Here is a 576,716-nt window from a genome sequence, read left to right as displayed (position 1 = left end):
TATGTGAGGAGGAGCACGTGGAGATAAATGTAATACAGAGTATACACGGGCAAACTGAACTTGATTCCACGATGATATGCATAAAGTATTAATAACTGAGCAGCACTGCACAAATATACAAAGTCACGGGAACTATCCAGACTACAAGGTAACACAGTCAAATGATGGCAATAGTCTCAGTGGATAGGCAACTCCAGGGAAGAATAACTCAGTCCAGCAAGGTATGCAATACACGAGCACAGTCAATGATAAGTAGGCATACCGTGGTTCAGAAGAGCAGGCTGTCAGAAAGGAGTGCAGGGATACCTGAGCGGCAGGAGGCCGGCAGGATGCGAAGTCCCAGGGAAATGGAAGCGGAATCCAAGTAGGTGCAGCGCACAGGTAGGTAGACCAGCAACAATGGAAACAATACTCAGGAAGCAGTAGTATATAGGACTGGTCGCCTGGAGATCACTGAAGAGTAGAAGTGGTCTGGCAGAGAAGACAGCAGCGGAGCGTTGATCCAATGCAGACAGGCGAGTTGACACAGGCAGGAACACTGTAGAAGCACGGAGAGAGGATCAGCTGGCTGCAGACACGAGGAGTACTGGAGAGTAGCGATAAGCAGGACACTGCAGATACACGGAGGTAGCGGATAGGAATCAGCAGGTGCAGTCACGATGAAACACGAGAGAGTTGAGGTAAGCTGGAACTGTTGAACACGGAGACAGCGGATAGGAATCAGCTGGTGCAGTCTCGATGAAACACGGGAGAGTTGAAGTGAGCTGGTAACTGTAGTGCATGGAGGCAGCGGATAGGAATCAGTTGGTGCAGTCTCGATGAAACACAGGAGAGTTTGAAGTGAGCTGAAAACTGTAGTGCATGGAGGCAGCGGATAGGAATCAGCTGGAGTAGTCACGATGAAACACGAGAGAGTTGAGGTAAGCTGGAACTGTTGAACACGGAGACAGCGGATAGGAATCAGCTGGAGTAGTCACAATGAAACACGGGAGAGTTGAAGTGGTCTGGAAACCACAGGAGTGTTGAAGTGGTCTGGAAACCACAGGGGAGTTGAAGTGGTCTGGAAACCACAGGAATCAGCTGGGCTGAATCCACAAGGAAACACAGGAACACCTTCAGAGGCTCATGGGGAATGAGACTCCAAGATCAGGCAACGAGGTATAGACAGCAGGAGCTTTAAATAGGGAGTGTTGCCTGATCAGCCACTTAACTAAAAGGAACAGATACTGAAGGTTTGAAAGGGCTGCACATGCGCAGACCCTCAGGATGGTGGACGGCCACGGTTCCTAAACATACGGGAAGAAGCACTCACAGTTTGGTGAGTGACAGGGAGGAAGTGATGAGAGTGGAAGAGAGACGCAGATTTTGTGCAGAACAGAGGTGTCGAGTTGGAAGATATTTTGAGACAAGTGAGTAAATTAATGTCGCCTTATATTTTAGTAGAAGAATTTTATATTAGATACTTTGTAAGACAGGCAACCAGTATAGAGACTGACAGTGAGTCTCAGCAGAGGAATAACAATTTGCACGGAAAATCAATTTAGCCGCTGCATGCAAAATAGATTGTATGGGCTCAAGTCTGATTTTAGAAAGACCGGTAAGAAGGGAATTACAATAGTCAAAGCGGGAGATGATGAGTGCATGAATTAAAGTTTTTTCAGTGGCTTGTGTGAGATATGTACGTATTCTGTAAATGGGTCATGAATCTGCTAGGATTAGGCTGGGATTGGCAGTACTCCACCCAGAGGCGCAGTGTCTAACAAGGCGGAAGGTTTTCACCAGGGATTCCTGCAAGGGAATTTGGGCTTTGCGGTGACCACCCTGCAGGTCGCGGCCCTCTAGGGAAGTTCCCAGTGAGTGGTGATAGAGAACCGGCACTAGATGTGAAGGTAGCTACCTGATAGCCACTAAGGAGTGGATATGGTGAGCGATGATCAGAGGCAGCACATTAGAATAGATATCAAGCGGATATCCCCAACAGTTACCACTAAGTAGTGGATAAAGTGAGCAATGCTCTGCGATAGTTCATAGAGAGATAGGGAGTGATGATCTGCGGCAGTTACCACTAATGAATGGAGAAGGTAAGCTTTGATCTGCAGTAGTACACTTGGAGGTATAGAGAGCGATGACCTGCAGCAGTTACCACTAATGAGTGGAGCGTGTAAGCGATGATTTGCAGCAGTACACTTGGAGAGATAGAGAGTGATGATCTGCGGCAGTTACCACTAATGAGTGGAGCTGGTAAGCGATTATCTGTGGCAGTACACTTGAAGAGATAGAGAGCGATGACCTGCGGCAGTTACCACCAATGAGTGGAGCAAGTGAGCGATGATCTGCGGCAGTACACTTGGAAAGATAGAGAGCGATGATCTGCGGCAGTTACCACTAATGAGTGGAGCAGGTGAGTGATGATCTGCGACAGTACACTTGAAGAGATAGAGAGTGATGATCTGCAGCAGTTACCACTAACGAATAGAGCAGGTAAGCGATGATCAGCTGCAGTACACTTGGAGAGATAGACGGAGACACTGGAGCTGCTTACAGGCCAGGAGATTGACGAGAAGAACCAGCACTGAGAGGTGAGAGGAGGAGCCTTATAAAGGTGTGCCAATGAGAGGCAGCCAATGGAAGAGGTAGGTAAGAAAAGTGAGACAGTCTATTGCGTATGCACAGAACTGACACTGACATGACAGCCGGAGGAGGGAGCAGAGAATCTGGAGACGGGTAGGCATGCATATTACAGGGCAACAGTTGCGGGAGACAGGCATGTGACAAAACGTTTTTTAGATGTATTCAGCATGATGTAAATATAGATTTAATGTGGCGAACAAAGGAATGTTGGAAGTCAAGGATTTCACCTAGGCAGCAAGCTTGCGGGGTGGGATTTATGGTAATGTTGGCAACAGAAATAGAAATGTCAGGTAGGAAGCCTCTAAATTTGGTTGGGAAAATTATTAACTCTATTTTTGAAAGATTGAGTTTGAGTTGGTGACAGGACATCCAAGATAAAATGGCAGAAAGACAGTCAGTAACGCAAAACAACACAGGTGGTGAGAGATCAGGAGCGGATAGATGAATTTGTGTATCATCCGCATAGAGATGATACTGAAATTCAAAGGAGCTTATTAGTTTTACAAGAGAAGTGGTGTAGATAGTGAATAGCAGAGGATTTAGGACTGAGCCTTTTGGTACTCCAACTGATAAAGAAAGCAGAGTGGAGGTTGTTACAGAGAAATTAACACTGAAAGAGTGATTAGATAGGTAGGATGAGAACCAGGATAGGACAGTGTCTTGAAGACCTAGGGATTGTAGCATTTGTATGAGGAGAGAGTGGTCAACAATGTCAAATGCAGCAGAGAGATCCAGAAGAATTAGAAGAGAGTAATCACCTTTAGTTTTTGCTGTGATCAGATCATTGACAACCTTGGTCAGCAAAGTCTCTGTGGAGTGCTGAGAGCACAAGCCTGACTGAAAAGGATCCAGTAGGCTGTTTGCAGAAAGGAAACGTGTGAGGCGAGTGTAGGCAACACTCTCCAGAAGTTTGGAAGGGCATGGGAGCTGAGAGATGGGGCAGTAATTTGAGAGAGAGAGTTTAAGTCAGAATTTTGTTTTTTTAGAATAGGAATAATCACTGCATGCTTCAATAGTAATGGAAAGATACCAGTAGAGAGAGAGATAGATTACAGATTCTGGTTAGAGGTAGAATGAGCACACAAGACATGGACCTACCAATTTTTCAGGATATGGGATCAAGAGGACAGGGGGTAGAGTTGGAAGATAAGAAGAGAGTATAAACTTCCTCTTCATTTGTGGGTTCAAATGAAGAGAGGGTGTCAGAGTATGTTGGGAAGGAATTGAGTTGATTGCTAGTCGAGGGAGATGATAACATTTCAAGTCTGATCTTATCAATCTTGACCTTGAAATAGGAGGCAATATTTTGGTTACTGGTGTTAGTCAGATGGGTTTGGGGTGGGAGGATTGAAAAGAGATTTAAATGTGTTTAAAAGACTTTTGGGGTTAGAAGTCTGAGCATAGATGACAAATTGGAAGTATGCTTGTTTAGCAGTGTCCAAGTATTTCGATAGAAGTGTTAGATAGCAGTATATGCGCTAAAATCATTAGAGGTACAAGATTTGCGCTAGTGACGTTCTGCTTTGCGAGCAAGTTTTTGTAGATTCCGTGCTACTTTAGTGTGCCATGGTTGACAACGAAGTCTACTCGGAGTATGAAGAGTCGCTGGAGACCCTTGATCAAGGGCAGTTGCTAGGATATAATGAAAATGAGGAACTCCCATATCAGGGAAGTAGAATGTAGAAATTGGGGAGAGAAGGTGTAGGAGAGAGGTGGAAAGCTGTTGAAAATCAAAAGAGTTAATATCCCTGCGGGTATGAGGAGGCTTGGAAAAGTTTGACAGCAGGGAGGTTAAAAAACTAAACATGAATAAAATTAAAGCAAACCTAATATATATATATATATATATATACCCATATATGACTTTCACATGTACACTAATATGTACATATAGAAGCATATGAATAAATATATATATATATATATATATATATATATATATATATATATATATATACACACATACATTGGTATTTTATAAATGCCAATCATTAAATTCTAACACTTCGTTGAGACCTTCTGGTTAAGTTGTCTGGAGTTTGAAAATCCATGATGCTTCCCCTCTGTCACCCCTTCTGATGGTCAAGTAAAACTTCTCCACCCTACTATAGTCAATCCTGATGTATTTCTGCCATGTTTGAAAAAGTCTAAAAACACTTTAAGTGAGCAAAACCTTCATGATGTTTAATCTGTGCTCTCGGAAGCGAGTTTTTAGGGAGTGGGTTGTTCTGCCTACATACTGAAGGCCACAAGGCAACTTCAGTACGTAGATAACGTTGGTAGTCTCACAATTTATAAAGTGTACAATCTTAAACCTTGTTTTCAACAAATTTGCATGTGAAACATGTATTTTTGTTACATCTAAAACAACCGTTCAATTTGGGGGGTAACCACAAAATACTATTTTCCTTATTGGTGTTTTGTATTTTAATTTCCTTCGGCAAACTAGGAGCTAGTTTGCTAGAAAATTCCTCAAGTTGTTATTTTTCTTAAAAATCACTTTTGGCTTTTATTCTAATATCTGATCTAATATTGGGTCTTGCTGTAAAATCCTATGATTCCTAGAAATAATTCATTAATTTTATATGATTTACTTTTAAATTTAGAAACAAAAGGGGCGGACCATCTTGTTTAAATAATAATTTTTTCTTATTCACTTTTTTAGAAATTAATAAATTACACCTATTATGCCTTGCTTCTGTAATTAATGAATCTGGATATCCTCTTTCTAAAAAGTTGTTCTGCATTATATCTGCATTATATCTGCTTGTGCATTAACATTCTCAATATAGGTACAATTCCTTCTAATTCAGTTCATTTCACCTTTAGCGATATTTTTAATCCAGGATTTGTGATCACTACTTGTATAGTATCTAACATACATTTAAGATCTTGTTGGTATACTTTAGTGGGATCTTTTGGCAGTAGGCAATAAAATATAACATCCTTTAATTGTTTCAGGGCTTTTTCTATATAGAAGGCCCTATGTAAAACAACTACCCATCCTCCCTTGTCTGCAGGTTTGATGACAAGGTAGGTATTATTTTGCAGATCTCTCAGAGCTTTCCTCTCTAATTTAGATAGATTTTGTTTTCCTTTATCTCTATTACTAGTCCTAGAGCACAAGTCTCGAAACTCAATCAGAGTGCTCTAATAGAACAAATGGATGGCTGGGTATATATAATTAACTGGATAAAATTCTGATTTCCTCTTGAATATAGATGCAGAGATGAATTTAGATTACCCATTTACATCAAACAAAGTTTTCACTCTCTCATTTCACAACTCATCCGAGTTACTCTCAGCCAATAGGCTTTCCAACATCATTAGACCCTCAGAATCTCGTGAGTCCAATAAGATTGGAACATCCTCTTTATTCTCACTTGAGAATCTTTTAGTTACAAAATACCGTTGTCTGCAAAGAGATCTAATATATCAATTCAATTCAGTGAAGAGCTTGAATAGGTTGGGGTTAGAAATAGGGGCAAAGCTTAATCCTTTTGACAATAATTGACCTTTGTTTAGCACTTGGCTAGACAAATTAAAAATCCCTCTGGGTTCACTCAAAACCTCTGTTGTTTTCTGTGCTCTTTGTCCCCCTCTCGCCCCTTGTAATCTCTTAATCTTTTGGAGAGGGTGGAAAAGAGCCCAGAAAACAACAGAGATTTTGAATGAACCCATTTATTATTTGTTAATTATTATATAATGATTTATTATTCATTATTGCATTGTTAAGTTATATATTTTTAATAGTGCATTTGGTTAGTATACATGAGGGGGTAAATGTATTATGGTCCAATTTTTTCAATTGGCTTGTAAAGGCAAGTTTGCCTTTACAAGCCTGACCGCTTTAAATTTTAGTTGTAAACTCGCCGTTTTCTGGCGAGTTGAAAAAATCGGACCATAATATATTTACCCCGAGAACTTTTCTATATTTATATATTAATGGATTATTATCTGGTTGTCTATTCATTGATGACATTGTGGATCCGAGAGACCTGCTTTCTATATGTAACAATATTGAGGAAGGAACCAAAAACCTGGGTACCTTTTGTGTGGACATTAGTTCCTGCCTGGGCAGATTGTAGTGGTGCATGTACCGGAGAGCCGCGTGTGTAAGACAGAAGGTGGAGACTGTATTGTTCACTACCTCCTCAATACATCGTAGTCTGGCTTTATGGTGGCATACTTATCCAGAAATTTCATCTGCTGTTATAAATATCTTTGTCCACTCGATATTCTTCAGGAACTCTGATTTGAATGGGATATTCTTCTCCCTAATTAAGAGTCTGGAGATTCTGTTTTCCTTCTATTAAGGTCTGGATTCTTCTTCTGGGTTATGGACTTTTTTTGGACCATTTTTTATATTGGACTTCCATGGGTTTCATATACTATTCTGCAAGGTACCAATGTCTTGGTCATATGACACCATATATATTGCGTTTATGGGTACTATGTAAGACTTCTGCAATACCTATAGTGAGCTCAATACAGGTTTGGTCTGTACTTATTAATCCCATTATATTTAGATAGATAGATAGATAGATAGATAGATAGATATTTCTTTAGATGGGTGTAAGCCCGTTAGTGAGCTTTTGTGTATTCTCTTTTTATAACCTGTACATTTAAGATAGTTGTGATTTTGTGTATTTGAGATGTACTAGATTGTTATTAAAATTTTCTACATTTATTACAGCAGCTTGTCCTTTTTTTTTTTTTTTAATTCTTTCATGGTGGGAATATACCTACATACTACCCACAATACCGGTTTTGCACTGTTCTTTTATTTATTTGTATTGTCATTATTGTGGGAGTAATACTCCTCCCACTACAGCTACAGTAAGGAATGGTGGTAGTGTGTATGACTTGTATTATTGATCTTTAGCACATGATTTCCCCTTATTTTTAAGAATAATTGTAATTTTGCCTTTTATTTTTTTTGAAAATGCACATTATTTTGGTTTAGAAACAGTTAAATGAAGCAATGCCCTTCAAATATTTTACAAACTTAAGACCATACTATGTTTAACCATAGTATGTTAAACATAGAACATATTAGTCATCTGCTTTCCAAAACAAACAAGCTGTATTCAATTCTCCAAAGTGTGTATTTGTTGAACAGAATCCCTTTTCTAGCTAATTTATTATAAAAACAATATATTTTAATGAAATGTCTGAACTTTCATTTTACTGTTGCGTGTTTTGACTTTCCATAATAAATACAAAGTACTGTACACATACTGTTCTCAAGCAAAACATAGCAATACAAGCACTTGCGGTATAATAAAACTATATGTATAATGTGAAACACATTTCTTCAATTAGTTTAAGTGGTCATTTAATGAAGGATTTGTCTATACAAAACTATTGGTAAATTTACCAAACAGCGAGTTTCCGGTGGCTTTGAAAAGTGGAGATGTTGCCTATAGCAACTAATCAGACTTGAGTTATCATTTATTTAGTGCATTCTACAAAATGAGAACTAGAATCTGATTTGTTGCAATAGGTAATATCTCCACTTTTCGAACCCAGCGGAAACTTGCAGCTTGATACATTTTCCCCAGTGACATGGAGCACAGTCCTAATGATGTTTCTGACATAACTGAAACAAATCAATATGTGTTTCAAATAAACTAGGTTATAGCATAGGTTGTGTGCTGTATTGGGCTATCATGTGTCCCAATATTCTTTTTTTTTAACTGAAAATAGTTCCTAGTATTCCTAACATATAGTTGCAATGGAGCCAATGCATTTTTTGAGACAAAAGTTTTATAGATACATTTGGTGCACGAAAAAGTCCTACTGCATCAGGATAAATGGATTTTATACATCATAATCTAGATATCCCAGAGCAATGCAGTCATACATCATTGCCTTAGCACTAAATTTTCAAATACAATTCATATTTTTCTCTTCTACACTAAAGCTAACATATTTTCAAATATACTTGCCTTTACTATACTTAAGCAATATATATATATATATATATATATATATATATATATATATATATATATGCTAATGTTTATGTATTCACTAGTCATAATACTGAAGTGTGACAAGCACTCCTGCCTTTGCATCATTGGAGTTGCTAAGCATTGAGCTCTGACAAATCAGTCACACAGATGCACTGGCATAGTCTGATATGCCTCATGCTGTCAGTTAAGTGGTAATGGTTATTCAGGGTTCCAAGTTTAACAAAAGCTTTTACAAACATAGCTAATTGCTTCAGAAACAATATTGGAGCAATGGTCACTAACTGGTAATGTTATGAAGATCACAAGTAAATAGATGAAGATTAACAAGCCAGAAACATTAAATTATTAAAAATGAAATTAGTTGGCAGAACACTGTTATTTTCAGAAATTGCAATTTCATGCCAGAGAGAACACTGACGATGTCTTTAATAATCTGTTCTTCACTATTTCTACCCCAACAATGCTGAACAAGATGTTGATTGGGTCAAGTCTGAATGGTCAATAGTATGCATAGCAATTGTTGAATGTTTTATCATATTACTATGATACCAGGGAGCAGGCAGGAGAGAAGTCATAACAAATCCGGGTCTGGGTCTTAAGATGAGTTGCAAAACGAGGAGCCAAGCAGATTATTTTTTTTTCTTTTTCCTACTGCATTTGATTGATACCAAACCTAATGTATAATTAAAATTAGTAATGCAATAGCTATAATAAATTAATATATACAATTGTGAATTTATCATCATATAAAAATAAAGTTACAAACTATCCTAATACTGAATAATGGCAAGTACATAATTTCTTACAGATACAAATATAGATGTTATCTTCACACTTGTATAAATTCCATTAAGGTCTGGAATTAAAGAATAAGTTCCACAGCATCAACTTTTCAGCATTTTACAGCTCAACTTCATTATTAATATTAATGAATTTGAGGCGGGCCTCATAGTTGCTACTTTCTCCCCCCCCCCCTATTCTTTAAATAAACGTACACATTTTCAACATTGCCTAAAATTAAGTGGTTCTGAATATTCAGCCTTTTTACTTCCTATATTAGAAAACAAAGCACCAGATAAGCTTGACAAGTAAATACTTGAGAAAACAATTATGGTCTAATATTTGGGTCCCTAAACCTCTTAACTAACCAAACATTATGACTCATCCTAATTCACTTTTGTACTTCTGTTAATAAGAAGAAATCTTTTGAACCCAACTGCAACCTATGGTATTGCATACTAATTAGAGGTGTTCTTGATTGAGAATTGTGGATGTTTCCATAGCTGGTTGTGGTGAAAGATATTCTGCAAGTTTTAATTGCTTGTTTAACTTATCCCATATATTTAGGTACATTGAATAGTCAGGGTAGAGTAGATCTTCCCCAAGGCTGAAACTCCTGGGAAGACAAGCAAGGAAGCTCAACCCTTGTTATGATTTGGACTGTGTAGTGTCAGGATGAAAGTTTCCTTCATGTGTAATGTAATTAAATACCTGAGTCAAGTATGTAAAGGTTTTGTGATATGAAAAGCCATCAGGGCCAGGAGTGCTAGATGGTTTCTGGGATTTAACTTAAATTTTAACCTTAAAATTTGTCAGCGTTTAGTGCTTGGGCTGAATTCCACTGTAGTTTTGGATGTTCACTATTTTCTAACTATTGCTGAATATCAGAAATATTTATAGATGAAGAATTTACATTTTGAATATTATATAAAGATTTATAGACTATATAAAACAATTTGTTTATCAAACCAGTGTTGTAAGTAAGATTCGCTTTTTTGTCTCTCAAAGTTTTTTTTGCTTTTAACTTGATGGAGAGTATTGTGTCAGCTTTGTCATTTGTTTCGTAAAATGTTCGATTAAGCCAACAGTGGCTTGTTTCATTTATTTTGACCAAAATAGATTATAATTTTGCACGGAATTTCAAAATCTGCTTTTAAGTTCTGTCCAAATGGGTTTGTTTAAGTGTTTGCAGATTTTTGTTTATTGTGCATGTAAAAACTGATTTGTGTGCTTCCCACATGGTGGGGATCTGGGGTTAGTTTCAAATCAAAGTATTCTTATAATTGGGCTGAAATTTGGTATTTAAAATTAGGACTTCTTAATAATGTTTACTGCAGTCTCCAACACAGGCATCCCTGCAGACTTTTTAAAAGTTGAACTGATGTCATAAAAATGGAATTATCTTTTTACTTCTGGTTAAATGTGTGGATCATGATCAAATATCTCTTGTGGGTTTACAGGAATACAAACAGCAGTTCAATTTGAGCTGAAACCTGTTGCTGGGTAACCTCATGGATCATGAACAGCAAAATCCATGTCACAGATACTGCTGCTGTCTGTTCCATGCAATTATACTGGCTGCGATCTGACTCATGTGCTTACTTTAGGACATTAGATAATAGTATTGCAGATGAATACTTAGTTAACTTTTGTGCAGTACTGGACAATGGGATAGCTGCAATCCAAGTAGGCAGTGGCTTCGCAAACTCCTCTACTCCTAGCAACTTATGTGACAGCTTTTTAAACATTTTCTACTCTTTTCTTTAGAAATAGATTATATATTTAATATTGATACCAAAAGAAAGACAAAATTAAAGTCATTGGGTCTAATTCATTGAGGGAATTTAAGCAAAAGTAAGCAAGTAAGGCAAAACTTGTTACATTGGAGGGAGAGGTAAATTCAAAATGTGACAGAAGATTTATATTTGAGGTAGGGCATGTCAGGCCTGTCCAACCTGCGGCCCTCCAGATGTTGTGAAACTACAAGTCCCAGCATGCCCTTCCATCTATCAACAGGTTGTCTACTGGCAAAGCATGCTGGGGCTTGTAGTTTCACAACATCTGGAGGGCCGCAGGTTGGACAGGCCTTTCCTAGATCAACTTTAAATTTCAATGTACAAATAAGCTGTGAAGTATTTGTGTGCTACATGAAAAAACAGCATTTTCCTTACGTGCAAAATAATAAACTAATTTGCGGTGGAAGTGGTGTCATCGTCTCTGACAAAGCCGACAGAGTTTAAAACTACATATTAACCCCGAAAACAATAATATTGACGGTATGATAATATGGACTTACCATATATCAGGCACTCATTCTGTCCGGCAGCTTTAATGATGTACAGATCTAAAATGCGACTGTCATAAATATCTACATAAAGAAATCACATCATTTCTAAAAGACACAGTGCAAATGCACTGTTAATGCCTCTACGCTTTAGGCATCATGGGTGCCAGCAGACAATATCCAGACTTTTGCACCTGGTATCTCATAATCCTGTTGTGTGATTATGTATGTGGTATCTGGTATGATAACCACTGTTCCCACCTTATCTTTTGTCTCTAATACACAGTAATCATGGAAAGAGACCCGTGCAAAGTATTCTCCTAATTCATCTTGTTGCAGTTTATCTGCCCAGGTACATTGACCGCTGATACTGCTGGCGGGAAGGAAATACATTGCTTCTCTATGATTACACGCTAAAACACCAGTAGGTACTATTAGTGGTTCTGCTTGATCTGCCCCTGGCTCATAAATTTGTCTTTCACACAATGTGTAGCAAACAATATTTTTTAATTATTATTGCAGTAACACGTTTGCCAGAAAAATCTATGTGATGGTAAATATTTTTGTCTCAAAAAAGACAAAAGTATTATACGAGTTATATATTTATTGGCTAACCCCAAAAAAATATAGTATTTACTAGCTTTCAGAGCACAGAGGAATGCTGTAAAATCATTAAAATCTAACAATAATATCATCATTAAACCAGCAGCTAAAGGAGGAGCTGTAGTAATTATGAACACATCAGATTACATTCAGGAAGCATACAGACAGCTCTCGGATAAAAAATACTATACTCTGATTATGGAAGTCCCCACCAAACAATACACAGAAGAACTTATAAAGATCATAAATGGTTTCAACACTGTATCATCCTCTCTACTGGAACTTATAACTTATACCGGACAATCCCAAAAAGGGTACCTTCTATATGTTACCCAAAATACATAAAGAAAACAATCCAGGGAGACTAATAATTTCTGGTATTGGAACCTTAACGGAAAATATTTCTGGCTGGATAGAGAATGGTGAGACGAACACCCAGCTATATCCAGCTATATCCAGGATACCACGGACATTCTCTGCTAACTTTCAGCCCTGGGTCCACTACCAAAAGGCTCAATACTGGCAACTATGAATGTGGAGTTTCTGTACTCTAACATACCGCACAAGGATGGCATAGCCGCATGCCAACACTATCTTCAAATAAACAGTCTAGCCACGGAGCCGACCCTGCAGCTGATCAGGTTCGTACTCAATCATAATTACTTTTCTTTTGGGAAAGACATATACCTGCAGTGTATGGGAAGTGTCATGGGTAGTAAGATGTCACATCAGTATGCTAATCTTTTCATGGCTAAAATAGAGGAGGAATTCTTATCAACTTGCACAATGAAACCTATACAATACTTCCGTGTTATTAATGATTTGCTACTAATCTGGACTGGCTGTGAAGATGAGTTGCTGACTTTCCATAAAAACTTCAACAAATTTCACCCAGCCATTAGACTCACTCTTAACTAATTACGATCTCAGATACATTTCCTGGACATGACCCTATACAACAAAAACAATACTATGCAAACATTAGTCTATCATAAACCTACAGTGCGCCCAGCATATCTGAGATGGAACAGATTTCACCAGGACACATAAAGAAGTCCATCATTTACAGACAAACTCTGAGATGTATTCGGATTTGTTCAGACAGTGAAGACAGGAAACAACACCTGCTATCACTGAGAAATACATTCCTGCAACAAGGATACCATCCAATAGTTATAGATGAACAGATCCACAAGGATCCCAAAGAGTAGCCTTCTGGATTGCAATCAGAAGGAGGTTAACAGCAGGGTGCCCCTAGTGGTCACGTCCAATCCCTACAACCTTCAACTCATGCTTCAGAAAGACAATAGACTGAAGGAAATATTCCCAGATTTACATCTCTTTTCAGACAAACAGCCTCCCAACTGAAGAAATCTCCTCGTTAGAAGTGCCCTCTCATCACCATCAGAAACTGGCACCTTCCCTTGCAAAAACAAAAAATGCAAAACCTGCACACATGTCCAACCAACAAGCACAGTCCACATACTAAACACACAATGGGACTATAAAATCACTGACCCATTCTCATGTGCACCCTCCAATTTGTTGTACATGATACAGTGTACAAGGTGCCCTGAGGGAATTTACATTGGAGAGACCAAGTAGAAACTGCAATCCAGGATGAATCTACACAGACACACAATAAAGAAAACTCTGAACACCCCCGCGGGTAAACACTTCTTTTGACCAGGACAGAGTATGACATATTTAAAAGTCCTAATACTGAAAGGTCTTTTTAAAAATGACTGGGAGAGAAAAATATGGGAATTCAAGCTGATAAGAACATTGCAGTCATTGACTAAAGGACTCAATCTAACACCTGGATTTATGACCCGCTACATGGACACACATCACACCCCAAAGCAGAGTGACTCCGGACCTCTGAACTCGTAGGACTTTTACTCTTCCATCAACAACGAAAACCTCCTTTTTATTACTTTAGCTTATTTTAAGAATGTATCCACCCCACCTGTACAAATTTCTTGATGTAACAGCTCTTAAATGTTGTGCCTTTTTCTCAGTCATTCATTTGTAAACTTGCCTGATAAAGGGGCCTCTGTTCTCTGAAAGCTAGCAAATACTATAAAAAAATTTTTGTTAGCTAATAAAAGTATCACTCCTATAATACTTTTGTATTTTTTGACTCGAAAGTATTTAACATAACATAGATCTTTCACACAATGTCACACTTACTCTGTTGAACATTGGAAAACTCTGTTTATCTGCTTTAAGTTGGTGTTTGGCATGTAATGTGATTGCTTGTGGAGGACTAGGTTCAGGGGGCTTTAACAAATGGTGAAAGGGAGTCGAATCGCCAATCACACGATCATTAATACTATATGCAGCATCCCTACAGACTCTATCCCAACCCCTCAATATATGCACTGGGGTTCTCTTCCAAATTTTTTCTTTAAACAAGCCATTCATTCTTCCTATTAAACCTTCTGCTTGAAGATAATAACAAATGTGGTACACCCAGTATACAGTACATGTTTGTCTTTGGCCCACTGTCTGATTCTAGCAACAGTGAAATGGGATCTGTTGTCTATTTGAATTTAAGAAGGTGTGCTATAATGTGTGCAAATGTTCTCCAACATCTTTAGAGTGGCATCTTGGTTGGAATGGGCAGTGGTAGTATGAATTTACTGCGGTACGCAATATTGTACCTTTTCTTTTCTCGTAGATAAAGGTTCAATGAAATCCATCTGCCATATTTGACCAGCTTGTTTTTCTCTGGCAATAGACCCCAAATCATCAGTCAAAGTTTTTCTGTGATTTAGCTGTTAACAAGTTTTACATTTTTGTACAATGACTCTGACCATAATCTGGGTCAATGGAATCCCTTTGACTTTGGCCCAATCATAGGTTTCTTCTGCTACCTGATGCCCTGATTTGACAAGGGCCCACTCTCCAAGATTTCATAATTCAGTCTCATCCATTGGAGATAGTTCTACAGCTTTCACTTGAACCAGGGGGTCTGCGACATCATTGTGCTCAAGGCCTGTGTGAGTATTTACATGGCCTTTGCCGACTGATCACTTGTTACATTGATTTCATATATTAGTCCATAAATCAGGCCCTCCCCAGATTGGCTTGCCATTGACTCTCCAGTCATTTTGCTTCCAGGTAGACATCCATGTAGTTAGTCCCTTGAACACTGCTCAACTGTCTGTGTAGATGACCATAGAACCAGTTGTTTCTTCAAGGCACATATTGACTGCTCTCTATTCTGCACACTGACTGGATCCACCTTTTCCATTTCCATGTACTATCATTTGTTGTATAGGTTGATATGTTGTAGTTGTCCAACTTTGACAATTTTGTTTGAATATCGCTGAACAATCAGTAAAACATACCAAATGCCTCTGATCTTCAAAGAGGAATAAGGCTCAGCTACTGTTACAGATCCACTTACAATCTGTAAAGGGATAACTCCTGCTCTGGTGCCTTAAATATAATCATGCCAACCAGTTGTGTGCTGATTGGGCTCTTGTGAGGATACTCCACCTCTTTTTAATAGGTGTCACTTCCATTTATGTAGGGTGGGTTTCTGTGCAACTGCTTGTCCTGATTCAAGTTCTTCTTGTCTGACTCATCCAGCAATTGGTAAATCATTTCTCATGGTAATTGGCTAATGCTTTGTAGTCAACTCCACATGTTTTAAGGCTGTATATGCAGCCAGTAGTTGGTTCTCTAGAGGTGACTTTGGGCAAAAATGTTTAGCCCAAAATCCAATAGAAGTCTTTCTATATCCAGTAGTTGATGACTTCTGCCAGACACCCCATGACATTCCATGTTCTGCAGCAGTAACATCTAGAAAGAAATGCTGTTCTAAGTACAGTGGGCCGAAAGCATTATGGGGCTGTTTTGCTATCTTTGCAGCTTGAATTGAATTCTCAAGGATCAGCGTTCCACACAAATTCAGTCTTTTTTCAAGTTACATTGTAGATGGGTCTTAAAATGTATCCAAGATGTGGTGCAAATGCTCATTGTTCCAATAATCTGTTGTGGTTCTTTGATAGTAGTGGAAGACTTCAACTGCTGAATAGTTTTTAACACTGTTTGAGGTATAGTACACTGTGGTCCTGACCACATCATGCCTAGAAATGTAACCATCTACTTTGTCTTTAGGTACTCCTGCATTTAACAAATCAAATAATATTTGTTTTCTAGTCACTTGGTATTGAGTACTTGTGGTGTGGGGCTTATACTGTTTCTGTTGTCTGATCATCCCTCCTGGAACAGGGTGCTGTTTATGCTTGCTAACAGTGTCTAACTCTGATAACTGACTCACCAATATACATATTTACATATATCAAATACAGTTGTTTCAACAGGTGGTTTAACAGACAACATTGTAAATAAAGTAGATTTCAAATAATCAGGAGCAGTGTGCAACAATTGTGTTATCATACAAAGAGTTACTTTTGCCATATTAGGTTCTGTCCACACCATATTTACAAAGAAATCAGTGCCACCAGCATCCTGCTTCGCAGTTATAGAATACCATGTCTGCCTTTTCTAGTCAACAATGCCAATTCACGCAACCTCTGAACCATACCAAGGTGTTCTAAGTACCAGGTCAGGTGATCATACACTTGTGCAATTGAATCTCTCACTAAATGTAACAGTGAAAATGCATTTTCATCTCTCTTGCTCTCTGCATGTATAATCTGATACAGGGATCCACGCTTAATGATCCCAATCCAACACTTTCTGTATTAGTATGCTCCTGTTTCCCACAATCTTACCAACCAGCTTAATAAATCCTCAGAATATCTTTGTCTGTGTTTATTCTTCATTTCTGACAATTGTGTTGCAGTATATGACTTGGTTTCCTCAGCCCATCTATCTATGGACTGCGATTGAACTGTTCCAATTCCATCTTATTCAGATCCTCTTTTTTGCTGCTTATTCATTACATGCAATAATTGCCGTGCTATATCTTCTGTGTATTCAATCTCTGAGTTATAACTTATATGTACCAATGTGGGTTAAATCCTCCCAGGTACAGGTCTGAATCAACATTCTCACAAAAAAAGGATTGGCAGTTTTTATTCCCTTTTGTCTTATTTGTGTTTTGTTTACAACATTTACCACATATTTGGAGAATTCTTGCTCTAATTCACCATTCTGTTTTTGCTGATCCATCATGCAAATTGTGAGTAAAGCTAGCTGTTTATTCAAGGCAAGATTCTCATCTTTCAATCTCTCTCATTCTTTTTCCTGATCTACTATTACTTGTATGCATATACTTAAAACATTTGCAGCTACTTGCTTTTCTCCTTTGTCATACCTTGATAGACCTATGTTACATGTTGCCTGAAAAGGGTCAGCTAGGTGCACTGCTATACAATATTTCATTATCTCTCTCATACACGGAGTCTAAATTTTATTCAAAATAAATTCAGCTTCTCTTTCTTCTCTGAACACTGCCTTTTAAAACATTTATGTATTTTACCTAGTGTCAGTTTACAATCAAAATTAACCACTGATATCCTACCGACTATGCCAATGTTATTCCCAGTGGAACATATGTTCAAATAATACCAGTAATTTATTAAATGACTGTAAGAAACTTACTAGAAATAAAAACAAACAACCATTAAGTGATTAAATAGGTTATATTTGGCTAAAAACAGTGATCAGTCAGGGAGGCCCATTGTCTCATTTAATTTTGGACACCTGATTTCTTTAGAGAGAAGACTTCTGGGCATCAGTTATTTTTTTGTGATTCCAGTGTGAGGTTACTCTTTCTTTGTTTAACTAATTCTAACAAAGTAGTTTTTCTTGAATGGTGGCTTGCTTATCCATGCCCATTTAAGGTAATAAGGTAAAATATATGATTTGAGCATGGCATACCAGTTATGGTTTCATCATTTAAGTAGAAACAATAGTATACATTGAAGTTATATAGTCACAAAAAAAACCACATTTCTCCTTAACCGTTACAGTATTTCAAAAGATACATATTCTGGTCTTGTGGAAGGTAGAACTATCCACTTGTGTGAACATTTTAGTGAGGACAGTCTTGCCTATGAAATGGGCATTCGGAGGGGAATGAAGGCAAACAGGATGCTACAAAGTAAGATTTCTATAATAGAAGTAATAATTTGTTGTTTAAAAAAAGTAATGACTTAAATTTGTATCTATGTTTTAAAACACACTTTTGTTATACAATTCTGAATCTGTTTGATCAAAACTTTTTTGCCAGCAATGAAACACAGATATTTGTTTTACTTACCTGTACAATTAAGTTTCATCTGAAGGCCTGTATTATGGCATGACATCTACTATCATAGCGGTGATGTTTGGCCATTATGCTACATTGAGGCCTTGGAACAATTTAAACCAAGCCTTAACTTAAATATAAGTATTATGTGACAGCAACAACACATGAGAAACATAAGAAATATGTTTTTATTTATTTTGGGCCTTAAGTCATAAAGTCAACCCCTGTTCAAATATGTTCAATATTAACAATGTGAATAATAAGGTTTTCCATAATTTAATGCATCATGCCTAATATATATAAAATTCCATATTAAATATTAGAAGACTTTACCCACACTCCCCTCTTTAAATTTTTAAATCCTCACTCTGACTGTAGAAGGAGTTATTTCATAATCATGTTTTGTGTGTTTGAATGATTTACTAATTTCAGCACAGAACACAGAGAGCATTACAGTTTATACAGCTGAATTTCAGTTCCAGGTTAACAGTATATTACAGAAAAGCTGAACAACAACATTGTTACAGAGAATCATCCCAACATAATTAGTATCTTAAAAATATCTAATAAGGATATGGCTATTTTTTTACAGATTAAATGGATAGTGTATGTACTATTGCCATTAGCTTTTTCTTTTCTACAATAAGCTATAGGAGTGTCAGAAAACAAGAATGAAGGGAAAAGAAAATATTTTAGAAAATAAGTAATGATTTGTAAAGCAAGTAAGTGGTAGAAAATCATTATAATTTTAGTGTAATGTTAAATGTCAGTTCATTACATGACACACTTTAACAAGGTGACTGGAATTAGTTTAAAGGTACCAACCTTTTGGTCAGTGCATAGTGTTGTGGTGTGAAATAAGGGTCTTCAATCAGCCAGGGCCATCTTAACAACATTATGGGCCCCCGGGCAAAGCAGTTCACCGGGGCCCCTAGATGTAGATATAGATATAGATAAATAGATGTATACAGACACATATATAGATTAAGATATATAGAGATAGAGATAGATAGATGTACTTGCTCAGTGACCCTTGTAGGGTTTTTTCTTTTGCAGGATTATTTATTCTCATTAAGAGCCGTGCCTATGGGGCCCCCTTGCCCGTGGGGCCCCCGGGCAGCTGCCCATTGTGCCCAATGGAAAAGATGGCCCTGCACCCAGCAAAGTCTGAAGTTAAAGGTGCTTTAATTGTCCGCAATAAATAATCTGAATATAACAATACCTTGCCAAGGCACTACTTCTTGAGCCCTCTCTAATTATTGGGCAGCTAGGGCGTTTACCACTTTCTTTAGTGGCTGCACAAAGAATCACAGTCCTTGATATGCTTCAGTCCACTCCTCTAACTGTCACTGGGGTCTCAATGTAGGACAATATTTTCCTCAGCTCCTAACCCCATAACTGAATTTTGTTGAGAAATTCTCAATGTTATGCAGCATGTGTGACATGGAGAGGTATAACAGCTGTAATATTAAAAAGGTATTTTTCGAAAAGAAGATAGACCAAGCTGGGCCTCACCCAGAAGAGAAATGGTTTGAGAAAGTCAGTGGACATATTTGTTATTCTCACATTAGACAGCATGTGTGACACATTGGAGAGGTACAGCAGCTGCAGCAATAACATTTAATTAGACAGATAGCAACGGCATAAATAGTAATTTTTTTGAAAATTGGATAGACCAAGGTGGACCTAACCCAGAAATTAAATGATTTGAGAACATTTAGCGTATTTGTTATTTTCAATGTTAGACAGCATGTGTGCCACTTGGAAGAGGGACAGCAATGACAATAATACATTTCATTTTAGAAAAAAAGACACATCAAAGTGACCAAAGCCCATAAACCTGAAAGGATTCTCCAGTGTGCTAGAGTAAGGCTAGGTGCACACTAAAGTGTTTTCATACAATTATTGACAAATCACCCAATAAACGACTGTTCGGCCACATATCGCATTAGTGTGTATACTTATGCGATGAACAAGAGTCGTCCCAAAGTACTGATTTCATTTAGTTCCATTGCATTGTTTATCCTGTTTAAAATTTTTGTTACAACTGCCTTCCGATCCTGCAGTGTGTATGCACTACCAATTCCTCAACCAACTGTCAATAGTTCATCAAACAGCGACTCCTTTCTGGACATGTATATGCAAATTTAAGATGTCTCTACCTCTCACACGTCATGTGGTGTCCGAACGGCAGGCAAATGGGAATAATGGGGTTTTAATGAAGAAGCAATAGTAAGCCTGTTTTACATGCTCCATATGACATTTATGTGTTGCTGTATGCAAGTGTATACTACAAGTATGCTTACCACATGCAAAAATACATATTCTCATTAAAGTATTGTGTATTTCCTGAAGTGACATGTGACCTTATATTTTATTTCTTATTATTAAATGTAATTATTTTTAAAATACAATGACATAATATTATTATATTGTTGTGTATTGATTTTACTTATTATAGACAGTAAAACCTCTATGTGTATAGAACTGTATTAAAGTATATATATATAAAGCATACAGATGTCTATTGTATAGATGTGTATTGCATATGTCTACCTGCATAATTATTCATTGTGTCCCTCCTGTCTAGTACAAAAACACTTAGTTGTGTATTGTACGGATGTGTATTGTATATGTGAACTTGGATAATCTAACATCTGCACCCACGTGTTGTATCTCCCAAAGACCATACATGTGTATTGAACATGTCAATTGATTTTGCCTTATTCCAAGTCTATATTTCTTGCACTAAATATGTCACGCATATCAATAGCATTTATTTTTAAAAATTATCCCAAAAAATGGGACTTTTCCTTCAGTTTCTTGATTTTTTTCTTAACACCATTTATGTTTGCCATTACATCTGTAAAATATTCGTTCAATTTTCCATCTTCTTGATCTCATCTTTCTTATCTCCAGAAGGAAGACAAATATCACTCAGTGGTTAGCACTTCTGCCTCACAGCACTGCTGTCATGAGTTCAATTCCCAACCATGTCCTTACCTGTGTGGAGTTTGTATGTTCTCCCTGTGTTTGCGTGGGTTTCCTCCGGGTGCTCTGGTTTTCTCCCACACTCCAAAAACATACTGGTAGGTTGATTGGCTGCTATCAAATTGACCCAACACATATTTTTACAATGCACCTAGCTCTCAACAATCTATAATTAAAGATCCTGCTTTCTGTTTACATATTGCATTGTGGGTAAGGTTTGAATATATTATTGTGTAATGCAAATGCTTCATCTACTACAAATACAAAATCTATTCCATATTTTGTGTCACTTCGTGATGGTAAAATAAGTTCATTGCTTTTAAGTTTGTCATGGAAAGGAGTTTGCTCTAATGCGCCTCCATCTGACACCTTCCCATTTTTTCTGATATTCACAAATAGGAATTCTTAGTTGGCATCCACTATGGCCATTAGAATAACGCTGAAGAATCCTTTATAGTTGTAATAATAGGATCCACTGTTTGAGGGTGGCATCATTCTTACATGTTTGCCATCAATGGCACTGCCACCGTTTGGGAAATTTCAAACACTTTCCAAATCTTCAGCAATAACTCGCCATTGCTCTACTGTTGCAGAAAACTGAAAGACAATGATTGTTTAAATGTTAAATTGGTACATGCATGTAATGTTATATCCACTACTTTACATATTGTTTTCATTGCAAGCCTGCTGTCCTCTCTGAAGCAACAATCTCTTATGTGGAAGAGCAACATGATACACCTACGCATGCCGGCCCATCACAGATTTACCAATATAACCACAAGGTGGTCAAAGGTGAAAAAAAGGGTCTGTGATCTCAAGCAAAGAGTAAAGATGGTAGAGTGTGCAAACCATTTGATGTCTCAAAAACCTCGACAAGAGGAATTTGATCTGCTAGGAGCAACACTTGCAAGTAAAATGAGAAGTGCTAGCAAAGCAATGCGAATAGAGATGGATAGGTATGACATCATTTATAGGTCAGCCAGAGTGGATCTGGTGCCAGACACTTGTTTTACCAACATCCAACCACACACAGGAGCAAAGACATTTCAGGCAGGCACCATCATATACATTTCGGCTACTCCACATGCAAGATGCCATCATGGGAGGACAATCAGTTACCCCGCAAGCCTACATTTCACGGCAGATGAGAACTGCTTGACAAATATAGTCCGCCCATTTTTTAATTAACCTGTGGTAACCTCTAACCTTATATGGTCCTTTAATCTTTGTAAGCAGGGGTGCCAAGAGTGGAGAGCGGGTACAAATTACCTGGGCCCGGGTGCCCTCTGGAGCTCCATGGTTAATTTTTAATTTTTTTTCTAAAGATTTATTTTTTTGGCCACGGGTGTCGTGCGCACGCACAAATGCGGGAGAGGGGAGGAAAAGCTACCTTCTATATTGGATGCAGATCCTTGTGATTTGTCCCTCCTCCCTGGGGTCACATGGGACGAGCACCACCTCACAGGTGTCCCAAGTGTGAATTGCTGCGGATAGAATAAGGTAGGGGGGGGTGTTAATATATAGTGTGTGCAGCAAGTTAATATAGTATGTGTTATGTTAATATAGTGTGTTTAGGCAGTATGTTAATATAGCATGTGTTATGTCAATATAGTGTATGTGTGTTATGTTAATATAGTGTGTGTTATGTTAATAAAGTATATGTGTGTGGGGGGGCAGTATGTTAATATAGTATGTGAGGTAGGCTATTTAATGGTGGAGTGCAGATGGGAGCTAATTATTTAATGGGTGCTATTTTATTTATGGTGGTGATGGTGGGGAAATTTAATTTATTGGTGGGGATATTTAATTTAATAGTGGTGCCTATTAATTTAAGGTGAGGTGACGGGACCTTTAATTTAAAGTTGTGGTGGTTTGGGGCTATAAATTGAATATGAAGCTGATTTTGTGGAGGAGGGCTATTTATTAAATTTGAATATGAATTATTTAATGCTATGGGAAATAGTTATATTTGTTAAAGGTAAATGCTATTTAATTTATTGCTGGGGCTGTTTGGAGGGAGAGAATTGTGTTTATATTAAATGGGAATACTATTAATTTAATGTTGGGGCTGGTTGGGGGCAATATATCTGTTTAGCAAATGTGAATATTATTATTTTAATGTTGGGGATGGAGGGAGGCATAATTATAAAATGTGGGTGCTACTGATTCAACACAAGGGCTGGTTGGAGTTTTTGAAATCTCATGTACCCATGTTTTTTCCAAAAAGGGCATCCAACATTCCAGGATCAAGACAAGCAACAACTGAGCTAAAGACACCAGCAGCCACAAGTGTTGAAAGTGACAAGAACAGGTAGGAGAGAGCAGGACAGTCTGCCAACTGTCCTGAATCTGGTGGAATAGTCCCGAATTTGGGTGACTGTCTTGCTTAGTCACGATTTAGTTTGACTGCAAGGACAGTTGGGAGGTATGTCCTGTTTCACCGTGTACTGCTCATGAAGGCAGAACTGCGTGCACCTAACAATAGTGCACACAGTATTGCCTGTGTATTGTATAAAATTTGTCTTAAATGATAACCATGTTACATCATTAGGGCCCCCTGTCTAATGTACCCCAGGCTCCCCAGAGCCTTAATCCAGCTCTGGGCCAAGGTGTCAGATTGACACCTAGTGCTCTTCCCAGTACCACCCCTCTTATTATTTGTTTTAGGTTAACCCTGTACATTGACAGCAATTGAATCTCCCTCAATATGTCATGCCTAAAGAAGTGAAGCCAAGCCCCTGATGACCACCCCCCCAAAATGTGACCACACCCCTTTGACAACATACAGCACCTTTATCACCAATTCCTCTTGGCAGCCCATGTAAGGATATCCTTATGTCTGTCCCAAGCATGTTAAATTGCTCTACTGTATTAGCCTCTACCACCTCTGATGGGAGGCTATTCCACTTATCCACTACCCTTTCTGTGTCCTCCTTCTGGATGAGGGGGGTGACAAGTTGGAGCAGTTTGTGAAATGTGAGTTCATTCATCCTCAGGAAATGAAGTCATCTGGGTTGTTGTCTCATGTTTCCTGTAGCAGGGGCATATGAGAAAATGATCCTCTCTTCTTGAACTACTCTTTGGTCCAACAAAACCGATTCTTTCTCTTTCTTTCCCTCTGGGTCTTGCAGTCTTCTTTCAATAGCGAGTAGCAAAAGATCACAAGCTTGCTGTACTTCAACAGTAGCCATTATATTAAAATAAATTGTACAGTTGCGAACGAACGCACACTAAACACAAAGATGTGTTATAGATAGAGATACTCAGGCTCGGTTTTACTGAAAACCGACCCCACCCAAATTTAGAGGATCCGAGCAGACTCGCACGCCGGCTCGTTACTTTCGCGCGCCCTCTGATCTGAATCGAGGTAAAACGTCATTGTTGCATTGTTGGATCTCGCGGGTTTTGGATTCCATAAGTACCTCCCTCCCAAGGAGATCCAGCGCCAGGGCTCACACAGAAACAGGGGTAGCAGTGTTCTTGTCACTCTCCAGTCTCCAGTGACATTGCTCAGTGCCATTGCTCACACAGAATCAGGAGTAGCAGTGTTCTTGTCACTTGACAAAAATTGACTGGAAATGGTTGGAAATTAATGCTATTGAGATTAATAATAATGTAGGGATAAAAAAAAGAGCTAAATTATGTGATTTAGCAAAAAAAAAATAGGGATTTTAGAAAAGAAATCGGGATCCAAAACCAAACCATGTGAGGGCGGTTTTGCCAAAACCAAAACACAAAGTTAATCCAGATCCCAAACCATAATCAAAACCTGTCAACAATCGTTAACAAGACGGTTGGTCTTGCAAAAATTGTTTACAACAGGTATAGTGTGTACGCATGAATTGACTGACCGATCGGGCCGTCAGTTGTAGGTACAATCACTGTTTATAATTGTGATGAAACGAGTGTGATAATCCTGTGACCATTCTGTTTCTCGTTTCTCACATAATGTGGATTATAGTACTTTTTATAGTCCTTGCTTTTGTTCCCCAGCTCACCAGACTACAACTGCATTGTCCAATTACATGTGGTTAAGGGGACATTGTAGTTCAATGTAAATATGTATATTATGTGTTATATATTGATGACATGGCAGTAATGTTATTTATTGTCCTTTAAAGTGAAGCCAGGGGGATTATGGGTAGGGATCAGGTTGCCAGGTGCTGGAGTAGGAAAACTAATTAGTGCCCATTGTTCTCACCAGGCTAGTCCAGACAGGCCATCTAACAGGGGAGGTTCTGTGGAAGGACAGCTCATCTTCACTCCCCTCTCCAACCCCCCCCCCCCCTAGTCCAGCACTGACCATTGGTTAAGAAGAATAGACCCAGGGGTTTGCCCAGGGAGGCGAAAGAGTGTGGAAATTAGACCTTAGATAAAAGGAGCCACCTCAGGGGGGGAGGGGGGTGTTCATTCTGTGATTTCATTGATGAATAGTGCAAGACTGGTTTTGAGTTGTCGTTCTCTACTATACTCTATATATGCAGCTGAGAGAGATCTACGGGTCGTGAAGTCTGGACAACCAGGTGACTATAACTCCTTAAACTAGTGGGGTAAGGGATAGATGATGTGGTTAACCTGCCATGCATTTATTTGCTGTGTGTACATAATATTCTAGTGTTGTTTTTATGACAATAAATATACTGTTGTATTTTTATAACTGCATTTGCCTGAGTGACTATACGAATCTTAGAAGGTACTGGGTAGACTTCCCTGGCATAGGAAGGCACCCGTGGGTGGCCAGCCAGCGTGAAGTGGGTAGCATTGGGCCAGATAAACCTGGTATCTTCACAATAATACATTGGTTGTAACATTCTGCAGTGTGTACCTAGTCTAAGGTAACATGTCCTCACTGTCCTTATCTTGTTGTGCCGCTAACACTAGGGGCTAAAACAATTAGCAATGTTAGGCATTCAGCAATTCACTATACAACACTAAAGAACATTACTTGTGCACTAATTCGTCAATACTAGAGGCAGTAGCAGCAACAATTTTTAGGACTATGATTAAGACTGCTCAACTAGGTTAGATTGCTATATGAGTGAGGATTGTACAGTAAAAAAGTCAAAATTACTTAACAGTCAGAAACATTTAGGTGTAATTTATTTTAAATTGCCAACAACAGTACAACTAGGGGGAATGCCATTTAACATCATAAATTATCAAGAGAATTATAAACCCTAATTTTATCCTTATTCAATTATTCCTGGATTTTCAGACCTATAATAAATTGTACATTATTTTCTCTAAACTGTTAGAAGCATATTATAAAATACTTAGACAAAAGCTACAAACAATAAAATAAGACAATAATCCAAGATAATTATATACAAAACCATTGTATTAAAAAAATACAAATAAAGGGATAAGGGTGTACCATAAAGTATACCCAGCAGATTTTAACTTCACTTATACTCACAATTTCACTTTTGATATTTCACTGTTTTTATTATTATTCTATGTATCATTAATAAAAGTTAATTTTTAACAAATAAGAATGAGGATTTATAATCAATGAGTCATAAGACTGACCATCTGAGACAACCAGTGCACCATAGTAACAAACAATCCAACATCAGCTAGAAGCAGAATGGATAGACACTTCTTGCAATCTTCACCATCAACAGCATCATCATCAACCTCCTCATTGTTAGTATGTATTCCAAAAGTAAACTGATTCCCCTAATGCAATCCATGATTCCCAAGAAGAATCCTTTTCTCTATGGCTGCTGTTAGGGGTGAAACTTCTATACAGAAAGGGACCAAAAATAGTGAGCATAGTTTTAAACAAAAATTGTCTGTGAAGCAAGCGTTTGCAAAAGAAAGCAAGTATGACAGCCAGCATCACTAAAGCCATGACAGCTATGTTAGCATTGGCTGTACGTCCAATTTCCACCAACAATGCATCAGGTTTTAGCAGATTAGTTGAGATCATGTGTCCATGCTACCAAATTCCATCTTGATTCCACTTCTCCATAATGGAAATTTCTCAGCTGTACCAGGAGGTTAAAGAAAAAGTCATTTAGTTCCTTGAAAATGTACCTACTATCTCTTAACTATGTATAAGTGGCATCAGTCAAACAAAAGACTACATGACCATGACAGCCCACTGGGTAGGTGCATTGCCTTCAGCGGCAGCGCCTGTCGCATTACAGGCGCTGCACTTCAGCGAGTTGCACTTCACCCAGAAAATCACACAATTCCAGTGTTTCGGGTTAATAGCCTCAGCCAGTTTTATTCACCAGTTTGCAAACAGAACAAAAACATAAACAAAATCCTAGCCATCTGGCTACTAACTAATACAGTAGAATATCCTCTCTAGAATGAGAGTTCAGCATCTAATTAGTCTGCTGTGAGCCTGCAGATCAGAAGACCCAGACTAGAAGCCTTTTGTATGGAGCCCACCCTACTCTGTCCATACAAATCATCATGGATCCTAACTGCCTTTCTTGAAGCTGAGAAACACATCTTGAGAAGCTGTTCCTCAGACACAAACAATCTCCCTGGTGTTTTAAAATACAAATGACAGGAATCTAGGACTTATGTAGCTGCCATTCACTGCTTTCCTAGCGCTTCTGTATATATATATATATATATATATATATATATATATATATGTATGTATGTATATACATGTTAAACAGTTCAGGTGTCAGTGATACTGACCCTTGCGTTTAGATAGATACTTTGATCTGGAAAGAAAGAATGAAGAATTTAGGGATGGTCAGGCTTGGTTTTTTGAAAACGAAGCCCCCCCCCCCCTTCCCCTCCCTAACTTAGGCAATTCGAGTACCGAGTCGAGCCTGCTCGGTACTTTGGCGCATCCTAGAGATCAAGGCAAAATGTCATTGGCTCATCATAGAAGATTTTTATTCCATAAGTACCGCCCTCCACGGAGATCCGTCACCATTTCACAGACAGTCACAGAAGGGGTAGGATCATGCTTGGCAGTGTCTAGTGCAATTGGTCAGTGTCATTGCTCACACATAAAACAGGAGGTGTGGCAGTGTTTTTATCAGTCTCCAGTGATATAGTTGTGTGCCATTGCTCATACAGAAACAGGAGGGGTGACAGTGTCCTTGTCACTCACCAGTCACATTGCTGAGTGCCATTGCTCAAACAAAAAACAGGAGGGGTGGCAGTTTTCTTGCCATTTTCCAGTCTCCAGTCACATTGCTGAGCACCATTGCTCACAGAGAAACAGGGGTGGCAGACATTGTTCTTGTCATTTTCCAGTTTCCACTCACATTGCTGAGTGACATTACTCACAAAGAAACAAGGGTAGCAGACAGTGTTCTTGTCACTCTCCAGTCACACTGCTGAGTGCCATCAATATGGACTCTGATCAATCCACACAACAGCAGGAGCACCATGCAGCTCCTGGCACCAGTCATGATGATACTAGTCCCTTTACGTCATCTGCTAAAGCCTATGCGCTTGTCAGGGAAACAAAAATGTCAAATAAAAACTTTTACTTTGGTAAAGAAAAAAACACTTGTAATCAAGGCAAAGTTAACTGTAGAAAAACATAAAATTGCCAACATACCATTCTACGCACACAGTGGCAAGAAAAGAATTAGGCCTTCACCTTTCTGTATGACTGCTAGTTCTGTGTCAGTGAGGCATCTTCTTCTAAGGTCTGCCATGACAATGCAAGGCCTTGTCATTCTGAGTCCAAAAGAGGTGCCCAAAAACTTTTATATCTAAAAGCCGAGCTGGAAAAAAACCCAGTAAGGCAGTAAAAGAAACTGTATGTTCAGAAATGACACAAATCCCAGAGGAGAGTCTATTAGCGAGTGTTAAGTCTAAGCCTGACCTTTATGAAACTGTACTCATAAAGAAGCCTCCTTTCACCATTTCTTCAAATGTGTAGAAGAGCAGCCCAAGTGTAGCCAGTGATACACAAATTGAGGATGCCCTTTTGGATTTGCAAGAGGATGCGGGGGATATCTGTGTAGCGGAAGATGCCACTAATGAGGATGTTGATGATGATGATGTTGTTTGTGTAAGTCCTGCACCAGTAGCAGTTCTTGCATGTGATAAGAAGAAGGCCATTGTCAAGCCTGGGCATAAGAAAAAAAAATCCACCTCTTATGTGTGGGATTTTTTTTTACCCAAATCCAGTTGTCTAGCCAATTGTAGTATTTGTAAAGCCACAGTCAGTAGATGTAGGGACCTTAGCTATCTAGGAACGTCATCCATGTTACATTTGAAGTGAGTTTACGGCAAGCTGTTGGGAAAATTTGAAACTTATGCTAAAAAGAAATAACAACAAGCAGTCCAGCATCAGCAAGCTCCATTCTCTCAGCCAGCTACAACCCGGCATCTGCAATTTGAACCGACAACACCGTCCTCATCAATATCCTCACTAGTGATCGGAGTTAGTCCTACATTCAAGTTGCTAAGGCTAGATGACTCCTCCCCTATCCAGGATTCCTCTGAAGAATTCTTGAGCGTTAGGCCCGCTGCTGCTGCTGCTGCTGGAGGTGAATCTTCATCCCAGAAGCAGACCAAGTAGTTTACAACAATTGACTGTTAAACAATCCTTTGCAAGAGTAAGCAAGTACGAAAGCTGTCACCCAGTTGCAAAGTAGATCCCAGACGCCATGGCAAGTATGCTAGTATTAGATTAGCGTCCAATATCTACTATTAATGCAGCTGGTTTTAGTAATGAGGTCCTGTGTCCCTGTTACCAAATTCCATCAAAACACCATTTTACTTGAAAAGCAATTCTTCAACTCTACCTAAAGATTTGAAAAAATGTAATTATTGGGCTTCAAAATGCCATTCTACCCACTTAACCACAGATATGTGGACAACTGGGACTCGGCAAACTAAAGATTATATGACTGTGACTGTCCACTGGGTTGGTGAATCATCTTCAGCAGCAGGTACAGCAGCAGCATGTACCCAAAGACACCAGATTTTTTAGAGGCAGGCTAATCTGTGTATCACCAGCTTCACCAAGAGGCATACGGCTGACAACCTTTTACAAAACCTAAGGGATGTCATTGCAACATGGCTTATCCTGCTTGGACTCTCCTCAGGATATGTCATTCCTGATAACACAACCAATATTGTGAGAACATTACAGCAGGGTAAATTTTATCACATTCCCTGTTTTGCTTACACAATAAACTTGGTGGTACAGAGCTTTTTGAAAAATGACTGGGACATGCAGGAGATGCTGTATGTGGTCTGAAAACTTTTGGTACATTTCCGGCATTCTGCAACAGCATGTAGGAGATTGGAGCAGCTACAAGAACAATTTAATTTTCCCTGACACCAACTAAAGCAAGAGGTGGTAACAAGGTGGAATTTCACACTTTTTATGCTTGTGAGGATGGAGGAACAGCTAAAAGCCATCTACATTTACTTCACAAGCCATGACATTAGTCCAGCGTAGTGGAGAATACTTTCCGTGTTGTGCAAGGTGCTGAAACCATTTGATGTAGTCACCTGTGAAGTGAGTTCAGACAAATGATTGCCTTAATTAGACTTTTGGAAAAGCAGCTTGAGAAATTGAAGGAGGAGATGAGGTAAAGCAATTACACCAAGTATGTCGGACTTGTAGATCAAGTACTTTGTTTCCTTCGCAAGGATCCAAGTGTTATTAACATTTTGAAATCATATCACTACATTTTGGTGACTGTGCTTGATCCTAGGTTCAATGTCTTCTCTTTATTTCCAACTGATCCAGATCACAAGAGATGCAATGATTTCCTGGTGAGCATGCTGACAGTTCAAGTGGTAGATGACACAACGGCATCTCCTCCTTTAGTGTCTCAGGCTACTGCTGCTAGGAAAAAACTGAGCTTTTCCAAGAGGCCAAGGGATAATGCAGATGAGTCAGCACAACATTTTGACATCTGGTTTGGTCTAAATGAATTGCCCAAAAATCGTGGCACCTCTGCCATAACTCACCTGATCCTACTATCAGCATCCAAAGAATGGTGGAAGATTATTTTAACAACAGCATAGAGATAGACATGTCAGACAGTCCCTTTACATACTGGGAGGAAAAAAGGGCAATTTGGAGACCTATGTACAAACTCGCTTTGCAATATCTAAGCTGCCCACCCTCCAGTATGTACTTGGAAATATATTAATTAAAGATGTGTGCTGATCCCTTTGTTCTGTTTTTGGATGTGATTTTGGTTCTAAAACAGCTTTGTGTCTTGGTTTTATTAGTGGGTTTGGATCTGATTAAAAATTCTGAAAAATAGGTAAAAGGATGTAATTTTGAGCTGCTTTTGTTCTATATTTCTATTTATAGCATTGACATTCATTTCCAGTCTGCTTTCTAATCATCCCTTCCCAACTGTCCAAATTTGCACCAGTTTTGGTCAAAGTTTGTAGAGAGCTGTCTCAATTAAGCATTTTGCAAGTTTGCCATTTGCTTTCTTAGATTCAATTAAAAAAATAATTAACCAGTATATACTGTTCTCTAACATAGTGTAAATCGTCAGCCATCATATTCTCTATCTATATATGTGTTCTTTGCCAGTGTAAAATTCTGTCAATTTTTCATTGGGATCTCATTGGCCCTGAATGTGTGACCCTTTTGTACCTGGAAGTTGTGCACACAACCTTGATGAAAGGAAGTACACGTGTGTTCCAAAGGAATGAAGTGAAATGAACGTGACCGATATTGGGACTTACAGTGAAGTAAAAGCAAGTACAGACTAAGTTTATTTTAAGAGGATGTATTTTGACAAATGGCTCACTGTTAAAACGGATTTATGGAGACAAATCTATCTTGGTGGATATAGAGGATGTGAGCCTTCAGATGATCCTAGATATTATTTTTTGGATTGTTTATGAATTGCAATATCACTTGGCACTTTACATTTATGGATAGATGATGTTTTATGAATTATTTGGATTTGATACCTACATTTAATATATACTAATTGTTGTGTGATTATTGTTTATGGTTTAGAATTTTATTCATAATAAATACAGTATTTTACATAATACATATTATGAATGATGCTAGGCGAAGTGCGTTTGTTTTTAAATTGATTACGTTATTGAAATAGGGGGATCTATTTTTGAGCTGCACCTGCATGTATGAGTTAAGATTGAGATACAGTCTTATTGATATATAAGAATTCTGCAGTGTATTTGGTAGATATCCTATTAATAATACGGTGAGCATTAAATAGATGTAGCGCTGATTATTTTGCCTTATGCACAAGCACCAAGTTTTTCTACTCACTTGTCACTGCCCCTCACAAAAATACTTTTACGAGAAAAGCTTAGTTCAGAATGACATCTAACTCATATAGTACTTATATATATATAATATGGAAACACTGACCTGCAAAGTATTCTACCTCACTGATATCTGGGGTAAATGTATCAAAGTGCAATTTTGCAACTCCAGCGATTTTCTCGGGAGAGTTGAAACTCGCCGATGTATGAAGCTGAGATTTCATGCAAAAAAGTTCTGCTTCTGTCAAAATTGTAATTTGCAAAACTGCCAGAGATCAAACTCCCAACTGTTTGCCACTGCAGCTATACAAGTCTCCAATGTATGAAGCTGCGAGTTAGAAAACTCAGGAGAGTCTGCTTCAAAACACGCCAGATACAACACGCTGCTTGATAGCAGCGTGTTGTACAAACACATCACTGTTACACTGCCCTGGCAGTGTTAAAATGTTAATGTAAATACAGCTTACACAAGTAACGTAGCTCATTGTGCATGCGCTACGTTACTTGCGTAAGCTGTATTTACTGTATTAGGTGATTCTCCCACTAGCATGGGAAAATCACATAATACAGTAGTTAGAGCTTGCGCAATGAACGTAAGTTCATTGCGTACTGGACCTCCTACTAGGCTCCACAATTTTTTTATTTTTCTTCAATCAAGATGAAAGTGTCGTGGATCTTACAAATATGGGGCCCTCCTGGCAGAAGCAAAGAAGACTTCAATCAACAAGGGGCCCCTTCTGGGTGAAGTACAGAAGATATTGGACAAGCCATCACTTTTGGAAGTATAATTTTGCTGGGACTGGGGCAAGCACAGACTATTGGAAGGTATAATTAATATGGGACTGGGGCAAGCAGACTTTGGAGAAGAAAGAAGACATCTTCGGTGAGTATGTGGGGTGTTTTTATTTTTATTAAATAGATGTGGTGAAAATGAGGGTGGTTAGTGTGTTTATTGTGGGTTTTTTATTTTTAATAAATATGTGTGGTGTTTACAATTGTGTTGTTATTTGACTTTTTTTTTTTGTGGAACTACAGGTCCCAGCAAGCCAGGGATGTCAGGGCATGTTGGCACTTGTGATTCTCCAAGTGCCAACATGCCCTGGCTGCTGTGGGTATGCTGGTGCTTGTAGTTATACAAGCACCAGCATGGCCACACTGTTTTTGGCAACCTGGCTGTCTGGGACTTGTAGTTCCACAAAACAAAATGGCATCTGTTTATTATTTTCACTCATTTTCGCCGTTATTACCCTACTTCCCACAGCCCAGGGGTAGTAGGAAGAGCCCTAGTGGTATCAGCACTGGGCTGGTTCTTTCTAGGGGGGGAGGGTGCCCGCTCGTATTTTTTGGCGGACCCCACTCCCTAGGGAATCCAGCCCAGTGCTGTACAGTCTAGGGTTGGTTAGTCATTATGGCAGGGGGACCCCAGCCGTGTGTCCCACTGCTATAGTGCCGCCAACCCTGGCTGGTTTGCCTAGTGCTGGTAAAGTGAAAATCGGGGGGACCCCACGCAAAATTTTTCCCCGATTTTCACGGGACCAGCACTAGTCAGGCAGCACTAGGGTTAAGCTGAAATAGAGGGGGGACCTCACGCTTTTTTTTTTTCACTTTGATGTATTCTTTACAGTTTTTACAGCTGCCGGAGCTCCAGCAGCTGTATGACAGGGGCAGTGTAACAGTGATGTGTTTACAACTCACTGTTACAACACAGGAGAGTTTGCCAAACACAGGAGAGTTAGCTATACTCGGGAGTGTTTACATCGCATAAAATCGCCAGAGATGACCAGCGATTTTGAACATCAGTGTCAAAATCGCAGCTTGATACATTTCAGTTTTTTTTTTCAAAACTCACTTACCCGCGATTTTCCGCGATTTAAACACGCTGGCAAACTCGCACTTTGATACATGTACCCCCTGGAGAGCTAATTAAAATAAATTATAATCAAAGCTATACTATTCTTTCCTCTGTCCCTTGCGCCCTGTCTAACACTGTAGTCTACTTTAAATGCAATTTTCACAGCAGAGCACTGCAGCTGACATCCTCCCTACATGCTGTCTTTTGTAAAATGGCAGATAAGAACACTAGGGAGGACTATATATAGAAGATATCGATCCAAAACTCAATACATCCGAGATTTTAATGGAAATGCCTCGTTTTCAGATCTGATTTTGGCATGAGTCATGATCCGATTTCACTTTGAACCCAAATTCTCGGATCTGTCAGATTTCTTAGAATACAGACTGCTCATCTCTAATATATATATATCTATATTGTGACATGGGTACCACACTGGTGATGCATGCACAACCAACTTCTTTTAGTATAAGCAGTACTTTTATTGTTCCATCACAATAAACAACATAGACTTTTGTCAGGATGACACTAGGTAACTAACACTAATTAGGCATATTTTCCCTCTCTGGTCACCGACCACTGTTTGGCATCAGTCACATAGCTTATAAGGTACACAATACAGGGTTTATAAACTTGAAACTCCTCCCACACTTAGCTTGATGGACATGTGACATTCCCATCTTAAAAGGTAGTTCTCTTCAGGTGTTCTGTAATTGCTCTTCACTGCAGCCAACCTTTGTCAACTTTGCTGTTAGCTGTGAAAAAGACACTTTCTAAGCATGTAAGTTAAATCACATTTTATACTATTTTTACTTTGTCGCATATGTCTTGCACCTGTATACCTTAAAGAGCATCATGTTTTTTTTGTCGCTTGGTAGTTCAGATACCTGTGATACTATTGCTCACACTATTGCTTTCAAATTGAAACACTTGAGAATTTAAGAGCAAGAAATATATATATTGTATATTTTTTTGGAGGGGGTTGTTTTACGTTTTGCCTTATTTTCAGATCTGAATTTGGCGCGAGAAACCGAGTCATAACCTGATTCGACTGAGTACACCAAAATTCGGATCTGTTGGATTTCTCTGAATCCTAACCGCTCATCTCTAGATTATATATTAAGATTTTATTTTGAAAATTTGGATTGCCACTAAAGGGTTGACGTTGTTTTTCTATTCCAGTATGACGTAGGAGCTTACAACCTGCATATATTAATGGTCAACTCAGACCCGAATTACACAAATTCCTCTCTTCCAATGTTCCCATTAAAAGTAAGTACATTATGTATAGTTGTTGCTTAGAGAATAAATAGTAAGTGGTGGCAAGGTGTTACTTATAGTCATTAAACGGTAGCTGTCTGTAGACCTTTCCTTTTATGGATAACCTGTAGAGTATTACAAATTACATGTAGAGACATTTGCCTTTCATACTGTAGGATGCATTAACCTAATGCACTAGTAAAGAGAATGCTGAGATACAACTTTGAAAAGGAATTTTAGAAGTCTAATACACCCTGTGACCATTAAAACTTTGTCAATACTTTACTTCCTGAAGCCTAGAAACTATATTAATTCTGTAATAGATATAGCTAACTAGACTATGTCATACCAACAGATACTTAAAATGCAAAAATACATTGCTTTCTATATGTTCTGTCATATTAAAATTAATCCTGGTTATGTAATGTACACATTTTGAACTAAAACATTTATTATAATGTTTCAAAGTTTTCATAAATATATAATGTTGAATCTTTTTAGAACTCAAATTGACTAAGTATTAAAATTATTATACCTGTACTTTATATCTAGAATGGACTATTGACAGTAAATAATATTTAGTATTATTTAGTATGTAGCTCCAAAAGAGTGTTATTGATAGAACCTTACAAGTTTAAACTGTACCTTGTGTTTTTTAACCTACTCAAAGCGTGCACTTTTTTAGTTTGACAATGATAAACAAATCATAGCAAATGCTTATAGACATGTGTGACAAAGCAGGATGGAATCCCCGTAGCTTGCGACAAAAAGGCAATCCAAAAGTGTAACCAATTGGGAAGTCGTATGTGCCAGTGGAGAATTTGCAAATTAATAATCCGATGGCAAGCGTTTTAAAAACCATCCGACTTTGCTGAATTTAAATTCTACATTATGATTACCACAAACTCTGATGCCATCTTTGTGACATTCCCGGGTCATCCAAGGACATCTATGTTACCATACAGGGAAGAACCAATCTAGTTACCAACTTGCAATAGTAATTTAAGATGGAGGGAAGACCCTATCAGTTCCATCATGTTAGAGAAAATAAAAATAATTGCTTTTTTAGTTGTCATTACAGAATAATTTAAGTTGATCAGTGGTATGAATTCCTGAATAAATCAAATTTGATTCTATAATGCAAGAAAATAAAATAACAGAGTGTTTTGCGCTTCCAAATTAAGCTTAAAAAGCTTATTTTCATGAAAGCAGTGTTATTAAAGTGGTAGGAGGATGAATTTGCAAAAGTGTAAATGACAAATCAAAGTTTTGGACTTTAGACTTTTCCACCACTTTACAAACTTATACACTATTAGTTTGTAGAGGTGTCTCCCAAAAGCATAGTACAGTGCTGTATGAAATGCGCTGGTCCAACCATATAATGGCACCTATTTGCAAAACACACCAATAAATTACCTATTTTATATGTTTAATATAACACATTTTGCAAAGAATAGTGTATGAGAACATTTTTTTTTACCATTAACACAGAGTTTTATTTGATTTCAAAGGATACAGCATTGTTATTCATTTTGAGAGAAATTAAAGGTAATGTGCTTGGACCTTACGTTTTCACCTTGTTACAATGCCTCTAGCATTTTCATCAGAAGATTATTTTCTCATTTTTCATAGGTATGCCCGGGTCTAAATTTGATGGCTCAGCGTCTGCTTCTGTGAGTGCCTTTTTGCATTTTGAATCACCTATGGTGATGTCTCTTGAAGTCCTGTTGGCTGCTGTGGCTGCTGCCTAATTTCTACGCTCTCTCATGCCTACTATTACCTGTTCCAATGCCTCACTCTTATTTCCCTTCTGTTTTGCATTCCCAATCTCTCTTCCACTTCACCTCTAATCCCTCAGATTGACTGACACTAGCCACTTGACTGATGTTTATTACCAAGTAGCTGACTAATTGACAGACTGCTGACAATCAACAATTGAATGGCTGTGTATCATTAATCTCGCTGTCCAGCTGTCATTAAGCTGTTTAACTAGCTGAATAATTTATTAAACTGGATGACTACTGCATGACTGACTAAAATATTATTTATATTTATTTGATTGATTGACAATAGGTTATTAGCTGACTGATTGCCTGATCTTTTTTTCTTTAGCTATTAATCCGTTATGCTCTTGTTTTCTGTTCTCACACACATATTGCCACTCTACTGTTTCTGCACCCCTCACTCAAACTCTGCTATCTGTTCTATTTCTCTTTAGTGTTAGTCATCTTTCTTTTGTCCTCTCACAGATTCCCCTTCTTTCTAGTGCATCATATATCCATTATCTTGTGCTATTTAATCCCTTCTCTTCTGAACTCTTACTTCCAAACATCCCATTTCTCCCCCATTTGATGTCCCTTCACTTTGCTTCCTTTATCTTTCTCCCAGCATTCCTTAATGTTCCCCAGCCATTGGCTCTATTCTGTTTATCTCTAATCTAAATTTAACATTTTACATGGTGCTTCACTATGCATCCCCTGTAAGACATGGTCCTGTATCAGGCAGTTTGATCCCGCTATGGATTGACACTTTTCTCTTTGATTTGCTGCATGGGAGCTGTGAGAGGCTCTTTCCATCCAGCTGATTATTGGGGATAGGTCTCCACTGCATCATATCCTCAAAAAGTTCTTATGCAGCTGTTCCTTGAGCAGTACACAGCTTTTTTCACAAAAGCAAGGAATTAACCCTTCAACATCTGCTCTCTAACCCTGATATCTAAAACAATCTACATATTCTTACCAATAAAGGGCCTGATTCATTAAGGAGCATAACTGGCGATACGTGGTGTATAATTCGCACACTTTCTCTGCCCATGCCCTGAACTGCACCATACGCCATAGAATGCAGCAGCAGTCAAATCATCTTCAAGTGGAAAGCACCCTTACAACAGCTATGAATTCATGGCGGAACTGGGAGGGAACTTGACATATGCACATAGTCAATATACAGTAAGGATGTGCCAAGCTGGAGCATCCTTTTTAAGCATTGGCCATCTCAGAGGTACACGATTTTCTGTCCTATCACTTAAACCAGCTGCAGGTCTAGTCTAAGTGCCGATTACTATTAATAATTGCAGTCGAGCATGCATGCTAAAACATGTGTTTGCACTCAGGAGCAACTGTAAAAATGTATTTTATGTACAGTAGTTTATCTTTTAATGTTTTTTCATTAATGGCTATATGTGGCTGGATCACTTATACATAACTTATTGAAGATAATTATTTTAATTAGTACTGCAATGCACCTTTGTATAGCATTGCAAATGTACTTATTTTTTATATTGGTATGTGTTTTGTATGGCAATGTATTATATCCTGAGACAGCATGTCATGTTTGGGTTTTGCAACTATTTAGAGCCATATAATCTCATGTTAATTAGACCTTTTCATCGCTCAGTGACCAAAACATCTGTTGAGCCTGAAAGACAGGAGGAGGTAATTATACTTGTTGGTATACTCCCTATTCAAGTGATCACAGATGAATGTGAATTTTGCAAATTAAATTGCATTCAAAACAAGATTATATAAATGTCATACTGATAGTAAACATTCACTAGAAAACCTTAGACATAGTGGCACCACTAGTAGCAATGTAAAAGGGTGTTAAACCCCTCCAGGCTGAATTATTTGCAGACTGCATGAATCAGTTTGGACTGGTTAAAGGGACAGGAGGCCGGATTACCTCCTGCCAAGCTAGTGCCCAAAATTGTATTTAAAGAGCCCTGATTTACACTGAAATGTATTATACCATTTGTACTTCTGGATATCATTAGCACCTTAAACTACTTTATGAAACTGTCCTTATTAGGACATTTGAGCTAATAAAACATCACTGCTTCAAGAACCTGCTTTGATAACTACTTACTGCTGTAATTCCTGTGACCACATATTAGACCAATCTAATCCATTATCCGGCTGTTCTGAGGTTGGGACCCTTTATCTAGTACCAATGCTCTGCCCGCTACCCTGCAGTTTTAACCAGTTTGATAGGCCACCAGGAACCATCCACAGCAACCTTGATCTGAAGCCAAGAGGTCAGGGGCACCAGCCCAGGTATACCAGCAAGGGGGTATACTAACAGTGAGAGTTACCCAGAAGGACACGGTTTTAGGTGTAGCTAAGGAGCCTAGTGGTGGCAGCAGCAAAAGCCCCTCCTACTGTGGCTAGAAGGCGCATTTGGGATAAAGAAAAGGGTATGGTGACAAGGGAAGCCCAGCCGGTCCGCAGCAACACAACAGGCATGGTGGCATAGGAGGTCCATCCTGTCACGCTATATTATTAGCAGATGACATTAATTGAAAAGTTTTCATTTTTTTCTGTGTGTTCATTTGTGACTTGATATTGCAAATATATATCAGATGTATCCTGTCTATTAGAGCAGAACAGGCCTAGATTTGTATTCATCACCAGGCGTACCTTCACTCCTTGTTGAATTTGAACGTATGCACATTTTTTTCATTTTATACTTGCTAATGAATCAGGCCAAAATAGTTTAACCTATTCACATCAGCGCTAAAATACTGACATTTTAATAATGGTCAAGGCAATAACAGTATTCAATAAATACCCAATCAATTTATATTCAGTTTACAGACACTAACCCTTGTAGTGAAAATTTCAACCTATGGAGCATAAGCCACTTTTGTGTTAGCTGTAATACCAGCTACAGGCAACAGATGACTATGTAGCATCAACACTGACACTGCAGACACAGCAATTCTGCTAATGCTAAAAACAATCAGAGCAAAGAGACCTCACGTGCAGCATCAGTACTTTTGCTAAAGGTTAAACCAATCTGGACTAAGAGACTTCAACTGTATGCAGCCTTTATAAAGCCCTCACTCCTAACAATTTTTGTGCAACATTTGTTCATTGACTTAACCCTCATCCCTCTCTACTCTACCTTCTTCAGGCCAATGACCAAAGATTGCTTTCTGAAGATAATAGCTGAAAAAGAGATAAGATTTCTTTACATTGAGATTGCTCTCAGGCCAGACATGGCATGTCTCTGCTACTCTACTCAAGTCATTAGTTTCTTAACAATGAATTTCATCAAAAACAGCCCATGTTCATGGTAATGTTCCATTGCATAAACTGCTAATTACACTTGGCAATATACATTTGTAAGTTCAGTAGGTGCAAATAGCACAGGCAATGGGCTGCTGGCAAATGTTCTTGATAAATAGATGAATGCATGTGTTGCACCAAGAATTCTCCAGCCCTGAATGTCTGTATCCAACAATGAGGGATGTACGTAGTTCTTTGTCATGAGTTTGGTGTAGGATTCCCTTAGAATGCAAGGTCAAAGCTAATTGCTAATTAATAGTATTAAGCGGTCATCGTCACCCATTGTTGCAACATTTCTGTACTGAAAGGAGAATTGTTTTCCAGGACATCAATCCCCATCCTCAGAGCATATGAGGTCACCCAATGGTTTAATCATACTTGCCAGCTAAACCAATTTCGGTGAGGCAGTTCCGATTTGATAGATCTGTCCTGTTCTCTTAACCATCGTCATCTTTGTCCCATTGCTCGAAATGTTGGGATCTATGACCCATTCAACACTGCAGCACTACATTGGGTTTAGGATAGCCTAGCAGTTCAAATGCGCAAGACATGCACCCAGTTACTGGAATGTGGCCAAGATTTCACTGTGCTGTGACATTTAATTAATACCTATGTGCAGTTTAATATACTATACAGTGTTTTTTTAATGCGATACATGGGTAAAGCATACAGTTTTACAATAAAATTATAGGTTTGCATAAATGGGGTGAAAACCTGTTTAGATCATTAAATTATAATATGGCTTTTTCCTACATTTATTCAGCAATGTTGACTACATTAATAAGTATAATTAATTTCAATACAATTAAATTCTAGCTGTTACAAATATAAATCATTTTCTACATAACATCCAATTATTAAATTAATAGTGTAGAAGGGCAGATTTGATTTTTTTTATTGTGCCAGCATTGGAAATATTTATAGATGCAGTTTTGCTTCAATAGCTCAATAATCTGCATTACCTTAATAAAACTTGTATGGAAAGGTACCAATTATTTAATTGAGTAATTTAAATTAATGTTAATACCATTGTTCCAGCTGCTATGGGCCTAAATTATGCATTTTAACTAATTCACTTGTTAATTTGTAGAACATTCTAAGTATTTTAAAACATTTCATTAGTTCTTATAGTTCTTAAATAGTCTTCTACAGCACAGTTACTAGCTGTTTTTAAAAAGATACAAGTCTCTCAAGTTCAACTTCTTTTGCGTTTTATAAACTTTCTATTTACTTTCATAAAATATTAGTATAGTTACCTGATAAAGTGACAAATCCATAATGAAAACTAATCTCCTCTGTTTATCAGCTATTATCTCCAGAAAACAATCTTTGGTCATTTGCCTCTAGGTAAGTTGAGTTTTTGCTTAATATGTGTCAGAAGAAAACTCTTCCAGATTAAAAAGCGTTATAAGTGGGGGAGTGGCCTAGCAGCCATACTAACCAGACATATTCTCTTGTAGCTGCCAACATTAGGGATCTCTCCGCTATCAAAGACCTGCAAATTTAGTGCCCTAGAGTGCATTTTTAGCTCACCATTGTTGAGCAATTTCTCTCTGGGCTGTCCCAGATCACTACGGCCTGTTCATCACCAGAAGCCACAATCTCAATTAGCCTGACTCCATCTCCCAGACCTTACTTCGCTTCCACATAGAGCCCTTCCAACTCGGGCACTCATACTGGTCTGCCCAAACAGCAAACGAGGAGGAGACTCTCCCCTGTGAATGCTTCCCTGGCTGACGCACTCTCTAGGTTGGCGGGAAGGTAAGCTAAGTTGTTCGAAGACGAGTGGGTGGAAATGCCAGGGCCCAAGGTTCGAGGCATGTGCCAAGAAGGGACAGTACACCTCACTAATAAATGTGCCAGGCTTGCTTCTGAAGACTAGCCTGGTGTAGTAATATTTCTTTTGTGTGTGCCTGTTGTCCAGTGTAGGGGGGCAGAGGATTCCTTGGTCTCTCTCTTGTGACTGATTCCAGGACATTACCCCACAAAGAACTTATAGTACTTAGACCAATGTGGAGGCACTGCACGACACTGAATACACAGTAAAGAGTCCATTCGCAGACAAGACACACACAAATTAATACTCACACCCTAACTGAGGAAAGAGGTGTTACATAACAATACATCAGTTATATAGAGTGAAGATGCAGATTCAGATGCAGAATCCCTTCAGTGGTATCACGCTTTGATAATCTGCAGGCAGCCATCTTTTTCTCCAGGTCATCTGCCTGGGTCACTGGATTTGATGGTATCCTCCCACAGCCACCTTGCTAGACATCGGATATGCCGCCTGTCCAACTTTCACAACCTCCTCTTGTTTGTACAATTTGTTTGTGTTGAATTAACCACAGTTTACATATGGTTTGTGAGACATTGCTGACCTCCAGTGGACAATCATTGGTATTGCCACCTCTGCCATCACAGACACAACTATCTGTATAAACACCTGACTTCGGAGTTAATTTAAATTCTATGACCTGAAAACTCTATTTGTTCTATGGAACAAGAGATTGCCACCTAACAGCAGTTAGAGAGTGGAGACAGCTTCCCAAAGAACATGCTGACATTAAAACAATATGTGAAACATAAAAATGTTTTAGATGTCACAGAGTTCTAGGCACAGGGTCATGTACTCAACAGAACCAACCGTGATCACATGAACATGAACATTAAATCTCACAAATTGTTTCCACAAGGGAAGGTGGTGACCACACTATGAACTTTAAGAAGACTTTTTGCAGTGAGTACTAACAATGTAAGCGAAAACTCTGGAAGCATACGGTAGCTTTGTACAAGTTCAAAGGAGCACCTGGCAAAGGAATTTTGAAACTATGGCAATTGGATAGAGCCATGGTATTGGGTTAGAAGCTTCAGAGGGTCCTGACTGCTCTTCCACCTGAGTGTAGCAGATGGAATCACACTTGTTTGATATCCTTCTGCAAGGTCCCCATCTCTGTTTACTGATTTCTTGGAATGCCTGATCTCAAGGGCAGACAACAGATTAACTCTATAGGAAGGGCGGTAAGGACTCTGTTTCTATAGTAGAGATCAAAGATTCCTGCAAACTCCCATTTTGTTCTTCAGGAGGGATTGCCACCTAGCTACAGTGGGTAGAATAACCAAGACCTGTTGGTTACTGTAAGGAACTGCAATCTGTGTCAGTTGATTTCCAGTAGTATCTAATGAATGTATGGGAGGAAGACCAATGTGCTGCATATATTATAATTGGTAAGGAGACACCTTTCCATGAGACCTTCGTAATTCCTTGAGTGAGTCACCAACATGGAGTGAACTTTTAAATTAGAAAGTATCAATCTTATAATTCGGCATGGCAGACAAAATCCATCTCATAGTTTTAGGACAAGTAGTTCTATAGGGCTTTCGACATGTAATGAGTAATTGGAAAAGCTCATGTCTGTGTGTTGTTGTGAACAGGAAATGGGTGGTTAAACATGCAACTATGCACATGCCCAGTTCAGCAGAATATGTAAGAAGGTCAAATTCAATAACTGGCTGATTCAGCTTATATGTTTTTGTTCTACCATTGAGAATAATATGCTAGCCACCAGGGGTCTGCATAATCCATTTTATTGTAAATTTACTGTACTGCGCAGCAGACCTTTTGTGGCGCCTTATAAATATTATAAACAAAAGATAAAAATAATAATCCATGGGTCCATAATATGTATAAGGCACTATTCAGCTTTTCTAGCATAAAGTGCTAAGGCCAATAAAGAGGCCAATTTCATAGAAAGTAGGTTTATAGACAAGGAGAGGTTGTCAACGAACTCTAGGGATGACAATGAAATGTCCCATATATTTAGTACTTGGGTACTATTGGCCTGGAAAATGACTCCCTTTATATTAGCCTTATATATAGCCATCCTTCCATCAAAATAGGTGATAGTATGCCGTATTATCTGAGGGTGGGGGATGCCAATCCCTCATACAACATTTTAGCCGGGAAATCGAGGGCTGAGCTGACCTTACTAGAAAGGTGGGTTGTCTGAAATCATGACTAATGCTGAGGTATTTGGATCTACAATGGCTTTAGAAAGTTTTCACCTGCTCTTGGACTTTTTCACATTTTGCTGTGTTACAACATGGAACCATCATGGATTTCTTTGAATTTTATTCTCACTAATCAACACAAAGTACTCAATAATGTGCCAAAAAATTGTAATCCAATGATTTGTCCAAAATAATTATAAACCAAAAACTGAAAAAGAGTTATTGCATTAGTATTTTACCCCCATGCTAAATCCATACTAAAGTTCCAACTCCCAGGGATAGGGCCCAAATAAAATGTTAAATGAATAGATATGAATGTACATGATTTTCCCTCAGAAAAACGTTTGGTCGGTCAGCCCATGGAAGAGATAATTGGGTTAAGCTAATCAGAGAGCCCAGGCATTCTTTCAGGAAACTTACTTTTTATATGCAGATCACAGCCATACTTTTCCTCTGATCATCCATGTCCCTTCCTACCTTTTAATTAAAGTATTATAAAAACAAGTAACCTACCAAGTATAATTTAAGGAAAACCATATGCTAGGCAGCCAGAGAACCTTTTAGTCCAATACAAAGGATAACTGATACCTATATACTGTATGTACATAGAAAATACTAACTTTAAAGAACATGTGTTCATATTTAATGTTTTGTGAAATCAGTGTGCCACCCTTTACTTAGGGGCAAAAGACAGATAAAGTGTGTGAAGTATAGATATAGACTCTACAGAGAAACCAGAGTAGTCACATATTTTTCAGAATGGAATTTGATAATGTTGTAATTCCATCATATTTGATATGTAAATGTGCAGGATGTTATTACTGGTTTATTGAAGGTAGAGTTAAGTTTCTGTAATATGTCCAAGAAAAGTTATGGAAGATAAAAAAAATGTTGGACTATTTTTGGACGTGTCCTCCCCCCACCTTAGCATATAAACTGCCCATCTGAATGCCCTCCCAGTGAAACCTGCGTAAATACCCAGGGTATGAGGAAAAAAAGTATCAGATCTAGTTGAGGGACTGTCCTTTCATTCTGCCTTGTCCCAGGCCTACAGATTATGATATGTAAGTGTTTTTTCTCTGTAATTATATCCTGTTTGCTTTAATCACTGTATTGCATTTCTTTTTTATATGTCATTTATTATATGTTCTTGTTTTATTATATCCAAATGCACTTTACCTTTCTATATTAAACCTAAAATTTAATAAACTTTGTCCTTGATACTGTAACAAATCTATTAGCCTTTTATGAAGACTATTGCTTTACCATGTGAACCCTTTGAATGCTGTTGTGTGAATTGTTAATCCATTTGACTAATAAGCCTACTGTGTTCCAGCATGTACATTTGTGTAACAGAGTTCTGATGTGTTAACCCTTTGATTGCTGGTGTAAGCATTGCTTACTCATGTGTAACAAGGATCATAGTGTGTGCCAGCATGCGTGGGTAATGGTATCCTGGACTCCTATTGCCCTGATTCAATAATTGATGGCAGATCATAGTAGTATATATGTGTGAGAGCAATGTTTGGGGAGGATTCAATCTGTAACCTGTGTGATAAGTGACTGCAAGATTGAGTACTGCAATTGTGTGTAACTCTATACAGTAAACATTCCAAGGAAAACTGGGAGCGCATTGCTTTTATAAACTTTAATAGGTTGTTGAAGTCCATCTGTGTAAAATGAAGGTGTGTCAAATGATTACAGCATAATTACACCTGTCTTTGTGACCTCCCCCAGGTAGCTAGTGTTTTTCCAAACAGAAACCGCAAAATGAAGACAAAAGAACACTCCAAGCAGACTCAGGATAAGGTCATTCAAACATGCCAATCACAAAAAGGGTGCAAGAATATTTCCAAGGCATTGAACATACCCTGAAGCACAGATAAGTCCATCTTACAAACATTGTGAAGATATGAGACAACTGTGAGTTTGCCTAGAACAGGCCATCCTCCAAAACTGAGTGTCTGGGCGAGAAGAGCAAAGGGATGCCAACAAGAGGCCAATGTCATCTCTAAAGGAGCTACAGTCTTCCATGACACATGTGGCTGTAAATGTGCATGGAACAACAATAGCACACATGCTTCATAAATCTGGGTTCTATGGGAGGGTGGCAAGAAGAAACCCCTTATTGAAACAAACTCACATCAATGCCTGGCTACAGTTTGTCCAAATACATGTGAAAGACATGAGCATGTGGAAGAAGATTCTTTGGTCTGATAAAACCAAAAAATTTATTTTAGGCCTCAAGGCTAAGCACTATGCACTGGTGTTTTCTCATTAAAAACACCATCCCTACAGTGAAACATGGTGGTGGCCGCATCATGTTATGGGGATGATCATCTGCAGCAGTGACTAGAAAGCGCATTAAAAACAGGGGGAAATGAATGGAGCAAAGTACAGAAACATTTCTCTTTCAACATGATAATGACCCAAAGCATACAGTAAAAGTCACAGTGGAGTGACTTACCATCAAAATGTTTAATGTCCTGAAGGGGCCTAGTCAAAGCCCAGGGGGTAAATGTATCAAGCTAAGAGTTTTCCAGCGGGTTTCAAAAAACAATCAGATTCTAGCTATCATTTATTTAGTACATTCTACAAAATGATAGCTAGAATCTGATTGGTTGCTATAGGCAACATCCCCGCTTTTCAAACTCGCGGAAAAATTCTCAGCTTGATACATTTACCCCCGGATCTCAATCTAATTGAGCATCTGTTGCACCATTTAAAAATTGCTGTCCACGAGGGATCACCATCAAACCTGATGGAGCTTGAGCAATTTTGCCAAGAAGAATGAGCTATAATTCTAGTGTCTAGATGTTCAAAACTGAAACACACTTATGCAAATAGACTCAGAGCTATTTTTGCTGTCAATTATAACAGAGAGAGAGAGAATAAAAGGATTGTGGGATTTTATGCGGAATAAAACAGCAACTGCTTAAGAAGCCTGGAGTAAGGAGTCTCTTACTTGGTAATTTCCAGTATAATATATATATATATATATATATATATATATATATATATATATATACATATATTGTATTAATAAACATAATTTTAACTCGGTCTGACCTGATTTTCTGGAGAACCTTCTAGAGGAGGTACAGATAACGAAAGGCACAGGCAAGGAATAATCGCATCTATCCTCTATGCCTCTGGGGACCACAATCAGGGCACACAATTATGAATCTGAGTACGGAGATTGCAAAGAGATGGGTTTCCTTAGGCCTACTCAGTTTTATGGAAGGTATTTGCTGTTAGAGAGGAAAAACTCAGAAATAGTATCTAATGAAACAAGGAATGCGCTAACTCGTTCTGCTCTCCCAGTGGGTTTCGGTTGTTAATTGGATCTGTCTTGACAACTCCCACTTCCAGATCTCTTAGGTTGCAAAGCGTTCTGGATTTTGTGCCTACCATTAGGTTTATGTGAGAGACAGCTGATTTGTTGTCCAATTGAAATAGAACTGAGACTATTTAAAGCTAAGGTGATACTAAAGCATGGAGAGTTAACCTGGCAGCTCATAATTCTAATAAATTGAGTAGCATACATGGGGGGGAGAGCATGCTATGTGTTGTGACTAAGGATCAGGATTTCGGTCTGAAAAGGCGTCCAAGGAGAAATTGCATCTCCCCATAGAAAAATGGAGCAAGATTGATGTCACACAATGGGGACTTAGCTGTACTTACCACATCCGCCTCTGTCATACTACGGCTAACCATGTCCCACCATGTCACCTGCAGCATTCCTGTCAATCACATCTTCGTTTATAAACAAAAACATACTGTTTGTTCTGCTGCATTGGCACGGCCATCTTGGTTGCATTCAGTTGATCATTCCAAACCAACCAGATTCAGTAGCTGTGATCACATGACATGTGCAGCCAATAGTTGTTTGGACCATCCTATTTAAACCTGCTATTGAGATCTGTTCATTGCCAGAACAACACACTTCTCTCCTGAGGATAGTTCTTGGCTCCAGGTTCCAGTTGCTCCTGCACTGTTCCTGATTACCCTGCTTGCACATCTTCTGTGAACATCCTGCATTACCAATTACACATCACTTTGAAGTATCCTGCATTTTAAAGTGCACATCTCTTTACAATTTGCTGCAATTCCAAAGTGCATATCTTCCTTTAAGTATTCTGCATTATCTGGATTTCAACTTTCGGCAAGTACTCTGCACTTTCAACCTGCTCATCTTCCTGCAATATTCGGCATTCAGCAAGAGTGCTTATCTCAGTAAGAACTTTGCACTCACCAGTGTCTATTCTGCAGTACCAGTAGCTTTACCAGTATCACCAGTTCTGATGCTACGGCTGGTTCTGAGTTTCAAGAGTTTATTTCCAGTTCCAGTTCTGTCAGTGAGTTACAGGTCTGTCGCTGCCACGCAATCCTGAGTTTGCCATTCCGTGTCACTGTTCTGATTTCGAGTCTCTGTCTTCAATCCAGTTCATTCTGTTCTCAGTTTCTGTGTGTTTTGTTTCTGAGTTCTTATAAGTGGGTTCCAGTCCTGTGTGCCTGGCCACAGGTGCCGGGATTGAGTTTCCTATGAACTGTCAAATTTCCTGTCAGTTATTATGCCGGATTCCAGCTCAGTACTCAATCACAGACTCCGGTCCTAAGACTTTTATACTGCTTGTGCTACTCTGAGTACTCTAGATGAGCAGAGAGATCATCAAGGCCTCCAGGTTCCATTTCAGTCCTGCTTCAGCTAGACCCAAGGGTTTCGAATCCGATTGAGAAATACAGAAGATCATAACAAAGGAAGCTAGGGGACAAAGCTACATACTTCCAGGTTGTCTGACTCAGACCTGAGGTGTGTGGAGAAAGCATTTGACCCCCACTTTGACACTCTGCATCTTTCTCTGCGAAACAAATAGACGGAGGTAGAGTCCAGGATAGACCCTTGGATATAAGGGAAAGGGATGGCATAAAGATGGACTTTTCTCTTTTTTTTGTGGTATTGAAATAATTAGGTCCCTGTGAGTATTGAGTCACTGAATAGACTAATATGATATTGCCTATGTGTAATAGACAGAGCACACCTCTCTGTTAACAGTAAGAGATGTTAACCTTCATCACTCTTGTGAACACGTAAGGGTTGATTGACAAACTAAAAACCATTAATGTCCGTTGGCATTTCAGCTCCTGCCACCTGTGGTTTGGGTAAATGGTAGGGTTGTTACAAATTAATGACACTGATAATACTGACATCAGCTATTTAGACAAAAAATGTCTATTACGAAAAAGCTGACTGTCACGAACGCCCAGCCTGTCCCAGATACAGCAATCTGAACAGCTGGCCGTGACTGGTGTCATCTTAGTCACTTAGCAATGAATACACCTTTTCTGCCACCACAAAGGATTTATTATAGTTTCCTTACGTTCACCAAAACCACTTTTTAATGTTTCACACTTATATCACATACACATGAGCATGAGCCACCCTGGGCTTCGTAAGTTCACAAAGAATCATGGAGAATACGCTAGCTAATATTTATTTAATCTGAAAAATGTTTCCTAGGCTTAATTACAAAAATGAATAACAAGACATACAATATATTGCACAAGTAGGTTTCAGAAAATAAAAAAGGAAATAAAATCAGAATTACTACTTACTAGTTAAGACCTGGTGTGTGAGGGAACACAATTGAGGAAAATGAGACATTTCAGTCTTGATAGACCCCTCATGAAAATGTACCATGTAATGTCTAAAGCAGAAGATTTTATACCTTTCTTACAGGCTCTTCACCCCCACCTTAGGAATTACATTTTCTGTTAAATCAGATTGATTCCCAAAATGACACAGAGCTTTCCGAAGTAAATTATCTATCACTAAGATATATATTTGGACACCTCAGAGAATCTCTTACCTCTGCTCTGCTTGAGTTGGTAGATGGTCTACAACTTTGGGCTTCAAACTCCTCCAAACCATTATCTATCCCGGGCCTGGCTAGTTTAAAAAGATTAATGACACTTGCATAATTTCAAACTCATGTCATCTAGCAAATCACACATTGAGATAAAATTGCAAGCTTACATACAATATACTTTGGCATACATGAATTCAACAGAAAATAACAATCAGTCATTAGATATACTACATAATCGTCACATCTCCTCCTAAACATAGGGCACGGAGAACTGTGACCTGGTACTGTCTTTCCTGCCCATTCACCACTTCTGCCCTTTGGCGCCAGTGGTCATCTGCATTTCCATGTTCTGCGCCCTTCCGGTGCTGAATGATGAAGTTATAATGCTGCAAAATTAAGCTCCATTTTTAAAGCTTACCATTATCCACAGAAACTCTATTCAGCCAGCTTAGTGGATTATGGTCTGTAATAATGGTGAAATCCCATCCATACAGGTAGGGTAGCTTTGAAGTGCCCATACGATGGCTAGGCACTCTCCTTCAATGGTAGCATACGACACTTCCTGGGGGAGTAGTTTTCTACTTAGGAAAATGATAGGGTGCTCCTACTCCTGCACTGTCACCGGGCTAAGCACAGCTCCTAGTCCATAGTTAGATGCATCGGTCTGTACTATAAATCTCCAATTGAAATCTGGGGCCTGTAGCACAGGAGACTGGGCCAGAGCAGATTTCAGAGTTGTAAATGCATTCTCACAATCCTCTGTCCAATTAATCACCTGTGGTAACTAGTCAGTCAGAGATTTGGCTAGGGTGCTATAATGGGGCATGAATATTTAGTAATACCGAGCTGTACTTAAGAAGGACATGACCTGCTTTTCATGGTAGGGACGGCCATTCCGTGATAGCCGCTACCTTGCCTGACTCTGGGTGGAGAGTACCTCCCCCTACACGTTGCCCCAAGTACTGCACTCCACACATGCCAAGCTGGCATTTTCTCTGGCTTGATAGTCAAATGTCCCTCAGTAACACATTATTCAGATGGATCAGGTGCTCCTCCCGGGTCAGGCTGAACACTGCAATGTCATCCAGGTAGGCAACTGCATGTCCCTCCTGGTCCAATAGTAGGTCATTGACCAGGTGCTGGAAGGACGCAGGGGCATTTTTCATTCCAAAGGGCTTGACCAAAAACTCAAACTCCCCAAATGGGGTAAAAAATGCGGCGCGCACACGTGCTTCGGGTGACAATGGGATCTGCCAGTACCCTCTACTGAGATCCATGATAGTAATGTAGCATGCCTGGGCAAGCTGATCTAGTAGTTCATCTATCCTAGGCATAGGATAAGCACCAAACACTATGGCATAATTCAACCTCCTATAGTCTACACAGAACCGAGTGCACCCACATTTCTTTGGGACCAGTACCACTGGGGCAGCCCAAAAACTGTGAGACTTTTGAATTACCCCTAGCTGCAATATCATCATCATCAACATCAACATTTATTTATATAGCGCCAGCAAATTCCGTAGCGCTTTACATTTGGGAACAAACATTAATAAGATAATACTGGGTAATACATACAGACAGAGAGGTAAGAGAACCCTGCTCGAAAGCTTACAATCTATAGGACAATGGGAGTTAGAAACACAAGGGCATGTGCTACATCATATTGCACAATGGACCAGCCAGACTGCAAAGGTAAAAGTACTGAGTGGGCTGTGTGTGTTGCAATGTTGGTCAGAAGGTTGTTGTCTTGCGTTAGCAGTGTAGAGGATGGCAATAGGGTAATCTAGGGAAATTAAGATGATGGTTGAGGAATATCATAACCTTGTCTGAAGAGGTGGGTTTTCAGTGAACGCTTAAGGGTTTGAAGACTAGAGGAAAGTCTTACTGTGCGAGGGAGGGAATTCCACAAAGTAGGTGCAGCCCGGAAAAAATCCTGTAACCGAGAATGGGAGGATGTGATGAGAGTGGAGGAGAGACGTAGATCTTGTGCAGAACGGAGGTGTCGAGTAGGGAGATATTTCGAGACAAGTAAGGGAAATGTATGTCGGTGCAATTTTGTTGATGGCCTTGTATGTTAGTAGAAGAATTTTATATTGGATTCGTTGAAATACTGGCAGCCAATGTAGAGACTGACAGAGTGGCTCAGCAGAGGAATAACGGTTTGTAAGGAAAATCAGTCTTGCCGCTGCATGCAAAATAGATTGTAGGGGTTCAAGTCTGCCTTTGGGAAGACCAGTAAGGAGGGAATTGCAATAGTCGATGCGGGAGATGAAGAGTGCATGAATTAATGTTTTTGCGGTGTCTTGTGTCAGATATGTGCGTATTCTGGAAATGTTCTTTAGGTGTATGTAACATGATTTAGATATAGAGTTGATGTGGGGAATAAACGACAGTTGTGAATCAAGGATTACACCTAGGCAACGAGCTTGCGGGGTGGGATTTATGGTCATGTTATCGACAGAAATAGAAATGTCAGGCAGGAAGCTTCTGTTCTTGGGTGGGAATATTATTAATTCAGTTTTTGAAAGATTGAGTTTGAGTTGGCGAGAAGACATCCAAGATGAAATGGCAGAAAGACAGTCAGTAACGCGAGACAACACAGATGGTGAAAGATCAGGAGAGGATAGATAAATGTGTGTATCATCCGCATAGAGATGATACTGAAATCCAAAGGAGCTTATTAGTTTTCCAAGAGAAGTGGTGTAGATAGAGAATAGCAGAGGACCTAGGACTGAGCCTTGTGGAACTCCAACTGATAAAGGAAGCGGAGCAGAGGTGGATCCAGAGAAATTAACACTGAAAGAGCGATTAGATAGGTAGGATGAGAACCAGGATAGGACAGTGCCTTCAAGACCTAGGGATTGCAGCGTTTGTATGAGGAGAGAGTGGTCAACAGTGTCAAATGCAGCAGAGAGATCCAGGAGAATTAGAAGAGAGTATTGGTTATTATTTTTTGCTGTGATCAAATCATTGACAACTTTGGTCAGCGCCGTCTCTGTGGAGTGTTGAGAGCGAAAGCCTGACTGAAGAGGATCCAATAGGTTGTTTGCTGTAAGAAAGTGTGTGAGGCGTGTGTAGGCAATTCTCTCAAGAAGCTTGGAGGGGCATGATATCTTGTCTATTTCCATTGCTTCTAGCACTTCTAGCTAAGTATGATATGCTGGCTGTCTGAGGAGGGTCTGGTTGCCTGTGTTTGCATGATGTGTGACCAAGTGTGTTTTTCCAGGTTTCTCTGTAAAATAGGAATGATGGGTAGCATGTCAACTAGCTGCACTACGTGAGAGTCAGCTCTTCACTGCAGTGGGCGTCTACTAGGGACCCTGCCTCTTTAGCAGCAGCTGGTAAATCTACCAAGCAATCAGACGCCTGATCGCTCTCAGGCAGGCTCCACATAGCTAATACACAAGCTTCCCTTATCTCAGGACCGGGGGTCTATAAAGAGGGTTTATATTATTGCAAAAAAACACAATTTACCTTATTGTCATCAGACACCTCTATCATTGTAGGAGTTGGAGGAAGCGGGGTTAGAGAGACTGATTCAGGGTCAGTGTTACCTTCTGGGGTTAATTCTGAAGACTTGGCCTGCACTGCTTTTTGGCATGTGAACACTGACACTTCAGACAGTTTACACATTTCAGGTACACTCAGACCTACATTTTCCCTGTCACATCCTCGCTTACACATTTCTTGTACAATGGAATAATGTCTGGAATCTGGACCTGATGGACTGGAACCTGGACGTGGAAACATGAAGGACCTAATCCCATGACCAGAGACTCAATACCGTCAAGAACTGAGAATATAGTACCACAACTGGGACTGGGAAGATTCAGAACTCAAGCAGAGATTATACAGGAGGTGGAAACCTCCTGAACAGAATAAGCCTGGAGCTCGCCCTGGACAACTCAGAACCTGAGGTAGGCCTGGAGCTTGAATTCGGTAACCCGTGACACAGAGATGGCTCCAGAAAGTGGATGATTCAGAACAACAACCTACTATCCCACATAGCCAGTAGGAGAAACAGAATAGATTTATTAGAGGAGGATCCACCAGATGGAAACAGCTGGAAACTGAACACGAGCAGATAGAATGAAGGTGAATCCACACGAGGAATTAAATAGCCAAAGTCTTTATTTCAGCAAGCAGAGTGAAGCTGAATTTTAACAAAGGGTTAATGGTTTGAAGTCCATATAACAGCAACAGGATGAAACTGAGTTCACACAAAGGGTTAATGGTTTGAAATCCATACAACAGCAAACAGAATGAATCTAAACTCACTCAGAGAGTAAATGGTTGAAGTCCATGTATTAGCAACAGAATGAGGCTAAATTCACTCAGAGGGTAAATGGTTGAAATCTGTATACAGCAGGTGGAATGAAGCAGCAAACAGGATGAAGCTGAATTCACACAAGGGGCTGTGTGGTTGAGATCTGTATACAGCAGGCAGGATGAAGCAGTAAATAAACAGCAACTGTGGTAGTCTGGAACTAGGAAAGTGTTGCACTGACAAATTGCTGAGTGTAGGAGGAGAGTCTTATAGTCTGCAGAGGAAGGTAATTGGTGGATGAGAGCAGGTGTTCAGACTCAGCAGGATGTTAAGCAAATGTCTCACCCAAGATGGCAGCCTCCAGTACTGCAGACAGAAGTCACGCTTGTCCCAGGATAGAATGCTGCCTTCGACCAAAAGGGAGATGTACGGTGATATGGTACCGCTGAGTGTAAACAGGACTAAGACCCAGATTAGTGACACTAACAACCCAAGTGCGACTTGGTGTCCTATCTTAACCGCTTGCAGATTGTCTCTGGGGCGTTCTTGTGGTCCTCCTGCACACAGGACAGCTGGCACTGGCTTTTCTGCCGGGCCCCCCACAGGAGAAGGCGTTGTTCTCTTCTTTTTGGGGCAATTGACAACTGTCCCACTTCCTTATATGTAAAACACCTGCATCCAGTTGCCAAAACAGGTTTTCCCCCCGTCCCCCCAAAAGTTGCAGGAACAGCTGGTTTGGTTGACGGGAAACTCAGTGGTGATCGTCCAGTTTGCCTCTCTTTCCACTCAGTTTGCCCTGGCGCTCCCCAACTCTTCTACTTTATAGGAGCCCTGGTACTGTGTACTTGTTAGCCAGGCTAGCAGCTGTCTTAGGGTCACGATCCACAACCCATTCCCCCGCCTCAGATAGGCACAGTATGATGAACTGCTCCTGGAGAATAAGATCCTTTAGCTTTTCATAGTCCAGTAACTGCAATCCCTCAATCCATTGATGCATCATGGATGATAATTGCGCTAACAGTCCGGCATAGGTATCGGAGGGACTGCGCCTTCAGTCTCGGAACTTCCGCCTGTAAGCCTCAGGAGTTATGTTGAAAAGAAGCAACAAAGCTTTCTTAATTGCAACATATTCAACATCCAGTTCCTGGGAAAGGTCTGCAAATGTCTCCAAAGCTTTCCCTCTCAGTCCAGGGGTTAAATAGTTGGCCCATTATATGTGCTTATAAGTATGTCAATGTATGCTCTGCAGGGGTGTGGGATGCGGGGTAGTGAGATAAGAGGGACTACTATTATATGTATTCTGGTACATCTGATAAGGAGCTGAAAATTCTCTCCTGGAATGTGCGGGGCCTAAATAATGCTGTGAAACGTTCTCTTGTACTAAGACAAATTAGAAAAAATGATCCTGATATTGTTTGTCTATTGGAGACTCACTTACATGGTGATAGAATACTCGCCCTTAAAAAAGCATGGGTAGGTAGGGAATACCACTCTACATACACGACTAATTCTCGAGGGGTCTCTATATTGGTACATAAACGTCTCTGCTTCTCCTTGGAAAAAATTCAAGTGGATGCAGGGGGAAGGTTTGTACTGATGAAGGCTGTCATTAATTGGGTTCCGGTGATTCTGTTAGCTGTATATATACCCCCACCGTATAATGGTGAGGTGTTAAGGAAATGTGGAGAATTCATGGCATTGTTCCCAGATGTTCTAGCCATTTGTATAGGGGATTTTAATAATGTGATAAATGGAGAGGTGGACAGATGGCGAGAGAAAAATGCTGTAGTTGGCAACTCTAAGTCGGCTTTTTCTGCTCTGGTTGAGGAAATGGGTTTAGTAGATGTATGGCGTTTGAGGCACTCAGAAGATGTCCAATTCTCCTGCTTTTCTACATCACATAATGCATTTTCAAGAATTGATCTGGTTCTGCTGTCACACTCTCTGGTACCGCTGGTAAGGAGCGTGGAATATAGGGCTAGGGGAATTTCTGACCACTCGCCCCTCTGCCTATCTATTGATTTTGCAATTGATAGAGGCCAGTCCTTTTGGAAATTAAATCCCTTCTGGCTCTCCTTGATGGGTACAGGAGCAACCTTGGTGACACAGTGGGAAGGCTTCTTTGTAGATAATCTGGTAACAGCAAGGCCACCTATAGTTTGGGACGCTTTTAAGGCTTTCCTAAGGGGGACATTAATTGCTGGCATAGCTGAAATTAAAAAGTCGTCCAGACAAAAAAAACAGATATTAGAGAAAAAGTGTAAATCCTTAAAAGCACAATACATTGCGGACAAAACTGAGGTTGCAAGGGGAACATGGCAGTTGGCCCAGAGAGAGTGGGTAGAGTATGTATTTGAGAAATCCAAACGTAAATTTCTGTTTTCTAAGCATGTACGATATGCAGAGGACGATAGAAATGGTAGCTTCCTGGCTTATCTGACAAGGGCGGAGAGGGCAGATGCAGCAGTACCGGTTATCTGTGATGACAGTGGGGTTAAGAAGTATCTGATGCCTGATATTGTTGAGGTATTTCATAAATATTACACAAATACATATAAGTCACAGGTCAGATATGACATGGATACGTTACAGCAGTATTTGAATGGTATCTCCCTTCCTGTCCTCTCCGATGATAGTAGGGAGTTTTTGGACTCACCCTTTACTCTTGAAGAGATTGATATAGCTATTATGTCATTCCCTAATGGTAAAGCCCCTGGAGTAGATGGAATCCCAATTGAATTATATAAAAAACACCGGCCATTTTTTGTGTCTAGGTTGTTGGATACATTCAGCGAGCTGGGTGAGATTGGCGCTCTTTCCCCTTCAATGGCAGAGGCAATAGTGGTGGTGCTGCCTAAGTCAGGGGAAAGATTTGTTATACCCTGAGTCCTACCGCCCGATTTCACTTTTGTCAAATTATGTTAAGATTCTAGCAAAATTACTGGCTTTGAGGTTAAGTAGAGTGGTGCTGGAATTAATTCATCCGGATCAGACGGGATTTATGCCGGGCAAGTCCACGTCTATCAATCTTAGAAGGCTGTATACTCTCCTGCAGGTGCGGTCACCCTCTTCTGAGAGCGAAGTTGTGGTGTCCTTGGACGCAGCCAAGGCGTTTGACTCGGTGGAGTGGCCATACCTGTGGGAGGTATTGTCCCGATTTGGAGTGGGCCCGGAATTTATAAAATGGGTTAAACTTTTGTATTCACATCCAGTGGCGCGGGTCTGTGTCAATGGGCATCTTTCTCAACATTTTCAATTAGAGCGGGGTACTAGACAGGGATGCCCGTTGTCTCCGGCCCTGTTTGCATTAGCAATAGAGCCGCTGGCCTGTAAGATCCGGCATGATAGAGAAATTGTGGGACTTAGATCAGAGCACAGAGAGGATAAGGTGGCATTATATGCAGATGATATGCTGTTGTTCTTTTCAGATCAAGACACTTCCCTAAAACACTTGCTGCGGGTGGTTGATGGATTTGGGTTTTTTCCGGCCTAAAAATTAATTGGGATAAATCTAGCGTGTTCCCTCTGGGATGGGAGTGTCCCGTGACAATGCCAGAAGGCTTACAGTTAAAATGGGCATCGAAATTCAAATACTTGGGAATATGGATCTCTAATACCCCCGCTAATTATGTAGAACTTAATTTGCGGCCCCAGATCAAATACATTAAAGAAAAAACTCATGTATGGAAGAAGCTCCCACTTTCTGTCTCCGGTAGGATAAATTTAATTAAGATGATGGTGCAGCCAAAGTTTTTATATATACTCCAGCAGTCACCTGTATATATTCCACCCTCCATTTTCCGATGCATTGATAGCTATTTGATTTCATTGGTTTGGGGAGGGGGAAGGGCTAAGGTCAAGCTCAGCTTGCTGTATAGATCCAGATCTTCTGGTGGATTTGCACTTCCTAACTTGAAATTATATTATTTTGCCTCTCAATTGGTCCACCTTAAGGCATGGGTTTCGGACCCCGATTACCATGAGCTACATTGGGTGTTGGTACACCAATTTAATTCTAATCACACTCCCTTACAGTCACTGCTGGCGGGGCGGTTTGGTGTGCGGGCTCCTCCGCTCCTGATTCAGGCAGTTAAGATTTGGACAATCTGTAATAAAATAATGAAACAAACTGACATTGATCCATATACTCCTATCTGGGGGGCAAAGAAATTTAAGAAGTTGAATACAGTGAAGAGGGCCAGGGAGTGGTCTCGGTTGGGTGTGGTGTCGGTAGGTCAGCTTTATGATACAAATGTACTTAAATCCTTTGAACAGTTGGTTGGGGAATTCTCTGTACCCAGAACAATGTTTTATTCTTACCTTCAGTTACGACACGCCCTAAACACACAATTTAAAGGTGAGACTTTGGTGTTTGGGGTGGATCCACTGAGGAAACAATTACAGGCCTTGGGTTATAGAGGTCTGATCTCTCGAATGTATTCATGTCTTCTGTATGAATCCACTGCAGATGATTTGGATGGTTTGAGGAATCAGTGGAAAATAGATATTGGCCCTTTATCAGACAAGAAGTGGGAAATGGTTACAGACAGTACTAAAGGTTATACTTCATCATTAAAATTTCAACAAATACAGGTGTTTATCTTACACAGAGCCTACTTTACCCCTATCAGATTGGCAAAATTTCGCCCGAATGCTACCCCTAACTGTCCGAAATGCAATTCGATCAATGCTAACTTTTGGCACCTTCTATGGGAGTGTTCATGTATACAAATCTTCTGGCGAAGGATCATTAGATGTATTCAGGTTACTGGAATTGAAGTGTCTCTTAGTTCACCAGCCACTTGTCTCTTTGGGCTCCGATTGAAGGGGAAAGTTAATAAACTGACAAAAATGTACATTTCACAGTTATTGATGTTGGCTAAGGTCTGTATAGCGAGGCTGTGGTTGGCCCCGACGAGTCCCACGGTTAAAAATTGGAAGGCACTGGTCAATACCACCATAAGGCACGAGAGATTTGTTTATACTAGCAGACAGGCTCTGAAGGAATTTGAGAATATATGGTACAGATGGTTAGAGTCTCCATTCTATCCTATGTCATCTAGTACAGATGCTCTATCTACTTAAATGTATGGCTACCGCAGTTCTTATAATAAGTATCTGAGTCCATGTAATAAACCCTGCATGTGTAACATACTTATGTATAAGCATTTACGATGTATGATCCTGAATGAATATAGCACATTTATTATTATTATGCTTTAATGTAATCTTGTAAATTCCGTCATTTAATTCCGATATGTATGCGATTGTTTTTCTTTTCTTTTTGTTGTTTAGTATGTTTATATCTTAAAATTTCAATAAAAATACTGGATTTAAAAAAAAATAGTTGTCCCATTCACTGGGGTCCAGCTTAAACTGTTGGCAAGTCCTTTCAAATCCCCTCAGAAACGCATCTAGGTCGCCGTCTTTCTCCAACACAGAAAATTGGTCATGACTGGGTTTTCGTCTACCCAGACCTCTGTCCACCGACTGGCTGCTGAGCCTAGCTAGTTCCAGCTGGCGCTCGCTATCGACTTCACACTCTGCAGCGGCAGCCTCCCTGTCTACAGCAGCGCGGCGTTCAGCAGCCTCCCTGTCTGCACGGTGTTCAGCAGCCTCCCGCTCTGCATTCTGCAACCTCTTGGAGTTGCTGGATCAGCCACAGTGATGGTGTTGAGTCTGCATCCTTCATCTGTTTGAGCGCAGTGTGAAGGTATCTGTCCAGGGTAAACTCCTCACTTGATTGAACAGAGCTATTTGTGGTAATGTCCAGTGCTGATTGAGCAGATCTATTTGTGGTAATGTCCAGTGCTGACTGCTCTCCTGAAGCAGAAAAGTTTTCACCACTGTCTCCTCCGGCACTTAGTTTCTGATCAGCCTCCACAAGCGCTTGAATCAGTTGCTCTCAGTTCCTGCCTTGGACAACAGCAATTCCTGTTTCCACACACAAAGCCAAGAGCTCATCCTTTTTCATCTGCTTATAGTCAGGGACCATTCTGGACCTCACACTTCCACCAAATAAAACAATAGAAAGAAAATAAGATGGGGGGAAACAGAAACTATCTGCACAGAATGCCTTTTAAAATTTTGTAAGCCTTGAGTGTAATCTCTGGTCAATTAGGATGCTGACTCTCTCTAGAATCACACACCACTAATTCACTTAAGTTCTCATGATAAAAAGAAAAATATTATCAATCCCACTGCTGCCAACCAATTTGTTTCTGGTACTCATGGAAAATTGCCTGCAAATGTTTTATTTGATATCATCTATATGTAAGTGCAATTTTAATTGTTATCAAATTGTCTTTTAAACTGCTTATTCTATGTGCAGTTTTATTGTCATTTACAACAACTTTCATATCTATATTTGCTAAACTTTTTTCACCTGTGTTTCTGTGTAACTGGAGTCAGCTAGTGGTTTGCCTACTCCTTTTTGGCAGGGCAGCTGTACATATTTGTGTTCTGAGCCTTGGCGGCCCGGGCACCACCGCAGCTCACTTCAGTCTCCTCCTGGTGTCCCGGCCGTCTTCATGACAACCGGGACGTCACTTCCTGTATTTGGCCTGACCGTTGCCAGGGCAACGGCCGGCCACCGAATTGACAGCTATCGCGCCCCGGCAACACAGAGCAGTTGGGCGCATGACTCCAATCCTGCGGGCTAATTAATGTGTCCATTAATTAATTATCACGTCCTGGGGGTGATTTCAGTACAAAGCCTTGATTGTCTACCATCAGTATTTAAGGCGGGAGGGCTTAGCCCCCCTACTGGTTATAGCGTGGACTCTGTCTGTTTGCTGACCTGCTCCTGCCCTGTTCCTGCTTTGTCACAGTTTTCCTGTGGATACTCTGCCCATTTACTATTGGACTTCCTGTTCTGACACTTTTTGCTCTGTTCTTGGATTCTGCTTTTGTGCTGGTGACCCTGACCCTTTGGCATGTTAGTTGACTATTCTACTTGCTTGTGATCCCTGACCTCGGCTTACGTCTGACCATCCGCTACCATCTACTCAGCCTCCTCCGGCCTGCCGCTGCTGTGTTGTTAACAAACTTACACTCGTTAATTCCTGATGGCATCCGAGTACCTGTGAGCACATAAAGCTCTACGGGAAAGGCGGCTTCTATAGGCGTAGACCTCTTCCTTCGGTTCTGTAAGTTTGTTATCAGACCGGCAGCTTAACAATTTGGACTCCTACTGTCCTGATTGCTATTAAAACAAGTAAAGTATGCGCTCTATTGCCTTCAGCGATAAAATGATGGTGGATAGTAATTGACTGATCAAAGGAAAGCAATGTAAAAGGAGATATTTGAAAACTATTACTGTGAGAGTGAGCTAGACATTTTTCTGGGTGATTAATATATCTGGGGAATAATAATCCTGCAACTAACTATCTGCATACACATTCACTTGATGGATCACCAAAATCCTCATCTCAAATATTCAACATATACCACATGTAGGGCTATTAGAGTTAAGCAGATAATCCTATGTACAATTAACTCTTACTTTCCAAAAAGTAAGACATACTTGTTTAAACTATGTTTTGCTGTTATATACAGATTTTCAAAATGCAATTGATGTGTTGCTCGCTACTGTGTCTATGCATATAATCTCAAAACGTAAGTTATAAGTGTGTGTGACTGGTTCCCTGTAGGACTATCACTTTGTTGCTTGTAGTCCCCACCTTTCTCCTGCCAGAGCTACCTGTTCATTTCTTGGAAACCAAGTTCAGATTATATTAAATTATCATTACCAGTACTGAACAAAAATATAGCATTTTGTGTCACAGTTGATCAAATGATTGGTTCAAATCTTTCTTATACTTGTTTCAATGATAAAATATACTGTCTGTATATGGAGAAACAAATGCCCTAATTTGTAATTGCCCGCAACATTTTTTTTTTTGTAATGAAAATAGTGGTTATTGGCCAATAGGGACTTAAAAAGTACATTTTTTTTTGTTGCTCAAATGAATGTGAGACGAAACTACACCCACAATTGTTATATTTTGTTACAGTTTAGCCTTGAAGATTTGTACTCCACTTCTTGCTGCCCTATAAGCTGCGCAGCTGATACACTTGCACATTGCAATAACTATATGAATTAAGCATATTGCCTGTGTGTTCTTTGCCTTTCCAGCCATATGAATCTGTATCTCAATGGTCAGTTGGCAACTTAACTTTGACAGGAACATTAGGGACCTGATTCATTAAGGATCTTAACTTAAGAAACTTCTTATTTCAGTCTCCTGGACAAAACCATGTTACAATGCAAGGGGTGCAAATTAGTATTCTGTTTTGCACATAACTGACTGTTTTTTCATGTAGCACACACATACTTGATAGCTTATTTGTACACTGAAATTTAAAATTGATATTTGTGTGCTACATGAAAAAACAGTCAGTATTTAACTTATGTGTAAAACAGAATACTAATTTGCATCCCTTGTATTGTAACATTGTTTTGTCCAGGAGACTGAAATAAGAAGTTTCTCAAGTTAAGATCCTTAATTAATCAGGCCCTAGGGGTGAGGGCTCATACAGACTGTATTAATCCTTTTACCAAATATTATACATAAGCCATGTGTGGCAATGGGAGTGGTTTGTCACAGGCATCTAATAGTGGAATTAGCTATGGTGCTAACTGTCTGCAGGTAAAAGGCTGCAGACCAAGTTATATACAGGTGTAGCACTGTGCTTAAGTTCAGTAATGTACAGGTCAGAGACATGTTGTAAAGTAAATGTAAAAAGTAATTTACTTGCATGTTTTAACGTGTTTGTATCCACAGAGCTGATAGGGGTGGCTGTGATGATTAGGCATTACAGAACACCTGAGGAGCCATCCTTTAAAGACAAGGTGGGAGTGTTGCCTGTCAGTCATCCAAGCCTGTGGGAGGAGACATCTGTATTTAATCCTGGAGTTGTGCTCTTGTCAGGGGTGACTGACGCTGAACTAGTTGGCCAGTCAGTAGTGAGCTGGGCTATGTCTAGTTAGTGTTTAGGGTCACCAGGAGGTGCAAGTAAAGGTATTGCTTGCCGGTATAACTAGTGTGGGTAATGCATAAACAACTTACTGATATTGCTGTTGGAATGTTGTCAACCCAAAACTGACAAAATAAGTTCATCACAGGAATGAAAGAATCTTAAATAGCAATGAGATTAAAGTAGGGATGGGAGAGACAGCTGAGGATTCTTGGAATGAAGGTGGCATCACTGTTAAAAGATTTAGATCCACTAAAGCTTACAAGATTTGAATTGTTTACAGTTGAAGAAAACAGATGTTGGTAAGTATTACTGGGGTTTTTATATGTAAATACATTTTTGGTGTTGACGATGAGCGTGGTTTATTTAAATTTTGGGTTGGAACACTACAGGTCGCTGTGGGGCCTGGTTATGGTTCCCCAAGCGCCCACATGCCCTCGTAGCTATTGGTATGATGGTTCTTGTAGTACTACAAGCACCAGCATACACAAACTGTTAATAGCATACTTGCTGGGACCTGTAGTGAACCAATTCAAAGTAGTTTATTTCTAACACTTAAACCCTTTTATTACAATACACCTACCGCCCAGGGGTGTGGGAAAATCCCTAATGCTTTTAGGCCAGGGTGGGTACACCTATGGAGGGTGCCCACATTTTTTGGAGTACCCCATCTGCCTAGGGAACCCAGCCCTGTGCTAACAAGGCTGGGGTTGAGTGTCATTATGATAGGGGGACTCGCTGTGGGTTCCCCTGCTATAGTGCCACAAGCCCTGGCACAGCCTAGTGCTGCCTCTAGTAAAATCAGTGGATTATGCTTTTTGGCCCCCCTGTTTTACTAGAACCAATACTAGGCTGGCAACACAAGGCTTAATCTGATTGGCGAGCAGCAGGGGGGATGCTTTCTTTTAGACCTTTGTGTGCTGAAAGCCAGCTCAAGTTTTCACGTGTTTTGTGAGGGAGAGGGGTTAGTTTTAACTTTTATTACTGTTTTAATTTTTTGTTACACTGTTTTGTGCCAGCATGTCCGCTGGCTGTGCATTTACGCTGTCAGCATTTTGATGTCGGCAGGATAAGTGTCGGGATAGGCAATTTACCCGCATCCCGAATCTGCCTAGCCTAAATGACGCGATTTGTGGTGAATTGTGTCATTTTGGCCCCGCCCCCATGACAAAACAGCATTTCCGTTGCGGGGGGTGGAGCTAAAATGATGCATTTGGCCGCGCTCTGCCCCCTCCCACCCCCTAGTCACCCCCCTCTCCTGGAATACACTTGCCGAGTGTTGGCAAGTGTGAGTTAGATGAAAGGATGAGCAAAATCCCAGAGCAGCACAGATTAGCTATGCAAGTTTCCTGTCTAGTATTATTGAAATATTAAGTCACTTTTACGTGAATTGACATTTCAGATTTTCAGTTCCCACTGATTAGAAACAATCCACAGCATGATACATGGTAGGTATAGTGTTTCATGGAACATTGGAAGTGTTTGCATTGCAGCACACATTGGTGCTTATATGGCAAAATGGTTCTACAGGGAAATATGTAAAAAGATGAAGTGTTGTCCACAGAAACACTCCAAATCATCTGATATGTTTTTATGAGCAAGACAACCTCTTTTACACAGTTAACTGAGGAACTATTTTCATACATGTCCCCCATTGTGTTTTGTTGACTAAAATACTGTACCTTTGTCTCATCAGACTACATAATCTTATCTCAAATCTTAGCTATATCCCTTTCACCTGGCCTGTTAAGAGGACAGCTGTTCAGGGCACAAGGCAAGGGAGCACCATGGCCACCCACTATTCACTGGCAACTGAGTTCACAATTATAAAATGCTTAACGGCTGATAACCATTCCTTACCTTATACTCTTAAACCATTTACAACTGTAATGCGATTTCCGGCCCTGCCACTTTAACACAACCACCAAAACCAAACCATACCGGTACTGTATAACACTGAAACAATAAACCATCAAACAACCATCAACAGGGAGGATGGGTGGGTAACGTCTGGCTGCACAAGAGACTGTTTCCTCTCCGCCCATCCCAAATATAACTTCCATAACCCCTCCACATGTCTCAGATGGGTGTCCTTCCACAGACAAATTTTAACCCCCAGAGTACCAATACAGTCCAATACAGCCTCAGCTTTTAATATCCTTTGAGCTTAAATACAGCCCTCAGTTCCTATAAAATGCTTAACGGCTGATAAATTTTCTTTACCTTGTACTCTTAATCCATTTAACTATAACCATAAAATAAAACATAGACAACTTAAATGTGGCGAAAGCAAAGGAAATTTATTGTAAGGTATGGTGGTGGAGAAAGAGAGCAGTCAGAGTCGACATCCGCCAGGCAAACCATGATGCCCCAGCATTTACCATGGGACAACCATAAACGGGGGACAATCAACACACCCCAAGGTGCACATATCTACTTCAACAGGGCCACCACCTTGGGCGCTACAGAACCCTTCCCCTTTCTAGGCTAACGGAATCAGCCTCAAGTCAACCCTTTTGGGTGGTACTTGGACCGAGACTAATAGCCCATTCCATTGAAAAAAGGTGGGTTAAGTGTGCCAGCTACCGTAGCGTGCTCTTACCACTGGCCGTTGACTGTAGTGCCATTTCCGGCTGAGCCCGGATCCTTAAGAGCCGAGGCCCGCCACCACACCTACAAAACTTCCGCCCTTATAAACATCCCCTATAAACAAACACATGCCTTCCTCATTCAAATGAACACCATCAGCCCGATAAAGACCCGGATTCTGAAAATGGATAAACGGATGCTTAATGCGTACTCCGCCTAACGAGTGAGTGAAACGAGCAATCACTGAGTTCACCTTTTTCCGCACCTCATTAGCCACTCTGCCATCCATGAAGTATCGCCAAGTCAACCTAGGCACTATATCAGACCAACATGTTATAAGGTCAGGCCAGGAGGCAAGGACCAAAGCAAACTCAGACCGAATTGCAAAAATCAGATCCAAAGACATGCATATACCCAAGTTATTTCCTCCAAGATGAACAACCAACACATGAGGCACACCACATTTTGCAATCTCGCCTACCAAAAGCTTCCTAAAACTTGTCCACCTTAAACCCCTCTGACCAATCCACTGAACCACAACCGACCCCGAAATAGCTGATGTATCACCTGCTGCCCTATGCAATGCAGCTCAATGCACATACGAGTGTCCCAACAACCAGATCAGCTGCGGGGTCTTGTGTTCTGTAAGAGGCAGTGAAAAACAAACATAAACGTTAGCAAACATCATACCAAAAGCACTTCCAGCAGCTAGAATGGAAAAAGAAAAGAAAACCAGCAAAAGAAGCAGAATGGCCCACAGACTTTATGATGCACATCCATGCCAAGGGAATCAGCAGTCCACCACACAAGAAGTACACATTCTCATAAGTAAAAGAATGAAACAAAGAGGGGAGCTGAAACACAAGCAAAGGTAAAACCATAAACCTCGTGGTGCCAAGTGCCAATCAGACCCCACTTTAGAGGAAAAAAATGGACAAATCCCTTCACGCCCTGCTTCAAAAAGCACGAGCAGTTGAAACCTTGTGAATCCGTAGCAGATTAAGAACAGGAGAGCAGAAAAGTCAAGAAAGAAGAGAGGGTCAAACATAACGTTTATAAACATAAGTTTTCCACCTGCCGAGCTGCTTTATGGCGGGCTCTGATGCACCCGCAACCGCAGCAGATGTAGCAGCCCCACAGCCGTCAACACCACCAAAAATTGGTACCTGGTGAGAGAAGAACCATCGCCATGCACCAACCAAGGGAGTGCGCCACTCGGCCTCAGGGAAGCAAATGGACTGATTATCACAATAGGGCATACAGAGCAACCAACCCTTGGGACCATTGTAATCCAGCGCTCCTGCCCCAACTGATCAGATTTAGATTTTCTTACCTTACAACACACCGAGCTGCTAGATATCACCACGTGCTGCCCAAGCATGCCTGACAGGGTGGAAGACCTAGAGGAAGCGACTAGCTCGCTCACCCGCAGAGCGCCAAAGTATAGCATAACGAAAGCAGAGCGAAACAAAGCTACCTCGTAGCTGTCCCGAGCTACCTTTGGGATAGCGCCCAGCAGACTGCCTAACAAAAAGTCACTAATAGGCTTCTGATCTGGCGGTACTGGTCGCTCTCTCGCCCAAATCCCTGAGCACCCTGGAAATCAAAAAACTTTTCGTATAGTCTGTCTCGCCCTTCATTTTAGCAAAAAATTATATCCCCGCCAGTGTCCATGCCATAGACGCTCTAGACCTGCCTGATTGGTAACCTGTCCAGACAAAAAAAACAGCATGTGCTTCTCCCCAACTTCCACACCACTATGGCCTTGGCTTCGAAAAGTGCACCATTCGTTCCAAGGAGGATTCAGCCAGCCCCTCTATATTGGTTCGACCATCTGCCATACATAAGGAGGACAGGGTAAACCCCTTAGGGATGCACCAGGAGCCAGAACTCTAAACCTTTCCATCTGCCCCCTGGACAACGCATCAGAGAACTCATTCTCCACTCCTAGCACGTGCCGTGCTTGAAAACATATGTTGCAGGCCAGACAGCGCCAAATCAACCTACGCAAGAGCATAATCATCGGAGGTGACGTGGCCCTTTGCCTAATGATCGCCTGCACTACCCCAAGGTTGTCACACCAGAAGACTATTTGCTTCCCAACCAAACAGTCTGACCAAAGTTCTAAGCAACAATTACAGGGAAAATCTCAAGGAGCGGCAAATTTTCCATCCATCTGGACCGCACCCACTCCTTAGGCCACAGAGCAACACACCACTCCCCAGCAAAATAGGCCACAAAACCTACCAACCCAGACGCATCCGCAAAGAGCTCTAGCTCCTGGCTGGACACCGGAGGCTTAGGCCACAATTGCACGCCATTAAGCTCCTGAAGCAACAAGGTCCCACACCGCCAAATCCTCACGGATTTCCACCGAGAGCATGATTCGCCTATGCGGGCAGCTGCCCCCAGCCGTCGCCCTCTCCAGCTTCCGACAAAATACCCGTCCCATGGGTATCACCCGACAGGCGAAATTAAAACACCCCAACAATGCCTGAGCCTGCCTCAAGGTCACTCCTCTCGTACCTAGATCCTCCCTTATCGCACCCCGCAGCTTAACTTTGTCCCCCGGTAAACGGCACAGGCCCAGGACAGTTTCTATGTATAATCGGGTGGTGGGGCCCTTGGTTTTCTCCCCTGCCACTGGCACACCCAGAGAATGGAAAAGAGCCTTAACCGCAAACAATATATCCTTGCAGGTCCCATCACCCCCGGGCCCAACCACCAATAAATCATCCAAATCATCCAAATAGTGAGCGACTCCTTGATGGCACGTGTCCACGCAAATATACCAGTGTAAAAAAGAACTGAAGCATTCGAAAAATGCACAGGACACCGCACATCCCATAGGGAGGCATCTACCTACATAATAACCTTTCTCCAACTTGAAACCCATAAAAGGAAAAGAATCCGGATGAAGCAGCAACAAACGAAAAGCAGACTAAACATCGACTTTCCCCAGCAATGCCCCTTCGCCAAATCCCCGTACCATGTCAAGGGCTGACTCAATGGACTGGTACGTGACCCTACAAAAGTTCTCCGGGATAGCGTCGTTCACCGAAGAGCCTTGGGGAAATGAGAGGTGCAGAATAAGTCAAAATTTCCATGCCACCTTCTTAGCAACCACCCCTACCGGGGACACCACCAAGTCCCAGTACAGCGGGTTCCGAAAAGGTCCACTCATGCGCCCCGGCACCACTTTTCTACAAACACCTCTGGGAACAAACTGGCCGATTTCAAATTCTCCCCCTTACCCGACTGAACAGGCCCATCGATAGGAACCCGAAACCCATAAAGAAAACCCTCTCTTAAAAACTCTGCCTCATACCTGCGCGGATAGCGACTAAGCCATCGGCTCAGGCTAACCAAATTAATCGGCGATCCTTCCTTCCCCAGCGCCAGTGCCGGGCTGGCTACTTACGCCACCTCTTTTTATCCTGCTTTTCACATGCCCTCGCTGGGTGACCTCCTCCACACTTAAGACATGCGTGAGTAAATCTACATCTCTGCCCATGCGGGCAACTTGGTTGATAAGGTAGCAGCGGCCCTTGCTAAGTAAGGGTGCATTACCCCTCATGCGTCCTGACTGCCGCAGCCACGTTGAGGCCGCAGTCCCTGCCCCTGCCCCCCAACCATCCTGGGACACTTTCAGCCATGTTTCCACATCTCTATAACCAAGCATCAGGCTGGCGTGCCCATTATATTTCTCCCTAAACACCTCATCATAAGCCAGCTAAACCCTGGGGCGGGAGGACACATACATCTCCTGCTCCATGTGCAGATATTTTAACTTGTCCATCCATTTCCCAGGGCGTGTCTCTATATAACAGGCGGCAAACAGATATGCGCAAGACAGACAGTTTTTATAGGACTTGTAACTGGCTTCGCTCCCGTCCCCCGGGCCATCACTGCTGACACCGCTTTCTTGCCCTCCTTGGACACGACAAGCATATCGACAAACCACCCCCTATCGATCTTACTCCAGACTGACCTCCTGAAATATGCCTATGCTCACGCAGTGCACCATTTCATCTCCTGTAAGCCTAGAACCCCCGAACTGCCCATACCTGCCCACCACAGCGTGCTCGCCCTGGCGAGAAACAAAATGTTTACAAAAGCGTTTCACTAATTGTTGAGGACTACCTTGTGATTCTGAAGATGACATGCTAGAACTATTGCTATCAGACCACAAAGGTTGCTCATCATACATATCATGCACATTAAACTCACCTTGTCGCAGAGAGCTGACTTTGTAGCCTCCCCACTGACCATCCATCTGACCCCAACCGAGGCCTTCCGCTCCCGAGGCACTGATCCATCACCGAAAGTCTCGCCATCTTCCCTCTCCGCCGAGGCCTGCCGCGCGTGGGACACTGGCCTGGAAATTCAACCTCCACCAAAAGCACCGCCATCTGCTGTAAGAGACGTGTTACTAACGGAAGCCACTGGCACAGATCCAAAAGACATAGACCATCGCCCATGAATGGCAGCCGCTTGGCACGACCGGGCTGCCCTGTGCCCTCTCTCACCCTGTCTGCCCAAACCTTCACTCCCATGGGCCAACCTGCTCCTGGATCGGGACCCACCCACTACGTGCACATTCTATCTGCTACCCACTGAATCCCTCTCGAAGTGACAGCTCCGGTGAGAGGTGGAGCCCTGGACCCCAGAATAGAATTGGGCCTGAACAGAATCCTTTGGGTCACCTTGAACCTGATCCAACAACTCAGCGCGACCTGAAGGGACCCGCCTGCCCCTGGCCTCATGCGCATGCCTACTAGAATTAGGGTCTCATGAAGAACGCTGAACACTCTGCCCACCACGATTATGCTCCCCCCTCCTGGTGCCCACATGTGAAGACCTAGTCCAGGGGTTCTGACTAGCCCGGAAAGACCTGCTATCCCCAGAATATGCATGACCACTGAGCCTAGAACCGCTGTCCAGGGAAGAGGAAAGCCCTAACTGCTTTGGGAGGAAAACTGCTTCTAGACCTGCCCCCAAGCCTAATGGAGCTAGCCATCGTGGGGGGGGAGCTACCTCCTCTCCCGCACCGAGAAACCCTGCAGCTCTTTGTCCCCCCTTACCTGCGCCCCCGACAATCCCCGAGCATTACTGTCGCTCATGAAGCCACCGAAGGACTCGCTGCGAAACAGGAAAGGATGTCCATCACTTCCGGTCGGGCGGTGTACTCGCTGGTAAGCATCATAGCCCTCCGCCGCAGGCCGCAATGGAGGGTACGAGGTGGTCCCGCTCACCCTCCTGGAGTGTGAGCGGGACGCCCAGATGGAGGCCACCCCTAAACCGAGGCCTGAGGGAAGAAGGGAGAAGTCTGGAAGAGGATCCATGAGGAGGAATGGAGAGGGGGATGGAAAGGGAGGTGAAGGGGGAGTAAGGATGGACACAGGGAAAGAAAAAGTGGAAAAAACAAGGGGGGGGAAACTGGCGCGGGTAAAGGGAAAGAAAGGGAGGAAGGGGTATGAAGAGAGTAAGGACGAAAAACAAAGAAACAGCAAGGAAATATATAAAAGGGGGAAAAATACCAATAAATGAGAAGTTTAGAAAAGAAAAAAAGCACAATAGAACAGCAAATAGGGCAGGAAGAAAAGGGAGAAAAAACAAGCAATTAAACACTACAGATGAGACAGGAGAGAGAGGGAGAAGTGATACTTATCCAACGTCCGGCTGCACAAGAGACTGTTTCTGCTCCTCCCATTCCAAATATAGCTTCCATAACCCCTCCCCATGACACAAATGGGCGTCCTCACAGACAAAACTATTAACCCCCAGAGTACCAATACAGTGCAATACAGCCTCAGCTTTTAATATCCTTTGAGCTTAAATACAGCCCTCAGTTCCTATTTCCACAATATGGCTGGAGCATATGATGTGCTATTTGGCCCAGCACAGATATAGTGTGCCTATTAGTGTACAGTGGTGAGAAAGCTTGCTGTAGGTGTCAGCGGGATCGCCCAATATCTTTGCACAATTGGCAGCATGCAACCATTCTGATCACACTGAAGGCATGGCCTCTTCATGCATACAGGGCACATTGGTCTCCCTGACCGCATCTCTGCTCCTCTTCAACATATATGCGACTACTGGTCAGATTTTCTCCTCCCCCTGCATCCCACTTATTGTACTGCTGTCTGCATACTTCCCCCAACCCCCCACTGTGTGTCTATCTGTATCTATCATCCACTGTCTCCCTCTCCTCTTTTATGTTTTCCTCTATATCTCCATGTGTACCTCTCCCCCCATGTTTGCCTCTGTCACCTGATTTGTGTATCTTTACCATATTGTGGCATATCATTTCCCCATGGGGCGTGCCTAGTGTTTCTGAAGTGCTAGACCCCCCCCAATCTGCCCTCCCCTAAAAACACAACATAGGGGTAGATGTATCAAGCTTTGAGTTTCCGGTGGCATTAAAAAGTGGAGATGTTACCTATATCAACCAATCAGATTTTAGCTATCATCATCAACATCAACATTTATTTATATAGCGCCATCAAATTCCGTAGCGCTTTACAATTGGGAACAAACATTAATAAGACAATACTGGGTAATACATACAGACAGAGAGGTAAGAGATCCCTGCTCGCAAGCTTAAAATCTATAGGACAATGGGACAAAGGGCATATTGCACAATAGACCAGCTAGAATGCAAAGGTAAAAGTATTGAGTATGCTGTGTGTGGCAATGTTGGTCGGAGGGTTGTTGTCTTGCGTTAACTGTGTAGAGGATGGCAATAATATCTAGTGAGATAAAGATGGTGGTTGAGGAATATCATAACCTTGTCTGAAGAGGTGGGTTTTCAGTGAACGCTTGAAGGTGTGAAGACTAGAGAAAAGTCTTACTGTGGGTGGGAGGGAATTCCACAAAGTGGGTGCAGCCCGGAAAAAGTCCTGTAACCGAGAATGGGAGGATGGGATGAGAGTGGAAGAGAGACGTAGATCTTGTGCAGAATGGAGGTGTCGAGTTGGGAGATATTTTGAGACAAGTGAGGAAATGTTTGTCTGTGCAATTTATTTGACGGCCTTAAATGTTAGTAGAAGAATTTTATATAGGATTCTGACAGAGTGGCTCAGCAGAGGAATAACGGTTTGCAAGAAAAATCAATATAGCCGCTGCGTGCAAAATAGATTGTAGGGGTTCAATTCTGACTTGGGAAGAACAGTAAGGAGGGAATTGCAATAGTCGATGCTGGAGATGATGAGTGCATGAATTAATATTTTTGCGGTGTCTTGTGTCAGACATGTGCGTATTCTGGAAATGTTCTTTAGGTGTATGCAACATGATTTAAATATAGAGTTGATGTGGGGAATGGGGAAAAAATGACAGTTGTGAGTCAAGGATTACACCTAGGCAACGAGCTTGCGGGGTGAGATTTATGGTCATGTTATCAACAGAAATAGAAACGTCAGGCAGGAAACTTCTGTTTTTGGGTGGAAATGTTATTAATTCAGTTTTTGAAAGATTGAGTTTGAGTTGGCGAGAAGACATCCAAGATGAAATGGCCGAAAGACAGTCAGTAACGCGAGACAACACAGATAGTGAAAGATCAGGAGAGGATAGATAGATTTGTGTATCTTCCGCATAGAGATGATACTGAAATCCAAAGGAGCTTATTACATTTCCAAGAGAAGTGGTGTAGATAGAGAATAGCAGAGGACCTAGGACTGAGCCTAGTGGTACTCCAACTGATAAAGGAAGCGGAGCAGAGGTGGATCCAGAGAAATTAACACTGAAAGAGCGATTAGATAGGTAGGATGAGAACCAGGATAGGACAATGCCTTCAAGACCTAGGGATTGTAGCGCTTGTATGAGGAGAGAGTGGTCAACAGTGTCAAATGCAGCAGAGAGATCCAGGAGAATTAGAAGAGAGTAATGTTATTACTTTTTGCTGTGATCAAATCATTGACAACCTTGGTCAGCACAGTCTCTGTGGAGTGTTGTAGAATGTGCTAAATAACTGATAGCTAGAATCTGCTGGTTGCTATAGGCAACATCTTTACCTTTAAAACCTGTCAGAAACTCACAGCTTGATACATTTACCCCAGGTATTGCAGAATGCAGCAGCGGTACATAAGTGTTGCATCTACACCGCAATGAGCGAAACACACTTCCCAATAGTCCCTGTAGTCAAGTTATCCACAAAATTAAGGTATGTGGCGACTCCTATCTATGTATTTTTCTGAAGTTTTTAGAAAAAGAAAAGTGAGTAAGAAGTAAACCCTAAATATAAACATTTGTTTTATCCCCATTGAATAAATTGGTACATAAATATCACATAAATGGAAACAGCTGTAGTTATTATCCTCAGCAAATGAAAATAAATATTAATAGAGTTGTGGTTCTGACTGTATTGTATACTTTGCAAATATACATCATGCTAGATATAATTCAAATTCCACCATTATTCATATTATCTCTGGATTTCCTGCACTTGTAAATAACTGTAATCATAGTGAAAAGGTCAGACACAAAATACATAAGTGACTCAGAATGAGAATTCATTATCATTTCATTATTCTTTTCCCCATAGAAATGGAAATTAGATAGTCACTACAAACACTATATATATATATATATATATATATATATATATATATATATATATATATATATATATATATATATATATATATATATATGATGAGCGCACTCGGATTTAGTGAATCCGAGCCCACCCGAACGTTGCCGATCCGAGTGGGATCCGAGACAGATCCGGGTATTGGCGCCAAATGAAAAATTGAAACCGAGGCTCGGAGTCATAATCCCGCTGTCGGATCTCGAGATACTCGAAACCTTTAAATTCCCCGCTAGTCGCCGCCATCTTCACTCGGGCATTGATCAGGGTAGAGGGAGGGTGTGTTAGGTGGTCCTCTGTTCTGGTAGATCTCGTGCTGTGCTGTTTAGTGCTGTGCTGTGCTGTTTAGTGCTGTGCTGTGTTCTGCAGTATCAGTCCAGTGGTGCTGCTGGGTGCTGTGTGCTGTCAATTTTGAGTTCAGTAGTGCTGCTGGGTCCTGTGTGCTGTGTCCTGTTCAGTCCAGTGGTCCTGTGTCCCGTGCTCTGTGCTTCTAAGGGCATAGTTATTTCCTCAATATTCCCAAGTGTTTAAAAAATGTAAAAAAAATTATAAAAAAAAATACCAAAAAAAAAATGTAAAAAAAATTTAATTACAACAAAATTTGCAAAACCAATCCTGCAGTATAAGCCCATTGGTACTGCAATATTACCAACTTCACACATTCTGCAGTATCTTGTGCCACATATAATGGAGAGCAAAAATTTGGAGGATAAAGTAGGGAAAGATCAAGACCCACTTCCTCCTAATGCTGAAGCTGCTGCCACTAGTCATGACATAGACGATGAAATGCCATCAACGTCGTCTTCCAAGCCTGATGCCCAATCTCCTAGTACAGGGCATGTAAAATCCAAAAAGCTCAAGTTCTCAAAAAAAAAAGCAAAAAGAGAAACTTAAAATCATCTGAGGAGAAACGTAAAGTTGGCAATATGCCATTTACAACACGTAGTGGCAAGGACTGGCTTAGGCCCTGGCTTGTGTTCATGACTAGTGGTCCATCTTCACCCACGGATCTTAGCCCTCCTCCTCCTCCCCCCCCCCCTACAAAAAATTTAAGAGAGTTATGCTTTCAGCAACAAAACTACAAACAACTCTGCCTTTTAAAGAGAAATTATCACAAATCCCCAAGGCGAGTCCAAGGGTGTTGGTGATTGTCAAGCCTGACCTTCCCATCACTGTACGGGAAGAGGTGGCTCGGGAGGAGGCTATTGATGATGTAGCTGGCGCTGTGGAGGAACTTGATGATGAGGATGGTGATGTGGTTATTGTAAATGAGGCACCAGGGGGGGGAAACAGCTGATGTCCATGGGATGAAAAAGCCCATCGTTATGCCTGGTCAGAAGACCAAAAAATGCACCTCTTCGGTCTGGAGTTATTTTTATCCAAATCCGGACAACCAATGTATGGCCATATGTAGCTTATGTAAAGCTCAAATAAGCAGGGGTAAGGATCTTGCCCACCTAGGGACATCCTCCCTTATACATCACCTGAATAACCTTCATAGTTCAGTGGTTAGTTCAGGAACTGGGGCTAGGACCGTCATCGGTACAGGGACACCTAAATCCCGTGGTCCAGTTGGATACACACCAGCAACACCCTTCTCGTCAACTTCCTCCACGATCTCCATCAGATTCAGTCCTGCAGCCCAAGTCAGCAGCCAGACTGAGTCCTCTCCAATACGGGATTCATCCGAGGAATCCTGCAGCGGTACGCCTACTACTGCCACTGCTGCTGTTGCTGCTGTTAGTCGGTCATCTTCCCAGAGGGGAAGTTGTAAGACCGCTAAGTCTTTCACAAAACAATTGACCGTCCAACAGTCGTTTGCCATGACCACAAAATACGATAGTAGTCACCCTATTGCAAAGCGTATAACTGCGGCTGTAACTGCAATGTTGGTGTTAGATGTGCGCCCGGTGTCCGCCATCAGTGGAGTGGGATTTAGAGAGTTGATGGAGGTATTGTGTCCCCGGTACCAAATCCCGTCGAGATTCCACTTCACTAGGCAGGCGATACCAAAAATACAGAGAAGTACGATCAAGTGTCCTCAGTGCTCTGAAAAATGCTGTTGTACCCACTGTCCACTTAACCACGGATATGTGGACAAGTGGTTCTGGGCAAACGAAGGACTATATGACTGTGACAGCCCACTGGGTAGATGCATCGCCTTCCGCAGCAACAGCAACAGCTGCATCAGTAGCAGCATCTACAAAATGGCTGCTCGTCCAAAGGCAGGCAACATTGTGTATTACAGGCTTTAATAAGAGGCACAACGCTGACAACATATTAGAGAAACTGAGGGAAATTATCTCCCAGTGGCTTACCCCACTTAGACTCTCATGGGGATTTGTGGTGTCAGACAATGCCAGTAACATTGTGCGGGCATTAAATATGGGCAATTTCCAGCACATCCCATGTTTTGCCTACACCATTAATTTGGTGGTGCAGCATTACCTCAAGAGTGACAGGGGTGTGCTGGAGATGCTTGCGGTGGCGCGCAAAATTGCTGGACACTTTCGGCATTCAGCCAGTGCCTACCGCAGACTAGAGGCACATCAAAAAAGCATGAACCTGCCCTGCCATCACCTCAAACAAGAGGTTGTGACGCGCTGGAACTCCACCCTCTATATGCTGCAGAGGATGGAGGAGCAGCAAAAGGCCATTCAGGCCTACACAGCCACCTACGACATAGGCAAAGGAGTGGGGATGCGCCTGAGTCAAGCGCAGTGGAAACTGATTTCCGTGTTGTGCAAGGTTCTCCAGCCGTTTGAACTTGCCACACGAGAAGGCAGTTCCGACACTGCCAGCTTGAGTCAGGTCATTCCCCTGATCAGGCTGTTGCAGAAGCAGCTGGAGAAAGTAAGGAAGGAGATGGTAAACCATTGCGATTACACCAAGCATGTAGCTCTTGTGGATGTAGCCCTTCGTATGCTTTGCCAGGATCCGAGGGTGGTCACTCTTTTAAAGTCAGAGGAATACATTCTGGCCACCGTGCTCGATCCTCGGTTTAAAGCGTATGTTGTGTCTCTGTTTCCGGCGGACACAAGTCTACAGCGGTGCAAAGACCTGCTAGTCAGGAGATTGTCCTCTGAAGAGGACCGTGACATGCCAACAGCTCCACCCTCATTTTCTTCCACATCTATGGCTGCGAGGAAAAAGCTCAGTTTTCCTAAAAGAGCCGCTGGCGGGGATGCTGATAACATCTGGTCCGGACTGAAGGACCTGCCAACCATTGCAGACATGTCTACTGTCGCTGCATTGGATGCTGTCACAATTGAAAAAATGGTGGAGGATTATTTTGCTGACACCATCCAAATAGACATGTCAGACAGTCCATATTGTTACTGGCAGGAAAAAAAGGCAGTTTGGAAGCCCCTGTACAAACTGGCTCTATTTTACCTGAGTTGTCCCCCCTCCAGTGTGTACTCGGAAAGAGTTTTTAGTGCAGCGGGGAACCTGGTCAGTGAGCGGAGAAGGAGGTTGCTTCCTCACAACGTTAAAAAAATGATGTTTATAAAAATGAATAATCAATTCCTCAATGAAGTACAGCACTGCCCTCCAGATAGTACAGAGGGACCTGTGGTTGTGGAGTCCAGCGGGGATGAATTGATAATGTGTGAGGAGGAGGAAGTACACACTGTAGGGGGAGAGGAATCAGAGGTTGAGGATGAGGACGACATCTTTCCTCAGTAGAGACTGTTTAGTTTGTACAGGGAGAAATTAATTGTTTTTTTGGTGTGGGGGCCCAAACAAACCAATCATTTCAGCCACAGTTGTTTGGTAGGCTCTGTCGCTGAAATGATTGGTTTGTTAAAGTGTGCATGTCCTATTTCAACAACATAAGGGTGGGTGGGAGGGCCCGAGGACAATTCCATCTTGCAACTATTTTTTTGGCATTATGTGACCATTCAACAGTCGTTTGCCATGGTCAAAAAGTAAAAGAAAATGTCAACAAATTCAAAAAATTTAATCAAAAGTTACATGCCCTGTCATTATTTAAAACAAGAGGGTTTGATGTGCTAGAATTAGTGTAGTGTTAATATGTTATAAACACTACACTTGGAACTTGGAGGAGGTATTGTGGAATCTGGACTGCGTAGTGGGGTGCCCCGGTATCAAATTTAGTACCGGGGCCACCCCACTACGCAGTCCAGATACTTGTTTGGTGTAATTCTGACCAGTTGAGGGTGTAACTATTTATTATATTGTGGCCCCGGTATCAAATTTAGTACCGGGGCACGCCACTACGCAGTCCAGATTATTTTTTTGGGGGAATTTAGAGCCGTGGAGGGTTTTTTATTAATTATATTGTGGTGACCCACTCCTCTACGCAGTCCAGATACATTTATTGGTGCGAATCATAAAAGTTCAGGGTTTTTAAATTATATTGTGGTGACCCACTCCTCTACGCAGTCCAGGTACATTTTTTGGTGCGATTCATACCAGTTGATGGTTTTCTTATTATATTGTGGTGACCACTCCTCTACGCAGTCCTGATACATTTATTGGTGGGAATCATACAAGTTCAGGGTTTTTAATTTATATTGTGGTGACCACTCCTCTACGCAGTCCAGGTACATTATTCGGTGTGATTCATACCAGTTGATGGTTTTCTTATTATATTGTGGTGACCACTCCTCTACGCAGTCCAGATACATTTATTGGTGCGATTAAGACCAGTTGATGGTTTTCTTATTATATTGTGGGGACCACTCCATTAAGCAGTCCAGAAAGATACCTCGTTGCAACGTTTTGGACTAATAACTATATTGTGAGGCATTCAGAATACACTGTAAATTAGTGGAAATGCTTGTTATTGAATGGTATTGAGGTTAAACTTGATTTTTGACTTTTTTTATGCTTTTTTTCAAAAAAAATCCGAATCCAAAACCTTAAATCCGAACCAAAACCTTTCGGCAGGTGTTTTGCGAAACAAATCCGTACCCAAAACATCACGAAAATCCGAATCCAAAACACGAGACACCAAAAGTCACCGGTGCAGATCCCTTATATTTATATATATATATAATTGTCCACCATTGTTAACACATATTACCACTTTTCCTCATTTACATTTCTACTATACATTCCAAAGGCTTTAGGACTCATCCTTTACAGTGCGTATTGGATTGAAAAATGTATTTGCTTAGCAAACATGTTATCAAAGCACCGCACAACAAAGTTTATTATGTGGTCGATTGTTCTTTCACATGCTTTTCTACAACATATTTGAGGTATTTTATGGTATTTATGACTGTATGTCAGGTTGTGTTTTATTAAATTATGTTCGGAAGGCTGCCATGACATGTACGCATTTCCATATATAGCTGAAATATGTCCATGGGTGCATCTATTCAAAATAACTTCAAGTGCCCTTATTTTCTAATTTCAAATTTTGAAAGGAAAAGTGTGAACACTATGTTTACATGTGTCTGTCACTAGCTTGTTTGGATTGTGCAACTTTATCAAATATATCATTCTGAGAATGTGACACTACTATATTGTTTTACATGAGAATAGATAGTTCCACATATGTAGTTATACTGTTGACACCAAAATGGAGAGTGTAAATGTCGACATATTCATGCTGTCAACATGTTTAAAATGGTGACATTATAACTGGTGATAATAGAAATGTCGACAATCACAATGTCAACATTTGAAAGGGCAATGCCAACAAACAAGTAGCACAAACCTGCTGCCGGCAGACCCACTGTCACAAAACAATAAATAACTAAAGGATCTAATTAAAAAATATAATACAACCCCCCTCCAACAGATTAACCCTAGTGCTGCCATCCTAGGGTGGTACTAGCAAAATCCAGGGAACAAAAAGTGTGGGTCCCCACGATTTTACTATAACCAGTATTATGCTTTGCCAGCCGGGGCTGATGTCAATATAACAGGGAAACCTGCAGTGCGGGGTCCACCTGTTGTATTGACAGTCAGTCCAAGGCTAGTCAGCACTGATGCTGGATTTTCTAAAAAGATGAGGAGTTTTTCCACATTCATGGAACGGTGGGTGTGGGGTAATTAAATATTATTTTATTAAAAAATTATTTTATAATAAACAAAACATTTTGTCTTGGTGCACAACAGGTCCCAGTAAACTCAGGCAGCCATTCTCAGTTTTGGCATGTTGGTGCTTGTGTACTACAAGCACCAGCATACCCATGGCTGCCAGGTCACGAGTTACAGCATACCCTGACACCCAGGGCACTCTGGGATCTGTAGTGCACCAGCACAAAATTTAAATAAAAGACAGCCCTTGTTGTAAAAACAATTTTAGTGTAAATGAAAAAACAGTAATACTCACCAACCACCAGGTTCTTCATCTGTAATAATTCCAAAGGTCTATGGTTGTCCAAAAAGATACCTATTAAAATTAATCACAGGGTCCGTGGTAGTCCAAAAAAAAAACTAGTAAAATTAATCACTTGGAAAAAAAATCTTCTGTTCCTCAACTTAATAAGTCAAAATAATCCGCTGGAACATGCTTGGCAAATTAACAAAACCCTGAACAATGAAAAAATTACAGCCGCTAGGTCTGTTTATAACTCAGAGGGCTTTCCCTCTGACAGCATGGGAAAGTCCCAGGTTATAAATTATTCTCTGGCGACTGCAATTCCGGCAGGTTGGCTGCCACTGGCATTCCTTATGAATATCGATATTGTAAATGTCAAAATTACTATTGTCAACAGTCACAATGGTATCATTTTAAATATGTTGATGGCATAAATAGATCGACATTTGCACTGTCACCATTTTGGTATAAGTGTCGACATATTCACTGCCGCCATATTTTACTCAACCCCTCGTGTCAACGTCTATTACATGAGTGCAGGCCATCAATGTTTCTATGTAATGTAGTATGATAGATAGATAGATAGATAGGTAGACAGACTCAACTTATCTAAGGGGTATATTTACTAAACTGCGGGTTTGAAAATGTGGAAATGTTGCCTATAGCAATCAATCAGATTCTAGCTTTCATTTATTTAGTGCATTTTGCAAAATGACAGCTAGAATCTTATTGGTTGCCATAGGCAATATCTATAATTTTTCAAACCCGCAGTTTAGTAAATATACCCCTATGTCTTGTGTATATGGTCTGTTCTATAGAAGAAAGGCACTGGAAAACCTTCTAGGATGTAAAGCAGATTTCAGTATGTTTACTGACCATGAAAAAAAAAAAGAGATTAATAGACATTAATAACATGTCATACTCTGCAACATTACTTGTGCAGCATATTCCACCACATCAATATTTTTGAAAAACAAATCATGAACTCTCCTCTGTGCTTTGTTATGTGCGTATTGTCGCTAACCAATAACGGTTGTCGAACCTCGATTTGTGTTTCCAAAGCACAAAGATTTATTCGCAATAAGTGGAATAATATGCTCAAGCGAAGTAATAGTAAATACAGCCGTTACTTATCGCAGGCGCTCTGGATCCAGTGCAGTCATTCAATCCTGAAGTCTGGGGACAAGATGTCTGCACTCTGGATCACAAGCTGCTGCTTATATACACAATCAAATACAGTAATACAATGAAGATGGTATAGCTTGCATCTATTGGTCCGGGTCTCAGGGATGTCCAAGGGGTCGTCAATCATTGGCTGGTTCATCCTAAGGAATCCAAAGGAGGGGGTCATCTCTGCAGGGGGTATGCTCTGCTCTTCCCGCCAGGATTCCTTAGTCTTAAGTAGTTCATAATTCCCTATCATTCATAACTTGCGTATGCACTCTGCGATTCCCTCGCAGAATGAACCAAACAGTAGGATATGTAACAAGGTTCATTATGATACCACTCATGAGGTTATTCCTTTAACCCGTTCCGTGTATTTCACTAATAGGCATGTAACTCTGATATAACATATAAATACTACTATATTTCGACATAACTGACTATGTGTTGCAACTACCATTAATGTGTACTATTTTATAAGTATGCGTGTTTGTGCGAATGTATGGTAAAAGACCAATTACTGTTGCTGCCACGTGCAGTGGATGCTTACGCCCTTTCACGCCGTAGCGTGCCCTTGTACATCATAGCGTACCGTACGCATCTTTTCAGACAAAGACAACCAAGTTTGCTAGACTTTAATTGAAATGACTTTATCCAATTTGCTGACTTCGACAGTTCCACCCTTTGATAGTGTAATAAACTATCACCCAATCACCGTTTCAAGTTCTGGATTATACAATACTTCTTCACAGACCATGATCTCAGTATCTGGTACCACCCTTTCAGTCTCTTTCTCTGTGTTACTCCCATGAGACCGTTTTCCACACTTCAACACAGTAGGAACACATTTGACAACTAAACCAATTGCTAAGATGACACCCAGTATAAGGAGAAGGAGCTTACCTACACTCGCAATCATTTCCTGTACCCACTCCCCCAGACCGGAGAACCATTTTGCTGGGTTCAACCATGAGAACCAACCCGCCACCTTTTCCCCGACCTCATATAACGAAGAATTATGGCTCTTTCGAAATTCCCATTTCAGCTGCAAAATTTCATCCATCTTCCGGTCTATAACCTCTTTAGGGTCATCAGTATTATTAGTAATGTACGTGCAACATTTGACACCGAACTGGGTGGCCAGTGTCACACAGTACCCACCAGTAATAGAGGTGAGATAATTTAGTACCAGTCTATGTTGCACCAACTCCTTTTTGTACGCTTGTAGCTCCCTTCCAGTATACCTGAAAGTGTCATCATACATCTCGGTGATATTATCTATTAATTTAGCTAGGTCTTGGATATATTTAAAGTTTAATGTTCCCCGAGCGGTCCTGGTGAGATCTAGAGCAACCATAACTTGGAAACCAGCAGTTTCACTAATCAATTTTGTAGCTATGGGTTCCTCACCAGGAATCATATTTCTCTTGCCACGGTGTTCATACTGTGTGTGTATGTATGGTGGTGATGTAGTCTTGTGAATATCAACCATTTCTTCATGAGTAATAGTCATGATTTCAGGAACCAGTTTAGCTAAGAAACACAAGCCTTTGGAACTCGGAGTCACCCAGGAATAAGCTTTTCTTCCACAAACAAAGTACACATCCTCAGGGAGAACATAAGGGACGGTATGCCCATGAATTATGTCACACAGAGTTTTGATAAAACTACCCATGCCTAGTGTCTCCATCTGCTCCAGACATGTGTCGGCATTAATGACATTTTCACATTTATCTGTAGAGACTTTTCCAATGGATACCTTCTTATGTTTGGTTATACGCCCTAACTTGTGACTTACATCAATATTCCTGCCTAGTAGTGACCTTGTGAGTCTCTCTCTAAAATAAGTGTGGCGAGCCATTGTCTGATCTGATAGGTCAGCCTCCCAATTCTCCAGGCGCTTTGCGTGAGATATGTTTAGGCACAGCAAAGATCTGCCTATGGAGTATTGTCGAAGCGTCAGACTAGGGGACCTAGTGTTATTGTACCTCCCTTCTATGGGCCTCCCACCCCTTAATTCGAGTACTTCGGATATGTTCAGAGGGAATGGCACTAGTCCTATGTTATGCTGCCCTTGAGGCACATGAGAGCACACCCAACACTCGGTTTGGTTTAGCACCTTACCCACCAGGGAGTGATAATCCTCCAAAGGATGCCCGCCTATATTCAGAGTACTGGGGGACTGGCATCGTTGGATGCATCTCTCTTCAACTAGGGAGTTGCAGAACTTGCAGATACAATACTCATCAGACAATAGCCCCTCACACTGCCTCCGAGTTCCTGAGCTAGCAGACCTTTTCATAACCCCTGGACCAAGTTTGATAATGGGCTGCTCAGGATATCCTATTAACTTTTCTTCGGCCTCCATTTCATCCGTATCACTCCCAGAACTCTCCTCCGTCCTCCATCCTCCTTCACAAAAATAGAATGTTCTCAAAACAAGGAAAATCCTGGAACAAAAGAAAAACAAAAACCGCCACTCCATCGCTGGAAAGGTAGTTCTGAGGCAACGTCTCTGGTTCAGGTGTCTCAACTGCAGGCTTTAGGTCTCCCGGAACAGGCTTACGAGTGACAGCTCTATGTCGTCGGTCTGAGTCTTGTCTTGCACTTTCTCCGGATTATGGACTCTCCTGCAGTGGGTGGAATGGACCCAAGTGTCTCTCTCTGCAACCTTCAGTGATGTAGTACTGGTCAGCAGCACTTGGTACGGGCCTTCCCAACGGTCTGTTAAACAACCTGAACGTAAGAAATTGCGGATCATAACATAGTCTCCAGGTTCAACATCATGACAGTTCGTCTCTGGCATACCAGGTGACAGCATTTTTAGTTTTTATTGTTGTTGTTTCAGCTGTCTACTCATTCTTATAAGATATTGTACAGTCACTTCATTATTACACTTTAAGTCGTCTTGTGGACTCATGATCAAATGAGGTTGTCGTCCGAACAGTATCTCAAAGGGGGACAGATTAAGAGGAGGTCTAGGAGTGGTTCGAATGCTGTGGAGGACCAACGGCAAAGCCTCAGGCCATGCCAACCCAGTTTCAGCCATTATCTTACCTAGTTTGTTCTTGATAGTACTGTTTACTCTCTCCACCTTACCACTGGCTTGTGGTCGGTAAGGGGTGTGAAGTCTGCTACTGATTCCCATGAGTTTACACATATTTTGGAAGATATCACCAGTAAAATGGGTACCCCTATCACTTTCAATGATTCTAGGGATACCGAACCTACACACAAAGTCTTGTACAATTTTCTTTGCAGTGAACACAGCAGTATTAGTGGCTACCGGATATGCTTCTACCCAACCGGAAAACACATCAATACACACTAACACATACTTTAGATTCCTGCACGGTGGTAATTGGATATAGTCAATTTGTATTACCTGAAAAGGTCCGTCTGTAGGAGGGATGTGGGATGGCTCAGTTGGAATAGTTTTCCCAACATTTTTCCTCAAACAAGTAAGACATGACATTGCTTTCTTACCAGCTTGAGAGGAAAATCCGGGAGCACACCAGTATGCTCTCACCAGTTTGCACATACCTTCTTTACCCAGGTGAGTCAGGCCGTGTGCTGCTTCAGCCAGGCTTGGATAGTATGTTCGGGGAGCTACAGGCTTACCTTGTCCATCCCTCCAGAGTCCTGAGGACTCTTGACCACATCCCTTCGCCTTCCAGACCGCCTTCTCCTGCAGGGAACACAAATCTTGCATTTCAATTAATTTCTGCGTGTCTAATGTCTAAAAAACCATCATAGTCTCGGTCGATACAGTCATAGGTTGCCCTGCTGCCCATTTAGCAGCTTCGTCTGCCCTGTTGTTGCCCAATGACACTGGGTCTTCTTCAAAGGTATGGGCTTTGCACTTTATGACGGCTACTGTTCTGGGTAACTGTATCGCTGTCAGATGTCCTTTTATGTGTTGTGAGTGTGCTACTGGTGTACCTGCTGCTGTCGTAAAGTTTCTAAGACGCCAAAGGGCCCCAAAATCGTGCACTACCCCGAAGGCGTACCTAGAGTCAGTATATATATTGGCTGATTTACCCTCTGCCAATTAACACGCTCTCCTTAGTGCTACTAGTTCCGCCACCTGGGCTGAGTGAGGTGGACCAAGGGGTTCATATCTACCACATCCTGATCGTCTACAACAGCGTAACCAGTACATAGCTCTCCTGTCTCTGTCTGTCTATGGCAACTTCCATCTGTATAAAACGTAAAATCTGCTTTTTCTAAGGGGGTGTCACGTATGTCGGGCCTTGCAGTAAAGGTCTGATTCAGGTGTTCCATACAGTCATGCGTGTCAGTATTCTTGCCTAACTCATCATCAACCAGGGTCTCCTCACCTCCCACCCTTTGTGTCTCTTGAGACACATACGGAAGGTATGTAGCTGGATTTAAGGTCTTACATCGTTTGATGGTGATGTTTGAGGGTGCCATCAGGGCTAGTTCCCATTTTGTGAATCTGGCTGAAGAAACATGTCTGGTTTGGGCTGAATTTAACAGAGCTGATACAGCATGGGGTGTATAGATGGTTGAATTATGACCTAATACTACATCTTCGCTCTTACTTACTAAAAGGGCCGTTGCTGCTACACTTCTGAGACATGTTGGGAGTGACCTTGCCACATTGTCTAATTGTGCACTGTAGTATGCTACCGGTCTGCTAGCGTCACCATGTTTCTGTGCGAGGACACCTGCTGCACAGCCATCAGCTTCTGTACAAAATAGCTCAAAAGGCTTTTCATAATCAGGTATTCCCAATGCAGGTGCTTTTGTCAGACTATCTTTAAGGTTAAAGAACGCTTGCTCTGACTCTTCTGTGTGTACAACACGCTCTGGTTTTGAGGAAGAGACTAGCTCCTGCAATGGTAAGGCCAGAATAGAAAAACCTGGGATCCACGACCTACAGTATCCACACATCCCCAAGAAAGTACGAATCTGCTTCTGGCTCTGCGGCAGGGTCATGTGTTGTATGGCCTCAATTCTGTCGGTTGTCAGGTGTCTTAGCCCCTTAGTGAGGCAGTGTCCTAAGTATTTCACCTTAGTCTGACATGGCTGTAATTTATCCTTTGCCACCTTGTGCCCTGTTTGTGAAAGATGAAGCAACAACAATTTAGTATCATGCAAACATGACATAAAAGAATCAGAGCACAACAACAAATCGTCCACATATTGAATTAGAACAGACCCATTGTGGGGTTGAAAGGATTGCAAACAGTCATGTAAGGCTTGGGAGAAAATACTGGGGCTGTCAATGAACCCCTGGGGTAGTCTGGTCCATGTATATTGCACTCCTCTGTAGGAGAATGCAAAAAGGTATTGGCAGTCAGGGTGAAGAGGGACTGAGAAGAAAGCAGAACATAGATCAAAGACAGTAAAATGACTGGCAGACGGTGGAATCTGCATGAGGATGACAGCTGGATTCGGCACTACAGGAAATTGGCTCTCAACAACTTTGTTAATTCCCCTTAAGTCCTGGACTAATCTATAGCCCCTCCCCCCACTCTTCTTCACAGGGAAAATGGGACTATTTGCTGTACTGGCTGTACGAATTAAAATCCCTTGTTGTAACAGCCTCTCAATAACAGGATATACCCCTAGTTCCACCTCCGGTTTTAATGGATACTGTGGGATTTTTGGAGCTATCCTACCACTTTTTAGATTGACCATGACAGGGGCTACGTTTGCCATCAGTCCAGTGTCCTGTCCATCTCTGGTCCATAGGGAACCTGGTATTCCCAGCAACATCCCCTTTACTTGAGATGGACTTTGTTCTATACCAGTAGAGTGTAACATTAACCTTTGAGGGGTGTCCAATATATCCTGTACCTCATGTGCGACCTTCTCCGGCATATCTAAGAACACACCATCAGAAGTACAGTATATGACACATCCCATTTTACATAACAAGTCTCTCCCTAGCAAGTTAGTAGGAGCCGCTGCAGCCAAGAGAAACGAATGCTTAGTATGCAGAGGCCCGATAGTAACTTCGGCGGGTTTAGTTAGAGGATAATGTAACACTTTTCCCGTTACCCCCATAGCTGGAATAGTTTTACTGGTCACCTGTAGGTTGAAAGGAGAGGTTATCACAGATCGGGCCGCCCCTGTATCTACAAGAAAAGTTTGTTTCCTACCAGCTATGTCAACTATCATTGTTGGTTCTTCACTCTGACTCTCAGTTAACCTCACTGGCTGTAGACTACAGGTATGACCTGACCCCTACCGCTGACTATTGATTTCCCGCGCAGCATTTGCTGCCGTAATATGCGCGGGTAGATGTGAGTCTTCTAGTCTATGTGAATCCCTCCTTGGAGGATATCTATGTGACCCACCTTTCTGTGTATTGAGTCTTTCCTTTTTACACTCTCTAGCGTAATGTCCTTCCTCGTTACAGTTGAAACACCTGATCACTTTAGGTTTCCTGTTATATGGGTTGTATGCTGGTGGTCGTGTATGCACCCTTTCTAGAGCCTGTATACTTACCATCATTAACCTATCACTTTTCTCCTCCCTTTTTCTAAAAAGGTTTTTGTCATGCTCCACAGCAGACTCCCTAAGAGAGTCTACCGTGACGCCTCTCCAATTAGGTAATGTGGTTTGTACTCTCGTCTTTAAATTTTCTCTAAGGCCATCCATCAGTACTCCTACAGCTACCTCTCTGTGATGTGGGTCCTCACTTATGTTGGATATCCCAGTAAATCGTGCGATCGCTGTTATAGCTCTAGCAAAGTAATCTGAGGCAGTTTCACTATCCTTTTGTTTAATGGTGAAAATCTTACTCCAATTTACTACTACTGGAAAACAGATGGCTAAGTGTTTGACAATTTGTTCTATATTCCATTGGTTAATCTCATCAGTCAAGGTTCCATCTTCCTCCAATAAACAATCTTCAATAAATTTTTGTATGTTAGTATTGGGAGGAAGACACGCCCTCAACACTACCCGCCAATCCTTACTGGTTGGTTCGTGAGCATTTCCTAAATCTTTAACAAATTTCTGACATTTAGCTAACTCTTTTCTAGGATCTGGGAATTCAGTCATAATGGAACGTAATTCTGATCTAGTCCAGGGACAATGCATTGTAACATTTCTTAAAGGAACTACACCATCCTTATCCGGTTTCTCATTGGGAACTGATATTGTGCGGACCGGGAACGCACCCTCTGGTACACTGACTTCAGGAGACACTACAGGATTTACTGGTCCTAGATTTAGAACGCTTTCACTCCTAGTGATCATGCTACTCTCACCTATCTCAGCCATTTTCTCATACTTGCGCTGAGCCTCTAGTACACTAACGGCATGGGCAATGGCCGAAATCACAGTGGGTTCATCTTCACTTTCAGATACACTTGATTTAAACTGGTTTAAAACAGGATACAACTTAGCAATTTTTCTATTTTCAGTTTTAACAACGGCTGTACTTACCCCTCCCGCCACATAAGGTGGCGGGGGCGCGCTTGTGCTGAGTTCGCCACGCTTCTCAACGGTTACATCCGCCTCGCACGCGCTTTTTGCCACGCCTACTTCCGCTTTGCATTCGCTGCTCTGCCACGTGTTACTTTCCATTTGCCACAATTTTAAACAATCATTATGTTTATTCCTCACTTTCGTTGAGGTAATCAACCATACTTTATCTTTTACGGTATTTAGTACCTCTGCATTAAAACTTCCTATTGTTGGGAAAGGCCTATCACAAGTTTTGGTCATCTTGACCCACGTGTCACAATACACAGTTGCGTATGCACCATATTTCTTACACATGAGAAACTTCGCTGAACCAATAGGGCCTTCCTTAGGCAGTACACTGACCATCTCTAGCGTATGCTTAGCATCCATGTTGAACAATATACCTTCTACCCGGAACACAGACACACCGCAATGCTCTGTTCTTTCCACCTAATAATTTCAACTCTGTTGCTATACTCACCGCTAGAGATCTATAATGCTCGGTGAACGTATTTCCTTTAGCCGCGTTCACTCGCTTTTCTCGCCCCTGGCGAGGATCCCTAATACAGAAATATCACTGTGGGCCCCAAGGGCTATCAGCTCCTCGATACCCTGGCTCAACCACAAAAATCTGCTGAGTTTATTATCGCTGGGAGCGCAAGTTAATACAATCAACCTGCCTTTCCAGTATAATTCCTCGTAGCTGCTTCACCAATTCGCACTAACGGTGCGATCGGATCGCACTGCCTACCAATACTAATTATTAGCATAACTGACTATGTGTTGCAACTACTATTAATGTGTACTATTTTATAAGTATGCGTGTTTGTGCGAATGTATGGTAAAAGACCAATTACTGTTGCTGCCACGTGCAGTGGATGCGTACGCCCTTTCACGCCGTAGCGTGCCCTTGTACGTCATAGCGTACCGTACGCATCTTTTCAGACAAAGACAACCAAGTTTGCTAGACTTTAATTGAAATTACTTTATCCAATTTGCTGACTTCGACAGCTTGGACAGTATTTTTAGTTTTTTACATGTTTTAAAACAACATACAGTCAATAGGAAAATCGGTTAGTCATTTTTTTTTGCAGAATCAGTAAAAATACTTTCAAAAGTTGACAACACTGACTCCTATGGATTTTACATTTCCTGAAATCCATTTATAGGGCCTTGAGAATGTGGTTCCATACAAAAAATAAACAGATGCATTTGAAGTTTTGCTCTTTGGAAGTGTTTTGAAATGGCATTGTAGATGAGGCAGGACAACCAATATAAGAGTGGGTCATCATAGTCCCGATGGTCTCATCTTGAGTCAAGTAGGAGCAAATGGATGGTCAAAGAGACAGACGAATAGGTCTAGACAATTCCCCATCATCCAAACACACTTACCTATTCCCCATGAAAGACGGTAAACATGTTCATCATATAAATTGCACAGGCAAAAGCGGAGGGAAAAAGGGAAAAGTCAGGTCAACCTGTGTCACAATGGGAATGGAACAGAGTAGGGTTTGTCTTACCCTCAAGAAGTGCTGTTTAATATTAAAGGGATTTGGAGGGTCAGATCTATTACTGGATTTCGGAATTGAAGTCCAATTTTAAGGATTGTTTACACATATTATGACAAATATTATGACAGCTGAACCAGAAAAGCTGCAGCCATCAGTCATTGGTGGCACAAATGGTGGACATTGCAGCTGAGGGCAAAGGGTGCTCCAAATGTTTATAATTATGGCTGGGTGCAGCATCTTACAGTGCTGTTCTTTGCCACATTTCAAAATTCTAATCCATATTTTGTAAAAATATGGTAATTTTCTTCACCACCACAAATTCTCCCTCTATTCCTGGTTAATTCTGCTTAATTGAGATATTTGTGGTGTAAGTGGTCATAACTTGAATAGGAAGGAAATCTTCCCCGATTAGCTGGTTTAAAGTGTATAAACTCAATTTAAATGTGTTTTCTAGGAAGACATCTGAAGTGGAAATCCAGATCTCAGAAACTTCTCAAGTCTTCACAGAATTGAAAAATATGTTTGATAATGATATTGTTTTGCATTGTTTATGACGAGAGTCCATAAAGACAAAAGCAGCTAAACAGCAGATATGTGTGCTTTCCTTAACCTTACACTTACCATTGAGGGTTAAATTATCCCGGGCCCAGGCCGACCAGTAAGGGGAAAGGGGGAGTGACATGGCACCTTATATAACTCCCTAGGGAAGGGCAGTCTGTTCTAGTCAGCTCCAGAAGATCCTGTGCAGAGGAAGACATCGAAAGGATTTGTATCAGTCTTATTCAAATTTTTCCTTTACCTTTTCCCTCCCTGTGTTACAAGCCTCTGAACTTTTTCACCCCAGTCACTTTACTTCCTTCAGCTACTAGCCCAATCTAGCGGTATTATCTTCCTCCAACCTTCCTTCGCACCCCAAACCCCTCCTCTGCCCCCCCCACTTCATCCCACAGTCTTTCTCCTCGTTAGGTCAGCTAACACCCCCCTCCCTTGCACTTTTATCTTCCCCAGGCCACCGTGATTGAGACATGCCCTGTCCCAAAAGAAATGCTGCCCATCTCCTTAGACTCCGTCCTTCTCCTTCACCCCCTCCCCGATCCACGGTGGCCATGTGGCCTTGCAGGCTCCAGCGCACCAAGCGGTATTCTCACCCAGCAACCCCCCTTCACCGAGCAACTTAGTGATCTGGGCTCGGACCCTGCTCCGGCTGCTTCTGGCAGGGGTAGTCATGGTTATGGGCAGTCGGGCATCCTCCGGTTCGGAAGTAGTGGGCGTCCGCCCCTCGCATGCGCACTTCACAGGCCATAGCCAGTTCAGTGCTGGCACAGCCTCAGATCAGGTGAGTCGGATCTCAGCCAGCAGGGTAGGGGGCCCTCAAAGAGACCCGCCTAGCACTTCAAGGTGAGGTTTGGTAATCAGGACACCCCCTAGTGCCTCAGCTACAGGTAACAACTTACAAGTTTCTCCACTAAGAGGAAGACTGTCACAAGATTTTAAAGTTGAATCTTTAGCATTACACTTAACCCCTCCTATGCCGGCAAGAATTCAAGGCAGTAGTGAGCTGCCTCGTCCTGCCCTTCACAAAATATATTTTCCGCCAAGCCCGTTCCTTCCTAGTAACCCCAGGGGATCGGACTGGGGTGCATGCTTTTATAATGACCCTCCCCCAGCTAGGAGATCCCTCTACCAAAATCAGTCAGAATTAGATCAGGACCAACACGTGCATAGGCGTGTGCAAAGCCAACATCGGCAAGCTGACCCCAGGGTTTCTTTTCTAACCACCCCACCCCGCACCAGACCTGTACCCATGATGAGTCTACATCCATTTAGCCAAGTGACTTACACAGGACATTTTTCCACCCCGTCCAGAGAGGAAGATTTTAGGCGGCCTAGGAGTTTTGGCAGACACAAAACCTTCCAGCCACTATTTTCCCGGGCTGCAGAATGGTGGGATTCAACTGACCCCCTGTTTGGGGAACCCTGTCAACTTCCCACGAACCTATGACACCCCCCCTTCCCCCATGGAACTGGAGCCCACTACAAACCGTTAGCCAAGATCATAGTCGATTACAACCACTCTAGCTCCAGCGACGTATAACGGATAACCCATAATTTCTCGTCCAGTGTTATAGGAAAAAAAGAAATAAGAACACAAATCTTGTGCATTACCCTTATAAAAAGTTTTAATAAAAATACAAATACAAAACTTGATGCATATCAAATTAAAAAATAATTCCACAAGATATGGCATTAAAATATGCCTGTACCAGATGTCCAAATGAAAACAGCATGTGTCCACGAACACCCCTCTTCCGACAAAATGTACTGGTACTGGAGACAGATGGAATTACTGCAACTAAATGGAGTCCCTGCTACCATGAACCGGACATTGCCAATGCGTTCAACCCGAAAAACGGGTCTTTATCAAGGCTACCGGGCCCATAGTAATGCAGTCGCAAGGTGCAGTTCAACTGCATTCCCACCTCATTGTTCCCAGCTCGGGCACTCCCGACCCATTAGCTCCCCTTGTGTCGACGCAGCTACCAACGGGTGATTCATTGAATCTTACTGCCAAAGATACTAACGTGTCTATTGTTCCAGTGCCACAGAGTCAGCCAACAATGGAGGAGGAAATTTGTCATACTCAAGGAACGGACGAACACAACCCTTCGGTCAGCTGCACGGAGCAGTCAACAACATACCTATCCACCCGTGGAACCACGGTCGATGATTCCGGAAACACAGCTGTGGGTGAGACTACTTTAAATGTTTAAAACACTACACATCAGGACAATCCTCCTATTGATAACACTAGTGATGAGTCTTCTGATGCGGAGAAAGGCCCACGGAAACTCATAAAATTATTACAAGCACAATTACTAGGTAAAACTTCATCAAAAACTAGTCTGGCTTTAGGACATCAAGTGGGAGATTGCGCAGACGATATGGGTCAGTGTGAGAGTCAAGCTAGCACCTTCGGGGTGAGACCCAGCGTTAGGAATAAAATAAGGAGAGGAACTTACATTGATATGTTTACCATTATGGTAACAGCCAAAAAGAGCCAAGAAGAAGCATGCTGGAAGAATAGTATAGGCAAAGACGCGCCACATTCCTTCCCCAACTGGTTAAAGGAGTACTGTATCTTTGGGGCCATTTATGTCAAGTATAGACAGGAAGAAAGCTTTTCTGTCTGGCGTTACTTGAACATGATTAATGACATGTTCATCAAAGACGAGGGCCAAATATGGCGAGCTTACGATGACATATTTAGACGTAAAATGACACTCCAGTATTACCCTTCGACATAAAGACATTGACACGTGGATGGGGCTGATGCACCCCAACAGTCAGGCCAACACACTTACAGGGCAAAAGCGATTTCACTCAGGACGGGGGGGCGACAGCACCCCTCCCCTGCTCAGAAAAATAGATGCTTCACTTTCAATGCAGTCTTGCTCTCGAGGCACAGAATCTTAATACAGACATGTGTGTTCTACTTGCCAAGGCGCCCACCCCGCCACAGATGTTCCAGACACACCCACTCAGCTGGCAGCGGAAGAAGTAGTCAGGAGTCAGCTTCACAACAAAGCTCCCTTCCCAATTTATCTAGTAGCATTGATGGCTTAGCCTAACGCCTAACCAGAACTCTGCTTCCTTCTTGAGAAACGGCTTTCTACATGGCTTCTATATCCTGGTTCAGGGTAATTTACGTCTCCCTAAATCTCGCAATTTAAAATCTTTCTACATCTTTCCTAAAGCAAAAGCCGACAAAATTGCAAAAGAGATTAGCCCCGGTCATATGATAGGCCTGTTTGCTCAACCTCCCCTCCACAATAGGGGTAGTAGCCAAAAAACATCCGGCAAATTTCATCTGATTCAACACCTATCCTACCCGGCCGGGGGTTCGGTAAACGATTTCATAGACCCCTCATATTGCTCAGTGTCTTACCAATCGATTGAATCAGATCTCTCACTATTGCAAGAACATGGCCATGGCTCGCTCCTAGCCAAACTCAACACCGAAGCGGCCTTCCAGTTATTGCCAGTTCATCCTGACTCCTTTAAATTCATGGGCTTTCATTACCAAGGCGGTTTCTATATAGACCGTTGCCTACCCATGGGTTGTGCTATCTCCTGCACATACTCTGAAAAGTTCAGCTCGTTCCTTGGTGCTTACAGGCGGGAATGGGACACCAAAAAATAGCGCATTACCTTGACAATTTTTTAATAATAGGTAGAGCGGCATCCCCACAGTGTAAGAATATTCTGTCAAATTTATTCACGGTTTTAGGTTTTCCGATTGCACACAGTAAGAGCGAAGGTCCAACACATAAGTTGTCATTTTTAGGGATTGAAATTGATACCCCTGCGGGTTTTTGTAGGCTTCCGGAAGATAAAATGTGTTGTTCAATCGATTAACAAACAGAGTGCATCATCACAACATGCCATCTCATTGTTACGACACCTGATCCTACGCTATCTCTAGCATGATATCACATTCAGTGCTAGACACGTATCTGGGATTGAAAACGGCATAGCAGATGCCTTGTTGCGTTTCCAAAGGCATAGGTTTTGAGCACTATCACCCAGGGCTAATCTTCAAGGAACACCATGCCCCTCTTGTATCTGGCCGATCATCAAGCAGGCATAAAAGGACTGGCCGGACGATCTTTGGCACGAGACAAGCCTACTTGAAGTCATGGCAGCAATGGTCCCATTTCCTGGAATCTAAGAAGACTCCAGTGTCAGAACAGGCAGAGGCCATGTCAGCATTCATGTGGGAGCAATACAGCGAAGGGTCGTCTAAGACAGCCATGGCAACCACTCTAGCAGGTATATCTTTTATGTCCCACCTTCATGGCATCACCAATGTCACAAAGAGCTTTTTAATATCCAAAGCCTTGAAAGGGTGGACTAGAGATAGGGCTATACCCCCAGACACCAGGAGACCAGTAGATATACACATGCGATATACACATGCTTCATAGTTTAATGCGTGCCCTGCTATCTATTACACATGACAATTGTGAGCTACTACTTTTTCGTACGCCTTAGCATTCTTTGGAGCTTTTAGAATGTCGGAATTGGTAGCTCAATCCAGAACGCGTAGTCTATCTAGGCTACTGGCCCAAAACACTATAATCCAAAGGAATCAGCTGTTATGCACAATCAGTAAGTCCAAAACTGATCAGGCAGGAAAAGGTTGATACTGTTACTGTCACAGTTGGCAATAGTGGAAATATATCTCTAGGCTCTGCTGAACATAGCTAGGCCTACCCACGGGCGCGGAGTCTAAAAGGAAGGTGGTTTTCACCAGGAACCTCCGCAGGGAAGTATGGTCAGGTCACGGTCGCGTGAGTGAGTGAACAGCAGAACGATGTGGAGGAGCCAGAGGGTGCAAGAAGTAACATTGGTACCATCAGGTAAGTGATAGAGACACAGGAACAGTGGTAATATATACTGATGGTCACTGAGGAGAATGCAACATAGGATAATAATGGACAACAGCTGATGAGTCACAGAAGTAGTAGCGACTCTGAGAGGTAGCGATGAGAGAACCGAGGCTGTTACGATGAAGTATTCTGGAGATGGTAATAGAGATACTGGAGCAGCGATAGTTCAACACAGGCCACTAGCTGAGAGCAGACTGAAGTAGCGGAGGTAACTCGTGACAACAGCTGATGAGTCACCGAAGTAGTACCGGCTCTGAGAAGTAGCGATGAGAGAACCGAGGCTGTCACGATGAAGTACTCTGGAGATGGTAATAGAGATATTGGAGCAGCGATAGTTCAACACAGGCCATGAGCTTAGAGTAGACTGAAGTAGCGGAGGTAACTCAGGACAACAGCAGACTGAAGTGCACGCAATCCACAAGGAGATCAGGAACCAGAACCACAGGCCGCAGGAAGGGAGCTTGAAGAACAGGCATCAGATAGGTGAATCCAGGAGGTTTAAATAGTGCTCCAATAACACTTAGCCAATGAGAAAGAGGGAGGAGGTCCTGAAGTGAAACAGACCTTGCACCTGCGCAGATCTGACTGTAGATAAATGAATGGTGTGAGCCTGATGCCAAAACATGCCAGTTTCAAGATCAGTGAGACGCACGTAACGAGACAGGTGGCGGTATGTGTGAACCGGAGTGTGACAGTACCCCCCGCCCCCCTTTTAAAAGTGGCCACTGGACGCTTAGACGGAGTCTTCCGTGGAAACTGAGCATGAAATCTTCGGAGTACAGCTGGAGCATGGATATCAGAGGACTTGACCCAAGAGCGTTCTTCGGGGGCCAAAGCCCTTCCAGTCTACAAGATACTTAACGATTCCCCTGGAGATCTTTGAATCCAGGATCTGTGTTGTCTCAAACTCCCGCTGATGAGAAAATTTGGTTACAGTGGAGGTGGGTACCGGAACGGAGAACCTGTTGATAATGAGGTGTTTGAGAAGAGAAATATGTAAGGAGTTGGAAATATGAAGGGAAGCAGGAAACTGAAGTTTATAGGAGACCGGATTGATGACCCTGTCACGGGCACTAGAAGTCTTTGCCCAGGATATCACCAGATGATGTACTTACCAGAGTAATATAGCTGGTACTATGGTTCTCTGGTAGCAGGGTGACAACGGAACAGGAGAATCAGCAGATGGTGAGAGAATGCTCAAAGAAAGTCTATGACTAGCAGCACCTGGTAATTAGTAGATGAATGTACACGAGGAACCAGATGGACAAGTAAACGTGAGGAGAGTCAGTGGTCTGCGTACAGCAAGTTGTACCACTGCTATAGTGAGGAGGAATGTCCAGGAGTAGCGAGGAGGTAGTGAGAGTCAGTGGTCTGCGTATAGCAATTTGTACCACTGTCTATAGTGAAGGAATGGATTCCAGGTGCAAGTAGGTAACGGGGAAGTCAGTGGTCTGCGTCAGCAAGTTGTACCACTGCTATATATATGTGAGGAGGGACACGAGGAGATGAATGTAATGCAGAGGATACACGGGCACACGGAACTTGATCCCACGATGATATCCACAATACAATAATAACTGACAAGCGCTGCTTGAAGTATACAAAGTCACTAGAGTGATCCAGGTAATAGGACACAAAGTCAATAGTCACAATAGCTTCAGTAGATAGAAGACTCCGGAGATGAACACAACACAGTCCAGACAGATATGCAATACAAAAGCAAAGTCAATGGAAGGTATGCATACCGCGGTTCAGGAGAGCAGGCAGTCAGTGAGACGTGCAGGGATACCTGAACGGCTGAACGCCGGCAGGAGGAGAGACCACTGGAGGATGGAAGCGGTAATCAGGTTGGTGCAGCGCACAAAAGGTAACGGGTATCAACGGAGCAATACTCAGGAAGCAGTAGTAAGTAAAACTGGAAACATGATGAACACGGGAGAGTTGGGGCTGTCTGGTATCCGGCAGTATTAGCGGAGGCAGCGGAGGGAAGACACGCTGAACACGGGAGAGTAGAGGCGGTCTGGAATCCGGTAGTAGAAGCAGATAGGAATCAGAGGAGAGCTGACACGATGAACACAGGAGAGTTGAGGCGGACTGGAATCCGGCAGCAGTAGCAGATAGGAATCAGCTGAGTGCAGGCACGATGAACACAGGAGAGTTGTGGCGGACTGGAATCCGGCAGCAGTAGCAGATAGGAATCAGCTGAGTGCAGGCACGATGAACACAGGAGAGTTGAAGTGGTCTGGAAACCACAAACGTAGTAGACGGGAATCAGCTGGAGCTGAATACACGAGGAAACACAGGAACACCTTCAGAGGCTCATGGGGAATGAGACTCCAAGATCAGGCAACCAGGTAATGATCACAGTTGGTTTAAATAGGGAGGGTTGCCTGATCATCCAATCAATTAAAAGCAACAGGTACTGAAGGTTTAATTAGGACTGCACATGCGCAGACCCTCAGGATAGCGGATGGCCACGGTTCCTGAACACAGGAGAAATGGCACTCACAGTCCGGTGAGTGACAGACCCGTAGTACTTTACAGGGTCCAATGAAGCGAGGAGCGAACTTCATAGAAGGGACCTTGAGACAAATATTTCGGGTTGATAGCTAGTCCTTGTCTCCCATCTTGAGTGCTGGAACTGCTCGACGCCTTCTGTCCGCAAAAGTCTTGTAACGAGAGGAAGTTTTTTTGAGATGTGCAACCACTTTGGTACATATGGTGGAAAAGTCACGAATGGTGTCCTGAACAGCAGGAACACTTAGAGAATTTGGGTAGCAGAGGATGAAGCCCAGTGACGGTAAAAAATGGAGTGGCAGCAGTAGACTCATGAAAGAGATTATTATGTGCAAACTCGGCCCATGGCAGGAGGTCAACTCAATTGTCCTGGGAGGCAGAAGAGAATAATCTGATGAACGTCTCCAGGTCCTGATTCACCCTTTCTGTTTGGCCATTGGACTGTGGGTGATAGGCAGAGGAAAAGTTGAGTTGAATGCCGAGGGTTTTACACAGGGCACGCCAAAATTTGAGGGGTGAATTGAACCCCTCTGCCAGATACAATTTTCCATAGGACAACCGTGCAGTCAAAATATTTCTTTGATGAAATGTTGGGCAAGGACCGAGGAAGAAGGCAGACCTGTGAGAGGAACAAAGTGGGCCATTTTAGAGAAGCGGTTCACAATGACCCAGGTGGTATTGCATCCTTTACTGAGTGGAAGGTCAGTAACGAAGTCCATACTGATATGGGTCCAGGGTTTAGTGGGTATGGACAAAGGTTGTAATGGACCCGCACAGGGACTTTTATGTTGAGCATATATGATACAGGCAGCTACAAAATACTTGACGTCTGGTTGAAGAGTGGGCCACCAATAGGAGCGGGATACCAGCTCATGAGTCTTAAGAAAGCCAGCGTGTCCGGAGAACCTAGAGGCATGAAACCAGCGGAGCAGGTTCTTCCAAAGAGAGATGGGAACAAATGTTTTCCAGGGAGGAGGAGAATTGGTAGTAGTTAGTCCTAACAAACATTTAGGATCCAAGATGGGATGACTGAGGGGTAGATCAAAGTTCAGGTCAGAGTTGAAGGCCCTGAAATAGTGCATCTGCTTTTTTGTTTAGATGACCTGGTTTGAAGGTCACGTGGAGGTTAAAACGAGAGAAAAACAGCGACCAACGGGCCTGGCAAGGGTTGAGGCACTGGGCAGCCTGTAGATATAATAGATTTTTATGATCGGTAAATATGGTAACCACATGCTGAGTCCCCTCCAAAAGGTAGCGCCATTCCGAAAGAGCCAACTTCATGGCACACAGCTCCCTGTCCCCAATCGTATAATTCGGGTAGAAACTTGCGGGAGAAGAAGGCACAAGGAAGATGTCTGTTAGGTGGATACTTCTGGGCGAGCACTGCTCCTGCTCCAATGGCGGAGGCAACTACTTCTAGGAAGAAGGGTTGCGAAAGGTTGGGTTGTCTGTTGATAGGTGCAGAAGAGAAGGCCAGTTTCAAAAATATAAATGTCTACACGGCCTCTTCCATCCAATTGTTGGTATTGGCTCCTTTCTTAGTAAGAGCTGTGATGGGGTAACAATAGTGGAATAACCCTGGATAAACTGTCTGTAGTAGTTAGAGAATCCTAAGAAACATTGCACCGCTTTAAGCGTGGCCAGACGTGGCCAATCCAGGATCGCCTGAGCTTTCTCAGGGTCCATCTGGAGCCCAGAGCCGGAGATGATATATCCTAGAAATGGCATGGAAGGGGCTTCAAAGGAGCACTTCTCCAATTTACAATATAGTCGGTTCTTCTGGAGTCTGGACAGGACCTCAATGACATGTTTGTGATGCGAATGAATATCCTGGGAGAAGATGAGGATGCCGTCCAGGTAGACCACCACATATGAGTAGAGCCGATCTCTGAAGATTTCGTTAATGAAACTTTGGAAGACAGCTGGGGCATTACAAAGTCCGAAGGACATAACTAAGTACTCGTAATGACCGTCACGGGTATTGAATCCTGTCTAACATTCGTCTCTGAAACATATGCAGATAAGGTTGTAGGCCCCTCGTAGATCCAGCTTAGAGAAGACTTTGGCCCCTTTGATGCGGTCAAACAACTTGGTAATGAGAGGGATGGGGTAGCGATTTTTTACTGTGACCGCATTAAGACCCCAGTAATCAATACAGGGATGGAGAGATCCGTCCTTCTTGACAAAAAAGAACCCCGTTCCGGCTGGGGACACAGGCGGCCTGATAAAGCATCGCTGGAGATTTTCCTTGACATTGCCGACGTCTCTGGCTGGAAGAGTGGAAAGACTTGTCCTCTGGGAGGCTTCTTGCCCAGGAGCAATTTTATAGGACAATCCCACGGGCGGTGGGGAGGCAAAAGTTCAGTCTGGACCTTATTGAATACATCTGCAAAAGCTTGATATTGAGGAGGTAACCCCGGAAGGAAAGTAGAGTAGGATAGAATCCGTACCAGTTTGACTTGAGTTAGGCAACTGGACCGACAATGAGATCCCCAGGCCAGAACTTCAGAGGTATTCCAATCCAATTTAGGGGAATGCACACACAGCCAAGGAAGACCCAGGAAAACAGGAGTGGTGGAGTGTGGTAAAACAAGAAATAAGATTACTTTAGAGTGGAGATTCCCAATATGGAGAGTGAGTGGCTTAGTTTGGAAGCGAACCACACTTCCAGGGAGTTGGAAACCATCAATGGCAGTGATGGTAACGGGTGCCTCTAAGTGTAGGATAGGAATAAAACATTGATACATTAGAGACCAGGAAATAAAATTCCCTGCAGCACCCGAATCCACTAGTGCTTGTGAGACTTTTTCAGAAGAATCCCATAACAAGGAGACTGTGAGAAAACAGGCGGAAGGTGGGAAGGTTTTATATGTCCCCAATCTGACCTCCCCGGAGTAGACTAGGGCCTGGCATTTCCCGACCTTCTGGCACAGGAATTTAGAAAGTGGCCCATCCACTATCTAAATTCACTATCACGCCACAATAAATACACAACTTGTTAAGGAGTCTCTTATCCCTCTCCTTGGGTGTTAACCGAGTCCTAACGATCTGCATAGGCTTCTTGGGAGTGAGAGAGGTAGAATGGGAATGAGGAGCAGACTTGAAGGATGGGCGGTTGGGATGTTCTTTCTCCTCCGACTCTGCAAATAAGTTAAATACTGACTGCTTTTTCATGTAGCACACAAATATCAACTTTAAATTTCAGTGTACAAATAAGCTGTCAAGTATTTGTGTGCAAAACATAAAACTAATTTATACCCCGTGCATTGTAACATGGTGTTGTCTAGGAGACTTAAATTAGAAACTTTTTAATTTAAGTTCCTTAATGAATCAGGTCCCTAGTCTTTTAATTGTGTTGTATATGAAATATAAATGACTAATGATAAAATACTGTGACTAAATAAGGAAGTACTTTTAATGTTTAAGTAACCATCATTCTTCCGCCTCTACTTAACAATTGTAATCTTTGTTGGATAAATATCTAATTAAAATACTCCTTGGCAAATATTTAAGTTTATTGTATTACATATTTGCATTCGTCCTGCATGACAAATGTTATAATTATCTTTAATCTAACAGAAATATGGTCTAACCAAACAACCAGTGACTAGTATCTAAGGGGAAAATAAACTTTCAGTTATAATTTTTTGATATGCCAACATTGTTTTACTTTCTTTAATTCTAGTCATTAACTGTGTAAACAGGGCAATACTCAATAATTTATTCAACTAATTCATGCCATCCTTTCAAAAAATTATTTCTAAAAAGCATCTCTAAAAGTACCATAATAGGTACTGCAGATACCAAACACTATGATGGGGCTGAGAAGATGCTCAACTTAACTCTGTGCCTCTGGCAGAAAAATACCCAACTTCTAGCTGCTGGAGTGCAAACATATCATTTGATGGCAGAAAACTTATGGAAAAGGAGATTGAGTCTTGAAGTCCCTCATCCCCTGGTTTTGTCACCTTCTGCCACCTAACATATACATCTGTGATTTGTCTTAGTGGAACTCCAGGAACTGCACAATGAGGCAGTTTTTTTCAGGGCTTCTGTGCCGCTTTATTAAACACCATCAAAGATGGTGGTTGACACCGCTGATTAGTGGAAAGCAGCAAACTCTCTGATACTGGTCAGTGCAGTCATCCGCCTCTATTTTGTGGTCAACAAATGTATCAATTAGTTTGTGGCTCTTTCCTATCATCTGGCTTTTTACATCCCTAAAGTAGATCTGGGTGGTCACCCCTTCTTTCCATATTATATTGTGTACTTTGTACTACCCCCCCCTCCCCACTAGCCACTCTGCACCCTGCCTAAAGGTCCTTCCAGTCTACCCTTCTTTGCATTTTTTCAAAATTATTGATTCATTTTATATCTTACATCTAAATCTTAAAAATAGCCATATATCTGTCTCATGTATGATGTCCAATATTTTCTTGAATTATTTTACTGTAAAAGTCCCACTCACAATTGCTACAAATTCCATAGATCGATCACCTTTTCTGTAAAATTTTTTAAAAAATATATTCCTTATGTAACCTTTCAGTAGAAATCACTAAAATACAAATGTGTCTCCTCGGTCTTAATATTATCTTATTTTATTTTAATACATGCTTCCTAATCTCTATTATTAAACATAGAATTTGACGGCAGATAAGAAAAACTTGACCCATCTAGTCTGCCCAATTTTTACCCTATGGCGACCTCAAGCAATATTTGATTTTTTATTCCTTGTAAGGATATCCTTATGTCTATCCCAAGCATGTATAAATTGCTCTACTGTTTAATCCTGAACCACCTCTGATTGGACGCTATACCACTTATCCACTACCGTTTCTGTGAAGTAGTTTTTCCTCCAATTTCCTCTGAACCTATTTCCTTCCAGTTTCAGTGCATGTCCTTGTGTCCTAGTACTTCTCTACCTTTAAAGAAAGTTTCCTCCTGTACCTTGCTAAAACTCTTGATATATTTGAAAATTTCTATCATGTTCCCAATTCCTTTCTCTGCTCCAAACTATACATATGGTGAAGTTTTGTGCTGTAGGCCATGCACCGTTTTCTCTTTCTTTCTGCTACTGATTCCTCTCCCTATGAAACCAAGCATCATTACATTTCCATGTATTTCATTCTACTGTCCCTTATCTCCACTATGCCAAACATGTTCAGCTTTTCAAGTCTTTCCTGATATGTTTTGTTTTGAAAACCATGCACCATTTTAGTAGCCAGTCTATGAAGTACTTCTACTTTATTAATTACATATTTTTGGAGATAGAGCCTTACAAGGGAACCAACATTAGGTTCTGTATGCTCCCAGCAATGGCCCTGGAAACAAAAAGGGAAAAACAGGGCTTGTGGTCCTCTAATAGCTTAGGGACTCCAGCCAAACTCCTTACCAACTCCGAAAATTTGGCTCTAGAGAAATTTAGAAATTAGACACTTAATAATTAATGATAGATAGTTCCTTTGGGATTCCCTAACCTGTCTAACCAGACTCACCCCAACCTCCAATTTTTCAATCACTTCCTCAAAACTTACCTGTTCAGACTTAGCTACACCATTCCATTCCATTCTATGACATCTCCCTCCTCACGCTCCACCTGCCAATTCTACTTGTTTCCCACCATCCCCATTGTCTTTGTTTGATTTCTCACCACTCTAAAAAAGAGTAGGGACCTCTCTAACTCCAGTCTCCTGTCCTCACCTCCTTTTGTCTTTGTAAAGGATTATTTATGTCTGAGGATCTTCTACTATTTTTTGTTCTCTTGCTTCATTCTCACTGTATGGTGCTGCAGATCTCTGGCTCTTGATAAATCAATTATGATAATCATATGAGCAATCTGTTCACAAAGGATGAAAAATTAGTGAAACTTTCTGAAGACACAAAAGAACTATTCAGACTGCAATAATTCATCATATAAACACACATTTTAATTAGGGATGTGCACCGGCGACTTTTGGTGTCTCGTGTTTTGGATTCGGATTTGTTTTGCAAAACACCTGCCGAAAGGTTTTGGTTCGGATTTAAGGTTTTGGATTCGGATTTTTTTTGAAAAAAGCATAAAAAGTTCAAAAATCAAGTTTTTGGGCTTATTTTCACTCCTACGCTATTATTAACCTCAATAACATTCAATAACAAACATTTCCACTAATTTACAGTGTATTCTGAACACCTCACAATATTGTTATTAGTCCAAAACGTTGCAACGAGGTATCTTTCTGGACTGCGTAGTGGAGTGGTCCCCACAATATAATAAGAAAACCATCAACTGGTCTTAATCGCACCAATAAATGTATCTGGACTGCGTAGAGGAGTGGTCACCACAATATAATAAGAAAACCATCAACTGGTCTTAATTACACCAAAAATTGTACCTGGACTGCGTAGAGGAGTGGGTCACCACAATATAATTTAAAAACCCTGAACTTGTATGATTCGCACCAATAAATGTATCAGGACTGCGTAGAGGAGTGGGTCCCACCAATATAATTTAACAACCCTCAACTGGTCTGAATTGCACCAAAAAATGTACCTGGACTGCGTAGAGGAGTGGTCAACACAATATAATTTAAAAACCCTGAACTGGTCTGAATCGCACCAAAAAATGTACCTGGACTGCGTAGAGGAGTGGTCACCACAATATAATTTAAAAACCCTGAACTGGTCTGAATCGCACCAAAAAATGTACCTGGACTGCGTAGAGGAGTGGTCACCACAATATAATTTAAAAACCCTGAACTGGTCTGAATCGCACCAAAAAATGTTCCTGGACTGCGTAGAGGAGTGGTCACCACAATATAATAAGAAAACCATCAACTGGTCTTAATTACACCAAAAATTGTACCTGGACTGCGTAGAGGAGTGGTCACCACAATATAATTTAACAACCCTCAACTGGTCTGAATCGCACCAAAAAATGTACCTGGACTGCGTAGAGGAGTGGGCACCACAATATAATTTAAAAACCCTGAACTGGTCTGAATAGCACCAAAAAATGTACCTGGACTGCGTAGAGGAGTGGTCACCACAATATAATTTAAAAACCTTGAACTGGTCTGAATCGCACCAAAAAATGTACCTGGACTGCGTAGAGGAGTGGTCACCACAATATAATTTAAAAACCCTCAACTGGTCTGAATCGCACCAAAAAATGTACCTGGACTGCGTAGAGGAGTGGTCACCACAATATAATTTAAAAACCCTCAACTGGTCTGAATCGCACCAAAAAATGTACCTGGACTGCGTAGAGGAGTGGTCACCACAATATAATTTAAAAACCCTGAACTAGCCTGAATCGCACCAAAAAATGTACCTGGACTGCGTAGAGGAGTGGTCACCACAATATAATTTAAAAACCCTCAACTGGTCTGAATCGCACCAAAAAATGTACCTGGACTGCGTAGAGGAGTGGTCACCACAATATAATTTAAAAAACCTCAACTGGTCTGAATCGCACCAAAAAATGTACCTGGACTGCGTAGAGGAGTGGTCACCACAATATAATTTAAAAACCCTCAACTGGTCTGAATCGCACCAAAAAATGTACCTGGACTGCTTAGAGGAGTGGTCACCACAATATAATTTAAAAACCCTGAACTGGTCTGAATCGCACCAAAAAATGTTCCTGGACTGCGTAGAGGTGTGGTCCCTACAATATAATTAAAAACCCTTCCACGGGTCTGAATCGCACCAAAAAATGTATCTGGACTGCGTAGAGGAGTGGTCCCTACAATATAATTAAAAAACCCTCCACGGGTCTGAATCGCACCAAAAAATTTATCTGGACTGCGTAGAGGAGTGGTCCCTAAAATATAATTAAAAAACTCTCCAAGGGTCTGAATTCCAAAAAAAAAAGTTTCTTGACTGCGTAGTGGAGTGGCCCCGGTACACAATTTTTTACCGGGGCCACAATATAATTAAAAAACCCTCCCCGGGTCTGAATTCCACCAAAAAAGTTTATGGAATGCATAGTGTAGTGTTCCCCACAATATTATTTAAAAAAATTGCAGCAACAGTCAGCGTTGTTTAATATCTGATACACCTCTATCTGGACTGCATAGTGGAGTGGCCCCGTTACTAAATTTGGTATCGGGGCCACAATACCTCCTCCAACTTCCAAGTGTAGTGTTTATAACATATAAACACTACATTAAGTCTAGCACGTCAATACCTCTTGTTTTAAATAATGACAGGGCATTTTACTTTTGGTATAATTTTTTGAATTTGTTGACATTTTGTTTTACTTTTTGAACATGGCAAACGACTGTTGAATGGTCACATAATGCCAAAAAAAGAGTTGCAAGATGGAATTGTCCTTGGGCCTTCCCACCCACCCTTATATTGTTGAAATAGGACATGCACACTATAACAAACCAATCATTTCAGCGACAGGGCCTACCAAACAACTGTGGCTGAAATGATTGGCTTGTTTGGGCCCCCACACCAAAAAAACAATTCATCTCTCCCTATACAAACTAAACAGGCTCTACTGAGGAAAGATGTCGTCCTCATCCTCAACCTCTGATTCCTCTCTACCTACAGTGTGTACTTCCTCCTCCTCACACATTATAAATTCGTCCCCGCTGGACTCCACAACCACAGGTCCCTCTGTACTATCTGGAGGGCAGTGCTGTACTTCATTGAGGAATTGATTATTCATTTTTATAAACATCATTTTTTCAACGTTGTGAGGAAGCAACCTCCTTCGCCGCTCACTGACCAGGTTCCCCGCTGCACTAAAAACTCTTTCCGAGTACACACTGGAGGGGGGACAACTCAGGTAAAATAGAGCCAGTTTGTACAGGGGCTTCCAAACTGCCTTTTTTTCCTGCCAGTAACAATATGGACTGTCTGACATGTCTATTTGGATGGTGTCAGCAAAATAATCCTCCACCATTTTTTCAATTGTGACAGCATCCAATGCAGCGACAGTAGACATGTCTGCAATGGTTGGCAGGTCCTTCAGTCCGGACCAGATGTTATCAGCATCCCCGCCAGCGGCTCTTTTAGGAAAACTGAGCTTTTTCCTCGCAGCCATAGATGTGGCAGAAAATGAGGGTGGAGCTGTTGGCATGTCACGGTCCTCTTCAGAGGACAATCTCCTGACTAGCAGGTCTATGCACCGCTGTAGACTTGTGTCCGCTGGAAACAGAGACACAACATACGCTTTAAACCGAGGATCGAGCACGGTGGCCAGAATGTATTCCTCTGACTTTAAAAGAGTGACCACCCTCGGATCCTGGCAAAGCGTACGAAGGGCTACATCTACAAGAGCTAAATGCTTGGTGTAATAGCAATGGTTTACCAGCTCCTCCCTCACTTTCTCCAGCTGCTTCTGCAACAGCCTGTTCAGGGGAATGACCTGACTCAAGCTGGCAGTGTCGGAACTGACTTCTCGTGTGGCAAGTTCAAACGGCTGGAGAACCTTGCACAACACGGAAATCAGTTTCCACTGCGCTTGACTCAGGCGCATCCCCACTCCTTTGCCTATGTCGTAGGTGGCTGTGTAGGCCTGAATGGCCTTTTGCTGCTCCTCCATCCTCTGCAGCATATAGAGGGTGGAGTTCCAGCGCGTCACAACCTCTTGTTTGAGGTGATGGCAGGGCAGGTTCATGGTTTTTTGATGTGCCTCTAGTCTGCGGTAGGCACTGGCTAAATGCCGAAAGTGTCCAGCAATTTTACGCGCCACCGCAAGCATCTCCTGCACACCCCTGTCACTCTTGAGGTAATGCTGCACCACCAAATTAATGGTGTGGGCAAAACATGGGACGTGCTGGAAATTGCCCATATTTAATGCCCGCACAATCTTACTGCCATTGTCTGACACCACAAATCCCCATGAGAGTCTAAGTGGGGTAAGCCACTGGGAGATAATTTCCCTCAGTTTCTCTAATATGTTGTCAGCGTTGTGCCTCTTATTAAAGCCTGTAATACACAATGTTGCCTGCCTTTGCAGGAGCAGCCATTTTGTAGATGCTGCTACTGATGCAGCTGTTGCTGTTGTTGCGGAAGTGGATGCATCTACCTAGTGGGCTGTCACAGTCATATAGTCCTTCGTTTGCCCAGAACCAGTTGTCCACATGTCCGTGGTTAAGTGAACAGTGGGTACAACCGCATTTTTCAGAGCACTGAGGACACTTGATCGTAGCTCTCTGTACATTTTTGGTATCGCCTGCCTAGTGAAGTGGAATCTCGATGGGATTTGGTACCGGGGACACAATACCTCCATCAACACTCTAAATCCCACTCCACTGATGGCGGACACCGGGCGCACGTCTAACACCAACATTGCAGTTACAGCTGCAGTTTTACGCTTTGCAATAGGGTGACTACTATCGTATTTTGTGGTCATGGCAAACGACTGTTGGATGGTCAATTGTTTTGTGAAAGACTTAGCGGTCTTACGACTTCCCCTCTGGGAAGATGACCGACTAACAGCAGCAACAGCAGCAGTGGCAGTAGTAGGCGTACCGCTGCAGGATTCCTCGGATGAATCCCGTATTGAAGAGGACTCAGTCTGGCTGCTGACTTGGGCTGCAGGACTGAATCTGATGGAGATCGTGGAGGAAGTTGACGAGGAGGGTGTTGCTGGTGTGTATCCAACTGGACCATGGGATTTAGGTGTCCCTGTACCTATGACGGTCCTAGCCCCAGTTCCTGAACTAACCACTGAACTATGAAGGTTATTCAGGTGATGTATAAGGGAGGATGTCCCTAGGTGGGCAAGATCCTTACCCCTGCTTATAAGCTACATATGGCCATACATTGGTTGTCCAGATTTGGATAAAAATAACTCCAGACCGAAGAGGTGGATTTTTTGGTCTTCTGACCAGGCATGACGATGGGCTTTTTTATCCCATGGACATCATCAAGTTCCTCCACAGCGCCAGCTACATCATGAATAGCCTCCTCCCGAGCCACCTCTTCCCGTACAGTGATGGGAAGGTCAGGCTTGACAACCACCAACACCCTTGGACTCGCCTTGGGGATTTGTGATAATTTCTCTTTAGAAGGCAGAGTTGTTTGCTGTTTTGTTGCTGACACCATAACTCTCTTAAATTTTTTGTAGGGGGGGGGAGGAGGAGGAGGGCTAAGATCCTTGGGTGAAGCTGAACCACTAGTCATGAACACGGGCCAGGGCCTAAGCCGTTCCTTGCCACTCCGTGTCGTAAATTGCATATTGGCAACTTTACGTTTCTCCGCAGATGATTCTAAGTTTCTCTTTTTGCTACTTTTACTTAACTTGGGCTTTTTGGATTTTACATGCCCTGTACTAGGAGATTGGGCATCGGGCTTGGTAGACGACGTTGATGTCATTTCATCGTCTATGTCATGACTAGTGGCAGCAGCTTCAGCATTAGGAGGAAGTGGGTCTTGATCTTTCCCTACTTTATCCTCCAAATTTCTGGTCTCCATTATATGTAGCACAAGATACTGCAGAATGTGTGAACTTGGTAATATTGCAGTACCAATGGACTTATACTGCTGGATTGGTTTTGCAAATTTTGTTATAATTACTTTTTTTTTTAATTATTTTTTTGTATTTTTTTTATACGTTTTTTTTTTATTTTTTAAACACTTGGGAATAATGGGGAAATAACTATGCCCTTAGAAGCAGAGAGCACAGGACACAGGACCACTGGACTGAACAGGACACAGCACAGGACCCAGCAGCACCACTGATTTCAGAAGGACAGAGCACAGGACACAGCACCACTGGACTGATACTGCAGAATGTGTGAACTTTGTAATATTGCAGTACCACTGGACTTTTACTGCTGAATGTGTGAACTTGGTAATATTGCAGTACCAATGGGCTTATACTTCAGGTTTGGTTTTGCAAATTTTGTTATAATTACTTTTTTTTAAAATTATTTTTTTGTATATTTTTTATACGTTTTTTTATTTTTTAAACACTTGGGAATAATGGGGAAATAACTATGCCCTTAGAAGCACAGAGCACAGGACACAGCACAGGACCCAGCAGCACCACTAAACTCAAAATTGACAGAGCACAGCACACAGCACCACTGGACTGATACTGCAGAACACAGCACAGCACAGCACAGAACTAAAAAGCACAGCACGAGATCTACCAGGACAGAGGACCACCTAACACACCCTCCATCTACCCTGATCAATGCCCGAGTGAAGATGGCGGCGACTAGCGGGGAATTTATAGGATCCGAGTATCGCGAGATCCGACAGCGGGATTATGACTCCGAGCCTCGGTTTCAGGTTTTCATTTGGCGCCAATACCCGGATCTGTCTCGGATCCAACTCGGATCGGAAACGTTCGGGTGGGCTCGGATTTCAGAAATCCGAGTGCGCTCATCTCTAATTTTAATAAGTAATTTTCCCCAAGATGTCATTAGTCAGTCGTAGAATGTGAAGTTTCATAGTGGCCTTTAATATGAGTCATATGTAACTCTTTCAAGCCTGTGAGTATATAATTAGATAAATATCTCTTTGCCTCTAAATATTTGGACAGCTTTAGTATGTATTTACTGTACTTTTCCTAACAGATTTATGATTGTTCATGGTCAACCCATAGAAGTCCTTTGTCCATGATATGATTCTCTATAGTAGGCATCAGTGCTGCTTTAGTTACTGCATTATCTTACATAAGCTTAGCTAAGAGAAGTTTCCATTTAACATTATAACAAGAGAACAATGTGATCAGTAATGCTGTAAAACACCAAAAAGAAAAGCTTGTTCGCCTTCAATTTAGATAATTTGCGAATAATAATATACTTAAATAGCACATATAAACTTTATACTGTGGGAACTACTGCTAGTTCCTTGAGAAGATACAATATAATTTGCCTCATTATGTATGACAAAAGCTGCAGAACAGAGGAAACACAAACTTTACTATGGATGAACAGAGGAATATAAATATGTAACATACAGTACCTTTACATTAATTTTAACCACTATATATTTTTAGAAAACATTTGAAGACAACTGTTCAACAATAACTTTGCCAAAAGAAAACAGTCATCTCAAATATCAAATAAATCATGTCAAAAGATTTTTATATAACCTGAAACTAGAGCCATCTGTTACTTGATTTTATTGGCGGGGGTCTCATTATGAATTCCATACATAAAAAAGCATCCACTGCTGCTTGTGGAAATTGTTAGAGCAAATAGAATGCCAGACTCCTAACTGATAAACTATAAGCAATGTGACCATTGTTCAGAGGATTCTTGCTGTCTGTGTTTGATTGAATTTATTATGCAGAGTGAAAAGATAAAAACATATGAATACAAATATTACATCAGTGAGTTGCTACAAATATATGTATAACCACAACAGAAATCCATTTGTTTGACAGGACCACCAAATACTCCGAAGGTCTTTTGAAGTTGAACAAGAACCTGGACAATTCTGGTTGTTTGGAGGGAAGGAACAAATGGATGTCTAAGGACACAGTTGTTCATATTGGTCATCACAGGTGTCATTTTGGTTTGTTGGACATCAGGATTTACCACTCAGCCTAATCACACTTTTGTATGATCCAATCATATATTTTTTTGTTATTTTTATAGTCTATAAATAAAGCTGGAATTATGACAATAGCAACTCATTCTGCTCAGTGGTGTATGTGGAGTAGGAGTAGAGATCTGCAGGTAAAACTTAAGGTCAAATACCAACAACCTTGATACCTCGCCCAAATGTGGATTATTCTGTGAGTACTCTTTGAATATGCATTTCTAATTGTGGAATTTATGTTTTTTACTCTCTGCTCTCTTTACCTCTGGGTAATATAAATACTAAGGACTTTGGGTCTCTCTCACAATACCCTTAGGTCTATGCAGCATTTCAGTATCTTATTAAATAGTCTACAGTAGGTTGTTAATATCACTCTAGAAATATATTTTATAGTAATGTACTGTAGAACACCAGTGCTAGACGCTCACAAACTGTTTGCATTACATAGAGAACATACATGAATGATCTAGGAAACTAAATGCTGGATTAATTACATTTCTATCTGAGGTTATAGTTATGGTTAAGTTATAGGTTAAGTGAACTCCAAATCACCAGAATCTATATAAAGTCAGATCACTCTCATCATGTTAACTATAATGTCCCCGACAGTGCACATTTTACTTTAATTATAATGGGGTACTCAAGGTCAAACAGCCTGATTTATCTCATTTGGCAGATCCTGCTGCTTGGTACTCAGCAATTTAAAAGTCTAAAATGTAAACAAAAAATATGTATTTCCCAAATTAATATTTGAAGAGTTATACAGTTTTAATTTAGGGTCTAATAAAAAAAACTAAATTTTTTAGGGATTGCTGAGGATCCAATGGTTTTTGTTTACATAATATGCTCATACTCATCCTGCACCATACTTTCAGTTATTTTATTTGCATCCATGGAATAATTGTGATAGAGCACAATATGATATATATATTCGGAACCACCCTATCGCACCAGGATAATCCTACATATTCCAGATATGAGAAATCATTAATATCTTAATGTCACATTTATGTGTATTGGTTTCACATCTGGAAATAGGTGCACCCACACAAATTACAAAGTTTGAAAAAAGAACTGAAAGGCACCTTATGTGTCTCAGGGGCACTCAAAGGATAAAATATAGCAACTACAATATGGTTACGAGTAGTGAAATACTAAAAACAAGTGTATGACACAATGAACCAAAGGTAATGACTGTTAAAATCGATAGTTAGACTATCGAAACGTGCTGATTCTCCAAATAGTCTTTATCAATTTAGGACGGGTGCTAAATGTGATAGAGAGTTATCATAGACTCCCTGCTGAGCAGTATTCATTAAAGGGGTTAGATTAAAAGTCCACTGAGTATTGGTCATACATAAATATGTATCCCTAGTTAGGGATTGGTGGTACACAAGTATCCTCTCTCAAATTATTACGTGTCATGAGAGTCAGAGATCATAGTGTGTTCTTATAGTATGCCCCAATCCTTTAATTTTCCCGGTATTTATCATGTGGGATTAATTCCAGATCCCACCAATCAAAAATTATATATGCGAGAAATATCCCTTTAAGAATCAAGAATCACATTACACATAAGGAGACGATCCCTAATTGGATTATAGTGGTCTGAATCACAGAGTTTAATAACCAATGTCCAATGGCCTTGATAAAGCTTAGCAGAGTGAAACGCAAATCGGCGTTACACGTGCTGCTTCTCTCCTGTTTTAATATATTATTATATATTTTGGGATGCTATAGGGCTGAGCAAGTTTTGTAGTGTTGCTGCGTAGATTAGTCGATATTATAGGCTGCAATTACCAATTTAGTAACAGTATCAGTATAGGACTAACAACTGATGGCTATTACAGTCCGTTATGTCTCTTCTCTATAGGCGCTATACATTTTGAGCAACCCACTATACCCTTTCACTACTCACCCTAAATAAAAGATAAGGGACTCATATAACTATTGGACATTGGTTATTAAACTCTGTGATTGAGACCACTATAATCCAATTAGGGATCGTCTCCTTATGTGTAATGTGATTCTTGATTCTTAAAGGGATATTTCTCGCATATATAATTTTAGATTGGTGGGATCTGGAATTAATCCCACATGATAAATACCGGGAAAATTAAAGGATTGGGGCATACTATAAGAACACACTATGATCTCTGACTCTCATGACACATAATATTTTGAGAGAGGATACTTGTGTACCACCAATCCCTAACTAGGGATACATATTTATGTATGACCAATACTCAGTGGACTTTTAATCTAACCCATTTAATGAATACTGCTCAGCAGGGAGTCTATGATAACTCTCTATCACATTTAGCACCCGTCCTAAATTGATAAAGACTATTGGAGAATCAGCACGTTTCGATAGTCTACCTATCGATTTTAACAGTCATTACCTTTGGTTCATTGTGTCATACACAATATGATATAATCAAGAAATTACATAGCCATAAGTCAATATAACTTTAGCTTATTCTACGTTGTATGCCATAATAATATTTGATCAGTATGCTTGACACATTACACATTATGGGCCTGAGTCATTAAGGGACGTATGTCCCTTTTCAGCGCGTAGCGAACGCAAAAGTTTAGTGTGCATGCTCGGTTGCCAAGCTTGTACACTTTCGCGAACGCAAAAACTGTACGGGCGCGATCATAAAAGCCATTTGCGACGAGCTACGAGTTCTGGGCGTGAACAGGGAGGTTCTGGGGCGTGGTGACGTAGTCAATTTCTTATAGGGGCGTTCCCGTCTAACTACGTCCACGTCATACTGGTGCGAATGCAGGCGGTCGCGTTTGTGGTGGCGTACGCTATGCGCCTGCCAAGGGTCTAGTTTATCTCATATCTGAACCACGAGCACACATGCATACTCTTAGCTAATTAACCACTGCTATAAAGCTCTGCGTAGATGATGTGCCCTGTTCACTGCTGACTCATTTACTGGTATGTTTGCATGATATATTTGAAGATATTACTATGGTTTCTTTGGTTGATTTGTTTTAACATTTTATTGCTTTATTGTTTTATTTGTCTTGGACTTTTTTGTTATTTTGGGTGTTATACTTTGTTTCAGATAATAGTTACAGATAATAGTTTGCTTGTATTGGGCTGTGTAGTACTTTTTAGATTATTTTTATCTTTTGTTTACTTTATTTTTTCTTTTTTAGTTTTCCATTGACAATTGTTTGCAAGTGAACAGGATAATCCTGCTCCATTTTGAGGTAAGTAACATGCGTCTAGGTCTGCAACCTGACATAGCATAGAAGCAGATGCCATAACTTCTTATTCACCCTCTGACAATTTTTGTTTTGGTTTTTTTAGCCACATTATGAGTTTGGCCAACCCACTTGTTGGTGTAAGTATATTGTAAATGTTTCCTGTGCAAATAGGAGTGACATTTCACAAACTATGAGTTAATTTTATTTTTTTTACATCCTTCTCTCTTCAAATATAGCGTCTCTTAGAAATGGCCGAGGCACATGTGGCAGCACAGGAGCAGTGGCGCACGCAGGAGGGGTTTCTGAGTCTCTAGAAACCCCCCCTGCGCTAACTAAGTGGCCACTGTCCTATACAGCAGCCGCGGCGCTGTCAAAGAAGCGTCCGCGGCGGTGCTGTATTGTATACAGCACCACCGCGGACACTTCTTAGACAGCACCGCGGCTTCTGTATAGGACAGCGCTGGCGAAACGGGCGCAGCAGCTCTCTCTCTGGTTTTTTTTTGTGTTTTTCTTTGGGTCGGCGGGGGGAAACCCCCCCCGACAATCCTCCTTGCGCCCCTGAGGAGGGCAACCAGCGTCGCCACCCCCCAAAATCAACAAGTAACCCATCGTTGCCGACCCAGGGAGCGTGTGTTCAGGCCACGTGTCAGCCTCTTTGGCATGTCTGATGCTGAGGGGGTGCGTCGTTATCGGCTCCCGCCTCGTGTCATCCTGGACACCCTGCGCATAGTGCAGATTGACCTGGAGCCCAAGCGCAACAGCCCAACAGCAATACCGCCGTTGACTAAACTGTTGGCGGTATTGCACTTTTGCGCCACAGGGTCATTTCAGACCACTGTGGGAGTCGCTACAGGGATGTCCCAGAAGTCCTTCAGTCGTGTGCTAAAGGTTGTTCTGGGGGCATTTGTGTCGCGTCTAAGGCAATTCATACATCTGCCACTCGATGAGCAGTCCCTGGTGCCGATAAAACGGCAGTTTTCCCACATAGCCGGTTTCCCGCATGTCATAGGGGCAGTCGATGGGACTCATGTAGCCTTGGTCCCCTCCGGTGGGAATGCTGCTAATTTTTTAAATCACAAGCATTTCCATTCTATAAATGTCCAAGCTATATGTGACACCTCTCTCCAGATTCGTAACCTGGTAGCCATGTGGCCAGGGAGTACACATGACTCCTTTGCCTTCCGGCAATCAGGGATGTGGGAAAGATTGCAACTGAGGCAAGGTGGTGCAAGGCCGAATGGTGATGCGTGGCTATTAGGTATTTTTATTATTTAACAAACATGTCATGTATGTAGTAGTTTAAAGTGGAAATAGTAATGTCTTACGTTTGGTAGCTAAGTAGATATATCACAAAGGCACATTGCATTATCATTCAAAGGTACATTTAATTGTGATGTTTACCTTAAAATCCTACCTGGATAGCTGCCCATATGAAAAGTTGTTCAAAAACTTAAACCTTGGTTACAAATACATTGAATATGTTATGTAAGCTTCTCTGAAGTCATATATGTGTCTAATTGCTTCTTTTGCCATTATTTGTCATCCATGTTGCCTGTCTTGTTGCCATAGATATAGTTATTTGGGTCTACAATTATGACACTCGCTCATATTTTGTCACTTTTTCATTCTTGTCACCCCTTGTAGGAGACAACGCATACCCTTTTCGCCCTTGGCTCCTCACTCCTCTATTAAACCCACGTACGGAGCAGGAGATGGCATACAACTCCACACATACAGCCACTAGATCGGTTGTGGAGCGGGCATTTGGTCTTTTAAAGGCCAGATACCGGTGCCTAGATCGGTCTGGTGGTGCTCTAATCTATGCTTCAACCACTGTGTGTGATATCAAAGCTCTGTGCGTGGTGTTCCATAACATCGCCATTAGGAGTGGGGTTCCTTGGGTGGAGGAGGCTGAGGTTGCTGTCCAGGAGGTGTTAGATGCTGATCCAAGCCCTCCAGAATCAGTTGATGCTGTGTCTTTTAAGCAATATGACCTGGACACCTACTTCTCTTGTAAGTGTTTTTGTTATATACAACATACATAGCTACTAAGTATATAATTATACCATTTATTTACACAATAAGAAAAACACATAAAATAAACAATTATTTGTTTTTACGGGGCCTCTTTGCTGGGATAATGGTTGCATCTGTTCGAGGATGAGTCTGGCTTCTGGTAACCCGTGATATAGAAGGCAACAGTGGGGAGGAAGCAGATGCCAGTGGAGCATCAGTGAGTGACTGACTGTGCAGCAGCCGACGTTTGTGTGGCACGGGGTACACGGGGGGCACGGGTGTCACGGGGTGCACGGGGGGGCACTGGTGGCAGAAGGGCCAGAGATGGCAGAAGGGGCAGAGATGGCAGAAGGGGCAAAGATGGCAGAGGTGGCAGAAGGGGCAGAGATGGCAGAAGGGGCAGAGATGGCAGAAAGGGCAGGTGGAGGTAAATAATAGTTGTTTTGCTGATTAGAATGTGAATATGGGTCAATGTCAACATATGGGTTGCTTTGGAAATGATGGTGATGCATTTGGGGTCTTAGACTAGAACCAATAGAACCTTGAGAGTGGAGTTGTTCAATATGTGCAGACGGGTGCGCGCGATAAGGCCTACTTGTGGAACGATAATCGGGTGAAGTGTAGTATGATTGATACATGGGACTGAGAGATGGAGAGAAAGAAGTAGGAGAAGATCCCTGTGATATGCATGATTGGGGATTGGTGATATACATTGCAATAAGGTCAGTGAGACGGGTAAGGGTAGTGTTGATAGAGGTAAGGTTTAAGCCCATAGTGTTCTCTATACGGGTGAGGCTACTGTGTAAAGTGTGCTCCATACGAGTGAGGGTTGTGGCAATATTTGTGGTATTGGACTGAATAGTGGCATTTGTGTCTCTAATATTGTGATAGCAGGCGTGCAGTGATTCCCGTTCACTGACTTCTGCCTCCTCACTCATCTGATGCTCTTCCACATCACATGGCTCCTCCACCAGCTCATCCTCTGCAATTTCTTCCGCTGTATTGGCCCCTACAAGAAAATAATTATTTTTTTTATTAATGCCGTCCTTAGGAAATTTGTGTGAATTCTTATTGTCCGCATGTTTTCTAAAAAATACATTGTCAATACAATATTTTTTTCTACTGTGTGTGGTGGTTAAAATATAACTTCTTTACTTCTCACTATATGTAACTGCAAATCTGTTAAAGTATAGGGCAATTATTGGGTAACTGTAATATATATAATTTAGTAGACAATTTATTTATATTATATGTGTGTGTATATACCTGTAGCTGTGATAGCCTCGCTGGCAGGTGGGCTACCTCCAGTGTCAATGCGGCTCACACCTTGAACCATCTCCGCATCCAAACAGGCCAATGCCCTGGTCTCCAATGCAGTCAATTCCAGCGTTGCTGTAGGTCCACCACCTGTCATTCTGGCATGTCTTCTGTGTTCGGTAATTTTATCTTTTAGGCGGCGTTTAAAGTCTTGCCTCCTGTGTGCAAAATAGACACATTAGCAGGATAAAATTATCCCCAAAATCTGGACACATTTAACTATTTTTTTGTACGCTTCAATATTTACCTTTTCTGGACCTCATTAACCTTACGTCTGATTGGAGCCACAGCATTGACCTCATTTGTTATCTCTTCCCATATTCTGGCTTTGGATGGTGCAGAGAGTGAACGCGGAGTGGAGTGGAGCCTATCAACAGCCTATTCTACCAAAATGTCTATTTCATTTTTGGTGACATTTGGCTGGCGGATTTTTTTAGCAGCAGCAGATGATGAGGCCGATGGCTGATTAGAGTCTTGTTCAGACATGTCTACAAATGGAAATAAAATAAGTATACCAAAAACCTCCAGACCTAGGCCCATGTTACTTACCTCAAAATTGAGCAAAGTTCTCCTGTTCTGGTTTGCAGCAAATGTTAATACAAACTAAAAAAGGAAAAAAGAAAGTGCAGTTATTCCATTTCCTACGACGCTATGTCAGGTGGCAGACCTAGGCCCATGTTACTTACCTCAATATCCACCAATGCAATATGTTTCCTGACAGCAAAATCTTGGTCCATGCATAAATTGTCAGGGCGAACTATCGCATGCTGTATGCGGTTTTATAGTGATGGGTTCAGTTGCTTACGCACCAGAACGCTAGGCATGCCGGAGCAGTGATTGACAGGTCAGTCAGCCATCTTAGTAAAGGTTCCGCGATGGAAGTGCAGACGCACCGACGTGCACTGAGAACCGATCAGTAAGCAGGATATTAAACTGGCCCTTGTGATACAAAATGAGGTCTGCAATATTCTCACATACCGAACTGCGGGTGCTGACAGCAACGAAGGACCGTTGCTTTGAGCCCGCAGGGAGGTACGTGAGAAATGATGACAAACTGCAGGCATACAGAGCCGTGCGCAGGCATCTGCGTATGCAGGTTGGCACCCGACGCTCCATCGTGCAGTTGCAACGCCGATGGAGTGATCTGCGGAGACGGCAGCCCGACCTTCCTGCAGATTTGAGGGCGGAAATTCTCACTAGTAAGTCGCCCTCAAACACTATATAATATGGCATTGTTATATTTTCTGCTCACAGGAAATATGGACAGAAAAGGCCTATTTTCTGACCATTCTCATACTAAACGTATGCATAATGTTAGTCTTATATACTATTATTCAGATTATTTCATATTATATATATGTTCTAAATTTTTGTGTAAATTTTTGTCAAAAACATCATGTTATTGACATGAGTTCCATTTTAGCATTCAAAGCTACCATTCGCTGCATGTATGTATGTATTCGCTGTGTATGTTGAATAAATTGCAAAAATACACGTCAGATAACACATCAATGGTCTCCAACAGGACACCAACGCAGCTCCCAACACCACCGCCAACATGAACAGGTGGTGACACCGGACTCGCCAGGTGGAAGCCAACAGCCACAGGTGGAGTCAGCGGTGGTGATGGATTTGTCGCAGGCCGATGATCTGGAAGCTCTTCCAGAGCCAATCAGAATCCACCTCGCGGAAACCACCAGTGCTGGTTGAGGAAAGTAAGTACATTACCTCGTAATTTTCGTATACTTGAGTTGTTTTATTTTTTTGACAAGACAGACGTAGAACATGACAAACAGTTTTCACTGCCCATTCACAGTACAAGGCATCCTAAGTTCCCACAATGGGAAAAATGTCCTCCCACCAATTCTTGTCTTGTCCGCAGGCAAACTCAGCTGGCAGGCTTTAAAAATACACCCTAGAGGGTGAGATTTTCTCCTTGGCAAAATATGCCAGAAAGTTAATGTATACACCAAAACAATATAATACTATATACTTCGTATTACTTGTGTCTCCCCCTTCCCTTTAGGTTGTAAGCTCTCATGCGCATGGCCCATCCCTTTCACTATCTGTCAGAGATAATCTGATTTGGCTTCTCGCTGAACTAAAAAAACAAGAAAAAAAAATATAAAAAGCATAAAGAAGAAGCAAAAAAATGTAAAAAAAAAATTAAATATCTAAAAAAATAAATAAATAACTTTCATTGATTTATTGTTTGTTTCTTAGTTGACATTTGTTCATAGTTTTAGTTTATAAATTAAAAATGTTTTGTTTAAAGAAAAACTGGTATGTGTGTGATACAAATTTACGTATTCGCATTATACACTTAAGTCAAGCTGTTGTTTAAAAGCCAATGGAGAAGAGGCCGACCAATAGGGTCACACCTTACATCTGGGAGATAATGTGACAAGGGCCCAAAGAAATAACAGTTATGTACGACATAACCTCTTTCGAAAACATATACTGAAAACAGAACCAAGACACAACCTGATACACAGGGAAAACAGGGCTAGCGGCATAACCTCATTGGTGCAATATAGGTTAATAAAGTAATAAAAAAATTCCTTCACCAAAAGAGACTTAAAGAAATAAAATGGGATCATTGTTTATTTACAAAATAATAAGCTTCCACTATTTTTCTATGCAGAAAACTCTGATCTTAAACAGACCAGAGATGTACTTTGTGTTTCAACAAAAGAAGGTTGTACTATAATTTACACATATCATATAACAATTGCCTGAGAAAGTATTTAGGCGTATCCTGATCCTTTTGAGTCTCCTGGATGCAATGGACAAGTCTGAGAAGTCTGTGCAAGTCTTTGTTGAAAATCTCTGGATTGGAAACATATTTTATTTGAATAACTACTTCATTCCTGTCCATATTCTTTTCCTTCCAGCTCACACCAAAGGCTTATATAATATAATATATATATATATATATATATATATATATATATATATATATATATATATTATAATACATATGACATTATAAAACCACATCAAATATACATGATATACTGATAAAACACTGAAAATATTTCAATATTAATAAATTTAAAACATCAAAACTAAAACATCTTGACAGGGTAAACCAAGTAGCATAACAAGGGGAATATATATTTTATGGTTAATTGCAACCAGCACCATGATTCAACAATTGAGAGATACACCAATGATGTTACTATGCACTAAACAGCGTTGCGTTTGCTTCTGCACGTTATGCAAGTATGTGCTGGCTTGTACGCCCGTAAACGGGTAGAATAGGAACACTTGCGCCGCAAGTCATGAAGCTGCGTATGTGAGAATACGCAGCTTGATGACTTCGGCCGTTCGCACCCACCAGGTACGTGCATTAGTGCACGTACGTACGCTGCGCTCATTTTGCGTCCCTTAATGACTCAGGCCCTATATATTCAGCCTTAAAATGCCCCCTAGTGGTGTTTCTAGTAAATCCTGCAGTGAACACAGTTAGGGTCTATGTTCCCTCCAGGGTCCCTTGCCCCTGGCAGGGCCATCTTAACAACATTATGGGCCCCCGGGCAAAGCAGTGCACCCGGGCCCCTAGATATAGATATAGATATAGATATATAGATGTATGCAGATACAGATATAGAGATAGAGATAGAGATAGAGATAGATAGATGTACTTGCTCAGTGACCCTTGAAGGTTTTTTTTGCAGGTTTTTTTCTTTTGCAGGACTATTTATTCTCATTAAGAGCCGTGCCTATGGGGCACCCTTGCCCGTGGGGCCCCCGGGCAGCTGCCCATCATGCCCAATGGAAAAGATGGCCCTGGCCTCTGGAGGGTGAGTTAGGTGTTTGTGAAAGGTGACACAAGCTGGTTGCTATGGTGATAACCCAGCCCAGCTTGTGAGAGACTGGGTGAGAAGAAGTAGGGGCTGTCAGCAAGAGAGATATACAGAGGAGACAGGGAGAGAATAAATGTATTTTAGTAGCTGGGAAGCTGGGAGAGTGGGGAGGAAGGTCCCAGGCTGCCCTGGCATTGCCCAGGAGCGGGTAAGTGGCGGCTGCTACCAAGAGACAATCACTACTGTCCGCTAAGCAAGTGTGGGGGAGCCCATAAGGGGAAGGACCCCGAAAGAGAAATGGAGATTGCGTACACAGAGAGAAGTGTCAGAGCCCATAGGAGAAATCATCCATGCAGAGGAGGGGTGAGCTGCAGTTGAGAGTTACGCAGCATGTGTCAGAACTGCGTTGAGAAGCTGCCTGCCTATTAGCATACATGTGAGTGCCCCTGCAGAGAAGGGTGAACTGCAGTGAAGTATGAAGTACTGCAGTGTAGGAGACATGAAAAATGAAAAATGTTATATTACATCTAGATAACATTAAGAACTGTGCAGGAGGAGTATGGAGATACTTGCAACCATATTCATATTGCTCAATAAGAACTGTGCTGGAGAGAGAAAGGAGCTGTATATAGTTCTGTATTGCTGCAACCACTATGATAATCGTGCTGGAGTAGGAGGAGTGTAAATATTGAGTCCAGTTCGTGATAGAGATGGTCTGCCGTCCAAATTATTCTGACTTTTATTGCACTGCACCACAAAGTGACATCACCTGTGTCCCACTACTAACAAAGAAACACCTGCATGTGCAGGGACCCCCTTTTCATTTAAACCCATTCCCTCAGCTAGCCAGGGCTTCAGAAGGAGGTGCACTGTGTAACCTTTACACCCCATACGTCACCCAGTGACAGGGGGTTACACACATACATTTTATATATATATATATATATATATATATATATATATATATACCAAAACAGCTCTGATCGATCTAGGCATGGATTCCAGAAGATCTCTGAGGTTGTCCTGCGGTATCAGACACTAAGACATTAGCAGCAGATCCTTTAAGTCCTATAACTTGGAAGGTGGGCCCTCCATGGCATGGCTCTGACTGTTTTTTCCAGCACACCCCGCATATCATCATTATCATTTACTTATATAGCGCCAGCAAATTCCGCAGTCCTTTACATTTGGAATGCTCAATCTGTTTGAGATCTGGGGAGTTTGGAGGCCAAGTAAACACCTTGAACACTTTATCATGTTACTAAAATCATTCCTGAACAATTTTTGAAGTGTGGCAGGGAGCATTAACCTGCCATGACAGGGTGTACTTGGTCTACAACAATGTTTAGGTAGGTTGTATGTGTCAAAGTAACATCCACATGAATGCCAGGATTCAAGGTTTCCCAGCAGAACATAGCCCAGAGTATCACACTGCTTCCGCCAGTTTGCCTTCTGTCCATATGGCATCCTGGGAAGCACGTTTCCACTACCCAACGTAGACGCTAACATGAACAACGTTTGTGAATGTGGCTGCTCTGCAGCAAGAGCAGTAATCCCAGGTGCTACATGTCGCAGAGGCACAGGTGGAAAACACCAGTCTGTTAAGGGAAGAGTTAGTCCAGGTGAGGCGTGACAGAAATGAACCACCTGGTCCGGCTCTGTAGAAAATGTCGCTAGCTGATGACATAGCAGCATATCTGTTGCCCTTTGAGAGAGCTGCCTGAAGTTTAAGGTCAGAGTCTGGTGCTATATCTGACTGGCGAAGCTCAGCGAGCTTATATGTATCTGGATGAAGACCAGGCCTCTGATTATCCTTGTCTAAAGTCTGAGATATCGACTTACATTGGGATTTCTGGGCCAAGCCGGGCCCAGCACTATCATGAATGGCGCTATGATATAGAAAAATTGGTCAGAGAACAGTCAGCTGACTTTTCCATAAGTTTTAAAAAATGGCAGCAGTCTGAGGAGACATTCCCTACCCAGATTATTGAAAGTTCTGGCGATAGATTACTGCATCCAGGGGATGAACCGTGGTCTGCAAAGGTGTCTGCTGCAATCAGACCCACACACTTATGAAGAGTTTGCCACAATGGTGGAGAGTGTTTCTCCTCTACATTAAATGACCAAAGCACCTGTGTTTGTGCCAAAGCCGATGCCACATTAAAAGCCAGGTTTACCAATCCTCTCTACAGGGCCCATTGACAAAACTGCTATGGACAGAGGGTTAGTTGCAATGGTGTATAATCTGAAGTGCTTCAAATGTGGTGAGCCAGACCAGTTTAGGGTAGAGTGTCCCAAACTAGCGAAAGCCATGGACTGTTCTGTTGCCCATGTTGGGCCTGCTTTCTCAAGCTGTTGAGAAAGCAGGCCCATCAGAAAGTCCTTGTTTGTTCCAGGTGACTGTATTTATCAACAAAAACCTTGTCTTGGCATTGGTTGACTCTGGGAGTGAACTTACACTGGTTTCCAGCTCTGCCTTGCCCAAAACCATAACTATTCAGTTGCCCTAGATGATGGTCCTCTGCGTACATGGGACGACTGAGGATTATGAGAGAACACTTCTGCCAGTAACACTCAAAAAACAAACTGCTATGTAGGTGGCTGGCATAGCACCTAAACTCCCATAACCACTCATTCTGGTGTGAGATTTCCCAAAGTTTAAAGAGGTCCTCAGTGAGTGGGTCTGGCCGGATATGCTGGCAACTGATGCAAATGTTGGAAGCCTGGTCTTAAAGGATCTGCCTAAGAAAAGGAATCCACAACATTTGCACCTCAATCTTTGGGAACCGCCAAACTGGAATTCCATCCTGGGAGGCACAGCAAGAGTTCCAAAAAGCACTCACCTAGCATTGGCTGGTGAGTCGCGGATAAGCCCCCCACTTGTCACAGAGGATACGGACTGGGCCTCAATACCAATTTTGTTTCTCTGCAGGACTTTCCTCGTGACCAACTTAGTGATGCAACATTAGAACATGATTTAAAAATGTGACTGAGGTGAAAGGTGTAGCATAAGCCACCCAGCCTGCAAAAGGTATACCATATTTTGCTGTTAAAAATAACATTCTGTACAGAGTTGCTATTGTAGAACAGTTAATGGTTCCTCAGGTCCATGAACCCCTAGTGTTAAAAGCAGCAAATACGAATGTCTGTGGGGGACACCTGTGGGAGGATAAAATATGGGAAAAAGTTCTGCTTAGGTCTTACTGGCCTGGTGTACAAAAGACAACATAAGGTATTGCCGGTCCTGTCCCATTTGTCAGAGAACCTGTCCCAAACCCATGTACAGGGACCTCTAGTCCCAATACCAATAGAACAAATTCCATTTGAATGGACAGCTGTGGACCTTGTGGGACCACTGGAGATATCTGCTCATGGGCACCAATATATACTTGTGGTACTTGACTATGCGACCAGATATCCAGAGACAGTTCCTCCCATGGAGCATAAAGTCCAGCACCATAGCTAAAGAACTTGTAGTGATGTTCAGATGGTTGAGAATACCCAAGGAAATTGTCACAGACCCGGGCATCCCATTCATGTGAAAGCTGATAGACATGTGATAGTTGTTAGGGGTGACGGCTCTTCACACCTCCATATACCATCCACAAACAGATGGATAGGTGAAATGCTTTAATTGCACATTAAAACACATGCTCAGGAAAGCCGTGCTGGAAGAAAAAAAGATTGGGACACTCTTATTCTTATTTGATGCTTGCCATCCATGAGGCACTTCTGGCCTCAACAGGGTTTAGTCCCTTTGAATTATTTTTTGGGAGAAAACCCAGATGTATCTTGTTAGGATATGTTAAAGGAAGGATGGGAGCAGCAAGGTCTGAGGGAGCCAAATATGATATAATCTGTGTCCTAAATGTATGAGTGGCTTGGAAAATAGGACTCATTGTACAACAACATGTAAAAGAGACTCAGGAATGGCAGAAGAGAAGTTATGATAAAAGTGCTGTAATTTGATCTTTCAAGCTTGGGGACAAGATCCTAGTCATGGTTCCAACCCAGGAAAGAAAACTTTTCTCCTCATATGAAGTCCTAGAGGCTGTCAGTCTAGGGAAGGGGGGGGGGCTGGGGTGGAAAGGAGCAAATATACCATGTCAATCTCTTTAAACCTTGGTATGATGAGGACACTCCTTGGGTAGTGAGAACATGACATTGTCACCCCAGCAGGATTCTCATAAGGCAGAAGCTGTAGCACATTCTAGAAGCCAGACGTGCTGATGTGAGAAAGGTTATTGAGAAGATGGTCCAGCTGGATGTAATTTAGGAATCCACTAGTGAGTGAAACAGCCCTATTGTCTATGTCTGAAGTCCAATGGAAGTATTAGGTTGTTCGATGACCCTAGGCAGCTAAACGGCGTATCCCGGTTTGATGCCTACCCAATGCCATGTGTGGACGAACTGGTAGTAAATCTAACGAGCAGTAACTCGCTAACTACTCTTGACTTAACCACAGAGCATTGGCAAGTTCCCCTTACTTCCTCAGCCAAGAAAAATACCACTTTTTCCAGCCCTGATGGTTTCTTCCAATATAAGTCATACCCTTTGCATTGCATGGGGCCATGAATAAGTTGCTACAATCCCATACAGCTTATGCAGCCCCTTATTTACATGATATACTGCTTTATATCCCTGACTGGAAATCACATCTAGCCAAAGTCGAGGCGGTCTTAGCTTCATTAAGGTCTGCAGGACTAACAGCTAATTCAGAAAAATGTGCCACAGGCATGAGAGAAGCCAAGAATTTGGGGTACGTTGTTGGGTGAGGGTGAATAAAACACTGACTAGACAAAGTGAAGGCATAAAAAAATTTGCCAAGACCAGAAAAGAAATTGCAGTTAAGAACCTTCCTAGGCTTAGTAGATTTCTACAGGCTATTCGTTAGCCACATCGCCAATAGAGCTGCTCACCTACAGACATGTTGAAAAAAAACGTTGTCCAGATAGATTAGCCTGGTCTGACTCTGCAGAAACCGCTTAGTAAAATCTTTGCTTAGCCCTCTGTTCCTCTCCAGTTCTACAAGCACTGGTCTTTACCCAGAGGATCTTCCTTCAAACTGCTGCCTCCAATGTCGTTTTAGATGCAGTTGTCACAGGAGAAAGATGTAAAATAAAAACCCTGACCTGTAACTAAGTCAGAAGTTGCTTCCAAGTTACTTCCAGATGCTCTTACATACTTAGCATATATAATCAAACCATCAGACATTTATTTTCTATCAAATAAATGCATTATAAATGTGTATTATGCTATTTAAATGAATTGACTACACAGATAAGATGCAACGCTAAGGCAAAACAGAAATAAAAATACGTCAGATGTCATGAGAAGTATCATTCATCCGGCAGAATCATTCATTCATTGTACATTAAGGGCCTGATTCAGTAAGGAAAGTAATGCAACAAAATGAGTTTTCTCCTGGACAAAACCATATTACAATGCAAGGGGTGCAAATTGGTTTATTATTTTACACATAAGTATTTGTATGCTACATAAAAAAACAGCCAGTATTTACCGTGATAGCTTATTTGTACACTGAAATTTAAAAGGTGATCTAACTAGGACATGCCCTACCCCAACTATAAATCTGCCATCACATTCAAAATAAGTTAAATACTGACTGTTTTTTCATGTAGCACACAAATATCAACTTTAAATTTCAGTGTACAAATAAGCTATCAAGTATATGTGTGCTACACGAAAAAAACAGTCAGTATTTAAGTTATGTGCAAAACAGAAAACTAATTTTCACCCCTTGCATTGTAACATGGTTTTGTCCAGGAGACTTAAATGAGAAACTTCTTAATTTAAGTTCCTTAATGAATCAGGCCCTTAGTGTTTAAATCTAATCATCATCACCATACACTAAGCCACAATAAAAATACAGTGAAAATGTACAAAGAGAAATTCTTATTTTCCAAATTTTCCCAATTTGATACCAATATGATTCTCATCCTAAAAATATAAAGTATATCTAAATGAAATTAGAACTTTTATAGTGCACTATCTGAACCTCTTTCTACTCCACCATCCTCTGCACAACATTCACTGTTACTGTTACAGTGCATGAGATAGGAGCTACTGAGTGTAGCTCTTACGACTGTCACAGAAATATAAAGACTGAAAAGTTGAAAAGAAGAAAAACATCCCTGACCCCCTCAAAAATCTACATAACCTATTTATTTATTTTCATGTAGCACACAAATATCAACTTTAAATTTCAGTGTACAAATAAGCTATCAAGTATATGTGTGCTACACGAAAAAACAGTCAGTATTTAACTTATGTGCAAAACAGAAAATTAATTTTCACCCCTTGCATTGTAACATGGTTTTGTCCAGGAGACTTAAATAAGAAACTTCTTAATTTAAGTTCCTTAATGAATCAGGCCCTTAGGGCTAGATTTACTAAGCTGCGGGTTTGCAAAAGTGGGGATGTTGCCTATAGCAACCAATCAGATTCTAGCTATCATTTTGTAGAAGGTACTAAATAAATGAAAGCTAGAATCTGATTGGTTGCTATAGGCAACATCCCCACTTTTTTAAACCCGCAGCTTAGTAAATCTAGCTCTTAGTGTTTAAATGTAATCATCATCACCATACACTAAGCCACAATAAAAATTAGAGATGCTCACTGACCCTCGTGTTTTGGTTTTGTTTTTGTTTTTGGATCTGGATTACCTTCGTGTTTTGGTTTTGCAAAACCGCCCATACGTGTTTTGGTTTTGGTTTTGTTTGGTTTTGTTTTGCTATTTGTTATTTAAAATCAATGTTTTTGGGCCTAAAATAACCAAATTTAGTGCTCCACCTGTTTCTTGGATAAGTAATATAATTGTAAAGCTAATAAATTATCCAAAAAACAGTTTCATTCCTGGTAGGCCTTCATTAATTCTACACACAAACCAGATTGTCTTCCTCTCCATCTATGAATATTGGCAATGCAGCCATCGTCTTTGGATGTATATTACACCCTACACTTATACTTAAATAAGTAAAGAAATGGACAAAGGCAGTTTGGTTTCTGTCTCTCTAGGCCCCCCTCCAGTTGTTGAAAATAAAAAAAAATTCAGCCGTTATAGACTTTACAATATTAATAGAAATGGACAAAGGCAGTTTGGTTTCTGTCTCTATAGGCCCCCCTACATCTGTAGAAAATACTAAAAAATTCAGCCGCTATAGACTGTACAATATTAATTGAAATAAAGAAAGCCAGTTTGGTTTCTGTCTCTCTAGGCCCCCCTCCACTTGTATTAAATACCAAAAAATTCAGCCGTTATAGACTGTACAGTATTAAGAGAAATGGACAAAGACAGTTTGGGGTCACTCTGTGTATGACACCCTACCCTTAAGGAGAAATTGCCCAAACAGCAGCCTTTCAAGACGGTACGTGATATGGAAATGCCCCAAGTCCCTTTCCTCTTTGGGGGTAGATTGCACCCTACACTTACATAGAAAGTTTTAAAAAGATGTTATCGTCATCATCTTCAGCTTCATCCTCACCCTCATCAGTGTGTACGTCATCCTCACAGACTATCAATTCATCGCCGCTTGAATCCGCCATTAGAGAACAGTCAGTGCTTGGACGTCTTGGATGGTGAAGGCCTTCCTCGTGGAAGATGTAGTTCATTTTTATAACGACATTTTCTCCACATTTTTGGGAAGTAACCTTCTACGACGATCACTGACTAAGTTCCCTGCTGTGCTGAACACTCGTTCAGAGTACACACTGAAGGGTGGGCAGCTTAAGTATTGCAAAGCAAGTTTGTACATGGGTTTCCAAATGGCCTGCTTTTCTTTCCAGTAAGGAAAGGGACTGTCTGACATTTCCATATCAATTACCTCTTGAAATTAATCCTCCACCATCCTTTGCATGTTAATACTCATATTGGATAGAGTTATGGGCAAGGTCACACATTTTTTGGAAAAATCCTTCAAACCAGCCCAGATGTTGAACTGTTCTGGTCTGCCCTCTGCGTCCTCCCTGCTTTTCCTAGGAAAATTCAATTTTCTACGAGCAGCAGCTGATTGAGAAACTGAAGGAGGACACGTCGTCAAGCCAAGGCCCAGTTCAGCGGACAACTTGCTGAGCAATACCTCCTTGCAAAAGTTCACATTTCATTCATTTTGAAGCAAAGTCTCAATGTAGGTCTTAAACCTTGGATCAAGCACACTGGCCAAAACGTACTGATCCAAGCTCAAGATCTTAATAACTCAAGGATCATTGTGAAGCAAATTAAGTACTTGATCGACAAGGCCAACAGACTTTGCGGAATTGCTTGCTTTCATCTCCTCCCTCAGTTTTTCAAGCTGTTTTTCCAATAGTCTAATTAAAGGAATGACTTGGCTCAAACTAGCAGAATCTGCACTCACTTCACACTTCACAACTTCAAATGGTTTCAGTACCGTGCACAGCACTGAAAGGATTCCCCACTGTGCAAGAGTGAAATACATGCCCCCTCCTTTCCCAATGTCATGGCTTGTGCTTAACGCTTGGATGGCTTTGCGCTGTTCCTCCATCCTCTGCAGCATGTAGAGGGTGGAATTCCACCTAGTTACCACCTCTTGCTTAAGTTGGTGGCAGGGCAAGTTAAACTGCTCTTGGAGCTGCTGCAATCTCCTACATGCTGTGGCCGAATGCCTGAAATGGCCTGAAATCTTACGGACCACCGAAAGCATCTCCTGCACCTCACGGTTATTTCGTAGGAAGCTCTGCAACACCAAGTTGATGTTGTGAGCAAAACAGGGAATGTGCTGGAAATCACCCAGCTGTAATGCTCGCACTATATTGTTGGCGTTATCAGAAATTACCTATTCTAGGGAGAGTCCAAGTGGTATAAGCCATGTATCAATCACATCTCTTAGTTTGCGTAACAAATTGTCAGCTGTATGCCTGTTAGTGAAGCCGGTGATACAAAGAGTGGCCTGCCGGTGCCAAATGTTACGTAGTGGTGTACATGCTGCTGCTGTTCCTGCTGGTGAAGGTGAATGACCAACCCAGTGGGCTGTCACAGTCATATATGCGCGTATCCAAGACTTCGCCCGCGCTGCCCCCCGCCACTGGAACAAGCTCCCTCCCTCTATCAGAACTTCTCCTAATCTGTCCAGTTTCAAACGGGCTCTAAAAACCCACCTTTTTCTTAAAGCCTTCCACTCTCCCACTTAATTTCCTACCTTTTCTTCTAGCTCTTCCCCTTCATTCCCCTTCCCTTATCCTTATCTGTCACTCTCTCCCCCGTGTCTCTCTGTCTGTCTACCCCACCCCTTAGATTGTACGCTCCTCTGAGCAGGGTCATCTCTCCTCCTGTCCTCACCACTCTTAACTCTACCTAGCCCTCCTCCTCGAGGACCCTCTTCCCCCCCGTCCCCTCTCGCTCCTTCCTCTCCCCTCTGGGGGTTTCCCTGTCATCTGGGCCCTCCCTCTCGGGCTCAGCCGTATGCAGGACCTTCCCCTCTCCCCTCCCCCGCCCCTCTAGCTGTGCTTTGAGCTCATCGAGTTACTGTGCTTATTGTTTACTGTACTGTCTCACCTTGTATTGTAACTTTGTTTGTCCCTGTACGGCGCTACGGACACCTAGTGGCGCCCTATAAATAAAAATTAATAATAATAATAATAATATAGTCATTGATTTGACCACTTCCACCTGTCCACATATCTGTGGTTAAGTGGACAGTGGGCAGAGTGACATTTTTCAGCGCAATCTCTACATTTGTACACACTTTTTGGTATAGTTGTGGAATAGCTTTACCGGAAAAATGGTGTCATGATGGAATTCTGTAACGTGGACACTGGGTGACTGCTGTCATATTTGCTTTCTCTAGCAAATGATTGTTTCACAGTTAATTGTTGAAATGTAGGACTGCTCTTTTTCTTGGCCTTCCTCTGGGCTGACGATTCACCCCCAGCAGCAGAAACAGCAGCAGAAGTGGGACTAATGCTTTCTTCAGAGGAATCAATATTAGTGCAGGAGTCATCCAGCCTTAATAATTGGGATGCAGGGCTAACTCTGAGCGCTACTGAGGATATTGATGAGGATGGTGTAGTGGGTGTTTTTTGTAGCCGTTGGGATGTTGGTGAGCGGAGGGTCCTAGCTGATGATGGTGTAATTGTAATTGTTTTGGAAGAACTTTCAGCTTTTCCCAACACTTTGCCATGAACTCTCGTCAAATGGCGTAACATAGACAAGGTTCCAAAATGGTTAAGGTCCCTCCCTCGACTGACTGTGGCTTGACATACACTAGAAATGGCTATACAGTTGTTGTATGGATTGGGGTAGAAATGATTCCACACATAAGAAGTGGATTTTGTTTGTTTTATGCCCAGGCATGACAATGGCCTTTTTCTTGTCACGTGCCAGAACTGCTGCCACTGGTGCTGGACTGACAAAAACAACATTATCCCCATCAACATCCTCATTAGCGCCCTCATCACCTCCACAAATCTCCCCCTCATCCACTTCTATTTCCAAAGTGGCATCCTCAATTTGTGTATCACCGGCTACATTCGGGCTGTTCAGGCACACATCAGCAGAACTGCTGAAAGGGTCCCTCTTTATGGGTACACTAACAGAATTCTCACGATTAGACATCCCACTGTTGGATGGACTCTCCACAGGGATTGGTGTCATTTGTGATTCAGAGCAAACATTGTCCTCTAATGCCTTTCTGTTATCTTGCAGCTCGGCTTTGACGCGTAACATCATCATCATCATCATCATTTATTTATATAGCGCCAACATATTCCGTAGCGCTTTACAATTGGGGACAAACGTAATAAACTAATAAACAAACTGGGTAAAACAGACAAAGAGGTGAGAAGGCCCTGCTCGCAAGCTTACAATCTATGGGACAATGGGAGATTGACACATGAGGTTAAGTATACATTTTGCATCTTGGCCCAGCCAGACTGCAAAGGTAAGGTGACTCATAAGCTAAATGATCCTGTCACACAACAATGTTGGTCCGGGGGTAGTTGTCTTGTGTGAAATTGTGTAACAGGCTAAAGGTAGTGAGGTTAAGATGGTGGTTGAGGAATATTATAAGCTTGTCTGAATAGGTAGGTTTTCAGAGAACGCTTGAAAGTTTGTAGAACAGAGGAGAGTCTTATTGTGCGAGGGAGAGAGTTCCATAGAGTGGGTGCAGCCCGAAAAAAGTCCTGTAACCGGGAATGGGAGGATGTAATGAGGGTGGATGAGAGACGCAGATCTTTTGCAGAACGGAGTTGCCGAGTTGGGAGATATTTTGAGACAAGAGAGGAGATGTATGTTGGTGCAGCTTTGTTGATGGCCTTGTAGGTTAGTAAAAGTATTTTATATTGGATTCGGTAGAAGACAGGCAGCCAGTGTAGAGACATACAGAGTGATTCAACAGAGGAATAGCTATTTGCAAGGAAAATCAGTCTTGCCGAAGCATGCAAAATAGATTTTAGGGGTTTGAGTCTGTTTTTGGGAAGACCAGTAAGGAGGGAATTGCAATAGTCAATGCGGGAGATGATTAGTGCATGAATTTAGGTTTTAGCAGTGTCTTGTGTGAGATATGTGCGGATTCTGGAAATGTTCTTTAGATGTATGTAACATGATTTAGATATAGAGTCAATGTGGGGAACAAAGGATAGGCGTGAATCAAGGATTACACCTAGGAAGCAAGCTTGTGGGGTGGGATTTATGGTCATGTTATCAACAGAGATAGAAATGTCAGGTATGCTCTTGTTGGCGGGTGGGAATATTATTAACTCTGTTTTAGAAAGATTAAGTTTGAGTTGACGAGAGGACATCCAAGATGAAATGGCAGAAAGACAGTCAGTTACACGGGACAACACAGATGTCGAGATATCAGGAGAGGATAGATAGATTTGGGTATCATCCGCATAGAGATGATACTGAAAGCCAAAGGAACTTATTAGATTTCCAAGAGAAGCGGTATAGATAGAGAACAGCAGAGGACCTAGCACCGAGCCTTGTGGTACTCCAACTGATAGGGGAAGTGGAGCAGAGGTGGCTCCAGAGAAATTAACAGTGAAAGAGCGATTAGAGAGGTAAGATGAGAACCAGGATAGAACTGTGTCTTGAAGACCTAGGGATTGCAGCGTTTGTATGAGAAGAGAGTGGTCAACGGTGTCAAATGCAGCCGAGAGATCAAGGAGAATTAGGAGAGAGTAATGGCGTTCAGTCTTAGCAGTGATCAGATCATTAACAACCTTGGTCAGCGCAGTCTCTGTGGAGTGTTGAGAACGAAAGCCAGACTGAAGAGGATCCAACAGGTTGTTTGCGGAAAGAAAGCGTGTGAGGCGAGTGTAGGCAAGTCTCTCTAGAAGCTTGGAGGGGCAAGGGAGCTGAGAGATGGGACGGTAATTTGAGAGAGAGTTTGGGTCGGAGTTTTGTTTTTTTAGAATAGGAGTAATCACTGCATGCTTGTATAGTGATGGAAAGATGCCAGTAGAGAGTGAGAGATTACAGATTTGAGTTAGAGGTGAAATGAGCACAGAAGACAGGGATCTACCAATTTGCGAGGGAATAGGATCAAGAGGACAGGAGGTAGAGTAGGAAGATAAGAAGAGCGTAGAAATTTCCTCTTCATTTGTGGGGTCAAATGAAGAAAGGGTGTCAGAGGGTAGTGGGAAGGAAATGAGCTGATGGCTTGTTGAGGAAGAGGATACCATTTCTAGTCTGATCTTGTCAATCTTGTCCTTGAAGTAGGAAGCAAGATCCTGAGCACTGATAGTAGATGGAGGGTTCGGGGTGGGAGGATTGAGAAGATGATTAAATGTATTGAAAAGGTGTTTGGGGTTAGAAGCCTGAGCATAGATAAGAGATTGAAAGTATGTTTGTTTTGCAGTGTCCAGAGCATTTCGATAGGAATGGTAGACAGAAGTATATGTGAAGAAGTCATTAGAGCTTCGAGATTTACGCCAGTGACGTTCTGCTTTACGGGACAGTTTTTGAAGATTTCGTGTTGCTTTGGTGTGCCACGGTTGACATCGAAGTCGACGTGTAGTATGAAGTGTCGCTGGAGCCATTTGATCAAGGGCCGTTGCTAAGGTTAGGTGAAAATGAGGTACTGCCATCTCAGGGGATGAGAATGTAGAGATAGGGGAGAGAAGGTGTTGGAGAGAGGTGGAAAATTGTTGAAGATTAATAGAATTAAGATTTCTACGAGTATGAGGAGGCTTGGTTGAGTTAGACAGTAGAGAGGTTAGAGCAGTGGGGGTGAGAGTGTAGCTGATAAGGTGATGATCCGAGAGGGGGAAGGGTGTATTAATAAAATTAGAAACTGAGCATAGTCTAGAGAAAACAAGATCAAGGCAGTGGCCATCCTTATGAGTAGATGATTCAATCCACTGGGAGAGGTCAAGTGAGGATGTTAGAGAGAGTAGTTTGGAAGCAGCTTTGGAAGGTGGGTTATCAATGGGGATGTTGAAGTCACCCATGATGATGGTGGGGATGTCTGAAGATAAGAAGTGAGGGAGCCATGCAGAGAAATCCTCAATAAATTGTTGGTGTGCTCCAGGGGGACGATAGATCACCGCAACACGTAGGGAGAATGGATTAAAAATGCGAATAGCATGTACTTCAAAAGATGTGAACGTGAGTGATGGGACATTTGGTAGAACTGTGTATGTGCACTGTGGGGAGAGAAGTAGTCCAACCCCACCTCCTTGTCTGCCTTCAGGTCTGGAGGTGTGGGTGAGATGGAGGCCACCATGTGAAAGTGCTGCAGGTGAGGCAGTGTCTGATTGCATGAGCCATGTTTCTGTTATTGCCAGAAGGTTGAGGTTTTTTGAGAGGAAGAGATCATGAACGGAGGTAAGTTTGTTACAAACAGAGCGTGCATTCCAAAGGGCACATTTAAAGGACTTGGGAAGAGAGGGGAGACAGGTGATGTGTTTGAGGTTTGCTATAGAACGGTAGTGTTCTGATGTATGTGTGTGTGAGGAGTGTGGGGGACCTGGATTAGGTGATATATCACCAGCTAATAGAAGCAGAGTGAGTGAAAGATAGGCAAGGGGATTGTAAGATGTGTGGCCTTTTATTTTCTGGCGACAGGTGGAGGCTGTACTTGTTAGAGATAATAAATAGGATAACAGTTCATGGGTGTTAAATAGAGGTGAGTGGAGTAATGCAGGTGCAATATGAACAAATTTGTGTGTTGGTGGAGGGGTGAAAGATGACACAGTCCTAAAGATCATGCCATGAAATGAGACTAAGAAAAGCAATTTGTGAAACATTGTGATAAAAGGGGTAAAAGCAACAAGCAAGGGTATTTTAAGAATTACCTCTTAGCAGTCTTCCATATAAATAGACAAGTAGTGCAGAAATAGGCTGTGGCAGATGCAGCTTATTGCTGGGAGTAAAATCAAGTCAAATGTAGTCCAATGTTTGGCCAACTGTGTTGTCTAACTGTGCATTTTCGTCCACTTTGTGAGAAAATCCCACTTAGTGTAGAAATCACACACGTCTAACCCCACATACGTCTCCCCATAGTAACAGTAGTTGTGCACCACTTGTAAACTCGGTAGCATTTTTTGATCTGCCACTAATAGATAAAGGTGAAGGCCTCATTCTCTCTTTGCCACTGGGTGTATAGAATGGCATGTTGGCAATTTTTTTTTTCGGTACTTAACTTTTCCTCAGTTACACTTCTTTTGCGCCTCAACGCGGTAATTTTTTTTTGCCCGTGTGTTTTTTTTGACTGATTTCAAAAGACTGTGTAGTTTGACATCGCCTTTCCCAGATGACGTACTGGGAACACTACCATCAGGACTGGTGACAGAACCTGGTTGCTGATTCTGCTCATATGTGGACTGCTTAGAATCCATTATGAGCCCAACGCACTTGTAGTGCTGCAAATTGTTTTAGATACTGCTGACAAACAGGACTTTTGACAGCCACAAAAATTAATGCAAAAGAATGGGGGACACCCCAAAAGCACTTAGGAGTGCTAAAAATTATTTTCTGAGACTGCTGACAAACAGGACTTTTGACAGCCAGAAACATTAATGCAAATGAATGGGGGACACCCCAAAAGCACTTGGGAGTGCTCAAAATTATTTTTCAGATTGCTGAAAAATAGTACTTTTGACAGCGAGAAATATTAATGCAAAAGAATGGGGGACACCCCAAAGCACTTGTAGTGCCAAATATTGGAAAAAAAAAAAGACTCCTCTATCCTCCTCTCTTCTCTATCAATTGTTATCAGAATTCTAATCAGAATTGTATTCTCTGTCCCTACTCTAATCAGCCTGAGACTACACCCTGCTCTCTTCCTCTGTCAAATGGCGATGGATTGCTGTGGAGGCAAGTATTTATAATTTTCAAATATCGCGAGAACCAAGCCCTGAGATCCGACGATGTCACTATGACGTTCGGGCTCGATTTGGAATCCAAGCGGGCGGGAGAGTACCGAGCCTGCTCGGCTCGGTACTCGGATAGGCAAAGTTTGGGCGGGTTTGGTTCTCAGGAAACCGAGCCCGCCCATCTCTAATAAAAATACAGTGAAAATGTACAAAGAGAAATTCTTATTTTCCAAATTTTCCCAAATTGATACCAATATGATTCTCATCGTAAAAATATAAAGTATATCCAAATGAAATTAGAACTTTTAGAGTGCACTATCTGAACCTCTTTCTACTCCACCATCCTCTGCACAACATTCACTGTTACTGTTACAGTGCATGAGATAGGAGCTACTGAGTGTAGACTGAAAAGTTGAAAAGATGAAAAACACCCCTGACCCTCTCAAAAATCTACATAACCTATTTATAATACTCTCGTACAGGAAATGTCACAGAATTTAAGTGGTCAACTAATGGTGGAAGATCATTATTGAAGGTTTGGGGAGAATCAGAAATTACATGATTGGGTTATATCTTGTTTATAAGTATGCTTTTTTTGTGTGCAATACTGGATTTTGGGATGTTTTTGTGGTCTGGTACTTGGCAACTATAGACTGGAGTGTTTTTGTACTCTTGACATTTCTTTGTGGAATTACAAGAGCATTTTTGAAATAATGTGTTGTTTCTTTCTTAAAGATATGCCTTAACAGGGACTTCATAAAATGATGGTTCTCAGCTAATTTCCAGTCATCTTACAAATAATGTGCTGCCCACCATTGCAGTTGTGTTACAGCAAAACAATGGCACATTTCTTCATTGGGAATAATGGTTACATTGACAATCAGTTATAATTAAGTGATGGAGGCACTATCAGTCAATGAAGCAAGTGCTACGTGAGATGATAGAAGGGCAGATTCTCTAAAAATCTAGAAATTGGTCAAGTCCTTTCCCCATGGGAACACTGAGCAATAGCAGTGGTCAGTTTCTCTGGGATATAGGACTTCCCATTGTCCAGCATAACTCAGATGATATAGTGTAGAAAATATCTGTATATAAATATTGCAAGAAGGTTTTTAAAATATAAGTGTTGTATCTTTTTAGATTAATGAGATACATCTATATCTGTGAGGAGTTTGTATGTTTGCGTGGGTCTCCTCCAGGTACTCCGCTGTAATGATACTGGTGGTATTATCTGAAGCCCAATAGCTGAGTAGATATCCAGAGAGTAGTCCGATGTTAGCCGGGTCGGTACACAAGCGGGTAATCAGACGTTTGCGGGTCGGTACACAAGAGGGTAGTCAGACGTTTGCCGGGTCGGTACACAAGCAGGTAGTCACAGATGCAAGGTAGAGAAGCAGGTAGCAGGAGCTGAGCAAGCAGAATACTCAAGCATAGGTCTGAACCAGAAAGTGCCATTTATAGGCCCAAATAGGGAGAAGGATCCAAGATGGTTTCTCTTTGATTCCAAACTGGCCATCTTGGATAAGGGCAAATTTAAGGGCAAGTTTGCAAATACCGAGACCTCTAGTGGTTGGAGGTTCAAATGTCAAAGTAATTCCTTACATCCGGTTTCCTCCTACATTCCAAAAACATACTGGTAGGTTAATTGGCTGCTATCAAATTGACCCTAGTCAGTGTGTGTGTGTGTGTGTGAGTTAGGAAATTTAGACTGTAAGCCCCAATGAGGCAGGGACTGATGTGAGTGAGTTCTCTGTACAGCGCTGCAGAATTAGTGGCGCTATATAAATAAATGATGATGATGATGATAAATAGTAAGCATTTTTAGAAATAGCATCAGATCTAACATTTATAAAATACAACAAATGTGAAGACTTAGTACAATACACACATTCTCCTATTTGTTAGATAGTCAAAAGTATTAGAGCACTTTTTGATGTTAGCCTGTTTAAACACTTACAACTACCCTTTGCAGGCTTGTGGTTTGAGACAGAAATGCGCACTTAAAATGTTTGCATACTAATACATTTAAACCACCCCCTTAAAGGGGATTGATATCCCCAGCCAAATCACATTACTTAAAGCAATTGGTTTGGAGGGTCAGCATTGGCAGAACATACCTGGCTGCTGAGGCAAGACATGAATGAATATGAGTGCCATGTGGTCAGCCCAAATTAATTCATGTAATGTTCCTTTGACCTGTTATGCACTAATATGAAGTCTACCAGTCGATTGCATTAAATAATGTGATTTGGCCAGAAATACCCATGCCCTATATTTAATTGAGGCATTTCCTTCTTTCACCAAAAACACTTTTGTAAGATACTCATTTATGTGTTAAATAACTCAAGATATTAATGAAAAATAGGAGCTATCTTTATTTCAAATATAAGCACTTTACATTTTCATTTTTTACACATCCTGGTTTTTGATTTTATTAGTTCATAATAATGCACTTTCTTTATGCATATACGTAAAATAATGCAAAAGGCATCCCATTCACGGTAGTGTTCAAAAGTTTATATATTGAAATTTCTGAGGTGTTTTAAGGATCTGGCTGCTCTGTGTAACCAAAAAGATTATGTGGGTAAAATAGGAAAGCATAAACAGGAGATCTTCTCCAATAAAATTAAGTCACATAAAATACCAATATAAAAAACATTAACATGTACAAATGTAACATGAAATAAAGATAGTAATGCTGTCACTTGACTTATTTAAGGAATGATTGAGGTTCCAATTAACTGTATTTGAGGAGACAAAGTACTTATTAAAGGAGTGAACTACAAGTGATTGCAGGAAGGACTTTTAAATGATGGTTTAACCTACAATAGGTAGGGACATTTCTATACTGTACTGCCATCATGCAAATAAATAGCACTCAGAAACTTCCCAAAAGAGGAAAGTAGGGATGTGCCCACTAATTAAATAGGCACTTTTTCAGAGTTAAATGTGCTGCACCTTCACATTTTTTAGTTTGTAAATTACCATTTTTGTGTACTTATTGAAATTGTTGTACAAATGTTACACAAAAATTGCATTAGTGGATTGTGCATATATGGATGTTGTATCATAGCTGCACACCAAAAGGCCTATTTAAACTACAGTATTCACATGAGTGTGTTTTTGTATCTCTGTATTGTTATATTTCTGTTTGACTACCTGTATGCTTGTCTCCACATAGAATGTACAGTAACAGCCAATACTGACCATAGCTCATATACTGACCTGGCTTCTTCTGACTACAGTATATACTTTGCCATTTCCATTGTTACTGCCTTGGCCTGTTTAATATTGATTTTACACATGGCTATTAGTCATTATTATCCTCTCCTGGTACCTCTGTCCATTGGTGCCACAAAGGACCGACAGATGCCCACTAAAGGAAGCCTAAAAGAAGAGTACTATTCAGTCACATTATGCAGATACCCGACTAGGATATATATATGTACACAGTGACTTTCTGCTTAACATTCACTGCAATGTAGATGCCAACTAGAACTGGTAACAGCAATATTAAAATGTGTGAAGGAGAACCTGTTATGTATGTTTAGTTGCTGTCCAATAACTATTGTTGATTGCCGATGTGTGGTTCCAAAGCACAATGTGATTTAATAGCCAAAAGTAGCAAAATAACAATCAGAATAATATATGTACAGCCGTTACTTATCGCAGTCGCCCTGGATCCAGTGTACAGTCATTCAGGTCTGACGGCTATGGTCAAGTCCACTGGGCCCAGAGCCCCTGCTTATATACAGTCAGAGAATACAATATAACAATGCACTTGATGTGGCTTGCTTCTATAGGTCCAGGCTTCAGGAGGGTCCAGTGTAATGTAGATCATTGGCCAATTCAAACTAAAATATCCAAAGGTGGGGGTCAGCTCTCCAGGAGATGCACTCAGATTTTCCCGCAAAAATCCAGTTTAAATTATTCTATTTACACTACACAGACAGTATCATTTTAAACATTTATTCCCTATCATTGATAACTAAAGTATGCAATGTGCGATCCCTTCGGCGAATGAACCGGACAACTGCGGATAAATAGGGGATTAAAATGATACTAAACTGCACATGTTTTCTGAAACCTGAACCTTTGATTTCCCTAACATGTATATATCTGCGCATGTACGTGGGTATGTGTGTAAATGTAAAACAAACAATGATTGCCACGTGTTGTAGTTGAATACCCTCCTCTACACCGTAACGTGCTATACGTATAATTTTCAGACAAAGACATATATTTGTTTGATATTAATTGAAATGACTACATCCAATTATCTGACTTCGACAAACCCCTATCAATATGGCCAGACAATAACACCTTTATTGTTCAGTGATGTTGGAGGGCATGTTGAACTTTTTTGGAACAATTGAATTATTGGTTTCCTAGTGTAAGCATTTATCAGAATGTTACCATAAACGATGTAATGATGCATGCAATACACTATATTTCTAGGGATGTGTCAGTGACAAACTCAAGGTATAGGATCCTGTGAGCTCATTCAAGTTAAATTTCAGAACATAGTGGACTCTAAAAATAACACTGGAAATGACTATCTATTCATTTTTAAGAATATCTCATTTAATAATTCAGGAATCCAACTAAGACTAATATTCTTCCTATGCTTTGTGCGTAACATGTCCTTAAAATTTCTTTGAAGGTCAATTATATCTGCGTTCTGAAGAAAATGCAGGTTGCACCCACAGTGATAAATTATGCAAAATTAGGTAATTGGCCTAATATAGCTGCATTTGTGCCTCCAAAATGACCACAATGCTGAAATAATCTATGACCCCTATGTGCCTCTGTGTAGAGTACCATATGTTCTTTCAATAGGGTGCAGTCATCAACACCTAATATTTCAAATAAATGGCTGAAGCACAAACAAAAGAAGTCCATGACATAAACTAAACTGCTGGTTTGAAAAAGTGGAGATGTTGCCTATAGCAACCAATCAGATTCTAGCTGTAATTTTGTAGAATGTACTATATAAATGGAATCATCTTCAGTCAGTTTTGTTTAACTCTCACATGGAGCTCATTCATGTGCAAAAGTTTTCTTGTTCTTCATGCAAAACACATGGCAAGCAAACTCTTGTATTTATTATATTACAACCTAATATAATAAAGCAGATCAACAACCGACCTTTGCTTTTATTTCCTTCTGAGGTACGTATTCCTACTTTTCCAAATCCAGAACTTCTTAATTCACTTTTAAGTGGTATCATCCTGCAATTATTTATTTTAGCTTTTAACATACAACCTAAAAGTTATACCTAAATATTGAATCCATAGCAGACTTTAAATTACTTATAATTGTAATTGAGTTCTTTGGTTTATCTGTAGTCTTACGCATTAGCGTTTAATTGCTTACATACTTTTTCTAGTTAGTAATATAATCATTTTATAATTAAGTCTTTTTTGCAGAATCACAGACAATTAACCAGCGGCTGGCATGAGAAGTAGCTGGGCACCTCAAAGAAAGTTAATTAAAATTTTTACTCTTTCCATTTTGTCTGGCTGTAGCATGTTTGATCACAGCTAAACTGAATCATTAGCTAATTCAAAAGGAGACAATTAAGACTACCAATAGTTTATATGAAAAGACAACATTTCTTCAGTACTGCTTAATAGAGACAAAGTGATTCTTTGAATTGGTGGGGTACGGTATTCCGATCGTGTGGATACCGACACCCAGTATATGTACAGAAAAAAGTCGAACACATTAATAGCTATATAATTAAAATGTAGCCTTACCTGTGCAGTGACGGGGTAGATTACCGAATGTAGTAGTATGCGACAGGTGCTAAATCCGAAGATGCTGTATGGCAGCGTCTGTTTTTTACGTCACGTAAGTTCCCGAAATACCCTAACCCTAACCGCTAAGAATAACATACCTGTTTAATTAGATGTGGGCGTGTTCAGTGACGTAAAAATGTGGCGGCGGCATCTATCAACTTCGGATATAGCAGAGGTCGCATACCACTACTTTGGGTAATCTCCGCCATCGCTGTAAAGGTGAGGGTGTTTTTTAATTATATCATTTATTAATGTATTCGTGTTTTTTTTTTAGTTATACTTGGTGTCAGTATCCCGAGCATCAGGATACCGGTTACCACCACTTTGAAAATAGTTTCTGCAGGTATGGTTATGAGTTACTGATTTATGTAATGAACTCTTTCACAACCAGTCTGAAGTCTAATTCAGAACAATTATTCTACAATACTATATACAGACTTTCCCTTGACTGAACAAAGGATATGGTATAATATTCTTTGGGATTTATCTGTACTATATTGCCATTCTAAGAGTAGATGACTTGTGTATATTTTTAGAAACTTAATGAGTTTGTGACTTGCAACTTTCTTTTTTCTTGCATTACAGAAACAATAATCATTTCATTTTGTTCAAAGTTATAACTAAGAATCAGTTTTGTGAGTTTTGTCATTTCCACCCCAAACCCCTAAATGGAGTCACAGTGTCTTTCTATAGCTGTAATGATTACTTAGCAAAAGGAGAGACGGAGTGTAAAATTGCACCACTTCCCAAATTTATACAGACTATTATAATTGCATTATTCTGTGTACAAAATATGCAGTGCTTGTAAATCAACCATGAGACACAGGTCATAGTTTATTAGATTATTTGAAACGTCAGCCAAGCTGCTATAAAAAGTTATTTGGGAAAAGTTTTTTTAAGTTAGTTTGCCTTCAATGAGCATTGCATCATGGAACAATGTAAAATGAGTCATGAGATGCAAGAATGTATTAAAGTAATTGTATCGTTTTCAAATAAGCATTGTCCAAGCGATTGTATTGTGTTTCTAACGCACAAAGTGATTTATTTTAGCAGATGTAACAAGTTAACAATTTAATACATGATTGTAATATAATACAGTACAGTACAGCCAATACCAAAAGATAAATGCATACCGCTGCTATTGCATGCGCTCGCTGCACTCTCACGGGACCAGAGATACAGTGAAACAATGCAGGTGATATAGCTTGCTTCTATTGGTCCAGGCATCAGGAGGGTCCAGGGGGTTACACATCATAGGCTGATTCAATCTAAGGAATCCAAAGGTGGGGGTCTCTCCAGGGCATGAGCTCTGTTCTTCCCACCAAACTGCTATGTTCTTTCTGCCAAACTCCAATTACAATCAGTCCATTAGCATTTGACAGTTAATATCATATTAAAGGTTTATTCCCTAACATCAATAACTAGAGTATGCAATGTGCGATCTCTTCGCCGAATGCACCGAACAGCTGCTGATGTAAATGGGATTAATATGATATTAGACATGACACCTTTCCTATAAGCTGAACCTTAAATATCACTGAAGTGTACATATAATCATATTATATAAACTAATAATAAACCAAATACTATCTGCTCATAAATTACAGTGTACCGGACTAGCATGAATATGAATTATATAAATAACTAAATGTTGTAATACGAGTGTGTACGTGCGTATTTTACCGTGCGATCGCACCAAGCGCTGTCCTAGGTGACGTACGGATCTGTGTTACGTGGCGTACGAATTGCAATCGCACGGCAAAACAATATTAACCAATATACTTTCGTTCATCCAATTATACGACTTTGACAGTTCCACCCTTTGATAGTATAATAAATTATCACCTTAAAGATTTTATATGCAGGATCTCAGTACCACGTTTCATTGTTATGTAATGTAAGTCCCCCTTGGGGTATGACCACGCTGTTTGTAGATCTAAACAAGTTATCATAAAAGAGAGTCTTAATCTTCAAAACGATTTCTTCTTTTACTTTAGACCGTACACTTCTGGAGCTTGGAGATAACATTTTGTATGCCCTTCAAGGGTGCAGTAAAACATGTAATACATTATTTGGAAAGGTACAGAGTACAATAGAACACGTATCAGCTATACAGAATACTCTACTACAGTTCTTCAAGATTTACAGGTTCATCTGTCCTACGCATGTCCTTAAACTCAGAATACATTTAAACACTTTATGTTCATCAATAGCATCATCCTATGTCTATCAATAAATGCCATTTACAATCTCCTTCAGCTTGCGTTAATATACACTCTTCTAATAATGTCATCAGTTCTTTTCATCAACACTTGTGGGCGGGCTATTGTCTGTTCGGTCTTCCCAGTCTCCCAATACTCAGGTTTAATATTGGGAGACTCCAGACTAAGGGACCTAGGTGTTGTACTTTTCCCCTAGTGACCTCCCACCCATAATTCGGGTACCTCAAGAATATTTAGTGGAAAGAGAACTAATCTCAAGGATGCCTGATCAAGTCCGAATATTACTGGACTGGCATCGCTGGGTGTACCTCCTTTTAACTATGTGGTCAACGTACTTACGGCCGTAATGCTACTCAGACAATAGCCCCTCACGCTTTCTCCAAGCTCCAGAGTTTCCAAATTTTCCTTTACCCCTAAATTGAATAAAGTAATTGGCTGGACCGATTATGCTACTAACTTCTCCTTCATCCCCAACTCCTCAATATCATTACCTGAACCAGCCTCTGTCATCTGTCAATAATCAAAAGAATTGACCGTCCTGAAAAGAAAATGTGATGAGAGAAACACAGAACAGGAAAACTACAACTTCATGATGGACAGCTGTCCTAGCCTTTGGCTCAGGTGCTACTAACTGCATTTGAGGCATTCCAGAACAGATTTATGAGTGCCCTTGGACCCTTCTCTGAGTGTTGGCTCTTCTGCATTGGGTGGAATGGTACTTTTGGTGCTGGTAGCTTACACCTGGTACCTGTCTGTCAAATAACCTGAGCCTAAGAACTTTACTGTTCCACAACTTACTCTCTCGGTCCAACATCCTGACAGTTAATGTAACCCTTCAGGAAACAGTGTTCTGAACGTTCTCGGTTGCTGTCTCACTATTTACCTTCCCTCTCAAGGTCTAAACAAGTCTCTCAGTTACAAATTCATCTCAATAGGGGTTAAGAACATTTCAAAAATCGACAGGTTAAGAGGCAGCTCAGGAGTGGCATTGATAGTGTGGAGGACTAGTGGCTAAAGCTATCAGCCACTTCAATCAAGTTTAAATTCTCATTCTATTCAATTCGTTCTAATTAGTACCGTTACTTTATGTTCCCACTGGTTTGTGGCTAATCAAAAGCATGTAATTTGTTACCACTACTCATACGTTATACATTTATTATCAATAACATAAATACCCCTATCACCTATTAAAACTCTAGGGCTATCACCTAGAATAACAAAAGCTTTGAGTATGACATAGTAATACATTATTAGACACATTTCAATACACCCCTACCTAGCTATATTTTATTGGTACACCAGTGTATACTTGAGGATCCTGCATGGTGGCAATTGGATGACGTGGATTTGTTTCACCTGGAGAAAGTCTTCAGGTAACCCAAATCTTCATATATTAACTAATATGTGTATGTGTGCATGCGTGTGTGTGTTCACATTTTAAAACTAAAAAAATACAACGAAAAACAAAACAAAACATAGATTTGTTAGCTGTCACATAAAACCCTGCTGTCTATTTGACAGCTATGTTCGCCCTGGTGTGACAGCCATGTATAGTCGTGTGTGTAAGTGTGGACTTCACTAGCAGCTACTTCAGTTGGTAACTGTGTCACTGTATAAAGTCCTCTATGTAGTGTCCTTATCATGTACTGGTATTGCTATAAAAAGATTTTTCAGTCAACTCAACATCGCCCCCTAGACTAGAAAAATGCTGAAGGCCAATGTATATCAATCGATTTTCCCTCTGCCAACTCACATGCCCTTCTCAGTACCTCACATTCAGCTACTTGAATAAGTGAGAAAGACAAAGGGGTCTATTTCTATAACACTTTCTTCAAATATAACAGTACCCAGTACATGTCAGTTTAACAGTAAAATAATATAAAACACGAAAATTCTACATTTTCTAGGGTTTCACATTATGTCATATCTTGTGGTAAAAATCCTACTCCAATGTTCTATACAGATATGCATATCTGTATGCCTATCCTCTAGCAATCTCCTGCCTCCACCCTTTGTGCATCCATATAAAGGCACATTTTTGTACAGGAGGCACGAACCACAAAAACAAAAAACAAAACAGATATGCAATCTATAAAACATGAATTGTATTTCCACAACAGAACCATTCTGCTTAAAATCAGCAGTTTCTATACGCATGGAAACAAAACACCCTGACTGTTTCTGTGACTCATGTCAATCTAGTGTGTGTATCCCTGAATTTGTCTAATGTAAAAAAATAAAAAATATGTCTTAGCCCCATTGATGAGACTGTGTCTGTTTTTATCTCTACCAGAGCAGAGAGAGAGAAAGAGAGAGAGAGAGAGAGAAAGAAATAGAGGGAGGTACTAGCATAGATGTAAAGAATGAGAAACAAGAAAGCAATGAATAATAGGAATACAAAGATTTGAATACAAACATACATGCAGATAGGGAGATTTTACAACACAAATGACAGCTGTATTGGACTCTATGGGAAAATGGCTGTATTCATTCCACTAATTCCCTTAGCTATTTGCTAAACTATGACCCCTCCCCATACTTGACTAGGGTTTCTTACGTCAACCGTGCAATCCAGTGTCGTCCGTCATTTGTTCATCAAGAACTCGGTATCACATTAACTACATACCTTTTCAATGGACTTTCTGACTTATGACAGAGAAATGTAAAAATCAACTCTTGATGACTCATCTGAGATACATAAAGCGATACTTTGGAGCAAAGTATGTACATACTTCATTTTTGGATAATGATTCTCAGCCAAACAAATTATCATGAGTCACTGCAGCCTAAAACAAAGAGTGTTCCAATGGTCTAATGTTAATTTGTCTTTCAAGAGTAAAATTTTTGTATTTTTCTCTATCCCACCCCTTTAAACACTAGGGGCTAGATTTACTATCAGGCGTGTTTGTAAACCCGCCGACTTTCGGCAGGTTTGGCGGCGGTTTTGCCATCGCCGGATTTACTAAGGCTAAACCCGCCCGTCCAAACGGCCAAAAATGATGTTTCCAAACCCGCCTCTGTATAAAGCGCCATGACGGTTTCAACAATGTTCTACATACAAACAGTCGGATTTACTATTAGGGGGTTTATAAAGCCGCCGGAAAACCGCCATTCAATAGACCAAAATGAAAGCGCTGCTTGTGAGCAGCGAGATTGTTCAAACAGTGTGCTGTTTGAACTATTTAGCCATTTCTAACATAAGAGAAAGAGCCATTTTGTGCAAAGTTTCCTCCTTTAGGATTGTATATGGGAAATGGGCAAACTGGCATGTAATTTGAGGTTTTTTGTTTTTTTTTCACATCCTGTATTATTGAATCCTATTTACTGATGTAAAGGTTTACCGGCCACTCCACATGCATTTAAAGTGCGTATGAATCTGGAATCTTTGCCTGATGTGGACGTAGTACCAATGTTTGTACTCATGTAAACCAGGTTCCTAGATATATTTGGTGGGGTGCTTATGTATGCACCTGTTAAGGTGTCTGATATTATCCTGGCTTGCTGTCTGATACATAATCTAGCTTTACATCAACTTACCCCACCGATTATTGCAGTACACAGTGAACAAGTAGGGGCCCGTGTCCCATTTAGTGATGTGCAGAACACACAGGGGGAGGCAGATTTGAGACCGTCTCATTACAAACTACTTTTAAATGTAAGTGCATACAATAAAAAACATATATTGGTTTTTGATTTTATGTCAGTGCAATGGTTTTATTGATGGAATATTTTAATAAAATTGGACCCTTTAAACAGAGGATAGTGTGTACTGTGAATGTTGTAATTGTTAAAATCCCTGTAAAGTGACAGTTAGAGGTCAATGTGTACGTGAAATTAGTGCATCGTTTTAAAGAAAACCGTATACTCTTGTTTAATGGGAAGAAAAGAAAGAATGATATGAATGAAATATAACTGCATTTATTGCATTACAACATAATAAAAGAAAAAGTATAACGCTTACACAAAACATTCCCCAATAATACATTTTTTGCCCTAGCGCCGTCTTTTCGCTGGCATATCACTGTGCGTAGCCCCACTCTCTACCCTCCCTCGCCCACCCCTGGTGCGAGCACCTCTCCTTGGAGGAGTGCTATATGTTGATCTGGTCGGCGTACTAGCAGTACTGGTGGAGGCCGATGAAAAAGGGGCCGGCAAGCGGACAATCAGTTCCTGCTGGAGTTGGCCTGCCAGCCGGATAACATTGGCATTCCCCTCACGAACGGAGGAATGCATGGCGTCCACAGACCCAGACATTTGGGCCAGCTGCACATTCGTCTGCTCCAAAGCGCTTGCCAGCCGGTTTATTGCAGCAGGGATTTGGCTAGTGGAGCATTGTATTCGCCTCAACTGGGCCGCAATTTGTGACATGTGGCCAGTTTGCCTGTCCATGAACAATGTCTGTTGCTGCTGGAATGCGCCAATAGACAGCGCCATTTCTCTGGCTGGGTCCATAGTTTCAGGTGCAGGTTGGTGGTGTGATGGTTCAGCAGGGCCAGGTGAAACTTCCTGGAGGCCAGACACAGGGGCATCCACTGTTACCAGGGTGATGGTCGTTAGATCCTCTGGCTCAGGGGACATTTCCAGGGACTCCGCCTCAGGTGGCTGGTATGAAGAGGGCCCTGTGTATAAAAAATGACGGTAAGTATAAAGTATATAATATGTTTGTATATTGCATTCTGAACACTGGATAGGAAAGAATATTCTTTAACAACTACAGATTCTTTCACAATGTTTGCATTCCTGATTTCTAGTCCTATGCTACCTGCTTACGGATGCACGTATTATCCTTTTAATACCCATTATCATTTGGACTGTGTAGTACATGCTGGGTTATTTTGACTAAACTGCATGCTATAAAAAGTGTAGATGTTGCCTATAGCAACCAATCAGATTTTAGCTGTCATTTTGTTGAATGCAATAAATAAAGTAAAGGTATATTCTGATGGGTTTCTCTAGGCAACATATCAGTTTAGTAAAATGTAGCCCTAACTTCTCATTGCAAACAATAAAAAGGGAAAAAAAACAACATTGACAGCAACATTTGCACAGAAAATCAAGTAACTCCATTATTTCTCTCCTAAACAGAAATCACGCACCTGCTTGCTCGTCTGTGCCCGAATCTCTCGCTGAAGGTGGAGGTGTAGGTCTGGCACTGGGACTGAACTGCGGTCCTGGCGATTCTGGATGTATTAGAAAAAGCATACAATGTATTTCCAGAAAAAAACTATTTCCAAATATACTGTTTATTGCACAAATGTGTTTGGATTTTTTTTTTTTTCTATGATAAAAAAAAACCTTTACAAACTATAAGAGGCAAAAATACTCTTTTCTCTCACTCTTCTCTAATCTTTATGCATACCATTCGCATACAACCTTTTGTTTTCTGCACAGAAAATAGATTTCCCAATCAATGGTAGTTTTACAGAGGTTTTAACAAATGCTTATATAACTGACTATGAACATATTAACACATATGTAGACTATGTTACATTTATAACAGACTATGAACATGATTGTTTAAACATGTGGTAACAATACCGGAAGTTCATACACACTAAACAGGAAGTACACATACACTAGGCAATGCAATACCTTTGAAAACGCAAAATGACAATATAAAGAAACATTTTTCTTTCTTGTCCCTAGATTCTAGTTAGCATTCCTTCAGATTACGCAACTGCGGACATTCGGCTTCTCAACACAAAATGGACATCAGGTTTTGAACACATTGCGTTCTTTCCCATATGAGACGCGTCCGTCAATATCCACCCTTTGTTGAGGAACCGAATTCCATCAGCGTTGCATACCTTCCGGCAACGTAACCTCCAAACTCAAGAGCCCTCAAATTATTAAAGTAATTGTATCGTTTTCAAATAAGCATTGCCCAAGCGATTGTATTGTGTTTCTAATGCACAAAGTGATTTATTTTAGCAGATGTAACAAGTTAACAATTTAATACATGATTGTTATATAATACAGTACAGTACAGCCAATACCAAAAGATAAATACATACCGCTGCTATTGCATGCGCTCGCTGCACTCTCACGGGACCCAGTGAACAGTATATCTCTATGGAATACTGTGGTCACAGTAGACTGAACACTACATGAGAGCTACTGCTTATATGCAAACAGAGATACAGTGAAACAATGCAGGTGGTATAGCTTGCTTCTATTGGTCCAGGCATCAGGAGGGTCCAGGGGGTTACACATCATAGGCTGATTCAATCTAAGGAATCCAAAGGTGGGGGTCTCTCCAGCGGATGAGCTCTGTTCTTCCCGCCAAACTGCTCTGTTCTTCACGCCAAACTCCAATTACAATCAGTCTATTAGCATTTGACAGTTAATATCATATTAAAGGTTTATTCCCTAACATCAATAACTAGAGTATGCAATGTGCGATCTCTTCGCCGAATGCACCGAACAGCTGCTGATGTAAAGGGGATTAATATGATATTAGACATGACACCTTTCCTATAAGCTGAACCTTAAATATCACTGAAGTGTACATATAATCATATTATATAAACTAATAATAAACCAAATACTACCTGCTCATAAATTACAGTGTAATGGACTAGCATGAATATGAATTATATAAATAACTAAATGTTGTAATGCGAGTGTGTACGTGCATATTTTACCGTGCGATCGCACTACGCGCTGTGTTAGGTGGCGTACGGATCTGTGTTACGTGGCGTACGAATCGCAATCGCACGGCAAAACAATATTAACCAATATACTTTCGTTCATCCAATTATACGACTTCGACAAATGTGAAATGACAGATGGTTCAGATGAGCATGATAAGATCCATGTTGTCTTAAACAAAACACACCTAAAAAAGAACTTTAATAATAAGTCATTTTCAGGAGAGTCCCAGTCAACAGTCATAAATATTTTACAATATGCTATATCCGTTTAGCAGGCTTAGGCAACCGGTATCCTGGAGCAGCCTCATTTGAGATGAAATATTGAACTGACATTGACAAGTGACTATGATGATTGAAAAAGTCATTTGTTAGAGTTGTATTAGCATGAGTCACAGTCTTAAAACTGAAGTGACAGATTTTATACTAGAACATTAAATTATGTCCTAAAATGAAAATTGTACAGCTGAGACAGTCAAACACAATGCACCAAAGCATTATATTAATAGCTGCATCATGGAGACAGTCCATGAAATGCTAAGCTTAGCAGTCTTGTGCTAGACATCAAGGCAGAGGCTTCATCTTTTCTTAAACCTACTGGCTGTGTTTCTGCAATATAAGGTGCAACACTCCTTTTTGTCAGGTATGCAGACTGAGTGGAGAGGGAAACAATTTATTCAGTAGTACACACAGCGTGTAGCTATTTCTCATCACCAAAATTGTTCAGCACTCCGTTTTAACATTTTTGTCAGGATTCCTAACCTGACAACTGAGAGAGAGTAAGCAAAATAAAGTAGTTTTTTTCACAGGTTACACAGGTTCACAATGCAATAAATGGTAAAGCAGCAAGTACAAGTCAGCAGGATATATGCAGAACGATGATCACTTGAATTGCAGGCACAAGGAGACTGGCTGGAGAAGGATATGAAGGGTTAACTGCAGCAGAAGGTAACAGGTCTACCACGTTTGAGCCACAGATGCAGGGAATGATAAAAAGTTCAGTCTATGGGAAAAACAGGTTCATGTTTGAGTGTAATGTCAGTTGTGGCCTGTGTAGCCATGGCACTGGTGAGCAACACAGTACAAGGGATGGTGTAGAAGACAGATTGAGCTGTAACTCTGGATAGTAAAACACAGCAAACATAGGTAAGTCCAATGGAGCTGGCAGCAGCACCAAGAACCTGAGGCTGGAAAATGGTATCACAGACAACAGGCAGAACACAGATAAGTCCAGGAAAGCTGAGAAGATTGAAAGCAGGATACCAGGTGGTATAACAGTTTGCACAGACAGGAGCTGGATTTATGGAGTTCTGGAGGTATAATAGATTGCAGGCACAGGAGCTGGTTTGCTAGGGTTGGGTTCATTTTCCCAACAACAGTTTGAGCAACAAGCACTATATAGACAAAGAAATGCCTAGCCCTTAGATTAAATGCTAGAGTGGCTGGGTGCTGCCATTTTCGCTTTAAATTTAGAAATGGCCATGTCGCTCTGTTTGAAGACCTAGAACTGAAGCCCCGGCACTCTGTAATTCGGAATTTATAGCAGTTTGCATAAACACTCTTAGGAAATATGCTTTGGGTGTTTTCTCGTAAATCTGCATTGCATCCTTGTCGCACTTCTTGTCATTGGCATTTCTTTGTGTATATAGTGCTTGTCCCTCAAGGTGTTGTCGGGAAAACGAATATCACCAGATTTGCTAGAGGTGCAATAAACTGCAGAAACAAGAGCTGGATTGCTGGAGATGCAATAAACATCAAGCATAGGAGCTGGATTGCTGGAGATGCAATAGTCTGCAACACAGAAGCTGGATAACTGGATATGCGATAATGTGCAACACAGGAGCTGAATATCCAAAGATGCAATAAACTGCAGCACAGGTGCTAGATAGCTGGAGATGCAATAGTCTGCAAACCAGAAGTTGGATAGCTGGAGATTCAATAAACTGCAGCACAGGAGCCGGATAGCTGGAGATGATAGTCTGCAGAACAGGAGCTGGATGGCTGGAGACATGGATAACAGGAGTGTCAAACAAGCCAGGGGTCAAAAGCCAGAACATTAATCAGGATCAAACACAAGAGCACCAGCAGCAATTAGGACAGGATTTCAGCCAGAGGCAGACGGTGACAATTTTAACTTGTTATTAATCTGCATGTGTTATCTATTGATATACTGCACCACCATGGATGGGTTGGGTATAAAAAGTCAACAGTCAAAATGTGTACACCAAAATGTCGACAGTCATAATGACTACATGTTCAAAATATCTACAGGTTTGTAAAGTTGACAGTCAAAATGTCGACATAAATCACTAGATATAAAATGGCAACACATAGAAAAAAGATGTCAAGAAACGTTAAACAAAATTGTCATTTAGCTTACACTCCAATGCAACATGATTTTGCTTTACTTTCCTTAGTGAATTAGGCCCATAAACATCATGACTGTAGACATTTTGGTATAGACATCCTCATTGTCAACAGCTTGACTGTCAACTTTTCTACATCCCCCATGGACAGTTTGTCTTAAAAGGACTTAATAAAATATATTTAACCCTTTTATTTCCACTACTAGCCTCATCATCATCATCATCATCAACATTTATTTATATAGTGCCAGCAGATTTCATAGCGATTTACAATTGGGAACAAACAGTAATAAAACAATACTGGTTAACACATACATACGTAGAGGTAAGAAGGCCTTCCTCGCAAGCTTACAATCTATGGGACTATGTTTTGATATACAAGGGTAAGTGCTACATCATATTGCATATTTGTCCATCTAGAATGCAAAGGTTACAAAGTATCTGGTGTGCTTTATGCACAGTTACACAACTATGTTGGTCAGAAGGTTGTTGTCTTGTGTTAGCTGTGTAGAGGGTGGTAATAGGGTAACCTAGGGAGATTAAGAGGGTGGTAGAGGAATATTAGAAGTTTGTCTGAAGAGGTGGGTTTTCAGAGAACGCTTGAAGGTTTGAATACTAGAGGAAAGTCTTGTAGTGCAAGGGAGTGAATTCCATAAAGTGGGTGCAGCCTGATAAAAGTCCTGTAACCGAGAATGGGAGGAAGTAATGACATTTAAAGAGAGACGCAGATCTTGTACAGAACGGAGGTGTCTAGTTAGGAGATATTTTGAGAGGAGATGTATGCAATTTTGTTGATGGCCTTGTATGTTAGTAGTAGAATTGGATTCTTTGACAAATAGGCAACGGATGTAGAGACTGACAGAATGACGCAAAAGACGAAAAATAATTTTCAAGGAAAATATATCTAGCCGCTGTGTGAAAAATAGGGGCTCGAGTCTGATTTTGGGAAGACCAGTAAGGAGGGAATTACAATAGTCGATACGGGAGATGATGAGTACATGAATTACATTTTTTGCAGTATCTTGTGTGAGATGTGTACGTATTCTGGAAATGTTTTTTAGTAGAGATATTCACTAACCCCCGTGTTTTGGTTTTAGATTTGGGTTAAGTTTGTGTTTTGGTTTTGGAAAACCGCCCTTTCATGTTTTGGTTTTGGATCTGTATTTTTTTTAAAAATAGGTAAAATATGCTAAAATCACATAATTTTCCTCTTTTTTGTTCCTACTTAATAACACTATTTTCCAGTCATTTCCAGTAAATTTTGACCACCTCACAGGTCATTTTCGGACAAAAACTGCAGCAACCTGGCTGGATACTAAGCGACAGAGCAACGGCACAAACATATGGCAGTTCATAGCACATCTAGGAAACATTGTCACACAGCAGTTGCAGAAAAGAAAAGTGGTGCAAGATGGAATTGTCCTTGGGCACTCCCACCCACCCTTATGTCAGATATTGAAAAGAACATGTACAGTTTAACAAAGCAACACTGAAGCCACTTTTGTGGCTGAAGCTACTACAAGTCCTATTACATACTTTTTTTAAAAAAAAAAATACAGACACAGTTGCAGAGATCAGAATAAGAGAAGATGAGATGAAATGTTCAGTTCTTGTGCATACTTTTTTTTAAAAAATATGCAGGCACAGTTGCAGAGATGAGAATAAAAGAAGATGAGATGAGATGTTCACTTCTTGTACATACCTGGGGATAGAACAGATGAACAATGGTTAGCAGTTAGCCTGCTGTCATTTAGCTTCCACTCCAATGCAACATGGTTTTACAAGGTGCATTTTTTTGCATAACTTTTCTTAGTGAACAAGACCCAAAAACATTATGACAGTAAACATTTTGGTATAGACATTCTCATTGTCAACACTGTCAATTTTTCAACTATATCCTTCATGGACAGTTTGTCTTTAAATGACTTGATAAAATATATTTAACCTTTTATTTCTACTGCTAGCCTCACTATTTATACTTGCTAATAATTGCCAGTCTCCCAGTTTACCTGTAGTACAGCATTGTGACCTATATATGGGGGTCCTTTAATACTTTGAACTACCTATTTTTTGTTCATTTACTGTTCTCTCCTTAGGAGCACTATAGACACATTGGAGCTTATGCTGAACATAAGTATGTTAGCTAACCATAAAATATGCAAATTTGTACTGTACATGTTTTACGAGCCGGCTGCGTCCCGGCCGTTGCTTTGACGACCGGAATGTCAAATTCGCCTTCCCCTTCCTGGCCTTCACCAGAGCAATGACTAGGACATTATCTTAATAAGCACTGTGTCCTGGCAGGTAAGGACAGCCATGCGCATGCACAGGCCACTTAAGTAATTGTCTGCCTCCTGGGCAATAAGAGGTGTGCCGCACAAGGTTAGCACTTGCCTGCTGGGCAATAGGAGACGTGCTGTACAAATTATTTAATCAGTCTCCTTGGGCAATAGATAGAGACCCTAGTCTGCTCTGCTGTTTGGCCATCTTCAGTATTTAGGGCAGGGAGGACTGCTGGTTATATCATTCTGCTGTGCATTGCTGACATGCTCTGTGGATACTCTGCTGAACTTTTGATCGACATCTGGTGACCCCTGACTTATTTCTGGACCCTGCAAATACTCTGATTGCCCTGACCTTTGGATTTACTATTTGAATAGCCATGCTCACTGCCAACCCTAACCCTTTGGCCTGTCCCTGATTGCTCTGCTTTCTCTGGACCCCTGACCGCAGACTGCTCCCGACCTTCCTCTCCTGTATTGGCTACTGCCTCCTATCACCTACTGTGGTATTGCATATAAACTTCCAATACGCTAGAGTTAAGACCTATGGTTATCCACATACCTGTGAGCGCAGCAAGTTTTGCAGAAAAGGCGACTGCTATAGCCGAAGACCTCTTTCTCCTATTCTGGAAGCTCATGTCAATAGCCGCTAGCCATAACAACATGCTCATAAAAAAAGGCATATGCCTACATCAGTATGCAGTTTTGGTACTTGCACCTCCTTATGCTTGGAGAGGCAGAATAGGCGAGGGAAAGGGCATGAGAACATAGGCCCAGTGCAGTAAGTATTTGTTCATATACATTAATTTATATACAGCATTTTAGAGCTTTTTATGCGTATGTGTCCAACTAAACATGAGCCCCATTGGGCTTCATTTAGAGTACATCCAGCTAAAAAGTGCTATTTTACACCTTGGAAAAACTATGTTTGTGCTGTAGGGATTGCAAATTTAAAATCTGCAGACAGTGTTAAAGTTGGGGTGGAGGGCCTCTTCTAGCTCAAATCTAAGTTCCAGTGTAAAAACAAGCTATCCAATATTTTGGTGCTACATTGAAAAGCAGACAGTATTTTCCCTGCATTCGAAAAAAAGATTGCATTTTCACCTCTTGCATGCTCACATGGTATGTGCAGGTGCAAATATGCACACGTTCGCTGGATTGCTCTTAACTACGGCCCATTGTCTGGCTTTTGTGGGATAACCCACAATTTCTCACATCCGCAAGATGTACGCCACATTCTCCATTTGTCTGCAGAATTTTGCACATTTCTCATGTGAAATTTGGCTTAGATTATTCCATAAAGATTTTCTTTGTGTATAATTTTGTTCCAACCAGAATTCCTTTATCATTTTGTTCTGCCAGGACTTCTACCTTATTATACCCCAGCCACTTCACACAGAAGAATGAATTGACACCTCTGCCATTCCAGCTCTATTTATAAACAATAAATCAGTGGTGGAAGAGGGGAGTATACGGGGGTATATCATACCGCTGTTACGAGCCCAGCCGCCGCGGCTCTCTCACAGGCGTCCCGGCCGTCGCTATGACGACCGGGACGTTTCTTCCGGGGCTGAAAGAGATAGCGCCGCGTCCCAGCAAAGGAGAACTGCTGGGCGCGTGCACAACTAAGTAACTAGCCTGCGGGCTAATTCTGTATAATTTGTCCATTCGGCATAGGCTGGGGGCGGTTTCAGAGCTAGGCTCTGATTGGTCACACTGTGTATTTAAGGTTATAGCTTCCTGCTATCTATTCGCTGACCTGCTCTGCCCTTTGTCCCTATTCTGTGATTCTCTGGCTGATTACCTGTGTATGACCCCTTGCCTGGAGTTGGACCCTGCCTGTGTTTCTTGTGACCCCGACCTCTGGCGTGATTACCGACCTTCCTGTTTGCCCGTGACCCCTGACCTCGGCTTGGTTTATTGGATTTGCTGTCTGCTACCAGCCCTTGACCCGTGCCTCGACCTCACTCCACTTTTCTGGGTTCTCCCCAGCCGGTACGCACTTCACGACCCTCTGTCAGTCTGCGGCCAAATCTGTCCCCACCACTAGGGGCTCCAGTGAACACCTGACTGGCAGAGTAGACTCCGGGTTGTGCAGTATCGGCTAGGGGGGTTCTTAGCAACCGCCACTTCTTTTGTAAAATTATCAAATTCCATTCACTTACATTTCAATTACGTTTTTCATAACACTACTGCTAAACCAATGGCAGTGATTGTGTCACCGGAGCACCTCTGTGTAATAAACAAATGACATATAGAACCTGGGGATACAATCTTCTATTTCTATCTCACTTATTAATAACTATGTATATAAAAAATGTGCATTACTGAGCTATAAGCTATATACATGAGCTATCTAAAGTGCTTATACTAAATCAGTCCACAATGCTAACAGCAAAGCTGAGGGGCAGTACATAGAACTCTAAAGACTCATGTGGACTAGCATTATTTAGATCCTATATGTAGTCCTATATTGCATGCAGTTTTGGCCAATTTTCTGTCCATAACAGATGTTAACAGATAGAATGCAGGCCTAGAATGCCTAAAATGTACATATGTCTGAAAGTTTGGTCTACAGTGATATAACAGTCACAATTTTTGTGGTACAGTCCAAATTTGGTATCAAAAGTGATGTGGCCTATAAGGAAAGTTTTAGACATTGTTCATAATTGGTCTGGTATGTGAGGATTGTGGTGCAGGTTCGGCTGATTGGTGACATTGCCTGAATTGTCCCTATTTTCCAATCCAAATTTTGCAAGTATTTTTTTACAAATGCTTAAAAATTACTTACACATGTGTATTATTTTTAATTCTGATTATTATTTTGAAATTAACTATTGACTGTGAAGTTCTGAACCAAGAGGAAGGGACAGTCTTCTCTCAGACACATATTATATCAACAGATTGTGGCTCTGAATCTTGAAGCTTCTTTTGGTTGTACCATTGTGTAGCAATTTTCCTTGCAAATCTCATTATCTACTATTATCTACTATTAGTGGGATGAGGTGTTTTATGCTTATTGGGATTGAAGGGAAGACAATTTAGCACATTACTTTTAAATATAGTACAATGGGAACTATGGTGATGTCTAAAATTGCAAATTTATTCCATGTGTAATATTGTATTATTAAAAAAATCATCATATATATATATATATATATATATATATATATATATATATACAAGTTAACCCGTGCATGATACTCATGCATTCTAGTCAAATCAAGCTACTTAAGGTGTTAAAAAGGTTCTTGTCATGCATTTGGGGCTAGGCCAGGCCTCCTCAGGGGAAGAGCGTTACTTCCCGACGTAAGCACCCTTTTTTTAACGTGGTTTTGTCCACATGTCACCATCTCATCATTTTTCTCCATCACCTCATCCTCCATCTTTATCGCCACATCTATCTAGATGTCTATCCAGACACAGGGATCTCTCTCAGCAGTCCTGAGTATCACACTCCTCTCGCTCTGTCACCCCCGGCAACCACCAACCACTCCCCACTGTCACCCCCGGCAACCACCAACCACTCCCAAATGTCACTTCTCCTTCAAGAAATATATATATATTTTTTTTAAATCTTTATAAACACTTTTAACAATTAACAAATTAAATTGACAAATTAAAAACTTCTTAGTATACCAAATTTCAGCCCTTTCTGAGTTTTTTTTCCACACACACTAAGAATTTAGTTGGTCAGTGTATAACTCCGCCCAGCAGGTGGCACTGCAGCAAATTTCAGCCCTTTCAGAGTTTTTTTTTCCACACACACTAAGAATTTAGTAGGTCAGTGTATAACTTCACCCAGCAGGTAGCGCTGCAGCTAGGTTTTTTTTCACACACAGACACACGCCACTAGGCTTTTATATCGTAGAATATATATATATATATATATATATATATATAAATATATATATATTGACGACTGGGATACTCTGGAAAGAGTGGTGGGAAACCACAGCCTAAAGGTGCAGATAGGGTTAAATCTGCGGCCCCTAACCCTCCCTCCCCCCCCACACACACACACAAGCTGGGTTTGAACTGTGTGTGGGAGACTGGTGGCAACAAGTGGCCAGTGACTAGCAGGGCCGGATAAAGGGAATTGAGGCCCTGGGCTAAGGGGGCCTCCATTCCCCCATGAGACCTTCACTGTGAGTCATCCCCCCTACCTTGAGGCCCCCCCATATGAGCCGCCCCCCTAACAGTTGCATCTTTCTGTTCTCCTGTCACTGTAGTTCTTTCGGGGTATTGGCTACTGCCTCCTATCAGCCCTGGTGACCAGTTAGGGACCTAACTGTTATAGTCAGAGTTGAGGGCTGTTGGATTATATTTATTGTTTTGAATGCTTCATTTATTTGCTGAAGACACAGCCAAGACTGTTTATCCATCCTGACAAGTAAAATAAACGTCAAAGTGCTTCAGAAAGACCTGTGTGAGGAGCCATTTGTTAGCATGCTTTTCACAATATATATTTCTGTGTGTATATATATATTAGAGATGGACGGGCTCGGTTCCCCGAGATCCGAATCCATCCGAATTTCGCCTATCCGAGTACCGAGCCAAGCAGGCTCGGTACTCTCCCGCCCATTCGGAATCGAAATCGAGGCAAAACGTCATCGTAATGTATTCGTATTTCTGAGCTCGGTTCTCGCAAGATTTGAAAAGCATAAATACCAGCCTCCACAGCAATCCATCGCCATTTGACAGAGGGAGAGTGCAGGGTTAGGTCACAGGCTATATTAGCGCAGGGACAGAGCAATAAATGGACACATTATTGTTTCTATTCTATTCTATACAATTCTAATATTATTACCAATTGTATTAGCAATTGTTAGAGCAGTAAGAGAGGAGTATAGAGCAGGCTATTTTTTTCAATTTTTGGCACTCCAAGTGCTTTTGGGGTGTCCCATATTCCACAGTGTTTTAAAGTAATTTTTCTAGCTGTCAAAAGTCATATTTGTCAGCAGTATCTAAAATAATATTTTGCACTCCAAGTGCTTTTGGGGTGTCCCATATTCCCCAGTGTTTTACAGTAATTTTTCTGGCTGTCCAAAGTCATATTTGTCAGCAGTACATAAACAATATTTAGCACTACAAGTGCTTTTGGGGTGTCCCATATTCCCCAGTGCTTTACAGTAATTTTTCTGGCTGTCAAAAGTCATATTTGTCAGCAGTATCTAAAATAATATTTTGCACTCCAAGTGCTTTTGGGGTGTCCCATATTCCCCAGTGTTTTACTGTAATTTTTCTGGCTGTCCCAAGTCAAATTTGTCAGCAGTATCTATATAAGACAATATTTTGCACTATAAGTGATTTGGGGTGTCCAATATTCCCCAGTGTTTTACACTAATTTTTCAGGCTGTCAAAAAAAGTAATATTTGTCAGCAGTATCTATATAAGAAAATTTTTGGCATTACAAGTGCATTGGTTTCATTAAAATGGATTCAAAGCAGTCCACATATGAGCAGAATCAGCAACCAGGTTCTGTCACCAGTCCTGATGGTAGTGTTCCCAGTACATCATCTGGAAAATGCGAAGTAAAAGTACATAATCTTTTTAAATCAGGGATAAAAACACACACCAAAATTTTTTTTACCATGTTGAAGTGAAACAGAATTGTAACTGAGGAAAAGTTAAGTGCCGATAAAAAAAAAATTGCCAACATGCCATTAGTGGCAGATCCAAAAATGTTACCGAGCCTTCTTCTTGTACGGTCACTCGTGAGCAAGCAAGACCAAGTAATTTGGAGCCTAAAAGTGGTGCACAACTACTGTTACGCGTCAAAGCCGAGCTGCAAGAAAACAGTAAGGCATTACAGGATAATGTATGCTCAGAATCAGAAATGACACCAATCCCTGTGGAGAGTCCATCCAACAGTGGTATGTGTAATTGTGAGCATTCTGATAATGTACCCATAAAGAAGGGCCCTTTCAGCAGTTCTGCTGATGTGTGCCTGAACAGCTCGAGTGTAGCCGGTGATACACCAAGTGAAGATGACACTTTTGAATTAGAAGAGGATGAGGGGGAGATTTGTGTAGCCGACGAGGTCGCTGATGAGGATGCGGTTGATTGTGTAAGTCGGGCACCAGTGGCAGCAGTTCTGGCATGTGAGGTTCTGGCACCAATTTGCACTTTCCAAACACAAGCAGGGATGACGCAGGTGGCAGACCACAACAGTTTGACATCTGGGCTGGTTTGAAGGATTTGACATAAAAATGTGTGACTTTCACCATAACTCCAACCAATCCTACTATTAACATGCAAAGGATGATGGAGGGCCTAGCAGGGATTAAACTGTATTTTCCCTAATTAGAACTAATAAGGTTTGGGTGTAATATACACCCAAAGATGAGTGCTCAATTGCTAAGAGTCATTGTTGAAGAGGAAGACAAGCAGGCATGTCTGTAGAATTTGCAGGCAAATTCTACTGCATTATATAGGTAACACCCAAAGAGAAGAGCTCCATTGATCCATTGCTAATTGTAATTGCTGAAATAGAAATAATAGGGCTGACAGTCTTGGTCTAAATCTGCAATTACATTTTATTGTACCATAGCTCACTCAGAAACAGGAGAGGTGGCAGGGTTCAGTGCTAATCTTCCTCAAACAATACTAATTCATCCCACCATCATAGAAGTCTGTGTACTATGATGTAATTGCCGATAATAGCCTTCCAAATGGAATTAGTAGTTCATTTTAGGGCAGAGCTGTTACGATTTTTGGGCAATTCTTTTACAGCAGAGCAAATATCAAAATGTTGTGCGGAATCATCTGCATTACCAGTGAGTGTCTTGGGAAAGCAATTTTTTGTACAACAAGCAGTTGCCAGAGAAACTGAAGGAGAAGACGTCCAAACAAGATGTTGATAGCTCTTTGTTCCGTGCGAAGCAAATTAAGTATTTAATCAACAATTATAATATAGTTAGCACATTTACTTTGTTTTATTTCACATGTTAAATTTCTGTAGCTCCTTGTCAAAATGTACTATTAAGGCAATCACTTGACTCAAGCTAACCGTGTCTGCACTCTCTTCACAGGTGACTACTTCGCTGGACTAAAGTATATTCCCCTCAAATGCTAGTCTTCTTGCAGCTGCTGCATTCTCCTACATGCTGTTGCGGAAAACAGAAATTGACCCTAAATTTTTCCGGGCACAAACAGCATCTCCTGCATGTCATTTTTTAAAAGTTCTGTAACACCAAGTTGATTGTGTGTGCAAAACAGGAAATGTGATGGAATTCAACCCCGCTGTAATGCTTGAACAATATTGGGGTCGTAATCAGAAATGACATATCCTCAGGAGAGTCCAAACAGGATTAGCATCTTTCAATGACATCCCTTAGTTTCTGGAACAGATTGTCAGCTGTATGCCTTAACTTCCTACCATATCTTCTGCCTCCGTCCCCCTTCTCTCCCTCTCTCCCCTCTGTCTCTCTGTCTGTCCACCCCTTCCCTTAGATTGTACGCTCCTCTGAGCAGGGCCATCTCTCCTCCTGTTTCCACCACTCCTAACTCTGCTCTCCAGCTACTTAGCCCTCCTCCTCGAGGACCCTCCACCCCCTGTCCCCTCTGGGGGTCTCCCTGTCTTCCACGCCCTCTTTCTTGGGCTCCGTTGTTTGCGGATCCTCCCTCCCCCTTCCCCCGCCCTCTCTAGCTGTGCATTGAGCTTACTGAGTTACTGTGCTTACTGTTTACTGTACTGTGCTGTCTCACCTTGTACTGTAACTCGTTTGTCCCTGTACGGCGCTACGGACACCTTGTGGCGCCTTATAAATAAAAATTAATAATAATAATATGCCTCTTAGTGAAGCTGCTGATACACAGAGTAGCCTACTTTTGAAACATGTGACGTACTTGGGTACATGCTGCTGCTGTCCCTGCTGGTGAAGGTGAATGACCTACCCAGTGGGCTGTCACACTCATATAATGTTTACTTTGCCCAGTTTCGCTTGTACACATATCTGTGGTTAAGTGTACAGTGGGTAGAATAGCATTTTGTAGCCCAATAATTACATTTTGATGAATCTTCTGGTAGACGTGAGGAATAGCTTTTCCAGTAAAATGGTGCCATGATGGAATTTGGTAATAGGGACAGAAGACCTCAAGTAACTGTCTAAAACTAGCTGCATTAATAATGGACATGGACACTGGTCTAATACTAGTATAGTCCTTATGGCGTCTGTGATCCGCTTTGCGACTGGGTGACAGATTTCATACTTGCTTCCTCTTGCAAAGGATTGTTTAACTGTAAATTATTGGTTCTGGGGATATTGATGATGAAGGTGTTGGGAGGGGTAGATTGCAGGTGCTGGGATGTAGATGAGAGAAGGGAGGCAGATGATGCTGGACTGCTTCTTGTTATTTTTTTTAACCTAAGTTTCTGATTTTCCCAACAGCTTTCCAAGAACTCACTGAAAAATGACGTAGCATGGATGAGGATCCTAGATGGTCCCTACGTCTACTGAGTATGGCTTTAAAAACGCTACAAATGGCTAGACAACTGTTGTCAGAATTTGTGTAAAAATAATTCCACACTTAAGAGGTGGATTTTTGGTCTTATGCCCAGGCATGACAATGGCCTTTTTCTTATCACTGGCAAGAACTGCAGCAATTTTTCTTTGAATGTATATGAAAATCATAATGTGACCTAGGAGGTGGTCAAAATTGAATGGAAATGACTGGAAATTAGTGTTAGTGAGGTTAATAATAATGTAGGTACAAAATAATACCTAAATTATGTTATTTAGGCCAAAAAATATATTTTTTTAACAAATTGCAAAACAAAACCAAACAAAACCAAAACCAAAACACGCAAGGGCGGTTTGGCAAAACCAAAACCAAAACACGACGGTAATCCAGATCCAAAATCAAAACCAAAACCAAAACACGGGGGTCAGTGAGCATCTCTAATAAATATATATATATATATATATATATATATATATATATATATATATATATATATATATGTATCAGAAGTGCTCTGTTACATGAGTTTCACATAACCATGTAATCTTTTGCTATATAACTATAATAAACAACAGCAGCTACTTGCATGCAGAGTGAAGAGCAATCACTGACAATAAACACATGTTTATGCTACCAGAAATGGAGTTCTTGCCAAAGGTCATGCTCAGTGTGATACCATCAGCTTTGTAGGCATTCATCTTCAAAAGTATCACCCACAAAAAGAAAACAAATTTTGAATGCAAACTAGTACTTACTAACAAACAATAAATCCCAACCTCCCACACATACCTCAGGCAGCCTAATACATAGCTTCTGATTATTTCAGTAACATTCCTCTGCATTCAGTGTATGTTGATTCTATAAATCAGACCTCCACTATCACTGCTCATAGCTTCACTTTGTCTTCATCTGTGCACATAATAAAATTATTCTCTAGAAATCTATTTTTTCCCAGTATGTTTGACATTGTAAACATTCACAACCTGTGGGCCACACTAAAAGGTCAGTTATTTCTTATGTATCTGTCAAATGGCAGCAATAGGATTTTGACAGGCAAAGTCCTATATGCCCTATCAAGTATCAGGATTTATTTCAGTAAATTGTAGTATGTACATATCTGTGACTGGATCACCTTTCCCACACATGATGTGAGAAATGTCTAACTACATTCGTGAAAATGCTTACCTATTGTTTTAGTGGGGTATGGTAGTGGTAGGACTACCATGCTCTGGTCCCAGGACTAAGGCCAGCAGGAGACAAATCTGAAGCCCTCTCAGCAGCTCTCGAAGGGTTCTAATTAGAAATGCTCACTGAACCCCGTGATTTGGTTTTTGGATCTAAAAAAAGTTTGTGTTTTGGTTTTGATGTTGGTTTTGGCAAAACTAACCTCACGTGCTCTGGTTTTGGTTTTGGATCTGTATTTTTTTTGAAAAATTCCTAAAATATGCTAACATCACGTAATTTTGCTCTGTTTTTTTCCCTTCATTATTAGCAACCTCTATAACACTAACTTTCAGTCATTTGCAGTCAATTTTGACAACCTCACAGATGACAATATTATTTTCATCCACTTTTGAACAAAGACTGCAGCGTCCTGGCTGGATGCTAAGCGACAGAGCGACGACACAATAGCACATCTAGGAAACATTGCCACACAGCAGTGGCTGAAAAAAAAGTTAAAACCTGACCTCCCGGATGAAATTCTGTATTTAAGAGATCTTGAACACGAGAGATACACTGTGCTTCAGAAGAATAATACAGAGGAAGACCTGAGGCAGGATGATAAATATGTCCAGTGTAAAGAACAGCTAAGAGACCTGAGAAAACAAATGGATGTATCACTGGCCCTTGCAGATGAAGATTTGGAAGATGAAGATAAGGAGATCGCCGTCACCCAGAGCACTCTTATAACACAGTTGGAGGTTTTGAACCCAGTGAAAAACAAAGTATGTGGTCACACGTATGAGAGAGAACCAATTGAAAGGATGATTGAAAACAAGTTTCAGAAGGGTACATCCGCCAGGTGTTCAAAAATTGTCCGCTATCACTCTGACATGAATATATCAGGGGGTAAATGTATGAACATGCGGGTTCTCCAACACCCGCGTGTTCAGCGATTAAATTTCAAGCGGCGCTGCATTGTAAAGGGAAACTTCCCTTTACAATGCAGCGCCGCTTGAAATTTAATCGCCGAACACGCTGAACACGCGGGTGTTGAAGAACCCGCATGTTCATACATTTACCCCCAGATCTTGTTTCAGACAATGCACTAAATAGAGCCCTTGATATTAACAGCAAAAAGCAAGGTCATCACTTAGATCAGAATCGGCCCAATCACTAAAAAATAAAATATATCTAGGTACCTTTGATGTAAAGTGCAGATTACAAACACTTTGTGCAATACTGATGCAAAGTGGAAGGTTTGAGTAATAAATAAACACATCTATTTAGACATCCATGCTTACATTACTTCTGCAAGCAACGTTGTTCTTTGTTAATAAAACTGTTGTTTTTATACCGCTCAAAAAAATTTAAAATAATCCTCCTCCATTCTTTGGATGTTGATAGTGAATAGTAGGGTCTGATGGCCTTACGGCAGAGGTGTCATGATGTTTGGTAAATTCTTTTATAGTAGACCAAACCAGATGTCAAAAGGTTGTTCTGAGTCATCTGCATCATCAATGGGTGTCTTTGAGTTTTGAAAAGCACACAACAGTAGGTAACATCGGCACACAGCGGTAGCTGAAAGGAAAAGTGGTGCAAGATGGAATTGTCAATCGGCCCTTACACCCTCCCTTATGTTGGATCTTAAAAAGAACATGCACAATTTAGCAAAGCAAGCACTTCACCGACAAGGAGTGTCACTTTTGTGGCTGAACTGTTTGGTTTGTTTGGGCACCCACAAACAAACTAACAATGGGCTTAAGGCACCTAAGCTAACAGTACTGTTAATGAACTCTACTGTGGCAAGATGTTGCTGTCATCAGCCTCATCCTCAACCTCATAAGTGTGTACATCATCCTCACACAATATTAATTCCTCACTGCTGGAATCCACCATTGCAGAACTCTCTGTACTTTGATGTAATTGTCAGGAAAAGCCATCATCGTGTAATTTGAAGTTCATTTTGATAAACATTGCACATTTTTAGGAAGTAGCCCTCTTTGCTGATCACTGATAAGGTTCCTGGCCGTGCTGAAACCTCTTTCGGAGTGTACACTGGAGGGAGGGCAACTTAGATAGTACAAAGTGAATTGGTACATGGGTGTCCAAATTCTTTTCCTCCCAGTATGTAAAGGGACTGTCTGATGTGTCTATTTCTATGCTGTCTATGCTGTCATTAAAATAATCCTCCACCTTTGGATATTAAAAGTAGGATCAGGTGGAGCTAAGGGAGAGGTGTCACGGTTTTTGATCAGTTCTTTTAGACCAGACCAGATGTCAAAATTTTATGCTGAGTCATCTGCATATTTCCTGTGTCTCTTGGGAAAGCTACATTTTTTCCTAGCAACAGTTGACAGTAACTGAAGGAGGAGACTCCATCCTGTCATTTAACACTTGAGTTGTCATCTTGCTCACCAGGAGCTCATTGCATCTCCTGAGATCTAGGTCAGTTGGAAACAAAGACAATACATAGCTCTTAAACCTAGGATCCAGCACAGTTGACAAAATGTAGTGATCCGATTTCATGATTTTGAGAACTCTTGAATCTTGGTGAAACAAATAAAGTAACTGATCTACAAGTTTGACATACTTAGCATAATTGCTTTGTGTCACCTCCTCCTTCAGTTTCCAAAAGTCTAATTAAGGGAATCATTTGGCTCAAGCTAGCAGTGTCTGAACTCACTTCACAGGTGACTACTTCAAATGGTTTCAGCACCTTGCACAACATGGAAAGTATTCTCCACTGCGCTTGAGTAAAAAACATCCCCCCTCCTTTCCCAATGTCACGGCTTGTGGAGTAAGCGTGGATGGCTTTTTGCAGTTCCTCCATCCGCACAAGCATTTACAGGGTGGAATTCCACCTTGTTACCACTTCTTGCTTCAGTTGGTGGCAGGGCAAATTAAATTGCTCTTGTAGCTACTGCAATCTCTTACATGTTGTTGCTGAATGCGGTCCAGATGTTTTAATGGCCACAGACAGCATCTCCTGCATGTGCCTGTCATTTTTTTCAAAAGCTCGGCACCAAAAAGTTTATTGTGTGAGCAAAACAGGGAATGTAATGGAATTTACCCAGTTGTAATTCTCTCACAATATTGGTGGCGTTATCAGACATGACATATCCCGAGGAGAGTCCAAGCGGGATAAGCCATGTTGAAATGACATCCCTTAGTTTTTGTAACAGATTTTCAGCTGTATGCCTCTTAGTGAAGCCAGTGATACACAGAGTAGCCTGCCTCTGAAAAATGTGGCGTAGCTGGGTACATGATCCTGCTGTTCCTGCTGGTGAAGCTATCACAGTCATATAATCTTTAGTTTGCCCAGTTCCGCTTGTCCACATATCTATGGTTAAGTGTACAGTGGGTAGAATGGCATTTTGTAGCCCAATAATTACATTTTTATGAATTTTCTGGTAGAAGTGATGAATAGCTTTTTGATTAATATGGTGGAGTGATGGAATTTGGTAATGGGGACACAAGACCTCAATTAACTGTCTAAAACCAGCTGCATTAATAGTGGATATTGGTCACAGATCTAATACTAGAATAACCGCCATGTCGTCTGTGATCCCCTAGGTGACAGCTTTTATACTTGCTTCCTCTTGCAAAGGACTGTTTAACAGTCAGTTGTTGTAAATTACTAGTAGTCTTCTTCTTGGTCTATGTCTGGAATGAAAATCCACCGGCAGCAGCAGCAGCATTGGGACTAATGCTCAAGAATTTTTCTGTGCTATCCTGGATAGTGAAGGAGTCATCTAGCCTTAGCAACTTGGATGCAGGACTAAATCCAATCACTACTGTGGATAATGATGAGGAAGGTGTTGTGGGTGTAGATTGCAGGTGCCGAGATCTAGCTGAGAGAAGGGATCTAGCTGATACAGTACTGCTTGTTGTTATTTATTTAGTATAAGTTTCAGATTTTCCCAATAGCTTGCCATGAACTCGCTTCGAATAGCGTAACACAAATGAGGTTCCTAGATGGTTAAGGTCCCTTCCTTTACTGACTGTGGCTTTACAAATGCTACAAATGGCTAGACAACTGTTGTGGGGATTTGTGTACAAATAATTCCATACATAAGAGGTGGATATTTTGGTCTTATTCCCAGACATGACAATGGCTTTCTTCTTACCACGTGCAATAACTGCTTCCACTGATGCAGGACTTACACAAACAACATCATCCTCATCAACATTCTCATTAGCGCCATCCTCAGCTACACAAATATCTCCCTCGTCCTGTTGCAATTCCAAAGTGACATCCTCCATTTGTGTATCACCGGCTACAGTTGGGTTGCTCATCCACACATCTGCAGAAATGCTGAAAGGTGGCTTCTTTATGGATACAGTACAAGAAAGGTCAGGCTTACACATTGAACTCGTAGATGGACTCTCCTCAGGGATTTGTGTAATTTCTGAATCTGAACATAAAGTTTCTTCTAATGCCTTACTGTTATCTTCCAGCTCGGCTTGTACATGTAAAAGTATTTGGGCACCACTTTTTGAGTCAGAATGACAAGGTAGTGCTTGGTCATGACTCACCTTACAAGAAAATGCCTTAGCGACGGTTGTAGAAGTCGCACTCTTAGAGGAAGGCGAAGGCCTGATTCTTTCCTTGCCACTGTGTTTGTAGAATGGCATGTTAGCAATTTAATTTTTTCTGCAGTTTACTTTGCCTGGATTGCAGGTCTTTTTTTTCTTTACCAAGGTAAATGGTGTTTTTTAATTTTTTGTTTCCCTGACTTAAAAATACTACTTAAACATAGGCTTTAGCAGATGACCAGGGCCTGATCAACCACTAGGCTGACCAGGCTGCAGCCTGGGGCGCTGAGTCCTGGGGGCGCAGCGCGGCACACTAGCAAGCTGTTTTTTTTATTTTTTGCTTTGTTCTTCAAATACAGGCGATCAGCTTCTTTCTCCTCTGATGGGGCCGCCCCTGGCCACAAGGCGGTCCCGCATGTTCCTATACCCAATCACGCAGCTAACATTATCTGATGCTGTTAGCTGTTAGCTGCTGCTGTTAGTCAGTGTATTGCTTAGTGTGGTCACGTGAGATCTCACATCTCACGTGACCACACTAATCACACAGAGCGCGCCCGCAGTGAGAGTGCAGCTAACAGCTTCAGATGCTGTTAGCTGCGTGTGAAGATGACAGAAGCACCGGCTTGTGAGAGGAGGAACAGAAGACAGCAAGGTAAGTGCAGCTTGTTAAATATCAGGGTGGGGGGGAGACACATAGGATGTGGAGGGGGGGAGATGACTGGGGGGACTAATGAACTGGCTAATATGGCTAACGAGGGGGGTCTTATAAATTGGATATGGGGGCATTAATGAACTGGCTAGTATGGATTGGATAGGGGGGATTAATGGAGTGAAAATGGGGAGGTAATGAACTGGTTAGAGGGGGGGCTTATGAATTGGATGGGGGGATTAATGGAATGGCTAGGGGGGATTAATGAAGTGCAAATGGGGATTAATGAACTGGCTAGAGGGGGGGCTTATGAATTGGATAGGGGGGCTTATGAATTGGATGGAGTGGGTTAATGAAACGGCTAGGGGAGGGGATTAATTAAGTGAAAATGGGGAGGTAATGAACTGGCTAGAGGGGGGTTAATGAATTGGATAGGGGGGATTAATGAAATGACAATAGGGGGGGTAATGAACTGGCTACAAGGGGGGTTAATGAATTGGATAGGGGGGTCATACACTGTCTGTTGCGGGTCGATAGGGGGGATGAATTAGCTGGTGGGGGAGGTGATGAAATAGCTTGTGGGGGAAGGATCTCTGTATTGTGTGGCGGTGATGTGGATGCTGACTGTGGTTTCAGTGGTCACTAGAATACTAAATACTAGATAGACAGGGCTGGTAAATGATACTATGAGTGTAAATACATTTTTATATATTTTATTGTCTATGTCTGTACTAGGGGGTTGTTTTGTATCATTCAGGGTTTGTTAAAATTTGGCACTATAATGCAATTTTTGCACATTTTAAATACAGGACTCCCAAGTTTCCAGAAGCTAGCCAATGGACAACGCTCCAAGAACAAGCAAAAGAGAACACCAGGTAGTCTATGCTGCAAGATCAGGAAAGAGAGGACATGCATAATGAAGTGTGTTATATGTATTAATTAATGTTTTACGATTTTGTTTACATATATTTACATATATATATATATATATATATATATTTTTTTTTTATTTTTTTTATTTACCCACACATTGGTGCCGGGGGGGGCGGTAACCAGTGTAGTAGCCTAGGGCGGCTGTGACCCTTAATCAGGCCCTGCAAATGATGTAGTGGGATTACTATCATCATGACTAGTGCCAGCAGCTGCTTGGTGCTCCTGATCTTACTTGTACCTCTGTGAACCCATTTTGATGACACAATACAATGTCACTGGAGACTTTTAAGAACACTGCCAGCCCTATTATTTCTATTTCAGCACTGACAATGAGCAATGGAGTGAGCAATGGCACTTAGACTGTGGACTGGCAAGAAAACTGGCACCACTTCTGATTCTTTGTGCTATAACTCAGCATAATGTCACTGGAGGCTTTCTAGAAAACTTCCACCCCTCCTCTTTCTGCTTTAGATATAACGCTGCCCAACTGTACTAGAGACTGCCAAGAACCCTGCTACCCCTTCTGTGTCTCTCTGTGAATTGGTGCGGGGATCTCCGTGGAGGGTGGTACTTATAGAGTCCAAAACTCGCGAGGTCCAACGATGCAACAATGACGTTTTGCCTCGTTTTCAGTTACGAGGGCACGCAAAAGTACCGAGCCAGCTCGGCTCGGTACTCGGATTTCCAATGTTCAGGTTGGCTCAGTTTTCGAGAAACCGAGTCTGAGCATCTCTAGTTCTAATTAACCAAGAAGGAGCAGTTCTTCCTATGAGTCCCAGGAGGCCAAGCACAGCTGAGGAATTCATTGAGTTCTAGGTGCCCATCCTGTCAGGTTTTGCCACTGGGATCTGGCTCTAAGCTGAATACACCTTGGAGGTGGTACTAGACCCCTTAAACAAAGCCCTGGAGGTACATTTGAGGGGCGGTGGATGTCAGAGAAATCAAAAGATTAGTTCTCCCAGCCCAAACTAACTTGTGCCAGTGCCAAAAGAGGGCTGAGCCTCCTGGCAGCTTGCTGCACATCGACAGAGGTACAGATACACACATCCAAGAACTGTGTGTAAAATGGTATGAATAAAGGGCATGCAAAAGGACAACTACATACTTTTGAGATGTGTATGCACCCAAAAGAACATTCAGCGGTGAATTTCATGTATCAGCAATTCATATCAGAGGCTGGCATCCTGTATGTGGATAAGTCTGTAACAAAGCAAATTAAATTCATAAGTGGTTGGGAAGTAACAATTGCTCCTGAGAGTGCCCCCCCCCCCTCCTTGATGATGCTATCGTGGTATTGCATGAATTAGCCATTTCTGTAAAGGCCACTGCTTCTTTAGATGTGGACTGCACATGTGCAGAAACAGACTATGGCAATGGCATGCACCTGGGGAAAAAATTTCGCAGCTCTACAGGGGTCCAGCATGATCTTTGCCTTTCTTCCCTCTTAACAAACCAGTTTCCTGGTTTAGAAATATAAGCAGCTTAGACCATTACCTTTGGAAGGAAACTGTAAAAACACTGAGAAACACAGCAATATTTCTCTTTTACTGTGGAATGGCTTCACTAAAGAGCATCTCTCTATCCTTGTTGCTACAACACATGGAATTGCACAAACAATCCTGGCTGCAAAATAAGGTTGACCGTTTGCTACACGAGATAGTAAAGAAGGGGAGAGGTCAGGGGGAGAGATATAGATTTGGGTGTCATCAGCGTAGAAGTTGTAATGGAGGCTGACTGAATAAATTAATGCCCCTAGAGAAGAGGTGTATAATGAAAAAAGAAACAGATCCTTGTTGGATCCCAACAAATAGTAAGAGTGAAGGGGACGATGTGCCAGATGTAGAGACGTAAAAGGAGCGTGTCACGGGCACTAGGAGTCTTGCCCAGGAATTCACCAGAGGACTGGGCTTACCAGAGTAGTGAAGTTCACACAACGGTCCTCTGGTAGTGGGGTGACTAGCGGAACAAATATCACAGCAGATGGAGAGAGAATGCCAATAAATAATAGGAAAGTCAGTGACTTGCAGCAATCTTTGGTCAATGAATCAGCGACTAGCTGATATAGTGGAAAGGCAGATTTGAACACGGAGATCAGGATGGACGTGAGTAGATGCAGGGAGGTAGCAGGGAAGTCAGTGGTCTGCGTACAGCAAGTTGTATCACTGCTTATGGTGAAGAGACTTGTCCAGGTGCAGGTAGGTAGCGGGAAAGTCAGTGGTCTGCGTATAGCAAGTTGTACCACTGCTTATGGTGAGAAGACTTATCCAGGTGCAGGTAGGTAGCGGGGAAGTCAGTGGTCTGCGTATAGCAAGTTGTACCACTGCTTATGGTGAGAAGACTTGTCCAGGTGCAGGTAGGTAGCGGGGAAGTCAGTGGTCTGTGTATAGCAAGTTGTACCACTGCTTAATAGGTGAGGATGTGTACAAGTGTTGATGAGTGGAAGCATACAAAGATAATAGGATGCAGACACTGAGAGCACAGAGGAACTTGATCCCAATAGGTATGCAGCGTATCCAACAAAGTCTATATAACGGTATGTGTGGCGCTGCTTGGTAGAGACTTGCTCAGCATAGATATGCAGGCCAATAATGGATAGTCAATCACAGTTATGCATATAACGACTGAGTAGTACGGTTAATTCCAAACAGGTATACAGCGTAACAATAACAGTCTATAGCAGGTATGGATACCGCTGCTGAGAGTGGAAACTTGTCCTAGCGGATATGCAGAGTAAACGTAGAAAGTCAATAACAGATAGGCATACCGCTATTCAGTAGAACAGTCTGTCCACAGGGAGATGCAGGAACTGCAGAGACGCTGGACGGCAGGGACGAGTGTAGGAACCACAGGTGAGTAGATCCGGTAATCAGAGTCCAGCTGAGGACACAGGCAGGAAACAGGAGACTGTAGCAGGTATGGAAACCAGCGATGAGTAGCACAGGGAATCCACAGAACCTGAAGACACTAGTAGTACACAGGAGATAGTAGCGGGTATAGAAACCAGCGATGAGTAGATCAGGAATCAGCAGGAAACTGAAGACACTAGTAGAACACAGGGGACACCTTCAGAGACTCACAGGGAATGAGACTCCAAGATCAGGCCATGAGGTAATGCACACAGGTGCCTTAAATAGGGAGTTGCCTGATCAACCAATTTGGATTAAAAGCAACAGTCACAAGAGTTCTTGGGAGCTGCGCATGCGCAGACCATCAGGATGGCGGATGGCCGCGGTTCAGGATAGGTGCCGGCAGGAAGGCTATGGAGCCACACACTAGCGCAAAGGCACTCACGGTCTGGTGAGTGACAGTACCCCCCCTTTTAAAGGTGGGCACAGAACACATGGAGCCGGATTTGCCCGGATTCTGGGAATATAATTTTTTCAGGAGAGCTGGGGCGTTGAGATCATCAGCCCGGATCCAGGAACGCTCCTCTGGGCCAAAGCCCTTCCAGTGCACAAGGAAACGAGGAACTCCTAGCAAAATTTTTGCGTCTAATATATGAGTAATCTCAAACTCCTCCTCTTGATGAACTTGAACTGGCCGAGGTGCTGAAGGAGGAACAGAGAAATGGTTGATGATAAGAGGCTTGAGTAATGACACATGGAAGGCCTTGGAGATACGAAGGTTCTTGGGTAGTAGAAGTTTGAAACAGACTGGATTTATCACTTGAATGATCCTATATGGACCAATGAAACGAGGAGCAAACTTCATAGATGGAACCTTCAAGCGAATATTTTTAGTAGAAAGCCATACACGATCTCCAATCTTTAGTGGTGGAATAGGCCGCCTCTTTTTATCCGCAAAGGACTTGTATCTGGCAGATGTCTTTTTTAAACAGGTTTTGACCTGAGACCAGATATCTTTGAAGGTCTGACAAACAGTCTCCACAGCAGGAACTTGGGTGGGAGGGAGGTCAGGAAATTCCGGGAAAGACGGATGGTGACCGTAAACCACAAAGAATGGATTTCTTGAAGATGACTCGTGATACATGTTGTTATGGGCGAATTCAGCCCATGGGAGTAAATCTACCCAGTTGTCTTGGTTGGCTGAGGAGAACATCCTAATGAAAGTTTCAAGATCTTGATTGACTCTCTCGGTCTGTCCGTTTGATTGAGGATGGTAGGAAGATGAGAGTAATAACCGAATACCCAAGGTCTTACAAAGGGCTCGCCAGAATCTGGAAACGAATTGCACTCCCCTATCCGAAACAATCTCAGAAGGACATCCATGAATTCGGAAAATCTCTTTGATGAAATGATCAGCCAGAGTAGATGAAGAAGGTAAACCGGTCAAAGGAACGAAATGTGCCATTTTCGAAAATCGATCCACCACTACCCAGATGGTATTACACTTTTTACTTGGAGGAAGATCGGTGACAAAGTCCATACTAATATGGGTCCAAGGTTTGGAAGGAATGGGTAGTGGTTGTAGTAATCCCGCTGGTGTTCTGCGGGGAGTTTTAAACTGGGAACACAGCTCACAAGCGGCGACAAAGTCTTTGACATCTTTCCTCATAGAGGGCCACCAGTAGCTTCGAGAAAGGATTTCTAAGGTCTTGCGTTCACCCGAATGTCCAGAAAAACGTGAAGAATGGAACCAAGACAATATTTTCCTCCTAAGAGATGGAGGCACGAGGGTTCTCCCAAATGGTAGCACCTTGGTAGACGAAGTGGCCAGAGACACACACTTGGGATCTAATATAGAATGGTTAGGACCATCTTCAACGTCTGAGGACGTCACGAATGCCCGAGACAGGGCGTCTGCTTTTTTATTTTTGGCAGCCGGTTTGAAGGTTATAATAAGTTCAAAACGGGAAAAGAAAAGAGACCATCTTGCTTGACGGGGATTCAAACATTGAGATGACTGTAAATATGACAGGTTTTTGAGATCCGTAAAAATAGTTACAGGATGACGAGCTCCCTCCAGTAGATATCTCCATTCCTCTAATGCTGCTTTTATGGCCAACAACTCCTTGTCCCCGATGGTATAATTCCTCTCCGCGGGTAGAAGACCTCGGGAATAAAAGCCACAAGGATGGACTTTTTGTTGCTCCGATCTTTGGGACAATATGGCCCCTAAGCCAACATTAGAGGCGTCTACCTCTAGGAAGAAGGGAAGCGTCACATCAGGCTGTCGAAGAACAGGAGCAGAAGAGAAGGACTCTTTGAGAGACTGAAAAGCTTGAAGGGCCTCAGAGGACCACTGTTTAGTGTTAGCCCCCTTGCAGGTCAGGGCCACTATAGGAGAGGCAATGGACGAAAATCCTTGAATGAAGCGTCTGTAATAATTCGCGAATCCTAAAAAGCGTTGGATTGCTCGGAGAGTAGTTGGCTGGGGCCAACGTAATACAGCGTTCACCTTTTCTGGATCCATCTTAAGACCGACTCCGGACACAATGTATCCCAGGAATGGAATCTGGGATAACTCGAATGAACATTTCTCTAGTTTGCAAAATAAAGAATTTCTTCGGAGTCTGGAAAGGACCTCTGCCACATGTTGATGATGAGTGGGCAGATCCTGGGAAAAAATTAATATGTCGTCCAGATAGACAACGACACAGACATACAGCAAGTCCCGGAAGATCTCATTCACGAAACCCTGGAAGACAGTGGGGGCGTTACACAACCCGAAGGGCATAACTAGATATTTATAATGGCCATCCCTGGTGTTAAAAGCTGTCTTCCATTCGTCTCCGGACTTTATCCGGATTAAATTATAGGCACCTCGAAGATCCAACTTGGTAAAGACCTGGGCTCCCTTAATGAGATCGAAAAGTTCAGTAATTAACAGAATAGGGTACCGATTTTTGATGGTAATGGCATTGAGTCCACGAAAATCTATACAGGGACGTAATGATCCATCTTTCTTCTTTACGAAAAAGAACCCCGCTCCAGCGGGAGAGGTAGAAGGTCGGATAAATCCTCACTGGAGGTTCTCCTTAATGTACTCAGATGTTGCTTGAGTCTCAGGTAATGAAAGTGGATACACACGGCCCCTAGAAGTACTCTTGCCAGGTTGTAAGTCAATCGGACAATCCCATGCCCGATGAGGAGGAAGGAGTTCTGACTGAACCTTATCGAACACATCCGCAAAGGAAGCATACTGAGGAGGGAGGCCCGGTGGACATGGTGAAATGGACGACTGCTGTATTTTGAGTGGAACAACTTAAGTGAGACAACGATGACGACATTCGGGACCCCAGGAAGTGACTTGAGGAGTCTTCCAGTCAATCTGAGGGGAATGAAGTTGAAGCCATGGAAGGCCTAGTACGATGGGACTTGTAGTAACAGGAAGGATCAATAAAGAATTTTTTTCTTGGTGTAAGGCTCCAATTTGAAGAGTCAGTGGAGACGTACTTTGAGTAATGAGACCATTAATTATAAGTGATCCATCAATAGTAGTAACGGCAATGGGAACCTTTAAGGAAATCACTGGTAGAGACCATTGATTCACTAGGGAACTAGAGATAAAATTTCCAGCAGCTCCAGAATCTATAAGTGCTTGAGAGACAAAGGATTTGGTAGCAAAGGAAACGGTGACATAAAAAGCACAAACTTTCACATTCGTAGAACATGGAGAGGACTCCAGGGACCCTAACCTTACCTCTCCAGAACTGGTTAGGGCCTGGCATTTCCCGACTTCCTAGGACATGAGTTCAGCATGTGAGTAGAGTCAGCGCAATAGATACAGAGTCTATTTTTCACTCTTCGTTCTCTCTCCTCAGATGTTAGTTTAGAGCGACCTAGCTCCATAGGTTCTACTGGAGGTGGAGAATGATGAACTTGAGATACTGAGCGAAGAGGCGCTTTGCAGGAAGTTATTCTCTCGGAATCTCTCTCACGAAATCTCATGTCTACACGGTGGCAAAGGGAAATCAAATCATCCAAGGAGGAGGGTAACTCTTGAGAGGTCAGCGCGTCTTTAATTTTATCGGAAAGCACCTGCCAGAAGGCGGCGATCATTGCCTCAGTGTTCCACTGAAGTTCAAAGGCAAGTATCCGAAATTGAATGACATACTGAGCCACAGTCCGAGATCTTTGGTGTAGTCGGAGGATACTGGAAGCTGCAGAGATAACACGGCCAGGTTCGTCAAAAATACTTTGAAACGTAGAAATAAACAAAGCACTATCTTGCAATAAAGGCTCATTTCTTTCCCACAGAGGAGAGGCCCATGCGAGAGCCTGTCTGGAAAAGAAAGAGATGAGGTAGGTCACTTTGGAACGATGAGTAGAGAAGTTATGAGGTTGAAGTTCAAAATGAACGGAGCATTGATTAAGAAAGCCCCTACAGGTTTTGGGATCTCCATCCTATTTAGAAGGAGTAGGCAGGTGTAGCGTGGAAGCAATGGACACCTGGGATGGCACTGGGGAAGGAGATGGAGATACTGATACAGGGGTTCCTTGGGAGGCTAAAGCCTGACAAAATTGCAACAACTGTTGTTGGCGAACATCTTGTTGTTCGATTTGGGTGACCAGATACTGCAGCATCTCTTTAGCTGTTGGTTCCGATCCTGGGTCTGTCATGGCCTGATCTTACTGTCACGGGCACTAGGAGTCTTGCCCAGGAATTCACCAGAGGACTGGGCTTACCAGAGTAGTGAAGTTCACACAACGGTCCTCTGGTAGTGGGGTGACTAGCGGAACAAATATCACAGCAGATGGAGAGAGAATGCCAATAAATAATAGGAAAGTCAGTGACTTGCAGCAATCTTTGGTCAATGAATTAGCGACTAGCTGATATAGTGGAAAGGCAGATTTGAACACGGAGATCAGGATGGACGTGAGTAGATGCAGGGAGGTAGCAGGGAAGTCAGTGGTCTGCGTACAGCAAGTTGTACCACTGCTTATGGTGAATAGACTTGTCCAGGTGCAGGTAGGTAGCGGGGAAGTCAGTGGTCTGCGTATAGCAAGTTGTACCACTGCTTATGGTGAGAAGATTTGTCCAGGTGCAGGTAGGTAGCGGGGAAGTCAGTGGTCTGCGTATAGCAAGTTGTACCACTGCTTATGGTGAGAAGACTTGTCCAGGTGCAGGTAGGTAGCGGGGAAGTTAGTGGTCTGCGTATAGCAAGTTGTACCACTGCTTAATAGGTGAGGATGTGTACAAGTGTTGATAAGTGGAAGCATACAAAGATAATAGGATGCAGACACTGAGAGCACAGAGGAACTTGATCCCAATAGGTATGCAGCGTATCCAACAAAGTCTATATAACGGTATGTGTGGCGCTGCTTGGTAGAGACTTGCTCAGCACAGATATGCAGGCCAATAATGGATAGTCAATCACAGTTATGCATATAACGACTGAGTAGTACGGTTAATTCCAAACAGGTATACAGCGTAACAATAACAGTCTATGGATACCACTGCTGAGAGTGGAAACTTGTCCTAGCGGATATGCAGAGTAAACGTAGAAAGTCAATAACAGATAGGCATACCGCTATTCAGTAGAACAGTCTGTCCACAGGGAGATGCAGGAACTGCAGAGACGCTGGACGGCAGGGACGAGTGTAAGAAACACAGGTGAGTAGATCTGGTAATCAGAGTCCAGCTGAGGACACAGGCAGGAAACAGGAGACTGTAGCAGGTATGGAAACCAGCAATGAGTAGCACAGGGAATCCACAGAAACTGAAGACACTAGTAGTACACAGGAGATAGTAGCGGGTATGGAAACCAGCGATGAGTAGATCAGGAATCAGCAGGAAACTGAAGACACTAGTAGAACACAGGGGACACCTTCAGAGACTCACAGGGAATGAGACTCCAAGATCAGGCCATGAGGTAATGCACACAGGTGCCTTAAATAGGGAGTTGCCTGATCAACCAATTTGGATTAAAAGCAACAGTCACAAGAGTTCTTGGGAGCTGCGCATGCGCAGACCATCAGGATGGCAGACGGCCGCGGTTCAGGATAGGTGCCGACAGGAAGGCTAGGGAGCCACACACTAGCGCAAAGGCACTCACGGTCTGGTGAGTGACAGTACCCCCCCTTTTAAAGGTGGGCACAGAACACATGGAGCCGGATTTGCCCGGATTCTGGGAATATCATTTTTTCAGGAGAGCTGGGGCGTTGAGATCATCAGCCCGGATCCAGGAACGCTCCTCTGGGCCAAAGCCCTTCCAGTGCACAAGGAAACGAGGAACTCCTAGCAAAATTTTTGCGTCTAATATATGAGTAATCTCAAACTCCTCCTCTTGATGAACTTGAACTGGCCGAGGTGCTGAAGGAGGAACAGAGAAATGGTTGATGATAAGAGGCTTGAGTAATGACACATGGAAGGCCTTGGAGATACGAAGGTTCTTGGGTAGTAGAAGTTTGAAACAGACTGGATTTATCACTTGAATGATCCTATATGGACCAATGAAACGAGGAGCAAACTTCATAGATGGAACCTTCAAGCGAATATTTTTAGTAGAAAGCCATACACGATCTCCAATCTTTAGTGGTGGAATAGCCCGCCTCTTTTTATCCGCAAAGGACTTGTATCTGGCAGATGTCTTTTTTAAACAGGTTTTGACCTGAGACCAGATATCTTTGAAGGTCTGACAAACAGTCTCCACAGCAGGAACTTGGGTGGGAGGGAGGGCAGGAAATTCCGGGAAAGACGGATGGTGACCGTAAACCACAAAGAATGGATTTCTTGAAGATGACTCGTGATACATGTTGTTATGGGCGAATTCAGCCCATGGGAGTAAATCTACCCAGTTGTCTTGGTTGGCTGAGGAGAACATCCTAATGAAAGTTTCAAGATCTTGATTGACTCTCTCGGTCTGTCCGTTTGATTGAGGATGGTAGGAAGATGAGAGTAATAACCGAATACCCAAGGTCTTACAAAGGGCTCGCCAGAATCTGGAAACGAATTGCACTCCCCTATCCGAAACAATCTCAGAAGGACATCCATGAATTCGGAAAATCTCTTTGATGAAATGATCAGCCAGAGTAGATGAAGAAGGTAAACCGGTCAAAGGAACGAAATGTGCCATTTTCGAAAATCGATCCACCACTACCCAGATGGTATTACACTTTTTACTTGGAGGAAGATCGGTGACAAAGTCCATACTAATATGGGTCCAAGGTTTGGAAGGAATGGGTAGTGGTTGTAGTAATCCCGCTGGTGTTCTGCGGGGAGTTTTAAACTGGGAACACAGCTCACAAGCGGCGACAAAGTCTTTGACATCTTTCCTCATAGAGGGCCACCAGTAGCTTCGAGAAAGGATTTCTAAGGTCTTGCGTTCACCCGAATGTCCAGAAAAACGTGAAGAATGGAACCAAGACAATATTTTCCTCCTAAGAGATGGAGGCACGAGGGTTCTCCCAAATGGTAGCACCTTGGTAGACGAAGTGGCCAGAGACACACACTTGGGATCTAATATAGAATGGTTAGGACCATCTTCAACGTCTGAGGACGTCACGAATGCCCGAGACAGGGCGTCTGCTTTTTTATTTTTGGCAGCCGGTTTGAAGGTTACAATAAGTTCAAAACGAGAAAAGAAAAGAGACCATCTTGCTTGACGGGGATTCAAACATTGAGATGACTGTAAATATGACAGGTTTTTGAGATCCGTAAAAATAGTTACAGGATGACGAGCTCCCTCCAGTAGATATCTCCATTCATCTAATGCTGCTTTTATGGCCAACAACTCCTTGTCCCCGATGGTATAATTCCTCTCCGCGGGTAGAAGACCTCGGGAATAAAAGCCACAAGGATGGACTTTTTGTTGCTCCGATCTTTGGGACAATATGGCCCCTAAGCCAACATTAGAGGCGTCTACCTCTAGGAAGAAGGGAAGCATCACATCAGGCTGTCGAAGAACAGGAGCAGAAGAGAAGGACTCTTTGAGAGACTGAAAAGCTTGAAGGGCCTCGGAGGACCACTGTTTAGTGTTAGCCCCCTTGCAGGTCAGGGCCACTATAGGAGAGGCAATGGACGAAAATCCTTGAATGAAGCGTCTGTAATAATTCGCGAATCCTAAAAAGCGTTGGATTGCTCGGAGAGTAGTTGGCTGGGGCCAACGTAATACAGCGTTCACCTTTTCTGGATCCATCTTAAGACCGACTCCGGACACAATGTATCCCAGGAATGGAATCTGGGATAACTCGAATGAACATTTCTCTAGTTTGCAAAATAAAGAATTTCTTCGGAGTCTGGAAAGGACCACTGCCACATGTTGATGATGAGTGGGCAGATCCTGGGAAAAAATTAATATGTCGTCCAGATAGACAACGACACAGACATACAGCAAGTCCCGGAAGATCTCATTCACGAAACCCTGGAAGACAGTGGGGGCGTTACACAACCCGAAGGGCATAACTAGATATTTATAATGGCCATCCCTGGTGTTAAAAGCTGTCTTCCATTCGTCTCCGGACTTTATCCGGATTAAATTATAGGCACCTCGAAGATCCAACTTGGTAAAGACCTGGGCTCCCTTAATGAGATCGAAAAGTTCAGTAATTAACAGAATAGGGTACCGATTTTTGATGGTAATGGCATTGAGTCCACGAAAATCTATACAGGGACGTAATGATCCATCTTTCTTCTTTACGAAAAAGAACCCCGCTCCAGCGGGAGAGGTAGAAGGTCGGATAAATCCTCACTGGAGGTTCTCCTTAATGTACTCAGATGTTGCTTGAGTCTCAGGTAATGAAAGTGGATACACACGGCCCCTAGAAGTACTCTTGCCAGGTTGTAAGTCAATCGGACAATCCCATGCCCGATGAGGAGGAAGGAGTTCTGACTGAACCTTATCGAACACATCCGCAAAGGAAGCATACTGAGGAGGGAGGCCCGGTGGACATGGTGAAATGGACGACTGCTGTATTTTGAGTGGAACAACTTAAGTGAGACAACGATGACGACATTCGGGACCCCAGGAAGTGACTTGAGGAGTCTTCCAGTCAATCTGAGGGGAATGAAGTTGAAGCCATGGAAGGCCTAGTACGATGGGACTAGTAGTAACAGGAAGGATCAATAAAGAAATTTTTTCTTGGTGTAAGGCTCCAATTTGAAGAGTCAGTGGAGACGTACTTTGAGTAATGAGACCATTAATTATACGTGATCCATCAATAGCAGTAACGGCAATGGGAACCTTTAAGGAAATCACTGGTAGAGACCATTGATTCACTAGGGAACTAGAGATAAAATTTCCAGCAGCTCCAGAATCTATAAGTGCTTGAGAGACAAAGGATTTGGTAGCAAAGGAAACGGTGACATCAAAAGCACAAACTTTCACATTCGTAGAACATGGAGAGGACTCCAGGGACCCTAACCTTACCTCTCCAGAACTGGTTAGGGCCTGGCATTTCCCGACTTCCTAGGACATGAGTTCAGCATGTGAGTAGAGTCAGCGCAATAGATACAGAGTCTATTTTTCACTCTTCGTTCTCTCTCCTCAGATGTTAGTTTAGAGCGACCTAGCCCCATAGGTTCTACTGGAGGTGGAGAATGATGAACTTGAGATACTGAGCGAAGAGGCGCTTTGCAGGAAGTTATTCTCTCGGAATCTCTCTCACGAAATCTCATGTCTACACGGTGGCAAAGGGAAATCAAATCATCCAAGGAGGAGGGTAACTCTTGAGAGGTCAGTGCGTCTTTAATTTTATCGGAAAGCACCTGCCAGAAGGCGGCGATCAGTGCCTCAGTGTTCCACTGAAGTTCAAAGGCAAGTATCCGAAATTGAATGACATACTGAGCCACAGTCCGAGATCTTTGGTGTAGTCGGAGGATACTGGAAGCTGCAGAGATAACACGGCCAGGTTCGTCAAAAATACTTTGAAACGTAGAAATAAACAAAGCACTATCTTGCAATAAAGGCTCATTTCTTTCCCACAGAGGAGAGGCCCATGCGAGAGCCTGTCTGGAAAAGAAAGAGATGAGGTAGGCCACTTTGGAACGATGAGTAGAGAAGTTATGAGGTTGAAGTTCAAAATAAACGGAGCATTGATTAAGAAAGCCCCTACAGGTTTTGGGATCTCCATCATATTTAGAAGGAGTAGGCAGGTGTAGCGTTGAAGCAATGGACACCTTGGATGGCACTGGGGAAGGAGATGGAGATACTGATAGCTCAACGGTTGCTGCTACATTTTGCACAGGGGTTCCTTGGGAGGCTAAAGCCTGACAAAATTGCAACAACTGTTGTTGGCGAACATCTTGTTGTTCGATTCGGGTGACCAGATACTGCAGCATCTCTTTAGCTGTTGGTTCCGATCCTGGGTCTGTCATGGCCTGATCTTACTGTCACGGGCACTAGGAGTCTTGCCCAGGAATTCACCAGAGGACTGGGCTTACCAGAGTAGTGAAGTTCACACAACGGTCCTCTGGTAGTGGGGTGACTAGCGGAACAAATATCACAGCAGATGGAGAGAGAATGCCAATAGATAATAGGAAAGTCAGTGACTTGCAGCAATCTTTGGTCAATGAATTAGCGGCTAGCTGATATAGTGGAAAGGCAGATTTGAACACGGAGATCAGGATGGACGTGAGTAGATGCAGGGAGGTAGCAGGGAAGTCAGTGGTCTGCGTACAGCAAGTTGTACCACTGCTTATGGTGAGAAGACTTGTCCAGGTGCAGGTAGGTAGCGGGGAAGTTAGTGGTCTGCGTATAGCAAGTTGTACCACTGCTTAATAGGTGAGGATGTGTACAAGTGTTGATAAGTGGAAGCATACAAAGATAATAGGATGCAGACACTGAGAGCACAGAGGAACTTGATCCCAATAGGTATGCAGCGTATCCAACAAAGTCTATATAACGGTATGTGTGGCGCTGCTTGGTAGAGACTTGCTCAGCACAGATATGCAGGCCACTAATGGATAGTCAATCACAGTTATGCATATAACGACTGAGTAGTACGGTTAATTCCAAACAGGTATACAGCGTAACAATAACAGTCTATGGATACCACTGCTGAGAGTGGAAACTTGTCCTAGCGGATATGCAGAGTAAACGTAGAAAGTCAATAACAGATAGGCATACCGCTATTCAGTAGAACAGTCTGTCCACAGGGAGATGCAGGAACTGCAGAGATGCTGGACGGCAGGGACGAGTGTAAGAAACACAGGTGAGTAGATCCGGTAATCAGAGTCCAGCTGAGGACACAGGCAGGAAACAGGAGACTGTAGCAGGTATGGAAACCAGCGATGAGTAGCACAGGGAATCCACAGAAACTGAAGACACTAGTAGTACACAGGAGATAGTAGCGGGTATGGAAACCAGCGATGAGTAGATCAGGAATCAGCAGGAAACTGAAGACACTAGTAGAACACAGGGGACACCTTCAGAGTCTCACAGGGAATGAGACTCCAAGATCAGGCCATGAGGTAATGCACACAGGTGCCTTAAATAGGGAGTTGCTTGATCAACCAATTTGGATTAAAAGCAACAGTCACAAGAGTTCTTGGGAGCTGCGCATGCGCAGACCATCAGGATGGCGGACGGCCGCGGTTCAGGATAGGTGCCGGCAGGAAGGCTAGGGAGCCACGCACCAGCGCAGAGGCACTTACGCTCCGGTGAGTGACAGAGCGGTTCTATAGGTAGGAAGTGGACCAGAAAACGAAGGCCAATGGTATGAAGGGTGTGTAGAAGAAGAGGGTGATCAACAGTGTCTAAAGCAGCAGAGAGGTCCAGGAGAATGAGTAAGGAGAAAAGACCCTCGGGGCTAGATTTACTAAGCTGGGGGTTTGAAAAAGTGGGGCTGTTGCCTATAGCAACCAATCAGATTCTAGCTTTCATTTATTTAGTACCTTCTACAAAATGACAGCTAGAATCTGATTGGTTGCTATAGGCAACATCCCCACTTTTTCAAACCCGCAGCTTCTTAAATCTAGTCCTTAGGCTTTGTAGTAAGTAGATTATCGATCACTTTTGTGAAAGTCGTGTGTGTGGAATGTTGTGAACGGAAGCCTGATTGCAGAGAGTCGAGAATGGAGTCAGAAGAGAGAAAGTGATACAGGTGTTTGTAGACTAACTGCTCAAGTAGTTTGGAGGCAAAGGGGAGGAGAGAAATAGGACTGGATCAAGAGATGGTTTCTTTAGAATTGGTGAGATGAGAGCATGTTTAAAGAAGAATGGAAATGTGTCAGTGGAGAGAGACAGGTTGAAGAGGTGAGTTAGAGGTGGGCATGCAGTGGATTATCTTCCAACCTGGGATTACAAGCACCCGGAGTTCACACTTGAAGTACAGTGGAAATGAGAGAAATAGGTTAACCTGTAGGAAAGTCTTCCTTCCACTATGTTTATATAAGCTGTGACAGCTCCCTCACCTGTGCTGAAATATTATTTCCTGTGAAACACTGCCTCTGCATTTGTGTTCTTGGTGTGATATCTAGACTCTTTTGATATTTTATTTCCTAACAAACCTCCCTGGATCTACTTTTCTCACAAAGTTACCTATATTTCTGAATTATTCGCTTCTCTCCACCAACCTGGTTCAGTGCAGCTAGTGGCTGGCTGCCATCCTTTAAGGTAATTGTCTCTATTTATCCAATGGGATGTTCAGCACCAACATTGCAATTATTTCAGTCTGAAAGGATGTACTATTCAACAGTGAACTTTAAATTTAGAGACTGTGGTTACTCAGCCTACAGAAATCAATTTACTCTGCCATTAACACTTGTATTTAAATGAGGAAGTGTATCTCTGTGGTTTTGGCATATTGAAGTTTCTCTTCAAAATATTGTTAGACTTTAAAGATTGTCTCATGTTTCAGCCTTTGTTCCTATCAATTAAAGTACATTAAAGCTTGTGAACAAAATCTCCAACTTGAGTTATTTTCTGTGTTCCAATTACCCAAACTATTGTGTAGCAAGCATGACACCCTTGTCTGTCCTGGTGTTGCTGTATTCCTGTGGCCACTAGATTAAAGCTCATGAATCTTTAATCCATCAGAAGCTGTCCTGCATTGAGCCCAGAGTTCCTGAGACTGCTCAGGTAACCAATAATGCTGATCTACAATAAGCAGTCATGAAGCAACAAGCAAAGCGGTGCTGCAGCATATAGTCCAAGAAACTTGAACATTCTAGGTGTCAGTAAAGGAGTCTTGTACTGGCAAAATCGTAGAATCTATATTGAATAACTGCAATTGAAAGTTCCATTAAACACCAATGATCATCCTATCAAAAATCATTTTGGGAAAGGTAATGTGGGGGGTAGCCTAATGAATGCCATACTATGTTAACCTGCAGCTGTAAAAAAGTAAAATAGTATTTTATTATGATTTCAACAGCAATGATGTTGGAAGACCAAAAAAATTCAACCAAGGGTTGGGAACAATTTAAGTTTGAAATATGTATGGACAAGACTACCACATGTATTTCAGATTATTATTTATAAGGCACCACAATAGGTCCACAGTGCCGTACATGAAATGTACAGTAGTATACAATATACAGACAGCAATGATCCATAGTAACATTACATAATACATTATTAGGCTAAACATAATAATACAAAGATCGGACATCTACTAGTTAACGGTAGATGTCAGATTACACAGTAGTTAACAGATTACACAGATAACCTGGTAAAGTAGATCAATTTATTTTTGGGATAGTGAGTGAGACTGATGGCAATGTCCATCGTGATGTAAGCCTGGGGTCAAGAAAACATGGCCTAAAGGTACAGCGGGTGATGGAATAGTAAAAGGAAACACGAGGAAAGGGCTCTGCTTGGGAAAACTTACACCCTAAAGGGTAGGGAAAGACACAAATAGGATGGCACCAAGTGGGGGAGTGGAGGTGAAAGCAGAGGCAAAAGAGTTAGGATGAGGGGTGGCAGGCTTGAATAAATAAATACATTTTAAGGACACAGTTGAAGCATTGGAAAGAAAAGACTAACCTGATTGGGTTTTCATTTGGGCTGTTTCCTGGAACTGTTTTTCATGTGTGCAATTGTGAGTTGTGAGCTCCTGACACTCTGCTATCCACTTGCATTCATAAGCCCCTGACACTTTACAATCCATGTCTCAATCCATGGCACTCTGCAACCCAAGTACTGTCCTGAGTTTCTGCAAATCTTCTACCAGTGTGTTGTGCTGAGCTCCTGGTACTCTGCTATCCATGTGCTATCCTTGTTTCCTGACTCCCTGAAGCCAGTGTGCTATGCTGAGTTCCTGAAACCCTGCTACCAGTGTGCAATCCTGAGTTCCTGACACCCTGGTACCCATGTGCAATCCTGAGTTCCTTGCATTCTGCTATCCAGGTGCAATCATGAGCTCCTGACACCCTGATACCCGAGTGCAGGCTTGAGAACTTGGCTTCCTGTTACACGTGTGCCTAGGTGACCCACAGGTTCCCTATCCATCACTTGAAATTTGCATGTCAGCACTTATGAATTCCCACTTCGACCACTATATATATGTATATATATATATATATATATATATATATATATATATATATATATGTATATATATATATATATATATATATATATATGTATATATATATATATATATATATATATATATATATATATATATATATATATGTATATATATATATATATATATATATATATATATATATATATATATATATATATACATATATATAGTGGTCGAAGTGGGAATTCATAAGTGCTGACATGCAAATTTCAAGTGATGGATAGGGAACCTGTGGGTCACCTAGGCACACGTGTAACATATACATATATATATATATATGTGTGTGTATGTGTTATATACATGCTATTTGTTATTATACATTCCTTTAGATTTCATAAATTCACCATTCACTTTAGATATGGCTTGTAGGAAAACATACTTTGCCCTTTCAAGTGTGTTGTCTGACTGGAACGAATTTTAGATGTAGTGGGTATAGACAGGGCAAGACATTAAAACAGTAGTGTGTTCCTTCCTTTTTGTAAATCATTTGTTTATCAGGGATCAATTACAAGAATATTGAAAGTAATGTTGTGTTGTGACAAGTACTTGGAGTCCAGTTATGAGACAACAACCAATGGGTGGACAAGATTATTTAGTCTAAATGTTGGAAAAGGCAAGGCTCACATTATTTAGTAAGTGAGCGTACAGAATGCATGAGAAAAATGCTTTTTTTTTATCCAGTAACAACATAATATATTCATGTTAATTAATTAGGCATAACATTTGTTGATTTATTAGTTGACTTTAATTACAGTATATTGGTTTCTCAATAAGGAACGAGTGAACCATTAAATAGCTAAATGTTTCATAATGACTTAGCAAGCGAAACATGATACTGTACTCTTGGAAGCAAACATATTATGCAGATGTATCTAGTTTACATGTATGAAACAAATGGAGCATATTGTTTTTGAATACATATGCAATTTAAATGTGTCAGTAATAATTGTACAAGAGTTTTAATTTGTTAAATTAACCAAAATGCTAATGAAATAAGGAAGGAACATCAGCGTTAAACAACAAATGCAAATAATTTAGTTCATTTTGTGTTGGAAAAGCTTTTATAGCATTCATCAATTTGTATAAATTACCATTTAGTATGTACATATGGATAGATACCTAAAACAGAACAATATCAATATTATCCAGGCACTCTTGGGTAGTTGTTAGTAATGATAGATCCTGAGGTCAATTTCAGTGCAATTAACTTTATAGCTGAATGACAAGTGTAAGAGCTCATCCTAATCATGGGTGAAGGTTATGTTGTTTGGTCTGTCTAGCTATGTTGCTTTCTAAAAACAGAAATATTGTACTAATTAGGCTACATGGTTAACGATCCCCACACCAAGCTTTATTTGGATTAATTTCTAACACTTGCCTATGATTTTTTTTTTAATATATATATATATATATATATATATATATATGGAAAAAAGAGGGAATACGGTGCCTTCTGGTGCAGTAACTAAGTAGAGTATGTAGATTATCAGTACCAACAAGAGAAAGGATTAGAAAGCTATGTAAGGATCCCCCACTATAAAGCTTCAGTGTTTAAGGACACCAAACATATTTCAAGAGAACCAGAGATATTGTATTGTCTTCTGAAATGACACCACCTCCACCTAATGTGTGTGTAGGCATACCAGATATATGAGAATTTTCCTCTTATCTGTAGAAGTCAATCATATGCACCAGCCAACGATATCTGGAGAGATGGGTAGTTTTCGATTCGAATATCAGGAACAAGCAGAAGGAGAACAGGAAAAAGAGAATGCCGAATAATGTAGTAGTTACCAACCACAATAGGTATTATATCACCTAACCTGGTGCTCTATTTATATTGTGCATACCAGATCACTGAAAATTGTCAGCTTATTTGTATATACAGCTTATCTGTATATACAGCTTAATATACTGACTTTTTACAAAATACCGGGTTAAGCCCCATTTTGATATCTTGCAATTGCTTAATATATATATTAGAGATGCTCAGGCTCAGTTCCCCGAGAACTGAACACACCCTAACTTAGCAGATCCGGGTACGAAAGTACCGGCTCTGTACTTTCACGCTTTTTCGGAATCGAAAATTACATCATCGTTACGTCGTCGGATCTCGGATCTTGTGAATTTAGAAATCTATAAATACCACCCTTCATGGCGATCTTGCGCCATTTGAAAGAGGGTCACAGAAGGGGTAGCACAGTCTGTAGAGCAGATGGCCAACAACATAAAAATAATAAAGAGGAGGGGGTAGCAGTGTTCAACAAAATCTACAGTGACATTCAGGAGAGCTCCATTGCTAACTGTCATTGCTGAAATACAAATAATAGTGCTGGCAGACTTGGTGAAATTCTGCAGTCACATTCTACTGTGTTATATAGGGTTAGCCATCTGGTAAAGCCTATGTAAAAGTGCATAGTGTTTTTAAGCCAGGGAAGCAAAAATGTAAAAAAACATCTTTAACCTTGGTCAAGAAAAAAAGACTGTAATCCAGGCAAAGTTATCTGCAGAAAATAATAAAATTGCCAACATGCCATTATACACACGCAGTGGTAAAGAAAGAATGAGGCCTTCGCCTTTCTCTATGAGTGCAAGTTCTGAAACTGTCACTGAGGCATCTACTTGTAAGGTCAGTCATGACAAAGCAGGACCTTGTCATTCGGACTCCAAAAGTGGTGCCTAAATACTTTTACGTGTAAAAGCAGAGCTGGAAGAAAACTGTAAGGCATTAGAGGAAAATGTATGTTCAGAATCAGAAATGACACAAATCCCTGAGGAGAGTCCTTCCACGAGTGCTATGTGACCATTCTGATAATGTACCATAAAGAAGGCCCCTTTCAGCATTTCTGCAGATGTGTGCCTGAACAGCCCAAGTGTAGCCAGTGATGCACCAATTGAGGATGCCACTTTGGAATTGCAACATGATGAGGGGGATATTTGTGTAGCCGACGAGGGCTCTAATGAGGATGTTGATGAGGATGATGTTGTTTGTGTAAGTCCTGCACCGGTGGAAGCAGTTCTGGCACGTGATAAGAAGAAGGCCATTGTCATGCCTGGACATAAGACCAAAAAATCCACTTCTTATGTGTAGAATTATTTTTACCCATATCCTGACAGCAGTTGTCTAGCCATTTGTAGCGTATGTAAAGCCACAGTCAGTTATTTAGGGACCGTAACCATCTAGGAACCTCATCCATGTTACGCCATTTGACGTGAGTTCATGGCAAGCTGTTAGGAAAATCAGAAAATTATGCTAAAAAAATAACAACAAGGAGTCCATCATCAGCTAGGACCCTTCTTTCACCTACATCCCGATGCCTGCAATCTACACCCACAACACCACCCTCATCAATATCCTCAGTAGCATTAAGAGTTAGTCCTGATCCAAGTTGCTAAGGCTATATGACTCCCACTGCTACTGCTGTTAATGCTGGGGGTGGCTCTTCATCCCAGAAGCAGACCAAGAATAAGACCACTAGTAGTTTACAACAATCGACTGTTAAGCAATCGTTTGCAAGTATGAAAGCTGTCACCCAGACGCAAAGCAGATCACAAACGCCATGGCGACTATGCTAGTGTTAGATTTGCATCCAATATCCACTATTAATGCAGCTGGTTTTAGACAGTTACTTAAGGTCTTGTGTCCCCTTTACCAAATTCCATCACAACACCATTTCAGTAGAAAAGCTATTCCTCACCTCTATCAGAAGGTTTGTAAAAATGTAATTATTGATCTACAAAATGCCATTCGACCCACTGTACAACTAACCACAGATATGTGGACAAGCGGAACTGGACAATCTAAAGATTAAATGACTGTGACAGTCCACTGACATAATGATTCGCCTTCACCAGCAGGAACAGCAGCAGCATGTACCCAAGTACATTACATTTGTCAGAGGCAGGCTACTCTGTGTATCATCTGCTTCACTAAGAGGCATACAGCTGACAATCTGTTACAAAAACTAAGGGATGTCATTGCAACATGGCTTATCCCACTTGGACTCTCCTCAGTATATGTCATTTCTGATAACGCCACCAATATTGTGAGTGCATTACAGCTGGGGGAATTCCATCACATTCCCAGTTTTACTTACACAATAAACTTGGTAGTGCAGAGCTTCTTAAAAAATTACAGGGACGTGCAGGAGATGCTGTCTGTGGCCTGTAAAATATCCGGACATTTCTGGCATTCAGCAACAGCGTGTAGGAGATTGCAGCAGCTGCAAGAGCAATTTAATTTTCCCTGGCACCAACTGAAGCAAGAGGTGGTATCAAAGTGGAATTCCACCTTGTATATGCTTGTGCGGATGGAGGAACTGTGAAAAGCCATCCACGCTTACTCCACAAGCCATGACATTGGGAAAGGAGGAGGGATGTATTTTAGTCAAGTGCAGTGGAGAATACTTTCCGTGTTGTGCAAGGTGCTGAAACCATTCAAAGTAGTCACCTGTAAAGTGAGTTCAGACACTGCTAGCTTCAGTCAAGTGATTGCTTTAATTAGACTTTTGGAAAAGCAACTTGAGAAACTGAAGAATGAGATTAAACAAAGTAATTACGCAAAGTATGTCAGACTTGTAGATCAAGTACTTTATTCGTTTTGCCAGGGTCCAAGAGTTATCAATATCTTGAAATCAGATAACTACATTTTGAGGACTGTGCTTGATCTTCGGTTTAAGACCTATGTCTTCTCTTTGTTTCCAACTGACCCAGATCTAAAGAGATGCAAGGAGCTCCTGGTGAGCAAAATGACAGCTCAAGTTTTACGTGCCAGAACGGCGTCTCCTCCTTCAGTTTCTCACTCAACCGCTGCTATTAAAAAACTTAGCTTTCCCAAGAGACCCAGGGATAATGCAGATGACTCAGCACCATATTTTGACATCTGGTCTGGTCTAAAAGAATTGACCAAAAAACGTGACACCTCTGCCGTAACTCCACCTGATCCTACTGTCAGCATCCAAAGGATGATGGAGGATTATTTTCATGACAGCATAGAAATAGATTCATCAGACAGTCCTTTGACATACTGGGAGGAAAAAAGGGAATTTGGAGACCCATGTACCAACTCACTTTGCACTGCCTAAGCTGCTCACCCTCCAGTGTGTACTCAGAAAGAGTTTTTAGCACAGCCGGGAACCTTGTCGGCGATCGGCGCAGGAGGCTACTTCCTCAAAATATGGAAAAGATGATGTTCATAAAAATGAACTTCAAGTTCTATGAGGAAGGCCTTGCCCGTCAATTACATCAAAATACTGAGACTTCTGTAACAGTGGATTCCAGCAGTGATGAATTAATAATGTGTGAGGATGATGTACACACTGATAAGGGTGAGGATGAGGCTGACAATGATGACAACAACATCTTGCCACAGTAGAGTTCATTAACAGCATTGTTACCTTAGGTGCCTTAAGGCCATTGTTACCTTGTTTTGTGGGGGCCCAAACAAACCAAGCACTCCAGCCACAAGCAGTGGCACTTTTGTGGCTGAAGTGCTTGGTTTGTTAAAGTGTGCATGTCCTTCTTAAGATCAACATAACAGTGAGTGGGAGGACCCAAGGACAATTCCATCTTGTACACTTTTCTTTTCTGCCACTGCTGTGTGCCAATGTGTCCTAGATGTGCTAGGAACTGCCGTCCAGGATGCGCTGATCGGGCAGAGCGAGTAACGGCGCTAGGGGCACTGCCACAGCTCGTAACAATATTCTACAAAAGTTTTCTGCATATTAAGACGCTGATGCAGAGTGAAAACATTTTGCGTATCATAACTTCTGGGAAAACAATATTTTACGCTGTTGTGTGTGTTTTATCTGCTGTATTAGAGAGGATTTACCAGTTTTATTGATGCCTAATAGCTAATGCGTTTATTAAAAATAAAATAAGTAATTAAAAATATTGGTGTATGTTAGAAATAAGTGTATGTGACATGTGACTGGCATGAACCAGATCCATATGGTACTGTTACCCACTGACACTTATTTAGGATAGTTGCCACTTTGCATATGGTCACAATTCCTGATTTTTTAATTAACTTAAATTGCGTAGGCGATTTGAGGAGCAACAACAGCCAACTCTGCATCAGCCCCTATATTTGTCGCAATGATTTGAGTTATTGTTGCTTTACCTGTGGAAACAGGAAGTTATAATGAAACATTCAACATATGTAGATGTATCCACCATAGGGAATTTATTCTCTCATTTTTATGATAATCAATTCAGAATATCCCTTTTACCTAATGAGCTAGTTAAACAAACATTGTGGCTAGGGGGAAATATGTGCCTGATTATTTATTACCAAAAATCAAGAGGTCTTACTGAATAACAATTGCCCAATTAGCACCACAATGAAGAACATTTCAGCTTTAATTAATATTTGTCTTAGATTTAAAAGATGTGTTTGAGTTCTTCGTAGATGTTATATGCTCATCAATTTTGTGATGTGTGTGTCTGAATAGTGATGCCTTGGGATGAGATATTTATCGCGTTTGCATGCTGTCAATTTAAAGTATACAAACCAAAAAATAACAATACCTCAGAAAAATACATACTATATAAATTGTAGATTTAAGATTATTTCATTAGCATGTATCTATCACAGTGATTGTGGTATCAATATGACTTAAATAGAAACAAATGGGTTAATCCGTAATAAGTATTAATTGCATAATTCATAGCATTTCATTGAACATTCCCAATGCAAGGGAAAAAACATGGTTTCAAATGTATATTTTGCACAAATCCTATACAAAGTCTATTATGACACACACACACACACACACACACACACACACACAGACACACAGACATTCACACACACATATATGTATAATACTGTAGTGACAGTGGAAATTTAGAAGTGGCGATGTTTCGAGAAAGTAAGTGAATGGAATTTAATAATTTTACAGTGAAGGTAATAGAAGTGGTGGGATTTTTCTCTGTGTTTTCTCCTTTATGGATAACTCACCCTATCAAGCACCAGCTGTGAAACTATATATGAAAGAGCAACTTTCATCTCTACATTGTTGTTTGAGAGGCATGTTTGGTATCAGTAGCTGATGGGGAACTGCTGGTCCTCTATTTCCATTTGGAGGTTTCTGGGTTACCTGTTGGTAAGTAAGGACTCAATTTAAAACACATGAATGTATTCAAATACATATACTTTAATATGGAGTTGATCCCCCTTTTGCAGCCATAACAGCTTCCATTCTTCTTGGAAGACTTTCCACAAGATGTTGGAGTGTTTCTGTGGGAATTTGTGGCCATTCATTCTGTAGAGCATTTATGAGGTCAGGCACTGATGTTGGATGAGAAGGCCTGGCTCACAATCTCCATTCCAGTTCATCCCAAAGGTGTTTGATTGGGCTGAGGTCAAAGCTCTGTGTGGGCCAGTCAAGATCTTCCACACCAAACTCATCAAACCTTATCTTTGCAGCCCTTGCTTTGGGCACTGGGGCACAGTCCTGTTGGAATAGAAAAGGGCCTTCTCCAAACTGTTGTCACAAAGTTGGAAGCATAGAATTGTCCAAAATGACTTGGTATGCTGAAGCATTAAGATTGCCCTACGACGGAGATAAGGGTCCTAGCCCAAACCCTGAAAAACAGCCCCATACCATTATCCCTCCTCCACCAAACTTTACAGTTGACATTATGCAGCCAGGCAGGTAACGTTCCAACATCTGCCAAAGCTAGACTCACCTATCTGACTGCCAAACATAGAAGCGTGATTCGTCACTCTACAGAACATGTTTCCACTACCCCACAGTCCAGTGTCTGTGTGCTTTACGCCACTCCCTTCGGCACTTGACATTGGTCTTGGTGATGTGAGGCTTGCATGCAGCAGCTAGGCCATGGAAATCCATTTCACTAAGCTCCAGTCACACAGTTTTTGTGCTTACATTAATGCCAGTGGAAGTTTGGAACTCTTCAGCTATGGAATCAGCACTGTGTTGGCGACTTTTATGCACCATGCGCCTTAGCAGTCGTTATACCGATCTGTGATTTTATGTAGGGGTGAGCGGGTTCGGATTCTTGAAATCCGAACACCCCCGAACAGTGCCGATCCGAGCCAGATCCGAGCACTGTTCGGGGATTCCCGCCCAACGCAAAACTCAGACCGAGGCAAAACATCATCATCCCGCGGTCGGATCTCACGAGATCCGAATTCATATTATTCCCCGCTGCCCGCCGCCATCTTCACTCGGGCATTGGAGAGGAAAGAGGGAGGGTGTGTGGTGGTGTCCTCTGTCCTGCTCAGTCCAGTGGTGAAGCACACAATTATACAGCTCTGGTGTGAATTCCTTATCCCAGTGAGCCTGTCTGATCCAATTATCAGGGACAGTGTTTATACTACATATAGGAGGGCTTAAGAAAGAGCTGTAGACAATGGACAGCTACCATCCCTCTTGAGTATGTGATCCTATTACTAACAGATCACTAATACTATAAGTTTAGTCTGGATCTCGTAACTTATATATAGCAGGTATTATAGAAATTATACTATTTATCAAATAAATATACTATTGATCTTTTATTTCTACAACGGCGTGCTAGGGTAGTTCTCAGCTACCTTTTTTAGCAGTTTATTCCATATTTACACGAAAATGCTTACATTTCCCTTTTTTTAATATTTCGCTATTTCATTTGTATTAACAAATAAGGAGTGTTTAAGTCCACCGATCCTGCCGTATTAGTCCAGTGGTACTGCTGTTTAAGTCCACTGATCCTGCCGTTTAAGTCCAGTGGTACTGCTGTTTAAGGCCACTGATCCAGCCGTATAAGTCCAGTGGTACTGCTGTTTAAGTCCACTGATCCTGCCGTATAAGTCCAGTGGTACTGCTGTTTAAGTCCACTGATCCTGCCGTATAAGTCCAGTGGTACTGTTGTTTAAGTCCACTGATCCTGCCGTATAAGTCCAGTGGTACTGCTGTTTAGGTCCACTGATCCTGCCATATAAGTCCAGTGGTACTGCTGTATAAGTCCAGTGGTACAGCCGTATAACTCCAGTCCAGTGGTACTCTCTTGTGCCGCATATAATTTTTAAAGGCTTTGCCGAGTGTGTGTGGTTTAGGGGTACGCTCTCTTGTGCTGCATATAAGAGAGAACAAAAATTTTGAGGATAAAGTAGGGAAAGTTCAAGAACCACTTCCTCCTAATGCTGAAGCTGCTGCCACTAGTCATGACATAGACGATGAAATGCCATCAACGTCGTCTGCCAAGGCCGATGCCCAATGTCATAGTAGAGGGCATGTAAATTCCAAAAAGCCAAAGTTCACTAAAATTATCCAAAAAAAGAAATTAAAATCATCTGAGGAGAAAGGTAAACTTGCCAATATGCCATTTACGACACGGAGTGGCAAGTTACGGCTTAGACCCTGGCCCGTATTCATGACTAGTGGTTCAGCTTCACCCAATGATCTAAGCCCTCCTCCTCCCCCCCCTCTAGAAAATTTAAGAGAGTTAAGCTGTCATCAAAAATACAGCAAACAACTCTGCCTTCTAAAGACATGGCATCACAAATCCCCAAGGAGAGTCCAAGGGTGTTGGTGGTTGCGATGCCTGACCTTCCCAGCACTGCACGGGAAGAGGTGGCTCCTTCCACCATTTGCAGCACGCCCTCTGCATATGCTGGAAGGATCACCCACAGTGCAGTTCCAGATTTTAATAATAAAGGTGTCAATGTTGTACACAGAGCCGGATTTAGACCTCACGGGGCCCTAGGCAAAATATTGGTTTGGGCCCCCCCCTCCCTGAACCAATCCATAGCACTATATTTTTTTAGCATAGCATATACCCCTATAGTTAAGTAGAAGGGTAAACTATGCGCCGCTGCACATCACGATGCTCCTCCTGCATCGCCATGCGGCCCCTCATTATTGTCCCTCTCATCACACTGTGCTCTCCTTTATCATTACACTGCATCACACTGTGGCCTCTCATTACTGTCCCCCTCATCACACTGTGCTCTCCTTTATCATTACACTGCATCACACTGCGGCCCCTCATTACTGTCCCTCTCATCACACTGTGCTCTCCTTTATCATTACACTGCATCACACTGCGGCCCCTCATTATTGTCCCTCTCATCACACTGTGCTCTCCTTTATCATTACACTATATCACACTGTGGCCCCTCATTACTGTCCCTCTCTCACACTGTCCTCCTCCTCTGCCCTCTCTCACGCTTCCTCTCACTCTGCCCCCTCTGCCCCGCGGCAGCCATAGAAAAAATTATATTTGATGTGTGGACAGGTGCTGAAAAAATGCAAATAGACACACACAACTCCGTACATTTGCATGTAGTATGTTAAGGGGGATAGCATAAAGCTTAGTCATATTCTCCTAAACATGTTAGGCTCCTAGATTTATGGCCAAATAAATTGTTCCAGCATTTGATAAATAATTGCTAAATAATGGCTTGAATTAGACTAAAAATCTTAAAGACATTCCCAGTATAAAGACAATGCAGAGAAAAAAAAGATGACAAACAATTCAGGATCTGCAAATTATGCTTTTAAACTTGGTCACCTAATATAGAAACATTTGTAAACATATATTATCTTCTAAAGCAATCATTTTCATTGTAATGCCCCTTTAACATACTTTAAAAACAATATATATATATAATAAAATAAATATATCTAAAGGTTTAATCTTGCTGAACTGTGATACAGGGATTCACTAATGCATTACTGGAAAGCAAAATTACTGAACAAACACATGTTCTCACTCCTGTATTGCATCAATCGGGCAGCAACATATAGGTAAAACTTCCTTTTACTGAGTTGTTGTCGTCTAATGATGGCCTACATTACTGGGGCATCGCAATATTGTCTATGCAAAATGAGTTCTCTATCGTTTGTATAGTGACTTTTATGCGCGATTGAGGCAATGACTTTACCAGCACTCTCATGATACAACTTCCTGGTCGGTAACTATGGCTTTTCTGGCTCCTCTGACGTGATGGAGAACAGGTATGAAGAAGAAGAATGCAGCCTGCCTCCCGGGAGAATTCATCTGCCTAATAGTTCCCAGCATTATGCTAGAGGTCTTGCATACTCGCGGGGAAGGGGGGGGGGTTCGGGTCCCGCGAGTCGGGGGAGGGGCCGCCGGGTTCCGCAAGTCGGGGGAGGGGCCGCCGGGTGCCGCGAAACAGGGGAGGGGCCGCCGGGTGCCGCGAGTCGGGGGAGGGGCCGCAAAAAAAATATATTTTTTTTCCTTTCTCTTGTCCCCCCCATCTGGGCCCCCTGAGAGCCGCTAGGCCCTAGGCAGGTGCCTAGGTTGCCTAGCGGTAAATCCGGCCCTGGTTGTACACCAGGAGGAGGATATTAATGTAGCTGGCGCTGAGGAGAAAGTTGACGAGGAGGATGCTGATGTGGTTTTCTTAAATGAGGCACCAGGGGGGAAACAGTTGTGTCCATGCGATGAAAAAGCCCATCATCATGCCTGGGCAGAAGACCAATAAATCCACCTCTTCGGTCTGGAATTATTTCTATCCCAATCCGGACAACAAATGTATTACCATATGTAGCTTATGTAAAGCTGCAATAAGCAGGGGTAAGGATCTTGGCCACCTAGGGACATCCTCCCTTATACGTCACCTGAAGACCTTTCATAATTCTGTGTTTAGTTCAGGAATTGTGGCTAGGACTGTCAGCAGTCCAGGGACACCTAAATCCCTTGGTGCCGTTGTATTCACACCAGCAACACCCTCCTTGTCAATTTCCTCCTCGATCTGGATCGGAGATAGTCCCGCAGGCCATGTCACCGGCATAAAAACACAATATTGACCCACGGCGCTATAGTAAACAGCTATAGATGGTAAATAAAGTCCAACAAATATATCAAATGGTAGTAGGCAAACAAATAGCACTGATGTAGATAATCAAAATAATTTATTAAAGCTGGGTATAAAGGGAAGAAAAGTGAATGTTCCAAATAGGATTAAATTATAATAAAAAATATATATATAATAGATGAAGGTGAAAGGATGGACAGAAAAAATGTATATGCCCAAGGAAAATTAGCATAGGTCACATGTATATAACACAGACCCTGCGATGGCATCAGAAAAGAGTAAAAATATATGCTGATAAAAGTCACTATAAACTATAAAAATATATGGTGGAAAAATAGTGGTACCTTAAAAAATGACCCACAAACTTCTTCCCAAGTTTACCAAAGTCCGTGAAGCCCTCCAGGGCTACACGAGGGCTTTCTCCTTCCGGAGACGGTGCACCGCCGACTGTAGCTGAATCCAGTGACGTCAATTTCCTGTGACCTGGAACGCAAGCCTGCGTTCCAAGAGCCGCACTTCCGGTTTTAGACAGCTGGAACTCGCGGCACCGCTGTTCAGTATAAAAAGTGAAAAAATGAATATAGGGGCAGAGAGTCCTCTTCTTCTATAGAAGACAGTGATGATGTGTATAAATCCAACGCGTTTCACCCCTCCATCGGGGAGTTCCTCAGGGAAAGTACAAAAAGAGTGTGTCACCGGCATGACTAAGTCCTCTTCAATCCAAGATTCTTCCGGAGGATCCTGCAGCAGTACACCTACTACTGCCGCTGCTGCTGTTGCTGCTGGGAGTCGGTCATCTTCCCAGAGGGAAAGTCGTAAGACCGCTAGGTCTTTCACTAAGCAATTGACCGTACAACAGTCGTTTGCCATGAGCACGAAATACGACAGCAGTCATCCTATGGCAAAGCATATAACTGCGTCCGTGACAACTATGTTGTTGTTAGACGTGCGTCCGTTGTCCGCCATCAGTGGAGTGGGATTTAGACAGTTGATGGAGGTATTGTGTCCCCGGTACCAAATCTAGTCTAGATTTCACTTCACTAGGCAGGCGATACCCGGGATGTACAGAGAAGTACGAAAAAGTATCCTCAATGCTCTGAAAAATTTGGTTGTACCCACTGTCCACTTAACCACGGACATGTGGATAAGTGGTTAAGGGCAAGCTAAGGACTATATGACTGTGACAGCCCACTGGGTAGATGCATCGCCTTCCGCAGCAACAGCAGCAGCATCTCTGAAACGCCTGCTTGTTCCAAGGCAGGGAATGTTGTGTATCACCGGTTTCAGTAAGAGGCACAACGCCGACAACCTCTTAGAGAAACTGAGGGAAATCATCTCGCAGTGGATTACCCCACTTAGAATCTCCTGGGGATTTGTGGTGTCGGACAACGCCAGTAACATTGTGCGGGCATTACATATGGGCAATTTCCAGCACGTGCCATGTTTTGCACACACAATAAATTTGGTGGTGCAGCATTATCTTAAAAGTGACAGGGGTATGCAGGATATGCTTGCGGTGGCCCGCAAAATTGCGGGACACTTTCACCATTCTGCCACTGCCTACCGAAGACTGGAGCACCAAAAACGCCTGAACCTGCCCTGCCATCACCTCAAACAAGAGGTTGTGATGCACTGGAACTCCACCCTCTATATGCTGCAGAAGATGGAGGAGCAGCAAAAGGCCATTCAAGCCTACACAGCCACCTACGACATAGGCAAAGGAGTGGGGATGCGCCTGAGTCAAGCGCAGTGGAGACTGCCACACGACAAGTCAGTTCCGACACTGCCAGCTTGAGTCAGGTGATTCCCCTGATCAGGCTGTTGCAGAAGCAGATGGAGAAAGTGAGGGAGGAGCTGGTAAAGCATTGTGATTCCACAAAGCATGTAGCTCTTGTGGATGAAGCTCTTCGTACGCTTTGCCAGGATCCGAGGGTGGTCAGTCTTTTAAAGTCAGAGGAAAACATTCTGCCCACCGTGCTCGATCCTCGGTTTAAAGCGTATGTTGTGTCTCTGTTTCCGGCGGACACAAGTCTACAGCGGTGCAAAGACCTGCTGATCAGGAGATTGTCACCTGAAGAGGACCGTGACATGGCAACAGCTCCTCCTTCATTTTCTCCCACACCTGTGGCTGCGAGGAAACAGCTGAGATTCCCTAAACGACCTGCTGGTGGGGATGCAGAGCAGGCAGGAGCGAATTTGAACATCTGGGACGGACTGAAGGACCTGCCAATGATTGCTGACATGTCTACTGTCGCTGCATTGGATGCTGTCACCATTGAAAAAATGGTGGAGGATTGCTTTGGTGACAGCATCCAAGTAGACATGTCAGACGGTCCTTACTTGTACTGGCAGGAAAAAAAGGCAGTTTGGAAGCCCCTGTACAAACTGGCTCTATTTTACCTGAGTTTTCCCCCACCAGTGTGTACTCCGAAAGAGTTTTTAGTGCAGTGGGGAACCTGGTCAGTGAGCGGCAAAGGAGGTTCCTTCCGCAAAATGTGGAAAAGATGATTTTCATCAAAATGAATTATCAATTCTTCAATGAAGACCAGCAATGGCCTCCAGAGACTACAGAGGGACCTGTGATTGTGGAGTCAAGCGGGGACGAATTGATAATTTGTGAGGATGAGGAAGTACACACTGAAGGGGGCGAGGAATCAGAGGATGAGGACGACATCTTGCCTCAGTAGAGCCAGTTTACTTTGTACAGGGAGAGATGAATTGCTTTTTTTGTGTGGGGGACCAAACAAACCAATAATTTCAGCCACAGTAGTTTGGTAGGCCCTGTCGCTGAAATGATTGGTTTGTTAAAGTGTGCATGTCCTTTTTCCGCAACATAAGGGTTGTTGGAAGGTACCAAGGACAATTCCATCTTGCACCTCTTTTTTTGGCATTATGTGCTCTTTGGGGTCTAGTTTTTCAAACTGCCATTCTGTCTGCCACTGCAGTGCCACATCTAGGGATGGGCCACGTGTTTATGCCGCCCACTTGTGTCGCTTAGCTTAGTCATCCAGCTACCTCGGTGCAACCTTTTAGCCTAAAAATAATATTGTGAGGTGTGAGGTGTTCAGAATAGACTGTAAATGAGTGGAAATGAATGTTATTGAGGTTAATAATAGCGTAGGAGTGAAAAAAAAAAAATCAGCATTTTAGCAGTTGTTATGCTTTTTACAAAAAAAAATCATAACCCAAAACCTTGAGGGGGGTGTTTTGGCAAAACCCATTAGAACCCAAAACCTGAAGGTAATCAGAACCCAAAACGCGAAAAAGTGGCCGGTTCACATCCCTAATTTTATGTGGTCTTCCACTTCATGGCTGAGTTGCTGTTGTTCCTAAACGCTTTCGCTTGCTAATAATATCACTTACAGTTGACTGTGGACAAGATTCATTTTAACTATAACCAATGACCTATTGATTAGCACCAATCCAGCAATAAGCAAATAAAAAAAGAAATAATGGGTCAATGAAAAAAATTATAAAAATACATTAGACATTATTTTCGATTCTACTATGGCTTGCAAATCTCCTTATTAACTTCAGTGACATCTTATTCCCTAGTCCTCTAATCCTTCAAATAGAGATGGGTGACATTTCAAAATTGGTCCACAGAACATTTTTCTCATTCCTTCTTTGTCTGTAGAATTTTGCTTGTCTTTCTGGTCTTAAATGTTCCATGTAGAATCCCTCTCAACTATCACTTTTTCTGCATCTTCAAATTCCCAGTCTGAAATCAACCACATTACAGCGCAGCCTGTATTCACACCACTGTATTAGAAAATCAATATTTACTGATACAGTGTAGAAAGCCATCCCATGGAATTGTGAAGCAAAAACAGATCTTAAAAATTGAAACTTCACAAGTTTTGTTGTGAATTTTGATTTGTGCAAAATATTGCACATCTCTACCTTCAATTATAACAGTTTCCTTACATAATGCCTAGAATTGTAAAATGAAATAAACCTGGTCAAAGATCATATTGTTTCTGCAAAGTCCATAATTTTCCACAATGATGCACTTTCAACAAACTTGAAAAACCTCATTTTTAAAGGTATCATTCTTGATAAGTGCGCATTTGGAGAGAGTTCTCTAGGATACGTCCTGCCATACTTTTTACCTCTGCTCAGCACTTTCTGTAGTGATGGTTGGTGGTAACAAAGGACTCACGGGTAGTATATATAGGAGAATGGGTGTTGACACATACAAAATATTATCACCCTTGCACTTTTTCAAAATAATTCACAATTTCATCTAAGCATTAATTTAAATTAGAGATGGGCGGGCTCGTTTCCCTGAGAACCGAACCCACCCGATTTGGATTCCTCCCGCTCGGAATCCAAATCGAGGCCGAACGTCATTGTGACGTCGTCGGATCTTGGGGCTCGGTTCTCGCAATACTTGAAAATTATAAATACCTGCCTCCACAGCAATCCATCGCCATTTGACAGAGTGAGAGAGCAGGGTGTAGTCACAGGCTGATTAGAGCAGGGACAGACAATTCAATTCTGATTCCAATTCTGATAACAATCGATAGAGAAGAGAGGAGGATAGAGGAGTCTTTTTTTTTTTAATATTTGGCACTACAAGTGCTTTGGGGTGTCCCCCATTGTTTTGCATTAATATTTCTGGCTGTCAAAAGTTCTATCTGTCAGCAGATTTAAAAAATAATTTTTAGCACTCCCAAGTGCTTTTTGGGTGTCCCCCATTCTTTTGCATTAATATTTCTGGCTGTCAAAAGTTCTATCTGTCCGCAGATTCAAAAAATAATTTTTAGCACTCCCAAGTGCTTTTTGGGTGTCCCCCATTCTTTTGCATTAATATTTCTGGCTGTCAAAAGTACTATCTGTCAGGAGATTTAAAAATTATTTTTAGCACTCCCAAGTGCTTTTTGGGTGTCCCCCATTCTTTTGCATTAATATTTCTGGCTGTCAAAAATACTATCTGTCAGCAGATTTAAAAATTATTTTTAGCACTCCCAAGTGAATTTGGGGTGTCCCCCATTCTTTTGCATTAATATTTCTGGCTGTCAAAAGTCATATTTGTCAGAAGTATCTAAAACAATTTATAGCACTAAAAGTGCTTTGGGCTCAGAGTGGATTCAAAGCAGTCCACATATGAGCAGAATGAGCTACCAGGTTCTGTCACCAGTCCTGATGTTAGTGTTCCCAGTACGTCATCTGGGCAAGGCGATGTCAAACTACACAGTGTTTTGAAATCAGTCAAAAAGCACACCCCAAAATTTTTTTTACTGTGTTGAAGCGAAAAAGAAGTGTAACTGAGGAAAAGTTAAGTGCCGATGAAAAAAAAGTTGCCAACATGCCATTCTACACACGCAGTGGCAAAGAGAGAATGAGGCCTTCACCTTTCTCTATTAGTGGCAGATCCAAAAATTTTACCGAGCCTACAATTGGTGCACAACTACTGTTACGCGTCAAAGCCGAGCTGCAAGATAACAGTAAGGCATTAGAGGATAATGTTTGCTCTGAATCACAAATGACACCAATCCCTGTGGAGAGTCTATCCAACAGTGGGATGTCTAATCGTGAGCATTCTGTTAGTGTACCCATATAGAGTGACCCTTTCAGCAGTTCTGCTGATATGTGCCTGAACAGCCCGAGTGTAGCCGGTGATACACAAATTGAGGATGCCACTATGGAAATAGAAGCGGATGAGGGGGAGATTTGTGTAGGCGACGAGGGCGCTATGAGGATGTTGATGAGGATGACATTGTCAAAGGCAGGCCACTCTTTGTATCACCGGCTTCACTAACAGGCATACAACTGACAATTTGTTACGCAAACTAAGAGATGTGATTGATACATGGCTTGTACCACTTGGACTCTTCCCAGGATATGTCATTTCTGATAACGCCAACAATATAGTGCGAGCATTACAGCTGGGTGATTTCGAGCACATTCCCTGTTTTGCTCACACCATCAACTTGGTGATCCAGAGCTTCCTACGAAATAACCGTGAGGTACACGAGATGCTTTCGGTGGCCCGTAAGATTTCAGGCCATTTCAGGCATTCTGCCACAGCATGTAGGAGATTGCAGCAGCTCCAAGAGCAGTTTATCTTGCCCTGTCACCAACTTAAGCAGGAGGTGGTAACTAGGTGGAATTCCACCTTGTACATGCTGCAGAGGATGGAGGAACAGCGCAAAGCCATCCAGGCGTATTGCACAAGCCATGACTTTGGGAAAGGAGGGGGCATGTATTTCAGTCTTGCACAGTGGGGAATCCTTTCAGTGCTGTGCAAGGTGCTGAAACCGTTTGAAGTTGTGACGTGTGAAGTGAGTGCAGATTCTGCTAGTTTCAGCCAAGTCATTCCTTTAATTAGACTATTGGAAAAGCAGCTTGAGAAACTGAGGAAGGAGATGAAAGCAAGCAATTCCGCAAAGTATGTTGGCCTTGTCGATCAAGTACTTAGTTCGCTTCACAATGATCCTTAAGATCTTGAGCTCGGATCAGTACGTTTTGGCCACTGTGCTTGATCCAAGGTTTAAGACCTACATTGAGTCTTTGCTTCAAAATGAACGAGATGTGAACTTTTGCAAGGAGCTATTGCTCAGCAAGTTGTCTGCTGAACTGGGCCTTGGCTTGACGACATGTCCTCCTTCATTTTCTCAAGCAGCTGCTGCTCGTAAAAAATTAGAGGGCAGACCAGAACAGTTTAACATCTGGGCTGGTTTGAAGGATTTTTCCAAAAAATGTGTGACCTTGCCCATAACTCCATCCAATATGAGTATTAACATGCAAAGGATGGTGGAGGATTACTTTCAAGAGGTAATTGATATGGAAATTTCAGACAGTCCCTTTCCTTAATGGGAAGAAAAGCAGGCAATTTGGAAACCCCTGTACAAACTTGCTTTGCAATACTTAAGCTGCCCACCCTCCAGTGTGTACTCTGAACGAGTGTTCAGCACAGCAGGGAACTTAGTCAGTGATCGCCGTCGAAGTTTACTTCCCAAAAATGTGGAGAAAATGATGTTTATAAAAATGAACTACATCTTCCATGAGGAAGGCCTTCACCTGACTGTTCTCTAATGGCGGATTCAAGCGGCGATGAATTGATAGCCTGTAATGATGATGTACACACTGATGAGGGTGAGGATGAAGCTGAAGATGATGACGATAACATCTTTTTAAAACTTTCTATGTAAGTGTAGGGTGCAATCTACCCCCAAAGAGGAAAGGGACTTGGGGCATTTCCATATCATGTACCGTCTTGAAAGGCTGCTGTTTGGGTAATTTCTCCTTAAGGGTAGGGTGTCATACACAGAGTGACCCCAAACTGTCTTTGTCCATTTCTCTTTATATTGTACAGTCTATAACGGCTTAAATTTTGGGTATTTTATACAAGTGAAGGGGGGCCTAGAAAGACAGAAACCAAACTGGCTTTCTCCATTACAATTAATATTGTACAGTCTATGACTGCTGAATTTTTTTGTATTTTATATAAGTGGAGGGGGGCCTAGAGAGACAGAAACCGAACTGGCTTTCTCCATTTCAATTAATATTGTACACTCTATAACGGCTGAATTTGTTGGTTTTTTATACAAGTGGAGGGGGGCCTAGAGACAGAAACCAAACTGCCTTTGTCCATTTCTATTAATATTGTACAGTCTATAACGGCTGAATTTTTTTGTATTTACAACAACTGGAGGGGGGCCTCGAGAGACAGAAACCAAACTGCCTTTGTCCATTTCTTTACATATTTAAGTATAAGTGTAGGGTGTAATATACATCCAAAGACGATGGCTGCATTGCCAATATTCATAGATGGAGAGGAAGACAATCTGGTTTGTGTGTAGAATTAATGAAGGCCTACCAGTAATGAAACTGTGTTTTGGATAATTTATTAGCTTTACAATTACATTACTTATCCTAGAAACAGGTGGAGCACTAAATTTGGTTATTTTAGGCCCAAAAAACATTGATTTTCAATCAAAATAGCAAAACAAAACCAAACAAAACCAAAACACGCAAGGGCGTTTTTGCAAATCCAAAACCAAAACACGAAGGTAATCCAGATCCAAAACCAAAACCAAAACCAAAACACGGGGGTCAGTGAGCATCTCTAGTTTAAATTAACAATAGTACATGTTCTCCACAAAACTTTTTCTCTATTAATATACAGAACTTTTGTTTTTTATTCTGAACATAATACTATATATGCCTTTAAATTAGAAAATGAAATGAAATGTCATTGACAAAATAGTTGACAATTTAGACTTAATATTTGGTAGCACATCATTTGATCAAAATAACTGTAACCAAACACTTTATAAATTCAAGGATGAGCTTCCTGCACCTCTCTACTGACAGTTTGTTCCACTCTTCTTCTGCAAAAGTTCTCCCAGATTTGATGGGTTCCTTCTAGCAACTGCTGTTTTCAGATCTTTCCACAGATGTTCTATGATTCTTTTATCTGAATTGCTGGACTCTTGAGCCCATTCCAGCATCTTGTGGTGAACCATTCTGGTGTGCTTTTTGAGGTGTGTTTGTAGTTGTTGTCCTACTGGAAGACCCATGATGGCTCAGATATCAACACTGGCCTGATAGCCTCCAGATTTCATAATGCCATGCACACATTCAAGACTCCCAGTACCAAATTCAGCACAGTACCCCATATCATCAGTAAGCTCCTCCATGTTTGAATGTAAAGATGGTGTTCTCCCCATTTTGTTTAACATAAACATATGGACAATGTGCTTAACAAAATTGCTGTAATCTGGTCTTACATTTTCACAGGACCTTCTACCAGAATTTTGGTTTGTTTGGGTGTGTTTTGTATAACTCCTTTCAGGCTTTACTGAGTTTCTCTTTCTCTCAGCAGTGGGGCACTCCTGGACCTCCTACAATCAGCAGTGGGGCCATCCTGGGCTTCCTACAATAGCCACCTACAATACCCTTCCATTAAATTGGTGACAGATGATGCAGTTGAAGTTGTTATAACTTGTGTGTGAAGGTCACCTTGAGTCTGTTTTGCAATTGATCAAGGTGCTGTCTCCACCATTCGAACAATCCTCTGCTGCAATCTTCAATCAGGTTTTCTTTTGTGGTCAAGTCCAGGGAGGTGGGCTACAATGCCATGGGCCTTAAACTTCCTATTAAAATTACATATGATGGAACATCAAGGTCTTTAGAGATTAATTTGTAGCCTTGAGATTGTCCATGCTTGGCTACAATCTTGTGACCTTCTCAGATAACTCGCTGGCTTTTTTTCTTTTCTCAATGCCCTTTGCAGTACACACAGTGACACAAAACAGGAGCATGAGCCCTTTTTGCTATTCAAAATTGTTTAATGAGTGCTTTTTATATTGTAGGCACTTGCTACCCACCACAGGTGAAGGAAAATCACCTGCTGGGATTCTAATTATTTCTCTTTCTAGGTAGATTGCCTACAGTGCCATGAGCCATTAATGCCTAATAGGGAACAGGAACATCAAGTATAAAGAAATATGAAATTACACTGATTATGTGCTCCCTTGTGATTGCTGCCTACTTATAACATAAAGGTCCACCAACCTTTAACAGACATACAAAAGCGAATTATTAAAAATACTTATGACAATCACACAAAAAAAGTAAAAAGCGGAGAGTTCTTTTGTGAAGCCTTTCTTTACAAAAAAAAATCTTCTAAATAAAGTGAATACACATTTCAATATACTTACAATAATTTAGAAATGTTCTGTGGAAAAATAGTGAACCTTATATAAAGGTAAATAATTGGAAAAAACATCTAAACAAATCTAGTCTACTTCAACAGGTCACACGTTTTCCTAGGGATAACTATGGAATTCAAAGCTGCAAACTATGAAAGACCTGTTCTGATGCCTGGGCAGCGTCAGAGCAACTTCTCCTGTTCCCTGACTTGGTGATTTCTCTTTGGATTCTTCATGTACCAGTTTTGCCTTGCTGACTTCCCAGGTATCTCTGCTCCAAGTGTACCAGACCCAGGCTTGCTGACCACGTATTATCTCCTCTCCAAGTGTACTAGACCCAGGCTTGCTGACCACGTATTAATCTCCGCTCCAAGTGTACCAGACTCCGGCTTGCTGACCACGTATTAATCTCCGCTCCACGTGTACCAGACCCCAGCTTGCTGACCATGTATTATCTCCGCTCCACGTGTACCAGATCCCGGCCTGCTGACTACATATATATCTCCACTCCAGTGAACCAGACCCAGGCTTGTTGTTCCACGCATTATCTGTATCCTCGTTCCATCCGTCTCTCTCTTACTCTGTGCTCCTTCAAACGTGCACTCAAAACTCACCTCTTCCTCAAAGCCTACTAACCATCTACTTAACCCCCATCTCCTCCCTTTAGCTCGTCCTCCCTTCTCTACTCTTGCCTCAACTGGCTCCTCTTGTGCCTGGTCTGTTTACCCTCCCTTAGGATGTAGGCTCGTATGAGCAAGGCCCCCTCCCCTCCTGTCTCCATACCTTTTTGTTTATTGTTCTGTATGGTTTCACCCTGTATAGTCTACTGTTAGTACTGTGTGTGGCGCTGCGGATACCTTGTGGTGCCTAACAAATAAATGATAATAATAATAATAATAATAATAATATCCAGTGTATCAGACCTCGGCTATCCTGACCACGGAGTGGTTAATACTACCTTCCAGTTTTCAGTGTGATCGTGAGCTACCTCCTACATCCTTACCTCTAGAGGCAGACCAGTGGACCGCGACCTGCAATCCTCCGCAGCAAAGCCCATCCCGCCTTGCGGCGGTTCTTGGTGAACACTAGGGGGTTCGTTAGACTCCACACAACCGGCCGACCAGCACTGATCTAGAGTAAGGCAAGTACTCCATATTTTATACCTACTTTACTGCATCGTTGTACACATTATATAATTGTTACAAACTAAGTAGGATGTAAATGTTTCAAATGTGCACAGAACAGAAAGGAAGAATTATTAGAATAGCCAAAGGCCAGGTCACTGATGATTTACAGTTTATGTCATAAGTCACAATTAGAAATAGTATCATCCACAGATGTTTTTCATTCGAACAACTCAGGAAGAGGCAGAGCCAATGGGGCATAATTATAAGGCTATAGACATCTGGCATTTGTTTATCCTTACTGATTGATTTCTCTAAGTTCAATGCTCTCTAACAGGCTTGATTCCCAATCCTGCAAATATTGGTTGAATCTTTGGACTTATTTGTGAATTGATTCAATCACTTGTTGTGCCAGATAATAAGTATTGCCCCATCATAAATAATTATTGAACCCATTAGCAATCAAATATTATTGCTCCTTAACATAATTATATATTCATATTGCCCTCTTAATATAATGAACAATAAAAACTGTCCCCATAAATTGATTATTAATTTAAAATTGTCCCCATACATTGATTATTAATTATTTTTTCCTCATAATCATGAAATTGGTTGGTTGCCACAAAACTTTATAAGTCAAAGTTGTCTCCTCTTATGTTATAAATGGCAAGATAGCTCAAACAGCCTCTCTTGATTCTCACTAGATCCAGAATGGATGAAACATCAGTTTTTGGGCAGTTTATCAGCAGTTTTGCCTTCAACTCACCAAGTGGTTTAAGGCTTGACCATAAACAACACCGCCATTTGATATATTTATCCCTAATTATTCTTAAGTTTAGAGCTGACACTAGATGGGAAGGTTATTCTTTTTCTGTTTTGTTCTATTTTGAATCCTGCTCATTTGCACCTCAGTATCATACACCTTTGTTATGGACATTGTTAAAGGTTCACATTTGAAAATGAAACACCACTCATGGCTTTTTTTAACTCTATATTACTGTGTCTCTTGGACTATCCCGAAAATATTTCTTCTTGACCTATTTAATAATTAACAGGTTTTTGTCCCATTATCAACAATGACAGATGACTTTTCAGCTCCATTTATTAAAAAATCATCCTGGGCCAGCGCATCTGATAGGAGACTGTTCCAGAGATTACTTTCCTTACCTTTAAACTGTAGTAGTCTGTTTCTCCTTACCACATACAAATTGGCTTTCCACATGTGTGACCAAAGATGACGCAAAGCCATTTTGTGATAGTAACCGGAGGGGAGAGCAGAGAGGATGCAGTGAGGGATTCGAAGATCCCTCTACTGCATTGATCTCCCTCTAGGGTATAATGGCTAACATCACCTTAAGATGAAGTTAACCAACAGACTCGAGCTCTGAAAAGCTATGTTATTTGGAGATTATTAAATTGTTCCAGCCCATGAAAATCAACCTAATGCAGAATATATAAATTATATTTTCTGTGTTAGTCTTTTGTTAATTAGCTAATTCATTTAAAATGCCTAAACCATACAGAAAAATCCTCATGGTTTGTAGTTTAATAAATAGGCCCCTTAGGGGTATATTTACTAAACCGCCGGTTTGAAAAAGTGGAGATGTTGCCTATAGCAACAAATTAGATTCTAGCTTTCGATTTGTAGAATGTTAGAGGGAACAGCTCCACTTTTTCAACTCGCAGTTTAGTAAATATACCCCTTAGTCTCTGGTAACAAGTTCCCGCTTACACATGTTTAGATATAGCAAGTGTTCTATGTTCAAAATAATTTTTATTATTTTAATATTTGTTGTTTCCTTTACTGCAGATAAGACTGCTACTTTCATTAGTCTTCTTTTCTTAGGTTACTATCGTTAGAGATTAACTGAATTGTCAACACAAAATATTTGCCTTTGGCAATAACCTTTTTCAGGTTTCGTTATAGGGAAATATAAAAAATACATGTAGTGGCAGCGCTGATGTGTAAAATATGATAAATTTATTAAAACATATAATTAAAATAGTTATAATACACATACATATGTATGTAATATATCGGTAGACTGAGCTGGATAGTATACCGCCTTAATGCCTAACAGAGCTCTGTAGGTATATATATTTGTATATACACAGGTGCAAAGATTCTATATGTAGCAATATATAGATATTCCCTGTATGGTAAGAGATTTAGATAGAACGATGGTATATGATGAAACAGTTCCTCCTATAGGTAAACACAAATTGCTGCTGTGTATAGAAAACATACGACCGGGGGAGCTCACATGCTCCTGGCACATAGAGTGCAGCTGAAAGTCTCGTATATCCACAATATGCTGATAAGGTACCTTGCCAGGACTTTGGTAACTCTCACTTATATAGAAATATCCTGTGTCGCTGTGGAGAGATCCTAGTGTCTCCTTACGATGTAAGAGCTCTAGTATTCCATAAGAGCTGGAACTGAAAAAACACGTGTATACACGGAAATCCAAAACAATGGGTATGTCCAAGCTTGTCTACGTCACCCCTGACGCGTTTCTCCGCGCACAAGCTGGGCGGTTTCATCAGAGGTGGATTATTTTCCTCAAAGGTATGTCCTCATATACCCTGCCAATCATAAATTTAGAATATCACATGGCTGCTATATATAGCGGGGCATTAAGAAGATAGATTGATGGTTTTATATTAGCAATCATTTGTAATATACGAGCTTATTGACAGATTATATATTCGCAATCAAATATAATGATTAGAGAGTATAATAGTTTCATAAAGAAACAATGGAACATTTCTAAATATACACTCTCTCTATATAGAAAGAATTTCTTCAAAATATTGTATATAACCATAAAGATGATCAAACTCCTAAAATATTCCTTGAAGGCAAAGGAATACCGCACCAGGTTTGTAAAGCAGGCACTGATAAATAGTAATAAATATCAATGATACCCGGGCAGACAGAAGACTTGCCCAGCACTCCAACAATGCTTAAAACATAACTTTTAATATAGTAGTTAAAATGTCCAGAAAGTAGAGCGAAATAACCTAAAAAGTAATAAAATAGTGAATAAGTGTTTAAAATGCAAATTGAATTGCAATGTCTCGTTAATCCTCACTAATAATATAAATACTACTGTAATAGTTTGGATACTATCAGTCAAGGTGTATCCTGTAATATTGATATGATTGATATTGGGCAAATATAAATCAAATGGTTTCCTTCAGATTTCCACCACCAATATCCTGATAAATAGGTATAGCGGAAGAGTGCTTAATCAGTATCGTATGTACGAAAGAGTTAAATAGCAGATCTTCCGTATCCACAATAAATTCTATTGTAAATACCAGCCTCAAAAGACCGCTATAATATGCAGCCCAATCGCCCACATAAATAGGGACAATGTCTACAGTAGATTCTATTATTGATACCCGCCTCAAAGGACCGCTATGATATGCCGTCCAGTCACCCCTATAAATAGAGACAGTGCAACGAATAATCAAATGTGGCCGAGTGACGCTATGATCAGATATCCCATCTACAATAGTCACTAAAAGGGGGCGTTGGCTATTATCTCATTAAGCCAGTAATAAAATGCCACATAGATGTTCGTCATATAATGGGTTTGCCTTAATAAATCATAGAGTCAGTAGTGATATAGTTACTATCAGCCTATGTTAATCCGCTGTAAGTGACCAGCAAATTGCAGAGGAAAGGAAAAACCCTAGTCAATAAGTATATCGGACAGGAAATGATATTCCCAGAGATATAAGTTTCAAGAATCACGGGGTTATGTGAAGGTTCCCTGCCTATAAATTCTGGGAGGTGATTCTGTATAGAAACTAATAGTAGGGAGGATAAACGAGACGAGCCTCGACGCGCATTTCGCTCTTGGCTTTGTCAAGACGAAATGATTCAACAGAATGACAGCTCTTTAGTAGTGTTGCAGGTAGGTGTGGTTATGTTCAAAGGGCCAATCATCTATATTCCCAGATGAGAAGGCGTGTTAATAACTCTTTCTAACCCTTGCGGGTTAGATTGACATCTCGTCCAACCAATAATAGCCGAAAATGTCGTTAGGCATGTCCGCTTTGGATTGAGGAGATTATATATGACAAGAGCCGAAAATGTCATTAACTCTTTCAAAGGTTGATGTGTAAAAACCCTATGAAACACTAAAATATTCCACATAATATATATTAGATAAACACATTGGGCCTGAGTCATTAAGGAAAGTAAGGCAAAAAAAGGAGTAAATTGTCTCCGGGACAAACCATGTTACAATGCAAGGGGTGCAAATTAGTTTATTATTTTGCACATAGAATAATTACTGGCTGTTCTTCATCTAGCACACAAATACATGAAGCTTTAGTTTTAAACTGAAATTTAAAGTTGATCTAGGACATGCCCTACCCCAACTATAAATCTACCATCACATTTTAAATTTACCTCTCCCTCCAATGCAACATGGTTTTGCCCAGGGTCAAAGTTTCTCCTTTTTTATTCTTTGCTCTCCTCAATGACTCAGGCCTATTGTGTATCTAATTATATAGATCAAAAGTTCGTTATAGGTAAATTGGCCTTAAGTCCTACCAGTTCAAACTCAACCACACCACACAGCTGAATTAATTAACTGTCGAAGTCCCAACTCAGTTCATTCTGCGGAATACAAATTTAGAAGTGATAATTGGCAAAGAAAAAGGAGAACTAGAAGAGATTGTATCACCAAAACGACGTACGTCTGCAAAATGGCCTGTTTAGAAACACAATTTTTGCAAAATTTTACCACAAATCATGGGGACAGTTTGACATCATACTGTGATGCACAGAATACAAAGGTAATTTTTACATACTAAAAACTATAAGATTAAAGCAAAACCATTAAACCATATGTCAAAAAGCTTAACAATAAAATAACATAGAAGCCAATAAAATTATTATATGTCAAATTAAATAACAACAGAGTAGCAGATAAACAATCTCTCCCCAAGGGAAATAGAAAAAAAGACTAATATAGTGTTGAGTATTTGGCTCACATTAAACATAAAAATGATGCACACATGATCTAAAATGTATTAAAAGCATCAAAGCAGATGGAATTTTTTTTTTTTAAAAAAACAAAAATCAAATACTAAAACAATCATTGGATTGCTATTTGGAGGCTTTTGGGGAACCTCTTTGGTAAGTTAGCTCTCAATTTAAAAACACCTATGTATGGCCCAAATGTATGGGACTCTCATGGTTTAGAGTTAGGACCACCCTTTTAGCAAAAGCACCGATGAGTGGTGGGTGGCTTTAACATACATTTGCAAATGTGTGCAACTAAGACCTTTGCATTTTTATCTACAGTAAGAATGGCAGATATGTTGCTGGCTATAGCAGTGTGCTGGGGGATCTATCTGTGTTTGTTCCTAATAAAACAATCATGCAATGCTGGAGCTGAACATCTAAAATTTGGAGTCGCATACCTCAAACAGTAACATATCTTTATGGACTCTAAGTCCCGGATTATCTTAGACATTGATAGGGAAATTCAAATGTTATAATAATAAACTGGACTCACGCCACGCTGTTAGCTGCAGTATAGCAGAGTTCCCACATGTAATACTTTGATAATGTCCATGGGTGGATAACAGGTGAGGCAATATCCATAAGAATAAAGTATGTCAAAAAGTGTCAGCAGGATTAAATAAGACTTTTGGCATCCTCAGAAACTCACGCTGTGGTCTCGCTTTCAATAACAAGAGTTTTTAGCATCTGCACTATGTAAAAGCAGTAGGTGTAACAGAAAGGAGCTTAGACAAACAACAATCTCTGTGCAGAAAAAAAGGATCCAATTTTTTTTATTTGCATGCAGAGAAAATACTGCAGCTTTTGCCTGCGGGACACAAGTGCTGGGCAGCTTTTTTTAACACTGTGATTGAACTTACTGTGTGCCACCTCCCAACTCTAAATCTGCCCGTGCAGATTTAAATGTGCCCACCCCCATAGCGCCACATGGTTTTGCAATTTCTGACTGGACTTACCCATACCTGCCAACTTGCAAGTTCCTGGAAGCGGGGCCACATACTGATGTAGGCATGGCCACACCACCAGAGTGCTACATAATGCTATATTGCTTATTAGCAGCCTCCCTTTCCCCAACATTCCCACCAGTGGGATAAACATGTCCCCAAGCAGGACAGATCCCTAAACTCAGGAATGTCCCGCTGAAATGAGGACGGTTGGGAGCTTTGCATATTCCTAAATGTAAATGAGGCCCACAGTGTGGAAAGGCGAAGCAAGAGAGGAGCTCAAAGATTGTATTGATGGAGGTCTGTTCTGCTCTATTTGTGTGAAATTATACAGCAAATGCACTCAACTCTATCTTCCCGATTGTTTAACATTATTCATTTACATTTCCATCCTATTATAATTTTGTCATATCCTTATGCTGAAGGACCCTTACACTTTTCTGACTTTAGGATATTTATTACATTTACTATTTACAGAGAAGCTAAAAGTACTTAACGCTACTGTGAGATGAATATACCAAAATATTTGTCATTTGCAATATTAAACAATGTCTTGAGAAACGTGGGCTTATTATGACAATAGCCATGGTACTCTGCAAAGTCTTTTGACTGGCTGATTGACTAGCTAGCATGTACTAATAAAAAAAAAAGAAAATTAATAAAAATAAAGCTGCAACTTGGCTCCTCTTAAATATTGCTGACCTGTATTTCCCTGTAGTCAAAGTTTGTCACATCTCACGTTGTTTTAAATGATCTTGTGACTCTGGAGAATGCAATTATTCCCGTATGTACTTTTACGATTTTGGTTATATATGGTTCACATATGTTAACTATAAATTAAGCACAACAGCCAATGCCAAGTACAGTTGGAGCGATTGTTTTATGCCAAAAAGAATTTATCATCACCCTCTTCACACACTCACATAAAAATAATATATATCTATGAAGTTATGTGGAGCACACTCTGGCAAATTAATAACATGCTGTGTCCACCAAACACATAAGGATCAAAGTGTGGTCTTTCCAAAATAATCTGTAAAACTTCTCTTTCTGTGTAGTTTTCAAATTGTGCAATTTATCAAAGTAACGATTGCATATATAAAGCACATTTCTTCAAACCAGCAGATCACAAACTACAATGGCAATTTTGTGACCTGAGATTCATAGAAACAGTTTAATGTATCAAGTGGTGGTTTGTAAAACTGCAAGGAACACCCCCACAAAAAATGTACATTTTCTATAGAATGGTCAAATTGGTCAAATGGCATGTAATTTGAGTATGATGCCAATGCAAAGGTGTTTGGATTTACAGTTCGTCGCTAAAATTTGGCCACTAAGGTAGCCCCAGAAATATGCTTAGAAAAATGTTATAGTACGTTCATCTTTAAATATAGCATAAAGATGAATACAGAACACAAATGTGACAGTGAACATCATAAGCCACTACACAATAGACAATTGTAAAGATCCAAGGAATGGGGGAGAAAACTGAAAGTCCCACATTACCAACAGACTCAATGGTACCCTTCTTTGAAAAAGGGAAGTCCCTTCTTTCACATGATGTGGCCCCTAAGAAGATAATCTCTGGTGATCATACATGATCACCAGAGAATAACCCTTATGCTGCTTAAATCATTAAGAGGTCCAGGGATTTGATGTAGGGTGAATTCCCTCTTTTAAATGATGTGGTCCCTTATTAGTTTTACTTTGGTGATCACAACAAATAATCCTCTACACTGCAGAAAACAAAAAGTAACCCAGGATGGGGGAGGTGTTTTGCAACAACCATCCTGGCTCCAAAAACGCAGGCGGTTAGAACGCTCATTCAAATGATGTGCCCCCTTTGGTGCTGTAGGATATCTAGTCTTTCAAATTGTATGCATTGTTATGCTACCATTTTATTCTTTACACATGGTATGAGTTTCATTAAAGATGGTGCGAACTTACAAAAAACATCTGCGTTATCATTTTCAAGAGCAGATTTTTTAATGAAAACCTATGGGTAGATTCCTGCTTTTTGCTGTTTTGGAAAGGTGAATTTGTGCGAAAGCAAAATCCAATAAATATTCCTTGATGGTGGGTAGAAAAAAATACACACACACATGCTTTCTTGCAATTTCAAGGCATTTTCTGAAAATTCAAAGTCTTCTTTAAAAAAAGGGTATCATTTGTGTGGATATACTATACACAAATTATTGATATTGATGTTGGAACCAGCCCAAAAAAGGGCCAAAATTGATTCCGCACAGGGGTAAGAAAAGCCTTAATGGCAAGGTGTTTTTAAAAGTTATATGCTAGTCTAAACTGAATGCAATGCAAAGGGATAAATCAGGAGTGAACGGTTGTTGCATGATGCTTGGAAGGTCCATGCCCTTAAAAAGTCTACTGATCATTAAGGAATTAAATAAGAGTATTAAATACATTTTTATTTACAAAACATCCCAATTTTTTAAAGTATATTTATAACACATGCAGCATTTAGAAGAATTTAATGATTTCCTTTATTGATCCCCCTGCTGTGGCCTCTCACCTCTCATATAGCTGTACATCGAGCTTCTGAGTTACTGTGCTTTTTGTTAACTGTACCGTGCTGTCTCACCCTGTATCGTGTTTCTGTCTGTCCCTGTACGGCGCTACGGATACCTAGTGGCGCCCTATAAATAAAAATTTATAATAATAATAATAATTGTTTACTCATTTTAGATATAGATGTGTTCTCCTTTAACTATGCTCAAATTCTGACAAGGACCCTTCTGTTGCAGGGAAGAAAGAATGACATGTTCTTACATCATGTTGTCACTAGTCTGTCAATCGGAAATACATAATGCATCTGCTGGGTATACCCTGTACCACTGTAGTTTTATATCTTGCTATGGATCTGTGTCCATGTTGGCAGTTGGATGATTATGTGCATTGGTGGGAACTGCTTGTTAACATAAGCTGTTGGTTACATAAGCATGAGACAAAACACTTCCACACACAGTGCACTCTGTAAGAATTTTTTTTTTCTTTCAAATGTGCAGTGTGCCTACTTCCCAAATTGTCAAGCAGCCCCCGGTCTATTCAAGGAAAGCAAAAGAGTGGGGTCCCAATGCTATAGTGAAAACCAGTTTCTGGCTGAGTAAAATAGTGTTGGGAAGGGGGGGGGGGCACAAAAACAATATGGCTCACATGCCACTATCAACTCCACAATTTAAAGCACACTGGCGTTCTTCCTGACCCTCCCTGTATTGCGGGGACAAGATAATTACCAAGTTGGGGCCCCCCCATTTCCTAAGAACTCTGTCCTTTGTATCAAAAGTATAAAAATAAATAAACAACATACACCATTGTAAAATGAATTGAATAAAATACTTCCCAAATCAGTCCACCAGTTGAGTACTACCTCCATAGGGTGTTGTTAACAGTTATGTAATAAAGTTTGAAATGTTCTATGTGATATCATCAGTAACATCATTCAATCATTTTTATGTAGATGTAGAAAATATTCCAGAGCTGGATTAGGGCAATAAAATATCTAGTTGATGGAGCAGAGAGGTTCACCTTGTATTTTATTTTATTAAAAACTAATTTTATACTGAGTGAGCATGGGAGTGGCACAAAAATCACAGAACTGAGTAGCGTCACACCCTTTTACACTGACATGCTCTGGTCCCTCCAACTTCAATGTTAAGTTTCCACGCTTAAATATCTTGAAACTAGTAAAAGGTAGCAACATAATTCAATTAAAAGCATAAAAGCTTCGCCCATGTCAAGTTTCATGGATAACTTTTCTGTCAGTCTTTAGTTTTAGGGGCAGATTCAGTTCTTAAAATATCTGTGCGAGGTGCCTCCGGAATGGCCACGAGACACCTTGCGCAGATAAAAAAAATTTTTACAGCAGTAACGCTCATTTTTGCTCGAGCCCCACAGAGGTGCAAGCAAAAATGAGCGTTACTTTTTCCATAATATCTGCAAAAATGTCCCTGCCCCTTAGAGTGACAACGTTTATTTAACTCATTACAATTCATTATATTTAGACTGCTATTTTAGTAGGAGATATCTTGTAAATGTCTCTGTAATTGTTTTTAAAGAGTTAAAGTAACAGATGACTTCATTACTATCCTCAGTAGCCTTAATGATTTTTGTGATATATGGTAGAAAATAGCTTTGAAGATGACTCAATCTAGAAATGAGGCTTTCTAAATGTGGCCTTTTATACCATCCAGCTACAGAGATGTGCTATAAAACTCTCACACAAGAAGAAGATGAAATGTAGTCTGTCTCATTATTAATGTCAAGAGGCAAGTATTTTATTGGAAACGTAAAGCAGGAAACATTACTTTGGTAGCTGAATGGCTTTGTGTTCCCTCAACATTTTTTTCCAAGTGCTAATTCCTTCCCTGAGAAAGATAATGGCTGTGTGCACTGACCATAGCAACCATAATAATAATAATAACAATAATAATAATAATAATAATAATAATATATTTGCTTTAAGTTAATTGCCAGTTGGTGTAGTTGTATATATATATATATATATATATATATGTGTCTACAATAACTCCGTGCAACTAAAGGAACATGTGATTCAATTTTTTTCATACTTCCAGCAATGCCAATAGAATGGTGGTCCAAACCAAAATACCCCAAAAGCTATGTAAAACCAGAGATGCGATAAGACAGCAAATAGAGTCTGGCCTGCTGTTGTCATGCCACATTCCTGCAGTATTATACCATTGCATTACAAGTTTTTCTTTCTGATTTATTGATGACATTCTCCTACACCTTAGTTAGAACAGTATCTTCACCATTCAGTCATTACAAACTTTGTCAGCAATTCCCAGCTAATGTCAAGACACATGCATGTATCATTACATAAACCCGGAGGTGTCACAGGAATGATGCTTATCTTATTCATAACTGAGAACTCTCCTCTCCCCTGTTATTTTTCATCTAACAGTCATCAGGCTTGATAAGAGGTGACTGAACCTTACTTTTTATATAACTAGATGTCTAGCAACTTTTAAATAACCCTATCTGAGTAATAAAGTGTTCTTATTTCTATAAATAATAATAGTAAGTGATTCACTATTTAAGAAAAGTTCCTGACCTTTTAAATACATATATCTTTTCAAATTAAATTTTGAGGAGTAACATTGTAATACTAATGTAAACGATAATAGCTAACTATAAATTAGTAATAGCAGCCGGAAGAAAAAAATGCAGCATATTCACGTTTCTGAATTAACAAGCAAATAAGAACGTATCCCTTTAATCCTATTCTACATTACCACTGTATATTTCTGTTATACTGCCACATCCCCTTTAGGAACTGTTTGGAACATGATTATTACTACTTTATTATGTATGCATTTATTGTGTATGTATTGGTCATTGACAATGTTCTAAGGCTGCCACATAAACACATTTTTACTTTGACTAATTAAACCCTACTGGGTATATGTATAGTGTTCTGTCATTGCAATCTGAATATTTACCATGTTTGGTCACTGCCATTCCCTCATGGCAGTGGCCTTTTTCAGCAGGATAATGAACCTTGGCACACTGCAGAAACTGTTCTGAAGTGGTAGGAGGAACAAGACAAAGAGTTCAAGGTGTTGACCTGGCCTCCAAATTTCCCAGATTTCAATCCTATCGAGCATCTGTGTGATGTGCTGGAAAAAACAAGTCTGAGCAATGGAGGCCACACTTTGCTTGAAGGACTTAGAGGATCTGCTGCTAATGTCTTGGTGCCAGTTATCACAGGACACCTTCAGAGTTCTTGTGGAGTTCATGGTTTGAAGGGTCAGAGCTGTTTATATGGCACAAGAGGGACCTACGCAGTATTAGGCAGATGGGTTTAATGGTGAGATTAATCGGTGTATATATTTAACAGTAACAAAATCGCATATTGTCCTCTCCTATCACCACATCACACTCACAATTACAGGACTTTGCCTGCGCACACTCCTTACCCCACTCCATTCTCCAATCTTTCAAGTGCTCCCTTAAAACTCACCTCTTCACTCCTATCTAGTTCTCACCTTTGTTTGCTTTTCATATTATGTGATACTGTTCTTAACATTGAATTAAAATTATTTAACGGTGGTTTTTCATTATATTATGTGATCCAACACATGAAATGTGTTTGGTCTAAACAGTTAAAAACATTGTCAGGAGTTAGGACCAGGGTTAAAAAAAAGGTAAAACTATTTTTTTTTTTTCTACATTATTGAAATGTATAAATATTAGGTTTCAACATGCAGCTTGATTACATTTGTTTGTTTGTTTTTGTTTTTAGGGTTAACCATACCTGCCAACTCTCCGGGAGACTCCTGAAATTCGGGTAGGTCTCCCGGGAGAGCAGGCAAGTAACCCGCAAATGGCAACTTGCTGGCAAAATGACACGACACGATTTTGGCCCCACCCCGAGACAAAAACGGCATTTTGTTGCGGGGCGGGGCCAAAATGAACAGATTCACCGCGCCCAGCCCCTCCTGCCCTCCAACCACGCCCCCCTGCCTGGGATCTCCCGGAATGAAGTTTTAAAAGGTTGGCAAGTATGGGGTTAACAAGACAAATTAAAATAAATAACTGAGCCTCCAGCTGGAGCTCCATTATGGTTGGGTATAAACAAAACTAGGGGAAGTTGGCATAGGACATGTGGCCATCCTCAATAGGATGATACCTGGTGCCCCAGGATTCCTCTCCACATTTAGTCCCACAGAGACTGACAGTGAGGGAGCAGAGGTATCAACTACTTTTGCTCCTGCAGCCCCCAATGTTCTGGCCACACAAAGCCACGTACCGAGGGCTACATTAAACTAATAAATATAAATATAGCCATATTGTCAAACACGGATTTATTTTAATTGATAATTTTTATTTGCAAAAAAAATCAAAATATCTGCTGGTCTTTTTTAATTAATCCTCCTACATGTAATAGATGAAAACAGAGTTTTTGTTGCTCTTAGTAAAGATGAGCAGTACATTTGTTGACTATAAAAAATATATGCTTCGTGGGGAAATCTGTGTTCAGCCCATCAACAATCCACAACAAAAATTCATGAACATGTATTCTCATAATTGAGCCAAATGTTAATGACAATATAGCATGGTTTACATGATCAATTATTAGATGTTTGGTTACAAGTTAAAAATGAGAAAAAATGCAGTAGTTTTGTGTTACCATACCTATTTTGAGTTTTTACTTACAACTGAAGTATTCTAAAATATCATAATCTTGAAAGCACTGTTTTTTTCCATATGGTCATTTTAGTGATTTTCATGATCTCCTGGTTCGTCCACAAAAAATTTCACCTTCTCCTCAAAAGGCATTCCATTTTTAATGGCATTGTTATGAAAAATGGTACACAGACCTATAATGTTGCACACAGGATAGTTCTTCCAGACAAGTCAAGACAACAAAAGTGGGCTTTGAGACAGTCAATTATTCAATGACCAATCTGGTAGAGGCATGTGTGAAATTGTAAGCAGCTTGCTAGTTCTTTGCTACATGTAAGTAGGACAACAAACTTTACCCCCCAAAAATCCCAGTTCAATGACTTCTTAGTATAGATAATTTAAACTCTCAGAAATGTCTAGCTTTAGAAGTGGACAAAATTATCTGCATCATTTTTCAAAAGGAACATTAGAAAAAGATTAGCTGAATTGAGAAAATTAGATTAAAATACATAGGGCATAGTGGCAACTGTAGTGCTATATGTTCAGTAAGAAGGTAATTTTCCTTCATGTCTAATAAAATAAAATTATTGTTAATACCTGTAGGGAGTTGGAGGAAGTTTGGGGTGGAGTCGAAAATTATGTAACCATTCTAAGTCCAACTGCAAAATAAAAACACAAAACAGCAGGAGGAGTAAACCAAACAAACAAAAAAACAAAGATAAGCACAGCCGGGCAAGATAGTTGAAAACAAGAAGGGGATAACTGTAGCTGCACCTGCATGGTGAAGTGATGTTGAAATGTCCGTTTTCCAGGGAGAGATCTGCGACTGTAAGTGACACGCAATATGATTATAATTCTGATGGTACAAATACAAGGGATATGTATGGAGTACTGATAATGTTGGTAACTTGGTACAGCAGAGGTGTGGATTATACCGCTTTCATACTGCCTCCCCGGCAATATCCCGGGTTTTTCAAGCCGGGTTTTTGCCGGGGCTCGGAGCGTCCCAGCTCAGAAACACCATTCATACTGCACCTCGGACCCGGGAATTTCCCGGGTTGACCCCATTCATACTGCACAAGTCTGTGCCCTGGCAATTTGTGGGAGTCATCACCAGAGCAGTTTTCATTGGCTGAAAAATGAAGACTGGATGCTGCTCCAGTGTTTAAATCCTGGCAGAAAAACCTGAACTTTGCTTCCTTTCACACAACTAGTATTTCCCAGACTTTGTACCTTTATAATGTGGGATATCAGCTACATCAGACACCCAAATAAATACACAGCACTGCACTTTAATCAGGACAAGTAACCTTTAAAGGGAAATATACTCTATCTATTAGCATGATTTATATATATATAAAAAAATACAATAGTGATGGTATGCCTTCTCTATATATCTCCAATCATGTATACCCAATGGTATATTTATGTATGTAATAGCCATTAATAAAATTTCTGTAAACTGCCCTTCTTTTCATATACATTCTTTGTACTCTCCTGCTTTAAATCCTCCAGAGACAGGCAGACAGCCAATCATCTTGTTTTCTGTGCAACCCGGGTTGAAAAACCCGGGTTGCACCATTCATAGTGCAGGCAACCCGGGTCCGACCCGGGAATTACCCCTCGATAAATCCCGTGTTGAAGACCCGGGTTTCTAGACCCGGGATTTTTGACTTGTACCATTCATACTGCACCAAGACCCGGGTCGTTTGAGCTCGCCCCGGGAAAAACCCAGGATTTTGCTGCAGTATGAATGGGGTATGAGTAGCAATGTGCATTACATATTGGAGAATATATTACAGTGAAATCATGTATTGTGCTCAACATAAGTGGGAGAAAAGCCAATACAAGCACATCAGGGGAAGAAAGTCAATATCAGAATAACAGGGCAGGGTTTTATCTCTTGCTTGAAAGCAAGAGGAAAAAAACTTTATCTGCATGCTGAAGTGAAGTTGGACTATTAAAGAGTCCATTGGCCAGGGAGAGTCTGAGATCTGAGTCTGAGATGTTGGGCAGAATGCACTCACAACCAGCAGTGTAGGCAGATCTCTATAGAGATTACAGAGACAAATCCTTTTCAGCAGATGGTTATGACAGATAAGGAACACAGATCTGAAGGTACATTGTGTAGGTGTGTACACATGAATCTGCATGATCATCTGGTCTTTCAATTGTTGATAGAATCATTTCAGAAATTGTATCTTTAGTAATTTGCTGTAGTGTGTACCCAGCTTAAGTAACATGCAATATGATATTAATAAAGTAGTGGAGGAGATCGTTGAGGAGTACTAATAATGTTGTTAGCTTGATACAGCAGGGGTGAGGATTAGCAGCATTGTACATTCGTTACTGATGAATATGTTACAGTGAAATCATGTACTGTGCTCAACATCAGGAGGAGAAAGCCAATACCAGAATAGCAGGGAAGGGTTGTTATCTCTTGGTTGAATGCAAGAGGGAGAAAACCTTTAGCTGAATGCTGAAGTAAAGTTCAACTGCTGAATTATCCATTGTCTGAGATCTGTGAGAGTAAGTAACACAGAATATGTTACTAATAATGTAGTACAGGTGATAGGTGAGGAGTTCTTCTAATAATGTTAGTAGCTTGGTACAGCAGGGATGAGAATTAGGACAGATAAAAATAACATAGATAAATAATATATGGTAAATATATAATTTTACAGCATATTATACTTATATTTTAATAGCTGTCTCCTTTTTTCAGGAACTATATTTGTCATTATGATTGACACATTTTGTAAAATATAAATTCACAATGTCAAAAAACGCCCCATGAAGTCAGCAGTATTTGAACATTTCACCTCAAAATGGAAAATATATTGTGTGTCAGTGTCGATGTATGACACTAGACACAGATGAAGACAAATGCTGTCATGTCAAGATCGGGTCATTTTCAGGCAGTGATAAAAATGCTCCTACAATAGCTTCTAATTTAAAAAGACACTTACAGCACTTTCATCCAGAAGTATTGAAAGCTGTGAATGCGAAAGATAACAGCAAAAGCAAGCAACTAATGGCCACCACTTCAAGTTCCAGCCAAGCAAAGGATCCACAAAGTTATTAGACATCATTTATAAAATATTTTGTCCATGACAAAGTTAATGTAACAATAACGGTAGATAAATGAGGAAAAAAACATATCATGGAAATTGTAGTAAAGAGTGGGGTGCCTTTATCCTTATTTTCACAACCGTCATTTTTAGGTCTGAATGGATAATGGCCCACAAACTTGGTATTTCTCTGGAAAGAGATAGTATTAGAAAAATTGTGATTGAAGAAGTCCCTTAGCTAAGAAAGAAAGCCTAAAAAAAATCTCAAGAGACGCTTTGTATTTCTTAAATACATGCCTGTACATGCCACAAAGTGAAATATTTTGCCATATATGTCCAATTTGTTTGTGATAATGAAGTAGTTACTAAGACAGTGGCAGTAAAGATACCAAAGTTCATCAACCAGCTAGTTTCTTCAGGTCTTAATGGAAAAGATTCTGCAAGATTATGAACTTAAGAAAGATCAAGTTATGGACAATGCTTTAAACATGATAAGAACAACTAAACTAATGAATGCGGATAATAAAAGTGACCAACAGCTAAAAGAACACATCAGGTTCAGAGACACAGGAATGTTTGACAATGAAGAGCACGTTCCTGCAACTAAGGATCAATCTGAAGTTGCTGCTACAGAAGAGCAACAATGCAATTATCATTTTGATGATCTTCCTGAACCTGCCTCAAAAAATGCCAATTTAACACATGCGCTGTGTTGTGCACACACAGCAGCTGGCAAAAAGAGATAGTCTGAAAGAAAGACATGCTGCTGCTCTCATTGCAAGGTGAGGAAAATAGTTACTGCTGCCAGAACAACTACATTAGATTCCATTTTGAAGAGACTGGATAAAGGGCAATTATAGATCAAGCAATATGCTGGAGCAGTACCTACTAATGATTAAGCACTTGACTTAAACCCTTTTTTGTAGACATGGTCAACCCCCAAGTGATGTTAAGCGAAGGTCAGTGGTCACAGGTGACAGAATTGGAAGATCTGCTTTATCACCAATTTACCGTAACTAAAAAATTACAAACAGAGGACCTAACTCCAGGGGGTAAATGTATCAAGGTGCGATTTTGCAAATCCAGTGATTTTCTCGGGAGAGTTCAAACTCGCAGATGTATGAAGCTGAGATTTCATGCAAAATCGCCAGAGTTGTGCTTCTGTCAAAATCGCTATTTGCAAAATCGCCAGAGATCAAACTCCCGACTATTTGCCCCTGCAGCTATACAAGTCTCCAATGTATGAAGCTGCGCTTGATAGCAGCGTGTTGTAGAAACACATCACTGTTAGACTGGCCTGGCAGTGTAAAAATGGTTAAGAATAGAAGAAAGTAAAAAAAAAAAGTGTGGGGTCCCCTCTCTATTCCAGCTTAACCTTAGTGCTGCCTGACTACTGCTGGTTCCGTGAAAATCAGGGAAAAAAATTGCGTGTGGTCCCCCCGATTTTCACTTAACCAGCACTAGGCAAACCAGCCAGGGTTGGCGGCACTATAGCAGTGGGACACACGGCAGGGGTCCCCCTGCCATAATGACTAACCAACCCTAGACTGTTCAGCCCTGGGCTGGATTCCCTAGGGAGTGGGGTCCACCGAAAAAAATGAGCGGGCCCCCCCTAGAGACCCCCAGCCCAGTGCTGATAGCACTAGGGCTCTTCCTACTACCCCTGGGCTGTGGGTAGTAGGGTAATACCGGTGATAAAGTGTAAAAATAACAAACGGACGTCATTTTCTTTTGTGGAACTACAAGTCCCAGCCAGCCAGGTTGTCCAAAATAGTGTGGGCATGCTGCTGCTTGTATGACTACAGCATACCCACGGCAGCCAGGGCATGTTGGCACTTGGAGAACCACAAGTGCCAACCTTGCAAAAGTTCTTGCTTGAAAAAGGTCCAAAATAAATTATATATCCAATTGTCCGGCTTGCCCCAGTCCCACATTATTTATACCATCCAAAAGTTCGGCCTTGAAAAATCTCTTCTGGCCTTTGCCCAGGAGGGGCCCCTTGTTGATTGTAGTCTTCTTTTCTTCGGCCAGAAAGGCCCCATATTTGTACATCCCCGAATCTTTAGACTTGCTTGCAGAAAAACAAAAAAAGCAGGAGCCACTGCAAACACCTCCTACCTAGTAGGAGGTCCATTACGCAATGAACGTATGTTCATTGCGCAAGATCTATGTACTGTATTAAGTGATTTTCCCACGCTATTGGAGAAATCACCTAATACTGTAAACAGAGCTTAAGCAAGTAGCGTAGTTCATTGCGCATGTGCTATTAGATCCATTTCCTCTACTTTCCCTTTAAACCAACAGTCTAACAAAACATTATACTTAACCATCTGACCCCTTCCTGAACAATCCAATCACTTACTATACATTTACAATAAACTGCATAAAGCAAACTATTTCCATACAAAACTTCATTAAAACATTAAACCCACACAGAACCACACAGGACTATGTATAACACTAATGCTTACATTTAAACCAACAATCTATCCCAAACACAACAGGAAATCCAAGAATTGTACAGCACTACAGGAGTCAAACACAGTCTTAGCCATCTTAATACATGTGCTTGCACTGGCCTAATTTACTGCGAATGCAGTCTTTCATAGAAACAGGGCCCAGCTCTTATTAGATTACTGCCAATGCAGTCTTTCAGAGCAACAGGGCTTAGCTGTTATTAGACTACACAATCACATACAAATCAGACTAACACCATACCTTTACCTATGTTATATCTACACAGCATTGCAACATTATTACAATGCATGCAGTTAACACTGTCCATACCAAATCGAGGTCTAACTTGTAAAACCAACACAATCTCGAAATAACTCTTACACTAAACTCAGACAATTCCTATCACATTTACCAACTGTACCTTCAAATAAACTTCCATATTACTAATGCCAAATGATCATTCATTCTCATGTACTCTACACATATGCATCCAGATTCAACCATCTTCCATTCAACAACACATTACATTTATAACATTTATGTATCCAGTCTCACTCACCTTTCATTCATTCCATTCAAAAACTCCATCATTCCTACTAGCCAGGGAACTTACTTCCCTGCATGTCCACCTAGGAGCAAAGGCTGCATATCTGATCAGTCTGGGGACCCTTCTTCCTTGTGTAAATGTGTAAACCCCCTCTTGTGGGCGGAGACTACCTTCCACAGGAACTAAGCCACAGTCTTTCATATGCTAATTACTGACCAAATGAAGACTGGTTTTACAAGTATTTACAATCCATATGTTTTCAGTGGGGGGAAGGAAGGTTTTGTGCAAAGTCAGTGTGCTAATTCAATTGTGACTAAATCTGTTATATGTAATGTTCATATATAAAATAATAGATTATTTATATACTCTTCATCATTCCCCCTGATGTCAGTTGTCTGTCATTACAGTTAGACTGACAGATATATTTTCGCATCTCTTATCAGTGTTCCTAGTGATTGTATGCAACATGTATGAGTGTGTGGGAACAGGTGATCAATAGGGTTACATATATATATTTGAGTTTGGAATTAATTATGGTAAGACAATTTTTAGTACATCAAGTAAGAAAGGGGTGAGACGCTAAAGGATCTCTTACGTTGGCATGTCTGATGAAAAAACCTTGTCTTATTTACTGACAACAGGAAAAAACACATGTCAAGGTACCCCCCAATAAATTATCGCTCAACAAATAAATCTAAGATCCGAAGGTTGTTCCATCTTTGGTGTCTCTTCATGATGTCATCATCGTCGCAAAGTAGAATGGGGGTGGTCTTGTGGGGTACAGTCATCTGTGACATCTGGCTTGGATCTCATCTGTGTCCAAGTCCTGCCATTCTGTGTCCTTAGCGACCGTCTCAGGATCTCGTGTCATCTGTCAGGGATATCATCTGCTACAGGTGGGCACCGCTTTAATTCTCATCCATCTTGTAGGAAAGAAAATAAATATCAGTTGTTTTGAAATTTTTACTTTTTCCTATCCATCTTTCGTTTCCTGTCCGTTTCCGGTCCACTTGTAGCATTCTGATATCCTCTGCAGTTGTCCACTTCTTGGTTACCAAATATGGGAAGGAAAGCAAAATACTCTTCTTGGAATTCACCCTGCCGAGCATGATTAGCATCCTATCCCGTCCCCTCTGATGACTTACGAATTTCATTCCAGTTGTTACTACCATTATGGAATTGAAAAAAACTTATTTTGCTGTCCTTTGCGAGTACTATGGACCAAACGTCACATAATTTTGACCACTAGGTGGCGTCGGGGATCTGTAGACTTCCTTATCTTATTACATTACCATAAAAATTCCTTCAAAGTTTCCCTGTACCTGGGAAAACTTTAATTTTTATACCCTTCTTAGCATTACCATTATCCACCTTTTTCTCATTTCCAATGATCTATGTATCAGTTGGGAAGGAGAAACAAAGGAATCCGGTTCTTAGTAACCTGTGGAGACAGAAAGAAATGTGAGTATATATTATACATTTATGTCACATAACGTCATCTTTCCTAATCACATCTCCAAGGACACGCGATGTTTAGAGATTTACCCGTTTAGTATATTGGTGATGGCAATTTCTTTCCAAAGAATCTATTTAAACACTTAAAAGCTTTAGAAATTTTGTACATAACCACCTTTGCTGGGTAGCGGATCTGTATATCCACTACTGATGTTCTCTCTCTAAAAAAACAACTGATTTAAGCACATTATTGCCCCTACTGGCCAGCAAAGATTAATGCAACAAAATCTCCAAACCATTTTGTTTTAAAACTTTTACTGCAGTTGGTAAACTATCACTGCTTAAATCTACTATATGATCAATATCAGTCCCCCTGATCTTGATGAATAAAACTACCATCCACTGGGGTTTATGTTTTAGTTAACTAGGTTTTATGGGTATTTATGAACACAAACTTTTAAAAATTTGTGTCTTCCATCAACAAGCACTATTATTCATGCCCTGGAGTTTCTCTGGGGCTCCAATTAACCATGTTTACATACAATTGTGTGATTCTCTACCTAGTCCTCATATAATGTTACAGCAGTTCTGATGGCATTTATCAGTTGCCGTGTAACCTTACATAAGTGGAAATTTCTATGTCACATTTTTGAGTGGCATATACCACTGTGCATTAGGATACCCCTTTTTATCCCTAGCAAATAAACACATTACCATTATCCAGGGGTTTCATTAATTCTAATGCTACATGTTGCCAAACACCTCCAAAATAATGACATGTAAAATTGTCAGATAAGATTATCCTGCCCGTTTCCAGAATACTACTAACTCTGATGAAGGGGCTGCAATACATACCTGTGACCACTAGGTAGTGTGTCTGTTACTAATATTATTTGTTCTTTACAGTATACCATTATAAATTACCTGTATATACCTGGGTTTTTAAAATGAGTAGGATTTTAACTACCACCTCTCTAGTATCCCATATATCCTTATATACAGTTTTAAAACAAATGTATATATTTCTCAGACATTGCAAGGGCTAAATCAATTTTCATTTGTTGACATAACAGCAAGGACAGATCCTTGTATACATTCAACTACCTCCAATCACAAAACCCAAATATGACTCATTATTCCCTATTAATTATGTTACAAGCGCAATTACCTGTTCAATGCTCTGAGTACATATATTACCTTATTTCTCAGAATTTATAATGTATATATTTTACCATCTAAAATCAAGTCTTTAGCAGGCATGTATTCTATACATACCTACCTGTGGCTCGCTTTAAAAAAAACAAAAACTTGATTTAGACATACTAACATCTGTGGCATCTTGAATAATATAAATATTCATATTTTACCTGCAGTGACCTGGGATCTGGTCCACTTAATTACACCCAGCTTATCAATACATAACCTGATTATAAGCTTTCTACTGGTGATTACTATCCATTTTAGCAGGGTTAAACAAACAGGTTAAGTATACCACACTTTGCTAGTTTCTAAAAATAATTAAAAAATAAAATTCACATGTTCCCTGATATAGACTTGTGTGTTAGTGATTTGTGTGAATATCTCTCTGTCTACTGAGTGGAAATGCTGTTCTCAATCGTATAACGATTGGTAAATTCGTCTTGCAGATCTGGTTGCACCCAGCCACAATTGCTAATAATGGCTTTATCGGGGAACCATTGCGCATGATTCAATCATAATTTAAGTGTCGCCAAAGCCGTACCCACTAAACGACTGTCTAGTATACTTAATCTGCAAGAGACAAGCAACTTGAACTATCCATTTACATAATAACGTAATATAAAAGTCCTTAGCAGAAATATTTAGTGACATTCGTAGTACCTTTCCTGTACCACCCTGCTGACTTCCTGTGCCAGCGGATACTCTTATGAGCTCTGTGGGTTTGGCAGAAACAACCTGGGAAGAACCTCAAGTTTTGAGTACAAAGACATACAGAGTTGCTCTTATATACCTCCTCTGCCTTGGCTTATATATACAGCCACAATTGTGCTGTGATGCAGATTTGCCTTTTCTCCCTCCAGAATTGTTGTTCTCAGTCTCCCTGTATAACAGTTTCACCTTATCCTTACCATTTTGAAGATATTTTATTGCTGTTTTCTCTCTGGCTGAGCCATCTAGTGGTTACATTTACCCAGTTGGCTGCACTGAGCTGTCAACCAAATCTTACCTAGCATGTTCCTCATTATCCCTTTACCTATGAAACCAAGACAACTTTGAGGTTGTCATGGATCCACGCTGGTAATCACCTTCACTACAATAATTACATACATTATACGTTATTCACTGCTTCCTGTATATGGTTGTACACAAAATCTACCATATCATGTCATATGCCAGTCTCCTTTCTTACGGATAAACTAGCTGACGTAGAGGACTGCTCTCTGAGAATTTACATTAAATTCCGGGGGATTCCTGATGAGGTCAATAACTCTGACTTACATGCAAATGCTATATCCTTGCTTCGTAAACTACTGCCTTCTGTCGACAACAAAGACTTGCTTATTGATTCCTCAGCTACCTCGACAACAGACAGCTTCTGGAAATTACCATAGGAATACCCTCTTCCGGGTACAATTCTTCCATGATAAGAAAAATATCTGGAGAACTGCTAGGAGAGCTAACAATGTGGAAGCTCTAGGAGACTTCCAACTGTTTTCAAATCCCTCCTTTCTACAATCAACAAAAGGTGCACGCTACACCCTATCACAACGGCTCTATGAGCAAGTGACATTTCCTATAGATGAGAATAGCCTGTAAAGATTCTTATTCAACATCAGAATCTACTTATGTTGTATCATCCCTTGGGGCGGTATCACACTTCTGAGAGAAAGGCAAATTCCTCTCCACTCTTGCTCCACCGTGACTCCCCATGTACCAAGTGGATCCGTGCAAAGATAGTTTGCATTTTCCTGGAACCTTCTCACCAATCTCATCTGATCTGCAATAAGTACATTACTCTGATTTACTGTTAGCTTGCAAATGTGGGTACCTTATAAATGGATAGGGCACTTACTGTATTGCTTCTTTTTTTAATTAATGTGGGTGTGTCCCTATGTTTGATAGTATGCTAAGAATATATTCCCTTGGTTTGATTGCTAATTTGTGAGTTTATTGAGAGGCAATCAGTTGGTATTTATATTGTTCTAGAACTATGGACAGACTATTCTGTTGTCTGCTGTTATGTGTTTGTTCAGGTTAGGTTTACCTCTTTTCATATACTTGACAATTGTTATTGTTTTCTTATGTCAATTGTGTAGCATGGGTGGTGATGTTACTAGCAACCCCCACCCTACATGTTAAACATTTTGCCACACTCCTCCCCCCCTGTAGCATATGCTGTAGCTAGTTCTGTTTCCCTTCAACTGGTCTCTATCTCATTTCTTCTCTTCACCTTTCTCTTCCTTGGTTCCACACGGGACACCTGTCATTACCACGATATTACACAATGCAATCTCAGATTACATACTCAACTCTACATCGGACTCCACACTAACCATCTTACACCCCCTCCACCACTATGGTCAAGGTTTCCTCATGGAATCTTAGGGGACATATGAAGGCTTACTTTCTCCACATCCCATTACTGCACAGCGGATATTGTTGCTTTGCAGGAAACAAATTTGTCCACATGGGCTCCTCCCCTCTTCAGGACTAGAATAGATTCCCAATGTGTTATACTACTAATGGCTCCTTTAAAAGAAATAGCATAACTATTCTGCTCTGCGCACACATTTCCTTTACCCTTCACACCAAGACAGATGATAAAACACATTTTTATCATCTGTCTTGGTGTGAAGGGTAAAGGAAATGTGTTCCTAATTTTTACAGGTTTATTGAACGATAATTATAGACAGATCCCTTTTCTTAAAGCAGTGTGTCACAAGATGAATAAAGTGAGAACAGGCCACCTTATTACTTTATACTGAAAAATTGATAAGTCGCATGCCCCCCACTCTGACACACTTACTGTAAATTTAGGGCCCTCAATAATGTTTAGAAAATTATTGGCTGAATATGACCTTTTTGATGTTTGGTAGGTCTATCCCCCGAGTGCAAGAAAGTACACCTTCTATTCGAATGTCCACAATACTAACTCACAAATTAACCTTTTTTATCCAACAAGGGGACGTTACAGCACACCAACTCTATTAACACCCTCCCTATCACTTGTTTTGACCATGCCCCTCTGGTATGGGCATATTAATCAGAATAAGGTCCACCCAAGACCATGGAGATTAAGAGCTACCTTTTATCTAAGCTGGTCCTCTCAGATGCACTAATTTGTTAATGACAAATCAGCCAGAAGACATCTTGTTTTTTAATTATTGGTGCATGTTAAAAGCCATATTTAGATGTATAGTTATTCAAATAGGTCCAGAATAAAGAAACTGTATGCCAAAACCCAATCAGACCTTGAAACTAAACTTACCCAAATAGAAGCCGAAAATCACAGACAGCCTTCAAAAACTCATAATAAGGAGCTAAATTCTATCAGGAAACAATTACAAAATCTTTTTATGTCCTGAATGCAAACGGCATTAACTTGATTAAGTAAAAAAAAAATTAAAATGTAAAAAAAAATTAGAGTTTGGCACGATAGAAATAGGATAAGACTGCGTTAGGATAAATCTGCGCATATAGCCAATATAATATAACTTAAAAGATGATAAAGACACACCCCAACTGACAGAGGACTTCACACATGCATTTCATAAAATATTTAAATCTCCCCTTGACAGTGAGAGCCTTGCAGCATTCAATCTTCCTTAGTCTCAACAAGAAATTGAAGAGGTCACTAAACAACTTCCAAAAGATAAAGCCCTTGGTTGGGATGGATATATTAACAATTTCTATATTACTTTTCGAGCGGAACTTGCCCACATTTTAACAAAATTGTACAATATGGTCACAGATATAGGTGACTTTCCGAAAAAAAGAATGATAGCAGGCCAAATAGTCACAATTCGCAAGCCTGGCAAAGACCAGACTGATTCTACCAACTACAGGCCAATTGCATTGCTCATATATCAAATTTTTTGCCAAATGAAATGGTTAAAACCACAAAATGAATCCATCCGGAACGGGTGGGGTTTTTGTTAGGTCATCAGGCATCAGATAGCACTACATTCAGGGCCACCTTAACAACATTATGGGCCCTCAGGCAAAGCAGTGCAGCGGGGCCCCTACCTCTATATATATATATCCTATATAGATATAGATATAGATATATTTGCAGGATTTTTCTTTCTTTTTGCAGGATTATTTATTTTACTTAAGAGCCCTGTCTATGGGGCCCCCTTGCCTGTGGGGCCCCCGGGCACCTGCCCATCGTGCCCAATGAAAAAGATGGCCTGACTACATTTTGAACGTAGTTGAATTGAGTACTGGAACTCGGGAGGAGTTCATCTTTCCTTAGAAGCAGAGAAAGCCTTTAATAGGCACTACTGGCATTATATGCATGAAGTCCTCATCAGATTTGGCCACCAGGGAGATATATTAAATTCCACATTGGCTTTATATAAAAGACCCTCAACTAAAGTTTTTGCAAATAATTTTCTCTCTGTTCCCTTCCCCATTTCAAATGGCCCTAGACACGGTTGCCCACTTTCTTTCCTTATGTTTGTTCTAGCCATTGAACCCCCAGCCCAAACAATTAGATGCTTGTCTAGCTTTTCCAGTATCACCTTTAAGACTGTGTCACATAAACTGTGTTTATTCGCAGATGATGTTTTACTATTTGTGACCAACCCGGAGACCTCATTGCCCTCCCTGCTGTCACACATTGCACCAGCTAAACCTGCATTATGGTCTGTTCTCACCTGTTTCTATCTTTCTGCATTCACTTGCTGGGCTGAACTGAGCATGCACACACCTGGTCTGCTAAATACTCCCTGCATTCTCATGATTGGCTAATTGTCTGTCAGCTCAGTCTATTTAAAGCACCTGCTTTTCTACCAAGTTGCCAGAACATCAGGTCTACTCTCCTGTTCAGATGTCCTGTTCCCTGGCTCCTGTTTACTGCCTGCTCTCTGAAGTCTCCAGCACATCTATCCACAGATCATCACAACCTCTATGTCTACTCCACTATCCTGTGGTAACGCTCGGCAGATTATTGCTACCTGTTCTCTGAAGTCTCCAGCACATCTATCCGCAGATCATCACAGCCTTTGTGACTGCTCCACTATCCTGTGGTAACCCTCTGCAAATTATTGCTACCTGTTCTCTGAGTCTCCAGCACATCTATCCGCAGATCATCACAGCCTTTGTGACTGCTCCACTATCCTGTGGTAACCCTCTGCAAATTATTGCTACCTGTTCTCTGAGTCTCCAGCACATCTATCCGCAGATCATCACAGCCTCCGTGTCTACTCCACTACCCTGTGGTAATGCTCTGCAGATTATCGCTACCTGTTCTCTGAAACTCCAGCATATATATCAGCAGATCATCACAGCCTCTGTGTCTATTCCACTCTCCTCGTGGTAAACGCTCTGCCGGTTATTGCTACCATCGCTACCAGCCTCCTGTGTTATTCAGCACACTGCTCCACTGTCTCCTAATCTCTCAGCCATCCTGGTACTCCTCATCCGTAGCATCTTCAGTTATAGTCCTGGTTCTCTTTACAGTTTCGCTCATCACCTCCTAGGAGAACAGCGACCTGCGGTCAGGGAGCTGCAAAGACCAAGCAGCTGACTTACATCAATAGAGACATAGAACATATCCGAAAACACTACCTTGCAGACTACTATCAATTCCAAACTCCCTGCATGCCGGCACTTCCGTTTTACAACACAAAACAGAGAGACATTTAGCTTTGTGAATTTAAAGCGGCAAGCTCAACCCTAACCCTTAAAATAAACTGTCAAGTTGTGGGGTCCTGCCTTTGCTGCTTTAAATTCACAAAACTGAATGTCTCTCTGTTTTGTGTTGTAAAACAGTGCCGGCATGCAGACAATTCGCAATTTATAGCAGTCTGCAAGTCTCTCTTAATGTAAGTCAGCATTTCAAGCAGGTCGCTTTTATGGCAATCGGATCATATATGTCTATATACTCAGTGTCGTTATTAAAAGCATTGTAGTAACGTACCCCACCCCTCTTATAGCCCTAACAAAAAAAATCTTGGATTTCACTCTTACTAACCGGTATCTACTGGGGATATCTTCTCTTAGTAATCTGTTTTCCCAGAACTTTCCTCTCTCCTTTAGCCATTTGCAAGAACACTTTAATGTGCCATCTAGAGACAAATACAAATATTTGCAAATTAAGCATTGGATAACTGAAATATGTAAAACTGAGACTCCTTCTGTTTACCCCCAGCTAAGAAACTAAATAGATTCACAAAAAGAAGGTAGCAGAAGAAGAATATCTGGTGGTAATTTCCCGATGGAAGAAATATCAATACTGATCCTGCCGAAATAAAAATACAAAATTTACAGGGTAAATGGTGGTATTTCAATTTGCCTGACACTAATAAAATGCCAACATCGTGATTGCCGACAGTAAAAATGCCAATAGTCATAGGGCTGACATTAAATCAGCAATGCCAGCAGGTCTGGTGGCTATACAGCTGCTGTAGACGCCAGCAGTAAACAGTAGAGATGAGCGCATTCGGATTTCTGAAATCCGAGCCCAACCGAACGTTGCGGATCCGAGCCGGATCCGAGACAGATCCAATTGCAAAACTGAAAGCGAGGCTCTGAGTCATAATCCCGCTGTCGGATCTTGCGATACTCGGATCCTATAAATTCCCCGCTAATCGCCGCCATCTTGACTCGGGCATTGATCAGGGTAGAGGGAGGGTGTGTTAGGTGGTCCTCTGTCCTGCTATATCTCGTGCTGTTCAGTTCTGTTCTGTGCTGTGCTGTGCTCTGTGTCCTGTTCAGTCCAGTGGCGCTGTGTCCTGTGCTCTGTCCTTCTGAGTTGAGTGGTGCTGCTGGGTCCTGTGCTGTGTCCTGTTCAGTCCAATGGTGCTGTGTCCTGTGCTCTGTCCTTCTGAGTTGAGTGGTGCTGCTGGGTCCTGTGCTGTGTCCTGTTCAGTCCAGTGGTGCTGTGTCCTGTGCTCTGTCCTTCTGAGTTCAGTGGTGCTGCTAGGTCCTGTGCTGTGTCCTGTTCAGTCCAGTGGTGCTGTGTCCTGTGCTCTGTCCTTCTGAGTTCAGTGGTGCTGCTGGGTCCTGTGCTGTGTCCTGTTCAGTCCAGTGGTGCTGGGTCCTGTGCTCTGTCCTTCTAAGGGCATTGTTATTTCCCCATTATTCCCAAATTATAAAAAAATTCAAAAATAGTTATAAAAAAAATTACAAAAAAAGTAATTATAAAAAAAAAAAATATCCCAAAACAATCCTGCAGTATAAGTCCATTGGTACTGCTATATTACAAAGTTCACTGATTTTGCAGTATAAGTCCATTGGTACTGCTATATTACAAAGTTCACTCATTCTGCTGTATAAGTCCATTGGTACTGCAATATTACAAAGTTCACTCATTCTGCAGTATAAGTCCAGTGGTACTGCAATATTACAAAGTTCACATATTCTGCAGTATAAGTCCATTGGTACTGCAATATTACAAAGTTCACTGATTTTGCAGTATAAGTCCATTGTTACTGCCATATTACAAATTTCACTGATTCTGCAGTATAAGTCCAGTAGTACTGCTGTATAACTGCAGTCCAGTGGTACTCTCCTGTGCCGCATATAATTTTTAAAGGCTTTGCCGAGTGTGTGTGGCTTAGGGGTACACTCTCTTGTGCTACATATAATGCAGAACAAAAATTTGGAGGATAAAGTAGGGAAAGATCAAGACCCACTTCCTCCTAATGCTGAAGCTGCTGCCACTAGTCATGACATAGACGATGAAATGCCATCAACGTCGCCTGGCAAGCCCGATGCCCAATCTCCTAGTACAGGGCATGTAAAATCCAAAAAGCCCAAGTTCAGTAAAAGTAGCAAAAAGAGAAACTTAAAATCATCTGAGCAGAAACGTAAAGTTTCCAATATGCCATTTACGACACGGAGTGGCAAGGAACGGCTTAGGCCCTGGCCCGTGTTCATGACTAGTGGTTCAGCTTCACCCAAGGATCTTAGCCCTCCTCCTCCTCCCCCCCCCCCTACAAAAAATTGAAGAGAGTTATGCTGTCAGCAACAAAATAGCAAACAACTCTGCCTTCTAAAGAGAAATTATCACAAATCCCCAAGGCGAGTCCAAGGGTGTTGGTGGTTGTCCAGCCTGACCTTCCCATCACTGTACTGGAAGAGGTGGCTTGGGAGGAGGCTATTGATGTAGCTGGCGATGTGGAGGAACTTGATGATGAGGATGCTGATGTGGTTATTGTAAATGAGGCACCAGGGGGGGGAAACAGCTGATGTCCATGGGATTAAAAAGCCCATTGTCATGCCTGGTCAGAAAACCAAAAAATGCACCTCTTTGGTCTGGAGTTATTTTTATCCAAATCCGGCCAACCAATGTATGGCCATATGTAGCTTATGTAAAGCTCAAATAAGCAGAGATAAGGATCTTGCCCACCTAGGGACATCCTCCCTTATACGTCACCTGAATAACCTTCATAGTTCAGTGGTTAGTTCAGGAACTGGGGCTAGGACCGTCATCAGTACAGGGACACCTAAATCCCTTGGTCCTGTTGGATACACACCAGCAACACCCTCCTCGTCAACTTCCTCCACGATCTCCATCAGATTCAGTCCTGCAGCCAAAGTCAGCAGCCAGACTGAGTCCTCTTCAATAAGGGATTCATCCGAGGAATCCTGCAGCGGTACGCCTACTACTGCCACTGCTGCTGTTGCTGCTGTTAGTCGGTCATCTTCCAAGAGGGGAAGTCGTAAGACCGCTACGTCTTTCACAAAACAATTGATCGTCCAACAGTCGTTTGCCATGAGCACAAAGTAAAACAAAATTAAAACCAATTAAACAAATTAAACCAAAAGTTAAATGCCCTGTCATAATAAAAAAAAAAAGAGGTATTGACGTCCTCGAACTACTGTACTGTTTATAACTTAGAAACACTACACTGGAAAGCTTGAGCCTTTAAATGAAAAAGTCACTCTTCATCGAACCCAAAACCTCAAGCAAATCCGAATCCAAAACACAAAACACGAGACACCAAAAGTGGCCGGTGCACATCCCTAGTAAACAGTATTAAAAATATTTAAATAAATATATAAAATATAATGCTTTGTCTGCTTCAGCTGTTTTATCTACTTATAAATGTGCCTTTCTTATTTATGTTACTAAATTAACATGGTAGTACTAAGAGATTTCATTGTGTGTCTGTGTATATGTTAATTTTATGTATCTCAAATTTCTGTGTGTGTGTGTGTGTGTATGTATATGATAATTGTAAGACAGTGTGTGCACAAGAGAAAAACGCACACAAGAGAAGAGAGTGCATGAGAGAAGATAAACCACATGGTAGATAGACAAAGACATTACACACATAGCTCACACAGGAGCCATTTTATCCACTCAGTCTATCCAATATTAAACTGATTTTCACAATCCACAATATAGTCATGTACAACACTGTTTTAGTACAAAACTCCTTTATCTCAACTATATCACTTTCTAATCCAACCTCATCTATCACAATCTCTTTACCATACACATAACTATCAATGTAATACAAAACTATGTGACAAACATATTATACACAGTCACAAATTAATCTTCAATCTCGATTATCAAAACTACAACATCACATTGTCTTACTCAGTCTAACTTTTGCAAATTTACACAAGCCTTTTCCAGCAACACAAAACCTAAATCTTCCTAACATACTATGCACTTACATTGTAACCAGAGTATCTCATACATTGGGGATGGGAATGTCTACAAACAAATCAAATCTTTACACACTATGTAATTAATAACATTTCTACAAGCCAAAACCAATTCCATTTAAACACCACATCATTACTGACCAATTATGTGCACTTTCCAAGATACCAGCCTTCCATATTGTCTCAATTCAGCTCCTATAATTTATAGCTTTTACCATTAAAACACTGACAATTAACACTGAACATATAACTTATATTTAAGTCTATTCCCTCATGTTTAAAATGTTACCAGAGCCCCATAAAAGGGCCCATATATACTTCTCTTTTCCTGTGTCCTAATGGGGAGAAAGGTCCTGTATGTCTGTGTTTGCTTCTGAGTCCAGCTATCAAGAGACAAAGAAAAACTTTTTCTCTCAGTTGACCCCCTAAAGGTGGGTGAAGTCTCAGAACAGGATACCTTTAGACATATTAATTACCAAGTTTCTGAAGGCGGGGGGTGTGTACAGATTTACTGGCCCCTATGTAGATCTGTGACATCTTGTTCACAGGTCTGCACTATTGCCAAGCCTTTAATACTGCGCAGGTATAGTCTGTGTCTGAATACACAATGGGCATCATGTAATTAGCTACTGTGCATGTGCCAATCGGCGCATGTGCAGCCTGCATTTAAAGACGCACCAATTTAAACACACTGCAATCACCCTTTTTCCTATGCATGATTTCTGTGGATTTGTCATTTTTTTTTCTTCTAACACTTGTGTATTTGCATTTTTTTTGTGTGTATTTTTAGAGAAAACTAGATGTACATGTACTCTGGATTAGTCTTATGCTACAAACTTTAACGTAACTAGTTCTACAACATTAATTAAGTTAATTCAACAATTTTGTAACATTTGTGATAAATATTCTTCTTCTCTTGTCTTTCGGCACTAATATTTACTTTTCATTTAAAGTCCAGAAAGTAAAGTCCTTTCACATTTTCCATTAAATTGGCCATGTTGAAATTTATATGGTTGAGCTAGAACACCTTCAGAGAAATTCATTGTAATGTTTGTTCCCTGAGTGTTTAAACAATCCTATAATTTGATTTCTCATCGGGAATCAATCCAATGTAATTCCGAGGAGCAAGAAAAGCTCTGCACATTTATTCTGTAAATATAAGTCAATTATCAGAACAAATGGATTTATATATTATTTTGTATTTACAGGGCAATTGAAATTTGTGTCGTTGTTGGCAACTTATTATTTTATGAAACCTGTTACATTTTTATGCAGTTACATGAAAAGAATGAAGTTGTATTCTTCATCTTGATGTGGAGTTTATAAGATACCATTTGTCAACACCATATTTTGTATAAAAATATCAAATAATAATTATTTGATATTTTAATATCAATAATTAATGTGTTTCTATACTTTCATAGACAATTTTGTTATTTAGATATACAAATAGAATAACCACAAAACCATTTACCGTATATACTCGTGTATAAGCCGAGTTTTTCAGCACATTTTTTGTGCTGAAAAAACCCCCCCTCGGCTTATACTCGAGTCCCACTTACCTGGTCTCCGTTTTCCAGTCTCCCCCGCTCATCTGCAGGCATCTGCAGCCTCTGTGGATCACTGTCAGCCACCATTTTATTGTAGCCCGTTTTTGTGTGTTCATTGCACATGGAACAATAAAGTTAAATGAAAAGGAGCCTGTCAGTCAAAGCTAAAGACCGGGACATTTCCATTAAGCCCCGCTGGTCAGAGACACATGTGAGTACCCTAACTTGTCCACTGCAATTATTTGCAGCAGTTTTATAAAGTCCAATATTTTCATTTTTTGTCACCTATTAATAAGTGTCTGAAGATTCTTTTGCATAACTGTGAAATCATAGAAAAGTCTAAAAACATCCCAAACTTTAAGTATAATAAGGGTTAATTCACACAAAGCAAATTGTATTGTTCTGTTAAAATGTTTCTTCCAGCAAACAAAATCAAACTTATCTTTATGTGAGCTATTATATCAAATTCTATTTAGTGTATGTGCAGCATCTTTTGCATTACTAAAGCCTAAATTACTGTACTGTTCTGAACACTTAGGAGTAACTGCTCATCACCTTCTAAAGGCGAATAAACTTAACTGGCACATGTATTTAGTATCCACAGACTGTCTCATTAATTTTATATATTAATGATCTGAGTTGTCTTTAGTGAATGTTATTTATATCTGTGTTCACCTATTAGGCTTGATACCAAGTGCAGAGGATTTAGTTTAACCATTTGTGTACAATTTATTAGGATATGGGTATATATTATGTACTTATAAAATTTTATTGATGTTTAATAACAATAAATTTTGATATATTCATTTACAACCTCACGTTTGTATTATTGGGAGCCCAGTGTTAACGATATCCAGCACTGTTTTTATTTTTGAAACTTACCAGTAGCTGCTGCATTTCCCACCCTAGGCTTATACTCGAGTCAATAAGTTTTCCCAGTTTTTTGTGGTAAAATTAAGTGCCTCGGCATATATTCGGGTCGACTTATACTCGAGTATATACGGTAATCAAGCTAAAGTTATAACTAAAAGTGAAAGCATGTAACACAAAACAATTTTGTAGCCAATAATTATTATGTGACACAAAATATTTTTTGTAGCATAATCTGAAATTATATCCATATGTATAAACCACCTAAAAAAGTTGTTTGCCAAATGCAAATAATAGTTACATATTTAGTAAGGTTAAAAAATACAGGTTCATCAAATTCAACTTTTTTGGAATTCTAATTGTATTTATCAGTTGCATACAAAATTGTTATTATTCACTGCATTCTGCCAATCATAATCACATAATCATCCCATTATCATATTTGTAAATCCAAATGATTAGATATATTTGGTATAACAACATGATGGATCTAGTTTACAGAATAGTTTGAATGTTCTGCAAAATAGATTTTGTGCATAGGATATGTCAATCAATCTAAGAAGCCAAAGAATAAATTTAATTGGTAGTCATTTAGAAATTGTAATACCTGTCTCCTATTGGTTCCTGCAATTTGTCACTCAACTAATTTCTGTGAAGTAACATAATATTAAGCAACAATAATCTCACAACTACCTGTTACCAGCGCCGGACTGGCCCACCGGGATACCGGCAAAATCACCGGTAGGCCCCGCTGCCCTACAGCCACACCCCCTTCTAAAAGTGCTTATCCAGCTCACCTGGGGGTCGATGTCCTCTTCGGCGTCCCCGCTGTCCTCCTCGGCGTCCCCGCTGTCCTCCTCTGTGCTCCTGTTGCTGCAGATGACTGGCTGTCAGTGACAGCCAGTCATCTTTCACATAAGATCGCAGTTGCGATCATGTGACCCGCCCCCGCCTCCTGTCAGCTGACTGTCTTATGCTCCCAAAAGGACTAAGGACCAGAGAGGCTGCAGCAAAGGGTAAGTAGATTTTTTTTATTTTATTCAATACCACTGGATATATCTTTTAATTTCATCCAAATTACAGGACTTGCAGCATGAGACAGAATTCTCATATTTATATATATATATATATATATATATATATATATATATATATATATATATATTGTTATGAGCGTTAAGTCGCTATCCAATAACGATTGTCGAATCTCAATTTGTGTTTCCAACGCACAATTATTTATTCTCAAAAAGTAGTAGAATAATTCAAGCGAAATAATAGTAAATACAGCCGTTACTTATCGCAGGCGCTCTGGATCCAGTGAACAGTCTTTCAGTCCTGAAGTCTGTGGTCAAGGTGACTGAACACTACATGAGAGCTACTGCTTACATGCAAACAGAGATACAGTGAAACAATGCAGATGGTATAGCTTGCTTCTATTGGTCCAGGCATCAGGGGGTTACACATCATAGGCTTATTCAATCTAAGGAATCCAAAGGTGGGGGTCTCTCCAGCTCTGATCTTCCCGCCAAACTGCTCTGTTCTTCCCGCCAAACTCCAATTACAATCAGTCCATTAGCATTTGACAGCTAATATCATATTAAAGGTTTATTCCCTAACATCAATAACTAGAGTATGCAATGTGCGATCTCTTCGCCGAATGCACCGAACAGCTGCTGATGTAAAGGGGATTAATATGACATTAGACATGACACATTTCTTTTACTGAACCATATGCATCACTAATATGCATATAACTTATAATATTACACATAAACACTACTATATTTCGACATAAATAACTATGTGTTGCAACTACGATTAATGTGTACTTTTTTACAAATGTGCGTGTGTGTTCGAATGTATGTAAAAGCGCAAATGCTGTTGTTGCCACGTGTTGCGGCTGGGCACGCACTTCCACGCCGTAGCGTGCTCTACGCATCTTTCCAGACAAAGACAACCAAGTTTGCTCGATTTTAATTGAAATGACTTTATCCAATTTGCTGACTTCGACAATATATATATATATATATATATATATATATATATATATATATATCTATAATATAAATGTCTAGTCTGTCTGTGTGTGGAAAAAATAAAACCAAGCTGCAGCGCCACCTGCTGGGCGGAGTTATACACTGACCTACTAAATGCTTAGTGTGTGTGGAAAAAAAATTCAGAAAGGGCTGAAATTTGGTATACTAAGATGTTTTTATTTTGTAAATTTAATTTGTAAATTGTTAAAAGTGTTTATAAAGATTTTAAAAAAATAAATATATATTTCTTGAAGGAGAAGTGACAGTTGGGAGTGGTTGGTTGTTGCCGGGGGTGACAGTGGGGAGTGGTTGGTGGTTGAGGCCTGGGCTATGGCCCAAATGCATGACAAGAACCTTTTTAACACCTTAAGTAGCTTGATTTGACTAGAATGCATGAGTATCATGCACAGGTTAACTTGTATATATATATATATATATATATTGTGGCAAGAGCCCGCTACTCCAGAAGCACACGCGAACAACTTCTTCCTTTTTATGTGGCCTTATTGTCAGGATGATAAATGTTTTGACACCGTATACTTTCACAGCAATTATGGAGACCCTAAACGCTTGCTATACATAGACCAGCTCTCTCTCAAGACTAGCCAGCTACCCCAGCGTTGGTCTCCGTGAACAAATGATACAAACAAGCTTTTATACCTGATACTCCTCCCCCAGCCTTAGCTTGATGGACAGGTGACACATCCACCTTCTCTTTAAAAAGTAAACGCCCATCCCTGGCTCTGTTTGCACTAACAGACACACCCTGTCTGTTTGCTGAGAGGAAGGATTTCAAATCATGTAAGTTTAAATAAACTTAAACTATTGCTTTTCATACATAAGTCTTCACATTCAATCTAGGTGCATTACTGCACAAATGTTTTACTCTACTTCCCTTCTTTCTCTGCATATTGTCAGCTAAATGCCTCTTTTTGTTACAATATATATATATATATATAGTGTGTGTGAATTGAGAGCTCTATTCCATTGCATATGTGAATGGGGGGGGACTATTGCGGGTATAATGTGAATTGGGGACACTATTGTGGGCATAATATGAATTGGGGACACTATTGCGTGGTATATTTGAATTTCGGGTACTACTGTGTGGCATAACATTGGGGGCACTACTGTGTGGAGTAACATTGTTTAGGGCACTACTGTGTGGTGTAACATTGTTTGGGGGCACTACTGTGTGGCATAATATTGTTTGGGAGCACTACTGTGTGGCATAACATTAGGGGCACTATTGTGTGGAGTAACATTGTTTGGGGGCACTACTGTGTGACATAATAATGTTTTGGGGGCACTACTATGTGGCATAGGGGGGCTGCCTATCTATACTAAACTATACTAAACTGAGGGGGGCTGCCTATGCTAAACTATAATTATTGGGGACTGCCTATGTTAAATTATAGGGAGGGGGGGCTGTACAGAGAACACTATAGGGAGGGGGTGATGGGACCTTTAATTTAATGCTGGGGTGGTTTGGGTCTACAATTGAATGTGGGGCTGAGTGTGGGGAGGAGGGCTATCTATTAAATGTGAATATTAATTATTTAATGCTGGGAATGGTCAGGGGAAACGGATGTATTAAACGTAAATGCTATTAATTTATTGCTGGGGCTGTTTGGAGGGAGGGTAATAGGTTTATTTATTAAATGGCAAAACTATTAATTTGATGTTGGGGTCGATTGGAGGTAAATAGATCTATTTATCAAATGTGAGCACTATTACTTTAATGTTGAAGCTGGAGAGAGGCCTAATTATTAAATGTGGGTGCTGTTGATTTAATGGCAGGGAAGGTTGTCGTTTCTAAATGTACCCATTATTTTTTTTCAAATAGGGCCCTCAACACTCCAGGATCCAGACAACCAGCAACTATAGAAACCAGCAGCCACAGGTGATAAAAGTGACAACAACAGGAGGACAGTTTGTCAAATGTTCTGAATCTAGCGCAGGCTTGGCTAACCTGTGGTACTCCAGGTGTTGTGAAACTACAAGTCCCAGCATACCCTTTCAGCAATAAGCTGCTATATATTGGCAAAGCATGCTGGGGCTTGTAGTTTCACAACACCTGTAGTGCCACAGGTTAGCCAAGCCTGATTTTTGGTGACTGTTCTGCCCAATCTAAGGGGCAGGTCAAGACTGTGAATTCTTTATACACACACTGCATTCTTTATATACTACACTAAGGTGCTAGCTGTCCTTCGTGGACTGACCACTACCCCTCTAGTGTCTGGTCCCGCCTCTATGATGGCTGACCACACCCCCTCTGGTGGGCCCCTAGTGTTGCAGTCCCCCGGTGGGCCCTTCATGCCCTAGTCCGACACTGCCTGTTACCCAGAGCCGTAACTAGGGTGGTGCGGGCAGTGCCATCGCCCCGGGCGCAAGCCCGAGGGGGCGCAGCAGCCGCCCGCTACCTTCCCCTCTGTGGCACTTAGTAAAAAAAAAAATAAAAAAAAATTGTGGCCCCTCCCCCGTCTCGCGGCAAACCCCCCCCCCCCTTCACGAGTCGGGGGAGGGGGGCGGATTTAAATCTATTTTATATTTTTTGTAGGAAAAGGACCATCATCAGCCCGAGCTAATCAGGGCCGCCCTGACTAACTAGTGGCCAGCCCCAGCATTGGTCTGCTTTCTTCTTCGTCCCTCCCCTTCCTGCTTCTCACCACTCTGTTGCTACTCACTCAGCATGGGCTGTCAGTGTCTGGAGTAGCATGTTGTTTTTTTTTCACTTTCTAAACTGCTGCAGACGCTGGAAGCTCTTATCAGTGTCTGAGCAGGGACATCATAAAAACAAAACGGAATTGAGAGGGGAGAGAAAAAAAAAGCACTGTTACACATCATCTTTGCCTGCACCACCAGGGATTACCAGTATCTGCAAGGTGGGAGTTACCAGACATCCTTTTTTCTCCTTCTTCCCCTGCACACTGCTGTGGATGACAGGTCACAGCGAACTGCCAAGTCTGTGAACAGTTCTACAGGATTGTCAGGGTATATGTACAGAGAGCAGTGTGTTTATAGAGCAAACAGAATACATTCAGTGGAGAAGAGGTGGATGTTATACTTAACCCTATCTTTTTAGTCTGAGTCTATGTAAGTACGTGGATTATTTACACTAAATATCTATTTTGAACTAATGTTTGTTTTCTGAGATGTTCTGGTACCAGATATTGTATGTTGAATCTAAAATCACTAGTAAAACAGATGGGGGGGTCATTTATGGTTTAAAATTCAGCAGAAGAGTTGAAATACTGAGTACAAAATGTAATGCACCTGCCCTTGAATACATAGGATGATAAAATTAGCACTGAGGATCTACATTAGTTAACCATCCGTCCATTAATAAGCCACCAGTAGAAGTAATTCCCAACAAGATGCCACCAGCAGTAGAATTATTTATTAATGAAGTTGAAGTAGTAGTAATTGCCACAATACTGGGGCACCCTCGGGCTACTGAACTAAACCAAATGGCAGACAGTGTTCCTGGTGTGCCACTAAATGTTGGGGTGTGTGCTGTGCATATATATATATATATATTTATTTTTTTTAAACAAGGAAGGTGGTTAGTACCCTTTCCCTGGACCAGCCACCTTCCTTCCAGTGGTCACGAATCCGTTCCTCCTCCCCCTATATGTGGCCAATCCCATAAGAACTAGATGTCACACAGCACGCACACCATGTGACAGGTGCCATCGTTCCATGTGAGCAGAGAAGACAGCGCGGCTGCAAGGTAAGTGTGAAGGGGAGTGTGATGTCAGTGTTGTGTGTGTGTTGACAAAAGGGGCTGGTGTCAGTGTTGTGTGTGTGTGTTGACAAAAGGGGCTGGTGTCAGTGTTGTGTGTGTGTTGACAAAAGGGGCTGGTGTCAGTGTTGTGTGTGTGTGTGATGACAAGGGGTCTGGTGTCAGTGTTGTGTGTGTGTGTTGACAAAAGGGGCTGGTGTCAGTGTTGTGTGTGTGATGACAAGGGGGCTGGTGTCAGTGTTGTGTATGTGTGATGGCAAAGGGACTTTTAATTGAATGTGGGGCTGAGTTTGGGAAAGAGGGCTATTTATTACATGTGAATATTAATTATTTAATGCCTGGATGGTTGTGGGAAATGGTTATATTTATTAAACGTAAATGCTATTAATTTGCTGCTGGTGCTGTTTGGAGGGAGAGAAATAGGTTTATTTATTAAATGTGAACACTAGCATTTTAATGTTGGGGCTGGAGAGAGACCTAATTTTTAAATGTGGGTGCTATTTATTTAATGCCGAGAATGGTTGGAGTTTTCTAAATATCATGTACCCATTTTTTTTCTCTAAATAGGGCCCCCAGCATTCCAGGATCCAGACAAGCGGCAACTGAGCAAGAGACACCAGCAGCCACAGGTAGGGAAAGCAACAAGAACAGGTAGGAGAGAGCAGGACAGTCTGCCAACTGTATATTTCTACATTAGCAGTTGTTCTGCACCATGTTATTAAATAAACACGAATATGTATATATTGTTACTGGCTTACTATTGCTAAATTTAGTTGCTCATTTGTCCTACTTTTTTACCCAGAGAAAAACAAAAAGCAAGGGGAGAAAAAGCATCATAAAGAGGCACAGCAATAGAGGGAAGACTCAAAGGGGAGGAAATGTATCATAAATGGAGCAGCAATAAAGGGGAGACAAAAAGAGTGAGAGAAACAGCATGATGGGCACAGTGTGATGCCACTGTGTGTGTGTATTATGTATGTGTGAGGGGCCACTGTGTGTGTGTATTATGTGTGTGTGAGGGGCCACTGTGTGTGTGAAGGGGGGGCCCAAACCAATATCTTGCCTAGGGCCCCATGAGGTGTAAATCCGGCTCTGATAGATATATATATCATGCATTTGCAAATATGTGTAGCAGAATTATTTCAGTAAAGTGCTAGCCACACCCCCACATTAGGCTGGCCACACCCACTTGGCAAATGTCACTCCCACTTCGATGGGGGGCGCCGGTGCCCTGTCTCGCCCAGGGCACTGAAATGTCTAGTTACGGCACTGCTGTTACCTTGTTTAATTCTTGTATAAACTGGGAGCAATACACGAAAGTGACGTAAAGATGAACTACACTTTAGAGTGGTGATATTTAAAAATATGCTAAATTCATTTATTATGTAATAACTCTGGTGGCCTTAACTGCAATTACATGCAGTAGTGTCTGCCCTGGCTAGCTGGTGGGTACGGGCAACCAATACCAGTGGACCACACTCCCCTGAAAATATGGGGGGCCTGAGTCATTAAGGAGAGTAAAACATAAAAAAGGAGTAACTTTGTATCTGGGCAAAACCATGTTGCATTGGAGGGGAGGTAAATGTAAAATGTGGGGACAGATTTATAATTAGGGTAGGGCATGTCCTAGATCAACTTGAAATTTCAGTGTACAAATAAAGCTATTAAGTATTTGTGTGCTAGATGAAAAAACAGCCAGTATTTAACTTATGTGCAAAATAATAAACTGATTTGCACCCCTTGCATCATAACATGTTTTGTCCCAGAGAACATTTACTCCTTTTTTTGCCTTAATGACTCAGGCCCGGGGTGTTTAACACAATCATGATGTGGAGTGGACACTAGTGGACACACAGAGGTATATTTACTATGAGGCAGTTCGGAAAAGCCGCTGATTCCTGGCGCTTTTAAGTAATTTTTTTCAAACGGCAATTTTATTAAGTGGCATTTTAAAAAAAATACTTCAAAGCTACCGGAATCATCGTCTCTTCGGAACCGCATAGTAAATTGTGGTGAAATGAGGTATTAATATCACCTTAACCAGCCTGTCCCTCATTTCTCACAAAATGTGGATTATAGCATGTACCTTTTATAGCCCTTGCTTTTGTTCCCTAGCTCAACAGTATACCACTGCAGTGTCTAATTACATGTGGATAAGGGGACATTGTAGCTAATTGTAAATATGTATATAGTTTATTGTATCTTGTTGACATTGCATGGACGCTGTTAGTCATTGTCCTTAAAGTGAAGACAGGTGAGTTAGGGGTAAGGATCAGAATGCAGGATACAGATGAGGGGAAGGCCAATTAGTATCCAATGTTCTCAACATGACTAGTTCAAATATTTTGTCTAAAGCCCAGCAGGGGACCTTCTGTGGAAGTACAGCTCATCTCCACTCCCCCTCCAACCCCCTGATATAGCACTGACAAATGGTTAAGAAGGATAGGCCTGGGGGTTTGCCCAGGAAGGGGAAAATACTGTGGAAATTAGACCCTAGATATAAGGAGCCACTCAAGGTGGGGTGGGGGGGAATATATTCATTCTGGGACTGGAAGCTGCAGGCTGGCTGAGTTTAGAGTTGCCATTCTCTACCAGTGAAATACATTTGCAGATCCACAGGTCATCATGTCTGGACAACCAGGTGACTGTAACGCCTTAAGCTAGTGAGGTAAGGGAAAGATATGTGGTAAACCTGCCTGCCCTTTATTTACTGTATGTATATAATAATCTAGTGATTGTTTTTGTTACAATAAATGTATTGTTTTACTTTCTAACTGCATTTGCCTGAGTGACTGAGAACCCTAGAAGATACTGGGTAGGATTCCCTGGCATAGTAAGGCATCCGTGGGTGGCCAGTCAGCGTGAAGTGGGTAGCATTGGGCCAGATAAACCCGGTATCTTCACATAAATCTACCCCATAATCTTTATTTAACTCCTCATCCTCCAGCACAGAAAAGCATACGGTTGCAAATGGCAAACATTTAAATGCCATTTCCTCCCCCATATTTTCTTAAGCAGATGTTATTTCTATCACCTTGCTCCATCTCACTCCTGCACAGTATAATCTGACAGCATGTTACTGTCGAAGTCAAATAATTGGATGAAAGAAACTATATTGATTAATATTGTTTTATCTTGCGATTGCGATCAGTACGCCATAGGTTATGACGCAATCGCACGATTAACAATGCACACATACACTTACACTTACACATTCACTTGCGCACAGTTCATTTTTATAATAGTTCCAACCCAAAGTTGTTTTTGAACAAATGTCATTGAATTTATAGTTAAATATGATAATGTTAAAAGCACTTTATTGAGATCTAAGGTTCAGGTTACAGGAAACATATCATGTTTGGTGTCATTCACATCCCCTATTTATCCTTAGTGATCTGTTTCCATCAACTATGAGATCGCAACTCACATATGCTAGTTATGGAATATAAGGAATTAATGATCAGAATAGTATTGTGTGTGTAATGTAAATAGACCAGTTTAAACTAGCTTTCGGCAAAAAGATAAGTATGCAGCTGTTGGAGAGCTGACCCCCACCCTTGGAGGGCATCGTTTGAACTGACCTATGAACTACACTATACTGGACTGTCCTGGAGCCTGAACCTATGGAAACATGCCAAGTCATCTGTATTGTATTACTGTAACACCAAATGTATATATATTGCTCTCTGGAACCAGCATTCAGTCTCTTTGACCACAGACTTCAGGATTGAATGACTGTAAGCTGGATCCAGCAGAGTGCGGCCTATGTATCGGTTGTGCTTATTTATTTAATTGTTATTCTTTTGCTGTTGCTAATAAATTGCTTTGTGAGTTAGAACCACACAAGTCACAGCAGACAATGATTATTGGTAAACGATAAAATTACATTAATATTACATACCAGTCGCTGCTGCTGGGAGCAGTAGTTCCACAGTCACAGACTACAGTAGCATCACACAAGCTTGGCATATGCAGCTCACCCAATCACAGGCATGCAAGCGACCACTTCACAGATGCTCCGGACCTGTATCCCAGTCTCCAGGGGCTCTCTCCTTTCGCGAGTCGGTTGTAAAAGCTGCAATAACAGGTAGAAGAGAACAAGACAGTCCACCAAAAGCCCTCCTCATTTTGTTTCCTAACCTCTCTTGCTGTGAGTGCTCTTTTTCTTCCCCTCTGCCTTGCTGTCTTCTGTCTCTCACCTTCCTCAATGTCCTGTCCATAAACCTACTATGTTTCTACTGGGGGCACTATTGGTACATAATATCAACTGGGGGCACTATTGGGGCATAATATCAACTGGGGGCACTATTGGTACATAATATCAACTGCAGGCACTATTGGTACATAATATCAACTTCATGCTCCTTCACCCCTACATCAGGTGAAAAAGTTCGCTCCCCGCAGGCCCCCCTTGGTTTCTTTCCTGCTGAAACTAAGGTGGGCCTGTGGACTATAAATGCCAGGGCTGATTTTTAGTCCCAATCCGGCCCTGCTTGCATGCATGTGCATTGTGGTTGTGTGCTGTAAAAGATTTTCAACATTTTGGGTATGTCATCTACTATTTATGCCTATGAAGTACCTATTTATTGTTTGTTTGTTTCTTGATACAATTCATAAGATACCCAATATTCTTCCGGCTGTAAAAAATATGTTAGTTTATCACACTTTACATGTAAAGTGTAAACTAAACTTTTTGGCTTTGCTACAAATGTAATGATTAAAGCAAACTGGCATAAACACTTGGAGGCATTAGGCTTTTTATAAACAAAAATGTGTATTAAGTAGAGATGCTCAAGCTCGATTCCCTGAGAATCAAACACACCTGAGCTTAGCAGATCTGAGTACCGAGCTGAGTTGGCTCGGTACTTTCGTGTCCTCGGAATTGAAAACGATGCAAATTGTCATCGTTACATCGTCAGATCTCGCGAGTTTTAGACTCTATAAGAACCCCCAACCACAGCGATCCAGCGCCATTTCGCAGATGGACACAGAAGTAGTAGTACGGTTCTTGGCAGTCTCCAGTGCAGTTGGACAGCGTCATAGGTAGAAAAGAAATAGGAAGGGTAGTGTTCTTCAAAGTCTCCAGTGACATTCAGGAGAGCTCCATTGCTACATTGCTAAATGTCATTGCTGAAATAAAAATAATAGGGCTAGCAGGCTTGGTTTTCTAAATCTGCATTCACTTTATACTGTGTTATATAGGTAACACACAAAGAAGAGAGCTCCATTGCTCCATTACTAATTGTCATTGCTGAAATAGAAATAATAGGGCTGGCAGGCTTGGTCTTCTAAATCTGCACTCACATTGTACTGTGTCATAGCTCACACAAAAATAGGAGAGATAGCAGTGTTTAGTGCCGAAAAAGAAATTCAAATAATAGGGCTGGCATTGTTATTAAAAGTCTCCAGCCACATTTTACTGTGCGATAGCTCATACAGAAACAGAAAGGGTGGCACTCTCCAGTCTTCAGTCACATTGTTCTTGTCACTCTCCATTTTCAGTCATGATGATATTAATCCCTCTACCTCATGTGCTAAAGCCGATGTTCAAGTGCATAGTGGTTTAAGCCAGGGAAACCAAAATGTAACTAAAAATCTTGTACCTTTTTAAAGAAAAAAAACACCTCTCTAATAAAGATGAAAGTTTACTGTGGAAAAACATAAAATTGCCAACATGCCATTCTACCCAAAATATTACCAAGCATACCAGCATCAGCTAGCTCCCTTCTCTCAGCTAGATCTCAGCACCTGCAATCTACAATGTCATCATATTCACCCTCATCAGTGTGTACATCATCCTCAAACAATATTAATTCATCCCCACTGGAATCCACCATCACAGAAGTCTGTGTACTTTGATGTAATTGCCGGTAATGGCCTTCCTCATGGAATTTGTTGTTCATTTAACGGCAGAGCTGTCACGATTTTTGGGCAACTTTTTTAGACCAGACCAAATGTCAAAATGTTGTGCAGACTCAACTGCATAATCATTGGGTGTCTTGGGAAAGGTAAGTTTTTTCCAGAGAAACTAAAGGAGGAGATGTCATTGTGTCATGTACCACTTGAGCTGTCCGCTTGCTGAATAGGAGCTCATCTCTTGAGATCTGGGTCAGATGGAAAGAAAGGGAAGACATAGCTCTTAAACCGAGGATCCAGCACAGTTGCAAAATGTAATGATCCGATTTCAAGATGTTGATAACTCTTGGATCCTGGCGAAGCGAATAAAGTACTTAATCTACAAGTCCAACATAATTAGCATAATTGCTTTGTTTCATTTCCACCTTCAATTTCTCTTGCTGCTTTTCAAAAAGTCTAATTAGGGAAATCACTTGAGTCAAGCTAACAGTGTCTGTACTCTCTTCACAGGTGACTATTTTGAGTGGTTTCAGCACCTTGCACAACACGGAAAGTATTTTTCCACTACGCTGGACTAAAGTTCATTCCCTCTAAATTCTATTCTTTTTGCAGCTGCTGCATTCTCCTACATGCTGTTGCAGAAACCCGAAAATTACCCTAAATATTTCGGGACACAGATAGCATCTCCTGCATGTCATTGTAATTTTTTAAAAAGTTCTGTACCACTAAGTTGATTGTGTAAGCAAAACAGGGAATGTGATGGAATTCCCCCTGCTGTAATGCTCTAACAATATTGGTGGCGTTATCAGAAATCACATATCCTCAGGAGAGTCCAAGCAGAATAAGCCATATTGCAATGACATCTCTTAGTTTTTCAAACAGGTTGTCAACGGTATTACCTCTGGCCTGCATCTTGTCTCACTCCCGCCTTCAAAAATTCTCCTGTGCTGCTCCCCACTTATGGAATTCCCTACCATGCTCAATCAGACTTACCCACAGCCTTCAAATCTTTAGATGCTCTTTGAAAACTCATCTCAATAGCACTATTCACACTAATGCACCATCACAACTCGCAGCTGTGCCCTCTTCCCTTTAGAATGTAAGCTCTCTAATGAGCAGGGTCCTCCATACCCTTTGTTTTCATGTCTCCATTCATTTTGTCTGCCTTGTCTGTTCTTGTTTTATGTATGTCCTGTTTTATGTATGCCCTTGTCTTCCCTACTGTATGGCACTGTGGTGCCTTACAAATCTATGATAATAATAATAATAATAATAATAATAATAATAATATGCCTCTTAGTGAAGCAGATGATACACAGAGTAGCCTGCCTCTGAAAAATGTGACGTTCTTGGGTACATACTGTTGCTGTCCGTGCTGGGGAAGGTGAATCACAATCATAGTGGGCTGTCACAATCATATTATCTTTAGTTTGCCCAGTTCCGCTTGTCCACATATCTGTTGTTAAGTATAGCGTGCAGGGGCGGATTGGCCATAGACCTTACAGGGAAGTTTCCCGGTAGGCCGATGGCCTAACGAGGCCACCTGGAGGTCACCTCAGATTTTCCCGGGGGGGGGGGGGGCGCGTTTGGATGCGGCAGGGGGAGGCATGTACAGGAAAGCAATCTAAAATATTGGTGTTCAGTGGGCAGCAACAGGCAGCCAATTGCTAGGCCCCCACGGTGCTGTTCGGTGACTTCACTTCCTGTCTGCCTGATGTGAGAAGAGACGCTGCTCAGAGCAACTGAAGGTAAGTGAGGGGGGCTTAGTGTACTATACTATACTAAGGGGGGTCCCATACTATATTAAGGGGGACTACCTATACTATGCTATACTAAGGGGGGCTGCCTATACTATACTAAGAGGTGGCTGCCTATACTATACTAAGGTGGGCTACCTATACTATACTATTGGGGGGCTACCTATACTATACTATACTAAGGGGGGCTACCTATACTATACTATACTATACTAAGGGGGGCAATCTATACTATACTATACTAAGGGGGGCTACCTATACTATATTATTGGGGGGCTACCTATACTATACTATACTAAGAGGGGGCTGCCTATAGTATACTATACATTTGCCCTGCATGGCTTTAGAGATGACCCACTGTGTGTAAAGTCATCACATCAAGGTTTTCCTAAATGTTACTACAACCAAATTCCTGTAGTTCTAAATCCCGCCTACTTTTGTGTTGGCCCCACCTACAGTTATTTTGGTCCTGCCGACATGAGGCCACTTCAATAATTTTTTCCAGGGCCACTTTAAGTTCCCAATCCGCCCCTGATAGCGTGGGTAGAATGGCATTTTGTAGCCCAATAATTACATTTTTACGAACCTTCTGGTAGAGGTGAGGAATAGTTTTTCTAGTAAAATGGTGTCGTGATGGAATTTGGTAACGGGGACAGAAGACCTCAAATAACTGTATAAAATCAGCTGCATTAATAGTGGATATTGAACGCAGATCTAATACTAGCATATTCGCCAAGGTGTCTGTGATCCACTTTGCAACTGGGTGACAGCCTTCATACTTGCTTCCTCTTGCAAAGGATTGTTTAACAGTCAATTGTTGTAAACTACTAGTAGTCTTCTTCTTGATATGCTTCTGGGTCCACCCCCAGCAGCAGGAGCAGCAGTAGTGGGCCTAACGTGCAAGAATTCTTCTGAGGAGTCCTGGATAGGGGAGCAGTCATCTCACCTTAGAAACTTGGATGCAGGACTAACTCCTATCACTTGTTCTTATCACTTGTGAGGATATTGATGATGAAGGTGTTGGGGTTGTGGATTGCATGTGCTGGGATCTAGCTGAGAGAAGGGAGGTAGCTGATGCTGGACTGCTTGTTGTTATTTTTTAGCATAAGTTTCTGATTTTCACAAAAGCTTTCCATGAACTCGCTTCAAATGGCATAACATGGATGTGGTTCCTAGTTGGTTAAGGTCCCTACTCTACTGACTGTGGATTTACAATGCTACAAATGGCTAGAAAACTGTTGTCAGGAGTTGTGTAAAAATAATTCCACACATAAAGGTGGATTTTTTGGTCTTATGCTGCTTCCACTGGTTCATGACTTGCTACAGTAGAGTTCATTAACAGCACTGTTTGCTTAGGTGCCTTAAGTCCATTGTTAGCTCATTTTGTGGGGTCCCAAACAAACCAAGCACTTCAGCCACAAAAGTGGCACTGCTTGTCGCTGGAGTGCTTGCTTTGTTAAACTGCACATGTCTTTTTCAATATCTTACATAAGGGTGGGTGGGAGGTCCCAAGGACAATTCCATCTTGCACCACTTTTTCTTTTTTGCCACTAGTAATGTAGGGGAAAAAAAGCAAAATTATGTGATTTTAGCAAAAAAAAATAGTGATTTTAGAAAAAAAAATAGGGATTCAAACCAAAACCAAAACACGCAAGAGTGGTTTTGCCAAAACCAAAACACGAAGATCCAAAACCAGAACATGGGGGTCAGTGAACATCTCTAGTATTAAGGCAACCACAAGGGGCCTGATTCATTAAGGAAAGGAAAGAAAAAAAAATGAGTATGTTTTCTCCTGAACAAAACCATGTTACAATGCAAGCAGTGCAAATTAGTTTATTATTTTGTACAAATACTTAAATACTAGCTGTTTTTTTTATATAGCACACACTTGATAGCTTTATTTTTACACTGAAATTTAAAATTGATCTAGAACATGCCCTAACCCAACTATAAATCTCTCTCCACATTTTAAATTTAACTCCCCTCCAATGTAACATGGTTTTGCCAAGGTGAAAAGTTACTCATTTTTTTGCTTTACTTTCCTTGAGGAATAAGGCCCAAGGTGTCCACAGGTGTTCAACATAAATTAATAAACAAATATTTAATCTTTTTCGGCCCACTTGCTCCTTGGGCCAGCAATGGAACAAGGTTTGGCCTTGACTCTCTGGCTTCTGGTTACCCAGGATATGGCGGGAGGAAGAAGCAGATGGCAGTAAGGCAGCAGAGAGTGCTTCACCACCAGCTGGACATTCACTTCCTCTTTAATTTTTAAATTTGGTTACCTCTGCTTCAATGCTGAAGCGGAGGATCCGAGGCTTGACTTGGCCCTGTTAGCTTGGTCAGTCATGTTAGCTAAAGAGGAGTAAAAAGACAGTCATTAGTAACAAGATTTAAATGGTGTGTAAAGTGGCTCACTTAGGGCACCAATGGTTTCTAACTAAACTTTTGATTCAGTCAAAAAAATGGACCATCTCAAAACAATTGATCTCACAGAATGGCATGTCTGAATGAATGCCTCTCCAGCTGTTGCATAGGGTGTGCAAGTATGTTCTCCTGCGATTGCCTGTGTATGAATGGCCAGGCATTGTCACATCTCTAACTGCCTGGATACTTTTACTTTTAATTATTGTGATTACTTGATAGGTAAAAGTCAGTCATATTACATATGGTATTGAAGGGATCCACGACTGATGCACATATGCTCATATGTGCAGTGAGAACTAATCAGTGTGCAGTATGTTGAAAAGTCTCATTCACTTGCACACATACTGGCTGCCAGATTCTACCATGCCGAGCTGTGAGCACTGGTAGCAACAATGGACTGATCCATAAGTAATGAGGATAGATTTCATTCCTACAAGGCAGTCTACAGGTGCCTGCAGTTAGGGTTTAACCATAGACGCTTAATTGTGCAGTTCCAACTTCGGTGAAGCGTCTTGAGTAGCAGAAAGCCCAAGCTCCTCAATGATTTAAGGGCTGTCGAATTAAATAATTGGATGAAGTTGGCTAAATTGATTAATATTGGTTAATATTGGTTTACTATGCGATTGTGATAAGTACGCTAAGTCTAATAACGCAATCGCACTGTTAAACAATACACTCACTAACATTTACACTTACATTTGTAAATAGTACACATTTAATAAAGTTCCAACTCACATAATTTTACTAGTAAGACTTAAAGATTATTTAAACAGAGATACATTTACATTAAAGGTATTTATAGTTCAGGTCCTAAGAAATGTATGGTGTTTGGTCTTATATTAATCCACCTTTTACCAGCTGGAATCCGATGCCATCAGAGAATAGCGATCGCTAGTTATGATTAGTATAAGATTCATACTCAAAAATACTTTGTAAAAAGGGTAAGCCAGCTAGAGTCGGTTTGCTCAAGCAAGGCATGTGCTCAGCTGTTGGAGTAGTTGCCCCCACCTTTGGAAAGAGGACTCCTTTGAACTGACCTATGTCCTGCATTCTAATAGAACATTATAAACCCTGAACCAATGAAGAACGACCTTAGTTTATCTTTGTGTACATTGTAACATCTATCCTGAACCGCGGCCGTCCGCCATCCTGATGGTCTGCGCATGCGCAGCTCCCAAGAACTCTTGTGACTGTTGCTTTTAATCCAAATTGGTTGATCAGACAACTCCCTATTTAAGGCACCTGTGTGCATTACCTCATTGCCTGATCTTGGAGTCTCATTCCTTGTGAGTCTCTGAAGGTGTCCCCTGTGTTCTACTAGTGTCTTCAGTTTCCTGCTGATTCCTGATCTACTCATCGCTGGTTTCCATACCCGCTACTATCTCCTGTGTACTACTAGTGTATTCAGTTTCTGTGGATTCCCTGTGCTACTCATCGCTGGTTTCCATACCTGCTACAGTCTCCTGTTTCCTGCCTGTGTCCTCATCTGGACTCTGATTACCGGATCTACTCACCTGTGGTTCCTACACTCGTCTCTGCCGTCCAGCGTCTCTGCAGTTCCTGCATCTCCCTGTGGACAGACTGTTCTACTGAATAGCGGTATGCCTATCTGTTATTGACTTTCTACGTTTACTCTGCATATCCGCTAGGACAAGTTTCCACGCTCAGCAGCGGTATCCATACCCGCTATAGACTGTTATTGTTACGCTGCATGCCTGTTTGGAATTAACCTTACTACTCAGTCGTTATATGCATAACTGTGATTGACTATCCATTATTGGCCTGCATATCTGTGCTGAGCAAGTCTCTACCAAGCAGCGCCACACATACCGTTATATAGACTTGTTGGATACGCTGCATACCTATTGGGATCAAGTTCCTCTGTGCTCTCAGTGTCTGCATCCTATTATCTTTGTATGCTTCCACTCATCAACACTTGTACACATCCTCACCTATTAAGCAGTGGTACAACTTGCTATACGCAGACCACTGACTTCCCCGCTACCTACCTGCACCTGGACAAGTCTTCTCACCATAAGCAGTGGTACAACTTGCTATACGCAGACCACTGACTTCCCCGCTACCTACCTGCACCTGGACAAGTCTTCTCACCATAAGCAGTGGTACAACTTGCTATACGCAGACCACTGACTTCCCTGCTACCTACCTGTACCTGGACAAGTCTCTTCACCATAAGCAGTGGTACAACTTGCTGTACGCAGACCACTGACTTCACTGTTACCTCCCTGCATCTACTCACGTCCATTCTGACCTCCGTGTTCAAATCTGCCTTTCCACTATATCAGCTAGTCGCTGATTACTTGACCAAAGATTGCTGCAAGTCACTGACTTTCCTATTATTTATTGGCATTCTCTCTCCATCTGCTGTGATATATGTTCCGCTAGTCACCCTGCTACCAGAGGACCGTTGTGTAAAGTTCACTACCCTAGTAAGCTCAGTCATCTGGTGAAATCCTGGGCAAGACTCCTAGTGCCCGTGACACTGTCTTTTTGTTACCTCAAACTGTATATAAACAAGCCCCTGGCCCAGCAACAGTCTCTTTGACTGCAGACTTCAAGACTGAAGCTATACCTTCATCCAGGGGCGCTTATGTAATGTATTCGGCAGGGCTGTAACTAGGGCTGTGCGACAGGGGCGACCGCCCAGGGCGCAGCGCTGAATGGGGGCGCAATTTAGGAATATTTTAGGTTAAAATTGAGGGCTAGGGGGGCGGCATTTGTCTTTCTTGCCCAGGGCGCTTGAATTCTAAGTTACGGCTCTGGTATTCGGTTATACTTTTTTCTATTTTATTTTACCTTCTTATACTTCATCATAGTTTTGCTGTAATTCTGCTATATTTGGCTATTAAATCTCTTTGTGCGTTGGAACCACATTAATCGTATCGGACAATGTTTATTAGGCCCATGATATCAGGCATTCCACAGGTGTCTGACACCATAGGCCTAATAAGTGTTTGTTGACAAGCAATCTTCCCCCCACCTCACAGTATAATTGCATAGTAGTCCTTTGGAAACTACTGTTTTCAGCATAACATGAACATTTGCAGAGAGTTGCACTTAATTTACCACTTCAGATCTCTGCTGAGCTTGGAAAATGTGTGAACAAAGTACAACCATAGAGCTAATATATATTTTATCAATGTGAGTTCAAAATTTAAAAACCCAACCCCAGTTATCATCCCCCCCATCCTCCCAATCCCAGTAAACATCCCCCCAGTCCCAGTTAACATACACCCAGTCCCAGTTATCATCCACCCAGTCCATGTTTCCAGACCCCAATATTACATACATTATACCACATCCCAAGTCCAATACCCCCACCCCAGTTTATTTTACAAAAAATGAAAGAGTTAACAAAAACATATAAATAATTATCTCAAATAACTGAGAAAATATTATTAGAATAAGGAATATTTTTTGATTAATTTATTGTTAAGATTTAATAAAGATAAGTTTTTGTTTTTGAAAAATAATGTGTGTGTGTGTGTGTTATTTACATATGTCCTTGGTGACCTACAGGTTCCAGCAGTCCCTGGGTGCCAAGGCATGCTGACACTTGTGGTTCCCCAACTGCCAGCATAGCACCAGTATGCCAAGACACTTAATGGCAGCCTGGCTATGCTGAGACATGTAGTGCACCAGGGACAATGGTTTATTGCTATTAAATCTTTCTTTATTACCCCACACTCAAAGCCCAGGGGTGTGGGAAGAGCCCTAGTGGAGCACCTGTTTATTTGCGGACTCGATCTTCCTAGGGAATCCAGCCTGTGGCTAGTTTGACATTATGGCAGGGGGACACCACACTGTGGGTTTCCCAGCTATGGTGCCACCAGCCTTGGCTGGCAAAGCCTAGTGCTGGCAGTAGTAAAATCGAGGGAACCCCATGATTTTTGTCTCCCTGATTTTGCTAGTACCAGCCTAGGTTGGCAGCAATAGGATTGGTTAACTATTTTTTTTTTAACATTTACATGTGTTCCACTGTCAATCTGCAATACAAATTCACGGAGTACTCAAATGGACATGTGCCAGTGGCTTAGCTAGCAGGGCAAAGATAAAAACAGTTGTACGTATGCCAGTTTTTACATCACGGAAGTGACTTTACTACCATATTCTTCAAGCAATATATCTTCAGATCTGCTCCTTGTTGAATTCGGGTGTGCGCAGACCCAAGTCATATGCATTCCAAAACAAACGCACATTGCGCTCAGTATGTGTCCCTTGATGAATCTGGACCATTATATATATTTTTTAAAATAAACATCTCTGCAAAATACTGGTGATACCATCTTCAAGTTTCACTTTATTTTTCCAATTCTGCACTGTGCATGTAATTTTGCATTTATAATTTATGTACAGAGATGGGATGATGGGGCAGCACTGTGGCTAAGTGGTTAGCACTTCTGCCTCACAGCACTGGGGTCATTTCCTGACCATGGCCTTATCTGTGTGAAGTTTGTATGTTCTCCCCATGTTTGCGTGGGTTTCCTCTGGGTACTCCGGTTTCCTCCCACACTCCAAAAAAAACATACTAGTAGGTTAATTAGGCTGCTATCAAAATTGACCCTAGTCTCTGTCTGTCTGTGTGTGTGAGTATGTTAGGGGATTTAGACTGTAAGCTCCAATGGGGCAGGGAATCATGTGAATGAGTTCTCTGTACAGCGCTGCAGAATCAGTGGCGCTATATAAATAAATGGTGATGATGATGACAGTTCATTCATTTTTCTGTGTGGTGTGGTTGTGGTAGGACTGGGAATATTTAGCTCCAAACTTTGCTGGTGAAAGATGCTAAATAAAGAAAATATGTTGCATAACAATTTTGAAAATATTGCTAAAGTCTACTCACAGCAAAAATAATATATCCCAAAGAAAATTTTAAACTTTTATTTGGTAAATTTGTATTTGGTGTAATGGAATATAAAATAATAGTTTACAATATCTGATAATGACAGAGTTTTGTATAATGCTTAGTTGACAGTTAATTTTACAGGATTATCTTGTAATTCACATTTTACTTTAACAAAACAAGATCAATTTTCTAACACACATTTATTTTCTGGCTAAAATATATTTTTTCTAACACAATTGATTCTGGGGCACAAAAATAATTTTGTAACTGACAAATTGATTGATTATAATTTTAGAGCACATCAAATTTCGTTGATAGTACAGTGGATTGTGTGCCACAAAAAAACTATTTTTTATCAAGTAAAGTTGGAATATGGACGCCTGGAAGTTTTATAGTAGAAAATTAATTTTTAACACAGAGAGGTTTATTTTTAGTTACAAGAAACCAATTTTGTGCGGCTTAAGCTTAAATATGTAGACAACATTTTTTACTGACAAAATATTTCCAATGGGCTAGAGCAGTGGTTCTCAACCTTTTGCGCCTTGTGTACCCATTTTGAACCCATTTCTATAAATTGTACCTCTTGTTTTTAAAATACCTGTTTTTAAATACTGCCCCCCCCCCTCACGCACACGCGATTCCTGGCCTACACATGAGTTATAGATCTGTAAAGAACAGCAGAAGGAAAGCTATGCTAAAGCTGGACCAAATATGTTACAAAAGGAGAAGGAAAAAAAGAACCATTTTGAGGTGAGATTCCGATCAAGATATACAGCAATTTGAATAAGCACCTTTGCTCTTACAAAAAGCACCTTTTATCTACCAGGCATACTGAACAGTCTGATGTCTCTATTGCAGTGGTTCTCAAACTTTTGCAGTTCGCGGCACCCTTAGAGTCTCCAAATTTTTTCAAAGCACCCCTCCAAATAATTACTGAGCAGTCCTGTTTTAGAGGTAGTTGGGTCAAAAAGTTGTAATGAGTATTTAGGTCACGACAGAAATACTTATTTAGTTGTATGCAAAAATGCCCCTCTGCAACCATGCACACTGCCCCCTCTGCATCCAGGCACACAGCCCCCACTGCAACCAGGCACACTGCCCCCTCTGCAACCAGGCACGCTGTCCCCTCCTCTGAACTCTGTCACGCTGTCCGCCTCCTCTGCCCTCTGTCACGCTGTCCCCCTCCTCTGCCCTCTCTCACGCTGTCCCCCTCCTCTGCCCTCTCTCACGCTGTACCCCTCTTCTGTCATGCTGTCCCCCTCCTCTGCTCTCTGTCCTCCTCCTCTGCCATCTGTCCCCCTCCTCTGCTCTCTGTGCTCCTCCTCTGCCATCTGTCCTCCTCCTCTTCCATCTGTCCCCCTCCTCTGCCATCTGTCCTCCTCCTCTGCTCTCTGTCCCCCTCCTCTGCTCTCTGTCCTCCTCCTCTGCCATCTGTCCCCCTCCTCTGCTCTCTGTCCCCCTCCTCTGCCATCTGTCCTCCTCTTCTGCCATCTGTCCCCCTCCTCTGCTCTCTGTCCCCCTCCTCTGCCATCTGTCCTCCTCCTCTGCCATCTGTCCTCCTCATCTGCTCTCTGTCCCGATCCTCTGCTCTCTGTCCCCCTCCTCTGCTCTCTGTCCTCCTCCTCTGCTCTCTGTCCCCCTCCTCTGCCATCTGTCCTCCTCCTCTGCCATCTGTCCCCCTCCTCTGCTCTCTGTCCCCCTCCTCTGCTCTCTGTCACCTCCTCTGCCATCTGTCCTCCTCCTCTGCAATCTGTCCCCCTCCTGTGCCATCAGTCCACCTCCTCTGCTCTCTGTCCCCCTCCTCTGCCATCTGTCCTCCTCCTCTGCTCTCTGTCCCCCACCTCTGCTCTCTGTCCCCCTCCTCTGCCCTCTGTCCCCCTCCTCTGCCCTCTGTCCCCCTCCTCTGCCATCTGTCCTCCTCCTCTGCTCTCTGTCCCCCTCCTCTGCTCTCTGTCCTCCTCCTCTGCTCTCTGTCGTCCTCCTCCTCTGCCATCTGTCCTCCTCCTCTGCAATCTGTCCCCCTCCTCTGCCATCAGTCCTCCTCCTCTGCTCTCTGTCCCCCTCCTCTGCCATCTGTCCTCCTTCTCTGCTCTCTGTCCCCCTCCTCTGCCATCTGTCCTCCTCCTCTGCCATCTGTCCTCCTCCTCTGCTCTCTGTCCTCCTCCTCTGCTTTCTGTCCCCCTCCTCTGCCACAATTCCTCTCACTCTGCCCCGCGCCAGGCGCTGGCCATAAAAAAAAGAAAGAAAACAGAAACTTACCAATCCTTGCAGCGCCGGGACCCAGCAGCCTCCTCTCTCCCGCAGCTGTCACTGAATGACGTCAGTGAGAGCTGCGGGAGAGAGGAGGCTGCTGGGTCCCGGCGCCGCGTGGCTTGGTAAGTTTCTGTTTTCTTTCTTTTTTTTATGGCTGGCCCGCGGCACCCCTGGGAGCCACGGCGCACACTTTGGGAACCGCCGCTCTATTGGCTATTAAAATAATCTCTGGAATTGGCTGGTGATATAGAACAGAACTACTCACATCTCTGCTTCTTGCAGTTTCTCAGTCTCCTAGCATCCACAGTCATGTTCATTGTTTCACCCAATCAGAGACAGAATAGCAGAGGGCTGGACCATTCGAATTCTCGCGAGCTAAAGAGACATGTCCTCTCTCCATTCTGCCATTACTTATTATTTTTGGAGTACCCCTGAACCGCCCAGCACGTACTCCCAGGGGTACGTGTACCCTTCAGTTGGTAACCACTGGGTTAGGGGATGATTTTATAATGTGATTTACAATTTTGGACAACAAATAATATTTCCTGATCCTTGTGCAGTAAATGGGGGAGTGGCATGCCGATGCCGTCATACTGTGGTCCATACTGCTGGATGACTCAGTCAGTTCAGTCCTCCTTGATAGAGTCCCATAGGCTTCTAATGAAGAGGACTGGGCAAAATCTAAAATCACATATTTTAAAGAAAAACTCTCGCTCAACAAAAATTATCCACTCAAAAATGTGATTAGCTACTGGCCACAAATAAGAGTTAGAGTTGCAGGATGATCCTGTTTGCTACACAAGGAGGTAGGTGTACTTTTGAACAACCCCTTTAACTTTTTTAGACCTGTTGCTGATAGAAAGGTGATGCTTCCAAACCATAATGCCTCATACTCATCATAATAATCATTACATAGCAGGAATCTAGGACTGTTATTGACCAAAAACAGAAATTTGCAAAATTGAGCTTTAGGTATTGTTTTAGGACAGGCATACAGGTTTTTTTGGTATTTTCCTAGTCTGTCCATAATGGAAAATCTCACAGCCGAAAGTGATTTTCTGAAAACTTAAAATTCAAGTTCATGTCAGGAATTCTAGCAGTAGACAATCAACCTTGGTTAGCATTGCCTTTCAATATCACCAGGGATGCTGTCTGTGTAGATTTTGTATTTTATCCAGTGTTCACATAGATTTATATTAGGGGCTACAATTTTCTCCCATGATCCAAAGATATACTATTTGTTAAATTTTGTCCTTACTATATGCTGCCTTGCATTAAATGAATTGTAATAGATAAAAACATCAAATAAGTACAAATAAATTTGAATGCACAAAGTGCTTTACTGAATAATTCTGTAAATACACTGAAAGATGAAATGGGTGAATAATGAGGTATCGCTGTTGTAAAGTCCTGAAAAATTCCAACGTGAATGATCACTTACTTGAGCTATACTGGCTTATCCAGACTGTTGCCCTGAGCTTGTGGAAGGTATGTAAATCCATAAAAAGGAATTCCAAAAAGAAGGAAGCTGGCCAGATTAATTGTAACCTTGCAAAGTTGTCTTTTGCTGGGTGAACACTCTGCATGAACGCAAGAGCACTTTCCGGTCTAAGAACAAAATCATTGTTTATTTATAAGGAGTCACAGATTCTGCAGAAGCATACATCCAGGATACAATAAAATAAATACATAATAATTCATAAATACAATAATATTAGCATACAAAATATACAGCAGTACATGTAGCTAACATAGTAAATAACACAATACAGCACATCATATACAGTACACAATGTAAAAGGGGACATGCAGACAAGATGAACTGACATGAGACAAAAGGTAGAGAGGACACTGCCTGTGACAGCTTAGAGAGAAAGGCGAGACAATAGTAGATGGGTCAGAAATGTGAGACAGGGAGCAGATGGGGTTGAGAAAGTGAGAGGGTAAACAAGTGAGGAGATGTGGGGTTTCAGGGAGCTTTTGAAAGGTCTGAGATTGGGGAAGAGACTTGAAGTGCAAGATAAATAGTTCCAGAGATGGGAACAGCTTGGGAAAGTCTTGGAGCCTGAAGAGCAAGGTGATAATAAGCACAGAGGCCAGAAGTCAGGGGTGGAGCATAGGGGTCAAGCAGGGATTAATATTGAGAAATTAAGGGCAGAGTCGAGAATTACACCCTGGCAGTGGGCATGAGGAATCGGGGGTAGAGTAATGGTGTCAACCCTGAGGTATATGTCAGGTCAAACTATTGCTTTAGAGAGAGAACAAGCTCAGGTTTGATTTTGAATTTATTTTGAAGTTCCCAAAAATAAGAATGAAAAGATCAGCAGAGAGAAATTGAGAGAGCCAAGCAGCAAAGTTGTCGAAGGTAGGGCACAAGGAGGCGATAGACAACTGCAATACAGAGAAGGAAAATAAATTACTATTTAATGTACTGAAACTTAAAAAAGGAGAAGGAGAGAGGAGTACAGGAGAAAGAGAGACCATTAAACAAGAGGGCTGCAGGATGGGCAGTGTCAGAGGAAGAGATCCAGTTTTCAGTGAAAGCAAGGTAAGTAAAGAAATGAGAAATGAAAAGATCATGAATGGATATAATGTGTTACAAATAGAATGAATGTTCCAGAGGGCATACAAGAAGGGGGGTGGGAACAGGTGGGGATGGGGATGAGGTTTTCCCGGTTGGAGGGGTATGGTTGATGGGAAGTATGAATGTTTCAGAGGGTGGCAATCGTATGGATAGGGTGAGGGCAAGGGTTGGAGTTGATATCACCAATAGCCAATTGCAAGGCGTCAGAGGCTGTGACTATGACACCCATACAGATGTTTCCTGCACCAGAGAATCCAGATCCACAGATTTCAGCAGACCTTAGTCCAAGGCTAGTAGGAGCTATAGCAGTGATTGCTAACCTGTGACACTCATCATCATCATCATCATTTATTTATATAGCGCCACTAATTCTGCAGCGCTGTACAGAGAACTCATTCACATCAGTCCCTGCCCCATTGGAGCTTACAGTCTAAATTCCCTAATATAGACACACACTCACACATATACATACAGACAGAGAGGTAGAGACTAGGGTCAATTTTTGATAGTAGCCAATTAACCTACCAGTATGTTTTTGGAGTGTGGGAGGAAACCGGAGCACCCAGAAGAAACCCACGCAAACACGGGGAGAACATACGAACTCCACACAGGCCACTGTGCTGCCCAACACTCCATGTGTTGTGAAACTGCAAGTCCCAGCATGCTCTGCCAGCTATCAACTAGCTATCTGCTGGCAAAGCATGCTGGGGCTTGTAGTTTCACAACATCTGGAGTGTCACAGGTTAGCCATCACTGAGCTATAGAGAATCTGCCTATTATTTGGTTAACTATAATAAAATTAGAAACTAGGACGAGGGGCTATAATCTAACATCTGTCTGAGATACTATATAAATAGGTAGAAGGTTCTTTGGAGCTTGATCATTGCATCAGCTTGCAATCGTAAAGTGAAGCAACTTGAAAACTTAAGTGAATTGTGAGTTTAAAAGAGAATCAGGGATAGGTACACAAATATTGTTGATACCATTAATATCTGAAACAATGTTTGGCCATTGAATGTAATGTATTTGTTTTGCTGGAGGCATTCTGAAAGCTCAGCTATCCTCCAAACTGTAAACAATTTTCTTTGTTGCAGGAGAAGATAGTTAAACTGCATGCTGAGATATGTATGTAGATGTCAGTTTCCTTGAGAACACTACTTGCTCAGAGAGCCCCCAGAAGACATTTTACCTGGACTACTGTGAGCTCTGAAAGGAGGAGATTTCCAGAGGGACACAGACACATTCCGCAAGCTGAGACAATGCAAAACTCATATGCTGCTCTTACAGACCTGGAATGTACAACTAATACCACTTTCACATTGCTGCCCCTGCAATTTCCTGTGTTTTTTAAGCTAGGTTTTTGCCTTGTCACAGAGCATCCTAGCTCAGAGACCCCGTTCACACTGCACTTTGGACCCGGAAAATTCCTGGTTAGACCACACTCAGGGGCGCATGGAGGATTGTCAGGGGGAGGGTTTCTCCCTGCCGACCCCCAAAAAAAAACCGAGAGAGAGCTGCTGCGCATGCGCCCGCGCATGCGCAGCAGCTCCGTTTTGCCAGCGCTGTCCTATACAGCAGCCACGGTGCTGTCTAAGAAGCGTCTGCGGCGGTGCTGTATACAATACAGCACCGCCGTGGACGCTTCTTTGACAGCGCCGCGGCTGCTGTATAGGACAGTGGCCACTTAGTTAGCGCAGGGGGGGTTTCTAGAGACTCAGAAACCCCCCTGCGTGCGCCACTGACACTGAACACTGGTCTGCCCAGGTGTCCCTGGCAACATTACAAGAGGATTGGCTCTTCTTGTGATGATGATATATTTATTTATTTAATTTTACTTTTAAATGGTGTTCAGTGAGACACAGGTTGAAAAACCCAGGTCTCACCATTCACACGGCAGGTGACCTGGGACTACAGTGCAAAAGGTCTAATTCTGGGATTTTGTACTGACCACCTTTCACATTGTGCCTCGACCCAGGGTCGTCTGGGCTTTTCCCTGCAAAACCCAGGTTTTTTAGGCAATGTAAATGGAGTATAATATAGGTAATACAGAACATGAGCATATAAGGACTTCTACTATCTATAGGAACAGGAAAAGTAAATCTATAATTCCATTAGAAGAGGCATACACTTGGGAAACGCTACTGAAGTAGAGAAACAAGTAAGGTGCTAACCTGGAGTCACAGCTCCAAGGGTAAAACAACACATGTTAAAAATCGTGAAGACAGCAAGAAAAGATGGGGAGGTGGATTTCATTTTCCACCTAGGGACAAATGACCTGACTAATGCTATAGCTATGGCCATAAAAGATTAGTTTAGAAAGATAGGGACTACTCTAAAGAAGGTGGCAACCACTGTAACAGGGGGACATGATTGAAACTTCAAATATATCAAAAGTTTTAACAAGGTACAGGAAAAAAACATTCTTCAAAGGAAGAGAAGTAGTAGAACAGAAGGACATGCACTGAAACTGGGGGGAAGTAGGTTAAGAGGGAATTTGTGGACAAATTGACTTCACAGAGAGGGTAGTAGATAAGTGGAAGAGCCTCCCAACAAAACTTAAACATGCTTGGGATAAACATAAGAATATCCTTATCTGCCGTTAACTTCTATGTTGCTATGTTTCTATGCAATATTAACTACAATGCCTGTATTATATTAACTTGTGTAGCCTTGAAACTAAGATATGAGTATTGCACTCTGTTAAGAATACTGTATATACTGTAAGATCAATATAGGCATTGCAGCTATTACTCCAATTTAATTTTACACAGTTTTCACAATTCTTTAACAAAAGCACATTTGTATGGATTTTAATTTGTATTTTAATGTATTGTGATTGCCAATTTTTGGAGAACCGCATTCAAGACACTTAGGCTTAATTGAAGCTAGGGACCTTGAGAAAGCTCCTGCTCATCTGGGCCTTACCTGGAAGAGTGGCATGGCTTCTGTGGGTACCGGTGGACTGAGACACAAACTCAGAACAGGTGTCTGAACCAGAGAACTCAAGACTGGAATCTACAGCAGCAAACTCAGGACTGGAACCTGTCACACACAGCACTGACTCCTGCACCCAAGTGTGTAGACCTGGATCCCGCTACACGGAACTCAGAGCTGGAACGAACCACAGGAGGGGCAGAACTAGCACCTAGTCGGGTGCCCTGTAAGACCCCGATGTGTGGCAACATTCATTAAATACTTTAGATTTAGCACAATACTTTATAGCCTGCACTAGATATGTCTTGCGTCGATACGACTAAGTCTACCATTGCATGTTGCATTAACCTCACCTACCACCTCTGTGGCTACAGATAACTGTGTGCTAATCCTACATTGGTTTCGTCCTGCCCACATAAGGCCATTTCCAGATTTTTTTATAGGGCCAATTTAAGTTCTCAATCAGCCCCTGCATACAATAGTGTACCTTTCGCTTACTGGGTGTGTTAGCAGAAAGCCAAATTTTGAATATAATGATGTTTTTAAGTGTAGGAAGTTCCTTAGGAATACGAAGATACCCTAAAGACATCATTGACTTTCAATGAACCATGAACCACCTGTCCAACTAGTCAGTACAAATTTGTGCCCAGCTAGAGCTGAGATTTTTGCAGATAAGGTTAAATTAAGCTATCTACAAATTTCAAATTGGATAGGAATGCTATTTCCATTGTATTCAGTTCCCAATTGCCTAAGTGCTTTCACAGCATTTTTCCTATTCATTTTAAACCTGCTAGACCATATATAGTACAATCACAATATGTGCAATTAAGATATTGTTCTCTGCACACATTGAACTTTTTTTGGCAGCACTTTGCTGAAAACAACCCACATGGGCATTAAAATGAGTCAGGCTAAACTACTAATAATATGCAATAGCTGAAATTGCAGGAAGTCATAATATCCAGTGGACTAATGATTGCACCATTGCTGATTTACCTGTTCTCTTTCAAATATAGAGCATGAAAATCATGTGAGTGTTCAATTTGAATTTTTGACATTCTCTAAAAGTCATACACTAGTTGATGTGTCAATTATAGTTCTCCAGAAGTAGCTCAATTTTAAATGTACCTTCTTGCAACACAGAATCATCATCATCATCATCATCATCATCATCATTTATTTATATAGCACCACTAATTCCTATTTATATTCTATATCAACATACTGCTCCCCCTCACATACATTATATTAACTTACTCCCCGCACACATACACACACACACACACACACACACACACACACACACACACACACACACACACATTATATTAACATATTGCCCACACACACAATATATACTAAAATAATGTACACACACACAAGCAAACAATATATCAACATACTGCCCACGCATACACTATATATTAACATAGTGCCCGCACACACTGTACTAACATAGTGCTCACACACACTAAATATTAACATAGTGTCCCCACACACATACACTATATATTAACATAGTGCTCACAAAGACCTACTATATTTAAAAATAGTGCCCACACACACACACACACACACACTATATATTAACATACTGCCCACACACACACACACACTACATTAACATAATACACTATAATAACATAACAAACACATTATATTAACACCCCTCCCCTCACTTACCTTGTTCCACCCACGCGTGCTGTCTGCTGAAGTTCACACCTGTAACGTGATGCGCTTCCCATGTAATACCAGGTCTATTGCAAATTGGCCACACAAAAGGGAGGAAGGGAGTGTGGAAGGATCCGTGGCCAATGATAGAAGGTAGCTGGTCCCGGATGTAGACTTCAATCTGTCCGCCCTGGGAGGCATGTGTCCCGAGCCCAGCCCGCCCCTGAGTAAAGATAATAAACCAAGCTATTGCATGATCTAACAATTCAAAGAAGAAGAGTATAAGAAAGGAATTGGATCGCCTCTCTCATTATCACAACAAATTGTACATATTCTGAGTACAAGTGATGTATTGTGTATATAAGAAAAAAAGTTAGACTCTTAGGGGGGTATTCAATTAGCTTTCGGATTCGCGGTAACGCGCGTTACAGCGAAAAGTGCGCGTTCTTGCGGGTGTTACGGTACCGCATTAACGCGGATTTTCGTACGCAACCCAAATTATTGCGGTGACGTGTATTACGTTTCGCGGCTGTTTCGACGCGTTACCGCAAATCCGAAAGCTAATTGAATATGCCCCATAGACCAGAAAAACTCATACAGAGCTGATAATCCCTAAGACTGTAGCCAAAAGCAAAATAAACACCATAACTGTAATGTTCGCATTGTTATCAATAAATATTGTCTAATGCTGTTATTGTGGTTCCAACACACAAAAAGATTTACTAGCAAAGCAAAACAGATTACAATAAAATAATATATAGTACAAACGATACAATACATATGCAGCGCACTGGATCCAGCTAACAGTCATTCAGTCCTGAAGCCTGTGGTCAAAGTAAACTGAATGGTGGACTCAGTGCCTGGTTTATATACAATTTGTGCTACATAGAAAAAGTGATGATGTCATAAAGTAAACAAGATAACAGTAAAAGCATTCTCCATTGGTTCAGATTTTAGGACAGTCCAGTACAATGCAGGTCATATTTTGATTCAAAGAATGATCTCCAAGGATGGCAGTGGCGCACGGAGGGGGATTTCTGAGTCTCTAGAAACCCCCTCCTGCGCTTACTAAGTGGCCACTGTCCTATACAGCAGCCGCGGCGCTGTCAAAGAAGCATCCGCGGCGGTGCTGTATTGTATACAGCACCGCCGCAGACGCTTCTTAGACAGCGCTCTGGCTGCTGTTTAGGACAGCGCTGGCGAAACGGATGCGCAGCAGCTCTCTCTGGGTTTTTGTTTTTTTTTGGGGTCGAGAAACCCCCCCCCCCCCGACAATCCTCCGTGCGCCCCTGGATGGGGGCAGCTTACTCCAACTACTGCCTATGTGTCTTCCCTCAGGAGTTTGCCAAAATACTGGTTCAAACCAACCTTTTTGCATTCTAAACACAATACCATTTTAAGCATCAATCCTTTATTATCCATATGTATTACATTTGAATAAAAAAGACTATGTGCTGGAACTTTATTAGTAAACTATTAACAAATGTATGTGTGAGTGTAAATGTATTTATATGTGTTCGCTAGTATGATTGCGCAATTAGCCCTTCCACGCCGAAGCGTATCATTCGCTTATTTCATATAAAACCAATTCAATCGATGTTTATTAATTTGAAACGACTTCATCCAATTTTTTTACTACCACATTGACTATAGGAACTTTTTTTTAATACAGAAGATGTAGTTTTCACGCTACAACCTTCCCGCATCCGTTTAACAGGATAACATCTATACTGTGGTGATAAAGGATCATGCTTCTTCCTCTATGACAAATGAGTAACTGTTAGGGGAGGAATAAAACTAAACTCCAGGCCTTTGTTACCAACAATGCACTTACCTGAAACTTTTCCTCCAGTTTGAAACAGCCAATAATATTCCAAGGGGTGGGGTAACCATGCCTTCATAAGTTAAGGTAGACAGGAAGTTGTTCTCTTCCCTGCAGGATTACCCACCGGCCCTCCCTTCTGCTATGTTTTATATCTGCCTGTTGCCATTAACCATGTTTTTCTCCTAATTCAGAGAATGCACAGTCGTCGGGAAAGCAGTGCAAGCAGCGGTTTATTACATGGCACAAGATTATGTTGGGCCTCAATATTCCCCCTCCAATCTTGTCTCTCCCAGGGTCACTTGTGGAAGTGCCTGGGGTATCGTTTGTGAAATCGTGCCCTTTTGAGGCCAGGAGTGGTGGAGTCTTTCTAGCACCCTAAAGTAGCGGACTGGCCATCCCCATTTGTTGGTTGGTATTGACAGGTAGCTGTTCCTGCATCTGCTTTCGTTGCCATTCCTTTGTTTAATAGTTAAACTGTGACCTTAGTTCACCAAAATTTAAACATGTGTCAGTGTAGTTATTTCAGGTCATGAGTAAGTTAAACTAAATCTAAGGCAAAAAGGTGTAAGAAGGTGCAGAGTTGATATATCGCCTATGGCGTTTATTAAACTCTCAGTATGTGGTTTTCTGATTTGCACCAATTTTTTTTGTCACATTTTTATACTGCCTCTGTCACATGCAGCCGTGTCCTCACTCAGCTATATGAGTAGACAGGTTATTTCCTCTTACAGAAACAATATATTCACTTCCTGAATAATCTTTTCTGCTGTGAACATGGTAATGAATGATTGGCTACAGATTGTGCTATATACACCCACTTCAACAATGTGAGCATCCAGACAAGCTGGAAATGAAGATTGAAAAAAAGAACTATTACACTAGTAAACTGCAAATTAAAATAGGAAGATATCAACATATGTACCTATTCATGGTTGCTTTGTTGGAAAAACCTATTGAGTACATCACTGAGCTTAGATAGTGCATACTTGCCAACATTTCATTTTTTTTTCCGGGAGCTGCTAGTAGGAGGTAGGCGTGTAGGGGACGGGGCCCCCGAAAATTGCGTCATTTGGGACAAACGCAGCGATTCCCGGTGAATCACGGCATTTGAACCGTATTCTGCCCACTTCTGGGCAGATCAGGGAGATTGCCACACTCTCTCGGGAGTCCGTGAGACTCACGCAAAATGCGGCCAAATTATAGTAAAAGTACAAAAGATTTCATTCTTGCCTAGTCTACCAGAACATCTGGAATATTCAGCAGAGTAGGCTTTACTTTCTTCTGACGTGGGCGAGGCCTGGATGATGTAATGTGAATTGCTTCATCACGGCCTAGCCCCCGCTGCACAATGATATGAATCACGGCGTTGCCAGTGGGGGGAGGCCATGACAATGCAAATCGGTTTGTCATGCCCCCCCAAAATTGTCTCCTGGAGCTCCCAGCTGGCGTGGACAAATGTGATATATTTTGATTTAGTCCCAAATATGCAACTGCTCTCAGCTGCTGAAAGCATTCTATTTCCTTTCTCAGGATATGCTTGTCAAAGTTACACATTCGATCCTTACCACTGAAGATTAAATATCACTATTTTCAGACCAACAGTTTATATTGGTTATAATGGTTATTCTGGTTAATCTGTACTTTATTAATATTTATGAATTAACCTTTATGTTGGATTTGTTGTCAGATGTTTGTGCACTCTCTGAGTTAATTTGTTGTGCACCATAAGCACTCATTTTATTTTATTTCCAAGTCTCCATTGCAAGCTACACTTTTTTCAGTATATCATTTTAGGGCAATATTAAGGCAAAAAATGTCTAACTATTGGGGTGATTGTAATGAAAACTTTATTTTATTGTATATTTTGAGATATTCTTAACTTCCCGGTGAACTTATATATATAATTTGCCTTTTAGCTAATACCCATGATAACATTGCAACTATAATTCCCTATAATTTTTTTATTTTTTTTCATTTTATAATCCAAGTGAAATTTTTAGCAATTCATGACTTTTCAGCCACCATTCAGCTGAATTGAGGCAATACAATCCTAACTATTGTGTGAGCCAGGTAAAAGCATACTTGCCAACAGGGCCGGACTGGCCATCTGGCACTTCTGGCAAATGCCAGAAGGGCCGATGGCTAAATGGGCCGGGGCAAGCAGTGTTTTTAAAAAAAATAAAAATAAAAATAAAATACTTTTTTTTTTCACCAGCAGGTGGCGCACCCGCAATCGCGCGTGCACCCGCGAGTGGGGGGGGAGGAGAGTTACAGGGGGCACGGTCCAGGAACTGGGTACCCATTTTAAAAAGTGAAGGAGCCGGCGTTCCAGTGCCAAGTACATTGCAGGGTGGAGCTATATGCTACTGAGGACCTGCAGTGTCTGAAGGAGGAAACCTGGAGCATACAACAGGTAAGGTAACTTAAAAAAAAAAGGACTCTAATATACTGCACAAAAACCATCTGGAAATGGCATTCTTTTTATATATGAGCAAACACTAAGGCATAGAATTAACTGATTAGCTCATTTTTATAATTGCTATTTAGCTCTGAACTATTGAGATATTGAAATATACAGTTATATCTATTTAGCTTTCCTTTATAAGTCAGAATAAACTTGTTATTAATATTGATTATTATGAAGTTATTGGTCTCCGGTATTTAAAGCTGTATATGATCTGTATAATCCGTCAGGGTTGTTTGTAAGCTGGGGTTAGTGATATTCTTAAAATGTTAGTATTAGAGCTGCATTACCACCCAGGGTTGCTATATGTATATTTTTGTTTCTGGGGCTCTGCCAGTTCTGTAAAACACACTAGCTGCTCAAGGCACAGTCAGTCAGGGTGACCGCATAGGTGGCACCAGCAGGACCACCTCCATTCCTCTGCCCAAAGGATTGCATAATGCCATATATAGACAGTGCACGGCCTTATTGTATACATACAATGTGCACCCTCTAGCCCCACCTCTATACACTTTGTGTCTGTGTCTCTTTGTCTTCGCATTGTGGGTGTCTGTCCTTTCCTTCGCCCCCTTTATGTGTCTGTCTCTCTTTGCCCCTATTATCACATGTATCTCCTCACCTTTTTCTACTATTTCCCAATATCTATTTTTCCCCTGTGCAACCATGTCCAATGCCACCTCTCACTCCCGCCTACAAGGCTTCTCTTGTGCTGCTCCCCACTTATGGAATTCCTTACTACGCTCAATGCAGCTTTCCCACAGTCTTCAAATCTTTAGACACTCTCTGAAAATCTTTTTTTTAGCTGACCTTATCCTCGAAAACACTATTCACACTAATGCACCCTCACAACTGTCATAATCTCCAATCTGAACAACACTCGCTCCTCTTGTTCCTCTCTAATGAGCAGGGTCCTCCATACCCTTTGTTTTCAAGTCTTCATTTATTTAGTCTACCTGGTATGTCCCTGTTTTATGAATGTACTATTTCCCCTACTGTATGGCTCTATGGAGCACTGTTATGCCTTAGAAATCTACGATAATAAATAATAATATTGATGCCACCTAACTGAACCTGGACCTCAAAATTCTGATTTTAATAATTTTTTATAAGCGACTGAATTGTAAATTTTTTCTACTTTGTGTATTAGTTAGTAACTCTCTTTTTTGTGAATTATGATACTATGCTCTTAATTTTAGACCATAGTGCCCCCTGTCTTAAGTAACCCAAGCCCCCAAAGCCTTAATCCAACTCTGGGGGGAGCTGTCCACGGACAGTGTGTGGTGACAGCGTATGTCATCATATACTGTCCAGCAGCCTGCAGAGCAGGCCTGGAGCTCCAAATCTCACAAGACTAAGAGCTTACCTGCTCACTCTGCAAGGCGTTCTTTTTTACTCTGATGTCAGCTGCATAGGTAAGTACAGCAGGCTGGGGGGGTGTCATAATGTGTCTCGGGGGGTTATAATATGACTTGTGTGGCATGATAATGTGCCTTGGGGGTGGCATGATAATGTGACTGGGTGGTAGCCTGATTTGTCTGCGGGGTGGCATGGTGTGATTTGTCTGGGGGGTATTGTGGTGTGATGGGTGATGTGGCATGGGGTAGCGTGATGCAGGATGTGGTGTGATGTGTCTGAGGGGTGGCGTTATGTAGCTGGTGATAAGTGTTATATTTTATTTTAATGTATGTATTTTATACTGTGTGATCTGTGTCATGTACGATCTTCACTTATTGCTCGGTTTTCCATATATACATTTTCCAACAGGTCCCAACATTCCAGGATCTATGCAAGAATCCAGTACCAGGTTGTGAAAGCTGCAATAGCCGGTAGGTGAGAGTAACACCATTTCAATACATAATGGGGGGAATTCAATTAGCTGCAAAGTGAACATCCGCGGGACACTTTGCGGCTGAAATTTAACAGAAATCACTGTTAATTTTTCCTCTCAAGGAAAAATAAGCAGAGATTTCTACCGTAATTGCCAGCAATGTGGGCTGCGCGATACCCATGTATCACATCATCAGCAATTGAGTCTCCCCCAATTTGTTATGCCACGCCACATATTGACCACACCCCCAACATTATGCGACCACACCCCTTCACCGACACCGCTGCGCGTCGGTATTACATCTCTCTTCCTGTGCACCTGTGGGGGTGGGGGAGGGCAAAATTTCACTGTACCCCAGCCCCAAATTTCTCTTGCCAGTCCTGTGCATACCATTATCTGATACTGGTGCACCCTATGCTGCAAATAGAGAGTCAAGCTGCACGTAATACATTAATATCTCACGGGACACCATATAACAATGAGCTTTGCAAAATGTACTGTAATTATTATTAATCTGGAACAGAGCTGGGCCTATGTGCTTTAAATGCCAGGGCTGATTTTTAGTCCCAGTCCGGCCCTGCTTGCCAACATGTGCAAGATGATTCCCGGGAGGTCCGGGATGCAAGTGGGTGTGTAGGGGCGGGGCTAGAAGAATTGTGTCATTAGCCCCACCCCCAAAATGGACATCACGACTTATATAATTTGTGCTAGAGAGATAAGGAAACTATCTGAGTAAAACAGCAATGCATTTGGGAAATCACAGATTGATTTAAATGGTCTTAAATTTAAATGATGTTAAATCCAATTTTAGAGAATGCATTGTGTCCTGATGCTAGAAATCAAGGGGTCTATTTAAACGGATGTTGTCACCGGAGATAAGGGTTCTACCTTTTTACCAGGCCTCAAAGCCGGCAATAGCTATCGCTGGATATCAATGGCAATTGCCTTTGTCTACCGCCCAATGCAATAGCTTTGCAAGGGGATGCCAATTTAAGAACGATCACAGAGGTTCCTGTACCGCTGCAATCCACTGATTGCAATCGCCATCTCTGGAGTGATAAAGGAAAAAAAATCTTTGTGTAATTAAATAAAGCAGTTTTTTCATTTAAAATTATTTTAAAATTGTAAAAAAATAAACCTAATACCTGCCAAAATGTGTGTCCAATACTGTATGATGAAAGATGTATTTTTTAGCCCATCTGTACTTCTGAATGATCATCAGTACCTCTAACTGGTATGTAAATGGTCCTTATAAGGATCCTTTAAGAGCAATAAAACATCAATGCTTTCAAGATTCTGCCTGACTCTAATTGTCTGCTGTATCCTGTGATCTACAGAGGGTGCCGCGGCGCTGTCACTGGGGTGCCGCGGGCCAGACATAAAAAAACCAAAGAACACATAAACTTACCAATCCGTCGGGCGCCGGGACCCAGCAGCCTCCTCTCTCCCGCAGCAGCTTGTTACTGACGTCGATATACAGATGACGTAGAGGGATTACCATCATCATGACTGGTGCCAGGACCTGCTTGGTACTCCTGATCTTCTGTGTACTGCTGTGAATCCATTTTGATGTCACAGTACAATGTCACTGGAGACTTTTAAGAACCCTGCCAACCCTATTATTTCTATTTCAACCCTGACAATAAGCAATGGAGCGAGCAATGACATGTAGACTAGCAAGAACACTGGCACCTCTCCTGTTTCTGTGTGAGTAATAATAACATAGAACAATGTGAATTTTCATCTGAGAGATCTTCTCCCATCCGCAGGATTGTGGTGCCAGCTATCCGCTCCATCAGACTCAGTGTTTCACTGTGTCTGCAGTGCTTCACAGTACAGATTTACTGCTCCATCTTGCTCTGGCATTTTCCCTGACACTGTGCTGCTCTCTAGCTCCACCTCACTCAGGCCACAGCTGGTACTACACCATCCTCTACTCCACACTGCCAGTCTGTAATACTGGTGGAGATTGGTACTGCCTCCTGTTACTACTCAATGTTCCTGCCTAATCTGGTCCAGGAGTATCTCTCCTCAGCATCCCACTGTCAAGTCCTCTGTGGTGCCTACCTACCGGAGTTGAGTTATCACTACTCGAGAATAAGTCCTGGGGACAACTGAGTACCGGTGAACAAATTCAGTTCTATGGGAAAGGGGGTTGCTATAGGTGAAACTTTCGTCAACAATAGGTTCTGATAACTCAACTCATAAGGTGATTCGTGACATTCCTACTCTTCATGTTTCCTCAGCCAAGAGACACAATGTCATGATCTGAATTTAGCATACTATTGATTTGCAGGACTACCTAATGTCTTGAGGGCCATAGGTTGCACACATATTGGGCTGAGACCACCTCACCAAAGGGCAGAGACCGATATAAACTACCACCATTTCTACTCTGTGAATGTGCAAGTGGTCTGCGATGAAAACATTAAAATCATGAGTTTAATTTCAGGCTATCCTGGCTTATACAATCATGCCTATATCCTGCATCAGACAGTCCTCAATGAGAAGTTTCAGATCAGTGAAATGTCAGAGCCATGGCTACTTTGTATGTAAATTAAAGATATGCAATGCCATAATTAGTACTATATAAGTTTAGTCATTGGAGTTTAGCATATTGCAGTAATGTTCAAATTTTCAATTTTATACCTAATACTCATATTTGCTATCTTTTTAGCACAAATAATAAATGTAATCTCTCTTTTGTATGTCATTCTAGGTGACTCTGTATATGGGTGTCACTCCTGGTTAATGACACTCACCCACTGACTCCTGCCCAGCACAGATATAATGAAGTGCATGTAGATACTATGGTTCTGATTCATCAAGGTATGTATCTGCTGATTTTGAGCCTATTATATGTAAAATCACTCTGCGCATGCCCAGAACCACTGCAAATTTATAATTCACATAGATAGTTTGTGTGCCTTGATGAATCAGGCCCTAGAAGTATGACAGAATGTAACTTGGACTATTGAAGTCCAGATTCAGATGTCTTGATAAATCTGGTCATGTGTTTCTGTATGCCCATGCAAATGTGGATGACATTGTGTTGCTTGCTGTCTGCTGCATAATTTGACCCTTAACTAAAATATGCCCATAATAAATGCAGTAGAAAGCAAGGAAGCAGGGTGCTCTTGCCATCAGCTGATGTGGAGAATACAGAGGGGGAGGCTGGAGAGAGAGAGACTCATTCAAAACTATTTGCATGTAAGCATTTAGTCTAATAAAGTATACTTAACTTCATCTATTTTTTATTAAACCATACAACTCACAAACAGCTTTTGTCTCCTTAATTTAGCGCATTGCTAATTAGTAAGCATTGTACTGTATATATACCTGTGCAACTCTTAACCTGTAATGTGTATTGTAAATGCAAATGCCATCTCTACTGATTGGATGCAGACGCAGCCTATTATATAATACAACATTAACATACTACTATTCAACAAATATGTTGTAGCACCCAGAATATTTGTCTTGTATCAAAACCACAAAAGGATTGAATATACCTTGGTTAAAGAACCTGTACCATCAACTTTTTTAATTTAGCTAAAATGCACATAATAGCCATTTTGAATGCTAGAAAATAAAATTTTAATAATCACAATATTGTATATAGGCAACATTTACAAACATATGAGGATCCTGAACTATGTTTATTTCATTTGTTGTGTAGTACTTGACTGACCCTCACTGTGGGTCTGATGCATCTTGGAACGCGATGTGAACACAATGGGCCTGATTCATTACAGAAAGTAAGGCAAACAAAAGGAGTATGTTTTCTCCTTGATAAATAATGTTACAATGCAAGGGGTGCATATTAGTTCATTTATATTATATATTATTGTTATTATTATATACTGGCTGTTGTAGCACACAAATTCTTGATAGTTTTATTTTTACACTAAAATTTAAAGTTGATCTAGAAAATGCCCTACCCTAACTATAAATCTGCCATCACATTTTAAATTTACATCCCCCTTCCAATGCACTATGATTTTGCCAAGGTGCTTGCTCCTTTGTTTTGCTTTACTTCCCCTTAATGAATCACATCCAATTTGTGTTTAAAAAACTTAATTGCACACACATAACATCGTATATACGTTACATCCTTTATGTATAATTAACCACAACACGTGCTAACACTTATGCTCACATTTAAAAGCATACACTTATAACTAGTTTATATAAAAAATAGTTGCAACACATAGTTGTTTATAATGAAATGTAGTAGAGTTTATAAATGTTATATACACTTTAGTGAGATCTAAGCTTCAGGATACAGGAAACATATCATGTCTAGTATTATTCTAATTCCCTATTTATCCTCAGACGTCCGGTTCAATCGCCTAAAGGATCGCACCTTGCGTATGCAAGATATGGATTATAGGGAATAAATGATCAGAATGGTATTGTCTGTGTAATGTAAATAGACCAGTTTGAACCAGCTTTCGGCGGGAAGATTAGTATGCATCTTTTGGAGAGCTGACCCCCACTCTTGGAGGGCATAGTTTGAACTGGCCAATGACCTGCATTACACTGGACCATCCTGAAGCCTATGGAACATGCCAAATCATCTGTAATCGGCTGTACTTATATTATTGAATTGTTACTCTGCTGCTTTTTGCTATTAAATCACATTGTGCTTTGAAACCACACAATTTGAAGTGGACAATCGTCATTGGATAGTGACTAGACGCACATAACAGCAAACAGACAGAAAATAGTATAATATTGTCATGAGCCGCGGTGGCCGCGGGCACCGCCGCGACTCACTGCCCCTGGTTCCCGGCGTCCCGGCCGTCACTATGACGACCATCACATCCGGTTTCACAGCCCCGACTGTTGCCAGGGTAACGGCCGGAAGCCGAAACCACTGCTATCGCGCCCGGGCCACTCAGTACAGCCGGGCGCGCGCACTACAGCCTGCGGGCTAATTAGGGCTTTAATGTAATTAGCTGTGCCCTGTGTGTTGTTGCAGGGAAATACCCTGATTGGTTGGCTCCAGTATATAAGGGAGGGAGGGCTTAGCCTCCCTGCCGGTTATAGCGTCCAGTTTCAGTTCTGCTGCCTGCTTTGTTCCTGTGTTTGGTGTTTAACCTATGATTGATTTCCCGTGTATGACCCTTGCCTGTTCCTGGACTTTGAACCTGTGCTTCTGACCCTGATCTATTGCCTGAACCCGGATTTTGGTTCCCTGCTAGTGACGCTGATCTTACACCTGTCCCTGGACCCTGAACCTGTGCCTGTGACCCCTGACCCTGATTTGCTCTTTGAATACGTTGTCTGCTGCCGGCACTGATTCTGGCCTGGACCCTACGCTGCTGTCAGTCATAACACTCCATTCCTGGGGTCTCCTTAGCTGGTACACATCTTCCGACCCTCTGTTTGTCTGCAGCCAAGTCTGTCCCCACCACTAGGGGCAGCAGTGAACACCAGACTTCAGAGCAGACTCCGGGTTTTGTTTTGCTGCAGGGGTTCCTAATAAATATATACAAATATGCAATATCAAGTCCCGTGAGAATGCATGCAAAAATAAAAACTATTAAATAAATTAACAACTATTAATAGTATAATCATTAATAAAAATAATTTTTTGCATGAAATACATAAATCAGGATGCTTTTAATGCGTTCTGTACATAAATTGCATTTTTATAGTTCTTCTTACTTGGAAGCGCATGCATACATGTCAGTCATAACTATCAGTTGGCACATACACTTGTATCTGGTGCAAGAGACATGGCTAAAAAACACAGAGTTAAGACATGCCCAGATCTTAAATTGGAAGAATATGCATGCATCTGTGGGGGTACAGAAGCTTGGTGCCCCTATTATCTGTCTCTGATAACCTGATTTCCTATCAGCATCAATACAGTCGACTGGTGAGGGATGATATGAAACACAGACAAGTAGTTGTAATTTCATAAACAGCTCTGAGGGACTTCCCAGACTGTTTCTTTATTTATACTTAAGCTCGAGCATTAACTGGTTAAAAACAAGTACATATAAGGAAATCTCTTTAGCTCAGCAAATATTTCTTTGCAACAATAAGTACATATAAGGCAATATCCTTTGTCCAGTACTATGTAATATCCTTCAAGCGTTTTTAGTCTTGCATCTGTCAGGAGCCGCAGACACCGCCGCAACTCACTTCCCTCTAGCTCTGGTGTCCCGGCCATTTGCATGACGACTGTGATGTCACTTCTCTGCCCGACCGTTGCCAGGGCATCGGCCGGACGCCTAAATTTCTACTATTGCGCCCCGGCCACTCAGAGCAGCCGTGTGCTAATTAGACCTCCATTATTTAATTAGTCCTGGCCTGGGGATGATTACAGGGCAAAGCCACGATTGGCTGGTTCCAGTATTTAAGGCTTAGCCTCCCTGCCGGTTATAGCATGGAGTTACTCTGTTGCTGACCTGCCTTCCCAGTTCCTGTTGTCTCTGTGAATACTCTGCCTGTTTATTATCTGATATGCCATTGTGACCATCTGCCTGTACATTGGATATTGCCTGCTTGCCTGTGACCCTGACCCTTTGGCCTGATCATGGAATCCACTGTTTTGCCTGTGACCCTGTCCCTTGGCCTGTATCTGACCATTCTACCTTGCTTGTGACCCCTGACCTCGGCTAACGTCCGACCATCCGCTACCATCTACTCAGCCTCCTCTGGCCTGCCGCTGTGGTGTATAACAAACTTGCACTACGCTCAGAGTTAAGCCCTGGGGGCATCCGAGTACCTGTGAGCACATAAAGCTCTACGGAAAAGGCGGCTGCTAAAGGTGAAGACTTCTGTCATCTGTTCTGCAAGTTAGTTATCAAACCGGCAGCCTAACAGCATCCTGTTTTTGTCGCTGTTTCATGGGAAACACTTGTTTATTTCTTCGACTCTTATGTCAAGGGCGTAGTTCTCAAATCTGTAGTTATAGATTTTTAAGGTATTTCACACATATATTTGTACCTTTAATAACTATTCATTGTTTTATACTATCACACATCCAACCCTTCCCTTCCCCATTCCTTCCTTCAAGTCGTAGAGAGTTGGAAGAATTTGTGTTTGGATATGAATTGCAAGGTCTGTTTTCGTGCACGTGCAGAGCAATTTCATGCAAGATACAGCACATTGTAATGAGGGGTATAGAGTAATGAGGTGGACAGAAATGAGGAGCACAGTGTAATGAGGAGGACAGTGTGATGAGGGAGACATTGTGATGAAGGAGAGCAGTGTGATAAAGGTGGAACAATGTTATGAAGGAGACCAGTGTAATGAAGGGGCACAGTGTGATGAAGAGGAACAGTGTGATGAAGATGGCAGTAGTGTGATGAAGTGGAAACAGTGTGATGGTGGGAAAAACATATCTGTTATTTGTTGTGATTTTATAGCTATATAGTGTTATATATACACCACATTATAATCAGCAATGTATGTAAAAAAATGTGCTGTAGGGAGAAGATAAAAAAAATTAAATGCTATATAAAGTGATATTTGTCATTTATAATAATAATAATAATAATAATAATAAAGTATCGCTGGGTTAAGCAACACTACAATAGCCTCTTTTTCATATTTATAAATATATCTTGTAACGAAAACTATCTTTAAGGGCCGCTACTTAATGCCCAGTGCTTTCCCCGGGGCTAAAGTCTGCTAGGCAGCCACAGAGGCAATGTTCGAACTAAGCTCTCTGAATGAAATTATGACTGTTGAACCCTAGACTATGCTTCCATTTTTGAAATTCTACTCTGTGCATTCTTATTAGAGGACAAATATTTGAGACCCTTCTTCATATACAGACTGATGGAGCGCATGTGAGCATTTTGTGTGTCCATACATTTTTTGCACCTCTGAGACCATTTGTGGATCAGAGGCAGCTTATGCAGGCATAGTGGGTTTGGGGTGCAGGCTGTTTATATTTTTGCCTTTCCCCTTGTGCAAATAGTACAGAGTCATTCTCAATAAAATGTGAGAATATTCCTGTGTGTTGGCTGCTGGTTCCTGTTGGTCATGATGATACTGTGGAGCATTGTTTACAAGCAGGTTTGAGGGTCCTGTGAAGAAAAACATAAGTGTAGGTATGAATTTTTGGATTTTGATATATATTTCTTGTTCTGGTTTGTATACAAACAAATAAATATCACAAATATCAGGCATTAATAAATATTAGAATAATAAATAAAATAGTGCCTATGCACTCAAAAACAGGGCACTGAAACCTGTGTGTAGACAATATAGATAAAAGTAACAAGAGCGCTGATATACAAAATATGATAAATATAAAAACATCCATAACATTGATTTTAGTTGACATAATACTAATTGTCTATATATTGCAGATAAATATCCAAACACTTTTACCTGGTAACACATATATTAATGTTCTCAGGTGTTTCAAACAGCTATAAATGTTTCTTTCCAGAGCGTGAATAAACATCTGTCATCCGCTTTATGGTTTCATATAATCATTGCTTCATACCATGCATGCTTATGCGTGTTTAAACCACGCAACTTAGTAAATAAACAGCTGTGAAACAGCATAATGCTGTTTTCAACTAATATAAATTTAGAGCTTCCCAATCCTGAGTTGTAATAAGATATTCACAAGCTGCAACGGTCCTTCACATGTGAAGGGACAGGCACAGCTCACAGATGGAATACGGAGTGGGCCTTCAGAGCAGCAAAGCGATGTTTAGAGTTTAAGACTGTCCATTCGAATAGAAAAATTCCTTGTTCTATTAACCACATATATAATTATTGTAATAAGCACCACAAGCTAAAGCCACAGCGAAAACCGATTTTCGTGAAAACATACGCCCGCTTGCTTATTTATCAGCATTGTCTTAGTCTTCACTTCCTGATGCGTTTCTTCGCTGCCTTTACTGTAATTGGCGGTTTCATCAGTGGAAAGTTTTAGTGTGTTTAACAGTACAGTCATGGTCAAAAGATTTAAGATTTACACAATTATTGGTTTTCACAAAGTTTGCTGCTTTAATGTTTTTAGACCTTTTTGTCAGATGTTGCTATGGTATACTGAAGTAAAATTGCAAGCATTTCATAAGTGTCAAAGGCTTTTATTTACAATTACATTAAGTTTATACAAAGAGTCAATATTTGCAGTATTAAACCTTCTTTTTGAAGACCTCTGCATTTTGCCCTAGCATGCTGTAAATCAACTTCTGGGCCACATACTGACTGATGGCTACCTATTCTTGCCTAATCAATGCTTGGAGTTGGTCAGAATTTGTGGGATTTTGTTTGTCCTCCCACCTCTTGAGGATTGACCACAAGTTCTCAATGGGATTAAGATCTGGGGAGTTTCCTGGCCATTGACCCAAAATTTTCGATGTTTTTATCCAAGAGCCACTTAATTGTCACTTTTGCCTTATGGCAAAGTGCTCCATCATGCTAGTAAAGGCATTGTTCATCACCAAACTGTTCTTGGATGGTTGGGAGAAGTTGTTCTTGAAGGATGTTTTGGTACCATTCTTTATTCATGGCTGTGTTTTTAGGCAAAATTGTGAGTGAGCCCACTCCCTTGGCTGAGATGCAACCCCACACATGAATGATCTCAGGATGCTTTACTGTAGGCATGACACAGGATTGATGGTAGCGCTCACCTTACCTTCTCCGGACAAGCGTTTTTCCAGATGAAAATTCTGAAAGGGTTTTCATCAGAGAAAATGACTTTACCCCAGTCCTCAGCAGTCCAAATCCTGTACATTATGCAGAATATCAATCTCTCCCTTATGTTCTTCGTGGAGAGAAGTGGCTTCTTTGCTGGCCTTCTTGACACCAGGACATCCTCCAATAGTCTTTGCCTCACTGTGCATGCAGATGCACTCACACTTGCCTGCTGCCATTTCTGAGCAAGCTTTGCACTGGTGGTGCCCCAATTCCACTGCTGAATCAACTTTAGAAGATGGTCCTGATGCTTGCTTGATGTTCTTGGGCGCCCTGAAGCCTTCTTCACAACTATTGAACCTCTCTCCTTGAAGTTCTTGATGATCCGATAAATGGTTGATTTAGGTGCAATCTTACTAGCAGCAATATCCTTGCCTATGAAGCCCTCTTTGTGCAAAGCAATGATAACTGCACATGTTTACTTGCAGGTAACCATGATTAACAGAGGAAGAACAAAGATTTCAAGCACCACCCTCCTTTTAAAGCTTCCAGTCTGTTATTCTAACTCAATCAGCATGACCGAGTGATCTCCAGCTTTGTCCTTGTCAAACCACTCATCTGTGTTAACGAGAGAATCACTGATGTCAGCTGGTTCTTTTGTGGCAGGGCTCAAATGCAGTGGAAATGTTTTTTAGGGGATAAAGTTCATTGCCATGGCAAAGAGGGACTTTGAAATTTATTGCAATTCATCTGATCACTCTTCATGACATTCTGGAGTATATGAAAATTGGCAACATAAAAACTTAGGCACCAGACTTTGTGAAAAATAATATTTGTCTCATTCTCAAAACTTTTAGCCATGACTGTATTGACAGAAAAAGAACATTTTTATAGGTGGTCTTACTGACTCCCTGGTCATCATCAGCTTCCTCTGGTTGATAAGTTTGACCTGCATCTCTGTATGGTTAATGCATTTAAACATACGATGGGAGAGTACATAAATTCATTCCCACTATTGCTCAGTGAAAGTTAGATTCACATCCGTTTCCCACTGGGCTTGTGCAGGGGTTTTGGTTGGAGAGATCAGGGAGTAGATATAATGATACCAGAACGTTATTCCACCTCTACTACTACCCTTTGTTAGTCTATCTAAAATATGCGATGAGAGCGAAATGAGGAAGTAGGGGGTCCTAGAGACAGTTCTAAACCAGTGTCTAATTTGCAAGTACCTATATGTCTCAGAGGATGGCAAGCTATAATGGTCCTGGAGGAGAGAAAAGGGAAGAAAGAGGCCTTGAGCAAATAAGTAGAAGAAATCACACTGTCTTTCCAAACGGTCAGATTTAAATCTGAGATGAGTTGACATACTGCTTGAAGGGAGAGATTACAAGATGGGAGTGCAAAATTGACATGCAACCCAATAATCCTATCCCACACCTGCATGGCATCTGCATCTGAGATAGACCGTAGCTTGTATACAGCAGATGCAGGGCCATCTTAACAACATTATGGGCCCCCGGGCAAAGCAGTGCACTCGGGGCCCCTACACAGAGCCGTAACTAGGGTGGTGCGGGCGGTGCCGTCGCCCCGGGCGCAAGCCCAAGGGGGCGCAGCAGCCGCCCGCTACCAACCCCTCCCCGCCGGCATAGTAAAAAAAAACGTTTGCGGCAGTGTTAAAAAAAAAAAAAAGGTCACCTGACCTCCCGGCGGCTCCCAGCAGTCTCCTCGCGCCCACTGAATGCGGGCGTGACGTCATCACGCCCGATGTCATTTTCAGTGAGGAGCATTGCTGGGGCAGATAGGAGCAGCGGCAGCGCAACACAGAAGAGAGAAGAACAGAAGAGATAAAGGCGATGGAAAGGTAAGGAAAGTTTGATTTACAAGCACTGCACAAAGAAATGTTATTCTTTATTTTAGATGGTGAGCAGCAAGCACTGGCAGATATAATACTGGGGAAGAGATTAGCCAAAGGGCAGGCTGCTGTGAGACTAATCAGGAGCTATGTGAGTGTGGATATCTAGTTCTCAATCACCTCTCTCCCATTGTAGATGAAGAGAGATGAGGATAAGCGGGTTATAACTCCGGGCATCAAAATGATCTGAGAGTGACTGAAGTATCCTGTGGTTCTAATATTCCACACACAGAAAGCAAAAGAAGTTAGAACAAATACATGAGAAAATGGCATTTACGCCAAAACACCACATTATGAGATTCCACATTTTGCTACTAATATATAGGAGCATAATCTCAGACATCTACCTCATCTTCAATTAATAACAACTTTTAATTCAATTTCATTTGCATCTAAGGGACAGAAATATAATTATTTAATTGTGCAGTTGGTCAATATTAAAAAAATTACAAATTACAACCTGCCAATCTCCCAGATCTCTAACCTATTCATAGCAGAAACTACCCTTTGCCTTAACCATGTCAGGTCATCCTTCTGCCTAGGCTAAAACCGTTCTTCAGGGTTCAATTTTCTGCCTCAAAAAATAAAAATGTTTAGTCTTAAATTTGCCTTTGAATTGGAATGGCCATAAAAAATCTGAACTGTACCTGTGTAGTTGGACAGGAACAACTTTACAACATTGGGGCTTACAGTCTAAATTTTGCTGTTCTTATTTGAGTATTAAGTGCATAAAATATTACAATACCTATTGCTATATAGTTTTTGCATACATATAACAATTCTTTCAGTATAGTGCTAGCCACACCCACACATTAGGTTGCCCACACCCACTTGTCAAATGCCACTCCCACTTAGATGGGGGGGCGCCGGTGCCCTGTCTCGCCCAGGGCACTAAAATGTCTAGTTACGGCACTGCCCCTACATATATATACATATATATATATATATATATATATATATATATATATATATACAAGTTAACCCGTGCATGATACTCATGCATTTTAGTCAAATCAAGCTACTTAAGGTGTTAAAAAGGTTCTTGTCATCTTCATCGCCACACACACACGCCGCTAGGCTTTTATATATTAGATAATGCTAAGAATTTAGTAGGTCAGTGTAGTATATAACTCTGCCCAGCAGGTGGCACTGTAGCTTGAGCACTCTGTCACCCGGTAGTTTTTTCCACACACACACTAACACAGCATGTGTGTTCATGAGGTAAAATTACCTCAAGAAAATGAGTTTGAGCCCTCAACTCGTAAATTTAGCCTTTACTACCCCTCCCACAGGGGGAAGGGGGGATGATGGAAGTTAACTGACTTCACTATTATAATTTTTTTGTCAAATAATGTCTGTATACAAAATTTCAGGTCAATTGGATGAGCCCTCTCTGAGAAAATAGTTTTTTCCACACACACTAACACACGCCGCTAGGCTTTTATATATTAGATAATGCTAAGAATTTAGTAGGTCAGTGTAGTATATAACTCCGCCCAGCAGGTGGTGCTGCAGCTTGAGCACTCTGTCACCCGGTAGTTTTTTACACACACACACACACACACACACACACACACACACTAACACACGCTGCTAGGCTTTTATATATTTTATATATATATATATATATATATATATATTTATAGATATATATATATATATATGTATAGAGATAAATATATAGATATAGAGATAGATAGATGTACTTGCTCAGTGACCCTTGAAGGTTTTCTCTTTTGCAGGATTATTTATTCTAATTAAGAGCCCTGAATATGGGGTCCCCTTGCCCGTGGGGCCCCCGGGCACCTGCCCATCATGCCCAATGGAAAAGATGGCCCTGAGCAGATGGGCAGCGGGCCTGGGGGTCCAGAGCAGGTTCAGCAGAGGGTAGCTAGGACACAGGGCTCTCTCCAAATCTACCCATGGCTTAGAGGTATGACACAATCCCTCAGGTGGCTCAATAGGCACGCTTCTTGGTAGTAAGTTAAGTTAGGAAGTATTAGTCCCCCACGTTGTTTAGATAAGGCCATATGTTTATGGGAGAGAAGGGGGCGTTTCTGTTGCCACACATATGACATCATTAGCGTATGAAAGCGGGCCATCAATCATTTATGTACGATATAAGGAATAGTGCGAAAGATATACATTAGTTTAGGTAATAACATAATTTTAAAGACAGCTATACGACCCAGCCAGGAGACCTCGAAGTTAAGCTGATTCTCGGTTAGGGAGGAAAGATGTAGAAAAATTGGATCGAAGTTAGTTTCGAATAATGTGGATAAAGTAGGGGGAAGATGTACTCCTAGATATGGCAAAGAGTCTTTTACCCAGACAAACGGGAATTTCTTTTGCAAAAACGATAGTGAGGATTGCGGTATATTAATAGGAAGGGCCTCAGATTTAGTGATATTCAATTTATAGAACGAGGCCGAACTGTAATCATCTAGGATGCATTTCAAGGCTGACAACGAGGTCTCCGGACGGGTAACAAATAAGAATACGTCATCTGCAAATAAACATAGTTTGTGTGCATAGGAGTGAAGAGTAATGCCTGGGAAATGAGAAGCCTGTCTAATTGTATGCACTAAAGGTTTGATAGCCATGATAAACATCAGGGGTGAAAGGGGAAACCTCTGCCTTGTTCCATTAGTAATGGGGAAAGGGGAGGATAGGAAGCCATTGCTAAATACTCTTGCAGAAGGTCCCTGATATAAAGCTAATATGGAATGTAAGATGTTACCTTGAATACCAAATTTAAGTAAGACTTCTTTCATATAAAGCCAATGGAGCCTATCAAACGCTTTCTCTGCATCAAGGGAAAGCATAACAAGCTCCTCTCCAGTCTCAGACAGAAGGTCAACCACATCTAGAATGCGCCATATGTTATCTGATGCCTGGCGACCCAATATAAAGCCCACCTAGTCCGGGTGGATCAGCTGAGGTAACAAGGAATTAAGATGATCAGCTATCAAACTAGCATAAAGTTTTAGGTCGTTATTAAGTAACGCTATGGGTCTATTGTTCTTACAATCAGAGTGATCCTTACCGGGTTTGGGGATCATTATTATTTGCGCTTCTAACATCTCATCTGGGAAGTTGCCCCCCCCATCAGAATGTTATTATAAAGATTGGTAAGAAGTGAGGCCAGCTCCGACCGAAATGTGGTATAAAAGGCATTCACGAAGTCATCCGGACCAGGGGCCTTGTCTCTAGGGAGGCACTTGATGACCTCTTCCTTTAATTATCTGTTATGGGATCACTTGTTTGAGTTTCTCCTAATGGCTTGTATATTCCATGAATAGCCTGTACATAATGCCACTTTCCTTTCTTCTAGCATCTTTTCATTGACCATCGTGTTAATATCTGAAAATCTTTTGCGGTAATTGTCCACAAACTTAGAGGACCCACTGTATTCACAGTTCAGCACACCTTTGCCTACAGTTGGCATTTTCTGGATATTGGGGTCTTCGCTGTTTGGCTGCCCAAAATGCATTTACAACATAGTATTATTTTTATATCAGCATGCCCCTCATGACTAAACCTGATATTCTTCCTGAGTTGGTCATTTTGCCTACTACCCTCTTCTGTTACTTCCTGGCCTAATGGAAAATCTTCCTCCTCCCCACTGTCACTTGCCTCATACATTCCCCTCCCACTAGCCATCACAACAAACAAATAGTACACACAAAACACAGAGAAAAACAGTAGACTAACAACACTGACACTCACACAACACTCACACCAGGGCCATCTTTTCCATTGGGCACAATGGGCAGATGCTCAGGGGGGGCCCCATAGGCAGGGCTCTTAATTAGTATAAATAAATAAATAATCCTGCAAAAAGAAAAACCTGCAAAAAAACCTTCAAGGGTCACTGAGCAAGTACATCTATCTATCTCTATCTCTATATATCTATATCTGTATCTCTATACATATATATATATATATATGGGCCCCGGTGCACTGCTTTGCCTGGGGGCCCATAATGTTGTTAAGATGGCCCTGACTCACACACAAGTAATTCAGACACAAATTAAACAAAAAAAAACACAGTGAACAATACGGAGAACAACAACTCCAAAAACAAGACAAAACAAATGCAGTAGACAACTCTCAGTTATCAATATAAAACCTACACCAGCAACACTCTGCTCTGCTGTATTCTCTCTAATTCTATAGCTCCTCAACTATAAGGTCATAGCCACCCTTTTAAAAAGCAAGTGAGGTCAAAATATGGGTGTTTACAGTGGTTACAAAACAGCTAATCATAAACTAAGAGCCAGGGCCTGATTAAGGGTTCTGGCCGCCCTAGGCTAATACGGCCGCAGCGCCCCCCCCCCCCCCCTCCTCCGAATATATAGGTGTATAGGAACACTCCTGAATATGAATGTTCAGGTGTATTCTCCAGCATTCAAATTTAGACAGATTGGGCCATTGTCTCTTACCTGTTCTTGCTCTTCTCTCTTGCAACTTTGTTATCCTCTCGCTGGCTTCTAGAAAGTTGACGTCCTGTTTTGAAAATGCAAAAATTTATTATAATGCAAACCCTGAATGATTAGGCCCTTTAGTTAAAACAAAACACTCCATTATGGCCAGCTAAAAGTACCCCATTGGACAGGCATATATAAGGAATATCTGAATATTTGTTGTCAATCAAATACAAACCTCTACCAGCCCCATCTCACTAATATTTAGTATTCTAGTGATTGCAGAGACCACCCATGTGACCACCACACAATCATGAGATTCTGCCCCCCAAAGCTGCTCAATTTTTTAAATACCCCCTGCAGCCATTTTCCTTAACCACAACCCCCCACAGCCATTTTTCTTAACCCCTGCTGCAGCCATTTTCTTTACTTCCCACCCTGCATCCATCCCCCTTGCAGCTATTTTCCTTACCTCCACTCTGTAGCTATCCCCCCATCACATCAAAACTCCCCCAGTCACATATATCAGCCCCCCTCCTCTGCCCTCCTTCATACATATCAACCTCTCTCCCTCCCTATAGATTTTCATGGCAGCACCCCCCCTCCCACCCTATAGATTTGTATGACTTTCCCCCTCTCTCTCCCTATACATATGCATGACAGTCCCCCCTCTCCCTCCCTATAGATATGCAGGGTAGTCCCCCCCCTCCCTATAGATATGCAGGGTAGTTCCCCCCTCTCTCTATAGATATGCAGTGTAGTTCCCCCCTCCCTATAGATATGCAGGGTACTTCCCCCCCTTCCTATAGACATAGCCAGATTAAGGGGGGGCACAGGGGGCACGTGCCCCGGGCCCCCCTCTCTCCGAGGGCCCCCCGTCACCGCGCTCCTAACCTCTGATGGTTTTTTTTTATTCTCCTTTTTTTTTTTTCAACGGCGCCTGCGGGGAGGGGGGCTTTGCGGGCTGGCGTGTTCGGGGCTCCCTTCGTTGGTGGGGGGAGCAGGGTAGTAAAAGAAAGAAAAAACAAAAAAAAAGATATACTCACCTCACCGCGGCACTGGCGTCCTTCCTCCTCTCCTCCTCCCTCTCTGCACTGTTAACACTGAATGACAGGCGTGATGTCATCAAGGCACGCCTGTCATCCAGTGAGGAGCAGCGCGGAGAGGACCAGGAAAGAAACAAGAAGACAGAAGAGAAGAAAGAAGCTAAAAGAAAGGTAAGTAAAAAAAAAAAGGGTGAGAAGAGAGGCACAGTAAGGAAAAAAGGGTGAGAAGAGAGGCACAGTAAGGAAAAAAGGGGGAGAAGAGAGGTGCACAGTAAGGAAAAAGGGGGAGAAGAGAGGCACAGTAAGGAAAAAAGGGGGAGAAGAGAGGCACAGTAAGGAAAAAGGGGAGAAGAGAGGCACAGTAAGGAAAAAAGGGGGAGAAGAGAGGTGCACAGTAAGGAAAAAGGGGGAGAAGAGAGGCACTGTAAGGAAAAAGGGGGAGAAGAGAGGCACAGTAAGGAAAAAAGGGGGAGCAGAGAGGCACAGTAACAAAAAAGGGGGAGAAGAGAGGCACAGTAAGAAATAAAGGGGGAGAAGAGAGGTGCATAGTAAGGAAAAAGGGGGAGAAGAGATGCACAGTAAGGAAAAAAGGGGGAGAAGAGAGGCACAGTAAGGAAAAAGGGGGAGAAGAGAGGCACATTAAGGAAAAAAGGGGGAGAAGAGAGGTGCACAGTAAGGAAAAAGGGGGAGAAGAGAGGCACAGTAACAAAAAAGGGGGAGAAGAGAGGCACAGTAAGGAAAAAGGGGGAGAAGAGAGGCACAGTAAGAAAAAAGGGGGAGAGACACAGCATGAGGAAAAAGGGGGGGGAGAGAGGCACATTAGTGGGGACAATTAATTAATTTAAGATGGGGTGGTTTGGGCGCTACTGAATGTGGGGGTGAGTTTGGGAAGCATGAGGTCCCTTTATTAAATGTGCCTATGTTTTATTTAATGGTAGTGACGGTTGCGGGAAATAGGTATATTTATGAAATGTAAATACTATTAATTTATTGCTGGGGCTGTTTGTAGGGAGGTAAATAGGTTTATTTATTAAATGTGAATACTATTATTTTAATGTTGGGGCTGGAGGAAGGCATAATTATTAATCATGGGTGGTACTGATTTAACGCTGGGGGTGGCTGTAATTTTCTAAATGTACCCATTTTTTTTTTTCCAAATAGGGCCCCTAACATTCCAGCATTCAGACAAGCCGCAACTAAAGAAATCTGCAGCACAGGTGGTGAAAGTGAGAAGAACAGGTAGGAGAGAGCAGCAAAATCTGTGAAATATTGTTATTCTAGTGGGACAATCCCAATTTTTGGTGACCGTTCAATGGTGTACACAACAATGCAGGTTTTTTGTCTGTAGGAGGGTGGCCTGGCCATGCCCAATGATGCATTATCAATGGTATTTTAATTTGCGGTATCATTGCTTATTTTAGCGTGCGTTATCATTGCTAGTTTTAGCGTGCGTTATCATTGCTAGTTTTAGTGTACGTTATCAATGGTATTTTTAATGTGTGATATCATTGCTAGGTTTAATGTGTGGTGTCAATACCCATTTTAAAGTGGTGTTTTGATGATTGTTTTAATGTACAGTATTTTAGTTTGTGGAAGCAATGATTTTTCTTATGCAGACAACCTAAGCGAGCCCTCTGGGAGAGCTGTAAGTGTCATACTGTGGGCTGTAGGTGATGTAATGCAGGATGTGTCACTATGCCCTTAATTTTAGATCTTAGGGGCCCCCCTGTCTTAAGTGCCCCGGGCCCCCCAAAGCCTTAATCCAGCTCTGCCTATAGATATGCAGGGTAGTCCCCCCCCTTCCTATAGATATTCAGGGCAGTTCCCCCTCCCTATAGATATGCAGGGCAGTTCTCCCCCTCCCTATAGATATGCAGGGCAGTTCCCCCCCTCCCTATAGATATGCAGGGCAGTTCCCCCCCCCTCCCTATAGATATGCAGGGCAGTTCCCCCCCTCCCTATAGATATGCAGGGCAGTTCCCCCCCCCCTCCCTATAGATATGCAGGACAGTTCCCCCCCTCCCTATAGATATGCAGGGCAGTTCCCCCCCCCTCCCTATAGATATGCAGGGCAGTTCCCCCCCTCCCTATAGATATGCAGGGCAGTTCCCCCCCCTCCCTATAGATATGCAGGGCAGTTCCCCCCCCCTCCCTATAGATATGCAGGGCAGTTCCCCCCTTCACTTACCTGTAGTTGTGCCAGCGTCGCTCCTCTCCTCAGATCAGCAGATAGGAAGTGAAGACGTCCTGCTTCCTGTCTGCTGCACAGCAACAGGCAGCCTGGCGATTGGCTGTGTTGCTAACCACTGACCACCAATGCTTTTGATCGTCGAGCCCTCCACCCCCCCCCCCCCCCGCGGCGACCCCCCCATAGCGACCCCCTGTCCCCCACCCAGAAAAAAAAAAGGAATGAAGAAAAAAAAAGAAAAAAAAAATACCCGCAGCACCGCGCCCCCGGGACCCAGCGCCCCAGGCTGCAGCCTGGTCAGCCTAGTGGTTGATAAGGCCCTGCTAAGAGCGCTAGCTCTTATCTGGAGGTCACAAGAATACAGTTGTTATAGGTGTATTGCAGGAATAGAGCAGAGTCTTCATCATTATCTTCAATGTTTATTTATAAGGTACCACACATTCCGTAACGGCATAAAGCATGAATACATCAATTAGAGATGGGCGGGCTCGGTTCCCCGAGATCCGAATCCATCCGAATTTCGCCTATCCGAGTACCGAGCCGAGCAGGCTCGGTACTCTCCCGCCCATTCGGAATCGAAATCGAGGCAAAACGTCATTATGACGTATTCGTATTTCTGAGCTCGGTTCTCGCGAGATTTGAAAAGCATAAATACCCGCCTCCACAGCAATCATCGCCATTTGACAAAGGGAGAGAGCAGGGTTAGGTCAGAGGCTGTATTAGCGCAGGGAAAGAGCAATAATTGTACACCTTATTCTTTCTATTATTCTTTCATTTCGAATCTATTCAATTCTATTATTAAATCAAATTCTATTTGCAATTGTTAGAGGAGAAAGAGAGGAGGATAGACGAGGCTTATTTTTCAATTTTTTGCACTGCAAGTGCTTCTGGGTCTCCCATATTCCCCAGTGTTTTAGACAAATTTTTCTGGCTGTCAAAAGTGATAATTGTCAGCAGTATTTCTGAAAAAAATTTGCACTACAAGTGCTTTGGGGTCCCCCATATTCCTCAGTGTTTTAGACTAATTTTTCTGGCTTTCAAAAGTGATATTTGTCAGCAGTATTTCTAAAATTTGTTTGCACTACAAGTGCTTTGGGATGTCCCATATTCCCCAGTGTGAAACACTAATTGTTCTGGCTGTCAAAAGTGATATTTTTCAGCAGTATCTATACAATTTTTTGCACTACAAGTTAGAGATGAGCGCACTCGGATTTCCTGAATCCGAGCCCACCCGAACCTTTCCGATCCGAGTCGGATCCGAGACAGATTCGGGTATTGGCGCCAAATGAAAACTTGAAACCGAGGCTCTGAGTCATAATCCCGCTGTCGGATCTCGCAATACTCGGAACCTATAAATTCCCCGCTAGTCGCTGCCATCTTCACTCGGGCATTGATCAGGGTAGAGGGAGGGTGTGTTAGGTGGTCCTCTGTTCTGGTAGATCTCGTGCTGTGCTGTTTAGTTCTGTGCTGTGCTGTGCTGTGCTGTGTTCTGCAGTATCAGTCCAGTGGTGCTGTGTGCTGTGCTCTGTCAATTTTGAGTTCAGTGGTGCTGCTGGGTCCTGTGTGCTGTGTCCTGATCAGTCCAGTGGTCCTGTGTCCCGTGCTCTGTGCTTCAAGGGCATAGTTATTTCCCCAATATTCCCAAGTGTTTAAAAAATTTAAAAAAAAGTTAATAAAAAAAAAATACAAAAAACGAATTAATTTTTTTTTTAATTACAACAAAATTTGCCAAACCAATCCTGCAGTATAAGCCCATTGGTACTGTAATATTACCAAGTTCACACATTCAGCAGTAAAAGTCCAGTGGTACTGCTGCAATATTACACAGTTCACACATTCTGCAGTATCAGTCCAGTGGTGCTGTGTCCTGTGCTCTGTCAATTTTGAGTTCAGTGGTGCTGCTGGGTCCTGTGTGATGTGTCCTGTTCAGTCCAGTGGTCCTGTGTCCCATGCTCTGTGCTTCTAAGGGCATAGTTATTTCCCCAATATTCCCAAGTGTTTAAAAAATGTAAAAAAAGTTATAAAAAAAAATACCCCAAAAATGTTTTTAAAAAACTAAATTACAACAAAATTTGCAAAACCAATCCTGCAGTATAAGCCCATTGGTACTGCAATATTACCAAGTTCACACATTCTGCAGTATCTTGTGCTACATATAATGGAGAGCAAAAATTTGGAGGATAAAGTAGGGAAAGATCAAGACCCACTTCCTCCTAATGCTAAAGCTGCTGCCACTAGTCATGACATAGACAATGAAATGCCATCAACGTCGTCTTCCAAGCCCGATGCCCAATCTCCTAGTACAGGGCATGTAAAATACAAAAAGCCCAAGTTCTCAAAAAAAAGCAAAAAGAGAAACTTAAAATCATCTGAGGAGAAACGTAAAGTTCGCAATATGCCATTTATGACACGTAGTGGCAAGGAACGGCTTAGGCCCTGGCCCGTGTTCATGACTAGTGGTCCATCTTCACCCAAGGATCTTAGCCCTCCTCCTCCTCCCCCCCCTACAAAAAATTGAAGAGAGTTATGCTGTCAGCAACAAAACAGCAAACAACTCTGCCTTCTAAAGAGAAATTATCACAAATCCCCAAGGCGAGTCCAAGGGTGTTGGTGGTTGTCAAGCCTGACCTTCCCATCACTGTACGGGAAGAGGTGGCTCGGGAGGAGGCTATTGATGATGTAGCTGGCGCTGTGGAGGAACTTGATGATGAGGATGGGGATGTGGTTATTGTAAATGAGGCACTAGGGGGGGAAACAGCTGATGTCCATGAAAAGAAAAAGCCCATCGTCATGCCTGGTCAGAAGACCAAAAAATGCACCTCTTCGGTCTGGAGTTATTTTTATCCAAATCCGGACAACCATTGTATGGCCATATGTAGCTTACGTAAAGCTCAAATAAGCAGGGGTAAGGATCTTGCCCACCTAGGGACATCCTCCCTTATACGTCACCTGAATAACCTTCATATTTCAGTGGTTAGTTCAGGAACTGGGGCTAGGACCGTCATCGGTACAGGGACACCTAAATCCCGTGGTCCAGTTGGATACACACCAGCAACACCCTCCCCGTCAACTTCCTCCTCGATCTCCATCAGATTGAGTCCTGCAGCCCAAGTCAGCAGCCAGACTGAGTCCTCTCCAATACGGGATTCATCCGAGGAATCCTGCAGCGGTACGCCTACTACTGCCACTGCTGCTGTTGCTGCTGTTAGTCGGTCATCTTCCCAGAGGGGAAGTCGTAAGACCGCTAAGTCTTTCACAAAACAATTGACCGTCCAACAGTTGTTTGCCATGACCACAAAATACGATAGTAGTCACCCTATTGCAAAGCGTATAACTGCGTCTGTAACTGCAATGTTGGTGTTAGACGTGCGCCCGGTGTCCGCCATCAGTGGAGTGGGATTTAGAGGGTTGATGGAGGTATTGTGTCCCCGGTACCAAATCCCGTCGAGATTCCACTTCACTAGACAGGCGATACCAAAAATGTACAGAGAAGTACGATCAAGTGTCCTCAGTGCTCTAAAAAATGCGGTTGTACTCACTGTCCACTTAACCACGGACATGTGGACAAGTGGTTCTGGGCAAACGAAGGACTATATGACTGTGACAGCCCACTGGGTAGATGCATCGCCTTCCGCAGCAACAGCAACAGCTGCATCAGTAGCAGCATCTACAAAATGGCTGCTCGTGCAAAGGCAGGCAACATTGTGTATTACAGGCTTTAATAAGAGGCACAACGCTGACAACATATTAGAGAAACTGAGGGAAATTATCTCCCAGTGGCTTACCCCACTTAGACTCTCATGGGGATTTGTGGTGTCAGACAATGCCAGTAACATTGTGCGGGCATTAAATATGGGCAATTTCCAGCACGTCCCATGTTTTGCACACACCATTAATTTGGTGGTGCAGCATTACCTCAAGAGTGACAGGGGTGTGCAGGAGATGCTTGCGGTGGCACGCAAAATTGCTGGACACTTTCGGCATTCAGCCAGTGCCTACCGCAGACTAGAGGCACATCAAAAAAGCATGAACCTGCCCTGCCATCACCTCAAACAAGAGGTTGTGACGCGCTGGAACTCCACCCTCTATATGCTGCAGAGGATGGAGGAGCAGCAAAAGGCCATTTAGGCCTACACAGCCACCTACGACATAGGCAAAAGAGTGGGGATGCGCCTGAGTCAAGCGCAGTGGAGACTGATTTCCGTGTTGTGCAAGGTTCTCCAGCCGTTTGAACTTGCCACACGAGAAGGCAGTTCCGACACTGCCAGCTTGAGTCAGGTCATTCCCCTGATCAGGCTGTTGCAGAAGCAGCTGGAGAAAGTGAGGGAGGAGCTGGTAAAGCATCGGGATCCGTACGCTTTGGCAGGATCCGAGGGTGGTCACTCTTTTAAAGTCAGAGGAATACATTCTGGACACCATGCTCGATCCTCGGTTTAAAGCGTATGTTGTGTCTATGTTTCCGGCGGACACAAGTCCACAGCGGTGCAAAGACCTTCTGGTCAGGAGATTGTCCTCTGAAGAGGACCGTGACATGCCAACAGCTCCACCCTCATTTTCTTCCACATCTATGGCTGCGAGGAAAAAGCTCAGTTTATCTAAAAGAGCCGCTGGCGGGGATGCTGATAACATCTGGGCCGGACTGAAGGACCTGCCAACCATTGCAGACATGTCTACTGTCGCTGCATTGGATGCTGTCACAATTGAAGAAATGGTGGAGGAATATTTTGCTGACACCATCCAAATAGACATGTCAGACAGTCCATATTGTTACTGGCAGGAAAAAAAGGCAGTTTGAAAGTCCCTGTACAAACTGGCTCTATTTTACCTGAGTTGTCCCCCCTCCAGTGTGTACTCGGAAAGAGTTTTTAGTGCAGCGGGGAACCTGTTCAGTGAGCGGCGAAGGAGGTTGCTTCCTCACAACGTTGAAAAAATGATGTTTATAAAAATGAATAATCAATTCCTCAATGAAGTACAGCACTGCCCTCCAGATAGTACAGAGGGTTGTGGAGTCCAGCGGGGATGAATTGATAATGTGTGAGAAGGAGGAAGTACACACTGTAGGGGGAGAGGAATCAGAGGTTGAGGATGAGGACGACATCTTTCCTCAGTAGAGCCTGTTTAGTTTGTACAGGGAGAAATGAATTGTTATTTTGGTGTGGGGGCCCAAACAAACCAATCATTTCAGCCACAGTTGTTTGGTAGGCCCTGTCGCTGAAATGATTGGTTTGTTAAAGTGTGCATGTCCTATTTCAACAACATATGGGTGGGTGGAAGGGCCCAAGGACAATTCCATCTTGCAACTATTTTTTTGGCATTGTGTAACCATTCAACAGTCGTTTGCCATGTTCAAAAAGTAAAAGAAAATGTCAACAAATTCAAAAAATTATATCAAAAGTTAAATGCCCTGTCATTATTTAAAACAAGAGGTATTGACATGCTAGAATTAGTGTAGTGTTAATATGTTATAAACACTACAATTGGAACTTGGAGGAGGTATTGTGGCCCAGGTATCAAATTTAGTACCGGGGCCACCCCACTACACAGTGCAGAATTTTTTTGGGGGAAATTCAGAGCCGTGGAGGGTTTTTTATATTGTGGTGACCACTCCTCTACGCAGTCCAGATACATTTATTGGTGCGAATCATACAAGTTCAGGGTTTTCAAATTATATTGTGGTGACCCACTCCTCTACGCAGTCCAGGTACATTTTTTGGTGCGATTAAGACCAGTTGATGGTTTTCTTATTATACTGTGGTGACCAACTCCTCTACGCAGTCCAGATACATTTATTGGTGCGAATCATACAAGTTCAGGGTTTTTAAATTATATTGTGGTGACCCACTCCTCTACGCAGTCCAGATACATTTATTGTTGCGAATCATACAAGTTCAGGGTTTTTAAATTATATTGTGGTGACCCACTCCTCTACGCAGTCCAGGTACATTTTTTGGTGGGATTAAGACCAGTTGATGGTTTTCTAATTATTCTGTGGTGACCCACTCCTCTACGCAGTCCAGATACATTTATTGGTGCGAATCATACAAGTTCAGGATTTTTAAATTATATTGTGGTGACCCACTCCTCTACACAGTCCAGATACATTTATTGGTGCGAATCATAGAAGTTCAGGGTTTTTAAATTATATTGTGGTGACCCACTCCTCTACGCAGTCCAGGTACATTTTTTGGTGCGATTAAGACCAGTTGATGGTTTTCTTATTATATTGTGGTGACCCACTCCTCTACGCAGTCCAGATACATTTATTGGTGTGAATCATACAAGTTCAGGGTTTTTAAATTATATTGTGGTGACCCACTCCTCTACGCAATCCAGGTACATTTTTTGGTGCGATAAGACCAGTTGATGGTTTTCTTATTATAATGTGGTGACCCACTCCTCTACGTAGTCCAGATACATTTATTGGTGCGAATCATACAAGTTCAGGGTTTTTAAGTTATATTGTGGTGACCCACTCCTCTACGCAGTCCAGGTACATTTTTTGGTGCGATAAGACCAGTTGATGGTTTTCTTATTATATTGTGGTGACCCACTCCTCTACGCAGTCCAGATACATTTATTGGTGCGAATCATACAAGTTCAGGGTTTTTAAATTATATTGTGGTGACCCACTCCTCTACGCAGTCCAGATACATTTATTGGTGCAAATCATACAAGTTCAGGGTTTTTAAATTATATTGTGGTGACCCACTCCTATACGCAGTCCAGGTACATTTTTTGGTGCGATAAGACCAGTTGATGGTTTTCTTATTATATTGTGGGGACCACTCCACTACGCAGTCCAGAAAGATACCTCATTGCAACGTTTTGGACTAATAACTATATTGTGAGGTGTTCAGAATACACTGTAAATTAGTGGAAATGCTTGTTATTGAATGTTATTGAGGTTAATAATAGCGTAGGAGTGAAAATAAGTCCAAAAACTTGATTTTTGAACTTTTTATGCTTTTTTCAAAAAAAATCCGAATCCAAAACCTTAAATCCGAACCAAAACCTTTCGGCAGGTGTTTTGTGAAACAAATCCGAACCCAAAACACAAAACACGAGACACATCCCTATTTTATATGTGACCAATTCTAAAAATGAATGAAAGTCTGTTATTGATACACAATATGTCATATTTACCCTTTTGTCTTTAATATTAGAAGCATATGAAATACGAGCAAGCCATTCAGTTGTCCTGAAGTAATTTCATATGTAAATCCTGACACAAATAATCAGGCAGCCGTGTTGTGTTGCAAGAAGCTTAAAGACATGCTAACTGTAGTGTAATATAGTAAATATAGTATAGTATAGTATAAAACCTTTCGGCAGGTGTTTTGCGAAACAAATCCGAACCCAAAACATCGCGAAAATCCGAATCCAAAACACAAAACACGAGACACCAAAAGTCGCCAGTGCACATCCCTACTACAAGTGCTTTGGGTTGTCCCATGTTCCCCAGTGTGAAACACTAATTTTTCTGGCTGTCAAAAAAAAGTCATATTTGTCAGCAGTATCTATCTAATAAAATGTTTGGCACTACAAGTGCTTTGGGCTCCTTAAAATGGATTCAAAGCAGTCCACATATGAGTAGAATAAGCAACCAGGTTCTGTCACCAGTCCTGATGGTAGTGTTCCCAGTACGTCATCTGGTAAAGGCAATGTAAAAGTACATGGTCTTTTTAAATCAGGGAAAAAAACACACACCAAAAAAAAATTACCGTGTTGAAACGAAAAAGAAGTGTAACTGAGGAAAAGTTAACTGCCGATAAAAAAAAAATTATCAACATGCCATTCTACACACGCAGTGGCAAAGAAAGAATGATGCCTTCGCCTTTCTCTATTACTGCCAGATCTCAAAATGTTACTGAGCCTTCTTCTTGTAAGGTCACTAGTGAGCAAGCAAGACCAAGTAATTTGGAGTCTAAAAGTGGTGCACAACTACTGTTATGCGTGAAAGGTGAGCTGCAAGAAAACAGTAAGGCATTAAAGGATAATGTATGCTCAGAATCAGAAAGGACACCAATCCCTGTGGAGAGTCCATCCACCAGCGGTGTGTGTAATCGTGAGCATTCTGTTAGTGTACCCATAAAGAAGGGTCCTTTCAGCAGTTCTGCTGATGTGTGCCTGAACAGCCCGAGTGTATCTGGTGATACACCAATTGAGGATGCCATTTTGGAATTAGAAGAGGATGAGGGGGAGATTTATGTAGGCGACGAGGGCGCTAATGATGATGTTGATGAGGATGATGCAGACAGATACCAAATTGCCTTTCTCAATTTCTATTTATATTCTAGAGCAGGCCTTTCCAACCTGCGGCCCTCCAGGTGTTGTGAAACTACAAGCCCCAGCATGCTTTGCCAGTAGACAACCTGTTGATAGCTGGAAGGGCATGCTGGGACTTGTAGTTTCCCAACATCTGGAGGGCCGCAGGTTGGACAGGCCTGTTCTAGAGTCTATAACGGCTGAATAGTTTTCTATTTCACTCCTAGTGGAGAGGGGGTCTGGTACAGACAGATACCAAACTGCCTTTGTCCATTTCTTTTTATATCCTAATTCTACAGTCTATGTAGGCTGCGTCTTTTCTATTCAACTACAAGTGGAGGGAGGGGGGGGGTCATAGACAGCCACCAAACTACCTTGGTCCATTTATTTTTTAGATTGTTCAGTCTATGCAGGCTGCTTTTTTTCTATTCAACTACAAGTGGAGGGCGGGGGGCTGGGGGTCATAGACAGCCACCAAAATACCTTGGTCAATTTATTTTTTAGGTTGTTCAGTCTATGCAGGCTGTTTTTTTTCGATTTAACTACAAGTGGAGGGGGGGGCTATAGAGACAGAAACCAAACTGCCTTTGTCCATTTCAATTTATATTGTACAGTCTATAACGGCTGAATTTTTTAGTATTTTCTACAAGTGGAGGGGGGCCTAGAGAGACAGAAACCAAACTGCCTTTGTCCATTTCTTTAGATATTTAACTATAAGTGTAGGGTGTAATATACACCCAAAGACGATGGCTGCATTGCCAATATGCATAGATAGAGAGGAAGACAATCTGGTTTGTGCGTAGAATTAATGACGGTCTACCCGGAATTAAACTGTTTTTTTCATAATGATATAGCTTTACAATTACATTACTTATCCAAGAAACAGGTGGAGCACTAAATTAGGTTATTTTATGCCCGATTTTTAAACAAAATTGCAAAACAAAACCAAACAAAACCAAAACCAAAACCAAGATACGCAAGGGCGGTTTGGCAAAACCAAAACACGACGGTAATCCAGATCCAAAACCAAAACCAAAACACGGGGGTCAGTGAGCATCTCTAACATCAATACAAATCATATACATACATAAATACAATAATAATACATACCAGATAATATCTAGGCATAAACTAGCATAAAACAAATACTAAAAAAATGTAGAGTACATAGAAAATAGCACAATACAGAATATCGAAGGATGGTAGAAAGAGCTTGTGAAACGGGGAGGGGCTAACAAAGGAAGGGAAGCAACGGAAAGAAAAAAAAATCGGGACTAACGGAAAATAGTACAGACAAGGGAGAGAAGGAACTGACATGGCACTATTGGAAGGGGAGAACAGAAAGGAGCACTGAAAAAAAAAAAGGGGGCGGTGAGGGTAAAATCAAGATTTTAACACAGGGTCATGGTGGTGATCAAAATTAGATTTAACTAAATCCTGCCAGTTGGCTTGGAAGTGAGACAAGTAAGACAGTTTAGAAAAAGCTGCATGAGGAGAAGAGAAAGATCCTGAGATCTCATGAGGAAAGGAGTTCTCCAAAAAATGGATAAGTAACCATCATTCACTTATCACTTTTGGGGATTGAACATTGTATTAGTTAGCTAGTAGTTAGATAGATAATAGTTGGGGAGAGACCTGAGGATTAATTATAAGCCCTTTTGCAGGACTGTGTTTAATAACAAGGGCTTTGAATTGTGAGAGTCAATAAGGGATCAGAAATTGTACCATTTGTATATAATAACCCAGATTGTCACCTCAGATAAGAGCCGAATTGCCACTAAATACCCTATAAATTAATTAATTATTTAAGAACTGTACATGTATACCTATGAGAGAGATAACACCATTGAGTTGCACCTGCGCCTTATATGGACATTAAAGCTGGAGCAGTAAGAGGACAAATTATACTTTCTAATGTATAATGAAGGACTGCCTGGATAGTAACAGTTATAGGGATATAAATTGCTTCATTACCACAGTTTGCCGACAACTGTGATAATACCCTGGGCCAGTTACCACTTTTATTTTGGACTGGCATTAAATGAATGGAAGGGACTAGTTGAATGCTGAAAATTATATAAGGGCCTATCATTCATAATAAATGTGTAAATATTTATTTATTTACTGAGATGTTATATATATGTATCCGATTGTAGTTAGTGAATCTATAGTATTGCATACGTGTTAACTTAAGCTATATTTAAAACTTACATTTTAATTAAGAAATTCTCTCTAATAAGAAAGTCAAGTCAAACTCAGAAAATTGGTGGAGGTACTGCACTACTGAAGATTGAAGGTAAGGGGATACCACAAATCAAGGCATATTTCATTTAAAAACACCAACTAGACACTAAGGGCTAGATTTACTATCAGGCGTGTTTGTAAACCCGCCGACTTTCGGCGGATTTGGCGGCGGTTTAGCGATCGCCGGATTTACTAAGGCTAAACCCGCCGTCCAAACGGCCAAAAATTATGTTTCCAAACCCGCCTCTGTATACATCGCCATGACGGTTTCAACAATGTTCAACATACAAACAGCCGGATTTACTATTAGGGGGTTTATAAAGCCGCCGGAAAACCGCCATTCAAAAGACCAAAATGAAAGCGCTGCTTGTGAGCGGCGTGATGGTTCAAACAGTGTGCTGTTTCAGGTATTTTGCCAATCAGACCATAAGAGAAAGGCCTATTTCATGTCCAATGACCCATTAGGACTGTGTATAGAAAATGGGCAAAGTGTCATGAAATTTCAGGCTACTGTTTTTTTTTTTTTCCATTATTTTTTCACCCAGTATGATTGCATAGTAAAATCTCATTTCACCTTTCCTTTTCTAGTTGTTTTGTACTTTCCAAAAAACCACTAGAATACTGTTGCCTCAAAGAAACTAGGATGGGAATTGTTGCATTACATAGTTAACCCTTATTTTAATGCTAATGCAATCCACATGTGAAAAATGGTTTTTCTGCCTGAAGCAATCACAGACAATCACCGTCTATTGCCCAGCAGTTAATCATGATGCTTACAAAATGGGCCCCTCATTATTTGGCAGGTGTGGGGTTGTTGGAGAATGGCTTTTGCAGGTAATGTGGTGCATTCTTGCCAGTGTATGTTTGCAGCTTTTTACCTGATGGAGGCAGAAAGGCGCCAGGAGGAGGAGGATGAACAGCAGTTGGCATCTGTTCCGCGGAGCCTGCAAAGACCCCGCACTCCACGTGCATTTCCAGTGCGTTTGAATCTGGAGTCTTTGGCTGATGTGGAGGTAGTACAAATGTTTCGCCTCAATCGTACTAACCTCATGGCACTGTATGAGCAAGTGAAGGATGATTTGGAGCCTACAACCAGCCGCTCTAATGCAGTGTCAGGACTACACAAACTACTGTGTGCAGTTCACTTTTTGGCAACAGGTTCCTTTCAATCTGTGTCCTCCAGAGTGATTGGCATAACGCAGCCGACATTTTTAAGGCATTTTGGACAGGTTTTAGGTGCCCTTAAAAGAGTATGCCCTAGCTATATCAGCTTCCCCAGCCAGGAGTCACAGTGGCATGAGCTCAAGGGAGCTTTCTATAGGGTCGCAGGTATCCTTAATGTAATGGGTGCAATAGATTGCACTCATATTGCCCTGAGACCACCTCACCACAGGGCAGAGGTTTTTCTTAATCGCCATCATTACCACTCCCTGAATGTGCAGGTTGTGTGCGATGCTAACCAGCGTATAATGAGTGTTGTTGCAGGCTATCTTGGGTCATGTCATGATGCCTTTATCCTGAGACAGTCTACCCTTTATGCCAAATTTGAAAGTGGTGAAATGCCGGAGGGATGGCTTTTGGGTATGTGCTTTGCATGTTTTATATATCCCTTATCCTTGCTCAAATGGACTCACATATGCTAACTGCTGTACAACATGCTCAAAGTAAATGGTAGCTAACATTTTACTTTTATTGCAGGAGATTCAGGATATGGGTGTCGCTCCTGGCTCATGACTCCTCTGCTGCATCCTCAGACTCCTGCACAGCACCAATACAATGAGGCACACATAACCATTAGAGGTGTCATAGAACGTACGTTTGGACTCTTGAAAACCAGGTTCAGGTGCCTTGATAAATCTGGTGGGGTGCTTATGTATGCACCTGAAAAGGTATCTGAGATTGTCCTGTCTGCTGCATAACCTGGCTTTACATCAACTTACCCCACCGATTATTGCAGTAGACAGTGAAGAAGAAGGGGTACGTGTCACATCTGGTGATGTGCAGAGCACAGAGGGCGGAAGGGAGATTAGAGACCGTCTAATTGCAAACTACTTTACGTGTAAGTACATAGTATGAAAAACATTTTTTGCTACAAAATGTGTTTTATGTGAGTGCAATTTTAGTATTTTATTTTAAATGTTTTGTAAATTGGAACCTTTAAAAACAGGATAGTGTGTACTCCTCATGTGGTAAATATGAACATCCCTGGAATGTGACAGTCAGAGGTCAATGTTTAAGTGAAATTAGTGCATAGTTGTTAAAAAATCAGTATACTCTTGTTTAATGTGCAGAAAAGAAAGACTGACACAATAGAAATTTTATTGCAGAACACAATAAATAATAACGTATAATGGTTATAGAAACTTGACAAGACATTAATCAATAAGAAACATTGTGCTAGCGTTGCCTTTTTGCAGGCATATCACTATGCTTGGTGCCACTCTCTCCCCTCCCTCGCCCACCCCTGGTGCGAGCACCTCTCCTTGGAGGAGTACTCTGTAGAGATGTGGTAGGCGTACTAGCGGCACTGGTGGTGGCTGAAGACATAGGTGCCGGTAAACGGGCTACAATTTCTGAATGTAGTTGCCCTGCCAGCCGGGTCACATTGGCATTCCCCTCACGTACTGTGGAATGTAAGGCCTCCACAGCCCCAGTCATTTGGGCCAGCTGCACATTGGTCTGTTCTAAAGCTGTTGCCAGACGGTTGATTCCAGCAGGGAGTTGACTATTGGATCGGTGTATCCGCCTCAACTGGGCCGCAATTTGTGACATGTGGCGAGTTTGCCTGTCCATGAACAATGTCTGTTGCTGCTGGAATGCGCCAATAGACAGCACCATTTCTCTGGCTGGGTCCATACTTTCAGGTGCAGGTTGGTGGTGTGATGGTTCAGCAGGGCCAGGTGAAACTTCCTGGAGGCCAGACACAGGGGCATCCACTGTTACCAGGGTGATGGTCGTTTGATCCTCTGGCTCAGGGGACATTTCCAGGGACTCCGCCTGAGGTGGCTGGTATGAAGAGGGCCCTGTGTATGAAAAATGACGGTAAGTATATAGTATATAATAAGTTTGTATATTGCATTCTGAACACTGGATAGGAAAGAATATTCTTTAGCAACTACAGATTCTTTCACAATGTTTGCATTCCTGATTTCTAGTCCTATGCTACCTGCTTCAGGATGCACTTATTATCCTTTTAATACCCATTATCATTTGGACTGTGTAGTACATGCTGGGTTATTTTGACTAAACTACATGCTATAAAAAGTGGAGATGTTGCCTATAGCAACCAATCAGATTTTAGCTGTCATTTTGTTGAATGCAATAAATAAAGTAAAGGTATATTCTGATGGGTTACTATAGGCAACATATCAGTTTAGTAAAATGTAGCCCAAACTTCTCATTGCAAACAATTAAAAAAAAATAAAAAAAAAATTGACAGCAACATTTGCACAGAAAATCAATTAACTCCATTATTTCTCTCCTAAACAGAAATCACGCACCTGCTTGCTCGTCTGTGCCCGAATCTCTCGCTGAAGGTGGAGGTGTAGGTCTGGCACTGGGACTGAACTGCGGTCCTGGCGAATCTGGATGTATTAGAAAAAGCATACAATGTATTTCCATAAAAAACAATTTCCAAATATACTGTTTATTGCACAAATGTGTTTGCAATTTTTTTTTTTTTTTTTTGCTATGAGAAAAAAAAAACCTTAACAAACTATTAGAGTCAAAAATACACTTTGAAAAACAACCAAAAAAAAATAACAAATAAGAAAAAACGTTTGCACAGAGATAAGAGGTTTTAAAAAGAGAAAAGCAGTTTTAAAAAGAAAAAAGCAGTTTTAAAAAGAGAAAAGCAGTTTTAAAAAGAAAAAAGCAGTTTTAAAAAGAGAAAAGCAGTTTTAAAAAGAAAAAAGCAGTTTTAAAAAGAGAAAAGCAGTTTTAAAAAGAAAAAAGCAGTTTTAAAAAGAGAAAAGCAGTTTTAAAAAGAGAAAAGCAGTTTTAAAAAGAAAAAAGGAGTTTTAAAAAGAAAAAAACATTTAAAATACTGTTAGGGTAAAAAAAACAAATAACTCACCAACTACTTGGCCAAAAGAGGGCGAATCGGTGTCCTGCACATTTATGCCCACATTTATGCCCTCTACAATTTCAGCCGGCATTATCTGGCGCAGCTCCTCCTCGTACGTGGTGTACTCCATACGAAGTGGGGGGCTACCACCCGTGCGCCTTGTCGACCTCCTTTCCTGGGCCATCTTCTCTTTAAGCCTCCTCTTAATATCAGAGAAGCGCTTGCGGCAGTGTGCCACTGTCCGCTTCAGTGGGCCCACCGCGTTCACGGCCTCACAGAGGAGTCCGGGCTGCCAGGTTCCCTAGGATGACCTCGTAGCAGGGAATGATGTTGTGCACCAACACACAATTCTCATCATGTGAGAAGCGCACATTCCTCCCTGTCTTGGTCTTCCTGCCCTGTCCTGTCTCCTCAACCTCTCCCTCTCCCTCCTCTGACCCCTCAACCTCCATCTCCCTCTCCTCAGCCTGTTCTCCCCTCCTATCTCTGGACATTTTTACCCAGAAGACAGAAAAACACAAAACACTGAAGGACTTACAAACACAAAGAACAAACTACACTACCTACAGACACATTCTTCACACAGTCACACACAAGTAACACAGACAAAGGACAAGTCAAATACAAAAAATACAAGACAGAAAATAAATGAGAAAATAAATGTACAAAACAGGAAAAAACCACAGGACTACTCACACTTCAATCAGATATCGCTCCACCAATCCACCAAACTCCAACTCTCACCAACTCTCAGCAAACCACTATCCTCCAAACTCCTCTCACAAAACTCCTCTAAACCCTATCAGAGAAAAAAGTGTCAGGCCAGTGGTTTATATAGGGCTTGTGATGTCAAATCTCCTGAGTTTGAAAATAGCCAATAGTAACAGGCCAGGAGACAGGTGTAATTTTCAAAAAAAACGCCTTTACACAAAAGCGCCGTCATTTAAAGCAAAAGCGCCATGTTCTATTCAAAGCCGCCGGCGGCTTTGAGCATTACATACCGCCGTTACATCGCCGGCGGCTTCAAATTGAAGCTGAAATGCGCCCATTAGTAAATCCGGCTGTTTGCAATGCAAACACGCCGGAAAACCGCCGCGATGCATGGCGGTTTGAAGCCGCCATGCATCACGCCTGATAGTAAATCTAGCCTAAGGGAAGGAAAGGGGTGTTACTTTAGTGTAAATGTTGTACACACAGTCCACCCCAGTCATAAATTTAAGCACTTAAATTCTGGACCAAACTTATGGGGTTGTGTGATCAGGGTGGCTAAGGAGGTAAATGGCAGGAGTCAACTAATCAGGATTAGATTCAACTGGGACAGTAGATAACGTAATTCCTGACTCCTTGACATTAAATGTTATACTCATAACAGGGAACCTCAGAAATGTCAGCAGAAAAGATTTGTTTATTTTTTACATTTTTTTACTTATTTATTGTATTTCTTTTTTGCAGTTGTGTGTCTGTGTGTATGTTTGTGTGTCTGTGTGTGCGCAGGGGGTCGGGGGTTCTTAATATTTTTTGTCTATGTTTTAGCAATAGCTATATGTTGATCCTATATATTCCCGAATTGTTTATTGTATGGTTCCTTAAAACAACTACTGCGATCCATCTCCCTTTCGGTAAGATCCTCCCTATGTTATCTTTCAGTCTTCCTAGGAAAGCAACATGTCCCCTCAGCCCCAGCCAATGGGACCGATGGGAGGATACGTGTAACACCCCTTTATGTTGTTGACCGATGGGAGGATATATGTAACCAGTGCCGCCAAGAGAAATTTTGGGCCCCGGTACAGCAAATTTTTTGCCCCCCCCCCCCTGCACAGAAGAGCAGCAACGGTGCTGTATGCCGCCGTTCGTGCAAGGAAAAATGGGAGGAGATATCTGTCAAATCTCCACCGCAAAGTGTTTTGCGGACATTCCGGTGACATTTTGCGGCTAATTGAATTTCCCCATTATGTATTAAAATGGTGTCACTCTCACCTACTTGTTATTGCAGCTTTCACAACCTGGTACTGGATTCTTGCATGAATCAAAGAATGTTGGGAACTGTTGGAAAATGTAAATATGGCAAGCAATAAGTGAACACCCTACCTAAATCAGATCATGCAGTATATAATACATGCATTATAATAAAATATTATATTTATCACACCCTCCACAGCCACATCACGCCACCCCTCAAGTACATCACGCATCACGCCACCCCCTACAACATCACTTATCACGCCACCCCCTAGACACACCACGACACTCCCCAGACACATCACGCCACCCCCCAGATCCATCACGCCACCGCCCAGACACACCACGGCCCCCCTCAGCTACATCAGGCATCACCCCACCCACTGCCACATCACTCATCACGTCACTCCCCAGACACACCACGTCACCTCCCCGGCACATCCCACACACGCACAATGCCATATACCTACATGCACAATGCCATCTACATACATGCACAATGCCATATACATACACATACATAATGCCATATACACATACACACACAATTCCACATAAATACACAAAGCCAGGCTATAACATCCCCAACCCCCCAAGTACCTTGTACTCACCTCATCTCCAGAGGCTGATAGCTCTGTGGCCGTGCTCTGAAATGACAGGCAGTCTGGCAGCAGTCTGATTTGTTGCCTGGCTGCCTGGCTTCATTACTTTAGTGACAGCCTGTCACTGACAGGGCTGTCCCGAATAGCCCCACCCCCCCTGGGGCCGGGTGAATAGGGAAAAAAATTATCAAAAAAATTAGCTTGTATGGTATGCAGTGCGGGCCCGGGCCCCCTGGCATACCCGGGCCCCGGTAATTAGCACCCGCTCCCTCCCTCTCAGTGCCCCTGCATTTAACACCCTTTCGAGTTGTTTACCGCAGAGTTGTAGTGGTAGATGTGTGTCACACGCCGGTCCCATAGCTAGGTACTGGCGTTGTGACTTGCCCTTTAAGAACTATGTTGGTGCTTGCTTTCGCTTCAGAGTCTCTACCTGTTCATAGATGTTTCTCGTTATATTGATTGGGACCTCCTTCTGAAACCTATTGGTCCTAGAGGACTATTTCAAGTTCCCGTAATCATGGACTCATTGCCTGATCTTCGTGTTACTCACACTGCCGTGGGTTCTGGCTGCATATCTGACCTTTTGCCTATCTGCTGGATACTATCGGTGGCCGAAGTTACCTGTCATCATTGCTCTCCATCGGCTCCGCTGTATGCCAGTTCATGGTTCATCTTCAAGGTGAAGTTACGTGGTGTCATTCATCTGCACACAGAACTATTAGTGAGTTGTCTGCTACACCTGCGCTCATGTTGATTGGCTCCAGTACTATTCTACTCGGCTGTCTATGTTGCGGTATGCTATGTTGAACTACAATCAAGTTTTCTTGTCATCTGTGGTTCTATGTCTGGCAAGGCTATTATTACTCTGCTGATTATTATTGCTGGACTGTTTATATGAATATACTGCTAAGCCGGGAGCCTCTACTTCAATACAAGTTGTGTGCATTACCAGCTGTCGTCTAATTGTGATGAACTCTTGCTTACCTGTTAACCGGATCTTCTGTGACCTGTAGTTCTACGCTCAGTTTGGATTTCGTTATCACGCTGTACTTCTAGGCAACACCTTCCTGCTTACTCAAGTTCCTGGATAGCATATAACGTTCTTTGTTCCGCTATATGAACTATTGTGATACCTATAACCACCTGCTAAGTGAATCATATTATACGTTTGGATCAGCCAAGTCTACATAATATTCTCATCGGACTTTTAGCTGTGTCAAGTGGTTCACCTTCATCTGCTGTGTGTTTCGTGTGGGATCCAACTGTTCTATTACCATCTAGCGTTGAACTGTTATATTGTCTATTTCGCATGCTGCTGCCATTGGTTACCAACTGAAGTGCATCTGTGATTACGATTGTATTTTATTATAACTGCTGTTGTATCTTCTATCAATATATCAAGTTGCAACACACTACCATCGTTTGTGTTATTGTTCCTAGTGATGCTCTCAAGTTAAGAACTTCAATTCCACTGTGTTCTGTCTCCACCACCCTCTACTATCACCATCTAAGTTGAAGCTGGGGATCCATAATTATCCTTAGCCGTGACAATGTATCGTTTCTTGTTTCTCACTCACTGAGACACAACATGAGGCCTATGGCAGATCCATCCTTGGTTACTTACAAATTGATTAAGCAAATTCAATTTTTTTTATAATTCCCATTTTTCGGGAAGTCTTTTCACACCCAGCCATTCAGCATCCATGTAGTACTTAGTTATAGCACTGCTGCAGCCAACTACCACACAGCAGAAGATGAACCATCTCATACAGCCTCGGACTGGCCTGCCGGCCAGCCAGGCTGAAAGCCGGAAGGCCCGGCCGCTATTAAGCCCCGCCCCCTCCAACGTTGGGGCGGAGCTTGCAGTGACCAGCTCAAAAGACGGTCCCTGTCCCGGACGTCTGTGGCGGCAGTGTAACAAACACACTACCGCGCAGGTGCAGAGAGGCTTTCTGCACCTGCGCGGTAGTGTGTTTTTAACTTCAGCAGGGGAGGAGGAGTCGTCCATCGCCGCGGTCGGCCAGAGGAGCAGCATGCTGGAGCACTGAAAATACCCAGGTAAGTGACACAAGAAGGGGACAGGTCAGAAAGTGTTGTTACTCAGCAGGAGGCCCATTCATACCATTCATGAGCTCCACGTGCAGCTCTCTAATGTTCAGTACATGTTCAATCCCCCCAAAAAATCACATGTCACTCAAACCCTGAAGTCATCTCAAATACCATTTGGCACCCCAATTCCCCCAAATGGGGGGCCCTTGTCAACAAAATATGTAATATATGATGCCTATATCACCCACTGAGCTCCCATCCAGCCAGCCGTTTTTATTTTTTGTTGCCCAAAAAAAAATCAGCACATAAGCCCTATGCTGAGGGAAATGGGGTACCCTTGTAAACAAACTATGTAATATATGATGCCTATATCACCCACTGAGCTCCCATCCAGCCAGCCATTTTTATTTTTGTTTTCAAAAAAAATCTGCACATAAGCCCTATGCTGAGGAAAATGGGGGGGCCCTTGTAAACAAACTATGTAATATGTGATGCCTATATCACCCACTGAACTCCCGTCCAGCCAGCCTTTTTTTTTTTTAAATAATCAGCACATAAGCCCTATGCTGAGGGAAATGGGGGGCCCTTGTAAACAAACTATGTAATATAGGATGCATAATATATATATATATATATATATATATATATATATATATATATATATATATATATATATATATATATATATATTATGATGAAAGAGGGAAATGGGGAGAGCCCTGGCCCCTGAGGCAAAAGCATTTGTGATAAAATGTTTGTGTATATTACAATACAGAAAACACACTGGGCCCCATTTGAAAAGTGGAAGATAATGAGAAAAACCTGACCAATCTTGATTTGAGCTGCACCCACATTGAGAATCCAGGATCAATCCAAGCTAAAGAAGATACTCATTATTTACAGGTTGGAAAACATTTCTCTATACTAATTTTTTAAATGTTTCTAAATATTTTATCCAGACACTGTGAAACTGTATACTAAGTTTGCATGACATGATGAAAACGGCTTTGTTTATGGAATATCATGATGATGAGATTATATAATGTTCCTAATTATGTGATCATTGCACATAATTAGTAGATTTTGAGGGTATGGCATGTTGGAGGGCATGGCATGATTATAACGAAGTAGGATGGCATGTATATGGTTGACATAGGCTTGCATGATTCTAATGAAGTAGGATGGCATGATTATATTGCGGTGGCATGCCCTTATTTTGTCTTGCTAGGGTGGCATGATAATATTGAAGTAAGATAGGCTTGTCTTTATAATACTGTGTATGTGTTAATCTTGGCTATATAGGATGGCATAATTATATTGAGATCTTGGTAATTGTGCTATGTTACCATGTTGGCATCATTATATATGAGGTTGTTTATAATGAAGAGATTGTAGGACAGCATGATAAAGAATAAGATCCAAGAAATTGTTATGCATGATTGAGGGAAACAGAGTTTGAACTATCTGCAGTCAGGGCATCAAGCAATCTTCAGTGGGCATCACTGATGTCAAAAATATTGTTTGTGTTATTGCTAGGCACTACAAAATGTCTTCCAAAAGAAGTGCAGTTTCAGAAGACAAAAGGCAAGCGGAAGTGCCTAAAAAGAAGAAATATAGTAGTGGCTCAGCAAAGAGATTGCAAGCGTCACAAAAGAGCCTGAGAGACGCAGGAAATGCACCAGGCCAACAAAAGCTATGGAAGTCTAAGGATGTTACTGTAGAACCAAAGGACTTAAGCCTTCAACATGTTTCTGAAAGCACAGTACAGAAGGATGCTGCAGCATCAGTGTCTAGTGCAGACGAAGGTCCGTCCGTTGTATTAAGTGAACCGGGAGGCTCAGGAGAAAACATTTGTGGGCTCGGCCTCACCGAGACCCATGGTCAAGATACGGACAGTTCTGCAGAAAGTGAGATCTTGTTTTCACCTATTCCATCTGTATCGGAAAAATGTAATGTTTTTATTGCACCAGAAGCATTATGCAGTATTTCAGCAAAATTAAATTTTATGAAAGCTCACCCTGTGCAGCCACCTTCAGATGCTACTCATGCTTTGCCTTTTCAAACTCATACCTGGTGGAAGTGCCATTCAGAGGAAATGGCTTTCTTACTGTGTTGAAAGTCAAAAAATATTTTGTTCAACTTGTATGGCATTTTGTAGCAATCGTAAAAGTAATTTTATTTTTGGATGGCAAGTTAATAAACATGTGTATGACAGAGTAAGGGAACATGAAGAATCTAGCCAACATCAAGTAGCTGTCAGTGCATATTTGCATGCAGAAAGGAAAAGTGATATAGAAACTTTAATCAATGTAAATTTAGTAAACAAACATAGAGAAGTGCAGCACAATCGCATGGTAATTAGTCGCCTTATTGCTATCATACTCTACATTGCAAAGCAAGCGCTTGCTTACCGAGGGAAGGATGAGGCTGCTCATACTTTACTCAATAGTGACCTCAACCACGGTAACTTTCTGGAGTTAGTTCTGCTTCTGAGTAAATATGATGATGTACTGCAAAAACACATAGAGCAAGCAGTAGAAAAAGTGAGGCCAGGAAAAGACGCCATCAGAAGAGTAAAGGAAGGGGTGGAATGGTGACATTTTTAAGCAAAACAACTGTTAACAAGCTGATAATAATAATGGGAAATATGGTAAAACAGAAAATAAGCCAGGAGGTGAAAGATGCTGTGAAATTTAGTGTAGAAATGGACAGTACACAGGATATTGGTGTTGTGGAACAATGTAGCATCATTTTAAGGTATCCCAAAGACAGCGTGGTTTTTGAAAGACTCTTCAGTCTTGTTGATGTCAGAAGCACTACTGGGGAAGCTCTTTTTTCAGTTCTGAAGGAGCGACTGGAAATGTTCTCTCTGAGCATAAGTAACATTATTGGTTGCTCTTTTGATGGTGCTGCAAACATGAGTGGGCACTACAGTGGAGTACAGGCCTACATAAGAAAAGAGTCCTGTAATTCAGTGTACACTTGGTGTTATGCTCATATTCTCAATTTGGTCATTGTAGATATCCCACAGTGTGTTACTCCAGTAAAGTCATTATTTGGGCTTTTAGAGAAAATAGCATGTTTTTTTCAGAGTCTTACAAGAGATCATCTGTGTCTCCAACCAGCATCAAGGGCAGGAAAAACTGTCACGACTAAAGAAAATTGGTGATACGCGCTGGTGGAGCAAACCAAGGGCATTAAGTACAATTTTTGGATCAGTTATTGAACAATCCAATGAATTGTACAGCACCTTGCTTTCTTGCCTGGAGTATATTTCAGTGTCACCACAGTTTGACAGTAAAATCATTAGTGAGGCAAAGTACTTGCTCCATGGCTGGACAAGATACGAAACACTACTTGTATCATTTATGTTCATGCAGATCTTTGAAATTGCAACTCCAGTATCTGATTATCTGCAGACTGCTGGCTTGGACATATTACAGGCATGGCGAATGGTTGATATTGCCAAGGGTCTGCTTCAGAAGCTTAGACCTTCATTTTCGAAAGTAATTTAATTAGTGAATTCATTTATTGACAAAGTTGAGAGTTCGCTTGAAGAGCATTCTGTAACTGCTGAAGTACAAAAAAGTCTACCCGAAAAAAAAACAGCAAGGAAAAAAAAGATGCCTGGTGAGTTAGCTCAGGATGAGCCAATTGAAGACTCTCTAGAAGCTTTCAAAGTACAGACATACTATGTTGTACTTGATCAAGCAGTAGAGAGTGTTGATAGAAGGTTTTCAAAAAATGAAAGCCTCATTCAGAATTTAACCTACTTTGACCCAAGGCAGTTTAACCAAATGATGAAGTATCAGTGTGAGATACCAACAGAGGCTCTGAGAACTGTTGCAGATTTGGCTGAGGTAGATATTGTCAAGCTTAAAGCAGAGCTTCTAAATTTTGTGCAGAATTATTCTGTGCTTAAAAAGTCATATTCTCTTCCCAGCACAAGTGTTAGTGTAGAAGAAACAAACGTTAAAGAAACAATGTCCAGTCATATAAAAATGAAAGCCTGTGAAAACTGCCTGACCTGTTGTTATCGGCTCCTATATGATCACAATTTACACTCTGCTGCATATACCAATCTGTTTGCTGTGTACAAAACTTTTCTTACATTAGCTTGTACTCAGGCATCTTGCGAAAGAGTTTTTTCAAAGCTTAAAATTGTAAAAAATAGATTGAGATCAATGATTGGCCAAGAATTGTTAGAATAATTTCTGCTTCTTAATATAGAAAGGGATATTGTTGGAAATTTCATATTTGATTATATAATTGATACATTTGCACATTCATCTTCTCTTCTACAAATATTGCTTCTGTAACAGCTTATTTGCTGTTAACGATAATGCTTCTTCAATACCAATCCAAAAAATAAAGGAGGTTATATATGCGGGTATTTTGCACTGTCTGTGACAAGCAGATTATAAACATGTTTATGTTAAGTGATTTGAAAATCACTACTGTGTGGTGTTGGAATATTAAGGAATGTTATTTATATTTTTTTGCATTGTTGTGTCAGATGTGCTCAGTGTTACACTAAATAGTTGTTTGTTTTAATTTTCTAATTTTCTAGTTCTAATTTATATTTTTGTATTCATACATGTGTTTATTACTATAAATAAAGGTTATTTATTGATTGTACATAATTTGTCTATAGTTTTCTGTACATGATATATGTGAAACTCGTCTAATTTGCAATGTCCACTTTGTTCTTTAAGGACCACACTATAGTGCTGTAAGTTGTCCTCCTTGGTCTGACCACACCCCCTTGATTGGCCACACCCACTCTTACATTTGGCCACACCCCAACGTAGTGGGCCCCTATCACTGCATTCCCCTGGTGGGCCCTTCATGCCCCAGTCCGACACTGATCTCATAGCAGAATGTAATGCATTCCTGCAAACACTAACAGCCTGCTATGCATGCAAATGAATGTATTGGCACAAGCCCAAAATTTGTTACTTATTACTTATTTGCATTTCAGTGATGATAATTTCTGCAAAGTTATGTACAAAAAGTTTATTCAGATTTGGTGGAGGAGAAAGCTGGTGATTATATTAAATGGAGAAAAACTTGTTCAAATTATACTTCCATAGAAAGTAATTTGGATACAGCTGTATACATTAATTCATCAGATCAAGAAGTAGCTCCACCCAGACACAAACAGCACAGATTAAATTATGCAGGTACTGGATTACACAGGAACTGAACCTGGCATTCAGCAGTGGGTACACCAAAGTAATCCCCACAGTTATGATAAGTTAATCACAACAGTTGAAAGCTTTGGTGCTATGCAGAGTATGCTGAAGCAATTGACTAGACTTAAACTCTTCCTGTAAGGAAACATGCCAAATTGACACTAAGGTGGAGTCAACTCAGAATGAGCAATAACCAGCTTGGGAAATAATACTGAATAGTAAACATGTTTGCTTTGAATGTGACGGTGTAGGCCAAGATCAAGCACAGTATCCAATCTTACAAGAACCAATGGACAGCAGTATAAGTCACCTAAGCAAGACCTATCCCAGCTATTGTCACATGAGTCCTAGGTCTTAACAATTGCACCCCTTCCTGTCAGGAGCCGTGGCGGCCTCGGGCACCGCCGCAACTCACTTCCTGCTTCAGTGAACGTCCCGGCCATCTCGATGACGACCGGGGCGTCACTTCCTGTTTCTCGGGCCTGACCGTTAACAAGGCAACGACCGGACGCCGAGTCTAGCAAGAGGTGCGCCCCGGCAAGTGAGGCAGCTGGGCGCATGCGCTAGGATAGCCTGCAGGCTAATTAATGTCAGTAAGCCTAACCTGTGATGCATTTCAGGGCTAATCCCTGATTGGCCAAAGTCTGTATATAAGGCAGGGAGGACTTAGCCTCCCTTCCGGTTATTGCGTTCAGTTGCATGTTAGCTAGCCTGCTCCTGTATCTGTTGGTGACAACCTGTGGATTGACTACCTGTGTATGACCCCTTGCCTGGATTTGGACCCTGCCTGTGTTTCTTGTGACCCCGACCTCTGGCGTGATTACCGACCTTCCTGTTTGCCCGTGACCCCTGACCTCAGCTTGGTTTATTGGATTTGCTATCTGCTGCCAGCCCTTGACCCGTGCCTGGACCCACTCCATTTTCCTGGGTTCTCCCCAGCCAGTACGCACTTCACGACCCTCTGTCAGTCTGCGGCCAAGTCTGTCCCCACCACTAGGGGCTCCAGTGAACAACTGACTGGCAGATCAGATTCCGAGTGGTGTTGTACTGGCTGGAGGGGTTCCTAACACTTCCAGACATGTTTTTGGTGGGTAAGACAAGTGTGGCTCTGGGGAATTTGAGTAGTGAGCAGATACTCACATTCCACCGGTTTTAAAGCGGTTTTAAAGTTTTAAAGCGATACTCGGACCCCACATGTGTGCTGCATTATATATGGGGTGGGTTGTGGGTATCACCGCTTTAAAACCGGCCTTTTCACTCTGTCTATGGAAAATGACGGAATTTAGTACTGTACCTATTGAAGACAATCGGATCTTACACGCGCCACTCATTCAAAGTTAGTATCTGTCATATAGTAAGTAGGCTTTTTATTAGTATCCCTGCTATACCAATCGTTATGCTGGGTTCATTTAAAACTATGTCAGCTTTCCCAGAGCCATTAATCTGTACCCCACCCACATCTACAACCTTCTTGTCACCTATAGTCCAGAAGTTGCTACCAGGGGTTTGTGTCCTTGGCAGTACAATCACATGAATTTGCCTGTTTTTGTGAAGGGGTCAATTTACATAGTAGCTATTGCAGTCACATAGTCACCATAAGCATTAAGTCTGGGCCATAGTTTTACACTGTTGAAGAAATTAGGCATACTTCAGAGACAGCCCAAAAGAATGTCATTGTAAAAAAGTCAAAGATAGCCCACCAAGTGAGGCGTTAGGCAAATTGGCATTTGTAGGGGGCTGAGCTTTTGGGAGATGCATCAACTGAAGTAGTGAATGTTTATTCAGAATTTAGTTTAAGTCAATAGGCTTGTGTTTATTGGTAAAGGAGCAATGAATGTTCCATGCTGCATGGTTAAGAATTATCTATTATGCAAACTAGCTACTTTCCAGGAAAAAAGTAGCACAATATTTAGCTCCAGCTGTCCATGTCCCCACCTTGTTAAACACGGAACAATTTCATGTGTGCAGTGGTTGTCTTATGCAAGACAAAGCATATGAACAAGATCTGTAGAGGTTCTTTTGATCATAGGTACGTACAACCTTAAAAAACTTTTGTAGAGCATGCTCTGTATGCTAGAGAACCTGTCCCAAACCATCGTCCCAAGTCTATAACAGGAAGGCAGTACTCAGGCCTTTCTGACTCCTAACATGTTGGCACAGTCCTTATGAAGTTGTTGATCCTGATTGTTTCTGAGATGTATAAAGTTCATCAACCAAACTACAGAAAAATATTACGTCATGAGAAGCTTCCTAAACCATGACATGTAAGATAGGCACCACCTCTGTACTTGAGTGCTCTGGTGCTCTAACAGTCTTCCCAAATTTGGAGTAATCATACATATTTCCCAAAAAAGGGCACTCTCGGGACAATAAAGTAAATGAAAGAATTGATCAGATCATACCAAGCATCATGTGCTGAAAATTTTACAGTCCAATGAGTGCCCTTCTTTGGAATATATATATATATATATATATATATATATATATATATATGGCGAAATGGGGTGTGTGATGGGACCGGGCCAAGATAACATCTCCCACCGACGTGTCTATTCACGGTGATTACATGAATTGTCACCCGAGACCAGTTCTTAAGTTGCATGGGGTAAACAGGAGGAGAACTTATTGCAGACATATGGGAAGTAAGAAGGAAGGGGCAGGAAGTGAGGGACAGCTGGAAGCTCTGACACGTAACAAAAGCGTGAAAGAAGTTAATTTCAGGAGGGATTGAAATCTGGCGGTGGGAAAAGATTTAAGTTTTACCAATTGTCTTCCAGAGGACTGACCCAGACATTGTGACAGGGACACAGTATCGAACTCCATGGCACAGCACCCACCAATGTTTAAGAAGGAAAGGGTAAAAGGAGCCACTCCGAGAAGGGAAGGGGTATTCATTCTGAGGATTGATTTCTAGCATGTGTGGGGCTGACTGGTGTTGAGTTTCTGTTCTCTACCAGCAGCCCCAGTGATCATCGCTGTCCTGTACCTGGGGATGCAGGCTGTTGCTCAATCTTGGGTCCTGTCATGACCTCACTCCAGTGGGAGATACTCGCCTGGTTCTGGGTAAATTGGTGCACCCACAGGAGTTGGGAGAGCCCTACCATGCTGGTGGAGAGTTCACCAAGCAGCTGGTAACAGCAAGATACCAAGACTCCCTGGACCTTCTGTTGACAGACTCTTTAATCTGTGGAATTTTTGTGTGGCTAAGGTGGGCGGGGAACCTTGCTGGGACTCCTATTGACACTGGTGATCCGCTGATCTATTGTTTAAAGTGTGCCGTTTTATATCCTGTTGTTTTACTGTAAGAAAAGTAAAGATAGTGTTGCATCTTTGATTCTCCTTCTTGCCTGTGTGATTTCTGAACCTAAGGGGGTCCAGGTAACCTAGTGAACATCTAAAAACCTGTTATTCTCACAGTGTGGTATATGGTGGTATTCCAAGCCACCACTTCTCCTACTGATGTGATCCTATGACTGATTAATATCTCTCCCTGCCCTTCCTGATTACGGTGCACTTGTTCCTCCTAATACAGTGCCTTCTGTGAGCTGATGCAATCCCTCTTGCCGCTGACCAAGTCTACATCTGAGCCATGAAGAACAGCAGCCAAGACCGAGAAGGGTGGGTGCATGTGTAAAACAGAATGATGAGCCAGAGGATAGAGGCAGGCAGAGGGAAGAATGCAGATGATGTATGCAGTGGTGTAGAGCACAGAAAAGTAGGCAGAGGGGTACGAAGCAGAGGAAAGTTTATGAGAATATTATTTGTGCTATCATATGTTGGAATACATGAATAATTAGACTTCATGGATGACAGGCAGGGGCTGGCTGGCAGACTTTAGCCCGTGGACAAGCACACAGCACTGGCCCATAAGTAGCGGCCCATCATTAAAGGGTGGTTTTTGGTACAATATATATTTATCAATATAAAAAGAGGCTATTTTAGTGTTGCTTAAACCAATGATACTTTATTATTTTAAATGATAAATCTTAAATAATGAAAACAAATAATGCAAGAAAAAAAAACACCTCCCTTTATATTGCATTTTATTTTATATGTTAATTCTTCCTACTGCACTTTTTTTTCCAAACCTGGCTGATTATAATGGGGTATATATCATATTATAGCAATAGATTATATAATAATGTTCTATTACAGTACTGAACACAGGTGCTGATTTATCAAAATACAAAAAACCCTTTTACTTTAAAAAACAGAATTTTTTGCCAGCAAAAGGCTTGTGTTTGCTTCGCCCTATACACTAATAGGGTTATTATTTGTTTTAGGTTTAACCTAAAACAAACAATATGAGGGGTGGTACTGGTAGGAGGAGCAGAGCACTAGGTTTCAATCTGACACTCTGGCCCAGAACTGGATTAAAGCTCTTGGGGGCCCCACTGGATTATAAACAGGGGGCCCCTATGATATTACATGGTTATCATTTTAGACAATACACAGGCAATACTGCGTGCACTACTGAAAGGTACACGCAGCTCTGCCTTTACGAGCAGTACAATGTGAAGCGGGACATACCTCCCAATTGTCCTTTGTAGACAGACCACATCCTGGCTAAGCGAGAAAGTCACCCAAATTCAGGACTGTCCCACTAGATTCAGGAAAGTTGGCAGAATGTCCTGCTCTCTCCTACCTGTTCTTGTCACTTTCACCATCTGTGGCTGCTGGTGTCTTTAGATCAGTTGCTGCTTGTCTGGATCCTTAAAGGCCCTATTTGGTGAAAAAATGGGTACATGTAATTTAGAAAACTTCAACCATTAAATCAATATATCACTCACGTTTTAAAATTATGCCTCCCTCCAGCCCCATTAAAATAATCTTATTCACATTTGATAAATAGATCTATTTCCCTAAAACTAACCTGAAAATTAAATTAACAGTATTCTCTTTTAATAAATAAATCTATTTCCCTTCAACCAAACAACCACAGCAATAAATTAAAAAGCATTTTCGTTTAATAATTCATATGAATATTTAATAAATAGCCCTCCTCCCCAAACTTCGCCCCATATTCAATTAATAGCCCCAAACCACCCCAGGATTAAAGGTCCTGTCACCTCACCTTAAACTAATAGGCCCCACTATTAAATTAAATAGCTCCAGCATCACCCCACAAATAAATTAATAACACCCACCTTTAAATAATTAGCTCCGACCCACAGTCCACCATTAAATTAATAGCCTACCTCCCACACTATATTAAGACCCCCTCTTCACACACACATTATACTAACATACCCCCCTCACACACACATTATATCAACATACCCCCCTCACACACACATTATATTAACATACTCCATACACTGTATTTGTGTGCACAGAATTACACTTTGGGGTATATTTACTAAACTGAGGGTTTGAAAAGTGGAGATGTTGGCTAGAGCAACCAGATTCTAGCTGTCATTTTGCAGAATGTACTATATAAATGATAACTAGAATCTGATTGGTTGTTATAGGCAAGCAACATCTCCACTTTTTCAAACCCGCAGTTTAGTAAATATACCCCCTTAGACAGTTGTCTTTGTATAACTAAAGCAGCTTCAGGTCTATAGGTGGTCCAGACCTATCAAATTTCACATAAACACATATACGATTGATCCAGTGCTATCAAAATGTGCAATACAAAGTGTATTAAAGTTTAAACTTGTCAGGTGCTTATTGGAAAGTATGCAAAAACTCATTTGTACTCTACAATATGTATAGGGAATACTGCTTATGATATGACCCAGCCGGGGTAATGTGCTATTAACTAATTATATTGTGATGGTCAACACTAGTTCTTGTATAATCAAATGTTATATTAAGTCTATTATGATTGGGTAGATTACCAAGGAATGGTACCAGATACAGATGTTATAAGTCTGTTATATTTAGATATAATAGAGGCAGTGGTGTGACAATACTTTTATTTATTTAAATAAAACTACATTTGAAAACACCATGTTAAAATGATTCATAAAACAATATTCATAACACTTTACACACACATACCCCCTCTGCCACAAGCTTTAAACACACATGCCCCCTCCCCATCACTTTACCCAGGGCCTGATTAAGGGTCACAGCCGCCCTAGGCTACTACACCGGTTACCGCCCCCCCCCCCCCCCCGCACTATTGTGCGTATACATATACATATACACACACACACATATATATATATATATATATATATATATATATATATATATATATATATATAGATATATATATATATATATATATATATAGATATATATATAAATAAAATTGTAAATTATTAATTAATACAAAAAACACACTTCATTATGCACGTCCTCTCTTACCTGATCTTTCAGTGTAGACTACCTGGTGTTCTCTTTTACTTGTTCTTGGAGCGTTGTCAGTTGTCTGGCTTCTGGAAACTTGGGAGTCCTGCATTTATAATGTGCAAAAATTGTATTATAGTGCAAAATTTTAACAACCCCTGAATGACACAAAACAGCCCCTAGTACAGTCAGACAATAAAATATATAAAAATTATTTACACTCATAAAGTAACATCTACCAGCCCTGTGTATCTAGTATTTAGTATTCTAGTGACCGCTGAAACCAGTCAGCACCCACATCACCGCCACACAATACAGAGATCCTGCCCCCCGCAAGCTATTTCATCACCTCCCCCACCAGCCAATTCACCCCCCTTAATTTTTATCAACCCACACCAGACAGTTTATGACCCCCCTATCCAATTACACCAGACAGTTTATGACCCCCCTATCCAATTTATTAACCCCCCTCTAGCCAGTTCATTACCTCCCTATTGCCATTTCATTAATCCCCCCTATCCAATTCATTAACCCCCCCCTCTAGCCAGTTCATGACCTCACCATTTTCACTTCATTAACCTCCCCTGTAGCCAGTTCATTAGCTCCCCATTGCCATTTCATTAATCCCCCCTCTCCAATTCATTAACCCCCCCTGTAGCCAGTTCATTAGCTCCCCATTTTTACTTCATTAATCCCCCCTCTAGCCATTTCATTAAACCCCCCATCCAATTCATAAGCCCCCCTATCCAATTCATAACCCCCATCCAATTCATAAGCCCCACCTCTAGCCAGTTAATTACCTCCCCATTTTCACTACATTAATCCCCCCTATCCAATCCATACTAACCAATTCATTAATCCCCCCATATCCAATTTATAAGCCTCCCCCCCATTAGCCAGTTCATTAATCCCCCCCAGTCATCTCTCCCCCCCCTGATATTTAACAAGCTGCACTTACCTTGCTGTCTTCTATTCCTCCTCTCTCCAGATGCCGGCGCTTGTCATCTTTACATGCAGCTAACAGCATCCGACGCTGTTAGCTGCACTGTCATTGCGGGCGCGCTCTGTTTGATTAGTGTGGTCACGTGAGATGTGAGATCTCACGTGACCACACTAAGCAATAAACTGCAGCCACACTGACAGAGCAGCTAAAAGCGTTGGATGCTGTTAGCTGCGTGATTGGGTACAGGAGCATGCGGGACCTCCCCCTTGATGACAGGGACGGCCCCATTAGAGGAGAAAGAAGCCGATCGCCGGCATTTGAAGGAAAAAAAAAACAGCTTGCAATTCTGCCGCGCTGCGCCCCCCAGGACTCAGCGCCCCAGGCTGCAGCCTGATCAGCCTAGTGGTTGATCAGGCCCTGACTTTACCCTTTCTTACCTTTTTCTCCATCAGTGACAGCACAAAGGATCATGACAATTTCCAGCAGCAGCTCCTGCACTGTGCACCATGTGACTGCAGCAGCCACATGACATGTTGATGCCACAGGGTGAAGTGAATCTAGCTACTACTTTACAAGTGAGATGTGAGGGAGACAGCCTTTGCGGACTGTGCAGGGGCTGTCACATCGCATAGTATTCACTGCGGGGGCATCATCCATTCACAGAATATAACTTTTAAGACTTCTCCCTGGGGAGATCCGGGGGAGAAGTCCTGTGACATGGGATAGGAGGAGGGCGTGGTAACATTGTCGCGTCACCATAGAGCCCCGCCCCACTATAAAAATTTATGATGCGATTAAGCCCCACCCCTCCATTCAATGCCGTGAATTTCAGCAAAAGCAGGAGCTTTGCCTACTCTTCCGGGAGTCCGGGAGGACTCCCAGAATTCCGGGAGAGTAGGCAAGAGTAGGCGAGTATGTTGTACTACAATATTCTATGAATGAATGATGCAGCTGCAGTGTGTGCTATGCGATGTGACAGCCCCTGCACTGACTGCACAGGCTGTCTCCATCGCATTACCACTGGACCACCAGGCAACCCAACATACAATTTATTTGTCCAGCCCGGGGGTCATATGCCCCCCTGCCCAGCCCGCTCCTGATGACAGGTGGAGCTGTTTATAAAGTTGACACTTTTTAGTCTCTGGTTTGTGTTTGTACACTCTATTATAACTTCTGCAACATATGTTCTATGAAATTTCATATCTCCAGAGATTACAGATATAAAAGCTACCTCAGCTTAAGTGTCCTCCAGGATTTGTAATGTACTATCATAAAATAATACAGACTATCTAAAACTAAAAAAAAAAAAAGCTTATAATCACTCCTAATTTAAATGCCATGTTCGTGCATCTTCACATTATCATGCTGTCATTCCTTGAGGCTTTGTCCATTAGGCTCAGTATGAAATGAATGTGATACCTTTTATGGAAATCCCTTACTGATTAGCAGATTGCTAGAGCTATGAGTATTTAATTTAGATACAAATTCTCAGTTTGTGCTATGCATCACACCTAAAAACCAAACATAAATTACAGGAAAATTATAGAGATTAAATAGATCTTTATATGTATGTATATACTGTATGGTGCAAGTGCTGTGGAGGGTGCCATTGCGGACAGATCAACCTTTTTTGCCTGCTAAACTCCTGTCTGAGCCCTAGCCTTATTTATTCCCAGCACTGCTCTCTGCCTGCAAACCAACTATTTATGAGGGGTGATAGTTGCTTGGTGGCCTCCCCCTACATTGCTCCTAGTCTATACGGCCCCTAAGCTGCAGTCAGCTGCTTCTTCTTATCCCCTTGCTATTGTAGCATCTGCTGATATGCAGTCTCCACTGCTTCCTATTACTCCGGAGCCCAAATAACCACTGTGGGCAGCCGCAGATTCTGATGATCAGTGATATCACCTTGGTTCCTGGTTCTATGTGTAGTCCCTATGCTTCAGTTGCTACTTCTGACTGCAGCAGTGATGGTAACCTGCAATTTTTTGATGTGATGGTATGAGAAAGGGAGGTGTTTTCCACAGACTTCGAATAGAGGAGATAGATATTTAGCTGGCAATCTGCAGAGAAAGGCTGCAAATAGAGTTAAAGAGATGCAGGTGGAGGACTTATGTGTATAATAGCAGAGTCTGATTTAAATTACATATTTTTAAGTGGTTTCAAAGGCATAATTTCCCCAGCAAGCTGCAGACTGACAGGGTGTGTCTACAATTGAACAGAGCACCTGCAAAGAACTTCCTTTTAAAGGTAAGAATGGGAGTGTCATCTGTCCATCAAGTTAGGGCTGTGGGAGAAATGTAAAGTATTTAACCCTGTCTTTTTCTTTTATGTGGTTGACTGATGCTAGACAGTGATCGGGGTTTAGGGAGCTGGCCTCTGTTATTTTAGCATTAGGGTCACAAGAAAGTGTGTACAAACTTTATATTATGAATTACTTTGTCACTCGGACAAGAAAAAGCAAAGAAAAAGCAAGGTGTTCGTGTTTGCAGTCATTAAGGCACGTAAACGCCAATTTTGTGCATAATTACTTTGCTTCACAGAATGCAGCGACATTCAATTAATCTTCAAGTGCAAAGGACACTTACTACAGCCTACAATTTCAGGGAGGGAATAGAGCTGGGAAGGTGTGTGTGTCCATCAGAGCCGTAACTAGGCATATGCGTGCGGTGCCGTCGCCCAGGGGGCAAGCCAAAGGGGGCACAGCAGCCGCCCGCTACCTAGCTCTGCATGTAAAGGCTTTTACTTCCGCAGTGGAACACATGTGCGTTCCACTGACAGGAAGTTCTAAGTAAAAAGCTGAACTCTCATGGTGTATGTTTCACATGTAGTAGAAACCATTATGTGGGTGACCATGGCGCAACTACATTTCGGGGCCCCAGATCATGTTAATACACCGCTGGTTGTAAATGGTTAAGAATGTTTGTTTGCAAAAGGTCTCCAGAATTAGTTATTTATAAGAAACTCTGCAGTGAAAAATGTGAATAATTATGGATGATAATTAATAGATTCTTTGCTGAATTCTCCTTTGGAAGCAAATTACCTGGTGGTGCATTCAAGTAGTTCATTTATTTCATTTGTGGAAGCCAATGCTAAATACAGAATTAGATATGTGTAATTAAGAAGCTTACCAAATGTTAAACAAATGCAAAATTTAAATATGTGGTGCATAATCTTAGTTTTAATTAGGAATAAAATGTAGATGTTTAATTTTAAATATTTGGATATGTATAACAGTCTGGGGCTGATTCATCAAGGGACATAAACTGCGATTTTGTGTGTATCATATGCAAAATCAGTCTGTGCATACCCAGAACCAGACAATACGCCATATAACACAGTCATATTCAATTCATCGCCGAACAGAATGGACACTTAATATGCTCTGCGATTTCCGGGAGGGAACGGGGAAGGGGGCGTAGTCAATGTACAGTAAGGACATGCCGAACTTGAGCACAAGCAGAAGCATCCGATCCAAACTCTGAGCATCTCAAAAGTACTTTTTCAGCCATATCTCTTGTCCTGCTACAGGGCTAGTCTAAGTGTCGCTTACTAATAATGACAGCTGTGTATGCATGCTATAACAGATGTATGCAATCAGTAGCAACTGTAAAAATGTATTTTATGTACATTAGATATTTAATGACATCCTAAAAAATGCATTTCAAGGAAAATTAAAATGTTTATTTTTTTGTATTTTTTAGAATTCAACTTTCTATTATATTTCCTGTGCCTTCTTTGAGAATTTTTATTCCACATAAAATCAAAGATTTCTCCTGCCATAGCTCATTTAACATTTCTTAATGCAGTCACCATAGATTAATATGAGGACTGTGAAGTTCTGCAATTCATTAAGCTATGAAAAGCTATGCTTCTCTCAGCAAGATAATGCCATCTCAGGTTGGCTTTACCTGTCATTTTCTATGGGATCTAGCTGAAGATCTACGGCTTCACTGGATTCCTCACCCATGGAAGTGCTATGCACATGCACATTGCACTTCCACTATTCAATGGCAGCACTAGGCTGCCGGTAAATCTGAAAAAGAATTTGTGCTGAAGGGGGACTTCGCTGGGGCTCCCAGTGTAGCCATGGCATGGTGAATTACAGCGATGCATGAGGTTTGTCACTGCAATATTTTCATGCATAGCTCCCATAGTCTGTAACTCATGGGGGTTTTGCCTCCGCCCTGTCGAAGTCAGCAAATTGGATAAAGTAATTTCAATTAAAATCGAGCAAACTTGGTTGTCTTTGTTTGAAAAGATGTGTAAGGTACGCTACGGCGTGAAAGGGCGTACGCAGCTGCAACACGTGGCAACAACAGTATTTAGTGTTTTGCATACATTCGCACAAACACGCACACTTGTAAAATAGTACACATTAATGGTAGTTGCAACACATAGTCATTTCTCTCAAAATATAGTAGTATTTATGTGTAATATTATGAGTTATATGCATATCAGTAAAACATATGGTACACGTTGAAGGAATCAAGTCATGTGTGGTATCATACTTATCCCCTTCGCATTTCCCACTGTCCGGTTCACTTTGTGAAGGGATCGCAGGGTGCATATGCAAGTTATTAATGTTATGGCATTATGGACTATTATGATGAGAACTCTTGGCGGGGAGATCAGAGCCCATCCCATGGAGAGATGACCCCCTCCTTTGGATTCCTGAGCTTAAACTAGCCTATGATCTACAACCCCCTGGACCCTCCTGAAACCTGGACCAATAGAAGCAAGCCACACCCTTTGCATTGTTTAACTGTATCACTGTTTGCATATAAGCAGCAGCTCCTCATCTAGTGTACAGACATCTTGTCCCCAGACTTTAGGATTGAATGACTGTACACTGGATCCAGAGCGCCTGCGATAAGTAACGGCTGTACTTATTATTATTATTTCGCTAAGATATATCTACTGCTACTTTTTGAGAATAAATCTTTGTGCGTTGGAAACACAAATCGAGATTCGACAATCGTTATTGGATAGCGACAAAACGCTCTAAACAATTTGGGGGATGGCAGCGGAGGTTTCGTTACCGGATGATATGCAAGACCAACGGATTTCGGTTCCGCAACAAAGGGTGGAGACGCGTCATATACGGGTAAGAACGCAATGTGTTCAAAACCTGAATTTTACTCTGTGTTGTGAAACCGAATGTCCGTTTTGCATAATCTGAAGGTGCGCTAACTATAATCTAGGGACAAAATAGAAAACTGTTTCTTTTTCTGTCATATTGCGTTTTGATATATTGTATTGTATTGTATTGCATAGCGTATGTGTACTTCCTGCTTTGCGTATGTGAACTTCCGGTAGATTTGCCACGTGTTTAAACAATCGTTTTGATAGTTATACATGCATAGTATAAATCACTTGTGAAAGTCTCTGAAACGATTATTACTATTGTTGGGAATATTGTTGATTTTCTGCGCAGAAAACTAAGGTGTAGGTGTTTGGTGATTGTATGATTTTGAAGTGAAAGTTGATTTACTGTTGAAAAGACAGGGATATTGGTTGCCGCTTGACGAGGCGGGCTGGACAACCGAGGTAGTATACAAGGTAGGTATACTGGCAGCAAAAGCCCTGTTTGAAAAGAGAACAGTTAAAAAGCTTTTGGAAACTTTCATCCCAAGAGTGATAGCAAAGTTTAGCGATAGATAGTATTGCTAAGCGGTGCGATCAGACCGCATGGTTTATTGTGCAACCGTGCTTGAGACTTGGGTTGAATGGCTGGAGGAATTACGCTGGTACAAACGGGTAAACTCCGGTACTACCAGTTCAGTAATACTCAACAGAATTTGTGGAGAGCCAGGATATCGAGGAGCTGATATTTCTGTTGTCCATAGTGATATTTCTGTGTTAGGAGGTGTGTGGGCGTAGCCTGTGAAACCGTCCACGGATATAATTCTCTTCTGTTTGAAAGGAGAACAGGTAAAAAGTATTTTTGCGTAGCGTTGAGAAATAGGTTGTTTTCACAATGGGTGCTAAGCAAACGCTAGAGATGGTTGATGTTGTGCTGCTTAAGGAAGGACCGCTGGGGTCAGCTAGGTACCTTATGTTTAAGAAATATGGTGCATACGCAACTCCGTATTGCGACACGTGGGTCAAGATGACCAAAGATTGTGATAGGCCTTTCCCAACAATAGGAAGTTTTAATTCAGAGGTACTAAATAACGTAAAAGATAAAGTGTGGTTGATTAAGTCAACAAAAGTGAGAAATAGACATAATGACTGTTTAAAATAGTGGCAAATGGAAGGCAACACGTGGCAGAGCAGCAAGTGCGCAGCGGAAGTAGGCGTGGCGAAAAGCGCGCACAACAGAAGTAGCCGTTGCGAAGCGTGGAGAACTCATCGCAAGCGCACCCCCGCCACCTTATGTGTCGGGAGGAGTAAGTACAGCCGTTATTAAAAATGAAAAAAAGGAAATTGCTAAGTTATATCCTGTTTTAAGGCAGTTTAAAGCAAATGTTTCTGAAGAAGAGGATGAACCCACGGTAATTTCAGCCATTGCCCATGCTGTTAATATGTTAGAGGTTCAGCGTAAGTATGGAAAGGGGGCAATGGCTGAGATAGGTGAGAGTAGTGTGACCACTAGGAGGGCTAACATTCAAAATACTGACACAGCAAATCCTGTAGATCCTTCTGAAGATAGTGAACCAGTGGGTGCATATCCAGTCCGCACAATATCAGTTCCCAATGGCAAGGCGGACAAGGATGGTGTAGTTCCTTTAAAAAATGTTACAATGCATTGTCCCTGGACTAGATCAGAATTACGTTCCATTATGACCGAATTTCCAGATCCTAGAAAGGAGTTGGCTAAGTGTCAGAAATTTGTTAAAGACTTAGGAAATGCACATGAACCAACCAATAAGGATTGGCGTGTAGTGTTGAGGGTGTGTCTTCCTCCCAATACTGACATACAAAAATGTATTAAAGATTGTTTGTTGGATGAAGATGACACCTTGACGGATGAGATTAACCAAGAGAATATAGAACAAATTGTCAAACATTTAGCCATCTATTTTCCAGTAGTGGTAAATTGGAGTAAAAATTTCACCATTAAGCAAAAGGATAGTGGAACAGCAGTGGACTATTTTTCTAGGGCTCTAGCATCGATGACACACTTTACCGGAGTAACTAACATAAGAGAGGATCCACATCACAGGGAAGTAGCTGTAGGGGTGTTAATGGATGGTCTTAGGGAAAATTTAAAAACCAGAGTACAAACCTCATTACCTAATTGAAGAGGTATCACAGTAGACTCTCTTAGGGAGTCTGCTGTGGAGCATGACAAAAATATCTTTAGAAAGAAAGAAGAGAAAGGTGATAGGTTGATGACGGTGAGTATTCAGAGGGAATACGCACACAACCACAAACATACCAAGCATACGACACAGGTAAGAAGGTAATGGTATGTTTTCGCTGTCATAAAGAGGGACACATAAGGAGATTCTGTTCAGAAGCAAGGAATAAAACATCAAGGGGGGAATTATATAAGTATCCTCCACGGAGAAACACACATAGGCAAGAGAACACACAGCTACCTGCGCATGTTATAGCAGAAAATATTGCGTGGGAAAATGATAGTCAGCGCTAGGGGTCAGGTCATACCTGTAGTCTACAGCCAGTGAGGTTAACTGAGAGTCTGAGAGAAGAACCAAAAATGATAGTTGACATAGCTTGTAGGAAACAAACTTTTCTTGTAGATACAGGGGCGGCCAGATCTGTGATAACCTCTCCTTTTAATCTACAGGTGACCAGTAAAACTGTTCCAGCTATGGGGGTAACGGGAAGAGTGTTACATTATCCTCTAACTAAACCCGCTGAAGTTACTATCGGGTCTCTGCATACTAAGCATTCGTTTCTCTTGGCTGCAGCGGCTCCTACTAACTTACTAGGGAGAGACTTGTTATGTAAAATGGGATGTGTCATATACTGTACTTTCAGATGGTGTGTTCCTAGATATACCTGAGAAGGTCGCTCATGAGGTACAGGATATATTGGACACCCCTCAAAGGTTAATGTTACACTCTACTGTTATAGAACAAAGTCCATCTCAAGTAAAGGTAATGTTGCTGGAAATACCGGGTTCACTATGGACCAGAGATGGACAGGACACTGGACTGATGGCAAACGTAGCCCCTGTCATGGTAAATCTAAAAAGTGGTAGGATAGCTCCAAAAATCCCACAGTATCCATTAAAACCGGAGGTGGAACTAGGGGTATATCCTGTTATTGAAAGGCTGTTGCAACAGGGGATTTTAATTCGTACATCAAGCACAGCAAATAGTCCCATTTTCCCTGTGAAGAAGAGTGGGGGGAGGGGCTATAGATTAGTCCAGGACTTAAGGGGAATTAATAAAGTTGTTGAGAGCCAATTCCCCATAGAGCCGAATCCAGCTGTCATCCTCATGCAGATTCCACCGTCTACTAGTCATTTTACTGTCATTGACCTATGTTCTGCTTTCTTCTCAGTCCCTCTTCACCCTGACTGTCAATACCTATTTGCATTCTCCTACAGGGGATTGCAATACACATGGACCAGACTTCCCCAGGGGTTCATTGACAGCCCCAATATTTTCTCCCAAGCCTTACATGACTGTTTGCAATCCTTTCAACCTCGCAATGGGTCTTTTCTAATTCAATATGTGGACGATTTGTTGCTGTTCTCTGATTCTTTTATGTCATGTTTACATGATACTAAATTGTTGTTGCTTCATCTCTCACAAACAGGGCACAAGGTGGCAAAGGATAAATTACAGCCATGTCAGACTAAGGTCAAATACTTAGGACACTGCCTCACCAAGGGGCTAAGACACCTGACAAACAACAGGATTGAGGCCATACAACACATGACTCTGCCGCAGAGCCAGAAGCAGATTCGTACTTTCCTGGGGATGTGTGGATACTGTAGATCCTGGATCCCAGGTTTTTCTATTCTGGCATTACCATTGCAGGAGTTAGTCTCTTCCTCGAAACCAGAACGTGTCGTACACACAGAAGAATCAGAACAAGCGTTCTTTAATCTTAAAGATAGTCTGACTAGAGCACCTGCATTGGGAATACCTGATTATGAAAAACCTTTTGAGCTATACTGTACGGAAGCTGATGGTTGTGCAGCAGGTGTCCTGACACAGAAACATGGTGACGCTAGCAGACCGGTAGCATACTACAGTGCACAATTGGACACTGTGGCTAGATCACTCCCAACATGTCTCAGAAGCGTAGCAGCAACGGCTCTTCTGGTAAGTAAAAGCGAGAACGTAGTATTAGGACATAATTCAACTGTCTATATGCCCCATGCTGTATCAGCTCTGTTACATTCAGCCCAAACCAGACATGTTTCTTCAGCTAGATTCACAAAGTGGGAACTAGCCCTGATGGCACCCTCAAACATCACCATCAAACGATGTAGCACCTTAAATCCAGCTACATACATTCCATATGTGTCTCTAGAGACACAAAGGGTGGGAGGTGAGGAGACCCTGGTTCATGATGAGTTAGGCAAGAGTACTGACACGCATGATTGTATGGAACACCTGAACCAGACCTTTACTGCAAGGCCCGACATACGTGACATCCCCTTAGAAAATGTAGATTTTACGTTTTATACAGACGGGAGTTGTCATAGACAGACAGAGACGGGAGAGCTATGTACTGGTTATGCTGTGGTAAACGATCAGGATGTGGTAGAAGCTGAACCCCTTGGCCCACCTCACTCAGCCCAAGTGGCGGAACTAGTAGCATTAAGGAGAGCGTGTGAGTTGGCAGAGGGTAAATCAGCCAATATATATACTTACTCTAGGTACACTGACCTACTAAATTATTAGTGTGTGTGTAAAAAAAAATTCGAACCACTCCTAGACCTCCTCTTAATCTGTCCCCATTTGACAACCTCATTTGATCGTGAGTCCGCAAGACGACTTAAAGTGTAATAATGAAGTGACTGTGCAATATCTTATAAAAATGAGCAGACAGCTGAAACAACAACAACAAAAACTCAAAATGCTGTCACCTGGTATGCCAGAAACGAATTTTCATGATGTTGAACCTGGGGACTATGTTATGATCCGCAATTTCTTACGTTCAGGTTGTTTAACAGACCGTTGGGAAGGCCCGTACTAAGTGCTGCTGACCAGTACTACATCACTGAAGGTTGCAGAGAGAGACACTTGGGTCCATTCCACCCACTGCAGGAGAGTCAATAACCCGGAGAAAGTGCGAGATAAAACTGAGACTGACGACACAGATCTGTCACTCGTAAATCTGTTTCAGGAGACCTAAGGCCCACAGCCAAGACACCTGAGCCAGAGACGTTGCATCAGAACTATCTTTCCAGCTATGGAGTGGCGTTTTTTGTTTTTCTTTTGTTCCAGGATTTTCCTTGTTTTTACTTTTTCTAGGACATTCTATTTTTGTGAAGGAGGATGGAGGATAGAGGAAGGCTCTGGCAGTGATACGGATGAAATGGAGGTTGAGGAAAAGTTATTAGAATACCCAGAGCAGTCCATCATCAAGCTTGGTCCAGGGGTTATGAAAAGGTCTGCTAGCTCGGGAACTCGGAGGCAGTGTGAAGGGCTATTGTCTGATGAGTATTGTATCTGCAAGTTCTGTGACTCCCTAGTTGAAGAGAGATGCATCCAGCGATGTCAATCCACCGGTAATCTGATTGTGGGCAGACATCCTTTGGAGGATTATCACTCCCTGGTGGGTAAGGTGCTAAACCAAACCGAGTGCTGGGTGTGCTCTCATGTGCCGCAGGGGCAGCATAACATAGGACTAGTGCCATTCCCATTAAATATCTCCGAAATACTCGAATTGAGGGGTGGGAGGCCCATAGAGGGGAGGTACAATAACACTAGGTCCCCTAGTCTAATGCTTCAACAATACTCTGTAGACAGATCTTTGCTGTGTCTAAATATCTCTCATGCAAAGCGTCTGGAGAATTGGGAAGCTGACCTATCAGATCAGACAATGGCTCACCACGCTCATTTTGGAGGGATACTGAGGCCACCAATAAGCAGGAATGTTGACGGAAGTCACAAATTAGGGCGTGTAACCAAACATAAGAAAGTATCCATTGGAAAAGTCTCTACAGATAATTGTAAAAATGTCATCCATGCTGACACGTGTCTTGAGCAAATGGAGACACTAGGCATGGGTAGTTTTATTGAAACTCTGTGTGATATAATTAATGGACATACTGTTCCTTATGTTCTCCCCGATTATGTGTACTTTGTTTGCGGGAGGAAAGCTTATTCCTGGGTGACTCCGAGTTCCAAGGGCTTGTGTTTCTTAGCTAAACTGGTTCCTGAAATCATGACTATTACTCATGAAGAAATGGTTGGTATTCACAAGACTACATCACCACCATACATACACACACAGTATGAACACTGGGGCAAGAGAAATATGATTCCTGGTGAGGAGCCCATAGCTACAAAATTGATTAGTGAAACCGCTGGGTTTCAAGTTATGGTTGCTCTAGATCTCACCAGGACCGCTCGGGGAACATTAAACTTTAAATATATCCAAGACCTAGCTAAATTAATAGATAATATGACCGAGATGTATGCTGACACTTTCCGGTATACTGGAAGGGAGCTACAAGCGTACAAGAAGGAGTTGGTGCAACATAGACTGGTACTAAATTATCTCACCTCTATTACTGGTGGGTACTGTGTGACACTGGCCACCCAGGTCGGTGTAAAATGTTGCACGTACGACACCAATAATACGGATGACCCTAAGGAGGTTATAGACCGGAAGATGGATGAAATTCTGCAACTGAAATGGGAAATTCGAAAGAACCATAATTCTTCGTTATATGAGGTCGGGGAAAAGGTGGCAGGTTGGTTCTCATGGTTGAACCCTGTGAAATGGTTCTCTGGTCTGGGGAAGTGGGTACAGGAAATGGTTGCTAGTGTAGGTAAGCTCCTTCTCCTTTTACTGGGTGTCATCTTAGCAATTGGTTTATGTGTCAAATGTGTTCCTACTGTGTTGAAATGTGGAAAACAGTCTTCTGGGAGAAACACTGAGAACGAGACTGAAAGAGTGGTGCAAGACACCGAGATCATGGGATGTGAAGAAGTGGTATATAACCCTGAACTTGAAACGGTGATTAGGTGATAATTTATAATACTATCAAAGGGTGGAGCTGTCGAAGTCAGCAAATTGGATAAAGTCCTTTAAATTAAAATCAAGCAAACTTGGTTGTCTTTGTTTGAAAAGATGCGTACGGTACGCTACGGCGTGAAAGGGCACGCTACTGTGTGAAAGGGCGTACGCAGCTGCAACACGTGGCAACAACAGTATTTAGTCTTTTGCATACATTCGCACAAACACGCACACTTGTAAAATAGTACACATTAATGGTAGTTGCAACACATAGTCATTTCTCTCAAAATATAGTAGTATTTATGTGTAATATTATGAGTTATATGCATATCAGTAAAACATATGGTACACGTTGAAGGAATCAAGTCATGTGTGGTATCATACTTATCCCCTTCGCATTTCCCATTGTCCAGTTCACTTTGCGAAGGGACCACAGGGTGCATATGCAAGTTATTAATGTTATGGCATTATGGACTATTATGATGAGAACTCTTGGCGGGAAGATCAGAGCCCATCTCATGGAGAGATGACCCCCTCCTTTGGATTCCTGAGCTTAAACTAGCCTATGATCTACAACCCCCTGGACCCTCCTGAAACCTGGACCAATAGAAGCAAGCCACACCCTTTGCATTGTTTTACTGTATCACTGTTTGCATATAAGCAGCAGCTCCTCATCTAGTGTACAGACATCTTGTCCCCAGACTTCAGGATTGAATGACTGTATACTGGATCCAGAGCGCCTGCGATAAGTAATGGCTGTACTTATTATTATTATTTCGCTAAGATATATCTACTGCTACTTTTTGAGAATAAATCTTTGTGCGTTGGAAACACAAATCGAGATTCGACAATCGTTATTGGATAGCGACAAAACGATCTTAACAGCCCCCATCTCCCTCAGTTTTTCTAGCCTCCTATGTTCTGTAGCCCGCCATTTTTGGAACTTGTGGTACTATGTGTGTGTGTGTGTGTGTGTGTGTGATCGCACAGGCGACTTGTGGTAATGTGTGTGTGACGGCACAGGGGGCTTGTGGTAATGTGTGAGTCATGGCACTGAGGGCTTACCCTCCCCCCCCACACACACACACACCCTTCCCCATCTTCGTCAGTGGGACAATCAGTCAGAAGGTATAACTAATCTCAACTGATTGATAATATAGGTTGCTTGTAACACATCTGTACATAACTGAAAGCTGGATGGGAGTTCTACCCCTTCTTGCTGAGAGAAAAAGGAAGGAGGGCATTGCATGGCACTAGTATTGATATCTACATTACATCAAAGCTAGAAGAATGTAAAACCTGGACTTTGTACTTTGTTCTTTGCTTTCCTTTGTGTGCCTCTGTACGCTTACTTCAAGACATCTTTTATTTGATATCTAGAGTTTAATAAGTTTAAAACTACATCCTTGTTGTACCCCTCTCCATATTGAAAAAAAAATACTGAACAGGCAAATGAAAGATACAAAAAACATTGAATGTGAATATTTGTACATGTCAGTATTTGTATTGTCTCTGCAATTGGTTTTATCACTTGTATTGTGAGAACTGTTCAATAATAAACAGGTGTAAACAAGGTACCTTTTGATTAATGCATCAGGATCAATAGCAAATTATTACAAATAGTATGATAGATGGCACAAAGCTGGTGGATTAAACTATGTATGATAACGCAATGGGAGGAGCTTTTTGATGCAAGCAAGCATAATTGAGCAGTGAAGAGATCTGACTGATGAGACCAAGGAGGATAGACCAGTGGGCAGAGCTGGTTGATGACACCCACATAAGGAGAGGTAGGCAGAGTTCAATTATAACTCCCAGTATGATGGAGTACTGGAGAGAACTGACTGGTAACATTGAACATTTTGGACTGTTGGACAGAGGTGATTGATGACATGGAGCATTGTTGATTGACAGCTGTCAGTGTGATGGAGCTGTGGACAAAAGTCCTTGATCACATTCAGCATGATAGTTTTCAGATCACTCAGGACTAAAAAAGAGAAATTGTCAAATAGGGTTTAATCCTTAGTGTCAAGTGGATCCTCGAGATCTTCAATACAGAAATGTTTTGGCTCACATTTAGATCGACTGCAGCTGTCTTCAATGCCATTGGGGGTGCTATTCGCCCAGCCTCCATAACTTCCCAATGAACATTAGAGCAGAAGGGGTGTTTTTTAATGTTTCCAACCACACCAAGGCATCGTATCTGTGCCTTACATAGCAACCTCTCTATGATGTTCAATGTAGTCGGAGCCAGGAACCTTGGATAGTATGGTACCCGTTTAATGACAACTTCATTCATATCTGAGTCTGTCTTTCCATAGAAAAGCATCAATCCTGTATACAGAATTACTCCAACTGCAAACCAGTCTATTCCTGCTCCATGTGGCAGGTCCTGTATCAACTCTGGGGCAGCGTAGCCAGATGTTCCAACACAGATGCTTGTTGTTGTTCCAAACACATTTGTTATAGAAATTCCAAAATCAGTAATCTTAATGTGTCCCTCCATGGTCAGCAGTATATTTTGTGGCTTAAGATCCCAATATATTATCCCTTTTGAATGGAGAAATTGCACCCCATATACCACTTCTGCAGCAACAAATTTTACAGTGTTAAATTTGAGTGGTATGTTTTTTTTAAAAAAAAATGATGTAGCCTCCCTCTGCTTGCCCGTTCTATTACATAGTACATATGGGTCTCAGTATGAAAGGCTGCATATCCATGTATTAGAAACTGGCTCCCATGGGACATCTCCAGCACCTGACACTCTACAAAATTGGGCCATTCTTCTATAAATCCCCTCTTGTCTACTGTTTTTATGGCAACGTGCTCTCTTCATAAAATATCTGTCGCCAACAATACTTTTACAAAGCCGCCCTCGCCTAGATTATGATGGGAAGTGAATGTATCCAGAGTTAGCGGAGTAGTTGTTCTTTTTCTCTTACTCTTTCAGTCCTGCTCTTCTGCCTTTCTCCTTTTATTTACTCTTCCTCTTTCCTCTTCCTCGTATGACCTTTTGGGTGTAGAAAGTATTATTTGTTTTATTATTTTGTCTTGTAAATAGTATTCAGCATTAAGGTTCCAAAGTACAAAACCATTATCTTACATACAGAGTCAGGAATACAGTAACATTTTTTTTATATAACATTTCTGGCACATGTAACACAGTATAAAAATATAATGGTTGGTAATTGATTTTAAGTAAAAAAATCTGAAATGTGTTTCTTCCTTTCTCTCACATTTTGGTACATTCAGCCTTATGTAACCTATCTACTAAAATGATGCTATGTGCATAAAGACTGTACTATATACCGGTTATAAAAAGGTGAAACTAGACAGTGTCCATTATCTACTACGCAGGGAGAGATGGTCCTTCCATATGTCTATTGCTCAGAACTCAGATTTTGCACCAGAACACGGGGACCTTAGCTTCACCACGGCTTCCAAATCATGTAATGTTACACTCTATGAATGGCACATGTCACATTGAGAATCACCACATTGCTCTGTTCAAATTATATATGGCTATATAAGACAATTTCTAGCACTGATATAGAAAATAAAACTAAAGAATATTTCATTATTTATCAGGCGTGTAAATAGAAATTATGGGCCCACAGCAAAATGTTGAAGGAGGTCTTGCTCACTCATCAAGCTTTACTTCATCAGTAAAGTATCATTTACTCATTGAGCTCTGTTTATCTCCTTAACAAATTGCACTACTGCTATATACATACATCCTTACCCATTCTAATTGTACACATTACTTTTATTTGTCTAGTACTGCCAAGTCTTGCTACCTTAAAATATCAATTTGTTAGTGTCATAGGGAAATAATATACTAGGCTTGGTCTTCTACATCTGCAGTCACATTGTGTTATCAAACTGGATTCACAACAGTACACAGAAAACCAGGAGCATCAAGCAACTGCTGGCACCAGTCATGATGATAGTAATCCCTCTACGTCATTTGCTAAAGCCTATGTTAAAGTGCATAGTGTTTTTAAGTAATTGAAACAAAAAAGTAAAAAAACACCTATTACCTTGGTCAAGAAAAAATGACCAGTTATCTGCAGAAAAAAATTTAATTGCCAGCATGCCATTCTACACACGCAGTGGGAAGGAAAGAATGAGGCCTTCGCCTTTTTGTATGAGTGCTAGTTTTGTAACTGTCACTGAGGCATCTTCTTGTAAGTTCAGTCATGACCAAGCAAGACCTTGTCATTCTGACTCCAAAAGCAGTGTCCAAATACTTTTACGTGTATAAGTCGTGCTGGAAGAAAACAGTAAAGCATTAGAGGATAATGTATGTTTAGATTCAGAAATGACACAAATCCCTGAGGAGAGTCTTTTCACGAGTGCTATGTGCAAGCCTGACCTTTCTGATAGTGTACCCATGAAGAAGGCCCCTTTGTTACGAGCCACGGTGGTGTCCATAGCCGCCGCGGCCTGCTCTCCTCACTGTCTGGCGTCCCAGCCGTCTCCTTGATGACCGGGACATCACTTTCAGTTCTCGGGCCGACCATTGCTAGGGCAACGGTCGGACACGAGACTCTGAGCGCCACGTCCAGGCAATACATGGTAGCCGGGTGCGTGCGCAGAAGCCATACAGCCTGCGGGCTAATTAATTATGCTATGTTTTAATTAGGCAGTGCCTGGGGACATTTTTCAGGACTAGACCCTGATTGTCTACCTTCAATATTTACGGCAGGGAGGGCTTAGCCTAATGAACTCTGGAGGATTATTTTAATGACAGCATAGAAATAGACACATCAGACAGTACCTTGCATACTGGGAAGAAGTTAAGGGAATTTGGAGACCCATGTACCAACTCGCTTTGCACTGCCTAAGCTGACCACCCGCAGTGTGTACTCGGAAAGAGGTTTCAACACAGCCGGGAACCTTGTCAGCAATCGGCGTAGGAGGCTACTTCCTCAAAATGTGGAAAAGATGATGTTCATAAAAATGAATTTCCACAAGGAAGGTCTTTCCCGCCAATTACATCAAAATACTGAGACTTCTGTAATGGTGGATTCCAGTGGTGAATAATTAATAATGTGTGAGGATGAAGTCCAAACTGAAGAGGGTGATGTTGAGGCTGAGAATGATGACAACAACATCTTGACACAGTAGAGTTCATTAACAGCATTGTTACCTTAAGCCCATTGTTAGCTTGTTTTGTGGAGGCCCAAACAAACCAAGCACATCAGCCTCAAAAGTCGAACTCCTTGTCGCTGAAGTGCTTTGTTTGTTAAAATGTGCATGTCCTTTTTAAGATCCAACATAAGTGTGGGTGGAAGGACCCAAGGAAAATTAGATCTTGAACCATTTTTCTTTTCTTTTGTGTGCCATTGTTACCTACATGTGCTATATGCAAAAATCTTAGACACCCATTGATGATGCAGATTGACCAGAGAATTGACCAGAATTAGTGATGCCTCTAACTCCACCTGATCCAACTATCCACTATCAACATCCAAAGAATGGTGGAGGAATTTTTTTGAACGGTATAAAGACAAAAGTTTTATTAACAAAGAACAATGTTGCTGTTAGGAACCCCTCCAGTCAGCACGACAAAACCCGGAGTCTGCTCCGAAGTCTGGTGTTCACTGGCGCCCCTAGTGGTAGGGACAGACTTGGCTGCAGACAAATGGAGGGTCATGACATGTGCACTGACTGGGTAGCGTGATGTAGTACACAGCAGCATGAGATCCAAGCAAAGGTCAAGGGCCGGCAGCAGACAGCGATACCAGATAACGAGCCAAGGTCAGGGGTCACAGGCAATACAACAAGATCCAGAGACAAGCCAGGGGTCATACACGGGAAATCCAAACTAGAGTACAGCACAGGAGCAAGAAAACAAAGAACAGGAGCCTAGCTACACTGGGAGCCATAACTGGCAGTAAGGCTCTGTCCTTACTGCCTTAAGTAGTGAGTGGAACCAATCAGAGCAGTGTGCAGCGAGACTCCTCCCAATACAATCAGCCAATCCATATTAAACAGACTAACTAGCCTGAATAAACAGTGGTAGCTCTTGGACATAAGTGTCCATGTATATTCCTATCCTGCCTCCCACAATAGCTTCTAACAGTTGCCTAAAGTTATAATTTTGTTAAATTTCATCTGCGCGCATGCGCCCGGCTGTAGGACAGCTGGCCGGGCGCTGCGGCAGTAGAGGCAGAACGTCCCGGATGTTGCCCAGGCAACCGGAACGCGGAGGGCGGAAGTGACGTCCCGGTCGTCAAGGAGACGGCCGGGACGTCTGAGTGACCCGGAAGTGAGCTGCGGCGGCCTGTCGGGGAACCGCGGTTTGTAACAGTTGCTTGCAGAATTAATGTAAGCATTAATGTTTAAATAGACATGTATATGTGTGAGGATACCACCCTTAGCTGGGATGGCAGTTACCCTCTGTGGAATTCAACTCACTAGAGTAGGGTAGACCAGAATATATCCAAAATAAGACTTCATTACGACAGTACAACACCACAAGATGGTCACAAGTTACAGGGTAAATGGTATCATGTTTCCTCCAGCAGCCTCTTGCAGTGGGCACTCAATGTAATAATCTCTGTCTCTTTCAAAGTCTTATTCTCCCACAATATTACATCTACCGATTAGCAAAACAGTTATGGTGTCGCCCAGCCTGGGTTACTGATTCACACCAACCCTGTCCTGGTAGGGTTTCCTCCATCGGCACCACGATGCCTGGCCCAGAGTCCTTTTCGCTGATGTCTTGTACGCCAGGATCCTCCAAGCTAGAATAGCTCCCTTGACATTCTGCTTTACCTATATTCTCCCCAGTATACAGTAGGGTCAAATATCTGAAACCTCCCCCTTACAGCAGGGGCACTTTAGCTGTTAGACATAATAGTCCCTGTTACCTTGATTATACAATAGAATAGCTTAACTCAATTAGCTGTTTTGGCTGGATACACTAAACATGAGGTTACAATATTAAAGCAGGGAATGACACTGCATGCTTACATGAAACAATAAGACTGTTGACACATTGTATCAGCAGTGTTACGCCATCTGAATCTGTGTTACATTCTGATACAATATAATTTATATGATACATATTGATACAATTCCCAATGCTAGTTCACCCAATATATTACTGTGGAGGCACATTGCATATCATTTAGAAGTACTAACCCCATTACCTCTCAGATTACCTGTTGACCTAGCTAATTAACATGGGCTACCAGCTTGTTAACTCAGACATTGTTCTGATTACAAACCAAATCTAAGCTGCCCCTCATAACAATGGACATTTGAGAGAAATGGTAATTACATTACCATTTGTAATGTAATTACTCCCCCTCCCTCTCTCGTGTATCTCACTGCCTCTCTGCCATCTCCTCTTGGATGTCCTTACGCTTTCTTAAAATTAACATCGCTAAAACCGATCTCATTATTTTCCCTCCGTCTAAATCCTCATCCCATCTGGATCTCTCCATCACTGTTAACAACTCCACCATCTCCTCTGTTCCCCAACTCCTCTGCCTGGGTGTCACCCTCGACTCCTCCCTCTCTTTTGCCCCCCACATTCAATCCCTTGCCCAATCCTGTCGCTTCCAAATTCGCAATTTCGGCTGTATCCGGCCCTTCCTTTCTAATGAAGCAACCAAAACCATTATCCATGCACTTATCATCTCCCGGCTGGACTACTGCAACCTTCTCCTCACCGGCCTTCCCAGCTCTCACCTCGCCCCCCTTCGTTCTATACTCAATGCAGCTGCGAGGCTCATCTTCCTTTCTCGACGCTCCTCTTCTGCCTCACCTCTCTGCCTTGCCCTTCACTGGCTCCCCTTCCCCTACCGAATCCTTTTTAAACTTCTTACCCTCACCTACAAGGCCCTCTCCCACTGTACTGCCCCCTATATCTCCAATCTCCTCTCCATCCACACTCCCGCCTGATCCCTGCGTTCGGCCAATGACCGTCGCCTCTCGTCCACTTTGATCACCTCATCCCTTCTCCCGAGCTGCCCCTCTGCATTGGAATGACCTCCCACACTCCATCCGCTTGTCCCCTAACTTGTGCTCCTTCAAATGGGCACTCAAAACTCATCTCTTCCTTAAAGTCTATAAGCCTTCCACCTAACCCTCTCTCCATGCTTGCTCTCATCTCCTAGCTCCTCCTCTGTAGAGGTGTGCGCTTGCTCCCCTCCTCTGACTCCCTTTGTGCCGGCTGTCTGTTTCCCCTCCCTTTAGGATGTAAGCTCTTATGAGCAGGGCCCTTCTCTCTCCTGTCTCTCTACCTTCTCTTCTGCTCCAACTCCATTTTATTTGCTTTGCCTGGAGCCTCTGAAGTCTTGGTATTACTCGTTTATTGTTCTGTACTGTTATTCCTTGTATTGTCCATTGTTTGTACTGTGTTCGGCGCTGCGGAAACCTTGTGGTGCCTTATAAATAAATAATAATAATAATAATACATTAGCTAACACTAGCAAAATGACTGAAGCTGGTTATTTTCACACAGTATTGCAATATTCTTTATATTTATACTACATACAATATTGCAGGTAATAGCAAGGGCAAAATGTACCTAATAAATAATAATACACATAATACACCGATGCTCTGGTGTATATTTAGACTGGGCCTAGGATTAAAAAGTTCATTAAACCATGAGAAACGGGTGATGAACACAAAGTTCTCAGCCCAGTAGCCCCCTGTTTCCTCACAATATGTATTACTCAAACCTTCCACTTTCCTGCTGTTTCATCAGTATTGCACAAAATGTTTGTAATCTGCACTGCACGTCAAACGTACCTAACCATATTATATTTTCTGGGGAATTGGGGCTGATTCGAAGCTCAGTGATGAACTTGCTTTTTGCAGTAAATTACAATGGCTCTTTTTAGTGCATTGTCTGGCTCCCTGGATTGGTCTCGGTCTGATAAAAGCATGCATCCCGGGGGGGGGGAGGGGGGAGGGGGGGTTCAGCACTCGTCGCCATGTATTAGCTGTAGAATTACCACAGTTATCCAAGGAACAGGTGGAGCGATCAAATGAACCATAACTGATTTCATGATCCAAGGACAATTCCATCTTGCACCCCTTTTCTTTCCTGCCACTGCTGTGTGGCACTGTCGCTGCAGTCTTTGTTTGAAAGTGTAGGAAAATAATATTGTGACCTGTGAGGTGGTCAAAATTGACGGCAAATGACTTGAAATTAGTGTTATTGAGGTTAAAAATAATGTAGGGGGGAAAAAAGCAACATTATGTGATATTAGAAAAAATATAGGGATTTTAGAAAAAAAATAGGGATCCAAAACCAAAACACATAAGGGCGGTTTTGCAAAACCAAAATCAAAACACAAAGTTAATCCAGATCCAAAACCAAAACCAGACACGGGGGTCAGTGAACATCTCTAATAGCAACCAATCAGAATCTAGTTATCATTTATTTAGTACATTCTACAAAATGACAGTTAGAATCTGGTTGCTATAAGCAACATCTCCACTTTTTCAAACCCACAGCTTAGTAAATATACCCCACAGTGTTTGTGTGTGAGGGTTTTGTCTGTCCATTTTTGACATTCAGCGAACACATGCAGAACATCAAAAAAATATGTCATCTGCTATGCCCCCAACAGAGGAGTGGTACTTTGCAGTGTCCATCAGTACAGCAGAAGAACTGCAGAAAGTGAAGTGGTAATGTGCAGTACCCATATGTACAGCATTAACATGACATAAAGAGGAGAGGTACCATGCAGAGTCCATACATACAGCATAACAAAACATTCCAGAATTGCACACAAAACAAAAATTAGGCATTTTGTATTTTGATATAAAAACTAGAAATAGAACATTAAAATGTACACAAATGTAATAAAATGTTCATAAAAACGAATGAGGCATAAAGTAAGCTGTACATTAATGTGAAAACTGCTTTAAATAAATCTGACCATATAACCAAACTAATGCTACTCTACAAAATTAATATTGCTATCCCCTCACACCCGTTTAAAATTAGAAAACTATTTAACTTATTATTATAATCACTTACCCAGTGTTACACATCAGACTTCAGATGAGAACAGGTCTTTTACTTTCTGTATTTTCAAACACTAGAGCACTAGATTCAAAACTAAAAATAATACACTGGAGATAAAAGTGATGGCCATTTTGTTGCAGCCATATTTCATGAAAGCATAAGCAAGTTCTCATGTAAATGTTTCCAAGGCTGCAGACAATGTTTTATTGTAAATTTACTACACCTACTATCTAGGAGGTTCCATGATTAGAAAAAGGGGGGTTTCTTTTCTTTCTAAGGGCATCTCTGACCAACTGAACCAAGCCCATTAGATAAATGAAACAAAAAAAACCTGTAGTATAGGGAGTGTAAGGTACAAGAGATAAATATGTTGAAACACTGCACAAAAAGAGGACACACTAAATTTGGAGCTTGTCACAGCAGGCATCCATCATGGAGATTTAAGAGGCAGAAACAATCAGGGGGTAAATGTACCAATCTGCAATTTTTGCAGCAATTTGAAATCACTGCATATCACTAGAGATCACAGGTGATTTTAGCCACAAGGGGTATATTTGCTAAACTGCAGGTTTGAAAAATTGGAGATGTTGCCTATAGCAACCAATCAGACTGTAGTTATTACTTATTTAGTACATTCTACAAAATGACAGCTAGAATTTGATTGGTTGGTATAGGCAACATCTTCACTTTTTGAAACCTGCAGTTTAGTAAATATACCCCCAAGACATCATATGTATTAACTAGTGATATTTACTCTCAAATCATAAATCGCTGTCCAGGAGTTCGTGGGCAGGGAGGCATCTGCAGCCCGGTCCGGTCCCATAGTGGGTCACTGGGCAACCTGCATTTTTTTCCTTTAAAGTGTTTCTTATAGGCTGTTGAGTCGAGTCTTGCCACCCATGGTAAAATTTGCCAGCCCTCCCCTGTCGCTGTTTATCTCGAATGAGTTGCAGCGGTTCTACCATAACATGCAAAGTCTGAAATCACCCGTGTTTGGTTTTAAAATTGCTATTTTCAAACCAATACTCATTTTGGATTGATTGAAAGTTTTAAATGCAAAACTCAAGCAATTTTGACCATACATGCCCACTTGTAAGATTCCTCCCCCGGGAGATTCGGGGGAGAAGTCATGGGACATGGGGTAGGAGGAGGGCATGGTGACATTTCACGTCACCATAGCTCCGACCCCACTATAAAAAGCCAAAATTAACGCATTGAATGTAGGGGCGGAGCTTAATGACACAATTAAGCCCCACCCCCTCCATTCACTGCCGTGAATTTCACCAAATTTCAGGAGTTTTGCCTACTCTCCCCGAAATTCGGGAGTATCCCAGGAATTCCAGAAGAATAAAGAATAGGCAGGTATGATTTTGACCTAAACGAATCTATAATAAACAGGCTACTTCCTTATTTCAGTTGATAGGAGTTTCAGGAGTTAGAGAGAGTTGTAGTGGTAAGTGCAGAAGTATGTTATTTAGGGTGTTTTGGAAGTGAGATTTTGCTTTTTGGTGTCTTATTTTGTTAATCTGTTATTGTTTGTCTTATAGTGTGTGTGTGTGTGTGTGTGTGTGTGTGTGTGTGTGTGTGTGTGTGTTTAGAGGATTTTTGTTTGACTGTATTTGTTGTTTTGCATTTGCATTTCCCCTGTGTTTTGATTGTTAGTGTATTTGTTTGTTTGTTTTTGTACTTCCTCTGAGTTTTGTATGAGAGTGTATTTGTTTCTTTGTTTTTGTAACTTCCTTATGTTTTGTCTGTAGTTGATGATGGTAGGTGAGGAGTCTAGGGAGAGTGGGGCGGAGGAGAGAGAGGATCAAGTAGGTGAAGAGGAGCAGCAACTTATAGAAGAGGCAGGGTCTTCATTTGGCAAGATTAAATCTGTCCCGCAATGTGCAGTTCAATTTTGAGGAAAACTTTGTGCTTATACACTGTTTAAGAACTGAGGGATGAATTAAGCATGAGGGAAATTAAAAGCTGTTGTTGTGTTCATAGCTAACTTGCACCTTGCCTCTCTTTTTCTCTTTTCTGCCTTTCTTGGTTAGCCTTCCTTTCTTCCTTTTGCTTACTTCTTGTTTTTTGGCCCAATTTTCCCCTTTATGCCACTGAATATTGGTTTTCTCCCCCTGTTGCCTAGTTCCCACGTTTTGTTATGGCCTCCCCTCTCCCCTTTTCTTGGCACCTAGCTGTGGTGCAACAACTAAAATAAGAGAATACAACTGTAAGGAAGTGCTGTAAAATAGATATAAGGAGTAGTGTAAACTGTCTTTCCCGAATCACCAAAATGGCTTTCGATAGATTTAATATGAGCAAATGTATTACATGCAATCACACTTGAATTACATATCCAAACATAAAACAGGGAACAGCCTTGCATAAGATATAGAGAATGCTGTTTTTTTGCATTAGTCTACCATGCCCATTAATGTCACAACTAGACCCGTCTGGACACTCTGAGGAAGTCTTTCTTAACTGCATGACTGAGCCCAGAGTGGAATCGCAACCTAATTTGATCAGAGTTCCTGGGTAAACCAAGCAATTGCCTACATATGAGTAGTGTTATTATTAAATGGATTTTAATTTTACAAAGCTACAGCCCTTAGCGGATATATTGAGATCCCAAATGAATGGAAATATTAACCCCAAACAGTTCTGTTCCCCATACCAAAAAACAAAGGATAATGGTGATAGCACACACTGTTACGACTCTGCCTATATTTTGTATGTGGCAGCAGTATCTTAAATCCACCAGAGGTACTGCTGTTCTGCTCCTGAACTTTACACCATGCCTGTAGGAGTTAATCTCCTTGCCTGATCAGTACTGCACCTGTCTCACAGCTTCACATACCTGCCTCAATCTGTGCTCTGTGCAGTTCATCGTTTATCCCTGGCTGCTGCTTGTTTCTCCCTGTTCCAGTATTTGTTCTACTGCTGCTTGATCTCCCAATGTGACCTCGGCCTGATTACCGGTTTATGCCTATTCGCTTGTGACCCTGAACTCTGCCCGGATACTAGATACTGCTTGAGCGCTTGTTGCACCTGACCTCGGCCTGATTACCGGTTTATGCTTGTTTGCTTGTGACCCTGAGCTCTGCCTGGACACTGGTTTCTGCTTGAACTTTTGTTGCTCAGACCTCTGCCTTGTCACTGGACTCAGCTACTCTGTTTGCTCCCCTGGACAGACTCATGCATCCTCGGTAACTCTATATTTGTTCCTGCATTGTAACTGTATTTGTCATTTTCTTGGAACCCGTTGCTCTGTGAACTTTTCTGCCATTCATTACAACCGTTCATATTTATATTTTGGAGTTATACCTGTTCATGCTGCTACCGGAAAATCTGCATATTTCATGAACTGAATTCTTGTTCATACATTTTTCCTGACTAAAGACATTTGGTTTTTATACTTCTGTTGCCGCTTCCTGAGTTCGCTAGGAATCCTAACACTAGACATGGTCACTGACCCCCGTGTTTTGGTTTTGGATTCGGTTTTGGATCTGGATTACCGTCGTGTTTTGGTTTTGGTTTTGGTTTTGCAAAACCGCCATTGCGTGTTTTGGTTTTGGTTTTGGTTTTGGTTGGCTTAGTTTTGCAATTTGTTTAAAAAATTACATGTATTGGTGCTAAAATAACATAATTTAGGTATTATTTTGTAGCTACATTATTATTAACCTCAGTAACATTAATTCCCAGTCATTTTTTATTCAATTTTGACCACCTCCTATTTCACAATATGATTTTCATAAACTTGAAAAGAAAAATTGCTGCAGTTCTTGCCAGTGATAAGAAAAAGGCCAATGTCATGCCTGGGCATAAGATCAAAAATCCACCTCTTAAGTGTGGAATTATTTTTACACAAATCCTGGCAAGAGTTGTCTATCCATTTGCAGTGTTTTTAAAGCCACACTCAGTAGAGGTAGGGACCTTAACCATCTGGGATCCTCATCCATGTTTCGTCATTTTTCAGCAAGTTCTTGGAAAACTGTTGGGAAAATCAGAAACTTCGGTTAAAAAAAATAACAACAAGCAGTCCAGCATAATCTACCTCCCTTCTCTCATCTATATCCCAGCACCTGCGATCTTCCCCCCCAACACCTTCATAATCAATATCCCCTGAACCAACAATTGGCAGTTAAACAATCCTCTGCAAGAGGAAGCAAGAATGAAACCTGTCACCCAGTTGCAAAGGGGATCACAGACACCATGGGTACTATGCTAGTGTTAGATCTGCGTCCAATGTCCACTATTAATACAGTTGGTTTAAGACATTTAATTGAGGTGCTCTGTCCCTGTTAGCAAATATCATCACTATACCATTTTACTAGAAAAGCTAATTCTCTCCTGTACCGGAAAGTTCCTAAAAATTTAAGTATTGGGCAACAAAATGGCATTCGACCCACTGTACACTTAACCACAGATATGTGTACAAGCGGAAATGGGCAAACTAAAGATTATATGACTGTGAAAGCCCACTGGGTTGGTCATTCGCCTTCCCCAACATGGACAGCAACAGCATGTATTTATGGTCAATATCTGGTTTCTGCAACAGCATGTAGGAGAATGCAGCAGCTGCAAGAAGATTAGCATTTGAGGTGAATATACTTTAGTCCAGCGAAGTAGTTACCTGTGAAGAGAGTGCAGACACGGTTAGCTTGAGTCAAGTGATTGCCTTAATAATACATTTTGAAAAGGTGCTACAGAAAATTTTAGTGTGCAATAAAACAAATTAAATGTGCTAACTATATTTTAACTGTAGATTAAATACTTAATTTTCTTTGCAAGGATCTCAGACATATCAACATCTTGTTTGGACGTCTTCTCCTTCAGTTTCTATGGCAACTGCTTGTTGTAAAAAAAATTGGTTTCCCAAGACACCCAGTGGTGATGCAGATGAGTCCGCTCAACATTTTGATATTTGCTGTGCTGTAAAAGAATTGCCCAAAAATCGTGACAGCTCTGCCCTAAAATCAACTAGTCATTCCCTTTGGAAGGCCATTATCGGCAATTACATAATACTACACAGACTTTTATGATGGTGGGATGAATTAGTATTGTTTGAGGAAGATTATCACTAAATCCTGCCACCTCTCCTGTTTTGCAGTGAGCTATGGTACAATAAAATGTAACTGTAGATTTAGACCAAGACTGTCAGCCTTATTATTTCTATTTCAGCAATTACAATTAGCAATGGAACAATGGAGCTCTTCTCTTTGGGTGTTACCTATATAACGCAGCACAATTTGCCTGCAAATTCTACAGACAAGCCTGTTTGTCTTCCTCTTCATCAATGACTCTTAGCAATTGAGCACTCGTCTTTGGGTGTATATTACACACAAACATTATTAGTGAAAATTAGGAAAAATACAGTTTAATCCCTGATAGGCCCTCCACCATCCTTTGCATGTTAATAGTAGGATTGGTTGGAGTTATGGTCAAGGTCACAAATCCTTCAAACCAGCCCAGATGTCAAACTGTTGTGGTCTACCACCTGCGTCATCCCTGCTTGTGTTTAGAAAGTGCATATTGGTGCCAGAACCTCACATGCCAGAACTGCTCCCACTGGTGCCACACTGCTGCAGGACTCACACAATCAATCGCATCCTCATCGTCGGATACCCAAATCTCCCCCACATCCTCTTCTAAAGACAAAGTGTCATCCTCACTTGGTGTATCACCGGCTACACTCGGGCTGTTCAGGCACACATCAGCAGAACTGCTGAAAAGGCCCTTCTTTATGGGTACTCTAACAGAATGCTCACGATTAGACATCCCACTGTTGGATGGACTCTCCACAGGGATTGGTGTCATTTCTGATTCAGAGCAAACATTATCCTCTAATGCCTTACTGTTTTCTTGCAGCTCGGCTTTGACGCGTAACAGTAGTTGTGCACCACTTGTAGGCTCGGTAACATTTTTGGATCTGCCACGAATAGCCAAAGGTGAAGGCCTCATTCTCTCTTTGTAACTGCGTGTGTAGAATGGCATGTTGGCAATTTTTTTTTTATCGGCACTTAACTTTTGCTCAGTACCACTTCTTTTTCGCTTCAACACAGTAATTTTTGGGGGGGGGGGGGGGTTTTGGACTGATTTCGTAACACTGTAGTTTGACATCACCTTGCCCAGATGACGTACTGGTAACACTAACATCAGGACTGGTGACAGAACCTGGTTGCTCATTCTGATCATATGTGGACTGCTTTGAATCCATTCTGAGCGCAAAGCACTTCTAGTGGTAAAAATTATTTGGTAAGATACTGCTGACAAATATGACTTTTGACAGCCAGAAATATTTATGCACAATTATGAGGGACACCCCAAAAGCACTGAGGAGTGCTAAAAATTAGTTGGTAGATACTGCTGACAGATATGACTTTTGACAGCCAGAAATATTTATGCGAAATTAGGGGGGACACCCCAAAAGCACTGAGGAGTGCTAAAAATTAGTTGGTAGATACTGCTGACAGATATGACTTTTGACAGCCAGAAATATTTATGCACAATTATGAGGGACACCCCAAAAGCACTGAGGAGTGCAAAAAATTATTTGGTAGATACTGCTGACAGATATGACTTTTGACAGCCAGAAATATTTATGCACAATTAGGGGGGATACCCCAAAAGCACTGAGGAGTGCTAAAAATTAGTTGGTAGATACTGCAGACAGATATGACTTTTGACAGCCAGAAATATTTATGCACAATTATGGGGGACACCCCAAAAGCACTGAGGAGTGCTAAAAATTATTTGGTAAGATGCTGCTGACAGATCTGACTTTTGACAGCCAGAAATATTTATGCACAATTATGGCGGACACCCCAAAAGCACTGAGGAGTGCCAAATATTAAAACAAAATTATAAACCTCTATCCTCCTCTCTTCTCTAGCGATTTTTGTTAGAGCAATTGCAAGAAGAATATTGTATTCTCTGTCCCTGCTCTAATCAGCTCTCTCCCTCTGTCAAATGGCGATGGATTGCTGTGGAGGCGTGTATTTATAATCTTCAAGTATCGTGAGAACCAAGCCCTGAGATCGGTTCTCGGGGAACCGGACCCACCCATCTCTACCTAACACACACATTCTCTTCTTGTGTAATCTGCTGCACTATTTTATGGAATGCCTTTTTTGGAAGTAGTATTTTTTCCTTCTAATTTTTACTACATACTCCTTACATATACATACATATACATACAGTCCTCCCTTACCAAAAGAGGACAATTGGCCCACGATGAGGAGGGAACTGCTTAGGGCGCATACAGGAGTGGCACATGATGCATTTGATATTACAAATTTTAGCACAGATTTCTTAATGTTGTTTTGGCACCTTCAAGGCTAGCAATTTCATGGCCTTTTTTAGGTTGACTCCATCCTCTGTCATGTTCGCTATGTGTTTAATTATTGCAAAAAGGCTTCTTCCATAGTCTGCAAGACACGCATGAAAATACATTTTCTAAATTCCCTGGCGCTGTGAAAGTACAGAGTAAATGTAATTATTAATAAGACTTTATATTAACAAAATGCAAATGGTAAATAATATGCACAAACAATAAAAAGAGTGATCACTCTAAAATTGTTTCATACTGAAATAATGAAGGAAAACAGCATACATTTAAAAGCATACCATATCAATTATTTAGAAATATTCTGATATTCTGGATATGTACCAGCACATGTGTTCCAGATTGAATGAGGTTCTTTCGGTTTCAAAGAGTTAATGACTCATGAATGCAAGATTTATTGTGATGTTTACCTTTATTTTTACATAAAAGAAACAGTAAATCAAATACTTAGCTTTCAATATGTTCAAGTAGCAGTCAATTTCCAGGACCCCTCTTTTACACGAAAGCTGGAAAAACAATAGGTACCTTTATTCATCAAGATCCAGTTATGAGGCAAGGGTCTCTCTGGCTGCATTCCACTTTTATACTCAGAGAACAAAGGGTCTTAGAATCAACTTACACATAAAGGTTTAAACATATTTTCAGACTCGCTATTGGTACATTACTGATAAGAAAAAATATATTCTCACTCAGAAGCATCTGAGACACAGCTCTGGCATTATATGTGGAGATGTCTCGGCCCAGCCTTTGATCAGATAAGCATTTTATAATACACACAGAATAGTATGAATACAACAAAAACAGAGCTCAGTGGCCATTTTGTTAGGCCTGTTACAACATGAATAGAGATAAACACTGTCAAGCCCACCGAGGGAGTCTTAATATGTAAATTCCAAGGAACTGCCCTATTAGTAATAACGGCAAAAAAGTTTATAGCCTGAACCGTGGCAATGTAGGAATGGATGGATATTGATGAGAATATAAAGTCCAAGTCCCCATTCACAAATGGTTATGAAATACCAAGGTACTGCGACGGTGAACAGTGGTCTGGTAGGTAAACTGACTTCCCCTTCTTCTCGTCCAGTAGATTTTCCAGATTCGCAGTCCTCGGATCCTCCCCTTAGTTGAAACCTCAGTGCCGTCCTCTTCTTGAGTTTCCCACATGCGCACATGCGCGTGTGTATGTTGAAAGTCCTGCCCTCTCACTAGCACCGGCTGGCAAAGTGAAAGTTCACGCTGATAATGATGAAAGGATAGTATTCTTGGTGTAATAAAGTAATACCAACTCGTTTCTCCCTCAAAGGGCTTCTTCAGTGATAAATGTAGCAATTGTACGGGCTGGACTTTCTTTCTCCAGATATATTGGAAAACAAATGGGAAAGTTAACATAACTCCATTTTGACGGGTGTACATAACATCAGTGACAGACAGAAGGGAGCCACCTTCACATCTCCCATTGGTCAAAGTAAATTGGGTGGGGAGACAGTTCATAAAGTCTTTAACTGGATCTCTCAATGAAAGAATTCATAGTGCAACAGAGTGGATAAGATTCCAAACTAAATGAAAATACATAACAATTGGATAAGTAAAATACATAATAAATATGTATTAATAGGGAAGATAAGAGAAATACATCAAAGGCCGGCTGATTGAGCAAGGGGCTCTATTATAATGGGTGTTAAGATCAAAATCTATATTGAGTCCCCTTGGGGGTCAAGGGTGTATATGAACCTGGCCTCTTCTTGTGAGATAAGTCTCACATAGTCTCCTCCTCGCCATGATTTTGTCACCTTGTGTATGCCAATAAAATTTAGTAAAGTTGGATCATGATTATGATATATTGAAAAATGTTAAGTAAAATGTTCCGAAACACGTGTGATTTCAGCTGATTCCTAATAGTCCTCCCCACATACTGTTTGCCACATTCCACATTTGCCGCATTCCAACAAATAGACTAAACGTAATGTATCACAGGTCAGTCTTTCATTTGAGGTAAAGGATGTTTTGCTTTATTAGCCTTGACTTTACTAGTTTTACAGGCTGAACACCTATTACAATAATAATATCCGGCTGTTCTCTCATTCAGCCACGTATCGTCCTTAACTTTTTTCTCATTTCTCTGGGAAATAGTGCTCTTTACTAGTCTGGATTTAAGGTTCCCAGATTTTCTGCACACAAATTTTGGTCTTGAAGAGAGAATCTTATTAAGCTCGCTGTCCCCTAATAATATATTCCAATGTTTTTTAATGATGGATTCTATCTTCTTAGAATCCATATTGTATGTAGTGATAAAGGGAAGAATAGGTACATTTTCCACATTGTGGCCCTCACCCTGATCGCTACTCTTTCTTTCTTTCTTGTTTTTCTCTCTCAGTATCCCTCATTTCCATATAGACATTTTCTACAGTAGCACTATTGCAGTTTTTTTCAAGAAACCTATTTTTAAGAATGACGGCTTGTTCATCATAATGAGACAGATGTGAAAAGTTACATCTCAACCTAGTATATTGCTCTTTGAGGATGTTCTCTAGCCATTTAAGATGATGGCTGTTTGAAGTGGGGATAAAATAGTTACAGTCTACTTTCTTGAAAAAGATTTTTGTTGCTGTTTGGCCTTCCATAATAAAAATTTCCAGGTCGAGGAATTCGACTCTATTCTCACTGATGGTACTAGTGAATACAGTATTGAGCTTATTGTTTTTGATATGTGTAATGAACTGCTCAAGTGTGGTACAGTCTCCCATCCAGGTGCAAAAAATGTCTTCTATGTAGAGACAACATTTGAAAATGTGGGCAGAGAAGGGATTGTTATTCCAAATGTTCAATTGCTCCCAGTGGGCTACAAACAGGTTTGCGTAACTGGGCGCGGATTTCACGCCCATAGCAGTCCCGCCAACCTGTCTGTAGTATCTCCCACTGGACCAAAATTAGTTGTGGTGAAGGACAAAAGAGATACTATCTACAAGCAATTCTATCGGTGCTAGTGGAAGATGGGAATGGTTTTCTAGAATGGCCTTTATATGTTCACATCCAACTTTATGCTCGATAATAGTATAAAGAGAGACCACATCACAGGTTAACAGAAGAAAATGGGGTTCCCATTTAATGCCACTTAGTATCTCTAATAGATGGCCAGTATCTCTGAGATAGCTTTTCTGCTGCAAAACTAAAGCTGTAGAAAAAAGTCTATGTAACTGGACAAGTTCATTGTTAGGGACCCAATTCCAAAAACTATGGATTGATCAGGTGTATTATTTATTATTATTATTATCATTTATTTATAAGGCGCCACAAGGTTTCCGCAGCACCGTACACAATACAAACAATGGACAGTACAGGGAATAACAGTACAAAACAATAAACGAGTAGTACCAAGACTTCAGAGGCTCCAGGCAAGGCAAATATATGGAGGTTGGAGCAGAAAAGAAGGTAGAGAGACAGGAGGGAGAAGGGCCCTGCTCATACGAGCTTACATCCTAAGGGGAGGGGAGACAGATGACAGGCACAGAGGGTGTCAGAGGAGGGGAGCAAGCACTCCACTCTACTGAGGAGGAGCGAAGAGAGGTGAGAGACCATGGAGAGAGGGTTAGGTGGAAAGCTGGTAGGCTATGTGGAAGAGATGAGTTTTGAGTGCCCGTTTGAAGGAGCACAGGTTGGGGGACAAATGGATGGAACATGGGAGGTCATTCCAGTGCAGGGGGGCAGCTCGGGAGAAGTCTTGAATTCTGGAGTGGGATGAGGTGATCAGAGTGGAGGAGAGGCGACGGTCATTGGCTGAACGCAGGGACCGGGCGGGAGTGTGGATGGAGAGGAGATTGGAGATATAAGGGGCGGTGGAATGGGAGAGAGCCTTGTAGGTGAGATTGAGAAGTTTAAAAAGGATTCTGTAAGGGAAGGGGAGCCAGTGAAGGGCAAGGCAGAGAGGGGAGGCAGAAGAGGAGTGACGAGAAAGGAAGATAAGCCTCGCAGCTGCATTGAGTATAGAACGAAGGGGGGCGAGGCAAGAGCGGGGGAGGCCGGTGAGGAGAAGGTTTCAGTAGTCCAGCCGGGAAATGATAAGCGCGTGGATAATAGTTTTGGATGCTTCACGAGATAGGAAGGGCCGGATGCGGGCGATGTTGCGAAGTTGGAAGCGACAGGATTGGGCAAGGAATTGAATGTGGGGGGCAAAAGAGAGAGAGGAGTCGAGGGTGACTCCGAGGCAGCGGAGTTGGGGGACAGAAGAGATATTGGAGTTGTTGACAGTGATGGAGAGATCCAGGTGAGAAGGGGAATGAGACGGAGGGAAAACAATGAGTTCGGTTTTAGCAATGTTAATTTTGAGAAAGCGTGAGGACATCCAAGAGGAGATGGCTGAGAGGCAGTCAGAAACACGAGAGAGGATGGGGGGTGGTGAGGTCGGGAGAAGAGATGTAAAGTTGAATATCATCGGCGTATAGGTGATACTGAAGACCGAATGAAGTGATGAGAGCACCGAGGGAGGTAGTGTAGAGTGAGAAGAGTAGAGGGCCAAGAACAGAGCCCTGAGGGACTCCTACAGGGAGGGCGGAGGGTGGGGAGTATGAGCCGGAGATGGAAACAGAGAAAGAGTGGTTGGCGAGGTAAGAGGTGAACCAGGTGAGGACAGATCCAGAGAGACCGAGAGAGCGAAGGGTCTGCAGGAGGAGGGGGTGGTCTACGGTGTCAAAGGCTGCGGATAGGTCAAGGAGGATGAGGATGGAGAAATGACCCCTGGATTTAGCAGAGAGGAGATCATTAGTTACATTGGTGAGGGCGGTTTCAGTGGAGTGGAGAGGGCGGAAACCGGATTGGAGAGGGTCAAGGAGGGAATTGTCTGAGAGGTGACAGATAAGGCGGTTGCAGACAATTTGTTCGAGAAGTTTAGAGGCATAGGGGAGAAGTGAAATGGGGCGGTAGTTGGCAAGTGAGGTGGGATCAAGATTGTTTTTTTTAGAATAGGCGTGATAAGGGCATGTTTGAAGGAGGAGGGGACAGTGCCAGAGGAGAGAGACAGGTTGAAGAGGTGAGCTAAATAAGCACAGACAGTGGGGGAGAGGGAGCGGAGAAGGTGAGAGGTGATGGGATCCAGGTGGCAGGTGGACGGGGAGAGGAATGAATGAGGGAGTTGACTTCATCGGCAGTAGTGGGGCGGAAGGAGCACCAAGGTGGGATGTGGGAAGAGGGTGGAGCGAAGAGAGAAGCAGGAGAGGGAGGGGAGGAGGAGATATCAAGTCTGATGGCCTCAATTTTGGAGGAGAAAAAGGATGCAAAATCAGGAGCAGAGAGGGAGAGTGGGATAGGAGGAGGCGGAGGGGTGAGGAGAGAGGTAAATGTGGCAAAGAGACGGCGGGGATTAGAGGACTGAGAAGAAATGAGGGACTTAAAGAAGGATTGTTTGGCAAGGGAGAGGGCTGAGCAGTAGTAGGAGAGAATAAACTTGAAGTGAAGGAAGTCAGCCAGGGAGCGAGATTTCCTCCAGAGGCGTTCAGCCGCACGAGTGCACTTCTGAAGGAAGCGGGTGAAATTGGAGTGTCAGGGTTGCGGAGTTAAGGGGCGGCGGCAGACAGAGGTGGCAGGGGCGACAGCATCCAAGGCAGTGGTGAGAGAGTGGTTATAGAGAGAGGTTGCTTGGTCAGGGCAGACCAGGGAGGGAAGAGGGGAGAGTAGGGTTTCAAGAGTGGAGGAAAAGGAAGTAGAGTCAACAGCGTCAAGATTACGCAGAGTAATGGTAGATTTAGGGAGGGGTGGGGCAGGGGAAGAGGACAGGTTGAAGGAGAGTAGGTGGTGGTCAGGGAGTGGGAACGGAGAGTTGGAGAAGTCGGAGAGATCACATCGATGAGAGAAGACAAGATCAAGGGAGGGACCAAGGCAGTGGGTGGGGGAGGAGGTCCACTGTGTGAGGCCAAGGGAGGAGGAAAGGGCGAGAAGTTTGATGGAGGCAGGGTCAGAGGGTAGATCAATAGGGATGTTAAAGTCACCAAGTATGATAGAGGGGAGGTCAGAGGACAGGTAGTGGGGAAGCCAGGATGCGAAGTTGTCAAGAAAGAGGGAAGTGGGACCGGGGGGGCGGTATATGACTGAGACACGGAGGTGAGTGGAGGAGTAGAGGCGGATGGAATGGACTTCGAAGGAGGAGAAGGAGAGGGAAGGTTTCGGAGGGAATGACTCGAAAAGAGCAATTGGGGGATAGGAGGAGTCCCACTCCCCCACCTGGACGGTCATCCGGTCTGGTGGAGTGAGTGAAGGAGAGACCACCATAGGAGAGAGCGGCAGGGGAAGCAGTGTCAGCAGAGGATAATATTTCAGTCAAACCGCCAGGTTTCGGTGATAGCAAGGAGGTTAAAGGAGTTGGAGATGAAGAGGTCGTGGATAGCCGGCAGTTTGTTGCGGATAGATATGGAGTTCCAGAGGGCACAGAAGAAGGGGAGGGAGGGAAGGGGAGGGATGTGGAGGAGAGTGGCAGGGTTGGAGCGAGGGGGAGCATTAAGGTAGGGGCGGGGAGGGGGGCCAGGGGAGAGGATGGGAATAGGACAGGAGCGTGGAGGCATGGTGATATACAGGAGATAAGGACCAATGTCTTGTGAATTTTAGGTATTTGGTAAATGACCGGGTGTCTCGGATGTTTTACAGAGAGAAATTGATACTCATTCTTAATTAGGATACCTTTGAGTGCAGTCCTACAGAGAAGTGTTTCTAACTTCCTTTGGTATAGGGTGGTAGGGTCTCTAAGGCTCATATGTAGTCATGTCATTCAACTGCCTGTCAAACTCAGATATATAGTCAGCTTTATTTAGGATAGCTATCCCACCTCCCTTATCGGCCGGCTTTATAATGATGTCTGGATTGCTTTCAAGTTGTTTGCTAGCCAGTCTTTCAGATTTAGTGATACTGGAGCTATTGGTGGTCCTGCGGATATTTAGTTTAGTACTGTGCTGTCCCCTAAAATCTAATTGTACTCCAAAAGTCATAGCAACATATAGCCAAACAACTCCATTTTCAACCACCCTCAGATTAATTACATATGGAGGCCCCTTTTATAGACATCATTAGCCTGCATAGACCAATGGATGATGTGTTTGCTAATCATGCCTATGCAAAGCAGCATGTTCATTCTGGCAATTATTTTAGCCAAAATATAATGACTTGTTTTGTTAGAGTGGCGGCGAATTATTGCGAAGAACGGTGATTTGGGTAAACTCACTTTACTGGCGATTTACTATCAAATAACACTTTCATACATTGGAGGGTTCAAATTCGTATGAGAAAAACATTTAAAAAGGCAAATTGCAGACTGAAATAATTTGTCCCTGTGACTGGATCACTATTAAATAACTTTTGTTAAAAATGTATTTAAAGCAAATAGCGCAGGGCACTTATTTATGTAATTGTATTTGCACTTATTTTCTTGTATTGTATGTATTCTGAGATAGGAAATCTTTATCTCTGAGACCAGGGTAGAAAAATATTTTTTTCTGTTTAACCTTGCTATAGGAAATGCCTATTTCTGATGTATATTTCTGATACAATACGTCTTTGTTTTGAAAGCCTTTTGCATATCTTAGTGAGAGGAAATGCATTAATGTCTAAGTTTGATGTCTGATAAGCATTTGTAAGTCTGTTGTGTAGAGTAGAGGATGTGTCCTCATTAAGGCTAATTAAGTCTATTCAATGTGAGTGACCAACACTTGAATGCACAACAGGGGGGCTGTTACCTGAGTACAGGTCCTATTAGACAGACAGGAACTCTAAACAATGGAGACAGAACATCTGAAGGGGGGATTTGGAAGTTAAATTGTGTTAGATGCAAAACTAGATTACATCCTGAGATCTGATGGAAATCAAGTTGATATATAAATTCAATTATTAGATGCAAAATTAGATTACATCCTGAGATCTGAGGGAATATTCTAGATGGGTTGGAGCCAGGGGCTGGCTTACCTCTGCTAGGAGTTATGACAGAACTGTATAAAAGGTGAGCTGTGTGAGCATGTAATATATCGTTCTTCTGAATTTTCATCTGACCTGATCACACTGGTATCTTCCACCAGTGTGTGTGAGCAAATAGACAATCTTGTTTCAAAGACCTGCTTGGAAACATCAATATTGCTGTTTTCCTGTGATCTACAGATTAGACCCTAAAATATAATCCGTTCTCCGGCTGACTCTGCGGTTTGGACCCAAGCTTTTCCAGTACCAACGCTCTGCCTGCTACCCATGCAGCCCTGGTCCATCTGATAGGCCAGGGGGAATCCATTCACAGCAACCCGGATCCATAGTAAGAGGCCCGGAGTTACCGGCCCAGGTACATCAGCAACGAAGTACACTAGCAGCGTCAGTGATCCAGAAGAAACCCGGTTCTGGATGCCTGTATAGGAGTCCAGTGGTGGCAGCAGCTTAAGCCCCTCCTACTGCGGCAAGACTGCGCTTTTTGGATAACAAAAGGGAACGGTGGCAAAGTAAGCCCAGCCGGTTCCCAGCAACAACAGACAGGGTGGCATAGGCGGTCCATCCTGTCACAGTCCCCACATGTCATTAGATAGTAGATAGATACCCAATTGCAATGTTTTACCTAATTTGATGGCGCTATCTAAGTAAATGTTAAATGATGATAGACAAAAAACTTTAAAGACAACGCACACAATAATTTTTAACATAATAGGGCATTTATCATAAACACTAATGCTACAGAAGCAGGAAGTGATCATACGATAGAGAGTAGTATAGATAATTTTTAGAAATGTAAATAGATGAAGGTGGCCTGGATCCATACTAAAAAAAAAATCAAAGACTAGTGCTATGCATTCCTCAATAGGCAGAGCATTCATCGGTAGCCACAGCAGAGCTTTCAAATACTGTCGTGGAATCTTGCACATTTCTCTGGCAGAGTTTCGCCTGTTATTTTTATTCCACCTGAAATTCCCATGTCCTATTATACCCCAATCACACCGCATTGCAGAATAGACACCAAAATAAAGATTGCACAATGTACAAATTAGAGATGCTCAGGCTTACTTTCCCAAGAACTGAACACACCCGAATTTAGCATATCCAAGTACCGAGCCGACTTTTGTGCACCCTCGGAATTGTAAACGAGGCAAAATGTCGTTGTTACATCGTCGGATCTCGCGAGTTTTGAACTCTATAAGTACCATGGCGATCCAGCGACATTTCACAGAGGGACACAGAAGGGGTAACATAGTTCTTGGCAGTCTCTAGTGCAGTTGGCCAGCATCATAGTTGGAAAAGAAAGAGGAGGGGTAGCAGTCATGATGATACTAATCCCTCTACCTCATGTGCTAAAGCCTATGTTCAAGTGCACAGTGGTTTTAAGTCAGGGAAACAAAAATGTAAATAAAAAGCTTGTACATTTATAAAGAAAAAACCCCTCTCTAATAGAGGTTAAAGTTTACTGTAGAAAAACATAAAATTGATAACATGCCATTGTACCCAAAATATTACCAAGCAAACCAGCATCAGCTAGCTTCCTTCTCTCAGCTAGATTTCAGAACCTACAATCTAATCTCTCATAATATTCACCCTCATCAGTGTGTACATCATCCTCAAACAACACTAATTCATCCCCGCTGGAATGCACCATCACAGAAGTCTGTTTACGTTGATGTAATTGCCGATAATGGCCTTCCTCATGGAATCTGTAGTTCATTTTACAGAAGAGCTGTCTCAATTTGTGGGCAATTCTTTAAGACCAGAACAAATATCAAACTGTTGTGGAGACTCATCTGCATCACCACTGGGTGTCCTGGGAAAGCTGAGGGTTTTCCTAGCAGCAATTTCCAGAGAAACTGAATAAGGATACGTCATGTACCACTTGAGCTGTCAGCTTGCAGACCAGGAGCTCATTGCATCTCTTGAGATCTGGGTCAGTTGGAAAGAAAGAGAAGACATAGCTCTTAAACCTAGGATCAAGCACAGATGCCAAAATGTAATGATCCCATTTCAAGATGTTGATAACTCTTGGATCCTGGCGAAGTGATTAAACTAATTAATCTACAAGTACAACATAATTAGCAGAATTGCTTTGTTTCATTTCCTCCTTCAATTTTTTTGCTGTTTTTCAAAAAGTCTAATTAAGGGAATCACTTGACCCAAGCTAACAGTGTCTGCACTCTCTTCACAGGTGACTACTTTGAGTGATTTCAGCACCTTGCACAACACGGAAAGTATTCTCCACTGTGTTGGACTAAAGTACATTCCCCCTAAATTAAATTTTTCTTGCAGCTGCTGCATTCTCCTACATGCTGTTGAAAATGACCACAAATATTTCGGGACACAGACAGCATCTCATGCATGTTATTGTAATTTTTAAAAAAAGTTCTCTACCACCAAGTTGATTGTTTGAGCAAAACAAGGAATGTGATGGAATTCCCTCAGCTGTAATGCTCGAAAAATATTGGTGGCTTTATCAGAAATCACATATCTTCAGGAGAGTCCAAGCAGGATAAGCCATGTTGCAATGACATCCCTAAGTTTTTGATAACCACCTCTCCCTCCCACCTTAAAGACTTCTCCTGTGCTGCTTCCCACTTATTGAATTCTCTACCACGCTCAATAAGACTTTCCCACAGCCTTCAAATCTTTAGATGCTCTTTGAAAACCCATCTCTTTTTTAGAGGTGACCTTATCCTCGATAACACTATTCACACTAGTGCACCCTCCCAACTATCCCAATCTCCACTCTGAGCCACACTCACTTCTCTTGTTCCAGCTGTGCCCTCTTTCCTTTAGAGTGTAAGCTCTCTAATGAGCAGTGTCCTCCATACCCTTTGTTTTCATGTCTCCATTCATTTTGTCTGCCTGTAGTTTGTCTGTAGTTTATCATCATTACCAGCAGAATTTCACTCTGAAGCTCTTACCCTTTACAAAATACACAACCCAACCAATTGAATTCTGTACTTAGTTTCTGCTTCCAATAAGACAAGTACTATTGCCAATATGGAGTCGCAGGTGATAAAGTCAACAGCCGTGACCAATAAAGAATTCTTCAGTCAGTAATGCTTAGTGCTGGGACAACCATAGTTCTGCAAGTTGGGAGAGAAGCTGACTAGTTTTTTGATTTTGCCATCACAAAGTCTTTAAATCAGATAGAGAGCACTATGTTTCATTGTGATTTCAATGTGCATTACTATGTGGGTGGATCAAACTGCCTGATCAATCATTACAAAGTAAATGGTCCTCAGCATGTGCATGCATTCATGTCTTCCTTGCCATTAACAACAGTAAAAGTATAAAGAAAGCAGCCGCCCTCTCACTGAGTATATCAAACACTATAGAAATGCATCTTCATGTCAATCCTTTAAAGCAGAGTAGATTACAAAATATTTTTTTACCATAGAAATTCCTTCCTTCATATCCTGTAGCATTCACAAAAAATATATATATTTTCATTTAATATTTAAACTGTGTTTAATATTTCATGAAGCATCTGCTTCATAGTCAACATGGTCAACATAGCAGTTCTGCTTCACACTTCATTTTATGAATAAATGATTTTATGGGACACAATTATATAGATAAGATTGAGGTGCTGGGTAAAACACATTTAGGGGAGTTCTCTTGTTTATAGAAAGCCGCAGATCATTATTTTTACCATTAAAGTAAGTGATTTTTAAATGTTTCCCGGGTGTTACGAGCTGTGGCGAACCGCGGCTCGCCTCCTTCATCGGCTGTTGCCATGACAGCCGGGACATCACTTCCAGTTTCCATCTTCCCGACCGTCTCCATGGCAACGGTCGGGACGCTTTCTAAAGCAGTGCTGCGACCCGTCAACACTGACAGTCGTTCGTGTGTGCATACTGATAAACAGCCTGAGGGCTTATTAATCCAATAATTAATTTCCTAGGCAGTCTCTCGGGATACTTGTTGGGCAGGGCCCTGATTGTTTGCCTTCTGTATTTAAGGCAGGTAGGGCTTAGCCTCCCTGCCGGTTATAGCGTTTCCAGTCCTGTGTTGTTGCTGATCTGCTGTTAGATTCCTGTCTGCCTGATCTTCCGCTGTGACCTTTGCCTGTACGTTGAACTTGGCCTGTTTGCCTGTGACCCTGATCTTTTGGCTTATATCTTGGACTTCGATGTTTGCCTGTAACCCTGACCTTTTGGCTTGTATTCTGGACTTCGCTGTTTTGCCTGTTACCCTTCGTTACAGTCCGTTGATGCATTCTTTAATGCTTTGGGTCTGCTTTATGATGATCCAGATTGGATGGCTTCAGCCAAGACTCACCTTAGGGCCTTAAAGCAAGGTCAGCACTCTGCTAAGGAATACTGTGCCGAATTTAGGCGATGGTCTACTGACAGCAAAAGGAACGATCCTGCATTGCGCAGTCAATTTCGCTTAGGTTTGTCGGAGCAGATCAAAGACGCTTTGGTACAGTATCCTTCTCCAACATCTTTGGAAAATTTTATGCAGCTCGCCATCAAAAGTGACAGACAGATCAAGGAAAGAAGGGTGGAAAAGGAGGTACCTTCTTGTTCATCATCAGTCTTTGTTCCTGCATCAATGGACATTGAAGAGCCTCTGCAATTAGGAGTATACCCTCTTTCTGCAGAAGAAAAAACAGAACATGGATCCAAGGTCTGTGTCTCTACTGTGTCATCAAAGGTAATTTTTCACGTTCCTGCCCTAAGTAGTAGGGAAAAGACTTGGTCTAGGAGTTAAGAAGGAGGTTCACCAAGGTCTGCAGATCATCTACTCCAAAAATGCAGTTTTGGTTCCTCCACATATCACTTTTGGTTGATACCTCTGCCTTTATACATAGTGGTGCCACTGGTAACTTTCTGGACATTGGATTTGCAAAATCTTCTGGGATTCCTTTCAAAAGTATCAGTACTGCTATTACTATATGTGGCTTTGATGGAGGGCCACTTCCAGGTGGCAAGGTCTTGTGTGAAACACCCCCGTTACAGTCGACAGGGGGAAATCTTCACACAGAAACTTTGCCCTTCTATCTCATCAATTGCCCATCTGTACCATTAATACTGGGGCATCCCTGGCTTCCCCTCCATAACCCTGTAATATTTTGGGCTCTAAGGGAAAATATCCAATGGAGTTCCTTGTGTTCTCAGACTTGTTTGAGCTCTTCGGATTCTGCTGCCTGCTTCCGAGTAACTTCCTCCTCAGTACCGTGAATTCTGGGATGTATTCTCTAAAAAAGCGGCTGACACTCTGCCTCCACATCGTTATTTCGATTGTGCCATCAAATTAATTCCAGGTGCTAAATTACCGAAAGGAAGACTGTATTCACTTTCTGGTCCTGAAACCAATGCCATACAAGAGTATGTCGAGGAAAATTAGCAATAAGGGTTTATTAGGCCTTCAAAATCTCAAAATGGGAGCTGGCTGTTTCTTTGTTTCCAAGAAGGATGGTGGACTACGTCCTTGTATCGACTTCAGAGGCTTTAACAAAATTACTATAAAAAAACACCTACCCACTTCCTCTCATCTCAGTCCTGTTTGATCAACTTAGAGGTGCTACCATCTTCACCAAAATTGATCTCTGCTGGGCATACAATCTCATCCGCATCAGAGAAGGAGATGAGTGAAAGATGGCTTTCAATACCCATTCCAGCCACTACAAGTATTTGGTTATGCCGTTCGGTCTTTGTAACGCACCAGCTGTTTTCCAAGACCTCATTAATAAAGTGCTCAGGGAATTTCTCGATCACTTTGTGGTCGTATACTTGGATGACATTCTAATAAACTCCCACTCCTTGTCTCAGCAGCAGCTGCATGTTCAGCAGGTTCTTCATAAATTACAGCACCATCATCTGTTTTCCAAACTTGAAAAATGCAAGCTCGAAGTTTGAAATGTATCATTCCTAGGATATATAATATCCCCTACCGGATTCTCTATGGACCCAAGTAAAGTTTAGGCTATTCTGGATTGGGTGTGAGCCATTAATCTGAAAGCTGTCCAAAGGTTTTGCCAATAACTACCAAAGATTTATCCAAGGCTTTTCTGATTTGGTGTCTCCCATTGTTGCACTTATCTGGAAGGGAGCAGATACTGGTAATTGGTCCTCAGAGACTATCAAATCCCTTGAAGCTCTAAAAAAAGCATTTATCTCCGCCCCTGTCTTGAGACATCCTAACCCTGAGTTGCCCTTCATTATGGAGGTTGATGCCTCCGACATTGGTGCTGGCGCTGTTCTATCTCAGAAGGAACCTGGTAATCACCGACTGCTTCCTTGCGCCTTTTCTTCCGCAAGTTCTCTGCTGCAGAGACCAACTATGATGTTGGCAATTGGGAGCTCTTAGCCATCAAATGGGCTTTTCAAGAATGGCGTCACTGGCTGGAAGGATACATCCATGTCATCTCAGTCATCACTGACCATAAGAACCTCCAGTACATTGAATCTGCAAAATGGCTGAATCCTAGGCAAGCCCTCTGGTCATTGTTCTTTACCCGCTTCCATTTCATTATTACTTATAGACCAGGATCCAAAAATATCAAGGCGGATGCTTTATCGAGAAGTTTTTTCTCTCATCATGCACCAGTTCCTAAACCACTGCCTATAATATTGCCTTCAGTTATTCATGTGGGTTTAGCTCAGGACTTAGGTATAACCCTTTGCAGATTTAAAAAATTGGTCCCCTCTGAGGCACCTGAAAACTGCTTATTTGTGCCCGTTCATCTTCGAAAGGCTATCCTCATTGAAACCCACGAAAGTAAGACCACTGGACATCCCAGTATCTTTAAAACCATGGAAAATCTCTCACGTTCTGTTTTGGTGGCCCGCCATGTCTTCAAATGTTCAAGATTTTGTTATGTCCTGTGAAATTTGTGCTTAAAACAAAAACCTCTAGAAACCGCCCTTCAGGTCAGCTTATGCCATTATCTGTTCCTACAAGACTTTGGACACATTTGTCTTTGAATTTTATTGTGGATCTCCCATCTTCAGCAGGCCACAATACTATTTGGGTTGTGGTTGACCGCTTTAGTAAAATGTCTCACTTCATACTTTTAACCAGACTTTCCAGTGTACAGAGTTTAGAGTTACTTTTAGTCCAGCACATTTTCGCGCTCCATGGCATACCTTTACACATTGTCTGTGATCGCGGCTCTCTCACTGCCCAATTCTGGAAGTCTTTTTGTGCACTCCTTGAAATGAACATCAGCCTTTCTTCAGCATACCATCCACAATCCAATGGACAAACTGAAAGGGTTAATCAATCCCTGGAGCAATGTCTACGTTTGTATACTTCTGAATTCCATAACAACTGGTCAGCCCTGTTACCATGGACGGAATTTGCATACAACAACTCCTGTCATTCCTCCACTTGTATCTCTCAGTTCTATTGCAATCCTGTTTTCCATCCTAGGTCTAACTCTTTGGCTTCTCTTTACCCTTCTGATCTCTCTGGCATACGCTTTTAAGAATATCTGGAAGAAAGTTCACTCTGCTTTAAGGCGAGCCTTGTATCAGTCCAAATAATTTGCGGATCAACATCGTAGAGGCTGCTCTTTCAATGTAGGTCAGAAGGTCTGGCTCTCCACCCATAATATCAGGCTCAGACAACCCTGTAACAAACTCAGAACTAGATTTATTGAACCCTTTTCCATCATTAAGCAAGTTAATCCTGTGGCCTTTAGGTTAAAACTTCCTCGCTCTCCAAACATGTTCCATTGCTCTTTGCTCAATCCTGTCATTTGTTCAAGGAAGTTTAAACGTCTTCAGTCTCGGAGGCCTCACTCAGTCAATGTGGAAGGACTTTGGGAATTTTTAATAGAAAAGATACTTGATTCCAAGAGAGTCCAGGGGCAGATTCACTTTGGTCCAGTGGAAAGGCCGTGGCAAGGAGGAATGGTCTTGGGTTCCGCGGAGGCGTCTACATGCTGATAGGCTTATCAAGGGGTTCTTTAAACAATTCCCTAGGAAGCCAGGGTGTCAGGGTTCCTTAATCCCTCCTCAAGGGGGGTACTGTTATAAGCCAAGGCGATCCGCGGCTTGCCTCCACCATCATAGGCAACGATCGGGGCGCTTTCTAAAGCAGCACTGTGTCCCGGCAACACTAACAGCCGAGCGTGTGCGCATACTGATAAACAGCCTGCGGGTTATAGCGTTTCCAGTCCTGTGTTGTTGCTGACCTGCTGTTAGATTCCTTTCTGCCTGATTTTCCGTTGTGACCGTTGCCTGTACCTTGGACTTTGCCTGTTTGCCTGTGACCCTGACCTTTTGGCTTGTATCCTGGACTTTGCTGTTTGCCTGTGACCCTGACCTTTTGGCTTGTATTCTGGACTTCGCTGTTTTGCCTGTTACCCTGACATCTGCCTGGGTATCGATTTGCCTGTCTACTACGGACCTCTGATCTCGGCCTGCCACTGACCACTGGCTATAGGCAACATCCCCACTTTACAAACCCGCCGGAAAACTCTCAGCTTGATACATTTAGCTCCAGGTGTCCCATCTCTCTTACCATTAAATTAATGCAATAATGTCACACTGGGCAGTATTTTAGGTGAAAAAAAAGAAATGTTTAATTTATTGAAGGGAGTGGTATAAAAATGTTAGTACAATGGAATTTAAAGTGATATTTCCATTTTCAGTAGTACATACAAACAGAGTTTTTGGAGAAGTTTCCTAAATTCGTAGGGGAGCATGTACCTAATTATGGCTGAGGCAGACAAAGAGGCACATTTCTGCAAATTGAAAACTTTTCCATACTCAGATGTTTATTGCTTTCTGTAATAAAATAATCTGAAACAGGCTGTTTCACAGAGATTTGCAGTTCTGTTGATTAGCTCTTCAAGTTCCCCCAGTGATTCACCATTCTGCAGAATCATCAATTTACACCGTATTTGTAAATTTACCTTCTGTGAGACTTATAGTCTAAGAATAGAGCTAGGGCGGCAACAACCTATTCAGTCCTCTGTGTGGTGTTGCTGGGGTAGGACTGGGAATACTTATGGCTAAATTATACTTGTAAAGTGTGCAAAATTGTGTGGCCTAATGTGGAACAAGGCAAAGATGTCATGAAACAGTTTTGAAAATGCATTTGTATTTAGTCTGCTTACATCACAGACTTACTTTGGTATTTACCATTGTGGTTATGATATCTTATAATTTCAAGGGTTTTAACTTGACCAATATGAGGAAGAAAACTAGAGTACAAATGCCACCAGCATAAATGAGTCAGTAATTGACATCAACTCCAAAATGTGCACTGGTTTATGTAGATGCAAAAGGTATACCATATTAAACTAAGGGATGTCAGTGCAACATGGCTTATCCCACTTGGACTCACCTCAGGATATGTAATTTCTGATGATGCCACCAATATTGTGAGAGCATTACAGCTGGATGAATACTATTACATTCCCTGTTTTGCTCACACAATAAACTTGGTGGTGCAGAGCTTTTTAGAAAATGACAGGGACAAAATATCTGAACATCTCCGGCATTCGGCAACAGCATGTAAGAGATTGCAGCAGCTGCAACAGCAATTTAATTTGCTCTGCCACCAACTGAAGCAAGAGGTGGTAACAAGGTGGAATTCCACCCTGTATATGCTTTTGCGGATGGAGGAACAGCGAAAAGCCATCCACGCTTACTCCACAATCTATGACATTGGGAAAGGAGGGGGGATGTATTTTAGTGAAGCACAGTGGGGAATACTTTCCGTGTTGTGCAAGGTGCTGAAACCATTCGAAGTAGTCACCTGTGAAGTGAGTTCAGACACTGCTAGCTTGAGTCACTTGAGTTCAGTCAAGTGACTCCCTTAATTAGACTTTTTGAAAAGAAACTTGAGAAACTAAAGAAGGAGATTAAACAGAGCAATTACGCTAAGTATATCGGACTTGTAGATCAAGTACTTTATTCACTTCACCAGGATCCAAGAGTTATCAAAATCTTGAAATCAGATGACTACATTTTGGCGACTGTGCTTGATCCTCGGTTTAAGAGCTATGTCTTCTCTTTGTTTCTAACTTACCCAGATATGAAGAGATGCAATAAGCTCCTGGTGAGCAAGATGACAGCTCAAGTGTTACGTGACAGGATGGTGTCTCCTCCTTCAGTTTATAACTCAACTGCTGCTTGGAAAAAACTTAGCTTTTCCAAGAGACCCAGGGATGATGCAAATGACTCAGCACCAAATTTTAACATCTGTTCTAAAAGAATTGACCAAAACACGTGAGACCTCTGCCGTAACTCCAACTGATCCTACTATCAACATCCAAAGGATGGTGGAAAATTATTTTCACGACAGCTTAGAAATAGACACATCAGACAGTCCCTTTACATACTAAGAGGAAAAAAAAGGAATTTGGAGACTACTGTAATGATGGTTTCCAGCGGTTATGAATTAATAATGTGTGAGAATGATGTACACACTGATGAGAGTCAGGATGAGGCTAAGGATGATGACAATAAGATCTTGCCACGGTAGAGCTCATTAACAGCACTGTTACCTTAGGTACCTTAAGCCCATTGTTTTGTGGGGACCCAAACAAACCAAGCACTTCAGCCACAAGGAGTGGCACTTTTCTGGCTGAAGTGCTTGGTTTGCTTAAATGTGCATGTCCTTTTTAAGATCCAACATAAGGGGGGGTGGGAGGACCCAAGGGCAATTCCATCTTGCACCACTTTTATTTTCTGCCACTGCTGTGTGTCAATGTGTCCAAGATGTGCTAGGAACTGCCGTGTGTTTGAGTCATTGTTCTGTTTGTTAGCATCAAGCCAGGTCGCTGCAGTATTTGTCCGAAAATGTATGAAAATAATATTGTGACCTGTGAGGTGGTCAAAAGACTGGAAATGACTTGAAATTAGTGTTATCGAGGTTAGTAATAATGTAGAAACAAAAAAAAGAGCAAAATTAGGTGATTTTAGCATATTTTAGCAATTTTTCTAAAAAATACAGATGCAAAATCAAAACACGAAGCTAATCCAGATCGAAAACCAAAAACAGTTCACGGGGGTCAGTAAGCATCTCTAGTTCTAATAAATATATTGAGTGCTGTAGGTGGAATAATTTGTTTGTTTTCTGAGACTGAATATTTCATGTTAAAGTTTTATATTTCATCACGATTATTTCTTGAATTATAATCAGTGTGACAGGAATGACCGACTACACTGCTCTTGGACCAGAGCACAAATCTGAAGGTAAATCATGTATAGTGTGAACACATAAAGCGACAGACTGATTGGAACTTCAGTCATTTGTAAAATCATTAGTGATAACAAATTGGTTGAAAGTTTTTCAGTTTGTACCTAGCCTTATTTTCAAAAATGCAGATGTGAGATCCTGCAGTGGGTTTTTTTCTGTATGGCATAATACCATACTTTTGTGTAAATGCACCTAGTTTTATGGGGAATTACATGGATTTGTGGGCAAAAATAAAGAAGTCTGATGCGAGAAATATATTTTTTCGCTTTGCAGGACAAGATTATTTAAATGAGATAAAGGGTTGGTAGGGGGCTCATAGCCTTTTTCTTTCAGAAAGAACTGATCGCATATTTTCAATGGGCATATTTTGTACCTTTCAATTATACTTCTGCAGAAAAGCACTTTTTTAGATTTTACAATCTGTGATGTCAATTGTCAAAAATTGGAATATGTCCCCTCTCACCACCTACAAGTGGCTTCACCTATAGCAGACCCCCTTTCTCATAGAGCATGATATAATCACCCGTACTGAGTTGCCCCTAGGACGTCACACATGGGTGCAGGGGCTTATAATAGTTCTGAAGTTAAGTGAATAACAATGATTATCTAATTTCAATGGCATCTGTCAAGGGTGGGGTATATTAGGCAGCAAGTGAAGAGTCAGTTGATGTGTTGATGTGTTGTAAGCAGCAAAAATGAGCATGCATATGGATCTGAGTGACTTTGACAAGGACCAAATTGGGATGGCTAGATGACTGGGTCAGAGCATGTCTAGTGGGGTATTCCTGGTATGCAATAGTTAGTACCTACCAAAAGTGGTCCAAGGAGGGACCATCGGTGAATCAGCAACATGGTCATGAGCGTCCAAGGCTCATTGATGTGTGTAGGGAGCTAAGGCTAGACCGTCTGGGCTAATGCTACAGAAGAGCTACTGTAGCATAAATTGCTGAAAAAGTTAATGCTGGCTATGAGAGAAAGTTGTAAGAACACACAGTGCATCACAGTTTGCTACGTGTGGGACTGCATAGCCGCAAACTGGTTAGAGTGCCTATTCTGACCGCTGTCCATCACCGAGAGCAATGGTAGAAAGTTTGGTCTGATGAATCACACTTTCTTTTACAACATGTGGACGGTGGTATGTGTGTGTGTGTGTCGTTTAACTGGGAAAGTGATGGCACCAGGATACACTATGGGAAGAGGGCAAGCTGGCAGAAGCAATGTGATGCTCTGGGCAATATTCTGCTGGAAAACCTTGGGTCCTGGTATTAAGTGAATGTTGCTTTGACATGTATCACCTACCAAAACAGTTAGAAAGTAAAGCAATACATTTATTGTAATAAAAAACAATCACTAGATTATAATGTACACACCGTTAAAAATGCCGGCAGGTTTACCACATCATCTGTCCCTTACCCCACTAGCTTAAGGAACTATAGTCACTTGAATGTCCTGACTTGAAGGCCCATGGATATCTCTTAGCTGCATATGTAGACTCTGGTAAAGGATGACAACTCAAAACCAGACCTTGCACCTTACAGGAATCAAATCACAGAATGAACACCACCTTTCCCCCTGAAGTGGCTCCTAATAACTAGGGTCAAATTTCCACAGTGCTTTCCCCTCCCTCGGCAAACCCCTGGGTCTCTCTCTCTTTAAACATTGATAGGTCCTTGATAAGGGAGTTGGAGGGGGGAGTGGAGATGAGCTGTGCTTCCACAAAAGCCCCCTGCTGGGATGCAGACAAACGTCTGAAATAGTCCTATGGAAAACAATGGATACTAATTGGCTTTCCCCATCTCCAAAGATAGGGTAGCAGTCAACCCCTCCTAAAATTAACCCCTTACACTACTTTGTAGTGTCACAGGGTCCCCAACTGTTTCATGCTTCTTGTAGAGGAAGGAGGGGGAAGAATGAATGCAGCTCCAGCCCTCTCACCAGTATCCTGGACACCACCCGATCTTTACCCACAACCCACCGGACTTCACTTTAAGGACAATGAATAACAACCTCACTGCCACATCATAAATATATAATACACAATATACATATTTACAATGAGCTACAATGTCCCCTTATCCACATGTAATTATACACTGCAGTGGTATTCTGTTGAGCTGGGGAACAAAAGCAAGGGCTATAAAAAGTACATGCTGTAATCCACATTTTGTGATAAATGAGGAACAGGCTGGTCGCAGGGAGGATAAGGAACCAGGCAGAGCAGTATATAGTAGATGGTTTTTAAACAGGCCAGAGTCAAGATCAAAGAAGTGTTCAGTATAAAGCAGGAATCCCCTGAGCACCTCATTAACGAAGTCCCAGAAAACCACCAAAATTCAAACACCATTGCAACATTTTTATAATGTTCAGTGTGTGTATTGGATTCAGTTTTCCTTGATTCTAATTAGGTTATAATCTCCCCAGTAAATCAATATTGGATACAATAACAGCCCCTTTTAATTGGTCAAACAGGTCAGAGATTTGAAGTAACAGGTATTTATTTTAGACATTTAATTTACTGAGACCTCTATAATCTCTATAACCATCTTATTGGATACAAAAAAGAATCTAGCTCCTTCAGGAGATATCGATGGCCTAAAAAATTCCTTCCTTAAATTCAATTTAATGTATTGGTCTATAGTCTTAGACTCTGGGACCCTCTGGGAAGTTTGGAACCCAGAATAATATTAAGAACACAATAAAACTCCTATGAGGGGTAAAGTATCAGAAGCCTTCTTACTGAACACATCAGAAAACTCACAATAGGTACTGGGTAATAATCCAAAATTAGCAACAGCAATATGGACAGGTAAGGAGATAGTATAAGTCTTACTCCACTGGAATACTCATTCAATGGACCAGTTAATACCAGGGTACCAAGGGAATCTCAAAATTAGAGAAAAAGCAAAGGAATGTATAAACAAGAAAGGAATCTGCTTCATATGTATTTCCCCCCCCCCCCCCCCCCACTATCAAGGTAAGCTTATTATTTTAGAACAAACAGACTACCCAGAAAGAGAACTGCAAAGACTAATAAGAGTATCTCAGGGAATTTCCAGAACATTAAGCGGCATGGTCATTCCATGGAATGATATCCTGTAAGATATTGGTAAATTTCATTTTTCATGAAAATTGAAGTCTATGTATACAGGTAGGATGATGACAGTCAATTAATTCTTTTGTATGGTGTGGTAACGGTAGGACTAGGAACACTTTTAGCCAGTTTTCCCTTGCAAAACTTATGAAATTTCATGGCAAAGCGAAACGAAAATTCTGCAAAACAGCTTTAAAAATCGCTTGCTCTCATTGAACTTATGCTTTTCTATCCACTCTGCACATTTTAAGCAAAGCTGTGCACCGATTGTTTTTCCAGGGGCAGTTAAAGGATTGGAAAGTGTTATGCACCTTGAAATGTGCTTGGTGGACAAGTGGATGCACATGTAAAAATAAGAGATGTTCACTGTTTTGGTTTTGGATCTGGATTAAATTAGTGTTTTGGTTTTGGATTACTATTTTTTTCTAAAATCCCTATTTTTTTTTTGTAAAATCACATAATTTTGCTTCCCCCCCCCCTACATTATTATTAACCTCAATAACACTAATTTCAAATCATTGCAGTCAATTTTGACCACGACACAGGTCACAACATTATTTTTATACACTTTCAAACAAAGACTGCAGCAGTTCTTGCCAGTGATAAGAAGGCCATTGTCATGCCTAGACATAGGACCAAAAAAATCCACCTCTTATGTGTGGAATTATTTTTACCCAAATACTGACAACAGTTGTTTGGGCCATTTGTAACATTGTAAAGCCACATTCAGTAGAGGTAGGGAACTTAACCATCCAGGAACATCATCCATGTTACTCCATTTGAAGCGAGTTCATAGAAAGCTTTTGTGAAAATCAGAAACTTATTCTAAGAAATAACAGCAAGCAGTCCAGCATCTGCTACCTAACTTCTCTCAGCTAGATCCCAGCACATGCAATCTACACCCCCAACACATTCATCATCAATATCCTCACAAGTAATAGGAGTAAGTCCTGCATCCAAGTTTCTAAAGTGAGATGACTCCTCCCCTATCCAGGATTCCTCAGAAGAATCCTTGAGCGTTACGCCCACTGCTGCTGCTCCTGCTGCTGGGGGTGGATATTTAACCCAGAAGCAGGCCAAAAAGAAGATTACTAGTAGTTTACAACAATTGACTGTTAAACAATCTTTTGCAAGCAGAAGCAAGTATGAAAGCTGCCACCCAGTCGCAAAGCGGATCACAGACGCAATGGCGACTATGCTAGTATTAGATCTGCGTCCAATATCCACTATTAATGCAGCTGGTTTTAGAAAGTTACTTGAGATCTTCTGTCCCCGTTACAACATTCCATCACAACATCATTTTACTTAAAAAGCTATTCCTCACCTCTACCAGAAGGTTTGTAAAAATGTAATTATTTGGCTACAAAATGCCATTCTACCCACTGTACACTTAACCACAGATATGTGGACAAGCGGAACTGGGCAAACTAAAGTTTATATGATTGTGACAGCCCACTGGGTTGGTGATTTGCCTTCACCAGCAGGGACAGCAGCAGCATGTAGCCAAGAACGTTGCATTTTTCAGAGGCAGGATACTCTGTGTGTCATCTGCTTCACTAAGAGGATTATTATTATTATTATTATTATTATTATTATTATTATTATAATTATTATTATTATTATATTATTATTATTATTATCGTAGATTTGTAAGGCACCACAGTGCCATACAGTAGGGAAAACAAGAATATACATAAAACAAACAAGAACAGACAAGGAAGACACAATGGACAGAATGGAGACATGAAAACAAAAGGTATGGAGGACCCTGCTCATTAGAGAGCTTACATTCTAAAGGGAAGTGGGCACAGCTGAAACCAGAGAAGCGAGTGTGGCTCAGGGCGGAGATTGGGATAGTTGTGAGGGTGCATAAGTGTAAATACTGTTATCGAGGATAAGGTCACCTCTAAAAGAGAGATGGGTTTTTCAAAGAGCATCTAAATATTTGAAGGCTGTGAGAAAGTCTGATTGAGCGTGGTAGGGAATTTCATAAGTGGGGAGCAGCACGGGAGAAGTCTTGAAGGTGGGAGTAAGAGGTGGTTATCAAGGTGCAGGTCAGAGGTAATAGCTTTGACAACCTGTTTGAAAAACTAAGGGATGTCATTGCAACATGGCAATCAACTTGGTGGCACAGAATTTTTAAAAAATGACAATGATATGCAGGGGATGCTGTCTGTGTCCCGAAATATTTAGGGTCATTTTCGGGATTCTGCAACAGTATGTAGGAGAATGCAGCAGCTTCAAGAACAATAGAATTTAGGGGGAATTAGTATTGTTTTAGGATGATGTACACACTGATGAGGATGAATATGATGACAGAGTATATTGCAGCTGCTCCGATCTACCTGAGAGAATGGATCTAGCTGATGCTGGTATGCTTGGTAATATTTTGGGTAGAATGGCATGTTGGCAATTTTATGTTTTTCTACAGTAAATTTTCACCTTTATTAGAGAGGTGTTTTTATCTTTAAAAAGGTACAAGCTTTTTAATTGCATTTTTGTTTCCCTGACTTAAAACCACTATGCACTTGAACATAGACTTTAGCACATGAGGTAGAGGGATTAGTATCATCATGACTGAGACTGGAGAGTGACAAGAACAATGCCACCCCTCCTGTTTCTTTATGAGCTATGGCACAGTAGAATGTCACTGAAGACTTTTAAGAACACTGACAGCCCTATTATTGCAATTTCTGTTTCAGCACTGAACCCTGCCACCTCTCCTGTTTCTGAGTGAGCTATGGTACTGCAAAATACAGAGTACAGCAGATTTAGAACAAGCCTGCCAGCCCTATTATTTCTATTTCAGCAATGACAATTAGCAATGGAGCTCTCCTCTTTGTGTTTTACCTATATAACACAGTACAATGTGACTACAGATTTAGAAGACCAAGCCTGTCGGCTCTATTTTTTCTATTTCAGCAATAACAATTAGTAATGAAGCAATGGAGCTCTCCTCTTTGTGTTTTACCTATATAACACAGTACAATGTGACTACAGATTTAGAAGACCAAGCCTGCCAGCCCTATTATTTCTATTTCAGGAATGACAATTAGCAATGGAGCTCTTCTAAATCTGAGTCTTTGAAGAACACTACTCCTCTTTCTTTTCTACTTATGACGCTGCCCAACTGCACTAAAGACAGCCAAGAACTGTGCTACCCCTTCTGTTTCACTCTGTGAAATGGTGCTGGATCGCCGTGGAGGGCGGTATTAATAGAATCCAAAACTCGCGAGATTCAAGATCTGAAGACGTAACGATAATGTTTCTCCTCGTTTTCAATTCTGACGGCGCACGAAAGTACCGAGCCGGCTCGGTACTCAGATCTGCTAAGTTTGGGTGTGTTCTTTTCTTGGCAAACCGAGCCTGAGCATCTCTAGTACAAAAAAAGAAGTATGGTATGTACTTTCGTGGTTTGTAAGTAATAACCCTTTAACCTACTCTAGACAGATTTCTGATTGGCTGCTATGGCCAAGTGCAAAATTATACCAAAATGCTGCTCTACACAAGTTAACTATTGACGCTTTCTGTTAGTCACTACTAAAACTGTCACCAAGTTAGAGATAACTAATTCAACTGCAAGGATCAGAAAGAAAATGTTTTTACACTGTTTTTTTCCCTATTGTTGCACCCAAAAACTGCTATCAATTTTTGTTTAACAGCTTGGGTGCTTTGTGTTTTGTAAATGAGAACCACCAATGCAGCAGATACCAGCCAATACTAGACTGAATTTGAGCCCTTATAAAGGCCCAAACTCCTCCCCTATGAGGAATGGGTGGGACTTTCTTCTGACTTCCAGGAGACTAACCCTTTCCACAGATGTAGCAGTTTTGCACCTTACCACAATCAGAATGGATATTTATTTAAGCTCTCTACATTTCTTTTTTGCCCTTTATCTGGAAAAAAATATACACAAAGAGGAGTGTATTGGGTAATAGAAAAGTAAATTATAAGTGTATTCAGTTTCCATATGAAAGCAGTAAAGTCACATACGTATAAAGTGTTTTTAGCTTGAAATATATAATAATGTTGGCAGAACATTGCACTGATTATTCATTTACAATGTAATTTATATCTCAAATAACGGAGTAATCCCATCTATGTCAAAAGTAAATTAAATTAACATTTCTTTTTCTTTTTCTAAACTTATTCTCTTATTTAAAACTGGAGATAAACTGAGAAAATCTAATTTAGCTAAAAATATAATTAAATAAAATTTAAACTTTGACTTCACATTAGTAGCAAGTAAGGCAAACTAGGTGATTCCAATTTATTTCAACATTAAAGGACTACTAAATGACAAAATTGAAAATTTCAGATATGAACCATGGAGTCCATTGATCATTGTTATTCAGACTTTGCACTTTAGCTCTGTGTAAGTAAAGTGGTGATACCCCACTCCAGTATTAATAGCTACTCCTACATTTTTAGTGATAGTGTCCTAATATAGGCAGGGCCAGACTGGGACTAAAAATCGGCCCACCTCTGCTGAGGAGCAGGAAAAAAAATGCGTGCCAGCGCAGTGGAGGTGCAACCAAGGGCGTGGCTACATTATGTTGGGGGCGTGGTCAAAATGGTGTGTTGATACATACATTATAATAAATCATTACATTTATCAAGTCCTCCCCATCCACATCACGCCACCCCCCCAGACACATTATGACACCCCCAGTCCACTGTACCTATCTATGCGTCTGATGCAGCTGACATCCGTCAGGATGGAAACTTCCTGTAGAGTGAGCAGGGAAGCTCAATAAATCTCATGAGACTTAGAGCTTCTCGGCTTGCTCTGCAGGCTGTGCCCTTTCTGGGACTGGGAGCACAGATCCCTCCTGCTAACTAGAACTGGATTAAGGCTCGGGGGGCCCAGGGCACTTAAGGTAGGGGGTCTCCTATGATGTAATTTGGCTATTAGACACATTTTTGACAAATACACAGGCAATACTATGAGCACTACTGTTAGGTGCACGCAGTTCTGCCTTCACAAGCACTACAGTGTAAAGCAAGACATATCTCCCAACTGTCCTTGTAGTCAGACCAAATCCTGACTAAGCGGGACAGTCACCCACCAAATTCAGAACAGTTGGCAGACTGTCCTGGTCTCTCTTACCTGTCTTGTCATTGTCACCACTTGTGGCTGCTGGTGTCTTTAGATCAGTTGCTGCTTGTCTGGATCCTGGAATGTTGGATGCCCTATTTGGAAAAAAAATGAGTACATGAAACTTAGAAAACTCCAACCAGCCCTGGTGTTAAATCAGTATAGCACCCACGTTTTAAAATTAGGCCTTCCTCCAGCCTCAACATTAAAATACAAGTATTCACATTTGATAAATACATCTATTTCCCTCCAACTAGCCCTGACATTAAATTAACAGTAATCCCATTTAATAAATAAACCTATTTCGCTCCCTCCAAACAACCCCAGAAAGAAATTAAATAGCATTTACATTTAATAAATATAACCATTTCCAACAACCATCCCAGGCATTAAATAACTCATAATCCCATTAAATAAATATACCTCATTTTCCACAAACAGCCCCACATTCAATTAATAGCTCCCAAACCGACCCAGCATTAAATTTAAAATCCAATCACCCCATCTTAAATTGATAGGCCCCATTAATAATTTAAATTGCCCCACCCACAAATAAAATAGCACCCAATAATTAGCCCCCACCTGCAATTCACCATTAGATTAATAGCCTACCTCCCACATTATATTAAGACCCCCCCTCACACTCACACACATTATAGTCATACACTGGTCCCCTCACACTCACACATTATAGTCATACATCGGCCCCCACACACTCACACATTATAGTCATACACCGGCCCCCACCACACACTCACACATTATAGTCATACACCAGCCCCCACACACATACTATAGTCATACCCTGTCACACACACAGTAGTCATACCCTGTTACACACACTAGTCGTACCCTGTCACACACACATACACTATAGTCATACACTGTCACACACATACACACACTATAGTCATACGCTGGCCCACACACACATACTATAGTTACATTGTCACACACATACTATATTCATACCCTGTCACACACAAAACATACTAAAGTTAAACTGTCACACACATACAATATTCATACCCTGTCACACACAAAACATACTATAGATACACTGTCACACAAACTACCCTCCCTCATCTTGTTCGCTCCGCGGCGTGCTCTGTAGTCTCCCTTAACACATGGGACAGCACCTATCACATGGTGTGCATCCCATGTGACACTGATTGCTGAGAGCCATTCATAGGGGAGAAGGTGAGGAGGGGACGCGCGGCCACCAGGAAGTTAGTGTAGGGCCGACCCCATTACTCAGCGCACAGACTGTCATGCTGGAATCCGGCATGACAATCTGTGCGCGGAGCAATGGGGCCGGCCAGCTAGTAACTGGCCCATCTAGCCATCGGCCCTTCTGGCATTTGCCAGAACTGCCAGATGGCCAGTCCGACTCTAAATATAGGTCAGGAACCTTATCTAGTTGCAGGAGGGTAATTGTTGCCGCCCCCATGAGAGAGAAAAAGGGAGAGAGCAAAAACATTTCATTTGAGATAAAGGGGTGGAGAGTTTTCATTTTTAGAAATTTTCCTTCATTTGCGGAAAAGTTCACTGTCATTTCTACTTAGCAAAAACTGTTGAATTTTGAAAACGTGACTAACTGGTGAATCGGCGCACATCAAAATTTGCCATTATAAACTGGAATTCATAAAATTTTATCAAACATAACTTCTGGGGTTTCAAACATCTCTAGCTGTGTCAGGACTGGATATTCTGACTCAATAACCAGGCTGTAAGTGTAAGGAAACAGTTCCTCTGTGTATGTCTGTATTGAACCAGTACCTACGCCAAGAAATGTTGTCCGACAGTGTCAACTCCACTAAAGAGGCACGCATGAAGAATCCAGATGAAGGTTTATTTCTAGCTGATATTCTTGTAATTATTCTATTTCCGCCTTTTCGCGTGCTGCTCTGGCTTCCATTTCTGCCTTCTTTTGTGCAAAGTCGACTTGTATTTTGGTAGTCTCTGCATCTGCACGTGCCTTTAAAAGTTGATCGCTGAGCATGAAATATTTTGAATATCGTGATTTAGATGACCGTTTTGAACGCCGGGTGGACACAGAAATGTGTGATGATGTTTCCAATAATTGTGTGATTCTTACCGCTGTCCTAGACTTAACTTCACATAATAAACTGTCTTGATCCAAATTGAGATGATTAAAGCTTTGCAATTCTTCTAAAGAATCCTGAGTATTTAGTTTCTTCAGAATGCTTACATATTCCTGGCTTTTCACTGCATAAAGTTCATATACTGAACAAAGTTGTCCTAGGGCTCCCTCTAGTGGTGACACATCAGAAATAGGCTCCCTCTAGTGGTGGCACATCAGAAACAGGCTGAAAGATGGTGGACTTAGCAATTTTTGCCATGAGTTTAGATTGGAAGAAAGTTCATGCTTCCTACCTTCAAGACTTTCTTTAACCTTCCACGTAGGTCTAGCAGGAAGTTTAGACTGCAGGTTGAGGTCCATTACTTCTCCTTGTTCTGATTTTAGGTACTGTTCATCTTGAACAGGCTGCAGAGTGTTTCCTTCAGCCATGATAGCACACAGGTAGAATGGATCTAATTAATACTGGAGTGAGTTTGTAGCTTGCTAGAAGAATCTATGCTGTAATGATCTGTGCTGTAGCTGCACACACTGATGATTTCTTCTTACACTGTAAGCAAGCTTGTTATTGTCTTTGTATCTGGCAGTTTTGTGTCCACATCTTTTCATTATTTTGACTCAATAACCAGGCTGTAAGTGTAAGACTCCTGAGACAGTTCCTCTGTGTATGTATGTATTGAACTAGTACTTACACCAAGAAATGCTGACAGACAGTGTCAACTCAACTAAAGAGGCAGGTATGAAGAACATAGTTGCCTACTCTCCCGGAATGTCCGGGAGACTCCCGAATTTTTGGGAGTTCTCCCGGACTCCCGAGAGAGCAGGCAAAAATCCCGGATCCCGAAGTCGCTGCTGTTGAAGATGGTGGGGGGCGGGGCTAAATGCGGCATCGTGGTCCCGCCCCCTGCTGCGATTGGGTAAAATGGGTAAAGATTGACAGGGGCGGAGCCTAACGGTGTACTACGCGATGCCACGCCCCCTCGACGGACCCCCTCCCGGACAGCTGCCTCTTAAAGTTGGCAAGTATGATGAAGAATCCAGATGAAGGTCTGTTTCTAATTTGCCAGAACTCAACAGGAAACAACTCAAGACTAAAAAGGCAGATAAACAATGAACTAGAGACAGAAAGAAGGAAGGGCTAATGACATCAGAACCTAGCGACAGGGAATCAGGATGGACAAATTTAACAAGATGCAAGGCTTTGGCAATGTTAACATGACAGTAACTTAACAGCATATGAAATACATATATATATATATATATATATATATTGTGGGACATGACATTGGACCTACTACTTATTGTATATGCTGTTTTTTTCAGTAGGATATGGAGAGTCAAGTTAGGCTGATTTACTTAAAGCTATTATTAGTGATGTACCATGAGTTATTTCTTCGAACCAGAGTTATTTCATTTTTTTTATAAAGGACAAAGAAATTTGTATTTAAAACAATGTGTACCCTGATTCATGTTCAGACAAAAGTTTGATGTCATGCTGTATCATCATCAGCAGGAGCTATTTAAATAGCGCTAGTTCTGCAGCACTGTACAGAGAACTCACTCACATCAGTCCCTGCCCCATTGGAGTTTGCCGTCTAAATTCCTAATATACACACAGACAGACTGAGAGAGACTAAGGTTAATTTATAAGCAGCCAATTAATCTATTAGTATGTTTCTGGAGTGAGGGAGGAAACCAGAGCACCCAGAGCACCCAGAGGAAACCCTCGCAAACACGGGGAGAAAATACAAACTCCACACAAATAAGGCCTTAGTTGGGAATCAAACTCATGGCCACAGTCCTGTGAGGCAGAAGTGCTAACCACTAAGCCACCGTGCTGCTGGATCTTGCATAAAATAGCTCTATGCAGCTCAGAAACGGACCTAAGGGCAATATAGATCTATGAGACATCTGTTTAGTAATGTTTTATTTCATTTTATTTAATTTTATCAATATGCGATGAGATAGAGATGGAATTTATGGGGAGATTTGCAACAGTTGACATGAATGGGAAATATACACCATAAAGGTTTATTCAAATTGTTAATAAATTGTTAATACATGTTAATAGATGGATTCAATTTACACTATAAGATTTGAGATCTTTATTATGTGGTGTTTAGTAGTCTCCTGTTTTGATGTGATAGAAATGGTATATTTATGATGTAAAGATATGACATTTGAACTTGGACCAAATTAACTTCCTGTATAAAAGGGAGCTCATTCCATACTAGCCCTATCCTTGAAAAAGACCTAAACTAAGAGGTTGAAACGCGTTGGAGGGTTTGGGCTAAGAAATCTGGAACTTATGAGAATCCTACTTATACCACCTGGATGACAAAGAAAGTGAAGTTTACATACCCCGGGGATTTATAACTACAAGTTTCTTTTTCATTGTTATCTGGTAGGAATCCTCGTAATCCTATGTTCCAGCTTTTATATATTTTTATACAATTCTTTTTATTTTTTTGACATGTATGTGTAATAAATATTTTTAGCCAAACGGTATCACACTAGATCCGCTTGTTTTTTCTTCTTTTCATTTTGATATTGAGAATACCTATTTGGGAAGAACTTCTGCGTATCCCTATGGAGGACCTTAAAGAAATCTAAAACCAGGCCTGCTATTTCCTTTTATCTTGTAAGTGTTATCACTTAAAGAGTTTGGTGAATATCACGTTGAACACGTTTAAATAAACAAGGCACTTATCTATTGTGTATCTGGTGAGTGGACTCACATAAGAAGAAAATTCTGAATGAAAGCTGATTATGTTATAAAAGAACAACACCTCCTCATAACATAGAATATTACTGTTACAATATCACACTATGGGGCACATTTATCATTTATTGGGCAAAACGAGAAGTACTTATCAATCCTTATCGCATGGATAAGGATTGATGTATTTCTCAAATTTATGAAAAATGGAACACAGAAACAGCAGTTCCGAAAAACTGCTGTTTCTGTGATAAAAAAAAACATACTCACCACTGCCTCTTCGGTCGTGCTGTCTCCGGATCTCCTCCTCTTCAGTGTACTTTCAGTTCTTCATGCAACTGCGCATGTGCCGTCCGGAGAGCTTGAGGCTGTGACAGGGAGGGATCACAAGATCCCTCCCTGCACATGCGCTGTCCAGCTCTGCTCTCCGGAGCAGAGCTGGACATAACCAAGAACAACAGTTTTAGCAGCATTTCGGATGATGTACGCCAGCTTCAGCTTTTTTCGGGACTTGTTAGATTGCGGCCAGGAGCAGTCACCATTCTGTTGAATGGTGACTGCTCGCAAAAATGATCAGGAGTGCAAAGCAACAGATATCCATGATATCTGCTGCGATGCACCTTTAATAAATTTGCGGAGGGCACATCGGGAGCTGATTTCCACGGTAAGTGCACGATAGTGCACTACCGTGCTTTCTTAAATATACAGCTATGTTGTATTTTCATGTTTTTTCTATGTTATATCATCATCGTTTATAAAATGGAGAGAAAGATCAAGAACACTGTAACTCACGGATCTGCTCCTTAAAAATAAGTATTTTGAATATTTTATTCACTTGTGTATGTTTATAAGAAGATTGGTCACATAATTTTGTCAATTTGAAGCAAATTATGTTATTTTGTAATATGTGATTACATTCAGCAGCGCTCTAGATTCCTATCTATATATATATATCAATTTTATTCGGAATATTGTGTGATTCCAATAGGAAGTGTAGCGGCAGCTGATTTTTAGCGCAATTTACCCCCTTTTTACATTTTCTATTATGAACTGATATTAGCAGACACTAACCACGTTAGTCTAGGATTAACACAGCATTAGTACTATTACCTTTAGTATGGTACTTTTAACATGGATTTTTACTCGCAGCCCCGAGAGGTGCAAGCAATAATCAGTGTTAAAATTACCGTACTAATGGTAATACTGCACACTTTTACCATACTAACGGTAATAGTGCGCAGGCCCCATTATTATTAGAATAACGCAAACAAATTGAATTGGCGCCTCAATATCTATTTTAATAGAGTTATGTGTATGTAACCTTCTGTTACAGTGTGTGGTTCTGGAGTGCATAGATGGGGTAGTGCCCCTCCCTGCTTGTGCTTTCCACTGTCCTGGCTAACTTTTTGGTGTTTGCATAAGTGACCAGAGGGTCCCAGTACACGCAGGTTTTACAACAATGTCTCTGAGGTACTTGGACATAGGTATTGTTGTGTAACGGTGCAATGCAATAGTTGTTACGGTTTGTTGGACACCTAACCATCTCTATATTGCAAAATAAAAAACATTTTATTTACACTACATCTTCACTGGAGCACATTTCTATTTGCAACACTTTTTTCTATTTATCCACCTTGCACATACATAGGTTCACAATCTTTTGTGATTTTTCGGGGAGTTTTGGGACTATCCCTGTTAAATCAGTCTGGGCCTACTTTTGTGGGATGACATGACTGGCAGGAAATGTGCATGATGAAAGGAGTAAAAACATCACTTAAAAATCCAGCCTACTAAAACACTAGGACCACCCCCTTCAATAAATTAAATATTTTGAATTTCTCCTAATACTGCTTGTTCTACCCTCATTTATATCTTTATTACACAAGTCTCTTTTTTGTAATTTAATACTTTTATTACATGGGCATTTGTGCAAATATAAATATGCATGAATTAGACACACCTGAATGGTAACAAATACATTCCATTGAAAGTAAAATGCCCTTGAATTACAGACATAGTCTGAGCACTTGTAAAAATGAAGCACTTTTGCTGCAAGATAGAGACTCTGGGGCCACCACAAAACCAGTTAACACTCATATAAATGCTCCTTCTTCATCACTTGAATCCCATTGAAATTTTTCACCCCACAAATCAAAATCTTTTGCATGTTGACACTTCTCAAGTCTCATATATGCTACTGGGCCTGTATTTAGCTGGATATGTCTCTGGTTCAACCAGCTTCTCCTGTCAATGTAGGATACAGGATACAAACGTTTCTTAATGCTCATATCTAGGCAATTCGCATAAGAACATGTGCATACAAAACTGGTTTGTGGAAAGGCCACATAGGTCCAGTACTAGGGTGAAAGCATTGCCGCTGAAGCAAATTGAACCTTTTTTCATCATCTTACAGCATCTTTTTCTCATCTATGCTTTAATTCCAATAATTTATGATAATTATTATTATCTGATACATTATGTTCTTTTATGCAGGTGGTACATGGCGATAGTTGGGTCACGGACCTCAATGATAGAAATGGGGCAGGATGAACATCAAAAGCAGCTTATGGAGGCAAACAAGTTAGATTCAGTCCTGGATGCATGTGTTGCAGGTTCATACATGACTGTTATTGTCACTCTTCTACTGACCCCACCTATGATATAGGGGTCTACCATGCTCTCTCAGTATTTATGTTCAAAAGGCCACCACTATGTATTAACATAGAGGTTGTAGACGACAGAGATCCAGTTTGTGGATCGGAGCTGCTTTAAACACATAGGGCCTGAGTCATCAAGGGACGTATGTCCCTTTTCAGCACGTAGCGAACGCAAAAGTTTTGTGCGCATGCTCGGTTGCCGGGCCTGTTTACTTTCGCGAACGCAAAAACTGTACGGGCGCGACCGCAAAAGCCATTTGCGACGAGTTACGAGTTCTGGGCATGAACAGGGAGGTTCTGGGGCGTGGTGACATACTCAATTTCTTATAGGGGCGTTCCCGTCTAACTACGTCCAAGTCATACTGGTGCGAACGCAGGCGATCGCGTTTGTGGTGGCGTACGCTATGCGCCTGCCAAGGGTCTAGTTTATCTCTCATAAATGAACCACGAGCACACACAAATTATCCAAAGGAACGCCCATGTGATCAGGACGCATGCAGACCCTCACCTGCATACTTTTTGCTAATTAACCACTGCTATAAAGCTCTGCGTAGATGATGTGCCCTGTTCACTGCTGATTCATTTACTGGTATGTTTGCATGATATCTTTTAAGATATTACTATTGTTTCTTTGGTTGATGTGTTTTAACATTTTATTGCTTTATTGTTTTATTTGTCTTGGACTTTTTTGTTATTTTGGGTGTTATACTTTGTTTCAGATAATAGTTACAGATAATAGTTTGCTTGTATTGGGCTGTGTAGTACTTTTTAGATTATTTTTATCTTTTGTTTACTTTATTTTTTCTTTTTCAGTTTTCCATCTACAATTGTTTGCAAGTGAACAGGATAATCCTGCTCCATTTTGAGTTAAGTAACATGGGGCAAGGTCTGCAACCTGACATAGCATAAAAGCAGATGCCATAACTTCTTATTCACCCTCTGACAATTTTTGTTTTGTTTTTTTAGCCACATTATGAGTTTGGCTAACCCACTTGTTGGTGTAAGTATATTGTAAATGTTTCCTGTGCAAATAGGAGTGACATTTTCCAAACTATGAGTTAATTGTATTTTTTTTACATCCTTCTCTTTTCAAATATAGCGTTTCTTAAAAATGGCCGCGGCACATGTGGCAGCACAGGAGGGCAACCAGCGTCGCCGCCCCCAAAATCAGCAAGTAACCCGTCGTCGCCGACCCAGGGAGCGTGTGTTCAGGCCACGTGTCAGCCTCTTTGGCATGTCTGATGCTGCGGTGGTGCGTCATTATCCCGCCTCGTGTCATCCTGGACACCCTGCGCATAGTGCAGATTGACCTGGAGCCCTAGCGCAACAGCCCAACAGCAATACTGCCATTGACTAAACTGTTGGCGGTATTGCACTTTTGCGCCACAGGGTCATTTCAGACCACTGTGGGAGTCACTACAGGGATGTCCCAGAAGTCCTTCAGTCGTGTGCTAAAGGTTGTTCTGGGGGCGTTTGTGTCACGTCTAAGGCAATTCATACATCTGCCACTTGATGAGGAGTCCCTGGTGCCGATAAAATGGCAGTTTTCCCATATAGCCGGTTTCCCGCATGTCATAGGGGCAGTCGATGGGACTCATGTAGCCTTGGTCCTCTCCGGTGGGAATGCTGCTAATTTTTTTAAATCGCAAGCATTTCCATTCTATAAATGTCCAAGCTATATGTGACGCCTCTCTCCAGATTCGTAACCTGGTAGCTATGTGGCCAGGGAGTACACATGACTCCTTTGCCTTCCGGCAATCAGGGATGTGGGAAAGATTGCAACTGAGGCAAGGTGGTGCAAGGCCGAATGGTGATGCGTGGCTATTAGGTATTTTTATTATTTAACAAACATGTCATGTATGTAGTAGTTTAAAGTGGAAATAGTAATGTCTTAAGTTCGGGAGCTAGGTAGATATATTACAAAGGCACATTGCATTATCATTCAAAGATACATTTAATTGTGAGGTTTACCTTAAAATCCTACCTGGATAGCTGCCCATATGAAAAGTTGTTCAAAAACTTAAACCTTGGTTACAAATACATTGAATATGTTATGTAAGCTTCTCTGAAGTCATAGCTGTGTCTAATTGCTTCTTTTGCCATTATTTGTCATCCATGTTGCCTGTCTTGTTGCCATAGATATAGTTATTTGGGTCTACAATTAAGACACTCGCTCATATTTTGTAACTTTTTAATTCTTGTCACACTTGTAGGAGATAACGCATACCCTTTTCGCCCTTGGCTCCTCACTCCTCTATTAAACCCACGTACGGAGCAGGAGATGGCAAACAACTCCGCACATACAGCCACTAGATCAGTTGTGGAGCGGGCATTTGGTCTTTTAAAGGCCAGATTCCGGGGCCTAGATCGGTCTGGTGGTGCTCTAATGTATGCTCCAACCACTGTGTGTGATATCATAGCTCTGTGCGTGGTGTTCCATAACATCGCCATTAGGAGTGGAGTTCCTTGGGTGGAGGAGGCTGAGGTTGCTGTCCAAGAGGTGTTAGATGCTGACCCCAGCCCTCCAGAATCAGTTGGTGCTGTGTCTTTTAAGCAATATGTCCTGGACACCTACTTCTCTTGTAAGTGTTTTTGTTATGTTTTGACCAAATACAACATACATAGCTACTAAGTATATAATTATACCATTTATTTACACAATATGAAAAACATATAAAACATACAATTATTTGTTTTTGCGGGGCCTCTTTGCTGGGATAATAGTTGCATCTGTTCAAGGATGAGTCTGGCTTCTGGTAACCCGTGATATAGAAGGCAACAGTGGGGAGGAAGCAGAGGCCAGTGGAGCAGCAGTGAGTGACTGTGCAGCAGCCGATGATTGTGTGGCACGGGGGGCACGGGTGGCATGGGTGGACGAAGGGCCAGAGATGGCAGAAGGGGCAGAAGGGGCAGAGATGGCAGAAGGGGCAGAGATGGCAGAAGGGGCAGAAGGGGAAGAGATGGCAGAAGGGGCAGAAGGACCAGAAGGGGCAGAGATGGCAGAAGGGGCAGAGATGGCAGAAGGGGCAGAGATGGCAGAAGGGCCAGAAGGGGCAGAAGGGGCAGAGATGGCAGAAGGGGCAAAAGGGCCAGAAGGGGCAAAGATGGCAGAAGGGGCAGAGATGGCAGAAGGGGCAGGTGATGGTAAATAATAGTTGTTTTGCTGATTAGAATGTGAATATGGGTCAATGTCAATATATGGGTTGCTTTGGAAATGATGGTGATGCATTTGGGGTCTTAGACTAGAACCAATAGAACCTTGAGAGTGCAGTTGTTCAATATGTGAAGACGGGTGCACGCGATAAGGCCTCCTTGTGGAACGATAATCGGGTGAAGTGTAGTATGATTGATACATGTGACTGAGAGATGGAGAGAAAGAAGTAGGAGACGATTCCTGTGATATGCGTGATTGGGGATTGGTGATATACATTGCAATAAGGCCAGTGAGACGGGTAAGGGTAGTGTTGATAGAGGTAAGGTTTAAGTCCATAGTGTTCTCTATACGGGTGAGGCTACTGTGTAAAGTGTGCTCTATACGAGTGAGGGTTGTGGCAATATCTGTGGTATTGGACTGAATAGTGGCATTTGTGTCTCTAATACTGTGATAGCAGGCGTGCAGTGATTCCCGTTCACTGACTTCTGCCTCCTCACTCATCTGATGCTCTTCCACATCACGTGGCTCCTCCACCAGCTCATCCTCTGCAATTTCTTCCGCTGTATTGGCCCCTACAAGAAAAAAAAATAAAAAAATGTATACCGTCCTTAGGAAATTTGTGTGAATTCTTATTGTCCGCATGTTTCTAAAAAATACATTGTCAATACAATATTTTTTTTTACTGTATGTGGTGGTTAAAATATTACTTCTTTACTTCTCACTATATGTAACTGCAAATCTGTTAAAGTATAGGGCAATTATTGGGTAACTGTAATATATAGAATTTAGTAGACAATTTATTTATATTATATGTGTGTGTATATACCTGTAGCTGTGATAGGCTCGCTGGCAGGTGGGCTACGTCCAGTGTCAATGCGGCCCACACCTTGAACCATCTCCGCATCCAAACAGGCCAATGCCCTGGTCTCCAATGCAGTCAATTCCAGCGTTGCTGGAGGTCCACCACCTGTCATTCTGGCATGTCTTCTTTGTTCCGTAATTTTATCTTTTAGGCGGCGCTTAAAGACCTGCCACCTGTGTGCAAAATAGACACATTAGCAGGATAAAATTCTCCCCAAAATCTGGACACATTTAACAAATTTTTGTACGCTTCAATGTTTACCTTTTCTGGACCTCATTAACCTTGCATCTGATTGGAGCCACGGCATTAACCTCATTTGTTATCTCTTCCCATATTCTGGCTTTCGATGGTGCAGAGAGTGGACGCGGAGTGGAGTGGAGCCTATCAACAGCCAATTCTACCAAAATGTCTATTTCATTTTTGGTGAAATTTGGCTGGCGGATTTTTTTAGCAGCAGCAGATGTTGAGGCTGAGTCTTGTTCAGACATGTCTACAAATGGAAATAAAATAAGTTTATTCCATCACTATACCAAAAACCTGCAGACCTAGGCCTATGTTACTTACCTCAAAATGAAGCAAGGTTCTCCTGTTCTGGTTTGCATAAAATGTTAATACAAACTAAAAAAGGAAAAAAGAAAGTGCAATTATTCCATTTCCTATGACGCTATGTCAGGTAGCAGACCTAGGCCTATGTTACTTACCTCAATATCAAACAATGTAATATGTTTCCTGACAGCAAAAACTTGGTCCATGCAAAAATTGTCAGGGCGAACTATCGCATGCAGTATGCGGTTTTATAGTGATGCGTTCAGTTGCGTACGCGCCAGAACGCCAGGCCGAGCAGTGTTTGACAGGTCAGTCTGCCATCTTAGTAAAGGTTCCGCGATGCACGTACAGACGCACCGACGTGCACTGCGAACCAATAGGCAAGCGTGATATTAAACTGGCTCTTGTGATACAAAATGAGGGCCACAACATTCTCACATACCGATCTGCGGGTGCTTACAGCAACGATGGACCGTTGCTTTGAGCCCGCAGGGAGGTATGTGAGAAAAGAGCAGAAAATGCAGGCATACAGAGCCGCTCGCAGGCGTCTGCATATGCATGCTGGCACCCGGCGCTCCGTTGTGCAACTGCAACGCCGATGGAGTGATCTGAGGAGAAGACAGCCTGACCTTTTGGCAGATTTGAGGGCGGAAATTGTCACTAGTAAGTCGCCCTCAAACACTATATAATATGGCAATGTAATAATTGCAGCTCACATTAAATATGGACAGAAAAGGCCTATTTTCTGACCAGTTTCATGCTAAACATATTATTAATGTTAGGTTTATTATTTACTATTATTCTGGTTATTTACTATTACATATATGTTCGAAATCTTATTGTAATTTTTTCACAAACTTTTCATGTTATTGACATGAGTACTATTTTACCATTCAAAGCTACCATTCGCTGCATGTATGTATTACTTGTGTATGTTGAAGAAATTACAAAAATACACCTTAGATAACACATCATGCTCTCCAACAGGATGCCGACGCAGCTCCCAAAACCAATGGGCAAATCAACCTGTTGTCCCACCGGAGCAACCAAGTGGAAGCCAACAGCCACAAGAGAAGGCAAAGGTGGTGGCGCAGTCGCCGGTGTCATATGAATTGTCCACATCACCTCTGCTCTTCCAGGACTCACCACAACACACCTCTCAGCAACCAGAAGTGCTGGTTGAGGAAAGTAAGTACATTACATGGTAATTTTACGATACATGAGTTGGTTGTGTTTTTTTTTACAAGATATACGTGGAACATGAGAAACAGTTTTCACTGTCCATTCACAGTACAGAGCATCCTAAGTTCCCACAATGGGAAAAAGCCCCCCCCCCCCCATTCTTGTCTTGTGCGCAGGACAACTCAGCTGGCTGCCTTTAAAAAGGAGGATGAGATTGTGCTTGACACAATTTTGGAGAAAGTTCATGTCTAGAAAAATACACTTTCATACTATATTCTTCGTATTAGTTGTGTTTCCCCCTTCCCTTTAGGTTGTAAGCTCTCATGCGCCTGGCCCTCTTTCGTTGTGTGCGCCTTCTACGGTTCCTTCACCCTCCATACCTCTTGCTCTTCTTTGCTAGGCCTGTTTTCCCTGTTTTCTTAAGCTCTGCCCTTCTTCTTGCTGATGTCGACCATCCATTTCACGATCTGTCACTGATAATCTAATTTGCTTTACCCTGTCCCCTGTGTGACAGGGAAAACAGGGCTAGCGGCATAACCTAGGTTATGTGTTAGATTAGGTGTTATAGGTTAATAAAGTAATAAAATAATTTATTCTGCAAAAGGGACTTGACAAATAAAATTGGATAATTGGTTATTTAGAAAATAATACGCTTCCACTCATTTTCTATGCTGAAAACTCTGTTCTTAAACACACCTGAGATGTACTTTGTGTTTCAACAAAAGAAAGTTGTACTATAATTTACACATATCATATAACAATTGGCTGAGAAAGTATAGAGGCGTATCCTGATTCTTTTGAGTCTCCTGGATGCAATGAACAAGTCGAAGAAGTCTGTGTGTATTTGAATAACTCCTTCACTCCTGTTCATATCCTTTTCCTTCCAGCTCACACGAAAGGCTTATATAATATAATATAATATATTTATATATATATATATATATATATATTTTATATAATACATATGACATAATAAAACCACATCAAATAGACATGATATACTGATATATGATATAAGATAAAACAATGAAAATATTTTCATATTAATAAATTTAATTCATGCAAACTAAAACATCTTGACAGGGTAAACAAAGTAGCATAACAAGGGGAATATATATTTTACGGTTAATTACAACCAGCACCATGATTCAACAATTGAGAGATACACCAATGATGTTACTATGCACTAAACAGCGTAGCGTTCGCTTCTGCAGGTTATGCAAGTATGTGCTGGCGTGTACGCCCGTAAACGGGTACAATAGGAACATTTGCGCCGCAAATCATGAAGCTGCATATGTGGGAATACGCAGCTTGATGACTTCGGCCGTTCGCAGCCACCAAGTACGTGCATTAGTGCACGTACGTACGCTGCTCTCATTTTGCGTCGCTTAATGACTCAGGCCCATAATCTATGTGTGTATTACTTACGGAGTGAGAGATACATAGATATTAATCCATTTTGCATATCGGATGATTCTCTCTCAATTAATCTACCCCCTAATACAATATGTGATATAGAGATTATCTGGGAGCATTCAGTTTTTAATCACCTAATTTATCACTTATACACTTGTATCGTATATATTGTATATTTTGCTATAATTGTAATAAATATTTTAACCTTTGACAATAAAGGTTAAGTTTTAGTATTCCAACAACCTTCTAACATTAATCTATTTATTAATAGTTGTGGAGTGAGTAGTGCATCATGTTTAGAAATCCTATCTTCTTTCTTTCTCTACAAAAAGAATTGTGATTACTGCAATAAAAATAGTTTTATAACATATGTGACAGTATATCCATTCAGTTCTTGCTAACTTATCTTTTCTCCTATATATTGCATCTACTCCTCTCATAGTGGTTCTCATGGCACCTGCAGGTTGGTACATTGAAGCTCAGAGGGAGAGCAATGTTACACAGACACCAGGGGGTAAATGTATCAAGCTGAGAGTTTTCCGGCGGGTTTGAGAAACCAATCAGATTCTAACTATCATTTATTTAGTACATTCTACAAAATGATAGCTAGAATCTGATTGGTTGCTATAGGCAATATCTCCACTTTTCAAACCCGCCAGAAAACTCTCAGCTTGATACATTTACCCCCAGGAAGGTACAAATTCTGTAGTTATTTGAAACCACTTGGATCATCTGCAAAGATTCCCTTCTATATTCTAATGTTTGCTATGTAGCAGAGTATAGAACGTATTTTCTCATTCTACTCACTTTACATTTTTTCTATATTAACATCAATATTTAAATGCATGTTGAAACTATATTAGAGCCTGAGAAGATTTGCATTTTCTGTCTTATATTTTGGCATCTGAGGAAGAAATATATGAATTTCAGGTGCATAAATAAGAAAATAGAATTAAAGCTATGCAAAAATTTATAGATGTTTTAACAAAGTGTCTCAGTCATACTGAGTAAATAAGAGCAACTGCTATGTTATGGCATTTTCACTGTAAAAGCTACTGCTATTTACTTTTCCTGGGTTATATTTTTATAAATAGTCTTGCTTAAAACATTTTTCAGATATTTATTTCAGCTATGGTATTGCAGAATTATATTGCCTCACACGATACCCAGGAAGAAAGAATATAGCTGTCACATTGGAGTTCAATATCTTAGAGTCATCATTATATAATATATTCTGTTATGAAGTGACCTATTTCTGGTATGGACAGTTATATCACTAATTGGGCTTCTTCTGTTCTGTGTCAGTGCTGGAACAAGAAGTAGAGAGGTCCAGTATCTGCTATCACTAGACTATATTGAGCAACTTATATATCTTTCTATACACTCTAACCTACTGTGCAATAATAAAATGTACTATATAATAATGATTTACCTGTTTACATGCACTATCAAACAATGTTACTGAGAAAACTGCTTAGCATTACAGGCTTAGCATTTAAGTGAGTATACAAAATGTCTCACAGAATGATAAAATAACTGAAAAATTATATTATCTAAATATAGAAAGTGGCAGAGCTTTCCTGGCTCCAGAGTAAATGTACAATTTGACCACATTTGAAATTACCGTATTTTGGTTCTTCATCTCTAAACCATGCTTGTCCATGTTCATAAAATTATTTTCCTCAAACTAGCAGCTTGCATCTAAAAATATATGCATTCCCAGTCCTGCAGATTGTAAAAAAAAAACATAAATTCCACAGGAAAGGTACTTTGAAAAATAAAAATCCCTTTTAAAATATTGCATAATAGCTCTTGACAGCAAGAGCTCCCCCTGCATAATTAAAAAATTAAAGCTAGGTCTATTATAAACCTGGGGCTTTCCCACACTGTCAGCACTGAGGGCATAAGAAAAAGCTCCAGGTCATATATACCCTTGCTGTCAAGAGCTAATGTGCAACGTTTTAAAAGGGTTTTAAGTTTTCCAAGCACCATTCCTGTGGATTATTTGTTTTATTTTAAAAAGTTGTAGGACCGGGAATGTATTTTTATTTTTATTTTTTATTGACATAGCCTTATTTTTAGGCGCAAACTGCTAGAACGAGGGATATAATTTTCTGAACATGGCTTTTTTTTAAGTGCAAGCTGCTAGATCAAGGGATATCATTTTATGGAAATAGACAAGCATGGATTACAGATGAAGAACCTGGATGTTGGGGTTGTCTCCTAAAGTGCTAAGCATGCCCTGGCAGCCATGCTTATGCTAGTGCTTACAGTACTACAACCACCAGCATTCCCAAACTGTTAATGGCAGCCTGGACTGTTGGAACCTGTAGTGCACCAGGACCAAGATGGTGAGTTTACTGTAAAATATATTTTATTACCCCACACCCACTGCCCTAATGCTTTTAGCATAGGACTGAGCTATCCTTGAGGGACATGCACTTTTTTTTTGCAGAACCCATCTCACTAGGGGACATGCACTTTTTTTTTTTGCAGACTCCATCACCCTAGGGGATTCCATATTTGTATACCATATATTTAAGTACCACAAAGAAAATTCCCCCTTCTCTCCAAACCCAAACCTGTTGAATCCCCCCTCCTTGTTCTCTCTAGCACCCTCCCCCCACCTGTTCTCTACAGCCAGCCACCTGTTATCTCCATTCAGCTTTCCTTCCCCCCGTTCTCATCAGCCACCACATTACCTCATTTTCTCTCCAACCCCCTTCACTCTGCCAACTGTTATTTCCAGCCACTTTTCACCTCCACTGTGCTCTCAAGCCACTCCTCCACCCACTGATCTCTCCATCCAGTTTTCCCTCCCTCTTTTCTCCTGCCCCCTCTTCCCATTCACCTCACCCTGTTCTCCTTTCTGTTATCTCCAGCCCTTCTCTCCCCTTCTTTCTGCAGACACTTCTCCACCCGTTCTCTCCAGCCACTTCCCCGTCCACCATTCTCTTCGGTCCAATATCCCCCTTTTTCTGTAGACCACTCTGCCAGTACTGCCCTCGTTATGGCCCTTGCACATCACATATCACCTAATTTTCACTGAGTGTTAGATATTTTAAGGCTAATAAAACATTTTTCAGTTTCATTGATTGCATTGCATACTCTTTTGTCACTAGTTTTATACAAAAATCATGAAAGGCTTTGGTTTTAGTTTTGGATTTGGATCTGGATTTAATAAAAAAAATGTGAAAATAGGTAAAGTGATTCTGAAATGGTTTTGCACCTAGATTTCTATTAACAGCATTAACATTCATTTCCAGTCTTCTCCAGTCTATTTTCTAATGATCCCTTCACAATTGTCCAAATTTTCACCAACTTTGGCTAAAGTCTGCAATGAACTGTCTTAATGAAGCATTTTGTAACTTACCCATCGTTGTATTTGTTTTCTCTGATTCAATTTAAAAAAATAAATAACCAGTCTTTAAGTTCTCTAACTCCATCACAGTGTAAATAGTCAGCCATCATATATCCACCTATACATGTATTCTTTGCCAGTGCCATATTCTGTACTTTTAATTTTTCATAATGTGGACTTTCAATTGTATTCTCTTGTCAAGACAGATGTTTTTGGCAACCAAGTCTACATCAATGTCAGTTATACATACTCACTTGTATGGGACGACCAACTATCGGTCTACCTGAACTGTCTGTTTTACATATTTCTTACACTTTGCTAATATATATATATATATATATATATATATATATATATTTATATATATATATATGTATACAATATTTATACATTCCATTTTTATATACATTCCATATTTATATACATGGGTCTCCAGGAACATCTCCGCCACCAGTCTCTGGCAGTCCCCATTACCCCAGGGTTGTGCAAGGTGAGGGTTCCAGTCCCCCCACCACTGCATTTTTAGGTCACCTACAGGTCCTGCACCCCCCTCCAGAGACACAGACACCTCAGGCTCTAAACACCACCAGCCTTCCAGGATCAGACCAAGAAAACCCGCCCATTCAATGCTTCCTGAGCTAACCTTGCTAGGTCAGATACTACATTTGAGCTTAGCCAAAAGAGATTGACATTTTAATCTCAAACTGGACATGGTAACTGAATGTAGATATACATGGTAACTGGCATTGCGACACAGAGCTACCTTACTCATAGAATAATTAAAACAAGGTATTTGAAAGCTCTGCATTTGGCTACCGATGAATGCTCTGCCCATCAAGAAGTGCATAGTACTGGTCTTAGTTTTTTAGTATGGTGCAGGCCACCTTCGTCTATTTACTTTTCTAAATGTCTAACTCTATTCATTCATACATTCATACCACTGTCCATCCAATGACCTCTGCCTTTTACTGTACCATAACTGTCTATGATGGACGCCTGTAATGCTCAAAATTTATTGAATTGTTAATATTATTATTACTATTAATATTAACATATTACTATTCCGCCAGATATACCTTACTTGTACCATAAACAACCACCTATAAGTAAAATAATGTATTTGAAAGCTTCACTCTTAGCTACCGATGAATGCTCTGCTCATATAGAAGTGCACAGTACCAGTCTTAGAAGTTTTTTAGTATAGGTGCAGGCCACCTTCATCTGTCATCATATACATTTATTTATATCACACCAGCAAATTACATAACATTTTACAATTGGATATCTATCTACTTGTCTAAATATCTACTGATGCAGCTGTCCATCTAATGACATTTGATTGTTATTGCCACTTCACTCTCCATGATGCATGATGTCTAACATTCCAAATATAGTGTGTGCACAGTGTTTCAACATTTTTATCTCTTGAACCTTACACACAAGTTTTTTTTGTTTAATATAACTAATGTGCTGTTTCAGTTGGTCAGGGGCACACTTAGGTGTGGTTTCCTATTACGCAGAATTGTGGAACCTCCTAGTTAATAAGTGTATTAAATGAACTATAACACATTGTCAGTAGCATAAGAAACATTTCCATGACAACCTGCTTATGTTTTCATGAACACTGGCCTCAACAAATTGGCCGCAGTCACATTTATCTCTGGTGTATTATGTGTACAGTTTTGTTTCTAGTGCTCTAGTGATGGTAATCGAAAATACAGAAATGAAATGACGTGTTCTAATCTGCAGTCTTCTGGTGTAAGTAACTATGGGCCTGATTCATTACTGATCTTATCTGCCATTTTTTTGCGGATCTTCTGAAAATCATCTCTGCCATGCCCAGAAAAGGGAGATAAGAAGGAAAATCCGTTGAGTAAATGAAGAATTTCTTAACAAAGACAAAAAATGTCACCGCACTAGATAGTAGAATAAACTCCTCCAAAAGATAAATAAGTATTATAAACCCGGGATAAATTACCCAGGGGGTGCACCCTACACTAATTGCATAATGAACAGGAAGACAAAAGCTGTGTGGATGGGGCACTCCAATGAGAGGATAAAAAGTAATAAAAGAATTTCTTAAGTCAAAATCCTTCTTAACTCCACATAAGAAGTTCTTTGACCACTTAAGAAATAAGGGTTGGGAAAGGGAAGTGAATAGGCAGAGATTGGGCAGAGATCATACTGACTTAAAAAGAGTAGGCGTTTACCTTCGGATCTGTCGGATACATAAGAAGAAATGCTTTGCGCTTTTCTTAACTTCTTGCTTAAACTTAAGAAAGCTCAGGGTCATGTTTAAGTCCAAAAAAGCTATAGCAGCAGCGCTGAATAACAACACTGAACTGTTCAAAAAGCATTATTCATTTGAAACACTCACAACTAAATATGCACAACATGCATCTTAATACACTTCAGTCAGAATATTTTTTTTCATTTTTTTGTTTATTTTATAATAATGTCAAACATTAAACAATTTACTATTTTTAAAAACAACCATGGTGGATGCACCGTTGTAATAAATTGCAATGTGAAGTGGTTGATGTGTAATATCTAATAGTTAGCCTATACCATATTTGATAATACGCTAGTATAAATGAAAGGCATAACCACTACATTTGTTAACATTATATAGATAAATTGTGCAAACATAGACCATGCGTAATCTTCCATAAGGGACACATAGGAAACCCACACAAACATGAGGAGTATATTTAAACTCCACAGAGATAAGGACACCACTGAGGATTTGAACTCATGACCCCACCATTGAAAGGTGGATTGTCTAACTACTAAGCCAACACACAAGTGCAAACAATATGTCCATGATATAGACTAGAACAAAAAGCTGAACAAGACACCATTGCATGCAAGTCAAGTGCTACTGGCAAGCTGAAGTTCTATTGTGAAAAATGAACAATTGCACACAGCAAATACTTTGGTTAATGTAACATGATTTTCAAAACAGATAAAGCACATATAATTTTATATGATGTTCAGGAAATAGCTAATTGTGTATACACTTTAAAGCTAGCAAACTCTCCAAGGCCATATGCGTAAGTCATGGTGCTTTCAAATGTGTGTATTATCCCAATTAAATATAATATTTTGCTTTGTTAAAAATTTTAAGAGGTGGTTAGTTTTTAAAAAATATATACATGTTAGTTATATATTGCCCATGACGTCCTTCAATAACACGTCTAAAACACATTGTAACAAGTGTTCAGCCACCTATGGAATGTGAGTTTTAAAATGTGTATTGTTTACAATAATGTATTGTTTATTTTAGCAAATAATCCAGACTTACCAGGCAATTTGCCTTTAGTATCATGTACTAGTTCCATCATACAATGTAACCATTTGGAGGGGGGTCATTTGTTTGTCCCAGAGTGTATTAATATGTTATTTTGTCTTTCTTCGCACCCTACATAGGAGATAACACTTATCCCTTACACCCTTGGCTCCTCACACCAATGTTAAACCTACAGACAGAGCGTGATGTTGCATACAAGTCGGCCCATACAGCCACCAGATCGGTCATTGAACGGGCCTTTGGTCTTTTAAAGGCACATTTTAGATGTCTGAACTGGTCTGGTGGTGCACTGATGTATGGGGCTAGTAAAGTATGTGACATCATAGCTCTGTGTGCGGCGTTTCACAATATTGGGCAGCACGGTGGCTAAGTGGTTAGCACTTCTGCCTCACAGCACTGGAGTCATGATTTCAATTCCCGACCATGGCCTTATCTGTGTGGAGTTTGTATGTTCTCCCAGTGTTTGCGTGGGTTTCCTTCAGGTGCTCCAGTTTCCTCCCACACTCCAAAAACATACTGGTAGGTTAATTGGCTGCTAACAAATTGACCTCTGTCTGTCTGTGTGTTAGGGAATTTAGACTGTAAATGGGGCAGGGACGGATGTGAGTGAGTTCTCTGTACAGCGCTGCGGAATCAGTGGCGCTATATAAATAAATGGTGATGATGATGAATATTGCTATCCAGAGTGGGGCTCAGGGTTGGAGGGCAAGGTGGGGGAGCCTGAACACAGACCTCGAAAGACAGATGAGTGTGCCAACTTCAGGCAGTATGTGCTTGACACATATTTTTAAGGTAACTCCAATTTATCATGTGTTCCATTTCAAATGTCAAATGTATAATACACAAATACTAAACGATTTTTAAATGTCAAAAGCAATATCTAAAAAATCCTGATTTTGGTCACAAACATATAGCAAATCATACATGTGTTATTGTCCGGAAGAAGGGTAATCGATAATAAAAGTAAGAGAAATAAAGTCTAAGGTGTAATCCTAGACAAGCTTAACTCCCTAACTCAAACATGTTTTCGGATCTCTCCTTAGTTTGTGTTTGTTATTTTTTACAAGCACTTTGACCCAGAAAAAAAAAAAAAAATCTTTTTTTTCTACTATGATCTTACTAATGCTTAATGTAGCAAAATATACGGTCTGTTGTTTCCAAACTCAGGCTTCTTACATGACCCAAATGCTGTGTTAATAATATCATTTTTTAAGTATCTGAATGTAATTTGCAGGCAATGCCAATGACTAAAACAAGAATCCGACCCAAACTCTCTCTCAAATTACCGTCCCATCTCTCAGCTCCCATGCCCCTCCAAGCTTCTAGAGAGACTTGCCTACACTCGCCTCACACGCTTCCTTTCCGCAATCAACCTGTTGGATCCTCTTCAGTCTGGCTTTCGTTCTCAACACTCCACAGACACTGCGTTGACTAAGGTTATCAATGATTTGATCACTGCTAAAACTAAACACCATTACTCTCTCCTAATTCTCCTGCATATTTCTGCTGCATTTGATACCATTGACCACTCTCTTCTCATACAAACACTGCAATCCCTAGGTCTTCAAGACACTGTCCTATCCTGGTTCTCATCCTACCTTTTTAATCGCTCTTTCACTGTTAATTTCTCTGGGGCCACCTCTGCTCAGCTTCCTTTATCAGTTGGAGTACCGCAAGACTCAGTGCTAGGTCCTCTGCTGTTCTCTATCTATAACACTTCTCTTGGAAATCTATTAACCTCTTTTGGATTTCAGTATCATCTCTATGCGGATGATACCCAAATTTATCTATCCTCTCCTGATCTTTCGACATCTGTGTTGTCCCATGTAACTGACATTTCCAGCATTCGACAACAGCATGTAGGAGAGGCAGCAGCTACAAGAGCCATTTAATTTGCCCTGCCACCAAGTGAAGCAAGAGGTGGTAACAAGGTGGAATTTCACCCTGTATATGCTTCTGAGGATGGCGGAACAGCAAAAAGCCATCCATGCTTACTCCACAAGCCATGACATTGGGAAATGAAGAGGGATATATTTTACTGAAGCGCGTGGAGAACACTTTCCGTATTGTGCAAAATGCTGAAACCATTCAAAGTAGTCATCTGTGAAGTGAGTTCAGACACTGCTAGCTTGAGCCAAGTGATTCCCTTAATTAGACTTTTGGAAAAGCAGCTTGAGAAACTGAAGAAGGAGATAAAACAAAGCAATTACGCTAAGTAAGTCAGACTTGTAGATCAAGTACATTATTCGCTTCGCCAGGATCCAAGAGTTATCAAAATCTTGAAATTGGATCACTACATTTTGGTGACTGTGGTTGATTCTAGGTTTAAGAGCTATGTCTTCTTTTTGTTTCCAACTAACCCAGATCTGAAGAGATGCAAGGAGCTCCTGGTGATCAAGATGACAGCTCAAGTGTTACATGACAGAACAGCGTCTCCTCCTTCAGGTTCTCAGTCAACTGCTGCAAGGAAAAACTTTCCCAAAAGACCCAGGGATGATGGAGATGACTCAGCACAACATTTTGACATCTGGTCTGGTCTAAAAGAATTGACCAAAAAACGTGACACCTCTGCCGTAACTCCACCTTATCCTACTATCATCATCCAAAGGATGGTGGAGGATTATTTTAACGACAGCATAGAAATAGACACATCAAACAGTCCTTTTACTGGGAGGAAAAAAAAGGAAATTGGAGACACATGTACCAACTCGCTTTGCACTACCTAAGCTGCCTACCTCCAGTGTGTACTCAGAAAGAGTTTTCAGCACAGCCGGGAACCTTGTCAGCAAGTGGCATAGAAGGCTACTTCCTCAAAATGTGGAAAAGATGATGTTCATAAAAATGAACTACAATTTCCATGAGGAAGGCCTTTCCCGCCAAGTACATCAAAATACAGAGACTACTGTAATGGGGGATTCCAGCAGTGATGCATTAATAATGTGTGAGGATGATGTACACACTGATGAGGATGAAGCTGAGGATGATGACAACAACATCTTGCCACAGTAGAGTTCATTAGCAGCACTGTTACCTTAGGTGCGTTAAGCCCATTGTTAGCTTGTTTTGTGGGGGCCCAAACAAACCAAGCACTTCAGCCACAAAACTGGCACTCCTTGTTGCTGAAGTGCTTGGTTTGTTAAAGTGTGCATGTCCTTTTTAAGATCCAACTTAAGGGTGGGTGGGAGGGCCCAAGGACAATTCCATCTTGCACCAGTTTTCCTTTCAGCTACCGCTGTGTTCCAATGTTACCTACATGTGCTATATACTGTTGTGTGCTTTAAAAAACCTCAAAGGCACCCACTGATGATGCAGATGACTCAGCACAACATTTTGACATCTGGGGGTAAATGTATCAAGCTGAGAGTTTTCTGGTGGGTTTGAAAAGTGGAGTTGTTGCCTATAGCAACCAATCAGATTCTAGCTATCATTTTGTAGACTGTACTAAATAAATGATAGCTAGAATCTGATTGGTTTTTCAAACCTGCCGGAAAACTCTCAGCTTGATACCTTTAACCCCTGGTCTGGTCTATTGTAAAATAATTGACCAAAATTAGTGACACCTCTGCTGTAACGCCATCTGATCCTACTATCAACTATCAACATCCAAAGAAAGGTGGAAGATTATTATTCATTTTTTTAATGGTATAAAGACAACAGTTTTATTAACAAAGAACAACATTGCTTGCAGAAGTAATGTAAGCATGGATGTCTAATTAGACGCGTATATGTATTACTCAAACCTTCCAGTTTGCTGCTGTTTCATCAGTATTGCACAAAGTGTTTGTAATCTGCACTTTACGTCAAAGATACCTAGCTATATTTTAATTATTTGGAAATTGGGGCTGATTCTCAGTACAGTGATGACCTTGCTTTTTGCTGTAAATTTCAATTGCTCTTTTTATTGCATTGTCTGGAACATTATCCAATATACTCATGTCAGAGTGATCACAGCCAATTTTTGGACACCTGGCGGTTTTACCCTTCCGAAGTTTGTTTTCAATTGCTTCTGTCTCATACGTGTGACCACATACTTTGTTTTTCATTGGGTTCACCATCTCCAACTGTGTTAAAGGAGTGCTCTGGGTGACGGCGATCTCCTCGTCTTCATCTTCCAAAGCTTAGTCTGCAGGAGCCGGTGACACATACATTTGTTTTCTCTGGCTGTTCTTTAAACTGGACATATTTATCGTCCTGCCTCAGGGTCTCCTCTGTATTATTCTTCTGAAGCGCAGTGTAATAACCATTACTCTCTTCTAATTCTCCTGAATCTCTCTGCTGCATTTGACACTGTTGACCACTCTCTCCTCATACAAACGCTACAATCTATAGGTCTTGAAGGCACTGTCCTATCCTGGTTCTCATCCTACCTATCTAATCGCTCTTTCAGTGTTAATTTCTCTGGATCCACCTCTGCTCTGCTTCCTTTATCAGTTGGAGTACCACAAGGCTCAGTCCTAGGTCCCCTGCTGTTCTCTATCTACACCACTTCTCTTGGAAAACTAATAAGCTCCTTTGGATTTTAGTATCATCTCTATGCGGATGATACACTAATTTATCTATCCTCTCCTGATCTTTCACCATCTGTGTTGTCTCGTGTTACTGACTGTCTTTCTGCTATTTCATCTTGGATGTCTTCTCGCCAACTCAAACTCAATCTTTCAAAAACTGAATTAATAATATTCCCACCCAAAAACAGAAGCTTCCTGCCTGACATTTCTATTTCTGTTGATAACATGACCATAAATCCCACCCCGCAAGCTCGTTGCCTAGGTGTAATCCTTGATTCACAACTGTCATTTATTCTCCACATCAACTCTATATCTAAATCATGTTACATACATCTAAAGAACATTTCCAGAATACGCACATATCTGACACAAGACACTGCAAAAAAATTAATTCATGCACTCATCTCCCGCATCGACCATTGCAATTCCCTCCTTACTGGTCTTCCCAAAGTCAGACTTGAACCCCTACAATCTATTTTGCACGCAGCGGCTAGATTGATTTTCCTTACTAACCGTTTTTCATCTGCTGAGCCACTCTATCAGTCTCTACATTGGCTGCCTGTATTTCAACGAATCCAATATAAAATTCTTTTACTAACATACAAGGCCATCAACAAAATTGCACCGATATACATTTCTTCACTGGTCCTGAAATATCTCCCTACTCGACACCTCCGTTCTGCACAAGATCTACGTCTCTCCTCCACTCTCATCACATCCTCCCATTCTCGGTTACAGGTTTTTTTCCGGGCTGCACTCACTTTATGGAATTCCCTCCCACGCACAATAAGACTTTCCTCTAGTCTTCAAACCTTCAAGCGTTCACTGAAAACCCACCTCTTCAGACAAGGTTATAATATTCCTCAACCACCATCTTAATTTCCCTAGATTACCCTATTACCATCCTCTACACTGCTAACGCAAGACAACAACCCTCTGACCAACATTGCAACACACACAGCCCACTCAATACTTTTACCTTTGGGTTCTAGCTGGTCAATTGTGCTATATGATGTAGCACATGCCCTTGTGTTTCTAACTCCCATTGTCCTATAGATTGTAAGCTTGCGAGCAGGGTTCTCTTACCTCTCTGTCTGTATGTACTACCCAGTATTGTCTTATCAATGTTTGTTCCCAATTGTAAAGCGCTACGGAATTTGCTGGCGCTATATAAATAAATGTTGATGATGATGATGATCTCACGCGTACAATCACTCTTAAATCCGGGATCTCATCCAGTAGGTCATGTTTTAACTTAAGTATGGTCTCCTCAACTGCGTCTGTATATTGGTTTAAATCTCTGTTCAATGCAGCGTATTCCAGCATGACAGATTCCATGCTGCCCACTTGTTCCGTGTCACAGTCTGTCTGATGCGGAACTAATGCCACTCCAGTTGTAATATCCATTCCTGTGTCTACATAAGTTTGGCAGTTCTTCAGGGATGAGAGGGAGATATCCACAGAGGAGAAGGAGATTAAAGATGCAGCACGAGCAGACATGGCTTAATAATGTAGAGTTCATTGACAACACTGTTAAGCTTAAGGCAGCAAAGCTATTGGTAGCTTGTTTTGTGGGGGCCCAAACAAACCAAGCACTTCAGCCACACCACTGCTTGTCGCTTGAGTGCTTGGTTTGTTAAAATGTACATGTCCTTTTTAATATCTTACATAAGGGTGAGTGTGAGGGCCCAAGGACAATTCCATCTTGCACCACATTTCTTTTCTGCCACTGCTGTGCGGTAATGTTTCCAAGATGTGCTATGAACTGCTGTGTGTTTGTGTTGTTGCTCTGTATCCTAGCATCCAGCCAGCTCGCTGCAGTCTTTGTCCGATAGTGTATGAAAATAATATTGTGACCTGTGAGGCGATCAAAATTGACTGGAAATGACTGGAAATTAGTGTTATTGAGGTTAATAATAATGTAGGAACAATAAAAGTGCAAAATAATGTGATTTTAGCATATTTTAGTTAGTTTTCTAAATAATACAGATTCAAAACCAAAACACGTGAGGGCGGTTTTGCCAAAACCAAAACACGAACTTAATCCAGATCCAAAACCAAAATCAAAACACGGGGGTAAGTGAACATACATCTATAATTTATACTAACTGCTAGGCTACACCCCTTAAACATCCCAGTGGCTGGAATCTGCAGTGAACTTTCGAACTTATGGTAAGTTAACCCTATCTTCTGAGTTTAAGGGGGGTTCAACTTATGGCTTCACTTTTCAAAACTTTCCTTTAAAGGATCCCCTAACAAAAATATAAGCAATGGTCGGTCTTTAATATTGAATGTGTTTCTTTAGGGTTTTAACTAGAGATGGGCGGGCTCGGTTCCCCGAGATTTTGGGGTGTCCCCCATTCTTTTGCATTAATATTTCTGGCTGTCAAAAGTCCTGTTTGTCAGCAGTCTAAAAAAACTAATATTTAGCACTCCCAAGTGTTTTGGGGTGTCCCCCATTCTTTTGCATTAAAATTTCTAGCTGTCAAAAGTCATATTTGTCAGCAGTATCTAAAACAATTTGTAGCACTTCAAGTGCTTTGGGCTGATAATGGATTCAAAGCAGTCCACATATGAGCGGAATCAGCAACCAGGTTCTGTCACCAGTCCTGATGGTAGTGTTCTCAGTACGTCATCTGGGAAAGGCGATGTCAAACTACACAGTCTTTTGAAGTCAGTCAAAAAAACAGACAAAAAACAGACACCCAAAATTTTTTTATCTTGTTAAAGCGAAAAAGAAGTGTAACTGAGGAAAAGTTAAGTGCCGATAAATTTTTTTTTGCCAACATGCCATTCTACACACACAGTGGAAAAGAGAGAATGAGGCCTTCACCTTTGTTTATTAGTGGCAGATCAAAAAATGTTACCGAGCCTACAAGTGGTGCACAACTACTGTTATGCTTCAAAGCCGAGCTGCAAGATAACAGTAAGGCATTAGAGGATAATGTTTGCTATGAATCAGAAATGACACCAATCCCTGGGGAGAGTCCATCCAACAGTGGGATGTCTAATCGTGAGAATTCGGTTAGTGTACCCATAAAGAGGGACCCTTTCAGCAGCTCTGCTGATGTGTGCCTGAACAGCCCGAGTGTAGCCGGTGATACACAAATTGAGGATGCCACTTTGGAAATAGAAGAGGATGAGGGGGAGATTTTTGTAGGTGACGAGGGCACTAATGAGGATGTTGATGAGGATGAGGTTGTTTGTGTCAGTCCTGCACCAGTGGCAGCAGTTCTGGCACGTGACAAGAAAAAGGCCATTGTCATGCCAGGCCATAAAACAAAAAAATCCACTTCTTATGTGTGGAATCATTTCTACCCCAATCCAGACAACAATTGTATAGCCATTTGTAGTGTATGTCAAGCCACAGTCAGTCGAGGGAGGGACCTTAACCATCATCAGCTAGGACCCTCCGCTCACCGACATCCCGACGGCTACAAAATACACCCACCACACCATTCTCCTCAATATCCTCAGTAGCGCTCGGAGTTAGCCCTGCATCCCACTTATTAAGGCTGGATGACTCCTGCACTATTATTGATTCCTCTGAAGAAAGTGTTAGTCCCGCTGCTGCTGCTGTTACTGCTGCTGGTGGTGAATCGTCAGCCCAGAGGAAGGCCAAGAAAAAGAGCAGTCCTACAGTTCAACAATTAACTGTGAAACAATCCTTTGCTTGGGGAAGCAAATATGACAGCAGTCACTCAGTCGCCAATCGAATCACAGACGCCATGGCTGCCATGTTAGTGTTAGATCTGCATCCAATATCCACAATAAACGCAGCTGGTTTTTCACAGTTAATTGAGGTTTTGTGTCCGCGTTACAGAATTCCATTGCAACACCATTTTTCCCGTAAAGCTATTCCACAACTCTAACAAAAAGTGTGTACAAATGCAGAGATTGCGCTGAAAAATGCCATTCTGCCCACTGTCCACTTAACCACAGATATGTGGACAAGTGGAAGTGGTCAAACCAAAGACTATATGACTGTGACAGCCCACTGGGTTGGTCATTCACCTTCACCAGCAGGACCAGCATCAGCATGTACACCACTACGTAACTGTCACTCACTGGACTGTTAGTGCCTCTAGTTTGGGACATGGGTCTCTCTCACTGCTGCTGGCGCCTCTCCTGAGCCGCGGCCGTCCGCCATCTTGACTAAGATTGCGCATGTGCAGAAACCCTGAACTGTTAAAACCTCGCCTCTAGTCTCATTGGTTAATTAATCACCTCTCAGTACTTAAGGCACCTGTTGCCCTATTACCTTTGCCTGTTCTTGGTTCTCATTCCCTTGAGACTCTGAGGTGTTTCCTGTTTCTGCTCGTGTTATCCATTTGCTGTGGACAAGTCTCCTCTTCATATCAGTAGTGGAACTCACCCGCTGCAGACTACACTCGCTACCTCCGTTACATGCCTGCACCTGGACAAGTCTCCTCTTCACATCAGTAGTAGAACTTACCCGCTGCAGACTACTTTCGCTATTCTATTTACATGCCTGCACCTGGACAAGTCTCCTCTTCACATCAGTAGTAGAACTTCCCCACTGCGGACTACTCTCGCTACTCCATTTACATGCCTGCACCTGGACAAGTCTCCTCTTCACATCAGTAGTAGAACTTACCCGCTGCAGACTACTCTCGCTACTCCGTTATATGCATGCACCTGGACAAGTCTCCTCTTCACATCAGTAGTAGAACTTACCCGCTGCAGACTACTCTCATTACTCTGTTATATGCCTGCACTTGCACAAGTCTCCTCTATACTTCAGTGGTAAAACTTGCCAATTGCAGACCACTCACACTACTCCGTTACATGCCTGCACCTGGACAAGTCTCCTCTATACATCAATGGTAAAACTTTCCAATTGCAGACCACTCACGTTACTCCGTTACATGCCTGCACCTGGACAAGTCCTCTCTTTACATCAGTGGTACAACTTGCCAATTGCATACCACTCACGTTATCCGGTTACATGCCTGCGCTAGGACAAGGCTTCTCTACACATCAGTGGTAAAACTTGCCAATCGCAGACCACTCACGCTACCCCGATATATGCCTGCACCTGGACAAGTCTTCTCTTCTCATCAGTGATGTAAACTGCCAACTGCGGACCATTGACGCTATTCCGTTACATACCTGCGCTAGACAAGTCTTCTCTACACATCTGTGGTGAAACCTACCAGCTATAGACCACTCATGTCTCCTTGTGATATAGCTACTACTCAGTATGGTACCTATGAGCTGGACTAAAGTCTACAAGTGCCTCTGTATTATAGCTGCAAGTCGCTAACTCTTCTACTGCATTGTTGATTGGTCTTTGCCTAACGTTATCCAGTTATCAAGCACTGGTCTTCTATATGCTACCTGCGTGCTAAGGCACTTGGACTCTTTCGTCATTGTATCCTGCTTACTAATCTGCTGTACCATCACAGTTCCACGGTGCCAAGACTCAGCATTTATACTATTGACATTCCTTTCCTCTATTCTATTGTATGGTTCCACTGATTCACCACACTACCCAGAGGTCCGCACCTCTGGTAAGTGTAGCTACACCTGGTGAATTTTGGGTAAATCTCCTAGTGCCCGTGACAGTAACATTTGTCACAGGCAGGCCACTCTTTGTATCAATGGCTTCACTAACAGGCATACAGCTGACAATTTGTTACGCAAACTAAGAGATGTGATTGATACATGGCTTATACCACTTGGACTCTCCCCAGGATATGTCATTTCTGATAACGCCAACAATATAGTGCGAGCATTACAGCTGGGTGATTTCCAGCACATACCCTGTTTTGCTCACACCATCAACTTGGTGGTGCTGAACTTCCTACGAAATAACAGTGAGGTGCAGGAGATGCTTTCGGTGGCCTGTAAGATTTCAGGCCATTTCAGGCATTCTGCCACAGCATTTAGGAGATTGCAGCAGCTCCAAGAGCAGTTTAACTTGCCCTGCCATCAACTTAAGCAAGAGGTGGTAACTATGTGGAATTCCACCCTCTACATGCTGCAGAGGATGGAGGAACAGCGCAAAGCCATCCAAGCATATTGCACAAGCCATGACATTGGGAAAGGAGGGGGCATGTATTTCACTCTTGCACAGTGAGGAATCCTTTCAGTGCTGTGCAAGGTGCTGAAACCATTTGAAGTTGTGACGTGTGAAGTGAGTGCAAATTGTGCTAGTTTGAGCCAAGTCATTCCTTTAATTAGACTATTAGAAAAGCAGCTTGAGAAACTGAAGGAGGAGATGAAAGCAAGCAATTCGGCATGTATGTTGGCCTTCTCGATCGAGTACTTAATTCGCTTCACAATGATCCTTGAGTTATTAAGATCTTGAACTAGGTTAAGTACGTTTTGGCCACAGTGCTTGATCCAAGGTTTAAGACCTACATTGAGTCTTTGCTTCAAAATGAATGAGATGGGAACTTTTGCAAGGAGCTATTGCTCAGCAAGTTGTCCGCTGAACTGGGCCTTGGCTTGCCGACGTGTCCTCCTTCAGTTTCTCAAGCAATTTGAATTTTCAAAAAAGAAGCAGGGGAGACGCAGGGGGCAGACCAGAACAGTTTAACATCTGGGCTGGTTTGAAGGATTTTTATAAAAAATGTGTGAGCTTGCCCATAACTCCATCCAATATGAGTATTAACATGCAAAGGATGGTGGAGGATTATTTTCAAGAGGTAATTGATATGGAAATGTCAGACAGTCCCTTTCCTTACTGGGAAGAAAAGCAGGCCATTTGGAAACCCATGTACAAACTTGCTCTGCAATACTTAAGCTGCCCACCCTCCAGTGTGTACTCTGATCGAGTATTTAGCACAGCAGGGAACTTAGTCAGTGATCGCTGTAGAAGGTTACTTCCCAAAAATGGGGAGAAAATGATGTTTATAAAAATGAACTACATCTTCCACGAGGAAGGCCTTCACCATCCAAGACATCCAAGCACTGACTGTTCTCTAATGGCGGATTCAAGCGGCGATGAATTGATAGTCTGTGATGATGACGTACACACTGATGAGGGTGAGGATGAAGCTCCAGATGATGACAATAACATATTTTTAAAACTTTCTATGTAAGTGTAGGGTGCAATCTACCCCCAAAGAGGAAAGTGACTTGAGGCATTTCCATATCACGTACCGTCTTGAAAGGCTGCTGAAAGGGTAGGGTGTCATACACAGAGTGACCCCCAACTGTCTTTGTCCATTTCTCTTAATATTGTACAGTCTATAACGGCTGAATTTTTTGGTATTTTATACAAATGGAGGGGGGCCTAGAGAGACAGAAACCAAACTGGCTTTCTCAATTTCAATTAATATTGTACAGTGTATAACGGCTGAATTTTTTGGTATTTTATACAAGTGGAGGGGGGCCTAGAGAGACAGAAACCAAACTGGCTTTCTCCATTTCAATTAATATTGTACAGTCTATAACGGCTGAATTTTTTGGTATTTTATACAAGTGGAGGGGTCCTAGAGAGACAGAAACCAAACTGGCTTTCTCCATTTCAATTAATATTGTACAGTCTATAACGGCTGAATTTTTTGGTATTTTATACAACTGGAGGGGGGCCTAGAGAGACATAAACCAAACTGTCTTTGTCCATTTCTCTTAATATTGTACAGTCTATAACGGCTGAATTTTTGAGTATTTTATACAAATGGAGGGGGCCTAGAGAGACAGAAACCAAACTAGCTTTCTCCATTTCAATTAATATTGTATATTCTATAATGGCTGAATTTTTTGGTATTTTATACAAGTGGAGGGGGGCCTAGAGAGACAGAAACCAAACTGGCTTTCTCCATTTCAATTAATATTGTACAGTCTATAACGGCTGAATTTTTTGGTATTTTATACAAGTGGAGGGGGGCCTAGAGAGACAGAAACCAAACTGGCTTTCTCCATTTCAATTAATATTGTACAGTCTATAACGGCTGAATTTTTTGGTATTTTATACAAGTGGAGGGGGCCCTAGAGAGACAGAAACCAAACTGGCTTTCTCCATTTCAATTAATATTGTACAGTCTATAACGGCTGAATTTTTTGGTATTTTCGACAAGTGGGGGGGGGGGGGCCTAGAGAGACAGAAACCAAACTGGCTTTCTCCATTTCAATTAATATTGTACAGTCTATAACAGCTGAATTTTTTGGTATTTTATACAACTGGAGGGGAAACTAGAGAGATAGAAACCAAACTGCCTTTGTCCATTTCTTTACATATTTAAGTATAAGTGTAGGGTGTAATATACATCCAAAGACGATGGCTGCATTGCCAATATTTATAGATGGAGAGGAAGACAATCTGGTTTGTGTGTCGAATTAATGAAGGCCTACCAGGAAGTAATCTGTTTTTTGGATAATTTATTAGCTTTACAATTACATTACTTATCCAAGAAACAGGTGGAGCACTAAATTTGGTTATTTTAGGCCCAAAAACATTAATTTTTAAACAAAATAGCAAAACAAAACAAAACCAAAACCAAAACCAAAACACGCAATGAGGGTTTGGCAAAACCAAAACCAAAACCAAAACAAGACGGTAATCCAAATCCATAGCCAAAACCAAATCAGTGAGCATCTCTAGTTTTAACCTTTAGACAATGCCTAAAGCATGTGGGTGTTTGATGGCTTTGTATTACTCACCATTATTAATCTGTAAGGGACTGATATTCCTTTTATGGTAATATGTACTTTCCTTTAGTACCTCATTCTATGAAGTATTTGGAATGCCTATTTTTGTACTATAATCAATAGACATCACCAGATGAGATAAATTGTATTGTACAAGCCCAGCCAATCAAAGAGGAACCTAGGTTAATTGCTATTCTTTCTATTGGCACATTTCCAAAAAATCAGCAAGTAATTCTTGTCCATTTGTAGGAACTGGAGGGCAGAATTATAGATGTGTAGGGAGTGTCTGGTTGTGATTATAATTATTGGTCTGAGCATTTTGTTAAGTCAGCTTCGATCCATATCTGCAATGAGTTTTCAAGTAAGGTGCACTAAAACATTTAACCTTAACACAGATATAATTGTTCAGAATGCAAATGAAAGAAATTTGCAAATATAGTTAAAGAACTTAGATGAAAGGTCACATGACTAGGTCCACTTGATATCTATCCAAAAAATGTATTTTTTGGAACATGGATACACAACAAACAAATGGGGTCTGCTTATAAAAGGTCAATGATTGGACATTTTAGTAATGATTACATCTTCAGACAGACCACAGCAGTTACATACACTACAGAACAGATTAATAGTAGGTAGATAGTAATTGCATTGTGAAGGTAAAATGAAACACTAAGCACCTTAGAACATATAATGTTGTAAGCTACAAAGCAGATGTGATTACAACCCCACCATGCACAATCAGATATATTATTATAGGAATTTAAGATGTCCAATTGTAAATATGGTTCCATGTGTCTAAATGCATTTAACTCTTTCTTATGTCCTTATTATTTGTGAAAAAACAGTATAGGTCTGAAATGAAAGTTGTTATACACCCCTTAAACAATATTGCATGCATGGGAGATCACATATGTTTATATAATATTTTAAAACCAGTACATTTGTGCATGGGTGCTGTTTTTCAACTGTGATATGCTATTTATCTTGTGTCACTTTTTACTAGGGATGTGCACCGGCGACTTTTGGTGTCTCGTGTTTTGTGTTTTGGATTCGGATTTTCATGATGTTTTGGGTTCGGATTTGTTTTGCAAAACACCTGCCGAAAGGTTTTGGTTCGGATTTAAGGTTTTGGATTCGGATTTTTTTTGAAAAAAGCATAAAAAGTTCAAAAATCAAGTTTTTGGGCTTATTTTCGCTCCTACGCTATTATTAACCTCAATAACATTCATTAACAAGCATTAGCATCCATTAATTTACAGTGTATTCTGAACACCTCACAATATAGTTATTAGTCCAAAACGTTGCAACGAGGTATCTTTCTGGACTGCGTAGTGGAGTGGTCCCCACAATATAATAAGAAAACCATCAACTGGTCTTAATCGCACCAAAAAATGTACCTGGACTGTGTAGAGGAGTGGGTCACCACAATATAATTTAAAAACCCTGAACTTGTATGATTCGCACCAATAAATGTATCTGGACTGCGTAGAGGAGTGGGTCACCACAATATAATAAGAAAACCATCAACTGGTCTTAATAGCACCAAAAAATGTACCTGGACTGCGTAGAGGAGTGGGTCACCACAATATAATTTAAAAACCCTGAACTTGTATGATTCGCACCAATAAATGTATCTGGACTGCGTAGAGGAGTGGGTCACCACAATATAATAAGAAAACCATCAACTGGTCTTAATCGCACCAAAAAAAAATTCTGGACTGTGTAGTGGGGTGGCCCCAATACTAAATTTGTTACCGGGGCCACAATATCTCCTCCAAGTTCCAAGTGTAGTGTTTATAACATATTAACACTACACTAATTCTAGCACGTCAAACCCTCTTGTTTTAAATAATGACAGGGCATTTAACTTTTGATTAAATTTTTTGAATTTGTAAACATTTTCTTTTACTTTTTGAACATGGCAAACGACTGTTGAATGGTCACATAATGCTAAAAAATAGTTGCAAGATGGAATTGTCCTTGGGCCCTCCCACCCACCCTTATGTTGTTGAAATAGGACATGCACACTTTAACAAACCAATCATTTCAGCGACAGGGCCTACCAAACAACTGTGGCTGAAATGATTGGTTTGTTTGGGCCCCCACACCAAAAAAACAATTCATCTCTCCCTGTACAAACTAAACAGGCTCTACTGAGGAAAGATGTCGTCCTCATCCTCAACCTCTGATTCCTCTCCCCCTACAGTGTGTACTTCCTCCTCCTCACCCATTATTAATTCGTCCCCGCTGGACTCCACAACCACAGGTCCCTCTGTACTATCTGGAGGGCAGTGCTGTACTTCATTGAGGAATTGATTATTCATTTTTATAAACATCATTTTTTCAACGTTGTGAGGAAGCAACCTCCTTCTCCGCTCACTGACCAGGTTCCCCGCTGCACTAAAAACTCTTTCCGAGTACACACTGGAGGGGGGACAACTCAGGTAAAATAGAGCCAGTTTGTACAGGGGCTTCCAAACTGCCTTTTTTTCCTGCCAGTAACAATATGGACTGTCTGACATGTCTATTTGGATGGTGTCAGCAAAATAATCCTCCACCATTTTTTCAATTGTGACAGCATCCAATGCAGCGACAGTAGACATGTCTGCAATGGTTGGCAGGTCCTTCAGTCCGGACCAGATGTTATCAGCATCCCCGCCAGCGGCTCTTTTAGGAAAACTGAGCTTTTTCCTCGCAGCCATAGATGTGGAAGAAAATGAGGGTGGAGCTGTTGGCATGTCACGGTTCTCTTCAGAGGACAATCTCCTGACCAGAAGGTCTTTGCACCGCTGTAGACTTGTGTCCGCCGGAAACAGAGACACAACATACGCTTTAAACCGAGGATCGAGCACGGTGGCCAGAATGTATTCCTCTGACTTTAAAAGAGTGACCACCCTCGGATCTTGGCAAAGCGTACGAAGGGCTTCATCCACAAGAGCTACATGCTTTGTTGGATCGCAATGCTTTACCAGCTCCTCCCTCACTTTCTCCAGCTGCTTCTGCAACAGCCTGATCAGGGGAATGACCTGACTCAAGCTGGCAGTGTCGGAACTGACTTCTCGTGTGGCAAGTTCAAACGGCTGGAGAACCTTGCACAACACGGAAATCAGTCTCTACTACGCTTGACTCAGGCGCATCCCCACTCCTTTGCCTATGTCGTAGGTGGCTGTGTAGGCCTGAATGGCCTTTTGCTGCTCCTCCATCCTCTGCAGCATATAGAGGGTGGAGTTCCAGCGCATCACAACCTCTTGTTTGAGGTGATGGCAGGGCAGGTTCATGCTTTTTTGATGTGCCTCTAGTCTGCGGTAGGCACTGGCTGAATGCCGAAAGTGTCCAGCAATTTTGCTCGCCACCGCAAGCATCTCCTGCACACCCCTGTCACTCTTGAGATAATGCTGCACCACCAAATTAATGGTGTGTGCAAAACATGGGACGTGCTGGAAATTGCCCATATTTAATGGCCGCACAATGTTACTGGCATTGTCTGACACCACAAATCCCCATGAGAGTCTAAGTGGGGTAAGCCACTGGGAGATAATTTCCCTCAGTTTCTCTAATATGTTGTCAGCGTTGTGCCTCTTATTAAAGCCTGTAATACACAATGTTGCCTGCCTTTGCACGAGCAGCCATTTTGTAGATGCTGCTACTGATGCAGCTGTTGCTGTTGCTGCGGAAGGGGATGCATCTACCTAGTGGGCTGTCACAGTCATATAGTCCTTCGTTTGCCCAGAACCACTTGTCCACATGTCCGTGGTTAAGTGGACAGTGGGTACAACCGCATTTTTTAGAGCACTGAGGACACTTGATCGTACTTCTCTGTATATTTTTGGTATCGCCTGCCTAGTGAAGTGGAATCTCGACAGGATTTGGTACCGGGGACACAATACCTCCATCAACCCTCTAAATCCCACTCCACTGATGGCGGACACCAGGCGCACGTCTAACACCAACATTGCAGTTACAGCCGCAGTTATACGCTTTGCAATAGGGTGACTACTATCGTATTTTGTGGTCATGGCAAACGACTGTTGGACGGTCAATTGTTTTGTGAAAGACTTAGCGGTTTTACGACTTCCCCTCTGGGAAGATGACCGACTAACAGCAGCAACAGCAGCAGTGGCAGTAGTAGGCGTACCGCTGCAGGATTCCTCAGATGAATCCCGTATTGGAGAGGACTCAGTCTGGCTGCTGACTTGGGCTGCAGGACTCAATATGATGGAGATCGTGGAGGAAGTTGACGAGGAGGGTGTTGCTGGTGTGTATCCAACTGGACCACAGGATTTAGGTGTCCCTGTACCGATGACGGTCCTAGCCCCAGTTCCTGAACTAACCACTGAACTATGAAGGTTATTTAGGTGACGTATAAGGGAGGATGTCCCTAGGTGGGCAAGTTCCTTACCCCTGCTTATTTGAGCTTTACATAAGCTACATATGGCCATACATTGGTTGGCCGGATTTGGATAAAAATAACTCCAGACCGAAGAGGTGCATTTTTTGGTCTTCTGACCAGGCATGACAATGGGCTTTTTCATCCCATGGACATCAGCTGTTTCCCCCCCTGGTGCCTCATTTACAATAACCACATCACCATCCTCATCATCAAGTTCCTCCACAGCGCCAGCTACATCATCAATAGCCTCCTCCCGAGCCACCTCTTCCCGTACAGTTATGGGAAGGTCAGGCTTGACAACCACCAACACCCTTGGACTCGCCTTGGGGATTTGTGATAATTTCTCTTTAGAAGGCAGAGTTGTTTGCTGTTTTGTTGCTGACAGCATAACTTCAATTTTTTGTAGGGGGGGGAGGAGGAGGAGGGCTAAGATCCTTGGGTGAAGATGAACCACTAGTCATGAACACGGGCCAGGGCCTAAGCCGTTCCTTGCCACTACGTGTCAGAAATAGCATATTGCCAACTTTACGTTTCTCCTCAGATGATTTTAAGTTTCTCTTTTTGATTTTTTTTGAGAACTTGGGATTTTTGGATTTTACATGCCCTGTACTAGGAGATTGGGCATCGGGCTTGGAAGACGACGTTGATGGCATTTCATCGTCTATGTCATAACTAGTGGCAGCAGCTTCAGCATTAGGAGGAAGTGGGTCTTGATCTTTCCCTACTTTATCCTCCAAATTTTTGCTCTCCATTATATGTAGCACAAGATACTGCAGAATGTGTGAACTTGGTAATATTGCAGTACCAATGGGCTTATACTGCAGGATTGGTTTGGCAAATTTTGTTGTAATTAAAAAAAAATGTAATTAGTTTTTTGTATATTTTTTTTATTAACTTTTTTTTAATTTTTTTAAACACTTGGGAATATTGGGGAAATAACTATGCCCTTAGAAGCACAGAGCACGGGACACAGGACCACTGGACTGAACAGGACACAGCACACAGGACCCAGCAGCACCAATGAACTCAAAATTGACAAATTTTTTCCACACACTTTCCATTACCTCCCCCTTCACTCCATACTCCCTGCTTTACCCCTGTACTTCATCTCCCCTCTTTCTCGCTGTTTTATCTCCTCCATCCCCCCCCTGTAACTGGTGTGCCTGCCCCCCCTCCTCCCTTGCCGATTCTTCCCTTCACAGCTCGGGTCACCGCTCTACCCTTAGTAGGGCGAGCGGGGGCATATCCTTTTAGTCGGCGTAGCCAAAGGCGGTCGGTTACCTTCCTCGCGTCGGATAACCGGAAGGGACGTTCGACACTTCTGGTTTCAGCCATTATTACTCTGGTGCATTCCACTGTGTGATATCTACCAGTGAAGTGTGAATGGAAACCTTAATGCATTAAATCATGTGGATATTTTAGGGACGTAATTAGTGCCCATGGTACATGTACTTCTTTTCTTGGTTTCTTTTATGAGTTATATCTAATGTGTTGGTGCCCCCCCCCCCTCCTAATTCTATGAGGTATCTCATGCCATTGGGCTGAGTGGAATAACTTGTACGTTCTGGCTGTGGGGAGTGATGCCATCCCTTAGCATACTCGCCTTTCTACAAGCGGTTTTGTAGGCGGCGGGGGCGGAATACTGACACTTGGCTTGGGTTCGAGAGTGGGTCTAGGTATAGTTGTGCTGAAGGACACAGGCAATATGGTGACCGATCTTCAGGTCAGCACAGAATACACAGATGGCGGATGGGAGCAGGCGGAAGTCTGCAGCTTGTGGCTCCCTGTCTCAGGCTTCTGTCAGTAACATGTCTCTCTCAGCAGATGCCGGAGCCACCGTGGTGGATCGGTTTGCCGGTCTGTGAGCTGTGAAGGATATACCACAGCACATTCGGGAATGGAAGGTCAGTTTGGTGGCCCTGAGGGCGGTATCTGTTCCGAAAGGTGAGATAAATATGTATGAATTACCTGGATACAGCCTTTGTTGTCTGATGATTATAATTCAGTTTGGCATCTTTTGGCTCCGGGGTCTGCCCCCTGAAACTTGTTAAGAATTTGGGCAAGCAATTGGTAACATGCGAGGCTGATTGGGCGCTGAGGCGACGGGCTGGCATTATGGAGGTTCCCATTTCAAGGGGGTGGAAATGGTGCGCTGCCCTAGCATTGCCTTTATTTCACGAGATTGAATATCATACTTGCACGTGGTGCTCGAAACGTGTACTTCATACCGCTGGTGGCTGGATTTAGCCTGAGGCATTCAGGTAGATATATACGATGGGCACGGAAGCCTCATGCTAGGTTGTCGTGATGTGAAGACATGGTGGAAGGTGTCCCAGGATAGTTAGGGGTTGGTTCCCTGGCCACGATGTGGCGTCGGTGGCCAGGATGAGGTAGGGTTAGTGCCCCCCCCTTTTTCTCTGCGAGGGCCACTGTTATCCCTACAACAGAACTAGTTCCATGGGGCAATCATGTAGGTTCTGCCACTTGCCAAATGTGGGGGAGGATACCCCGGTATAGGCTGGTGACAAGCCAGTCAGTGTGGGATGGACAAGGAATCAGCCCTCCTCCGGCCCTACAGAAGGTAGGATTACCAATTAAGGTGGTTTGCCAGAGCCAATGGCTTGATCGCTACCCACTCCAATTAGAAGCAGGCTTCTATGGAATGGGTTTGGGCGTTGTTGGGGTCTGTCAAGACGGCCGCTGTAATACTCTTGAAAATCTCCAGTTTAGTTCACAAGGTTTTAGTGGACAAGTTCACAGGGAGATTGCGTTGGGGTGGATGTGCGCCCCTTTTTTAAAAAATCCCTCGCTTACCAGGCCTGGGTGGTTTTCCCAGTAGGGTGGTTCCTAAGCAGGCAGCGGGACAGTTTGGGCTGATGCAGCACCCGTTATGCTGGCATGGTGCAGAAGTGAATTATGCTCTCCCTGAGAAGTTCTTCAGTGTGGTGTAACAATCCGTGAAGCTGCGCTAGATGTAGGGAGGGGATCGACAATGGGTAGTAGGTGAACTAGTGCTTACCTAAGGTATACGCAGTCTCCTGCGTGTTTCTTGAGGTGTCAGATCTCTCCTACACCGCGGCGGCTGTGCGGGCACAGGCCATCATGGCATCGCCCGTTACTTGGAAGATTTTCTGGGCATGGAGCCTGGTACGGGCTCGATATGCAAAGAAATTTTGTTTTAGTTAGGGGATTGTTTCCCTTATCGTGGTATCCCAGTCACGGGCAAGAACACGGAAGGTTTGACAATATGGCGGTCGGACTTAAGCATTGAGATAGACACGGTCTCGGGCCTTGGTAGGCTCACCTTAGGCAGGTTTAGGAAGCTGTGCACTCATATAGCTGAGGTGCTTGAATTCTAGTGAGTAACTTTCAAGCAGACTCAATCCATGCTGGGAATTTCTAAGTGTCGGAAGTTCGAGAGGATGAAAACCGGGTGCGTAGGCCTGCTATGTCAGGAGCCTGGAGGTGGAAATCAAATGTGTATAAGTGTTATATACAATCGTCTCTTCTTTCTTGGCTTTTCTCCTAACTTACTCTGGCTGCTGTGGTTACACAGGGTTTTTGGCTGCTTGTTGCTTTGGAGGCAGGGCGCAAAGAGATTTTCTCCATTTTTTGCTCTGAAAAGTGGGCCTGATTGGCACTTGGCACCACAATGTTTTATGGTTTTACCTTCGTTTGTGTTTCTGCTCCCCTCTCAATGGTCTCAATGAGTCTTAATGCTTCCTTTTCTTGCTCTTTTTCTTTTTTTCTTTCAATTTCATTTCCAATTACTAGGAAAGTTAACTACCATTGTTTATGTATGCTAATGTTTTGTTGTGCTTTCCTGCCTTTACAGACCACTGGACCTGTGGCATATTTGGGTGCTAGGACACTCATACGTTCATTGGGCTGCATTGCATTTGGCAGCAAGTGTCACATCTTTATTTCTGGGGTTGGTTGTGGTTATTGGTTTGGGCAGGAAGAAAGGTAGTACTGTGGTAGTCTGGTTCACTCGCTCTCTAAGTGGCTTGCGGTTTGAGCATCTGCTCATTAGGTTTTCAGAGCCCCCTTCTCTATAGGCGGGATTGTGTTCATATGAGCGATGAGGACATGGTTTGGTTTATATGGGATGTTTTCAAGAGTTTAGCATCGATAGGGTAGGTTTGTGAGGGGCCTTGGGTCCTATGGATCCGGGCGTGGCTGGAAAACGCAGTGCAGTCGACGGACATTGGTTAGGGCGCACATTACGGTAGCGGGCACCCTTAACCCGCTTCTCATCGATGGAGTCGGCTTTAGTCTCGGTCCAAGTACCACCCATGCAGGTCGGTTTGTGGTTGCATTCCGTTATCCCAGAAGGGTTGCGGGTTCTGTAGTGCCCGGGGCCAATGCCCCATATAAGGTAGATATGTGAACCCGGGGTGTGTTGGTTGTCCCCCGTTTGAGGGTGTCCCATGATTCATGCTGGGGCACCCTGGTTGTCCTGGCAGATGTTGAACTGACTGCTCTTTTTCCTCCACCACCATACCTTCAAAATAAACTCTATTAATTTTGCCACACTAAGTTGTTGTGTCATTTATTCAGGAATGGTTAAAATAAGATTAAGAGATTAAAGGAAGTTAAGATATCAGTCATTTTATGAGCAATGAGGGCTGTATTAAGCTTGAATGAATTTAAAAGCTAAGGCTGGATCATTAAACTGTACTTAGTACTTTGGGATTAATAGTTTAACTAAAGGGAGTACGCCCATCTGATGTCATATGGGAGGACCAGGCATAGCACATAAGTTGGAGGGGCAGAGAGTTAAGCAGTCTCTTGGCTTCTGGACATTGACCGTCCACCCAACCTCCCTGGTTGGATGACATGAAGGCCTGCTGGTGGATGCAGGCTGTTTCTATAATGACGAAGCCGGTTCTGGTATGGATGGTGTTGTTGGTGGTTGTCAACGATGCTGAAGTTGCTGGAAAACGCAGTGCAGTAAACGGCCAGTGATTAGGGCGCACATTACGGTAGCGGGCACCCTTAACCCGCTTCTCTTCGATGGAGTCGGCTATAGTCTCGGTCCAAGTACCACCCATGCGGGTCGGTTTGTGGTTGCATTCCGTTATCCCAGAAGGGTTGCGGGTTCTGTAGTGCCCGGGGCCAATAAGGTAGATATGTGCACCCGGGGTGTGTTGGTTGTCCGCCATTTGAGGGTGTCCCATGATTAATGTTGGGGCACCCTGGTTTGCCTGGCAAATGTCGAACTGACTGATTTTTTTTCTCCACCACCATACCTTCAAAATAAACTCCGTTAATTTTGCCACACTAAGGTGTTGTGTCATTTATTCAGGAATGGTTAAAATAAGGTTAAGTGGTTAAAGGAAGTAAAAATATCAGCCATTAAGCATTGTATTCAATCCCAATGTCCCCTCTGTCTTGTGATTAATTTAAGACTGCACAGTATTCAAAAGTTTAAATCATTGCAGGGGTGGAAGTGTAATTAAGTTGGTCTTCATAGTGACGTACTACTCAGTCTCATTTACAATGCTCGCTTTTTGTCTTATCCTTTGTCCGAGTCTCCAGGAATTATCAGGGCCAGTCCTTGTCGTCACTCATTGGCAGCAGCAAGAGGCATTGAAAGCTACAAGAACAGGTAGGAGAGAACAGCACAATATTGGCTTACTTAGTCAACAAGTAGTTAGAGCATTTTAAATAATACATATTGGGGAAGCAATTTGTAGTCAGATTAAGCAAACCAGTATTATGCAACCTGTTGTCCTCCTGTTGTGTGTTGTGTGTTGTACAGATGACATCATATGGAGCTCAAAATGGTTGTCATACAGGTGGCACACATGTATAGTTCACTTTTACATAAGCGTCACCTGCCATTTGAAATCAATATTGCTTGCCTGACAAATAGTAGCTTGTAAAATTGTAACTTTCTTTTTATGCAACACAATTCTCTGTCTCTCATGGCAGAAGCATGGTTGTAGGGATTGCAGTGGTTATACTTTTCCCCAGAATATAATATATAGTGTCCTTAGGTGCTGCGAATAAAACTTATTACCCTATTAGGCATTCAAGAGCCTTAGGAACCTAAGCAACACTCGATTCAGCAGTCTATTAGGAACATTATAAGGGAAAAGAATGCAATTGGCTCAGTGACCCAGCCCAAGGTAGACCACTATGTTACCGGCCCGGGGGGCAAATGCCCCCCGGCCCCCCAGCCCTGTCAGCCCTTGCTAGTGCTAGAGCTTTTTCCAATGCAATGGACTCCTCCAGCAACTTAAAATTCACTAATTAGGAACAGTTAGAGCACCACTAAACTAACATTGTGAAAGACATTTATTGACTGCACCAATGAGAGCCTGAGTTTCAATAGTATCACCAGGTTAGGAGAACCTACTTATCTGTCTAAATATTTCTAATTATATGCTTGAGAACCAATATAAATAGGCAAAATGTAATATATTTTCAAATAGTTTATTGAAGAAACATTTTTTACGTGACAATATGCATACTATGTTAGCAGTTGGTGGCCTGAGATTTGCAGTAAAACCTGAAACATGAACCCAGATGCCCATGCAGTGATTTGATATGAAAACAATATAGATATACTGGGCCTGATTCATTAAGGAAAGTAAGGCAAAAAATTGTGTACGTTTTCTCCTGGACAAAACCATGTTGCAATGCAAGGGGTGCAAATTTGTTTATTTTGCACATAAGTTAAATGCTGACTGTTTTTCATGTAGCACACACTTGATAGTTTATTTGTACACTGAAATTTAAAGCTGATCTAGGACATTGTCACAAACACGCTCCCAGAATCCGTGGCTTTGGGATGTTAGCTGTATAAGGTCACATACGATTCCAGCCCACAGTCTCTACCTATCACACAAGTTATAGACCTACTGAATCGCCCCCACATCAGCGCTCTCACAACTCCACACACTTCAGGTTTGCCACCACCTATTGAATACAGGCAATAGGACCCCAATTTACTGTCCCAAACTGTCACAAAATGCTTCTGGCTACCCACAGGCTAGCAAAGCCTACACCAGCAATCAAAGGGTTAACTCGTCACACCTCCAGACTGTTACACAAATGTAAATGCAAGCACACACTAGGCTTGTTAGTCAAATGTATTAACAAATCACACACCGCCATTCAAAGGGTTAACTTGGTCAAGCTATATTCTTCTTAACAGGCTAATGGATTCGTTAGAGTATCAAGGACGCCACTTCTTAAATTTATAGATTTAAAATACAAAGGTACAGGGCATTCTGATATAAAAAAAAAACAATTAAAAAACAATTGACATAACATACATCAGCAAACCAGTTTACAATAAAAGGGGTTACATTCAGAGTATAACTTACATGAGTTGTATAAACTATGCCATTGGGAATTAGCTAGAAAAATGGACAGCATACCAATCTTGATTGATTTTCTCAAAAGACTGTCAATTTGTCCCTTCCCAACACAGGTTTTTAAACAAAATTAAATGGGACTGTCTTCACAGAGTCAGTGTTAATGCTAATAGGGAGCAAGGATGTCCCATGGGTGTCACTATAGTTTGCTCACAAATATTCCAAAAGATTTTACCTTTGGGTAATTCTTCACAGATATATCACAGAGACGTAACTCCCCCTCCAATAAACCGGTCATAATCTCCCTCACATTTAAATACCAAACATGATGGAATTATGACAATGTGACATACCTTTCCAAATATATGTGATTATAGCTATTCCTGGATACCGCCAGTACCTGTCATTCACAACCCTGGTGTGATTTCTGCTCCTCAGTATGGAGTAGCACCCAGATTTCCCAAAATATGAGCTATGAAAAAAAAAATCTTTGACGCTCAGCTTTCTTTATACCTGTAAAGGCCTTAAAATGCTGCATTTGGCTGCAAGAATGTCAAGCTGTGACCGGCTCAACAAAGTCTATTCAGGTGTCCAAAAACTAACTTGTGTCAGGATATATCTCACCGCAGGGGCCTTTGAGGCTGCCACAGGTGACACTGCTATCTTCTAACAAGGGGATTGCAGAGCCATGGAATACACATATACACAGACTGGCTTCATATTTTACACTTTAGTAGCTCAATTTATCAATGGATTCATTTTATATACCATATTTACACTGCAATTATGATTTAGGCCTTATTCCCCAGAATTATATGATGGATTAACTCTTAAAAATAACTGTAAGTTCTTTCTGTTCACAACAGACATGCCCTAATCACATTTTTATACATCCCCCATCCATCCATGGTTTTGCCAAGGTGCAAAGTTACTCATTTTTTTGGTTTAATTTCCTTAATGAATCATGCCCGCTATGTTTCTTGGGGAAAGTAAATTGGGTAGTAACAACACAGAGCCTTAAAAGCTATGTCCCATTGGCATTTGTAACAATTCAGGAAACATTGAATGGATTAAACAAACTTTGAATATCTCACATCCTTCTAAATGACAATGAATATTCAAATAGATGTGTTTAGCTGAATGATTACATTACCAGAAGGTACTAAATGTACTTATGCTTATTTATAAATAGCTGGCACCAACTTGTTAGCCAAAAAAATCATATTTTGCGTTTTTATCATGCTTCATTTACTAACAATTCTAAAGTTTGTCTCTTGATTAAGTACATGTTGTGCTATTTAATATTTCAGTAGATCTAGTACCCAAGCAATACAATAAAAAAAACTTTATGCAGCAAATCTTTATACTTTCTGGTCCTTGAAAATAAAGGCTTGTACAGTACATACTGAAAGGATTAATACAGCGCTCTAATTTGCCCACTTAGAAATTAGACAAAGAATCTGATGCTCTTAATGACTGATTATCTAACCAGACAAATCTAAGCAGTCAATCATTTTAATCAAACCATAATTAGTTACTTGCGATTATTTGTCAGGTTAATTGAAGTGGTCTGACCTACTTGTCACCATTATTACTCAATATAATCTCAGATTGATTTATAATTTATTGAGCAAGTTTATGTAGGCTGAACTCTAATAATGTAGTCACAGTAACAAAATATGTAATGTACATTCAGGTGCCATTTATATTAGTTTTAATCAACATACTTAAATATATAACATACATAAATATGTCTCATTCCAGGTTGTTTCTAAATAGACAGTAAAAGCTAAATAGCTGGTGAAAACTAGTGATGAAAATTAGTTCAGGTGATTGTACTTAGAAATTTATTTTATGCATTTAAAATAAATATTACTTTTCAATCTTTGACACTATCTGCCCCACTAATACTTTTTGTCTATAATATGTATTGTTTTGGTTTTGGTTTCTTTTAAGTTTGCCAACAGTTCAACAAGCGGTCAGTAATGAAGACACAGAGCAAGATAATTAGTACGCAGCTAGTTTTATTGTCTAGGTTGATAGCTAACAAAAAAATAAAACTTAAAATTCCTTGTATGCTATGCACGTATAATTGTAGTTAAACAGTTTCCCACACTAGTATGAGGGGTCTAACCCAACCACACAAAACAAAAAAACAGTAATCACAGTCGGCTTGCTGTATGGTTTGACCGGGTGGTCACCCGGGGCCGCAGCATAGCCGTGCAATGCATTGTGTGCATTGACATGGTATACAGATCACTATATTGTTGCTATGAATTAAAGATGAATATAGTTGCATGCAAGGTCAAGGCATCATAGTTTAATCATGGATACATAGATCTAACCCTGATCCCTGCAATATTTTAACTTGGTTCATTCTGCCAAGGACACAATCACATTACTTTCTACTTTTTAGCGCGTATGGTGATGGGAAGCAGCGGATGGAATATCAGCCACAATACCGCCCTCTATGTGCTGATCAATAGGGCTGGATATCAGCCTGATTCTGGAGTTTATTGCAAGTGCCTTTGGTGATAAGAAGCAGTGGATGGAACTATCAGCAACAATAATGTCCGATATGTGCCGATCATAAGGGCTGGACATTAGCAGATAAGGTACCTTATTCCGGAGACTATCTATACCAGGTACTATTATACTCTCATTTGAGATATATGTAGAAAGCCGGACTGACTTTTTTTCTGACAGCCTCATGAGACACATATAGTTGTACATACTCTTGGATGTATCTTAAATATAGTTGGATTGTTACACAGTAAGAAGTTTCCGTCAATACACCTAGTGGTGCATCCTTTGAGACAGTACATAGACTTTAAAAGCAATAGAGGATTTTTTTATTTTTTTTTTAACTTCAATAGTATTTTTATTGTTAATTTTTCAAAAATTATGGGGTACAGAAAGAAGAAAGGGATGGGGGGTAAGGAAAGGACACAAAATTAAAAGGGGGAAGAGTTGTAGGGGTACATAGTGGGGGGAACACATTAAATAATTCTGCTGTTAAACCATATTGAACACATGAGGGAGGGAACCTAATAGGTTCCCTTCCAATTCGTGAAAGTTACACTGGTCGAATGGTCACCAGGGAACTACTAATAGGAACATTGGGGAACTTCGCTAAGTGTAGGAGATGCAGGTAGTAAATCAGAGTCTATTCGATTTGGACGCGCTCCCTCTCCGTCCGTAACATACACATGCCAGCTGAACCACTTCATTATCGGGGACGAGGTGGCAGTGGAGTAGGGCATCCCCTCTGTCTCCATTTTAAAGCTGAATTGCACCTTGGCCACTACTTTCGATATCAAGGGTATCTGTGGTGACTTCCAACCTTGAGCTAAGGAGGCTCTTGCAGAAATCAGAATATGACTAAAGACATATTTAGCATGTGATGGAAATTGAGGGGGGTAATGCTGCAGTAACGCAACCTCTGGGGTAGGAGAGAGATTTTGTCTAGTAACCTTATTAGCTAACTGGAAGATTTGTACCCAGAACGACTGTATATGGGGACAGTTCCAGAATATATGCATCAAATCCCCCGGTATATTACATTGCCGCCAGCAAAGTTTCGACTGGGAAGGCCACATTTTATGAAGTCTAGTTGGGGTAAGATTTTTTTTTTTTTTTATGTCACTGCAACTTATAGCTGCATACACAGCTGTGCATAATCATCTACCGCAAGTGGCTGCACTCAAGCTGACACAGTATTAGAGGAATCTTCTTTCACGCAAGCTGTGGCTGTTTTCTATAGATCGGTACCGTTCTATACAGTATATTTTCAACTATATTATTAGCTGTTTACTACTCCGAGATAACTATACCAATTCCAATAGTACTAGAGGATTTTGTATATTGCATGCCTTGGTAGCCCTCAGTCGCGCACTCAGCTGCACTATATCATCTACTACAAGTGGCTGCAAGAAAGTCAACACAGCATTAGAGGAATTTTTCGTTATACGAGTTGTGGCTGTTTTTTACAGACCAGTATTGCTTTGTATTCCTGTAGTCAACTAAGTTCTACATGTCTCATGCATTAATAGGATATGCAATGTCTTAGGAGACATATTTTCAGTGTTTTACTCTGTAACGGATCACTCATGATTTAGGAGTCATCTGTTGTTTATAGGTATTTTATGTATTCATATATTGAATGTTTTATGTATTTCTATACCCTGGGGATGATTAGGGCCATAACCATTGTGTATGTTAACTAATGCATAAGAACTATATACGTAAAGGTATAAATGAATTTGCTTTTATCAAGTGTTTGACATAGCGCTTCCATATTCTCTTGTGCAATCACATTAGCAACCTGTGCCTTTGTGCTGTTGTGGTCACTTATGACAAATGGAACCCTCTGCGACCTATCCCAGGGGCAGCATTTTTCTCTTCTTTTCCCCACACCCCTATCTATACCCTCCTTCCTCCTCCTCAAAAGTGAAACATAGCATGATCAAGCCAATCATATGGACATGCATTATTATTCATTTAGCACAAGCATTTACAGTACTTACTTCCTGCAAGTACCCCAGATATATCACTGCAAGCTAAGAGGCAAATGGAACAGAAGCTGCATGTGGGGATTTCACTCTGATTTGGGGGCCTATTTATTAAAGGTTTTCCCCCTGTAAAATCCCCGAAAACAACAGTTTTCGGGGATTAAACACTAAATTGGTATATATGATAGTAGCATAGCAGCAGATATCATAGATATCTGCTGCTTTGCATCTATCGTTTTACTGAACACTCCCCATAACAATGTATGGGGAGTGCTCAGTAACGCTATTTAACAATAAATTTAATTAACTTTTCAAACATGTTAATGTACGCCAGCTCAAGCTGTCGTACATTATCATTAATGAAAAGTTTCAGTGCTGTCAGCTCTGCTCCGACGAGCAGAGCTGGACAGCGCATGTGTGGAGGGATCACATGATCCCTCCCTGTCATTCACTCTCTCTCTCTGCAAACTGTAATTGCCGATAGAGAGCAGAGATGTTTGTGCGCATGCCCGAGCGCTTCACTCGGCGGATGCGCACTAGAGTAAGAACAGGACCCCCGTTGACCACATACTGCTTCGGGAACGAAGCAGCTGTGGTAAGTATGTTTTCCACTTCACAGGAACAGCAGTTTTTCGGAACTGCTGTTCCTGTGTTGCTTTTTTAATAAATATGAGAAATAGTTCAATCCTTATCAATGCGATTGAAAACTATTTTTCATATTTTGCGAGTGATGATAAATGTGCCCCTTGGTCTCAAATTTTGTTGCTTTCCCCCATGGCAGTAGCGCTTGTGCTTAGGGAGTGATAATTGCATGCATTTACAGAGCGGTCTTTTTACATTTTTCATTGGCTTCTCAGTGTGATTTCACAGGAAATAGTACAATGTTATATCCATTGCAGTGACATTTACGGAAGAGCTGTCAGATAATGAGACAAGTCAGAGCCATTGCTTAGTGCTTAGAGATTAGTTCTGAGAAAGCAGATGGCTGATTTAGATTTGACAATCCCTTAGTACCCCTTTGCTGCTTCCCAGGACCATTATTTTGTAGTACCCTGGTTCTCTAGCTTCATGCCTGAAGCTCAGGGAGTATTCATTAACTTGCTCAGAAAAGTTGCTGTATTTTTGTTTCAAGGGGTAGTTGCACGGAGAGTTTTGTTTCAGAAGTGTCTCTCTCAGCCTTGTGCCCATGTGCATGGAGGAGGCACAGCGCAAGGGATCAAAAAGTGCTGCTTGGACACAGAGTGAATTCTCTGGTGACTTTATGTACCTGCACTTGGGTATGTAGCTTGTTCCCTAAGAGAGCTGCCATTGTGTGCTCTCATTGACCTCTATGCACAATTCTGCAAGAGATGGAGTGACATTGAAGGAGGCTTTAAATGTCAGAACCACAATTACATCTTCTGACATGGGGAAGACAAGTGCTCCATGCACAAGCGCAGGAGGAGGGGTCCAGTTGCCTGGAACCACACCCCCCTCCACGGACAACAACGGGCAAGAGCATGCATTAACATGCTAAACATGGGGCCAATGTACAGCGCCGCAGACCCTTATCCGACAACATTGCGGCTGTTGTATACATAATTTCCCCCTCATTAAAATGTGCCCCCTCTCTCTCTCTCTGTATATATATATATATATATATATATATATATATATATATATATAGTATAAACATATATAGATTGACGTTCTGTCTATGCCTGGGAGGAGCAGCTCCTTCGGAGCTCTTCATCTCTTCATCTATGAAAACAGCAGCATTGGCGATTTGTATGCACCATGCACCTTTGCAGTCGTTGACCCTGCTGTGTGATTTTACCTGGTCCTCCACTTTCTGGCTGAGTTGCTGCTGTTCCTAAATGCTTCCATTTTCTAATAAAATCACTTACAGTTGACTGCGGAGTATCCAGCAGGGATGAAATTTAATGAACCGTCTTATTGCAAAGATGGCATCCTATCACAGTACCACGCTTGAAGTCACTGAGCTCTTCAGAATGACCCATTTTGTATCACAAATGTTTGCACATGGAGACTGCATGGCTAGGTGCTTGATTTTATACACCTCTGGCAATGGGTCTGATTGAAACACCTGAATTCAATAATTAACAGGTGTGGCCAAACACTTTTGTCCATATAGTGACTGGTCCAATAGCTTCCTGTCTGGAGATAGATGAATGGAACTAGCAGAGACAACAGTCTTCATGTAGCCCTCTGTATTTCCACTCTCTATAACTTGATCTCAAGTTATAGAGAACAAAACCTTAGTAACAAAACCTGTCAATCACAATTCTTCTAAAGCAGAAAGATGGATTTTTGAATTCTTATGCAATAAATTCTGCTGCTCAGATAGCAGTTGTAGCTAGCTGCCATTGTGTTTTGTATCATCATTTGTCTTGCTTTTGCCTATGAAATGTCCTTTCAATGGGATTATAACAACTACACATATAGGAAGTTAGTATTTCCTATTCTAGACAGTGGCGCACACAGGGGGGGTTTCTGAGTCTCTAGTAACCCCCCCCCCCCTGCGCTAACTAAGTGGCCACTGTCCTATACAGCAGCCGCGGCGCTGTCAAAGAAGCGTCCGCGGCGGTGCTGTATTGTATACAGCACCGCCGCGGACGCTTCTTAGACAGCACCGCGGCCGCTGTATAGGACAGCGCTGGCGAAACGGAGCTGCTGCGCATGCGCGACCGCATGCGCAGCAGCTCTCTCTCGTTAGTAATCAGGCCCGGCGCTACCATTAGGCAAGGTTAGGCACTTGCCTAGGGCGCCGGGCTCTGGAGGGCGCCTGGAGGGCGCTACAGAATAATAAAATACTTTAAAACAGTGCAGAGACCGCTGACCATACCTGTCACGGCCGCCGCACAGCATCAGATGCACGGGGAGGGGGGAAGAGGCTATTTTGTCACCACCGCCGCCTCTCTGCTCCGTCTCCTCCCCTCCACTTACTAGTGTCAGTGAGTGGAGGGGAGGAGACGGAGCAGAGAGGCGGTGGTGGTGAGACAAGGTAAGGAGAGGAGGGAGGAGGGAAGAGGGCGGCGATTTTTGCGGGGGGGGGGGGTACCGCTTTTTTAAAAATGCCTAGGGCGCCGTGGACCCTAGCACCGGCCCTGCTAGTAATACCTTGAAGAATATTCCTTTCTCACCTCTAAGTGATCATGTTTGGAACTGCTGATAGTAACAAGTCAGGCATGGTGATTGTGCCTCATAATAGCTGCTCTGTACTTTTCCTTCATTGTTTTCTCTTGTATCATGGAGAGTTACTGTTAGCAGACAAAATATAAATTAAAACAAATAAGAAAAATAAATATATGTAATAGAGCTCTGCGCTGACCTTCGTGTCTTGGTTGTGGATGTGGTTTTGTGTCTAAAATGTGTTTGTGTTTTGGTTTTGTGACAGTTTTTGCCAAAAAATCACAAAAGGTTTTGGATCTGGGTTTAGTGAAAATTAGGTAAATGCCATTTTGTAGCTGTTTATGCTCCCCCACGTCAACTCAGGGGACAGCAATAATTTCATTACAGCCACGTGCCCTGGCTGCCTGTTACTAGCTGGAACGCAGCTGCAATATGAGGGGAGTGAATGACCGGAAGTGACATTCTGGTTGCCAGGGCAACGGTCAGGATGCGGCCACAAACTGGACTCACTCGAGCCATCGCAGCAAGCATGATGGCTCGTGACATCATTTGGCCAGTGCAAAATTTTACTACATCCTTTCTTGAATACCATCTCTGCTGCATGTCTCGGGTAATCTCTTTTACCCAAGGGGTAGACAAAGCTTTCCTTAGGGGAATGATTCTTCATCCCTCCATCCCATTAAATATGTACGAGTGTATTGTGTTCTCTATTGTCTTAAGAAATGATTTTGTAAATCTAACATTGGTGCATTTGCTGTCTTTTATTCAATTCCAAAAATTAATAACCAACCTATAGGGTTCTCTAAGTCCATCACATAGCATAAATCATCAGCCATCATATCTCCATCTATACACATGTTCTTTGCAAGTGCTCAATTCTGTCCCCTTAATTTCTCAGAATATGGACTTTCAATTGCATTGACTTCTCAAGACAGATGTTTTGGCAACCAAATCTACATCACTGTGTAAGAAGGTCAACTATTGGCCTATCTGAAAAAATATATATAAAAAATCCTGGCTCACAGAAATATAGAGTCTCAATAATGGAGGACTAATGTATCAGTACCTGCAGCTGTACAGACCTGTGGGGTCTCAAATTGAAAACCATTCAAAAAAGCAATTAACAGCACTGGAAACTGAAACCACTGACCGCCAAAAGATGAATCCGTGAAGTTTGATAATTCGATAAATTTATTAATTCATTCATAAAATAAGTCAAAATATAAAAATTAACATATAAAAACAGTAAAATAATAACAATAATCCTATAAACATCGAATATATATTCAGTGCACTGAATTGGATATCACAAATCAAGCAATAATAAAGAAGATGACTGAATATTAAGCATAACTAATGTTGCAGATCTATGTAATAGGCCATTAACCATGTGACTGCATAATCAGATTTCACTATCCAGTATATTATGCAGTCACATGATTAATGACCTATTATTGTGGTAATTGTGGTAATCAGCATTAAGATTACCACCGAAATTACCAATGTGTTGTTGATATGACATGACTGTAAATTGTATGCCATAGTTAAAATAGGCATGGTCTATTTTGTACAGCTTTTCATTTTATGTGGCACAATGTGTCCTGTTTGCATTGTTTCTAAACTCTAGTCACACTGTATACCGGTAATAATGGGACAATGTCATGTAATGGTGACTGCACAGTAATCTGACATTGATACTATATGGTATACTGGGAAAGATGAAAGTAATACTGTTTATTTTGCTATTCATACTACACTGTGAGTGTAGCACAGCCAATGTGTGATGGACTAAACATTGCAGTACATAATTTTTCTCTTCCCAAACTTAATTCAAGAAAATGGTTATACTGAAGTTACTGTACAAGCTTTAACAAGGCTCATCAATTTACATTGTTGAACAAGGTCTTAGAGGCCAGCTGATAAGATAGCTAAGTTTCCATTCTCTCCTACAGTTATAAAAAAATATCTACTATATAAAATATGTGCTAAAAAAAGTTACATAATTGTGAAACCAAAGCGATGGGTCTAGATTATGTTTGTATAATACATAATTTGATCCTGACATAGCAGGAACTCAGTCAGTCACAGAGGTTCCACGATCCACGAATTAGTCAGAAGGACATTTTTAATTAAAGCAAAATATTCCACACTCTAAACTATATGCTGTGAAATGAAGATGACAACATAGATGTAATGAAAACAAAACAATACACTGCTTGTGTTAGCATGTCAAATTCAGCTTCTTCTAGTGCAGCAGCATAAAAGAAAAAGGCCTTTTAGACTCCTATTATCTGTGATGCCCAGTTTCCTAGCAACAAATGCCAAAGCAAGTTTAGGCCCATATATTTGAGTGGGATGCTACAGAGCTATTATTGTTTCAAGTACTGCCAAATGCTTCTCAGACTGAGCAACCCTCCCTTGTAAATTTAATGTATTTCTACATTTGAATAGGTAATCAGTAATGGTGTGTAATGAGAAGTGTCCATTTAATAAACATAAGTAAAAAATAAAAAAATAAAAAATAAATTGAGTTTGTTTACATCTGAAAAAGACCATCTAGTGTTCAAATGACACATTATTTTGGCAGGTGATCTTCCAGGAAAATGTACATTTGCCAACAATTTATATAGCACACACATACCATTTCAATTATATATTTCAAAACAACTAGACAAATGATATCTTACTCTATAAAAATAATTTACGATATAATTGATATCCAAAGAAATATAATTTGGTGACCTCGTAGAAGATATATACCAATTGGAGGACCATTAGTTTTGAAAACAAAGTTTATACATTACATTTACATATATCAATTTCTGTATGTACTTATGTACTTAAAGTAGAGACTTTCACTGACCCCTGTGTTTTGGTTTTGGTTTTAGATCTGGATTAACTTTGTGTTTTGATTTTGGCAAAACTGCCCTTGCGTGTTTTGGTTTTGGTTTAGGATCTGAATTTTTTAGAAAAAAATAGCTAAAATATGCTAAAATCACATAGTTTTGCTTTTTTTTGTTCCTACATTATTATCAACCTCAATAACACTAATTTTCAGTCATTTCCAGTCAATTTTGAAAAGCTCACAGGTCACAATATTATTTTCATACACTTTCGGACAAAGACTGCAACGAGCTGGGTGGATGCTAAGTGAAAGAACAAGGACACTAGCACATGGCAGTTCATGCTCTTCAGAGAGATTACATTCTAAAGGAAAAAGGGCAGAGCTGAAACAAGAGGAGCGAGTGTGGCTTGGAGTGGAGATTGGAATAGTTGTGAGGATGCATTAGTGGGAACAGTGTTATCGAGGATAAGGTCAACTCTAAAAAAGAGATGGGTTTTCAAAGAGCATCTAAAGACTGCTTGAGCGTGGTAGGGAATTCCATAAGTGGGAATCAGCACTGGTGGGGAACAGCACGGCAGAAGTATTGTAGGCGGGAATATCAGGTGGTTATCAGAGATGTGACAAGGTGCAGGTCAGTGGTAATACCACTGACAACCTGTTTGAAAAACAAAGGGATGTCATTGCAACATGACTTATGCTGCTTGGACTGATCTCAGGATATGTGATTTCTGATAACGCCACCAATATTGTTAGAGCATTACAGCGGGGGGAATTCCATCACATTCCCTGTTTTGCTCATACAATTAACTTGGTGGTACAGAACTTTTTAAAAAATGACAATGGTATGCAGGAGATGCTGCCTGTGTCCCGAAATATTTAGGGTCATTTTTGTCATTCTGCAACACCATGTAGAAGAAGGCAGCACCTGCAAGAAGAATAGAATTTAGGGAGAATGTACTTTAGTCAAGCGCAGTGGAGAATACTTTCCATGTTGTGCAAGGTGCTGAAACCACTCAAAGTAGTCACCTGTGAAGAAAGTGCAGAAACTGTTAGCTTGAGTCAAGTGATTCCCTAATTAGACTTTTTGAAAAGCAGCTAGAGAAATTGAAGGAGGAAATTAAACAAACCAATTCCGCTACTTATGTTGGACTTGTAGATTAAGTACTTTATTTACTTCGCCAGGATCGAAGAGTTATCAGCATCTTGAAATCGGATCACTACATTTTGGCAAATGTGCTTGAACCTAGGTTTAAGAGCTATGTCTTCTCTTTCTTTCCAACTGACCCAAATCTCAAGAGATGCAATGACCTCCTGGTCAGCAAGCTGACAGCTCAAGTGGTTCATGACACAATGACGTCTCCTCCTTCAGTTTTTCTGGAAATTGGTGCTAGGAAAAATTTAGCTTTCCCAAGACACCTGGGGGTAAATGTATCAATATGCGGGTTCTTCAACACCCGCGTGTTCAGCCTCTTCCACGATTAAATTTCAAGCGGTGCTGCATTGTAAAGGGAAGTTAACCCTTTACAATGCAGCACCGCTTAAAATTTAATCGCGGAAGAGGCTGAACACGCGGGTGTTGAAGAACCCGCATATTGATACATTTACCCCTCAGTGGTGATACAGATGAGTCTGGACAACATTTTGACATTTGGTCTGGTGTAAAAGAATTGCCCAAAAATCGTGACATCTCTGCCATAAAATAAACTACAAATTCCATGAGAAAGACCATTACCGGCAATCACATAAAAGTACACAGACTTCTGTGATTTTGAATTCCAGTGGCGATGAATTAGTATTGTTTGAGGGTTATGTACACACTGATGAGGGTGAATGTGATGACAGTTTAGATTGCAGGTGCTGAGATCTAGCTGAGAGAAGTAAGCTAGCTGATGCTGGTATGCTTGACAATATTTTGGGTAGAATGACATGTTGGCAATTTTAAGTTTTTCTAAAGTAAACTTTCAACTTTATTACAGAGGTTTTTTTTCTTTAAAAAGCTTTTTATTTACATTTTTATTTCCCTGATTTGAAACCACTATGCACTTGAACATAGGCTTTATCACATGAGGTAGAGGGATTAGTATCGTCATGACTGAGACTGAAGAGTGACAAGAACAATATTACTGAAGACTGGAGAGTGATAAGGACACTGCCACCCCTCCTGTTTCTGTATATGCTATGGCACAGTAGAATGTCACTGGAGACTTTTAAGAACAATGACAGCCCTATTATTACAATTTCTGTTTCAGCACTGAACCCTGCCACCTCTCCTGTTTCTGAGTGAGCTATGGCAAAGTAAAATGTTACTGGAGACTTTTAATAACAAAGCTAGTCCTATTATTTGAATTTCTGTATTAGCATTAAACACTGCCACCTCTCCTATTTCTGGGTGAGCTATGGCACAGTACAATGTAACTGCAAATTTTGAAGAATACTGCAAACCCTATTATTTCTTTTTCAGCAATGGCAATTAGCAATGAAGCAATGGAACTCTCCTGCCTTATTGTTTCTATTTCAGCAATGACAATTAGCAATGGAGCTGTTCTATTTGTGTGTTAGCTAGATAACACAGTACAGTGTTACTGCCGATTTAGAACAAGACTGCCAGCGCAATTATTTCTATTTCAGCAATGACAATTAGCAAATGAGCTCTCCTGTTTCTGTGTAATTTATAACTCAGTAGAATGTCACTGGAGACTTTGAAGAGCACTGCTACCCCTCCTCTTTCTGTTCTAGTTATGACGCTGCCCAACTGCACTAGAGACTGCCAACAACCATGCTACCCCTTCTTTGTCTCTCTGTGAAATGGCGCTGGTTCGCTGTGCAGGGCAGTACTTATAGAATCCAAAACTCGTGACATCCGACAATGTAACAATGATGTTTTGCCTTGTTTTCAATTCCGAGGGCACGCAAAAGTTGGCTTGGTACTCGGATCTGCTAAGTTCGGGTGGGTTTGGTTCTCAGGGAACCGATCCTGAGCATTTCTACCTTAAACCTGACCATAAAGAAAACAAATATTATCCAAATAATAACCTAAGGTCTCTCATGCGCAGAGACATTTTGCAATTAACCGGAGGGGACAGCAGCTGACTGATCCGAAGATCCTTCTACCCAAGGGCAGATTGGTCATAGACCTTACTGGGAATTTTCCAGGTAAACCGATGGCAAATGAGGCCGCTGCCTAATTTTTTTTAATTTTTGTTTTTAAAGTTAATTGTTTTCTCCTTCTGGCAGCACGGTGTGGTTTGTCCGTTCCTCCTATATTTGGCCTCATCCAGTCCCCGTACAATGAGGATATCATAAGGGACGAGCACCACATGACAGGTGCCATCCCATGTGTGCATTTGCAATGTGGAGAAAGGAGTCTCTAATGCATGGCTCAAACAAATTAAGCATGGGAGGGAATCATTCATTCCTATCCTATCCTATCGTGAGGGGAAGGGGGCTGCTATACTATACTATACTGAGGGAAGAGCTGCTATACTATACTATACAGAGAGGGGCTGCTATACTATACTATACTGAGGGAAGGGCTGCTATACTATACTATACTGAGGGGGAGAAGCAGAGTTGGGTTAAGGCTTTTAATATTCACATTTGCTAAATAGATCTCTTTCCCTCCAACCAACCCTGACATTAGATAGCAAACACATTTAATATATAAACCTATTTCCCTCCCTCCAAACAGCCCCAACAATAATTTAAATAGCATTTACATTTAACAAATATTACCATTTCCCACTACAATTCCAGGCATTAAATAATTCATAATCACATTTAATAAATAGACCTCATTCTCCCCAAACAGCCCACAATCAATTAATAGCTCACCACCCCAGCATTAAATTAAAGGTCCAATTACTACATCTTAAATTCATAGGAGCCACTATTAAATTAAATAGCCCCACCATCACCCCACAAATAAAATAGCACCCAATAATTAGCCCCCACATGCACTCCACAATTGAATTAAATAGCCTACCTATATTATATTAAGACAAAGCACTAGTCATTTACTGCCCCCTCCCCACACACACTGCATTAGGTCACTGGCCCCCATGCACACTGCATTCAAATGCTGACAAACACACGCACACATATATGCTGATCACACACTCTGCAATGACATGACATAACATAAAACAAACATAACACACACTAATAACACTTGCCTTCTTCCATCAGCGCCACTCGCTCTCGGCAGGACTTCACACATGGGACGGCACCTGTCATGTGGTGCACGTCCCATGTGACACAAGAGCTCTCAGTGATATGCCGAATGTTTGGCCTATAACTGAGTGGGAAGGGGGATCACATTCAATAGTAGGGCCGCCGCCGCATCTGACAGGTGAGGTGAGGTCATGCGGGCGGCGGGGGGCCCTCGGGGAGATGGGGGCCCGGGGCACATGCCCCCTGTGCCCCCCCTTAATCCGACTATGTGGAGGAGGCTGCTATACTATACTGAGGGGGGACTGCTATACTATAATATACTGTGGGGGAGCCTCTATACTATACAATACCGAGGGGGGGAGGCTGCTATACTATACTGCTGGGGGGATGGTTGCTATACTATACTATACTGAGGGGGGAGACTGCTATACTATACTGAGAGGGGTCTGCCACACTATTCTGATGGGGGCCTTTAAGTTAATCCTTGTGTGGTATGGGGACTATTAATTGAATGTGAGGATGTTTGGAGGGAGGGAGATTTATATTTTAAATGGGAATACTATTATTTTAATATTGGCACTGAAGGGAAGCCTAATTATTAAATGTGCGTGCTATTAATTTAATGCTGGGGCTGGTTGGGGTTTTCTAAATTTCATGCACAATTTTTTTTCTTTTCAAATAGGGCCCCCAACAATCCAGGATCCAGACAAGCAGCAAATGAGCTTAAGACACCAGCAGCCACAGATAGTGAAAGTGGCAAGACAGGTAGGTGAGAACAGGATAGTCAACTGTCTTGAATCTGGTGGGTCAGTCCAGAATTTGGATGACTGTCTCGCTTAGTCAGGATTTGGTCCAACTGCAACGATAGTTGGGAGGTATGTCCACTGTACTGTTCGTGGAAGCAGAGCTGCGTGCACCTAACAGTAGTGCACACAGTATTGCTTGTGTATTTGTCTAAAAGGTAAAAGGTTTCTAAAATGTTAATTCTCCTGTCTTAAGAGCCCCGGGCCCCACAGAGCCTTACTCCAGCTCTGGAGATACTTTAGTGGTACCTGCATTAATCCCATTACTTGCCTTCTACCATACACTGGTCCCATTCTCAGATCACTTTGTTGAACATATGGCCATTGCACTACTTCCTTCTGTGCACTTAGGCAATTTCCAATTCTTCCTGCACTGTTATTATTTTAAACCACCATCAATCTCAGGGCACATTTAGGGCTCATACCAAATTGTTGCAAAAGAAGTGTTTATATATAGACTTAGCTGGTAGTTTGCATTTCAGGACGTCATATGCTGGTCTGGCAGACTGATCTAATATGATTGTGCGAACAGGTTTTATAATAGTTTACCTATTAATCAAAGTCAGATATGTTTCTATGAAAGGAATATTGTAAGGATGTGTTAATAGGCAACTAAACAAATTGTAGCACAGAGCATAAACCAGTCACAAATAATGCAAAAGCATTCATTTATTTTTATAACACAGGACTGGCAGCTTTTTCCCTGCATTGCTTTAGAAATGTCCCACTGTGTCTTAAGTCATTGCATCTAGGTTTTCATAAATGTTACTACAATCAAATTCCAGTAGTTCTAAGTACGGCCTACTTTTATGTTGGCCCCACCTACAGTAGCTGATTTGGTCCCGCCCACATGAAGCCATTTCAAGGAATTTTTCCAGGGCCTTTTTACATTCCCAATGCGACACTGCCTCTACCGCAATGCTCTCGTCACAGAATTCAGTGACTAATGCCATCTTCAGCATCTAAATGAATGTAATAATCGTGCCTTATAATGCAACTGAATGAGCAAAAACATATGCGGTTAAGAACAGAGCCACACAACTTTACTTTCTAAATGCCATACACTAATAATATTATATGAGCTTCCGACAAAAGAAAACTAGTTTATTTGCAGGCAGATGGGGCCTGCTGAGAGCCAAAATGTTAAATAGAGAAGTAAATCAATACACTATGGACCTGATTCATTAAGGAAAGAAAGGCATAAAAATCAGTTACTTTGAACCTTGTCAAAACCATGTTGCATTGGAGGGGAAGGTAAATTTAAAATGTGATGGCAAATTTATAAATGGGTTAGAGCATGTCTTAGATCAACTTTTAATGTCAGTGTAAAGCTAAAGCTATCAAGTATTTGCATCCTACATGAAAAAACAGCCAGCATTTTTCTTATGTGCACAATAATAAACTCATTAGTACCCCTAGCATTGCAACATGGTTTTGCTAAAGTTCACAGTTACTCATTTTTTTTGCTTTACATTCTTCAATGAATCAGGCCCACTGTCTACAATTAAAGACCCATTCCCTCTTTGCAATCTTTATTCCATGCCCAAATCCGTAGGGATCTTTTTTTTCTTCTTTCCTCCAGTAATTCATGGGTTGCAAAGAATTTAAAAAACAGATAGATTATGCTAGATTTGCTCTGTCATAATTTGCAATGCAAATGACAGGCAGGTGACTTGCTCTAATTGGCTAGAGCGCGGGAAAGACCTTCTGATTGGCTACTTGCGCATGCCCCTCCTTCACTCTGTGGGGTATGAATATGTTAGGAGGAGCCTCAGTGTTATCAGTATAGGTCCCCTCAGGTCTTCTTTTTTTTGTGGGTGAGATTTTCCTATGGAATTCAGCCCTATTCTGACCAGGGTGGGGGCAGTCACGCTGGGGTCTACCTGTTATAGCGTGACCAGCCCAACCTAGCCTGGTCCTGACTGTAGCTTTTGTGGTGGGTCCCAACACTGCTCAACACCGCGCATTAGCTGTAACCAGACCAAGGTATGTGAGCTGGTACTGGTTTTAAATTCTGGGCAGGCAAAATCTCAGTTTGAGCCTATTACACATGTCTGTTATTTGCTACACTCCTGTACTGTTTAATATATAGCTTTGTCATAGCTTTATAAAATGTGCAAAACACAAATAGGGAACCAATTGCTTTTGTCCACTCTATACGGGGTAGTTATTTTCGTTACTTTAATGCACAAAAAAGTGATGCAAGGCCAATTTTTTTTTTTTTTTACAATATATTAGATTATTAGATGATACTGAAATATTTGGTTTGTATTGTTTTTGTAAATCTGCCACTGAAAGACAATATGGTTTACTCCCAGCTTTTATCAAGTACTAGCCTATATAATTAATATTATCAATTACCAGTTCACATCATTTGATCAATATATGCTTTTATGATAATTAAAGAAATTGACTTTATATTAGATCTTCTCTCTTCCTTTCTCATGTGCCCTCAGGTACTGAGGGCATATTTGGTCCATTAACGTTTAGTACTTATATATTATTACTACATTTGTTTGTTTGTTTTTGGTTGCCTCTTTGCTCCTCTCTCCTTTTCCTCACATGCTTTGTCTCCTCTGTTAACTAATCACATGAATAATGTTCAACTTTTTCTGATCTCTGATTAATTAACAACAATTTACTGATTTTCTTCTTTTTGTGATCAATCTATGCCCCAATGTATTTCTTACCACTTCCAAAGACGGAATGATGGTCTTCAGTAGAGAGTGGTATATATAAACCGCCCAGGCCAGAAGGTAGCAAGGAACTGATGCCATGTAATAAATATGTTTTGCTCTGCTTTCAGATCCAAGGAACAGAGCCCATTCAAAATCAACAGAAGACTTGACATTTGTGATGGTGAATAGAAATTAAAACATATGGCCTATATTTACAGTATATTTTAAGGGAAGTTTACAAACAAGGTTTCTTCAGGTGCGCAGGTGTCCGTCTAATGCATTTCAATGTGCACACCCACTTCACTCTCCTTGGAACTGCCATTGGAATATCAATCTGTACCTAGCTTCACGTGTTTGTGGATACACCTGAAAACACGCATGGTAGAAAGCATGAAACGTCCCTTCGAAGTCTATCCTACTACCAATTTAGGGCCACCTGCTTTATACACTAAAGCTTTTCTGTTTTCCTCTTACAATGCTCCTTGGTTTAGTTTCATTCATGACCTAAACCATGAAAACAAAGTGACATTAGGACTGTATTTGTTATTTGTCAGTTTTTGTGTTTGAATGTTTTTATGACATTTTTTAAATACAACTAGAAGAGTTGTCAAGCAAAAACTAAATCTTGTTTGTGAATATTGGGCAATAGTTTTCACACTCATGTGCCTCAGCCATATTTGGAGAGTAACGCCCTTGATCCACCCAATTCCTTTAATTGTAGATCTCAAATATTTGCAACCCCGCAGATGCCAACATCCATCCCAGCAACATTCAGTGCAATTGCGCAAGGGAGTAGTAGCAAAGGAGCAATTGCGCTGTAGTTTTGCACTTCTGCATTTTGTACATCACTCTTTTCATATATTCAAAAAAGTTCACCACATACAAATACCAGGCTTTTTCCATGGGTGTATACAATCTATATAGTACAATTAACAGATAAATAAGCTGAAAACATGGACGGATATACCTATTTGTTTTTATATGACTAATGCTATATTAACTTTTAAATTCATTGTACGTTATAGTGATACTTGTAATATTGTTGATCCATTTTTTATTTGAAAAAGCCCATTTCTTTTAAATACTATAAAGCTAACAAAAATACATTTTAGTTACCATATTATTTATCTTAACTGGAAACTATTACCCGTAAAACTGATTCAACAGATGTACCACAATATATAATTATCATTTTGCGTGTTGTATAATCAATGATTTTTCAAGTGAAAGGCTGTATTAATGTATTAATTTGATATATTTAAGCAAAACATTCTTTATGGTAATTATTCTTTGTATTTAGCTATAGCGTTAAATTTTAACATAAAGAAAGACAATTGCTTGTGAGTTTATAATTCAAAGCACATAAAACCAGCCTTTCAAATTATATGTGTCATTCACTGGATTGCATTATGCGTGATCTTTCAGTCAAGTAGTTATTAATGTGACTTCGAAAAAAGAATAATACTAAATAGTATTTGGTTATCTTCAGACAGGCAAATGAAATTTGTTAACAGATAATACTCACATTTCAAATTCAATGACAATATACTTGAGCTGCTCGGACAAGTTAAGATATTGGTTGATCAACCATCGTACACCATGTGGAAAATCAAGCTGGACAATAGCCCCCTCGATACATGTGTGATTGTTATGTGCTCATCCTTATTGGATCATTGTAATTTAATCAGATATGTTCAATTTAACCCTCAACCTGTGGCTGAACAGATCATATTACACCAATCCAATGAGATCAGATTGTAACTTGTATGGCTAACATTAGTAGGTAATATTCATTGCAACATAATAATCCAACATTGATTCGTATTTGTGGACTCTTAGGGCTAGATTTACTAAACTACGGGTTTGAAAAAGTGGAGATGTTGCCTATAGCAACCAATCAGATTCTAGCTGTCATTTTGTAGAGTGCACTAAATAAATGATAACTAGAATCTGATTGGTTGCTATAGGCAACATCTCCACTTTTTCAAACCCGCAGTTTAGTAAATCTAGCCCTTAGGGGCATATTCAATTGACGGCGGGATCGCCGAAAATCCCGCGCTCAAAAAATATTACCGTTATTATGGTAATCCTGTGCGGGAAAACCGTTAATACGGTAATTTACTCGCTGGATTTCACGAGCTGAATTTTTTGAGCGCTGGATTTTCTGCGGTCCCGCCGTCAATTGAATATACCCCTTATAGTGAATTTATTTCAGAGTTTTCCAATAATATTTGATATTTTTCAATATTTATATATAAAAGTGTGATTTTTGGGACATATGCACAGACTTTATGCAGATAGACATGTAGCATGAGAACTCCTGCACTTGATCCCGTACAAAGTTGTTATATAGTAGGGAATCAAAATCAAACCCCACCTGAATGTCTCCCCTCAGCCTCAGGAATATTCACCTCTATTCCAAAGGGAAAGAAATCTTGCCGTCAAGAATTAATCCAGCACTGAAAAATAATAGGTTGCAGAGACACCACACACATTGCTAGGCTCACTGTGGAGCAGGTGTGACTCCTTTTCAGACAGGGATGACACTGCCACTGCAACAAGAAAATATATTGCTTCCCTCATAAGGGAGATGAAATTGATCAAGCAAACTGTTCATCAGAGGGTCTACAAAGCTGTATTATGCCTCAAAGCTGACATTGTGGAAGTGGAAACACATGCAGACCAACTGGAGAGCAAGATAGAGGAAGCAGATTTGCAGACTATCAAACAGGCCAGATCGCAAAGTACCCCAACACCTAGAAATGCGGTGTTACACTATTATAAAGCAAAAGACATCTTACAGGAATCCCAACACTATTGCATTTGAGGGCTTACCGTTACAGGTATTTTAAGACCTGTTCTTGGCCTCCTCCTTATTAAGGTGCTATGAAATCGGATATATTACCAAATCTATAAGGGACAATGGTATTAAATATAAGTAGATATTTACTTTGAGCTTACAAGCCCATATAGATGGCAAACAAGTGCTTACATCAGAAGAAGCGCTGGATATTTGCCACATGCTGAACCTTCCAATTCCTGAAAGAGAATAGAAATTTGCAGGACCCATACACAACACAGACACTCCACTGCCATAAAGAGCCCTGGAAAAGGATAGTACAACTGTATCCAGACGTACAAAAAAAACACATCATTTTTCCCATGAAGATGTCTAAGTCCACCTTGGCAATGGAAACAGTAAGGAAGAACATGATTTAATCTAGATTCCTGCTACATGGGACCACTATAGACCTGTGGAAGCTGCCAAAGGGACTTTAATGTATAAAAGCTGTACCTGGCACCAAATGTAATTATAGGGCAGTTATGGGGATTACTATGGAGGTTGCCTGATGGAGGTTGCCTGTATATGCCTTATTCAGCCCCCCATTCACCCATCCAGCACACATTCTTTGTGCTCCCTCACTATTCTCTCTGCTTAACTCACATGATTCAACCCATCCCCTCACAATGGGCACACAGTTATATATGCCCAAGCTCCAAATGATATTTAATGTTGGCCTCCTGTACTACTGACATTTGCTATACCACATTACAATAGCATACTGAGTTATTCACTTCATTCAAACAGCTCAGAGGGGACCTAGTGCTTCTACAAAAAAATCTATTTTTTCCAGAACACATCACAAACAGAAAAAAAGGATTGTCTCTGTTTTACTTGCTAGCCACCTTGCATTTGAACCCATACAGGTAATTTGCAATAACTTATGATAATTTTGGTTAGGCTGAATGATTTTGAACAATATTCTATATACTATAGTGCTTTCAAAATTACTATTACTCAGCATAGACAAGGTAAACTGAGACTATTGAGTGACTTTAACACAACAATAGGGATAGCTTAAGAGCTATCTAGTGAAAGAACTTTGGTATCCTTTTGCAATTGTACATCTGTCAAAGCTATCTCTGGCAAAAATAGAGGTTCTAAATAGACCAATTTCATTGGAGTTAATTGCAAGAATATTAAAATAGAAGGAAAAAAAGAGATACATCCATACTGAAGATTATTATGACACCTTCTCTAATAATGATCCCAGACTCATTTGTCTTTTACTTCATACATTAGATGGAGCTCCCTCCCCGGAGTCAAAAGAAAGATAGTATTCTATCAGGAGCACTCTGGAGTCTATCATGTTATAAAAACATTTTTTTATTAAGTTCATTATTAAAATAAATTATTGTTCTGCCTATATTCCCCAATAGTGAAATGTTTAAAAGTTAAATGGTCAATGAAAGTGAAAAGTGATAAGTGCAAAAATAATAAAATATTTAAAACCGAAAGTTAGTAATTTATTGATGATTAACTTGTATCAATACTAATAATTTCTTTCTATACGAATATGTATTCTGCTACCATGTATTTCTATTAAGACTGAACAGTTGTTTTTTGTGTCAAAACAGCCTATGATGATTTACGAAGCAGCAGTTTTACAAAACTGGCAGCCACATGGTTACTCCCACTCAGCATACAGTAACTTGAAAAATTCAGATCTTTTAGGGAGGGCAGTCTTGCATCAGTTGGGTGTCACGTAAAACAATTCAAAATTATACATGATTCAAATTATACGACGTCCTTCAGCTGCTGTATGTTTGCTAAACTTACTTTCCTATGCTTGGAATGTTTAAACAAATTATTTTTTAAAAAAAATATATGTTTATTAAGTGAAAGGTCAAGTTTAATATTACTGAAATGCATTATCTTCTTATTTATTTCTTGTGTTGATTTATTTTGATATTATGGTGATTCTCTTCAATATTTTGAAGTATCCTTTATAGCCTGCATGATTTGGTCCATAAAAAGACTTAACATATATACAGTCATGGACAAAAATTTTGAGAATGACTCAAGTATGGGTTTTCACAAAGTTTGCTGCTTCAGTGTTATTAGACCTTTTTGTCAGATGTTGCTATGGTATACTGAAGTAAAATTACAAGCATTTCATTAGTGACAAAGGCTTTTATTGACAATTACATTAAGTTTATGCAAAGAGTCAATATTTGCAGTGTTGACCCTTCTTTTTGAATACCTCTGCAATTCGCCCTGGCATGCTGTCAATCAACTTCTGAGCCACATACTGACTGATGGTCACCCATTCTTGCCTAATCAATGCTTGAAGTTTGTCAGAATTTGTGGGTTTTTGTTTGTCTGTCCACCTTTTGAGAATTGACCACAAGTTCTCAATGGGATTAAGGTCTGGGGAATTTCCTGGCCATGGACCCAAGATTTTGATGTTTTGATCCCCGAGTCACTTAGTTATCACTTTTGCCTAATGGCAAGGTGCTCCGTCATGCTGAAAAAAGCATTGTTCATCACCAAACTGTTCTTGGATGGTTGGGAGAAGTTGCTCTTGAAGGATGCTTTGGTACCATTCTTTATTCATGGCTGTGTTCTTAGGTAAAATTTTGAGCGAGCCCACTACCTTGGCTGCGAAGCGGCCCTACACATGAATGGTCTCAGGATGCTTTACTGTTGGCATGACACAGGACTGATGGGAGATGCCCCAAACAATTTGAAAGGTGATTCATTAGTGAAAATGACTTTACCCCAGTCCTCAGCAATCCAATCCCTGTACCTATTGCAGAATATCAGTCTGTCCTTGATGTTTTTCCTGGAGAGAAGTGGCTTCTTTGCTGGCCTTCTTGACACCAGGCCATTCTCCAAGAATCTTCACTTCACTGTGCATGCAGATGCACTCACACCTGCCTGCTGCCATTCCTGAGCAAGCTCTGCACTGGTGGTGCCCCAATCCCACAGCTGAATCAACTTTAGGAGACGGTCCTAGCGCCTGCTGGACGTTCTTGAGCGCCCTGAAGCCTTCTTCACAACTATTGAACCTCTCTTCTTGAAGTTCTCGATGATCTGATAACTAGTTGATTTAGGTGCAATCTTACTAGCAGAAATATCCTTGCCTGTGAAGCCTTTTTTGTGCAAAGCAATGATGACTGCACGTGTTTCCTTGCAGGTAACTATGGTTAACAGAGGAAGAACAATTCAAGCACCACCCTCCTTTTAAAGCTTCCAGTCTGTTATTCAAGTCAATCAGCATGACATAGTGATCTCCAGCCTTGTCCTTGTCAACACTGTCACCTGTGTTAACGAGAGAATCACTGACCTGATGTCAGCTGGTCCTTTTGTGGCAGGGCTGAAACACAGTAGAAATGTTTCTTTTAGGATAAAGTTTATTGTCATGGCAAAGAGGGACTTTGAAATAAATTGCAATTCATCTGATCATTATTCATGACATTCTGGAGTATATGCAAATTGCCAACATAAAAACTCAGCAGACTTTGTGAAAAATAATATTTGTGTCATTCTCAAAACTGTTGGCTATGACTGACACTATTACAAGTGATGACTGCATTACTATTGATTATATTTTGGTACAGCCTACAAAAGAGTCATTGTGTGTACTGACACTGTTTTTACTTTAGAAATCAATTATATATCCAGAAATACAGAATACAGCTACTTACGCTACATTCAATACACAATGAATACAGCCGCAATAAGCCAGCGGGAAATATCATCATCCACCAACTGGAAATGCCACAAACCTGATTGACATTTAATCCTGTTCAACTGTCGGATGAGATTACTGATCATTTTTGGTCCACAATATAGGGACATTTTTATATAAAATTACTAAATGTACCTTCTGATTCATTGCATTTATGGTCAGATTTATTCAACTACTAATTTTACATAATAATACAACATACAGAACCAGAAGTGAAAATACTTTTCAAATAAAATAGAATACAACAATTCAAAATGCATTTTATATTAATCAGCAATACTGAAATATGTATATTGATAATAAACCTTTTTTTGTTTTACAAATATGATGATGTCACAAAGTTTATAAGGTTTACTATAATTATTCACCTCTGCTGTAACCTTTCTGCTACTGTAGCTCCTTGTTCCAAATCACTCCTTCTTATTATAATCATCTATCACAAAAATGTTAAATCAACCGATATTTCTAGGAGTTCTCTTCTGATCACATTATTTGTTCAAATGTTGCATTCTGGCAACAGATGAAAATGCTGAGGCATATGTTTAACATAACTCTTTCATATCTCTGGTATTTCACAAAGAGAAATTCTTGTCATCTCTTTACTTTTTCATTGTATATTTAAAAACTGGAAGCCTTCATGGGAGAAAGACAGTACTCCATACCCGCATGGCATTTCCAGGGCACACTGTCTGGCTGCATATTATTTTTGTAATAATTAGCATAGGAAGTCTTGGTGAGCCATCTGTGTTAGTACTGGAAGCAGATTTCTATTCCTTAGCGAGTAGAACGAAACACTAAAGTTAGCAGATTTTGCTTTGTAGGATATTGCACACTAGATGCAGCATAGAAAGATATAAACTTTGCTATCAAGTACCTTTGATAAACTGGGTAACTTAGTTCCTTATTTTTTAAGAAGCAATGTGGGAAATATAAAGTATATAGGTATGGTTAATTAACCAACTCACCATTAAATTCTTAAATGTTTAAAAGTGTGCTGTGTGTCTTCTATAAACTAGGCCATACTGTGTAGTTTCTGTCCTTAAGTGCAAACAAGAGCATTTTACTATTTTCATGTAAATAGTACCCTTTATTTACAGTAGTATATTTTAATTAAACTGTGACAAAACAAACTAAAATATAGCAGATCCAAGGATGAGATCTAGGGATATATTTACTGAATTGCGGATTTAAAAAAAGTGGAGATGTTGCCCATAGCAACCAATCAGATTCTAGCTGTCATTTTGTAGAATGTACTAAATAAATGCTAGCTAGAATCTGATTGGCTGCTATAGGCAACATCCCCACTTTTTCAAACCCGCAGTTTAGTAAATATACTCCATAGTCTCTGGCACCTCGGTTGGGAAACCACTTTGTAAGATTCCTGTATATATCTGCCCTCACTGCCCCTCTAGCACAGTTAGATAATCATGTGCCACAAAAGAAATTCTTGTTGTTGTTTTATTTCTACTCAATACATTTTTATTGCCATTTGTCATTGAATTACAGATCATTTGTATATCTTCCAACTTTGTAATTAAGGCATATAAAGGAGAGGAACACTTCAAACTGGGGAGGGTTTGGCAGGGAAAGGGGAAGGAGCATAAGACAATGATCACACTAAGAAGACTTACAAATATCAGGAGATTGGAGATCTATAGTGAACAATAAACATAAATGCAAAAGAATATTAGGAGACCAACACTTTTATTTAATAAAATTAAGGTATGGTGAGGCTAGGTCATCAGTTGCTCACATTTGCAAATGTATGGTAAGCCACCCACCACTTCACATTTGCAAATGTGTGCACTGTTAGGATCACCCTATCAGCAGCAGCGCCGTGACATGGTGGGTAACTTATCATGCATTTGCAAATGTGTGCAATTGAGAATTCTGCATTTGTATATACAAGTAGAAATAGCAGGTACTGGGGGATTTTTCTCTGTGTTTTTACCTACCATTTTCTTGTCAATAAGCTGTGAACACAGAAAATACCTTACACCTGGTCACATACTCAGAATTAAAATTTTGGAATGAGATGATTTGTATCATGAGACACTTTATTTCAGCTCTGAAGTTTCTGACAAAATCTCACAATAAATATTTTGTATTGTATGCTAATTAAATTTATGACTAACGGCAATATAAAACTGATATTTTTCAAATATTGACTTTATAAAATAAATGCATGCATAGATAAGTTACTTACTTTGAAAATGTAATGTGTCATGTCCATAGACAGGAGTTTGTGTTTTTTCTTGTTAACGCTATGCTGTAAGAGCTGCAGGATAAAAACAAGTATTGCTGAAGGGGTTATGTTAGGGTTATTCAAATTTGTTTTTATAATCCCCTTCTCATTATAATAATTTTTATACAATGGCTTTAATGCATTGTTCCAGAAAAATGCTGTACTATACATTATAGCTATTTGTTATAAATGCTATAAGAAATATTACATTTCCTGTTGAAAATATGTTGTACTAAAAAATGAGAAAAGTTGTCTGTACATGTAAAGAGGTAAATGTATAAAGCACAACATGAGCGTAACATACAGCCTACACTTTTGTAGGTGTTTGGTAGGTTTTTATTTGTATGTTATTTGTTTATTTTTGAGGAGAGCTATTTGGTTTTGCTGGGGGAGGGTTCTTAGTGCTTTCTAAATCTATAGCTATATAAATACATTCTTGAATAATTTTACTGTTTGAATCCAAACGACATTTACTGAGACACTATTCAATTTATCTATCATCCTTTCCGTAGAAAAAGTTCCTCCTTATGTTACCTTTTAGTCTTCCTCCCGACAATTTTCAAAGTGTTTTCCACTGTTCGAAAAATTATTTTATTGTTAAAAAAAAATGCTTTCTGTAACTGTTTTAAAATGTTTTATAGACTTTTGAAATATTTGAGTGCTTCTTCTCATGTTCAGTCTTTCCCGATATGTTTTGTTATCAAGTCTAGGCACCATTTTAATAGTTCTCTATTTTTTCTCAATTTTCTCAATGTCTTTTTGGAGATCAAGGTCCTCCAGATGTGTACACAATTCTCAAGGGAGGTCTTACCGGTGACATATAAAGCAAAAATGTAACTTCCATCTTCCTACTACTATTACCTTTTCCTATGCAACCAAGTAAGCTTTCATATCATTTGATACTATGATTCCACGGTTACTTTCCTCTGTTGTTTACACTACATCACCACTCATTTTGTACACTGCTTTTGAAGTTTTGTGTCCTGCATGCATTAATTTACATTTTGTTGCATTAATTTTAAGATTCCACAGTCCATTCCTCTTCCTTACATTTCTTTTTATGTATCAAATCAGTTACAAATCTACAAAAAGACATACTGTCTCTTATAGACCCGTTATTCTGAAGGCAAATGTACAAAGCAGAGGACATGATTATTGTGGCCAGTATGCAAGGTAAAGGAAATTCTGGTGGTAAGTGTAACAAGCAGAAGACATTCTGGCAGCAGGTATACAGACCAAAGCTCCATCACATTACAATACTCACTCCTTTCAGTTGTTGCTGCCCGATGGGTGCAGGAACATCTAACAACTAGACCCTGTATTATATTTGGATAACATTACTCTTGTAGCTTTTTACTACTAAGAAGTCCAGTTATTTGACCCATTTAGTACACTGGTGGTCTGGCAACTGATGTGCTATCATCCAATGGTAACCCTGTTTTATGCCCTGCATTGCAATCTGACAGTTTTTGCATTCCCATAGACTGTAAGCTTGTGAGCTTCTTACTTCTCTGTCTGTCTGCATTACCCAGTATTGTTTTATTACTATGTTTGATCCCAACTGTTAAGCACTACAGAATTTCCTGGCACTAAATAAATAAATGTTGACAATGATGACTTGGTGTATCTGAGAACATTAATGAACTGGTCTGTGATCACAACCACTAAGTACTCTCCATTTAACTCTCACTATTGTAATGGGATGGCCATGGCACCATACATAGATACAATTGTACCCAATGATGGTACCTTCTGTAGCATAACTTTTGGCTTCAGGCATTTACAAGAATATGGATTTGTGAGTTTTGCATGTCAGGATTGTTTATTAGTTACATGATTGCCCTATCAGATTGTAACAAGTTCCTCCTATAGCAGACTTTACTAAGTCACTGGGGAACAAACTTTCACTTAAAAGAACTCTAAATACCCCATGTGCTGTCATGTCACTATGCAAAAACTAACCCCCCCCCTTTTCCTGCTACGACACACCAAATACCCACTTCCCAGACCCTCACACACTTCACTTTTGTTATAAAAAAAAAAAGATGAGCCTTACCTCCTCCAGCGGTCTGGATGCAGTGATGTTTTATGTAGAACGCTGTCCAGACTCCACTGCTGTCCAGGGGCACAGGCTTTCTATAGGGGAAGTAATCAAGTGTTAGATGTGGGATCAAAAACTTTTGAGAATTACCTATCACACTGCTCCCCCTGCAGCACACTGCCCCCCCCCCTGCTTGACCATGCCCCCTCACAGTGCCCTGTCCCCCCTTGACAATGTCCCCCCGCAGCACACCACGCCCTCTGCTTGACCATGTACCCCCCTGCAGCCCACTGCCCCCCTGCTTGACCATGTCCCCCCTGCAGCACACTGCCCCCCTGCTTGACCATGTCCCCCCTGCAGCACACTGCCCCTCCTGCTTGACCATGTCCCACCTGCAGCACACAGCACCTCCTGCTTGACCATGCCCCCCCTGCAGCACACTACCCCCCCTGCTTGACCATGCCCCCCCCTGCAGCACACTGCCCACCGCTGCTTGACCATGTCACCCCCTGCAGCACACTGCCCCCCCGCTTGACCATGTTCCCCCCTGCAGCACACTGCCCCTCCTGTTTGACCATGTCCCCCCCCTGCAGCACACTGCCCCTCCTGCTTGACCATGCCCCCCCCTGCAGCACACTACCCCCCCCTGCTTGACCATGTCCCCCCCTGCAGCACACTGCCCCCCGCTGCTTGACCATGTCACCCCCTGCAGCACACTGCCCCCCTGCTTGACCATGTTCCCCCTGCAGCACACTGCCCCTCCTGCTTGACCATGTCCCCCCCTGCAGCACACTACCCCCCCCTGCTTGACCATGTACCCCCCTGCAGCACACTGCCCCCCTGCTTGACCATGTTCCCCCTGCAGCACACTGCCCCCTCCTGTTTGACCATGTCCCCCCCTGCAGCACACTACCCCCCCTGCTTGACCATGTACCCCCCTGCAGCACACTGCCCCCCCCCTGCTTGACCATGCCCCCCCGCAGCACCATATCCTCTCCCCTGCAGCACCATGTCCTCATCCCCACAGCACACTGCCTCCCCCCCTGCTTGACATGTCCTCCCCCCTGCAGAACCATGTCGCCCCCCCCCCCCGCAGCACACTGCCCCCCCTGATGACCATGTCCCCCCCTGGAGCACACTTACCCCCCCTTGCATCAAAATGTCCACTATCCAGCACACTGTCCCCCCTTGCTTCATAATGTGCCCCATCCAGCACACTGCCCCCCCCCTCTTCATCAGTGTCCCCCATCCATTACACTCCCCCTTCTGCCTCACACCCCCCCTCCATCACTGTTCCCCTTCCTGCTTCACACTGCCTGCCCTTGTATCAAACTGTCCCCTCTCCTTCACACTGCCTCTACTTGCTTAATACTGTCCTCTCTCCTTCACACTGACCCTCCCCCCTAGCATTCTTTACTTACCTGTCATCTCTTCTTCACAGCTGCTCCTCTGTGCTGCATTTCTCACTGTCCCTGTCGGGACATGATGAAGTCACGCTGACAGGCAGTGAGAGGGGGGGAGGGTGAATGAAACTGAGAGATGAGACTCTCTCAGCCTCCCATCGGCAGAGTGCGGGCGGGGCGTGATCACTTGCCCCACCCATGGATCTGAAGCTGTGCAGGGGCTGTAGCAGCTTCAGTTCAGCTGCCCCTGCACAGGATAACAGAGCAGAGCCGGACACCAGTGGCGCCCTAGGCAGCTGCCTAACGCTGCCTAATGGTAGCGCCGGGCCTGACTATGCACAGAGCATTCGGTGTTCTTCCTATCACCAATCAATATTTTACTTCCCCTCCCCAGCATTTGACTTAATGTGCAATGTTTATTTTTCAATTCATTTTAGTATTTGAAGTCAGATACTCAGACTGCAGAGGACAATCCTGACAGCTGGTATAAAACCTGGAGTGCATAATACCACACAAATTACCCTGCTGCACTACATCCACAATGGCCACATAAGCTACATGAGAAGCCAGTGAGAGAATAGACAGAACAATTGCTCAGTGTTTCATGACTTCTTTGAACTATGGTGCTTCTGATGTTCAAAATAAAATGTAAAATGTAGAAACCCCAAATTGTAAGGCACCGTAGGAACCGTAGGGATATATTGTAAATAGTTGTAACTGTAAATAGTTGTCCTAGTCAAAATATGCTGTACAAGATTGTTTGAATTATAGTTCAGAAAATTACAGTTGTGTCATAAAATGTAAGGTAGACAAATCATCAGTGAATACTTACAGTTCTGTTGCAGAAGTGCCTCATATTTCTGTATGAATGAATGAACATTTACTTTACCTGCTGCATACAGCAATTGTGGAGCTACGAGTCAAAGGAAATAGGTTCTGCCCCCCTTACTGGATACCCAAGCTTTCTGTGATGGAAGTATGCAGCTGCAATCTTTAACAGATGTTTTTATATAAAAAATATGACAAAATATGTCTCCTGTTATGAATATTTTTAAACATCCAATTAACAGAAGAGGTTAAAGCAGCAATCTGTGAAAAAAATAGTATTTTTTTTTTACATAAATCACTGAGGCAGACTATGAGAAGAATGTTGGAATTTACCATTTTTCTTGGTTTGTTTCTTTAATATTTTTACAGTGTTATGGACTACCATGGTAACCATAGTCAAATGGCCCTTGATGTAGTGAGCAGAGAGGCTTTAGAATACCCCTCTGAGCTCTGTCTGATCTGTGTACTGTAATATTATCTATGCTCCTCCCCTTCTCCCTTCACATGACATGCTGAGAGCTGTGTCTATATAGCAGCCATATTTTATGTAACCTCCAGAGAGATCTTGAAATAATGATTCGTAGAAAGATGCATGATTAAAACTTACTTAGCTTGTTATTTAAAGAATAACAAAATTATATGTGGTATTGTTGCTTTAAAAATTGTAGCTTCAATATATTTTGGTTGTCTTCTGAGATTATTAAGTTGTTTTGACAAAGTTCACTTGAATACAATTTGTTAAATATGATGTTTAGTTTTTTTGCTGCAAGGGTCACAGAGCTCTCAAATTATTATTCAAACAATACTGTTACATCTTACAACTAGTGCTCACAATAACCTTAAAATACAGGATGTCAGAATGTAATGTATTAATAATAACTTTTTTATACGGCGTGTTACTCAGATCTGACTGTTTTTTAATAACAAGCTTTGTTTATCAATTATACCTTGCAGCGCATATTCATTATACAGGTAGCAGGCAAGTCAGGCAAGTACATCATTTGTTTCCTATTGTTGGCCAAACAGACGCCTACAAACATACGGTGTATTACTCAGTAGATGCAAATTTATTATTTGGTCTTTAAAAATTCTCATTGTTCTAAAGTTCCAGCCCACAGAAAGCACATTTAAAAGATATGTACAATCACAAATGAACTGTTTAGCCAACAATGCCCTAACCCATGTTGTAGAGTATTTACCCTCCTTACCCCCCTTCCCTACTGTCATTGCACTGGATTCTCTCACTGTGTCAACAACTGGTGCAAACACAGTCAGCACCCATGATAGAAATTATCACAGCACCATTTTCCTTCTAAATATCCTAAGTCCTGTATGCATGGTCAGTTTACACATCAAATCCCTGGGGTGTAGTTTAACTATCACTTAATATATAAATAAGAGAACCATAATATTCTAAGGGAAAAAAGCAGTAGAGAAATAAGAAATGCATATATTAGCTATGTATAACAGTTAATTTACATTACAATGTAAGTATTTACCTCTCTGATTATATTTAAATATTACTAAGGTAAGAGTAAAATAAGTTCAAGAACATATAATATTGTGAAGTATCATCTGTGTGGTTGGGGTTGTATCAAGGGGAAGAAGGGTTGCAATAATGGCCGGGTTATTATTATTATTATCATAGATTTGCAAGGCGCCACAGTGCTCCGCATCGCTGTACAATAGGGAAAACAGTACATACATAAAACAGGGACATACAAGGTAGACAGAATAAATACAGACATGAAAACAAAGGGTATGAAGGACCCTGCTCATTAGAGAGCTTACATTCTAAGTTTAAGAGACCACAGTTGAAACAAGGGGAGCAAATGAGTTTGTGTAAAGAAATATGGAAAGGGCACAGAGACTCTAGCCTAGGGCAGCTAAGGTGTCGGGAAGCAGGCTGCCTCTTGTTTCATCATTTTATCACTTTTTTTCTTTTTTTTCTTAAATTCCAGCTGTGGGTCTGCAATTCAATATCTCAATTTAGTAGTGTTTTTTAAATATTTTATATGCACTTCTGCTGAAAGGAGAGAGTGAGTGTACTGTATAATTCCCAACAGTCCATATTTTTGTGGGACAAAAGGAGTGTAGCCCCTGGAAAAAACAATGTAGACTTGGGCATGATATGGGTAGATCGGGAATCTGGCCTAGTTTTTCTCAATTTTTCAACAGTTGGGAGATATGGCAACATGAGCCTAGAAATCAAGGCCTAGCTGTAGGCTACACACTCAGTTAATAAATACACAGAGGTACCACATTTTTGCAGATTTATACAAGACTCTTGATATATTGTATTTGAGTAAATACAATAACTACACAAAGTGTTACCAGCCTAAAGCACCCCTGGCTCCTCGAACTCTTCGCCCTGGACAGTCTTGATAGGAGGAGGAGGAGAGGAACTCTGGGCAAATTCGTTAAAGACAAGTGGCTTCAATAAAGAAATATGAAATGTATTATGTACCCAGAGAGAAGGAGGTAGCAGGAGTTTGTAGGTAACAGGATTGATTATCTGAGAGATAGGAAAAGGACCAATATAGCGGGGTGCAAGCTTCATGGAAGGGACCTTGAGCTTAAGGTTGCGGGTTGCTAGCCATACTTTATCCCCTACATGGAAAACTGGAAGGTTTCTTCGGTGGCGATCCACAAATCGTTTGTACAGATCTGAACATTGTTTCAATTTAAACTGTACTTGGGACCAAACCTGGGCAAAATCACGAACCATACTCTGGGCCGCAGGCACAGAAGATTCGGTTAGCTCCATGAGAGTAATTAACACAGGATGTTTTCTAAAAAGAATGAAGAAGGGAGACAGACCAGTGGACTCGTATTGATGGTTGTTGTGAGAAAACTCCACCCAAGGTAGGAACTCACTTCACGAGGATTGATGCTCGGAGCAGTAGCAATGGAGATAAGATTCTAAGGGGGGTATTCAATTGTTGCTCCGGGCGCCACCGGAACAAGCGCGTTAAAACTATTACCATTTATACGGTAATATTGCGCGTAATTACCGTTCATACGGTAATTACTCGCTCAATTTCAGCTCGCTGCTCAGGGAGCTGTGAGCTGAAATTGAGCGAGTAATTACCGTATAAACGGTAATAGTTTTAACGCGCTCGTTCCGGCGGTGCCCGGAGCAACAATTGAATACCCCACCTGTCTTGGTTGACTCGTTCGGTCTGGCCATTAGTCTGCAGGTGATACCCAGAAGAAAATTTCAGGTTAATCCCAAAAATGTTTACAGAATGCTCTCCATAATTTAGAGACAAACTGCACCCCGCAGTCCGAAATGATCTCCAAAGGATACCCGTGAAAACGGAAGATGTTCTTTATAAAGAGTAGTGCTAAAGTAGGAGCGGATGGTAGTCCCTTCAAAGGGATAAAATGAGCAAACTTAGAAAAACGGTCAACTACGACCCAGATGGAATTGTAACCATGGCTGATGGGAAGGTCAGTGATAAGATACATGGAAACACTAGTTCAAGGAGACTCTGGTACGGGGAGAGGGAGGAGGAGACCTGGAGGTGATCGTCTGGGAGTCTTGTGTCTGGAACAAACTTCGCAAGCAGAAATACATTTCTTAACACCAGCCACCAGGGAAGATCAACAATAAAGACGGGAGAGGAGAACCACTGTCTTCTTGATAATGGTGTGTCCAGTTAATCTAGACTTGTGAACCCATGCCAAGACCTTAGTACGCAGGTGGGTGGAGACTAGAGATGAGCGGGCTCGGATTCCGCTAATCCGAGCCCACCCGAACAGTGCGGATCCGAACGGGATCCGAGCACTGTTCGGATATTTCCGGCGGGCAAAAAATTGAAAACGAGGCTCTGTCGTCCAAGTCTCGCGTCAAATCTCGCGAGGGGTGGGAGGGAGGGCCCAGAACAATTCCATCTTGTACCTCTTTTTTTGGCATTATGTGCTCAAGCTACCTCGGTGCAACCTTTTGGCCTAAAAACAATATTGTGAGGTGTTCAGAATAGACTGGAAATTTGTGGAAATGATTGTTATTGAATGTTATAGAGGTTAATAATAGCGTAGGATTGAAAAAAAACCCCACAAAACTGGTTTTTAGCACTTTTTATGTTTTTTTCAAAATAAATCCGAATCCAAAACCTTAAATCCGAACCAAAACCTTTCGTCAGGTGTTTTGCAAAACAAATCCGGACCCAAAACCTCAAGCAAATCCGAATCCAAAACACGAGACACCAAAAGTGGCCGGTGCACATCCCTAGTGGAGACAAAAGATCTGCCAGTAAGAGGGGTTTTGAAGGCTAAAACTTTAGACGGGGATATAATGCGCTTGAATACCGGAGAAGGATTGGAGTCAGAGGGGTCGAAAGAACTAGAAAAGGCATCAGCCCTGAAATTCTTGGTGCCCGGACAGAAAGTCAAAATCAACTGGAATCTGCTGAAAAACAATGACCATCGAGCCTGTCTAGGATTTAGGTATTGAGCAGACTGTAGGTAAGTTACATTTTTATGGCCAGTAAACACTGTAATAGGAAAGAGAGCCCCGTTCAATAGGTAACGCCATTCTTCAAGGGTAGATTTGATAGCCAGCAATTCCTTGTCGCCGATACAGTAATTGGCTTCGTTAGGAGACAATTTTTTAGACAGAAACCTACAAAGGTCTTCGCTTACTGGAGGAATTCTTTTGAGGGTTTGCTTTGATCTGCCTGACACAGAACAGGGGCGGAAGAGAAAGCCTGTCTCAAGGCCTAAAATGCAAGGATAGCCTCCTGAGGCTAAGATTAGACTCGTCCTCCCTTATGGGTAAGAGAGGTGATGGGAAGAATAAGAGTAGAGAAATTCTTGATAAATTGTCTGCAATAATTGGTAAAACCAATGAAGTGTTGAGTAGCTTTCAAACCAACGGGTTGGGGCCAATTGAGAATAGCATCCACTTTGCTCGGCTCCATCTGCAGATCAGATATCCAAGAAAATGTACCTGAGACTGTTCAAAAAGACATTTCTCTAGTTTACAGTATAAATGATTCTTCTGTAGGCAACGGAGTACCTCCTTAATGTGGTTGCGATGGGATGGGAGGTCTTGAGAAAAGATCAGAATATCATCCAAGTAAATGACTACGATTTGGTATAAGAGGTCCCGCTCCTGTGTGCGTTCTCTATGGCGAATGTCTACTTTGACACAAAGTGAAATCACGTCATCGAGATTAGTAGGCAACTTGCGGGAAGCCAGTTCATCTTTTAAGTGATCATTCAGACCCTGCCATAAGGTGGCAACCAAGGCCTTGTTATTCCAATGGAGCTCAGAAGCAAGGGTCCGGAATTGGAGCGCATACTGGCCAGTCGTTAGAGATCCCTGACGTAGATTTAAAAGGCCGGAGGCAGCAGAGGACACCCGGCCAGGTTAATTGAAAACTTTGCAAAAATATCTGATGAACACGGTAGTATTCTGCAGAATTGGATCAAGCGAGAGCCTGCCCCGAAAGAAGAAAGATTATGTAGGCAACCTTGGTACGCTCAGAAGTAAAATCTCTGGAGCCAGTTCAAACTGGATAGCACACTGGTTCAGGAAGACACAGCATTTCTTAGGATCGCCATCAAATTTCTTGGGAGAAGGTATACAAAGACCCCGGGTTCCAGTAGTGCTAGTAGTTGTGGTAGCAACTGAGGTGGTTACTGTAATCACTATAGCCACAGGGCAGGATGGTAAGGAGCTTTGGAGAGAGCCCAGATGGGATACCACCCCTTGAATGCACTGTAGGAGCTGGGCCTTGTTGGTCTCTTGCTGCTCTACTCTTGAAGCCAAATGCAGTAGAAGGTTTTGGGCAGATAGTTCTTCCTGTCCACTCATGGCCAGAGTATTTTGTTACGGTTATAGACACCGTAAGAGGCACCGGCTGGTATTTATGCAACTGAACAGGGAGGCGCGGAGTGTAACACACCCCCTGTCTTCACAGGGACCCCGCAAAGAGGTTTGGTCTTCGCTGCGTGGGATGCGCAGGTCATGGTTCTCCAAGTCAGTTGCCAGCGCGGTGTTGTAGACAGGAATAGTCAGGTCCGGGTCGAGCCAAACAGTAGTGGAGGACATAGGGAGAACCAGGAGAAGAGTCAGTGATGAGCAGAAGGTCAAAACCAAAAGGACTGTGCAGTACCAAATCAGGATCCAGAAGAGTGAGCCAAGGAACAAGCCAGAAGTCAGTAAACCACAATAGAGCATATAAACAGGAAGTGCTGGAGCTGGAGTGAACCAATACTCTGGCACCGTAATGAGCGGCGAGCGATTTCTTCCCTCCACTGGGCTGGCCGGCGAGTCTTCCACAGGTCGACGAGGGCAACCCGAATCTCTCGCAGGGGGGAGGCACCAAAGACTCAAAGACCACGGGGCACAACCCAGGCAGGCTCATAGGGAGCGAGCGCCCCCCTGGGGCCAAATCTGGGAAAAAGGCCCAGGGACCTTCCCGACCCCGGGGAACCCGCCGGAAGAGTTCTCTGCAGGCCGAGAGGACCCTTCCGGCGGGTTCCCCGGCGGTCGGGGAGGTCCCTGGGCCTTTTTCCCAGATTTGGCCCCCGGGGGGCGCTCGCTCCCAATGAGCCAGAGTGTTCCTAAAATAGCAGGGAGTGAGGAATGATTTGTCATCAAGATCAGCTGATCGCCGACAGGAAGCTCCAGCAGCGCATCCCATTGCCAGGCATGCACGCGCAGCGAGGCCCCGAAAACCGGAGAGGTGACCATCCCCTGGAGTGCGGGGACAGCGTCTGACAAATCGCAAATCAGATGGACCTGCTAGATATTTTCTGCTGTCAATATTAGAGTTGGCTCAAGTATGCAGGTGTGCCTATATTCCTGTATATCATGGCATTGTTGCAGTATTATTACATATAATTTGCTTAGCTATAGTAATTTATTATTAAGATTTATGCTTCTATGTGATATCTGCAATACATTTTGCTGTGACATTCTTTTAGTGGTTAGAATCAGTCGGTCATCTTCCTCCCTATTAAAACAAAGTATTCTTTCTGTGTTTCCAGGGGTCAACTTTTCAAAACTGATTTCCAAGTTGATTTTCTGTTGCTATGTGCTATGCGTTTGCTATGTCTAATTTGATATCCAGGCACTCAATGTTGCCAGCTGGTCAGACTCTTTCTGTTTTTCTAAAGTTTCACAACACAAAGTTGCAGCAAGATTGTTTGGCCCATAGCCTGTTCTGCAAGTGTTGCAGAGAGTGGAGAAGAAATGGGACTCACATGTCAAAGCTTTGGCATAAGGAAGATAACATAGTTTGTTTATAGCACATCTTTACAACTAGAGCTTTGCAGGATTTGAGTCCCAGGCCAGTATATATTAAACTGCGATAGGCCAGACCACCTGTATTATCTGTTTGTGGCTGCACAGATCAAGGCCCCACCTGGTGGCCAGGTGGTGAGCTAGGGTGAGAGCCTTGTGATAAAAGCTCTCCGGCCGTTCCGTTTGTTTTTATTAGGGTCTCCTACCAACCAGAACACTAGGTATAGCCTTTTTATTTAAGTAAAATGGATATATTTCAAAATTATATCTAGGAGCCTGATTCATTAAGGATCTTAAATTAAGACGTTTCTTATGTAAGTCTCCTGGACAAAACTATGTTACATTGCAAGGGGTGCAAATGAGTTTTCTGTTTTGCACATAAGTTAAATACTGACTGTTTTTTCATGTAGCTGTTAGGAACCCCTCCAGCCGGCACAACACAGCCCGGAGTCTACTCTGCCAGTCAGGTGTTCACTGGAGCCCCTGATGGTGGGGACAGACTGGGCTGCAGACTGACAGAGGGTCGTGAAGTGTGCACCGGCTGGGGAGAACCCAGGCAAGCGGAGTGGAATCCAAGCAGAGGTCAGGGGGCGGCAGCAGACAACAGTACGAATAAACAAGCTGAGGTCAGGGGTCACGAGCAGACAGGGAGGTCGGTATTCAAGCCAGAGGTCGGGTACCGCCGCGGCTCCTGACAGTAGCAAACAAATATCAACTTTAAATTTCAGTGTACAAATAAGCTATTAAGTACATGGTTTTGTCCCGGAGACTTAAATAAGAAACTTCTTAATTTAAGATCCTTAATGAATCAGGCCCTAGGTCTCTAAATGTTATACAATAAAGAGATGATATTGCCATCTTCTGGTAAAATATATATATTGAATAGTTTTACAATGTAGCCTTCAGTAAATGTATCTAATACATTAATATAATGCTATCGGTTATAACACTTACACAAACGTTCCTAAGGTTGATTAGTAAACATATGTGTTTGAAATATGTTTTGAATAATTGTTTTCCAGTCTATGTTTGGCTGGTAGTAGGAAAAAAACCTAATGGATCAGACTATCAAAATTATCCTCTGATGAAACTGGCAGAGAAACAGGAAACAAGCACCAGGACATCCGACTGTATTACAATATCAGGACTTCATTCTTTAAAAACAGCAGAACTTGTTTCCAGAGAGAAGTACTAACAACAGACATACCAGGGACATCTATGCCATACAGGTTTTGAATGGGTAATTATGGCTGCCTGAGAATTGTTCCAAGGGTATGGGTGCAGCCCTTATGCTATGTGAGCACTCAGTGTGTTGTAATAAATTTATAAGTGGAACAAACTTGGGAACACTTAAATACTTATTTTTTTTATATTTTATTTAGGTTTATACATACACATTGCACTTTCTTTCATCTTGGTTACTGTTTACATGTAGATTGGCAATTCCACTTTTGAGAGCAGCAAAGGTATATCTACTATATAAATGCCTAGTGGCGTGTGTGAAAAAACCCAAAAACAAGCTGCAGCGCCACCTGCTGGGCAGAGTTATACACTGACCTATATATTTCTTGAAGGAGAAGTGACAGTTGGGAGTGGTTGGTGGTTGCCGGGGGTGACAGTGGGGAGTTTTTAACACCTTAAGTAGCTTGATGAAGGATGTGGCGATGAAGATGAAGGATGAGGTGATGGAGAAAAATGATGAGGTGGTGACATGTGGACAAAACCACGTTAAAAAAGGGCGCTTGCGTCGGGAAGTAACGCTCTTCCCCTGAGGAGGCCTGGGCTAGGCCCAAATGCATGACAAGAACCTTTTTAACACCTTAAGTAGCTTGATTTGAATAGAATGCATGAATATAATGCACGGGTTAACTTGTATATATATATATATATATATATATATATATGTATATATATATATATTATATATACATACATTTTCCCAGGACACACTCAGTTTGATCCAGCGCGCATTTAGATCTTTTCTTTATTTTTTCAATTATTAAAATCATATGTTAATATTACTTTAGTTGGTAGTTGCATGTGGGATAAGTCAGGGGGTAACTGAAGACTTCCTAATCTTGATGGTGGCAGTGTTTTGTTTTTAAAAGATGTGTTTGAGATAGATTTGTTCGATTTTTGAAGTCATTTTGGTCAGACTAGGTTTTTGGTTTTGATTAATTCTTTCACTTCCTCGTGTCACACACGCCAGGGTGGGTCTCTGCTAGGAGAGCCGGAAAGGAATCTTTATTTAGAGGTGGAGCTTCCTGCAATTGTGCTCACTGATCGGTAGGGGATCAATGCCCCACTGACTATAGAGAAAGAAGAGGAGAGGATGGGAAAACTGCTCTCACTTAAAAGCATTGTAAGGACAGCAGAAAAAAGTTAATAGGTTATACTGGCAGCTCCTCAGTTTGTGTATGTGTTACTGGCTGTCTGCAGAGGCGGAACTAGCGAGTTGTGGGCCCCGATGCAGGGAGGAGGGGACCCTCTGCATCTACCATGCAGTGGGCCCCATTATCTTCATGGACCCCGATGCACTACACCTGCTACACCAATGTTAGTTCCGCCACTGATTGTCTGCCTTATGTTTCACCATGGCTTTGGAAAATAAGAAAAATCCTGAAAACCAGATTAAGTATGGTGCTAGGACAGCCAATGTCTGATACATACTTGTAGTTTCACAACAGTTGGAGATTATGGTTGCCTAAGACTGAGTTTATGGTAAGTCTGAGAGTATAGTAGCCAGTACAGTCTAATTATTAAAAAAAATGTGTCCTTGATAATGTACATGATTATTACTGGCTAACTGCTAACTATTTTGTCATTTGTGCTGGATGTCATTATTATGATGTTCTTATTATATGTGTATACCCGGTGTCCCTTCACTTTCTCCTTCATGATCTGCTCTTATTCCATATGTATAAACAATTGCTTTTAGTTATTGGGTTTTGTTTAGATATCTATTTTTCTCATAAATTATTCTATTTCATGTAACATCTTGTGTGTCTTTAAAATCTATAAAGTAGGCCTAATGGTTTAAAATAATCTAGGTGCTCTTAATTTGTCATTTGTAAAAGTTGCTAAGCCAATATCACTGCTATTATAAGAGTAATGCCCCCTCCAATAAAATCAATGTCAGTTAGATACATTTTGGGTCAATGTGGTCAAAAAAGATACAGATCCTCACCAGCCTGTGCCACCATATAATACTAGACAAGTGTTCAAAGGATCATTTTCTGTCCCTTGCCCCCAGGCCAAATGTTGACACTCCTCCGCTGACACATGTGGTTTGTGCACATAACAGACAGCGTAAATGCTAAGGTTTTGGCATTGACAAACTCTTCCCATAGCATCACACAGTGGTTATGGATGTCACATTTTATTGGCTGGTATTCTGATGCTCATTTAGTTATATAGAAAAGTGAACGGGATATTTAGTTCCTTGTCGCATAACAGGTTATTCAGCATCCTGACAGGGGAGGCATTTTGAAGAATTCTTATGTTACAGGAATCCGTCTTTCTCATTCGATTCTAAGTGTCACCAGCAAGTTTCAGTACAGTGCAATTTTCTTGCAGGAATTCATAAACAAAAGCACAGCACAGAATATGTCCGTGGAATGTTAAAAAGAATCACAGAGTCAAGTGCTTTAGGACTGACTACATGAGGTAACTCTTTTCCTCTGCATTTCTTCTTACGGTAGCATTCAATCCTCAGTCTACTAATACCCTTTCCGTTTTACAACTTGATAATAAAGTAAGTTTAAAAATTCTGTATTATATTTCAAATAAGTCTCTCTAAGCATTGATGGTGGTCATAGGGCTCTATTTATTAAATGAAGAAAAGCCCTATCTCTGGCAAAACAGGTATTTTTACCAGAGAGAGGGCTTCTAGCACTGCTGTAGCTGGATGTAACCACCGCCAGCGATAATATTCATTGGGTCTACCCTTCGCTAGCAACCTCATACAAAGCATGGGGAAGTCTATTTAACAAGAATTGCAGTGGTGCAAGTACCACCACAATTCTTTGTCTATTATGACTAGAGATGCTCAGGCTCGATTCCCTGAGAACCGAACACACCCAAACTTAGCAAATCCGAATACTTTTGCGCGCCCTCGGAATTGAAAACGAGGCAAAACGTCATCGTTATGTTATTGGATCTTGGATCTCGAGAGTTTTGGATTCTATAAGTACCGACCTCCATGGTGATCCAGCGCCATTTCACAGAGGGACACAGAAGGGGTAGCACAGTTCTTGGCAGTCTCTAGTACAATTTGGCAGTGTCATAGGTAGAAAAGAAAGAGGAAGGGTAGCACTGTTCTTCAAAGTCTCCAGTGACATTTAGGAGAGCTCCATTGCTCCATTGCTAATTGTCATTACTGAAAAAGAAATAATAGGTCTGGCAGGCTTGGTCTTCTAAATCTGCAGTCACATTGTACTGTGTAATATAGGTAACATACAAAGAGGAGAGCTCCATTGCGCCATTGCTAATTGTCATTGCTGAAATACAAATAATAAGTCTGGCAGGCTTGGTCTTCTAAATCTGCAGTCACATTGTACTGTGCTATATAGGTAACATACAAAGAGGAGAGCTCCATTGCTCCATTGCTAATTGTCATTGCTGAAATAGAAATAATAGGGCTGGCAGGCTTGGTCTTCTAACTCTGCAGTCAAATTGTACTGTGTTATATAGGTAACGTACAAAGAGGAGAGCTCTATTGCTCCATTGCTATTCACCATCGCCATATCAGATAGTCCCTTTACATACTGGGAGGAAAAAAAGGGTATTTGGAGACACATGTACCAACTCGCTTTGCACTGCCTAAGCTGCTCCAGTGTGTAATCTGAAAGAGTTTTCAGCACAACCAGGAACCTTGTCAACGATCGGCATCGGAGGCTACTTCCTCAAAATGTGGAAAAGATGATGTTCATAAAAATGAACTTCAATTTCCATGAGGAAAGCCTTTCCCGCAAATTACATCAAAATACTGAGACTTCTGTAATGGTAGATTCCAGCGGCAATGAATTAATAATGTGTGAGGATGATGTACAAATTGATGAGGGTGAGAATGAGGCTGAGGATGATCACAACAACATCTTGCCACAGTAGAGTTCATTAACAGCACTGTTACCTTAGGTGCCTTAAGCCCATTGTTAACTTGTTTTGTGGGGGCCCAAACAAACCAAGCACATCAGCCTCAAAAGTGGCTCTCCTTGTCGCTGAAGCGCTTGCTTTGTTAAACTGTGCATGACCATTTTAAGATCCAACAAAAGGGTGGGTGGGAGGGCCCAAGAACAATTCCATCCTGCACCACTTTTCCTTTCAGCTACCGCTGTGTGCCAATGTTACCTACATGTGCTATATACTGTTGTGTGCTTTGCAAAAATCTTAGACACCCATTGATGATGCAGATGACTCAGCACAACATTTTGACATTTGGTCTTGTCTACTATAAAAGAATTGACCAGAATTAGTGACACCTCTGCTGTAACTCCACCTGATCCTACCACCAACTATCAACATCCAAAGAATGGTGGATGATTACTTTAAATTTTTTTGAACGGTATAAAGACAACAGTTTTATTAATAAAGAACAACGTTGCTTGCAAAAGTAATGTAAGCATGGATGTCTAAATAGACGTGTATATGAATTACCTTCCACTTTGCTGCTGTTTCATCAGTATTGCACAAAGTGTTTGAAATCTGCACTTTACGTGAAAGGTACCTAACTATATTATCATTTTTTGTGAATTAGGGCTGATTCGAAGCTCAGTGATGAACTTGCTTTTTGCTGTGAATTACAATGGCTCTTTTTAGTGCAATGCCTGGCTCTATGGATTGGTCTGGGTCTGATAAAAGCACGCATCCCGGGGGGGTTAAGCTCTCTTCACCATGTATTAGCTGTAGAATTACCACAGATATCCAAGGAAGGGGTGGAGCGATTATTTGAACCATAACTGATTTCATGATCCAAGGACAATTCCATCTTGCACTAGTTTTACTGACACTGCTGTGTGGCAATGTTTCCTAGATGTGCTAGGAACTGCCGTGTGTTTGAGTCATTGCTCTGTCGCTTAGCATCTAGCCAGGTCGCTGCAGTCGTTGTTTGTAAGTGTATGAAAATAATATTGTGACCCATAAGATGGTCCAAATTGACTGCAAATGATTAGAAATTAGTGTTATCGAGGTTAATAATAATGTAGTGGAGAAAAAAGCAAAATTATGTGATTTTAGCAAAAAAAATGGTGATTTTAGAAAAAATAGGGATCCAAAACCAAAACCAAAACACACAAGGACGGTTTTGCCAAAACCACACCCAAAACACGAAGTTAATCCAGATCCAAAACCAGAACGAAAACCAGAACACGGGGGTCAGTGAATATCTCTAATTATGACCATCCCAGGATGGTAATAACAGGAGGAATAAATTAACCTTTAATTAATGAATGAACCTTTTTTTTGAATAAAGCTTTTTTCCATTCAGCAAGAGTATTACATTTTTTTAAATATTTTTAGACATATTTTGACCAATTCTTTATTTTAGTTTTTTTGTATTAGTGGAACTGGGTATTCAGTTTTAACGTGTATGTTCGAACTGGCTCGCCTGTGCATATCCCCCTAAGTGGCCCAGCATAGTGGTAAGTTAAACCTTTCAGCTCTCTGTCAGCTGAATATCACTCAGATGCCTTGGCGAGATTAGTTTTAAATCATGGCGATGGGTGGTTTTCTATAACTGTTATAAGTGGCGATAGAACACCACCATGTGTTAGTAAATAGGCGCAATAGAGTGTTTTAATAAACCAATAAATAGCATATTTAGTACAATCAAAAGAACCCTATTGACCAGACAATTATATAAACCACACACCATGATAAAGTTTGCTTTTTAGTTTAGTACTTATCCACTGACCCAATGAGCTCACTCTCCTCTCCTCATAATAGAAAAGTAATCACTTTATTGTTCTTTAATAACTACTTCAACTGAAGGGTGAGGGAGGAGTGGACATGTTGATATAGGTTTAGCCGATATATGTTAAGTGAAGGTACATTTGCAGTAATGTAAGCATATAAATGCAATTGCTTGATTTTTCTTATATTTATATTACGTATACAATATTGCTATTTGTCTGTTGGTCATATTGGCTGTAACACCAGAGAGCACAAAGAGAGGAAAGAGGCACTCCAGTCCACTAAAAGGTTTACTAATTTAAAAAATAATTTTATTTGAAACTTCATTAAAATGTATTTATGTTACCAATTATCAGACATGATGGTGAAATATTAATTAAAATGGTATTTGTGTATGAACCTAATGTGTAATGAATGAAAACTGAAAACCCTTCAGTAGCGAAACTGGCCAGTCTTAGAGCAGGATCATTTACTAATGTATTGCACAGAGAGGTACTTCCTGTGTATTATATCCACCCACCAAATATACTGACATTATGTACCTCACATATTGTATATGGTACAGTAACAAAAACTTCTAATCACTGTATGTCATTAGTTCTACTTATGGTGGAGTTGGATGACAGATCCCTCATTCACTCTCAAGCTAACTACCTAGTTAGTGTCCGAGGCTCAGGAAATACTTATTTCAAATAGAGTCATGCATACATAACTGGCTATACCTATTATCAAGGAGAAAGTTGTCTGCTTATATATACATGTTGCCTGCTGGATAACACATTTTACTCCTTCCCACTTGATAATATCATTCATTACTGTTAATCCCACTTCAAACTTGTCCAGTGCAACATGCCAAAATTCAATTAATCCCCTCTTTTAATAGGAACCACATGCACCTAATATACAGTATAGAGCTACTCTTGCATTGTTAGTCTCTGCTAGACTTAAACCTGTCGATCCTTCAAAAATATGTCTGACCGCACAATCTCACACATATTCAGAATCCTAACTTGTGGGTATCCCCACGCCTCCCCCTATGTAGCATATGTGGTCAAACTAGATGAAGGGACACTATTGTAGACTAGTCATCGCGGCATTCACTGCTGATGCGAGCCGCTACTTCCGGGTTTCGTGATGTCATTTCTGACGTCACTTTCCCCCAATGTACAATTCACCTATGCTTTTTCAAGGGAGTTACCCAAACTCAGGTCACTGTTAGTTTATATACATGTAGCGCCCAATCCTAATCTTACTAATTTGATTGACATTTATAAGGGTTTTCCATTTTTAATTCATTACACATTAGGTTCATACATTTACACCCTTTAAATTAATATTTCACCATCAAGCCTGAAAATTGGTATCATAAATAAATTTTAATGAAGTTTCAAATAAAATTATTTTCTAACACTTTCAGTGGACTGGAGTGCCTCTTTCCTCTCTTTGCTCTCTCGGGTGTTACAGCCAATATGACCAACAGGCAAAAAGCGATATAATATATGTAATATAGATATAAGAAAAATAAAGCAATTGCATTTATATACTGACATTACTGCAAATGTACCTTTACCTTGACCATGCAGATTTATGTGATTTTTACACTTTTGCCAGCCTGTGCCGGGAGAGATGGCACGGAGGTGTTCTAATGTAGGCTGAGGACAGTAAATACATATTATCGCAAATGTGAACAGGTGCACACCAAGTAACAGACATATACGCCTGAGAAAGCCATATTGGTTGCATGTGGTGAGGGGCAGGTGCAAATAGCATGATGATGGCGATCATAGCACTAGCGAACCGATTGTAATTGACTGTATGTGGTTGCACTGCTGACGCTGATTGGTGCTTTTTTCATCCTTCTTGCATATATTCTGATTTTATATGTGTGTTTACGCCAAAAAAAAATTCTTACATGAGACGGGGAGTTTTATTGACACCTCATAGAGAATGTGTATGTTCACATTAAGCAAATGGGTAAAAACTTGGGCACAAATGGAGTCTGTGGTGTGTGCCTGACATAAACCGGGTGCATATGCTATTGGTGCGGACCTGCACTGATCTTAAAATGTGTATGGCTCAGCATATGGGTGTAAATACACTTTTTTGCATCCAGATATTTTGAGTGTAAATGACCCCCTCTTTGGGACTAATGCTGCATCTGTCCTCTTATAACTTATCCTCTTAAGCCTATTTCCGCAAAAAGTCCTCCTTGGTAAATATGTGGGAAAATTAGTCAACTATTATTAAAATGTGAAAATGAGACAAGTCGGAGGATGCAAGAAGAGCCATTTCAGCCAATATACCATGGTCTGTTCATGTTTTTCTATTTATTTTGATATTTTTTATGTCACTTGTACAGTATGAATTTATGTTTATAGCAAATATTAAATAATGAAGCAGAAAAGTGTATACTGAGTCAATCAGGTCATGCTGAAAAGTTCATTATATTAATATATGTAAGTCTTTTGTGATGTTTGTATGGTCAGATTAAGAGTGACACCTTATGGCTACAGGCATTTAGTATAAAATAAAACAGTAATTTCTTTAAAAAAAAACATTGTAAGAATGCCCTCACAGAACCATACATTGCATTGATTAACATCATTACATTAAGTTGATATGCATATTAATGTTAGCAACATGTACAGACAGTTAATTAGAACACAATCGGTTTGCTGTACTAATTAAACACACAGACACAGCTTTGGTCTCTCTGTCTAGGTCTCAGACTCAAAGACACAAAGCATCCTAGTGATATGCAACATTAAACATGACAAGATATAAATATTTTATGACTTTAAATAAAAGTAAATAGCGCTACAAAAGTAATCAAAAACACACTATCATAAAACAATGTAAAAGTTCAGTATCCACAACAGACAGGGCTGCCAAGAGGAATTCAGGGCCCCGTTACAACAACTTCATGGGGCCCACCTTATAGTTGAGCATGGTAAAAATTTTGCAGCGGTGCAAAACTAGCTGTGGGTGTATTCATATGATTGGGGGCGTGGCTATGGATCATTGGGGCATAGCTAGCAAGTGGAAAACGCTAGACTACCCTCCTACAGAAAAAAAACCTGCATTGTTGTGCACTCCTGACTTTCAGGACATCTAGCACCATACTGTAGCATATAAAGAATGCAGTGTGTATATAAAGAGTTAACAATCTTGGCCGGCTCCTTACATTGGTCAGAACAGTCACCAAAAATTGGGATTGTCCCATTAGAAACACAACATTTCACAGACTCTCCTGCTCTCCCCTACCTGTTCTTGTCACTTTCACTACCTGTGGCTGCTGGTTTCTTTAGTTGTGGCTTGTCTGGATCCTGGAATGTTGGGGCCCTATTTGGAAAAAAAAATGAGTACATTTAGAAAATTCAAACCAGTCCTGGCGGTAAATCAATAGCACCCACGAGTAATAATTAGGCCTTCCTCCAGCCCCAACATTAAAATAATAGTATTTCCATAAAATAACCTATTTTTCTCCCTGCAAACAGCCCCAGCAATAAATAAGCATTTACATTTAATAAATATACCTATTTTCCCGCAACCATCACTGCCATTAAATAATTCATAGTCACATTTAATATAGAGACCTCAATCTCGCCAAACTCATATCCACATTCAATAGCCCCCAAACCACCCCATCTTAAATTAATAGTTCCCACCATTAAATTGCCCCACCATCGCCCCACAAACAAAATAGCACCCATTAATTAGCCACCACCTACCTCACACACACTACATTGCAACAAGCCCCCTGTGCCATCACACACACATTACTGTGCCCCTTTATCATCACCACGCTGAACCCCCTTATGATCACACTGCGCCCTCCATGCTGCTTTACCCCCTCATTTCAATTAAACTGTGCTTTTCTCCCCCTTTTTTCAATCACACTGTGCCCCCCCTTCTCAATCACACTGCCCCCCCTTTTCAATCACACTTTGCTTTTCTCCCCCCCTTTTCAATCACACTGTGCCCCCCCCCTGTCCATCACACTGCGCCTCCTCCTCCTTTTCAATCACACTGTGCCTTTCACCCCCCTTTTACTCAGACTGTGCTTTTCTGCTTTCCTCCTCTTGCCTCCGTTCCTTTAATTACCTTTCTATTGGCTTCTTTCATCTCTTTACTTCTCTTCTTCTCTTCGGACTTGCTTGCAGGCTCCTCTCTCCGCCGCTACTCATTGAATGTCGGGCGTGACTTGATGACGTCATGCCCGACATTCAGTGTGAACGGAGCAGGGAAGAGGGACACAGGTGCCGCAATGACGTGAGTATGTTTGCCGCGGACGCTTCTTTGACAGCGCCGTGGCTGCTGTATAGTACAGTGCTGCCGAAACGGAGCTTCTGCGTGCAATCCTGTGTGCGTCCCCTGCCTGCTCCCCCCAACAACGAACGGGGCAGAGCCACCCCCACACACCCCCTCAGCCCCGTGCGTATGAAAAAATTAGCAAAAAAACCCAAACAAACAAAAAAATAAAACATTGTGGCATGCCCAGGCCCGGGTAATCTACATGTTTATGAGCTGATGGTGAAGGCTGTTTGATATAAAACAATATATCTGTGTGCCCCATAACTGAAGGCAGAGATGTAACTAGATATTTCAGTGCAGTGGGAGAACCTAGGTTCCTCCACAATCTTGGTAAGAGCTGCTGTAGTGCCCGTGACAAACCTAGTCCACAAATAGTGTGGTAAGCCCTCTAGACTGAGCCTCCATCATCATCATTTATTTATATAGCACCACCAATTCTGCAGAGAGAAAATTTGTCATTCACCTCAGTTCCTGCCCCATTGGAGCTTACAGTCTAAATTCTCTAACACACACTGACAGACACACAGACTTGGGTTAATTTTTTCAGCAGCCAATTAACCTAATAGTATGTTTTTGGAGTGTGGAAGGAAACTGGAGCACCCAGAGGAAACCCATGCAAATACAGGGAAAACATACAAACTCCACACAGATGATTCAATGTTCGCAGTGTAGATGTATTTGGATGGATTAGGTGGCAGACTGTTTTTGTGATTTTATTATTTAGTGTAATAAATAGTGATTGTTTGTCATAAACCATATATGTTTTTCTGTATATGTACACACTATGTGGTGCTTAGGTTAGAATCCTGTCTATTATACACTCTGGTTAGTGTACAATCGAAATTATGTCCAGCGCTGTGAGGCAGATGCTAACCACCGAGCCACCGTGCTGACCATTTCTAATGTATCTGTTTGATTCCCTAGTCCAAACATTTATACAGGGAGAGTTTTATTCATTCATTGCCAAATGGCGCTTGTGTCATTTTTGGATGTTTTTTTTTTTTACTTAGGATTTTCTTTGTTTTGGTGCAGACAGTCAAATCTCCCAGTTGTGGCTTCTTATGGATCTTTGAACACTGTGGGTAGGTCTGAGCTGAGGCCGGTGGAGTCAATGGTGCTTCTCTTATGTTCTGACTGAGCAAGCATAACCTGTCGGCCTGGATCCAGCTGCATAAACACAATGTAAATAATAATCATGTTAATTTAAAAAAAGTATGCAATTAATCTTGGGTCTGTGCCCTTTGTCTCTGAACACTGGTGCAGGGACCACAGTGCTTTCTTTAAGGCTAGGTAAATATCTGGCAAGGAGGTGTATTAATGTTATATGGGGGGGTAATATTATTATCTGAGTAGTGTAATGTTATGAAGGGTGATGAATAAACGTTCTTTAGGGACTGGTGTGGGAGATGTAGCAATGCCATGTGGAAGTTAATATGGCAGAGTGTATTACACATATATATATATATATATATATATATATATATATTTATATATATATATATATATATATATATATATATATATATATATATATACAAAATCAAGATTAGCTAAAGTAACTTTAAATAAAAATGTTTTTTTTTATTTTTCTCTGAGCCATTTAATTGTTTATGAAATCTGACAGCCATTATACTAACACTATACTACTGAAATTGGTGTCCCGCTATTTAAAATGTTTATCTATTTTTGATCTCTACATATAAAAATTGAAACCATTGAATACATCATCTCTTTTGTTTTCCAGCTTCCAAGTTGTGAAAGGACTTTAACACCAAACTTTCGGACTGGCTGACCAGCTGATGTTGGTTCTCATCATAACCATTCGATTATTATTTAATTATTAATTTTTTACTTTTTATACACCATTGCACTTGTATATATACGCCATTTAACATGGTAGAATATGTACTATGTAGGTATGAGCTGTCTGAGTGCTGGAGTCTGGGATCAGTCCCAGGACTGGCTGTTGCCGCCAGTTTACTGCCAAGATCCTGCATACTAATTTCACCTTGTCCTCCATCTGCACGCTGTCCAACTCATCTACATGTAACAGTGGTTCTAGCTAAGTTTGTGGATTTCAACCAATTGTGCAAGTGGAAGCGTTTTTGAGTTTTAACAGTGGTACTTGTATAATGAACAAGTAGCTGTGCTAACACTAATACAAATACCTCTAGCCATCAAACCTTTGCACCTTCACAGATCAGAAAGGTTGCACTCAGTTCAGCTGTGCAGAAGGAGATAGTTGCATTGGAGCAGAGGTAAGATACTGTGGTCGAAGTGGCTGGAGGCATATGTATTAGTGTATTTTTAGATAAATTTGCTCCCGTCCGACACCAGGGGCTAGATTTACTAAAGGGCGGTTTGCTCAATCCGCCGCTTTTCGGCTATTTTTACGGCTGTTTTAAAACCGCCGGATTTACTAAAGCCCAAACCGCTGTCAAAAAGGCCAGAAATTACATTTTTCAAAACCACCACTTTACAAACCGCTATCCTGATTTTATCAATGATGAACATACAAACAGCCAGATTTACTAAGCTGGGGTTTTCAAAACCGCTGCAAAACAGCCATCCAAACCGTCAAAATAAAAGAGGTGGTTGTGAATGGCGAGATTGCTCAAACCGCTGCTATTTGATGTATTTTGCCATTCAGAACATAAGAGAAAGCACCATTGACATTTAAAATTTTTGGAAATCATTATTTATTGATAAAGGGACAAAATTAATTTAATATTAATTTATGGGGGAATATTTTTTTTTTTTTTTTTTTTTTTTTAAAGGGACTCTATTATAGCATTATATTATGTGGGAAATGTGAATATATAATATTATTAACTGATTGTTAATGATGGATATAATTATTTATATTTCACAATTTGTCATTACATATTGTCCGAATAATATAATAATTAATTTTATCATCATCATCATCATTATCATTTATTTATATAGCGCCAGCAAATTCCGTAGCGCTTTACAATTGGGATCCCCTTAATATAATGACATTTTTTTCCCCTCATAAGTTATTATTTAATTAATTTCGCCCCTTAATCAATAAATAATGATTGCCAACCTAATTTAAATGTCAATGGTGCTTCTCTTATGTTCTGAATGGCAAAATAGTTCAAACAGCATGTTTAAGCTATCCAGCCATTCTTTTGGATGGCGGGTTTGATGGCGGTTTAGCTTTTTCAATCCGCCATACATCGCCAGTCATTTTAAATTGAAGCCTCAAGTCGCCCTATAGTAAATGCAGCAGTTTGGACCACTAAACCGCCAGTGATGGGTGGTGGTTTCAAACCGCCATCAAACTCGATTCTTAGTAAATCTAGCCCCAAGTGTCATCATCTGGAGGACTTTTATTTCACATTAGCAGGGCATTTAAAGTTGCAAGGTAAATCAAGATTCATGATACTGCAGTCTATTAATTTGCTAGGAACTAGTTACATACTCAAGGCCCAAAGATTGGTTCAGACCACAAAATGTCTACACCCTCTGAGTGAGTGCAGTTAAATACAAAAATTATTTCTTTTGAAAGGTATACTATTCATGCATATCTTCCAAAATTACCCAACATTAGACACAATTGCTTGCTTCTGTTTTTCCTAAGTATTTTCAGCAAAAATCTGAGGTCAACAAACTCAATAATATTAAGGGTGGATTATAACATAAATGAATAACATTGTATGTTACTAAAATATTTCACTATAAGTGGGTAAACACAAGAGCAGCCACTTGTGTAATTGATGAAATTGAACATGTTGGAAAGTATGTTTCATGACAATTTTAACCACTTGGTGAAACTGTAATACCATGGAGTCTTGATTTCTTTGTCTTGTTTTAAATTAAAGAGAACAAAATAAGGCTGTTTACACGTGAGATTTTCTAGGTGAATATACATACATCTCTGTGCAGGATAAGTCACTCATATGGTTTACTGAACAATTTTAGAAAAATAAAGGACAATTTTGTCTTTTTTATAATTAACAATTTGCCTAGAAAAGACTATTTTCCGAGGGAGGGAACTTGCATACAGTATCTTTCCTCTTGCTGGGTTGATCTAAGGTCTGCTGCCTCATCGGGTCCATTCAGGTCATGCAGTTGTTTTATGTGAACTGTTCTCTGTCTATATTTCAGGTATATCACCATGTAAACATGAACACTGACGACAAACTGAGCTGTGTGTCTCTGTGTGTGAAAATGTTCTCTCAGAATGTTCATATAGACGGAGACCAGCAGCTGTGTAAATAAATAATGGGATTCAGTGTATAAATAAGAAAGATAATTTAGGACATATCATAATACTGTTGTCCTATTTGTAAATGTCTCTTCCAGAATGCCATCCTGGTTGGCAGACACGCAGGAAAATGTCAGAACTAACAAACATGGTACATCATACCTCTCATGTTCCCAGGACAGGCTGCTTGTCCTCGACATGATTGGGCGTGGCCATGTCACGGTGGGTGTGATCATGTCCCCAGAGGGCTGCCAAGCGCCTGGCTACCCATTAGATATCTCCCTTTCCCCAACATTCCTACCCGCAGGACAAACATGTCCCCGATCAGGACAGCAGGACAGAACCCTAAATTCAGGACTTTCCCACTGAAAATTGGAACAGTTGATACATTTCTACAAGCCATCTTCCTCAATGCTGCCTATTCACACAAAAAACAAAATGCCACCTCACTAAAAAAATTATTATATACAGGAACATAAATTGGAATATTGGCGCTCTCACTTACAAACATATTCCAAGAAATCATTAAAGTCCACCCTCAGTTAAGAAATACTAACAATGAAAATACCACCCTAATGAAATCAATAAATGTATATCACCCTTGTTTGTGTAATGTTCACTTCTGAGTCCTCCAAGACATATAATGTATGAGGTTCTTCTCAAAGTTTTGCATAAATGTAAAGAAAAAATAATAATAGCATAACATCATCAAATATAAAAAATGAATTCACTACAAACACCAGAGTATACCAAATGAAAATCTTATGCCTTGTCCACTTTCCATGAGTCAACTGTTCACCAAATCTCATTGTTAATGCACGCACTTTAGGATAGCTTAAATACAATTCTAAAGCTGTACACACACAATGCGCGTACTGCTGCTACCGTAGAGCAGACTTGAAAATAAAAACTGCATATGCAGATGGAATTTCACAGGGAAGCCCAGCTTCCCACCTCAACTGCATACCCCGCAGCAGAAGCATTCTGTGCTCCTACGGTAATTCTGCCCTAGCTTTTTCATGTTTCATTATGTCATTGAAGGAAATACCTGGAAACCATTAATTAAGCTGGCAGGACACAAGAAAACTGCATGCACAAAATTTGTTAACAAATTATCACACATTTGAAATATCTTAAATGGCATCAATATATGAGAACAATTACATACATACATGTATATGATAAGATATTGCATTTAAACTATACCTGTAGTTTTCCTTTCTTAAGATTTTATGCATGTCATCATACAATACAGATGTGGAAGACTGATGTCCACTGCTCTGTGCTGTAACAATTACTGATTTCCTTCTCTTTACCATTTCAAAAATGTTTATCTCAATATAATCAGTGTTTAGCTAATGATGAACTAGAGATGAGTGAAATTTCAAAACTATAATGTGGAATATATGCCTCATTCTACATTTAGTCACATCCCTGTGTGTTTTTCTCCAGCAGGTTTTGGCCTTATGTTTGCCGCAGGAAATTCCCCTATTATTTTTAATATACCATACAGAGCAGAACGAGCTGGCATTATTGTCATCTCAGCTCTATTTATTTATTGACTATTATAAGCGTCTAATTTACAAATACAGTGCAGAATTCCATTTCATGGAATAGAGAAGCAAAGGTAGAACTTAAAGATTGTATCACCGAAACTTCGCACCTCTGTGAAACAGCCTGTTCCACAGAGAAATTTCATTTTCCAAAATGCTGTCCGTTGTTCATCTGTGAGGTAAACTTTGATATATGCCTGGGACTTTGTATATGAAAATTGCAAATAATTGTTACAGAGTTCTGTATCTCTTGCTCAGCTTACATCTGAGGAAGAGTTAACTGAAATTCTTAAATGTTAATACAAAAGCAGCCTCTAGTGGCCATCTGGAATAATGACATCTTGTAAACAAAATAAAGATGCACTGCATTTAAATACAGATAGGAATTGTGAAATTGCATCAGATGCTAACTCACTATATACATTACAAGGATTATTAAATTAAAGCACATATTGGGCCTCCTGTAGAGTCGGCTGAACGTCTGTTCTATTACCATAAAACATGCATATCTGTACTGTGCATGCACACAAAAATATGTAGGCATAAGTCCATATGCAGAGTTTGTCACATCTAGGCTCCAAGCCGTAACTAGAAATGTTAGCTCCTGAGGTAAATAGGAAATGTGATGCCCCCAAACCCTCAATTGTAACCAAATTAAAGTAGATTATTCATTCTCAACATCCGTCATCACCTTCATATTTGTGTCCTAGGGCGTTGCCCCTCTTGCACAGCCCCAGTTATGGCCCTGCTTGCGACTTCTTGATACTGGACAGGCAGAATGGGCGAGGAATGAGGTGGGCAAGCATAGGCAGAAAGGGTGTGTTTTACATAATTGTGCTGAGGTAGACCTGGACGCAGATGCATATAAACCTATCAGGAGCGGTATCTTTTGCGGGTGTTGAAAAGCTGGTGCAATGATATGCAATGATGATGAGGACCATCAGCCCCACTATCTAGCCTATTCTGATTGGCTGGTTGCGTATTGGTGTTGCCAGCTGATTTACTTAATTCATTAGTGTGCTGGCTATATTATTGAAAAGGAAAGGGGTTCCCTGGGCGCCAAGGTCAAAAACAAAATATTACGAACAAGAGTAATATAAATGGTAATGTATTGCACAAAAAATAAAATACAATCACAATAATTAAACACAATTGCAAATAGCATAGAGCTGAGTGAACAGGCTCAAACAAGGTCACAAAAAACAGCAATTTCTGTTTGTTTATCCAGTCCCAATCCAAGTCAGGTGGCTATATTATATGAAGTTGTGGAAGTCGGATTACTTAATTTAAATTTCCACATGCACTGCAGCAGGAAATAAGTTTCCTATTTGATTTTTAAAGTGGAATATAATAAATGTTTATATTTCATTTAACTTAATTTAATTTGTATTAAAGTATGTAGATGTAATAAATGCTCCTTTTGTACTTATTAATAACACTATATTCTTAAATTTACTATTAACACTGTGAAGCCACATCTCTGTGCTTTCTATTCACTATAATACACGCACTTCCTGGAAAATAAACTAGGATTGATCCTGATATCCGACTGAACATATGCACATTAATATGGTTTTTCATGCATGTAATTTGTCCTGCTTAGGTTTGGGGTGCAAATGGGTCAAACTCTACATGAGCCCCACTGTATTTATTATATTATAAATGCAATCTCCTCCCATTATTCTTTATTTGTATGTTATATCATACTTGCCCACTATCCTGTTCGAGAGACTTACAGATTGCATATAGATCTCCCTGACTCCCGAAAGAGCAAGTCAATCTCCCGCGCCCTGACCACATCCTAGTGAAGTACAAAAGTTGTGGGCCTCCATAACAAGATTTGTTGGGAATCGCAACATTTTGGTCCCACCCCGGCAGCAAAATGATGCAATCGTGGCAATTTGCCTTGGGAATGGGCTTTGTCAAAATTACGCGATTTGCGGTGCCCCATCCCCCGTTGCACTTGTACTTTACCTACCCTCCAGGAACTCCCAGAGGGGAGGAAAGAAAAGTTGGTATGTATTATGTATGAGTATGTATATAAATCACTTAACTGTCCCATTCCAAAATCCAAGAGACTTTTGAATTCACTGATATATATATATATATATATATATATATATATATATATATATATATATATATATATTTCTGATTTTGAGTGCTTTGTGGTGTTTATGTGAAACCACATTGTTATGCGAACAAACTGACATATATTAGCAGTCATTAATTATCCCTCTGAAAAATTGCAATTCTAGTCGGCATGCAAATTGTCAGTATTATACTCCTAATTACCTATTTAAAAATAAAAGGAACATTGTGTAAATAGAAAACATTGCATTGTGGATTTATTGTTATATTGCCAAGACAAGTGCAGCTTTTTATATATTACCCTGTTTCCCCGATAATAAGACCTACCCTTACTTCTGCAGAACGGTCCAAAATAAGCCCTACCCTGAAAATAAGACCTAGCTAAATCCCCATTTTGCCCGGTCCCTGTGCTAAAATACAATGCCTCCAGCAACACCCCCCCCCCCCCCTGCATGAAATGAATGCCGCTGTTAAAGATTTAACAGTGGCATCCAATCACAACTGCAGCGTCTCACTCTCTCACAATGAGCGAGCACCCTCTCCTCGTTTTCTGTGAATGACGCTGGTGTGCGTGCCAGTGTCATTTACAGCAGCGCCGCGGAGAAGAGTATAGAAAAAGAGGAAAGTGGAGACAAAAAAAAAGTAAAAAAGTTTTGTAAAGCAGAACTAAGGGGCATGATGGGGATACAAGCAGGATTGAGGGGCATGATGGGGATACAAGCAGGACCGAGGGGCATGATGGGGATACAAGCAGGACCGAGGGGCATGATGGGGATACAAGCAGGACCGAGGGGCATGATGGGGATACAAGCAGGACCGAGGGGCATGATGGGGATACAAGCAGGACCGAGGGGCATGATGGGGATACAAGCAGGACTGAGGGGCATGATGGGGATACAAGCAGGACTGAGGGGCATGATGGGGATACAAGCAGGACCGAGGGGCATGATGGGGATACAAGCAGGACCGAGGGGCATGATGGGGATACAAGCAGGACCGAGGGGCATGATGGGGATACAAGCAGGACCGAGGGGCATGATGGGGATACAAGCAGGACCGAGGGGCATGATGGGGATACAAGCAGGACCGAGGGGCATGATGGGGATACAAGCAGGACTGAGGGGCATGATGGGGATACAAGCAGGACTGAGGGGCATGATGGGGATACAAGCAGGACCGAGGGGCATTACCTGTTTATTAAAATTGCTGTCAATGTTAATTAAAATAAGACCTACCCCGAAAATAAGCCCTATGCTGTTTTTTGGACCCAAAAAAAAATAAGACAGTGTCTTATTATCGGGGAAACATGGTATTTAAAACTTAGTTCTCACTAGAATGTATAGTAGGCCCACTTCTGGTTCCTAAGGCGTTCCATGTTGAATGTAAATGCTGGAGTCGAAGAATGGAAAAGAATAAGTGTTAGTTGTTTGTCCCAGACAAAACATATAAAATTACCTTAAGCTAATTCGGAGCTATAAGGGGGTTATATGTTTTGGGACCAATTCAATATGCACAGCCCAACACACTTGTGATAACATACGTTTAGGCCTTAGGACGTGTAAATTAAGACGTTTGATATATACAATTGCAGTTGCATAACTGACCTGTTGAAAAATTGTTGTGTGCTTCATTCATTCATTCATTCCTCCTTCAGGGGGAGCAGATAGTATTGCTGACACCTGAATGAGACTTGAGGGACAATTTTGTTCTGCAGGCATGAATTACAATGTTGGAATAATATTCTAGTGGCACTTACACTACAAAGTAATTTTTCAACTATTCATGTTTAAGCACATTGGCCACATTCAAATATATGCCTTTAGCGCAATTACATCATAGTTGTAACCCCTTCATTTCTGCTTCTTAAACTTCCTTCACTGCTGTCTCCATACTGCTGAGATTTCAGACTCACCTAGGTTTCCATTGTTAGAATTGAAAATGTACATTTTTAAGAAATACAATAACTCTTTCACATTGCCCCCTAATACCTGATTTGTATCAGAAAATATAGATCTTAAAAATTCAGGACCCAAATATTTCAAACAATCCTGTGTGACATAAGTGTGATGTTATTTGGAGAATCCCTCTTTTGGTCCAAAATCCTACTGTTCCTTTTTCCTTCCAAAGTGTTCCTCTTTCTGGACTGAGAACCACCTCCATATGAACATACCCATCAACAGGCACCATATATTTCTGTTTGGCTCTGAATTCTAAAATATCACCACTAATTCCGCAGCATTGTACAGAGAACTCACATCAGTCCCTGCTCCATTGGAGCTTACAATCTAAAATCCCTAACATACACGGAGAGAGACTAAGGTCAATTTGATAGTTGCCAATTAACCTATGAGTATGTTTTTGGAGTGTGGGAGGAAACCAGAGCACCTGGAGGAAACCCACACAAACACAGGGAGAATATGCAAACCTCATGGACGGAAATTGAACTCATGACCCCAGTGCTGCGAGACAAATGTGCTAACCACTACGCCACCGTGCTGCTCATATATGCTGTTTTATGTTGTATTTATGAGAGCAAGGTGTCACTGACACATTACAATTTGCTCTGTTAACAAAAATGGAACAAAAGGAAACACAAACAGATGTCCATACACAATATTACTGCTACAAAATAATTTTGGGGGGCGTTTATCACCAAGATGATTCTCATTACACAGTTACTAGCATTCATGCTTTTTCTTGTGTCTAAACAAGTATTAGTTTGTACTATGCAAATACATTTTTGTATTTTATGTGGAATGGTGTGCTATAGATATTATATTGTTAAAACGTGTAGTGGAAATTGATATTGCAAATATAATACCAGTCTCTCATTATTGTTTTCATTAAGTCTTCAAGATATGCATGCGGTGCTCATATGGTCAGTCTGCTGCCCTCAACTAATGAAAGCAATATATTAAATCCTTCAATAAAAAAAAAATCTAAAAAAAGTTTGCATAGTATAACAGACCTAGTGGTGACATAGCCAAGCATAAATAATAAAGTATTAGCTTAACTCAAGATATTCATGATATTTTTTAAAATCTTTATGTGCAGTGTATATTTCTTTATTTTATAATGGATCAACTTATAGTGTAGGTATAGTACAAGGCCACATTTTTATCTCCTGTTACTTTGTCACAATGGTGAAGTCAAGAGAGCTGTCTGAGAGCATCAGAAGCAGGGCCTGATCAACCACTAGGCTGACCAGGCTGCAGCCTGGGGCGCTGGGTCCCGGGAGGCGCAGCGCTGCGGGTATTTATTTATTTATTTATTTTTTCTTTATTCATTTTTTTTTTCGGTGTGGGGGAGGGGGGGTGTCGCCGCGGGGGGGGGTCGCCGCTGGGGGTTGGAGGGCTCGATGATCAAAAGCATTGGTGGTCAGTGGTTAGCAACACACAGCCAATCACCAGGCTGCCTGTTGCTGTGCAGCAGACAGGAAGCAGGACGTCTTCACTTCCTATCTGCTGACCTGAGGAGAGGAGCGACGCTGGCACAACTACAGGTAAGTGAAGGGGGGAACTGCCCTGCATATCTAAAGGGAGAGGGGGGAACTGCCCTGCATATCTATAGGGAGGAACTGCCCTGCATATCTATAGGGAGGGGGGGGAACTGCCCTGCATATCTATAGGGAGGGGGGGGGACTGCCCTGCATATCTATAGGGAGGGGGGAACTGCCCTGCATATCTATAGGGAGGGGGGAACTGCCCTGCATATCTATAGGGAGGGGGGGGGGAACTTCCCTGCATATCTATAGTGAGGGGGGAGAACTGCCCTGCATATCTATAGGGAGGGGGGGACTGCCCTGCATATCTATAGGGAGGGGGGGAACTGCCCTGCATATCTATAGGGAGGGGGGGGACTGCCCTGCATATCTATAAGGAGGGGGGGAACTTCCCTGCATATCTATAGGGAGGGGGAGAACTGCCCTGCATATCTATAGGGAGGGGGAACTGCCCTGCATATCTATAGGAAGGGGGGGGGGAACTACCCTGCATATCTATAGGGAGGGGGGGAACTACTCTGCATATCTATAGGGAGGGGGGGAACTACACTGCATATCTATAGGGAGGGGGGGAACTACCCTGCATATCTATAGGGAGGGGGGACTACCCTGCATATCTATAGGGAGGGAGAGGGGGGACTGTCATGCATATGTATAGGGTGGGAGGGGGGGCTGCCATGAAAATCTATAGGGAGGGAGAGAGGTTGATATGTATGAAGGAGGGCAGAGGAGGGGGGCTGATATATGTGACTGGGGGAGTTTTGATGTGACGGGGGGAGGATAGCTACAGAGTGGAGGTAAGGAAAATAGCTGCAAGGGGATGGATGCAGGGTGGGAGGTAAAGAAAATGGCTGCAGCAGGGGTTAAGGAAAATGGCTGTGGGGGGGGTTGTGGTTAAGGAAAATGGCTGCAGGGGGTATTTAAAAAATAGAGCAGCTTTAGGGGGCAGAATCTCATGATTGTGTGGTGGTCACATGGGTGGTCTCAGCAATCACTAGAATACTAAATATTAGTGAGATGGGGCTGGTAGAGGTTTGTATTTGATTGACAACAAATATTCAGATATTGCTTATATATGCCTGTCCAATGGGGTACTTTTAGCTGGCCATAATGGAGTGTTTTGTTTTAACTAAAGGGCCTAATCATTCAGGGTTTGTTAACATTTTGCATTTTAATACATTTTTGCATTTTAAAAACAGGACGCCAACTTTCCAGAAGCCAGCGAGAGGATAACAAAGTTGCAAGAGAGAAGAGCAAGAACAGGTAAGAGACAATGGCCCAATCTGTCTAAATTTGAATGCTGGAGAATACACCTGAACATTCATATTCAGGAGTGTTCCTATACACCTATATATTTGGAGGGGGGGGGGGGGGCTGCGGCAGTATTAGCCTAGGGCGGCCAGAACCCTTAATCAGGCCCTGATCAGAAGTATTATTATCACCAAACGGAAGACCTATAAATGGTACAAGGCTATCGCCCTGTATTAAGTTATGGAACTACGAAAACCTCCCTGGATGTGGGGGAAAGCGGAAAATCAATGAGAGAAGTCTTTGAACGTTGGTATGAATTGTGGAGAAAACACCACATAACACATCTAAAGACCTGAAGGCTGACCAGGAACAATCTGGAGTGATGATTTCAAACCATCCCATATGCCTTACACTAATCCAGAAAGGCTTTGTGAATGAAGATAACAAAAACTACAAGTGGCAGCGCTAGTAAATCTATAAAAAAGCATATTTATTCCATATAAAAAATGTAAAATTATAACACGCTCAGCGAGCCATTAAACAGCACCATAATATTGCCACACGCCGGTCCCACAGACAAGTACCGGCATTGTGACCTTCTTCCTGGAAGCGGTGATCTAGGTTACTAAACTCCGTTTTCAAGGCATCATCTGTATTTGATTCTGCGCATGTGCCGCCTGTTACCCTCACTTATTACCTCCTACCTGTTCCCATTGGTGCTAAGGATTTTGGAGCGCTATCTAAACCTCCCAATGTCCCTCTGTCCAATGCCTGTTCTTCGAGTTACACACTGTCTCTATAGGACTTGGCTTACGTTGGTTTGTTTCTCCTGTTGTGCCTTGCTTATTGTCCTGGATCAGCTGTACTCCCTTCTGCAGACACTACCTACGAATTACCCGTTGCGCCTGTTTTCCTAGCTGTTGCCCTGGGATCTTCATCTACGGACCAGCCAGCTCAATGCTTCTGCTGCTTCATCGCTGGGAAACGCCGCTGTAACAAGTAACTCACCTGTTGCTCGAATCATCCAGCATTGAACGGCTAAGTTCTATTTCTTTGTTTCTTTGTTTCTCCTGCACATTGAACTGCTGCTTCTGCGCTGGGATTGCCGTTGTAACCAGTAACTCACCTGTCGCTAGAATCATCATTCACGGATCAGCTAGCTCAACACCACTGCCTCCTCTACGCTAGGACTGCCGCTGTACCAGTAACTCACCCGTTGTTTGAATCACCATTCACGGATCAGCTAAGTTCCATTTCCTTGTTACTATCCTTTATTGAACTGTCGCTGTAACCAGTAACTCATCTGTTGCTAGAATCATCATTAATGGATCAGTTAAATTTCTACTCCATATCTGCCTCTGGTTGAACTGCCGCTGTGCCAGTGATCTGCTAGCCTCTGAGTTATAATTTATGAATCAGCTACGTTCTACTCCACTACTGTTCTCATTTAAACTATTGCTGTATCAGTGATTCCTCAGCTGTTACTCTGAGTTACCATTTTTGGATCAGCTAGTCCTTGTTGCCACTATCGTTGAGCTGTTGCTGTATCAATGATTCTTCTGCTGTTACCCTGAGTTACTAATTACAAACCAGCTAGTTCTAATCCATTCTCACTGACTATCTGAACTGTTGCTGTATCAATGATTCCCCTGCTGTTACCCTAAGTTACCAATTACAGATCAGCTAGTTCCGATTCATCTTCACTGATTATCTGAACAGTTGCTGTATCAATGATTCTTCTGCTGTTACTCTGAGTTACCAACCCGTTGTTTCTAGCTCCACCATTAGTCTGTCAACACTCATTCGGGAGGCCGCGACCTGCGGGATAGGAGCAGCGAAGCCCATACCCCCTTGCGGGGGTCACTGGCGAAAACCCCCTACCTGTTAGACTCTGTGCTCCTAATTGAGTACCACTCACTGACAGAAACAAGGGATCCACTAAATATTGTTCAGGATCGTGACAAATATCAAATAAAATATTAAAGCAGCTGTAAATACCCAAAAGTCAATAATAGCAGCATACAATTTAGGGAAATATCCAGCAATGAGTCCCTAGGTACAAGAATATATCCACACAATTGTGGCTTTAGTAGCAGTATATCCAGCAGTAATGAATTATATACATTGAGCCCTAGCACACTTCAGTGCAAGAAAGCATCTCCTCTTCAGCAAATAGACAGTTATTGTACCTAACAGGGACTGGTGCTTGTTCCTGCTTTCCTCCTACAAATCCTCCATCGGATCCTTAAGATTAAATACAGTTGTAAACCTTTTGTGCCAAAAGTATCAAAGTTCCAATTCCTTTTTTTATATCTCAATAAAAAAAACATGTATACACGAAAAAAGAGGAAAAGGTGCATCTATGCTCGCAAGCGTCTTCCTAATGCATTTCTCCACCTCTTCGGTGGGTGGTTTAATCAGAGATTAAACTGTCATCTGAGATGAAACCGCCCACCGAACGGGTGGAGAAATGCGTTAGGGGACGCTGGCGAACATAGATGCACCTTTTCCTCTTTTTTCTTGAAAATAGTCCAGGTCATATTTTATATTTCACTTGACATTACTACATGTAATTTGAAAATGAAAGTTTTCTGGGCTCATAACTTTTGACATCCTATTAAAATATTCTAATGATACGAAGTTGGTACATTTCCATTTCTGTGATAGATAATGTACAGGTTATACAAAAAATGCAAGGGTGCCAATAATGTTGACCAGAGCTGCACAAGGGGATCTCAGTGTCTGGACACATTTGGTTTCTTCCCTGTATGTGAAGAACCTCTGTAAATTGTTCAAAGATAATTCCATGTATCGGTGCAAAAATTTGCAAACTAAATTCCATATCAACAAACTCCCACCACTCTTAATACCCTTAACTTTAATTGTCATAATGTTGCTAATGCTGTGGATGTTCAAAGTCTTAAAATCAATTATTATCACTCTGGGACCAATGTGTAGGCAGACCGAATTTGCGCAAGTCAGGAACACGTGGTAGAGCAGACATGCATGCAGCCTACTCCAAATTGTGCCATTCTTTGTGGAGGCCTGATTTCTACAGATGAGGAACACTCATAGATAAGGTAATGGATATTAAGGTGGTGGTGTTTTATAAAATGTTCTACCCACAAGTTGGAATTAGGGTTTCTTCTCATAAAAAAAAATTACATATGGAATGAGGAGTGTCAAATGAAATGATGAGGTGTGTGATGTCTTTGGCCCAGCATTCACTACATAGCCAGACATCAAAGTGGAGTCTCTTATTTTGTATAAAATAAAGGTATAAACAAAAAAGATATGAATAGTCCTTCTTATATATCCAGAAATGGAACAATTGTACTTCTTTTGATCAGCTGACCAATTAGCTCAGATGTAGTTTTTTTCTAAATTAGCCTTATTATATCTGAACAGTCAGTCAGGGGACATATGTGTAGATGTTTTCCTCCCTCAGATAGAAATTCACTAAAGTGCAGGATTTTTTACAATGTAAGAATACAAAGTATGAAATGTTTCAAGACGCAGAACAAGGCTTTAAACATAACGATTATAAGGAGGTGGAGTATAGACCGCTAAAATCAATGAAATAAAAAGCGGTCTAATGGATAAATCTGTGGGTTTTTTTATTTTATCACTCAATTTATTTATCAAAATAGAGACCTCTCTAGAGTTTGATGTGTATGGAGCATGAAAGAGCCATCTAATACAAGATTTAGAGAGTGGCAAGTGTTTCCTACTAACTAAATGGGTTTCACATAAACAAGCAATGTCCGATTTAAACTGTTTCAGAACCAAGGCCCTTTTGATTTCATCATTCAGGCCTCTGACATTTCAGGGGTACAGAAAATTAGATTTGAAACCACAACCCTGAGACCCAGGGACACTGGTCCACACCACTTGCCCCATCACAGAAATCACATATTATAACAATAATATTATAACAATAGTAATAATACCTGAGGCACACACACACAAAATCCAATCTCAAACTATTAAGCCCCACCCACATACTCACTCTGTATACCCAATTACGATTAAGTGGAAAAGTGGAGGCGTTGCCCAAAGCAACCAATCAAATTCTAGAATGTACCATATAGATCATAATCAAAATTTGATTGGTTGCTATGTACCTCTACTTTTCATTTTAGAAGTATGTATTAGATTTTGCCCTTTATGTACAAATGTAAACAAATTCTAAAAAGTCTGACCTAATTGGAATCAGTCAAGACTGGTGCTCCATCTCCCGAAGGATGATGATGATATTTTGGTCATCTAGGGTATCCGATCCTATAGAATTCTTACCTTCTTTTCCTGTTGTCTGGTAGGGTTCTAGATTTTATTTTGCTTTTGGCATTGTGCTGGAATGATATGGTCCTGTAACACATTTTATGCTATATATATTTTGTGTCATAGTATTTCTTCTTCAATAGTCATAAAATGTTTTACAATCTTACTGGTGTGGTGCATATATGTGCTATATGTCAAAATCTATGTGCTATATGTCAAAATTTATATGAAGAAAACAATGAAACAAGAAAACACTGTATAGCAATATACAGATGTGTCAGCCAACCAAAAATGTTCTTTTCATACAAGAAACTCCTCAGTATAAACACAAAAGTTATTATTATTGTCAGGATTCCCAATATGAAGACCACTGAGAAAGGGCAAGTGGAACAAAGTGGCTTATTTATTACACAGGTTACACAGGTTCGGGATACAGTAAATGGTATGGCAACTAATACAAGTCAGAAGGGTATGGCAGTTATAGCATGGATTACTCAGGAAGGATCAACAATGAGGCTCTGAGACATAGACCCTATGAATATATTTATTTGTAATATATATGAAATGTGAGATCCGCATACCCTTATACTTAAGGGATACCAATACCCTACATATGATATATGACCGGTCTTTCTGAATGGTTCATTTTATTGTATCACCTTTTTTTAATCCTTTGTCACTTTCTATTTTCTTAACATTTTGCCAATTTTAGAACCCTGTTTATTAGATTTTAATTTGAATTGAATAAAGTTTGTTTTTAGTTTTTGGAGTGCCTCTAGAATCAACTTCTCTTGACCTTTCTCACCATTTCTCCTATGTATATATACTTCATCAGTTGTGAGAGCATCTCCTCATGCTATACCTTTTATTTGACTGTAAGGTATATTTATCATTGAGGTTAGTCCCATGCCCTGAGCGGAATAGACCCCCTTTTTGTCCTTTTCAATTACTCAGGAAGCCACAGATGAAAAGGGTGGTCAATAGTAATATTGTTCAAAGAGGCAGTGCTAAGAAGCCAGATAAAACACAGGTGTCAGGATACCTGGCTTACTCTGGAGGCACGAGGCACTGAATGTGTTACCGGTAGCAGGACTCCAGGTAACTCAGGAGGCATGAGGCAACAGATGATCAGCAAGAAGAGAAAGTGTAGTGGTCTACAGGGCAGAATACTCATGGGGTCCAGGTAGGCAGACAGCCAGGAGACTGGATAAGGCACAGAGGTGTAACAACTGGAGACACAGGAGCTAGATACCTGGATAACTGGATATGCCACAGACTGTAGGTGCTAGATTGCTAGTGGTGTAACGGAATGTAGACACAGGAACTGCATATGCCACAGACTGCAGGTGCTGGATTACTAGTGGTGAAATGGAATGCAGACACAGGAGCTGGATATGCGGATGCTGGATTGCTACTGGTGTAATGGAATGCAGACACAGTAAAACAGGAGGGTCAAACAAGCCAGGGGTCAAAGCCACACCGTCCACCACAATACCTGGGAAAAGGCAGAGGAGAAGTCACAACAAATCCAGGTCTGGGTCATAAGATGAGGTGCAAAACAAGGAGCCAAGCAGAGGTCAAAATCATGAAATCAATCAGGATTCATACACAGCGAAACCAACAGCAGTAAAGGCAACAGATCAACTAGCAATGACTGCTGAGCGAGGCCGTTTTAAAAGCTAAAGGCAGGTGTTAAGCATCCTGGAGTAACGAGTTAACTCTAGTAGGTAGGGAAACAGTCCAAGTACCAGAGTGGCCACTTTGGTGGAACAGTGGTACTGTAGGCTGTATACATGAAATGACAAAGTCCAAATCTTGGCAGACAGGATCAGGGGAAGGCATAGCAGCATCTAGATGGAGATTTGCAGCAAGCAGGCCCTACCAGGGGTGGGGGGGGCTGGGGGAAAAATTCCCTGGTCCTCCGACTGGCAGGGGTCTGAAAATTTTCCAACTTACTCTTTTTGTGTTCCGACTTTTTTTTCTTTTACATTTAACCATTTGCTAATTTAGCAATTTCCAAGTAATAAAAGTTTTATTGCTCTGTGTGCATGATGCATCTATCCACACAGACACATGAGAACATCACTTGTCCTTGAGATTTGCCGGGTGAGTAACTTGCAACTTCTCAAGGGAATAGTTTATTTACAATTAGAAATCTGGACTGGACTGTTCGATGATCAACGTTTACTTGATGATTTTACATGAGCAACTGAATGCTTTTACCTGTAAATAGCATAAATTAGGTAACAGGGCCATAACTAGGCTGGTGTGGTTGGTGACCTAGCGCAGTCTGCTTTGGGACGGGGAGGAGGAGGAGTAACTTGAATTGATAATTGGAGGAAAGAAGCAGCCATCGTAGAGGACCCATGATGTTGAAGCCCTCCTAAGACCTCCACACCAGTGACTTTTTTTTTTTTTTTAAATCTTTTTTATTCGTTTTAAACAAAGAAAAACAAAAATGACAAGTACATTGTGTGAAAAATCAGTTACATACTCTGATGAGTTCAAATAGAGTTAGGATTTACAAAACAATTTGGTATCAGGTTTCAACCTCAGACATAAACATAGACCAAGTAATTGTACTGTTACGATAATACAGAAGTATTGTAAATATCATTATACGTATTCACCTGTGCATGTAACTGTTTGATAAGGACCCTTATTAGCTGAAAAACAAAGCTGAAGAATGAAGAAACAAAAAACAAAACACAATTTGGAGGAAACATAAAAACATGGGAAGAGATGAAGGGGGAGGGGGGAAGTAGTTGTCTTTTAGTTAATAAAAGTAAAATAAAGGATAAAGATCAAACCTTTATCCATCAATAAACTGTCTCCTTAGGGGGTTCAGGAGGGTCAAATTATCGAGTTAAGGGATTATCCTCTTGACCAAAAGTCAAACACATTTAAAATTAAATTCTAGATTCCAGAATTTTAGGTTTTGGGTTTCAACCAGTTTGGAACTGTCACATTTATCAATCTACACTTTTAACTTAGTTGTCTAAGTAAGTACCAGGTAGTATATTCAAAAAGTTTAAAGATGTTTTGTTGAATCGAGGGCTCCAGCAATTCAATATATATGCCCCATTTTTTCTGGAACCATAACCCACCTTTTTCTATACCTGGGAGAGTGGCTCTCCTGTCCAAATATACAATATCCAAAATTTCACTATTGAGCATTCCTAGGGTCGGGGATACTGGTGATGTCCAATATCGCAAAATCAGCGGATGGCAGAGTCAATAGATATGTTTAAGAATGGGTTAGACAAATTTTTAGCGGAAAGCTGTATCCAGGCATACGACCGTTAATTTAAAATGAAGGATAGTAGTGAATATAGGGTAAAAATAGGACTGCAATATTGAGTCTGGGGGGATCTTCACAATTGAAACAGATTGGCGGTTGCTTACAATTGAAACAGATTGGCGGTTGCTTACTCTGGATTAATTTCAAATATAAGTGCAGGATCACAGGAGATCCAAAATAGGTTGAACTTGATGGACTGGTGTCTTTTTTCAACCTCATCAACTATGTTACTATGTTACTGTCAGAGCAGCTAAAACATCAGAGGACGGTAAGAAATCTTTCCAACTACTGAAATCAGCCACCAAAAGAGGTTCTGTGGCTAATGTAACCTGTATCTTAAAAGATCAATTAATTAAGTTGACTACCTTATACCAATATTTCTTTACCTTCCTACAGCCCCAAAAATTATGCAACCAGTCCGCTCTTTGATCTTTGCATTTTGGGCAGAGACCTGTCTCCTCTTCTACCATAAAACAGCATCTCATCTGTGGAATATATGCTCTATGGATCACCTTTAAGTGTACTTCCTGGAGACGGGCAGTAGATAGTGATTTCCAACTGGATTCAAAGTGGCAAGTTAAGATAATTGGATCACTTATACTGCTAATATCTTGACTTTTGTTTTAATTAATGTCTGAGCATGGGGGCAGGGCTACATGGAGTGAGCAGCTGCTCTCAGACTCACAGGGAGGAAGAGGAGCTGCAGTCAGAAAGACTGTTTTCTGAAGTAAGTGTGTTTGTGTTATTTCTGGCATAGAATTAGGGTAAGTGTGTGTGGGGGGGCAATTGAGAAACTGGGATAAATTAGGGTAGTGGGAGAAATGATTTGGAGTGCTGGAAAAGTTCAAGGACATGAGTGAAGCAGTTTGATATGTGAGTGGAACAGTAAGAGCAATGATGGAAGAACTGTGAGGTGGGGGGGAGGGAGTGAACTATAGGGGGAGAAGTGAGATGTGGTGAGGCAGTGAGAGCTGTGGGGGGAGGGAGTGAGCTGTAGGGTGAGCAGTGAGGTGTGATGGGGTAGTGTGAGCTGTGGAGGGAGGGAGCAAGCATGACATAAAGCCTTTACCCCCTTCCCCCCCATGCGTATGTATAGTCGGTCTCCGGAAATTTATAACGGCAGTTTCGATACCTAAATAATAATAATCATTTTTATACAACTGATGTTTCAGAATTTTATCAGAAACCATACAATGTTGTCGAGGAAATTTGAAAGTGGGGCATCAAAAAGATGATGGCAAGAATCAATGAAAGCCGAATCTAAAAAGATAAGGCCAATAAAATTATTTTTTAAAGCACCAGAACAAGAAAACTATCCTCACCCAAATGATCCAACAACAAGTGTTTCAGGATCAGGAACTTTAGGTTCAAACCCAGTCGAAAGTGAAACCAGCGAAACCACCACAACTGCAAAAGATGATAATTCTGTTCCAAATTCAAAGTCTGAGAAATTCAACATGCGAATGAAAACATTTGTCAAAAAGGAAATGTTTCAACAACAATTCCGCAGACACTGAGACAAGCTGCAGAAGATCCAGTTTACAATCCAGAAACTCTAAAACAAGAACACTGAGAACCGGAAGGGCAAGAATTAATTTCTGCTGAAAGTTTTACCATGATCGATATTGACATTATCAACAAAAGCGATACTGCACAAATTAAGTCATTTCTTAAGATTCCTAATTTTGAAATACCAAATAACATTCCACAAGAAGCTAGTAAACTTGCTTTCCCTTATCTTCTACTTAAGAAAAACCTTCAGAATGGTGAGACTGGCTCATGAGACTGGTTATCCTGGAATGTAGTAAACAATCTCTCCACTGTGAGCCTTGCTTCATTTTTAATAAAAGTGCAACAAATGCTTCTGTTTTATCTGCTCAAACTGGATGGACCTTGAGTAGAGCTTGGAAGAACTTTACAACAGAATATCATAACACGAGAGTTCAACGCTGCACAAAGAAAATTATGTGCCATGAAAGTCAGTCTTCAGAGCAATATTATCTAAAACTTCAATTGACAGTTGGGGCAGCACGGTGGCGTAGTGGTTAGCACTTCTGCCTCACAACACTGGGGTCATGAGTTCAATTCCCAACCATGGCCTTATCTGTGAGGAGTTTGTATGTTCTCCCCATGTTTGCATGGGTTTCCTCCAGGTGCTCCGGTTTCCTCCCACACTCCAAAAACATACTGGTAGGTTAATTGGCTGCTAACAAATTGACCCTAGTCTGTGTGTGCCTCTCTCTGTCTGTCTGTGTGTGTGTATGTTAGGGAATTTAGACTGTAAGCTCCAATGGGGCAGGGACTGATGTGAGTGAGTTCTCTGTACAGCGCTGCGGAATTAGTGGCGCTATATAAATAAATGATGATGATGATGATGACAGTTTACTCTTCGCCGAAGTCACTACAGAAACTAATTCTTGGAAACAAGATCTTGAGCGCATCCAGCATGTCATTCTTTATATTTCTGAGCGGGAATTAGCATTTTTTTGGTTCCAGTTCTTGCATTGGTGACCGCAATAACTTTCTAGGTATAATCGAGCTTATCAGCATTTATGACACAATTTTATCAAGGCATGTTAAAATTGTACATAAATTGCAAGAGAGACAAAAACGCCTGCAAGTTCATTACCTATCGTACAAAACTTATTTATTGAGCTGTATGCGTTATTCGTACAAATTCTTGATGAAGTTATAATTACAAAATACTTTGGTATCATAGTTGATGCTGCTCCAGATAGTTCTCACAAGGAACAGGCCACTCTGGGTTTTAGTTATGCAAATATTGTAGAAAGTGATGATTTCACAAAAAAAATGGAAATGAAATTGCTGATCGAGTATAGGAAAATTTGGTAGGGTTAAAGTTGGATTTCCAAGCATGCATTGGCCAAGTCTAAAACAATAGTTCTAACATGGCTGGGAAATACAATGGAGTACAAGCAATTCTGCCTGAGCAAAACTCATACTGCTTCTCTTCATAATATATCCACAACTAGATGGTCTGCACGCATTGCACATCATTTGCATTGTTTGGGAATGGCTTTATCAAATATTGAAAATTTGAAACTAACTGCACAAATTCGATCAGAAATTAAGACCATTAAGAAGTACATGTCAAATTTGAATTCATTCTAATGTCATCTTTGTAGACAAAGCTGCTTACAATGATCAACCAAACTACCCTCCTTATTGAACTACGCAATTCTACATTGGACGTTGAGCTGGACAACATCAAATGTCTCATCAAAGTCATGGAACAGATGCGCAATAAATGGGATGAGATTGTCATAGAGTGCGAATAGCAGCATTCTGTTTGCTTTCATTGTCAATTTACTTCATTGGAAGAAATATGTAACTAGAGATGTTCACTAACCCCTGTGTTCTAGTTTTCGTTTTGGATCTGGATTAACTTCATGTTTTGGTTTTGGTTTTGGCAAAACCGCCATTGCATGTTTTGGTTTTGGTTTTGGATCCCTATTTTTTTCTTAAATCCCTGTTTTTTTGCTAAAATAACATAATTTATCTTTTTTTTCCCTACATTATTATTAGAGATGGGAGGGCTCGGTTCCCCGAGCACCGAACCCACCCGAACTTTGGCTATCTGAGTACTAAGCCGAGTAGGCTCGGTACTCTCCCGCCCGCTCGGAATCCAAATCGAGGCCGAACGTCATTGTGACGTCGTCGGATCTCGGGGCTCGGTTCTCGCGATACTTAAGGATTATAAATACACGCCTCCACAGAAAATCCATCGCCATTTGATAGAGGGAGAGAGCAGGGTGTAGTCACAGGCTGATTAGAGCAGGGACAGAGAATACAATATTCTGATTCCAATTGTGCTAACAAAAATCGCTAGAGAAGAGAGGAGGATAGAGGAGTTGGTTTTTTTTCAATATTTGGCACTCAAAGTGCTTTTTGGGTGTCCCCCATTATTTTGCCTAAATATTTCTGGCTGTCAAAATTACTATCTGTCAGCAGATTAACCAAATAATTTTTAGCACTCCCCAGTGCTTTTGGGGTGTCCCCCATAATTGTGCATAAATATTTCTGGCTGTCCAAAGTATTATCTGTCAGCAGATTTACCAAATAATTTTTAGCACTCCCAAGTGCTTTTGGGGTGTCCCCCATAATTGTGCATAAATTTTTCTGGCTGTCAAAAGTCATATTTGTCAGCAGTATCTACCAAATAATTTTTAGCACTACAAGTACTTTGGGCTCAGAATGGATTCAAAGCAGTCCACATATGAGCAGAATGAGCAACCAGGTTCTGTCACCAGTCCTAGTGGTAGTGTTCCCAGTACGTCATCTGGGCAAGGCGATGTCAAACTACACAGTGTTTCGAAATCAGTCCAAAAAACACACACCAAAATTTTTTTTACTGTGTTGAAGCAAAAAAGAAATGTAACTGAGGAAAAGTTAAGTGCCGATAAAAAAAAAAAATTGCCAACATGCCATTCTACACACGCAGTGGCAAAAAGAGAATGAGGCCTTCACCTTTCTCTATTAGTGGCAGATCCAAAAAAGTTACCAAGCCTACAATTGGTGCACAACTACTGTTACGCGTCAAAGCCGAGCTGCAAGATAACAGTAAGACATTAGATTATAATGTTTGCTCTGATTCACAAATGACACCAATCCCTGGGGAGAGTCCATCCAACAGTGGGATGTCTAATCGTGAGCATTCTGTTAGTGTACCCATAAAGAAGGGACCTTTCAGCAGTTCTGTTGATGTGTGCCTTAAGAGCCCGAGTGTAGCCGGTGATACACAAATTGTGGATGCCACTTTGGAATTAGAAGAGGATGAGGGGAGATTTGTGTAGGTGACGAGGGCGCTAATGAGGATGTTGATGAGGATGAGGTTGTTTGTGTAAGTCCTGCACCAGTGGCAGCAGTTCTGGCACGTGACAAGAAAAAGGCCATTGTCATGCTTGGGCATAAAACAAAAAAATCCACTTCTTATGTGTGGAATTATTTCTACCCAAATCCAGACAACAATTGTATAGCCATTTGTAGTGTATGTCAAGCCACAGTCAGTCGAGGAAGGGACCTTAACCATCTTGGAACCTCGTCTATGTTACGCCTTTTAACGAGAGTTCATGGCAAAGTGTTGGGAAAAGCTGAAAGTTCTTCCAAAAAAATTACAAGCATTCCATCATCAGCTAGGACCCTCCGGTCACCGACATCACGACGGCTACAAATTACACCCACCACACCATCCTCATCAATGTCCTCAGTAGCGCTCAGAGTTAGCCCGGCATCCCAATTATTTAGGCTGGATGACTCCTGCAATATTATTGATTCCTCTGAAGAAAGCGTTAGTCCCACTGCTGCTGCTGTTGCTGCTGCTGGGGGTGAATCGCCAGCCCAGAGGAAGGCCAAGAAAAAGAGCAGTCCTACATTTCAGCAATTAACTGTGAAAGAATCATTTGCTAGGGGAAGCAAATATGACAGCAGTCACCCAGTCGCCAAGCGAATCACAGACGCCATGGCTGCAATGTTAGTGTTAGATCTGCGTCCAATCTCCACAATAAACGCAGCTGGTTTTTCACAGTTAATTGAGGTTTTGTGTCAGCGTTACAGAATTCCATCGCGACACCATTTCTCCCATAAAGTAATTCCACAATTATACCAAAAAGTGTGTAAAAATGTAGAGATTGTGCTGAAAAATGCCATTCTGCCCACTTTCCACTTAACCACAGATATGTGGACAAGTGGAAGTGGCCAAACCAAAGACTATATGACTGTGACAGCCCACTGGGTTGGTCATTCACCTTTACCAGCAGGAACAGCAGCAGCATTTACACCACTACGTAACATTTGTCACAGGCAGGCCACTCTTTGTATCACCGGCTTCACTAACAGGCATACAGCTGACAATTTGTTACGCAAACTAAGAGATGTGATTGATACATGGCTTATACCACTTGGACTCTCCCCAGGATATGTCATTTCTGATAACGCCAACAATATAGTGCGAGCATTACAGCTGGGTGATTTCCAACACATTCCCTGTTTTGCTCACACCATCAACTTGGTGATGCAGAGCTTACTACAAAATAACCGTGAGGTGCAGGAGATGCTTTCGATGGCCCGTAAAATGCCATTTCAGGCATACAGCCACAGCATGTAGGAGATTATAGCAGCTCCAAGAGCAGTTTAAATTGCCCTGCCACCAACTTAAGCAAGAGGTGGTAACTAGGTGGAATTCCACCCTGTACATGCTTCAGAGGATGGAGGAACAGTGCAAAGCCATCCAAGCATATTGCACAAGCCATGACATTGGGAAAGGAGGGGGGATGTATTTCACTCTTGCACAGTGGGAAATCCTTTTAGTGCTGTGCAAGGTGCTGTAACCATTTGAAGTTATGACGTGTGAGGTGAGTGCAGACTCTGCTAGTTTGAGCCAAGTCATTCCTTTAATTAGACTATTGGAAAAGCAGCTTGAGAAACTGAAGGAGGAGCTGAAAGCATGCAATTCAGCAAAGTACGTTGGCCTTTGTCGATCAAGTACTTCATTCGCTTCACAATGATCCTCAAGTTATTAAAATCTTGAACTCGGATCAGTACGTTTTGGCCACTGTGCTTGATCCAAGGTTTAAAACCTACATTGAGTCTTTACTTGTAAATGAGCGAGATGTGAACTTTTGCAAGGAGCTATTGCTAAGCAAGTTGGCCGCTGAACTGGGCCTCGACATGACGACGTGTCCTCCTTCACTTCTTCAAGCTGCTTCTGCTCGTAAAAAATTAAATTTCCCAAAAAGAAGCAGGGAAGATGCAGGGGGCAGACCAGAACAATTTAACATCTGAGCTGGTTTGAAAGAATTTTCAAAAAAATGTGTCACCTTGCCCATAACTCCATCCAATACGAGTATAAATATGCAAAGGATGGTGGAGGATGATTTTCAAGAGGTAATTGATATGCAAATGTCAGACAGTCCCTTTTCTTTCTGGGAGGAAAAGCAGGCCATTTGGAAACCCATGTACAAACAACTACCTTGGTCCATTTATTTTTATAATGTTCAGTCTATGCAGGCTTCTTTTTTTCTATTTAACTACAAGTGGAGGGGGGAGGGCCTATACAGACAGAAACCAAACTGCCTTTGTCCATTTCTATTTTTATTGTGCAGTCTACACCGGCTGTTTTTTTTCTATTCTACTACAAGTGGAGGGGAGGCTGATTCAGTGTAGGGTGTAATATATACCCAAAGACGATGGCTGCATTGCCAATAGGCTAAGATGGAGAGGAAGACAATCAGGTTTATGTGCAGAATTAAGGATTAAACTGTTTTTTTCCTAATTTATTAGCTTTAGAATTACCTTACTTATCCAAGAAACAGGTGGAGCACTAAATTAGGTTAATTTAGGCCAAAAACAATAGATTCTTAAACAAAATTGCAAACCAAAACCAAACAAAACCAAAACATGCAAGGGCTGTTTTGCCAAAACCAAAACCCGAAGGTAACCCAGATCCAAAACCAAAACCAAAACACGGGGGTCAGTGACCATCTCTACTTTTATCAGACCCAGACTAATCCAGGGTGCCAGATAATGCACTAAAAAGAACCATTGTAATTCACAGCAAAAGCAAGTTCATCACTGAGCTTCGAATCAGCCCCAATTCACAAAAAAATTATAATATAGTTAGGTACCTTTGACGTAAAGTGCAGACTACAACACTTTGTGCTATACTAATGAAACAGCAGCAAAGTGTAAGGTAATTCATATACACGTCTATTTAGACATCCATGCTTACATTACTTCTGCAACATTGTTCTTTGTTAATAAAACTGTTGTCTTTATACCATTCAATTTTTTTTTAAATAATCCTCCACCATTCTTTGGATGTTGATAGTTGATAGTAGGATCACTACTTCTGGTCAATTTGTTTACAGTGGACAAGACCAGGGGCTAGATTTACTAAGCTGCAGGTTTGAAAAAGTGGGGATGTTGCCTATAGCAACCAATCAGATTCTAGCTGTCATTTTGTAGAAAGCACTAAATAAATGAAAGCTAGAATCTGATTGGTTGCTATAGGCAACATCCCCACTTTTTCAAACCCGCAGCTTAGTAAATCTAGCCCCAGATGTCAAAATGTTGTGCTGAATCATCTGCATCATCAATGGGTGTATAAGATTTTTGCAAAATACACAACAGTATATAGCACATGTAGGTAACATTGGCACACAGCGGTAGCTCAAAGGAAAAGTGGTGCAAGATGGAATTGTCCTTGGGCCCTTCCACCCACCTTTATGTTGGATCTTAAAAAGGACATGTACACTTTAACAAACCAAGCACTATATAACACAGTACTAGAGACTGCCAAGAACTGTACTACCCCTTCTGTGTCCCTCTGTGAAATGGCGCTGGATCGCCGTGGAGGGTGTTACTTATAGAATCCAAAACTCGTGAGATCCGACGACGCAACAATGACATTTTGCCTCGTTTTCAATTCCGAGAACGCGCGAAAGTACTGAGCTGGCTCGGCTCGGTTCTCGGATCTGCTAATTTCGGCTGTATTCGGTTCTCGGGGATCCGAGCCTGAGCATCTCTATATGTAACTTGTTTAAGCTGCTTTGGGCGTTCAAAAAAATGAGTAATGAAGACTTGCCCAATATTTCAGTGACAAACTAATTTTCCTGAAGCGAATTTATAGAAAGCAAGCCAAAGGAATTTCTTACAGAAATCCTAGATCTAGAACTTTCTGGGGTGTTTGCCAATATCTATGCTTTTCCTTTTCCTCAGTTTGCAAGCATCTATTGCTTCTGTTGAACGAACAGTGTGCTGAAGAACATAAAAAACTATTATCGCTCAACTATGGGGCAAGAGTGATTGAATGGGCTGATAATGCTCATTATTAACTGTGAAAGTTTGAATTTTTCCTAATTGATTGCTGCATTTGCTAAAAAAGCATTTGAATTCTCCAATGATCTAGTGCATCAGTATATGTATACAGTATATTATTTGCAAATTTTAGCAAAGTTAAGCATTAAAATCAATTTAAAATGCAATTTTTTTTTAAAGAAAGACAGGGTGGGGGGCCTCTTAATTTGGGTTTCCCTGGGCATCTATGCACCTCTGAAAGGGCCTGGCAGCCAGAGGCAGATTGTGACAATTATCATTTGAACTAATGGTTTACCGATAATTTAATCTCTACCTGCGTACTAATAAAACCAATCTAGGCATCGCTTGCTAGAAAACGGATCTTTTTTTTTTATTATTCTGCTTGCTTTTCTACTTTTCTTTAGGTGCCGTTCATCAGTAGAGGAGGATTTCCTCTTTTTTTTAGCAGGCACATTGCTGTGAGGTAAAGGATAAGGAAACGGACGTCAGGTCTTCTCTCGGCTCCGCTCATGCTGAAGCTTAGGTAGGAGCGCACTGACTCACTGACCGGCTGATTGATAAGGTTTTTTCAGTTCATATTCAACTTTGCTGTGTTTTAGAGATGCTGGAGAGCTGTCTGAATATGTGTATGTCCTCTCTTGATCAACTAGAACTGTATAAATGTGTCATCACTTAGAGGAGCAGCAAAACCTATTATGATGCAACTGGATTCTATACAGAATGGAACCTGTCAGTGAGTTAGTGTTCACATGACGATCTGAGATAAACAATAATTAAAGCTACAGTATCACCTATTATAAGGGGTAGTGCTACACAGCTACATGCAGCTGTTTATCCACATGAATTGATTTTGTTAACTAACCTAAAATGGCAGCGGAGTGGATGAGTGAGTAGAATGGTGGATGGCTTTAACATACATTTGCAAATGTGTGCAACTAAGACTTTTGCATTTTGATCAACAGTAGAAATGGCAGATCTGTTGCTGGCTATAGCAGTGTGCTGGGGGATCTCTCTGTGTGTTTGTTCCTTTCAGGATAACCCCACCCTTTCAAGCACCTGCTATAGCCTATAAATTGATTGAGCAACTTCCACTTCTTTATTTGGAATTAACAAGCACAAGCTACACAGAGGGACTGTGGGCCTGATTCATTAGCGATCTGATCTTATCTTTCCTCATCTTAAGTTGCGATGAGTACTTTAAGAAGAAACAGGGAAGATAAGAAATTCGTAATTCAATAAGGAACAGAAAGTTGAAAAACACACCCACCATCATTCCTTTATGCAACGGAATATAAGATGCAATGGATCTTAAGTAATTAGCTCATCTTTAAGATCCGTATCTTAACTTCCGCTTTTGTAAGAGAAGAAATTTGCTACGTAATGCCAAATGTGGGAGGTGCAACAAGTTTGTTTACAAATGTTAAAACACAATCGGTGGTGCATTTATGCAGGACAGTTGTAACCTGATTATTTGTTTTCACACTTGCATGTTTTGTGAACCTGGCACAAATGACTTTGAAGTGTTTTTAATGAGCTAATTCCACACACCTTCTTATTCTGCTACATGAAAGAAAGATCGTGTAATGGGTTTGTTTGTGTTTGAGTTGAACTAAGCGTATGTAGATGCAAATGCATGTAATTCACTAGCATAAATAAATATGCATATTCATTTTAAAAAATAATATTGCTTTAAAATTGTACCCCAACCCTTACAAAATGCATAGTGTACTCTTCCATAATCGATACATAGTAGAGTACATACAACCTCCACGCAGAGAAAGAGCGTGAGTCAGGAATCGAACTCATGACTCCATTGTTGGAAGGTGGATTGGCTAACCACTAAAGCAATGTTCATTTTGAAAAAAGAGTGAGAAGCTCAACAATACAGCATGCATGCTACAGATGTAAGTGCTAGATAATAGTACTCTTAGTTATTATCCAAAAATATATGCCAATTATGATCCGCACAGGTACCTTATGGTTAGCACTTCTATCTCACAAAACTGGCGTCATGAGTTCGAATACCAAGCATGACCATAGCAGGTGTGCAGCTCGTGGCCTTTATTCATTAAAGAAAGAAACACAACAGGAACTTTGGCCAAACCAGCCCATGTTTTGTTTTTGCAAGGGCTAGTATTAGGATAGTTGTGACAGGACGGACCGCCTATGCCACTCTGTCTGTTGTTGATGGGAACCGGCTGGGTTTACTTTGCCACCATCCCCTTTCGTTATTCCGAATACACCCCTCCTGCTGCAGTGGGAGGGGCCTCCTGCCACCACTGAGCTCCTCTATGGCACTCAGAACCACGTTGCTTCTGGGTAACTGATGGTGCTAGCGTACCTCGTTGCTGGTGTACCTGGGCTGGTACTCCTGACCCCTTAATATGGATCAGGGTTGCTGTGGATGGATCCCCTCCCTGGCCTATCACACTGACCAGGGCTTCATGGGTAGCAGGCAGAGCGGTGGTACTGGAAAGCTTTAGTCCCAACCTCAGAACAGCCAGAGAACGGATTAGTTTTAGGGTCTAATCTGCAGGTCACAGGAATACAGCAATATTGAAGATGTTTCCAAGCAGATCTTTGAAGCAAGATGTTTATTTGCTCAAACACTGGTTGAAGGTACCAGCGATCAGGTCTTGAAATCAGAAACAATACATTTCAGTGTACAAGACAGTGCTTTTATACAGAATTGGACATAACTCCTAGCAGAGGTAAGCCAGCCCCTTGGACCTAGCTGGCTCCAACCCATCTAGAATATTCCCTCAGATCTCAGGATGTAATCTAATTTCGCATCTAACAATTGAATTTCCATATCAACTTGATTTCCATCAGATCTCAGAATGTAATCTAATTTTGCATCTAACACAATCTAACTTCCACATCCCCCTGATTTCTTCAGATGTTCTGTGTCCATTGTTTAGAGTTCCTGTCTTTCTAAAGCTAGGTACACACTACAGAATTTCCACCAACTTTTTATGCCGATCGATTTTACATGCGATCGATGTTCCGATCGCTAGGTCCATGGACTGCATACACACTAGCCTTGTTTAGGACGATAAAGGGAAGAGCGGACGTCCATTTAGCGACTTTTCACAGCCATGTTGTCGTGAGCAATGACTGTAATTTCGTACTTACTGTTGTGGATCGGTCGGTAGTTTATACACACTACACAACGGAAACGAGATTGGAACGAAAATATTAAACCAACCAAATGAGGCGACAATCGTCCATTTGGGCAGACTTTCGACCATCGTGTCACTGCACACACTGACCCGACTTTTGAACGAGCGGTCGTATGTCGGTTGATTTAGCCGATTATTGGATGAAAACTGTTTAGTGTGTACCTAGCTTAACAGGACGTGCATTCAGGTAACGGCTCCCTGTTGTGCATTCAAGTGTTGGTCACTCACCTTGAATAGACTTAATTAGCCTTAATGAGGACATCCTCCACACTACACAACAGACTTACAAATGCTATCAGAAATCAAACATATACCTTAGACATGAATGCATTTTCTTGCACTAAGATATGCAAAAGGATTTCAAATCAAAGACTTATTGTATCATGTATACATCAGAAATAAGGTATTTGCTTTTGAAAGGTTAAAACAGAAAAACCAAATTTTCTATCCTGGTCTCAGAAATAACGATTTTCTATCTCACAATATACACAATATCAAAAATAAGTGCACATGTAATTATATAAATAAGCACCCTGCGCTATTTCCCTTAAATAAATTTATACCAAAAGTTATTTATCAGTGATCCAGTCACACCCATCCCCCTCATTCTCTACGTGGCAACCAGGGTGCCATGTCCAACGATTTGGCTCCTGGTCCGCCGTCTCCTAGGGTTACCGGAGACGACCCGGAGGTTCTGGCTCTTCCTGCCGAGACAGTCCATCCGCATTGCTGTGAGCCTTTCCTTGCTTGTGAATTATGTCAAAGTCATAAATTTGAAGTGCAATGCTCCAGCGCAACAAACGGCCATTTTCCCCTGAGGTGTGTTGTAGCCACTTTAAAGGATTATAATCAGTCACCACAGTAAAATGTTGTCCATACAAGTAAGGTTGAAGTTTTTTCACTGCCCACACAATGGTCAAACATTGCGTCTTAATTGTGGCATACCCCACCTCCCGATTTAGCAGTTTTCTGCTCAAATAGGCCACAGGGTGCTCCTGCCCACCAGGCCCCACCTGGATAAGTACTGCTCCCAGTCCATACTGTGATGCGTCAGTTTGCACAATAAAGTCCTTGTCATAATTAGGTGCCAACAGTACAGGAGCATGAACCAGGGCTTCCTTTAACGACTGAAATGCCAGCTCGCAAGTGGGTGTCCAGTCCACTACTTTGGGGAGTTTATTCTTATTGAGATCTGTCAGGGGTTTCACTATAGTACTAAAGTCTGGGACAGAACATCTGTAGTCTCCTGCAGTCATTAAGAATGCCAGTACATGTAACTGGGTCATGGGTTGGGGCCAGTCTCGGATTGTCTCTACCTTAGCTGGTTGTGACATAACCCTTCTTCCCCCCACACGATCACCCAGCTACTGTACCTTTGACATCCCCATCTGGCACTTCTCTGCCCTAATAGTCGAACATGCCCACCCAATCTTCCCTAACACCAGCCCTATTTGCTCCAGATTATCTTCCCAAACATAGCAAATATAGATTTATTAATATTTTCCTTCCTAATTTACATTGTTTTTGATACTTGTTCACATTATATCTGTCTGTATCAAGCTGCATCAGTGCATATAGTGCCTTTTAATCTTTTATATTTTTTATATTTTTATTATTACCTTCAATAAAGTAATTAGGGGAGAATTAATAAATAGCTTCTCTTTCATTGCATCAGTATTCTGGACAAAGTCCCAGAGCGGATGAAACGGGTTGAAAGTGAATGTATTTTTTTGACCCAACGAGGACACTGTTGTAACAGGAAATTACCATTGAGAGAAGTCACGAACACACAGAGGAAGCGTCTGTATCAGCACACTCTGGTAAGAAGATTTGGACCAGCGCTACCCCAATCCAATGCGGTACCGAAGGATAGGGTAAGCAAAGTTTTTAGGTTGAGGGTGAGACAAATCTGATTGAGATTAAGTGGACTCGAAATCTCGACAGAAGACTATTAACATTATACATTATACTGTTCAATACACTGTTTTCCCATCTCTCTATATAGTGCCTATCAGTGCATCTATCCATCTTTGCGCTCCTTTCTTCTTCATTATTTTGGAATTTGGTTTATAGGAGCAGCATTTAGTTCTCTAGAGAGCGCTTACCTGAAGTATATTATGTTGTAGCTGTACAACAGAGCGCTGGTGGTGGAACCGCATCCAGATATGGCGGTGCACCCACTGGTACATTCATAATTTGAGGTCGTTGCTCATGTACCGACCCGAGGGCATGCTATCCATACCCTCGGTAAGCACCCTGAGCTCGCACCTCGTAAAACTACTCTCCTTCATTTTCTATCTGGAAATACAAAAAGCATAATTCAGCACTGTGATTGGTTCTCTGAGCACGTATGGGCGAGCTCACGTCACACGTGGATACTTCCTACACCTGTGTGTAAAATGGCTGCCTGTCATTCCTAGCAATCCTAGAGGGGAGAACGGAGGGATGAGATGAGTACAATGTGCTTTCCAATGAGGATGACTCATGTACACCTGGCCTAGCAATAAAATCTGGATATAAAGGCACCTGTGTTCTTCCTTCACTCCTGCACATTACCGAATGCTTGGTGGAAAGAACTTTATGCTATTTGTTTTTGTGACTTCTAAAACATTATTACAGTAAGTACTATTTGATGTGATATGTTTCAGTAGAACATTTTTGCTTCAGAATAGGAACAGAACTTGTTAGGCTTAAAGCAATGTTACTGTGCTGGTAACTTTCAAATAGTGTGGTTCTGCTCTATATGCACAGGCAAAGTGTCACATTTATAGCAACACTCTGCTAATGCGTTTCCAAAACCAAGCACAGGAGTAAGCAGACTATAGCATTGTTGGTCTGATTAATTGAAATGTAGATAGTCACTATCTTTGGTGGCCAAAAAGCATGTATGTACAATATTGTCTACACTCTCAATCATCCTTATGCCTCTCTTTTGCCCTCTCCTTAGATTTATAAGCAAATTGGTTCCATAGTTTTGCTCTGTTCAGGAATCTGACTTCGATATTGGTGAGTTCTCTGTGTTTCAAACACTGAAGATTAGTTAGTGATAAGAATGGAAACTGTCCAATTGACCTTCATTTATCTGGGCCTCAGAAGGGTGTTGAGGCCCATTACAGTTGTTTGGGAAGTGTCTATGGTTAATTTAAATTAAAAAACACCTGTATTTATAAAGTTAGCAAACTTTCTTGTGTGGACTTTTTAACTGTTGCTGTCTTGGTAACTCACTCCTTTCCTCTTTTGTGGTGTTGCATTTGCCAATTTTTAAAGGATTTGCTTTCCAAACCTATCGGGGTGATAACAATGTAATAAAGGCATAACTGAGTAGTGGAAGTGCTTTGCAAATGATGAATCTGTGGCTTTCCCTATCTCCCTTTTTTACATGCCCACAGTTAACATTAGCCAGATTAGTAGTGCTCTCCTTTCCTTTATAATACAGTCCCTCTAGGTCACAGGATGGCCATGATCCTTCATGAGTTTGTCTGGAAGGTTGTCTGATGGTCTCTAGTAAGGTTCCCTCTGCCAGATGTGACTGCTATCTCCTGGGGCACGACACACCGTTCAGAGGACTGTATATAAATTGATGGCTTTAGCTGTTTCCTATGTCTCTGCCATGGCAGCTCCTGACGGAATGAAATGCTGCAATGTATAATAGCCTCATAAATTATTTCTATACTGTATAAACTCTCCTCTATCCAAGATCTGCCACCTGTTGGGATCTGAACATTATGTCCAATGTCAGGGTCAAATGTGACCCGTCTCGGGATGTATACGTATGTTCTCTGTACCTTTTTCTGCTCTATCCTTGGCTGGTCCTCTGCTTAGTGAATGAAGATAATTATAAATGCACCTGGGTGGAAACCCCTATGTTGTGGGTGGAGTTTGACATCTCCCTAGGGAAGGGCCAGTGGTCATTACTTACTGCTTGCTTGTCATTCTGAAGGATGGCCACTCTGCTGTGTGAGGAGAATGAAATTGTTGCCTCATTGTGCTATTATGTCTAACACTTTGCAAGTACTTGTGATACATTACATTTAGACACATGTTGAAGCAGGCACTGGTCTTACTATGGTAAAAAGTGGCCCAACCTATTAATTACACACACTTACAGATCCTACTTGCAGATATTCCCATCCTGATTAGGGCTTAAGTCTAATATTTGTTTCTTTCCGGGACCATTCTCAATGTGAAAATCAATTCGCTATTGAAACCATTCGCTATTGAAAATCAATGTTAACTTCTGACACCCAGATCCTATATGAACATTTGAGTTTACATCAATACTGCTTGTTCAAAAACCCTGGTCATGTGATACTGTGAACACGTTCAAACTATATATTCTGTCTGGTTACATCATTAACCATCATCGGCCAAAAAAGTTTTTACAAATTAAAAAAACCCTATTCAAGCAGCCCACACAATAATCGGCATTAAACACCAGGGGCATTCAGGCTAATACTACATAGCTAAGTGTAAGTGACAAAGTACAGGTTTGTTGTGATTTCATGTTGGTGAACATAACAAGATTCAACCAAAGTCTCATGGCCCCCATATTTTATCTGGCAACAACAAGTTACATATATGACTGGTGTGTGCAAGATCACAATCTGTGTCTTCACCCACAATTTAGTCTGTTTATAGTGTTTATATGTGTGTGGCTGGAATGGAACATTGCATGAGTGGGCAAAAAACAATATAGTTGATGTGTAGCAGTTCAAAAATACGTTAGGAAGCAGGTAAAATCTGAAAAGGGTGGATACTGTCATTGTTTGACTGCTGGATTTAAAGGTAATGTTTATAAGGACTCCAACAGATGCTGGACTTGTGTATGACACCAAGGCATTGGACTTGATTGTGTGGTCTTTGTGCTTTGCATTTGTCTGTGGCCACGATTCAGAGCAAAGTGGTGATTGTGACTGGAGTTCAAATTTTGCATTGTGGTTTGAACATGTCCCAGCCTATGAAGTGTGGTAGGCAACAAATCTAACATTTAAGGACCCTACTTTGACCACATTTACAGAGGTTATTGAAAAATATATAGGATTAAGTTCATATGCCATGTTGAACTTGCAAAATACAAACTCCTAATACATGGACCAAGAAAAGAGTGCATACATACTAACCACACAAATATACCTAATATTAGAAAGTTCTAACCCACAAAATAGAGTGTGAGTTAAGGGCTGTATGTGGCTAGTGTCAAAATAAGCAAGGATGGCTACAATAGATAGTATAAGTATACATGTACCTAAATGGACTCCAAAGGATAATGGAGTGAATGGTGTGTATGAGAAGATGAAGAACAACAGTGTAGTAAGCAGCAGATACTTCTTTGGGACTGATTGCTGACACTATTGCAGGGTCATATTTATTATTAACCGACATTATTACATATTTTCAGCACAATACATAGAAAGTAAGACAGTGGTCTTTGACATAAAGTTCCTTGGATGAGGAGCAAACAATCAGGGCCAAGTGAAGAAACACATACGCAGGATTGTAGCATTGGATAAATACTTCAATGTGTGATAAGACATGAAATGCAGAGCTCTAAAATGCATGTCATCTTTGGCTGTTTCACCACTTCAACAAATACATAGAAAGTAAGACAGTGGTCTTTGACATAAAGTTCCTTGGACGAGGAACAAACAATCAGGGCCAAGTGAGAAACACATAGGCAGAGTTATAGCATTGGATAAATACTTGAATGTGTGATAAGACACAAAATGAAGAGCGCTAAAATGCATGTCATCTTTGGCTGTTGAAGGGAAAAGAAAAAATTACTACAACAATATTAGCTTACATATAACTTTACTGCATGTACTTAGTTTATGCCTTTGTGCACATGAAGGTGGCCACTATAACCTAACATGCAAAGGGTCTTGTAAGGCTCAACACAATACTCTCCGGAATATGGGTTTCAGTTATATCTTGGTTTAGGAGTGTGGTTTGTGGTGGTTTTGTCTAGAAAGTACCCCAAAAACCCTCAGCTATAAAGAATGTGCATTGGATAACATTGCCTAGGCAGACACACACAAATCACCATCACAATTCCAAAGGTTTTTAACAGCAATATTGTATGCAGCACCTACACTTAAATATATTACATGTTATATATCAGAACACTATAGATACTTACATTCTTTGACTGGCTATGACACCATGGCCACCTCCTACAACTCCACAGGCAAGTGCTGTGGCCCCTTCGCCCTGCCAGCACCTACATGGTGTGGCATGTGGGCGAAACAGCCTGTGGTTACAAAGATAACACATTACTTGTTGTACAAATGTTGCATGTTCTTCAGTCTAATGCCAACAAATTATAATATATACTTTAGATTCCTTGGTGAACACTGTTACTTTTTTAACTAACAATGTTAGGTAATAATATTTGAAAGGTAATTGCCATTGCCTTACAAAACCATTATGCCATTTAATTAATGATATTCTTCAAACAGCATATGGGTCATGTTAGGACATTTGCAAGCTAAGTCTTAATTTCGACACTTTAGAACGTTGATGTTTGAACACTAGCCATTAGTTTTTACAAAACAATTTATGGGGGGGAGGCCAAATGCTTGTCCAAAAAATATACACTAATTTAAGGAGAGTTCCTAAAGCATTTTCAAGTACACTTACAGGTTGGGATAGATTTTACAAGCATGTCAAATGGATACAATTTCATTAGGACAACAACACATGTATGTTTGACAAGCCATTTGTTTGTTTCGAATGTAAGTTTGCATATCATTTTGGTTTGCAAATTTTTACATCAGATAGCATTGGTGTATTTGACATTTGACCTTTAAAGGAAACAGTAATGATAAATTAGAATTACCTCAAAAATATGACATACTGCCTGAAGTTGGCCCCCTCAACTGATTCCCGCGATGTGGTTTCAGGCTCCCCCACCTTGTCCATCCCAGCAACCTCGTCCACCAACCCTGGAGCCCCACTCTGGATGGCAATATTGTGAAACACCACACACAGAGCTATGATGTCACATACTTTACTCGGCCCATACATCAGTGCATCACCAGACCGGTCAAGGCATCTGAAGCGGGCCTTTAATAGGCCAAATGTCTGCTCAATGACCAATTTGGTGGCTGTACGAGCCGAGTTATATGCAACCTCACACTCTGTGTGTGGACTCAACATCGGAGTGAGGAGCCAGTGGCATAAGGAATAAGTGTTGTCTCCTATGTAGGATGAGAGGAAAGACATAAAAAACACACATTAATAGACTGTAACACAAACAAATGACCACCCTCAAAATGCTACCATTCAAAAATGTTTCTAGTACATTATAGCAAAGGCAAATTGACAGCTAAGTGAGGAATCTAAACACATTTCGGAAAACACAAACCATAGGAGGCTGAAGGATTTTTAAAATGTGTCTTTTAAGTTATTTTGGAGTGATGGCATGGCCAATATCTATCTTACATGTAGTGAATATTTTTAAACTAACCACCTCTTGCAACAATTAGAAAAGACACATTTCAAACCAACTTGACTTAGGCATATGGCCTTGTAGAGTTTACCAATGTGTGTAGCAAAATAGCCACATCATGTAACCTTAGATGTTTTGTCTGTTTATGAAATCTGGCTACATTACCAGGAGCATTTAGAAATGTAGGCAATTAAACAAATCCACAGTTTTGGAAAAACTATAAAGAAAGGCCACATGCACTATATGACACAATGTGGAAACATATCATCTGAGGACAAAGATAAAATTCAGAGCTCAGTAACAGATGATTGTTGGAAAAAGGTTAGCAATAATTTGAGTAAATACATTATTCTAATTACCAAGCAGCCACGCGCCTCCATGTGGCCTTGCACCCCATTGCAATCTGTGCCAAATCCCCAATTGCCTAAATGCGAAGGAGTCATGGGTACCCCCACCTCATTTGGTAACCAAGGCACGAATCTGGAGAGACGGGTCACATATAATCTGGACATTTATCGAGTGGAAATGCTTCCTGTTCAAATACAGAAAAGCATCCCCACTCAACGGGACCAAGGCCACATGCATCCCATCTACTGCCTCAATGACGTGCGGAAAGTCAGCTATGGTGGCAAACTTCTGCTTAATCCGCACAAGCGACTCCTCATTGAGTGGCAGATGTATAAACTGAGAGAGCTGCGTCAGAAACACCCGGAGCACAACCTTCAGTACACGACTTAAGGTGGCCTGGGTCATACCTTCCGCGAACCCCACTGTGGTCTGGAAAGAACCAGATGCACAGAAGTGCAGTACCACCAACAGTTTGGTCAAAGGCGGTTGCTATGTTCTTGCCCTTAGACTTGCCCTCATTCAAGATGGCCGTGATTGCCTCATGAAGTTTCCATCTTGGATCTCTGATATGAACTTGCCCTTACAATAGCCCTTATCCAAGATAGCCAGAATTGTCTCAGGAAGATTCCATCTTGGATCTCATTTCCTGTTTGGGCCTAGAAAAGGCACTTCCTGTTATGCAGCCTTTGCTCGAGTATTGTGTTTGTGTCTGAACCAGATGCTTCCACAGAACCTTGCTCCCTTGTGATTTGGAATACAATTACTTGATACCTCTACAAGATATTTATCCTGTTGATACTTTGGACTTGCTTGCTGGACATTTAAGATTTATTTCTGTATCAAAATAAATCCTGTTTACTACAGTACTACCTGGCTATTGGGTTCCGTTTGTAATACCAGAAGTTTGACAGCGGTACTGCTGTCGGGATGTGGCACATTGGCTTAAGGTCACTCTGCACAATGCGCAGGGTGTCCAAGATGACATGAGGAGTAACCCAATAGCGACGGACAACCTCAGCATCTGACATCCAATAGAGGCTGACACGTGGCCTGAAGACACGCTCCCTAGGACGGCGATGGTGTACCAATTGCTGGTTTGGACGTTGTGGAGGATTAGCCTCCTCGAGAACCAGATTATCATCCAACTCCAGGATCGCCTGTATGTGTGACAAAAGCCTGAGTTTACAAACAAACAACAACATTAGCTGAGGTCTTTACAGCTTTGCATTTTCACTGTAGACTGCAAACATGAAATTCATCTTCAATCTTTCACAAATCACAATATGTTTTACGAGCAAAAATAGCATTGCAATGCGTTTTATTGTTTAATAAACAAATGCTAATTTAACTATAAGCTTCTCTACTTTTCGAAGTAAGGTGTTTACATTTCCTATTTAAAATTAAAGCAAACAAAAAATAATTTTGTCAAGATGCAGTCCCTAGTCAAAGTGATAAGACACAGTGTAAGAAGTTAGTCAATCCTAAATAATTTATAATACTTTACTCCTACCACCCAAAATCCAATGTAAAAAAGCAAATGTAAACACCTTAGTTCGAAAAGTAGAGAAGCTTATAGTTAAATTAACATTGGTTTATTAAACAATAAAACAATACTGCTCCAAACACCTCTAATCAGCATTTCTTTGTCTGTTCTACTCACCGAAACAGCTGAACTCCCAACAAAAAACAAGTGCAGCAAATGCTGTTTTAAAGGGAAGCATAATTAAAGAAGTATATGCAGGTGCATACGCTGACGCTGCTCAGATGACGGCAGGCACAGGTGCGTCTAGAGAGCGCGGGTGTCTGTTTTGGCATAAAAATCCCCCATGCATATTTTTGCATTGGATTACAAAAAATGATGTAAGTGTATGTGGTTAGTTTGATTACATCTTTTGCTAATATACTTAGGTGTTCCTTTTGTGGAATGAATCAGGTTTCTCAATTGCAGATATGTTTCATGATCTATTGTTTCGGTGTAGTCTATATAACATACCTACTCTTTAGTCTGGACGTTAGTGTGGTGGTTAGCCATTCCATCTGGCAACAGTAAATGAAGAACGTATCTGTACAGACTTTGCATTTCACCATATGCGTCACTGAAAGAACAGTACTCAAGTATATGGACATGTTTCAGATTACGTATTATTAGCCTTTACATCCGTATCCATGTTTATTGACATGTTTAAAATTCCTAGGACACAATTTTCGTGATGGAGAACAAGAGAATGTGTGTGTGATTCTTTATTGTTTATCCTTAAACCTTCATGTTGGCAGTAATGCATGTGTTGGATTGGGAATTTCTATATCCCAACATTTAAATTGTAGATGTACCAAGAATTTAGGGCTCCAATAATTCTTTGTAGAATTTATAATATAATTGATTGATTGTTACATTAATTTACATTATTAAAGTCAAACTGTTTGTTCTGAGACAAGTTGAAGCTGTGCTATTCCCTCTACACTATTTTATGCACATTGTGTTTCAACTTGCACGTTGGCGCAGTGATTAGATAATCCCCTTTTCATCAGTGGGTTCATGAGTTTGATTCCTGCGACATTTTGTGGAATATGGCTACATAGCATGTTGAAATTTGTGTACAGTCACTGCTAGAGAAGCAGCTGTTCCCAAAAACTGGATTGCAAAGACATAGGAAATATCCATAGAGGAAAGGTCCAAAAACATAAGTGCCCCCCCCCCACAAAAAAAAAAAAAATTAAGAAGAAAAAAACCCCAAAAAAGTCTTATTATTATTATTATTATTATTATTATTAATATACATAACTGAATTTCAAAATCCCAAAATTTAGACTGTGCATGTGCTGTGTCTTTTGTGTTTTTGTAACAAAAACTAAAATATTGTTATGAGAGACGTTGATGGTCAGCGTTTCCTTACACATACTGTTTCCACTTGTACTTTGGCGTAGTGGTTCGATAGACAATCAACTTTTCATTAGTCGGTTCATGAGTTTGATCCCGGCTACATTTTGTGGAATATGGCTTAATGGCATGTTGAAAACTGTGTGCTGCTGCAACACAGAAAAGCAGCTGTTAGAAATAACTTGATTGCAAAGACATAGGAAATGTCCACAGATTAAAATCCTATTATTATTATTATTATTATTATTATTATTATTATTATTATTATTAATAAACATGAGTGAATTTTCATATCCAAAAATGTAAACTGTGCATGTACGAAAGATTTATGTCTATAATATTTGAAAGTATAATTCTTGACATTAATAAAAATTTAAAAAGTAAAAAAGCTTGTTATGAGAGAAGTTTATGTTCAGCTTTTCCTTCTAGTCTATTTCATGCACATATTGTTTCAACTTGCACGTTTGGCATAGTGGTCAGACAATTCACCTTTCAACAGTGGAAACCTGAGTTAGAATCCTCACGAACGCCCTTATCTCTCTGGAGTTTATATATCCTCCCCATGTTTGTGTGGATTTCCTATGTGTCCCTTTGTGTCCCTTATGTAAGCGTACGCTTGGTTTAAGTCCGCACACATTACCCGTACAATTTTCTTAAAGTAAGCTGTTATATTAATATTAGCGTATTGTTAGCTGTTTTTAACAGATATCAGCAAAGAACTGTTAAGACATCAGCCACTTTACAATGCGATTTATTACAATGGTGGTTGCAATTAAAAAGAGGTTTCTTTTAAAAATTTAAGATAAAAATCACAGGTTTTTTCTTAACCATCCGACGGATCCAGAGGTAATGCCAACTCTTCTTAAGTCAGTACAAGTAACGCCTACGCTTCTTAATTTCTTTCGGATCTCCACCCATTCCCAACACTTTTTTCTTAAGTGGTCAGAAAACTTCTTAAAGTTCAGTTACGATGGATGTTCATCTTAACTTAAGAAATTCTTAACTTAAGAATTTCCTTCGTATCTTCCTTTTCTGGGCATGCGCAGAGAAGATTTTTGTAAGATCCGCAAAAAACGGCAGATCTGATCACTAATGAATCAGGCCCTGTGTGTTTAGTCCAATGCATATACAAGTGGTCATTCAGCCTAACAGATTCTTTATTTTTCATCAAGTTTATTTTATTAGATTTTGCAAAAATAAACATATTAGTAAACAATCACTATAGCAAGATCAAACATACAAAAATTTCTATATAAAATAATATATACTGGCTTGGTATTAATCACATAGAGAAACACAGCAAGCACAACTAAAACAAGCAGATATGAAAGGAGCTGACACTGTCTTCACCCAAGGCAGTTCATTTACCACATTAACCAATACCTGGAAGTCTGGGGGTGAGGGAACCATACAGACTTTATGGATAGAAACTTTGGGCAGGGCAATTTGATTAATCATATACTGCCTCATTAACAGTGTAAGTAATGGTAAGCCAAAGATTGCTACTTTAGGGGACTTAGGACAACACCAGTTTTACCTCTACATCTAAACGCCGGTTCACAAAATCTTTGAAAGATAGGACATTTACAGAATAGATTTCAACATTTTGCACCCCTTACAGCGTATTTCAGGCAAGATGTATCAGTCCCTAGGACAAGTATACCAAGTCTTTTTGGAGTTATATAAACCCTAAGCAATACATAAAGTTGTATTTGCTGAAATTTATCTGAAAGAGTAAGTGTTACAATAAGCCATTGTCAGACAACTCATTGACTAGTAACAGCAGAGGCTAATTTATTAGAAAACAGTGCCAAAAATGGGAGCATTGAACTGCAAGACATGATGGAGTTGCAAGTATCTAAAGAGACTAGATATTCCGAATTCAATACTTAGCTGTTCAAATGAATTTAATAATTTCTTAGCTAAAAAGTTGATCTATCATTACCAACACTATTACAGAAATCTCTACCTTATAAATTTAGGAGTTTTCAAAATGTCCTGTTACCCCATAGAAGAGAGCTTTGATCTGCGCGCTCCTCGTGCATGAATGATTTACATATGTTCCATACCCGGACCTCATCTATTGCTATGCTCTGATCATGTATTAAATGTGCACAGTGTTACCTTCTGCTATCAAGATCTAAACTCTTGCTGTGCTCTGATCCTGGATTAAATGTATCCAGTATTACCTGATGCTATCAAGTACTAAAATGGGTTAAGTTTACAAAATCTGTCCCCCTTTGGCTACGAGAGGTTTAAAGTTCAACCCAGGGGTGACTGGTGGGAATACTGATTGGTCTATACTACACCTCTGCAGCCAAAGGGACCAGCTTACAAGACTCAAGTGCAATATCTATATGAGAAAAAGAATGGTGCGTTGAGGAGTAGTACAAAAATTGATGAAACTCCAGATTTTTAAAGCGCCAGACATCTACTAAACACATTTCATAGATCAATTGCACAAAAATGCCAGACTTCCATAGGATGTAGCGACATAAGATTCTCCTCCACTATCTAGGCCAGGGTTTCCCAAAACCCGTCCTCAGGGCCCCCTAACAGTGCAGGTTTTCCAGATGACAAGTGAAATAACCTTACAACATGTGGATCTGTTGCAAAGTGTTAGTCAGTAATCAATACACCTGTGTTCCAGTAAAATGATATGCAAAACATGCACTGTTAGTGAGCCCTGAGGACTGGCTTTGGGGATCTATGTGCACAACCCTCAGAGCTCTGCTGTTTGAGAAACCACCGTAAAAAATAGGTGGTTGTCACAGGGGAGATTGCTCAAATGGCAGTCTATTGACATATGATGAGTATGAAAAGGTCCGACACTTGTATGCAACTGTGAGTGTTGCAAACCCATTTCTTACAAATGGCATTTGCAGAAAATGTGTTTGATGCAGTTGTGGAGCTGGTATCTTTGTGTACTTCAGAAGTTTCCGTTTCTAGCTATCATTTATCAAGTAAATAAGAGAAAATGGTTTGTATCCTATTTATTTAATTGCTCTTTCAATGGTCAGTTTTCTGAATCCACCTCTTCTCCGTTTTTTCTATCAGTTGTAGTATCACAAGGTTCAGTCCTAGGTCTAGCTTTCTCTATCTACACCGCATATATCTGCGGCTAATGAAAAAATATAACTATCGTCTCCAGATCTCTCACAGTATGTATTGGCTCAAAATATCTCCCAACTTTACACTTCTGTTCTGTACAAGATCTGTGTCTTTCATCCACAGTATGATTCCCAGTTACAAGGCTATTTTCGGACTGCACCCACTCTGTGAAATGCCCTCCCTCACACAACAAGACTTTCTTCTAGCCTCCAAATCTTCAAGCATTCCCTGAAAACTCACCTTTTCATATGAGCTTATCAAATGCCTGAACCACCTTCCTAGTCTATTCTGCCCAATTACCACCCCTCTATTTCTGTTCTATCCGATTACTACCCCTCTATACAGTTCACACAAAACTTTCATGTGTTCTCTTTCTGTACTGAAACAACCCTCATATCAACATTGCTGAATGACTGGTCCATAAAGTCCACTACACACTTTTATCCTTGCAATATGTCTGGATCAATATGCAATATGTGGCACGTTATCTCATGTATCTAACATTTGTCCTAGAGATTGTAAGCTTGTGAGCGGTGCCCCCTGTCTGTTAAAACCCAATATATCTTGTTTAATTATTAATATGTCTTGTTTTATTACTTTTTTTCCAATTATAGAGACTTACGGAGTATGCCGGCATTATATACATAAGATAAATAAAACACCTTGTTACTGCTGAACCACTGTATATTAAAGTCATGTCTACTGTAGCTCACTGTATTAAAATTTACAGAGAGCATTTTCTGCAATTATTCCACAATGCTGTGCTACATACACTTGCCCAAATGAGAAAACTTCAATCCACTCTATCCTCAAATCATTATTAAGACCACTAACCAGAAGGCCAAGGCCAGACAGAAGAACTTCCAATAACACATGTGGAAAAATTAAAAAATGCAGTCCTTCATTTTACAATTGACGTTGTTCCCAAGCTAACCCAGGACAATACAATCATTGTACCTTCTGATAGATCAGTCAGCTTGGCACCTGTCATGCCCACCACAAATTGATACAGGCTATCTGCAGGGAGGCAGTATGGATTTACTGATAACGGATGACACTATGCTAAAGATCCTGTCTTTAATGGGGCAAATATGTGTTGCACTCCTTATGCAAGTGGCTGTGGCCCTAATTGCATAACTTCTGCTATTATACACTTGATACATGCAGATGTGGGGCATCACAGAGAATGGGAAAGTTGGAAGAGGAGATAAAGGAAAATAAAAATTTGATCTACCCTTTTCCCTTGACTGGCATCATCGCAAACTTTGTGTAAGGTTCTGTGAAAACATTTGTTAAACAACCTTTTGTTCAGATAAAGCGTTAGTCTCACTGCTGCTGCTGTTGCTGCTGCTGGGGGTGAATCGTCAGCCCAGAGGAAGGTTAAGAAAAAGAGCAGTCCTACATTTCAACAATTAACTGTAAAACAATCATTTGCTAGGGGAAGCAAATATGATAGCAGTCACCCAGTCGCCTAGCGAATCACAGACGCCATGGCTGCCATGTTAGTGTTAGATCTGCGTCCAATAACCACAATAAACGCAGCTGGTTTTTCACAGTTAATTGAGGTTTTGTGTCCGCGTTACAGAATTCCATTGCGACACCATTTTTCCCGTAAAGCTATTCCACAACGGTAACAAAAAGTGTGTACAAATGTAGAGATTGCGCTGAAAAATGCCATTCTGCCCACTGTCCACTTATCCACAGATATGTGGACAAGTGGAAGTGGTCAAACCAAAAACTATATGACTGTGACAACACTGGGTTGGTCATTCACCTTTACCAGCAGGAACAGCAGCAGCATGTACACCACTACGTAACATTTGTCACAGGCAGGCCACTCTTTGTATCACCGGCTTCACTAACAGGCATACAGCTGACAATTTGTTACGCAAACTAAGAGATGTGATTGATACATGGCTTATACCACTTGGACTCTCCCCAGGATATGTCATTTCTGATAACGCCAACAATATAGTGCGAACATTACAGCTGGGTGATTTCCAGCACATTCCCTGTTTTGCTCACACCATCAACTTGGTGGTGCAGAGCTTCCTACGAAATAACCGTGGGGTGCAGGAGATGCTTTCAGTGGCACGTAAGATTTATTATTATTATTATTATCTTTGACTTATAAGGCGCCACAAAGGGTCCGCAGCTCCGTACATTACATATACAGAAAACAAAACCAAGACACAACATGAAACACAAATATATACAAACACAGGTGACATGGTAAAGCAAATCAGATTATATCTGACAGATAGTGAAAGGGATAGTAGAAATCAGCAAGAAGAAGGCCGAAGATTAATAAAACAGGGAAAACAGGGCTAGCGAAGCAGGCCAAGAGGTACAGAGGGTGAAGGAACAGTAGAAGGAACACACAAGGAAAGAGAGCCCTGCTCATGAGAGCTAACAACCTAAAGGGAAGGGGAAGACACATAAAGGGTGGTACTAACTCGGGGAGAGAGCCAGGACAAGAAAGTTAGGAGGACTGATAGACTTGAATAAAGAAATGAGTCTTAAGGGCACGCTTGAAACCTTTGAGAGTAGATGCTAACCTGATGGAACATGGAAGATCATTCCACAGCAGGGGAGCAGCTCGGGCAAAGTCCTGAAGACGAGAGTGAGAGGAGGTGATCAGTGAAGTAAAAAAGAATGCAAAGGTAGAAGGAGAGAAAAGAGGAAGAAGAGATGTAAAGTATGAGTCAGGGAATAAGAAGCAGAAAGGACAGCAGAGATAGCAGATGGGTGGGTTGAGATGGGTGGGTAGTTAGGTGAAACAGTAACATCAGGCATGATTGGAAGGCAAGAGGGAGCCAGTTCAAAGTTCAAGCTAAGTGGAGAAACAGTGTGGTTTAAAAGTGGGAATCCAAGCAGCATAAGAGGAATCACCAAGTGATAATACTGCAGCAGACCTAAACAGGTGTGGGAAACAGTTCAGCAGGGAGAGTCCAGGCAGTTAGCAATCCAGGTGGTGGAGGATATCAGAGCTCAGGGCTGATTGTTGAATGTTGTCCTCATGTAACAGTGTTTGCAGGTAGAATGTTCCCCTCCTGTTCTCCTCTTGTTCATCTCTTGTATATCTCTAACTATACTAGTTAATACACTTGTAAGAATTTCACTTAGAAGATTCTCACTAGCTAACAGTCTCATAGGCTTAAACAGCCTAATACTGCTGTTTAAAGGTTCAAATAGCCATGTGACCACTTTCATGAGTTAACCCCCATTAATCACACACTACAAACAAATTAATAAAATTCTTAAACAAACAAATAGAGGGTAACCATACCATATAAACTACAATATCTGCACAATTGATCTTTTAGAGATAGCTTGAGCAGTGGTAGAATGAGATATTTACCTGTGGATGAGAGAGAGGAGAGATTAGAATACTCAGATAATATACTCTTGTCAGATGTAGAATATCTCTTGTATATATCTAACTATACTAGTTAATACACTTGTAAGAATTTCACTTAGAAGATTCTCACTAGCTAACAGTCTAAGGCCATTTTGGGCATTCGGCCACAGCATGTAGGAGACTGCAGCAGCTCCAAGAGCAGTTTAACTTGCCCTGTCACAAGCTTAAGCAGGAGGTGGTAACTAGGTGGAATTCCACCCTGTACATGCTGCAGAGGATGGAGGAACAGAGCAAAGCCATCCAAGCGTATTGCACAAGCCATGACATTGGAAAAGGAGGGGGCATGTATTTCAGTCTTGCACAGTGGGGAATCCTTTCAGTGCTGTGCAAGGTGCTGAAACCATTTGAAGCTGTGACATGTGAAGTGAGTGCAGGTTATGTTAGTTTGAGCCAAGTCATTCCTTTAATTAGACTATTGGAAAAGCAGCTTGAGAAACTGAGGGAGGAGATAAAAGGAAGCACTTAATTCACTTCACAATGATCCTCCAGTTATTAAGATCTTGATCTCGGATCAGTACATTTTTGGCCACTGTGCTTGATCCAAGGTTTAGGATCTACAATGAGTCTTTGCTTCAAAATGAACAAGATGGGAACTTTTGCAAGGAGCTATTGGTCAGCAAGTTGTCTGCTGAACTGGGCCTTGGCTTGACGACATGTCCTCCTTCAGTTTCTCAAGCAGCTGCTGCTCGTAAAAAATTTAATTTTTCCAAAAAAAGCAGGGAGGACGCAGAGGGCAGACCAGAACAGTTTAACATCTGGGCTGGTTTGAAGGATTTTTCCAAAAATTGTGTGACCTTGCCCATAACTCCATCCAATATGAGTATTAACATGCAAAGGATGGTGGAGGATTACTTTCAAGAGGTAATTGATATGGAAATGTCAGACAGTCCCTTTCCTTACTGGGAAGAAAAGCAGGCTATTTGGAAACCCATGTACAAACTTGCTTTGCAATACTTAAGCTGCTCACCCTCCAGTGGGTACTCTGAACGAGTGTTCAGCACAGCAGGGAACTTAGTCAGTGATCGCTGTAGAAGGTTACTTCCCAAAAATGTGGAGAAAATTATGTTTATAAAAATGAACTACATCTTCCACGAGGAAGGCCTTCACCATCCAAGACATCCAAGCACTGACTGTTCTCTAATGGCGGATTCAAGCGGTGATGAATTGATAGTCTGTGATGATGGCGTACACACTGATGAGGGTGAGGATGAAGCTGATGATGATGACGATAACATCTTTTTAAAACTTTCTATGTAAGTGTAGGGTGCAATCTATCCCCAAAGAGGAAAGGGACTTGGGGCATTTCCATATCACGTACCGTCTTGGAAAGACTGCTGTTTGGGCAATTTCTCCTTAAGGGTAGGGTGTCATACACAGAGTGACCCCAAACTGTCTTTGTCCATTTCTCTTAATATTGTACAGTCTATAACGGCTGAATTTTTGGGTATTTTATACAAGTGGAGGGGGGCCTAGAGAGACCGAAAACAAACTGTCTTTCTCCATTTCAATTAATATTGTACAGTCTATAACGGCTGAATTTTTTGGTATTTTATACAAGTGGAGGGGGGCCTAGAGAGACAGAAACCAAACTGGCTTTCTCCATTTCAATTAATATTGTACAGTCTATAACGGCTGAATATTTTGGTATTTTATAGAAGTGGAGGGGGCCTAGAGAGACAGAAACCAAACTGGCTTTCTCCATTTCAATTAATATTGTACAGTCTATAACGGCTGAATTTTTGGGTATTTTATACAAGTGGAGGGGGGCCTAGAGAGACCGAAACCAAACTGTCTTTCTCCATTCCAATTAATATTGTACAGTCTATAACGGCTGAATTTTTTGGTATTTTATACAAGTGGAGAGGGGCCTAGAGAGACAGAAACCAAACTGCCTTTGTCCATTTCTTTACATATTCAAGTATAAGTATAGGGTGTAATATACATCCAAAGACGATGGCTGCATTGCCAATATTCATAGATGGAGAGGAAGACAATCTGGTTTGTGTGTAGAATTAATGAAGGCCTACCAGGAATGAAACTGTTTTTTGGATCATTTATTAGCTTTACAATTACATTACTTATCCAAGAAACAGGTGGAGCACTAAATTTGGTTATTTTAGGCCCAAAAACATTGATTTTTAATCAAAATAGCAAAACCAAACAAAACCAAAACCAAAACCAAAACACGCAAGGGCGGTTTTGCAAAACCAAAACCAAAACATGAAGGTAACCCAGATCCAAAACCAAAAACAAAACCAAAACACGGGGGTCAGTGAGCATCTCTATCTATTATATACAATACATTACTACTGGAAGTAGCACCTCATACTATCATACTAACCTATTAAATTATGTCTTGAAAATATACATTAATTGGAAAGATTTTTTTTTGTGCGGAAAATCATATATATTACTTATGTTCAGATATAGCATTAGTATGTACGCTCCCACGATCATGTTTTATCATACCAAAACGCATCACATCTGTTGCTTTGGTATTCTAAACTGTCTAAAAATCATGATCAACAATGGAACAATGCCAGTTAAATGTAGAAGTGTGTACGCACTCACGAACAGAAGTGTAGGCAGATATTTGTAAAGTGTGTACAGAGTCACAATGAGTTCAGCAGATGGTTATGAGAGATGAAGATTACAGATCTGAAGATAAATTGTGTAGGTGTGTATGCATGAATTGGCATGCACATCGGGACTTTAAATCAATGGGGAGATTGTTACAGAAATTGAATCTTAAGTAAGATTGCATTGGTGTGTACCCAGCTTTATAATTTTTCTTCTATAATACAAGAACATCCATATTTAAATGATGCTTTGAGAAGTTTTCAGCCCCATGCGCCCCATTATGTGCTAAAAAAGCACAGGCCTGTAATAAAAAATTTCACCTTGTATGATCTGCTAACTTTGGACAAAATTTTGGAACATTTCAATCGTGAATTTCAATGTTTTCATCTGTGCTTGTATTAATAAGCAAAAGAACCAAAAGTACTTTGCCAATCTTACGTATTATCTCCACTTAGTGACAATTTGCATTGGAACCAGCTACTGAATATATAAAAGAGAAAGCTGTTTATTAAGGAACTTGTCATAATTTACTTTTTTTGCTAAAAATATAGCATCATATTATGACATGTTTTGTCTGGATTTTTAAAAGAAAAACGTAGTGAATGGGACCCATTGTATTTATGTCACATGAAATAAATACTTTCTGTTTATAACATACTTGTGTTAGGAACCGAGGCAGCCACGGGCACCGCCGCGACTCTATTACCCTGCTGAGCGTCCCGGCGTCTCATTAGTGACCGGGATGTCACTTCCGCCAGCTGGTCTGACCGTTGCCAAGAAAACGGCCGGACGCCGATTCCCTGCACAGCACGCCCCGGCAAACAGGACAGCCGGGCACAGGCGCTGAAATGTCCCCAGCCTGTGGGCTGATTAATGTGGCTTTGTTTAATTAGTCCAGGCATGTGTATTGTTACAGGGCTTAGCCCTGATTGGTTGCTCTATGTACTTAAGTCAGGGAGGGCTTAGCCTCCCTGCCGGTTATACCGTTTCTGACCCAGTCTTGCTGACCTGCTCCTGTTTGCTGTACCCTGTCCTGTGGATACTCTGTGTATGACCCTTCCCTGGACTTTGGACTCTGCCTGTTTGCTCGTGACCCTGACCCATTTTGCCTGTACCTTGGACTCTGCTACTTTGCCTGTGACCCCCGACCTTTGGTGTGTTTATTGACTACCCTGCTTGCCTATGACCCTTGACCTCGGCTACCGTTTGACTATCCGCTGCTTTCACCCAGTCTCCTGGCCTGCCGCTGTGGTTCTGCATTACCAACCCACACTACTTCTGGAGCTAAGTCCTGGGGGCATCTGAGTACCGGTGAGCACATCAAGCTCTAAGGGAAAAGAGGCTTCTATAGGTGAAGACCTCCGCCATCTAGTTCTGTCGGTTGTGACCAGGCCAGCAGCCTAACAACTTGCCAACTTTTCTTGTAGCAAGTGGATATGGTGACAAGATTGCATCACTGTAGCCCCACCCCTGACCTGCACTGTCTCGATTTGCAAAATTTGCCATGATTGGTTAGTCTACAATGCTCCCCTTATTCCTGGTTCAATTTTCAACCATGTACAGGATATACAATCCCCCTTCCTCTAAATAAAGACTAGATATGTAATTTTTTCTTTTAGCTTTTATTGAACATTTATTGAACACCGGTAGTGCTGTACTTGGCCTCAACTTAACCCTTCCCTCCCCTCACCTACCTCCTTCTTCCCTCCCATACATATATATAAAAACCGTTACACTACTGTATCTCCTACAGAAGTTTATGTCCAGTTGTATGTTATGTATATTTAACTTACCTCTTTAAACTGTATAATTGTCCTTTATTACGTGGACCTATCATGTATGCTAATATATTGTAATATCTGATATTTTGTCCACAACTGTTTCAACAAAGTCATTATATATTGTGTGACGATAGTTACAAATAAAGTTGTTAACAAAAAAAATGTGATAATAATGACTGTGAAAGGTCTAAAGGTCCAGTAGTTGTTCAGACTAAACACTGGAACAGGAAAGAAATGTGATCTAAGTGACTTTTGACAATGGAATGACTGATGGTGCCAGACGGGGTAGTTTAAGTATCTCAGAAACTCCTAGGACTTTCACATACAAGTCTCTAGAGTTTACAGAGAATGGTGCACAAAACAAAAGACATTCAATGAGCATTAGTTCTGTGGGTGAAAACACCTTGTTAATGAAAAAGAGGAGGAGAATGGCTAGATTGGTTCAAGCTGACAGGAAGGCGACAGTAACTCATAACCATGTGTTATAACAGTGTTATACAGAAGATCATTTTTGCTCGCACAGCACACCGAACCTTGAAGTGCATGGGGTACAGAAGCAGAAGACCACACTGGGTTCCACTCTTGTCAGCTAAGAACAGGAAACTGAGTTTACAGTGGCACAGGCTCACCAAAACCAGATAATTGAAGATTGGTCTGACGACTCTTCATTTCTGTTGCGACATGCAAATGGTAGGGTCAGAAATTGATTTAAATAACATGAACCTATGGATCCATCCTAACTTGTGTCAATAGTACAAGCTGGTGGCAGTGGTGTTGTAATGGTGTGGGGAATGTTTTCCTAGCGCTCACATTAGTCCCCTTAATTATTGAGCATTGTTTAAATATCACAGCCTGGGTATTGTTGTTGACATTAAGAAATTAGAGGGTTATTACAGTTGCCAACTTTCCCTACTTTCCAGTGACAATACCAGTTTTTAAAAATGTGTCCCTGGAAATATCCCTATTTTTAATACTGACCAACTGCAAAAAAAAAAACATCTTTCTTCTTGCGTCTTCATTCTTGCAAGGCTTCATAAATCAATATCTATTGAAAATTACTTCTTAAAATGCAGACAATTATACTATTATCAACGTGAGGAAACACACTATAATGATGATTGTAGTGTTCCAAAGTACGCTAATATAATATCACGTATAACCTAGGTGAATGCTCTGACCCACCAGCAATGTCTCCTTGGAAACTAATGCAAACCTTTGGCAACCATTGGTTGTAATTATGTTGATAGATCCTTTGGCAGACAATTATTTACCTTGACAGGCAGAGAAACGGTCCCTAGGAAGGTGTGTTCTGGTAATAGTGACATCAGGAAGCTCATGTTAGCCTCTTGATCTTTAAGGTAGTATTTAGGAGCTGAATTTTTCCTCACAGTTGGTGACATGGTGAAAGGATGATGTGTTTAACACTCTCATGTAGAGTAAAACAAACGTTAACAGAAAACATTACAAGCTTAATGTGTAGTTAAAGAACTGTTAAATTTTTAACAACATAGCTATGACCATGTCCTTGAAATAAATTAAATGTTGTTTTAAAATAAGAGATCCTCATGTATGTTTTAGCTATGAGGTTGCAAGCTGAATGCTATTTAAAATATTTGAATTGGAGTCAGGGAATAGTTTTTCATGGTCTTTATTAATTGGGTGTGTAGTACAAACATTGGCCTCTTTATTATTCTCTGCTTTAGGATCTTACAGAGATGTAACTAATTGACATTAATTAGTTGTCACCCAAATGATGCTGAAACCACCACTGACTGGTATTCACCAGTGACTCTTGTGAAGGAGGTATAGACTTGGAGGTATGGACTTGGCTTTGTGAGGTGCACAGGTTGTGGTTCTCCAAGTTAGTTACCAGTGCAATGGAGCAGTGAACAGGAATAGTCCAACAGTCCAGATCAGAAGCGAAAAGATAGCTCAGTACACAGGGAGAATCCACAAGGAGGGTCAGAGGCAAGCCGAAAGTCAGGTTCAGAGCGAGCACTGCTATACCAAACGATGAGCAAAAAGGAAGTCCAGGAACAAGCCATGGGTCAGAACCGAACAGCAAATAACAGAAGCAGGCAAGTAGTAAACAGAAATGCTACAGCTGGTGAACCAATACTCTGACACCAGAACATAGTGAGGAGATGCCTTAAATAGATAGAAGTGCCTAGCAATGGGACGCATCCTATGCAGGACAGGAGGACAGGAGTCCATCCCCGAAGGACAGGTATTCATACCTGGTACCCAAGGGAAGTGCTGGGATGGCTACCCTCCTTTCTCATAGAACTAGTAGCCTGTTCATTCAGGAACCAAGCCAACAGGCAAGGAGCGTGAAGATCTTCTCTGTTGACCCAGGATCTTCCTCAGTGTCGTAACCCCTTCAGTGAACTAAAAACTGTGCCTTGCCTCGGGAGGTGCGCATTTTTAAGATCCGTTCCACCTCAAATTCTTCACCTAAGATAGTCTTGACCAGAGAAGGAGGAGAAGATCTATTGGAAAATTAATTAAGAATGAGTGGCTTATGCAGAGAAATATGGAAGGAGTTATGCACTCGGAGAAAGGGGAGGTAGTTGAAGTTCATAAGTCACAGCATTAATAACATGAGTAATGGAGAAGGGGCCAATACAGCAAGGTGCGAATTTCATGGACGGTTTTGGGTAGAAAGCCAGACCATGTCACCTACCCAAAGTACAGGAAGGTTTCTCCAGTGGCGAACAGCAAAATGTTTATAGCGATCCAAGGTCTGCTGTAACTTGGTTTGCACTGGACACCAAATCTGGAAGAAGATGCGGATCAAATTCTGGGCTGCAGGCACCAGGGAGTCAGGTAAGTCCTAAAATGAGGGTAACATAGGATGTCTCCCAAAAATGGTAAAGAAGTGTGAGGTACCAGTTGATTTGTATTGATGATTATTATGCAAGAATTCTGCCGAAGGAAGAAACTCACTCTAGGAGGATTGTTGTCCAGAACTAAAACATCAGAGATAAGACTCCAAATCCTGGTTGACCTGCTCAGTTTGATTAGTCTGTGGATGATATCCGGAGGAAAATTTCAGACTGATCCCTTAATGCTTTCAAAAGAATCTCCAGAAGCTAGAAACAAATTGTACCCAGCAGAGATAATCTCACGGGGGCAGCCGTGAATGCGAAAAATGTGTTGGATAAACAAAGACGCCAACTTAGAAGCAGACAGTAATCCCTTGAGCAGAACAAAGTCGTCAAATTTAGAAAATCTGTCAACACCCAGACGCAAGTGTGACCATGACTTTTAGGAAAATCTGTGATAAAATCCATACTAATGCTAGACCATGGAGACTCTGTAATGGGAAGCAGAAGAAGAAGACCAGCGGGAGATTTTCTGGGAGTTTTAAGTCGAGCACAGACATCACAAGCTCAAATGTACTTCTGTACATCGGAGACCAAAGATGGTCACCAGCAGAGACGAGAGAGAAGTGCCACCATCTTCTTAACACCTGCATGCCCCGCTAATTTAGAACTGTGTGCCCACCTCAACAGTTTAGTGCGTAGATGGGTGCCAACAAAGAAGAATGGGGGGAGACCTGGTCGAAGGCTGAGTCAAGGATAGAACCTTAACAGGGCTGATGATGGGTTTAGATGCAGAGGAGGAATTAGAATCAGAGGAATCAAAAGATCGGGAGAAAGCATCGGCCCTGAATTCTTGGAACCCGGCGGAGAAGTCATAATTAATTGGAATCTGCTGAAGAACAATGATCGGCGTGCCTGCCGAGAATTCAGATAGCAGACACCCTCAAGTAAGTAGAACCATTCTTCCAGAGCCACCTTAATTGCTAGAAGTTCCTTGTCTCCAATGCCATAGTTGAACTCATTAGTAGAAAGTTTCTTGGAGAGGAAACCACAAGGGAGGACGGTACCAGTGGAACATTTTTGGGAGAGGATGGCACCTACTCCCACAGAAGTCCAAAAAGAAAGGTTTATGTTGGTCGAACTGTCTCAGAATCGGTGCCATAGAGAAGGCTTCTTTAAGTGATTTAAAAACAACAGTTGCAGCTGTGTATATGGTATAAAAAAAAAAGATCAATGCAATGCGGTAAACAACAAATGTATTCAAAATACATATAAATCAATAAAAATAAATATAAATATACGCCATAAAACCATATAGGTAAAATGAGTATAAATCTGTCATAAAAGATGCAATAAATAGAAGGGGTCCAATATCTGAATGTAAAAAGCTAGGAATAAATCCACATCAAAGTTGAGAAAAATGTAACATCTGCTCAATAATATGAGTTAATAGAATACTCATACATAAATATGTCCACATGTAGCCATACCATGGATGGAAAAAATGCTGGCAAGTAAAAATAGAAAAATGTTGAAACAGTGCGACAATCCTGATTGTACTGATATGCACAGAAATATAAGTCTCGGAAAGCTGATAATATCTTACCAAAGCTGTTTTTCACAAGACCGGACTTCTTACAAATAGCTTGTGTAGGGCAATTCTGGAATCTCGCACAACAGCGTGTGCACAGAGTTAGTAAACATCACACATATCTAGTGCTGTCCGGCAAAAATCAAAACTTCTCCTCCTATAGTACGGAGCTGTCTCTCACAATAACGGACTTCTTAGCAATAGCCTTAGTGAGGCAAATCTGGAATCTTACGCAGCAACGTGTGCACAAGATTGGTAAACATCCCACATAGCTAATGCCGTCCGGAAAAACTCAAAGCTCCTCCTCCCATCGTTGTCCCGGCGGGGAGACAATCACAATGTGCTGTCAAATATCACACAACTCCGTGTCTATTAGAGAGATCGGCATCTCACGATGTGGATGCAGCTCATTCAGAGTTCCTATAAGGTAGGATATATTCCTCACGCTGTAGATGTAATAAAGACGTCTAGATCACAATGGGCACATGATTTAAATCATTCCTTGACAAGCTGGCCACAAGGGTTAAATGAAGATGAACATATTAAATAACTCAGATAATGGACCAAATAGATAGTAGCCTGACGCGCTTCATCACCTAATTTGCGATTTCTCTAAGTGATTTGAAAGCGAGAACTGCCTCCTCAGGCCACAACTTGGTTTGACCTCCCTTATGGGTGAGGGAAGTGATGGGGGAGATAAGGGTGGAAAATTCCCAGATAAATTGCCGATATTAATTTGTGAACACAATAAAGCGTTAAGTAGCTTTTAATCCAACAGGTTGGGGCCAGTCAAGAAAAGAGATCACCTTACATGGGTCCATTTGCAAACTAGTGCCGGAAACAATGTAGCCAAGTAAGGATACCTGAGGTTGTTCGAAAAGGCACTTTTTCAGTTTGCAATATAAATGATTGTTCCGTAGATGGAGTAATACCTCCTTAACATGTGTGCGATGAGATGAAAGGTCTTGAGAAAAAAACTAAATATCGTCCAAATAGACAGCTACCGACTGATATAACAGGTCCCAGAAGATCTCATTAACGAATTATTGTAAGACCACGGGAGCGTTACTCATAGTGGCCATCTCTCGTATTGAAGGCGGGAAAGACATCACAAGGTACTCGTAGTGGCCATCTCTAGTATTGAAGGCAACCGCTCATCCCCGAGCAGGATTCTGATTAGATTGTAAGCGGTTCTAAGAGGCCTAAGGAAACCGTCCCTCTTTTTTTACAAAGAAAAGTCCTGGGTCTGCAGGAAGAAGACTTCCGAATAAACCCTCTTTTAAGATTTTCAGCGATGTATTCTGAGATTGCCTGAGCCTCCAGTATAGACAGAGGAAATGCCCCTTAGAATAGTTTTGGCTGGTACCAGATCAATGGGGCAGTCCCAGGGTCGATGAGGTGGTAGCAGTTCCGCAGCTGCTTTGCTGAAAACATCAAGGAAATTGGTGTAAGGTTCGGGAAGAAGTAAGGGGGAAGAGGTAGCTCGACAGGAAATAGCTGGTTTGGAAGGTAGAATCAGTTTTAAACAGCGTGTCCTGCATAGGGGCCCCCAAGAAATTACTTGGGCAAGCTGCAAGTCGAATTGGGGAGAATGTGTCCTTAACCAGGGTAGACCCAAAATGATTGGGTTGATGGATTGTGGGAGAACCAAGAAAGTTATCCATTCAGAGTGGAGAGCTCCTACCAACAGCTGAATAGGAACGGTAACACAGGTGATTGAGCCGTTAGAGACTCAGTTTCCATCCACGGCTGTAAGTGCCAGAGGCTATGGCAGCAGACTTGTGTGAAGATGGAGCTGTGAAACCAAACTGGAGGAAATGAAGTTCCGTGCAGATCCCGAGTCTACAAAGGTGAGGTGCCAGTCGAGGAAAGGCACGTTGGCCACGATCACGTTCCTGAGTACGCTCCCGGTGGCATATGTCCACTTTATTGCAGAGAGAAATTAAATAATCTAATCTGGAGGGTAGGTCACGAGAAACCAGATCGTCTTTGATGGGGTCATGCAACCCTTGCCAGAAGGTGGTGGTAAGGGCCTCGCTGTTGAAAGAAGCTTGTAAGCTAGGGTTTGGATTTGTACCACATACTACCCTGCTGTTAGGGTACCTAGACAAAGGCTTAGAAGACCATCAGCAGCGGAGGAAATGCGGCCAGGCTCAATGAAGACCTTACGGAAATTTTCAATAAAACTCGTAGAACTCTGGAGTAAAGAGTCATCTGGCTCCTACAAAGGAGCTGTCCAGGCCAATGCCTGACCCGAAAAGAGGGAGATTATATATGTCACTTTGTCGTTTTCTGCCGAAAAGTTCTCCGGTGCCAATTTGAATTGTATGGAACACTGGTTTAGGGAACCACGGCACTACTTAGGGTCTACATCGTATTTCTCAGGAGATGGGATATGTATCCTTCTGGTGTTGGTAGTACTGGTGGAGGAAGTGACTGCTGAGGAGGTTACCATTACGGTTACTGCAGCTGGGCAATCTGGAAATGCACCCTGAAGGGATTTCAAGCGGGAGACAACACCCTGGATACATTGCAAAAGTTGGGCTTGATTCACCTACTGCTGATCCACTCGCTGCACCAGATATAGCAGAAGTTCCCAGACAGATGGTTCATCCTATCCACTCATGGCCAGAGTGTTCTGACACGCAAATGATGCTGGAATCACCACTGAATGGTATAGTCAAGCAGTCTGGGTGAGAAGCGAAACGATAGCGCAGTACACAGGGAGAATCCATGAGGAGGGTCAGAGGCAAGCCGAAGGTCAGGATCAGAGGAACCTCACTAACACTAATTTCCAGTAATTTCCATTCAATTTTGACCACTTCCTAGGTCACAATATGATTTTCATATACTTTAAAAGAAAAATTGCTGCAGTTCTTGCCAGTGATAAGAAAAAGGCCATTGTCATGCCTGGGCATAAGACCAAAAATCCACCTCTTAAGTGTGGAATTATTTTTACACAAATCCTGACACAAAGGGCTAGATTTACTATCAGGCTTAAAGCCGCCATGCATCGCGGCGGTTTTCTGGCGGGTTTGCATTGCAAACAGCCGGATTTACTAATGGGCGCATTTCATCTTCAATTTGAAGCCGTCGGCGATGTAACGGCGGGATGTAATGCTCAAAGCCGCCGGCGGCTTTGAATAGAACATGGCGCTTTTGCTTGAAATGACGGCGCTTTCGTGTAAAGGCGTTTTTTTGGAAAATTACACCTGTCTCCTGGCCTGTTACTATTGGCTATTTTCAAAGTCAGGAGATTTGACATCACAAGCCCTATATAAACCACTGGCCTGACACTTTTTTCTCTGCTAGGGTTTTGAGGAGTTTTGTGAGAGGAGTTTAGAGGATAGTGCTTTGTGAGAGTTGGTGAGAATTGGAGTTTAGTGGATTGGTGGAGCGATATCTGATTGAAGTGTGAGTAGTCCTGTGGTATTTTTCTGTTTTGTACATTTATTTTCTCATTTCTTTTCTGTCTTGTATTTTTTGTATTTGACTTGTCCTTTGTCTGTGTTACTTGTGTGTGCCTGTGTTGAGAGTGTGTCTGTAGTTAGTCTAGTTTGTCCTTTGTGTTTGTAAGTCTTTCTTTGTTTTGTGTTTCTCTGTGTGAAAATGTCCAGAGATAGGAGGGGAGAACAGGCTGAGGAGAGGGAGATGGAGGTTGAGGGGTCAGAGGAGGGAGAGGGAGAGTTTGAGGAGACAGGACAGGGCAAGAAGACTAAGACAGGGAGGAATGTGCGTTTCTCACATGATGAGAATTGTCTAAGGCGGCGTCACCAATTGTGGGGGCGTGTCTGTGATGCCGTGAACGCGGTGGGCCCACTAAAGAGGACAATGGCGCACTGCCGCAAGCGGTTTTCTGATATTAAAAGGAGGCTGAAAGAGAAGATGGCCCAGGAAAAGAGGGCAACCAGGTGCACGGGTGGTGGCCCCCCTCTTCGTATTGAGTACACAACGTACGAGGAGGAGCTGCGCCAGTTAATGCCGGCAGAGATTGTCGAGGGAATAAACGTCCAAGACACGGATTCGCCCTCTTTTGGCCAAGTAGTTGGTGAGTTTTTTGCATATTTTACTCTAACAGTATTTAAAAGGTTTTTTTCTTTTTTAAAATGCTTTTTTCTTTTTTGAAATGCTTTGTGCTTTTTAAAAGTGACTTTTTTCTTTTTCAATTTTTTTTTTTACTCTAGTAGTTTGTAAAGGTTTTTTTCTTTTAAAAAAAACTGTTTTTTTATTTGCAAACACATTTTTGAACTAAACTGTATATTTTTAAATTGTTTTTTGCTGCAAATACATTGTATGCTTTTTCAAATACATCCAGATTCGCCAGGACCGCAGTACAGTCCCAGTCCGAGACCTACACCTCCACCTTCAGTGAGAGATTCGGGCACAGACGAGCAAGCAGGTGCGTGATTTCTGTTTAGGAGAGAAATAATGGCGTTAATTGATTTTCTGTGCAAATGTTGCTGTCAATGTTTTGGTTTTTTTTTTTTGGTTTGCAATGTGAACTTAGGGCTACATTTACTAAACTGACATGTTGCCTATAGCAACCATTCTGCATATACCTTTACTTTATTTATTGCATCACATAAAATGACAGCTAAAATCTGATTGGTTGCTATAGGCAACATCTCCACTTTTTAAAGCACGCAGTTTAGTCACAATACCCCAGCATGTACTACACAGAGGGAGTACTAAAATAGTATTAGTTTACCCCAAAGCACGGTCTAGCAACATCTGGATGACTAAATTTTCATATTTGTAGGTTAAAAACATTTTACTTATTTAGCCCCCTCAACCATACATAGTCCAAATGATAATGGGTATTAAAAGGATAATAAGTGCATCCTGAAGCAGGTAGCATAGGACAAGAAATCAGGAATGCAAACATTGTGAAACAATCTGTAGTTGCTAAAGATTATTCTTTCCTAGCCAGTGTTCAGAATGCAATATACACACATATTATATCCTATATACTTACCGTCATTTTTCATACACAGGGCCGTCTTCATACCAGGCACCTCACCCGGAGTCCCTGCAAATGTCTCCTGAGCCAGATGATCAAACCATCATCACACTGGAAACAGTGGATGCCCCTGTGTCTGGCCTTCAGGATGTTTCGCCTGGCCCTGCTGAACAACCAGAACACCAGCAACCTGCACCTCCAAGTATGGACCCAGCCAGAGAAATGGCGCTGTCTATTGGCGCTTTCCAGCAGCAGCAAACAATATTTATGCAAAGCCAAACTCGCCACATGTCCCAAATTGCGGGCCATTTGAGGCGGATACACCGCACAAATAGCCAGATACATGCTGCAATCAACCGTCTGGCTAATGCCTGGGAACAAACCAATGTGCAGATGGCCCAAATGACTGGGGTTGTGGAGGCATTACATTCATCCGTTCGCGAGGGGAATGCGAACGTGACCCGGCTGGCAGGGCAACTACAGCAGGAACTTATTGCCCCCTTGCCGGCACCATTTTCTTCAGCCACCACCAGTACCGCTAGTACGCCGAGCAGATCAGCCCAGAGTACTCCTCCAAGGAAAGGTGCTCGCACCAGGGGTGGCCGAGGGAGAGGAGAGAGTGGCTTCCGAGGTGGTGATGTGCCTGCAAAAAGGCGCCGCTAGTGTTTGTTTTTTGTAATTTGTTCAAATGTTTTTTCTTGCATATGTATGCATTGGCAAATAACCTTTATTGTGTTAAACTGTAATAAATGCTGTTTAATTTCAATGCTCTCAGTCTTTCTTTTCATCAAATTAAACAAGAGTATACTGCCTTGGGGGAAAATGTACTCATTTCACTTACACATTGACATGTGCCTGTAACTTTCTAGGGACGTTCACATTTACTACATGATGAATACACACTATCCTCTGTTTAAAAGTTAACATTTGGGCTAAAAAATAAAATAAAACTCACATCCAACACATTTTAGATCAATACATGTTTCTCATAGTATGCTCTTACATGTAATGTAATGAGGTCTGTAATGTAATGAGGTCTGTATTGTGCCTCCACCCCTGTGTGCTCTGCACATCACCAGATGTGACACGGACCCCTACTTGTTCACTGTCTACTGCAATAATCGGTGGGGTAAATTGATTTAATGCTAGATTATGTATCAAACAGCCAGCCAGGATAATATCAGACCCCTTTTCAGGTGCATACATAGCCACCCCACCAGATTATTCTAGTAACCTGAACCTGGTTTGCTAGAGTACAAAGGTACGCTATAACACACCTCTACTAGTGGGTATGTGCCTCATTGAATTTTTGCTGTGCAGATGTGTGAGGATGCAGCAGAGGAGTCATAAGCCAGAAACCCATTCTTTATTTAGTAAATTTAGATTTGCTTTTACACTCTGTTAAGGGATTTGTTGCAATATTAAAATATAAAACAACAAATGTGGAAATCAGTAAATAAATTGCATGGTGGGAAAACACAAGAGAAAAAGAAACCAAAAAAACACTGCAATTACAAGACACTGGCCTTTTAACATATACAATCCCAAAGGAACAAACTTTGTACATGAAATGGCCCTTTCCCTTCTGTTCTTATTGACCAAATACCTCTAACAGCACACTGTTTGAACAATCTCACCGCTCACAAGCAGCGCTTTCATTTTGGTCTTTTGCATGGCGGTTCTGCGGCGGCTTTATAAATAGTAAATCCGGTTGTTTGTATGTTGAACATTGTTGAAACCGTCATGGCGCTTTATACAGAGGCGGGTTTGAAAACATCATTTCTGGTCGTTTGGACGGCGGGTTTAGCGTTATTAAATCCGGCGATGGCTAAACCGCTGCCAAACCCGCTAAAAGTTGGCGGGTTTACAAACACGCCTGTTAGTAGATCTAGCCCAAAGACTTGTCTAGCCATTTGTAGCATTTTTAAAGCCACACTCAGTAGAGGTAGGGACCTTAACCATCTGGGATTCTCATCCATGTTACGTCATTTTTCAGCGAGTTCTTGGAAAGCTGTTAGGAAAATCAGAAACTTAGGTTAAAAAAAATAACAACAAGCAGTCCAGCATCATCTACCTCCCTTCTCTCATCTACATCCCAGCACCTGCAATCTACAACCCCAACACCTTCATCATCAATATCCCCAGAAGCAACAATTTACAGTTAAACAATCCTTTGCAAGAGGAAGCAAGTATGAAACCTGTCACCCAGTTGCAAAGCGGATCACAGACGCCCTGGGTACTATGCTAGTATTAGATCTGGGTCCAATGTCCACTATTAATACAGTTGGTTTAAGACATTTAATTGAGGTGTTCTGTCCCTGTTAGCAAATGTCATCACTATATCATTTTACTAAAAAAGCTATTACCCACCTGTACCTGAAGGTTCCTAAAAATGTAATTATCGGGCTACAAAATGGCATTCTACCCACTGTACACTTAACCACAGATATGTGTACAAGCGGAAATGGGCAAAGTAAAGATTATATGACTGTGACAGCCCACTGGGTTGGTCATTCGCCTTTACCAGCAGGGACAGCAGCAGCATGTACCCAAGTACTTTACATTTTTCAGAAGTAGGCTACTCTGTGTATCAGCAGCTTCACTAAGAGGCATACAGCTGACAAAACTAAGGGATGTCATTGAAAGATGGCTAATCCTGCTTGGACTCGCCTGAGGATATGTCATTTCTGATTACGACCCCAATATTGTTCAAACATTACAGCGGGATTGAATTTCATCACATTTCCTGTTTTGCACACACAATCAACTTGGTGTCACAGAACTTTTAAAAATGACATGCAGGAGATGCTGTTTGAGTCCTGAAAAATTTAGGGTCAATTTCTGGTTTCTGCAACAGCATGCAGGAGAATGCAGCAGCTGCAAGAAGACTAGCATTTGAAGACTGTACATTAGTCCAGCTAAGTAGTCACCTGTGAAGAGAGTGCAGACACGGTTAGCTTGAGTCAAGTGATTGACTTAATAATACATTTTGACAAGGAGCTACAGAAATTTAACGTGTGAAATAAAACAAAGTAAATGTGCTAACTATATTTTTATTGTAGATTAAATACTTAATTTGCTTCGCAAGGATCCAAGAGCCATCAACACCATGTTTGGACGTCTTCTCCTTCAGTTTCTCTGGCAACTGCTTGTTGTAAAAAAAATTGCTTTCCCAAGACACCCAGTCGTGATGCAGATGAGTCCGCACAACATTTTGATATTTGCTCTGCTGTAAAAGAATTGGCCAAAAATCGTGACAGCTCTGCCCTAAAATCAACTAGTAATTCCATTTGGAAGGCCATTATCGGCAATTACATTAAACTTCACAGACTTCTATGATGGTGGAATGAATTAGTATTGTTTGAGAAAGATTATCACTAAACCCTGCCACCTCTCCTGTTTCTGAGTGAGCTATGGTACAATAAAATGTAACTGCAGATTTAGACCAAGACTGTCAGCCCTATTATTTCTATTTCAGCAATTACAATTAGCAATGGAGCAATGTAGCTCTTCTCTTTGGGTGTTACCTATATAACGCAGTAGAATTTGCCTGCAAATTCTACAGACAAGCCTGCTTGTCTTCCTCTTCATCAATGACTCTTAGCAATTGAGCACTCGTCTTTGGGTGTATATTACACCAAAACCTTATTAGTGCAAATTAGGAAAAATACAGTTTAATCCCTGCTAGGCCATCCACCATCCTTTGCATGTTAATAGTAAGATTGGTTGGAGTTATGGGCAAGGTCACACATTTTTTTGTCAAATCCTTCAAACCAGCCCAGATGTCAAACTGTTGTGGTCTGCCACCTACGTCAACCCTGCTTGTGTTTGGAAAGTGCAAATTGGTGCCAGAACCTCATGTGCCAGAACTGCTGCCACTGGTGCCACACTGCTGCCTTTGGTGCAGGACTTACACAATCAAACGCATCCTCATCAGTGCCCTCATCGGCTACCCAAATCTCCCCCTCATCCTCTTCTAATTCCAAAGTGTCATCCTCACTTGGTGTATTATCGGCTACACTCGGTCTGTTCAGGCACACATCAGCAGAACTGCTGAAAGGGCCCTTCTTTATGGGTATATTATCAGAATGCTCACGATTAGACATACAACTGGTGGATGGACTCTCCACAGGGATTGGTGTAATTTCTGATTCTGAGCATGCAATATCCTCTAATGCCTTACTGTTTTCTTGCAGCTCGGCTTTGACGCGTAACAGTAGTTGTGCACCACTTTTAGACTCCAAATTACTTGGTCTTGCTTGGTCACGAGTGACCGTACAAGAAGAAGGCTCAGTAACATTTTTTGATCTGCCACTAATAGAGAAAGGCGAAGGCCTCATTCTTTCTTTTCCACTGCGTGTGTGAAATGGCATGTTGGCAATTTTTTTTTTTATCGGCAGTTAACTTTTCCTCAGTTACACGGTACATTTTTTTTTGGTGTGTGTATTTTTTCCCTGATTTAACACTTTTACATATGCTTTACCAGATGACGTACTGGGAACACTACCATCAGGACTGGTGCCAGCACCTGCTTGCTGATTCTGCTCATATGTGGACTGCTTTGAATACATTTTAATGAGCCCAAACCACTTGTAGTGCAAAATATTGTATAGATAGATAATGCTGCTAAATATGACTTTTGGCAGCCACAAAAATTAGTGTTTCACACTGGGGAATACGGGACACCGCAAAGCACTTGTAGTGCAAAATATTGTATAGATACTGCTGATAAATATCACTTTTGACAGCCAGAAAAATTAGTGTTTCACACTGGGGAATATGGGACACCCCAAAGCCCTTGTAGTGCAAACTATTGTATAGATACTGCTGATAAATATCTCTTTTGACAGCCAGAAAAATTAGTGTTTCACACTTGGGAATATGGGACACCCCAAAGCACTTGTAGTGCAAAATATTGTATAGATACTGCTGGCAAATATGACTTTTGACAGCCAGAAAAATTAGTGTAAATCACTGGGGAATATGGGACACCCCAAAACACTTGTAGTGCAAAATATTGTATAGATACTGCTGATAAATATCACTTTTGACAGCCAGAAACATTAGTGTAAAACACTGGGGAATATGGGACACCCCAAAGCACTTGTAGTGCAAAATATTGTATTAGATAGATACTGCTGACAAATATGACTTTTGACAGCCAGAAAAATATGTGTAAAACACTGGGGAATATGGGACACCCCAAAGTACTTGTAGTGCAAAATATTGTATTAGATAGATACTGCTGACAAATATGACTTTTGACAGCCAGAAAAATTAGTGTAAAACACTGGGGAATATTGGATACCACAAAGCACTTGTAGTGCAAAATATTGTATTAGATAGATACTGCTGGCAAATATGACTTTGACAGCAAGAAAAATTAGTGTAAAACACTGGGGAATATGGGAAACCCCAAAGCACTTGTAGTGCAAAAAAATGAAAAATAAGCCTCCTTTATCCTCCTCTCTTCCTGCTCTAACAATTGCTAATAGAATTTGAATTAATAATAGAATTGAATAGATTAGAAATTAAAGAATAATACAAAGAATAAGATGTACAATTATTGCTCTGTCCCTGCTCTAATACAGCCTGTGACCTAACCCTGCTCTCTCTCTCTGTCAAATGGCGATGGATTGCTGTGGAGGTGGGTATTTATGCTTTTCAAAACCGAGCTCAGAAATACGAATATGTAACGATGACGTTTTGCCTCGATTTCGATACCGAACGGGCAGGAGAGTACCGAGCCTGCTCGGCTCGGCTCGGTACTCAGATAGGTGAAATTCAGGTGGGTTCGGATCTTTGGGAACCGAGCTCGGCCATCTCTAATATAGAGGCAGATTCAAGTTTAATGCAATGAATGGTGCATCATACAAAAACACAATGTACAAGGAACAGTTGTTTTATTTGCAATTATGTAAGTAACAGCAAATAAATATTGTACTGCAATTTAAATGAAAGTGCTGCACAGCTATAAAACACATGACTCAGGCAAGTGTAGGATTCTGGTGCAGGGGATTGCAAATGTAAAACGTATATATTATGATGAGAACTGGCATAGGAGCAAACGCAACTACAAAGCAGTTTGATGTATGCTGTGCAGTATAGATTGCAGGCATGAACAATATATCTACATTTGACATCTTTAAAGTTTTAAATTGTTCACCTAACAACTGTAACTTTATCAGTCAGATTACTATAAGCCAAAAAATGTTGCCACTATTTCACACTCAATCCCTTCTCACAAAACAGAAATGCCAGCTGGTTTTCAACATGTTATACCACAATTACTTTCAATTACAGCTGAAATATGCAGACATTGAGTGCTTTCAGAGTTAAGAAGCGCTAGTCTAACATGGGACCAATGAGCAGAGCCATATCTAGGCAAGTGCAGGCGGTGCCGTCACCCAGGGCGCAAGCCCAAGGGGGCGCAGAGGCCACCCGCTACTTGTCTTTTTTACTGACAGCTAACAGACCTCAGAATCAGACTGCCGACCGCCTGGTGCATCGAAAATGGCGGCCGGCATCCGGCTTTTTCCCCCTCTCTCCTCTGCCCCTCAGCGTCTTATGTCATGACGTTGCTAGGCATCAGAGGAGCAGAGAAGCAGAGAAGACCCAGGCGGCGACGGCAGGACAGGAAAGAAGAAAAAGGTAGGACTGCTGCTTTTATGGAGGGGAGGGGAGGGGGTATGTATGCTGCTATTTTGGAGGGGAGAGGGGGGAATGTATGCTGCTATTATGGAGGGGGGAATGTATGCTGTTTTTATGGAAGGGAGGGGGGAATGTATGCTGTTATTATGGAGGGGAGGGGGGGAATGTATGCTGCTATTATGGAGGGGAGGGGGGAATGTATGCTGCTATTATGGAGGGGAGGGGGGAATGTTTGCTGCTATTATGGAGGGGAGGGGGGGAATGTATGCTGCTATTATGGAGGGGAGGGGGATGTATGCTGCTATTATGGAGGGGGAGGGGATGTATGCTGCTATTATGGAGGGGGGATGTGTGCTTCTATTATAGAGGGGAGGGGATGTGTGCTGCTATTCTGGAGGGAGGATGTGTGCTGCATGCTGCTATGCTTTATGAGGGAAGGGGGGAGGTATGCTGCCATAATGTGTGAGGGAAGGGGGGTGTATTAATATAATGTGTGATATGAGGGTAGGGAGGTTGGGTGTCTTAGTACATGGGTGGGAGGTAGGCTATTAATTTAATGGTGACGTTTAGGTGGGGGCTAATTATTTAATGGGTATTATTTTATTTGTGGGGTGTTGGTGGGTCAATTTATTTTATTGATTGGGCTTTTTAATTTAATAGTAGGGGTCTATTAATTTAAGGTGAGGTGACTGGACCTTTAATTTAATGCTGGGGTGGTTTGGGGCTATTAATTAACTGTGGGGCTGAGTTTGGTGAGGAGGGCTATTTATTAAATGTGAATATGAATTATTTAATTCCAGGGATGGTTGTGGGAAATGGTTATATTTATTAAACGTAAATGCTATTTCATTTATTGCTGGGGCTGTTTGGAGGGAAATATGTTTATTTATTAAATAGGAATATTATTATTTTAATGTTGGGGCTAATTTTAGTATTCTAAATTTCATGCACCATTTTTTTTTTCAAAATGGGGCCCTCAACATTCCAGGATCCAGATACTGCCAATGCACTGAAGCTATGCTGTGCTGTCCCTGGACATCTTATGGTAAGTTATTTTTCAGAAACTACAGTTACACACACTGAGCAACACACAGATACAGATACTGGGCATACATGCACTGGTACATACACTGGACACACACATACAGGGACAGACACTCTGGGCACACACACATGCAGTCTTTTGATGAGACTGAAGAAGATAATGAGGGGATTTAATGAATATGAATGAAATTAATTTATAATGTGGGGATTAATGATTAAACTGGATAAGGGAGTTAATGTTGATAGGGGTTTTATGATAATCCTTGTGTTAACAATTTTGAAGAGGGGTTAATAAGGGGTTAATTCATGATTAGGGGGTGGTATTGTGAGGCAGTCACAAAAATGCTCTTTGTATTATATGGGGTCACTAGGATGGTATCTGTATTGCGGAGGGCACAGTGTGATGAAGGGGCAGTGTGATGCAGATGGTACCATTACAATTATGCTTCAATTTGTTTCAGTGAGCTTTATTTCAATAACCAATTCATTTTTTATACAGCTAGCATGTGATAGCTGCATTTAAAGTACTTTTATTCTATGGAGGCTCATTACATAAAGATCCTTAGAAAGCCAGAAACGTGAAGAATGGGGAGGGAGGGGATTTCAGTGCGGTCTAGAACTTGTAAAGTGCTATTCACACCCCCACAGTAGGTTGACCATGCCCACTTGATGATTGTCACTCCCACTTAGATGGGGGTTGCCAGTGCCCTGTCTCGCCCACTGCCAATGAGAAAAAGAGAAAAATAATTTATTTGATGTGGTGCACGTATTTCGCTTCTACCGATATATATTGGATTGATACATAGTAACATAGTAACATAGTTGATGAGGTTGAAATAAGACACCAGTCCATCAAGTTCAACCCATTTTGGATCTCCTGCGATCCTGCACTTATATTTGAAATTAATCCAGAGTAAGCAACCGCCAATCTGTTTCAATTGTGAAAATCCCCCCAGACTGATGTGTCTTAAATAATGAAAAAACAACTTTATTGGTTTTAAAACTTATTCAGTATTTAAAAACAGTGAAATAAAGTGAATGAGTGTGAATGTGAGTAAATCAAATGAGAGATTAAAATTGTTGGCTACACTTATTATTTTAGTTTCTCTAATTTGATGAGGTCTAAATTGCTTGCTGAATCAGCTTTTATAAACAGATAGTCAAATTGCTTAGGTTAATGATATAAGTTTATATAAGGGGTTAGGGGACTATCATTTATTTGTATTTTAATGTAGATTAAATAAAATTATGTCACCCCTAAATCATGATTCATAGCTTCTTACATTTCACTTAATAGATAAATTGATTACTTTTTATTCTTTGCTAAACTCATTCTTCTAAAATGTATCCATTAGAATCTCACTATTTAAACTGTTTGCAGGATGCAATCACTATGCAGTCACTTTCATTCATTCTTACAAAGTGCATTGGCTGTATAATACACGCTTCGTTCTACCTATGGGCATTGTGGAGCTGTGATACATATAGCGATGGCACCAATGAGGAATAGATTTCTCAAAATCGACCAAGATCAGTATGTAAAAAAAATATATAAAGTGCCGTACATTTACAATAATGGTTGACTCACCCTCTCACGTAGTAATTAATAATTAAAAGAGTGATAGTTCCAACTTCCAAAGTGATGTACACCACACATCAGGTCTAATGGTTATCAGACACCCTTTTGTGGTTACATTTACTAGTTTTCCATCTTTCTCAATGCCCGTCACAAAAAACCTCAAGGAGTATGCATTCTACTTTCTGTCTGCACACACAAGCATGCAATTCACAATATGGGCCTCAAGTAGAAGTTCCTCATATTAAAAGGAACAGCTTCTGGTGTATTACCAGATGTCCTTGGTTATACAGCATAAACGGAGATGTAGTTCTCACCAGTGTACAAATGTATTCTCCTCCACCATTGGGTTATATCACAAGCAATGCCTTTCAACCTCCAGTCTTGGAGGTTGAAACCACAATAATAATACAACTGTGGATAAAGAGCATGCTTCTTTGATGTTCACAACGCGGCCCGCTACAGCAGTTCTGAAAACTAAGAAACTGATTTGTCTCTGGACAGGATAACGGATATGATGTATTGTGAATATGTGCAAGACAGCTTACAAAATGTAAGATGCGGCTGACCCACAATCTTTTTTACCATACATTTCAGATCATATTACACTACAGATGTTAACATTTGAATACTTAGAATACTTTAATATTAATCCAAGAAATCTTTAACGTTTAATGTTACATAAGCCTTATTATTGTTTGGTTTTGTAGACAGAGCACACTAATTTGTTATTTGCCCTTCAAGCTGCAATATTAAGTAACCGAAGTTCAAGACAACAAACCATATAGGGTTTTGTCCTCACAATTTTGTTTTTTTTTAGAGTCATTTTTAGAGTGATATTGGGGGCAGAGTGATATATCTGGGGAGGTATCGTAATATTAGACAAAATAGATTATGTAAAGGAAATAGAAAAACAACTTAAAGATCATTCTACCTATTTAAATATTAGATATTAAAAATAGGTTTAATTCACTTAAACCTATTTATAGGGGTATTCCCTTTAGCCAGTTTTCACCCCTTAAGAAGAAATGTACCGAGGAAAATGTTTTAAATTAGCAAATTAATGTCATAAAGCAGGAATTCTTAGTAAAAGGCTATAAGGAAACATAATTAAATCAAGCTAAGGAAAAGGTTTTAAATATAGAAAGACATGAAATTTTACATCCAAAAAACATGAAACATGAAACCTTTGAATCACAATTTAGTTTTTATTACTCAATACAATGATCACTTTAAATCTATAGAGTGAATTATTAAAAAATATTTGCACATTTTACAAAACTATCAAGTTCTTTATTACTTTCTTCCAGAAAAAAAGAGTTTTATTTGTAGAAGATCTACTAATTTAAAAGATAAGTTAATGAAAGGCCCTATGGTAGAGAACTTTAACTAGGGTCAAATTAAAAGATTTTTTATAGATGAGGCCTTTGTATTGCATGCAAAACAAATAAAAGCGATAAGGCTAAAATTCAAGATTTTGTGGTTAACAATGTGACCTACAAAACTAATCAGATTTTCACATGCAATTCTTCTAACATCATTTATATTTTTGAATGTAAGTGTGGATTATAGTATGTGGGGAAGACCACATGCCCTTTAAAAAAACGCATTTATGAATACTTAAGAAATATCAAAAGGGAACAAGAAGACCATTCTGTCTCTAATCATTTTAAAAGAAAACATAAATGCTCTCCGAATGATATTAAAAGAATTATTGGGATAGATCAAATCCACAATAATTGGAAGTACAGGAACATTGATAATAGATTAGCTCATTAATACCGTGTGGTTTAAATGAAGATTTTGAGTTTAAATGTTATTTTTGGTTTGAATTATGTATATAATATATATTTTTATATATATATATATATATATATATATATATATATATATATATATTATTTATGTTTCTCACATAATAGTCATACCATAAAAATGAAAGAACATCTTCTGAGAAAATTCATGGAGAAAAACAATATAGATATATAAATAGGTGTTTGCATGATGTTTGAATTCATTAGGTCATACTTTGTGATGATATGTTAGATTTTAGAAGATCGTAATTGTATTAGTATATTTTCTTATAACGTGTTACATTTTGTAACATTAATATTATACTATGTATTGTATACATTGTAAGATAATTATATTAAAGTTGACATTCCAACTATAAACTATTAAAGTAATTTTATCGTTTTCAAATAAGCATCGCCCAAGCGATTGTGGGTTGTTTCCAAGGCACAAAGTAATTTATTTTAGCAGATGCAAAGTTTAACAATTCAATACATGATTATAATACAGTACAGCCAATACCAAAAAGAGATAAATACATACCGCGCTCCCACAGGTACCAGTGAACAGTATTTCACTCTAGAATACTGTGGTCAGAGTATACTGAAGCTAGTGGGAGCACAGCTATGATTATATACATTCAGTGTTACAGAAACAACAATGCAGATGACGTGGCTTGCTTCTATAGGTCCAGACTTCAGGTGGGTCCAGTGTAAACAGGTCATAGGCTAGTTCAAACAACCCCCTCAAAGGCTGAGGGTCAACATTCCAGATGATTCTCCCACCCAGAAACCAGTTACAACTAGTCCATTAGCATTTTACAGTTTGGTATCACTCTGACTATTTATTCCCTAACATCAATAACTAGAGTATGCAATATGTGATCTCTTCGGCGAATGAACCGGACAGCTGCTGATGAATAGGGGATTAAAATGATATCAGACATGACACATTTCCTATAACTTGAACCTTAAATAACACTGAAGTGTACATATAATCATAATATATAAACTAATAATAAACTAAATACTATCTGCTCATAAATCACTGTGGAACGTAATCCATATAAATATGAAATATATAAATAACTAAATGTTGTAATGCGAGTGTGTGCGTGCGTATTTTACCGTGCGATCGCAGTATATATTGAGTGCAATCGCACACTAAAACAATATTAACCAATATACTTTCGTTCATCCAAAAATACGACTTCGAAAGTTCCACCCTTTGATAGTATAATAAACTATCACCTTAAAGATTTTATATGCAGGATCTCAGTACCACGTTTCATTGCTATGTAATGCAAGTCTCCCTTAGTGTATGACCATGCTGTCTGTAGATCTAAACAAGTTATCATAAGAGAGAGTCTTAATCCTCAAAACGATTTCTTCTTTTACTATAGACCGTATACTTCTAGAGCTTGGAGATAGCCTTTTGTATGCCCTTCAAGTGTGCAATAAAACATGTAATACATTATTTGGAAGGGTACAGAGTACAATAGAACATGTATCAGTTATACAGAATACTCTACTACAGTTCTTCAAGTTTAACAGGTTCATCCGTCCAACGCATGTCTTTAAGCTCAGAATACATTTAAACACTTCATGTTCATCAATAGCATCATCCTATGTCTATCAATATTGTCATATACAATCTCCTTCAGCTTGCGTTAATATACACACTTCTAATAATGTCATCAGTTCTTTTCATCAACACTTGTGGGGCGGGCTATTGTCCTTTCGTTCTTCCCAGTCTCCCAATACTCAGGTTTCTTTGTACGTGAAATAGCGGTTGGTTTGCTAAACATTGGAAGACTCCAGATTAAGGGACCTAGGTGTCGTACTTTTCCCTTAGCGACCTCCCACCCATAATTCGAGTACCTCAGGAATATTTAGTGGAAAGAGAACTAGTCCTACTTGGTATAATCACTGAGGCACATGAGAGCACTCCCAGCACTTTTTGATCTACAACCTTACCCACCCAAGAATGATAATCATTCTCAAGGATGCCTGCTCATGCCTGAATATTACTGGACTGGCATCGCTGGGTGTACCTCTCTTCAACTATGGGGTCAACATACTTACGGACGTAATGCTACTCAGGCAATAGCCCCTCACACTTTCTCTAAGCTCCAAGGTTTCCAAATTTTCCTTTACCCCTGAATTGAATAGAGTAGTTGGCTGGACCGATTATGCTACTAACTTCTCCTTCATCCACAATTCCTCAATATCAGGTTTCACACACACCCGGGTCATCTTGACCCATTCTTTGCAGTATGCCATTGCATACGCACCATATTTATTATGCATAACATACTTTGCCGAACCAACCGGCTATTCATTAGGCAGCACAACATCAACTATCTCTAGCGTTTGCTTCGCATCCATTGTGAAAACAACCTATTTCTCAGCGCTACACAAACAGGGCATTTTTACCTGTTCTCCTTTCAAACAGAACCTGCTAGAGATCAACCATGGACGATTTAATCAGGCTACGCCACCCACCTTCTAACACAACTAGGATCAGACAAGTACCAACTTCGCAATACCCTGCTTTTCCTAGTTGAGTACTTTACCACTGTTAGCAACCGATATCAATAGAGAATATCAGTGGCTGCAGCGTATTTCCTCCCACATCTCCCAAGTCACAATCACGGCTGCACAAAATCAACCATGCGGTCCGATCTCACCGCTTACAGATACTATCAATAAGCTTTGCGATTACTATTGGGAATGCCGCAAAAACCTTTTCGCTTCAAGTATACCTGCCATGTATACTCTGTGGTGTCTCTTTATCACCTGCTCTTTGTTAGAACAGAACACCACTTCACACAAAGGTCTCTTTATATCCTGCTCACCCTTAGAACAGAACCTTTGTTGTCAGGTCACCGTTTTACCGTGCCCCGTCAGACACACCTGAACTATAGCGCTATCTCTTTCCAACACTTCCACGCTGCTCTCCCAATACTCAATAACGGCCTTACCATGCGGTCAAATCGCACCGCTCAAAGATAACTATACCATCTCTGTCTGCCTTCCCATTGAGAACTGCTGTTGTGCGGACAGGATGCAGACTTACTATTTATCAGTAACGTCGTGATTAGTATTGAGCGTGCGTGCAAAAAAACTATATTCCGTTACTTTTGTCTTTATGCATTACATTCACATACACACACAAAACCTTTTGTTTTCTGTACAGAAAATAAATTTCCCTAACAATAGTAATATATTTTCTGAGACTTTAACAAGTGATTATACTAGGCATATATAACAGACCATGAACACGACTGTTTAAACACGTGACAACAATACCGGAAGTTCATATACGCTAAACAGGAAGTACACATACGCTATGCAATGCAATACCTTTAAAACTCAAAACGACAATAAAAAGAAACATTTTTCTTTCTTGTCCCTAGATTCAAGTTAGCGTTCCTTCAGATTATGCAACAGCGGACATTCAGTTTCGCAACACAGAGTGAACAACAGGTTTTGAACACATTGCGTTCTTTTCCGTATGTGACGCGTCAATCCACCCTTTGTTGAGGAACCGAAATCCGTAAGCGTTGCATACCTTCCGATAACGTAACCACCAACTCAGAGCCCCCAAATTATTAAAGTAATTTTATCGTTTTCAAATAAGTATTGCCCAAGCAATAGTGTTGTGTTTCCAAGGCACAAAGTAATTTATTTTAGCAGATGCAAAGTTTAACAATTCAATACATGATTATAATACAGTACAGCCAATACCAAAAAAAGATAAATACATACCGCACTCGCATGCGCTCGCTGCGCTCCCATGGGTACCAGTGAACAGTATTTCACTCTAGAATACTGTGGTCAGAGTAGACTGAAGCTAGTAGGAGCACAGCTATGATTATATACATTCAGTGTTACAGAGAGAACAATGCAGTTGACGTGGCTTGCTTTTATAGGTCCAGACTTCAGGTGGGTCCAGTGTGAACAGGTCATAGGCTAGTTCAAACAACCCCCTCAAAGGCTGAGGGTCAACATTCCAGATGATTCTCCCACCCAGAAACCAGTTACAACTAGTCCATTAGCATTTTACAGTTTGGTATCACTCTGACTATTTATTCCCTAACATCAATAACTAGAGTATGCAATATGCGATCTCTTTGGCGAATGAACCTAACAGCTGCTGATGAATAGGGGATTAAAATGATATCAGACATGACACATTTCCTATATCCTGAACCTTAAATAACACTGAAGTGTACATATAATCATAATATATAAACTAATAATAAACTAAATACTATCTGCTCATAAATCACTGTGGAATGGAATCCATATAAATATGAAATATATAAATAAATAAATGTTGTAATGCGAGTGTGTGCGTGCGTATTTTACCGTGCGATCGCAGTATGCCACGTGCAATCGCACAATAAAACAATATTAACCAATATACTTTCGTTCATCCAATTATACGACATGAAAGCTTGGCACTTCTGGTTTTATGACAGTACGTAACCGGAGCTAAATTGGTTCTAATAACAATTGTTTTGGAGTTAATACATTCTGAATTTGGTAACAGGTTCATATTGGTAATTATTTTGGTGATTCTGATTGTATTGGTGGTTGTTTCATTGGAAATTTGATTGTGAATGTTTATTGATTAATTGCATCATGTGATCAGCGTTCTGGCTGTATAAAGTATCTGTAAATTCACTTGGGCACATTTACCATGAAAAAGACCATTGTGTTGAAAAGCGTTTGCTGAGCTGTGTCAAGTTGAAAAGATTCTTGGTTTCTTTCCTACTGCTAACATCTGACCATGTAATCTGATCCATTCGGTCCAGTGATAATGATTACATCTGTCTGGTAGGTATCTGGGATCTCTGTTATTATGAGATTCAAATTGTATTATGTTTTAAAAAATTGTTTGTTTGATATTTACATACTACACCAGAGTTTTGTTTTTCCACATATTATAATGGTATCAATGTGAGTGGATGATTAATTCTTCAAAAAAAGGAAAGCTTTGATTGCCATTTCTAAAGAAACCATTTAGGCACCCACTATCAAGAGTTATTCCTGTAAGTGTAATACCTATGGGGCTTTGACAACATCGAAAGATTATGCATTAATATAATGATGCCAGTAATTATATTCACATTGTGAGTGTATTCACAAAAGGTAGGCTTTGTCTTCTAAATACTTATGACACATATGAAAATTTTGGAGATTTTATACTTTTAAGATTATATACCATTTAGAATATTTATGCATTAGATTGACAATATTACACTATATGTATTTTTTTGTCTTTTTTATCATATGAATGTTTTTCATCGTTGAATTCAATTGGAAATTATTCTCCATGTGAAAATAGGTACCAATTTATTCATATTATGATCACTATATACACGTTTTCCTTTTTTGCACATTGTATTCACATGTATATATGAGAGATACACAGCACTAGATAGTTCCATAATATTTATTTCATTTTCACTACTTCACAATTTGGTGTATATTGTACTTTGGTTTTGTTTGGCTGCAGTGGATAGTGAAGCGCTTGTTCAAAATTCTTTCTATTTGCAAGTGATATTTTACTGCCATTGTGATATTTGCGGAACAGTTACAACTGCTGATCCAGACATCTTCAAGTGTTCCTCCTCGGTAGTACCATCACTGAGGCAACACTACATACTACACGTCGACTTTAATGTCAACCGTAGCACACTACAGCAACGCAAAATCTTCAAAAACTTTCCCAAAAAGCAGAACGTCACTGGCGTAAATCTCGCACCTCTAATGACTTCTTCACATATACTTCTATCTACCGCTCCTATCGAAATGCTCTGGAAACTGCAAAACAAACATACTTCCAATCTCTTATCTGTGCTCAGGCTTCTAACCCCAAACGCCTCTTTAACACATTTAAATCTCTTCTCAATCCTCCCACCCCGAACCCTCCGTCTACTATCAGTGCCCAGGATCTTCAAGGACAAGATTGATAAGATCAGACTAGAAATGGTATCCTCTTCCTCGACAAGCAATCAGCTCAATTCATTCCCACTACCATCTGACACCCTCTCTTCATTTGACCCCACAAATGAAGAGGAAATTTATGCTCTCTTCTTATCTTCCTACTCTACCTCCTGTCCTTTTAATCCTACTCCCTCACAAATTGGTAGATCCCTGTCTCCTGTGCTCATTTCACCTCTAACTAAAAACTGTAATCTCTCGCTCTCTACTGGCGTCTTTCCATCACTATACAAGCACGCAGTGATTACTCCTATTCTAAAAAAACAAGATTCCGACCCAAACAATCTATTTTGCACGCAGCGGCAAAATTTATTTTCCTTGCAAATCATTATTCCTCTGCTGTATCACTCTGTGTATCTCTAAACTGGTTGCCTGTTTTCTACAGAATCCAATATAAAATACTTTTACTAACCTACAAGGCCATCAACGAAGCAGCACCAACATACATCTCCTCTATTGTCTCAAAATATCTCCCAACTTGGCAACTCCGTTCTGCACAAGATCTGCGTCTCTCATCCACCCTCATTACATCCTCCCATTCCTGGTTACAGGACTTTTTTTCGGGCTGCACCCACTCTATGGAATTCTCTCCCTCGCACAATAAGACTCTCTTCTGGTTTACAAACTTTCAAGCGTTCTCTGAAAACCAACCTGTTCAGACAAGCTTATAATATTCTTCAACCACCCTCTTAACCTCACTACATTACCCTATTACCATCCGTTACACAATTTTACACAAGACAAGTACCCCCTGACCAACATTGTTGTGTGACAGGATCATTTAGCTTATGAGACACTTTACCTTTGCAGTCTGGCTGGGTTGAAATGCAAAATGTAGACTTAACCTTATGTATCAAACTCCCATTGTCCCATAGATTGTAAGCTTGCGAGCATGGCCTTTTCACCTTTGTCTGTTTTACCCAGTTTATTAGTTTGCTGTGTTTGTCCCCAATTGTAAAGCGCTAAGGAATATGTTGCCGCTATATAAATAAATGATGATGATGATGATAAGTGTTGTTTTTATGCTACCTTTTGTAACGGTCTTTAAGGCTAGGTACACACTGAAGAATTTTTCGACCAATGTGTTATCTCAAACGATTGAACCTACGACTGAAAGTCCGATCAGTCTGATGATTCATGCGTACACACTGACAGAATTTACCTTCAGATCTGTGCTCTTCATATGGCCCTGTATTCTTCAGAGAATAATATCACAATATTCATTCATTCATTCATTCATTATTGTCACATTGTCACACTGATTAAAACTGCCTTGTTATAACTATCCACATATCCTAATGAATTTCGTTAGCTTATGTGACTCTGAAACAAAACATTCTGTCTCAGAATGAACAAATGAATTATTCCATCTACAGCACTCTCTACATTTATTCAGCAGGAGATTCATCGCTAGCATCGGCTGAAAAGAGCATAACTCTGTAAACTCTATGGAGATTGTGATCATGAGTGCATACACACTACATGATCGTTCGATGGTTGGTCGGAAAATATTAAACAGTACGACCAACCAAATGAAACAATGATTGGCACTTTGGGAGGACTTTAGATCATCGTGTCACTATACACACTCACACGATATCTGACCAATCGGTTGGATGTCGGCTGATTGGAGGTTTAGCGTGCAATCATTGGGCCAGTGTGTACCTAGCCTAACCGTTTGAAACAAAAATTGGCTGTTTTAAAGATTTCACACATGGGTGGTTGTTTTCTTGATGTGAATTTTCTTCACGGATAATGAAGTGATTACAAGTGAGAGCTGAGGTTTCTGTCTGTAGTATATCTATCGAGCATTTGACAGATAAGCTTTATCTTTATTTGAAAAATGTACACTGCTTTCATTCGTTTCATTCATTGTACATTAATTAGTACAACATAAGCATCCTGCCTCCTTGTTTTTTGGTCCTAGATTATTCATTTCGGGGGTTGATGTTTAGAAGAATGGAGCTGCTATTTGCCTTTGGACTTTATTTATTTTTTATGGCTTACATGTATAGAGTTGTTTATGAATGCAGAGTATACAATTTTCAGTGTAGCTAGGAAACTAAGAGTTTATATCTATCTATCTATCTATATACACAGACACTTCAAGTAACGAAAGTACAGCAGATTTTTTAAAACAAGGTTTTCCTATTATTCCGATTATCTACACAAGGTACGCAAAACTTTGGTTAACCCTCCAGGTAGATCCATTATTATTATTATTAATTTTTATTTATAGGGCGCCACTAGGTATCCGTAGCGCCGTACAGGGACAAACAAAATTACAATACAAGGGTGAGACAGCACAATACAGTAAACAAAACGCACAGTAACTCAGTGAGCTCAAAGCACAGCTAGAGGGGCGGGGGAGGGAAGAGGGGAAGGTCCTGCATACGGCGGAGCCCAAGAGGGAGGGCACGGATGACAGGGAAACCCCCAGAGTGGAGAGGAGGGAGCAAGACGGAACGGGGAGAAGGAGAGATGACCCTGCTCAAAGGAGCGTACAATCTAATTATCTCATCTCTTGGCTCCTTGTGCCAGCCTCTCTCTCAGTTTGTTGACTTATTTTGCAACTGATTGTACAAGGGACATCTTTTATACGTGATACAGCTGATTTTTTTTTAAGTGGCTGTCAAATGTAAATAATGTTCCTCAATCTTGTCTTTTTGTCACTATGGATGTCTCTAGCCTTTATACGAGCATTCCCTATTCAGCTGGTTATACTCTTCTGCATAAAAATTATTTTCTGTTTGAACATTCTTTTTATTTGCAGTTACAAGGTATTGAGATGGAGTCAAATATGACCCCGTCGTATGAAAATTTATTTTTGCATCAATATAAAAATACACATATTAAGCAGATTCTGTTTTTTTCACAATATGTTCTTTTTATGTGCTGTACATTGATGACCTATTCATACTGTGGACTTGGAGCAAGATGGACCTCACAGCGTTCATTGATTAATTTTCTTGGTGTAACCATTAAAGTTATGAATTTTGTAACCGCTGTTTACAGAAAAATGACAGACAAGAATATTCTATTATTGGCAGGAAGCTTTCATCCCAAACCGCTAAATAGGGAACTACCATTTTCTCAAATGATAAGAGTTGCACGTATTACATCTGTGACAGGATGGACCGCCTATCCCACCCTGTCTTTTGTTGCTGGGAACCAGATGGGCTTACTTTGCCACCGTTCCCTTTCTTTATCCCAAATGCGCCCTCTAACAACAGTAGGAGTGGCTTAAGCTGCTGCCACCACTGGACTCCTTAATGGCATCCAGAACCGTGTTTCTTCTGGGTAACTGTCGCTGCTAGTGTACCCCCTTGCTGGTGCACCCGGGTTGGTACCACTGACCTCTTCTTATAGATCAGAGTTGCTGTGGATTGATCCCCTCTAGCCTATCACACTGGCCAGAGCTGCTGAATAGCGGGCAGAGCAGTGGTACTGGAAAGCTGGTTCCAAACTTCAGAACAGCCGGAAAGGGATTCGATTCGGGTCTAATCTCTAGGCCACACGAAATACAGCAGGGAAGAATTTGTCAAAACAGGATCTTGAAACAAATTATGTTTATTTGCTCCAGTGTCCTGATAAGGACAGTTCACACTGGTTGAAGGTAAAAGTGATCAGAAAGTTAGATGGAACAATAATGATACATTTCAGTACATATCAGTGCTGTTTTATACAGTTTTGGACACAGCCTAACAGGGGGTAAGCAACCCCCCTGAACTCTTTGCTGGTCCCTAGAAGTCTGAGTTATTTTTAGTATCAGGATTTTTCTGAAAACATGGATTTAAATGCAATTCAAAGTTAACAAAATTTACAATAATCTGCTATATCCCAAAATCTTCTCTGTGCATTATTCAGAAAGAATCTGAGATGCAGGATACAAGCCACACAGAGAGAGAGGCAGCGCCCCCTCCCCGCTGTGTATACAGGCTGAACAAATGTGTTGGCCACTGAAATTAAAAGGTCTAATTAACATGAGGGACTTTCTTTAGAAAAGTTATACAAATCCAATCATGACATCCTGCCTCAGAAGTTACAAATCAATACCTCAGAAAAGAAGGCAAAGTGCCACATGATATAATAAAATAAGTAAATTTCCAATACACAGTATCAAGAATCAGTACTTTTGCAACTACATAAATTGGCACACTGTGCTAATAATTTAAATATATTATTACAATAAGTTATTTATAAGTGATCCAGCCACAACATCTAATAAAGAATTATTACCAGGAGCCTTAAGAGATATGGGTGAACGCTTTTTACAAAGGGGAGAGATTAATGAGGCGATCCTTCAATGTTTACAACTTGATCGAGACAAACTATTGGAGTCTAAGGACACTGATATCAACAAGGTTGATTGTTTAATTTTTATTAAACACTTTTTCCATTTGTTCTAAAAAGATATGTAAAGTATTTTACCGACATTGGCACATATTAAATTCAGACCTAGTGCTTGGATCAGATTTAGCTTTGCCACCCATGTTTTATTACAAACGGAGCCGCAACCTTAAGAACATTCTAGTTCGCAATCATGTAGTGCAAAATGTTGCACAAAATAAAGCCACAGGATGGCTGGCACCAAAATTGGGTGCTTTCAAATGTACAGAATACGTCAATTGTCCTTTCCTTCTTACTGGGGATAAAATCACCAATCCAAGTACAGGTGAAATATTCAATATTACCCAAAAGCTCACTTGCGAAAGCAAGTTTTTAGTATATGTTATCACCTGTCTGTGCCAGAAAATTTATGTTGGCAAGACCTTGCACATTGGTAATTCGATAGTGAAAAGAGAGAAAATGTGTCTATCTGGGCACTCAAAGGTTTGCCTTTGCCTTGAAAAAGATTCTAGCGAAACGCATGTCGGCGAGACACGCTCGCAATGAACTACACTATATACTATTATCAGATTAGAGAAATAAGTACTCAGTAGCAAGAAGGTTGTTAGTAATAAGGAATGTATTTTAGGCAACATAAAACGCTAAGAACCAATATACTGACAACTATATGTAACGCACAGTGTGCATGTCCGTGAGACAGACACTGTGGTTTTAATGCTTTGCAGATTAGTCCAATTATAATTTACACCCACAGGGGGATTTACTACAATAATAGTTGAAATAATTAGCATTTCGTAATGGTGACAAGATGCTGCGAATGGTTATATTGCCAGTTATAATAAGTATTGCAACATGAGACAAATATTGTGGTACGGACTTTCTTGTGGATCAATTGGACTATATTTAGAACACATGTCTATGTAGGTTACTATCGTAATGCCAACAGAAGCTATTGATATTGCACCAACGTACCATTGTTCAATTAGGGTATGTGGTGTGAGACATTAAAAATTATCATATCGATACATATAGGACAGATGCAGTTTGAATGTTTATAACACAATCCACTATAATGACACACATATAAAACATCTAATGTGGGTATCTGTTTGATACTTGGGTGTCAACATTGTATCATTTTTGTCTACTGAGCTAATTAGAACATTGCCTAATCCCTTTTCTAATATAGGGTTATAAAAAGCTTTGGGAGATTTATAATTTAATAGGAGTTGCAGGTTGCTTGCGTTAGCAGTTTGTTACTGCTATCTTAACAGTTTATTAGTTTTCATCACATTATTGAATACATTTTTCTTTGTTTTAAATATTTCGCTATGAGTGTTTAGACAACACATATTGTACAATATAAACAATTTTAATGTATTTCAAAAAGGTTGTTTTTTATGTTTCATATAAAACATTAAACTTAACCTTTGAGTGCCCAGATAGACACATTTTCTTTCTTTTCACTATCGGATTACCAATATGATTTTCATGTGTAGGTGCACCTCCTCTATGGCCCGATGAGTATAATTATAATTTAATAAAATTGATTTACATTTAGACCCTATGGGTTTCCTGGTGCAATATTTACATAACTCTCAAGACCTTGCACATGTTAAAGGAAGGAAACAGCTATGCATAGATCTTCAATAAAAAAAACTATATTACAGGTTGACATTAAAACTCCACCTGTTGCACGCCACTTTGTTCAATTCAACCTCAAAATTGTTCAATTTCGATTTAAGACAATTGATTAGGTCTCGCCACTGCAAAGAGGCGATGATCATGAAAAACTGTTATTGCAAAGCTTGTTGGATCCACCGGTTGAATGCAATGGCACCTTATGGCTTAAATGAAGAATTGTCTTCGTCCTGTTTTTCACTATATTAGATATTACATCTCTGCTTGTGATTTACTGAATTTTATGGAATATGGTTCTAAGTTTATACCTTAAATAAGAATTGGTTATATGAGGTTGTATTTAATATATTGTCTTGTCAATTAAAATTCATTTGATAGAGCATGATGAGAATTTGGGATCTTAGCTTTTTTGTTTCAATAATTAAGGTTGTTTTGATTTTCATTATTATTTTTTAATGTGAGTGTATTGTGTTTTTGTTTAACAGTCTTGTTCTGTGATGTGCATGTTTTTTTTCTTATATTTTTTTAGTATAGTGTAGAAGAACAAGGAGTCCTGGAAGTGAGGATATGCCCCGCACAGAGCATTGCTCTTCACATCATAGTCTGTCTGGGATTACATAACACAACAGAACAATTTGAGAAAGCCTACATCCACAGAAGATCTGGGGGTAAATGTATGAACATGCGGGTTCTTCAACCCCCGCGTGTTCAGCGTGTTCGGCGATTAAATTTCAAGCGGCGCTGCATTGTAAAGGGAAACTTCCCTTTACAATGCAGCGCCGCTTGAAATTTAATCGCCGAACATGCTGAACACGCGGGGGTTGAAGAACCCGCATGTTCATACATTTACCCCCTGTGGTTAGTTCTCCAAGATGTTTGGCACAACCTCCCTGCTGACTTCCTTCAAAAACTGTGTGCAAGTGAACCTAGAAGAATTTATCCTGTTTTGAAGGCAAAAGGTGTTCACACCAAACATTGATTTGATTTAGATTTCTCTCCTGCTCATTCACTGTTCTTTTTGATAATTGATAAAAATCAACGAACACTTCTATTTTTGAAAGCATTCTTAATTTGCAGCATTTTGTTTGTTTGTATATATATATATATATATATATATACACACATATATATATATATATATTTTTTTTTCTTTAAGACATAACTTGCACCATTAGTTAAATAAAACTGAAGCAACATGAATCTCCCAGCCAAACTAATTCCTTAAATAAGGCTGGATACACACTAGTGTTTTTAGCCGAGTATTGGGTCAATCAAACGATAAATGAGTGTTCGGCCCAATGGTGTATTAGTGTGTACGCTCCAGCGTTGAACGAGAATTGTTCCAAAGCACAGATCATTGTTTGATTTCATTGTTCAGCAGAATTAGAAATGTCGCTCACCTATGGAACATCCTTCCAATCCTGCAGTGTGTTTGCACTCACGATCAGGATCTCCATAGCCATGGTCTTTTAAGCCGACGGTTATGACAGTTGAAAAGCACAGATCTGAGGGTAAATCTTTCAAAACATGTATAGTGTGTACACATGCTGATCGGCACTTTTTTTTTCCAGTCGTTAGTAAAATCGTTATAGATAACACTTTGGTTGGAAAATTCTGTAGCGTGTACCCAGCCTAATGAACAGCTAAATAAAGAATGGCAAAAAAACCAAAGCGGACTATTTAGTTACCATATTTGATTCTTTACTTAAAACATTATTTTCCTCTAGGTATTGTCATGAAAGCTATTTAGTTATTAATTACATGTCAGTCAGATATTTAATCAAACTAACAATACATTTGCTCAAAAATGTATAAACTTATACATTATTACCTCTAGATTAATCTGGCTCTAATAAAGCAATATTGATTTTTTTTTTGTGAACTAAGTATGCAAGAGAAACAATCCAAGCTTTCAAATATATTAGAGGAACAATTCTGTATTTAATTAGTTCTCATTTGAGCAGGTAATCATTTTAATTTACTTGCATAAACACAGGACATTGTGCTCCATTAGCAGATAATGTTCCTCATTAAACAGTGGAAGAACTTGTAGCTCTGGGGCAGGTGTAGTAAATTTGTAGATTTTAAAAAGTTATACCTAAACAATGATACATTTGCAAGCATAGTAGGCTAGACATAATGAAAGTGTGCTAGTGTGAGAACAAAGCTTTAAAACATTGCCCAGTTTCCTAAAGTAGATTGGACTTATTTCATGACTACTCAGGCTTTACTAATCATCTATTACAGCAGTCAAATCAATGGTCACACAGTCTTTCCTCAATAATAATGAAGATGCTAATTTCTCTCTCCACAGTTCCAGGTGACTGACTCAGGATTAGTTGGCAGAATTATGCATTTTCTATGCATCCAGCATTGGCCCAGCTTGTGCAAGACCCGCACTAATTCTTCTTTGGGTCTTTTCTCTACTGGAATTTCTTTTTAGAGAGCTTAATATATGCACTTATATTAGACACTGCTAATATGGATATTATTCTGACACGTTTTTAAGTTTCAGGGCGCATTTTGCTAGTGGGGAGTTCCTTAATGTATTCAATTGTCATCTCCTGCTTGTCTGTTACACACACACACACACACATACACAACACATACACGTTAACCCGTGCATGATACTCATGCATTCTAGTCAAATCAAGCTACTTAAGGTGTTAAAAAGGTTCTTGTCATGCATTTGGGCCATAGCCCAGGCCTCAACCACCAACCACTCCCCACTGTCACCCCCGGCAACCACCAACCACTCCCAACTGTCAATTCTCCTTCAAAAAATATATATATATTTTTTTAAAATCTTTATAAACACTTTTAACAATTAACAAATTAAAAACATCTTAGTATACCAAATTGCAGCCCTTTCTGATTTTTTTTTTTTTCCGCACACACACACTAAGGGGCATATTCAATTCCGATCCGATCCGCGTTACCGCGGAAAATGCACAGTACTGCCGGTAGGTGGCGCTGCAGCTTGGTTTTATTTTTTACACACACACACACAGACTAACACACGCCACTAGACATCCACGTTATTGCGGTACCGCGGATTAGGTTCGTGGCAGTTTCAGCGCGATCCCGCAGATCGGGATCGGAATTGAATATGCCCCTAAGAATTTAGTAGGT

The sequence above is a fragment of the Mixophyes fleayi genome, chromosome 4, assembly GCF_038048845.1.
Source record: "Mixophyes fleayi isolate aMixFle1 chromosome 4, aMixFle1.hap1, whole genome shotgun sequence".
NCBI lineage: Eukaryota > Metazoa > Chordata > Amphibia > Anura > Limnodynastidae > Mixophyes > Mixophyes fleayi.
This window is presented reverse-complemented; position numbering follows the sequence as displayed.